The sequence below is a fragment of the Manis pentadactyla genome, chromosome 10, assembly GCF_030020395.1.
Source record: "Manis pentadactyla isolate mManPen7 chromosome 10, mManPen7.hap1, whole genome shotgun sequence".
Lineage (NCBI taxonomy): Eukaryota > Metazoa > Chordata > Mammalia > Pholidota > Manidae > Manis > Manis pentadactyla.
In genome coordinates this window covers 24,082,863-24,659,578 of record NC_080028.1, presented here as the reverse complement: position 1 = coordinate 24,659,578, position 576,716 = coordinate 24,082,863, and the positions used below count along the sequence as shown (strand labels likewise).

General features: G+C 38.3%; 7 protein-coding genes and 2 long non-coding RNA genes across 32 annotated transcripts in view; 3 read left to right on the top strand and 6 right to left on the bottom strand.

Moving 5' to 3' along the window:
• Positions 1-1,822, top strand: part of LOC118915372 (spermatid-specific linker histone H1-like protein) — a 3,887-nt gene extending 2,065 nt beyond the window's left edge. Inside the window, exon 1 of the mRNA XM_057486509.1 lies at positions 1-1,822. This exon is cut by the window's left edge and continues 2,065 nt beyond it. The gene's annotated coding sequence lies outside the window, so the exon portion shown is untranslated.
• TMCC3 (transmembrane and coiled-coil domain family 3) overlaps positions 1-23,213 on the bottom strand; it is a 271,029-nt gene extending 247,816 nt beyond the window's left edge. For 3 of the 6 annotated variants that reach the window (XM_036891128.2, XM_057486505.1, XM_036891135.2), the window contains exon 1: positions 22,822-23,213. In XM_036891128.2, the coding sequence (XP_036747023.2) occupies positions 22,822-22,830 (9 nt within the window). In that variant the 5' untranslated portion in view covers positions 22,831-23,213. Of the gene's footprint in view, positions 1-2,904; positions 3,094-17,785; positions 17,807-22,025; positions 22,370-22,821 lie in introns of those variants that run through there. The other 3 variants (XM_036891125.2, XM_036891140.2, XM_057486506.1) reach the window with 3 other exon arrangements.
• A 105,216-nt stretch (positions 23,214-128,429) lies between these two features.
• On the bottom strand, positions 128,430-148,323 carry NDUFA12 (NADH:ubiquinone oxidoreductase subunit A12). Of its 2 annotated transcripts, none has more exons than XM_036891439.2 (4): positions 148,116-148,311; positions 147,157-147,239; positions 145,255-145,342; positions 128,430-128,701 (listed from the first exon to the last, which is right to left on the bottom strand). In XM_036891439.2, exons 1-4 carry the CDS (start codon positions 148,199-148,201, stop codon positions 128,521-128,523), a joined length of 438 nt encoding a protein of 145 aa, XP_036747334.2. In that variant the 5' UTR covers positions 148,202-148,311; the 3' UTR covers positions 128,430-128,520. The 2 variants fall into 2 exon arrangements, with proteins under 2 accessions (XP_036747334.2, XP_057342485.1); XM_057486502.1 differs by lacking the exon at positions 128,430-128,701 and adding an exon at positions 133,893-134,136 and having other exon boundaries at positions 148,116-148,323.
• Positions 148,324-175,157: 26,834 nt separating this feature from the next.
• Positions 175,158-231,149, bottom strand: NR2C1 (nuclear receptor subfamily 2 group C member 1). Of its 6 annotated transcripts, none has more exons than XM_036891258.2 (14): positions 230,445-231,149; positions 220,908-220,979; positions 216,735-216,965; positions 213,736-213,817; positions 212,335-212,514; positions 211,143-211,290; positions 210,955-211,045; positions 207,783-207,967; positions 206,427-206,592; positions 200,719-200,840; positions 191,332-191,471; positions 189,865-190,002; positions 179,057-179,162; positions 175,158-177,140 (listed from the first exon to the last, which is right to left on the bottom strand). In XM_036891258.2, the coding sequence occupies exons 2-14, from the start codon at positions 220,959-220,961 to the stop codon at positions 176,966-176,968; spliced, it is 1,818 nt and encodes a 605-aa protein (XP_036747153.1). In that variant the 5' UTR covers positions 220,962-220,979; positions 230,445-231,149; the 3' UTR covers positions 175,158-176,965. The 6 variants fall into 6 exon arrangements, 4 of the variants coding, with proteins under 4 accessions (XP_036747153.1, XP_036747152.1, XP_057342484.1 ...); XM_036891257.2 differs by having other exon boundaries at positions 230,459-231,147; XM_057486501.1 differs by lacking the exon at positions 230,445-231,149 and adding an exon at positions 228,050-229,063 and having other exon boundaries at positions 189,865-189,987.
• A 689-nt stretch (positions 231,150-231,838) lies between these two features.
• On the bottom strand, positions 231,839-351,019 carry FGD6 (FYVE, RhoGEF and PH domain containing 6). Of its 5 annotated transcripts, none has more exons than XM_036890986.2 (21): positions 350,788-351,017; positions 341,580-343,977; positions 316,274-316,430; positions 292,151-292,218; positions 292,034-292,064; positions 281,881-282,032; positions 279,744-279,900; positions 277,612-277,699; positions 263,132-263,182; positions 260,498-260,556; positions 260,344-260,415; positions 259,561-259,629; positions 258,964-259,047; positions 258,122-258,201; positions 244,977-245,079; positions 244,356-244,502; positions 243,452-243,554; positions 241,661-241,785; positions 238,892-239,020; positions 237,917-238,065; positions 231,839-236,204 (listed from the first exon to the last, which is right to left on the bottom strand). In XM_036890986.2, the coding sequence occupies exons 1-21, from the start codon at positions 350,840-350,842 to the stop codon at positions 236,168-236,170; spliced, it is 4,314 nt and encodes a 1,437-aa protein (XP_036746881.1). In that variant the 5' UTR covers positions 350,843-351,017; the 3' UTR covers positions 231,839-236,167. The 5 variants fall into 5 exon arrangements, with proteins under 5 accessions (XP_036746881.1, XP_036746884.1, XP_036746885.1 ...); XM_036890989.2 differs by having other exon boundaries at positions 350,716-351,016; XM_036890990.2 differs by having other exon boundaries at positions 316,280-316,430; positions 350,716-351,016.
• Positions 351,020-351,189: 170 nt separating this feature from the next.
• On the top strand, positions 351,190-415,316 carry VEZT (vezatin, adherens junctions transmembrane protein). 8 transcript variants are annotated; one of them, XM_036890994.2, is made up of 12 exons: positions 351,190-351,331; positions 369,628-369,762; positions 374,448-374,534; positions 379,629-379,804; positions 381,383-381,658; positions 384,421-384,558; positions 387,450-387,597; positions 390,152-390,483; positions 392,980-393,173; positions 403,519-403,619; positions 405,758-405,965; positions 409,217-415,316. In XM_036890994.2, exons 1-12 carry the CDS (start codon positions 351,296-351,298, stop codon positions 409,729-409,731), a joined length of 2,346 nt encoding a protein of 781 aa, XP_036746889.2. In that variant the 5' UTR covers positions 351,190-351,295; the 3' UTR covers positions 409,732-415,316. The 8 variants fall into 8 exon arrangements, with proteins under 8 accessions (XP_036746889.2, XP_036746890.2, XP_036746887.2 ...); XM_036890995.2 differs by having other exon boundaries at positions 384,409-384,558; positions 409,244-415,316; XM_036890992.2 differs by having other exon boundaries at positions 384,409-384,558.
• On the bottom strand, positions 353,667-356,352 carry LOC130678960 (uncharacterized). The gene is made up of 3 exons (XR_008991945.1): positions 355,648-356,352; positions 354,444-355,299; positions 353,667-354,317 (listed from the first exon to the last, which is right to left on the bottom strand). It is a non-coding gene; the product is annotated as an uncharacterized LOC130678960 (long non-coding RNA).
• A 113,716-nt stretch (positions 415,317-529,032) lies between the features above and the next one.
• Positions 529,033-542,656, bottom strand: LOC118915593 (uncharacterized). Its single transcript, XR_005026136.2, has 3 exons — positions 542,004-542,656; positions 541,160-541,307; positions 529,033-529,902 (listed from the first exon to the last, which is right to left on the bottom strand). It is a non-coding gene; the product is annotated as an uncharacterized LOC118915593 (long non-coding RNA).
• METAP2 (methionyl aminopeptidase 2) lies at positions 542,648-576,228 on the top strand. 2 transcript variants are annotated; one of them, XM_036891583.2, is made up of 11 exons: positions 542,648-542,892; positions 544,617-544,721; positions 550,466-550,531; positions 560,332-560,434; positions 568,950-569,111; positions 569,802-569,983; positions 570,806-570,900; positions 571,173-571,269; positions 574,105-574,208; positions 574,753-574,868; positions 575,542-576,228. In XM_036891583.2, the coding sequence occupies exons 1-11, from the start codon at positions 542,742-542,744 to the stop codon at positions 575,792-575,794; spliced, it is 1,434 nt and encodes a 477-aa protein (XP_036747478.1). In that variant the 5' UTR covers positions 542,648-542,741; the 3' UTR covers positions 575,795-576,228. The 2 variants fall into 2 exon arrangements, with proteins under 2 accessions (XP_036747478.1, XP_036747477.1); XM_036891582.2 differs by having other exon boundaries at positions 542,654-542,892; positions 544,614-544,721.
• The last annotated feature ends 488 nt before the right edge of the window (positions 576,229-576,716 follow it).

Below are 576,716 nucleotides of genomic sequence, written 5' to 3'. Positions count from 1 at the left end.
GGAGGAGAATCTTTGAAATGCTAGTATTCTATAGTACTGACATTTCCAGATGTAGTCCTTGCCTAAGGATTTGTTTTTCCTTTGTAGTACATACATCACCAACTATACAATACTTCCTGATACTGGGACTTGGACTAGCTCTGGCTTTTTGTCATTTTGTTTTGTTTTGTTCTGCCATACCAGAAACACTTCTTCATGTTTTCAGACAGTATTATATAGGAGGGGAAAAGAAAACCTTGGTTTCTCCATATCTGAACACCTGTCCATTTCCCACCAACCACATATGTATATATGTATATGCTTTCACAATAATGCTGTAGAAAAAGCAATCTAAAAACATTATTGACATACAAAAGTAAATGCTTATAGCTCTTACTGTTAGGTGTGGTGGTCAGTTAGATGGCTCTGCTGATCTTGGCTGGGATTAATTATCCTGGTGCAATTATCATCCTGGGGTCAGCTGGTTGTTTGCTGACTTAGGAAATTGTTGGCTGGGAAAACTAGAGTCATGTGCCTCTGCTCAGAAAATGTTCACGAGGCATGATGTAAGTGCAAAGAGAAAACTGAAACTTGCAGGCCTAGGCTTGGAGCTGGCATACCATTCATCACTATCAGAGCTGCTATTGACCAAAATCAAAGTCACAAGGCCAGGCCAACTCAAGGGGTGAGGAAACAGGCTCTGCCTCTTTAGTGAAAATAACTGAAACAGGCATGGATATAGGGAGAGGGGAGAGAACTGGCCATCCTTGTGATCTACCACACTGTATCCCCTCTGTCTTCAGCTCATTCTGTCTAAACATCAGTGACCCTGTATCCTTTCCCCTCACATCTCCCTACCGCAGTGTGGGGGCACAAGTCAGCTCCAGAAGAGACGGTGGTCTTTTCTGCCCTAACACTTGAGCTGTCCCGGCGACCCACAGCAGCAGCGGGGCCTTTTGGTCAGGGTAAGGAGCAGGATCTGCTAAGTGAGCCATTTGACGATGTCCCAGTTGGGAAGGCAGGGAAGGGAGAGAAGAGAGACTCTGTGGCAGACCTCAGAGACATGGCTGCAGATGACTCAGTGGAGAGAGACTACTGGGGAACCATGGTGCACATCTCTGCCTTTTAGTGAGTGAGGAATATAGAAGAATGAGGATTGGGACTACACAGAATAACACCTATTAGAGGTGCAGCCTTCTCCACGTCAGTAGCATATATAAAGTTGGGGTAAGTCTGACTTAAAGACTTTGCCATCACTGGCTGCCTGACTTTGGGAGGCTCTATAGCTCTGAGGACACTGATAAAACCAAGGGGATGCACAGGTCTCAGGGAACCTCCCATCACCAACACTCCATGGCTATGAATTTCATTTTGTTACCAAGCTAAACTCTTTTCACATACATTCATTTTTCAGGTCAGCCTGCAGCACAACTGCTGATAATTTTAAAAATCAGAAGGAACACTACCAACAGCATACCCTGAAACCCAAGCTCTCCGAGATGGGTATTCTACCACCTTAGATGATCAAAAGCTGACCAAAGAGTATTATTCTGTCAAAGTACCTTGGTATGAAGGGAGCCAAATGTGTATGTTTTTCAGGTTCACTTGGGATTGAAGAAAGATTCAGATCTATTTCAAGCAATAACATCTCTGAATCTGCTCACATCAAGAATTACTACTTTTCCCCCATTTCAGTTCCATTTTTAAAATTTGACTTTTTTTTTGAACAGGTGATACATGCACACATGTAATTAAACACAGGTTTCAAAATAATATAAAGTAAAAAATAACTTTCCCTGTCATCTCTATTCCTAAGATACCCAATTACCCTCCACGGTGGCAACCATCATTAACAGTATTCTATGCATGTGAAAATGCAAGCACTTGTGTCTGTGTGTACACACACACACACTGTTCTTTTTAAATGAAGAAATGGTATTACACTAAAGACACTGTTTAGCACCTTATTCCATATAGAGCCACCTCATTCTTTTAAAAAGCTATGTCTCATTCTGCTGTGTGGATATTCTACCATTTAACAACTTCCTATCAATGAATATTTAAGTTGTTTCCAGTATTTTGGAATTTTAAAAGCTACTCTGAGTAACTTGGTACATAGGCCATTTCGCACAGATTCAAGTCTATCTGTAGGAGAGATTCCTGTGGGGGAATTGCTCAGCCTATGGATAATCGTGCATTTGTAACTTGGACCAAGAGGGCCAAATCACCCCCCCTAGAGATACTAGATCAGAGTTTGGCAAATTATGATCCATAGGCCAAATCCAGCCTGTAAGCTAAAGAGGTTTTCTACATTTTTAAAGGGTTGTTTTAAAAAAAGAAGAAGAAAGGGGAGGAGGGGAAGAATAAATGACAGAGACTTCACGTGACCTGTAAAACTTAAAATATTTACTATCTGGTCCTTTACAGAATGTCTACTGACTCCTCCACTAGGCTGATTTACTCTCCTACTAGCAATGTAGGACAGTGTTTCTCCACTATTTCAGTTCTAACTTTAGTCAAATTAAGACTTGCAGTAATGCTTCAGGTTTTATTTCTGTTGAAGAAAAAGCTGAAGCATCTGTAATACTCATGTACTGGCACTACAATTTTTCCAGGAAAAAACTCAAGCTTGTTTCAGGATACAAATAGAAGCTGACCCTTGAGTTCCTCACCTCACCATCATATGTGGCAAGAAAAGGTTAGAATCCCCAACTGTCAGAAGCTAAAGGAATTTCAAAGGTTATCTGGTCTAAACATTATGGATTTTGTGTACCATTAAAATTTCAAAAACAAACTTAGAGGATTTAAAACAATGTTGCTGACTTTTTAGTCTGGACAAGTCATAAAAAAAATAAAGACAATCCAACACCATCTACTTCTATCATCATAAAAGAAAGGAATTTAACATAAAAAAGTAAGACATACCCAATCTCAGAATAAAGAAGAATCCATTAAATTGAGTACACTTAGCTTTATGGAGAGCCAACCATAGTCATTCTCTGCCTCTTTTCTTCAGACTGAGGAAAGCTCCTTGTCAAATCCATGTTTGGGAACCAACCTCATTATTTTCTGAACAATCTAAAGCCCCTACATCCAGGGACTGCTCCAGACTCAGTTCTGGTAACAATGAAGTCATTGCAGCTGAAGGGCTAGAAGCCAGGACTCTGCCTCCTGGTCTCATCTTTCCCTTAAACCACAATTCCTCCAGAATCATAAATCAAATGAACAGCACAACTGTTCCAACCCACACCCCAGCCCACTCTCTGCCTTTCCCTCCTCAGTGCTCTTGGGTCTTAGTCTTAGGTCTAATCTGCTCATCTCTCATCCAAAATGCATTTTTAGACTCCTTCCTGATTGGGGAGGGGTGAAGGCAACAACAACACAGAAAACCCCCTTTCTTCTAAGGATCCTAACTTCATGCAGCCCCAAACAATGGCCATCCATCCAGTCTAAATGTGTCTCCTGCCATCAATCCTCCACCTCACTCTTTCTGCTGCCAGAGCCTGGTCTTTCTGATGGGCTCACAGTGGAGAGGGAGAAGGGGCTCTGGGGATACATCCTTGAGTTTTCATAGGCACTTAGAATTAATTAGCTGTGATGGCTAATTTTATGTATCAACTTAAGGGGGTCAGGGGTGCCCAGACAGCTGTTAAGGCAAAATTTCTGGGTATGTCTGTGAGGGTGTTTCTGAAAGAGATTAGCATTTGAATTGATCAACTCAGTAGAGCTGATGGCCCTCCCCAGTGTGAGCTGAGTGGGTATCAGTTGAGGGCCTGAATAGAACAAAAAAGCAGACAAAGTTCACCCTCGTGGCTGGAGCCGAGACAGCCATCCTCTCCTGCTCTAGGACATCACTCTGGCACTGCTGACCTCTGGATTTCAGAATCAGATCAGGACCTATGTATGCCGCTGGCTAATTCCCAGGCCTTCAGACTCGACTGAATCACACCTCTGACTCCTTGGTTCTCCGGCTTGCAGACAGCAGATTGTGGAACTTCTCCTCTTGGAGCCAATTCCTGTAATAAGTCTCCTCTTATATATATTATATACATCCTGTTAGTCTGCTTCTCTGGAGCATCTTGACTAATACATCAGTATCCCCTGAATTTCAGAGCCAAGGAAACTTCAATGGCCTTGGACATGAGTGAAACACTACATTTATTTCAGATCCAAACTCTCACCCTTCTCTGCCCACACTGGTCCCCTTTCATTAATATCCAGCCTTCTGCGGTGTGCCAGGCACTGTACACCTGCCCCTGTGGCTGCCACATAGGAGGCAGCTCATTTTGCACCACTTGCCATGCGATTGCAACTCATTCTGGCACAGTGACGTCAGCCTCTGCCACTACCCAGACCCCGGTCTAAGGCTGCTGGGCACTGTTGTTCCCAGCCAGCCCTGCAGCCAAAGCTAAACGATGCTCAGGGCTGCAAGTCTCGCTGCAGACCTTCCAGCATCACATGAGAGTGTATCTGAGAGCAGTCAGCAGTGATAATGCCTTCACTAGATACAGTACTGGCTCAATCCATGCTCTTTTCAATTAAAACTTTAGTTTTCACACAGCAGGGCTTCAACAGAAGTCCTTTGCCTAAGAGTAGGTTATTGAGAATGTGTAATACCTTTTTAAATGAACTAAATAGGCCAGTTTTCTTTTCTTTTTTTTCCCAAGTCTTCCTCTGTCTCTTACATTCCAATACACAGCTGAATATAATTATTTTCCCTCCAAACACCATGTTACTCCCCCTGTTATTAATAACTACCTCAGTTTCTTTCCCTTATAAAGCTTTCTAATAGGGCTAGTAATCCAAGAGAGAAACTAAGCACAAGATGGAATTTTTTAATCCTTGTGATAGGCCATGGTCAAAACACCCAAATTCTCACCAGAAAACAAACAAATGAGACGCATTTCCCAAGGAAGGTCGATAGAGGGAAAGGGAATGTGATGGCTCTCTGCCAATCCTTCCTACTTGCCTCAAAATGACTCCTCCAGGTTTTGGCAACAGGCTCTCAGTAACATATCTCTATAAATCAGCTCAGTATGCAGATATGATTTAGTAATTTACCCCCCAAACCACAGGATGTTGGTGGATTTAGATTTGGTGTTTGGAGGTAAATGAGGAGGCCAGCCTTAGAGACTGGCTGCCTCCTTGTTGGGGAGCAAAGAGACTATCTTAGCAACTATTCCAAGGTGCTAACTTCTGGGCTTACAGGCTTATAGCTGACATTTCCAAGGCATCTGTCTTTAAAAAGATGAGGAGGTGATGACATGGTTCAAACAAGCCCTCAGAGTCATGAACAGAAGAGGTAGAAGATGCCATAGAGACTATAAGAAAAGTGTGAGTTAAATGGACACATCAATAGACTGGTGAATAAAATAGGGCATATATGTATACACAAATGCAGCAAATTCCCATCTGTCCAGGTTTGCTGCACAGTTAGTGCCTTTTCTCAAAATTCCATTCATTTGTCCATTCACTCATTCAACAAATTAGTAACTGAGTGCTTACTGGGTATGAGCTATGAGTATGTAGCACTGGGGATGTGATGGTGAACTAGATATCTCCTTGTGTACCGTATAGTCTAGCGTCTACAGCTTAGTTAAAAAACAAAAATACAAAACTGGACAGCTACATGTAAGAGAATGAAACTGGATCATTGTCTAACCCCATACACAAAAGTAAATTCGAAATGGATCAAAGATCTGAATGTAAGCTATGAAACCATAAATCTCTTAGAAAAAAACATAGGCAAAAATCTCTTGGACATAAACATGGCAACTTCTTCATGAACATATCTCCCCGGGCAAGGGAAACAAAAGCAAAAATGAACAAGTGGGACTATATCAAATTGAAAAACTTCTGTACAGCAAAGGACACCATCAATAGAACAAAAAGGCATCCTACAGTATGGGAGAATATATTCATAAATGACAGATCCGATAAAGCGTTGACATCCAAAATATATAAAGAGCTCACGCACCTCAACAAACAAAAAGCGAATAATCCAAATAAAAAATGGGCAGAGCTGAACAGACAGTTCCCCAAAGAAGAAATTCAGATGGCCAACAGACACATGAAAAGATGCTCCACATCACTAGTCATCAGAGAAATGCAAATTAAAACCACAATGAGATATCACTTCACACCAGTTAGGATGGCCAACATCCAAAAGACAAACAGCAACAAATGTTGGAGAGGTTGTGGATAAAGGGGAACCGTCCTACACTGCTGGTGGAAATGTAAACTAGTTCAACCATTGTGGAAAGCAATATGGAGGTTCCTCAAAAAACTAAAAATAGAAATACCATTTGACCCAGGAACTCCACTCCTAGGAATTTACCCTAAGAATGCAGCAGCTCAGTTTGAAAAAGACCTATGCACCCCTATGTTTATTGCAGCACTATTTACAATAGCCAAGAAATGGAAGCAACCTAAGTGTCCATCAGTAGATGAATGGATAAAGAAGATGTGGTACATATACACAATTATTCAGCCATAAGAAAACATATCCTACCATTTGCAACAACATGAATGGAGCTAGAGGGTATTATGCTCAGTGAAATAAGCCAGGTGGAGAAAGACAAGTATCAAATGATTTCACTCATCTGTGAAGTATAAGAACAAAGAAAAAAACTGAAGGAACAAAACAGCAGCAGACTCACAGAACCCAAGAATGGACTAACAGTTACCAAAGGGAAAGGGACTGGGGAGGATGGGTGGGAAGGGAGGGACAAGGGGGAAAAAGGTGCATTATGATTAGCACACATAACATAGTGGGACAGCACGGGGAGGGCTGTACAACACAGAGAAGACAAGTAGTGCTTCTATAGCATCTTACTAGGCTGATGGACAGTGACTGTAATGGGGTATGTGGAGGGGACTTGATGATGGGGGGAGTCTAGTAAACATAATGTTGCTCATGTAATTGTAGATTAATGATACCAAAAAAAATCACTAAAAAAAAAATACAAAAAAAAACACAACTACTGCCCACTTTTTAAAAACACCAAATAGCTAAGGGCAGGGGGATTAACACATCGATATTGTAGACAATTGAGATTTACCATACAGACCACAAATGGATTCTCAATTGACAAATAAGGAGACTTACCCAAAGGAGTCTCCTTATTTACAAATGAGCATACCAAAATAACATTTCTGTTCATTCAGAAAATGTTTATTGAGGACCAGCTGTGCACTCGTCCCTGTATTAAAAGCTGGGTTACAAAAATGACAGATAAAATTCCTACCTTTAACAAGCTCATAACCTAAGTGAGAAGATGAAAAAATGAATAAAGAGCTTTGAAATGGGTGACAACATCTTTAATGCAGCATGGAAACAATTATGGAAGAACGGGGGTGAGGCGAGAAACAGGGTTGGAAGGAGGGCAGCACGGAAGCCTTTGAGCTGAGTCCTGAGGAATGAGTACAGCCGTGCCAGGCAGGCAAGGCGCTGGGGAGTTCATCTCAGATGGAGGGAACAGCCAGTACATTCCCAGCTGAAAATAGTGCCTTCGGGGTGAGCAGGGAATGCATCTGGGCAGCAGCCACAGAGAAGCCTGGTAAGGGAAACACAAGTGGTGTTTTGAAGGGCTCTGTGTGTCTCGATAACGTAGCTGGATTTTTTCTCACAGGCAATGGAAAGCCTCTGCTACATTTTCAGCATGATTGGATTAAATGATTGGATTTGCCTGTTGAAACAATTTGGGCTGAAGTAATATGTGCTTCACACATTGCTGAAGATAGAAAGACTGGAGGAAGGGAGAATGGTCCCAGTAAGCAATGACGATGGTGCAGTGGCAGGAGGACAACGATAATCATTTCTTCTTTCTAGTTTGATTCCAAATCAGAGAATTTAATTGAAAATGAAAGGGACATATGAAAAAATATCGTACATTACAACCCACTCCACTCTCTTCATTAAAACCACCACCACCACCACCTAGAATCACTTACAAAAGGAATTCAACTGCTTGCTGCGCCTTCTAACCTAGTAATTTCATTAAGGGATTCCCAAGAAAACTGCGTAGATGAGAGAAAAATAACTTTTGTTCAAAGATGTTTTTAACTATACAACTCAAATAGCCAACAAGAAAATAATCCAAGTGTCTAAAAATAGGGGATGGTTTCAGCCAAATTTCATCTATCAACATGACTAAATACTACACAAATACTAAAATAATTATAGTCATACATGGGAATGTGTATGGGGGGAAAAGGCAGACTCCAAAATAACATATATATAACAACTACAAAGATAAGTGTCTACTATGTGTCAGGCTTCATGCTAGGTCCTGGGAATATAAAAATAAGGCAAACAATGTCTCAGTCCGCCAAGATCTCATATTCCACTGGGAAAGCTAGATTCACATAGTTACAACAATGCAAGGAGTTCTAGACAAAGTGGGGCATCATGAGAGCCCTGAGAAGAACTGAACCAACTTAAAGCCAACATACAAATATAATCCCAACATGGACATTAAAATCAGTAGAACTCAGTTACAATCTTGAGGACCCCAAACTTGGACCTGCTAATTTTGTTAGATTATCCTGCACATGAAAATGTAAAACTTGTGATGACAAACACTCAAATCCCCAAGAACATTTGCATGGAGCCCCTTAAGAGTCCTGGTTTGAGAAACAAAGATCTAAAAATAGGAGGGTGGCAGTAGAAGGGGAAGAAGACAAGATTCACCCAACAATATTTAGCTGCTTTTGGGACTGGGAGACAGAAAGAGAGATGACATCAAAGACAGAAGTCTCAGCACCTGGGAAGACAGCAATGGGGCCCCTGAAATAAGAAACCCAAGAAGAGGATCAGGCTTGAAAGCAGAAGATAAGTTCCACTTTTGACATACTGAGTTTGAGGAACATTTGGGAGACGAAAGGTAGAGGTATTCAGCACTTTGATAAAATTCCTCTCTGGCAATTTGGAGCCACAGGGAGGGGACTCAGCACCCAAAGTCATCTTCTGGAGACAGGTGAAGCTGAGCAATAGGTATGAACATAGCTAACATTACTGCAGGGAGAAGATATACCCCTTTAAGTCCCTTGAATATTTGTTAAGCATTTACTTACTTTCAAAGTAATATCTACAGCAAATTAATAAAATATAAATGGAATAAATAATAACAGATAAATTATGATAAATAATGGAATAAAAGATCAGGCTATGCACAGATCAAATACATCACTTAATATAATTCCCTGCTTTTATAATGAATATACTTTGGAAATATGATTTGATGAATATAATTAATATGAAAGTAACTTTTTCTGCTGTGATATATTCATAACCATCTTTCCACCATGCCTGTGAACCTCTGCGATAAGGATTTGTGGGGCGCCAGGGGGAGTTTGTCTTATGTAAATTTGTGACAAGGTATATGGAAAAAAGCAAATACTTAATATTTGTGGAAATAATTCTGCAAACAGGGCAATACTTTGTATGGCTCCCAAACATTAGGAAGTTGAAAAATACTAGAAGAGAGCATTTGTGAATATGCACATACTACTGAGTGCTACTGCTGAAAGCAATCTGCGCTGCCAATGTGGAGGTGGATGAATGCTTTCACTCACTTGGAATCCACAGTTACTCATATGTAAATTAGTGGCATTACAGACGATGTGAGAAATTCAGAATTAGTTTGTCTTTTTGGTACTACTGAGATTCTTTTTGTGTCTGTGATCTGTATGTGCCAACACTACAATTGTGTTATTTCCAGAAATAACTCAAAGAAACATTTTCAATGATGAGTTCTGAGTAGCAAAACTGGAAAGGATGTTGTCAGTCTGTTGCACGTTCATGGTGTCTGACTCTCATGCTCTCTCTTCCGCAAGCATGCTTCAGCCCACAGAACACTGTAAATCCCAGGGCTGCGGAGGGAGAGTCAGAGGACGACAAACACTCTTGGGTTTATACACTGGGTTGGACATCAAACACCAGTTCTCCCTCTATTTCCATTTGATGAAACAGACATTCCCAAGAAGACAGTGAAAATAATTCCCAGTCTTCTTGTCCCTCTATCTGCTGGTTTCCTTATTGTCTCTGAAGACAAACAGAATGAACTTTTAGGGGGAAAAGTCCAAGCTAGGAATAAGAGAGAAGTATTTTGTTTTCTTAAATCCATCAACTGTGGCTTATGAACAAAACAGAGCCTCCCAAACACATCATAATTACCTAGGGAACCTGTAAAATATGGACTTTTAGATCCAAGCCTTTCACACAAATTCTGATTCAGTAAGTCTGGGGTGAGACTGGGATTCTGTATTTTCCCAAAACCACCCTCACCCCACTCCAACAAATGACTCTAATACCCAGCCAGGGCTGTGAACCATGGACAACAGACTGCACTCAGACATAGTAAATAACCACAATGGCTTTCATATGGACAGCACTTCAGAGTTTGCAAAAGCCCCTCCACATAAACTATGTCTTCTCCATTTCACAGATGAGGAAAATGAGGCTCAGAGTGGCCCAAGGGCACAAGCCTGTATGCGTCAGACCCCACTGCAGATGCCACTGTAACAGTCTCCCCTCCACCATTACTCGAACACCAAATTTCTGAGCACTGGTGAACTCTAATCTCAGCTCACAGAGTGTCCACGCAACCAACAGACTACTAACTGTAGGGGGCCGGACAATTCTTGCACGTGTCCATAGAAGATCATCTGCATCCCAATGAACCACTTTTCACTCTACAAGCACAAACAAATCCATGCAAATGGAACTTGAATAAATTTGTAGAATACACAGCATGTAATGGTCTCAAGTAATTTCATTTCATAACTTGTAATGAGAATTTTCCTGAAGATAAAGAAAACAAGTGCATCCATTTCTGCAAAGAAAGCAATGTCCATTCCCTCACTACTAATTTCTGTAAATTCTGCTGAATGCCAGTTGCTTTATTTTTATTTCAACACATAATTCAGTTTCCAGTTAATGTGATTTTCCAGGACCCCGAAGGATAGGAACAAGATCCCCTGTAATTAGGAAACAGCATCACAAACACTAAATAAAGGTAGGTAGCAATGTGTGTGTGTGTATACAAAGAGGCAGAAAGTGAGGCAATCAGGGGTCTGAAATATCTTGCTTTAGATGGGTTTCTGACTTTCTGACCATGGAGCTCTGCATAACCCACTGAGTATGAGGATGGGCTGTGGCAGAAGAGGCTCGTTCACATATGGAAAACAAATTGCAGACATATCTGGAACACAGGGGAATCCCTAATGCTCTAGGCAAATCATGTTCCACAGGCCAAATCCAGCAACCTAATGTTTTTATGTTAAGAAGGGTTTTAACATTTTTAAATGATTGAAAGAAAATCAGAAGAGTAATATTTTATGACATGTGAAAATTATATGAAATTCAGATTTCAGAGTCTATAAATAAAGTTTTATTGGAACACAGCCACACGTACTCATTTTATGTATTGCCTATGGCTCCTTTCTCATTACAGTGGCAGAGTTCAGTACTTTTGGCAATAGTCCACATGACCCACAGAGTCTAAAGCAGTTCCTATTTGGCCCTTCAAAGAAAAAATTTGTCAATTCCTGCCTTAGGGAGGGTATTAGATTGCTTCCTGGAAACTGACTCTGATGTATCCTTATTTTGTTGAATATGAAATAAAATACTGAGTTTGGAATCATCTCAAATATATTTTCTTTGCTATTGACCTACAAAGCGTACCACAGTTTAGCTACCTCTGCCTGAGTGTCCCTATATTGAACGGAGACTACTCCTATGGTTTCCTTATCCAGAAGTGGGGCAGGGAAGGGCTTCTGCACATTGAATTCCATTATTAGAATGACAGATGCCCAGAGAGGTAGCCAGACATGCTAACCCAGCAGGCCCTCTTCATGGGCTGTGTTTGAGCCTTCCTATTATTGAGGAGAGGATAGCTTAACCCTGTTAACAAATATCTCAAGCACTGCTGCCACTTTCCTAGCATTAATATTCAAAACCCAGAAATAGAGTATGTAGAGCAAAATTCAAAGAATGGCAGGAGTGGCTGTCCTCCTTTCCACTGGAGGCAGGAGGGCAGCCATCAGAGTCCAGACAGTTCTGGCCCATTATCAGCAGCCTAATGTCTGTCAATCCCTGAAGGCAATACAAATTAGAAAGCATTTGCTGTTGTTGTTGGACTAGTTCACTAATTCACCTGTCAGAACATTTCAATCCCCTTAATTTAGACTGGAAAAAGGGGAGTCTCACTCCTTTGAACTGCCTATTAGACTGTTCCATGTCACAGCTTGCCTCGGGGGTAGGAATAAGAAAATATTCTCTGTTAGGGAATCAGTGTTTATAAATATCCTGGAAAGCCAAATAATAAGCATAATGGTTTAGAATAAAAGTAACCAGCATGTTTACTATTAGCATCACAAGTACAAGTTTAAGTTGTGGCTTTATCACAAACATTAATTATTGATTCAAGTCTTTTTTTTTTAAGTGTTTGACATTAGTGTTTGATGTGTGGCTGGTTGTATGTACTGGTTCAACTCAAAGTATTTTACTATGTTTCAAACAACACCTAACCCAGCCCTCTTTCCCACTGTTTGTATCTAAACCCTCTGTGAACAACATTTTCTGTTTTTTTATCACATACCTAGTCCTTAGATTTCCAGGTGATAAAGAAGGGCCCTTTATACTGAAGGGCTCCATGGTCTTATTTCCCTGTTGAAAACTTGAATACACTTTAACAAGCCATTACATTAGTCTGAATTCCAGTTCTGCCAGCTACTAGTTGGGTGCACACAGATATGACACTTTTCCCAAGCCCCAGTTTCTATCTGTCAAATGGGGTTAATACTACTATTTTAAATGAGGGTTCTGACTCAGTAAATTTATGAAAACTCATTGAGTTATATACCTAACATTGGCCAATTTTATAATATGTAAATCATTTCTCAATGAAATTGTTAAAAAGTTTATTTTTAAAAATTGCAGTTAAGGGAGGAAGTCATGTGACAAGAAGCCACTGACAAACAAAGAAAGATGGAAGTCACGCTCACTGAGAAGGTGAGATGGGGAACGCAGGAGTGGTCCGATCAAGCTAGAGAAGAGAGAAGCCTTCAAGAGTGTTTTCAAGGGCATGTTCTATTTAAAACCCTCTTTCTAAATTCCCCTGACACCACAATTCATCTCTTCTGCCCCTCAAAGTTATGCATGCTCTTTTCTATACTGTATTTTGGATACACTTTTATAAATGCAACTACCACTGCATGGTAACTATTTCTTTAAAAGTCTGCTCCCTATTGAACTGAGTTCCTGGAGCTCAGGAGCTGTACATTTTGGCAACCCTAGACTCTAACTTAGCTCAAGGGCTCAAAAATGTTAGATGAATGAAAGAACGAATAAATATTGTTTAGTGCAAAAGGGCAAAAATAAAATGGTGTTTTTGGAGACTCAGTGAAATATGTATGTATATGCAGAGTGCTTAGCACAAGGCCTTGCACGTAGGCAAGCATTAAGTAAATGGTGGTTCTTTTTATTATTATTAACAAAACATGCAAAGAACTACACTACAGAAAGAAGTATATTTCAAAGTAACACTAGCCCACAAAATAAAGATGTTCAAATGCATAAAAGACCTAATTTTAGATGACCCATGCCCATCCTATTTCCAAGGCTTAATTAAGGACCCAGATTTCAGCCAAACTTCAAAAGGCCTCACAGAGCTATCTACCTTTGTGCTCAGGATCCCCCAAGGTGACATTAGCAGCAATCCCACTTTGACTAAGCCTTGTACCTGCAGGCTGTACCACACAGCGTAGTGGTTGTTGGGCTTGCTGAGGATTCATCCCTCATGATTCTGGTCTGAATGAGAAGGGACAAAGGCAACAGAGAGCAAGGGAAAAGGGAGCAAGAGACAGTGTCCTCGACTGCATCTGCTTCCTCTTCCCACAGGTAAAACACCATCCAGCGTGTCAGGGAACTGCACGACCATTTGTTTAGTTAGTGCCAGATGAGATTTCTTCAGTCATCCAGTAGATATATACTGAGCCCCTCCTATGGGCCTGCCATTGTTCTAGATACATTAGTGAATAAAACATCTAAACATAATGAAGAACAACAAGGTGGGGTGACTCTACCTATCTGATAGCAAAGCTTCCTATAAATAAGCAGTAGCTGAGATCTGAACAGACCCATCCATATATGGAAACAATACATGACAAAGGTGGCCTTATGCACTGGTAGGTAAAGGATGGGCACTCAGTAAGTACTGGAATAACCTTTATGGGGAAAAAAACTGAATCACACTACCTTGCTCAATACATTAAGTTTAAATCCAAGTGGATTAATGGCTTAAATGTTAAAGCCAAAAGTTAAACTCTTATTAGAAAACACAGGTGACTCTCTTTAGTCTGCAGACATGGAAAGATTCCTTATGAAACAGGAAGCACAAACTACAAAGGAATTAAACAATAACCTCAAAAACATTAAAAGTCACCAAAATATTCCATTAAAAAAAATGACAAACTGGAAAAATATATTTGTGACTCAGCAAGAAAAAGACAATACAAAAGAAAAATGAGCAAATGACACTAGCTGATAATTCACAGAAGAACCCCAAATGGCCAACGAATATGTAAAAATACTTTCAACTGTACTTGTACTCAGGGAACCACAAATTAAAACCATAATAATATTTCACCAGTCAGATTTGCAAGAAAATTTAAAGTCTGAAAGTACCAAGTGTTTGGTAAAAATATAGGCCAGTCATAAGCTGCTGATAAATCTCTTTAAAGGAAGTATGGCAATTGCTAGTAGAAGTGACAGTGTGCTTATCCTCCGGCCCACTGCTCTGCCCCTAAGTGCCCGAGCCCTCGTGAACAAGTAGAGACACAAAATCATAACAGCACTGCTTTGAGACAACCTAAATATATGGCAAAAAGAGAAAGGATAACTTAATTATGCAGTATTCCAGAACATGATATACTGAGCTCTACAAATGCACAATCAGCTACTGGTATTGAACAGATGAATCTCACATCTGTAATGCTGATGAAAAAAGCAAATTACAGAACACATACGCTCATCCACTGGCATGTGTGTGTGTGTTATGTATATACAATACATATATACATATATAAAGTTTAAAGACATGCAAAATAATTGTGTATCTTACTTAAGGATATACGCATATGGAAAAAAGTACATAAGTAAATTAAATTCAGGGTAGAAGCTCTCTCTAGTTGGAGGGGAAAAGCTCCATCTCTATTGGGTTTTTGGTTGTTGTATTTAAGTCTTTTATTGAAGTATAATTTACACACAGGGATACAGTTCAACGAGTCTGATCAATAAATAGACCCATGTAAACCACATACCTATCAAGAAGCAGAAAATTTCCATTGCCCCAGAAAATTCCCTCATGCCCCTTCCTGGTCCTCCCTAACAACAACTACTGTTTTGAATCCTATCAGCATAATTTAGTTCCTCCTGTTCTAGAATTTCATCCAAAAAGAATATGTACTCTTTTGTATCTAGCTTGATATTCAACCATGTTTGTGCATATACAGTAGTCTGTTCTTTTTATGGCTGAGTAGTATGCCATTTTATAAATATACTACAGCTTACCTTAGTAATTTTTTTTTAAGTTGTGGTGGATACATCTTTCCAAGCCCCACTCCTCAGTTTTTTCCCCCAGAGTTTTACATCTTAGTTCATGGCACTACCATACACGGAGTTTCACCAAACCAGAAACCTGGGTGTCTGTCATTGGGAACTCCTTACCTCCCTTTCCTCCCTGTTCTATTGCTAAAATACCTCTTGCATAGAATACATCTCTCCACTCGCCGTGCCATCTCCCCAGTCCAGGTCATCTGGATCACTGCAAGAGCCACCTAACCAGCTCCCTACCTTTAGTCTTGCCTTTCCACCATGCTCCACCCTGTGGTCAAAGGAAGCTTCTGAAACAAACGCATGATTTCCAAGAATCTGCTTGTGACTTCTTGTTGACTTTTCATTGCCCTTAGGACATTTATTCAACATGACCTACACAGCCCTTCATGACCTGGCCTCTCGCTGCCTTTCAGTCTCAACTGCTGCCATCAGTCCCTTTCACTCTATACATTCAGTTACTCTGAATTCAACTCACTTCCTTAAATGTGCCATTCCTGCCCCCCGCCCCCGCCGTTGCACATTCTGTTCAATGCAGTCCTCCTCCTTTTTGCCTGGCTGCCCTCACTCACCCTTCACATTGCAGGTTAACAGTCTCCCGGGGAAGGTTTTTATATACCCCCCAGGAGAGGTAATGAACTCCCACCACAGTCACCTGGCAGCCTGTTCTGCCTTTGCCACAGTACATATCACAGTTCACAGAACTCTTGCTATCTTCTCAGACCAACTACAAACTCAAAGAGGAGATCAGGGCCACGCCGAGCTTACTCACTAGCGCATAGTAGGAGGCTCATTTTAAATACTGTTTGATAAGTGTTAACACATCACATTTAGTCTACATGCCAACCAAAGCTTACAAAACAGCCTCAGCTGTTTCCCTCAGCTTTAAGACACTCACAGTTCTAAATTCAGAGAGTTACATATTATCTGCAGTGTTTGTTTTATTTTCCTGCTGCTTTGGCAAACAGTCTGCTACCAGAGAAGCAGTTGATCAAAAGGAGCAAGAAGTGGCAAGACTCAAACCTAGCTAGCTTGACTTTCAAACCTTAAAAAAAGCTCTACGTATTCTTCAACAGAATCACACTTTAGTTACAAGGGAGGCACAAGGCCTGAAATCTTGTTAAGATTACAATGATTGAGGTGGAAAGGCTTCTGGCAAAAGAATTGGAAGTTTGTATTTTTGTGTGTTGGGATTTTCGGTCTAAGGCACAGCTGTGTATACCCAGGGCTGCCAAGGATGGAGGCTGCATATGAGTTCACCAGCAGTTTACCTAGAGCAAAAGCTCTCAATTTTAAGCCCCCAAACTCCCATTCTTTTTTTTTTTTGGCATAAATATTAAGAATAACAGACTCCAAGGCCAGAATGCTTGGTTTAAAATCCCTGCTACATCATTTATTAGCTGTGATATGCTGGGCAAATTACTTTGCCATTCGGTGTCTAGCTTCCTCACTTGCAAATGGGAATAAAAACAGCACTATTTCATAGGTGTGTTGTGAGGATTAAATAAGTTAATTACATGTATGGCATTTAAATTACACGTAAAGTCTCAGTAAACATTAGACATATGTAAGGGCATAGGAATAGGGTTGGAGGAGAAGGGGTGTGAAGCAGAGAAGACAGAAGCAAAAGTAATCCACTATGTAATAATAAGAATGAAGCACTTTGAACAGATTATCATTCAGATCTCAGAAAAACCCTTTAGCCCATGTTAACCAACCCAAGTCGCAAGGCCAGTAAGTAGCCAAGTTGGATTTGAATCCAGGCAGGCTGTGTCCAGAGACCAAGTTCTAAACTACTAAGAAATACTGTCTCCCATCTTCACATCTGTTCCTTGGGGAATATAATTCCTGGATTACAAAGGGGAAAAGGATGCAAAAAAGAGGTAAGGAATGGAAAGGAAGAAAGAATAAGCAAGATAAGGCCCAACTCATCTACTCTGTCAATTTAAGAGGTAAAGTAGTAAGTTTCTCTTTATCATCTCCTCTCAGATATAATAGAGCCCCACTGTCTTTAGTGGACACTTTGAATTCATTGGGCCAAACAAATCAAAATCATGTCAAAGCCTTCCACAGACTGACAGATCCTTCCCAACCTAATACAATCCAAACGTGAAACAGAAATAAGGCACATGAAATGCGAGGGTGGCAGGAGAGCAGTGGGCGGGAGCCTCTGGGACACAGAAATCATACCTCTAGCGAGAGTGGGAAGCCAAGCTGAGGGGCCCTACCGTCAGAGACACATTCTTGTTCGGCCTGTAACATCAGGAAAACGACTTAACACCTCTGAACATCACTTTTTTTCATCTGCAAAAGGGGAACAACACCTGCCTCCCCATGGATAACACCTGCCTCTCCGCGGATAAATCACTTTGGTACATGTTAAGAAGAAACAGGAAGATAGAAATTCTCACACCCGAATGTGTACAGTGAGGGCAATTTGGTAATATCTTCTTTTGTCAATTTAACAAATATAGGGGACTTAGAATGTGTCTGGAACTACCCTAGTCACTTCACAAATATTAACTTATTCAAATTTTGTGGCAGATTGTGTAAATGGCAGCCGTGATTCCCCTTGCTGGATCCTTGTCCCTGGAGAGTGTCCTCCCACGGAGACTCTGAGCTGGGCCATAAGGCTATTTTGGTCAGTAAGACAACACAAATTTGGCACAAGCGGAGATCTGAAAAACGCCTGTGCTCTAGGGTGTGCCCTCTCTTGCCATTCTTTGTTCTGAGACCACCATGGGAAGAAATCTGAGCTCATCAACTGGAGCATGAGAGGTCACATGCCATCCCAAATGAGGTCCCTGCAGAGAACTCACTTGTCAACTACCAGACATGTGAGGGAGGCCATTCCAGACCCTCCAGATACCAGCTGGCCCACCAGGTGACCAGGGAAGAAGAGAGAACCCAGCAGAGCTCAGCTGGGCATGCTCAGACAAGACAACCCACCAGCCAACCTACAGACTCAGGAGCTGAGTACAATAGCTACTGTTTTAAGCCACTAAATACTGGGCTTTATGCCAATAAATTTTATGCAACAAAAATTAAATGATACAATCCCTGTAGCAATCCTATTAGGTAGGTACTATAATTACCTCTATTTTACAAATCAGGCAACTGAGGCAAAGAAAGGTTAAGTGACTTGCACAGCTTGTAAATGGCAGAGTCAAGATTGAACCCCAGGCAACCTGGCTCTAAGTCTGTACTACACTTGGAGATAAATATATCTCCCTGTACTATCTATGCTGCTTCACCTAAGAAAAGTAAAGATAGTCATAACAATTGACTCAGAAAGTTATCATACAGATATACTTACACACATGTAGAATCATGTATGTGTAAGATTACTCACTGTAGCACTGCTGATAATAGCAAAACAATTCTAGTATGTCCATACAAAGGTATCCAATATACAGCCATAAGAAGAACCAGGTAGATCTACAAATATTCATCTTGTGTACAAGGGATAAAAGCAAAGCGCACATATATGCTACATTTACATGTACATTTGTGTGTAAAAAAACAGGGAAGGTATGAATATACAACTGCTTGTATATGAATACGTTATTTTTGAAAGGGCACAAGAAATGGGTATAACATCAATTACTTCTAGGGAAAGGGAACCAGACAGCTGGGCAACAGAATAGGAGTTTTTCTTATCTTTTAAATTTTATATTAGGTAAATGTATCACCTATTAATTTTTACTTTAAAGGTTGTTATGTACATGCAGGGAGACACTACAGGCCTATCACAGAGAAAGCAATCAATAGTAGCTACAATTATACTTATTTTTCACAACTGATTTCTGACTCTTTCTAACACAATTTTTTTTATGTAACCAATCCTCTGAAACTGCTGGTTCTGCAAAGGAAAGAGCTCATTCTGGATGTTAAAATAAAGAACAAAACGTTAACTAGCTGAGTGAAGAGGTGGAGGACGAATCCAGCGTGTGGCTTCTCTGGTAGTCATGATACATGAGGCTCAAAACCACTGGGCAGAGCGATAATGCAGCATTTCAGCCTCCCCTCAGAGAAACCCACATAATGTGCTCCTATTTTGTACATTCCCTATGCACCTTCCCGTTCATTCAGGAGCACCAAATCAAAGTAATTACTTTCTATTCTAATAGTGTGTCTGCCCTCCTTCTGCAATTACTGAACTACAACAATTGGAAGGTTGCCACATGCAGCTGCCAAACTGCTAAACTGTCTGCTTCTCCAGAACCAGAAACAGTCTGGGGCAGGAGCAGGCGGCGTGTAGGCAAGAGAGCATAATGGTGAGAGCCAGGGCTTTGGAGTCAGGCAAACCAGTACAAATCCCAGTTCCAACACTTAGCTGAGAGGCCTAGAGCAACATGCTCAACCCTTCTGAGCTTGTTATCACATCTGTAAAAAGGTGACAACAGTTACTATTTCACAGGACCCTTGTTAAGACATGTGCCACAGTACCAGGTACACAGTAAATGTTCACTAAATGTTAGCCATTTCCATTATCATTGGGGGCATTCCACCTGAGGCCTAACCACCTTCTTTTCTCCATCTCTCTTTCCGTGTGTCTGTGTCCCCCCATCCTCTCTCCCACACACCCCAACAATTAGAAACCTTAGGTGTTCATCACAGGATTCCCCCTCCCTTCCTCCCATACCAGCAAGTTCAGTGGACTCAATCTCCAAAATCCACCTATCCTTCCACCTTGCTCCATCACTTCTGCACACAAAGGTGGTCTCTTTTTACCACTACCACCTCCATCCCATGATCCATTCTATACACACTAGCAATGGTGATCTTCAAAAAAATAAACTGGAGCACAACATTCTTTTCTTTCTCCTTAAAATCTTCTAAATGGCATCCCTCTGCATTTATGCTAAAAATCAGTATTTCTTACCACGGCCAACAAAGGCCCTACAGAACCTACATCTCCAACCTTGCTTCATTCCACTCTCCCCATTCACACGCACTCCACTCTGCTTCAGCCCCGCTGTCTTCTGTTCCTCACACAGGCCAAGCCTGCTCCTGCTCAGAGCTTTTGCATGACCCTTTACAGAGCTGACTTCTTTCATCACGTAATTCACAGTTTAAATGTGAACCCCTTAGAAACATCTTCCATGACCACACAAACTATACTGGCTTCACTCCTGATCCACTCCCCACTTTATTATCCTGCTTTATTTCTTCATAGCACTATCACTACCTAAAATTACTGGTATGTGTACTTTATTGTCCAATTTCTCAACCAGAACATAGCTTCCAAAAGAACAAGGCTCTTGGCTATCATCGCCCTGCTGTTCTTGTAGAGCTAAGAACAGTGCCTACACACAGTAGGTGCTTAATACAGATGCCTTATGGAGGTGGCGGTGGGTGTTTAAAATGCAAATTGCTGAGCTCCAGTCTCAGACATTCTGATTTAATATATCTAAAGTGGAGCTCAGGAATCTGCATTCCTAGCAAGCATCCATCTCTTTCACCCTAAAGCAGGTCATGCAAATCACATTTTAAGATACTCTGGTTAATGCCACCCATCTCCAAGTCTTGATTCTCCCTCTAACACACATTCCTTAGGCGTACAGATCCTATCCCATCTTTGTTCCTTAATTATCTCCCTGGCACTGAAGATAAAAGGACATTGCCGGCCCCTGAATTTGGAGTTCACACAGGTTATCCTGCCAGTTTCCATTTCTGCTGCTCCACCAGTGCCACGCATAACAAACCAGCTGGGCAGCCTGGCTGGAATCCTGTTCTTCCCAGAAACACCTGAGCAGGTTTGGACTAACTCCAAAAGGTAAGCCAGGTGGATTTTCATGTCAGTTCACCAGCAGATTTACCAGACGAAACTGGAGCCAATTCATACTTGCTCTACATGCCTCCAAATACCACTCCTCACCTCAGCCCCCCCAAACACACGCACACTTAATTCTGGTACCAACTCCAAAATGACAGGCCAGAGTTCTCTTAGAAGAGACCTAGCAGCTGGGAGGAAGAAATTCTTGAAAGGCTCTGGTGACGAAAGTAAAAGGCACGCACATGCCTTAGTAACAAGGCCACCCCAAACCCCTGAGAAATTCACAGGCTCTGATGAGGAGTCGTCCTGTTCTGTTTTTCCCGTTTCTTCTCAGGTTTGTCTCTTCAGAGAACACCCTTCCCTTGGAGCCTACTGTCATGGGGTGGGCCTTAGCAGGTCTGGGAAAGTGTCGGGGCGACCTGTTCGAACGTCCTCACGTTTCCTCTACTCCCCCTTCTACTCTGTAAGTAGAAGATCCTGTGTTTGATTAAAGCAGTCTCCACCTCCAACATCAAAATCCAAACGGCGTCTTGGCACTGGTCACTTAGCGATCACCAACACTTTCGGGCACATTAGCTCCCCAGACAGATAAGACCAAGCTGCGCAGGGCCGGCGCGCGCGCTCTCGGGGCCTCCGAGGGGCAGCACCGACCTCCCAGGTGTTCCTCGAGGTGGAATAAACCCTGCAGTTCGGTCTGAAGACTGGCGTTCTTCCGCTAAGAGCTCCAGCCGGGGGAGGGGTGTGCGGGGACCCCTCAGACCTGCTGTGCAGGAAACCGCCGACCCCGAGAGCGACCCCTGCAGGCCACGCGCTCGAGCCTGTCGCGTCGCCGGGACGCTGCACAGGTTCCGGCCCGCCGGCAGCGCGCGGCTCGCGCGGGCCGCCGGAGCAGCTCGAACTCACGCTCCCTCGCACCTTGCAAACGCCGACAGCGAGGCGAAGCCTGCGGGCCATCTCCCTGAAACACACCCGCAGGGCCTCCGCCCGCCCTTCCCCGGACTCGGACCGATGCCCGCCTCCCTGGGTGGCGCCCCGGAGCCCAGTCGACGCCCGGGGCAAAGTTGAAGAGGCTCCCGAGAGCGGCGCCGAGCAGAGAGTAGCGGTGAAAGAAGCCGAGCGGGCATGAGGGGCGCGACGAAGGGGCTCCCCTAAAAACCGGAGGCGGGGGTGGCGAGGCACAGCCCCCTTGGGCCCCAGGGCGGCGCGGGCAGTGCGCCCCGACGTGTTGGCGCCGCGGCAGGGAGTGCGCGCGGATGCCCTCGGCAGGGGTGACGCCGCCGCTCCCGCGGCCCCGACCCCGCCTCGCCTCCCGCCCTCAGCCCCGCCCGCCCGGCTTGGCTCTCCCGCCGTTGGCGGTGGCCGGGAGCGGGTCCCGGGGACGCCCTCACGCCCCCCCAGCACACTGGCCACCTGCCCCCTCGCGCCGCCGGGGCGACGGCGCACTCACCCTCCGCATGGTGACGGGACCGTCCGGCCGGGCTCCGCAGCGCGGGCATCAGGGTGAGGCCGGCAGGCCGGGCGGCGGTGCACGGCGGGCCCGGAGCGCCGCGCTGCCCCCGCCCGCACACGCGTGCGCCGCGGCGGACCAGCCTGCGGGCGGCGGGCGGCCTCCGCGGGGGCGGGGCGCGCGGGCCCCGGGAGCCCGGGGCTGGGCCGGCGTGCGGAGCGCGGGGACCTCCAGGCTCCGGGGCTCCTCCTCTCCGGAGGCGCTCTCCCCACCTTCCCGGGCCGCCGCGCCCCTCTCCTGCTCCTCGAGTTCCCGCCGAGCCGGGGAGGAGGTGGCCCCCGGTGGCTGCCCCGTGCCTCACTATGTCCCCCCGGCTCCCGGCCGAGTTGGACGTTGGTGTGAACCATGCGGGGAGCGAGGTTTAAGCAGCAAGAGGGAACTGGTGGAGAACTGAGGTGGGAGTTCTCACTTCCTTAAAAGTACTGCTGTTCTCCCGTTGGACGGGAGGGTGGCCCGCTAATGTCCGACCCTGGTCCTTAGATTCTGCGATTGTCCTTTGGAAGTCCTGAGCACTCATAAACCGTTTTGGAGGAGGGGTGGGGTGAGAGTTAAGAGTGGCAATCAGCAGATGAACCCAGGAGGAAAGACAGCCTCTCGGAATGGAGGTCTAGATGTACGTAGACAAAGGAGCTCAGCAGGAAAAGGGTCTTCATCCCCATTGCAGCAGAAACCACAGGTCTTCCGGGCAAACCACTGCTTGCAAAGCTCCCTCTGCACAAACGGCCTCCTAGCCCCCACCCCAACTTCTCCAAACAGGGAAAGCCCATCCACAAAAGTTAATCGTTCTGGAAAAAGATGAGGCAGGCAAGATATATTCCTCCTGATCATGAAAACGCTACCCACCCCTGAGCCAGTGGAATGCAATTTCCCAATCCTCAAGAATAAAAATAGGATGGAATGATGTGTGAGGGTCTTCCTGGGAGAAACCTAGCTTTATTCTTTAGAGCAAAATAAATCAAATAGCACAGAATTTAAGACAACCTGAATTCAATGTAGAAAAAAATATCCTTTGTTTACCAAAGGATCCTTTGAAAAGCTTACAAGAACGCTGTGTTTTCAAACTAGGCTGTGTCAGGTAAGCAAGCAGACAGCAGTAGACATGTGAAGGCTTCTACTGGGTAAACACTTCTGATGAATGTCTCAGCTTTTACACCGCCTGGCTACCAGTTATTGTGGCAGATCACCACTTATCACCACTGTTGAAGAAATATCACTGATATTTTCTAACTCTGACAGAGTGTCAGCAGCACTATAGAGACCAAGTCTCTTTATGATCTAATGAATAAAAACATTTTGTCTGGATTTTTCTTTGCTGCCCAGCAGCACAGATAAGAGGAGAGGTGACTGGTATATTAGGAGAAAAAGTAAAGGAAGGAAATTAATGAAGCCTGCTAACCCACCTTTTTACTTCAACTTACTAGCCACACAGAGTGGGTGTTTTCCTCTCTCGACATGGCTCTCTTCAGATTGGACTTTGATGTTTTACCTTTGGGGAAATAATTTTAGTAAATGTACTTACTTATGCACCATAGATTTTAATTATATTATCACTTTCAAACCATTCAACCCTATGAAGTGAGGGCTATGATTTTATGGTTTTTCAGAGGAAGAAACTAAGGCCAAAGAGAGTAATTTGCCTGAGGTCATACAACTTGTTAGTGGCACAGTCAAGATTTGGACTTGACAGTCCATGAACTTAATCTCCTTCACTGCCCTTTTGTGCTCTAATTCATATCAAAGGTACAACAGTAGAAAGGTGTTACTCAAAGTAAAAACATGAGCTCTTGACATAGATCAAATTAGTTGTCCCCATCGCGGGGCCTTACCCTCCTCATCTGTAAAATGAACTTGGACTAAATAAATGTGTTAGGGACCTGCCCAGAAGTAAAGCTCTAGTATTAGAGTATTATCATATTAATATTTGTGTTCAGCATTGTGGGAAATCTTAACCTGGAGATACAATGTTAGTAACTTCATTGGTTTGTATGTTACCACAGCGCTTTGTTTTATATTGTTCCTGCTGCTTTCTACAGCATTACCTCTTTCTCCTCCTAATTAACATTCTTTCCTTTGTGAATGCAGTGTCTAATCCGATTAATGTTAATTTCTTCCTCAATGTGATAAGACTACTGTGTGAGGGGGGCAGTCTCAGTAATTGTTAGGATGATCTTCAAGCATTAGACTGAATAACCTTTAAACTCCCTCCAGAAACCAAGACAATGTATTCCACTGTCCCGATAAATGACACCACAGTCTATGCTAGGAGGACACAGTCACACTGTTCATCTATGGGAATCCCATGTTTCCAGTACTATCATTAACTAACTTGAAGAACCAATTCAAAAGTGGAACTAGACTAAATCAGGTTTTCCTCGTTTTTAGGAGGAGAGGGAGGAGGTCTTTATTTCTTTCATATGTTTAAAGGATCTTTAAAGTGTTGTAATAAGAAGCTTTGTTTTCTAGTTTGTATTATCACACCTGCATTAGCTTTCTAAACTCAGACAATTATTTCCTTGAAAACTACTTAATATTTGAGAACATAGAATATATTTTTTCCTTTTAATTTTTTTCTTAATTGGGTGGCAACATTTCCACCAATCACAAACAACAGTGATATTCAGCCCTCTAGATTATCAGGCTGGCTTGTCTGTGCCTTAAATACAGGAGGAAGTGTGCTAGGATGGGGAGGTCAACATAACTTCTTCCATTAGTTATTAACATAGATAGGTATTTGATATAAAACTGAGCAAAAACGAACCAGTTTACAATTTCACATAAAGAGTAAAAAAGAAATTAATAATTTGGTCTACTTTTTGTGGATAAGAAATGTTACCAATTTGCATAAAATCTTACCCAGTCTGTATCTTCCATTTGGAAACATATTAGTAATGGGATATTGTTTTTCTTTGCCATGTTCTTAAATTAGAACGGTTAAGAAAGCATCTGTTAAATACTGACTACATTGAATATATGTTATAGGTTGAATCGATTCATATTTCCCTGAAACAACTGAGAATAATTTCAAGAAACCATGATGTTCACAACTGCATGTATTGAGCACTTTACATGTCCTAGGTAATGTGACAAGCCATTTTACATGTATCAATGTGTTTTACCCTCACAAAATCCTACCAGATGTTCTTACTATCTCCATCTTACAGATTATGAAACAGATTTATTGAGATTAAACATTTTTCAAAGGTTACATGGGTAATAAGTGTTGCAGACCTAAGCCAAATCTGTCTGACTGTAGAGCCTATGAGATTAACCAATGACAGGTGGAAGCTAAAGCATCACAGACTTTTCTCTAACAAACTTCTTCAAAGCAGTGGAAATGTGAGCCAAGAATTTTATAGCCAGTAAAACTGACCTTCAAGTATTTATACTAGAACAGAATAGAGTTTGCTAAGAAAGGGTTCTTAAAGAACATGAGTCCTTAGCTTTAAAAAAATACAAGATTTGAATTGGAAGACTGGGGAAGATTCTTGATACGGGACAGGAGAAGGACCAACCACATGGAGGTAGTGACTGTGAAACGACTAGATCTGGAGAATCCTGACACACATGACTGGGGTGGTGAGCCTGGTGGCCAGTTAATGAGGTGCTAGGGATATTTGTCAGGGTACCATTACACACATTTCCTCCAAATTTTTTAATTCATTATCACAAGCACTTAAAAATACTCATCGATTTTGCTGTAGAAGGTCTATGTGGTTGCTATGCCATTTCTTTTCCCCTTGCCCTTGTCAAGGCCTATTTGATTTCTCTGAGCCACAATCTGGGGATTCTGTATTCCAGTAATTTTTTTTTTTTTTTTTTGGTGGCCTGAAGATGCAGCAGTGGAGTAGAGAAGAGCTTACCTGGAGCTGTATGTAACCTGTGTCAGAGGAATTTGATTCTGCTCTCTCCTCTGAGGTTTTATGCCAGGGTTCATTCCCTAATGTATATTTAAAAAGACAAAATTCACCCACATTTCCACCCCAATACTATTTCTGTATTTTCAGTCCCCTCCCTAGTCTTTATACAAATGCATATCTGTTTGCAATCTGTCTACATGGCTATCTCTCCTGCAAGACTCAGCTTCTTTAAAGAAGGGTCTGTTTTCATAATTTTTATATCTCTAGGGCCTATCATAAAATAGGTGCTCATTACACGTTTAATAAATGAACGAATGATGTTAAAACCATATTGTAGTCTACTGTTTTCCCTCAACAAATGGTTGTACTGGTTGCTTAACACCCACATCTCACTGATATATTATCATTTAACCTTTCCCTCGTGTTGCCATTTAACTTGTTTCAACTCTTCTGAAATTCCTTTTGAGTTAGTAAGTAGGGACATGATTTGATACAAAGAAAGATTTGGAGGGGAATCATGTGAACATGGTCCATCAAATAGTCCAGAGATACAGAGACCAGGGAGGAGGCTGACCCCAGTCACACAAAATGAAGTTGATAAGTTGACCAGGGCCAGGACTAGGATGGTGACTGTGGAAATGGAAAGAGAGAAACAGATGCTACATCTACTGCTAAAGTGGAAAAATGTAGCCATGGATTTTACCTTACATGGGGCTAAATGTAAGACAGTGGAGACACTGTCTTGTAATGAAGAGCATTGTTTTAGCACCATGGACAGCTCCTGAGTGGCCAGGTAGGGGCTCTGGTTGGCACTGCTGCTGTCAGTGATGGCTCCTTTTAATAAAAAAACAATAATGAACATTTATTGAGCATATGCTCAATGAAAGACTTACATGCATTAACTTATTTAATTTTTGTAAGCAAACAGGCATAGAAATGTCACATAGAGTTCTCCAAACTTGTACAAATAGCAAGTGGCAGAGCTAATTTGTGGACTCAGGTAGTCTGTCTCCAAAACTCATTATACCACACTGTAAAAGGCAAATACTATTAAGTATGATAAATACTATAACATAAAAGCACAAAAGAGGGGTATCTGAAGTACCTGTTGGAGGACAAGGAAGGGAGAAGTAGTCTGGGAAAGCTTCCCAGAGAAGAGAATACTGGAACTAAGTTTTGAAGGATGAATGGGATTTAACTAGAGCAAATGGCCAATAGGCTTCCTAAAGCTCTGTGTTGAGATGGATTCTGAGTCCAGATCCAGGCTCAGTAAAAAGCCTCCTATGATCAATTAGAAAATGAGGTAGAGAATGATAGGAGACCTGAGACCAGGGAGGTGGGTGGATCAAATAATGAAGGATCTTAGATGTAAGTTAAGAAGTTTAGTTATTTCTCCTAAAAGCTACAAGAAACCACTGAAGAGTTTTAAGCAAGATGCCACAGGATAAAATTAGCATTTTACAAAAACCATCCTAAGATTTTATAATAAAGATAGCAAAGTAAAACAGGATCACAGATTCTCCATTTCCTAATACCTAATGTAAAGAACAAAAACTGGCTCAGACAGAGGGCAATAACCTATCCTAGATTAAGGTGGGAAGGGGAACAATGAGCCTTCACCCATATTATATGACAGTTTTTAAAAGATCTGATTGTAACTGCCCCTATTAAACAAGAGAGAGAGAAAAGAAATTACATGGTGATCATGTAAATGTGGTACAGTTGAAAAAGGGAGGGATAGGAGAAAGATAATGGGTGAACTTTGGAGAAATTAGTCTGGAAGAAAACATAACCCCAAGATTATAAGAGACCCCCAGGTAGTGTCATGCTCTATAAAGACCTTAATATGAACCTGAGAAAATAAGATCTCAAAATTGAGGTGATAAATGACAGAAGAAGAGTGAAAAGGATATTTCAGAACTAAGGAAATGATTCAAGAACTGAAGCACCACCATTATATGCCTAATATAAATTAGAAATGCCACATGACAGGAAAGGCATGATTGAAAATTGAATTAATGGCATGCATAAAAGCCTTGAGATAATTATGGCAAATACAAAGGGAAAATGCAGAGGGAGTAAAGCAATTAGGGAGAATATAATAAGATAATAAGAGAACCAAGAGATAATCAAACATAAGAATAATTGGTGTCTCTAATTGGTGTAGAGAATCCAGTAAGTGCAACAAAAAACACATTCAGAAACACAATACAGGAAGGTTTTTCTTAAAGAAAGAACTAAATCTGCCGAGAAAAACTTCTACTGTATGCCAGGAAAAAAACTACTTTGAACAAACATCAAGACATAGCATGGTTAAGTTCCTAACTTTTAAGGGAATATAATTTTTTAGGCATTTGGGCAGAAAAGGCAAATCATTCATGGAGATGCAAGTAGGTAGAGGTGGAACCAAGCTGGATACAAACATGTCCAAACAACCTAAATGTCAGAAGACAATGAACTAGTGTCTACAGAGTTTGGAAAGAAAAAAATATGACCTTGGAACATTACACCTAGCCAGGAGTAGGTGTCTCAAGCATGAAAGAACTAAGGGAGTAAAAAAACCCATGAATCCTTCCCCCCAACACAAAAAAATTTCAACCAATCTGGATCAAGAAATGAATTTAAAAACAACTCAGGAACAGAAGACACCAAGTTAAGAGGTAGAAGTACAAGTAAGCTATTTAAATACAGAGCTAAGCCCAAACAATTGATGGAATTCTAGTGTGGAACATAATGTAAGTGTTATGAATCCTGACAAAGTAAAAGCAATACAAAGATTTTTTTTAAAGATCAGGAGGGAGAGGAGAAGGAGAAGGAGTGATTAAAATGCTAATTACCTCATCTTTCCCCTGCAGGGAATCAATTGCAGTCATCTAAAATTGAAAACGCAAGTCAAGAGAAATATCATAACTTCAACCTCTTAATGATTTCCTAATTTTTTTCTTAATCTAGGGAATGTCTTGTAAGACACTTCTCCAATGGTAAAAAAAAAAATGTTATCTGAAACTAAATTACTTCAGTTTAATGTTAATGTTTTCTTCTGTAAAACTTAAATTCAATACTTTAATTGAAATAACTTTGGTAAATAATCATAAAATTCTCTCTCTCTTATCCTCTACCTTTACATATAAAGAAACTTCTTGAATTATGTGGGTGGTGGGATTTTTTGTTTCCAGTTTTACTGCAATAAAATTGATATACAACATTGTGTAGTTTAAGGTGTACAACATATTATGTGTGTTTATGTATTACAAAATGATTATCACACTAAGTTTAGTTACCATTCATCACCTCACATAGTTACAACAGTAGTATTTCCTTCTTGGATGGTGAGATTATGAGTAATGTGCTGCTTTTCTTCTTTGTATTTTCTGTATTGCTGAAAATTTTAGCAAAGAACACATTTTTAAAAAATAATTCCTTTTTGTCATAAATCAATACGATTGCTTTGTATGATTTGACATGGAAAGATATATTGTTCATAATATATTGCTGAGTGAAAAGGCTTCAAAATGCACCTGCAGTATAATCTCATTTATGTAAAATCCATGTATCACACATGCTTTTAAAAAGTCTGGAAAGGCAAACAGCAAAATGTTAAAAGCATTTATGTCTGAAATTGGGATAGAGAATTAAGGGGATGGCTTATCATTTCTCAGTGTAATTTTTTTAATGTTTTTATTTGAAAATACAACAGCAAAACAAATGTGTGTGTTTTTTTAAGTTACTAAGGTGACAATCCTTGGAACCACACCAAAGTTAATGAGTACAACCTTGCCAAATAATCCAGAAATGCACCTCATCTCCTTTCATCCCCTCAAAAGTAAATATTATCCTAGGTTTTTAAGTACTAATTTCCTCACATTTCTTCATAGTTTTACCACTCGAGTATGCATGTATTTCTAGATACCCATTTTTAAAAATTTGATAGGTTGTTTAAGTTGCTTTTAATTGACAGGTTCCCCCTCCATTCTTTTCTTTTCCTGGATGTGTTGAAGAACTTGGGGCATTTGTCTTGTCAACAGTTTGGATTTTGCTTCTTGCAGTTTTGGTGGACTTCAACTCATGCCTCTGTCCTTTGTATTTCCTACAAAGTCGTGGCTGGATCCAGATTCTCTTCAGCAAGACCATGGGTGGTGCTGCAGTCTTTCAAGACGCCTATCGTGTCTGCTTGTCTCTCTTTTGGTGAGGTTAGCAGCTATTGATCAATACCTCCATCCATTTTAAGGATTACAAGATGAAGATTTCTAGCCCTACCTTTTTCATTCATTAATTTAAATGTTTTTACAAAGAGAAAATTTCCAGTTATTGGTTACCCAGTGTTAGAGTTTTCACAGAAGAGGCAAGATAAAGGCTTGCTTCCTATTCTTTGCCAGTTTTCAAGGTAATGAATGGTTCCGTATCCCTATTCCAGTGAACTGAAATCGCATTGATCCCTGTGAAGGTAATCAATTATTTTTTAAAATTTGTATGAACTCATGAATTTAAACATATTTGACGGCTTTCCATCAATTGCAGTTATCTTTCCTGAAAGCTCAAATTATTTTATCTTTAGCTAGTGAGAGCCTCTTCAGTTGACTTCTCAGGTTTTTTCTGCCATGTCCTTCGAAGTGTCCGATACTTCTCTTGCTATCAGGCGTGACAAAATATTTTAGGCTCATCTTGTGTATTTTCTGTCACAGATAATAATCAGCTATTTCTCTGTGAATCATTCCATTTCTCCAAGAAGACTTAATTTCATTTAGTGGCAAGTCATATTTTAAGACCACCTTATTGGTACTAGGGATGCCCCATCCTGCTGCCCTGGTCACATACAGTAGGCCCTTCAGGAGACAATGCTAAGACAAGATGATACACACACACACACACTACAGACTACACTACATAGAGACATACATCTATATCTATATGTCTATATAGACTATAGACTACATATAGAGATTATATATATACACACACATACACAGAGAGAGATGGAGAGTCTTGTATGATATAAATATATAGGTATCATACTAATACTTCCAATTTAAATTTGTGTTTATTTTTACTTAACCTTTTTTTTGCATTATACCCATATCATCTCTGCCAAAGTAGAATCTGGTTCTTAAGAACACAGGTGACGATAGAATCAGAATAGCCTATAATTACTGACTTACTTTATCTCACAACTATCTCAAATTGGCAATACTAATACTACTAAATATTATTACTGAAAATATTTAAGGATTTTTTTGCATTTTTCTCTCCTTATTTTAAACTATTTGTGCTATATCTACATCATTGGATCATATAGCTATTACATGCAATACTCTCTTCCTTTTAACCCATTTCATCTTAATCAAAAACAATGTATTCTTAATTCTCACCACTGGTCTCTCATGTCTGAAGCTTGTTCTCAAGTAGAAACCTTTGAAGGCGGTCATGGGAACAATATTCTCTGAGTTATTTATGTTGAGAACAGTCCATCTTCTGTTAATAGCTGTCAGGTGAAATACTTAAATACTTGAAAGTCACTTTTACTGTATACAAAATTCTTGGTTCACATTTTACTTCCTTGAGTAGCTTAAATTAGTTAAATATGCTATTCTATTTTCCTATGGGGTAAATCATTGTTTTCAAAAAGTCTGATACTAATATAATTTTCTTTCCCTTGCTGTTTTACTTAGATGCTCAAAGGAATTTTTTCTTTTCCTTTAAAGGACAATAATTTTAACAGAATATGTCTAAGTATTGGTGCTTTGGTATTATAATGTGCAGTATGTTCTTTTTACCTGTACATTCAAATCTTTTTTTTTTCACTTCAGGAAAGTTTTCTTGAATTATAATCTTAGTATATGTTCTGTTTCCTTTCCTTGGTTTTTGTCTTCAGGGATTCCTATTGTTGGATTGTATGTTGGACCTTCTTTTCTTATCTTCAAAATGTATCACCTGCTCTTGAAATTTTTTTCTTTCTTAATTTCATTTTTACTTAAAATCCATCTCTTCACATTGTTTTTTTTAAGGGCTTATCTATTGTATTTATTTATTTTTAGTTCTTAGTTTAGTCCTCATTTCATCTATTCCTAAATTCTATCACCTCATTAAAATTTTTTTTTCTAATCTGATCTATGTTATTCTTTGGTATCTTCTATCACTTTCTTAATATCCTTTAACTGGCTTTTAAATAGAAGGTTATAGTTTGGGTCTGTTCTGTGGGCATGTCTTTCTGGTGTGATTTCATTGTCTGAACAGATGTTCTGTTCTGCATAACTTTTTTCTTAGAATAACTTTGTGTAGGATTTGACTTTGATACTTCTCATTGCTTATTTTTATGTAAAATTTGTTTTCTTAAAATTTTAGAAAGAAGTGTGGTCCAGGGTAGCTTTTTACACAGAATTCCCTCTTCTAATGTCTTTATAAGGATCTAAAAATCATGGCAGCTTGCTCTCTGAGATTCTCTGAGATTTCGTAGCCTCTTTCCTTCCTCCACATACATCCAGGCTTTTTTCTCTTCTCTACTGTCTGCCTCCACAGTTTCTCCTCAAGGTAGAATCCTGCCCTGAAAAGGATCCTTGACTACTCCAGCTCCTTCCATTTTTCCTGCAAACGCATCCCACTTTCCTTCTACTGGAGTTGGCAAACCTCTTCCCAGTTACAGCTGCTGTTCTCAAAACTGGTCTGCCATGCTTTCCAATGAGGACCTGTTGATGATTTAGAATTCTTTTTAGATCCATCAGGTGCCCCACTGCTTCCCTCTGCTTTCTTCTGTACAATGTTGATACCATGCAGGTAGGTCTTCATGTGTTTGAGGGTTTGGGGCCTATCTCGTCATCCATGTGTTCATGAGCTTTTTGTTTAGCCATCTGGTTGCCCTATCTGTCTGTATTTGGAGATTCAGAGAAATTTCAAAAACTATGCTGCAGGTATCATCTTCCAAGCTCATTCTATTTTATTATATTTTTAGAACAAGCATGTTTATCTAGAGGGAAAAGCAACCGTACCTCCATTTAAGAAAAAAGAAAAAGGTAAATCTGGATGCATTGTATTGCATGGCTTTGGGGTAATTAAAGAGATATGATTGGCTCGTATGCACTAGTACAGCGATACCACTGCTCAAATATTTAAATACTCCCTTTCAGGTGGTAAGTGGCCACTGCTCTAACCCCTGGTACCCCTTCCATTAATGTCCCTTCTCTATATCCCCCTGAGTGAAACAGGAACTGAAGAGTTAATGTCTATCACTGGAGGGGCCCTTCAGAATCCTATTCTAGCCCTAGCCTGGTGGCTGACTGATCAGTGCCCACGCTGAGCTGTTGGTTAAATATTTTCACTATTGCTGGATAGGCTCCACAGGATTTGGACGCTGACAACATGTGGGAAGTGAGAGACAGATGACAAGAGTGAGTGCCTTCTGAATGGGCCTCAGCTGAACAGTCAACCAACATTTCTTAAGCAGTTCCTGTGTGCTAGGCATTATGCTAAGCTGGAAGGGAACAGAAACAAGACAAAAGTTCTTTCCATTTATGAGTCTGTAGTACAGGGCCCTGTCTCTGGGGCTACCTATCTACTGGGAGGATGCCAGTTTTGCCATATTGGGTTACAGAGCTCAGTCCCTGAGCAGAAATGAGAGGAGGAAGAGAAGTACAGACCTAATGATAAAACTTACGTAAGCCATCACCTTAATAAGCTCAAATCTCTCTACCTTTGGGAAAGTGACTGCTGTGAGAGGCCTGGCAGCTAATTAAAACACATGGTAAATAAGTCAGGCAAGGAACACTCTGTCCTTGTACAGATCAACCAGTCTCCTTAGACACGAAAGCCTGTTTCCTTATCTATAGAGTGAATAAATTATTTAGCAATTCATGTTGAAATGTCCTAATTGGACTGGAAATGCTTATTTGAATATGGGGGAGAAAGAGATCTGGGAAAAAAGCTGGCTGGAAACATAGTATTTGTCTAAATAATAACAACAGTTTTTCTTAAAGATTTTCACACTCAGGAATCCAGTGCAATTGAGGAGATGCTCTTATTTTTGTTTACCCAGGTACTGAAAGCACAAATCTTTTGCAGGAAAAGAAAAACCAAGTAGGACTAGCTACTCACTGTCAGTACCCAAAAAGCACCATAAGGAAAAATAAATTACTTTGACACCTCACTCCCCCAAAGTCAATAATCCCAGTGATCACATATATTAAGCAAATAATTATTAAGCATTAATGTGTATCAAATGTAAGTCCTACTATTACCTAATTCCACCTTACCCATCAAGGAAATTAATATGTAGAAATCACTGGTGTAAAGTTCAGCCTTACCTCTGTAGAAAAGTCATAGAAATTCAGTAGTTCCCACAGTAGAGGTAACACTTAAAAAGGAACCAGATATATATTGTGAGTAGGACATTATTATTTATACCTTCAGATAGGACTTCTGAGAGAATAACAGTCATAACAGCTTGATTAGTCTGTCGGAGTTTATGATGTATTTGGGAACCCCCTACCTAGGAGCCTGTTTCTGAAGCAGAAGAATCAAACTCTATAAATTATTGCCTGACAAAATGAGAATATTACATTGGCAGCCCCTACCATTAACTTCTAGCAGTACAGCAGCTTGCATCATGGAACAGGATTGTACCAAAGAATCTTGGCAGGGAGGCAGAGGGAAATAAAAGAGCATTTTCAAATGACATATTCTCCTGTTAATATGAGAATTTTATGTGGAAATGGCTAAATTTGGAGTCAGAGCGGGAGGGAGAGGGAGCCCGGGACTGCTGAACACCCAGCCCCAGCCATCCGGACCAGAGCACAGACACAGTGCGTGCGTGGGGCCCTGGATACTAGGGAAACAGGGCAGAAAGAACGGTGAGTGGGTACCGGAGGCCTGGCGCTGGAGGAAATAAGAAAAGCGAGCGCCCATTTTTTTGTTTGTTTCTTTTGTTGTTTTGTTGAGGTGAGTGCTTTTTGGAAGTCTTAAAGGGACAGGGACCCCAATACTAGGGAAACAGGGCAGCAAGACCAGCGAGCGGGTATCAGAGGCCGGTGCTGGAGAACAAAAGAAAACTAAGCGGCCAATTGTTTTTTTTTTTGTTGTTGTTGTTGTTTTGTTTTGGTAAGAGCTTTTTCGAAGTCTTAAAGGGATAGGGACCCCAATACTAGGGAAACAGAGCAGCAAGACCGGTAAGCAGATGCCTGAGGCTAGCGCTGGAGAATAAAGAAAAAAGAGCAGCCATTATTTATTTATTTATTAATTTCTATTTTTTAATTTCTTTTTTTTTTTGTGGTCATTGTTTTGTTTTGGTGGGTGCTTTTTGGAAGTCTTAAAGGGGCAGGGCGGGACACTAAATCCAGAGATAGGGAATCCGGGGATCTCTGGGCACGCTAATACCCTGGGCTGCAGGGAGCACGGAGGCCACTTATAGCCTCCGGGCCGCTCCCCCTCCAACGACTCCACCACTTTGGAGCAGCTGCCCGAGCCAGGCCACGCCCACAGCAACAGCGAAGATTAACTCCATAGCAGCCGGGGAGGAAGCAGAAACCCTGTCTGCATGCAGATGCCCAGCACAAGCCACTAGAGGTCGCTGTTCTCCCAGGAGAGGAGGGCCACAAACCAACAAGAAGGGAAGTTCTTCCAGCCGTCACTCATCCCAGCTCTGCAAACTATTCCTACCACCATGAAAAGGCAAAGCTACAGGCAGACAAAGATTACAGAGAAAACACCAGAGAAGGAGAAAGACCTAACCAGTCTTCCTGAAAAAGAATTCAAAATAAGAATCATAAACATGCTGACAGAGATGCAGAGAAATACGCAAGAGAAATGGGATGAAGTCCGGAGGGAGATCACAGATGTCAGAAAGGAGATTACAGAAAGGAAACAAACTCTGGAAGGGTTTATAAGCAGAATGGATAGGATGCAAGAGGCCATTGATGGAATTGAAACCAGAGAACAGGAACGCATAGAAGCTGACATAGAGAGAGACAAAAGGATCTGCAGGAATGAAACAATATTAAGAGAACTGTGTGACCAATCCAAAAGGAACAATATCCATATTATAGGGGTTCCAGAAGAAGAAGAGAGAGGAAAAGGGATGGAAAGTATCTTGGAAGAAATAATTGCTGAAAACTTCCCCAAACTGGGGGAGGAAATAATTGACCAGACCATGGAAATACACAGAACCCCCAACAGAAAGGATCCAAGGAGGACAACACCAAGACACATAATAATTAAAATGGCAAAGATCAAGAACAAGGAAAGAGTTTTAAAGGCAGCTAGAGAGAAAAAGGTCGCCTATAAAGGAAAACCCATCAGGTTAACATCAGACTTCTCGACAGAAACCCTACAGGCCAGAAGAGAATGGCATGATATATTTAATGCAATGAAACAGAAGGGCCTTGAACAAAGGATACTGTATCCAGCACGACTATCATTTAAATATGAAGGCGGGATTAAACAATTCCCAGACAAGCAAAAGCTGAGGGAATTTGCTTCCCACAAACCACCTCTACAGGACATCTTACAGGGACTGCTCTAGAAGGGAGCACTCCTAGAAAGAGCACAGCACAAAACACCCAACATATGAAGAATCGAGGAGGAGGAGCAAGAAGGGAGAGAAGAAAAGAATCTCCAGACAGTGTATATAACAGCTCAATAAGCGAGCTAAGTTAGGCAGTAAGATACTAAAGAGGCTAACCTCAAACCTTTGGTAACCACGAATTTAAAGCCTGCAATGGCAAAAAGTACATATCTTTCAATAGTCACCCTAAATGTTAATGGACTGAATGCACCAGTCAAAAGACACAGAGTAATAGAATGGATAAAAAAGCAAGACCCATCTATATGCTGCTTACAAGAAACTCACCTCAAACCCAAAGACATGTACAGACTAAAAGTCAAGGGATGGAAAAACATATTTCAAGCAAACAACAGCGAGAAGAAAGCAGGGGTTGCTGTACTAATATCAGACAAAATACACTTCAAAACAAAGAAAGTAACAAGAGATAAAGAAGGACACTACATAATGATAAAGGGCTCGGTCCAACAAGAGGATATAACCATTCTAAATATATATGCACCCAACACAGGAGCACCAGAATATGTGAAACAAATACTAACAGAACAAAAGGGGGAAATAGACTGCAATGCATTCATTCTAGGAGACTTCAACACACCACTCACCCCAAAGGATAGATCAACTGGGCAGAAAATAAGTAAGGACACGGAAGTACTGAACAACACAGTAGAGCAGATGGACCTAATAGACATCTATAGAACTCTACATCCAAAAGCAACAGGATACACATTCTTCTCAAGTGCACATGGAACATTCTCCAGAATAGACCACATACTAGCCCACAAAAAGAGCCTCAGCAAAATCCAAAATATTGAAATTCTACCAACCAACTTTTCAGACCACAAAGGAATAAAACTAGAAATAAATTCTACAAAGAAAACAAAAGGCTCACAAACACATGGAGGCTAAACAACATGCTCCTAAACAATCAATGGATCAACGAAGAAATTAAAATAGAGATCAAGGAATATATAGAAACAAATGACAACAATAACACAAAGCCCCAACTTCTGTAGGACACAGCGAAAGAGGTTTTAAGAGGAAAGTATATAGCAATCCAGGCACACTTGAAGAAGCAAGAACAATCCCAAATGAATAGTCTAACATCACAATTATCGAAATTGGAAAAAGAAGAACAAATGAGGCCTAAAGTCAGCCGAAGAATGGACATAATAAAGATCAGAGAAGAAATAAACAAAACTGAGAAGAATAAAAAATAGCAAAAATCAATGAAACCAAGAGCTGGTTCTTTGAGAAAATAAACAAAATAGATAAGCCTCTAGCCAAACTTATTAAGAGAAAAAGAGAATCAACACAAATCAACAGAATCACAAATGAGAACAGAAAAATCATGACAGACTCCACAGAAATACAAAGAATTATTAAAGACTACTATAAAAACCTATATGCCAACAAGCTAGAAAACCTAGAAGAAATGGACAACTTTCTAGAAAAATACAACCTTCCAAGACTGACCAAGGAAGAAATACAAAAGTTAAACAAACCAATTACGAGCAAAGAAATTGAAACGGTAATCAAAAAACTACCCAAGGACAAAACACCCGGGCCGGACGGATTTACCTCCGAATTTTAATAGACACACAGAGAAGACATAATACCCGTTCTCCTTAAAGTTTTCCAAAAAATAGAAGAGGACGGAATACTCACAAACTCATTCTATGAAGCCAACATCACCCTAATACCAAAACCAGGCAAAGACCCCGCCAAAAAAGAAAATTACAGACCAATATCCCTGATGAATGTAGATGCAAAAATACTTAATAAAATATTAGCAAACCAAATTCAAAACTGTATCAAAAGGATCATACACCATGACCAAGTGGGATTCATCCCAGGGATGCAAGGATGGTACAACATTCGAAAATCCATCCACATCATCCACCACATCAACAAAAAGAAAGACAAAAACCACATGATCATCTCCATAGATGCTGAAAAAGCATTTGACAAAATTCAACATCCATTTATGATAAAAACTCTCAGCAAAATGGGAATAGAGGGCAAGTACCTCAACATAATAAAGGTCATCTATGATAAACCCACAGCCAACATTATACTGAACAGCGATAAGCTGAGAGCTTTTCCTCTGAGATCGGGAACTAGACAGGGATGCCCACTCTCCCCGCTGCTATTTAACATAGTACTGGAGGTCCTAGCCACAGCAATAAGAAAAAACAAAGAAATACAAGGAATCCAGATTGGTAAAGAAGAAGTTAAACTGTCACTATTTGCAGATGACATGATACTGTACATAAAAAACCCTAAAGACTCCACCCCAAAACTACTAGAACTGATATCGGAATACAGCAAAGTTGCAGGATACAAAATTAACACACAGAAATCTGTAGCTTTCCTATACACTAACAATGAACCAATAGAAAGAGAAATCAGGAAAACAATTCCATTAACAATTGCATCAAAAAGAATAAAATACCTAGGAATAAATCTAACCAAGGAAGTGAAAGACCTATACTCTGAAAACTACAAGTCACTCTTAAGAGAAATTAAAGGGGACACTAACAGATGGAAACTCATCCCATGCTCGTGGCTAGAAAGAATTAATATCGTCAAAATGGCCATCCTGCCCAAAGCAATATACAGATTTGATGCAATCCCTATGAAACTACCAGCAACATTCTTCAATGAACTGGAACAAATAATTCAAAAATTCATATGGAAACACCAAAGACCCCGAACAGCCAAAGCAATCCTGAGAAAGAAGAATAAAGTAGGGGGGATCTCACTCCCCAACTTCAAGCTCTACTATAAAGCCATAGTAATTAAGAGAATTTGGTACTGGCACAAGAACAGAGCCACAGACCAGTGGAACAGAATAGAGACTCCAGACATTAACCCAAACATATATGGTCAATTAATATTTGATAAAGGAGCCATGGACATACAATGGGGAAATGACAGTCTCTTCAACAGATGGTGCTGGCAAAACTGGACAGCTACATGTAGGAGAATGAAACTGGACTAACCCCATATACAAAAGTAAATTCAAAATGGATCAAAGACCTGAATGTAAGCCATGAAACCATTAAACTTGTGGAAAAAAACATAGGCAAAAACATCCTAGACATAAACATGAGTGACCTCTTCTTGAACATATCTCCCCGGGCAAGGAAAACAACAGCAAAAATGAACAAGTGGGACTATATTAAGCTGAAAAGCTTCTGTACAGCAAAAGACACCATCAATAGAACAAAAAGTAACCCTAGAGTATCGGAGAATATATTTGTAAATGACACATCCGATAAAGGCTTGACGTCTAAAATATATAAAGAGCTCACACGCCTCAACAAAAAAAAAATCAAACAATCCAATTAAAAAATGGGCAGAGGAACTGAACAGACAGTTCTCTAAAAAAGAAATACAGATGGCCAACAGACACATGAAAAGATGCTCCACATCGCTAATTATCAGAGAAATGCAAATTAAAACTACAATGAGGTATCACCTCACACCAGTAAGGATGGCTGCCATCCAAAAGACAGAGGACAACAAATGTTGGCGAGGCTGTGTAGAAAGGGGAACCCTCCTACACTGCTGGTGGGAATGTAAACTAGTTCAACCATTGTGGAAAACAGTATGGAGGTTCATCAAAATGCTCAAAATAGACTTACCATTTGACCCAGGAATTCCACTCCTGGGAATTTACCCTAAGAATGCAGCAATCAAGTTTGAGAAAGACCAATGCACCCCTATGTTTATCGCAGCACTATTTACAATAGTCAAGAATTGGAAACAACCTAATGTCCATCGGTAGATGAATGGATAAAGAAGATGTGGTACATATACACAATGGAATACTACTCAGCCATAAGAAGAGGGCAAATCCTACCATTTGCAGCAACATGGATGGAGCTGGAGGGTATTATGCTCAGTGAAATAAGCCAAGCAGAGAAAGAGAAATACCAAATGATTTCACTCATCTGTGGAGTATAAGAACAAAGGAAAAACTGAAGGAACAAAACAGCAGCGGAATCACAGAATCCAAGAATGGACTAACAGGTACCAAAGGGAAAGGGACTGGGGAGGATGGGTGGCTAGGGAGGGATAAGGGGGGGAGGAAGAATGGGGGTATTAAGATCAGCATGCATGGGGGGGTGGGAGAAAGGGGAGGGCTGTACAACACAGAGAAGACAAGTAGTGATTCTACAACATTTAGCTATGCTGATGGACAGTGACTGTAAAGGGGTTTATAGCAGGGACCTGGTATAGGGGAGAGCCTAGTAAACATAATATTCTTCATGTAAGTGTAGATTAAAGGTAATTAAAAAAAAAAAGAAAGAAAGAAAAGGGGGACTACTCCATGATAGGATAAAACTAACTGTAAATCAATGATTAACGCATGCTTTAAATATCCTTAACTTTGATCACCTAAAGGGTGTCAGATGATTGGCTATGGAGGTACACTTTTCTGATAATATTCCTTTCTCTTAAAAAAAAAAAAAAAAAAAGCAGTTCCTGTGTGGTGACCTCCAATGAGCTCTACACAATGGTATAAAGGGCAGATCAAAGTGTGGGCAAAGGGTCTGTTTGTGTTTATACAGAGGATCAAAGCCTAATTTGGCTACCCAGAAAATGAACTAAGATACGATATGAAGAAGAACTTCCAACATCAGCACTCTCTGGAAGAGTCATACCAGAAGATGATCATCAAAAAACCTCAACAAAGATCCAGGCGATGCTGCAGTTGTAGCTGCTTTCATCCCACCAGTTCCTGGATTTGCCATTGGAATGAAGAAGGAGATATCTAAGCTGGCCTGTGCATACAGTAAAACAACAAATTTGACTGGATCTATACTGTTGGAACTCAACCAAGAATTAGGAGAAGTGCAAGTTGTAGCGCTCCAAAATCTTACAACTACAGAATATCTACTTTAAAAGAACATATGGGATGTGAACAGTTCCCAGGAATGGGATGTTTTAATTTGTCTGATTTCTCTCAGACTGTTCAAGTACAGTTGGACAATATCCTTCATATCATAGACAAATTTTCACAAATGCCTAGGGTGCCTAACTGGTTTTCTTGGCTTCACTGGAGATGGCTGGTAATTATAGATCTGCTTTGGTTATGTAACTGTATTCCTATTATGTTAATGTGTGTGTGCAATTTAATTAGTAGTTTAAAACCTATATATGCTTAAGTTACTCTACAAGAAGATATGTCAAAGAAATAATCAATCTTCCCATGTTTTCTTCCATCTGCTACCTCTATAGCTTTTCTTCTTCCTTCCTAATTACAACCCTCTAATAGAATTCGTGCCTCATATCGAATTTACCGAGTATCATAATTCCTCCAAGTGCTAAAGATACTCAAGACAAATGCTGGGCATAGAAGCCACAGGGCATAAATCTGCAAAGAAGTAAAAAGCTAACCTTTTCAAATAATATGGCTTCTCTCTCACTTACCAACTTCACATCTCCCTGTATGGCCCCGGAAGATGACTGGTTAGCCAGAGACGAGTAAGATTCCTCAAGGGAGGAACAACCTAAGACAGGCACAGTCGCAGGGGGGCCATCAGGTGAGAAATAAGGGGATCAACAGAGGTGAGGCTTAGAACCTCCCCCCCCTGTTCTGAGAGAAATCTTCTGCATCCGTGGATGTTTTATTTCCCTTGTCTAGCTTGGATTAACACATAGTCTACAGGCACTCACCTGATCATCTACATTTGCTCTCTTACAACACTAAACTAAGTTTTCTACCTTTATCTTACATCTACCTACCACTTCAGCACTTTATTAAAAATAATAATAATAATAATAATAATAATAAAGGAAGAAATGTGGGATCCACATATAAATCAAGTATAAAAATCAAACGAATATTCATATTTGACCTGATTGTTTATAGTTCATAATGCGTGATTAAAACCGAAAGTTTCTGTGATGACTGCCCTTGCACTGTTCACCATGTAAGAACTTGTTGTTATGCTTTAGAAGATTGGAGACTGTTGAGAATTAGGTTTGGGGTGGATTAATGATTGTGCATTGAGTCCCCTATACAGAATTTTATTGTTGTTAACAACCATTTGATCAATAAATATAAGATATGCCCTCTCAATAAAAATTTTAAAAAATTAAAAAGTAAATAAAAATGGGAACAATGGTTTTTTTCATTCAGCTGCTTTGAGGATTAAATGAGTACTTAGAATAGGCACCTCCCTCCCAAGTCCCACTCTATGGCTGCCTCTTGCTGACCTAAGTTCCCCAAGCCTCAGACCATGGCAGAATGAAAATGGGGAAGGAATCTTGGAGCCTCTGTGCTCTTATCCATTCTGGAATTCTTTCTCTGAAATTTTGCTCTGATGACAATATTTCCTCCCCATTGAAAAATATGATCCATCTCTGGATATTTGAAACATCTCCCTTACCTTGAGCTGAAATATTTTTGTTGGCTGTTGCTCTATCTGTTGGAATCAGAGGTATCAAGGTTGTTAATATTCCTTTAGATAATGAAGTGCAGCTGGTGAGATACAGTTAGTCTATGGGCTCTAGAGGCAGAGTGCATAGATTTAGTCTTGGCTTCCCCATTTAATACCTGTGTAATCTTGGGTAACTTAATCTTTCTATGCCACAGATTCCTCATTTGCAAAATGGGTGTCTGAATACTACCAATATCAGAGTTGTTTTGAGAATTGAATGAGATAATACACTTAAAGAACCTAGTACATAAGACTCAATAAATATCATCAATGTCATCATACATACATGATACATAAGAGTCAATACATGTCATCAACTGATGCTGCTGATACCCCTCTTGGGCATTTGCTCCTTCAGGCTAAACATCCCTATTTCCTTCATTTGTCCCTGATATGCTTCCCAGTACCCCTCAACCCTCTCCTCTGAGTGAGTTCCAGTGGCCAGTATTCCTCTTTAACTATATCCCTAGTATGGAGCCCAGGACTCTGGTGGATTCTGGCCCACAGAGACCTGGATGGGCCATACTCTCCCTTGTTTTGGTGTTTGTGCATCCACTGATTCATTCACATATGATTCTGAGCATCTGTACTTTTACAAATGGATCCTAAGAGAGAACTGGCTTTTTAGCAGATACCATACTCTTAACTTACACTGAACTCACAGTGGACTACAGGCAAACTTTTCTGAAATGTTTTTGCCTTTGAAGTCTCTGTTACAACTTCTCAAAAACTTCTACAAAAACTCTGCTGTTGTAGCATAAAAGTAGCCATAAACAATATGCAAAACTTCATTTAAAAAAACAGGCAACTGGTTAAATTTGAGTGATGAGTCGTAGTTTGCTGAACTAAAACATATAAGTAAGTCTTTTTTAACCTTATGATCCACCAATTCTGCTTCTGGGTATTTATCCAAAGAAAAGAAAATCACTCTCTTGAAAAGATATCTGCACCCCTGAACCTACTGCAGCATGTTTTGCAAGAGCCAAGACATGGAAACAACCTAAGTGTCCAGCAATGGATAAATGGGTAAAGAAAATGTGATATTGCATATCACCTAAGACTAATACAATGTTATATGTCAATAATATCTCAATAACAAACAATTTTCTAAATGGCTTTTTCTCTCCCATTTCACACCTGCTGCTCAGCTGGTACAACTGGTTGTTTCTGTCATTTTCTTCTGCTTTTTAACACAAGTACAAGGCCTTTCACTGACCTCCATTCAGCTCTTGTTGGACTTGGCCCATCCTGTACCCTGCCCAGATCTATCTGAGCCCTGATTTTTGCCCCTGAACAAAGTAACCCCATCTCTCTTACCTCTATGCCATCTGGCAGTAATAAATGTGACTTTTATATATTCATCCAAGAAATTGAGTAAAATTTTTACCTGGAAAGATCTGGACACAGAGCCTTGAAGCATGCACGCTATTATCCTTCCTTATTAACTGCTGAATTCTTCAGAAGTCAACCTGGTATCAGCTACCAGACAGCTATCCTTACAACTCCCCTGCCTTCCCAAGCCTTCCTGCCCAGGCTGAGGAAGATGCCTGTAGGAATCTGTGTTCTCCAGAGAAACAGAACTAATAGGATATCTGCCTATCTCTCTGTCTGTCTACTACCTATCTGCTATTTATCTATGTGTGTCTCTCTCTCTCTCTCTAGGTATTACCTAACAGGATTTACTCTAAGGAATTGGCTTACGTGGAGGCTGAGAAGCTGACTTGCAATCAGCAGCTTTGAGATCCAGGAGAGCTGATGGTGTAGTTCCAGTCTGAGTCCAAAGGCCTGGGAAGCAGGAGGCCCAGTGATGTAAGCTGAAGTCTTACATCCAGGAGGAGGCCGATGTCCCTGCTCGAAGACAGTCAGGCAGAGAAAAAGAGGAATTCTTTCTCAGTCAGCCTTTTCTTCTACTCAGGCCTTCAACAGATTGGATGAGGCCCACTCATGCTGCAGAGGACTTTACTCAGTCTACTGATTCAAACAATAATCATATCATGTGAGATATATATACATATTTGGAGCACCTACTCCACAACAGGCACTGTGTTCAGCACTGGGGAGATAGTGGTGAACAAAAGCAAGACATAATTTTTACACCCACAGAGCTACTTTAGTGAGGAGATACATGTCAACGAAATAATCCAGCAAATAATCATATCCAGGAACATCCTCACAGACAAACACAGAATAAAGTTTAACCAAATATCTGGGCCCCTATGGCCCAGTCAAGCTGATACTTAAAATTAACCATCATTGGACAGTGACTGTGAAGGGGTATGTAGGGGGGACTTGGTGAAGGGGGGAGCCTAGTAAACATAATGTTCTTCATGTAATTGTAGATTAATGATATCAAAATAAAAAAAAATTCACCATCATGATGTCCTTTGAATTTGGCCCATGCTACCCCCACTCACCTCTACCACAGCACTGTCACTGCTCTGTAGTCTTGTCTCCCCAGCGAGGCTGCATGCTCAGAGTCGAGGCATGGCACCGTCAGTGTTCAGTGAATGCAGCAGAATGAATGATAGATGAATATATGTGTGGCTTTGTGTATGTGTCAACCTTAGCTTCTTCCCCTTATCAAAATTTATTTCTCTTTTATTATCTTCATTTGAATTCCAGTTAAATTACTAGAATTTGATAAACTAATTGGAAATAAGGTACAGGTGAAAGATAGTAGCTCAATGTAACATTCCTTTCAGGATTGCCTGGAAGGTAATATTTTTAAGAATGTCCTTATCACAATTCCACTCCTAGGAATTTACCCAAAGAATACAACTTCTCAGATTCAAAAAGACATATGCACCCCTATGTTTATTGCAGCACTATGTACAATAGCCAAGATATGGAAGCAACCTAAGTGTCTATCAGTAGATGAATGGATAAAGAAGAGGTGGTACATATACACAATGGAATACTATTCAGCCATAAAAAAGAAACAAATCCTACCATTTGCAACAACATGGATGGAGCTGGAGGATACTATGCTCAGTGAAATAAGCCAGGTAAAGAAAGACAAGTACCAAATGATTTCCCTCATTTGTGGAGTATAACAACAAAGCAAAACTGAAGGAACAAAACAGCAGCAGACTCACAGACTCCAAGAAGGGATTAGCAGTTACCAAACGGGAGGGGTGTGGGAGGGCAGATTGGGAGAGAGGGAGAAGGGGATTGAGTGTTATTATTATTGGTGCACATGGTGTGTGTGGGGTCACGGGGAAGACAGTGTAGCTCAGAGAAGACAAATAGGGACTCTGTGGCATCTTACTACACTGATGGACAGTGACTGCATTGGGTTATGTGGGGGGACTCGATAATAAGGGTGAATGTAGTAACCAGATTGTTTTTCTTGTGAAACCTTCCTTCATAAGAGTGTATATCAATGATACCTTAATAATAAAAAAAAGAATGTCCTTATCACAAAGACCTGAGTAATATGGCAATTTTTGGCACCATGGAAGACAGATGTTGAAAAAGGATGCAAATACTTTGTCATCCTCCCTAAATCATACCATGTTGTCTTTTCCTTATTATGCCTTTGTATAAGAAAGGCCTGAACACAGGTCTCTGAAGAATATACATAAATATTTATCTATTAAAAATAGATATAAATTCCATCTATGACCCAAAGAGTTCTTTCAGGCTTGTCCCCAGAGAGTGTCTCACAAAGCAACTCATATCCTCCTTTGAAACCAGTATCATTATATTCAATTACCACAAAAACATGTCCCGAAACCTAGTCTTATCCTGGGAATAAACAACGATAAAGATAGAGATGATGTTATGATATTGTCATTAATGAAAAACTATTGAAAATCATAGAGTATCTCATTCACAATGATTATGGGGTAGAGCAACCCTTTGCCCTGAAGTATTTAACCTAACTCTTCTTTGGCTAGAAATCTGATAGGGAGTTTTCTTTGCCACTAAAAGTTGAAAACTGAGGGGTAAGACCTAGGATTTATTCCCCTGACATAATCCTAGGAGTTTAAGGAGCTCACACAGCTCCTTAAAATATATTCACCATTAAATCAGAGTGAGGTTTGCAAACCGGTGGCCCCAGGGCCAAATCCAGATAGCAGACATGTACAATATTGTCTTCTTTCCTTCCTACCTACCATCCCTCTCTCCCTCCTTCCTTCCTTCCCTACTCCCTTCCTCCCTTTCCTTTCCTTTCTATTATAAAATTTGACTTTCTTTTCACAGAAAAAGAAATTTGGGACTTTGAACAACTTACAAAAGGGAGGGATACCTGTAATAGTTACTATTTTAAAACCTTTCCTATGGACAGGCACTGTGCTATATGCACTTTCCATATATACTACAACTTTGTGATGCTAAGATTAACCAGCCCAGAGCCACAGAGCTGGTACATAGTGGAGGCAGGCCTGGTCCCCAGGCAGGCCTCTCCAGTGCAGGCTGTCACTATGCTCCATAAAAATGGGAGCTACTCTGAAGGAGTCATACCTGTTACTCTATGTTCTTAACAATTTAAGGAAATACTTACAGAGGCTTTCACCCAGCAGCAAATAGAAGGGGAGCAGAATATGCCATTTTGGCATATTGGTTTGTCAACTTTAAAAGTAACATATTTATTTTATCAGCAAAATGGGTTTATTGGGGGAATAGCAGAGGGATTGCAATTTGGGACAAGCAAGCTACAGCAAAAACCATAAGCAAGTCCAATAAGCAAAGGAGAGGAACATTACTATATAGAGAAAAAGGAGGAAGTTGGGAGGGGTTGTTTTGAATGCAAGTCCACTGGAGAATAGGGAGGGTACAGGTTGGTGACAGTTTCTCATTGGCTGAGTTGCTGAGCAAAAAAGGAACTCTTCCTTCCTCCTGTGGGGTAGTAGTAGTTTTTGGCTTGGAAGGTGAGGCTCCTCCTGCTGAGGGTCTCTTCTTCCTGCTGGGTCTGTAATTGACATGGAGTGATAGCCCCTCCCCCTTCTTGCCTCCCAATTCCATTTTTAATGAGGTTCCCTTTATTAATCTTCACATTATTTTGAATTAAAGTTATTTGAGAAACAGCTGGTGTAAGAAGGACTCTCTGACTCCTTTGTCCCCATGAAAGCAAGAGATAAATCTCCTGTGTGGAAGCTACCCATCCTGTACCAGGAAGGCAGAAGGCATCCTTATCACTAAAAATAGGGAATGCAGGGCTGAGAAGGCTATAAAACAAACTTTGTAATTTCTTCACTAATTAGCTACCCCAAGCCCAAATGCCCTCGTCTTGTCAATTCTTCACAAATTTACTGTTTCTCTGTCTAAAAGGTATAAGCTGCCTGCTTTGGTCACTTCCTCAGGTCTCGTACTCTGTGGGGCTCCCACGTGTATGAAATTTAATTCGGTTTTCTCCTATTCATCTGTCTAGGTCACTTTAATAGAAGGGAAGAAGAGACAATTTTTCTACCCCTACAAAACTATGACTAGATCTGAAATCCAAAACAGAAAAGAGAGTAAACAGACAAGCCCCTGAAAACTTTAAAAACCGCACTAGATTTTAGGAGGAAACCCTAAAAAACATGGGAATGAGAGCTTTTCTGAGGCTGATTTTAAACTGACTGATCATGTGTGATGTGTATGTATGCTATATTTTATTTTATTAAAAATGTTTTTACTGCACCATCCCTCAAGTGTAAATCTTTCTCTGAGCACAGGGCGGACGTGTGCCAGGACTGCTTACCAGCAGCTGTGTCTTCAGAACCTGGACCACTCAGGGGAGAGAGCAGCGTGACACTGACACACAACACCCTCAGTGGCAACAGGGACCCTGCCACCCGCCCCTGTTGTATCCCCAACAGGGATCAAATGTTGCCGAGATAGGCACAGCCCTACAGACCCCTGTCCTTGTTATGTCTTCAAGGAAGGGCCACCGCTCCTGAATGCATGTGTTTCTCCAGTGAGAAATACTCACCTGAGAAAAACATGCTGAAACACTGAGGCACACTGCCTACCTTCCTGGAGCTTAGAATCTAGAGGCACTAAAAGTTCTTTCCTTTCAATCCCACTTGAAATCCTAGAATTTCAAGGATTTCTGACCGCCATTTTCAAACGTGAACTGTTTTAAGAACATGGAGATTTTTGTGGAACAGACATAAATCTGGCATCACTCAGATTTTCCTTGTCAGTTTAGGGGCTAGTGGGCATCTGTTACTTTGTCTGCTCTGCTTCCCTGACTTCCTTGGGGAGCTTCTTCATCCCCAGGCCATACAGTTCATGTGGAATTGTGCATCGGGATTTATTGCCACGGGCTTGTTTATCATCTTACAGTATCACCATGACAATGATAACTATAATTGGTACAGTGGTGGACACGCTACACAAACGGGGCTTATCAGAGCCCTTCTCTACATTTTTGTTCAGTACATACCATGTGTATTTAATGCATTGAGAGAACTTGCTTTTTCTGCTAGTCTCGCTGAGCTCAGATCATAAATGCCTGGCTGACAGGGAAGACAAGTAGTGACTCTGTAGCATCTTACTGCGCTGATGGACAGTGACTGTAATGGGGTATGTGGCCAGGACTTGATAATGGGGGGAATCTAGTAACCACAATGTTGTTCATGTAAGTGTATATTAATGATACCAAAACAATAAATAAATAAATAAATAAATGCCTGGCTGAGTGTAGAAGCCTGACTATAATGGGAGAGAATGAGGCTGGCACACAGAGGAGAGCAGAGCAGAGAGAGAGAGTAAATGTTATTTCAGTGCCTGATTCCAGCCATGTCTCATCCCTACTCCTAGCTCCCCAGTTAAATGAGCCAGTATATTTCTTCCCTTTTAGCTTAACTAAAGTTTGATTGCTGTTACCTGCAACCAAGAATCTTGACTTATGCAAGAGGTTTTCAAGTCCCTCTGTGTCCTCTGGTGACCATCTTGGCTGGAACACAGGCTGGAGGTGCTTTCATTCTCCAACATGGACATTGTTGATGCTGTTCTCAATGGGAAGGGGAGGGTTTGTTATCACCAAACTTCCATGGCCCAGACTTAGGCTTTCCCTGCTCTCTCCTCCAGGCTTTCCTGGTAAGAACTTCCATTTTCTTACCTTGAACATGGGAAGAGCTGCTGTGAAATAACTTCATAAAGTACCCAGCACGCCGTCTGGTAGCCCCCCGGTGCTCGGGCAGGTTAGCTCCCTCTGTGGGAAATTCTCTTTATGGTGCCCAGGGCCCTTCCCAGGGCTGTCAGGTAGCAATTCTTCCTTTTTTCTTATGGAAAGCAGAAGCAATGCACAGACTGAGATCAATATCCACTGCTTTTTTAATAAGATCTTAGTCCCTTCCCAGATAAAGGCCTCCTATCTGCAACAAGGGAGGACAGAGGTATACAAACCGTCTCCTTAACAATCACACTTAGCTTAGAAATTCTTGTCTGCTTCTCTTGTTTCAGTTCAAGAATCCAAGGAAACCATTCCTTCAGTGTCCGGGAAGGAGAGTTGAGAATAAATGCCACCATGGGAACTCAATTTCTGCTCTGAGGAAACTCTTAAAGAGGGTGAGGAAGCCTTCCCTTCCTGGCAGGTCACTTGGATGGGCCTGCAACTGCTCTGCCGTCTGCCACCACCACCCACTGGGTGATACCACTCCTGTGGTGAGGCGGGTTTGGAAAACGGATGGAACCTGCATCCAGGCAGAAGGCAGGAGCGGTGGGGCTAGCGCCTGGACGGACCGTCTGCCAAGACAGTGGATAAACCCAGGAGGTGTACAACCCTGCTGACTGGCCTTTTCCCTCCTGGGATTCTGCAGTTTCCATTATTTGGATCAAGAAGAATTACAGCACAAACTGCCCCACCACCGAGAAGCTCCCATTAGCAGCTAGGCTCTTCTAAACAGCCAAGAGAGCAGAGTGATGCTCACACCAGCCTGGCGAACTATCAGACCATCTCACGGGTGGGCCAGCCTCACCAGGGCCTCCCCGACCTTCCTTGACACAGACAGAGACCTGAGCCATGCTGTCTCTCACGCAAGGCCTCCTGTCAGGTGGGACAACAGCATCTCCCCGACTCGGCCTAGTGTGGAGACTTTCCCTTCCGCTCCCTCCATCCCCACCGGCATGGGAAACCAGCACCACCTGGACCAGACCTTGTGCAGGCACTTTACCTCACTGAGTCCCCATGCTATGATGTGGGTGCCTCTCCCCATGAGACAGAGGGAGAAACTGAGCCTTGGAGATATTAAATACCAGTTGATAAGAACCTGCAAGTCTGTATGACTACAGCACCCATACTCCTCACTGCTAAAAAGTTTCCACATATGTAAGACTCCTTTTCCTCAGGCCTGGGATGAGGGCAACAGCCCAGCATACCCCAATTAAGTTTATGGGCTTCATCTCTCGAATAACCTTCATCTCTTTTGCTCTTAAACAGAAAGCCATCCTATCTGCACCATTCAAAATATTTACTCTCCCTAGAGAGGAGAGGGCTGTCCCCTAGACCTCCTCAGTTAACCTCCAAGCCGGGGGAAATGGAAGCCGCCCTCATTCCCACCTGCTATTCACTGGACAGGTCAGGCTTCGTTTGGTGATGTCCTGCCATCCTCAGAATGGCCTGCAGCCCTTATTCTGATTCCTCCACTGGCCTGGCCAGAGCCCGGAGCAAAAGGTGCAGCTCCAGGGGTTGAGACGTCCTCCGGCTTCCCTCCTCAAAGACCTGTTAGTAACCTGCCCTACCCCAGTCTGCTTGCTAGTCCGTACAAAGGAAACTCACCTGCACATTTCATCACGATGCTTCTTGAGAAACCGCTGGGCTACAAGGTTTTGAAGAGTTTTCAAATACCCATGATGTGAGCTTCGTTCCGCAGCTGGAGTATCGACCTGCAAGGACCGAGTCAGGGCGATGTCTGCTGTCCCACATCTCCTGCATTTCTTTCAGACATTGGCAGCAAGAGGCATAAATGCTGGGGTGTTTGCTTCTTTCCTGGCTTAAGGCCATTGCTCACCCCAAACCCACTCTCAGTAATCAGTAACTGGAGACAGCTGTCTATGAGGGATTTTTTTAGTGGTGTTTTAATGCCATTTAATTTCCCTAGAATGTCATTTAGACAGTCAAGGAAATTTCCTCCCAGCGTCCTCGGAGGTTGTTTGAACTGAAATAACTACCACCATGTTCGGCTGCGTACTAAATGAAAAATAACATTATATGTCAAATTAATGTTATAGGGAAGAAAATGTGCAAACCCACACTGGCAGGTGTGCCGGCATGATCTCCAGATTTAGTCACAGAGTGACAACTAAAAGGCCAGAGCCGCCCGTGGCCATCAGTTAGGGAGCTGAAACCAGGAGAGGGGGAGGGAGAACAGGTGGGTAGGTCTCTGTCCATCAACAGTGACAGACCAGAGGGGCAAGAGAAAGCAGGAGCAGTGACATTCTTAAATGGATTCATTTTGCGAGAGGACCACTGGGTGAAATGCTATGGGTCACGGCTTATTAGAAACCACAGCTGAAGCTGCCAGAAGAAAATAAGATATTGTGGAGGAATAATGAGATAAGGCAATGTGACAAATGCAGGTCACAAAACCGAATTACTGTATTATCCCGTTTTTGAAAACTCTATGAGAGAGAGAGAGAGCATGTATGAGTGAGTGCCAGGGGTCTTAAGAATGATTTCATGATAGAATGTTCTGGAATGTTGTTTTAAAAATATACAGATCTCTTACCCCTACCCCTAGAGGTTCTGATTTATTAGATCTGGTTTGGGGCACAGGTGTCTTCCTTGGTAGTTCTGATGCAGTGTCAGCATTGAGAAGCACTAGTATCTATATTTACATTTATATATAGAAAAGACCAGAGATAACTTCATGGGTTATTTCTGATTGATTTAATTTTTTTCTGTGTTTTTTCCTAAATATGTACATATTGTTTTATGAACATGCATTGCATCTACCATTAATAAAAATTGTAACTGAAGTTGTTTGGAAAAATTGTCCCAGGAAACAACAATAATAATATGCCTGACATAATTCAGTGCCTCCTGGGAGCATGACCCAGTTTTATTAATGTTGTCATGTAGTCCTTATAACTCTCTAACAAAAAGCATTAGTATTTCAGCCATTTTACATATGAGGAAAGTAGAGGTCCAGAAGGTTCTAGCTCAGACTACTAGAGAGTGACAGACATGGCGACTGTCACTCGAGAGCCTGAGGTTTACCCCCACATGCTGCTTTGTTCTGGGTGGAAGAAGGCCTACCCAGGCACGGAGGGCTTCCCTCCAACCACACGGCCCCAGGCCCTCACCCGTGCCTGCTTTGAGCTTCCCAGGGGTCAGCGCCATGGGAGCCTCCACCCTGCGTTCCTGTCAGTGCTGTTCCTCCAGAGACTTGCCAGAGTTTGCTGCTCACCTGAAAGGAAGACTTCTGTCACCACACAAGCAGGAGGGAGGGAAAAAGGAAGACGGAATTGAAGACCACACAGTACTGGCCGGCTGTTAAGGCATATCCTAACAACCCTTTCTAAAAATTCTTAATTGTTTTTTTTACTGAAGTGGAGAAGGAAGCTCTATGAAGTGCCCCAGGCCATTATACGTGAGGATAAGAATGTGAAATTCTCCTGGGATTTCCCCTGGGGAAAGGACAGAGCACTCATCAGATTATGTCCCCATTTCCCAGGTGGTCTTTAAAGGGACTCTCTGAAAAAGGAAAGAATGAGCTGATGCCCCAGTCAGAACCAAAGGTCTTTGTGAATCCAAAGCTGGTTTGTGGATTTTAAAGAATTTTTAAAATTCATCATGTATTTAAATTCATTTGCTCTCATGGTAAGGGTGCCAGATAAAATACAGCATACCCAGTCAGAACTAATTTCAAATAAACACATTTTTTGGCAAAAGATGTTCCAAATATTGCATGGAACATATTTATACTAAAAAATCATCCATGGTTTATCTGAAATTCATATTTAACTGGGAGTCCTGTATTTTTGTTTACCAAACATGGCAGCCCTATTTCAAGAGAAACATGATTTTACTTTCTCCTTGGAGACCGTTTCCCATTCTATGTCACTAGCTCAGTGATTTGGAGAAGTATAAACCAGAAAATGAATCCCAGCCCACCCTTTAGTGCCAAACACCCACGGGGCCAACTCGTTTGGTAGTCAATGAGTGTTACATATTCCCAATGCACATGTGCACACACAGCCTACATATGGCACTCACATACATTCACACACCCACACACACTCAGGCACACATTTTCCTTTGTACAGATGCACTTGCTTATGTGCAGCATGCAGAGGGACAGACTGCTGTTTCTCTAAGCATTCTAAAATGCAAACCCTTCACTCCTGTTCAGATTTTCATGGCTTTCCAACAACATAATTTCCTTTTTGGTCAGTTCTTGGCTGTTCGAGAAGAAAGTCCTACCTCCAGCTTGTTTTGTATGCCCAGCTACACTGATCCGACTTCCCACAGGGAAGGTTGGCAATAAGACCTGCCTCTTGTATTTCAGAAAATTTGAATTTGCTTTTCTTGCTATGGCATTAAACTGCCTCCTTTAGCTTAAAGGGGATGACAGTTGTCTTAGGGTCAGGTAATAAATGCAAGTTAATAACAAGCAAAAATACAAAACTGCAAATTGAAAACAAGAGCCATATAATAAAAACACTTGAAAATGAAAGAGAGTACATTTTTAAAGTATTCCCAAGAAGCAGTATGGATAGAGGTTAAATGAATAAATTTTAGAGCCAGGCTACTTGAGAGTCTAGCTGACCAAGTTAACCTAACCTAATCCATAAAGTTCAAATAATAACAGTGCCTGACTCATGGGCTCATTGTAATAATTAAGTAAATATATAAAAGGTGTATGAAATAGCACCTGGCACATAGTATTTACTATTATAGTAGTAAATTATTATACTATTAAATACTTTATATATGACACTATTATATACTCCTATATAATATATTATTATAGGAAAATATTTTAATTACCTCTTTTTTGCCAGGTACAACAGTAGCCTGGTTATGCATATAATCCTATTTGACTGTCAAAACAAACCTGTAAAATATGTGGACATGAGGAAACTGATGCTCAGCTAGGTTGAGAGACTTGCCCAAGGTAACACAGCTAGCAAGTAGCAAAACCAGGGCTTACGTCCCCATCTCAGTGTAAAGCCCCTGGTGGAAAGTTCACAGGTGGCTGGGTGCTAGCTCTTGAGGGAAGGACGGAATTCCCACTACAGTCATTGCTTCTGTGGAGCAGGGGCGGGAGGCTATGAGTGGACCAGGGCATTTGGTAGGGAAGACAGTACCCCTTGTTTACTTACAGACCTCACCAAACATTTGCCAACCAGATTAGGACCTTACCTTCTGTGACCTCTCCAACTCAAACCCCAGGAGGTAGAAAGCCCTGGTCCTGGGCTCTGCCTAACTCTCCTTCATTAAGGCAGTATAAGGCAGGGCTGACCCACCAGCACTGGGTGAGTCCTAGCAGCAGCCCCAGGACTTATCGTCCACTTTCTTCTCTATTTAAGCACTTGCCCTAGATCATTTCATTCAGTCCATTAGGCTGATGACTCCCACATTTATGGCCCTAGCCCAGACCTTCCCCCTGAACTGACTCACAACTGCCTATCCAGCATCTCCACTTGGATATCTAATAAAGATCTCAGACTTAACTCCAAAATGGGATTTCCTCCCACCCTGCCCCCAAAAAACAGCTTCACTGCCAGTGCCCTCATCTCAATATACGACAGCTCCGTCCTTCCTGCTGTGCAGACCTGAGGACACGGAGTCACTCTTCACTCCTCTCTTTCTCATGCCTCTGACAGCCGATCCATCAGCTCGTCCCTCATCCATTCTCATTGGTTCCACCCTCCAAACACATCCAGAAGCAAACCACCTCGATCACCTCCAGTCCTACCAGCCCAGTCCACCCCATCTTGTCTACCTGGACAGTGCAGCAGGCTCCTAGCTGGCCTCCCTGCTTCCACCCCTGCCTCCTGCCATGATGTGTCCCTCACACAGCACTCGGAGGGCTCTTGTTAAAACATGACCCAAACCATGTCTCTCCTCTACTCAAATGCTTCCCAACCCTCCCTCCTCAGGAGAATCATAGTCCTGACAATAGCCTAAAAGGAGCCCTCCCCCTAAAATCTTGGATCACACCCCCTACCACTGTCGTCAGCTCCACCTGCTCCAGACACTAGGCCTGCATCCTGGCCCTTGTATATGCTGAGCTGGCTCCCTCATTAAGGCCTTTGCACTTGCTCTTCTCTCTGCTGGACACAATCCACCATGATGCCCTCATGGCTCACTGCCTACTGACTTCAGAAGACAGCAACTTGCCCTACCCTGGACACTTCCTGTCCCTTAACCTGCCTGATTTTTTTCACAGTATTTATCACTTATCACTAACCTGATGTGATCTACTCATTTATTTGTATGTTGTCTCCATCCCCTAGAAGGGAGAATCCATATGGATGGAGATTTTGCCCATTTTGTTGACTGCTATTTCCATACCCTCAGTGCCTAGAAGAATATGTACACACAGCACATGCTCAGTAAATACTTGGTGAGTGAGTGAATGGAAAAAGCCTCTGGACGCTTCTGTGCCAGCTGAACACGACTGCTGACTGCCTCCGTTTCCCTAAGGAAACTTCAGAAACTTAAACATCTTAAACTGAAACTTCTTTAATCTTCAGGCTTTAAGAAGATTCCCCATTCTTCTCCTTTCCACCTTAGGAATCAAAACTGCTTGGTTTGGTTTGGCAGAAGAGGCTCATAAGCAACTGCCCTGTGCAAGTCTCCTCAGGCCCCCACAGGCTCCTGATGGAACCGCGTCTGGGGACACTATTAAAGGCTCCAAACCAACCAGCAAAGTGAGGCGAACGTCAGTGCTCAAGTAGAGAAGAAAACAAAGCAATCCATCCTGCCGCCTACTTCCATGGAAACCCTAGGCGAGCTCAGAAAGGCCAGTGCTGGCAATCCTTTCGGCTTTATCATCGCCTGTTGTAGTTGCAGGGACTGTGTTTGCAGGCACACGCTGAAAGGAGGAGGCCTTTTGAATTGAAGGCAGCAAGAAGGAAGCTTTCCAAAGCCCAAATTAATTATCTTCAGCAGCATTTAAGCAGCCATTATAACGTGAGGAGTTTGCCAGTCAGATCCTTTGGCACATCCATTAGGGGCTCTCAAACCATGCCAAGTACTCAGCCTCTCAGCTGCAGAAATCCCTTCACCGCTAAAATAAGCGAGGCTGTTGGAGAAACGCTCTGCAGATTCAGCTGGGAGGTCTCACCCATTCCTCCGGCTTCCCCAGCAGCAACTAACAACCTAAGTGTTGCCTACACAAGCCTAGGATGAACCCTGAATATTCCAAGGGTCCAACGTTGGAACATGCAGAATGTTTATGGCATCTTGTCCTAAAAGAATCCAGGTATATCCCATCAGAGCTGGGCGGATTAATCATTTCTCCAGAATTGTATTAGCAAAACTATCAGTATGGCCAGACTGCCTATTAATGAGCCTGAGGTTCAAGGATGCACATTCTATTTACATAAAGAGGATGGTGCCCAGCGGAGGTGCTTGAACTCTGTTTTTTTCTGGCATTCAAATCAGTCATGACCCCCTTAGTACTCCTGAACATCCAACCAGCACATATTTCTAGTTCATCCTTGAAGTGTATGTATGTACACCATATTTAAATTTGTCATCCATTTTGACAGGCACCATTATTTTATGTAAAGCTAAGAAAGAAAATGATGCTGTCAATTGAATTAGAACATGCCTTTGATTATGTGTCCTGATCAGAGATGCTCAGTTGTAAAAAGTTGTCCATCTTAGAATTACACGTGTGTGCTTGTGTGTGGGGTAGTGGGGAGAAAGAGAAAGATGAAGTTGGAAAAAAAACCCTCATGTGAGTGGTTTGGAGCAGTTTTAATTTTTAATATTTTTACCATGTCTAATATTAGGGAAAATGACTATTACACTGTTTTTAAAAATATACCTAGGGAATGGTAATAGAATTTTTTTAATTAACAACTGTATGAACTTATTTCTGTTTAGGCTCTAGAGAACATGCACTGAACTCCAATTCTTTGATTGCTTTCTGCTCTCTCTTTGCAAAGGGCTGAGCCAGGTTCTGCACTGCTGCCTCAGCAGAACACATATGAATAAGTAATGTGGTGAAATGGCCATCATGCTAAGATCTGATTTGTTCATGGGCTTACTCACTCTTTCCTAACCTCCTTTGAACCCCTCTTGTCAGTGGTAATTTTCTGGGCCCTCACTTTCTGATTTCTCATTTGCAGAAAGAGAAGCTAGAACTAGATTGATTTCTAAATACCCTTTCTGCTGACATTCAACTTTATACTGATTCCATTTTGACCTTAAAACTGCAGGAATCAGCTGGCAAACATTAAATGAACATCTGATAAACATGAGAGCCAGCCAACTTTGTTGGAGCACTTAACTCTGTGCAAGGTGTCATGGTAACTGCTTTCTATGCGGGACTTCATTTATTTCTTGAAGCAGCTCTGTGAGGCAGATGTTACGATACCCATTTTACAGATTCACATGTTGCAAATAAAGGGTCCTTTTTTCTGTTACAGATGTATTGAGATATAGTTCACATTCCATATAACTCACCCACTAAAGTGTAAAATTCAATGGTTTTTAGCATATTCACAGAGTTGGGCAACCAGCACCACAATCAATTTTAGAACCTTTCCCTTGCCTCAGAAAGAAAACCTCTGCCTTTTAGCAGTCATTCTCATTCCCTACACTCCCAGCCCCTGGCAACCACTTTATGTCTATTTTATGTCTCTATAAAGTTGCCCATTCAGGACATTTCCTATCAGTGGAATCATACAAAATGTAGTTTTTCCAAGCAAGGTCTAGAACCCAGTGTGTCAGACTGCAGTATTACATATGACACCACCTCGGTGCTAGGTGTTTTAGAGAACAAAGAAAACTAATCCCTGCTCAAGTCTGAGGGAGAAAAAAGGTTCAAGACAATAGTAGACAATATACAATTCTCATCAGAATCAGGAAGAGGAGACAGAAGTGTGGCAAGATGAATCCCTGTGCTGCCCAGTCTTGCGCAGGCTTTACCTGCTCTCCTCTGCCTGCATGAGCATGCTTAGAAGTGTCCACAAGGGCATTTGCATTCCAGGCAGCCACCTGACCACTATTCTTGCACACTGCGTTTGTGGCTCACTCAGCAATTGTAGATGAGAGTAAAGAGATAAAGCGGATAACTTTCCTCACCCTCTCTGGCCGGAGAGGGGGACAGCTTGTGGTCTTGTTTATACACGGAGTCTTGAGCTAACAGAGCATTCCTTAATCATCTATACGTCATAGCTGGGGCCTCTCCCTTCCTATATCCTGCTGGAGGTTTTGTTTTTCTTTAAACTGCTGAAAATGTTCTCACCATAAGGGCCAGCGACGTTGCCCTGGCATGTGGAAAGACCTAAGGCTTGGTGGCACCGGCAGACATGACTATGTTGGACACTCCCCATTTGTCCTACCAAATCTGCCATCCCCCCCTTGCTCTGGGCCCCCGGAAGGCTGATCTCTATGGCCGCATTCCCCTCCAGGCTCACGAGCCTCCCCATTAGACCCAGGGAGCTGCCTGCAGAAGATGGGATGACAGGCAGACAGCAGGGTGGGGGTCTTGAATCTTGGGCCCCACCCTCGCCCTTTGGTTCTAGGGGTGGTAGCAGCTTCCTTCTGTTGCTGGTTTCTGGATGATTCACCATCCTTTTATGCTTCCCTTAATCTTTCCCAAACCTTTACAAATAATCTCTCCCTTAACAGTATGCCATCTCTTTCTGCCATGACCCTGATAGCTGCAGTAGCCTTCTAAGACTCATGCCAAAAGGGCAGAGGCAAAGGTTTGCTATCTGCCTACCCCAATATCCACTTCCCTTCTGCATTCATAAAGGAATGCTTCATTTTTAGCAGGGTACATGTCTACCCTTAATAAAGATTTATTTTTCCAGCCTCCCTTGCAATGAGCTATGACCATGTGACTTAGTTCTGGTCACTGAGATGTAAGCAGAAGTGAAATGTGGCACCTTCTAGGGAAGCTTAAAAGACAGCTAGATCGTGTCATTTGGCCTTTTCTTCTGTGTTCCTTCCTCTGTACTATTGCTTGAACATGATTATGATGGCTGGAGCAACAGCAGCTGCCTTAGACCAGCAGAATGAAGACTGCACCTTAGGGATGGCAGGGTGGAAAGCCTCAAGGAGCTTGGGTCCCTGCTGTTATAGAGCCTCCATACCAGCCTGGACTGCCTCTTTCTAATCCTCTTTCACAAGCCACTCTTGCTTGAACCACTATTATTTTTGGCTGTCTGTAATGTGTAGCTGAATGCAATCCTAACTAAAACTGGTGAATTTGACTGGAAGGGAAGAGTGGTTTGGCAGAAAGAACCCCAGACCTGGGAGCAGAACGTGCTGGTTCAAGTTGTGGCTTTTCTACTATGAGCTCTGGAACCCTGAGCAAATCACCTGGCCTTCCTGACACTCAATCCCCTATTTGCTATGTTGGAAAATAGTGTCTACTTCACATAATCACTGAGAAGATGAAATAAGATAACACTTGTTTCAGTGTCCAGCACACAGCAAGCCACATTCTGAAATGCATAGCTCTGAGTTTGAGTGGGATTGAAATCCTGCCTCCACCAGCTGTGTGCCTTTGGGAAAGTCCTCTGACCTTTCTGAGCTTCAGTTCTTTCACCTTTCAAAGTGCATGATAATAATACCTCCCTCATAGGAATCTGAGGATAAAATTAGAGGATGCATGTATTGTTCTTATTTTATTACCTGGCATCTAATAAGCACTCGTTGAACAATTACTGTGTTACTGTTATTTGTTAATCACTTTTACATCATCTCATGATGACGGTTTTCATTTTAAGTCTTAGGACCTCCTACTCCCATGACCAAGACAGTGTTCATATACCACTGTAACCTTCAGAGTTCCCAGCTCTGTGTTTAACCAGAAGTGCTTGGTTCAACAGGTAACAAATCATCTTGCATGATTCAACCAAAGAAGGAGCAGGATTGAGATTTCTGTTCTTAGACGCAGCTAGATTTACCAAAGAAGACTGTACAGGGGGGATGGGGGAAGAGGATGAGAAGCTGGTGAGAGTTCAGAATTAGCAGGGCATTATGGAAGTCATGGTTTTCTGCTGCAAAGTCTCAACCCGACTGTGGTCTTGTTCCCTCAGATCTGTTCTCTGAATACCACCAGCATGACCTCACTACAAAAATTTGTTTGCTCTACTCTACACTCTTGGGTGGCTCTGCCATTCATTTTCTTTGAGATCAAGTTCTACCTTGTTAAAATCAGCCTTGAGCTGACGTTGGCCCACATCTCCAAAATCTACATCAAGCTCCTTCCCTACTCCCCACATTCATCATCATTATTCTTCGAAATGGACAGTTTGCTGTGTTTCCCCAGTGACGCTCCTAGAGAGCCAGGCTTTTCTCCTTGCAGAGGAGGGGTCAGGGAAAGCCAGCCACTGAAGAGGAGAGGAAACATGAGAGCTATTCAGTCCCCTGTTTTATTCTAGAGGCCCAGCTGCAGTCCTGCCATCTCATTTCACCAGACACTCCAAGAGCTTTATAATAAAGTCCTTTGATTCACTTCTGCTGGCTCAAGTTGATGTCATTTAAAACCAAAAGAGTTACAACAAATCCACTGATGAATTGAAAGAAAAGGCATCTATTTACATGAGATGATTTGCATGAGAGGAAGGAGAGAGCCCCTGTACAGGAAGAGGGAGAGAACTGGGGAGGGCGCCTGGCCAGCCCCCGGATTCATGTCTGAGCAAATGCAACAAGAGAAGCTGCAAACAGATGATGATGCCTCTATTTTACAAAGGCTTTCTCCTGATGAAGCACAGTTTCTGTGTCTAAGTAACAAAGCACCACACAGGGCAGGCCTTCTTCCTCGTCTGTGAGGGATGCAGCCCAACTTCAGCATAATTAGGGTTCCAGGGAATATGGGACTGCTCTGGCATCTCAAGGGCTGTCTGTCTGGGGACCACTGAAAGCTGGTATTCTTGGCACAATCCTCAGTATTATCCCCATGGACACCAGTGGCATGGGAGGTGGAAATGCACCATGGCACCATGCATCCTCAAATGGCTCAGTGGGCAACAGATACCACTGGGAGAAGGTGGTCAGAGTACAGGAAGAAGATATCATGAGGGACCCATGTAACTGTAGTGGACAGACTTATTTGCAATATAGCTACTGAAAACTCTCCAAAATAACTGAATGAGACTTGAATGGGGGAACTCAAGGCTCTGAAACTTGAAGACACAAGATAAATTGAGCAAAATGTGGGTTATCAAAATTAATGAGCTCCTATTTCAGCCCACAGGCCAGGAATATCTGAGAAAATTCAGGTTCATAGCATTAGATTTACTTTTAAAAATTAAGAAGTGAAGAAATAAAATAACCTAGGAAAACTAAAATGAAATCACCTATGGACTTTCCTTCAAAGCCTTCTCTACAACTCACAAGATAATTGTCATCTACTAAAAGAAATAGTTTATAATTTAGCATGCTGAGATTTTTCTAGTAATTCAGCAAAATAGAATGGGACAACAGAAAGCTTATATCCCAGGGTTAAAAGTACGAAAGTCACTTTTATAAAATCAGAGTCTCTGGGTAGTTAGTCACAGAGATCTTGCCAGTTTTCCTAGAGCCCATTTGGGAAAGAAGTAGACAGACATTTTTATAAGCTTGCTTTTAGTTCTGCATTTCACATGGAGTGCTTGACCTAATTGTGAAATGACACACTTTCCACAGCCTGGTGGGGATTAACCCAGCTGAACATATAGCAAATGCCCATGGGATGGACATCAACCTAGCCTTAAAGAGAAACTTTCTAAAGAAAACTTTGAACTAAATTCAACTTGATACTTATCCATCTTTTGTGATCTTCAAGCTCTTTTCCATTCTTATATGATGAGATACTGAATTTTAAATTGAAGCTGATTAGTTATAAAAATCTTCTTTTAAAACATCTTTGAAGACATTAAGTTACCTTATGATACCCAGGAGACATGAAATGTAGAATCATTAGTTCACTTGATAATGAAGACTTAGGGAATGTATATGTTTTTCAAACATAAACTTTCAAGTAAACTAAACCCAGAAGTCAAACTTCCCATATAAAACGAATCATCCAAAGCAATTAACAAAACCTTATGAGACGGGTAAGGTTGTTATTCCTACTTCATAGATGAAGAAACACAAACTTGGAGAGCTTAAGTGACTTTCTAAGATCCCACAGCTAGTAAATGGCAGGTCAGGGATTTTAAGGCACCCTGACTAGAGAACCCAGGACAACTCTATGGCTTCCCAGGATCTACCACCTCCTTTCTTTAACTAGCATGTGTATCTTTGGGCTGTTTTGATATGACTCTGATCCCATCTATAGGTGCTCTTATCTTTCAAGCACCTAACCTCTTCTCAAGGGGGAAAGTCTACCTGGCTTAGACTACGTCCATATTTAAGTTGTGGGGATATGGGATGAGAAGCCTCTCAAGGGTACCCACTACATCTCAATTAGTTCTTTACAATCAAGTATTGAATAAGAACCATAGTCAATAACCTTAGGGGGAGTAGAAGCAGATTACCAGTGTTGATTACCTGCTATGTTTCAAGTACTGTACTAAGCATTTTAAATAGATTACCTCATTTATCTTTAAAACAACACAAGGACTAAATAAGATTAAAGGGCTATCAAAGAGTTAATCAAAACAATTGCTGGTGTTAACAATAATGACTATGTAGGACATCAGAAGACACCAATGTCTAAGAGGAGTAAAGATAAGAAAGATGGTCCAAAGAAAGTATTAGAAAGTAGAGTTAAATTTTTCTTAATTTATATTTGGCATAGGTATTGTATTCAATGATACAAACTTTAAAAGCTACCAAAGGGAGGGTTTTCTTATGTTTTATACTGTTTGTTTTATATGTAAACATTGTTTATTGATTGGGATCATAAACTTTTTTTCATAAAAGTTTTATAATAGATATTTGTCATTTGTGCTCCAAATCTTTTCTTTGTAGTTCTTCTTTACTATGAATTCCCTTTTCCATAGATAGAAACAAGACAACACATTTCCCAAGACCATTTGCTGCTAAGATATAGACATTTGACTATCTTTCAACAAATCCCAAACCTAAGCAAACTTAGGATATTGGCAAAAAGTTACAGATACACTCTTCTCATAGTAAGTATGGATGTGGGGGCTTATAGTTTTTTACAGAAACTGTAATGGGGGTTCTGATGGTCAATCCTAGCTATATAGAGGTTAACATCATCTTGAAGTCACAGCAGGATTTCTGCTAGAGCAACCTTATACTGTGTTTGGACATTGGGTGCAGTTGAACATTTTTCCTGGCTACTTTGCTTCTGACTGTGTGACATTCAGGTTCTGTTCCTTGACCTTCCAGAAATTCTAATTAATATTACATAATACACTTCTACTGCAAGTAGCTAGAGTGGATTCTGTCTCTGACAGAGACCCCAAGGTATTGGGAATCTGGGGCTGACTAGGTGACCTGGTTGGATGTGAAAGCAATACAGATGAGATACAAGTAAAACACTGGCACCCAGTGGCAAAAAAAAGTCACTCAAACTACTGTTCTAGAAGTAGAATGACACTACCTGGTCTCAGTTTAGAAGGCCACATTAAAACGACAGTGCAGGATGCCCAAACTAGAGTGAGTCCAGCCCCATTCCCAACCTCCTCTCTGCCACAAGGGATTTACAATGGGAAAGAAGGCCAACCTGTTCATGTCTCCTGGGGCTCTCATTAATTAAGGATGTAAAAGGGTCAGAGAGGGGATTTGGAGGCCATGGTTTGAGGAGATTTCTTAAAGAGGCTTTTGTTCTGCTTTAGATCCTTTGGATGAGGGGTACAGATGCTATTTCCCAACCTCACGCCTAGTATGAGGGCTTCATAGACTTCTGGGAAAGCTCTGAAATGTGTCCCTGCAGGTGGAAGGCACAGAAGACTAGGGCCCGACTCATGACCAAGAGAGTTCAGTCAGGCTGTGGACTGAAGTCCAGCTCTACCAACAAGAATGTTAAGAAGGGCTGGCTAAGTCCTTTGGAGATAGAGAAACCAGGAGGGCTGCTATACTGGAATCCTCGGGCACTCCCAGAGTTTTGGGGGCAAAGGATGAGGAGGTGTTCCATGATAACAAGTGGGTGACAGTAGAGAAAACCTTGGGTCCTGTCCAATAGGTCCTGTTAGAAGGACCTCAGCTGAGAGGGGCTGGGTATACCCAGCTGGATATGTAGGGGCTGAGGAGTTGGAAGAGACCACCCAGAACAGAGAGACATCCACTTGAGTCAAGGCAACTGCAGGAGAGGGGGCCTGTAGGGAATCTCCAAAACTCTGCAAGAGCCCTGAAGGAAAGCATCATGTTGAGCCATGCTACAGGTCCCCCAGGGTCACCAGCTTTAATCATCTGCAAGACCCAAAGAATAAGAAGCTACCAGATCAAGTAATAACTCACCCCTTTCCCTCTTATCTCTACCCTACCTTTAACCCTGGGGGAGAAAGAAAATGACAGTTAGCAGTTGGAAGTGAAGGTAAGCAGGGAGAGAAAGAGGAGCCACAGAAGCTTTGAAAAGTTTCATCCAGGCATACAGGAAGATCATCTTCTCCAGCCTCTGATGAAGTTTAAAGAGTTGGTGGAAGATAAATATAAAGTTGCATTTTGACAATTAGACAACACAAAGAAATAAAGGGCATCCAGATTGGTAAGGAAGAAGTTAACCTGTCACGGTTCGCAGATGACATGATATTGTACATAAAAAACCCTAAAGAATCTACTCCAAAACTATTAGATCTAATATCTGAATTCAGCAAAGTTGCAAGATACAAAATTAATACACAGAAATCTGTTGCTTTCCTATACACCAACGATGAACTAGCATAAAGAGAAATCAGGAAAACAATTCCACTCACAGCTGCATCAAAAAGAATAAAATACCTAGGAATAAACCTAACTAAGGAAGTGAAAGACCTATACTTTGAAAACTACAAGACACTCATGAGAGAAATTAAAGAAGATGCCAATAAATGGAAACACATCCCATGCTCATGGATAGGAAGAATTAATATTGTTAAAATGGCCATCCTGCCTAAAGTAATCTACAGATTCAATGCAATTCCTATCAAAATACCACAGCAGTCTTCAATGAACTAAGGAAAATCATTCTAAAATTCATATGGAAACACAAAAGACCGAAATAGCCAAAGTAATCCTGAGAAGGAAGAATAAAGTTGGAGGGATTAAGCTCCCCAACTTCAAGCTCTATTACAAAGCCACAGTAATCAAGACAATTTGGTACTGGCACAAGAACAGAACCATAGACCAATGGAACAGACTAGAGAGCCCTGATATAAACCCAACCATATATGGTCAATTAATATATGATAAAGGAGCCATGGATATACAATGGGGAAATGACGGCCTCTTCAACAGCTGGTGTTGGCAAAACTGGAAAGCTACATGCAAGAGAATGAAACTGGATTATAGTTTAAGTCCATACGCAAAAGTAAACTCAAAATGGATCAAAGACCTGAATGTAAGTCATGAAACCATAAAACTCTTAGAAGACAACATAGGCAAAAATCTCCTGAATATAAGCATGAGCAACTTCTTCCTGAACACATCTCCTCAAGCAAGGTAAACAAAAGCAAAAATGAACACATGGGACTATATCAAACTAAAAAGCTTCTGTACAGCAAAGGACACCATCAACAGGAACAAAAAGGCATCCTACAGTATGGGAGAATATATTTGTAAACAACATATCTGAGAAGGGGTTAACATCCAAAACATGTAAGAACTCACATGCCTCAACACCCAAAAAGCAAATAACCCAATTAAAAAATGGACAGAGGATATGAAGAGACAATTCTCCAGAGAAGAAATCCAGAAGGCCAACAGACACATGAAAAGATGCTCCTCATCGCTAATCATCAGGGAAATGCAAATTAAAACCACAATGAGATATCACCTCACACCAGTAAGGATGGCCAGCATCGAAAAGACTAAGAAAAACAAATGCTGGCGAAGATGCAGAGAAAGGGGAACCCTTCTACACTGCTGGTGGGAATGTAAGTTAGTTCAACCACTGTGGAAAGTAATATGGAGGTTCCTCAAAAAACTCAAAATAGAAATACCATTTGAACTGGGAATCCCACTCATTGGAATTTACCCAAAGAGTACAACTTCTCAGATTCAAAAAGTCATATGCACACCTATGTTTATCGCAGCACTATTTACAATAGCCAAGAAATGGAAGCACCCTAAGTGTCCATCAGTAGATGAATGGATAAAGAAAATGTGGTACATATGCACAATGGAGTACTCTTCAGCCATAAGAAAGAAACAAATCCTACTAATTGCAACAACATGGATGGAGCTGGAGGATATTATGCTCAGTGAAATAAGCCAGGCAGAGAAAGACAAGTGCCAAATGATTTCCCTCATTTGTGGAGTATAACAAGGAAGTAAAACTGAAGGAACGAAATAACAGCAGACTCAGAGACTCCAAGAAGGAACTACTGGTTACCAAAGGGGAGGGGTGTGGGAGGACGGGTGGGGAGGGAGGGAGGGAGAAGGGGATGGAGGGTATTATGTTTAGTACACATGGTGTGGGGGATCACAGGGAGAACAATGTAGCACAGAGAAGGCACATAGTGGATCTGTGGCATCTTGCTGCAGTGATGGATAGTGGCTGCATTGGGGTATGAGTGGGGACTTGATAATATGGGTAAATGTAGTAACCACATTGTTTTTTAATGTAAAACCTTCATAAGAGTGGATATCAATAATACCTTAATAAAAAAACAAAAAATATATAAAAAGTTGCATTTTGATTATATTATGAGTTGTGTTCATCATTCATAATAGTCCATGGTGCCCTGTGGCAAAACATTAAAATTATTACCTATAGCCACATAGAATGAAATGTCTCTGGAAGACTGAGGCAGGAGGAATATATAAAGGATATGAGGCGAGTTGTTTCATCTAACTGCATGATAAAATTTAAAGAAAAAAATCACAGGCATAGGGATTTAAGTTCTTGCTTAAAGCATGGTCAGTGAATGAGGAAGTTTCTGTGACTTCCCTAAAATATTTCTGTATCTCATGTAGGCAGAAAGCTAATGAAGCCAAAAATCAGAAGCAGAGATGGAACCTGAAGATTGATGAATTACAAAATGGATTGAATTTACAGTCTCACCAGGTCTTTCAGGGCATTTAGTGGGAAAAAATGGTTCTTCCCCTGAGTTCTGGGAAGGAGATATTTTTGAGGTGTCATATAACCCCAAGAAACTAAAACCCAACAACTCAGAGCATCCAGGGCTAACAAAAGCAGCCCTTCTTCCTATTCTGAAGAGGCTGGCCCTGTCTTGTTGGAAGACACTGTAAGGAGGTGACTTTCTGGTCACCTTGCACAGGGATGTTGCTATGGCCCACCCTTACCTCTGCTCCCTGGCTCCAGATGTACAGTTAGGGTCAGATTGTAGCATGCCCTGAAATCAAAATCAAACCTGGGAAGAGATGGTCTACACAACAAAAGCATCACAAGATTATGGGGACAAATTCTGAGGGTGCTGGGAAAAGAAAAACAATTTTTGAAAGGATCAAATTCCTCTTATTGGTGCCCTCATAAAAAAATTCTGGACTCAATGTGCTAGATTAAACAACTGGAAAAGGTTTAAACTTCTTGCCTCATTGTCTGAAACTGAGTCTCAACTGTGGCCCATGCAATGAAGTTCAGATGCCATACAGTTCTTGATAAGAAGGGAATGCAAAGACTTAAGGAGAAAGGAACATTAGAGTGGACTTAGAGTAGCTGATCCATTCACCCAGCTTCAGAAGGGAACAAATCACATTGCGAGAGGAGTATTAGCATTCTTGAAAAAATCCTTGCCCTCTGTAGGCCAGGGATGATAGCGTCAGATGCTTGCATGGAAGCAGGTTTCCTGAAGGGTGTATGTCAGCTTTAACCTTCAGAGGCAACTGGGCCTGATTCCTGAAATAAGTGGAAGGCTTAGGAGCGATTATCACAAGGGGTATTTGAGGTGCCTAATAGATCCTAGGACCTTTAGGGCTAAAATACATGGGCACTACAATGTTATTTAATTTGTAGAGCAGCAACAAAATCTAACTCTGGGGAACAGAGGACTGACTTTAGTCACGATGATGGAGCGTCCAGTCCACCCAGTTCCTAGACTTGCGTCACTTCCAGACCCAGAGCCCCTTGAAGGATACTTTGCAATGGCAGCACAAGTGTACACTGACATCCTCCTTTCTTTTCATAAAGGCACTGGAAGCCATGTACTAGGGCCACTAGGCCCTGGGAAAAAGGACTTAAATAGGCCTTCCAGGATTATTATTATCTGCTAGCTAATGCTAATTCCTGGATGCTCTAAATTTCGGTTCTCTGGTAGGAGAAAGGAAGTTTCTGGAAAATGGGTGAGAGTGGGGCTCACTCACAATAGGACCATTCATAGTGATCTTAATGGATCCTTGAACCCATTCTATAGTTGTTTCCTCAGTTCTTGAGTGCTTAGCTGTAGCCAAAGTCCTGGCAGGATAGTCACACCAGTTCCCTCACCTGTGATGTGAATGATACATGGAAGGAAAGGTTAAGTGGAAGCTTCTGGAACTATCCCTCCATACAAAATGCTTTATATATATTAACTCATCTCATCTTCCCAATAATCCTAATATAGGATCTACTATCATCCCCATTTACAGATGAGGAAACTGAGGCACAGAGAGGTTAAGCAATCTGTCCAAGTTGACATAGCTAGTTAAGACTGGATTCAAACCCAGGCAGACCCTAGAGTCTATGCACCAAGTAAAGATCCATGGTCAGCTGACGTGCTTGCAGTGGGCAAAAGAAACATGACATGGGTGATGGAAGAAGAATGCTATGAATACCAATGGTGCCTCCATGAATATTGCAGAAACAAGGGTTGTGGTGGCTACTCACAGTGAGAAAGGTTACAGTGAACTGGTTAAGTGCACAGAATTTGATGTCAGACTACATGGGCTCAAACTTCAGATTTCCTGCTGAGGACTTTGGCCAAGTTTCTTCTCTTTGGTTCAGTTACTCCATCTGTAAAATGATAGTTCTTACTTAGTAGGGTTATTGTGGAGATGAAATGAGTTAACATCTATGTAAAGTACCTGGGTGGCAATGTTTGCTATTATTATCTTCCTCGCTTTATCAAGTATACTTTTTTGCAATTAAGTAATTTTATATTTTATTTCCTTTTGTTTTTCTTCTATTTTATATAGACTATTAATGATGATTAACCTTAAAACTTACTCCAGAGGTTACAGAATAACAAGATGGGTTTCTTATTAAGTTTGAAGGAGAGACCATTAATCAGAAATCCTGAACTTCAAGCAGATTCTGACACTGCAAAGATTTTGTTTCCTTTTAGAGAAAGGGGAAGCAGGTTCTAACTTTACAAGGTCCAGTGGTATTATTTTGGACTACAAGTAGTTGAATGGCTTCAAGGTAAACTTCTATGGATGCTTTGCTGAAAAAAAAATTCATGACTATGTGGAATGTTCAGTAATACTCAGCTACAGTTATGTAATTAGTTATGATATTGGTTGCTGACTGGAATGCTGATGGTAATATTAAAGAGCAGAATTCATATAATAGTTATTTAATGAAATTCTGATGTGTTTTTTTCTACCACCACCTAGCAATTCTCCAATTCTCAGCAGACACTGACTGCCCCCACTTCAGATGCCAATTAAAGTCTAGGTTGTCACCTGTGCTTCTGATGAGCTAGCTATGAATTCGGGTTCCCATGACCCCATCCCCAAGTTCAACTAATTTGCTAGAGCAGTTCACAGAACTCAGAGAAACATTTGTTTACATTTACCTGTTCGATATAAAGGACACAGATGAAAAGCCAGATGAAGAGGTACATAGGGTGAGATCTGGAAGGGTTCTGAGCTCTGGAGCTTCTGTCCCCATGGAACTGGGGTGCACCTCCCTCCCAGCATGTAAATGTGTTCACCAACCCAGAAGCTCATCAAATCTTACTGTTCAACAGTTTTTATAGCACTTAATCTGTAGAACCCCTCCTTCCCCTTCCCAGAGGTTGGTGGGTAAGGCTGAAAGTTCCAACCTTTTGATCACTTGGCCTTTCTGGAGGCCATCCCCATCCTGCGGCTATCTAGGGGTCGCAACCAAAGTCACTTCATTGGCATAAACTCAGGTATGCTCAGAGGGGCTCCTCATGAATAACAAAAAGGCACTCCTATCATTCATGAACTTCCAAGGGTTTTAGGAGCTTTGTGCCAGAAACCAGGGATAAATACCAAAAATTCATTTCTTGATATAAATCACAATATCACAGTCATCTATTTCAGTGGGTTATATGCTCCATGAAAATCTATTTTCTCTTTTTGTTCACTGAGGTATCCCCAGAGCTGGTGCAGGGTTCTGTACGTGGGACTCCCTCGGTAAATACTGGAAAACATGATCCACTGATTTTGAATGTGATACCACTATTAAGTATCCATTGCTGGTATAACAAATTACTACAAATATAACTGCTTAAGACAACATACATTTATTACCCCATAGTTTCTGTGGATCAGGAGTCCAGGCATGACTTTATTGGGTCCTCTTCTCCAGCATCTCTTCTGAAAATTGCAATGATAGTCATGGCCAGGGCTGCAGTCTCATCTCAAGGTTTGACAGAGGAAGAATCCACTTATAAGCCCACATGACTGTTGGCAGAATTCAGCTCCTTGTGGGTTGTTGGACTGAGGGCCCCAGTTTCTTACTAGTTTTCAGGTGGAGATTACCCTCTGTTCCTGGCATATGGGCCTCTCCACAGCGCAGCTCACAGCATGGCAACTTGCTTCTCAAAACCAGCAAGGAAGAGGGTCTGTTATTACATGGACAGTACAATCTCAAGTAACATACCAATGTACATGTAATCGCATACTTCCCACATCGGTTAGAGTCAAGCCACAGGGCCCATCCACATACAGGGGAGAAAATCACATAAGAGCATGAATAGTAGGAGGCAGGGATTACTGGGGGCCATCTTAGAGTCTGTCTGCCTCAGTAATTTACCAGTAAATATCCTCATCAAATGGCCACTCTCTTAAGGCAGGATAGTTACTGTCTGTGAAATGCCAGAGGGTCCTCATTAGCTCAGCCTTCAGCTTCTAAATCCCTGCTCTTGTCAAGTTGCATATGGAAGCAAAGGTCACCTTAAGATGAAAATATTCACTAAATCAAAACATTAAACAACGATTTCTCCTCTTAATGCTAGTCCATATCCTCATACATCTCATTTTGCCAGAGTAGCCTCTTGCTAACTGTGTGAGTGTGCGATGCAAATACAATCAAACCTATTGCACAGGTGCTTCAAAAGACAAGTATTTGACTATCAGAGGCTCAGGAGAGGCTATTGAAAAACTGATGAAGCCTTCAAATAATTTTGTAAAAATTCTTTGTTTAGGTCAAATTGGGAAATTTGAGTATGAAAGATTATATCCTGCTATTATACCATTTTTGAAGTATTATGAAAAAAAGGTCAGCAAAAATATTTTGTTTTGCATTCTAAGAAGATTGCTTAAATGCAAAATAACCTAAATAACCTAACCTTAAATATAAGAAAAATAGCACTGTCCCATAATATTCTTTTATTTTTACTATTTACTATAAATTTGAGTCTGTTGTGAGTTGTGCCTGGTTTCAAATCCTAACTGTGTCGGTGACTAGCTGTGTGATCCTGGGCAAGTTGTTTAACTTTTCTTTTTTGGGGGGATTTTTATTTTCAATGAAGTATGCTTAATATATACAATAGTATATTGGTTTCAAGTATACAATACAGTGATTCAACAGTTACCCACATTATTAAAGCCTCACCTCCAATAGTGCAGTTACTTTCTGCCGTTGTTTAACTTTTCTGTGTCTCAGCTTGCACACGTGTAACATGGAAATAATGGTAATAACAGTACCTGTATCACTTACAATCTATGCCTGGGAGGCCAGTGCTGAGGCTGGTGGTTTTGTCAGAGTGACTTGCAGTTGGGGTAGGATGACCAGATGTCCCATTTCGCCTGCAAAATGCTGGGCCTCCCTTGGCAGCATAACCCGGAGTAGACAGGGGTGGCTGCAAGTCTACGATAATATCCTCATCTAACTGATTCTGGAAAAAGTCCATTGAACATGAATCCATCTATAGCAAAGACCAAGTGATATACAGCATTTCACAGGATATAAGAGCATACCAGTAACTTCCTGAAGGCCTGTAGATGGGAGGTGTGGACTCAAAGCAGGTGTAATGAACTCTGAAGCCCCATTTGATGCTTTTTCCATACACTTCGCTTTGCTCGGCCCTGTGGGCTGGAGAGGCCTGACATGGGGAAATGCAACAGCACTGGAAGATCAACAGCCAACCCACGAAGATCACTAGACTTGCTTCCCCGGCTCCCTCCTCAACTACCCCTTCCATTCCTCAGCTCTGCCCTGCTGCACTCCTGCCTCTCACAGTCCTCCAGGGTGCTGCCTAAGAAGGTTTCTGCACAGCACCCTTGAGATCTTAGGAAGAGAGAAACAATCTAAATCAAAAAGGCAAATAAACCAATGTTGAACCATCTTCCAGCCATTCTGCTTGAACAGAGAGAGGAACACTAAACAAAGCCCAGAGGTGTTAGGGTTCATTTTCAAAACACATGCATCCAGTGTTTACTCTTAATAAACCAGTGGAGGAGGACAGAATCTAGAGGGACTGAGGGAAGGGTCATTGTTTAACAGATCAGTGACACAAACCTAAGAGACCGAGTCCACATACATGCTGACACAGGAGCCTGAGGGGTCGCTTGGAGCTGGCAAAGCCTGACAGCATCTTTGGAGTGGGGGGTTCTGAGGATGAAAACTGGCCCTCCCATTTTAAGCAAGTCACTGTGTCTCGGCTTCTTCTGATGGGAAGTGGAGAATGAGAATAACCAAAATCCTTAGAGGCCAAGCTTGAATGGAAAAGAAAGTGAAACGCTGGTGTCCAAGTGGTATTGCCTTGGCAAATAATCATTATGGGGGAGGGAGGGATCAGTCTATAGCTGGAGTTGGCTACGATCTGAAGACTAAAATCAGTTCATGCCTGAAATGAATTTTCATTCAGCTTTGACTAAAACCAAGAGACTATAGGTAACATGCTAGATAGTATTTACTGGTAAAGTCTGGGACAGGCTAATCTCATGGACAACAGTACATGGAAAATTCAAAATCCTGGAGTTATATTACTCTTATCAGCAAGATGGTGAAAGGGCATTAGAGAATGTTTAACCCCAATCAGAAAAACAAGGAACAATAAACATCATCCTGGTGGGTCAAATATCTTAAATTGCAAAAAAAATTTTATTTTCTCCTATAATCCTGATCACTAGAGTTGCAATATTGAGGGTAAAAAACTCTCCAGTATAGTTAGCAATTTATTACACATTTGTTTAAACTCTCAAAAATATAAACTTTAACCTTGAGTCCACGTCTACAAAGTTTGTAAAACATGCTTGTTACGTGAATTAGATTATAAATTACACGTATTAGAATGCTAGTTATAGGATATCAGACCTTCTCGCCGTCTTGGATCACACTGCCTAGAAGCAGATCGGAGACAGGGTTTGGGTTTCCGTGACTTACTGAAGGACACTCAGGAGAAGGACCAGGCAGGACAGGGACCTAAGCAAAGGTGGGGGGGGGGCGTTCCCAGCCGGAGATGAGCTTCAGCATGCCCCCCAGAGAGCTCTGCAGCATCAGTTGCATCTCACAGTTGATCCCACATAGAGGAAAGGGGGCCAGCCTTTTGTATCCCTGTGCTGGTCATTGGCTGCTAGTTTTGACTGGGTGTGGGTTTAATTTCCTGGGTGCTTCCTTTGGGTCAAGAGCAATTCTCTGTAGAAGGGGGCAGCCATCCCAAGATTTAGCAGCCAAAATGCACAGCGCCTGGGGGATGCGTGCACCAGCCAGGAAAAGGCCAGTGGCCATGTACCACCAGTACGCTCCCTGTAGCTTCCAAATAAACACACGTGCCTTGATTAACCCACTGTCTACAACTCACTAACTTTGCTTAAGGAATCTCACCACTATCAATACAGTACAGATTTCTTGGTGGTCAGTCACTGGCATTAGCTTCCTCCATTTAAGCCTGTTTGAAATAAATAATTTGTCTGCCAAATTCAAATCTAAATACAATGGGAATTTTCATTTTCTATAGCTACAGACAAAAACAAAGATGGATAAGAATCAATAATCTAAAAAAATCAAACACTGAAAAACTGGAAGAAAATCAGATGAAATGTTATCATCATTCCTCAAAGGAGGATGACTGTTTAAGCCTGGAAGTAAGGAGAAAAAAATCATAAAGGAGAAGATCAGCAGGTTTCACTACATAAAAATGAAAAAATTCTTTATTTATCAGGGGAAAAGAAACTCAATTCTGCATAGACAAAATGAAAAAGGCAACAACAGTTAGGAAAGAATGTTTCTGCAAATTTGAAAAAAAGAACTCCTTGACAAGTCAAGGTTGCTGGTTTGGAAGGTGTGGATAAAATTGTAATATTTCCAGAATATCTCACCTGGCTCTAGTACATCTGCATATCAATAGGCGTTCAGAGGTGGAAAGAAGTATGGCTTTAGTGCATTTGCATCATTCCTCAGGAGTGGAGAGAAGTTCATCTCCATATCAGTGGGTAATTACCTGGGCAAGGATGGCTTGTCTGTACCTGAGAGGTGAGGGGAGGGCCGGTTTTGCTGCTGCTGGAGCAGGAAGGCGAGAGACAGCCTGGGACTGCAGTTTGTAAGCAATAAACGGATTTTAAACTTTATTTCTCCCTTTGACTGATTTCGATTTTTAGAGGTATTTTGCCCCAGGATTTCCTCTCCCTGGACTTACAGAAGGATAGCATTTTCACAGCCTGCTCCTTGGCCAGATTCCAGAGTAAAATCCTCACCCAGCAAAACGGATTGAAAAGGGATCCCTTTTCAGCGCCACCTGTGACTAGCTGTACCCTTGGACAAGTTACTTCAGGGCTCTACCCCTCAGTTTCTTTATCTGTAATATGGGGATAATAGTACCTACCTCTTTTTTGTTACCATTCTTGGGGCTACAAGAGCCAGGTGTTCTACTGGAATTAATTGTCCATCCTTGAAAGAGAGGAAATATTAAGAGTCAGTGGAAAGGGAGCTACTGTGGGTAACAGAGCACAAGTATTAGGGAAGAATAATTGGAAATGGAGTTGACAGAGTCAGGCAGTGTATACAGCTAGGTTCTGCTGTGCTCTGGCATCGAGGTATCCTTGGCATAGCTGAAGCTCTCCACCTTAGGCCAGGGAGTCACCAGAGGACCCTTGGTACCCATGGAGAATTCCTCCTTACCTACTATACTAGAGATAAAATTGGTGTCTTCTCAGGTTCCCTTGTTACTAGGTGTGGGCATGCAAACACATTCCCACCTATAGAACATGAATGGAAGTGACATGTGCCATTTCTGGGTAGGCACACATCACGTTCTTCCACACGCTCATTTTCTTTTCAATGGCTGGAAACTGGATGTTGGCAACTCAACCTGGATCGTACAGGTGACAATGGGTCTTAGGATAGGGCAGAGATGCTAGAGGGACAGAATTTGCTCTGTGAAGCAGAGCCACCAAGTGGGAACATTCACACTGGATAGTTCTGTAAGCAAGACATAAACCTCCTTATTCATGCCACTAAATTACTGTCTGTCACAACAATTTAGTCCACGCTAATACAGTAGTGTTGAGTTAAGTTGTTGATAAACAACACCCGATGCCTCTCTCCCCAGAACAGTGACCCTGCCAACAAGCAGCAGGAGGCAACACACACACACACGAGGAGGCTACACATACAATTTCAAGGCTTTAGCCCCAAATACTTCCCCTCTTGGCACACAGTAGGGGTTGGCAAACTTTTTCTGAAAAAGGACAGATAGTAGATATTGTAGATATCTACGGCTTTGTGGGCCATACAATCTCTGTTAGAACTATTCAACTTTTGCCACTCTGTAGCAGAAAGGCCTCCATAGGCAGTAACTAAGCAAAGAGCCATGGCTGTGTCACTAAGTCTTTATTTACAAGAACAGGGTGCAGGCTGTTCGGGCTCACATAGTTTGCTGAGCCCTGGCCTATAACCATCCCTAGGATTCCCACTGAAGCAACTGCCAACCCCAGGTGTACCCAGCCTGTGGCTTTGGAATGAGCGATGTGCTTCCTCAGATTTATATCCATCCCTTTGAGAAAATGCTCATTGTTAGGTGATGCTAATCTCTTATATCATCCTCTGTTTTTAGCCTCCAAGTGAGTGATGAATCAGGTTATAATCTGATGGTGTCCTTAAGGACATATTAAAGGCACATTAAATTACAGTTGCCTCAGGCATCTCATACATTTCTGAAGTATAGAGCCAGAAAGCTATATTGTCTCTGTATTATCCATGACCAGTTTCAATCCATACCCACTAAAACTTAATTTTGTTTATCCAGTGTTTCTATTGAAGTATTGTTGACACACACTCTTATATTTGTTTCAAGTATACAACACAGTGGATCACCACTTAATGCCCTCTCAGTCCATCCATACTGTCACAAATGGCAGGATTTCTTTCTTTTTTATGGCTGAATAATATTCCATTGTGTATGTGTATCACCTCTTCTCCTATCCTTTTACCTGTTGATGAACACTTTGGTTGCTTCCATATCTTGGCTATATAAATAATGTGGTAATAAATATAGTGGTGCATATATTTTTTCAAATCAAGGCTTTTGTTTACTTCAGATAAATTCCTACAAGTAGAACTACTGGGTTGAGTGGTATTTTCTGAGGACCCTCCATACTGCTTTCCATAATGACAAGACCAATTTACATTCCCACCAACAGTGTAGGAGGGTTCCCATTGCGCCACATCCTCACCAACATTTGTTATTTCTTGTCTTTTGGATAGTGGCCACTATAACTGGTGTGAGGTGATATTTCATTGTTGTTTTGACTTGCATTTCCCTGATGATTAGTGATGTGGAGCATCTTTTCACGTGCCTGTTGGCCATCTGCATGTCTTCTTTGGAGAAATGTCTGTTTAGGTCCTCCACCCTTTTTTTTTTTTTTTTTTTTTGTAGATAATTCTTTTTTATTGAAGGGTAGTTGACACACAGTATTACATTACATTAGTTTCAGGTGTACAACATAGTGATTCAACATTTATATACATGACAATTCTAGGTACCAGCTATCACCATACCAAGCTGTTACAATATCTTGACTATATTCATTACATCCCGGTTACTTATTATTTTACCATTGGAAGTGTGTACTTTTTGTTGTTGTTGTTTGTTTGTTTGTTTGTGAGGGCATCTCTCATATTTATTGATCAAATGGTTGTTAACAACAATAAAATTCTGTATAGGGGAGTCAATGCTCAATGCACAATCATTAATCCACCCCAAGCCTGATTTTTGTCAGTCTCCAATCTTCTGAGGCATAACAAACAAGTTCTTACATGGAGAACAAATTCTTACATAGTGAATAAGTTACATAGTGAACAGTACAAGGGCAGTCATCACAGAAACCTTCAGGTTTGCTCATGCATTATGAACTATAAACAGTCAGTTCAAATATGAATACTCATTTGATTTTTATACTTGATTTATATGTGGATACCACATTTCTCTCTTTATTATTATTATTTTTAATAAAATGCTGAACTGGTAGGTAGATACAAGATAAAGGTAGAAAACATAGTTTAGTGTTGTAAGAGAGCAAATGTAGATGATCAGGTGTGTGCCTGTAGACTATGTGTTAATCCAAGCTGGACAAGGGCAATAAAACATCCACGTATGCAGAAGATTTCTCTCAGAACGGGGGGGGGGTGAGGTTCTAAGCCTCACCTCTGTTGATCCCCAATTTCTCACCTGATGGCCCCCCTGCGACTGTGGCTGTCTTAGGTTGTTCCTCCCTTGAGGAATCTTACCCGTCTCTGGCTAACCAGTCATCTTCCGGGGCCATACAGGGAAATGTGAAGTCGGTAAGTGAGAGAGAAGCCTTATTGTTTGAAAAGGTTAGCTTTTTACTTCTTTGCATATTTATGCCCTGTGGCTTCTATGCCCAGCATTTGTCTTGAGGTATCTTTACCACTTGGAAGAATTATGATACTCGGTAAATTTGATATGAGGCACGAATTATATTTAAGGGTTGTAATTAGGAAGGAAGAAGAAAAGCTATAGAAGTAGCAGGCGGAAGAAAACCTGGGAAGATTGATTATTTCTTTGACATATCTTCTTGTAGAGTAACTTCAGCATGTATAGGTTTTAAGCTACTACTTAAATTGCGCACACACATTAACATAATAGGAGTATAGTTACCTAACCACAGCATACCTGTAATTACCAGCCATCTCCAGTGAAACCAAGAAAACCAGTTAGGCACCTTAGGCATTTGTGAAAACTTATCTATGATATGGCCTCCACCCATTTTTTAATCAGCTTATTTGTGTTTTTTTGGTGTTGAGTCATATGAGCTCTTTATATATTTTGGATGTGAACCCCTTAGCAGATAAATCATTTATGATATATTCTTCCATACTGTAGACCACCTTTTTATTCTGTTAATGGTGTCCTTTGCCATGCAGAAGCTTTTTAGTTTGATGTCATCCCACTTACTCACTTTTGATTTTGTTTCCTTTGCCTGTGGAGATGTGTCCAGAAAAAAAGTGCTCATGCTTATGTTCAAGAGATTTTTGCCTATCTTTTCTTCTAAGAGGTGTATGGGTCCATGTCTTACATTTAGGTCTTTAATTCATTTTGAGTTTACTTTTGTGTATGGAGTTAGTGCAATATAATGAGTTATCAGAAATACATATTTGGTCATCCATATGACCGAATATTTTTTCCAGGTATACTTGGTCTTCATCCCAGTTCCTGAAAACACTGCAGAGTCTTGAAGGTGAAATGGGTGTTTTGTCATGTTAATGAGAGACCTTTGGACCCCCCACCAAAGGGGCAGATCAGCAGGTAGCCAATAATTTAGTCAATCATGACTATGCAATGAAGCCCTCACAACAACCCCTGAGAAGAGCTTTTTGCTCTCTCGCTCTCTCTCTCTCCCCTTCTTTTCTGCTTGGCTTGGTTGGACCCTGCTTCTCAGTCGGAGAGCTTCTATGCTTGGGGAACCAGACTGTCTCCACGTGCCACCGAGACAGGCCCCAGGCTCCACGATGATAGAAGCTCCTCTATTAGGGAACTTGCCCTGTGTTTCTCTTCATCTGGCTGTTAATTTTTATCCTTTATGTTATCCTTTATTAAACTGGTAAACATAATTATTTTCCTGTTTCTGTTCTGTGAGCCACTCTAGTAAATTAATTGAGCATAAGGGGAAGGTCGTGGGAACCTACAATCTGTAGCTTAGAAGCACTGGGAACTGCCTGGGGCTTGCGACCAGTATCTGGAGTGGGGGGTGGAGGGCAGTCTTGCAGGACAGAGCCCTTAACCTGGGGAATCCGGTGCCGTCTCCGGACAGATAGCATCAGAATTGAGTTGAGTTCTCCAACACCCTGCTGGTGTTTGAGAATTGCTTGGTATAAGTACGTGTGGGAAGACCCCTTCCCATATACTTATACACACTGGAATTGGGTCTGGGCACCCAAATGAGTTATACTACTATTACTGCCATGTATGATATTGTTATTGTTATACATATATTTAGGGAAAAAATACACCACTGCATTTGGTGTCAGACGAGTGGGAATCACAGACAGTAATCCAGTTTCATTCTCTTACACGTAGCTGTCCAGTTTTCCCAACACCAGTTATTTAAGAGACTGTCTTTTTCCCACTGATAACCCAGTATTTTTTAAAAGGGCCCAGTATTCATTATAAGGTTGAATATGACTCTAAGATTAACTAAGCTTCTTCCAATTTTAATCAAGCTTCATATACCCAGGCAGCTCATTCCAAAAGCTGAAGATAGAAGTGATTTCTCTTGAATATTCTCATTATGCTGTGAGCTCAGACACTGCTGGTAGAAACAATTACTGTTAATCATGCAGATAAATATGGCTCATGCGATATATATATATATATATCAGCTTGTGACACCCTGAAATAATTACAATAGTGACATCAAAGATCTCTGGTCATAGACCACCATGCAAATAAAATAATAATGAAAAAGCTTGAAATGTAAGAATTATCAAAATATGATACACATGCAGTGAGCAAATGCTGGCGGAAAAGTTACTCTAATAGACTCACTGGACAGAGAGTAGCCACAAACCTTTAATTTGCAAAAAATGCAGAATCTGTGAAGCACAGTAAAGTGAGGTATACTTGTATGCCAATTAGGTCTCAGTAAAAATAAAGCAGAGTGTATTTTTAATCATTCCGACATATGCATATATACATATGAACACTTGTTATATATGCATCCTGCTAGAAGATGCGTAAGAGTGGTTGTCTTAATGGGGCTTAAGGGCCAAAGGTAAGATTCACATATATGGAGCATCTACTCCACGACAGGCACTGGGGAGATGATGGTGAACAAAAGCAAGACCTGATTCTTACCCTCATGGAGCTACTTTAGTGAGGAGATAGATGTCAACCAAATAATCCAGCAAATAAATGACTGAGTGCTGAAATTACGTTATTAGTTCTGATTCTGTCTGTCTCCATCCATTTCTTAGCTCCACTGTCTTCTATTCCGCATCCTCTTCCAGGGTCCTCTCTCTCTGTGACTAAGATGGCTACTTGCAACTTCTGCCTACTGTGGTGCTGCAGAATGATGACCCCAGGGGAACGTTAGCCCCTGGAGCTCAGCCAAGTCCCAGGGAAGATGCTTACTGGTGGGCTTCGAAGTGTATGTTGTTCCCTGCACCGGCAGGGAAACCTGAGACAGGGGTGTCCTGCCCAGCCAGCCCGGTCTGTGCACCCTCCTAAGGTAGGGTAGGGAGGCACAGTGTTGGCCTCCCTGGCACCATGGCTTAGCAGGGTTCCTACTGCAGGACCGAGGGTAGTTTCCTGAATGAAAAGATGATGGGCTAGTGAATATTTGTCCACCAAAGAGTCACAGGGTTGATGTTCAAAGTCAGTGAAAGAAGAAAAGAAGCAGGATTGTAAGTTATACTTCTCCTGTGCCCGTCAGGCTCCTCTAGGGGCCCGGCACTGAGGCCCGGAGCATGTAGGGAGAGAGCTTTCAGAACCAGACAGACACAGGCTCAAATCCTGCCTTCATTGCTTCTGAGTGGCTGTGTGGCCTTGGGCAAGTCATCTAACCTTCTCTAAGACCGTTTCTTGACTGGTAGAATCGGTATAATAATTCCACCCCCATAGGATTATTGGGGAGATGAAATAATATAAAATAAACAAAGAAGTACAGTGCTGGGAGAATTGGAAGTGCTTTGGATGGTGGGTATTTAGAAATCTCCCTGAAGTATTGTGTTGAGTAACAAACATTGTAGACAGGCTCCTCACTTGTGGGGTGGAGGGAGGGAATGGTGTTTGGAGACAACAAGAAGAAAAAATACATAAACAAATAAACAAGCATACATCCATATTCTGAAAAGTGCCCCGTTGGAAATAAACAGTAAAAACCAACAAAAACAAATCTGGTGAGAGAAATAAGGGTGGCGGCCTCCTTTAGATAGGATAGACCAGGAAGGCCTCCTTGAGAAGGTGACATGTGAACTGACTCTTGAAGGATAACAAAGAGATTTTCATACAAAGAGTTTGTGGAGAGGGTTTTAGACAGAGAGAAGAGCAAGCACAAAGGTACTGAGGCAGGAAAGGGATAGTTATGTAGGAACAGAAGGAAGGCCAGTGGTTGGAATGGTGAGATTAAGGAGGCAGGTTGGAAACAGATTATGGAACACCTTCCAGGCCATAGTAAGAAGTTCAAATTGCATACCAAATGGATATATTTGGTTAAAATTTTAGTAAGATGATTAGAGTTGTTGGGTATAGAATAGAATGGATAAAAGCATGTGTAGGGAGACCCATTAGGAGACCACTGCAACTGTCTAGGCAATAGACAATGGGGACCTAGCCTAAGGTGGTGGCAGTGCAGATGGGGAGAAATGGAGAGATTAAAGATGTATTTTACTTGTAGGACCAGGAAGACCCAGACATGGATTTGTATATGGGAGAGGAGGTTAAGGAAGGAACTAAAGATAGATCTTGACTCTGAGGTTTGAGCAACTACTTGGGCAAAATACGTAGGGCCATTTACTGAGCTGGAGAAGCCCTGGGAAGAAACACATTTAGGATATTGAATTTGGGGGTGCCTACTAGGACCCTGGTGGCAGTACTAGACAGTTGGATGGACCAGTCTGGGTCTCAAGGGAGAGGCCAGGGCTGGGGTACAAACTGGAAGTTGTGGAACTGCATGAGGTCATCCAAGAAAGAGAAGAGATAAGAGAAGGGGCAAAGTTCCAGCCTTGAGGATCTCCTGCATGAGCCTTGAGACTCACCGAGGAAGAGCCACAAAGGATGGGAAGCTGTGACCCGGAAGAGAACCCAGAAGGGTCAGGGTGATAAGGAGCAAGAGAGAAAAATATTTCTCAAAGAAGGAAGTGGTCAACCCTGGTGAGCCCTGTTGAAAGATTAGTAAAATGAGGATGAGGAAATTAGCTCTAAATTTAGAAGAAGAAAAAAAAAATCACCTTTTAGAGAAGTGCTCTCAGACTGACCTTTCTAAAACAAATCTGATAATGTTTCTCCTTTGATTACAAAATTCAGTGGCTCACCACCATCTCCTCAGCCAGGCATCTGCTCTCATTACCCCCAACCCCTTTGGCCATGCCTCCTTTGAACAGCAACCAGGCTGCTCCTCCCTCTCGTAGCAACCCCTGCGCTCTGCGTTTGTGCACTTAGTCTCTCAGACCTGCACCGCCCATCCTTTGCTCCTGATAGGGGCCGCACCCCTAAGCCCGCCCTATTCCACCCCAGACAGTGTTGTTCGAGCCTTCATCCAGGATCTCACAAATCCCCTGCTTGGATGGCTAATAGAACCCTCCTCGGGTTGCATTAGAACTGCTTTCCTCTTTGTTTCACCCATTAGACTATGAACGCCTTTATAGATGGGACTGAGTTTTGTGCGTTTTGTGCCCAGCACAATACCTAATCTATAGTAGATACCTACTACATATATTTTGGATAAATTCCCTAAGACACTGTTATGGGTTGAACTGTATCTCCTCTGCCCGTTCCTCCCCCAACCCCTCAAACCTGCCGCACCCCCCCCACCCCGCACCATGCTAATATGTCGAAATCCTAATTCCTAATACCTTGGAACAGGACCTATTTGGAAATATTATGCTAACAGAGGTAATCAAGTTAAAATGAGGGCATAGGGTGGGCCCTGATCCAATATAACTGATATTCTTATAAAAAGGGAAAATTTGGATAAAGAAACCAGTACACAGCAGGAAGCCCATGTGAAACACAGGGAGAATGCCATGTGAAGATGGAGGCCTTGAGTGATGCATCTGCAAACCAAGGAATGCCTGAGTGGCCAGAAGCTAAGAGAAAGATGAGGAGTGGTCCCTTCCCTTGCACCTTCAGAGGGAGCACGCCTGCTGACCCCTTGATTGTGTACTTCTGGTCTCCAGAACTGAGATAATCAATTTCTGTCATTTTAGGGCACCCAGTTTTTGGTACTCTGTTACAGCAGTCCTGGGAAACCAATACATCCCCTGACACAGAGGAAGCCCAGAATGCATTTTCTTTGCTTTGTCACTTTGGCACTGCATAAATTTAACTCGACATTTTATGCTGAAAAATGAAAAAATAAAGGATTAAAAAAACAAACAGCACTCTCCTCAATTTTACCTAACAGGGAATTAAGAAGAATCCCCCAAGACCTCACTTTAGTCAGGTTTAAATTAATCTACATTTTATATTTTTAGTGATATTAAATTAACTGAATATATTTTTATAATAATATATTTTGAAGGGTACAAATTGATTATATTAACTTGAGTGCTCTAATTTATTTAGTAAAAGAAAGTTACACATTTTCTTCTGCTCATTTTATAAACTTGGATAAGCTTCATTATAAAATAGAAGTCTGTTAATTAAAACATTCTCTATGAAAATTATAAAGTTCTGTACTCAAATAGTGGGATGGTGTGATGGGCAATTTGATGTGTTAGTTTGACTGGGCTAAGATGCCCACAGAGTTGATAAAACATTGTTTCTGGATGTGTCTGTCAGTGAGGGTGTTTCTAGAAGAGACTAGCATCTGAATCAGCACACTGAGTAAAGCAGAGGTCCCTCACCCCATGGGTACCATCCAATCCACGGAGGGCCTGACAAGAACAATAGGGCAGAGCAAGAATGTATTTGCTCTTTGCTTGAGCTGAGCCATCATTTTCTCCTGAAATGCACCACTAGCTCTTCTGATTCTCCAGCTTGCAGGCAGCAGACGGGGGACTTCTCGGCCTCTGTAACTGTACGAGCCAATTCCAGTGATCAATCTCCCCTTATATACATATATCCTATTGTTCCTGTGTCTCTGGAAAACCCTGACTAACACAGATGGGGAGGTGAAAGTTTCCAGAATCCATGGGGAGGTGACAAAGGGTTTATCATTGATAGGAACAGAAAAGGAAAAAGAAAAGAAGTTGATACTTTGGGGAAGAATTAGTCAATATAACCAAGAAAACAGAAGCCACTTTGAGCATTTAGATAGAGGGAATTTAATATAGGGAATAGTTACATATAAAGGAAGGGTTAAGCACCAAACGGGCCAGTGAAGCAAGGAGCCACTATTGCTGTAGGCTAGAGCAGCTTTCTTTCTCAATGTGGGCACTACTGACATTTTGGGCCAGATAATCCTTTGTTGGGGGGTTGCCCTGTGCATCATGAGATGTTTAGCCTTTACCTCTGGCTTTTACCACTAGATGCCAGTGGCACTCCCCTACCCAAGCTGTAACAACCAAAACTGTTCCCAGACACTGCTAAATGTCCCATGGGGTGGGGAGGGGCAGACGGAGACACCCCCAGTTGAGAACCACAAGCTAGAGGGGCAAAAGGAGGAGACAGTGTTACAGGAACCTAGGGTCACCTAGGAACAGCTTGAACCATGAAGCAGAGAGGTCTGTCTAGTGGGGGTTAGAGACAAGGAGAAGAGGCCTCAGGCAGAGGGGAACGGAGGACTCTCCTGCAGACTGGCTGGTGTCCTGGCATATACAGCAGAGCAAGGTGAAGGCAAGCAATGGTCCTGAGGACACAGGCCCAGGATCAGCTCAGGGAGTCCCTGAAAACTTCCGTTCTGAATGAGGATAAAAATGTTAATCCACAGATGGCCAACAGGCACATGAAAAGATGCTCCACATCGCTAGTCATCAGAGAAATGCAAATTAAAACCACAATGAGATATCACCAGTAAGGATGGCCACCATCCAAAAGACAAACAACAACAAATGCTGGCGAGGTTGTGGAGAAAGGGGAACCCTCCTACACTGCTGTTGGGAATGTAAACTAGTTCAAACCATTGTGGAAAGCAGTATGGAGGTTCCTCAAAAAGCTCAATAGAAATACCATTTGACCCAGGAATTCCACTCCTAGGAATTTACCCTAAGAACGCAGCACTCCAGTTTGAAAAAGACAGATGCACCCCTATGTTTATTGCAGCACTATTTACAATAGCCAAGACATGGAAGCAACCTAAGTGTCCATCAGTAGATGAATGGATAAAGAAGATGTGGTACATATACACAATGGAATATTATTTAGCTATAAGAAGAAAACAAATCCTACCATTTGCAACAACATGGATGGAGCTAGAGGGTATTATGCTCAGTGAAATAAGCCAGAGGGAGAAAGACAAGTACCAAATGATTTCACTCATCTGTGGAGTATAAGAACAAAGAAAAAACTGAAGGAACAAAACAGCAGCAGAAGCACAGAACCCAAGAATGGACTAACAGTTACCAAAGGGAAAGGGACTGGGGAGCATGGGTGGGAACGGAGGGATGGGGGGGAAGAAAGGGGGCATTATGATTAGCATGTATAATGTTGGGGGGGGGCACAGGGAGGGCTGTGCAACACAGAGAAGACAAGTAGTGATTCTACAGCGTCTCACTACGCTGATGGACAGTGACTGTAATGGGGTTTGTGGGGAGGACTTGGTGATGGGGGGAGTCTAGTAAACATAATGTTCCTCGTGTAATTGTAGATTAATGATACCAAAATTATATATATATAAGGTGACATGAACAGAAATTAAAACATTTTAAAAAAATGTTAATCCAAAGCCCAACACTGAGACTGGTGCTCATTCATACGGTGGGTCAGCAGGTGATCACTGCACATTAACAGAGCCGCCAAAAAACCCAACGTCATCCCACCTGCACAAGTGCCTTCCAAGTTCCTGGAGGGTCCTAGGAATATGCTGAACATATCTCACATTTTAGTAAAATGTGTACCACACTTCCCCTCATGATGGGTGGAATTAGAGTGGGTGTGGCATTCTGGAGGCTGGTTAAAGGGAAGCTGAAGTGGGTAACAGCGCTGCCTTTGAGCCTGCACAGCAGGGACTCCTGCCTGCCCTAGGCCCGCACTCTATTAGAGGGCCTCACTCTTCTTCTCCTCCTGCTGCACCCCTCCCCTCAAGATGAGAAATCTGCAGGGTCAAGAGGATGCGCCCACCCAGAATTTACGCCCTACTCTTCTTGCCAATACTTTGAGTACAGGACCCCAGAAGCTCCTGCCTCAATGGCCCTGAGCCTGCTTCCAGGATCTACACTGGCCTCCCCTGGGACCAGCCTTCCGAGGGTAGACTGTGCTTTGGGAATGCACCCTGCCTAGGCCCAAGAGGTGCTAAGGGATGGCTCATTGCTGGAAGTGACAGTTAAATCTTGGAAGTGTGGACATCCAAGTGTCCACATACGTTTGTGAGAGGCCCCTCATGGTGTGGAATGGAGCTAGGAACAGAAAAGGGTAGGTGGGGAGTTACAAATAAGCAATAAAATCAATAGAAATTACCCTGACATGGAGAAAGACATTGTAAGTCTAGAAAATTTTTTCAAGTTATATCCTAAGCAAGAATTCATTAAGAGGAAGACTAAGTCTGAATGGAAGTAAAGAATAGGCTTTTATATTGTTTGATAACCTATTTCTTCTTAACCTAACATGAAATACTGACCTCATAATCCACCACTACGGTGGGGTTACCAGTGACAAACTGGTTAGTGAGGATCATCAATTCAAAAATATTTAAGATTAGTTCCTGGCAAGAAAACCTGAAATGTGCATGAAATTTTACAGCTCATATGCAAAAGAAACTTGAGGTAGGGTTTTCCAAATTTGATAAAAATTTAAAATTTTTCATGACTTACCAATAACCAGTCTGAGGCTGAAAAACCTTACAGAATTATGTCACACACACAAAAAATAGCAATGAATATATTAAAGAGATGTGTCAAGCAGTCAAATAATAAAGAAATAATTTTTCTAGATTTTTGTGGAGTTTGTCAGCCCTTCAAATTTTGTAATTTGCTGCTACTTCTTTTCCCATTTTAAGTATATATTCAACTTTATACTTAATTTTATATTCATAATTTTGCATTCTCTTTCCTAAGGAAGGAACCCACCTCCCTTACAGACAAAACCTGGGTCTTCTCCTGGAATCCTAATTCATTGAGATTTGAGTGTGGAGAAGTGAGACAGCCTTGTGTCTGGGGAAATTTATAGAAAATTTTCTGAATGGGCAGCTCATCCTTACCCCCAAGGTGTCAAGAGGTATTATGCCAAGTAGAGTCAACAACTTCCTGAATGCTGATTTCAGGTGGGTGAATTATGCCCTCGTTTCTCCCTGTTTCTGATCTGTAGTCCGGAGCAGCTGATAATAGGAGAGAGAACTGAGTGAGGGGCAGGCGACAGACAGCTCAGCTGTGATTCCCCAGCCTCTCACACAGGAGAGAGCAAAGAAGGACATTGACTTAGAAAAGAACAAGAACCACCGAGAGTCCAGCAGAACATGCCATCAATCCTGACAAGGAGCTGGGATGGGCGTGGGGGCCCCCAGCACGGGCCCTGAAGCAGACACAGCAGGGAAGTGGGGTACGCGGCCCTGGGGAGACCACAGGCTGCAGAGCCCTGACTACTCTTCACACTGGACAGGGCACAGGGACTAATTCTTAGCATGTAATTTATTATTCCTTTTGGAATGAAGGCATTTCACCCTGAAATGTATTAGGCTCTAATCTGAGTGCTCACATTTCCTCCAAAATAGCTGCTGGGGTTTGCAGCTGTAACGTCCACACAAGGCGGTGCAGTTCGTGGACTCGTAAACCATGGGCTGCTACGGGCAATGCCGTCTGTTTTCCAGCCAAGTTTCTTTGATGCCTCAAAGACTTTATGCTTAAATAAAGTAGGCTGAATACAGGCTTTTATCTCTTCCCCCTTTTGAGGTCCAAATAACATATAAATAAAATAGATATAAACCCACAGGGACAAAGAGAATGAGAGAAGATGATGGCAGAGTAGAGATTCAACATTTTGGAAGCTGTGTTACAGGGAAGGGGGACGTAGTGGGACAGAGGAACAGCACTGAGGGTTGGAAACACCCTCTGCCCCCTAATCTCTTGAGGCTAGAACAGACAGCTTTCACAAAGTAATTCTGAATTTATGCATTATGGGATTATTTTCTTTTACACCGTGGATCACTTAAGTTGTATGAAGGGGTTTCATTTACTAAATAGGGGGAGTTAATCAGAAGTAAGTCAGATGTCACCCTAGATTCACCCCCTGGCCACCAAGTTCTCTTTCTGGAGGAACTGGGCCTGCAAATTCCTGACCCAGGGATGGTTTGGGTGAGACATCAGACTGCAAGCAGAGGTGAGGTGGAGTTAGCTCCCCAGCACACTCAGCCGGAAGGCAGGGAAGAGGGGTTTTCTCAGAGGAAAACTGGGGTAATTGTAGTAACAGCTCATATATAAACTTTGTGCCAGGCAGTGTTCAAAACACTTTACATATATTAATGCATTTAGTTCTCACAACAACTGTATGCTGCCGGTAAAATTAGCATTTCATTTGACATATAAGGAACCTGAGACAAAAGGTTTAAATACATTCCCCGAGGTCATATAGTGGGTAAGTGGCAGCAGTGGAGATGAGCCCAGACAGTTTGACTCAGGCAGTGTGGCTGCACTGAGAGGGGACATGGATCTTGGGCAGCCATACCACAAAAGGTCTACCACACGGAGAACCATGACTTACATTCCAAAATGTTCATTAAATCACGTGGACTGTATATAGTTTTATCGTATTTACAACAGCTACAGTGTGGGACAAGCACATGACATAATGCCAAGCTGTGAGCAGGTCCTTTTTTTGCAGCAGCAGTTATAGATGTAGGTCGATGGTCATCTGCATATTATGGCTCCTTAAAAGTAGTCGCATCTTAATCTCTGGAACCTGTTACCTTACATGGTAAAACAGACTGTGGGCAGGTGTGATTAAACTAAGGATCTTGGGATGGGGATTCTCCAGTTCTCAAAGGAGACCCTGTGCACTTCTGTAGCTCAAACCAGGAGTTAAGAGGCTCACTGACTAGACATCACTCTGTCTATATCATGTATTGCCCACACCACGGTTTCAATCACTGTTAAGAACCTGTTGACAAAGGTGAGTGGGACTTTGGACAGATCTGTGTCTGAGCTGTGATATTAACTGGAAGTCAGCATTGATTACGCACTGCACTGGATACCCATGTAAGAAATGGTTTATAATCACAGAACAGAAAGTTTTCTTGTTAAACACAAAAATACTAAGACATTCGTAGGGCTCAAATAACAACACAAACAGTTCTGTTCAGGCATCAGAGTTTCTAAAGTGTCTTATACTTTTCTGTGATTTTGAGGAAAGTATCATGAATAAAGCTTGACTCAGTTACATTATAAAAAGGAGGAAATTTTTATTAGTCACAGATGGGGGTTGGTGTGTGATCAACAGCCCACCTGTTCTCTTGGTGTAAATCATGTCTATTCATATTTAAACTATTTTTATGTTGTAAATCTATAATCCTAGTAGGACCTTTGTAGCTGGGGTAAGGAGAGCGGAGCCCCACTGGGGCATCTGCATGAGCCACCACAGGCTGGAGCAGATGAAAGAAGCGAACACTCTAAGCCAGGAAGGGAAGTAAGTCGTTTGCCTTAGGGTATGTCAGTCATTTCAGGTCTGCAAGAGGACTGAGAACTCAACGTGCTCCTTAGACAAGGAGCAAAAGCTTATTGGGTGCACCCACCACAGTCATGGCCCCGGCAAGGCGCAGGTAGCTGGGAGCCCCAGGCACACACCTGGGAGGCCATGTGACTGCGAGAGGAGCTAGCCTCAGACCTTGACTGAGAACAGTGGTGTCAAAACCATGAGGTATGCAGTCCTCATCCCATGCCCGTGGCAGATGTTATTACATGGTCATCACATACTCTCTGCAAAAGCCAGAGGCAGCCTCAGGATCTTTCTCAGCACGGATCCCAGACACCTAACACTTATGAATAAGAGTTGGCCCACAAGACAAAACTTATATATTATCCCTGGTTTAGAACAAGAGATAAAGAAACCAAACTGAAGTTAGAACAGAATCTGCATTAATATCTATCTTGAGAAAGCACTAGAAGCACACTATCCAGGCTGAAATCTATACAAAGAACGCTAGCAAATATTTCCTCATGTCTCTTTGGACTCAATGGGGTCGTGTGCCCATCTGGAATTGATCACTGTGGGAGCTTTAAGTTCATCAGAGCCCACCAGTGGGGATAAGGTATTCCCACCTGAACAACATGACTGAGAGGAAGCTCCCCTAAGGGAACTGGGGTGCTCATGCTGTGAAGGAGGAGACTTAATGCTGAGGAATAAACACTAGGGTAGGATTTCCAAGGGCCAGAGCCAGACAGCTCTCCTAGAAGGGCAGATGAAGGATCTATAAAGTAGGGGCAAAATGGCCTGATGCCCAATGAAATCATGTTTGGGGACAGGTAGGAAGTGCTTTCCTCTTCTAAGGAGACCTAGGAATCCATCCTTACCACAAACATAAGGAAGCAAGTTTAGATTGCAACTCAGAATGTCCCCAGACCTAACAAAGGCACCAGCCTCAATTTCCCTGGGCTAAGCAGTTTCGGACAACTTTCTAGCATTGTAGGAGGGAGACACCTTCGAACCAGCCAGGGACCAGCCAGGGACTAGGTCCTACAGCCCAAAGACAGTACAGCAAGTGATTTCTGCAGCCCTTGTAAACACCCTGTGTTTGCGATTTTGTTTCCCTGAATGTTTCTCCACAGGGCTTAGCAACAAACTCCTGACGTCAGAAGGTCCTAAGAGCTGGCCTGCTAGGAAAGGAAAGAAGGAAGCTGGGGGATCGTGTCCCACTTCTTTGTCACTCCTGGAAACAGAAAATCTCCCGGGAATGGAAAGGAGGGTGGGAGCTTTGAAAAGAAAGGGACACTGGATGCTTGGGACCCATGGGAAAGGGGGAAGGTGCAGAAAGGCAGGGATGAGGGGCAGTTGCATGGTCTTCAGGGTCAGGAAACCCATGGGCTGCAAAGGGAGGAGAGTTTGTAGATAAGGAGGCTTTCAAAGCACAGAAAGCTGGAGGTCCGCTGCAGTCTTCACAGATGGCACCAGTCAGGTTAGGCATCTCTCAGCAGCAAGCCGCAGAAAACCATCCCCAAATTGGCTCACACAGAAAAAGATTGACTCACATACTTGAAAGGGACAAGTGTAGAATGGACTTGGACAAGACTTGGTCCAGCAACTCTAAGAATTCAGTTTCTTCCCATCTCTACTCTCTTCATCTCAAGGCTAGCTCTCCTCATCGCTCCCAGAGGTCTCCCAGTAGCTACGGGGTAGGGGTGTGTGCTTCCTCATCAATACCAAACAGAAGAGAAAGGATTCTGTCCCCCAGAATCCCTATCAAAGGACCTCCGATTGGACTAGCTGAAGTCCTGTGACTATCTTTGAACTAATCAGTGTGTGTAAGGGGAGGAAAATCTAATCAGAGGGGGCTGTGGAGTCCCTCTCATAAATTCTGCGCAGCTGAGAATGGTAGGAGGGGTAGTTTCCTAAAGTAAGTAAGATATTGTTATTATGAAGGAAGAGGAATAGAAGCTGGACAGCTGCCAACAGGCCTCTTAATATTAGGTGTACAGGGAAAGATTAAAAATACATCCTATCAAAGATAAAGGAAAATAGCAAAAGTTTCTCTCCTGTAAGTGGCTGGTGATGACTGGAGGAGAAGGCTCCTGCAGTGTGATTGCGGTCAGGGACACAGGAAACAATTCACGTGCATGATCTCTGAAGATGGATCTTGATACATACACTACACCCAGTGTTCTTGGAAACACTCACAGAGCACACCTCAGCGAGTGAGTTAATGTTCTGTTAAGTTCTTGCTTTACTTATTTACAAGGATAGTTGTTTCTTGAAACCCAGCACTCCATTAACATTCTGCATGTCACTGCAGGCTTGCTTCAAGTAAGCCACAGAAACATGGTCACTGTTCATTCACTGAGGAATTTCCCAAATGGGGGATATAATTAATGTTAGAGTAATCCAGATAGAAACTCTAAAAGTTATATAACATGGAAGAGAGAGAATAATGAAGATAGTCATTCTTTTGTGCTTGGAGGAGAACAGTAAAGATAGATTTGGTAGCATGATGATTACTGAATAGATTTTTTTCCTTCCTGGGCTACTTGTCCTTGATCCGTGCAAGGGGTCCGTGAGGCTGAGAGAGCCAGTATCTTTATCTGAAATAGAATCCTCCAGCCAGTATGTCAGAATACAGCAGTAGATTTCAAAGTCTTGCCTGGTAATGAGTGATTGTTTAAATAAATTATGATCTGTCCCTACAACAGAATTCCATGAATTCATTTATAATGACACTATAGATGAAAATGTATTACCTTTGCATGAGGTTCACAATATACTGTTGAGTCAAAAAAGCAGGTTAGAAAATAAAATGGAGGTTATAAACACACTTTTATAAAATATTAAAATATTTACATTTCTGCACAGAAAGAATGAGAAGATATGCCTTAATGTGTTTCTAGTGGTTTTCTCGGCAAGGTGGGTCATGAATATTCTTTTTCAATCTTTTTTTCTTGTTTATATTTTCTAATTTTTCTAGTGTTCTTTTGTTGCTATTGTACTAAGAAAAATGCAGCAGATATTTTTTAATTAAAAAATTATACTCACCACTATATCTGTCAACCTTTAGTTGTACTTATATTTTATTCTTTAAGATTTTTGGCATTCTCCTTGTAAGCAGACACAAATCCTCTGTTCACTGAAGTAGGGGAAAAAATGCACAGATGCATGTATAAATGAGTGAATGAATCAATAGCACCAATTAGAGCAGTGAAGGAATCTCTGCGGACTGCCAGGCTGACCCTCTGTTCTGTACTTTGATTTAGTTTCCACCTAAATGAGATCCAGTTCCAGGAGAACAGTCCTGGTCCCAGCCACACAAGGCATTTCAGTGCTTCTGGGGCGGAGGTGTTTTCTCGCTCCCAAGAGTGGCATCTCAAGCCTGGATTCTCAAATTCTAGTTAAAGGGTCAGTCACTTACTTCCTCAACCCCACGTGGAAGTTTTCTGCTCATGGTCTCCAGATCCCCCCAGGGCCCCAGGTGGGACCACCTTTGGCCTTGGAGGAAATGCCTCCACTGCTAGGCCTCGGGTCCCTGGCCCTTCACGCTCACACCGGGGCTTCAGGTGCTGCCCACTGCTGTCAGCACGTTCCCCAATACCACCGCCCCTACACAGTCGTCACCACGGGCCGCCACGCTCCAGACATGTTAGAGGATGGTGCCCTCTTCCTCAGTCCTGAGCGAAGAGACAAACTCCCTCTCAGCAGCCTCTCCAGGATCTAGAAACACAAAGGTCCCATCACAGGCCTTTTCCAAGATTGGGAAGAATGGAGACACATCAACAGTCTTTCTCAGTCCTACAAAATCTCTCCCTCTTTCTGCTCTCCAGCCTGCTAGCTTTGGAGGCACAAAGTGACAAAAATGGAGGTGAAAGAACCTCAAAAGCCTGCCAGTAACACATACGAGTTATCCAACAGTTGCCAAGCTCCAACACACAGTTGCCAAGGGTAATACAGGCCCAGGGTCCATAGGTTTGTTTTTCAACAGAAAGCAGAAATCTGGATTATTATGGTAATCTCCCAGTTTTAAATACTGACAACTAGTTCTATTGCTTTAACCCCAGTATAGGTCTGTCCTGGTTAGGAATTCTGTTCAGCTGCTTGCAACAGAGACGAGAAATAATGTGGCTTAAGATGGAGATTAGTTAGTTCTCTGTCAATGGAAAGAAGTTCAAAGGTGGGCAGTCCAGGAGGTCATCATGTTTGAATCGTCTGGCTTGGGTTTCTTTCTAGTGGTTGCTAGAAGAGACTGGAACTTGAATTCAAGAACATCTTGCTGCATGTCCCTAGGCTGAGCCATTTGTCTTTCTGTGCCTGTCTCCTCACCTGTAATATGGAAAATAACAACATGTGCCTCACAGGGTGGTTGTGAGAACTACTGAGATAAAACATGAAAAGCACTTGGCACAGAGCCTGGAGCACAGGGAGCCCCAGAAGTGCTGGTGGCAGCCCACTCTTTGGCAGCCTGGGCCCATTTGCATGGTAATGACAAAGCAAGATCTTAAGCTATGTAGAAAGTTGGGCTTAGGATAGATGAGAGCAAAATTGCTTGCTATTAAAAAATGAGAAGAAGCTTTTTTTTTTTACCTTCTCAGGGAAGGAAATAACAGGGAAGAGAAGGGAAGAGAGGAGAAGCAAGCAACATAGCAGAGTGGAGAAGGACATTTATGAATATCTGATATTAATTTTGAGATTGACAACCTTTTTAGAATATAAGACCATCTTTCACCCCAAACCTTCCATTTTAAAGTCTGCTTGTCACTAAGATACGTATTGTAAATAACTTTTGATGGAAATTATGGGAAGGGGCTGAGTTCTATACATATGTTAATGTAGAATAGAAATGGACAACAGGTAGCATTGAATGGACTGATTCTACAGAAATGGGAATCTGGAGCCAGAGCCCAAATCCTTGGGTAGATTATTGGACTTTCTTTAAATATGAAAGGAGAGTCTGAGTCCACTCTACCTAGATCTAAAGGAGCAGGAAGACCCTAACTGACATTTGAGTTGCATGGCGTTATAACCAACCCTCCCCAGACCCTAATAACACTCCTAATCGAATAGGGATCTTCTGACATTGCTCTGCTTTTGCAAGAAAAGTCAGGAAGAGCTTGAATTGGCTGTAATTCTAAAGAATGAATGGGTGCTGACAGCGTATCCTAGCAACAGCTAAAAAGAAATTAATGTCAAGTGATGGCAGCACTGTGAGTTAGAAGCAAATGATCCATTGAAACAGTCAGAAGTAACACAGCCTACGTACCAACTGTCAGACCAAAACTGGCAGTTGTAAGATGACCTTCCATTAGGCTTTGCTGTTATGCTGCACAGATGAAGCAAGAGCAAAAGGCTTTGTTAAGCTAAAGGAGGCTCGTAAAAATGACCCAAAATCACAATGCTCAATCGAAGTGCAGATTTGGAGCAACAGCCTTCTCCAGAGAAAACCATTCTGTCTGTAGAAAACTGAAGGTTGTAGAAGACTGTCAAATAAATCATTTTAATTTAATTAAAAATGACATTTACTCTTATTCTTATTTGACATAGTATTAAATGAGACCCTAACAATCATATCCCATTAAAATTAAAAATTACTCTCTTACCTTCTTCACAAATTTGGGAAGCACTGAATGTTATGCAAGCACCAACCGAAGAACACTAATACCCCACTGCATTTGTCAGGGCCACTGAAAGAAATTCAACTTGAACTTCACTTGAGCAAAAAGGGAATTTGGGGGAAGGAACAGTCATAGATTCAAAGGAAGACATACAGGAATCAAGTAGTTCCGAGGACCTCAAGAACTAGAAACCAGGGACTTAACACACCTGGGACTCATAAAAAATTTCTCTTTTAATTGAAGCATAATTGACATACAATATACTATGAGTTTCAGGTGTTCATCAGTGATTTAATGTTTTTATACAACACAAGATGATCCTCAGATTAATTTAGTTACCATCTGTCACCATACAAAGTTATTATAAAATTGACTATATTCCCTATGCCATATATTATATCCACGACTTATTTATTTCATAACTGGAAACTTGTACCTCTTATCCCCTTCAAAAATTTTGCCTGCCCCCCAACTCCTCCCTGCTCTGGTAACCACCAGTTTGTTTCCAGTATTTATGAGTCTGTTTCTGTTTTGTTTGTTTTGTTTTTTAGATTTCACATATAACTGATATCATATGGTTTTTGTCTTTCTTGGCCTAACTTATTTCACTTAGCATAATACCTTCTAGGTCCATTCATGTTATTGAGAATGGCAAGATTTAGTTCTTTTTTATGGCTAATACTCCATTGTGTGTGTGTGTGTGTGTGTGTGTGTGTGTGTGTGTGTCTGCTTCTCTGTGGGTGTTACCTTTATTTTCTTATGCTTTTTTCCTGAGGCTAAAAACATGGCCACCAACAAACTGGAGCTTTTTATAATTTTGTGGCTCTGGGAAGAAAGTACATTCCCTACCAGTTTCTCTTAGAAAAAAATCCCAGGGGAGGGTTTGTTTAGCCTGGTGCCTATTCCAGGGCCACTAACTGGGCCCCCGAGGACTGCTCTAGGATTGGCTGGCCCTGGGTCACATGCTCTCCCCTGGTGTAAGGGCAGGAGGTGGGGGTACGCTGGTTAATAGGACTGGTAGGGAGGAGAAGTTCCTCAAAGGAAAGGGATGCTATTTTCAGAAAGAGAAAATACTAGCACTGAGCAGACAAAGAACAAATGTCTACCACATTTACTGAGTCAGTGATGAGAGTAGGATATTTTCATAACTTGCTACTATGCTTAGCTTGTCTAAGTTGTCTTGGCAAAGGAAAAACCTTATAGAATCACAGCTGTCTGGAGTGTACTATGAATTTGATTTGATTTTCCTAAATCATTTGTAATTAGCCACCATAGGAGGCGGGACATTAGCTACATATCTCTATAAATATCAAATCCAAATTTCCCATTAAAACAAAGGAAGGTACCATTAAGATAAAAGCTAATATCATAGTTATATTTTTAACTTTGTTTCCAAATATAACAGTTAAATATATTAAGGATTTTTAACCAGTTAAATAATAATTCAAAATTGACTTTTTATTAAAACTTAAAGGAACACTGCATAAAACAACTTAAATATACTTCTAGGTCCTTCTTGTATAGTGATTTTTATCAACAGTATAAGGTTCAGTTGAGCTAGTTAATATTTATATGATTCTACTGAAAATAAATAAAACAAACTAAATCATGCTTTCAAGTACTGTAAATCAGTAAACTAAATTATTACTATTTAAAAAGTTTTGGTAGGTTTTTGCATCTTTTGCCTATCAGTCTACAAAGATAGTTAAGGTATGATAATACTAATTACTCATAGCCACCATATGTCAAATGCTTTACCTGACAACTCCTTGAGAAGGGTTTAATTATCCCTGAGTTACAGATGAGGATACTGAGTTCCTAGAAATTGTTAGTTGTTCAAAGCTACATGGTTAATAAGCTCTAGGATAGGCTTAGGTCCACTTTAGAAGAAATTATCTTTCCAATCTGCCACAATGCCTCTCTGACTCAGCAAAGCTGGAGAGAAGAACAAAACTGTGCAGGATGTTTGTTAATAAAATAGGAGGCTACTACTGAGTGTTCTGAAATAATTACTAAATTATAAATTGTATAAATACACCATATAATTGGGCAAAGAAATTAATTTCTTAGATTCCAAAATGTTCTCCAAGAACAGCACAGACACTTTCACAGTGTGCAAAATGAAACAGCTGTTGATTCTAGGGCTCTAAAAGAAATCCCAACATCAAACTCAATGAACAAACAGACACCAAAAAGAAATGAAGGCAAGGCAGCCATTACTGGGACAAAAGTCAGGCAGCACCTATGAGGGAAAATGTGAGAATATTTTAGTTCTTCTTCACCCATGGAAAATTAGTTAACTATTTTATTTCAGGGTGTGAGGACAGTAAGGGAACTGGGCAAGACAGCAATATGACACGTATTAATGGCCATCTCAATTCTCAAACTGAAAAATTCAGGTCATTCTGTAGGGCAAGCTGCCTCCACATGCAAAAACCTTTTTTGAGATTTCTTTTTTTTTTTTTTTGAGATTTCTCTGGTAAAGCCTACCTAAGTAAAAGAGGTCATCTGAGGTTACAGAGAGGTACATAATTCAAAATATGGAGGGGTTGGTCAAAAGGTTTTTACACTATTGGACAAAGAAAGCCCCAGTAGAACAGTATTTATTCCAGTGGACAAGGCCACTTTTTTCCACTGGGGAATATTAATCATGACAACATGAGAGCCATTTGGGCACCACCAAGGTTTGATTAGGGTTCTCCGTGACAAATATCATTAATGTTAACCCAGAGTTATTCCTCCAGTCTTTGCTAACAGAACCTTAATTTTGTTTACCCTACAGGTCTTTCAACAAGGCTGAGTCCTTGACAAGCCCCTGGGGTTGATTGTTGATTAATAAACCAAATACAATCATCTCCTGATCGTTGTCAAGTGACTGGTTTAGACATGTGAATGAGATGCAATTCTACACAAGACTGCTGAAAATCGGGAAGATTTTAGTGCTCCCCAGAAAGGATGCAAGACAAGGACATCCCCTTTTCTCAGCTCTGGATGTTGTCATCTGTATGTGGTGCCCAGAATTACAGTTTAGGACTATGAAAGGAGTCACACTGAGAGAATCAATCAACATGCTGAGGATGGCAGAGTGGAGAGTTGGGAAAAGCCAGAGCCCTTGAATCTTATTGTGACACTGAACGTAGAAATTACCGTATTAATAAAATCTAAATGCAGATTCTTTAGTAAGTGTGTTGTTAAAAGTCTTATTACTGAAGGTATTTAGATTGGTTTTCTAAAGAAATCTAGCCAAAGTTTCCTAACTGAGGTTCTCCTCAAGCCAGAGGTATGGAAATTCAGTTTCAGGACATTCTGGTCAGATCAGCATTCCAGCTCCCCTACTGGCTGACTGTCCAACTTTTGTGTTGCCTTATAATGCTCAGGAACTTGGGTTCTCTATCCCTCTTTCTCCTCTTGTGTTCTTTTCCACTCACCTTCCAGATTTTTTCTCCATACCTTATCTACCCTAAGCCACACTGTACTTACCTTTAGGTAATGGAATTTGTAGATAGAGACTCAACTTGATCTATGTTAAGCCCAATTGCCAAAAGATAGAATAATCATATGATGCTTGCCCAGGAGACAGAACTGTTTTTAAGAGGATCTATAAAAGGGTTAATGTCACTTTCTTTTATGCTGAGGACACAGAATTACTATCAATAACCCATTAGAATTGAGTTTCTGAATCTTTTATAAAAAATTGAGATAAAAGTTGTATCACAGGGGAGGGGCAGAAGATGGCGGCGTGAGTAGAGCAGCGGAAATCTCCTCCCAAAACAACATCTATCTATGAAAATATAACAAAGACAACCCTTCCCAGAATAAAGACCAGAGGACACAGGACAATATCCAGACCACATCCGCACCTGAGAGAACCCAGCGCCTCGCGGAGGGGGTAAGATACAAGCCCCGGCCCCGCGGGAGCCGAGCGCCCCTCCCCCCAGCTCCCGGCGGGAGACGAGCAGGCAGAGTGGGAGGGAGACGGAGCCCAGGACTGCCGAGCACCCAGCCCCCGCCATCCCGGCCAGAGTGCAGGGCGCTCGATATTAGGAAAACAGGGCAGCAAGAACAGTGAGCAGGCACTGGAGGCTGGGCGACAGAGGGCATAAGAAAAGCGCGCGACCATTTTTTTTTTTGCTTTTTTGCTGTTTTGTTTTGGCGAGCGCTTTTTGGGAGTTTTAAAGGGATAGGGACCCCAATACTAGGGAAACAGGGCAGAAAGACCGGTGAGCAGAGGCCTGAGGCTGGCACCGGAGAATAAAGAAAAACGAACGACCACCTTTTTTTTTTTTTTTTTTTTTTTTAATTAAAACTTTTTTTTTTTTTAATTAAAAAAAATTTTTTTTTTCTTTTTTTTTGGTGGGCGTTGTTTTGTTTTGGCGGGTGCTTTTTGGAAGTCTTAAAGGGGCAGGGCGGGTCACTTAATCCAGAGGTAGGGAATCCGGGATCTCTGGGCACCCTAACCCCTGGGCTGCAGGGAGCAGGGAGGCCCCTTACGGAGATAAATAGCCTCCCAGCAGCTCCTGCTCCAACGCGACTCCACCATTTTGGAGTAGCTGCCCGAGCCAGGCCACGCCCACAGCAACAGCGGAGATTAACTCCATAGCAGCCGGGCAGGAAGCAGGAACCCTGTCTGCGCGCAGCTGCGCAGCACAAGCCACTAGAGGCCGCTGTTCTCCCAGGAGAGGAGGGCCACAAACCAACAAGAAAGGAAGTCCTTCCAGCCGTCACTGGTCCCAGTTCTGCAGACTATTCCTATCACCATGAAAAGGCAAAGCTACAGGCAGACAAAGATCACAGAGACAACACCAGAGAAGGAGACAGACCTAACCAGTCTCCCTGAAAAAGAATTCAAAATAAGAATCATAAACATGCTGACAGAGATGCAGAGAAATACACAAGAGAAATGGGATGAAGTCCGGAAGGAGATCACAGATGCCAGAAAGGAGATCGCAGAAATGAAACAAACTCTGGAAGGGTTTATAAGCAGAATGGATAGAATGCAAGAGGCCATTGATGGAATTGAAATCAGAGAACAGGAACGCATAGAAGCTGACATAGAGAGAGACAAGAGGATCTCCAGGAATGAAACAATATTAAGAGAACTGTGTGACCAATCCAAAAGGAACAATATCCGTATTATAGGGGTCCCAGAAGAAGAAGAGAGAGGAAAAGAGATGGAAAGTATCTTAGAAGAAATAATTGCTGAAAACTTCCCCACACTGGGGGAGGAAGTAATCAAACAGACCACGGAAATACACAGAACCCCCAACAGAAAGGATCCAAGAAGGGCAACACCAAGACACATAATAATTAAAATGGCAAAGATCAAGGACAAGGAAAGAGTGTTAAAGGCAGCTAGAGAGAAAAAGGTCACCTATAAAGGGAAACCCATCAGGCTAACGTCAGATTTCTCAACAGAAACCCTACAGGCCAGAAGAGAATGGCATGATATATTTAATACAATGAAACAGAAGGGCCTTGAACCAAGGATACTGTATCCAGCACGACTATCATTCAAATATGATGGTGGGATTAAACAATTCCCAGACAAACAAAAGCTGAGGGAATTTACTTTCCACAAACCACCTCTACAGAACATCTTACAGGGACTGCTCTAGATGGGAGCACTCCTAGAAAGAGCACAGCACAAAACACCCAACATATGAAGAATCGAGGAGGAGGAACAAGAAGGGAGAGAAGAAAAGAATCTCCTGATAGTGTATATAACAGCTCAATAAGCGAGCTAAGTTAGGCAGTAAGATACTAAAGAGGCTAACCTTGAACCTTTGGTAACCACGAATTTAAAGCCTGCAATGGCAATAAGTACATATCTTTCAATAGTCACCCTAAATGTTAATGGGTTGAATGCACCAATCAAAAGACACAGAGTAACAGAATGGATAAAAAAGCAAGACCCATCTATATGCTGCTTACAAGAAACTCACCTCAAACCCAAAGACATGTACAGACTAAAAGTCAAGGAATGGAAAAACATATTTCAAGCAAACAACAGTGAAAAGAAAGCAGGGGTTGCAGTACTAATATCAGACAAAATAGACTTCAAAACAAAGAAAGTAACAAGAGATAAAGAAGGACACTACATAATGATAAAGGGCTCAGTCAAACAAGAGGATATAACCATTCTAAATATATATGCACCCAACACAGGAGCACCAGCATATGTGAAACAAATACTAACAGAACTAAAGGGGGATATAGACTGCAATGCATTCATTCTAGGAGACTTCAACACACCACTCACCCCAAAGGATAGATCCACTGGGTAGAAAATAAGTAAGGACATGGAAGTACTGAACAACACAGTAGAGCAGATGGACCTAATAGACATCTATAGAACTCTACATCCAAAAGCAGCGGGATATACATTCTTCTCAAGTGCACATGGAACATTCTCCAGAATAGACCACATACTAGGCCACAAAAAGAGCCTCAGAAAATTCCAAAAGATTGAAATCCTACCAACCAACTTTTCAGACCACAAAGGCATAAAACTAGAAATAAACTGTACAAAGAAAGCAAAGAGGCTCACAAACACATGGAGACTTAACAACATGCTCCTAAATAATCAATGGATCAATGACCAAATCAAAATGGAGATCCAGCAATATATGGAAACAAATGACAACAACAACACTAAGCCCCAACTTCTGTGGGACACAGCAAAAGCAGTCTTAAGAGGAAAGTATATAGCAATCCAAGCATATTTAAAAAAGGAAGAGCAATCCCAAATGAACGGTCTAATGTCACAATTATCGAAATTGGAAAAAGAAGAACAGATGAGGCCTAAGGTCAGCAGAAGGAGGGACATAATAAAGATCAGAGAAGAAATAAATAAAATTGAGAAGAATAAAACAATAGCAAAAATCAATGAAACCAAGAGCTGGTTCTTCGAGAAAATAAACAAAATAGATAAGCCTCTAGCCAGACTTATTAAGAAGAAAAGAGAGTCAACACAAATCAACAGTATCAGAAACGAGAAAGGAAAAATCACGACGGACCCCACGGAAATGCAAAGAATTATTGGAGAATACTATGAAAACCTATATGCTAACAAGCTGGGAAACCTAGGAGAAATGGACAACTTCCTAGAAAAATATAACCTTCCAAGATTGACCCAGGAAGAAACAGAAAATCTAAACAGACCAATTACCAGCAACGAAATTGAAGCAGTAATGAAAAAACTACCAAAGAACAAAACCCCCGGGCCAGATGGATTTACCTCGGAATTTTATCAGACATACAGGGAAGACATAATACCCATTCTCCTTAAAGTCTTCCAAAAAATAGAGGAGGAGGGGATACTCCCAAACTCATTCTATGAAGCTAACATCACCCTAATACCAAAACCAGGCAAAGACCCCACCAAAAAAGAAAACTACAGACCAATATCCCTGATGAACGTAGATGCAAAAATACTCAACAAAATATTAGCAAACCGAATTCAAAAATACATCAAAAGGATCATACACCATGACCAAGTGGGATTCATCCCAGGGATGCAAGGATGGTACAACATTCGAAAGTCCATCAACATCATCCACCACATCAACAAAAAGAAAGACAAAAACCACATGATCATCTCCATAGATGCTGAAAAAGCATTTGACAAAGTTCAACATCCATTCATGTTAAAAACTCTCAGCAAAATGGGAATAGAGGGCAAGTACCTCAACATAATAAAGGCCATCTATGATAAACCCACAGCCAACATTATATTGAACAGCGAGAAGCTGAAAGCATTTCCTCTGAGATCGGGAACTAGACAGGGATGCCCACTCTCTCCACTGTTATTTAACATAGTACTGGAGGTCCTAGCCACGGCAATCAGACAAAATAAAGAAATACAAGGAATCCAGATTGGTAAAGAAGAAGTTAAACTGTCACTATTTGCAGATGACATGATACTGTACATAAAAAACCCTAAAGACTCCACCCCAAAACTACTAGAACTGATATCGGAATACAGCAAAGTTGCAGGATACAAAATCAACACACAGAAATCTGTGGCTTTCCTATATACTAACAATGAACCAACAGAAAGAGAAATCAGGAAAACAACTCCATTCACAATTGCATCAAAAAAAATAAAATACCTAGGAATAAACCTAACCAAAGAAGTGAAAGACTTATACTCTGAAAACTACAAGTCACTCTTAAGAGAAATTAAAGGGGACACTAACAGATGGAAACTCATCCCATGCTTGTGGCTAGGAAGAATTAATATCGTCAAAATGGCCATCCTGCCCAAAGCAATATACAGATTTGATGCAATCCCTATGAAACTACCAGCAACATTCTTCAATGAACTGGAACAAATAATTCAAAAATTCATATGGAAACACAAAAGACCCCGAATAGCCAAAGCAATCCTGAGAAAGAAGAATAAAGTAGGGGGGATCTCACTCCCCAACTTCAAGCTCTACTATAAAGCCATAGTAATCAAGACAATTTGGTACTGGCACAAGAGCAGAGCCACAGACCAATGGAACAGACTAGAGAATCCAGACATTAACCCAGATATATATGGTCAATTAATATTTGATAAAGGAGCCATGGACATACAGTGGCGAAATGAAAGTCTCTTCAACAGCTGGTGCTGGCAAAACTGGACAGCTACATGTAGGAGAATGAAACTGGACCATTGTCTAACCCCATATACAAAAGTAAACTCAAAATGGATCAAAGACCTGAATGTAAGCCATGAAACCATTAAACTCTTGGAAGAAAACATAGGCGAAAACCTCTTAGACATAAACATGAGTGACCTCTTCTTGAACATATCTCCCCGGGCAAGGAAAACAACAGCAAAAATGAGTAAGTGGGACTATATTAAGCTGAAAAGCTTCTGTACAGCAAAAGACACCATCAATAGAACAAGAAGGATCCCTACAGTATGGGAGAATATATTTGAAAATGACACATCCGATAAAGGCTTGACGTCCAGAATATATAAGGAGCTCACACGCCTCAACAAACAAAAAACAAATAACCCAATTAAAAAATGGGCAGAGGAACTGAACAGACAGTTCTCCAAAAAAGAAATACAGATGGCCAACAGACACATGAAAAGATGCTCCACATCGCTAATTATCAGAGAAATGCAAATTAAAACTACAATGAGATATCACCTCACACCAGTAAGGATGGCTGCCATCCAAAAGACAAACAACAACAAATGTTGGCGAGGCTGTGGAGAAACGGGAACCCTCCTACACTGCTGGTGGGAATGTAAGTTAGTTCAACCATTGTGGAAAGCAGTATGGAGGTATATCAAAATGCTCAAAACAGACTTACCATTTGACCCAGGAATTGCACTCCTAGGAATTTACCCTAAGAACGCAGCAATCAAGTTTGAGAAAGACAGATGTACCCCTATGTTTATTGCAGCACTATTTACAATAGCCAAGAATTGGAAGCAACCTAAATGTCCATCAATAGATGAATGGATAAAGAAGATGTGGTACATATACACAATGGAATACTACTCAGCCATAAGAAAAGGGCAAATCCAATCATTTGCAGCAACATGGATGGAGCTGGAGGGTATTATGCTCAGTGAAACAAGCCAAGCGGAGAAAGAGAAATACCAAATGATTTCACTTATCTGTGGAATATAAGAACAAAGGAAAAACTGAAGGAACAAAACAGCAGCAGAATCACAGAACTCAAGAATGGACTAACAGGTACCAAAGGGAAAGGGACTGGGGAGGATGGGTGGGTAGGGAGGGATAAGGGGGGGAGAAGTAGGGGGGTACTAAGATTAACATGCATGGGGGGGTAGGAGAAAAGGGAGGGCTGTACAACACAGAAGGCAAGTAGTGATTCTACAACATTTTGCTATGCTGATGGACAGTGACTGTAAAGGGGTTTATAGGGGAGACCTGGTATAGGGGAGAGCCTAGTAAACATAATATTCGTCATGTAAGTGTAGATTAGTGATACCAAAAACAAAGCAAAAAAAAAAAAAAAAAGGGCAGTTCCTGTGTGGTAACCTCCAACGAGTTCTACACAAGGGTATAAAGGGCATATAAAAGTGTAGGCAAAGGGTCTGTTTGTGTTTATACAGAGGATCAAAGCCTAATTGGGCTACCCCGAAAATGAACTAAGGTACGATATGAAAAAGAACTTCCAACATCTGCACTCTCTGGAAGACTCATGCCAGAAGATGATCATCAAAAAACCCCAACAAAGATCCACGCACTGCTACAGCAGTAGATGCACTCATCCCACCAGTTCCTGGACTTGCCATGGGAATGAAGAAGGAGATATCTAAGCTGGCCTGTGCATACAGTAAAACAACAAATTTGACTGGATCTATACTGTTGGAACTCAACCAAGAATTTGGAGAAGTGCAAATTGTAGCGCTCCAAACTCTTACAACTACAGACTATTTACTGTTAAAAGAACATATGGCATGTGAACAGTCCCCAGGAATGGGTTGTTTTAATTTGTCTGATTTCTCTCAGACTGTCCAAGTTCAGTTGGACAATATCCACCATATCATAGATAAGTTTTCACAAATGCCTAAGGTGCCTAACTGGTTTTCTTGGTTTCACTGGAGATGGCTGGTAATTACAGATATGCTTTGGTTATGTAACTATACTCCTATTATGTTAATGTGTGTGCGCAATGTAAGTAGTAGCTTAAAACCTATATATGCTGAAGTTACTCTACAAGAAGATATGTCAAAGAAATAATCAATCTTCCCATGTTTTCTTCCGCCTGCTACTTCTATAGCTTTTCTTCTTCCTTCCTAATTACAACCCTTAAATAGAATTCGTGCCTCATATCAAATTTACAGAGTATCATAACTCCTCCAAGTGGTAAAGATATCTCAAGACAAATGCTGTGCATAGAAGCCACAGGGCACAAATATGCAAAGAAGTAAAAAGCTAACCTTTTCAAACAATAAGGCTTCTCTCTCACTTACCAACTCTACATTTCCCTGTATGGCCCCGGAAGATGACTGGTTAGCCAGAGACGGGTAAGATTCCTCAAGGGAGGAACAACCTAAGACAGGCACAGTCGCAGGGGGGCCATCAGGTGAGAAATTGGGGATCAACAGAGGTGAGGCTTAGAACCTCACCCCCCTTGTTCTGAGAGAAATCTTCTGCATACGTGGATGTTTTATTGCCCTGGTCTAGCTTGGATTAACACATAGTCTACAGGCACACACCTGATCATCTACATTTGCTCTCTTACAACACTAAACTATGTTTTCTACCTTTATCTTGTATCTACCTACCACTTCAGCATTTTATTAAAAATAATAATAATAAAGAGAGAAATGTGGTATCCACATATAAATCAAGTATAAAAACCAAATGAGTATTCATATTTGAACTGACTGTTTAGAGTTCATAATGCATGAGCAAAACCGAAAGTTTCTGTGATGACTGCCCTTGTACTGTTCACCATGTAACTTATTCATTATGTAAGAATTTGTTCTACATGTAAGAACTTGTTTGTTATGCCTCAGAAGATTGGAGACTGACAAAAATTAGGCTTGGGGTGGATTAATGATTGTGCATTGAGCATTGACTCCCCTATACAGAATTTTATTGTCGTTAACAACCATTTGATCAATAAATATGAGAGATGCCCTCACAAAAAAAAGTACACACTTCCAATTGTAAAATAAATAAGTAACTGGGATGTAATGTATAGCATAAGGAATATAGTCAAGATATTGTAACAGCTTGGTAGGGTGATAGCTGGAACCTAGAATTATGTATATAAATGTTCTACCACTGTGTTGTACACTTGAAACTAATGTAATGTAATACTGTGCATCAACTACCCTTCAATAAAAAATAATTATTAAAAAAAAAAAAAAAGTTGTATCACATAGTCTTAACCATTTTAAACCATTTCAAAGTGTATAACTCAGTAGTTTTTAGTATATTCACAATACTGTACTACCATCATCAGTATCTGATTCTAGAACATTTCCATCATCCCAAGAAGAAACTACCTGTTAGCAGTTGATCCCAGTTCTCAATCTTTTTTTAACTCACATGTCCTAACAGCCATTAATTTTACTGGGGTTTGTATTTAGAAAATGATGTGGTAGACTGTTTTATTCATTTTACCAATGCAAAATTATGTTTTAAAATTGTACATGCTTTTTTAAACTACAGATACCAACCAGATTCTTAGGACCAACCACATCCCCCTAAGAGAGGACATCCTCTCTTAGCCTTGATTGAATATTGTCCTATTAGATTAGGTCATACTTGTGAGATGTACATATATTGTGTGGATGGCTTTTATATGGTGAATTGCCTCTTCCATAAGTAATTTTTTTTCTACCTTGTTCAAGTTAAGAGTTACTAGTTCTAGTGATTTGTGTTGCCTTATATGAAACTCCGAACATTGTACTTATTAATCCTGCCTACAAAGAGATAGCTGTTCATAAATAAGAAAATATAGTAACAACATGTAAATTTCAAATTAGTATGCAGATTTTATGGCACATAATTTTTCATCCTCTTTCTACTGCTTTGAAAAGAGTATCATAAATCACCTAAAATTGTGGGGTTGATGCTTAGCATTATTTAGTGATATCAATACAATTATCCACTTTTTAGTGGCCCAAAGTTTCAAGTCTTGGCTACCTGCAGCCAATCTGCAAAATTGCACTACTTTCTAACTGGAATAATCCATAAGAGCCCTCATATACAGGTATTTTAAAGACCTTGTAGCCCCAGGGGAAAGGGTGTTCTGGACACGGCACAAATCTCCTATGAAACTGGTGAAACCGAAATAAGTCAGGGGAAAAAGTAGGTTGGGAGAAAGGCTTTTTATTATTCATACCTTGCTCGAATTTGCTAGCTAGGCCCAGCCACATCTGTCTCATCCCACCACTGCTCACATTCTGCAGCCACCAGGCACTCTCTACTTCCTGCCCGCCCCTTCCAGGAGGAACTCCATTGGCAGGTCCTCGGTGACTGGCAGACACCAGACCAATTACGTACCAGGAACAGAGGGGAGGAAAGAATGGCTGTTACCTCTCTACCTCTTCCCCGGAGGCTTCAACTGGTAAACACCTATTGATATGTAAATGAACTAAGGCCAGGTGGGAGATTCTGGAAATTCTGCAATTTACTCCATACATAGACCTGAATATATCTTCCAATGCACATGTATAGACTTCATGGAAGGTATTCATCCACCTTAACACAAACTTCAAGTTTTGAAAAGAAAGTCATTTATTAGTTCACAGTAATAAAGCCTAACAAACACCACTGGCCAAAATAGGCCCATATTTATGAATCAGAAAATTCATAGTCAGGGTTATATCTAATAAAAAAGATTGTGCATATCAATATAACAAACATCACTACTATAGAAGAGAAGTAATAAAGTCACAAGGATGTTGTACCAGTAAGGACATTCAGTTGCAAAAAGAAGTCTAAGTCAATCTAGATTCAGAAGAAGAACAAGTTGGGAAAATTGAACACTTCTCATAACTGAAAAGCCTAAGGAAATTGTAGCTTCAGGCATAACTGGAGCCAGGTGTTAAACACTGTAAGCAGGTATCTGTCTTGTTCCTTCTCTTGGATCCACTTTTCCTTTGCATTGACTTCACTTTCCAGCTGCCTCCCTTGGTGTAGTGCTCCCCCAGCCACACCTGGCTCACATCCTCAAGCTTCAAATCTCATGGGATGAGGAACTCTATTTCCCAGTATTTTCAACTAAACTCCTTGAGTTTTAAAGTACTTGAGTTTCATTGGCCTGTCTTGGGTCATTATTCATTCCTGAAACAATTTCTGAGGCTAGTGGGGTATAACACTCTGAAAATTAGAGAAAAGATACAAATCCACAGATCCATATGTACTGAAAGTAGGGGAAGGATAGTCACAAGAGAAATCAGAAGATAGAAAAAGGGATCCTGGGCAAACATAAACAACAGATGTCCAGACACAGGCTCTCCAGGAACTGGATTCTCTCCCAGACACATCCTGATAGGTAACCCAGAATGAATATGTTGCACAACTGCAGAGGACACTATTCACACTGTGTTCACTTAAGTGAATTATGCAACACAGTGACCCTTGTGCATCCCCTTTGCTCTGGGAAAGGACGCCTGGATCAAAACAGACATCAGCCTAGGAAACAACCCTTCTAAGGCCAGTTCTGTTCCATTGGGTTTGTTGAACCACCTACCACTACATGTCCATTTCTGTAATATCATTACTTCCCTAAGTCTTAGATATAACCTTTCTGGAGCCAGAGCTGACAAATGCAGCTTGATTACTGTGTACTTGTAATGCAACCACACTTCATACTCATAGACACTTGGCACCAGTGTGTTCGAATTAACTTATATTTGAAGGGAATATTATAAATAGACTTCTCATACATAGGACCATGATTTAAAGCAGGGAAACAGGCCTAGAGGTCTTTGTAAGCTGCTCACACAGTGATTACAAACCCTTGAAATAATCACCAGTCTTTCTGAAAACATAGCACACCATCATGACAATTAGTGTGCTCAATGAAACTTTTTGGTTTCCTATTTATAACTATGCGCATGCTTTAATCTTATTTCCTACAAGATCTTTTACTTCCAGAAATTTTAGAATTTGCTATTCAGGTCTGTTGCTGTTCAAACTGCTATCTCATTTCTAGCAAAACTATAAAATCTGATTAATACTGTTGCTTCATTTTGTCTACATGTATAGTGCCTTAGTAGGTGGAGAGTAGGCATTCAGTAAATGCTGAGCATTCAGTTATTTACTGGAATAATTTTGCTCATGTCTTTCCTCAAAAAGGAATAAGTACTGTGAAGAAAATAAAGCAAGCAAATTTATGTAAATACAATTTTAAAAATAATACGAAGTTTTGAGAGAGCTACCTTTTAGATTAGGTGGACACATTGTTGAGGGGTGATATTGGTAAAGTGAGACATAAATGATACAAAAGAGGGAGCAGCACAAAGATGTCACTATTCCAGGAAGAGGGAACAGCAAGTGCAAAGGCCCCAAGACAAGAATGAACCTGGCTGTTTGAAGAAAAGAAAGAAGGCTGGTGTGACTGCATTCAGTGGATGGTAGAGGGAGAAAGGAGAAAGATGATGTCGCAGAGACGGGGGCAAGTCATGAACACAAGCAGAGACTCACACAGACACCAGGTCTTGCCTCTTCTCCGTGAAGTGAGTTTCTTGGCCAGGGGCCACTATCTTGTGTAGGAAAAATCAAAAGGCATTCTGAACCCATGAGTGTTGGTCCTGGCCAAAGCATGTCATGCAAGGAAAGCAAACCCACACTCCGAATAACTGCCTATTTGCACAGAGACAAGTCATAGCTCCGTCCAGAATGGAGGAAGTCCAAGGAAATGAACCTGCCAGTACGCTGGTCTCAGATGGGTCCCAAAGCTGACACTGAGACAACGATTTGTCTCTGGAGGTGATCCCTGTAAGCACTTGGCTGCTCTGTCCTAAATCTTCTTGGTCCAATCATCCAGGTTCATTTGCAAAGCCCTCCACAAAATCTTCACACCAATGTCAATGCTGCCCTTCTCAAGTCTCTAACCAGCCAGCCAGTGATTGGTTATGGAGCTTGACTCCAGTCATGTTTCCTCCAAGTCAAACTATGTGATAAAATTACATGACTGCTTGAAATCTTGCCTTCTGAAATTTGTTCTCTGCTGTTCAAGACTACTTTGAATAGAGGCTGTGGTTTACAATAGTTCACTTCCAGCTGGTAGTGCATATTGTTCAACAACAGCTATAAGCCAGGCTTAGCTTCTTTCATTCTCATTTAATTGGCCAACTCTCCATGAGCGCAATGGAACAGACTGGTAGTGCCAAGGTATGGGAATAGGATGGGTAAAGGGTGGGGAGAAATCTGCTCAAACTAAAAGTGCCCTCATGTGGGTCCAGGAAGGCAGCACAGAAACAGTCTGAGCCCACCTCCTCCCACATACACACCGAATTTACACCTACATACAGCAATTCATCCCAAAGAACAGAGGTCTGAATGAACATCTACACAGTGAGAGATAAAAAGACCACATTAAAAAATGGCAGGTGGGACAGAGACACAGTAATGGAGGGAGCCCTACCCTAGTGCAGCCCTGCGGTAGTGGGATCACACTGAGGGACTGGAGCATAGATTCATCTGCCCCAGGGCAAAGAAAAAAAAAGCTGTCAGTTGGAGGGTTTAAACCCAACCACCAAATAGCAGGGGAACTGCTACTCTCTTGGGGACCAGAGGAGCTGGTGAGCCCCACTGTTTACATTCCTCTAGACACTACTAGTGTGGAGGGGAGCAGGGTGAGCAACATCATTAATACTGCCTCTGCAGAGTTGCTACGTTCTCCCCACACATTGATAGTGGGGACAAGAACAGGGTCAGAGTGAACACGTCAGCTCCAATGTGACTCTGCCTACACCCAAACACACATCAGAGATCCAGCAGTCCCACCAAAGTGGTACTAGTGATGATGCTCACACAGATCACTGTGCCCATGCTCCTTCTGTCCTGGCCACCCCCATTGCATGCCCCAGCCAGGTGCCAACCCAGACCTCCAGATGGCACCATCCATCCTGAGACACATTAGTGTGGCCCCAATGATGCCTGAGAGACCCCCAGACAGTGCCCCTCCACACCCAGTCACCCTGCCAGAGAGGGCCCAGAGCGTTGCCTACCTGGGATTTGGTACTAGGGCATGCCTATCTCATGCTCAGAGCCTCCAGCCAGCTGAAACCACCAGGTACATACAATCTACCCAGGGGACCTTCCTATGCAAAGACAACCTTTCAAGAACGGGAGAGGTAACCCTTCAGACTAATTCATAGATCAAGCACAGAGTCCCAAACAAAAGGAAGAAACAGAGGAATATACTCCAAATGACAGAACAAGACAAAACTTCAGGAAAAAACCTAAATGAAATAGAGGTAACCAATCTACCTAATAAAAGAGTTCAAAGCAATGGTTATAAACATGATCAATGGACTTGAAAAAAGAATGGATAAGCTCAGGGAGGACTTTGAGAAACAGAAAATCTGAAAAAGAACCAATAAGAGATAAAGAATAAAAGAAATAAAAAATATAACAGAGGAAATCAACAGCAGATTAGACGATACAGAACAGAGCCATGACCTGGACAACTGAGTAATGGAAAACACTCAAGATGAACAGCAAGAAAGAAAACAAAGAAAAGACTTGAGGATAGGTTAACAGAGCTCTGGCACAGCATCAAATGTCCTAATATTCACATTGTAGGAATCTCAGAAGAAAAGAGAAAGGGATAGAAAACTCATTTAAAGAAATAACAGCTGAAAGCTTCCCTAACCTAGGGAAGGAAACAGACATCCAGGTCTAGGAATCAGAGATCCCCAAATAAGATGAACCAAAGGAGATCCACACCAAGTCATATAATAATTAAAATGTTAAAGATCAAAGACAAAGAGAGAATATTAAAAGTAGTGAGAGAAAAGCATCACGTTACCGAAAGTGGAAATTGCACAAGGCTCTCAGCTGATTTTTCAGCAGAAACTCTACAGGCCAGGAAGGAGGGACATTGATATACTCAGGAGAGTGGTGGAAGGAAAAAACCTCCAACCAAAAATGCTCTCTACCCAGTAAGGTTATCACTTAGAATTGAAGGAGAGATAAAGAACTTCATAGAAAAACATAAAAATAATTCACCACTACTAAACCAACCTTTCAAGAAATGTTAGAAAGGGACTTCTTGAAGAAGACAAGACTCTAACTACAAGACAAAAACTTAAGAAAGGGAAAAATTTTCACTGTTAAAGCAAACAGAGGAGAGGTAGTAGACCAATTACTTAAAAGCTAGTATAAAAGTCACAAAGTCGAGGCGGAGCTAAGACGGCGGCGTGAGTAGAGCAGCGGAAATCTCCTCCCAAAACAACATATATCTATGAAAATATAACAAAGACAACCCTTCCTAGAATAAAGACCAGAGGACACAGGACAATATCCAGACCACATCCGCACCTGAGAGAACACAGCGCCTCGCGAAGGGGGTAAGATACAAGCCCCGGCCCCGCGGGAGCCGAGCGCCCCTCCCCCCAGCTCCCGGCGGGAGAAGAGCAGGCAGAGCGGGAGGGAGACGGAGCCCAGGGCTGCCGAACACCCAGCCCCAGCCATCCGGACCAGAGCGCAGACACATGCATGCGCGGGGCCCTGGATTCTAGGGAAACAGGGCAGCAAAAACAGTGAGCAGGTACCGGAGGCCTGGTGCTGGAGAATAAAAGAAAAGCGGGCGGCCGTTTTTTTTCGTTTTTTTGTTTTTTGTTGTTGTTTTGTTGAGGTGAGGGCTTCTTGGAAGTCTTAAAGGGACAGGGACCCCAATACTAGGGAAACAGGGCAGCAAGACCAGCGAGCGTGTATTGGAGGCCGGCGCCGGAGAAGAAAAGAAAAGCAAGCGGCCATTTTGTTGTTGTTGTTGTTGTTGTTGTTTTGGCGAGCGCTTTTTGGAAGTTGTAAAGGGAAAGGGACCCCAATACTAGGGAAACAGGGCAGCAAGACCGGTTAGTGGGTGGCTGAGGCTGGTGCCGGAGTATAAAGAAAAACGAGTGGTCATTTTTTATTTTTTTATTTATTTTATTTTTATTTTATTTATTTATTTTGTGTGTGGTTGTTGTTTTGTTTTGGCAGGTGCTTTTTGGAAGTCTTAAAGGGGCAGGGTGGGACACTTAATCCAGAGGTAGGGAATCCGGGGATCTCTGGGCACCCTAATACCCTGGGCTGCAGGGAGCAGGGAGGACCCTCACGGAGATAAATAGCCTCCCGGCCACTCCCCCTCCAACGCCACTCCACAACTTTGGAGCTGCTGCCCGAGCCAGGCCACGCCCACAGCAACAGCGGAGATTAACTCCATAGCAGCCGGGGAGGAAGCAGAAGCCCTGTCCGTGCACAGCTGCCCAGCACAGGCCACTAGAGGCCGCTGTTCTCCCAGGAGAGGAGGGCCAAAAACCAACAAGAAAGGAAGTCCTTCCAGCCGTCATTTGTCCCAGTTCCACAAACTATTCCTATCACCATGAAAAGGCAAAGCTACAGGCAGACAAAGATCACAGAGAAAACACCAGAGAAGGAGACAGACCTAACCAGTCTTCCTGAAAAAGAATCCAAAATAAGAATCATTAAACATGCTGACAGAGATGCAGAGAAATACGCAAGAGAAATGGGATGAAGTCTGGAGGGAGATCACAGATGTCAGAAAGGAGATCACAGAAATGAAACAAACTCTGGAAGGGTTTATAAGCAGAATGGATAGGATGCAAGAGGCCATTGATGGAACTGAAACCAGAGAACAGGAATGCATAGAAGCTGACATAGAGAGAGACAAAAGGATCTCCAGGAATGAAACAATATTAAGAGAACTGTGTGACCAATCCAAAAGGAATAATATCCGTATTATATGGGTTCCAGAAGAAGAAGAGAGAGGAAAAGAGATGGAAAGTATCTTAGAAGAAATAATTGCTGAAAACTTCCCCAAACTGGGGGAGGAAATAATCAAACAGACCACGGAAATACACAGAACCCCAACAGAAAGGATCCAAGGAGGACAACACCAAGACACATAATAATTAAAATGGCAAAGATCAAGGACAAGGAAATAGCTCTAAAGGCAGCTAGAGAGAAAAAGGTCACCTATAAAGGAAAACCCATCAGGCTAACATCAGACTTCTCGACAGAAACCCTACAGGCCAGAAGAGAATGGCATGATACATTTAATGCAATGAAACAGAAGGGCCTTGAACCAAGGATACTGTATCCAGCACGACTATCATTTAAATATGATGGCAGGATTAAACAATTCCCAGACAAGCCAAAGCTGAGGGAATTTGCTTCCCATAAACCAACTCTACAGGATATCTTACAGGGACTGCTCTAGATGGGAGCACTCCTAGAAAGAGCACAGAACAAAACACCCAACATATGAAGAATGGAGGAGGAGGAATAAGAAGGGAGAGAAGAAAAGAATCTCCAGACAGTGTATATTATAACAGCTCAATAAGCGAGCTAAGTTAGGCAGTAAGGTACTAAAGAGGCTAACCTTGAACCTTTGGTAACCACGAATTTAAAGCCTGCAATGGCAATAAGTACATATCTTTCAATAGTCACCCTAAATGTAAATGGACTGAATGCACCAATCAAAAGACACAGAGTAATAGAATGGATAAAAAAGCAAGACCCATCTATATGCTGCTTACAAGAAACTCACCTCAAACCCAAAGACATGTACAGACTAAAAGTCAAGGGATGGAAAAACATATTTCAGGCAAACAACAGCGAGAAGAAAGCAGGGGTTGCAGTACTAATATCAGACAAAATAGACTTCAAAACAAAGAAAGTAACAAGAGATAAAGAAGGTCACTATATAATGATAAAGGGCTCAGTCCAACAAGAGGATATAACCATTCTAAATATATATGCACCCAACACAGGAGCACCAGAATATGTGAAACAAATACTAAAAGAACTAAAGGGGGAAATAGACTGCAATGCATTCATTTTAGGAGACTTCAACACACCACTCACCCCAAAGGATAGATCCACTGGGCAGAAAATAAGTAAGGACACGGAAGCACTGAACAACACAGTAGAGCAGATGGACCTAATAGACATCTATAGAACTCTACATCCAAAAGCAACAGGATATACATTCTTCTCAAGTGCACATGGAACATTCTCCAGAATAGACCACATACTAGCCAACAAAAAGAGCCTCAGAAAAATCTAAAATATTGAAATTCTACCAACCAATTTTTCAGACCACAAACGTATAAAACTAGAAATAAATTCTACAAAGAAAACAAAAAGGCTCACAAACACATGGAGGCTTAACAACATGCTTCTAAATAATCAGTGGATCAATGAAAAAATTAAAATAGAGATCATATAGATAAAATAGAGGAATATATAGAAACAAATGACATCAATAACACAAAGCTCCAACTTCTGTGGGACGCAGCGAAAGCAGTCTTAAGAGGAAAGTATATAGCGATCCAGGCACACTTGAAGAAGCAAGAACAATCCCAAATGAATAGTCTAACATCACAATTATTGAAATTGGAAAAAGAAGAACAAATGAGGCCTTAAGTCAGCAGAAGGAGGGACATAATAAAGATCAGAGAAGAAATAAACAAAATTGAGAAGAATAAAACAATAGAAAAAATCAATGAACCCAAGAGCTGGTTCTTTGAGAAAATAAACAAAATAGATAAGCCTCTAGTCAAACTTATTAAGAGAAAAAGAGAATCAACACAAATCAACAGAATCAGAAATGAGAAAGGAAAAATCACGACAGACTCCACAGAAATACAAAGAATTATTAAAGACTACTATGAAAACCTATATGCCAACAAGCTGGAAAACCTAGAAGAAATGGACAACTCCTAGAAAAATACAACCTTCCAAGACTGACCAAGGAAGAAACACAAAAGTTAAACAAAACAATTACGAGCAAAGAAATTGAAACGGTAATCAAAAAACTACCCAAGAACAAAACACCCGGGCCGGACGGATTTACCTCCGAATTTTATCAGACACACAGAGAAGACATAATATCCATTCTACTTAAAGTTTTCCAAAAAATAGAAGAGGAGGGAATACTCCCAAACTCATTCTATGAAGCCAACATCACCCTAATACCAAAACCAGGCAAAGAACCCGCCAAATATCCCTGATGAATGTAGATGCAAAAATACTTAATAAAATATTAGCAAACCGAATTCAAAAGTATATCAAAAGGATCATACACCATGACCAAGTGGGATTCATCCCAGGGATGCAAGGATGGTACAACATTCGAAAATCCATCAATATCATCCACCACATCAACAAAAAGAAAGACAAAAACCACATGATCATCTCCATAGATGCTGAAAAAGCATTTGACAAAGTTCAACATCCATTCATGATAAAAACTCTCAGCAAAATGGGAATAGAGGGCAAGTACCTCAACATAATAAAGGCCATATATCATAAACCCACAGCCAACATTATACTGAACAGCGATAAGCTGAGAGCTTTTCCTCTGAGATCGGGAAGTAGACAGGGATGCCCACTCTCCCCACTGTTATTTAACATAGTACTGGAGGTCCTAGCCACGGCAATCAGACAAAATAAAGAAATACAAGGAATCCAGATTGGTAAAGAAGAAGTTAAACTGTCACTATTTGCAGATGACATGATACTGTACATAAAAAACCCTAAAGACTCCACCCCAAAACTACTAGAACTGATATCAGAATACAGCAAAGTTGCAGGATACAAAATCAACACACAGAAATCTGTAGCTTTCCTATACACTAACAATGAACCAATAGAAAGAGAAATCAGGAAAACAATTCCATTCACAATTGCATCAAAAAGAATAAAATACCTAAGAATAAATCTAACCAAAGAAGTGAAAGACTTATGCTCTGAAAACTACAAGTCACTCTTAAGAGAAATTAAAGGGGACACTAACAGATGGAAACTCATCCCATGCTCGTGGCTAGGAACAATTAATATCGTCAAAATGGCCATCCTGCCCAAAGCAATATACAGATTTGATGCAATCCCTATGAAACTACCAGCAACATTCTTCAATGAACTGGAACAAATAGTTCAAAAATTCATATGGAAACACCAAAGACCCCGAATAGCCAAAGCAATCCTGAGAAAGAAGAATAAAGTAGGGGGGATCTCACTCCCCAACTTCAAGCTCTACTATAAAGCCATAGTAATCAAGACAATTTGGTACTGGCACAAGAGCAGAGCCACAGACCAATGGAACAGACTAGAGAATCCAGACATTAACCCAGACATATATGGTCAATTAATATTTGATAAAGGAGCCATGGACATACAATGGCGAAATGACAGTCTCTTCAACAGGTGGTGCTGGCAAAACTGGACAGCTACATGTAGGAGAATGAAACTGGACCATTGTCTAACCCCATATACAAAAGTAAACTCAAAATAGATCAAAGACCTGAATGTAAGTCATGAAACCATTAAACTCTTGGAAGAAAACATAGGCAAAAACCTCTTAGACATAAACATGAGTGACCTCTTCTTGAACATATCTCCCCGGGCAAGAAAAACAACAGCAAAAATGAGTAAGTGGGACTATATTAAGCTGAAAAGCTTCTGTACAGCAAAAGACACCATCAATAGAACAAAAAAGATCCCTACAGTATGGGAGAATATATTTGAAAATGACACATCCGATAAAGGCTTGACGTCCAGAATATATAAGGAGCTCACACGCCTCAACAAACAAAAAACAAATAACCCAATTAAAAAATGGGCAGAGGAACTGAACAGACAGTTCTCCAAAAAAGAAATACAGATGGCCAAGAGACACATGAAAAGATGCTCCACATCGCTAATTATCAGAGAAATGCAAATTAAAACTACAATGAGGTATCACCTCACACCAGTAAGGATGGCTGCCATCCAAAAGACAGAGAACAACAAATGTTGGCGAGGCTGTGGAGAAAGGGGAACCCTCCTACACTGCTGGTGGGAATGTAAGTTAGTTCAACCATTGTGGAAAGCAGTATGGAGGTACATCAAAATGCTCAAAACAGACTTACCATTTGACCCAGGAATTCCATTCCTGGGAATTTACCCTAAGAACGCCGCAATCAAGTTTGAGAAAGACAGATGCACCCCTATGTTTATCACAGCACTATTTACAATAGTCAAGAATTGGAAACAACCTAAGTGTCCATCAGTAGATGAATGGATAAAGAAGAGGTGGTACATATACACAATGGAATACTACTCAGCCATAAGAAAAGGGCAAATCCTACCATTTGCAGCAACATGGATGGGGCTGGAGGGTATTATGCTCAGTGAAATAAGCCAAGCAGAGAAAGAGAAATACCAAATGATTTCACTCATCTGTGGAGTGTAAGGACAAAGGAAAAACTAAAGGAACAAAACAGCAGTGGAATCACAGAACCCAAGAATGGACTAACAGGTACCAAAGGGAAAGGGACTGGGGAGGATGGGTGGGTAGGGAGGGATAAGGGGGGGTAGGAAGAACGGGGGTATTAAGATCAGCATGCATGGGGTGGGTGGGAGAAAGGGGAGGGCTGTACAACACAGAGAAGACAAGTAGTGATTCTACAACATTTAGCTATGCTGATGGACAGTGACTGTAAAGGGGTTTATAGCGGGGACCTGGTATAGGGGAGAGCCTAGTAAACATAATATTCTTCATGTAAGTGTAGATTAAAGGTAAGAAAAAAAAAAGAAAGAAAAGGGGGATTACTCCATGATAGGATAAAACTAACTGTAAATCAACGATTAATGCATGCTTTAAATATTCTTAATTTTGATGACTTAAAGGGTGTCAGATGATCGGCTATGGAGGTACACTTCTCTGATAATATTCCTTTCTCTTAAAAAAAAAAAAAGCAGTTCCTGTGTGGTGACCTCCAATGAGTTCTACACAATGGTATAGAGGGCAGATCAAAGTGTGGGCAAAGGGTCTGTTTGTGTTTATACAAAGGACCAAAGCCTAATTTGGCTACCCCGAAAATGAACTAAGATACGATATGAAGAAGAACTTCCAACATCAGCACTCTCGGGAAGACTCATGACAGAAGATGATCATCAAAAAACCTCAACAAAGATCCAGGCGTTGCTGCAGTTGTAGCTGCTTTCATCCCACCAGTTCCTTGATTTGCCATTGGAATGAAGAAGGAGATATCTAAGCTGGCCTGTGCATACAGTAAAACAACAAATTTGACTGGATCTATACTGTTGGAACTCAACCAAGAATTAGGAGAAGTGCAAGTTGTAGCGCTCCAAAATCTTACAACTACAGAATATCTACTTTAAAAGAACATATGGGATGTGAACAGTTCCCAGGAATGGGATGTTTTAATTTGTCTGATTTCTCTCAGACTGTTCAAGTACAGTTGGACAATATCCTTCATATCACAGACAAATTTTCACAAATGCCTAGGGTGCCTAACTGGTTTTCTTGGCTTCACTGGAGATGGCTGGTAATTATAGATCTGCTTTGGTTATGTAACTGTATTCCTATTATGTTAATGTGTGTGTGCAATTTAATTAGTAGTTTGAAACCTATACATGCTGAAGTTACTCTACAAGAAGATATGTCAAATAAATAATCAATCTTCCCATGTTTTCTTCCGCCTGCTACTTCTATAGCTTTTCTTCTGCCTTCCTAATTACAACCCTTAAATAGAATTCGTGCCTCATATCGAATTTTCCGAGTATCATATTTCCTCCAAGTGGTAAAGATACCTCAAGACAAATGCTGGGCATAGAAGCCACAGAGCATAAATCTGCAAAGAAGTAAAAAGCTTAACCTTTTCAAACAATAAGGCTTCTCTCTCACTTACCAACTTTACATTTCCCTGTATGGCCCCGGAAGATGACTGGTTAGCCAGAGACAGGTAACATTCCTCAAGGGAGGAACAACCTAAGACAGGCACAGTCACAGGGGGGCCATCAGGTGAGAAATTGGGGATCAACAAAGGTGAGGCTTAGAACCTCAACCCCCCTGTTCTGAGGGAAATCTTCTGCATCCGTGGATGTTTTATTTCCCTTGTCTAGCTTGGATGAACACATAGTCTACACACCTGATCATCTACATTTGCTCTCTTACAACACTAAACTAAGTTTTCTACCTTTATCTTACATCTACCTACCACTTCAGCATTTTATTAAAAATAATAGTAATAATAATAATAATAATAAAGGGAGAAATATGGGATCCACATATAAATCAAGTATAAAAATCAAACTAATATTCATATTTGACCTGATTGTTTATAGTTCATAATGTGTGATCAAAACTGAAAGTTTCTGTGATGACTGCCCTTGTGCTGTTCACTATGTAACTTATTCATTATGTAAGAATTTGTTCTCCATGTAAGAACTTGTTCATTATGCTTCAGAAGATTGGAGACTGACGAGAATTAGGCTTGGGGTGGATTAATGATTGTGCATTGAGCATTGACTCCCCTATACAGAATTTTATTGTTGTTAACAACCATTTGATCAATAAATACGAGAGATGCCCTCTCAAAAAAAAAAAAAAAGTCACAAAGTCTAAAGCAATAAAATCAATTACACCTAAAAATTAGTTAAGGGAATCACAAAATAAAAAGAAGATACCATATAAATAATGTAAAACATGATAACATATACATAAAATGTGGAGGGGAAGAAATAAATGTAGCATTAGAATGACTTCAAACTTAAATGACTATCAGCTTAATACAGAATGCTATATTCAAAGGATGTCATATAAGAACACCATGGTAATGACAAACAAAAAGCTTATAAGAGAGAAAAAGGAAAAAGAAGGGAATCCAACCACAACACTACAGAAAGTCATAAAGCCCAATAGGAAGAAAGGATCAGAAAAGAAAAAAAGAACTGGGAAACATTTAACAAAATGGCAATAAGTACATGCGTATCAATAATTACTTTCAATGTATATGGACTAAATGTTCCAATCAAAAAGCACAGGTAAATGATAGGGTAAAAAAAATAATACCCATCTATTTGCAACTTAAAGTGTCTCATTCATTAAGGGTAAAACTGAAGGGATAGAAAAAAAAATTATGTGCACATAGGAACAAACAAAAGCTGGAGTAGCAATACTTACATCCAACAAAATAGACTTCAAAACAAAGAAAGTAAGAAGAGATGAAGAAGGACATTACCTAGTAAAGGAATCGGTCCAAGAAGAGGATATAATTGCAAATATCTATACACCCAACATGGGCATTCCTAAACATATAAAGCAAATACTAACAGACCTAAAGGGAGAAACTGACAGTAACACAGTAACAGTAAGGGACTTTATCATTCCACTCATATCAATGGATATATCATCCAAACAGAAAATAATTAAGGAAATATTGGCATTGAACAACACATTAGACCAGATGGTCTTAATAGGTATACACAGAACATTCCACCCAAAAGTGGCAGAATCCCCATTCTTCTCAAGTGCACATGGACTATTTTCCAGAACAGATCATATATTAGGACACAAAACAAGTCTCATTAAATTTAAGAATGAAATTGCATCAAGCACCTTTTCAAACTACAATGGTATGAAACTAGAAATCAATTATAAGAAAAAAACTGAAAAAAATATAAACACATGGAGGCTAAATAACATACTTCTGAACAATCAATGGATCAAGGGACAGATCAAAGAGGAAATCAAACAATACATGGAAACAAATGAAAACAGAAACAATGGTTCAAAAACGTGGGATGCAACAAAAGTGGTTCTACGAGGGAAGTTTATAGCAATACAGGCCTACCTCAAGAAACACGGACAATCTCAAAACAATCTAGCCTTGCAACTAAAGGAACTTTTAGAAAAAGAAGAACAAACAAGGCCCAAAATTAGTAGGAGGAAGGACATAAATATCAGCACAGAAATAAATGAAACAGATGAAAACAATAGAAAAAAATCAATGAAAAAAACAGCTGGTTATTCAAGAAGATAAACAAACTTAGTGAGGCTTACCAAGAAAAAAGAGAGGCCACAAAATCAGAAGTGAAAAAAAGAGAAGTTTCAACTGACACCACAGAAATTCAAAGAATTTTAAGAAAATTCTACAAAAAATTATATACCAATAATTTGGACAACCTAGAAGAAATAGATAAATTTGTAGAAACACACAATCTTCCAAGACTCACCCAGGAGGAAACAGAAAATCTGAACAGAACTACTAGTAATGAAATAGAATTGGTAATCAAAAAACTCCCAATAAACAAAATTCCAGGACCAGATAGTCTCATGGGTAAACCCTACAAAATATTCAACCTATATAAGTATTATAAAAAGTAGCAGAGGAGGGAATAGTTCCAAACTCATTCTATAAGGCTAGCATTACTCTGAAACAAAACCAAAGACACTACAAAAAAAGAAAATTACAGACAGTATCTCTGGTGAACATAGATGCAAAAGTTCTCAACAAAATACTAGCAAACTGAATTAAAAAATACATCAAAAGGATCATTCGTCACTACCAAGTGGGATTTATTCCAGGAATGCAAGGATGGTACACTATCTGCAAATCATCCAATGTGATAGACCTCATTACAGGAAGGATAAAAACCCTATCACAATAGATACTGAAAAAGCATTTGACAAAACTCAACATCCATTCATGCTAAAAACTCTCAACAAAGTGGGCATAGAGGGAACATACCTCAACATAATAAAGGCCATATATGGCAAGCCCACAGCTAGCATCATACTCAGTGATGAAAAGCTGACAGCTTTTCCTCTAAGATTAGGAACAAGACAAGGATGCCCACTCTTACCACTTTTACTCAACACAGTACTGGAAGTTCTAGTTATAGCAATAAAGGAAAAGAAAAGGCAATTTATTCAAATTGGTAAGGAAGAAGTAAAACTGTCGCTATTTGCAAATGACATGATACTATATATAGAAAACCCTAGAGACTCCACCAAAAAACTATTAGAATAACTGAATTCAGCAAAGTTGCAGGATACAAAATTAATACACAGAAATCTGTCACATTCCTATATACTAATGATGAACTAGCAGAAAGAGAAATCAGGAAAATAGTTCCATTTACAACTGTATCAAAAAGAATGAAATACCAAAGAATAAACCTAATCAAGGAGGTGAAAGACCTGTACTCTGAAAACTGTAATTTATTGATGAAAGAAACTGAAAAAGAGACAAATAAATGGAAAGCCATCCCAAGCTAATGGATAAAAAGAATTAATATTGCCAATATGACTATCCTGCCCAAAACAATTTACAGATTCAATGCAATCCCGATCAAAATACCAAGGCATTTTTCAATGAACTAGAGCAAATACTCCTAAAACTAATGTGAAACAACAAAAGACCCAAAATAAACAAAGCAATCCTGAGAAAGAACAACAAAGCTGGGGGTATCATCCTTCCTGGTTTCAAGCTATTCTTCAAAGCTAAAGTGATTAAAATAAACAGTATGGTACTGGCACAATACCTACATGGATCAATGGAGCAGACTAGAGAGCCCAGAAATAAACCCATACATATATGACAAAGGGGGCAAAAATATACAACAGGGAAAAGACATAGTCTCCTCAATAAATGGTGTTGGGAAAACTGGACAGCTACATGCAAGAGAATGAAACTGGATCACTAACACCTTATAAGAAAGTAAACTTGAAATGGATTAAAGACCTAAATGTTAATACATGAAACAAAAACTCTTAGAAACAAACACTGGCAGGAATCTCTTGAACATCAGCATGAGTAATTTTTTTCTGGGTATGTCTCCCTGGGAAAGGGAAACATAAGCATGAATAAGCAAGTGGGACTATATCAAATGAAAAAGCTTCTGTACAGCAAAAAAAAACCATAAGCAAAATGAAAGGCAATTTACTGTATGGGAAAAGAATTTGCAAATGATGTATCCAATGAGGCGCTAATATCCAAAATACATAAAGAACCCATAAAACTCAACACCAAAAGAACAACCCAATTAAAAAATGGAGAGGATCTGAACAGACATTTTTCTGGAGTAGACAGACAGATGGCCAACGGGCATATGAAAAGATGCTCCACATCACTAATCATCAAGGCAAGGCAAATCAGAAGCACAATGAGATATTACCTCACACCAGTTAGAATGGCTACTGTCCAAAAGATAAGAAACAACAAGTGCTGGCGAGGATGTGGAGAATGGGAATCCTCCTACACTGTTGGTGGGAATGCAAATTGGTCCAGCCACTATGGAAAACAGTGTGGTGGTTCCTCAGAAAACTAAAAATAGGAATACCATAGGACCCAGCAATTCTACCTCTGGGAATTTACCCAAAGAAAACAAAATCACCAATTCAAAAAGATCTATGCACATCTATGTTTATTGCAGCATTATTTACGATAGCCAAGATATGGAAGCAACCCAAGTGTCCATTAAGAAATGAATGGATGAAGATGTGGTACATATATATACAATGGAATATTACTCAGTCATAAAAAAGAAGGAAAACTTTCCATTTGCTACAGTGTGGATAGACCCAGAGAGCACCATGCTAAGTGAAGTCCAAGACAAATACCATTATAATTTTGCTTACATGTGGAATCTAAAGAAAAAAACAAACAAAAAGGAAATAGACCCATAAATATTGACAACAGACTTTGGTTACCACAGGAGAAGGAAGTAGGGAGGGGTAGGGGGTGAAATTGGTGAAGGAGATAAAGAGGTACAAACTTCTAATTATAAATCAGTCATAGGAATGGAAGTATAATACAGAGAATATAACCACTAATATTGTAATATCTTGGTATGGTAGCAGGGCTAACTACACTTACCATGGTGAGCATTTAGTTTATATATATATATATATGTATATATATATATATATATATATATATATATATATATAAAATTACCAAATCACTATGTTGTATATCTGAATCCAATATAATATTGTACATCAATATATTCTAATTTTAAAAAAATATTAATGACCAAGAATGTTAAAAAAATACTTCTGTACAGGGAAAGATCCTTTATGCAAAGTAAAAAAGAAGTGTCAAACTAGGAAAAACAGTATTATCTGTATAAACATAAAAATTTTCAAATATAAACTCCTCTTATAAATAAATAAGATTGATTTTGTTGAGTAGGAAAGAAAGAGAGAGAAAATCTGTTCGGCTCAGTTCAGCTTTGAGACCTTTCCTACCAATAAGCTATGGAGTGAGGTAAGGGAGCGCAGACACAACCACTGTAGCAAGGGGGGACTATACACCAGGCAGCCACCCCAACAGAAGGCTCCTACAGTTACCCACGTCTGTGAGCTTCTATTTTGCAGCTGACAAATGACAAAGGTACAGGCACAAAGGCACCAAAGACATTGCTTAATCAAACAATTTTAATCAATAGTAAGCAGCAAAAGTGCAGTTACATGAAAAGCTCCATATTTCATGTTTAAATTATTTTTCATTGTCTTTACTTATAAGATGTTGAAGGTGGGACCCACTGCTGAATCTTCTTTCTAGTGGTAGAATAAGGTACGTATTGTTCTGGAGTGCCACTCAGATTGAATTTATGGTTTGTCCACATGAATTTACGAGCAGTAGGTGGTTTTACTGTTGGAGGATCATCGGTCATACAGTGAAGCCAACGATGCCTACAGGAGAAAAATAAGACAGTTACCAAGAGGCAGTACAGCAGTGGAAGGAGGGTTAAGAGGAGCTATTCTACATATATAAAGAACTCATATGTCTCAACACCAAAAAAACAAATAACCCAGTTAAAAAATGGGTGGAGGACCTGAATAGAAATCTCTACAAAGAAATACAGATGGCCAACAGGCACATGAAAAGGTGCTCCACATTGCTAATCAGGGAAATGTAAGTCAAAAACCACAATTATACATCACCTCACATCAGTTAGAGTGGCCACCATCCAAAAGACAAGAAATAACAAGTGTTGGCAAGGATGTGGAGAAAAGGGAACCCTCCTACACTATTGATGGGAATGTCAATTGGTGCAGCCACTGTGGAAAGCAACATGGAGGTTCCTCAGAAACCAAAAATATAACTACCATACAACCCAGTAATTCCACTTATATACATTTACCCAAATAAAAACTCCTGACTAGAAAAGATATATGCACCCTTATGATTATTGCCATATTATTTATAATAGCGAAGATACTGAAGCAACCAAAGTGTCCATTAACAGATGAATGGCTAAAGATGTCATACATAAACACAAAGTACTATTATTCAGCCATAAAAAACCCCTGCCATTTCCAATAACATGGATGGACTTAAAGGGCATTATGTTAAGTGAAATAAGCCAGGTAGAGAAAGACAAATACCATATAATTTCACTTATTTGTGGAATGTGAAAAATGAACAGAAGAGCAACAGACTCATAGACACTGAGAAGTGACTGGTGGTTGCTGTGGGGAAGGGGCTGGAGTGAGTAGGTGGGGAGGGTAAGGGGGATAAAGGGGCACAAAATTTCTTAATCATAATATAAGCTGGTCATGGGGATAGTAGTACAGCATGGAGAATGTAGCCAATGATTCTGCAACATCTTCCTATGCTGACACATAGTAACTATACTAGTGGGGGTGAGGACTTAATAATATGGGTAACTGTTGAACCACTGTGTTGTGTACTTGAAACCAATATAAGATTGTATATCAATGATATTTCAATTTAAAAAAGTTTCAGTTTTACATGATGAAAGAGTTCTGGAGAGCTGTTTATCAACAATGTGAATATACTTAACACTCTGAACCGTACACTTAAAAAGCATTAAGATGATGCTTTATGTATTTTTATCACAATTAAAAATGTAAAAGAATTTTTTAAAGACAAAAAAAGAGGAGCTATTTTGTTTCTTGAGCCCAAATCTCAGCTCCATCACTTACTAGCTGCACTTTTCTATGCTTTAGTTTTTTCATCTGAACATCCTTAATTTCTCAGGATGGTATAAGGATTACATGAGATAATAATACACATAAGGCACCTAGAAAAATTCTTCTGCATAGTAGGTATTTAACAAATGTTAACTATTCCAATTACTGTCACTGTATTTCATCAAATCTAGAACATCATCAGTTTTAAGATATACCATTATTTTATGTATCCCTAAGACAGAAAATGCTTCTAATTAAATCATGCCACTATTGATTATAATATGTATCCCAATTGTAGATGTAAAAATGTGTTTTAGAGTTAATGAAATACAGAGTGCTATTAGATGCTGGAGGCCGGCTCTGGAGCCTTGGCATGCTCATTGGCTCCGGCTCATGGATTTCCAGTTTAAACCCAGTGAGGCTCCTGCTGAAAAGAGTGTCTCTGCATGTACCTTAAATTCAAGCTTAAGTCTTAAAACTAAACAACATATGATTTGTTATAGTAAAAATATTAACTCACAGTCCAAAGTTCACAAGAACTTCAGTTTTAAGTGTTTAACAATTTAATTTCAAAGGAAGCTGGGTGCCTGGAATAGAAGGGAAAGAGAGCAGTAACACACTGCTAATGACAGAGAAATGAGGACTCAAAGTCCCAGCAGCCAAGAGCAAGCTGGGTTAGTAAGGGACAAGGGACGAGAGATTCACAGCAGATCCCGCAGAGCCAGAGGCTCACAAGACGCGCCCCTGTGGAAAAAAGGAATAAGAGACACACAGACAACTGCAGCCTCAAGAAAAAAAAAAGAATTGCCCAGCTACAGAGGAAAGGACAAGTAGAAGAGATTTCAGTAAAATAGCTAAGACTAAAACTAATGAGAAAAATTTATGTTGCTATGTAAGTTTAAAGATATTTGCTAGCAGGAATTGATAGCTGTATAGCTAGATAACTGGCTAAAATCAGTAAGCATAGAGATAAATTATTATTACTGCGGCTATATTTGTGTCTAGAGGTCTGTCATGACCAGCTAACACGATGAAGGATGAAGAAGTCTATACATACTGGGCTGGTGTCTCTCCTGCATCCCCAAAGGAACTTGGGGATCAGCAGAAGGGACCCAGGACCAATAACCCCCAACTACTAACACGAGCTCTCCCACTGGGAGACGCTGGTGGGGAGATGGATTTGCTGCCCAAACTGAGACTGTTACTTATCAAGGGGCTTTATGTAAGCTTAAGGTACAGCAGAAGTATTTAACTTTTACTTACTGAGGCAGCTTAAGTAACTAATTTTTGAATAATAACAAGAAAAATTTGATTCAGATAACTGCTGTCCAGACCCCTGAAGGTTAAAATATTTAAGGAACCAGAGTCCAAAGCATATATATTCCTGTTCAGTTACTTAAATAAGGAATTGACAATTTCATGGAGTCACAAAAAATTCTCAAGAAAGTGAAAAGTTTTTGTTTACGACAATACATAAAATCTGAAAATGTGTATTTCTTAAGGCTACAGACAAGAGTCAGGGAATGAGTAAATGATAATTTATTCTCATTATGGCACTACAGAGAAATATAGGAAATAAGACAATGCTAGGTTAATATAACCCTTCTGTTATCATGATTATTAAATAAAGGCCAAAGAAATCATACCCTTTAGAATTCCACATCAGAAGAATTTTTGTGAAACAGATTTTTCTCCCAGGTCATTTTTATTCCAAGTCATTAAAGATGCCAATGTACTAACAGCATTGTCTAGAAACTATGTGGCAGCTGGCATTAGACCCACTTCAAATTTATGTCACTGTTACTATCTTAAAGGACAAAATATAAAATTACTTAAACTTGATGACAAAGTCAATGAGACTACAAATAAAGAAACTGACAGAAAGGGAAAAAGCTTCAAATATGAAAGAGATAAATACTTATTTTGAAAATATACTCCATTTTGGGAAAAACTCAGTACTCAAATATATTGAAATGTGTCATACAAACTGAAAACAAGGATATTAAATCACAATTACAACACAACTCAATGGAAATAAATCCTGCAAGTGGTTGATTCTATTTTCAGTTGTATAAGAGGAAAAAGTGTCAAAGAACAAGGAAGACTTTCTCCTTCTTTGAAAAATATAATACATTACTTAAATGGTCCCTCAGTTTGAGGTTGTCAGCTGCTCAAAGTCCAAAATGGAGAGATCTATTGGTTAAGAAAGAATAAAAGCCAAACAGGAAATTTAAGGTATTAAAACATATGCCATACAAAATAGAGCTTTAAAAATCACTGCAAATGAAAACAGACTTTAAGATTGGTATTTACCAATACCTAAAAACCAAACAATCCTATTTGAAAGTGGTCAGAGGATCTGAACAGACATTTTCCCAATGAAGACAGATGGCTAACAGACACATGAAAAGATGCTCCACATCACTAATCATCAGGGAAATGCAAATCAAAAACACAAGGGTACATCACCTCATACTAATCAGAATGGCTAGTATCAAAAAGACAAGAAATATCAAGTGTTATTAGCAATGATGCAGAGAAAAGGGAACTCCTTGTACAACGTTGGTGGGAATGTAAATTGGGACAGCCACTAGGGAATATAGTATGGAGGTTCCTTGAAAAATTCAAAATAAGATATATCATATGACCCAGTAATTCTACTTCTAGTTTTTTACCTGAAGAAAATGAAAACACTAATTTGAAAGTATACATACATCTATGTTTATTGCAGCATTATTTACAATAGCTAAGATATGGAAGCAACCTAGGTGTCCATAGATAGATGAACTGATAAAGAGCATGTAGTACACACATGCACACATGCTGGAATATTACTCAGCCATAAAAAAAGAAGGAAATCTTATCATTCACGATAACCTAGATGAACCTAGAGAGTATTACACAAAGTGAAATAAGTCAGAGAAAGACAAATACTATATATCAATTGTATGTGGAATCTAAATAACAAAACAAACAAACAAAAGAGAAACAGACTAACAAATACAGAGAACAAACTGGTGGTTGCCAGGAAGGAGGAGGTGGGGGGATAGGTGAAATGAATGAAACGGATTAAGAAGTACAAACTTCAAGTTAAAAGATAAATAAGTCACAGGGGATGCAAAGTATAGCAGAGGGAATATAATCAATAATATTATAATAACTTTGTATGGTGACAGATGGTAACTATACAGTTGACCCTTGAACATGGGTTTGAACTGCAAAGGTCCATTTATAAATGAATGAATTTTTTAAAAATACATACATACTGGAAAGGTTTTTGAAGAAGTGACAATTTTTAAAAATGTGGAGATGAACCATGTAGCCTAGAAATATTGAAAAAACTAAGATAAAGTTAGATATGTCATGAATACATAAAATATATACAGATAACAGTCTATTTCATCATTCACTACCACACAATCAATAGTATGCTATTACGTGGTAAGGTTTTGGGGAGTCAGAAGCTGTATGTGGATTTTTTGACTGCATGGGGGTCAGCAAATCTAAAGCCATGTTGTTCAACAGTCAGCTATATCATACCATGATGAGTTTTGTAATGTGTATAAATGTCAAATAACTATGTTGTATACCTGAAACTAATATAATATTGTATGTCATGTATACTTCAATTAAAAATAAATTTTAAAAATAATAAAAACCTTTGCTAATTTGGTAGCAAAAAGCAAAAATAAGAGAAAAATAAAGGGAGGTATGGGTTGAAGATGGAGGGCCACATGATGGGAGGAGCCTGGGCTACTGGGTCTGTCACTTGGGAGCAGTCACCCCCTTTTAGGAACACCTGAACTGAACAGGAACATGCCAGCTCCACAGAAAATCCATGAATTGTAGCCCCTGCCGGATCTAATTGATTTCTTCTGAGTTGTTAGGATTGGAATCTTGGTCTCTTAGTTAATGCCTCTGGGGACACCCTTCAGTCCTGTGCCTCTGAGGAGGGAAATCTCTAGAAACTCTGAGGGCAGCACCCAGCTTCCCTACAGCAGAAGGAAATTAAATTAAAAAAATGAGCCTTACCTGGGGATGGGGCCCCACCACTCTGCCTTGACTTCCTCTTGGGCACAGAAAGGGACATAGCCTGACGCTGTTTTGACCTCCAGGCTTTCTGTGGGGCAAGGTGGAGCCAGACTGTGCAGCCCCAGGCTGCTATCAACTCCTTCCATTTCCTCCAGGGCCTATACAATTGAGATCACTATTTCAGAGCAAAGTTAGGGAGAACTCTTTTCCAGAACCTGGCTGGCCTGCTCCTCCCCAGCCCAACTGATCTGCCCTGGTTGTCAGGCACCTCTTTACCTTAGAGAAAGAAACTCTGAAGGGTTCTGAGGAGTCAGTTGTGGTCCACAAGACACTGGCACTTGGAGGCAGAGCTGTGGAGCCCTACTCAGACACGGAGGGCCTGTTGCCTGACACTGGATCCACTTTCCAACTGATCCTGCAGAACCTGTGGGATGCTCTTCTGGTGATTTCTGAAAGCTTGGATATCTCCCAGGTCTCCTTGCTTTTCTCTGGGAGATCCTGGTATGTACTATGGTGATGGTTTTGATAGTAAAGAGACAACATGTTTTAAGAAGAGTGAAGACACTAGGCAAAGGGTGTTCTGCCGTCAATGAAATCTGTGGAATATGTAGTGAGAATATTGGACCAATGACACCCTCAGGTTGCCTGGGGTAGAGACCAGTCCTCTCATGCTACAAACCTTGTGCCTGTCAGCAATGAATACAAACCTAAGCAGGTTGTCATTTCATGACATTGTTGACTTTATGGAAAAGGTACAGAAGAGCCAGTCTCTTATATTTTCCCAAGTGACTGATGAAAAAAAAAAAAAACCTCCACCTTAAAAGCAACAGAGAAGGATGGAGAAGAAAATAATGGATCATATGAAAGAAAACACTCATCTTCCAGAAAGTTCTTAACCACTCAACCAAGAAATTGAGAGATGGAAGCAGACAGTCCAGGAAAAGGAAGAGGAGAAAGAAAGGCTGGAGCAGTAGAACACAGAAATGGAGTAGGTCCTAAAAGATAAAGTCAGCCAATTAATACCATGGGCTGAAAACCTGCGGACGAACCCCTTGCCTGATGTCCTTTGAGGTCACTTAGATCACCTGGACTAGGAAGTCAAGCAGAAGAGGGAAAATGGTGAACACCCCATCCATTGGTCAGAAATTGACCTGAAGGATGTCACTGGTGAGGAAAATCAAGAAATAGCCAGACAACTGTGGGAAGAAAGAAAACGAATGAAGAGTTTATAGGACAAACAAATCTCTAAACTGAGGAAGCATTTTTGCAGTGTGAAAATTCACAGCTTTAGAGTGGAATTCAGCAGCTAAAGCTGAAGCTTCAAACTGTGCCTGAATCACACGATGAACATACCATACAACTTCAGAGGAAATTGTTTGGGGAGGAAATGCACTGCTAGAAATTAAGAAGAAACTTCCCAACAGGGGTAGAAACATAAACTCCACATAACAGATTCACAACCTTTGCAAGAAGATGGCCAAACACATCAACAAAGAATTGGAGAGAGACAATTCTTACTATCAAAAAGGCTCAAGAAAGCAGGACGGTAGCTGTGTTCACAGAAAAACCTCAAGGAGCTAAGAAAAGGAAATGATCCCAACAGGCAAATGCTGGCCAGCGCTGAGCCCAACTCCCAGCCTTTCCCAGGTGGCCCCTTTGCTCCTGCGGCTCCACCCACAGTCCACAGAGGCCCAGACGTGTCAGGGGATTCCCCAGATCCTCAGGGCCCCAGGAAGGAGGAGGCTCACGCCATGACCACCCAGCGATGTGGAGTCACCCGCAGGTCTGACTCAGCTCAGAGCAGCTGGGTCCTGAACACCCACAACATGGCGTAACATCTGCATGTGTTTCAAAGGAATTTTGATTTATCTCTTCTTGGTTTAGCTACTATTTAATTGATGCTACAATTGCTCTTATTCAAGTAGATAGAGCATTATCATTTTAAGATAGTATTTTTCAAATATTCACGTAATATAAAAAAAAGATTGGTATTAATAACAAAGAAGAAAGTTTAATATTCCCTTTCAGAAAATTCCCAGAAGTAAAACATTACTAAATAACAGCAATGCAGGCAGCTCTGAATTTTTCTTCTCTTTGGATAATATACCTTATTCACTTTGGAAATCAAGGCTGGCTTCGCACCATAATACTCATGTTTCAGCTGTTTTCATTTAACATCACTGAGCACAGAAATGCCAAAGACTTTTTCAATTTTTCAAAAAATAAATATGAAAAAAAGATAACTCAGTTATTTTTTGAGGTAAAAACACTCACCATACTAAAATTATTGTTACTCCATCTAAATTTAGTTGCTGAAACATTCTCACACATATCATTCAGCCACTTATTAAGATTGTGTTATCAACGATACTTCAATTTAAAAAAAGAAAAAATATTTTAATGATAATTGTGCTGATTGTTTTAATAAAGTGGAAAATTGCACATAATATTGAGAAAAAGAAAACAAAACTGCATGATCATAAACACAACACATGAAAAATTACTTGAGAGGACTAAAGGAAATATGCCAGACGTTGACAGTGTTTGTCTCTTAGGAAGTTATGTAGCTTATCCCCACTCCCTTGCTATATTCTGTAAACTTTTCTGATCTCCACATTTTTTTTCAAGAACAGATTCCATTTAGATTCAGTGAAGCTCACACTGCCAAATCGACAAGGACACTTCTCTGTTCCTATCTTAATCTCTCAGCAACAATCAACTAGCCTTCCCATCTTTGTTGAAATGGCTAGTCTCTTTTGCCTTCCCCTCCCTCCCTTCTGGCTACTTCGCATTCTTAGGACCTCTGTCCTAAGCTCCAGATTCATATATCCAGCTGTTGACTTGACATACCTATTCTCTTGGATTTCTGACAGTATCTCAAACTTAGTACTTCCAGTCCTCCCCTGCCCACTCCTATCCTACCCTTCTTCTGACGAAAGGCATCACCATCTATCCAACCACTCAAACCCAAAACCTATGAATTACCCATTATTCCTCTCAAACACCTCCAAGCAATCCCCTACCACTTGGTGCCATACTTTTCTACAAAGTCTTCTAGAACATCTTATACTAACTAAAAAAAGCTGACCACAATAATGTTAAGTATTCTAAATAACTACACCTTACAAGTACAAAAACATTTGTTAATTTCACCATGGCCCTGGGAAAGGACAAAATTAATTTGTTAAAAAAAGAAACCATTCAACATTCACTATTATTTTAAAATGAATGTATTTATGTATTACTAGAGCGATTTAGCCATTAATATTAAGAAAAAAATTAATATACAAGGAGAGACTAGTGTACTCCACTAAGGGAGAAGTACTTAGACATGAACAGAAGGTGCCACCAAGTGGGGAAAAAAGTAAATACACAGGAGAGAAAAATCTAGGCAAGCTATATTTGATTTTTTTATTTTACTTGGTTCAAAGGACTTCAGGGTTCCAATACTTCAAACCACAAAAAAGCATCTTTGTTTTTTCTTAACACAAGTGAAAACAGTAGTTTCAACTATTATATATAAAATAGCCCAAACTTTCTATCCTCAACATTTTACCTTGTCAAATTTCATATAGATACTAATTACTTGGTTTATCTGTCACTAATTCTATGCAAAAGCAACTACCATAAATATGAAAACAAAGACTTGGGTGCACTAGTATACAGACAGCGGCAATTAGCTAAACTTAAAACAAAGGTAAAATTAAGGGTAATTCAAAGTGGTATAAAATAGTAGTTGTAGCCTTCTGACATACTTGGAGTATTCTTTTTAATTAAATTAAACTAACGTTAATTCCTTTAGAAATTAAAATTTCACTGCTGATCCCCTAAGAGAATAAAACTAGATAAGAAATGAAGGTACTATAACCAAGAAAAGTAACAGACACTAAGCTATTGTACAGTATTATCCTTACCAGCTGGTATCATTACATGACTATAAACTCCAAAACTCACCAGTGCCTGACATATAGTGGGGCGCTCAACAAGTTTTTAACGAATGAACTACTTTTAAGCTGAGAACTGTGCTAGGTTCTAGGTAGTCTTTTATTTTCAAGGTACATGTAGCTCCACGGCCAGCATGTACACCTTTTGTTTACCTACTGACTGACATAGCAGCCTTACTGGCTGCTGACACAAAGAAATGAAGGCCTCAAGCTGGGACAGATATAATGAACTATTTTCCCATAAGATTTTGAATGTTCCCACACAATTAGGGAACATTAAGCGAACCACAGAAGCTCACTAAAGATATTCCCTGAATCTGTCAAGAACACTGATGGCTTCTGAAGGAAAATCCTTCTCTAGGTGCAATTATGCAGCTACTCAACAGACTCATAGGCTACCATGGGCCACACCCGGAACCAGAACAGAGGACAGGAACCACAGCTGCCAGCTGGGCAACATCAGGTGTTCCTCTCACCGGAGTCTTTGCAGTAGTTCCTGCAGGTGGCTGCTCAACCAGCCATCCAGGAGCTATTTTCTTTGATTTCTTACGTAGTTAACAGAGCACAAGTTCAAGAGAGATGAGAGGTACAGCCAGCAGGTGCAGGAGCTGCCTGGACTTAAAAGCTCCATGCTCCACAAAAGCTACCATCTACCATCTGTAGTAACAAATCTGTACGCATAACTTCAGGAATCCCATTGTCACAAGGGGCATGACACTTCTAAGAGCAGCGACCTCAGGGAAGCCCACACATTGCTAACTCATCAAGCATTTATAATTCCTTTCAATCCACATGCAGTTTACCCACCAAGGATCACTTTTATCTAGCAATATACCACAGTCCTCCCTTATCCACAGGGCCTATGTTCTGAGACCCTGTGGAAGCCTGAAACTGTGGATAGTACTGAATCCTGTAAATACTATGTTTTTTTCCTATACATATACACCTATGATTAAGTTTAGTTTATAAATTAGGAACAGTAAGAGATTAAAAATAATAACAAAACAGAACAATTGTAACAATGTGCTGTAAGAAAAGTTTAGTAGCTGTGGTTTCTCTCAAAATATCTATACTGTCCTCCCCCCTCCTTCCTGGAATGATGGGAGATGACAAAATATCTGCATGATCAAATGAAGTGAGGTGAATGACATAGGCATTGTGACATAGTATCAGGTTACTACTGACCTCCTGACAATATCAGGAGGAGGACTATCTGCTTCCAGACTGTGGGTAAATGGAACCATGCAAAGCCAAACAGTGAATAAGGAGTTATTACAGTAGTTGATACAAGATTAGAATCTGGTTTCCACAGTCACAGAGCTAGGCAGAGTTTAACTGAAGTTCAGGTTCTCCTAACCCTTTTACCCACAATGTATGAACTTAAATTGCATATTACACTAAGTAAAATCACACTGAAGTCCTACCTCAAGCACCAACCTCTATCCTGACCTAAAAACTAGTGTTTTCAACTGTCTACCTACCATCTACACTTGGCTGTCACAAAACAGAATTCTTGATTACTTCTTCCAAGTCTGCTCCCCCAGTTCTATCCTGTCTTCCTCTTCTCTGCAAATGTACCACTAGTAGTTCAAGCCAAAAATTCTGAAGTCATCCTTGACTTCTTTTTTCTGTCAAAATCTGGTTGACTCCATCCAACTTCAAACTATATCCCTGTGGTAGGCAGCTTCTAACAGCATTCATATCCTGGTATTCACACCCTTGTGTAATTTTGTAAGATCATAAAAAATATATATATTGCTCTCTGCACCAGGTTCCTAGTAGAGCTCCTAAAGCCCTTGTAATTTCCCAATGTTAAGAGCACTAGGAATATCTATTGTTCAAGCATTTGTCTCTGACCCTGTCCCTGACCCAGGGCTCCTAAAACCCTTTTAAATTCCTAAGTAATAAGAGTACTAGCGGGATCTCTTGTTCTAATGCTGGGGAGTTGGAGGGGACGGGCTGTCCTCGATGATTATCCTCAGGTAATAGGCTGGTTACCTGAAAGACATATAGTTTTTCTTTGAATACAAGTAATATTATCTCCAACACACAGTCCTTTTGCACCTGTGGTTCTTGTTTCCAGGAGATCTTTCCACCCACCCCTGGCTTGCTCCCTCCCCTTTTCAAATGTCACTTCCTCAAAGAACCCTTCCCTAGCTCCTAAATAAAACAGCCACCTGACCCTTCCTTTGCTCTTTATCCCTTTATGAATGACAGCTTCATATTATCTTTCTTGCATTTACTGTTGCCTAATATGTACAACACATTTGTTTTTCTGCCTCCCTCCATGAGAGCAAGGACTTTGCTTTCTTCACTGCTGTATCACCAATGCCTACAACGGTTCTTGGTACCTGGTAGTATGCAATAGTTATTTGAATGAATAAAGATGATAAATTATATCTGTTATTCACTCTTCTGTATGTAAAATAATACCTGGCTCTCTAATCAACCTAGCTTCAAATTTATTCATGGATCAATCAAAGGTAAGATCCACAGATTTAGAATTCCAAAATGTATTACACTAAGCAAAGTGGGGGTGGAGTCTGAGAAACAAACACCTGAGCTTGTCCAACACCACTTCTCCCTAGAAGACTCATTACAGGGCTTAAAGCTTCCCTTATAAAGGTACTTAAAGGTACTCAGCCCTTAGAGGGCTCCTCGCCACAAAGAAATGCAGCTTTGGGTCCTCAATTGCCCTTAGGCACCTGCTAGAGTGATCTTATTTTCTACAGCTTTCAACTTCTTTTCCATGTGATCTCAAATCATACAAAAGGACGTGCCCAGCAGAATAGCACTTTTATCTTTACAGATTTTTTACTACTTTATCATTTTAAATGTGTTTCATCTCACATAATCTAAATCAGCTCCCCCAACCCCTCCAAAATATAGACCCCGGGCACTGTTTCATGAGCGATTTAAAGGAGGTGGACCTCAATCTGAATAAGACAGCCCACAGGCATTCCACATCCTTCCAAGACCAACCCAACCCAAAAGACGATCAACCAAACAAAACTAGGAGGGCACCTCATCTAAAGCCAACAACAGTCTAGTTAGAGATCTTGGTCTAAAATAGTGCCCCTGACATACAGCATGCCCCTTCAGAGAAGGCAGACAGCAGTAAACCAAAAGTCACAGCTCTTCAGACCTTAACAGAACCATAGATTATTTCCCACTAAAAAGAGCACACAATCCAGCCTCAGATGCAGCATCAGTGGTGCTCTGTCATGTTAACAGCCAGTAAGTTTTATTATAAAGACATAATCCAATACAGAATCAGAGATATTGTGGGTTTGGTTCCAGACCAGCGCAAATAAAATGTTTCAATGAAGTAAGTCAAATCATTTCTTTGGTTTTCCAGTGCATATAAAAGTTATGTTTACACTAAACTGTAATCTGTTAAATATGCAATAGCATTTTGTCTTAAAAAAAAACAAAACAAAACAATGTACATGTCTTAAAAAATCCTTTGTTGCTAAAAAATGCTAACGATTACCCGAGCTTTCAGTGAGTCATAATCTTTTTATTGATGGAAGGTCTTGATCCATGTTGATGGCTGCTGATGATCTGGGTGTTGGTTGAAGGCTGGGGTGGGGGTGGCAATTTCTTAAAATAATGCAACAATGAAGTTTGCCATATCGTTGACTCTTGCTTTCAAGAATGATTTCTCTGTAGGATGTGATGCTATTTGATAGCACTTTACTCACTACAGTAGTTCTTTCAATAATGGAGTCAGTCCTCTTAAACCTGCCACTGCTTTATCACTAGGTTTGTATAATATTCTGAACCCTTTGTTGTCATTTCAACAATCTTCACAGCACCTTCTACAGAAGTAGATTCCGTCTCAAGAAACCACTTTCTTGGCTCATCCATAAGAAGCAATTCCTCATCCAGTTAAGTTTGATCATGAGGTTGCAGCAATTCCATCACACCTTTGGGCTCCACTTCTTACGCTAGCTTTGCTCTTTCCACCACATCTGCAGTGACTTCCTCCATTCAAGTCTGAACCCCTCAAAGTCATCCGTGAGGGCTGGTATCAACTTCTTCCAAACTCCTGTTAATGTTGATATCTTAACCTCTTCCCATGAATCATGAATGTTCTTAATGGCCTCTAGAATGGTGAATCCTTTAAAGAAAGTTTTCATTCACTTTGCCCATGGTCATCAGAGGAATCACTATCCATGGCAGCTGTAGCCTTACGAATTGCATTTTTTACATTTTAAAGACTTGAAGGTCAAAATTATTATTTCATCCATAGACATACCTTAACTACATACCTTGCAGAATAGATGTTGTTAGCAGGCATGAAAACATTAATCTTGTACCTCTCCATCAGAGCTCTTGGGTAACCAGATGCACTGTCAGTAAGCAGTCATACTTTGAGAGGAATCTCTTTTACTAATGAATAGTCTCAATAGTTTGCTTAAAATATCCAGTAAACCATGTTGTAAACAGATGTGCTGTCATCCAGGCTTTGTTTTTCCATTTATGAAGCACAAAGTAGAGTTTGTATAATTCTTGAGGGCCCTAAAATTTTAGGAACAGTCAATAATCATTGGCTTTAACTGAAAGTCACCAGCTGCATTAGCCCCTAACAAGAGAGTCAGCCTGTCTTTTGAAACCTTTAAGCCAGGCGTTGACTTCTCCTCTCTAGCTGGCATCCAACCTCTGCTGGCTTCCAAAGTCCTAGATGGCATTTTCTTCCAATAGAAGACTGTTTTGCCTACATGGAAAATCTGTTGTTTAGTGTAGCCATCTTCATTAATTACCTTAGTAGAGCTTCTGGATAACTTATAATAGCTTCTGTTATCAGCATTTGCTGTTTCACCTACATTTTTCTATTATGAAGACAGCTTCTTTCCTTAAACTTCATGAACCAACCTCTGCTGGCTTCCAGTTTTTCTCTGTAGCTTCCACACCTCTCTTAGCCTTTACATTTTACAGAATTGAAGAGAGTTAGGTTCTTGTTCAGGATTAGGCTTTGGCCTAAGGGAATGTTTTGGCTGGTTTGATCTAACCAAGTTACCAAAACTTTCTCTGTATCAGCAATAAGGCTGTTTTGCTTTTTTATCATTCGTGTGTTCACTGGAGGAGCACTTTTAATTTCCTTCAAGAACTCTTCCCTTGCATTCACAACTTGACTAAATGTTTGGCATAAGAGTCCTAGATTTCAGCCTATCTCGGCTTTTGACATGGCCTTCCTCACTAAAACACACTCATTTCTAGCTTTTGATTTAAAGTTAAATGTTTCACTTGAACATTTAGAGGCCTGGTAGGATTGTTAATTGGCCCAATTTCACCATTGTATCTCAGAAAATGGAAAGGCCCAAGGAGATGGAAAAGAAACAGGAGAAGGGCCAGTAAGTGGGGGAGTCAAACTCTTAATTTATCAATTAAGTTTGCCTTCTCATGATACTCCAAAACAATTACAATAATAAAATCAAAGATCACTAATCACAAATCTTCATAAAAAATGTATTTTATTATGAAAAAGTTCAAAATATTGTGAGAATTACTAAAATGTGACACAGAGACACCGAGCACAAATGCTGTTGGAAAAATGGTGCAGAGACATGCTTGACTGCCACAAACCTTCAATTTGTAAAAAGTGCAGTATCTGCAAAGCACAATAAGGGAAGTGCAGTAAACATGGTATGTGGGCACCACGGTTGTCAAACAACATCACTGACGTGGTCAGTGCTCCTCACTAGTCCAACAAGTAGAACAGAGGTTGAAAATTGGTTGTAGGTGAAATCTTACAAACATGTTTTGGGTAGTTCACATGGTATTTTTTACAAACGATTCTGTCCAGTTAAGTAACCCATTTAATTTAAATAAAATAATTTAAAATTCTTCCTCTATCACATTAGCCACATTTCAAAGTGCTCTGGGTCACATATGGCTAGTAGTTATCCTATAGGATAGCACAGATACAAAATATTTCCATCATCACAGAAAATTCTATTGCATAATGCTGTATTTAAATTCTTAAATGTTTTAAATTAACATTTAAAATATTTGAAATCTCACAATGAAATACAGATTTTCACCTTTTCCGTGAAAAATTATACCTAAGAACCCTTAGCTGAGTTCTCACCTGATAGAACTGGGGAGAGATGAACAGGGCTGCTGCTCTCTCTGTTAGGGTATGTGCTTTTCAGTTCATTACAGTCCCTATACTCTCTACTGTCTCATGTGTGCCCTTCACTCACCTACTACATGCCTGATTTCTAATTAAGTCTTCAGAATGGAAATGAACACTCTGAGATTTTCCAAGTTTCTACTCAATAAAGCCCAAAACTATTTTTGATGATCAGGTTCAATGAAAATAAAATGTTCACAGGCAACCTGGTACACTTATTTCTAGTTTTAATGGAACTTTCTAAACTAAATTGAAAAGATCTCCAGAGTTTAACTGTGTATCAACAAAATGGAATTATTCAGCAATCTATGAAATAGATGTGAGTTCTCTGCTTTTAAATATTTTACATGAATTTGGTTATTCGACTAAAACATTTAGAATTTCATTTCAAAATGAGCTTATTATAAAATCACAGTTTTTAGAGACCAAAGGAATTTGAGGCTTTCATTTAACAGATGAGGAAAACTTAGCCACAGGGAAGTTAAAGGAACTTGCTTTAACGTTAAACTGCCAGCTAAGATCAGAGCCAGAGTTCTTTACGCCTTTCCCTTCACCTACATTCAGGTGATACTATGGCATACTGCTTTTCCCCAAAGACAGCCACACCATTACATATCCCAACATACAATGTGATGCTGACATGCCTGCATCAAGAGATAGGGTCTACATTCTCCCCTTTTAAATTTGGGCAGAGTTTTCTAATTGCCTCTACAAACGGACTGCAGAATTGATACTAGATGATTTCCAAGATTAAGTCAAATCTTCTGCCTGGTTCTCTCCTTTCTCTCTCTCTCAGAGCACTTGCTTGCGGAAGCCCAGGCTACATGAGGGTGTTCCAAACCCAGTGGCTCAGCAGTGCCCCCAGCTGACAGCGAGCATCAACTGCCAGACACCGAATGAACAAATCTCCAGATGATTCCAGGATCCAGCCCTTGAGTCTTTCACCTGAGGCCTGACATCCTGGAGCAGATACATGGTATCTCAGCTGTGTATTTCCGAACTCCTGACCCACAAAAACCATGACAGATAAATACTAGTTGTTTTAAGACATTTGTTACCAGCTGTTTTAACCAGGGCAGATGCTTTTCAGAACACCAGTGACTGCCTTATAAATAAACAGATATTCCGTAAGTATTTGTGTAATGAAACAAATACTGACAAGCCAAATAAAATAAAATGTCGATTCAGCTTACCATTCAGGGGGCACCATGCTTCCATCCACATTCCAGTAGGTGTTTTTGCCATTCATTTCAGTAGTATATATAACCCATCGCTGACGGCCTGGGTGGAAGATCAACATTTATAAAGATGTGAGGAAATAAAGACAACCTTAAAAAAAGAAAAAAAAAGCATAACTGCGTAATATCAAAGAAGAAAATCTTTTGCCAACTAGTCAAAGCCCAGGCCCTATAAAGACAGCCCTACTGAAAAAATCAACAGTAACAGAGTCTTCTGTGTGTTACAAAAAAAGAAGAAAACCTTTTTATTAAGAAAAGACTTTTATGTGCACTTACGTAAGAGTGATGTTAGAGGAATAGCACCCTGGGTGTATTATACTTCCCAGGAAGTATATGGCAAGCTTTTCTTAGCCTGTAGGCTGCCACAAAACTCCTACACAAGGACTAAGACTCTGGGGGTGGGACTCAGGCCTTTCCCACACTGAAAAACCCTTGCTTCTTCCCCAGCACCCCTGACATGGGAGTAAAAGAGAAAGTAGAGGAATGTGTTCCCAGGTATTTAGGGTATTCAGGAAAGAAAGTGCTTCTCCTGAGACTGAAGCAGGAGAAATGTATTGACAGTGATCACACTTGAATTGTATGTTTCCATACATATCCTTTAAAATGATCACCAAAGATATTTTTGGAAATTGGTGATTATACATAATAAGCAAACATTATAAATGAGGACCAGGTCTCAAATCATCAAAATAGTATGGCTGCAGTCTTTATTTAACAAATTACCATAGTTGGGTCCTAATCACAGTTTACAAGACTGTTTCTACTGGGTCCTTAAGTCGTGCAAAGATCTGGATTCTAATCAAGACTTTGTCACTTAGTTTCAGGTGGATATTAGGCAAGTTTTATGAGCCTCAGTTTCTTTATCTGTTAAAAGTGGGTGATTATACCTACATCTAAAAGCTACTATGAAAACTAAGTATCACATATATACACCTAGTTCAACATCAAGCATGTAAGTGAATAATAAATATTAATTCTTTCTACCCCTTCCTCACTGCCCTTACTTTCCAAACAGGGAATACTGAATTCATCCCTATGATGGATTTAAACTAATAAGTAAAAGATACTCTGCATTTACTTTAGTTTTTTCCTAGGTAAATATATAGTCAACAAATATTGACTAATGCTACTTAAACATGACTTTAACTATTGAAATACATACAGATTTCAGTCAAGATTTGCTTTTTCTATTAGAGATATCCATCTTGAGAATAAGTAAATAAAAATAAACTCTAATCCAGTGAAGCAGGGGAATGTGAAAGCAAATGGAAGAAGACTCAATAAAGGTTTCATAGACTCAGGCCATGACAATAGAGCTGGGCCTTAACAATCTCACAATATATACAAACACACATATTATTACCTATATATAATATATATTATACATCACAATCTATAAAATAATACATATTATTTATAATGTGCATACTCAGTCTCAGCAATTCTACTTCCAGGAATTCATTCTTAGAATATGTAAACGAATGTGGATGTAGTTTCAAGTAACTTCACTGCAGCATTATTTCTAGCAAAAAGTTGAAGGCAATCTAAAAATCTCAATAGTGAAGTGTTCGAAAAAATAATGATTCTTTCATACAGTGGAATACTGTGTTGCTATTAAAAAGAAAGTTGTGAAAAAAAAATTTTTAATAAAAAACACAAATATCCAAACAAAAAATGCTGTAGATAAATTCAATATTGAAAAATGGTCAATGAATTTTACACAAAAATATTTTAGTTTACAAACATGCATAACATAATCCCATGAAATGAAAAATCCCTGTACGTTTACTGTTCATTAAAGAAGCTTCTTGTATATTATGAAAAACAGGATCAAATACCAAAAAATACTATACTCACCAAAAAACTGCTTGTTGTCTTCATAGTATTTGTTTCCATATTTGTCTTCTCCCACTAATGTACCAACCCTCACATCATTTGCCCTGTGAATATCCAAAGAAAACAGGAATTTTTAGAGTGTCTCTTTGTTTAAAACACACACATAAATTAAGTGAAAATATCAGCTTTGAGAAACAAAGGCTTCTTCATCAATTAGAAAAATGAAGTGTTGCTGGGGATCATCACTAGCTGTATATACTTCTAGCCTTCATCTCCAGGCTCCTGCCACCACTGTTGAAGAATCATGTTTCAGGTAAGAGCTCTAGAATCCTGCTCATGTTGCCCCCAGTACCATGTTAGACAGCACAAGAAAAGATAAATTCATCTAAATGACATGCTTAACTCACATAAAAAATATAAATGCAATATGTTTAAATTACAAGAATACTTTTACCTACTTTCCCTAGGCCATGAGGCACTGGAGTAAGCAAAAACCTTAAGGAAATCAGGAAACCAAAGTATTTCATCTTAAAATGATACGAATGTCTCCTGGCTTTCCTCCGACCCTTGGGTCTCCAATTCAGTTTACGCGAACGATGCTCTCTGTCCGATTCAATGTCAGGACTAATAGGGACCATTATAATCACCTTGTTCAACGCCTTACCGTGCAGAACAGGAAAGTGTTTTTCCACTTTCCCAAGGTCACAGTGAGCGTTGAGTAGCGCCCATTGGTCTCCAGGAAGCTGAGCTGGGTGCAGCCCAGATGCCCTCACCTCCACGTAAAGCTCTCTCTCTAAAGTCTGTTCAGAGAGGCCCCTGAACAGACTTCAGCCCGGGGGAAGCAAGACAGAGACTGAGTCAGTCGTCCTTGACAAGAGTTGCGAATTCTCCAAGGTGACCCATGCCTGGATCTCTTTCCAAGAACTCAGCCAGCGCAAGGCCAGCCCCAGAGGCCCAAGGGCATGGCTCTGGCTGCCTACCTGAAAAAAACTCGTAGATAGCCGCGGAGGCCGCCGTGCCCGCTGACCTGCTGGAGCCCGCGCTTCAGGACCTGCAGTAACTCCATCTTGCCCTGCAGGCCCACCCTCCCGGTGAGCCGCGGAAAACGCGCCGGGGAGAATCGAAGCCGTCAGCCTCAAGGAGCCGATCACGGAAGGTTCCCACCCTCCCGCGTGCGTAATACAGCGGTGACTCTGCGCTTGCGCGGAGGTGGAGCTCAGCTGCCTTGCTCGTTCACTTGAAGAGAAGGGCGTTGTTGGTCTCCCAGCAAAGCAAAGGGGCGACGAACTTTGCTTTTTCAGTGATTGTAGTTAGAAGGCGGAGAATATGGTGGCAAATTCACGTAGACTAGGCTTCCCCAGGTGGAGGTTTCTCCCATAGGGACCTCAGTTTCTCATCTAAAATGGCTCAGACCACTTCAAAAGTCTCTTCTAACGCCAAGATTCCTTAGAAACAAGATACCATTAAGGAATTCACTATTGAGTACCTGCTATATGAGCACATATACAAGGATGGTGTAGGTATGGGAACGAAGAAGAGAAATAGAAAAGTCTAAGTTTATGTGTAAGATGCTCTCAAGGATTTGGCGATTTAGTTGCAAGATTAAAATTACAAATTTTAACATTTAAAATGTATTACCAGAAAAGCAATCCGTGCACAATTAATCTTAAGTAATAAAGAATATTAAATGAAAATTATTTCTACTTTTCTAGTAACTATTTTATGACTTTACATAATATGCTTTAAAACCTATATTCCTTATCAGTTTGGAACATTCTCCTTGATTCTCAGCTATTTGAGATGAGAAATTTAGTATATGGTCCACCTCTTCTCATGTTTTGCTCTTACAGGCTGTAGTCTACCATAAGATTTATAAGATTTGCATTGTAACTGCTAGCTTTCACAATTGTCTGTGAAAGTCAATACTGAAATGCAGTTATTATTTCTTGAAACAACTGGTATGATTAGACCCAGAGAAGGAATTTAATTTATGCAACTAAATCTTTAACCCCAAAAGAGAAACTTCTGAATATTGGGACCAAATTTTCTTTTCTTAGATTCTATCAATTGATCAAAATCATGCCACATTTGAATTTATGATTGTGAATTTCAAGCACTTTAGTTTTCCTGTATATTAAAAACATTCCACTTGAATTATTTCTATGATCTAAGAACTTTTTAAAATATTACCAATTATTTTACTTCAAAAATAATCCCTTAATACCAACAATTATCCACTAAAGTGTTCAAATTTCCCTGATTGTTTCATATTTTTACAGTATGTACAAATAAGGTCCATATTGTAACTAGTTGATTTTAAATTTCTTTTAATCTACAGGTCTTCCCCCACTCTCTACCCCTTGCTTTTTTTGTCCTTCCAATTTATTTGATGAAGAAACTGGCAGTTTCTCCTGTAGTTTTCCACTGTCTGGATTTTGTTGCGATTTGGTCAGATGACCAAATATATATTTCTCAGATGTTTTGGTCTTTATCCACCCTTCCTAAAAATGCTCTAGAGCCAGAAATGGTGGAACAGGTGTCTTGTATTAATGAAGGTATCTTGTTACTAACATTATTGGACTCTGCCCAAGGGCAGGGTGGGTTGCCAGGAGCACCAACCATGTCCTTAGTGGGTGGGAACTTTCCTACCCCGGTGACCTGACCTCTGGGGAGTGGAAAGGGGCTGGAGGTTGAATCAGCCAATGGCCAATGCCTTAGTCAACCTTGGCTATGTAATGAAGCATTTGTAAAACCCCAAGAGAACAGCACTTTGGCCCTTTTACCCCTTTTTGGAGACTTCCACACTTGAAGAAGAAGGCTGCTGCCATGTGTCACATGGCAGGGCCCAAGGTTCCATGAAAGACAAGATTATCCTTTGCTCAGACATCTCCCTACACATCTTTTCACCGGGCTGCTGATTTGAATCCTTATCCTTTAATAAACTGGTAAAGATTAAGTGTTTGCCTGAGTTCTATAAGCCACTCCAGCAAATTAATCAAACCTATAGAAGACGATGGAGCCTCCAATCTGTAGCCAGTTGATCAGAAGCACAGGTAACAGCCTGGGGCTTGTGACTGATTGATGGCTGAGGTAGGGGTGGAGGGCAGTCTTGGATCTGATGCTATCTCCAGATAGTGTAAGAATTAAAATTCTTGCCTACTAGCATGCAGTTCAGTAGTGTTAACTACACGTACATTGTTGTGCACGGGATCTCCAGAACCTTTTGATTTCACAAAACTGAAACTCTGTACCCATGGAACAACTCCATTTCCCTTTACCCCCCAACTCCTGCTACAACCATTCTACTTTCCAAGTTTGACTACTTTAGATAACTGCTCTAAGTGGAATCATGCAGTACTTACCTTTTTGTGACTTAGCTTATTTTACTTCAGGTTCATCTATGTAGCACTGACAGTATTTTCTTCTTTATAAAGGCTGAATAATATTCCATTGTATGTCTTCATCACATTTTCTTTATATATTCATCTTTCAATGGACTTTATAGGTTGTTTCCTTCCCTTGGCTATTGGGAATAATGCTGCAATGAACATGGGAGTGTAATTCTTCCAGATCCTGTTTCCAGGTTTTTTTGGATATACCTCAGATTTATTGAATATTTCCTGCCCTAGACCTGCCATCTCTCAAGGGAGACCATCTCTATGGTTTCTTGCTTGTTCAAATCTCAGCTCTATCAATTACTAGCTACACTGGGCAAGTTCCTTAGCTTCTATAAGCCTGTTTACTCATTTGGAAAACGGGATATTACCTACCTCATGGCACCATTGCAAAGGTTAACTAAGAGAAGGCACATAAGATACCTAACCCAGTAGCTAGTGTATCTATCATTAAGTACTCAGTAAGTGTTAGTTTGCTACATTACTTCTTAATAACAGAAGAGGCATATACCTTCTTGAATAAATTTTTCACAGAGTATTTTGATATCTTGTTCTAATTTTAACCAATTCTCCTTACAAAGATGATGAACACCTATTATCCTGTGCTTCTGGATGAACGAGTTTTACTGTATCTTTGACCCTGCATATTTTTTTCTCAGACTTCTGTGACTTGCTTCTTTTTGTCCTGTTTTAGTACATACTTGAGGCATTTCCTTCAAAAATGTATGTAGGAAAGAAGTTTTCTCTTGATCATTTACATGGACACAGAATTCCACATTCAAAATGATATTCTCATTGAACTTCGGAAGCATTGCTCCATTGCCTTCTAGTATCTAATAGTGTTTGAAAGGAAAGGAGCGACACACAGCAGCAATTCACCAGAGAATTCCGCTTTATTGGGGAAAGGTGCTGGATTATATAGGAAGGGGCATGGGGTGGTTGTGGTGTTACTTCTACGGGGCTGGTGGCTATTGGCTAGGTGCTGGGAGTGGGAGGGGGGAGAGAGGTGATTGGTCTTTAGGTGGCACCGTCGGGAACTGAGGACCCGGAAAAGAAGCTGGAAGTTCGCCATCTTACTGGTGGGGGCCCTTCATTCCCCCCTTTCTCCTCTATGGGGTTGTGGACGTTGCTTTCTTTCTGACTGCTTCCTGCTGAACAGGGGCAGAGAAGGGAGTGAGGGCTTGAGGATTGGGGGGAAAGGGTTGATAGGACTCCCCACAGTAAGGACGAGTAGATGTGGACTTCTTCAGGTTGGAAATCAATGAAGGTTCCCTGTAACCATAGGTCGAGGACTTGTTGATTCTAATGGTGCCAAGAGGATACGGGTGCCAGAAGCCAGGCGTCTGCGACCATTGTTTCCAGGAACAGTTTCCAGCGGAGAGAGGGGTCCATCTCAGCGTGTGGTGAGGAGGTTACATGAGGGTGAGGGATCTTCTGTGGCTAAAAGCTGGTAGTTCCTGAGTAAAAGCTGGTTGAAAGTTTGAGTAGAGATTTTTCTGACTTGGGATTTGATGAACTTTATTATACAGGGTAAGAAGAGACAGGCGAGAAGAATGATTATTATGGGGCCTGCAATGGGCCACAGCCAGGTGAGGAAGGGGTTTGTTAGTATTGAAGAGTATGGGTTGGAGTTGGAAGCAGAGTGGAGGCTGGAGTCAAGGTCGGTGAGTTTGGTAATGTCAGTTTCTACAATGCCGGATTCGTTGATGTAATAGCAGCACTCCTCTCGAAGGAAGACGCAGGTGCTGCCCTTCTTGGCTGTAAGCAGATCTAAGGCCCACCGGTTTTGAAGGGTGACTTTAGCTAGCGAAGTGACCTGTCTTTGGAGAGAGGCTAGGGAATCGGCAGTGGATATCAGGGCTCTTTCAAGTTTGTCGTTGAGATTTCTAATTGCTTATAGAGAGTGACGCAAGGCTCTTCTCGAAAACCCTGCCTCAATGGCTGAGGTGGTCAAAGAGATACCGGCCGTGATGGGAAGGAAAGCAGCCCTTTTTGTGTGCGAGGGCAAGGGAGGTTGGAGCTCAAGAAATTCTACCATGCTGTAAAGTGTAAGCTGTGGGATTAGGGTGACAAGAATGCAGGGTATATTGGAGTTGGGAGGCAGTGAGTTGAAAAGACTGCCATTGCACCAAAAGAAATGCCAATAGGCTTGTCTTTGGTCATAGAGGAAGCAGAGGTAGGGAGAATAAAGGTAGCCGCTAGTGAACACTTCGGTGGAGGGAGGAAAGTGGAGGTATAAAGGCTCGGAGCAGCCTTTTAGAGGGCAGTCTGATGTGGCAATGAGGGCAGTAACTTTTGTTTGATGCTGTGTGTAAGTCTGTCTTACTTTGAATCGCCATACAAAGGAGGCTGGGGTGGCGGGGAAGACAATAGGAATGAGGAGAAAAAGCAAGAGAGAGCGGTAAAGGAGGAAAAAGTCATGATTCAGGTATGGATGGCAAAGGGGGTGAACGGGATTTTGGAGGAAAGAGGACAGTAAGGTCAGGAGTCTGGAGGGAGGGAAAGTCTGTAAACTTTTGTAGGTTAAGAGATCCTTTAGGTGATGTGGGGACAGAATGGGAAGGGGTGCCCCGAATGTCAGTTTATGAGCTTCCTTCTGCAAGAGCTGTCCAGCGGCTAATGCCCGTAGGCAGGGGGCCCATCCCCGATCTGTGGGGTCTAATTGCTTGGAAAGATAAGCTACTGGGACAAAGGATGGGCCATAATATTGGCCTAGGACTCCTAGAGCTTGACTGGACTTCTCATGAATGTATAATGAGAAGGGCTTGGACAAATCAGGAAGATGGAGAGCTGGGGCTGCCACAAGGGCTTGACAGAGCTTAATGAAGGAGTGTCGGGGTGAGGAGGATAATGGTTCTTCAGGGGGGCCCTTGCTGAGGTCGTATAGGGGTCTTGCCAACAGGGAGAAGTTAGGGATCCACGCTCTAAAATACCCAGCCAGGCCTGGAAAGGAAAGGATTTCTGTCTTGGTTTTGGGAACGGACAGGTCAGAGAGGAGCCGTTTTCTGTCTAAGGTAATAGACTTTCTTTGTTGAGATAGAAGAAATCCGAGGTAAGTGACAGAAGGGGAAGAGATTTGAGCTTTGACGGGGGATACCCGGTAACCTCTGGAAGCTAGAAGGTTAAGTAGGGAGGCAGTGTCAAGTTGAGACTGTTCCCACGAGGGACTGCAGAGTAGAAGATCGTCCACGTATTGTAATAAGGTGGACTCGGAAGCTTTGTGGCAAAACTGTCTAAGTGAGTTGTTCAGAATATCTTGTGTATGGGTCCGTCCAGGTGAAGGTGAAAAAATCTTGGGAGGAGGGGTCCAGAGGGATAGAAAAAAATGCGTCTTTGAGATCTAGGACTGAGAAGTGGGAGGCCGAGGCAGGGATCTGTGATAAAAGGGTGTATGGATTTGGGACTAAGGGATGGATAGGGACGATGGCCATGTTGATGAGGCGAAGGTCTTGGATGAGGCGGAAAGATCTGTTGGTTTTTTTAACAGCTAATATGGGGGTATTAAACGGGGAGTGAGTGGGTCTGAGGTAATTTTTGTTTAAGAGATCTTGGATGATGGGTTGGAGGCCTATGAGGGCTGAAGTGGTTAGGGGGTATTGGGCCTGACAGATATACTGAGAGGGGTCACATAGTTTAATAGAGGCAGGAGGACATAGAGCCACGGAGGGGCTTGTAATGTCCTAAACTTTGGGATTTACAGGGTGTATGAGGACGAAACTGGAGCTTTCATTGGGTAGAGGGGGGTCCTCGGCTATGAGGGCCATCAGAAAGGGAGTACTGGGGGCTGTGGGAGAGGATATAGTTATGGAAACATGGAGGAGAGAAAGGATGTCCCATCCTAGTAAGGGGATGGGACACTGGGGCATGACCAGGAAGGAGTGGGAGAAAGGTATGGGATTGTCCTGGATTGTGCATAAAAGGGGGGGGGGCTTAACGGGAAAATCTGCTTACTTCCTACCCCGACTATAGGAGTAATGGCAGGCGTGGTAGGGCCCCGGTATTCCTGCAAGACTGAAGTGGCTCCTGTATCTAGGAGGAAGGAGATGGGGCGACCGTCTATTACTGAAGTAACCCTGGGCTCCTGTTTGGTGATGGAAATGGTCAGGCGAGAAGCTCCCAGGCCCCGTCAATGTTCTTCCGCCAGCCCCACTACGGCGGGCTTAGGATGGGGGTTGTTCGTCCAGCCTCCCCTTCAGGTGGCTGGGCAATCAGACCTCCAGTGGCCCTTTTTGTGGCATCTGGGGCATGGGGTGGTAGGAGATCTGGGGTAGGGGCATGCCCTTGACCAATGTCCTTCTTGTCTGCACTTGAAACAAGCTCCTGTGGGGGGCTTGTTTGTAGAGGAGCGCCCAGGTTGTGGTTTTATCAGCTGGGCTAACATTTGGAAATTGGCCTGATCAGCCTTTTGTTTACGGCGTTCTTTCTCCTCCTCCCGGTTATGGAAGACTTTAAAGGCCACTGTTAGGATCTCAGTCTGTGGGGTAGCGGGGCCCTGTTCTAACTTTTTGAGTTTAGCTTTAATGTCGGGGTAGCTTTGAGCTAGGAAGTATGTCATAAGGACATGTCTCTCGTCAGGCGTTTCTGGGTCTAGGCTGGTGCACTGTAATAGGGCTTGAGTGAGTCTAAGAACTCGGAGGGAGCTTTTGAAAATTGATTATTTACGAGCTGTTTTTTTTTCAGACTTGCTATTAATCAGCAAGCGAAGATATCTCGAGAGCGGAGACTCACAGTGGTGTTATAATCTCAGTGTGGGTCTTGTTCGGGGACAGCGGTGGGGCCAGAGGGATAGGTGGGGTCAGTCCTGTGGGTTTAGGTGGCGTGCGTTTGGGCAAAGTCTCAAACTCGTCTGTGCTCTTCAGGAAGGAGGGTATTGGCCAGGAGCATGAAAATGTCATGATGTGTGAGGCTGTATGACTGGAGGGTCTATTGAAACTCTCTGATATATGTCGTGGGATCAGTGGAAAAGGAACTTAGGCGTTTCTCAAGTTGGGCTAAATCTCTTAAGGAGAAAGGGACGTGAACACACAGGATGCCTTCAGATCCTGCTACTTCTCGGAGGGGGGGCGATAATTTTGGGAGGCCCTCGGGACTGAGTCTGAGGAGGACTGAAGGGTTCTGGCTCAGTCTGTGGGGGAGAAACAGGTGATGGGGGCAAAGACAGAGGAGGCTCCTGGGACTTAGTTAGAGGGGAGCTGAAAGGCTCAGGCTTGATCTGCAGGGGGGTGAGGTGGGGGAGGAGATGGTGGTGGAGGAAGGGGAGGGGCTGTTGTAGGAGAGGAGGGGGAAGGGAGCAAATGGGAGGCTTCTGTGGGAGAGAGGGCTTGCAGGCTTGGAGAACTTGGGGGGAGGCGGGGGAGGAGGCAGAAAGCTTCAGTATAGGGAATCTCCTTCCATTTTTTCAGGCTCTGGCAGTAGTTAAAGAGATCGCGAGTGATGTTAGGATCAAGAGCTCCCCCTGTGGGCCATTGGTTGTTATTGTCTAGGGGGCATGTCGGCCAATCTTGGGAGCAGCATTTGCGGAGAAGTTTTGGTTTTATATCAGGCGTCAGGGAGAGGGTGGCTAGATAATTGAGCAGGCATTCAAGAGGTGAACTTTCAGGGAGGGATGAGGAGGCTCCCATGGCTAAAGGACAGAGAAGGAGACAAACAGGGGAAGATGAACGGAGACCCTCGGACTGGGAGCAGACGGCAAGGAGACAGAGGGCGTCCCCGATGATCCTTGGGGGTCTGCGGAAACTCGTATACGAGTCGGTTTCTTAGGAAGTGTGGGTCGTCACCCAGACTCTCTAGGAAGGCAGAGTGCCGGGGTCCGAGGTACCTAGTACTAGGAGTTTTCGGCAGACGGAATGGATTTCGGCAGGTAAAACAGAAGAAAAGAGTGGAAAAGGGAGCGTTCTCATCCACAAAGGAGTCATCTCATTTATGGCTGTTGGAGGGGGGCCTGAGGGTCTGCTGCAGCCGTGAAGGTTGGAGGCAGGGAGAGCTCCCTCCTCGTCCCTGAGCGTCAGGGCCTTGCCGGACGATCACAGTCAATGGCGCTGCGATAGCTCGGGGAAGAGCGGCCCACTCTGGGGGAAAACTTACCTAAAGGCCAAAGATGAGTGGTGAGTGTGAGGAGCCAGCGCTGGAAAAAGAGGACGAGGGCAAGCTGCTGCTGGTGTCAGGGGGGGAAGACGGGGCCCAGTTGGGGTGTCCCATCTCCTGGGTTTCGGCACCAATGAAAGGAAAGGAGCGACACACAGCAGCAATTCACCAGAGAATTCCGCTTTATTGGGGAAAGGTGCTGGATTATATAGGAAGGGGCATGGGGTGGTTGTGGTGTTACTTCTACGGGGCTGGTGGCTATTGGCTAGGTGCTGGGAGTGGGAGTGGGGAGAGAGGTGATTGGTCTTTAGGTGGCGCTGTCGGGAACTGAGGACCCTGAAGAGAAGCCGGAAGTTCACCATCTTACTGGTGGGGGCCCTTCAGTGTTGATGAAAATCTTGCTGCCAATCTAGTATTTATTTCTTTTCAAGGAAATTGTTTTTCAGATTTTCCATCTTTCAAAGTTCTGAACTTTCACAGACTTATCTTGGACTCTTCCTGTTTGGACCTTGTTGGAGCTCAACACTATCTTTACATATGCCCTTCTTCATTGTAGAAATTGTCCTTTGTGGCTTTCATTCTAAGCCACTTCTTCATCTTCATGTACCAGTTCATTTATTTGTTCCTTAACTGGGTACACTCCATTCAGTCATGATACAGATTTTTTTGTTTCAAAACCAGTATCTTTGATTTCAAGGACTCTTTCTTGATCTGATTGCTTTTTCTTCTTTTATTGTAATCTAGTTTATTTTTTCATCACCAAAATTTTTTCTTGGTATCATTAATCTACAATTACATGAAGAACATTATGTTAACTAGGCTCCCCCCTTCACCAAGTCGCCCCCACAAACTCTCTTAGTCACTGTCCATCAGCGTAGTAAGATGCTGCAGTCACTACTTGTCTTCTCTGTTGCACATCCCTCCTCGTGCCCCAACCCACATTATACATGCTAATTGTAATGTCCCCTTTCTTCTTCCCCCCCACTTATCCCTCCCTTCCCACCCATCCTCCTCAGTCCCTTTCCCTTTGGTAACTGTTAGTCCATTCTTGGGTTCTGTGATTCTGCTGCTGTTTTGTTCCTTCAGTTTTTTCTTTGTTCTTACACTCCACATATGAGTGAGTCATTTGGTACTTGTCTTTCTCTGCCTGGCTTATTTCACTGAGCATAATACCCTCTAGCTCCATCCATGTTGTTGCAAATGGTAGGATTTGTTTTCTTCTTATGGTAGAATAATATTCCATTGTGTATATGTACCACATCTTCTTTATCCATTCATCTACTGATGGACACTTAGGTTGCTTCCATTTCTTGGCTGTTGTAAATAGTGCTGTGATAAACATCAGGGTGCATCTGTCTTTTTCAAACTGGGCTGCTGTATTCTTAGGGTAAATTCCTAGAAGCGGAATTCCTGGGTCAAATGGTATTTCTACTTTTAGTTTTTTGAGGAACCTCCATACTGCTTTCCACAATGGTTGAACTAACTTACATCCCCACCAGTGGTGTAGGATGGTTCCCCTTTCTCCACAACCTCGCCAACATTTGTTGTTGTTTGTCTTTTGGATGGTAGCCATCCTTACTGGTGTGAGGTGGTATCTCATTGTGGTTTTAATTTGCATTTCTCTGATGACTAGTGATGTGGAGCATCTTTTCATGTGTCTGTTGACCATCTGAATTTCTTCTTTGGAGAACTATCCGTTCAGTTCCTCTGCCCATTTTTTAATTGGATTATTTGCTTTTTGTTTGTTGAAGTGTGTGAGCTCCTTATATATTTTGGATGTCAACCCTTTATCAGATCTGTCATTTATGAATATATTCTCCCATACTGTAGGATAGCTTTTTGTTCTATTGATGGTGTCCTTTGCTGTACAGCTTTTCAGCTTGATATAGTCCCACTTGTTCATTTTTGCTCTTGTTTCCCTTGCCTGGGGAGATATGTTCATGAAGAAGTCACTCATGTTTATGTTCCAAGAGATTTTTGTCTATGTATTTTCCTAAGAGTTTCATGGTTTCATGAATTACATTCAGGTCTTTGATCCATTTCGAATTTACTTTTGTGTATGGGGTTAGACAATGATCCAGTTTCATTCTCTTACACGTAGCAGTCCAGTTTTGCCAACACCAACTGTTGAAGAGGCTGTCATTTCCCCATTGTATGTCCATGGCTCCTTTATCATTTATTAATTGACCGTATATGTTTGGGTTAATGTCTAGAGTCTCTATTCTGTTCCACTGGTCTGTGGGTCTATTCTTTGTGCCAGTACCAAATTGTCTTGATTATTGTGGCTTTGTAGTAGAGCTTGAAGTTGGGGAGCGAGATCCCCCCCACCTTATTCTTCCTTCTCAGGACTGCTCTGGGTATTTGGGGTCTTTAGTGGTTCCATATGAATTTTTGAACTATTTGTTCCAGTTCATTGAAGAATGCTATTGGTAATTTGATAGGGATTGCATTGAATCTGTAAATTGCTTGCAGGATGGCCATTTTGACGATATTAATTCTTCCTAGCCAAGAGCATGGGATGAGTTTTCATTTGTTAGTGCCCTCTTTAATTTCTCTTAAGAGTGTCTTGTAGTTTTCAAAGTATAGGTCTTTCACTTTCTTGGTTAGGTTTATTCCTAAGTATTTTATTCTTTTTGATGCAATTGTGAGTGGAAATGTTTTCCTGATTTCACTTTCTATTAGTTCATTGTTAGTGTACAGGAAAGCCATAGATTTCTGTGTATTAATTTTGTATCCTGCAACTTTGCTGAATTCAGATATTAGTTCTAGTAGTTTTGGAGTGGAGTCTTTAGGGTTTTTTATGTACAATATCATGTCATCTGCAAATAGTGACAGTTTGACTTCTTCACCAATCTGGATTCCTTGTATTTCTTTGTTTTGTCTAATTGCCATGGCTAGGACCTCCAGTACTATGTTGAGTAACTGTGAGGAGAGAAGGCATCCCTGTCTTGTTCCCCATCTTAGAGGAAAAGCTTTCAGTTTCTCGCTGTTCAGTATGATGTTGTCTGTGGGTTTATCATAAATGGGCTTTATTATGTTGAGGTACTTGCCCTCTATACCCAATTTTGTTGAGAGTTTTTATCATGAATGGATGTTAAATTTTGTCGAATGCTTTTTTAGCATCTATGGAGATGATCATGTGGTTTTTGTCCTTTTTTTTTTGATGTGGTGGATGATGTTGATGGATTTTCGAATGTTGCGCCATCCTTGCATCCCTGGAATGAGTCCCACTTGGTCATGGTGTATGATCCTCTCTATGTAATGTTGAATTCAGTTTGCTAATATTTTGTTGAGTATTTTTGCATGTATGTTTATCAGGGATATTGGACTGTAGTTTCCTTTTTTAGTGGGTTCTTTGCCTGGTTTTGGTATTAGGGTGATGCTGGCTTCATAGAATAAGTTTGGGAGTATTCCCTCCTCTTCTATTTTTTGGAAAACTTTAAGGAGAATGGGTATTATGTCTTCTCTATGTCTGATAAAATTCCGAGGTAAATCCATCTGGCCCGGGGTGGGGGGGTTTGCTGTTGGGTAGTTTTCTGATTACCAATTCAATTTGTTGCTGTTAATAGGTCTGTTTAGATTTTCTGTTTGTACCTTGGTCATTCTTGGAAGGTTGTATTTTTCTAGGAAGTTGTCCATTTCTTCTAGGTTTTCTAGCTGGTTAGCATATAGGTTTTCATAGTATTCTCTAATAATTCTTTGTATTTCTGTGGGGTCCGTCGTGATTTTTCCTTTCTCATTTCTGATTCTGTTGATGTGTGTTGACTCTCTTTTTCTCTTAATAAGTCTGGTCAGAGGCTTATTTATTTTGTTTATTTTCTCAAAGAACCAGCTCTTGGTTTCATTGATTTTTTCTATTGTTTTATTCTTCTGAATTTTATTTATTTCTTCTCTCATCTTTATTATGTCCCTCCTTCTGCTGACCTTAGGCCGCATTTGTTCTTCTTTTTCCAATTTCGATAATTATGACATTAGACTATTCATTTGGGATTGTTCCTCCTTCTTTAAATATACCTGGATTGCTATATACTTTCCTCTTAAGACTGCTTTTGCTGTGTCCCACAGAAGTTGAGGCTTTGTGTTGTTATTGTCATTTGTTTCCATATATTGCTTGATCTCTATTTTAATTTGGTCGTTGATCCATTGATTTTTTAGGAGCATGTTGTTAAGCCTCCATGTGTTTGTGGGCCTTTTTTGCTTTCTTTGTACAATTTATTTCCAGTTTTACATCTTTGTGATCTGAGAAGTTGGTTGGTAGAATTTCAGTCTTTTTGAATTTACTGAGGCTCTTCTTGTGGCCTAGTATATGGTCTATTCTGGAGAATGTTCCATGTGCACTTGAGAAGAATGTGTACCCTGCTGCTTTTGGGTGTGGAATTCTATAGATGTCTATTAGGTCCATCTGTTCTAGTGTGTTGTTCAATGCCTCTGTGTCCTTACTTATTTTCTGTCTGGTGGATCTGTCCTTTGGAGTGAGTGGTGTGTTGAAGTCTCCTAAAATGAATGCATTGCATTCTATTTCCTCCTTTAATTCTGTTAGTATTTATTCCACATATGTTGGTGATCCTGTATTGGGTGCATATATATTTATAATGGTTATATCCTCTTGTTGGACTGACCCCTTTATCATTATGTAGTGTCCTACTTTATCTTGTTACTTTCTTAGTTTTGAAGTCTATTTTGTCTGATACTAGTACTACAACACCTGCTTTTTTCTCCCTGTTGTTTGCATAAAATATCTTTTTCCATCCCTTGACTTTTAATCTGTGCATATCTTTGGGTTTGAAGTGAGTCTCTTGTAAGCAGCATATGGATGGGTCTTGCTTTTTTATCCATTTTATTACTCTGTGTCTTTTGATTGGCACATTCAGTCCATTTACATTTAGGGTGATTACTGAAAGATATGTACTTATTGCCATCGCAGGCTTTAGATTCGTGGTTACCAAAGGTTCAAGGTTAGCTTCTTTACTATCTTACCATCTAACTTATCTCACTTATTGAGCTATTATAAACACAGTCTGATGATTCTTTATTTCTCTCCCTTCCTATTCCTCCTCCTCCATCTCTCTCTATATATGTTAGATGCTTTATTTTGTGCTCTTTTGTGTTTCCTTTGACAGCTTTTGTGGGTAGTTGATTTTTCACCTTTAGTTATTGTTTAGTTGGTCTGCTTTCTTTGCTGTGATTTCATTTTCTCTGTTGACATCTATTTAGCCTTAGGAGTGCTTCCATCTCAAGCAGTCCCTCTAAAATACCCTTTTGCTTGTCTGGGAATTGTTTAATCCCTCCTTCATATTTAAATGATAATTGTGCTGGATACAGTATTCTTGTTTCAAGGCCCTTCTGTTTCATTGCATTAAATACATCATGACATTCTCTTCTGGCCTGTAAACTTTCTGTTGAGAAGTCTGATGATAGCCTGATGGGTTTTCCTTTGTAGGTGACCTTTTTTCTCTCTCTGGCTGCCTTTAATACTCTGTCCTTGTCCTTGATCTTTGCCATTTTAATTATTATGTGTCTTGGTGTTGTCCTCCTTGGGTCCCTCCCATTGGGAGTTCTGTGTGCTTCTGAGTCTGAGTGACTATTTCCTCCCCCAGTTTGGGGAAGTTTTCAGCAATTATTTCTTCAAAGACACTTGCTATCCTTTCTCTGTCTCTTCTTCTTCTAGTACCCCTATAATCTGGATATTGTTCCATTTGGATTGGTCACATAGTTCTCTTAATATTCTTTCATTCCTGGAGATCCTTTTATCTCTCTTGGCATCAGCTTCTCTGTGTTCCTGTTCTGTGATTTCTATTCCATTAATGGCCTCTTGCATCTCGTCCATTCTGCTTTTAAGTCCTTCCAGACATTGTTTTGTTTCTGTATTCTCCCTCCCAACTTTATTCATTAGCTCTTGCATTTTTCTCTGCAGCTCCATCTGCAGAGAATTATGACCCTTATTTTGAATTCTTTTTCAGGAAGACTGGTTAAATCTATCTCCCCACATTCCCTCTCAGGGGATGTCTGGGTTATTCTGCTCTGTATCAGATTTTTCTGCCTTTTCATGGTGATAGAGGTAGTCATGGACAGTTGGTGCGTGTGTCAGCTGGGAGAACAAAGTCCCTTCCTGCTTGCTCGCTGCCTTCCTCTCCTGCGAGAACAGCGATCCCTAGTGGCTTGTGCTGGGCAGCTGTGCACCGATGGGGCCCCTGAGTCTGGCCCGGGCGGCTGCAAAGTAGGCTCCCCATGGCTGCTTGGGTGTGGCTGGTCTCAGGCTGCTACTCCACTATGGCGGGGCTGTGCCGGAGGGGGAACGGGCGGGAGACTGTTTATTGCCATGAGGGGCCTCAGCTGCGCTGCCACCCAGGGGGTTAGGCCGCCTGGTGTTCCCTGGGCTTCCCAGCTTCTGGGTTGAGTGTTCTGGGATGTTTCCATCCAGGTGAGGCTCCCATCCCTTTAAGACTTTGAAAAGGCACTCACTTTTCTTTGGTCCCAGGTGCACCAACTGTGGGGAGCCGCTTGCAGGTTTTACTGTTCCGTTTCCCTAATATCCAGCACACCACACACTGTGTCTTCACTCCCCATGCAGATGACTAGGGCCGGGTATTTAGCAATACTGGGCTCCCTCTCCCTCCCTGCTCCAACTCTTCTCCTCCTGCTGAGGAGGTGGTGTCAGGGGCGCGCTCGCGTCCCGCCGGGCCGCAGCTTGTATCTTACCCCCTTTGTGAGGTGTTGGCTTCTCACAGTTGTAGATGTAGCCTGGCTGTTGTAGTGTATCTTCTGGTCTCTCTTTTAGGGACAGTTGTATATTTTGTATTTTCAAAAATATATATGGTTTTGGGAGATTTCCACTGCCCTACTCATGCTGCCATCTTGGCTCCTCCCCCGCTTGCTTTTTCATAGCATCCTGTTCTGATTTTTATCATTAACTTGACATTAGTATTATTAGCACAGAGCCAATGAAACCTAAAGAGATATGCAGAATCCATTCATATCGTCCTGTTCCTATGAACAGAAAGTGAGAAGGAATGTGTATGCATTCGGACTTCAGCCTCACCTGAAGTCCCAGGAAATATCCACTACCACCAGGTGTGTAGTGATTCCAAATATTCCAGCTTTTGCCCTTTCAGCTGATGCAGCTGTGACTGCATGGAGCAGACAAGTTGTCCCTGTCAAGCTCTGTCCTGTTGGAGACTCATGAGAATAACTGTTTTTTTTTTTTTTGTAATTTCATGCATTTTATTTATTTATTTATTTATTTATTTTTATTTTTCTAGATAATTATTTTTTATTGAAGGGTAGTTGATGCACAGTATTACATTACAATAGTTTCAAGTGTATAACACAGTGATAAAACATTCATATACATAATTCTAGGTTCGAGCTATCACCCTACCAAGCTGTTACAATATCTTGACTATATTCCTTATGCTATACATTACATCCCGGTTACTTATTTATTTTACCATTGGAAGGCTGCACTTTTTTTTTTTTTTTTTTTTGTGAGGGCATCTCTCATATTTATTGATCAAATGGTTGTTAACGACAATAAAATTCTGTATAGGGGAGTCAATGCTCAATGCACAATCATTAATCCACCCCAAGCCTAATTTTCGTCAGTCTCCAATCTTCTGAGGCATAACAAACAAGTTCTTACATGGAGAACAAATTCTTACATAATGAATAAGTTACATAGTGAACAGTAAAAGGGCAGTCATCACAGAAACTTTCGGTTTTGCTCATGCATTATGAACTACAAACAGTCAGTTCAAATATGAATACTCATTTGGTTTTTATACTTGATTTATATGTGGATACCACATTTCTCTCTTTATTATTTTTAATAAAATGCTGAAGTGGTAGGTAGATACAAGATAAAGGTAGAAAACATAGTTTAGTGTTGTAAGAGAGCAAATGTAGATGATCAGGTGTGTGCCTGTAGACTATGTGTTAATCCAAGCTAGACAAGGGCAATAAAACACCCACATATGCAGAAGATTTCTCTCAGAACAGGGGGGGTGAGGTTCTAAGCCTCACCTCTGTTGATCCCCAATTTCTCACCTGATGACCCCTCTGCGACTGTGCCTGTCTTAGGTTGTTCCTCCCTTGAGGAATCTTACCTGTCTCTGGCTAACCAGTCATCTTCCGGGGCCATACAGGGAAATGTAAAGTTGGTAAGTGAGAGAGAAGCCTTATTGTTTGAAATGGTTAGCTTTTTATTTCTTTGCATATTTATGCCCTGTAGCTTCTATGCCCAGCATTTGTCTTGAGGTATCTTTACCACTTGGAAGAATTATGATACTCGGTAAATTTGATATGAGGCACGAATTCTATTTAAGGGTTGTAATTAGGAAGGAAGAAGAAAAGCTATAGAAGTAGCAGGCGGAAGAAAACATGGGAAGATTTGATTATTTCTTTGACATATATTCTTGTAGAGTAACTTCAGCATGTATAGGTTTTAAGCTACTACTTAAATTGTGCACACACATTAACATAATAGGAGTATAGTTACATAACCAAAGCATATCTGTAATTACCAGCCATCTCCAGTGAAACCAAGAAAACCAGTTAGGCACCTTAGGCATTTGTGAAAACTTATCTATGATATGGTGGATATTGTCCAACTGAACTTGAACAGTCTGAGAGAAATCAGACAAATTAAAACAACCCATTCCTGGGGAATGTTCACATCCCTTATGTTCTTTTAACAGTAAATAGTCTGTAGTTGTAAGATTTTGGAGAGCTACAATTTGCACTTCTCCAAATTCTTGGTTGAGTTCCAACAGTATAGATCCAGTCAAATTTGTTGTTTCACTGTATGCACAGGCCAGCTTATATATCTCCTTCATTCCCATGGCAAGTCCAGGAGCTGGTGGGATGAGTGCATCTACAGCTGTAGCAGTGCGTGGATCTTTGTTGGGGTTTTTTGATGATCATCTTCTGGCATGAGTCTTCCAGAGAGTGCTGATGTTGGAAGTTCTCTTTCATATCGTATCTTAGTTCATTTTCAGGGTAGCCCAATTAGGCTTTGATTTCTGTATAAACGCAAACAGACCCTTTGCCTACACTTGTATATGCCCTTTATACCCTTGTGTAGAACTCATTGGAGGTTACCACACAGGAACAGTCCTTTTTTTGTTGTTTGTTTTGTTTTGTTTTTGGTATCACTAATCTACACTTACATGACGAGTATTATGTTTACTAGGCTCTCCCCTATACCAGGTCTCCCATATAAACCCCTTTACAGTCACTGTCCATCAGCATAGCAAAATGTTGTAGAATCACTACTTGCCTTCTCTGTGTTGTACAGCCCTCCCTTTTCTCCTACCCCCATGCATGTTAATCTTAATACTCCCTTACTTCTCCCCCCCCCTTATCCCTCCCTACCTACCCATCCTCCCCAGTCCCTTTCCCTTTGGTACCTGTTAGTCCATTCTTGAGTTCTGTGATTCTGCTGCTGTTTTGTTCCTTCAGTTTTTCCTTTGTTCTTATATTCCACAGATAAGTGAAATCATTTGGTATTACTCTTTCTCCGCTTGGCTTGTTTCACTGAGCATAATACCCTCCAGGCCTGTTAGTCCATTCTTGAGTTCTGTGATTCTGTTGCTGTTTTGCTCCTTCAGTTTTTTCTTTGTTCTTATATTCCACAGATGAGTGAAATCATTTGGTATTTCTCCTTCTCTACTTGGCTTGTTTCACTGAGCATAATACCCTCCAGCTCCATCCATGTTGCTGCAAATGGTTGGATTTGCCCTTTTCTTATGGCTGAGTAGTATTCCATTGTGTATATGTACCACCTCTTCTTTATCCATTCATCTATCGATGGACACTTAGGTTGCTTCCAATTCTTGACTATTGTAAATAGTGCTGCGATAAACATAGGGGTGCACTGATCTTTCTCATACTTGATTGCTGCATTCTTAGGGTAAATTACTAGGAGTGCAATTCCTGGGGCAAATGGTAGGTCTGTTTTGAGCATTTTGATGTACCTCCATACTGCTTTCCACAATGGTTGAACTAACTTACATTCCCACCAGCAGTGTAGGAGGGTTCCCCTTTCTCCACAGCCTCGCCAACATTTGTTGTTCTCTGTCTTTTGGATGGCAGCCATCCTTACTGGTGTGAGGTGATACCTCATTGTAGTTTTAATTTGCATTTCTCTGATAATTAGAGATGTGGAGCATCTTTTCATGTGTCTCTTGGCCATCTGTATTTCTTTTTTGGAGAACTGTCTGTTCAGTTCCTCTGCCCATTTTTTAATTGGGTTATTTGTTTTTTGTTTGTTGAGGCATGTGAGCTCTTTATATATTCTGGATGTCAAGCCTTTATCGGATGTGTCATTTTCAAATATATTCTCCCATACTGTAGGGATCTTTTTTGTTCTATTGATGGTGCCTTTTGCTGTACAGAAGCTTTTCAGCTTAATATAGTCCCACTTACTCATTTTTGCTGTTGTTTTTCTTGCCCGGGGAGATATGTTCAAGAAGAGGTCACTCATGTTTATGTCTAAGAGGTTTTTGCCTATGTTTTCTTCCAAGAGTTTAATGGTTTCATGACTTACATTCAGGTCTTTGATCCATTTTGAGTTTACTTTTGTATATGGGGTTAGACAATGGTCCAGTTTCATTCTCCTACATGTAGCTGTCCAGTTTTGCCAGCACAACCTGTTGAAGAGACTGTCATTTCGCCATTGTATGTCCATGGCTCCTTTATCAAATATTAATTGACCATATATGTCTGGGTTAATGTCTGGATTCTGTAGTCTGTTCCATTGGTCTGTGGCTCTGCTCTTGTGCCAGTACCAAATTGTCTTGATTACTATGGCTTTATAGTAGAGCTTGAAGTTGGGGAGTGAGATGCCCCCTACTTTATTCTTCTTTCTCAGGATTGCTTTGGCTATTCGGGGTCTTTGGTGTTTCCATATGAATTTTTGAATTATTTGTTCCAGTTCATTGAAGAATGTTGCTGGTAGTTTCATAGGGATTGCATCAAATCTGTATATTGCTTTGGGCAGGATGGCCATTTTGACGATATTAATTCTTCCTAGCCACGAGCATGGGATGAGTTTCCATCTGTTAGTGTCCCCTTTAATTTCCCTCAAGAGTGACTTGTAGTTTTCAGAGTATAAGTCTTTTTCACTTCTTTGGTTAGGTTTATTCCTAGGTATTTTATTTTTCTTGATGCAATTGTGAATGGAGTTGTTTACCTGATTTCTCTTTCTGTTGGTTCATTGTTAGTATATAGGAAAGCCACAGATTTCTGTGTGTTGATTTTGTATCCTGCAACTTTGCTGTATTCCGATATCAGTTCTAGTAGTTCTGGGGTGGAGTCTTTAGGGTTTTTTATGTACAGTATCATGTCATCTGCAAATAGTGACAGTTTAACTTCTTCTTTACCAATCTGGATTCCTTGTATGTTTTTGTTTTGTCTGATTGCCGTGGCTAGGACCTCCAGTACTATGTTAAATAACAGTGGGGAGAGTGGGCATCCCTGTCTAGTTCCCGATCTCAGAGGAAATGCTTTCAGCTTCTTGCTGTTCAATATAATGTTGGCTGTGGATTTATCATAGATGGCCTTTATTATGTTGAGGTACTTGCCCTCTATTCCCATTTTGCTGAGAGTTTTTATCATGAATGGATGTTGAACTTTGTCAAATGCTTTTTCAGCATCTATGGAGATGATCATGTGGTTTTTGTCTTTCTTTTTGTTGATGTGGTGGATGATGTTGATGGACTTTCGAATGTTGTACCATCCTTGCATCCCTGGGATGAATCCCACTTGGTCACGGTGTATGATCCTTTTGATGTATTTTTGAATTCGGTTTGCTAAAATTTTGTTGAGTATTTTTGCATCTACGTTCATCAGGGATATTGGTCTGTAGTTTTCTTTCTTGGTGGTGTCTTTGCCTGGTTTTGGTATTAGGGTGATGTTAGCTTCATAGAATGAGTTTGGGAGTATCCCCTCCTCCTCTATTTTTTGGAAAAGTTTAAGGAGAATGGGTATTATGTCTTCCCTGTATGTCTGATAAAATTCCGAGGTAAATCCATCTGGCCCAGGGGTTTTGTTCTTTGGTAGTTTTTTGATTACCGCTTCAATTTCGTTGCTGGTAATTGGTCTGTTTAGATTTTCTGTTTCTTCCTGGGTCAGTCTTGGAAGGTTGTATTTTCCTAGGAAGTTGTCCATTTCTCCCAGGTTTCCCAGCTTGTTAGCACATAGGTTTTCATAGTATTCTCTAAAATTTCTTTGTATTTCTGTGGGGTCCGTCGTAATTTTTCCTTTCTCGTTTCTGATACTCATGATTTGTATTGACTCTCTTTTCTTCTTAATAAGTCTGGCTAGAGGCTTATCTATTTTGTTTATTTTCTCGAAGTACCAGCTCTTGGTTTCATTGATTTTTGCTATTGTTTTATTCTTCTCAATTTTATTTATTTCTTCTCTGATCTTTATTATGTCCCTCCTTCTGCTGACCTTAGGCCTCATCTGTTCTTCTTTTTCCAATTTCAATAATTGTGACATTAGACCATTCATTTGGGATTGCTCTTCCTTTTTTAAATATGCTTGGATTGCTGTATACTTTCCTCTTAAGACTGCTTTTGCTGTGTCCCACAGAAGTTGGGGCTTAGTGTTGTTGTTGTCCTTTGTTTCCATATATTGCTGGATGTCCATTTTGATTTGGTCATTGATCCATTGATTATTTAGGAGTGTGTTGTTAAGCCTCCATGTGTTTGTGAGCCTCTTTGCTTTCTTTGTACAGTTTATTTCTAGTTTTATGCCTTTGTGGTCTGAAAAGTTGGTTGGTAAAATTTCAATCTTTTGGAATTTTCTGAGGCTCTTTTTGTGGCCTAGTATGTGGTCTATTCTGGAGAATGTTCCATGTGCACTTGAGAAGAATGTATATCCTGTTGCTTTTGGATGTAGAGTTCTATAGATGTCTATTAGGTCCATCTGCTCTACTGTGTTGTTCAGTGCTTCCGTGTCCTTACTTATTTTCTGCCCAGTGGATCTATCCTTTGGGGTGAGTGGTGTGTTGAAGTCTCCTAGAATGAATGCATTGCAGTCTATATCCCCCTTTAGTTCTGTTAGTATTTGTTTCACATATGCTGGTGCTCCTGTGTTGGGTGCATATATATTTAGAATGGTTATATCCTCTTGTTTGACTGAGCCCTTTATCATTATGTAGTGTCCTTCTCTATCTCTTGTTACTTTCTTTGTTTTGAAGTCTATTTTGTCTGATATTAGTACTGCAACCCCTGCTTTCTTCTCACTGTTGTTTGCTTGAAATATGTTTTTCCATCCCTTGACTTTTAGTCTGTACATGTCTTTGGGTTTGAGGTGAGTTTCTTGTAAGCAGCATATAGATGGGTCTTGCTTTTTAATCCATTCTGTTACTCTGTGTCTTTTGATTGGTGCATTCAACCCATTAACATTTAGGGTGACTATTGAAAGATATGTACTTATTGCCATTGCAGGCTTTAAATTCGTGGTTACCAAAGGTTCAAGGTTAGCCTCTTTAGTATCTTACTGCCTAACTTAGCTCGCTTATTGAGCTGTTATATACACTGTCTGGAGATTCTTTTCTTCTCTCCCTTCTTGTTCCTACTCCTCGATTCTTCATACGTTGGGTGTTTTGTGCTGTGCTCTTTCTAGGAGTGCTCCCATCTAGAGCAGTCCCTGTAAGATGTTCTGTAGAGGTGGTTTGTGAGAAGCAAATTCCCTCAGCCTTTGTCTGGGAATTGTTTAATCCCACTGTCATATTTGAATGATAGTCGTGCTGGATACAGTATCCTTGGTTCAAGGACCTTCTGTTTCATTGTATTAAATATATCATGCCATTCTCTTCTGGCCTGTAGGGTTTCTGTTGAGAAATCTGATGTTAGCCTGATGGGTTTCCCTTTATAGGTGACCTTTTTCTCTCTAGCTGCCTTTAACACTCTTTCCTTGTCCTTGATCTTTGCCATTTTAATTATTATGTGTCTTGGTGTTGTCCTTCTTGGATTCTTTCTGTTGGGGTTCTGTGTATTTCCGTGGTCTGTTCGATTATTTCCTAACCCAGTTTGGGGAAGTTTTCAGCAATTATTTCTTCTAAGATACTTTCCATCTCTTTTCCTCTCTCTTCTTCTTCTGGGACCCCTATAATACGGATATTGTTCCTTTTGGATTGGTCACACAGTTCTCTTAATATTGTTTCATTCCTGGAGATCCTTTTGTCTCTCTCTATGTCAGCTTCTATGTGTTCCTGTTCTTTGATTTCAGTTCCATCAATGGCCTCTTGCATTCTATCCATTCTGCTTATAAACCCTTCCAGAGTTTGTTTCATTTCTGTGATCTCCTTTCTGGCATCTGTGATCTCCCTCCGGACTTCATCCCATTTCTTTTGCGTATTTCTCTGCATCTCTTGTCAGCATGTTTATGATTCTTATTTTGAATTCTTTGTCAGGAAGACTGGTTAGGTCTGTCTCCTTCTCTGGTGTTGTCTCTGTGATCTTTGTCGGCCTGTAGCTTTGCCTTTTCATGGTGATAGGAATAGTTTGCAGAGCTGGGACGAGTGACGGCTGGAAGGACTTCCTTTCTTGTTGGTTTGTGGCCCTCCTCTCCTGGGAGAACAGTGACCTCTAGTGGCTTGTGCTGCGCAGCTGCGCGCAGACAGGGTTTCTGCTTCCTGCCCGGCTGCTATGGAGTTAATCTCCGCTGTTGCTGTGGGCGTGGCCTGGCTCGGGCAGCTACTCCAAAGTGGTGGAGTCGCGTTGGAGCAGGAGCCTCTGGGAGGCTATTTATCTCCGTAAGGGGCCTCCCTGCTCCCTGGAGCCCAGGGGTTAGGGTGCCCAGAGATCCCCGGATTCCCTACCTCTGGATTAAGTGTCCCGCCCTGCCCCTTTAAGACTTCCAAAAAGCACCAGCCAAAACAAAACGACCACCAAAAAAAAAAAAAAAAAAAAAGAAAAAGAAAAAAAAATGTTTTTAATTAAACAAAAAATTTTTTTTGTTTAAAAAAAAAAAAGGTGGTCGCTCGTTTGTCTTTATTCTCTGTTGCCAGCCTCGGGCCTCTGCTCACCGGTCTTGCTGCCCTGTTTCCCTAGTATTGGGGTCCCTATCCCTTTAAGACTTCCAAAAAGCGCTCGCCAAAACAAAACAGCAAAAAAGCAAAAAAAAAAAAAAGAAAATGGTCGCGCGCTTTTCTTATGTCCTCTGGCGCCCGGCCTCCAGTGCCCGCTCACTTTTCTTGCTGCTCTGTTTCCCTAGCATCTAGGTCCCCCTGGGCACGTACTGTGTCTGCGCTCTGGCCCGGATGGCTGGGGCTGGGTGTTCGGCAGTCCTGGGCTCCGTCTCCCTCCCGCTCTGCCTATTCTTTTCCCGCCGGGAGCTGGGGTGATGGGCGCTCGGGTCCTGCGGGGCCGGGGCTTGTATCTTACCCCCTTCGCGAGGTGCTGGGTTCTCTCAGGTGCGGATGTGGTCTGGATATTGTCCTGTGTCCTCTGGTCTTTATTCTAGGAAGGGTTGTCTTTGTTATATTTTCATAGATATATGTTGTTTTGGGAGGAGATTTCCGCTGCTCTACTCACGCCGCCATCTTCCGCCCCCTCCCTCGAGAATAACTGTTTTAAACCACTACTTTTGGTGGTGGTTTGTAACAAAGCAAGAGAACTGGAGCACAGTTAATTTGAAGTCCTTTGTGTGCTTCTCCCTGTATACATCCTTCTCCTGCACCTCAAGAAGTAACTGGCATTCTAATTTTAGTACTAATAATTCTCTTCCTTTTTAAAAATTAGTTTAACCGCATATATAAGTACCTCTCAACAAGGTATATTGTATTTGCCTGTTTTCAATAAACAGGTTGAATCATACTCTTGCATACTTTCGGGCTTGCTCTTTTCATATATCATTTTTGGGATTCATCCATATTGATAACTACTCCTTTTTGGTATTATATAATATTCCACCAGGTGATTATACTGCAATTTACTTACCTGTATCTGTTCTCCTGCCAATGAGTATTTGAAATTTTTTTTTTTTTGCTTTGACAAGAATATTTTTGTATGTCTCCTGGCACACAAGTTTCTCTAGGGTAAATAAGCAGATACATGGACATTACATTTCACTATGTAATGTAAAATTACTTTGCAGAGATGGTTCTATCACCTGACACTCCCACTATCAACTCACATCCCATTGCTACACATACTTCACACTTGGTATTGCCAGACTTTCACGTTTCACCATTTTTGTGCATGTGCGTCTGTTTCCTTAACAGACTTTATAAACAAATTCCTGTTTCCCTTTGTGGGAAGATGCCGCAATACAAGAGCATTCTGGAGGACCTGCAGTGTAAATCCAGTAGTCTCTCAGCTTTATCCTTGCAAGCCAAGTCACCTTTCTCAGGTTTAAGATGATCACTAACCTTTGTTTTCCAGCTTTCAAAAATGTGTGGCTTTCATTTCTCTCCCATTATCTTTGTCTTTATGAGATAATATCTGAAAAACTCCTTTTGTTGTGTTTTAATGCAGTTTTAGGAGTTAGAATTAAATGTGCTGAAGTCTTCATCTTGCATCGTGGATTGATTTTTAAAATTTCAGTCAATTTGTTTCTAAATGTTTTAGCTTGTTTTAAAATTCGGTTATTTTCTTGTTTCTTGATTCCAATTTTTCTTAAAACATCATATGTAGTTATCTGGATGTCACAATTTCAGTATCTTAACATTGTCGTTTGGCTTCTGTATGTATTGCTTATTTCTGACTTGTTCAAGTGGATTGTGAGTTTGATAATTCTGAGCTCATATTTGGGTGAGCTTAATCTATGACAATCTTGAGGTCCTAAATTAGGGGTGAGCATATTACACCCTAAGGACCAAGTCCATTGCTTGACTTCATAAATGTTACTGAACCACAGCCTTATTCATTCCTTTATGTATTGTCAGTAGCTGCTTTTGCACAATACAGCGTTGTGTAGTTGAATAGCAGAGTAGTTGCTACAGACATCGTATGGCCTGCTGTCAAAATATTTACTTTCTGGCTCTTTACAGAAAGTGTGCCAACATCTGATCTAAACTATGAATATTTTCTCCACATATTTGTATTTGCTTCTGCCAGGACCAGGGTGGAACCCAGGACCTGCAACAACCTTAGCTTTGACAACATATGCCAGATTTCTTGTGAGCCCAGCAACAGATTGAAGGCCTTCAGAGTATCTATTCCACTGTACAGAAGCAGCAATACTGTATCTTCTCTATGACTATACTGTTCTGATTTCAAGAAAGTATGGATTTTTTTTTTCATTTGAAAGGTGAATCCTTTCAATCTAGAAACATAGGTCCTTTTGTAGTTTATTAGTTAATAATGTTGTAAGTCTTCTCTGTTTTCTCTTAAATTCTTTACTATTAAAATTTTGGACCTGATTTGATTCTCTAGTTTTACCTTTTCTTATTTTATATCTTTACCTTTTGATTATATTTTCAGGGTGAGTTCCTCAACAACTTCATATGTCAACATTTATAATGAATTGCTTTGACTATCAATTCCTATTCCAAATTTTCCTTTTCAAAGCATCCTGTTCTCAGTTAATGCCTACATCTACTTTCAAAACGTTAATTATACTTGGGGGTGGATATTTTTCTGATCCCTGCATTATGTTTTCCCCCACCCTCCACTGCTTGATCTCTTATGTATTGATTTTCCTCAAATATCCAGTGATCCTGGCACAAAGTTCATATTTAGTAGTAGGTACCAAAGAGCTGAATGAAAACCATACATTATATATATATATATGGCTTAGAAATTAATGAGCTTTCACTGAAGAAGGATAAAGTGGCAAGCAGACTTTTTATAAAGGTACAACCAAGTGAATGTCTGGACATCTTTTCTCTGGGGCCAATTAGTTTCTCTGAAGAACAAATTCCAGGCAGAGAAGTCTTTATCTGATAACACAGTTAGAGAGCTTACATTCAGAATGCGAATTTTTACTTAATTGATGTTTCCAACCCTGTATCTAATTCAAGCTTTCTGTTATTCCTGATACAAGTGCTATGATCTTCCAAGAGAAGATCTTCCAGTTTCTTAAGAGAATTAATCTCTGGCCTCCTACTTAAAAAGGTGGAAGGATGGAAATTGGTCACTTGAGTTCAGTAAGAGTAGAGAAAGACAGTTCAATGATTTTGCATAGATTTTCAACCAATCCTTTCTTTATGTCCCAAGCACCATCTCTGATTATGAGCACCTGGTTCCTCCAGGTCCTGAGCATCTTCCATGGAAACTGCAGGGTGTCCTGGCCTCTTTCTCACTGCACTGCCTCGTGCAGGCACTCAGATGAGAGCTTCCTTGGTTCTGGAAATCAGTCAAATCAGTCTTTCCCTACCTGCACTGTGTTTTCCAAAAATTTATTGATCTCTCTTATTCTTTGATTTCTTCTCTCCTGTTTTATTTGTCATTGTGTGGTTACACTTTACTGTCATTTTACTGAGATTTCAGGAAAGAAAATTAACAGTCAATATTTAATTAACAGTCTGGAATTCTTCTAACTGAAGTGTAAATAATCTTAAAATACTGGATATAGAAATATTTTCCATACATATCCCTTCTTGGAAGTACTTTAATAAAGCTTACTACAGATTTCTTAACATTGGAACAAATGAATGACCAAACATTGAACAAAGAAAGAGGACTCTGAAATCAAATATGCTGGCAAGAAACAGAGATTTGTGATGCAGGTCATTTTTTAATATAGTTTTTAAAAACACTTTCAAATATAACTATGACTACAAATTTAATCAGAAAATAATAACTGAAAGAAACATATGCTAAATGACCATTAGTACATTATTTTAAAGAATTATTTTCCTGAATCCTTGGCTTCCTTCATTGATTTTATAAAGGTATAAACCTACTGCTTTTTCCATTTGGGTATTTTGTGCTAAATGTAGCTTTTCCCGATAATTATAAACAAACCTGAAAAAAACTCATGTTTTAAATAGGGAAAAAGGTATTCCTTAGTAAGTTGGTAGAGACTGTAAGTTGATACTTCTAAGCTTTTCATTTACTATAAAGTAGCAATTAGTAAAATCCACACCCTCCCCCCAAATTCAGTTTTCTTATATTGCAAAAATCTTTATAAAAAATGTACTGTGTGCAATAAAATCTCCATATATGTTTTTTTTACTCAACAGATAGACATATTAAAATACTTCATCATGAAATCAGAGCAAGGGAATATTTAACAGTATCATGTTTGCTAAGGAAAATATTACTGTGGAAGACATCCAAGGAGTCTAAAATGCTTTTATTGTGGCAATAACAAGGCTATTGATACTTGTACTATTCTTAAAAGATCTCTTCCACCTTTATAGTGAAAACCAATCAGTGCATATTCTTTTATATTATTAAAAAATGTAAAATTTTTTTAAATCATCAATTTGCTTTAAAATAATTGTTTAACTCACCTTGAAAACATAGACTAGCTATGATAAATCCATTATTTAACAAACTGGGTATTTCTAATGACTTAAAATAAACTGGCTGAAACCCATGGAAGGGTCAGGAAGCAATAATGTAGGTCAGAAAAAGAGGTAAAAAGGGCAGGTAATTTTGTGGAATGGAAAAGCAACAATTATAACACCTATTTTGAAACACTGAAACGTTTTGGGCTCAGTCAGTCTCTACAACTTTTAAATCACAGCAATAAACCAAAAATTTTAAAACATGAACCCTATTTTAGTCTCAAAAACAATTATCTGCTACATACATAAATAAAAAGTGCTTGTAACTAATAATATACAACACTGAAAATGTCTTAAGATCACAAATGGCCTATGTCTCACTGCCAGCAATGAGAGTGATATATACTAAGGGTGCCATGATATTTACAAAAGACAAAAAATATATACAGTCAATTATTTCCTGTAGTTCTAATGTTATCATCATACCATTGAACATAAAATAATCTTCTTTTGATACAGTAATTAAAACAGATTATATTATGGAAGAGAAAACTCCAAGGAAGTCCTCCTTAGGGGTTTCTGATGATTAAGCATACTAGCTTATAATGAAAAACATGAATAGAACACAATTCTGAGGGAAAAAAAGCCTAATTTATTTGTTTTATAAAATAAAATATAATGAGATCTTGGTCTAGATACTAAGATGAGGCAGAAAAAATTGTTAGTATTCCCTATTCACTTAAATAAGCCAGGAAGGGAAATTACCAATTCCTGTTACCTGCCCAGTCACTTCAAAAATTCTTCTTAAGTAAATCAAAATAAAAACAATTTGGTTTTTGGTTACCCTTTTCCAGTCAAATTTTCCAGATGTTCTGGAAGCAATGAGTTCAATTTGGTGTCTTCTGTTCTGGGAATGAACAATTAGTTTATACTGAGATCTCAGCTTTCAAATGCTGTGACTAATTATTTGTGAGTTATAATCTGCAGGTTCCATTTTTAAAATATGTGGGATAACACTGTCAATTCGTACATTGCCAATGAGACCTTTGAAAAACAATTCTTCAGTGATGGTAGCATTCATCAGTCTCAAAGCTGGCAATCTAAGTAGTAGTCTGGACAACCTAAAAAGTGAAAAAGGGAGGGGAAACAAGGTTATAAATCAAAAAAAGATTAAGTGGAAACATGAGTAATTTCTGCACGTATGTTATTTGTGGACTAATAAAGGTCAAATTTTCAAAGCTAAAATAAAAACTTTAGTATTCTCAAGTCTAACAGTTTATGACAATCTCCTGGATGTAAATGTAATCTGATAGATTTCACAGGAATACCATGCTCTTAACTGCTACCCTATGCTGCCTCCACTTGTAGACCACAGAACTAAGTTATTAAACTGTGTATCAAATTATACATTTAAAAATGGCACCTCGGATCTCATTTGAGGTTGTAAGAATAGTAAATTTTATGTTAGCAGGAGACACAAAGCTTGATGATAGCGGTTTTCTTGGTTTTGTTTTGCAAAAAATTACTGTAAATGGTAGAAATGGCAATAATTATTGGGAAGACCCCAGAATATGGAATCAAGACCACTGGGTTCAAATCCTGTTTCACTGCCTCCTAGCTATAGTGTGCCTGTGTAAGCCACTTTCTCCAGAGTTGTGGTAAAGGTTAACAAAATGATCCTTGCCAGTTTCTATGCGAGTGAGGCTCAAGGCAGGACCACATCTGGGTGAAAAGTACCCTGTAAGTCAAAACTGCTAACCAAAGATAGTTTATTATGTAACTAATAATGTAAAAAACTGAGAAAAAGTTCCCAAAACTGAGAAAGAGATCAAAGCACCTGGAACTTAATGGAACAAAGATCAGCAAACAGCAGTATGTCAAAAAGAAAGAAAAATTTTAATATGTGTCTATTTTGTATAAAGAGGTACAAATCAACTAAAAGAACTGAAGAGCAATCATAGCAAAACCACCAACAAAAGAAGGTTGTGCTATGCCTTCCTCTAGACTAAGACCTACAACTCTAACACTCAAAACCAAATGAAACCAGGACCAAGTGATCTTCCTGTAGCCATGTACTTTACTGCTCAAATTACTCAGTTCCTCTTTGTTCCCATCAGCTGAGCAACATCTAAAGACAGCAGGAAGCAGGTAGGAAAACTAATTAGATGTAACAACCTAAGGCTGATTTTATCAACAGAACTGACTTATATAACTCTATTATTCAATATATGTAAAAAATTATTTTATGCAAAATGCTCTTTTACAAGTTTGATGAAATATGTTAAATTAGTAATATTAATAAATACATTTATATAGTGTTAATACATTTATATATTACTATGTAATAGGCACTATTCTTAGCTCTTTATATATATTAACTTATTTAATCTTTTTACTAATTGTAAAATGTGAGTATTATTATCCCCATTTTATGGGTAAAGAAACTGAAACAGAGAAAATGAATAAATTGCCAAAGGTCATACAGCTGGTAAGTGGTAGTAAGGTCATGAGTCAGACCCAGGTACTTTAGCTCTTATAGCCACGTGGTTTTCTACATTCTCTCTCTTCAAGAACTGACTTCATCTAGCAAAACTTTTTTTCCCAAAGGACATTGGCAAGAAATGTATTGGTAGAAATATCATAAGCCAAATTTCAAAATTATTTAAAAAATAGTCTAAAGATTTTTAACTCACTCACATTTTTCTCTGTTTACTAATAAAATCTATTTTTTAATTTAAAGACAGCAGTTTGGGCACTATAGCCAGACTACTTGGGTAAGTCAGTCTCTGCCATTTATTGTGTGACTTTGACCTTAACCTCTCTGTGCTGAAATCTCCTCTTAACTGTAAAAACTGGATGAAATATTACATATAAATCAACTTGCAACAATGTACTACTGCTTATAACAGCATTAGCTATTTCAAAGGGTCAAGGTTGACTAGAACACTGAAGTACTCATGGAGGAAAATAATGAAATAATAAATTCACAAAAAGTTTTAAGATGAATTTAATTAAATAATATTCAACTTCTAGATACCGGTAGGTGTCATCCGGATATGTTTTAGTTATATAATCTTGGAATTCCACATATGCCTTTTCTTGAAATTTCTCAATCTGCTCCAGGTTTTCTAAGCCCGGATGATCTGAAACATTAAAGAATATATTGTTACCCTAGTTCTGAATGCTTTTAAGTCACCCAGAGTGGAGATGGAAGAGGGTGGGGAAGATTAGTTCAGTCAAAAAAGAATCTCTAACATATGTACTGCTCTTTTATTCCAAATACTTTTCACAAGATTTCCCATTGAAAGGTAACAAAGTACTTATGAAATTATAAAACTAGGAACATGATCCCTATCAGAAAAAATGTAACATGGAAACATGCAGTATTTCACCTATATACAAAATTCACAAAACTGAAAATACTAAAGGAACATTATAAAAATTATGCCTAAGTTAATATTGAAAAATATATACTTTCCTGACTGAAGAGAATTAAAAAATAAATAGAAAATGGGATTAATAAATAAAATTATATTTTGAAGATCAACAAAATTATATTATAAATAAAATTATTTTACATTTATAATTTGAAGATCAAATCTATCTTCTTTCTATTTTAAGGAAAATAGAGGTGGTAAATTGTGATAAAAATGGAGATACATGTTATTAACCTATATGAAACACATTAGAGGAAATAGAATTAAAAAAACTTTAATTTTCTTTCTGGTATCACTAAGGTTAAAAAGCAGGTTTCCTGGGACATCGGAAGATGGCGGCGTGAGTAGAGCAGTGGAAATCTCCCGAAACCCCATATATTTATGAAAATATAACAAAGACAACCCTTCCTAGAATAAAGACCAGAGGACACAGGACAATATCCAGACCACATCCGCACCTGAGAGAACCCAGCGCCTCGCGAAGGGGGTAAGATACAAGCCCCGGCCCCGCGGGAGCCGAGCGCCCCTCCCCCCAGCTCCCGGCGGGAGAAGAGCAGGCAGAGCGGGAGGGAGACGGAGCCCAGGACTGCCGAACACCCAGCCCCAGCCATCCGGGCCAGAGTGCAGACACAGTACGTGCGCAGGGGGCCCTGGATACTAGGGAAACAGGGCAGCAAGAACAGTGAGGGGGCACCGGAGGTCTGGTGCCGGAGGACACCAGAAAACCGAGCGACCATTTTTTTTTTTTTTTTGCTGTTTTGTTTTGGCGGGCTCTTTTTGGAAGTCTTAAAGGGATAGGGCCCCCAATACTAGGGAAACAGGGCAGCAAGACCGGTGAGCAGATGCCTGAGGCTGGCGCCGGAGAATAAAGAAAAACGAGCGACCACCTATTTTTTTTTTAATTAAAAAAATTTTTTTTTCTTTTGTGGTCGTTGCTTTGTTTTGGCGGGTGCTTTTTGGAAGTCTTAAAGGGACAGGGTGGGACACTTAATCCACAGGTAGGGATCCAGGGATCTCTGGGCACCCTAACCCTGGGCTGCAGGGAGCAGGGAGGCTCCTTACGGAGATAAATAGCCTCCCAGCCGCTCCCCCTTCAAAGTGACTCCACCACTTCGGAGCAGCTGCCCGAGCCAGGCCACGCCCACAGCAACAGCGGAGATAAACTCCATAGCAGCCGGGCAGGAAGCAGGAACCCTGTCTGCACGCAGCTGCACAGCACAAGCCACTAGAGGCCGCTGTTCTCCCAGGAGAGGAGGGCCACAAACCAACAAGAAGGGAAGTTCTTCCAGCCGTCACTCGTCCCACCTCTGCAAACTATTCCTATCACCATGAAAAGGCAAAGCTACAGGCCGACAAAGATCACAGAGACAACACCAGAGAAGGAGACAGACCTAACCAGTCTTCCTGAAAAAGAATTCAAAATAAGAATCATAAACATGCTGACAGAGATGCAGAGAAATACGCAAGAGAAATGGGATGAAGTCCGGAGGGAGATCACAGATGCCAGAAAGGAGATCGCAGAAAGGAAACAAACTCTGGAAGGGTTTATAAGCAGAATGGATAGGATGCAAGAGGCCATTGATGGAACTGAAACCAGAGAACAGGAACACATAGAAGCTGACATAGAAAGATGATAAAAGGATCTCCAGGAATGAAACAATATTGAGAACTGTGTGACCAATCCAAAAGGAATAATATCCATATTATAGGGGTTCCAGAAGAAGAAGAGAGAGGAAAAGAGATGGAAAGTATCTTAGAAGAAATAATTGCTGAAAACTTCCCCAAACTGGGGGAGGAAATAATCGAACAGACCACGGAAATACACAGAACTCCCAACAGAAAGGATCCAAGGAGGACAACACCAAGACACATAATAACTAAAATGGCAAAGATCAAGGACAAGGAAAGAGTGTTAAAGGCAGCTAGAGAGAAAAAGGTCACCTATAAAGGAAAACCCATCAGGCTAACATCAGATTTCTCAACAGAAACCCTACAGGCCAGAAGAGAATGGCATGATATATTTACTACAATGAAACAGAAGGGCCTTGAACCAACGATACTGTATCCAACACGACTATCATTCAAATATGATGGTGGGATTAAACAATTCCCAGACAAACAAAAGCTGAGGGAATTTGCTTCTCACAAACCACCTCTACAGAACATCTTACAGGGACTGCTCTAGATGGGAGCACTCCTAGAAAGAGCACAGCACAAAACACCCAACATATGAAGAATCGAGGAGGAGGAACAAGAAGGGAGAGAATAAAAGAATCTCCAGACAGTGTATATAACAGCTCAATAAGTGAGCTAAGTTAGGCAGTAAGATACTAAAGAGGCTAACTTTGAACCTTTGGTAACCACGAATTTAAAGCCTGCAATGGCAGTAAGTACATATCTCTCAATAGTCACCCTAAATGTTAATGGGCTGAATGCACCAATCAAAAGACACAGAGAAATAGAATGGATAAATAAGCAAGACCCATCTATATGCTGCTTACAAGAAACTCACCTCAAACCCAAAGACATGTACAGACTAAAAGTCAAGGGATGGAAAAACATATTTCAAGCAAACAACAGTGAGAAGAAAGCAGGGGTTGCAGTACTAATATCAGACAAAATAGACTTCAAAACAAAGAAAGTAACAAGAGATAGAGAAGGACACTACATAATGATAAAGGGCTCAGTCAAACAAGAGGATATAACCATTCTAAATATATATGCACCCAACACAGGAGCACCAGCATATGTGAAACAAATACTAACAGAACTAAAGGGGGATATAGACTGCAATGCATTCATTCTAGGAGACTTCAACACACCACTCACCCCAAAGGATAGATCCACGGGGCAGAAAATAAGTAAGGACATGGAAGCACTGAACAACACAGTAGAGCAGATGGACCTAATAGACATCTATAGAACTCTACATCCAAAAGCAACAGGATATACATTCTTCTCAAGTGCACATGGAACATTCTCCAGAATAGACCACATACTAGGCCACAAAAAGAGCCTCAGAAAATTCCAAAAGATTGAAATTCTACCAACCAACTTTTCAGACCACAAAGGCATAAAACTAGAAATAAACTGTACAAAGAAAGCAAAGAGGCTCACAAACACATGGAGGCTTAACAACACACTCCTAAATAATCAATGGATCAATGACCAAATCAAAATGGACATCCAGCAATATATGGAAACAAATGACAACAACAACACTAAGCCCCAACTTCTGTGGGACACAGCAAAAGCAGTCTTAAGAGGAAAGTATACAGCAATCCAAGCATATTTAAAAAAGGAAGAACAATCCCAAATGAATGGTCTAATGTCACAATTATCGAAATTGGAAAAAGAAGAACAGATGAGGCCTAAGGTCAGCAGAAGGAGGGACATAATAAAGATGAGAGAAGAAATAAATAAAATTGAGAAGAATAAAACAACAGCAAAAATCAATGAAACCAAGAGCTGGTTCTTCGAGAAAATAAACAAAATAGATAAGCCACTAGCCAGACTTATTAAGAAGAAAAGAGAGTCAACACAAATCAACAGTATCAGAAATGAGAAAGGAAAAATCACGACGGACCCCACAGAAATACAAAGAATTATTAGAGAATACTATGAAAACCTATATGCTAACAAGCTGGGAAACGTAGGAGAAATGGACAACTTCCTAGAAAAATACAACCTTCCAAACTGACCCAGAAAGAAACAGAAAATCTAAACAGAACAATTACCAGCAACGAAATTGAAGCGGTAATCAAAAAACTACCAAAGAACAAAACCCCCGGGCCAGATGGATTTACCTCGGAATTTTATCAGACATACAGGGAAGACATAATACCCTTTCTCCTTAAAGTTTTCCAAAAAATAGAGGAGGAGGGGATACTCCCAAACTCATTCTATGAAGCTAACATTACCCTAATACCAAAACCAGGCAAAGACCACACCAAAAAAGAAAACTACAGACCAATATCCCTGATGAATGTAGATGCACATATACTCAACAAAATTTTAGCAAACCGAATTCAAAAATACATCAAAAGGATCATACACCATGACCAAGTGGGATTCATCCCAGGGATGCAAGGATGGTACAACATTCGAAAGTCCATCAACATCATCCACCACATCAACAAAAAGAAAGACAAAAACCACATGATCATCTCCATAGATGCTGAAAAAGCATTTGACAAAGTTCAACATCCATTCATGATAAAAACTCTCAGCAAAATGGGAATAGAGGGCAAGTACCTCAACATAATAAAGGCCATATATGATAAACCCACAGCCAACATTATATTGAACAGCGAGAAGCTGAAAGCATTTCCTCTGAGATCGGGAACTAGAACAGGGATGCCCACTCTCTCCACTGTTATTTAACATAGTACTGGAGGTCCTAGCCATGGCAATCAGACAAAACAAAAAAATACAAGGAATCCAGATTGGTAAAGAAGAAGTTAAACTGTCACTATTTGCAGATGACATGATACTGTACATAAAAAACCCTAAAGACTCCACCCCAAAACTACTAGAACTGATATCGGAATACAGCAAAGTTGCAGGATACAAAATCAACACACAGAAATCTGTGGCTTTCCTATACACTAACAATGAACCAACAGAAAGAGAAATCAGGAAAACAATTCCATTCACAATTACATCAAAAAAAATAAAATACCTAGGAATAAACCTAACCAAAGAAGTGAAAGACTTATACTGAAAACTACAAGTCACTCTTAAGAGAAATTAAAGGGGACACTAACAGATGGAAACTCATCCCATGCTCGTGGCTAGGAAGAATTAATATCGTCAAAATGGCCATCCTGCCCAAAGCAATATACAGATTTGATGCAATCCCTATGAAACTTCCAGCAATATTCTTCAATGAATGGAACAAATAATTCAAAAATTCATATGGAAACACCAAAGACCCCGAATAACCAAAGCAATCCTGAGAAAGAAGAATAAAGTAGGGGGGATCTCACTCCCCAACTTCAATCTGTACTATAAAGCCATAGTAATCAAGACAATTTGGTACTGGCACAAGAGCAGAGCCACAGACCAATGGAACAGACTACAGAATCCAGACATTAACCCAGACATATATGGTCAATTAATATTTGATAAAGGAGCCATGGACATACAATGGCGAAATGACAGTCTCTTCAACAGATGGTGCTGGCAAAACTGGACAGCTACATGTAGGAGAATGAAACTGGACCATTGTCTAACCCCATATACAAAAGTAAACTCAAAATGGATCAAAGACCTGAATGTAAGTCATGAAACCATTAAACTCTTGGAAGAAAAAATAGGCAGAAACCTCTTAGACATAAACATGAGTGACCTCTTCTTGAACATATCTCCCCAGGCAAGGAAAACAACAGCAAAAGTGAGTAAGTGGGACTATATTAAGCTGAAAAGCTTCTGTACAGCAAAAGACACCATCAATAGAACAAAAAGGAACCCTACAGTATCGGAGAATATATTTGAAAATGACACATGCGATAAAGGCTTGACGTCCAGAAAATATAAAGAGCTCACACACCTCAACAAACAAAAAACAAATAACCCAATTAAAAAATGGGCAGAGGAACTGAACAGACAGTTCTCCAAAAAAGAAATACAGATGGCCAACAGACACATGAAAAGATGTTCCACATTGCTAATTATCAGAGAAATGCAAATTAAAACTACAATGAGGTATCACCTCACACCAGTAAGGATCGCTGCCATCCAAAAGACAAACAACAACAAATGTTGGCGAGGCTGTGGAGAAAGGGGAACCCTCCTACACTGCTGGTGGGAATGTAAATTAGTTCAACCATTGTGGAAAGCAGTATGGAGGTACATACATCAAAATGCTCAAAACAGACTTACCATTTGACCCAGGAATTGCACTCCTAGAAATTTAACCTAAGAATGCAGCAATCAAGTATGAGAAAGATCAGTGCACCCCTATGTTTATCACAGCACTATTTACAATAGCCAAGAATTGGAAGCAACCTAAATGTCCATCGATAGATGAATGGATAAAGAAGATGTGGTACATATACACAATGGAATACTACTCAGCCATAAGAAAAGGGCAAATCCAACCATTTGCAGCAACATGGATGGAGCTGGAGGGTATTATGCTCAGTGAAACAAGCCAAGCGGAGAAAGAGAAATACCAAATGATTTCACTTATCTGTGGAATATAAGAACAAAGGAAAAACTGAAGGAATAAAACAGCAGCAGAATCACAGAACTCAAGAATGGACTAACAGGTACCAAAGGGAAAGGGACTGGGGAGGATGGGTGGGTAGGGAGGGATAAGGGGGGGGAGAAGTAGGGGGGTATTAAGATTAACATGCATGGGGGGGTGGGAGAAAAGGGAGGGCTGTACAACACAGAGAAGGCAAGTAGTGATTCTACAACATTTTGCTATGCTGATGGACAGTGACTGTAAAGGGGTTTATAGGGGGGACCTGGTATAGGGGAGAGCCTAGTAAACATAATATTCGTCATGTAAATGTAGATTAATGATACCAAAAAAAAAAAAAAAGGCAGTTCCTGTGTGGTAACCTCCAATGAGTTCTACACAAGGGTATAAAGGGCATATAAAAGTGTAGGCAAAGGGTCTGTTTGTGTTTATACAGAGGATTGAAGCCTAATTGGGCTACCCCGAAAATGAACTAAGATACGATATGAAAAAGAGCTTCCAACATCAGCACTCTCTGGAAGACTCATGCCAGAAGAATATCATCAAAAAACCCCAACAAAGATCCACGCACTGCTACAGCTGTAGATGCACTCATCCCACCAGTTCCTGGACTTGCCATGGGAATGAAGAAGGAGATATCTAAGCTGGCCTGTGCATACAGTAAAACAACAAATTTGACTGGATCTATACTGTTGGAACTCAATCAAGAATTATGAGAAGTGCAAATTGTAGCGCTCCAAAATCTTACAACTACAGACTATTTACTGTTAAAAGAACATAAGGGATGTGAACATTGCCCAGGAATGGGTTGTTTTAATTTGTCTAATTCTGATTTCTCTCAGACTGTTCAAGTTCAGTTGGACAATATCCACCATATCATAGATAAGTTTTCACAAATGCCTAAGGTACCTAACTGGTTTTCTTGGTTTCACTGGAGATGGCTGGTAATTACAGGTATGCTTTGGTTATGTAACTATACTCCTATTATGTTAATGTGTGTGCGCAATTTAAGTAGTAGCTTAAAACCTATACATGCTGAAGTTACTCTACAAGAAGATATGTCAAAGAAATAATCAATCTTCCCATGTTTTCTGCCGCCTGCTACTTCTATAGCTTTTCTTCTTCCTTCCTAATTACAACCCTTAAATAGAATTCGTGCCTCATATCAAATTTACCGAGTATCATAATTCTTCCAAGTGGTAAAGATACCTCAAGACAAATGCTGGGCATAGATGCTACAGGGCATAAATATGCAAAGAAATAAAAAGCTAACCATTTCAAACAATAAGGCTTCTCTTTCACTTACCAACTTCACATTTCCCTGTATGGCCCTGGAAGATGACTGGTTAGCCAGAGACAGGTAAGATTCCTCAAGGGAGGAACAACCTAAGACAGGCACAGTCGCAGGGGGGTCATCAGGTGAGAAATTGGGGATCAACAGAGGTGAGGCTTAGAACCTCAACCCCCCTGTTCTGAGAGAAATCTTCTGCATATGTGGATGTTTTATTGCCCTGGTCTAGCTTGGATTAACACATAGTCTAGAGGCACACACCTGATCATCTACATTTGCTCTCTTACAACACTAAACTATGTTTTCTACCTTTATCTTGTATCTACCTACCACTTCAGCATTTTATTAAAAATAATAATAATAAAGAGAGAAATGTGGTATTCACATATAAATCAAGGATAAAAATCAAATGAGTATTCATATTTGAACTGACTGTTTATAGTTCATAATGCATGAGCAAAACCGAAAGTTTCTGTGATGACTGCCCTTGTACTGTTCACCATGTAACTTATTCACTATGTAAGAATTTGTTCTCCATGTAAGAACTTGTTTGTTATGCCTCAGAAGATTGGAGACTGACGAAAATTAGGCTTGGGGTGGATTAATGATTGTGCATTGAGCATTGACTCCCCTATACAGAATTTTATTGTTGTTAACAACTATTTGATCAATAAATATGAGAGATTCCCTCACAAACAAAAAAAAAAGTAAACACTTCCAATTGTAAAATAAATAAGTAACCGGGATGTAATGTATAGCATAAGGAATATAGTCAAAATATTGTAACAACTTGGTATGGTGATAGCTGGTACCTAGAATTATCATGTATATAAATGTTGAATCACTATGTTGTACACCTGAAACTAATGTAATGTAATACTGTGTGTCAACTACTCTTCAATAAAAAATAATTATCTACAAAAAAAACAAAAAAAACAAATAAAAATAGGCAGGTTTCCTCATATAATTTTATCATAATGTGCAGGAATAAAAATACATACCAAAATAAAAAATACAGAGCTTAAGAGAACAGCTGACGCCATCAACAGAACAAAAAAGCACCCCACAGTATGGGAGTATATATCTGTAAATAATTTATCCAGTAAGGGGTTAACATCCAAAATATATAAAGAACTCATATGACTCAACACTAAAAAACAATATCCCATTAATAAATGGGCAGAGGACGTGAACAGATATTTTTCCAAAAACGACCTACAGATTGCCAACAGACACATGAAAAGATGGTCCACACTGCTATTATGAGAGAAATGCAAATCAAAACCACAATGAGATATCACCTCACACCAGTCAGAATGGCCACTATCCAAAAGACAAGAAATTAATGTTGGCAAAGATGTGGAGAAAAGGGAACCCTCCTAAACTGTTGCGAAACTCAATTGCTGCAACCACTGTGGAAAGCAGTATGGAGGGTCCTCAAAAAACTAAAAATAAAAATTCCATACAACCCAGTAATTCCACTTCTAGGAATTTACCTGAAGAAAACAAAATATCACTCAAAAGATAAATGCACCCATAGCCAATATATGAAAGCAACCTAAGTGTCCATCAATAGATGTATGATTAAAGAAAATGTGGTACTTATAGTCAATGGAATATTACTTAACCATAAAAATGAAAGAAATGATGCCATTTGCGACAACATAGATGCACCTGGGAGTACTATGTTAAGTGAAGTGGAGAAAGACAAATACCATATGATTTCACCTATTTGTGGAATCTAAAAACAAAACAAAACAAAATGAGCAAAATAGCAGTAAACTCATAGAGACTAAGAAGTGATTGGTAATTACCAAGGGGGAGGGGTTAAAGAGGGTGGGTGGGGAAGGTGAGGAGGATAAAGAAGCACAAAAATCTCTATCATAATATACGTTGGTCAAGGGGCTGGTAGTACAGAATGGAGAATATAGCCAATGATTCTGTAACATCTTCCTATGTTGACAGATAGTAACTGGAGGTGAGGATTTAATGTGTCTAACGTTAAACCGCTGTGTTGTACACCTGAAACCAATATAAGATTGTATATCAACTATACTTCAGTTAAAAAAAAAGAACACTTTTTCTCATTCAGAAATTGATCACTGAGTTTATTGTCTATTTACTATATGTGGGAACAAAAAACTGGCAGGAAAATTAGAGTAACATTTTTATATTTGCTGGTAACTCTATGAAGATGTTTGGCAATTTAACCCATTAAAAAACCAATACTCATCTGTCATTCTGCCTTTTAATGATGCCTAGAAAATATACCTAAGAATTCAAACATTGCTGTGACAACAGAACTCACAGAACTAATCATGTCACTAATTTCTTCAACTTTCCTTTCCATACCAATAATGTAACAGATTCACAAACATCTGAAGTCTAACATCCATAAAATTCAATTAAGTGTACAATTCAATGGTTTTTAGACTATTCAGAGTTGTGCAACCATCAACACAATCTAACTTTAGAATATTTTTGTCAACCTAAAAGGAACTCTGTACCTAATTAGCAGTCACTCTCCATTCTCCCCTCTCTTTGGTCCCTGATAGTCACTAACCTACTTTATGTCTCCACAGATTTGTCTATTCTAGCTTTTTTCATATAAGTGGAATCATGTAGTATGTGGTCTTTTGTAACTGGCTTCTTTCACTTAGTATACTCGCTCAGTATACTGTTTTCAAGGTACATCCATGTTGTAGCACGTATCAGAATTTCACTCCTTTTCTGGTTAATACCCCATTGTATGTATCAACTGCATTTTGTTTATTAATTCACTGATGGACACTTGGGTTGTTTCCACTTTAAGTGCAATTTTACATTCCCCCCACAATGTATGGTGTTTCCAATTTCTCCACACCCTCTAATAGTGTATTTTAATGAGAAGTAAATGTTTATATATATACCTGGACTGAAGAGTACTATTGCCTTTAGGTAAGCATATTCATATCCATCAATGCAGAGTTTAACCATGCTGTTACAAAACTCCTGTAGTTTGAAAATGTGCTCCATCAATAACTTTCTTCTTTCTGTTGACATTTTATCTTTAATTAAAAAGAAACAAACAAAGGCTTCTAGTTTTCAGCTAACATGCATGACTATTTTTATCCAATGTAGTTCCTTCTCACTAATTTCTAGCTTTGAATATAATTTATCTAGAAATTTTTTAAATTCAGTACCTCTGCAGGAAAAGATGAAACTAATTAATGATCTTCATACAAGGTTCATTTAAGAAAAAACAAAACAAGCTGTTAGTATAAAAAAATCCAAATAGAACTTTCAAGATATACCTCTGAGAAGTAAACTGCAAAGACAACCACCTGAAAAGCTGGCCAACCAAAGAATAAAAGACTCAAATTTTATAACAGGATTTTATTTAAACTTACACTGGTTGGAAAAAAAGAGCAAAATCATTTAGTTTTAGAAGTTACCAACATTACTGAAATAAAAACAATTATTTAGCAAAAAACACTGCCAAGACCAAAAAAAGTTGAGTAAAGTTAAGTTTTATAGTACCTTTTTGAATTTTATGAGTTTTTGTTTAAAACACATCTGATTAGTTATCCATAGGCTGTATTTCAAATTTATGAGAAATCAATCAAGACCAGGAGTCCATGAATAAGATGAAAATGTAGTGCTGCCTTCTAGTTGATAAGATTTTAAGGTGATTTCTTTGCCCTTCAACAGGTGGAGGAGGTAATTTAAAAATGCAAAACAGGAAATGGAATATGCTAAGGAAATAAAATATAATTCCCAATTTATAAATCATTCCTTAACTCAAAAGGCAGTTCTTCCCATTTGAGGATGGGGTATTCTCTTGGTTAGTCACAACCCATTCTGAAGTTAGACATTTAAAAATCACTGACTGCCTCTTTCCTCAAAATAAGAATTGTAATCATCTTGGCATCAAGAAAAGTATAGGGAGGATTATTCTGTTACTCTTAGGTACTGTTTAAGTGAAAGAACACATTTTGATAAATTGACAAAAAAAAAATAGCTGACTTTGGGATTCAAAAGGCTACAATAAAGAAAGGCAATTTAAAAATTGGTGGCAAGAACACATTTCTGAATATTTGGTCACCTCTGTATAAGCTAACCCTGGACTCTTTGTTACCTATGCCCAAGTGCAAAAATTTACAAAGCCATCAGAAATAGTCTGCCAGACTTATATATGTACTTGTTTCAATTTTATTGTATTCTTATTGAAAAATATTTTTGGGTGATGAATGAATTTATGAAAATACGACAAAGTAAAAAGGGTATTGGTAGCTATAATATAATCATCAGATATCTAACTTTAATCATAACACTTTATAAGACTGACATGCCCCTCTTATATCCTGCAAAAGGAAATGAATAAAGGTGCTTTTTACCTTGTTGAAGGCTACTATGAAGACAATTGACAAATGTTGCTAATATAGTTGCCACATTCATTACCTGCCAGCACTGGGCAAGACCAAGAGTAAAAAGTTCATTCCAATAAGCTTTCACCAATGATATGCTGTTTTCTTGCCTATTAAAACAAAACAAACACATATCAGATGTTAATATATATTTTTTAAACTTTACAACTGATTCACATATTTAAAAATAAATTATTGCTGAAATAAAAATTATCCTAGAACGACGAACTGGGCATGGGCTTGATCAATTCTGTTTTGCACAGATGACTGCAAATGATGAGGAAGGCTTATAAATTTAAATAATAGTTCAATAATCAATCAGCCAGTTTATATGAACATTTGCAAGTGTACTGCAAACTAAAAATTTGGGCTTTAATCCCACATTTCATATAAACAAATAATGTTTTAAAAATTAGAAGCAAAAGCATATTAAACTTTCCCAAGTTTTCTTTTGCTTTAAATGCAGATAAATCCTTTTTAAAAAGGGCAATTAGAAGTATTTGATGGTAGGTAAGCAACCATTTTCTAGAGAAATGGCTTATTCTATAAGTATGTTTCAAATGGGATATTAGTATCCCTATGAGATACAAGATTTTGCTAGGAGTAAGTAAGATAAGAAGGCCAGAAGGCCTTCCCTGAACTTAAGAAATCTCAGGAACATGAGAGAGTAGGAAAAGTATTAGAATAGAAACCCAGACATCAGCGTTTTTAAACCTATATCATGCACTTATTATCCATTTGAAATTAGGCAAATAAGCTTCCCCAGGACTCAGCTGTTTAGCTATATAAAATGCAGAGAAACCATGTGTCTTGTATCTTTCTCAGCATTACTATGAAATGCAAATACCCAAGAATTATGTATATGGTTATACATACACTGTTAGTTACCGGTAATAAAAATTCTACATTACTATAGTGTAGGATAATGCACTGGAAAGTGAGGGAGAGGTTCAGGTAAGGTGCCTAGGACACCTTTCTCAGGAGTGACATTTGAGTAGAGAAAGATTGGGAAGAACTTAAAAAAAAAAAATCTAGTGTATTCCTGATTTCTAATAGCAACTGAAATCTATTTGTAAGTGAAGTTTAAATAAAAAGAAAATCAGTATTTAAAATTCTTCTTATAAAGAGTGATTACAACTTCAAACTCAAAAAAAAAAAAAAAAAGATAACTCGATATCATTATCCTTTGCCAGAAAAAAATGGGTGAAATTCAGAATTGAGGAGGGTGTAAGGAAATAAGCTTTCATTCTTATACATTACTAATGAGTGTAAACTGGCAGAGTATCTTTTTAGAGGCCAATTTGATAATACATATGAAAAGTGTACATCCTCTTAGAGCAATTCTACTTATAAGAACCTACTTCATAGAAGTACAGCACAGGTAAGCAAAAAAATATATATAATATATATATTGCTGTAGCACTGGATATATTAACAAGGAAAACTAGCAAGAACCCAAATGTCTACTAATAAGGCATAAATGAATATAATAAAGCCATAAAATGAAGAAGAGTAAATTTACATGTATATAGACATTAAGAACAAGTACATCACAGAAGTGTAAAAAGAAAGGCAAAGAGAAGCTAAAAAAAGATGGTGGTGTGAGAAGGCAGAAACCTCCTCCCCAAAATCACATAAAAGAAAAAAATAGAGCAAGTACAACTAACCCTGGAAAAGCAATGACTGCAGAACAGACTGCCTACATCTGGGGAAAAGAAGACCTCACAGAAAAGGGTAAACCAGCAAAATCGTGATCCAGCAGGATCCAAGCCCTTGACCTCCCAGAAGCCCACAGGTGGGAGGAAGAAAAACAGAGCAGGGAGGGGAGGAAGTAGAAGCCCAGGATGGCTGAACACCCAGCCTTGGAGATCTGCTCTGGGAGCACAACCCACATTGTATGTGCTCTGGAGATTAGTGGGGTTGGAAAGCGAAGATGGGTGGAATACTGGGAGAGACCTGAGATTCCAGCTGCCTGTGGAGAACAGGTATGCACAACCAGCCCCCCTAAGACAAAAGAAAGGCTGGCAGTTTAAGACTTCCCAGCAACAAGAGGGGTGCTAAAGCGGCAAACATTACACAGAGCTCACTGCTCAGGAGAAGGAATGAGTGGACAAAAATCATTCTGGCACACAGTCCAGCAGGTTAGGAACCCTCAGGAGCTTCAGACGCTCCATCCCTCTGGCTGGCAAGGCAGCCCACTGGGGTATGCAGCCTGCCGCTCCGTCCTCCAGGCAGAGGCAGACACTGGTGCTGCACACCTGCTTCCCTGGCAATGGTGCCAGGCCAGCCAGTGGTGGCTCTGCATATGGCAGCTACAGGGACGAAGCACAGAGGCTCCTCCCGGCACACTTGGCCAACTGGACCTGGCAGTGGAGGCAGGCATTACAGCTGGGAAGGCAAAATGAGCTCTTTCCTCTGGGCTGGCACTCGTTCCGCTCTCATGCGACCCCTGCCATTGCTGCAGGTGCTCGGCAGCTCCAGAGAGTACAGCTTCTGGGCACTAGAGAGTACCGCCTATACAAAGTTATTATTTCATAGGAAACACTAAAAAAAAAGAAATGGCAAAAGAATTTGGTCCAAACAAAACCTCAGGAAGAAAACACCAGAAGAGGGCTCAATGAAACTGAAATCACCAATCTTCTTGATAAAGATTTCAAAATAAAAGGCAGAAACATGCTCACAGAGCTACAGAAAAATATTCAAGATCTCAGGGAGGACTTCCACAAAGACAAAATTTGAAAAATACAGTACCTGAAATGAAACATACAATGGAGGGATTTAAAAGTAGATTAGATAAGGTGGAGGAGATGGTAAATGGAATACAAATTAGAGAACAGGAAAACAAAAAAGCTGAGGTACAGAGAGAAAAAAGGATTGCTAAGAATGAAAAACTATTAAGAGAACTGTGTGACCAATCCAAACAGAACAATATTCACATTATAGGGGTACCAGAGAAGAAGAAGAGAGAAAAAGAGATAGAAAGTCTCTTTGAGGAAATAACTGCTGAAAATTTCCCAAATCTGGGGAAGGAGATAGTCTCTCAGGTCATGGAAGTGCACAGATCTCGCAACACAAGGAGCCCTAGGAAGACAACACCAAGACATATAATAATTAAAATGGCAAAGGTCAAGAACAATATGAGAGTACTGAAAGCAGCCAGAGAGAGAAAAAAGATCACTTATAAAGGAAAGCCCATAAGGCTATCAGCAGACCTCTCAGCAGAAACCTTACAGGCCAGAAGGGAGGGGCATTAAATATATTTAATGCAATGAAACAGAAGGGCGTCCATTCAAGAATACTCTACCTGACAAGATTATCATTTAAATTTGAATAAGGGATAAAACAATTCCCAGATAAGCAAAAGTTGAGGGAATTCATCACCCACAATCCATCTCTACAGTGTATCTTAAAGGGACTGCTATAGATGGAAGTGCTCCTAAGGCTAAATAGTTTTTGCCAGAAAAAATAAAACAACAGTAAAGGAAGTAGACCAATTAATTATTCAGCAAATAAAGAACTAAATCAACTACTCACAAAGTTAGCCAAGGGATGCACAAGAGTACAGAATATGACATCTAATATATAAAGGGTGGAGGAGGAAGAAGAAAGAAGAGAGAGAAAAAAGAACCTTTAGATTGTATTTGAAATAGCGTAACAAGTGAGTTAAGATACTGTAACATAGTAAGAAAGCTGCCTTGAACCTTTGGTAACCAAAAATCTAAAACCCAAGTACATACCAATTGATAATCACCCTAAATATAAATGGACTGAATGCACCAATCAAAAGATGGAATTACAGAATGCATAAAAAAACAAGACCCATCTATATGCTGCCTACAAGAGACTAACTTCAAACCCAAAGACATACACAGACTCAAAGTGAAGGAATGGAAAAGGTATTTCATGCAAATAATAGGGAGAAAAAGGCCAGAGTAGCAGTAGTTATATCAGACAAAATAGATTTTAAAAAAAGAAAGCAACAAGAGAAAAAGAACATTACATAATGATAAATGGGTCAGTCCAACAAGAGGATATAGCCATTATAAATACCTATGCACCCAATATAGGAACACCTAAATATGTAAAACAAGTATCAACAGAATTAAAGGGGAAATAGAATTCAACGCATAATTTTAGGAGACTTCAACACACCATTACTCCAAAAGACAGATCAACCAGACAGAAAATAAATAAGGAGATAGAGGCACTGAACAATGCATGAGAACAGACAGATCTAAAGACTTCTACAGAACTTCATCATACAAAAGTAGCAGGATACATATTCTTCTCAAGTGCACATGGAAAGTTTTCCAGAACAGATCATACACTAGACCACAAAAAGAGCCTCAGTAAATTCAGAAGGACTGAAATTGTACCAACGAGCTTCTCAGACCACAAAGGTATCAAACTAGAAACAAATTATGCAAAGGAAACAAAAAAGCCCACAAACACATGGAGGCTTAACAACATGCTCCTAAATAATCAATGGATTAATGATCAAATAAAAACAGAAATCAAGCAATATATGGAGACAAATGAAATCAACACCCCAAAATCTGTGTGATGCAGTGAAGGCCGTTCTAAGAGGGGAGTATATTGCAATACAGGCCTACCTCAAGAAAAAAGAAAATCCCAAATGAACAGTCTAAACTCACAATTAATGAAACTAGAAAAAGAACAAATGAGGCCCACAGACAGTAGAAGAAGGGACATAATAAAGATTAGAGCATAAGTAAATAAAATTGAGAGAAATATAACAGAAAAAAATCAATGAAACCAGGAGCTGGTTCTTTGAGAAAACAAACAAAATAGATAATCTCCTTGTCAGACTTATCAAGAAAAAATGAGTCTACACACATAAACAGAATCAGAAATGAGAAAGGAAAAATCACTACGGACACCACAGAAATACAAAGAATTATTAGAGAATACGATGAAAAACTGTATGTCTAAAAATTAGACAAACTAGAAGAAATGGACAACTTTCTACATAAATACAACCTTCCAAGACTGACCCAGGAAGAAACAGAAAATCTGAACAGACCAATTACCAGCAATGAAACTGAACTGGCAATCAAAAAAACTACCTAACAACAAAACACCTGTACCAGATAACTTCACAGCTGAATTTTATCAAACATCTAAGGAAGAACTAATAATACCCATACTCCTTAAAGCTTTCCAAAAAGTAGAAGAGGAGGGAATACTTCCAAACTCATTCTATGAAGCCAACATCACTCTAATACCAAAACCAGACGGGGACACCACAAAAAAGAAAGAAAGAGGAAGGAAGGAAGGAAGGGAGGAAGGAAGGGAGGGAGGGAGGGAAGGAGGAAGGAAGGAAGAAAGAAAGAAAGAAAGAAAATTATAGACCAATATCCCTGATGAACATAGATGCAAAAATTCTCAACAAAGTATTAGCAAACTGAATTCAAAAAGATCATCCATCATGACCAAGTGGGATTTATTTCAGGGATACAAGGATGGTGTAATATTAAAAAATCCATCAACATCATACACCATATCAACAAAAAGAAGTACAAAAATCACATGATATCTCCATAGATGCTGAAAAATCATTCAACAAAATTCAACAAAGTGGGTATCGAGGGCAAGTGCCTCAACATAATAAAGGCCACCATCTTACTATACCATCTTACTATGATAGACATTGACTGGAATGGGTGGGGGTGGGGTGGGATAGGGAGGTGGGTGAGGACTTATATGGATGAATGTGTTGAAACTGAAAGGTTATTCATGTGAAACCTTCATAAGACTGTGTATTAATGATTCCTTATTTAAAAAAAGAAAGGCAAAGATGTTTGTATGTGCATGCTTTGACTGTTAAAATATGGCACAGAAAAGATCTGGTAGGACAACGTCTGTTATCAGTGGGGTTAGTTATCTCTGGACAGTAAAGTTTTACTTTATATTTCTATACTTAAATATTACTCCAAGTTTTACAAGCATGAGGAAAAGGCTGAAAGTAAACATGATGGAAAAGTTTCAAGTAATTCAGTTTTCACCTTAACCTCTGATTCTCAAGTTTTACAGAGGAAATATCTAGCCGAGGTAATTTACTATTAAGAACGGCACAGGAAAAAGAATAGAGAGAACTGACAAAGAAATCAGAGCTCTTGCTGGTCTGTGCTACATCTTGTGGTACTTTTGTCACTGCTGTGGGAGACTGACAAAAGGTTAATGAGTACCAGTACAGAGGATGAGGAGCACAAAAACTGCCGGAAGTATCCAGAAAGGGAAGAAGATGATAAGCAGCAACTGACGAATAAACTACCAGATCACTTGTTTCTGAAAGAAAAGTGAAGAGCTAAGTGCAGAGATCAGTTATAGAAAGATATCTATTTATATTTTTATCCAAAACAAAAAACAAAAGATCCTTGTAGTATAGCTGGCTATGCTGTTCAAATACAGTTTTTAAAAGTTCATTAGGAAAAGGAAAACAGCAAGTCCCCTTTGAAAAGAAAGTTCCTAAGAGAATGAAGACAACAAACACTATCTACTTTGCAGCAGCACAGGGCTAGTAAGTTTACTCACAGAAGCAGTGCAGGAGCCTGCAAAGGAAGCACTTGTGTTCAGAATTTGCAGACATGGAAATGGAGCCTAGTTAGGTAACAAATTGAGCAGATGGATAAATCTAGAATTTGAACCCAGGTGTTCAAAGCACATGCTCTTTTATAAATCATTATAAATTTTAGCAGGTAAAATGCTAAAGTCGAATGTCTCAGTAGAGACACCCCCAAAAGCTATAGTAACAGTGTAAATGGCGATAGTAAGGACATGTTTGCTACCAGTTTTTTTCCTGTTACGCAAAACAACTATTGTAGTCACATTATACTATTTTCAAAACATCTTTCCTTTAAAAAGTCAAAGGAGCTGTGTAGAGGAGGTAATTAAAGTTTCAGGCAGGGACACTGAAAGCAATGCAAGCGTTAACAAATAAAAACTTAAGTGCTTAAAAGTAAGTCAACTTCTTTTACAAATAGGTATAGGTATTTTTCTCTAACTACTGCACTGTATTAATGTTCATTAAAATATGTATTGTATGTAGCACTCATAATTCAAGGTCAGATAATTGTGCATACTATTTATTTTGGTAAAGGAATATGACTTTTAAAGTCACCTATCCCTGGGGATAAAGTAACCATTTGGCTTCTATAGAAATAAACCCAAGGCACCATACTTTACCTGCAGCATCTGTTTGAAATGAAGGCATAGCCCTTAGAGAAAAACAGTCAGTGATACGGCAACAGAGCTGGTTTCAAACCACAGTTTATAGCTATTACATTGCTTCAGTGGGACTTTAAAAGACTGAACTTTCAGGCTTAGCATTAATGGAAGGTTTCTTAAATTATTCAACAAAGAAAATTTCCTGTAGCAAACAGCAGTGTCTTGGAAGTTCTGGTTCTAAGACTCTAGGTAGAAAGGACTGCTGCCTTTATTCCAGATAAATCATGTCCAGTGGCCCTAACTGAATCTACTGCCATGTAGTCACTTATATAAATTATACAGGTAGATATGAAAAACAACTGAATTCCTGTAGATATTGAAACTACCCATCTTAAACAGAAAAGCAACATCCTTGTAAAACACAGAAGTCTTATAAAATACAAATAATATTAACCACCCACTGTTTTAAGATTCTTTAAGCTATTCTTCCCCTCCATTAAAGTAAGCAAAACAAACTCGACTTTTAGAAAATGATTCATGTTGCTTGTCTGTTTTTCTCTGTTAAATTAAGGCTCTGCTTCCAAGTTTTGTATGTAGAGATAAAAATGCAACCAATGACAGTTTCTAGGAGACTCAGCTTTTATTGCTACATGACAATATTTCCAATAATTAAAACTCAGTCTTCATCCACCTGATTAATTCAAAATTATCTAGATAGGGATAATATATAACAGCTTATGTAGCAATTAATGGCCTCAAATGCTACACCAATAGTAAATTCTTACTATGTCCTTGACTGTTACATTAAAACCAATTTTCAATACAGATCACAGGGAAATGTGTCTGCACTATAAAATTATATTGTAACTGGAAACCTCAAACTTTACTTTTGGGTTCTTCAATATTTGGATTACTTCCATAGGATAATCACACTTAAAAGAAGTATCTTATTAAGGAGTTTACATCACTTCCTAAAAATCCTTCCTTTTGTTGTTTTAGCTGTAATAATTTGACAGCTTAGTATAAAAAATATCACCAGGTTATTTTTCAAGGCATAAGTATGCCAATTACAAGTTTAGGGAACTATACTTAATGCTTTAAAATAAATGCATAGCATGTAAATTCACATTGTATTTTTTCAACAGACTGGAAAAATTTTGAAAATTAAATGTTATATTGAGAGAAAGGGCTAACAATCATTTTAAAGGTTAACCATTCTAAGTCAGGCTTTTAGTCTGTGTAATTGTATTAGTTAAATGCATGATTTAATACATGGTATATCCAACACTGATTAATAACCCAAATTATAGTTGGGTTCTATGTATATACCTTTTAAATAAAGTCTTACAATGTTTCCTAGTTATACTAAAAATATTCTGTAGGAAAAAAGGACAATTATTATTCCTTTCTGGCAAATGGGAATACAGACATACAGAATATAAAAGCGAACTGTTTATGAAATCATACTGGTGAATAGGATTCTGAACTAGAAAAATGCTTTCCTAATTATGGACTCAACTATTTCCTTAATCTCTTTGCCTCTTTATACCAATTACTTTAAGCAATATAAAGAAATTGGGCAAACTTCAGGTAAAGCTTAGGTTTCTTATAGCAGATCATTTTCCATTATCATCTGAATATAGATGTGCTCTTCAGTGGTAGGACCAAACTTCTAAATTAAAATAGTGGTACTATGGGAAAACTATCCCCATTCCATTTTGGTAATCACACGATTAGAAAACAATTATTTCTGTTTTTCAACATATTCACTGTATATAAGCTTCATCTCTTTATAACATGTGTTAGATGAACACTGAAAAAGTGGTGGTGGGAGGGAAACAATTTTTGCACATCCATAGCCTCCTTATCTTTAAGTCAAAGACAGCCTATTACAAATGCTGACCCTGATTTATTAGCTCCACTTGCATATATTCATGAGAACTGTTAGCTTAGTCAAATTATGAAACATGAATACTCTCCCACATAAAAACTGTATACAGAAAATACTAGGTGCCATGATTAGTCATATAAATTATACAACTTATTTAAAGTTATAATGTTATGCCATTTTTTTCCTTTAATGCAAATTCTTTCAAAATAGAAGTTCTTGCTTACTGGACACTTGTGCTACAAAATTATATTTATATTCAAGGACTTCAAAACACTTACCCTAGAGCCTGGAAGGAAGGGATTGAAAGTGCCCAGTGCATTGATAAGAATAGCAGTCTGGAGGCAGACTCCCCGATGTAGTGCCCGTTCAGGTACTCAGGCATTGGAGAAGGCATGGTGAGCTAGTGTGAACAGGGATTGAGGTAAATTATCTTATGATGGACAGTTCTAAAATTACCCTTCCTTTCAAAAAGTTGAATGTATACATATCAAATATGAGTCACATTTATTCACCAAAAGGCAAATGCTGAAATAAACCAAGTTACTCAGTTTTATAACTAAAAATAGGATTTAGAATAAATGAGTAGATCAGTTGCTCATAAAGCAATACTTAGACAAGCAGAATCCCATTTAATAAATACCAGCCATGATATTATCTGGTTGTGTTTTTAAATGTTATTTTCTGTCTTGGTCAACAATGTGCCTTCTCCTTTCCTCCTTTTATTAACAACATTATACCACAAATTCAGTTTAAGGAGTAATCCTTTACATTAAATATCCCTTTCATTAGACTATGGGGATAACAAACTCAAATGCTTATAGGGAAAGGTGAGTTGTGGGTGAAGCAGGCCTGCTGGTGCCATATGGGAAGTGCATATTCCCATGTAAAGTGCACAACTGTGACTGGAATTCAACACAATAAAAACACAGGAATTTGGAATCAGTACTGCCTGCTCTTTCAATTTTTCAAAGAGCAGATTCTGTGAGTCTCCCCATTTAATCTACAAATAAAACAAAATATGTCTGTGGCTATAATAATTCACAGGTTGTCAGCTTGTACTGCTGATCACCAATAGGCATTTTATTACTTATGTATTTTTTCTTAGATATTTTAAATGTGTGACCACTGTTGAAAATATATATCCTACATTAAAACATTTCTAAAAGCATTTTTCAAAATCTTGTTAAAGAGAACATTCATTGTTATAAATGAAATATAATTTTACCTATAAGAAACATTAATGCACGTTTCCCTCACTAAGGTAAAGAATAATCCACACTACACAGTACCTGTAGGTATTAAAATTATTGGGATAAACTGAGATCTAACTGAGATGTAACAGTATAGAGAAAATATCTCATAGGTATCTAAGTGGAAAAAATGCAAAATAATATATAGATGACTCCGTTTGTTAAAGGGGAAGAGAGAGAGAGAAAGAGAATGTTTATGCATATATAAAAATAAAGGACATAGTCCTTTCAGAAAGAGCCACAGTTAGCAGTGGTAGGCTACCTCTGGGGTGGGCTATTACGTGTTTTTCCTGGGGAATGGATATATATAACTTTCACCAGATTCTCTAAGGTGTCTATGATGCCAAACAGATCAAAAGATTTCCATCAAAATGATATAAAAGTTCTCTAGAAATGTTAGATAAAAATGTAAAAAAATTAACTGCCTTTTTCCAGTATTAGCCACAAATGGTTTACCTATTTATAAATGGTGGGCAGTAATATAACAATAGGGGCAATTAACAGTTGAAATTCCACATATGAGAAGATAATTTTTTTAAATGTTGGGAAATGCTTACTGGAGCAGTAAATTAAAATACTGTTATTTAAGACAGTACACAGAATTGTGGTAAGCAGATATTGAACATCTTTAATGTAATTACTAGGATGCAACTGTTTCTATACAATAAGTATAAAACAAATTGGGGACTACCATACCTTTTTCAGAATTGCCTATGGTGAACAGAGAAAAAAAGCCCGAAAAATTTGGGGAATTACCAGATTACTAGTTTTTGGGGGGAGGAATAAGATGCAAAGCAACAAAGAATACTCTTTGCTAAATAGTTTAAAATTGCTTTTAAACAAATAAAATACGATGTGTAAAAATTGGATATAAGGGATAAAAGTTATAGAATGTTGAGAACAGCAATCGTTTGCAATATATAGGAACTCACTATTTAAAAGACTGTTATTTTGTAATGAGAGGAAATGTCTAGTAATTTATCTGTTTTACATATTTAATTTTCTTTAAGATACACCTCCAGCATTATGAATTAGAAAGCAAATGCTGGCTGAAGAAACAAAAATTTATTTAGCAAGTCTTTCAGATTACAAAGACAAAGATTTTTTCCTTTGTATAGAGGTTAAAGTTTCTACTACAAAGGTTTTAAAGCTTCTGCAAAATGTCTGTGGACTTTTTATAAATTGAATTATACACATTTTTCAAATTATACACACATAGTATAGTGAAATAATTTTTTAGAAGAGTGTTGGCATGAACTAAACTTCGCTATTTTAGAAGTTATTACTTGTCTATGATTACCTTTTTAGCTGTTTCTATATGTAATACTGATAATAGGCTGAATGATAAAGCTTTTAAAAAATCATTTGACTTGAGGCAGGACATCTGGATTCTACTCCCAACTTGTCATTAATTAGTGGTGACACTCTGGGTTACATATTATAATTCAGCAACCATTTACTGAAACTTCACTGTGAGCCACTAAGCTAAGTGCTGCAGTCTTAATAAAAGAATCAAGTGAAAACTGAATGAGATATAGAAAGGGCTAAGAAAGGGATTGGGACATCTGAGAAATGACGGACAACTGGATCAGAATGTGGAAGGTCCTAAAAGGTCATGGACTTTACCTCAAATGGGCAGTGGCAAAGTTATTGAAGGCTTTTAGGTAGCAGAGTAACTAACTGGATTGATTTTTAATAAGTATCACTCTGTTACCAGTGCATATAACAAAATGGAGAGGAGAGACTGGAAGCAAAGATATTACTGTTAACGGTTGAAGTAAGAAATTTTAAAGGCCTAAAATACAGTGAGGAAAGTGAAGAGGTAGGGAGAAATTCAAACAATAGAATGGTTTGGATACAGTTAGGAAATGGAGGGGAGTGAGGCATGGGGACGATGACAATGACTGCCAAACGTCCAACATGGTGACTAGAAGAACTGTGATGCTAATGCTGAGGTAATACCTCAGCAGTTTTGGAAGACAACAGTTTTGGAAATCACCTACTTCTGTCTCATTTATTTCTAAATGGGAACATTACTCCCCTTGATTATTTGTACAAGGAAATTGTTTAAGACTCAAGTGGATGAAGTTTATGAAATCACAACAAAAACTCTTAAGTTTAATAAAAATGTTAAATAGTCTATTGTCTGATTTCTCAGTATCAAAATCAAAGTGCATTAGACCATTTCTTCTTACTGTCTAGAAAGCTTTGAACATGACGTTGAAAACCTCCAAATTTCTTTTCTCTCTCAAATGACACAAAAACCCAAACCTTCCTGACAGACTGTGGTAAAGCTCAAATGAAAGAATGTACACAAAATCATGCAGCGAACTACACCGTACATAAATATATAAGAAAGGAACAAAATGTTTTTTAGCTCAGCAATTAAGAGAGAATTGAGTTTTTGTTTATAGATGTCAGGTCTTCAAATTCATGACCATAAAACCTGAATGGGAGAATTAACCACGAAGGTACTGGGCTGGGAAGTCACTGAAAAGTAAAACTCTTGATTTCACAGTCTGTAAACAAGAATGAAAGAAGAAGCTATCTTTTTCAGGAGAGCAAGAAACTTTATAGTGCTGATTCTGAAGATACCCAGAGCTTGGCAGGTCAAAGATGGGATGGAAAAAAGCTAATTCCAGAAAGACAAAAAACAAAGTGCTAATTTGCCTAATTAAACTGTTCAAAACAAGTATTTGCAGAATCAAAAATTGTGAAGACCAACATCAACAATAAAAAAGGGTGGACTACTTCCAATTCTTTCTTGCAATGGGTCCTCTTTCTATATGTCTTAAACCTTTCCTTTTCATTTAAATGCAAAGGCAGAAAATAAAACTAAGACAACAAAAGAATGTCTTTATTTTGAATAAGAAATAAAGAGCAACGGGAAAAATCAGATTTGCTTTGCTCCACTCTTGTCCATAGCTCCTACTACATTATTTTTAAGGGTGGCGCAGATTATTCTCATTAGCATTTCTTATAGTCCTCACAAAAATTTTTCTTGTACAGTGCAAACAAAACATTTCTAATTTTTTCCACGTTACCTTTGGTAAAATTTTATATGAAGATTTGCTTTAGTTGATATGTTTTATTGACTTTATCAAATTATAGCAATCATTAAGTCACTGTAAGTTTTCTCTGTGCCTATTTCTACCGTCAAATTTTGCATATGCAAATGTTTTCAGTGTAGTTTTAGCTAGTGTTAGATGTTTTGTATGTTCATAATTTTACCAGTAACACACATACCTTTTGTTAACTGTGCATATTTTCATAAGAAGCCAATGAAAACTTACAATCTATAGTAAGGTTATAAGGAACTACTCTCAGGTATTCTAGGACTGCTATGTATTGCTAACTGAAATCTGCTCTGTACTTTTGAGACAGGAACTGTGGGTGTAGTCAGAGTTGGGTGAGGGCCTCTGGAAAATGCAAGGCAGGATATTTACAGTCAGAGCAATGTAACAATGTGCAAAGAAGTCCCTACTGAAACTGTGTTAAGCATTATGCAAAGTCAAGGTCACACTAAATTCTCTAGGGTAAAGATACCAGACTAGAAATATAAACATATTCAGCGAGATCAGTTAAAGCTCAAAAGGCCAGGAGCCACTTGGCCTGGAATGTTTGAGTCTTCCACAAATAAAGAAGGGTATCTCAGCATAACCCGTGACTTCACTGTAAACAGCCCTAGCAAACAGACAACAACCCAGCCCACCTTGGGGGCAGGGCAGGTGGTACAAGTCTACACCCCTAGCTCTTTACCCACATTCCTGAAAATCCTCAACCTACTATAAATCCCCTAAACAATGTACCATCACGGGCTCTCTTGTACCCTCCTGGTGTCAGCCAGGAGCTCTGTCCTCTCACTTTATTTCTAAATAAAGGCCTCTACCCTGGCTCTCCTACCCTGGGTGTTTGCTAAGTTCATTCTTTGACTCCGCAAACAAGAACCCCAGCATCACTTTCAACCACTTTGCATACAATTTGCTAACAGTACTCATAGTTGGCAGACCAAAGACACAGAGTGGTTACTATTGGAGGGGTCAAAGCATCAGGGTCTTAATGTAGGGCCTAAGTGGTCAGTATAGCCATAGCTGTGGTCTGAACATTATCTGAATGACAAATCAAATGCTAGGAAGTTTTCTAATATTCCACATGTATTGTTTCTATCGTAAATTAATGTATTTAGGGGAGCAAAAAATAAATTACAAATGCACTTTTTCCAAAATGGTTAAAGTGAAAAAAGTTAAAAACCGGAGGTTAAAATATATTAAATAATTTTTACCTTCTTAAAATAATGTTGAAGGCTAGCTAAATGGGACAATGCATAATAAATGGAGTTCTTTGTAGTTATTATAATACGAGCCAAGTGTTTGGGTCTTAGATACTAAGTTACGCCAAAGTAGTAGTAGCTAAGCTTTGAACAAAACCAGTGCATTCAACATATCATGAATGTTAATACTTTGTGTTAAGAAAACAAAACAAAAAAACTATGTCAAAACGTTCCAATTTTTATAGACTTAAACTCATTAATTGATATTATAACTATGATTTATAAATAGGATGCTTTACTGAGCCATTATTTTATATAGCCAGATGTATGTTTTAGCTGCTGTTTTGAATTCTATCAGGGATACTTATGACTTTAAAAGCACAACAAATACACTGTGATTTGATAGGAAGATTAAATCAAAATGGTAACACAACATAAAAATTTTAAGTAATATATATGGAAATACCCTGAAAGCTACGTGTGAATCGCTGAGAAGTGGCCCTTCTTTTTCGATGTAATTTATGCTTGGGTCTCCAGCAATTAGGTGTACGCTTCCTTCCATGCCCTCTACTGAGCTCTGACAGGCTGTGCTCTCTCCAGGATTCAATGCTTTTGCAAGAGTGTCAAATGCCCTATAAGGAGACATCAGAAGCTGTGAGCTTGGCCAATCTCCACAATAAAATGAAAACTCTACATAAAATCCTGGAATTAAGATTTAGGCTTAAAAAATTTTCTTAGGAAATAGAACTTAGGTGTATCACTGAGCACTCTATTTCAGTGATATCTATCACTCTCCAAAAGCAATAAATTAAACTTCTTATGTATAGCATGAAAAATCGTATTATTGTATTAATGTATTTTAATAGGGAACTATGGTCTTTAAAAAAAACTATTTAGGGGAAGAAAAATCCTTATACTTTGGGGTATGAAAATATGTTTTTACAAGTTATATATTCAATACTACAAGATATCAGCCTGTTTATTTTACATACAGAAGTTATTAAGAAAGAACAAAGGATAAGAACTTATGTTGACTTCACTGTATTCTACACAGCACAAAGTTAGGTTTTAATTTTATTTAAAAATTCAGAGAGTATTTTTAAACTTGTGGTAACATAGCTAGATCTAAACTGAAAGAATTTGAGATTAAGATGGTAAATAATTAACTGTTAGCAAATAATCATTTAAAACGGCTCTCCATATTTTTCAGTGAGATGACTTCTAGACTGCAATCTCATGTTCAATAAAGTACTTACTGAGACTCTTAAATGCAGTTTCTTCAACACTTAAGATGATAAACAGAGTAGAAAAATAAATCTGGTTTCTACATCATAAGTATTAATACTGAGAGAATGAAAAAGAACTCTGGTAAGAGTTTTCTAAGTGTAACTTTAAATTATAGTTAATTCAACTAAGTCTTTTAAATCTATTTTCATCATTAGAAACTGATGGGGAAAATGATCATGACTGCCTAATAAGACAAAAGTTTAACTCTAAATACACAGGAGATAAAACCTGACAACTACATTATCTGAACTGCCAGACCCAAATTATCATCTTTAATAGGAAAAAAAAATCCTGAGTTTTACAACATTTCTAATCTTAGAATATTCATTAATTGCTCATTATTTAGAACGTAAACTGCTGGTCAACAGTTTACACTGACTGCAGTTTTTTCAGTTAAAACTTAATAGGCCTTAAATTTTCTAAGTCTAACATAAATACTTGTCTGAAACTTTTGTAGTGTTCAACATAAAAACATTTTAAGAAATACTAAAGGATACATAAACAAAAGGACACTTAAAATCAAAACAGATCTCACCTTGAAACATCACCTTTGGTCTGCATTTCTTGGTGAAATTCACACAAAGAGGCATCACCATTGCTTAAGCTTTCAATCATAGGCATTTCATTACTATTTTGAGAATGACCTCTAGTTTTTCCAAAATTTGCTAGTGATGTAACCACACTGGCCAAGGTACTTAAATCTCCCTGACAGGATTCAACCTTAAAAAAAAAAGTATTAAAATTTGTATTAATATCAGTATTAAATTACTAAAATCAAATTGGGATCAGTCAACTTTAAAATCTGAAATATCTAATTCTAGATTACAAAATGCTAAAAGAAAAGTACTCTAATTAAGATAATGAAACCTTTATTAAAGTAAAATCAAAGAGCTCTCAGCTTTTCAAAACTTCTTGAGGAAAATAAAAGTTTAAAAACATCAGGTACATTTCCTAGGAAATGTTTATACAAAAGTTACAATAAACCAAAAAGTGTACTTGATAGCTACATCTATCCACATTACAGCTGCTTCCTCTGTAAAAAGATATTAAATTAGAGTATCTTTCAAGTTCCTTCTAACATTACAATTCTGATATTGTTATAACATCCCTCATTATACAAAGTTGTATAGAATGTAATATAATTATTACTGAAAAGAGGGAAAAAAGGTAAATGTATTATTGAACACACTTCCTAAGATGCCAAAATTTACTAGTTACTGTGTTTAAATACCAGGCACTGTGTAGTTGAAAAATCTCTACATATTTTTGGGCTTTTGTTGCATTTTGAAAATGCTGCACATCTTCCCATTTGTTTTTAGCTTTTATTTTTGTTAATGCTGTCTATGTATTATGATGCACTGATTAGCTGTAATTATTTTTATAGAAAGAACTCTCTCCCCTTAATTCTTTGATTACCCAGAAATATAATTTGTAACAAGGCAGGTATGTGCTTGGCTTTTCTTCCCTTTATTTTGCAATTTTCAGAGCAATGAATCAATGTTCTAGCAATCTCTAATGGTAACAGGTTTTTAGTATCAGTTTAAAGGCATAGATTTTTATATATTTGATGTGTTTAATTCATTAGTCATTCTTTTTTAAATGCTCAAATTATTTCATCCTAATCTTACCAGAGTCCCTTTAGTTTGCTTTCTCTGGCCTATTGACAGGATCCTTTAATAATATAGTTCATTCTTCCTTTATTTTGTTTTTAGTGTTCTTAATCCTAAGAGAATACATGTTTTCTTGATGTTTCGTTTGTTCTACCAATTCTTTAGCTTAAGTAAAATTGATTTTGGTGCTTATGTAGAATGAAACAATTTCTGTGCTCCCCAAATTAATGAATGATCTCAGAATCCTTTACCGAGTAACCAACCAGTTAATGAGTTCTTACATGATTACTACTTACATATTTCAACCTCACAACAACCCTGTGAAACAAGAATCATCATCCCTTTATCACAAACAGGAAGAACTACTTATCCATCATGATCCAGCAGTAAATAGTGGAGGCAGGATTGGAAAGTCAGGTCTGATGGGAAGGTTCATGCCCCTAACCACTACTCCAGGCTTCTTTTATATATATGAGTAAAAGGAGTTAACATTTTTAGGTGTTTCAATTTTCAACTAAAACTTAACACTTATATTTTTCCACTTCATAACATACCTAGCTAACAGGGTTTTTAAGTTTTTGCCACTGAAGATGCTTTTAGGCAATGTAGAAAGACCTCATCGTGTGACTTGACAATTTTAGGACCATTTGTCAGAAACTTAACATACAAGGTTATTATTACAATTTCATACAAAGGCACACAGAAAAGCAGAGTGTTTGGGCAATTAATAATTTCTCAACAAAACTTAGTTCTATTCCTTTCCTGAAGGAGTTAATATGTCAATGAAATTATAACTGCCATTAGAACTTTGAATTATATAGACAGACTAAATGAAATCTTGTAATTCCAAAATAAGTAATAAAAGGTCAAAACTCCTCACTTAATGACAACATGCTAAAGCCAACCTGTAGGGTAGACACTCTTATTATCTCTATTTTACAGATGAGAAAGGAAACTGAGGCACTAGAGGTCAAATGACTTGCCTAAGGTTATGCACATAAGTAAGTGGCAGATGAAATGTGATTCCAGATCTCAAGTATTAAAGAGTACCCTGAAGTGTCAAGCAACGAGTACATACCTAATGTGGCAATAGGATGAATAATCTTATAGGTTATATGAAGCCCAACTACATTACAGGCTGAAGGAAATACTAGTCATAGGCTCCCTAAAATTTGTTTTCAGACATGAGTCTTCAGGAGAAATGTTTGCTTTTTTGTTCTCATAAGTGGTTTCAGAACACTACAGAAACTCTGCATGCTCAATCCAAATAAACAAATCTTTTTTCCTTTAGCCCGCTGCTCAATAAAGAACTGCTCCAAATCTCTAAGAGAACCCAGGTGACTTGGATACCTGAGAGATCCTGGAATCCTATTCCTATTCTTGACTGAAGTCAATGTTTTGGGTAAGTGAGCTAGGAATTTCTATTCACCTGAAATATAAGTGTTTTGGCACTATTAAAATCTGTTGGGGAACATAAAAGGAATGTTAAGAATTTTGCAATTACTCAAATTCCTATTTGAGGGATTATTTCAAGATGAAAGAAACATGGAAGACTTTTAAATGTTTGTCACTTTCATGCTGAAGCTGTAACTGTACTAGTGCATCAGTAGAAATGAGTATTTCTGTGGCCTGGCCTATGTCACAAATCTAAACCTAAGTCAGTCTGCACTTAAGAGGAAATAATTGTCAAGGAACCTACTATACACCAATCATAATCCTCCAAAACTCAGTACCCTACAAAACAAGACTGACGAGACTATACAAGGAAATCGCTGACCTCCTAGCCAATCGTGCCGTTTCCACAATGTGGCTTCTCTATAAAAGTTGCTTTTGCCCAAAGTCCCTCAGGAAGAGTGTCCCACTGCTTGTAAGGCACTGCACTCCCCCAAATCCATGGATTGTTTCCCCTTGAATAAAGGACATCAAACTCGTTACTAGGTTGTTTTAGTTTTGTTATTTGACACTACCAAACAGTTAATAATTTATGTTAAAAAAAAAAGCAACTTGTAATCGACCAGATTGATACAGGAGATAAAAAAGGAAAAAATATTAAGAGCTTAAAAAAATTTGAGTTTTAAATTAAATGCAGTAACACACCTTATCTGGTGTCATCAGCACAGCTGACTCAGTTTTTATTCCAGACTGATGAATATTCACAAACATTCCAGAATCTAATAGTCCTGTTGACCTATGAACAAATAAGTACACATTTTAGCCTTAGTTTCATTGGGAAGAAAAATAAATGACCAGCTACTTAATATATGTTTTATTTGTTTTTATTATACCTTGCAATTTCACTATCTGTTACAAAAGTTGGAGTTGCAGTTAATGGACTTCGAAGGTCTTTGCGGATGTAGATTTTTTCAGTTGAAGCGGCACAATTAGAAGATTTTTCTCGTGACACTTCAATGGGTTTTCTTTCACATTGAACAGCTACAAAAATGCATTAAACTATTATATCACAAGGCAGAATTTATAGGCAATTGTAAATGTAAACTCCAGGTCAGCAATGCTGCAAATGGAAGACATGGCTGCCGTAACTGATTCAGAAGATAACCATTAGTCTTTAGAAATTATCTGCAAGTTCAACAAAGTTGCTTCAGAACAGTAAAATAGGCCAATTTGCATCTCATTGTTTTCTCTCTCCCTGTCTCAGCTGTGGTAGAAATGCAGAGGAACTCTTATTTTTTAGTCACTGTCAAGAAGGAAAAACTGAAGTTAGGGGTTCCTTACCTATCTGTGTGACAGTTTAAAAAATTGAATTAACATTTAACCAATTGGAAATAATACTAATAGAAAGCCATAAAAAGAACAAAGTCAGAGCTTTTTTAAGTTAAGGGCAGGGAGGTTTTGAGAAGTAATTCAAATTTACAAAATGCAGGTAATATACTTTACTTACAGAAATTTTATTTGATGATAATTAGTATAGGAGATAGGATAGTATAGTTGTTCAATGTGCATTTTCTGAGGAAAAACAAAACAACTGCTAAGATTCAAATCCAAGTTCTACCTACCACTTTTGTTGTGTGACCTTGGGCCAAGTTACCAAATCTCTGCTTACTCAAATGCAAAATGGACAAAAGCAGTTACCTTCTATATAGAGTTTTGCTATGAAAATACATAAACTAATTCATATGCTATACAGTTTGGCATAGTGACAGTTCCAATAATTATTAGCTATTGTCATTATCTTATAATTCATCTTAGTAGTTTAATCAAAAACTAAACTGGTATCTAGTTAGTTGTGGTGTTTTTTTTTTAAAACCAGGTTCAAACTACAAATACATGCATGGCATATAGGCACTTAATAAATATTTGCTGAATGAATAAAAAATACATATGTATTTCTAAACTTATAGTTGGAAAACTGTAAATTAAAAAGCATATATTTGATATATTTTAATGTATTAATTTTAATGTATTTCTAGAGTTTGCCTAAATTCCTAAAAGTATTTTCCCTTTAAAGCTAATACATACAGTCTTGTTTCATTCCAAACGCAATACATCTCTGTAACCTGCAGTATTGACAGCGGTTTCGATGATGTTTATTGATAATACAGTCCTTTGATCCTCGACATGAATAAACTAAATTTTTTCGGATGCTTCTTTTAAAAAATCCTTTGCAGCCTTCACAAGTTACTGCTCCATAATGACGCCCTAGAGACAAAATGTTTAGGAAAACAAAAGTCATATATTTCAGAATAGAAAGGAAGTAAGCCCACTTCTTCCTTTATAAAACAATACATGAGATAAAACAGATTTCTGAGTTTACAACATGAAAAAGATTTTTAGGAGTTAGTGAACAGAGAATCAAACAACCATATTCTCTGAGAAAATACACTGAACAATATGACTTTTAAAATTTTGTACAGTAACCTTAAGCAACAGCATGGAAAATTTGGGGGAGAGAAGAAATAAAATAACCCATAATCCCATGATTTAACATAAAAACTGTTTTCACTTCTGAGATCATTTACAAATTATAGTTGTTACATACTGCATAAAGATATTTTATGCTGAAAACTGCTCCAAAAAAAGGAAATGTCAGTATTTAGGCTATAATAACCCCTCCTCATTGTGGGTGCTATTTTTAAAATTTCTGGGGAAATCTGTTACATTTTAACCTACCAATTCACAAACCATTTCTTAGGCACAACATCTGTCAACAACTTAAACATACTCTGGGAAAAGCACTATTGGAGGTTTTTGTAATGTAGCTATCGGAGACTAAAAGATGAAAGAAAACAAATTGGGGCCTTAAACTGTATTTCACTAGCATTTTGTGAATATGTATGAGTGATCATGGGTGTGTTTTTCTGGCATGAAGTAACAATGGCCAGAATTAAAATGGTACTAGTAATAGTACCCTGAGTACTAGTAATAGGCTTGGAAAAATGCCTGCTCAGTGATGCAAAGCATTAAATAAAGGTTACCCAGAGCTTTTTCCATCTCAATAATTCAAGTTACTCAGTATCTCTGGAATGAGAACAGGGCTCAAGAGATAGGTTAACAGCTTAATATTATGTATTATTAAGGATCACAACTCATTTTTAAGCAAGTCCTTTGAAAAAAATGGTTTCACATTCAAAAAAATTTCCACATGTTCAGTTTACTTTAAAAACATGTAACTGTCTTTCATAGTTCTTTGAAATATGCATTTTCTGTCATTGCAAGACCACAGTAAACTGCAGTGAAGTAAACTGTTAGGTGAGTAAAAAGTTTTGGGGAAAAATCAGTTTAATTTCATAGGCTACGTTTATAAATCATAAAAATGACATGCTCCTTTATTTTTCTTTTTACTTGCAATAGAAGAAACATGGTAGTATGATAGTTATTTAAACAACACAACAAATACAAAAGATTACTTTTTAATGTTACCTGATGCTTTGTCTCCACATACTACGCAAAGATCAAAAAACTTATTTGGTCCTTGGTCTGCTGAAGAATTATCTGTTAAGAGCTAAAGAAACCCGCCCCATGCCAAAAAAAAAGAAACAAAAAGAAAAAGAAACACAGTAATTTGTTGTTATTCAATAATGCTCTCATGTAAAAAAAGAAATTTGATCACTTTTTCTTTCAGCTTTCTTTTTTATAAGTTACTGTGAAACTTTGAACTCTATCATTATGCATACATTAAACTCTTCTTTATGTCTAGGTAAAACTTTCAATGTTATAAAAGTAAAGACAAGAATAAAACCTTTCTAAGTTGTTCCACAACAGTTTCATTAAAACAAAATAGATTGCTAAACACACAAATACATGGGTATTTTTTAAAGCATCTCACCCATTAGGTACTTTTTATTCATATGGAACATGTCAAATTATTGTGACAGTTACCAGCCGCATCATGACATTTGTCTTTGAATAGCTCAGAACCACCTTTCCACATGGAATGACATGACTAAAATAAGCTCAAACAGCCTAAAAAGATAACTGAATTTTTTAAATAGAAAAGGAGTAAAGAAAAAAAATTATTGATGTATTTACTTACAGTTATGGAAAAGTAAGACTGATATGCAATGGCATGAACTTTTCATTAGAAAGTTGTCTCAGATTTGGGTTAGGTTGAAAGCATGGACTCTGAAATCTGATAAATGGTAGCAAGTAACTGAACTAGATGGGACAGGCCTTAGGCAAACTACTAAGCCTCTTTAAATTATACGAAGAGCTCATCACTAGGTGCAGCTAATCCAATGCTGGCAAAGAAATACTAGTTTCTTCTTTTAGGTTTATCCTTCAACTTTTTTGCCATTTTTTTAAATCTTCTGAAACATGAACAAAGTAATTCAATCCCAAAACTAGATAATGGCATTTAGTAAACATCTTCCCCCTGCTTTAAAACAATCCACAAAGTAATCTTTTACTTTAACTCTTTTTCTTCTCTTAGAGATATGAATGCCTTCAGGAGTAATTCTGATTTTAAAAACTTTATAAACAATCCTTAAAATAGGTTTCCCTTACTGTGGTATGGTGGCATCATTTCTTCTTATATCACCACAAAAATCAGTCTTCAATAAAACTTAAAAATTCTGATATTAGGTTAAAGCATCTATGACAAGTATCACTATTCCTTAATAGCATAACTATTGCAAATGGTACTAATCTTTTATCTGCTATTATTCCTAAGGGTAGAAGAGAAATTGAGAGGTTAAGGGACTTGCCCACATTTCATCTTAGGTCAACATACCAGAAATCAAATCTTCCTATCCAGGGAAATTCCATCCTACATCTATTTACTTTATTGAACTTAGTTATATTGCATAAAGTAGCCAAGATACCAATATCAACTTTATTTTAAAATTAAGCATAACTTTACAGTAGAGAAATCTGACACACACACTACTTCAGTAGGTGGTTATGGTCAACATTACCAGTTATAAAACATACTGATAATAAGTACCCTTGATATAGGATATGATGAAAATGGCACTGAACCTCTGTGATCCTCCTCCCCAAACCTACAACCCCAAGTTGAACCATGAGGAAAACATTAGCCAAAGTCCCATAATGCGACAACCTACAATATACCTGATGAGTACACCTCAAAACTGTCAAGGTCAACAAATACAAGGGAAGTCTGAGAAACTGTCACAGCTTAAGAGGAGTCTACGAAGACAGGACAACTAAATATGGCATCTTGGAACCAAGAAAGGATATTGGATTAGGTAACAATTGGGGAAATCCAAAAATACCTATGGATTTTATTAATAATGTATCAATATTAACTGTAACAAATATATCAGACTAATGTAAAATCTTAATAGGAAGAACCGTTATGTGAGAAGCTGGGAAATTATATGGGAACTGTACTAATGGCTCAACTATTTCTGTAAATGTAAAATGGATCTAAAATAATCAAGTCTTTTAAAAAATAGATATGTGTTGCATTTTTAGTGATTTGTCTTGATCAAATAAATTTCTTATAAATCTTACCCATTTATTACTTTAAGCAGTTTCTTAATACAAATAATGTAACTGGAGAAATAATATAATCTACTAGGATATATAGGCAAAATTTTATAACTTTATGAATTAGGAGTTTTTCAATCCTGAAAAGAATTTTCCTTCATCAGTTTTTCATCACAAAATATAGAATACAATTTAAGCAGGCACTCCCTCCAGAAGTCTCTGAAGGTAAGCTAAAGAATTTGTTGGATTTGTATTCAATCATAGCAAGCTGCAGTAAAAATACCTAACCATAAGCAGGCGTTATATAAATGGCTTAACTGGCTCTTTGAAAAATAATATATAACTAGTGAAATTAAAATGATGGAAAGCTAATCTACACTACTGAGTTCCAGTGTTAAAGCAGATCATGGGGTAAACTGCTTGCTTCACTGATGACAATGTAACTGACAACAGAAGAGGCAAAGTGAAAGCTGGGATCTGTAACACTGACTTCTTGACTTGGCAGCTTCTTGTTCAAGACACAGGCAGCTTGGTCCTGGAACTGCAGCTAGAGAAAACATTCCTGATTTGGCAGTTTCCTAACTGTGCAGAAGCAGCAGGTAACTTAGAAGTCAGGTCTGCAGTGTGCTCCACTAGTTATTCTTGGAAACCTGACCTAGACCTGTTTCTTCAGCCTTCTCAATAGTTCTTTAAGCTATTTCCTTTATTAAATCCCTTCCTGGTCAAACTAGTCAGAGTGGATCTTACTGTATGCAACTAAGAACTCTCCAAACTATATGTGCATTAGGAAAGGCATAGTGACACATAGGAGAGGGCAGTCTTCATAGGTAACGTGCACTGCAAAGAATTTTATACAAGATTTTTCCTACAGAATACAGGACAAAAGTCTTAATGTCAGAACTTTTATTTATGATACGCATTTTAACTTTTTCAAGTGCAAGATGAAAAACCACTTTACAGTTACTTACCTGGAGGTGTTGTGCAGACAGATCAGGAGTTGTAAAAAATAACTGGTTAACACCTGCTGCATCTGGAGTTGTGAGGAAAACTTTCCCTGGAGTGGAATCTTGCCTGGCCAGAATGACTTTGCTTGGAGTAGAGCCATCATGATTTGTCAGGATGAACTGCTTGCCTTGTGTATTATGATCAAGTGCTGCCACGATTTGGATTTTCTGGCCAGTTTGCTGCTCTGTAACAATCTAACACCATCATGTTAAATTAGTAATCATCAATTAAACTCAAATCTTTTTTTTCTCTAAGGACACAATTTTCTCGTATCTTTAGACAAAACTAGAAAAGCATACCATCATATATATACTCCATACAAACCTTTCAAACCAGCGATTCTACTTCTCTGAAAGCCTAATCTACAGAAATAACAACTGTGCAATAAAACTACAACAGTAAGAACATGTGGACCTCACTAGTTTGATTCCTTCTTTCCCTTTCCCTCCCACCTTCCATTTAGACAAATACACATTGGGTATATTCTACTTGCCAAACACTGAGCCCTAGAATACCATAAACAAAACAAACTTTTTTTTTTCTCATAAACCTTTTATTTTAGTGAGGAAAGGCAGATTAAAAACAAGTCTGACAGCTACATGCAAGAGACTGAAACTGGATTATTGTCTAACCCCATACACAAAAGTAAACTCGAAATGGATCAAAGACCTGAATGTAAGTCATGAAACCATAAAACTCTTAGAAGAAAACAGGCAAAAATCTCTTGAATATAAAAATGAGCAACTTTCTCCTGAATGCATCTCCTTGGGCAAGGGAAACAAAGGCAAAAATGAAAACATGGGACTACATCATGCTAAAAAGCTTCTGTACAGCAAAGGACACCATCAGCAGAACAAAAAGGCATCCTACAGTATGGGAGAATATATTTGTAAATTACATGCCCAACAAGGGGTTAACATCCAAAATATATAAAGAACTCACATGTCTCAACACCCAAAAAGCAAATAACCCTATTAAAAAATGGGTGAGGATATGAACAGACACTTCTCCAAAAAAAAAAAAACTCAGATGGCTAACAGGCACATAAAAAGATGCTCCACATCACTAATTATCAGGGAAATGCAAATTAAAACCACAATGAGACCTGACATCAGTTAGGATGGCCAACACAGAAAAGACTAAGAACAACAAATGCTGGTGAGGATACAGAGAAAGGGGAACCCTCTTACACTGCTGGTGGGAATGTAAACGAGTTCAACCATTATGAAAAGCAGTATGGAGGTTCCTCAAAAAACTAAAAATACAAATAGCCTTGGGGAATTCCATTCTTAGGAATTTACCCTAAGAATGCAGGATCCCAGTTTCAAAAAGACGTATGTACCCCTATGTTTATCACAGCACTATTTACAATAGCCAAGAAATGGAAGCAACCTAAGTGTCCATCAGTAGATGAATGGATAAAGAAGATGTGGTACATATACACAATGGAATATTATTCAGCCATAAGAAGAAAACAAATCCTACCATTTGCAACAACATGGATGGAGCTAGAGGGTATTATGCTCAGTGAAATAAGCCAGGCGGGGAAAGACAAGTACCAAATGATTTCACTCACCTGTGAAGCATAAGAACAAAGCAAAAACTGAAGGAATAAAACAGCAGCAGACTCACAGAACCCAAGAATGGACTAACAATTACTAAAGGGAAAGGGACTGGGGAGGGTGGGTTGGAAGGCAGGGAGAAGGGGAATAAGGGGCATTATGATTAGCACACGTAACATGGGGGTGGCACAGGGAAGGCAGTATAGAAAAAGAGAAGACAAGTAGTGACTCTATAGCATCTTACTACACTGATGGACAGTGACTGTAAGGGGGTAGGTGGTGGGGACTTGATAATGGGGGGAATCTAGTAACAACAATGCTCCTCATGTGATTTTATATTAATGATACCAAAATAAAAAATATAAAAAAAACAAAAAAACACAAGTAAGTCTGTAACATCTTCTTATGTTGTCAGAGAGTAACTGCACTTGTGGGGGTGAGGATTTAATAATATGGGTAACTGTTGAACCACTGTGTTGTATACCTGAAACCAATATAAGATTGTATATCAACTACACTTCAATAAAAAGAAATAAGCAAATAATATTGTCAGATGGTAATAAGTGCTACAGAGAAGAATAAAGCATGGTAAGGTAAGAGTCACTAAAGGAATGACAGCAGTGAGGAGAAGACATTTTTGCACAGACCTAAGTGAAGTAAGAGACCAAGGCTTAGGGCTAGCTAGGAGAAATGCATGTCAGGTAGAGGAAACAGAACATAAACAGCTGTGGAGCAGGAAGAATGTGTTCCATACATTTGAGACAAATAGAGCAAGAATGCTGTGTGAATGAAACATAGTGGAAGAGAGGGATTATGGTAGAAGATAGGATTTGAGCAATAGCAGGAGCCAGATCATGTAGGGCTTCATAGGCCATATGAAGTCTATGCATTTCCTCCTGTGTAAAATGGAGATCCACTGGAGGGGTTTTATGAAGCAGAGAAGTTGCAGGATCTTTATCAAAAAAGATCATTCTACACTTAGTATGAAGACTAGTATGTCAGTGTTCAAGAACAGAATTAAGGGAGCCCAGAAAAGATGTTATCATTCGAATATCTGGGTATTATATGTGGAAAAAGATACTAGCTGGGAACAGGATAGTAGCCATGCTAGGGGTGAAAAACGATTGGATTTGGGATATTCTATGAAAGGAAAGGTGACAAGATGTGTTGATGGAATGGGTATGGAATATGAGGTGATCTGAGTCAAGGATGACTATGAAATTTTGACCTGAGCAACTGGAAGAACAGAATTGCCATATACTTAGATCAAGTAGTCTAGGGAAGAACAAGTTCATGAAAAAAGAAAGAGAACCCAGCACTGAGGGTTTTTGATCTTAATGAGCAAATATCTGAGTAAACTCATTAAGCCAATATAATTCCTTGATTCAGTTTTAAAATGGCAACTTTGGTTTGTTTTCAACTGTTTTCCATGTCCCTGAAATTATTTTCAAGATTCTTTTCTACACAGAATTTACAACGAAGTTCTGAACCACCAACCTGTTTTTGTCTAGAGCAGACTGTACTCATGATAGCTGTTGCCACTTGAGTTTTCTTTATTGACCATTATTACTACCATGTCCAACTTTTCTGGGTGCAGTTTTTAACTGTTGACAGTTTTCTCCATCTTCCCTAACAATGTTTGCAATTTTCAATGATACCTATAAGGTGTGACTTTTAATCATTTCATCTATAACAAATTTACCACATAAAGTTTAAACTGTTTTAAGTTTTATTTTGGATTATTTCTATCAGTAATATTCATTGTGAATTGAATAAAAGTCTAATGGCTACAAACTTATTTCTTAGAGAAGAGCACTAGATGCATGTAGGGTGCAACTATTCTTTGATACTCCACTAAAACTTGACAAGTGGTTTTACAAAAGTTACAATAAAAGTAAAATCAGAAATTATATTAAAATCCATTCTTCTATCCTGCAATTTGAATGGACCCTTTATTTATAATTTAATAACACCAGGCTCGGGTATTTGAAAAACACTGGTTCACTGAGTTATGTATACCTTTTAAATGTTGACATGTTTCATCATATAATAATATTATTACATGTCACGTAACCTCTGGAAAAATTCTATTTGTGAGAGAATGATAGTGGAAAGGCAAATATTATTTCAGTATTATAATGAGAACAATTTTAACCTTGCTGACTCTCTGAAAGAGTCCCTAGAAGGTACTTTGAAAACCTCTGGATTATGGTACCTCTTACTAAGGAATAGGGCATAATTGTTTAAAAAAACGAGTATCTGTCTATTGACATGGATCTCTTCTCATTGGTCCCTTAAGACTGGTCTCAGAGTTTGCACACTCCAAAAACACTTCCTGACCAGGTCCCCATAGCCCACCCACAACTCTCCATCAGCTGTTTCTTCTGTGCTCCCACTGCACCCTATACAATTATCTATCACTGCATTTGCCATATTATATTGTGAGTATCTGATTATTCAACTGCCTCTAACTAGATTAAAGCTACCTTAAAGTTGGGTGTGCCTTTTATCTCTGTACCTTGAGAACCACCATAAGTTTGGCCAATCAGTGAATGAACTATAAACTAGACATACCTCTCCCATCTGCTGTTCAATAATTTGGTGTGCAATTTCTTCTATAGTTGCCATGTTAATTGCCAAAATGTCCTGCCAAAAATAAAAAAATTTTTTTTCACAATTATGTCCACAAAAACATATTTATTGAAGAATTTACAAATGAAATTATATGATCATTAGGATTTGCTTCAAAATAATCCAGTTGGGGAAGGTGGGGGTGAGAGGGAATAAAGAAGACTGGTCATGAACTGACAATTACTGAAGATTTATAGAAGGGTTCATAAAACTATTCTCACTGCTTTTAGATATTTTGAAAATGTCTAACAAAACTAATCAATGCCAGTTTCACTTTTCAAAGATACTGAAGCCTAAAAAAGAACTCGGATACAGATGAGGAGCAATTTATTAAAATAAGGGCAGCCCCTCTGTAAACAAACATCACTGTAGCCATTTAACGCTCCTTTATCAATATATTGCAAAAACTGACAAAATAAGTACATTCATTCAAAAGGTCAAATGATTTCTCTAGAATTCTGTGACTGTTCTTCATTAGGGGTAATTTCTTATATCTTAAGGGTAATTTGAATGTAAAACTGTCTCCAAATTGACTTGAGAGCCTGTAAGATTAAAGGACTGACTTTGACTTTTGCTTTTTCTCTGTATCAGGTACTTTAAAATACAAAAATTATTCCTGATTTTATCATATGTGTCATAAGTTCAGCAGTATTCTGTAATTATAATTAATATTATCAAATTATCTGAACTGTTTTTATTTTTATTACTTTTAGAAGTTGAAATAAGCAATATTCAATATTTAGCTTGATGATTCAACTCTCTCTCACTAGACTGAAAAGCGGTGGCACCAACCTCCTGGGAACCAGCCAGGACACTGCTGTCCCCCAGGCCTGTGGGTTCAGGACCATGGTGGCACTGGCAATCCTGCCAACCTGACCAATCTTTGGGGTCATTCTTCCCATTTCTTGAAGGATAAGACATGTTCAAAACTGCATAGCTCTGTTGTCCCACTAGTAGAATCCTATAAGTCCCAGAGCTTTCCTTCATTTCATCCCCTCTGTATCCCCTTTACTTCAACCTGGCAGAATTTCGACTGGTATAAAATTCTCAAAACTCTTGCTGCCTCACATCTAAGCCATCCTCTACAGATCTCTCTTGGATAACCCCATCTCTGTTCTGGCTTCAGTCAGGATGGGTGGCTGGATCCACAAACAACAGGTCTGTAATTTCTTTAGCAAACTATTGTGCAGTCACATTGCATAGTCTCTCTAGAAAACACTTTCGCTTTTTTTCAAATATGGATACGCTGAGTATTTTCCAAATTTTCAAGTTCTGGTTCCATTTTTCTTAATTCCTTCTTAAATTTATTTCTCTCCTCTCACATTTTACTACAAGCAGCAAGGAGAAACCAGGCTTCATGTTCAATACTTAGCTTAGAAATCTCAGACAAATATCCAAGTTCATCACTTACAAGTTCTATTTTCCACAAAGGACCAGAACACAACACAAATTCTTTGCTACTTTATCACAAAGTTTGCCTTTCTTCAAGTTACCAATACATAACACGTTCCTCATTTCCATCTGAAACCTCATCAGAAGTACCTTTAAGGTCTGTATTTCAATAAACATTGTGTTCATGATGACATGTTTACCTTTGACAACAGCTTTTTCTATGGCTCTCCTCTTTTCCTTCGGACCCTCATCAGAATTGCCTTTGACATGCATGTTTCTACCAACAATCTTTTCAAGGCAATCTAGATTCCTTTTTCTAGCATGCACCTCAAATATCTTACAGCCTCTATCCAGTTCCAAATTTTTAGGTATTTGTGTTACAGCAGTGCTGCATCTCCCAGTACCAAAATCTGTATTGGTTTGCTAAGGCAGACATAATGTAGCACAGGCTGGGTGGTTTAAGCAACAAAACTTAATTTTCTCACAATTCTGGAGGCTAGAAATCTGAGACAAGCTGTTGGCATGGTTGGCTCCTGCTGAGACCTCTCTCCTTGGCTTGCAGGTGACTGTCTTCTCTCTCTTCAGTCTTTCTCCTGTTTGTGCTTGTATTGTAATCTCATCTTCTTATAGGAACAACAGTCATATTAGATTAAGGCCCACCCTAATGACCTCATTTTAACACAATTATCTCTTTAAAGGCCTCATCCCCAAATAGAGTCACAATTTGAAATGCTGGGGCTCAGGACTTAAATATATGAATTTTGCGGAGAGATAATTCAGCTCATAACAATTAGGCATAAATCTAGTAAGAAATGTGCAAGATCTATGTAAAGAAAGCTTTAAAATACTACCGAGAGACAGGGAAAACTACCTGGAAGAACACATAAGAAAATGGTTAAAGTGACTAACTTCAGGGAAAAGAACTGGAAGTTTTGGAACAGGGATATAGGGGACAGAGACTTATTTCTCACTGAGTTAAGTTGCTTGTTCCTTTAAAATTTTAACTACAAGTATTAAAACAAAAATTAATTAAAAGGTTAAAAAAAAAGCTTATAGAAAAGGAATATTTCTCAGAAATCCTAAAATCAACACCAGTGTTACCAACACACTCTACTCCATGAAGCTACTTCATAATGAAAACTTAGGTGGATTAACTACTTCTATACCTTATCATTGATTACTTAAAAGTACACGAATATTAGACCTGAATTCAAATCCCCATGCTATCACAGCAGCATTCCATTTCCCAGTACCAAACCACAGTAATCTGGGGAACAGGTCTGACCAGAAAGGCAGATTAAGAACATTTCCTCTTTGGACCCCTCTTCAGGCTAACAATTAGACTAAATCAACTATTATTTAGCCAGAGACCAAAGATGGTGAGGGCATCCTGTGGGAGGCACATGTATGTATAGGTCATGACTGTCTCCTTTGTCACTAGCAAGGCTACAGGTAACACAAGCTGAAAGAGCTGAATGTTAACATTCTTGGAATAGCATTCTTGAGTATTGAATTCAGGGATATTCAGGGGTTTTTTTTTTTGTTTACGAAGAAAAGAGCAGGAAACTGCAACAGATTGTCAACCTTTTTTGGAGTTATAGACTCCTTAGAGAATCTGACTAAAGCTACACACCCTCCTCAGAAAAATATATACATACATATGTTAATATATATTGTTTTGTGATCCAACACATCAATTTTCTCTTTCTATTAAACCCTCTGCACTACGGCAGTAGTCCAGAGACGTTATGTCCTTTGTTTTATAGATTCATATAATCCAAACTGGTTAGAAAATACTCAGGGCAAGTTTTTAGAATATTTGCTTCAGTGATCATATACCTCAATTTGTGTTGAGCAAAACAGAAGTGAGGAACTGGAAAAAAGGTTTGACTAGAAGGGCAGATTAAGAACAGCCTTCCCCCTTTGGACCCCTGTTCAACCAAACATACCTTCCCCTGTGACCTCAAACTAATTATCATATCCTACTTGTAAAGCCTATTAAGTGTCTGTCAAGCCAGTTCATTAATTTATTTTAAGACTCAAGTCTAGAAAGTCAAACACAACGATATAAAGTAAAATCTATAATCCAATTTTCATTATTACCTATTTCTCTCATTAAACTACCCAGGAATATAATACGTTTATATATAAACACATCCATGAAACAATTCAAATATAGAATCTTGTTCATTTAAAAAATTTTCACCATTTACCAAAAAAAGGCAGACTATCTAAATTAACTACAACTCCTATTCAAATTTATTAATTTTTCCTAAAATTCAGAATTTCCAGAGGACAGTTATTATTAATTTTGACAGACAAAATTACTAGCACAGGGGAAATGGTAAGAATGAAATAGCATTGGGCATGAAAGCAGGTAATTTATGAGAGTGCGTTAGTCACTCTGGTTATGATAAAAGCTCAAAGACTGCTAGTTTAAGCAAAAAAAGAGAGAAAAAGAGGAGGGGAGAGGGACAGAATACACATTGCTAGGACTATAGTACAGCTGACCTTGAAAAAAACTTGAGCTAGGGTCACTGATGCTGTCACGACTGTTCTTATTCTATGTAGCCTCTTATTTTCAATTTTGTAGTAAAACACCAAGAAAGGAAAGTAGTCTTTTCTAATTCATTTTAAAACCTTGGTAATGGATTCCGAGCAGCCCAGCAACTTATGTTACCTGCTTATTCTTGCATTAAGTACTGACAAGAGAAAGGAAGGTCAGTGTGACTGTATGACTGGCAGCTTCCGTCTTCGGAATGCCTATTTACCAAAGATGCGACCAGCACAAACACAGCTACTAATACAGTCATTATGAGCCAGTTCAATTTGCCTACTGCTGATATGTAGAAATCTTCAACCCTCCAATTTTCTGTTGTCAGTTGGAGAAATCCCCAAAGAAGGGAAAAAAACCACTTATTCTTATAAAATAATATATAAGGAGATGTACTTTCAGCTATTTCTAGATCAAGATTCTTCTCCAAATTCTTGCCTTGTGATTTCTTTAGTAAATGGCTAGTTTTACAACTATGTTGTTTCAAATAACCTCCAAAGTTTCTAGGGAATTTACAATATAAAATTAATTTTGGTTGAATTTTTTTCAAACACACCATTTTTTTCTTAAGTTGGTAAAAAGGTAAACTGGTAAATAAGGAGTGAAAGCAAGGCAGCTTTGCAATCCTTGAGGTAAAAGCTTGAGGTCTGGAGTCTTAAGGATTGAAGACTGTTGTACTTTCTCATCAAACCAAAAGATAACAGGGAATCCCAGTTACCCTGATGTACTGATACACAGAATCTTCTTGATGGGGAGAGACTACTGACAGAGTTTGAAAAGAATCAAATTAGTTTGGGCTACCAGTTCAGATTTTATTCCCAGCTTTAGAAGAAAGCTAAAAAATGAGGAGTCTCATTAAGGGTAATTCAGTGTTAGGGAAAAGAGATACACATTAAATTCAAAAGAAATTATTCTAAAGAAGACAATAAAGTATTTAAAAATAGGCAAATGAGCACGAAACTACGTATCTTGTATTTATATGTATACTAGCTATGGCATAATAATAAAACAGATCTCCAGGACACAATATTGCAAGTCTCTAAACAAGGCTGCTTATTTCCCCCACACCTCTGAGATTCATGTAAACCAATTACACCAGTTTCCAATGGCTTTATTATGATGATTCATTAACTTCTGTTCCAAGATTCATTGAAGATTTTGACAGTGTTGTCCCTTTCCTGCCATCAACACGGGTGACTGTGTCCATGAGGACAATCCAAACTATAATCAGTCTAATAACATTCACTTAATTGCTACTTTAATATTTTGCTGCCAGTATAAAAACAGCAAAACAGAAGGAACAAAATAGAGGTAGACTCACAGACACCAAGAAAGAACTAGTGGTTACCAAAAGGGAGGGGTAGGGGAGGGAGAAGGGTGTTAAGGGGCACAATATTCACAATCACAATATAGGGTGGTCACGGGATAAGTAGTACAGCATGGAGAATACAGTTAATGACTCTATTAACATCTTACTACACTGATGGACAGTGACCACACTGGAGCGGGTAAGGACTGGATAATATGGGTGAACGTTGAACACTGTGTTGTGTATTTGAAACCATTCTAAGATTAGATATCAATGACTTTAATAAAAAATAAAATAATAATTGCTGCCAGTGCTCTAAAACATATTTTTAATATTATTCCACTTCTTAATATTCTCCAAAGATTTAAGGTGTCATTTGTTAAACCTTACGAATTCTGGCCATACACACTAGCTGTAATTCCTTGAATTTACCTTGCTGCTTCATGTTACCACATCTTTGCTAATGCTTTCTCTGTGTACCATGTATGCCAGGGGAATCACTAGATCAAAATACGCTTGTTTCCTGAGACTAAATTTAACTCTCAAAACTGAGGTAAACCAGACATTCTTTACATATTACTGACAGAAATCTAAATTATTATAACCTTCTTAGAAAAGTTATCTGCCAGCGTGTATTAAGAGCCTTACATATGTTCATATTCATTAACCTAATAATTTATTTACTATTCTTCCACTCAACAGATACTTATTGAGTGCTTCCTACCGACCAGGTGTTTATCTAGGTGTTAGGAATAAAGCACAGAGTATTAAAACGAACTTTCCCTTGTGAAGTTTGTATTTTGGAGGGGTGAAACAGACAATAAACAAGTAAAATACATATCAACAAATGTTGGAGAAAAATAGAGCAGGGCCGGGGGTGCATTTGCAATTTTTAATAAAGAGGACAGAGATGGCCTTACTGAGAAGGTGATGCTTTAGCAAAGCTATAGGACAAGGATTTATGCAAAAATTCTCATTAAAATCATGTAGAAGGAAAATGTTAATGATGATGAGAAAATGCTGGCAAACTAATTGAAAGGTAAAGAAAAAATTTTTTACTTAACATTGACTTCAACTATGCAAAACATGCAAGGACTGAAATAAACATTCTCAAATGTTAACAGTGACTTTTCTAGGTGGAGATTTACTGCTTTTCTTTTTCTTTATGCTTTTTGAATGGTTATCTACTACTGTAATCAGAAAAGTAAGCACTCCCTTCTCTGTAGCCCTCTGTACCTTGTGCCCATTTACCTTCTAAAGCACCCTGCCCTCACCTTGTTTAGATGACCAACTCTGAAAATAGACTTCTAAGGAAAAGAACTATAGTTTTTCAACCAACCTCTGAAAGTTTATATAGGTAGTCGAGTGCCCTCAATCTCAAGTTAATATATTAGAGTTCCAATGCCATATTTACTGTTAAACACATGACTACATGTCACTCAACCTGAGGCTCAGTTTCCTCATATATGAAATGGATTCAATACAGTGTTACTTTAAAAAGCTGTTGTAAAAATACAGTGTTAGTGAAAATATATGTACCAAGGGCCAACAGCGTCTTACAGGTAATTAGTATTCCCTGAAAGTTAGAGGAATAAACACAATGCTTAACAAATGAACAAGAGGAGTGCAGAAGAACCACAATGGGACAAGCTTAGGGAAGAGACGTCTGAGTTAGCCATTGAAGGATTAGGGGTTTCTACCAGCCTAAGGGACAAAGCAAAAAGCAGAGGATGCTGCCTTCACTAATCTAAAGCTAATAACAGAGAGGAGACTCGGTCCTACATTTGTTTTTATTTTTCTCACATTTACCTCCATCTCATTTCTACATACCGTCCCCACGTAAGTGGATTTGATGCGGAAGATGGCATAGTGGTGCCATCTTTCTTTCATTCGGGTTCAAAATTTTAAGTCTGCTCCTTTGACTGACTACATCAGATACAGTTCATTTTCTTTTCCCAGCATCAGCTTTCCCCTTACTCTTCCCCACCACTCCCATTCGCAGGCTGCTGTCATCCAAAGCAGTATTTTGCAAACTTCATGTTGTGAGCCATTTATGGGTGAATAAATTAATTTAGTTGCCAGATTAAAAAAAAAAAAAACAGGAAAACAGGAATAGTCTTATCAGGTAAAGTGAGGGTAAGAATAGTCTCAGGATGATTTTATTTCAATTTTGTATACACAAAATGTGCTGAATCATGATGAAAAATGTATTTGTGTGGCATAAAGAAACTTGAAAATACGATATAAAACAATGATTTTTCCCCCTAGTTGGGTGGAGCAAACATCATGAGAATGTGATGCAAGTTAAAGTTTCCCTCAGCAGGAAACAGAAGTGCACATTCATTCTCACTACAAATGATAGTAAATGCTGAATTTCACATTCATAAAACCTCCTCTGGCCAGTCTATGGCCTTCAAGTTAAATTACCTTCTGGTAAATTTCAGCTACTTCCAGAATTGAGTTTCCTGAAAGTATACTTAACAGATGAAACTGCGTACATGAAAAGCCCCGAGAAGGTAAGAACCATCTTTGTGTATACTTAAAGTCCCAAGAAGTCAAAAACCATCTTTGGGTCTGCACCTCTGACAAGCAGCTATATCTCAGGAAGCTTACGGAACTGAAACCCTCTTTCAGTTTCAGAACCATAGCATCTCTTTAAAGGCTAAAGAATAAAGTTACAGCTATTCTCCTGGTATATTTTTCAGTATTTATTAAGACCCTGTAACATGCCTGGCACTATGAACAAAGGAGAGTTCCTTTACAGCCGGACTTCCTTATGGTCTCATTTTATCTCCTACCATTCCCAGAAGGGGACTCTCTTCAGGTCAAACTAGGATGTTCTTTATTCCCCAATATATCATTCCAAGCTCCTCCTCCCTCATTTAACTTCCACCAGACCTTTCTCAGTTTAAGTTTTTTTCTAGATGAGTCCATCATTTATTAGGAACACTGAAGCTGTTAAGCTGTTAAAATAACAGATCTGTTATCTTCTAATATTGTATGCAAATTTTTACTTAAAGGTACATTTGTCTGGAGAGAAGATCCAAAGCTTTCATAAAGATTTTAAGAGGTTGCAGAGGGTCCTATGACTCAAAAAAGGTAGAGAACTGTATTTATACTACTAACTCTATTATATGCTGTTTGTTTTTTCTAATCCCCAAGGATAGAAATTAAACTCTGTGTAGCAGAAACACGAACAGTAGGTATTTTGGGAGTGTTTGCTTTGTGCCTCCTTCAAAACCTTTCCCAAAAGACATGGAAATATCCCTACAAGAATGATGTAGTTACATTTCATACAATTCACTTTTTAATAAAAGTAAACAATCATCTCTTACATCTACCAATTGGACATATAACCAAAATTTTAAAATAATCATCGTGTACCAACCAACCAACAAACCAGACTTTATTCAAAAATCTCAAAAATCGAAGGCCTATTTACATGAGAGAAACAAAAACCCAACAGCCTTAATTTCAAGTCTTTCACTTTTCTTTTCCAGTATTATTTTTTAAACAGGCTGCTCTACTTAATGAAGGCTTTTACAACTTGTTGACAATTTGTAACTCAGTAAAACGCGATCTGCAGGAGTCTGGAAGCAGTTTCTCAACAAAAAGGCTACTGGAAACCTGGACATGCCCAAACCACCTTTTCCCCCCTCCCAAAGGTAACAGGTCCAAAGGCAGCGGCCACTCTCACTATATGTCATAAAAGTTGAGGGCGTTACTCCGTCCGTCCTGTGCAAGCGCGAGAATTAGAAAAAGGCCACGCGTGAAGGATTCAAGCCTCGGCTCCCGGCTCTCCCCCGTCCCGCGGGCGACCGAGCCCCCCATGCGCCCCCCGCCAGGCCGCGCCGCGCGGCTCCGGGTGGCGGGGGAAGCGGAGGCGTCCCTGAGACGGAAGCTTTTCCTGCAGGTGAAAGGTCAGAGGCGCCGCGGGAAAGGCTGCAGCGCAAACCGAGCCGCTCGCCTACTTTCGTCCCGCGCCCCTCCCCAGGCTCTGGGCCCTGCATCCCGGCCTCGGCCTCTCTCGGGGCCCCGCCGCTCCCGTCACCGTCCGCGCTCCCGGCCCAGCCCCAGCAGCTCTCCGCGGCACTGCTCGACGGGCCCGTCCGTGGGCCGAAGCCCGCAGGCGTCGGGCGGATCGGTGGCACGTCCGTTGGTGGCTGGGATAGAGGAACACCCCCGCCCCCTCCCCGGGGTGCAACGGCGGTGCTACTTTCCCCACCTGGCACTTCTTACCGGCGCTTCTCGGCCAAGCTACGTCCTGCAGCGGGCATAGACCGGACGGTCCCGCTGCGACGGCTGCTTGGGGGTTCCGAGAAGACACAGGTTGGAGAAAGCTGAAGGGTAAAGAGAAGTGGGGGAGGGAAATTTCTAGATTTGTGTATTTGGGGGGGTCAGAGTTCGTGACCCCACCCTCGGCTCCACTGTGCGCGCTTCCGTCCGCGCCTGCGCATTAGTGGAGAAGTGGCTTGTAGGTCGTGACGTACCCTGGCTGGAGGGACTCTAAAAGTCAACTGCCCCCTATCGACTTGGAGGGAAACTGCTCCGTCAGAGCTGCGTAACGCTACCGGAACTTTTGAAAGCCGAGGGCATTTGGCATCCAGTTTGCCAAAGGCGGTCGTTAAAGGAAGTTGTGAAACGATGTTCCAGATTTAAGTAATAATAAATAACCTAATCAACTATAGGCAGTCCGGTTTCTAACTTGTGGAAAAACTGGGCCTATGTCTTAGACTCTAAGGTTTATTAGAGGACTAAAAAATCTGGTTAGATCCCAGCAAAATTCCCTTTTAAATAAAAAGAGAAGCGGGGGCAAAATCCTGTATACTAAGACACAGATTTCTTACAAACTCTTGTAAATAAACAGGTATAATGGCTAAATGGAACAAGATTGTAATCCCATAGAATGTAAGCTTCCAGAAGGCTGTTTTTTATCTGTTTTGTTAATTAAGCTGTGTATGCCGCCCAAGCATATAGGACAACGCCTGGTGGTCAATAAAGATTTGTGAAATAAAGAGGCATTGACTAACATCACATTCTGACAGTGGCCACCTGTTATGGCAAGAGCTGTCCTGTGTGCAAAGCACTGAGGGATCCTCGAAATTTCTTCAGTATTGATCAGCACTAGAAAAGCAAATTCAGGTCAGAAAGACATAAGTGCGCATGGAAGGAGAACATCTCTCATTTTCCTCTGGAATTAGACAGCTGGACTCAGAAAAAGGGCATGCAGTGGAAATATGCCTCATTCTATGACAGTCCCCCTCTTCCTTTTAGCATCATGTTTTGTGTTTGGTGGTTTTAAGGCAGCCCCACCTCCCCCAAATCCTTCATGTGGTCCAAAGATGAAAGCTAAGAAAGTATAGCATAGGTCTAATGGAAAAAGTCTGAGAGCGTTCTCTACCTCACTGCATAATATGCATGCTTGTGATTACCCCTTACCCAATTAATTCACTTAAGTTGACTTACTAAAATTTGGAAGTGAAGCTATTTTAGGACCATCATCTATGGGTGAAGAAGAGCTTCCCCCAAATAAGCTTCAGGAGAACAGGTCAGTGTGGTTCTTTAAATGTGTGACACTTAAAAAAAAATTATGGTTTGAGACATTATCACACCAAAAAGTAGATATAGTACATTTATTTTGCATAAATATAATACATATTAACATTATTTACAATGCTAATTTTTAATAAAGGATCTATATCTCTATATGGACAATAAGATACAACTATTATCACTTTAGGTAAAAAGTGTTTTTATGAATTTCTAAGTCATTTAAGAAAACAACAGTTCTTCAAAATAGGTTAACACGCTATGACCAACTCATATAAAAAGAAAAATGCACCCCCTATCCTTCCCCCACCTTCCCAAAAAAGAATTTGATATTGAGGCTTTTTGAAAATTTCCTACTACTTTTATCTTACAAAAAATTCTACTGTAAATTTTTTATCTCTTCTCTTAAATGGGAATAAGTCACAGATAAAGATTTTCCTTTAGAAGATAACATTAAAAATGGCATAGACTCCTGAGTGGTATTTGTGTATTGGAGGCACTTAAAAAAAAGGGATCCATCTGAAATAGTTTAATTCACGAATACTGAGTGTGTCCACTTCATGCAAAGGCACTCTGCCAGATGCTAAGAGGGAGTCTCAAATGAACAAGATAAGTTGCTGTTCTCAAGAATAGAATGTGGTAAGCACTGTAAGAAAGTTTTGTTTATAAAGCTAAGGGCTATGGGGGCTATGGGGGCTGCAGGGGAAAGGGAGAGTAGATCTAGTCTGGAGGAGAGAAGAGTGGAATTTGGGAGAAAGGCTTGGATCAACCATCACAAAGAAGTCTTGGGTAGGCAGAAACAGAGATGAAGGAGAGGGTGAGTAAAAAGAAATACTGTGTGAATGGAGAAAGGTTGGACTGGGGTTAGCTGAAGTGTGTGAAACCTGAGGGAAAGTGTTCCATGCCACACCACTCGGAAGCTAATGAAGGTTGTAAAAGGGCAGGGATGAAACTAGATTAGAGCTTGGCTTCTGAAGCACTTAAAATGGGACCACCCAAAGAAGGCACTGGAATTACAAGATTCCAGTCACTGGGAAGAGGTAACAAGGACTTAAGCCAGGGACAATGGGGAAAGAGAAGGGCCTTGGAGAGGGAAGGGAAACGAGCAATTGCAGAGGGTCTTCTTGAGACCTGGAGGCAGATTCTGGAACCTAGAATGGTGTTTTTCCACTATAGAAGAAAACAGATTCAAATGAAAAGACAGTTCTTTTAATTAAGTAAGGTTTAAAATGCTAAAGAAAGGCTTGTGTATAGCTATCCAACAGATAATTGCAAATATGTTCTCCCAGGACAGTGGAAAGAGGAGGTCTGAGTTATAGTGAGGGAATTTGGGGGACTGTGTTAGAGTTGTAGATGATAAGAATCCTGATGACCCCACCTATTCATTTCAATACATACTTTTCTCTTAGAAAGATATGGGGCATTTTTTGAGAAACTGATGTATTAGATAGAGTATCTGCCTTCAAGGAGTTTATAGTATAGTAAGATAAACAGGACTTACCCTCTGGAAATCCCAGTGACAGCATTTGACTACAATGGGTCTCAAACTTCAAAAACTGAGTACAATGGAAGCATCCTCCCAGACATATCAACATATGCTGTGATAACATTTACAAACTAAATTACTAAATAGCAGGCTTTCCCTATTTCTGGACATATTCTGCCAACCCAATAAGTACACTTGGCTAACAAAACTATACTTTAAAATTGTCTTCTTCAATTAATTCTTTCACTGCTTTATATTAAACAAAAGTTGCTCTGATGATCTCCCTTTAAGAAATGCTACTGCATAGTCAAAGAAGCAAGCTTTTGGTTGCATAAGACAGAATTAAGTATCTTTGGCAAAGGACAATAGGAAGATATCAGGTACAATGGGAAAAGAGGTTAAAGAGAAGTTCAGAAACACGGAATGATGCCAAAGAAACCTTTCTCATTTTGCTAGGATTCCAGTGGGTCCTTTACATTTAGAGCTACCAAAGGTAGAGGAGGAACACTGGTTGGGGCCACATACTACGAACACCAGCCTTCCCCTAAGTTTAACCTGGCATATCTTTCTTGTCTAGGCTATTTCAGCAGTATTTCTATCTTAGCTTTGCAACTGCTCTTTCTCCTCCTCGTGGATAAAAGGAGATACTTGAAAAGGGTTTGAAGCACATGCTATCAGTTTCATCAATACAGTATTTTAGGATTTAGTACTATTTATACTTTGTCCTCATATATAGAATGCACCCAACACCATTTTTTTCTCTAAAAGTTAGCTATCAAGAGATGTTTTTATAAATGAGCTTTACAACAAAATGTATATAATTAGGCTTCTCAGTTGACACTGAATTCCCAGGCTAAATAAATAAAGGATCAGCTTTAATAAGTTATGAAGATTGATAAGGGGGAAATACTGTTCCACATTTAAAACATCTCTATGGGGATGGGTGGTAGGGGTAATTTGTTAGCTTCCTCAAAAGGCTATATTTTATAGTTTTATAAAGTTTTCAAAGCCCTCCACAGGGCTAAGTCAAAAGCTAGTACAATTGTACATGAGTTTCACATGTAATTAGGAGAATTACTAAAAGTTTGTGCAGTGTTTTTTTCTATTTAGGTTTATAACTGGTTATTGATTCAGCCAACTACTGGAAGATAGGATAGTCTGGCTGATAGTTTTTAAATTCTGCAGTTTAAGCTAAGTCATGTAATCAGATGGTTGACAGCACAAAAGGTGGGGAGGAATTCCAAATAATTTTGTCATTTTGCAAAATGAAACCGAAGGAAACACTTCATAAGGTATGACCTTGGTCTTCAAAAAGGATACAACAAAACCTGCATGGATTTTAACATGGTAGCCTTATTTGTGCCATCTTGATTAAAATTAGTGAGTTGCAAAGAAGTATTTGTTTACCTGCTATAACAGGAAGACTAGAGAGATAACTTGTGAGGATGGTGCATAAGGTTATAGCAGGGTTTAAATGATTCAGTAGCAGGAAATAGCCAGAAAAACTACAGCAGCCAAGCTTAGATTTAGTGGGTAATTTGGTGCTGCAACAGATTACATTAAAAAGACTTCAGAAAGGCACTCAGTAATTCTCTGGGCAATTGTATCACACTGAATTAGGAAATAGTTTACAAAAAAGCAGAAGGGAAAATTCTAGTGCCCTTTAATGAATAACCTTGTCTTTTAAGACAATTTATATTTAAGCTCAGTCAATAAATGTATATCATGAACATAAAGGACTTTAGTAATCATAGTATTAATTTCATTTTTCTTTTGCTAATCAACAAATTTTATGTACAAAGTGCACCAGAAGTATGAATGTAAATCTTTCCTAATGAAGTGTGCTGACAATTGCTAAAGGTAAAGGATTTGTTTTAATTACCAAGGAGGACATAACACAAAGTGGTATTTAAAAACTAATATTATACAATTTCAGTTAATACTGGCTTAGAACTTGTGCCTTTTTGATATGTAATTACGGTTGATTTTTAAAAGCACAATATTATAGGAAATATTATGGGAAATATAAAAAATTTTTAAGATATAAATACCACCATTGACTTGAGCTCAGAACACAATATCAAAGGACATTATGTAATATAATGTTTGTCATATTTTGCTTTTAAAAAAAATCATAATAGTTTCTGTTGAACTGGTAGCTTTTAAAAAAAGATAGATTTAATGTAAAGGCCTTTACATTATTGTGTTCCTCTGCAATTGAAAACATCCTCTTTCCCTACTCATAGGTTCAGTTAAATAAAGAATTCAGATTCTATCCCTTTGCTGTAACTCCTTGATGATATAACATTATCTCATGCCAAAAGAGCTACATAACAGTAGAAATGCTTTAGATAACTTAATGGAATTTCATTTCACAGTTACTGAGGTAGAAGTTGGCTATGTGTTTTTCCATTAAAAGACACAAAAATTCATCTAAGTTTATTGATTCAAAGACATGAATTTTTTTTGTTATAAGTTTTATAATCATAATTTCTATACCAAACACTGACCGGAAATTTGCTCCTTGATGTGTGTTTTTATTTACAGAAACTAGTGAAAATGTTACAATGAAACACTGTAAAACACATTGAGAAAACAGTGTGGACTGGGTCCAAACTTATTAAGATTGGTTTTCTGGTTTCTACAGAAAAGGTACTTTAGAATTCAGTGAGTCTCAGATATAATTCTGACCATTAAGTAAACATCAACATTTTAATAAATAACATATATGAATAAACAAACATTTAAAAAATTACTTCATGCCTAACAAAATTATTTTTTATACTTGATGAATATTTTGGTTGGATTTCTTTTGGCAGTGTTCATTTATATAAAATTTTTTGTACTGCATTTACTCCATTCTGATGAAATTCCACCCTTTTGGAATCACAGAAGAGATGAAACCAATACTGCTACAATATTGTGCCTTCCTGAAATGCTTCTATCCACCTATTAGTAAGAGAAATTTGTTAGATTTGTAAAATGTAATCATCTAATATATGTTAAGACAATATAGGTAATAGCTGTGCCTGTAGATACAATTACCCAACAGCATATTTAAGATCTTTTTTATAGCAAACTACAAGTCTGGATATACGAACTACCCATTATTTGGTACTTTGGCCCCAAATATTGCCTGAAAAGTACATGTTTTATTTCCAGGAGGTGTAAGGAAGGGAGCATTTCATGTAAAAACACTACGGAAGGCCTGATGATCCCATTTAATTCATTTTGGAAGTGGATATATCTGCAAAGGCCTTTATTTCAACCCCCTTTCTGCTTTTAGGAACATTTGCTCTGTCCTTGTCTCCTTCTCCCTTAACTCTACCAACCAGAAATTCTTTAGGCATCCACAGTCCAGACATGTTCAAATATTTTCAATGAAAGGGAATCAAGCATCTAGTTTACTCCCAGTTGTTCAAAATTTTGCATGCAATATAAGTGTCTCAGGGTTTCATAAAAATCTTTCCAGAATTCTTTTAAAGTTTTACCTGACAATATATACAGATGCAATTAATTCAAAAGACACTTGGAGATAGTCTCTCTGTACCTCCCTAGTAGTGTAACTGTTTCTGAACTTAATATGAACATTTTAAATCACTCAATTAATTAGTAAAAGCCTATAAGATTTAGCTCAAATTTCAAGCCTAAAATCTTCAAAAATTTAAATTTTAAATGCAAATGGCCTAAGTTACACCATAATAAAATAGCTCTTAATATTCTTCAATACCCTAAAGGACTTACTTGGGGTAATAGTTATACACAGCTGGATGTCCTAACATAGACTGAAAAAAAAGTCTATAGAGTATTTGTAACATTGTACCTGGTTAATATTCAGGAGCATATATAATTCTGGTACATAATTCTAACTGCCTTAAGAAGGGACAAGCCTTGTTTACTTAAGCATTCTTTATCTGCATGCACTTTTTAAGCTTATTGAGAAAGTATGAGCACCTCCTCATGAAAACAATAATATATTTTTTTGTGAGTCCAAAATAAAAATCAAATGAAAGAGGGGTGAACTGCAGGTTTTGTTCAGAAAGGACCTTGATTTCACAGAGATATGCTTCTCTCTGTTAAGCAACCTCATGACATTTAAATAAACACTCCTATTGGAATTTTGAAGAGATTGTTTCAGCCTTTACCATCTTAAATGATATCCATTTCTTTCTGCTCAGTCATTGGGAACAGCACGGCACCCTCTTAATGAGTTTGACCTTTTCTCCAAAGAAGTAAGTTTGCAAGCAGCTGCTTGAACTCCTGCTGTTCCATGGCACAAGTGATTCACTGGATCGCCAAGGTCCTGGAATGTTTGAAGGGAAGATTCTTTCCCTTGTTGAAGGAGAGGTCAAATACCTCCTTCCATTCCTTTCAGCAGAGCACCAATCAGGCTGCTTCCTTAGAAGTCACGTGTAGACAAAATATTTTGGACAGAGCTACTTGTTTTCTTTTCCTCTCTGCCCCCTGAAAATATTCCAGATACTCTAACCTATCTTTTAAACAATTCCAAAGAGTTTGAATAATATGTTAATCTTTTTTATTTGGATCTTTAAATTCTTAGTTATCCCCATGCATGAATGTAGGTAATTTTAAAGTCAGTCATTTAAAGTAACAACTTGAAATCTCATGTATAAAATAAAAAAGATGTCTAAGTTACTTACTTCTGAGCTGAGTGAGCATCATCTGCTTTGAATACATAAAATAACATGCTTTTGTGTAATAACTGAAATACTCTAGCCTCTGAATTCTCATCTTTGACTTGAGTGACAGTGAATCCTAGTAAAGGTTGACTCTCCAAAGCTGCCACGTCCTAATTTAAAGACACAAAGGAATATGAGTTTTTTAAATGATACAAAATTAAGATTTGTGAGCTCTTAATCTACATAGCTCTAATTTAATTTTATATACACATACATAAAACAATGATAATTCTGGCAACCTATTCATTTTTCATTTATTCAACAATATTTTTTGAACTGCCCCTCCCTACATACCCCAAGAACCAGACACTGTGCTAGACAGTTTCCAATAAAAACAGATATTTTGGTAGCCAAATATCCACTAAATTTCACATTATATTTCCCTAAAGCCATAGAAGGTAATTATGTAACTTTCATTTTATGGATATAGAAAACATAGCTCAGAAAGATAGGTGGTTTACTCTGTCTCACTAAGGAAAAGTTTGGCTCCTAGAGCAGTGGTTTTCATAAGACGCTGGAACACAGGGTGATCAAGAGGAGGAAAGGGTAGTTTTAGAGTAAACAGCCAGCAAAGTCTATCTTATCTACACTGATGCCTGATCAGTACAATCTGGGGACAGTCAAGGGGGAGTCACCCAAAGGAGCTGGGCAGAAAGGATAGGAAGCTCTGCCTTTAGTGAACTAGTAGTCACATGACACCAAAAAACTTGTATTTTAAAACCATAGAAAATTCCTAACATTTTTGAGTAAGAGCTCTCTAGGTACAAAGCAAGGACACTTTTTACATTAAAAATAACAGGACCGCCACCTCCCTCTCCAAAAGCAAAGCAAGAAACATGTCCAAAACAAAGAGATTAAACAAATATTGTAATTATTTCCAGCTGGCATGATAAAATAAGACCCCAAAATTACTCATCCTTAGATTTCAGATCTTACCTCACTTGCGGCATATGTATATAGCACTTTATTTTTTATGACAAACCACAAGTGTTTCCAAGGTTTTTTATTGCCCTTTGATCTGTACAAGTAGCCACTCATAGAAGAATCTTCTGTGTTTGCTGATACCTATAGAAGCAAACCCCATACATAGTTTAATGATTTTCAGACAAAACACAAAATTTAAAATAACAAAATTGTTTTTGATCCTTGGTGCTGAAAACAATGACCATAATAATAACATAATATTTCAGAAATTTAATATTTAATATTAAATTGGAAATATTTGTTGATTAGGTGCAAGTAAATTTTTATGAAGTAATAACATTCTTGTGTAAGGCTGCCAGCTAGTTTTTAAAAAAACTAGAATGTTTATATTCAAATGGGATTTCACTTAAAATGTATTTACATTTGGATACTACAATGCATTTATATTGTTATTATCATTGCTCAAAATATTTTGTACATTCCTCTTTTGTAATATTTTGGAATTAGTTTATTAGCCATATAAGATGAATCATAATACTGAATAGTCATACATACATAGTCCTCTATTATCTTGATAATAAAATTGGTGTTAACCAGCTTAATCGCCTGATTATAAAATATTGCTTCCAAAGATTTGGTTATTGAGAATATAAATTAAACCCAACTCAAGAGATACAGCCTGCTATTACTGAAGGTACTATGGCTCTGACTGTAATTCTAAAACAGAGGAGTTTTTAAAAATGTTGATCATTACTGGAATAAGAACAGAACTTCCCAATTCCTCAAAAAGTTAAACACTGAATTAACCATATAACCAAGCATTTCCACTCCTAGATATATTCCCAAGACAAATGGAAATACGTCTACAGGGAAATTTGTACACAAACATGTACAGCGGCATTATAATAGCCAAAAGGTAGAAATAAACCAAATGCTCATCAACCCATGAGTGGATAAATGGCGGAATATATATTTAATGGAGTATTATCCAGACATAAAAAGAAATACAGTAGTGGTACTTACTATAAGCTCAAAAACACTGTGCTAAGTGAAAGAAGCCAGACACAAAAGGTCTCATACTGTATAACTGACCCCTTTGAATGGTACAGCCAGAATAGGCAAGTACAGAGACAGAACACAGATTAGTGGTTATCAGGGAGTGGTGGGGATGGGGAAGGAGGTACAGGGTGTTTTTATGGTGTGATGGAAAAGTTTTGACGCTAGAGCAATATAGCAGTTGTACTAAATTATGAATACACTAAATACCACTGAAATGTATACTTCAAAATGCTTTATTATAATATTACATGAATTCCACCTCCCTCAAAAAAACAAAAACAAAATACACTTTCCCGAGGGGAGTATTTTGACTTCCATAGCACTAAACTGGATAAACTGATTTCCCAAACTGACGATAAAGGAGCAAGCAGTGGTCCCAAGCTTTAGTATATCTGAGTCACTGAAGATGCTTGTTAAAGTTTCTGATTCTACAGACCTTGCGCGGGGCCTAAGAATTTGTGTTTCTATTATGTTCCCAGGAGGTGCTGTTGCTTCCCTGGACATTTTGAAAACCAGTAAAGGAAGAAATGGCTCCTGTCAGAAAGTAGAGGTTTGAAAGTGGAAGGCCTGTTTGTATGGCTTCTTGGCGAGATACACAAAATGGGATTGGACTCCAGGTTAAATCTAGTCTACACTACAGTTTTGTAACCAGTGCTGGGGAGTCTAGACTGAAAAGGGGAACAAAGGTAAGAATTTTATTTGTAAACTATGAATTCAGCATGGAGAGGTAAAAAATTACAGGGAGCTGAGTAAGATTTCAGTTAAGAACCTTAAAGTTTTGAAAGGAGATCAGATTCAGGATCTGAGTGATGGAAGAGATAGTTGAGAGGTGCTCAGTAAATTGGCTTTACTAGTTTCAAATGACACATGGCAATTAGAACTTTTGAGTTCTATCCTTACTATTTCATGCGATTGGCTATAAATCACTTCCTAGTATTTCAACTGCCACAAAGGGATACACTCAACTTTACAAAAGAAACATGATCTTGGTCAATTTTTTAGACTTGTTTGCTTCCACTTTCCAGGATAGAACACCTCCACAGTAACTAAGCAAGAGAACAAAATGTAAAACTCTGTTCTGTTGGCAAAAAAAATTAGCACAGACGGAACTAGTTCATGAACTCATGAAAATAAGGCTGGCCAGAGCTGCAATGCTGTATGGTCCCTGACATTGGCTGACTGCACACTTGAATTTGAGGAACTGGGATAGGATATCAGTGTCTGTCGATTACTCACTCCACTGGCAGGTCTAACTGTCTAGGCTATTACCACTTTTAAATTAAAACTTAAGTGTAAAGGAAAGACAACCTACTATCAGTGGTATCTGCTGTATATAAAACCAACCACTGCCTACAAACAGCAAACCGTGCATGCAGATCAGTAAATGCTAACATAATGCCCAGACTATTATAGACTTCTTCTGGTAAGGAGGTCTCCTCAAAGTAATTTAAAAAATTTACATGTGTCTGAATTATCTTTACTTTCCAACATTATTACAAAATGTCCCCTAAACCTTTCAACAGCCATTTTCTAAATGACTCAGGTCATATGGGAGACCAAGCAAGAGACTGAGGCACCAGCCACAATTTACCACCAGTATTAAAATGTATGAATTAATAGTAGTGGGAAATGACACCTTACTTTATGAAAGAAAAACAATGTATTCTATGCCTATGAATAATTCAGCCTCTATCAGGCTATAAGTTTAATGGAAACACTTACTTCTTTGAGAGCTGCTGGGATTTTTTTCTGTTTCCTCCCTGATGGAATACTATGTAAGACCGATGATAAGGCACTTGAAGATTTGTGATTTCCAGGAGATCCAATCTTAGGAGAATGCTGGTGATCTAAAACAAATCAGGTGCACTAATGTAGCCAATGGTAAGTCTTCTGCAAGTCAATTTAATTCAAATCAGTAAACATTGTTCCATAAAATATCCATGGAAGGATACTTAAGAAACTGAAGACACTGAGGTGCCTGGGCAAGGAAGATGAATGGCGGGAGGCTGAATAGGAGGACGACTTTCCACCGTCTATGATTTTATGCTTTTTCAACTGCACACAATGTGAAAGCATTGCTCTTTTGCACCTTCAGAATTGTGAAACATGTTAAAGTATTACCAACTTTAAAAAATACATTGAAAACACTTTCCTCCTGATTAAAAAAAAAAATCTAACAACATGCCAGAATAATATTACAATGAACAAAGCAGATGCTGCAATTCCTTTTGACTGCAGAGGTTCAGGGAAAGCTAGGAAGAGAAAAACGTTTGAGTTGGCCATTAAGTAAGTAGGAGTTTGCGAAGCAAACACGTATAGGAACACTCCATGAAGAGAAGTCAGCATAAGCAAAAGCAGAGAAGTATGAAATTAGATCACCTATCTGGAGAATAATGAAGCTGGGGAAAAAAAAGGCCAGTTCTAAGGAACCTGGACTGTTGTTTAGGCAGTGGGAAATCAAAGGCCTTTAGCTCAGGGAGTGACTAAATTTAGAAATGAGCAAACTGAATTTAGAAAAATAAATCTGCCAGTAGGAAGGAGAATTTGCAGCAAGAAAACCCGTTAGGAAATTATTACAGTAGTTCTGCTGAAAGATTATGAAAGCCTTATTAGGGCTGAGATGAAGAAATCAAGAGAAAGACAGGTTCTCACAGATAAATTTGACAAGTTTTGCTGACTAAATGGGTGTGGCTGATGAGGGAGGAGAAGTCAAAACTGAATGTATGCCCAGAGAACAAAGGGAGGAACGTAAACTGGTAAAGGATTAAATGATGTGTCTTCTTGCAAAATGTATACAGAAAATAGCTGTTTCTCTATAAATATGGACTCTGAAATAGCATGTTATCTAGTTTTATTCATATAGATATTCTCATTTGCTGATAAAAAGTTATTCTTCATGAAAATGAAGGATAATCTTTTAAAAACTTAGATCCTATAGGTTTCAGAAATTTAACTAAAGATCTCTTCCCAAACTATAGTCCTGTGCAGGTCTTGCTAGCGCATTCATCTTAACTATAGGAATGAAGATGGGCAAATAATGTGTGGCAGATATGATTTATCATTTTGTTTTTGGTGGAAAGTTGCACATTTACATGTAGAAATAAATCTCACTGAATCAGTCCAAGTAATTAGAATTAGGTTAACATAGTGCCATCTAGCACATGTCCATAGAGAATTACCTTGTAGAAGACAAAAATGACTAGTAATGAGCACACAATTGTGAAACTAAACTTCAAAATTGCCTCAGTGTTACAGTTCCCTTGTAACTGCATCCTGTAAGTACATTTCTACAATTAGTATTCTTAGCAAAACCATTTTCAGAGTAAAAATAAATTTCAGCTCACCCTCTCAACTAACTTATACCACAAAATGAGTTAAACAAAATACTTAATATTTTGAGATGGGTATTACCAATCATATTACTAATGTGTCTTAGATGATTCTCTCAGAAGGCTGTTTGAAAGCATTTGGGAAATATAGAAATTTTCAGTTAAACCTTCACTTATATATTACCTAATTTCTGCAGTTCTTGGAAACAATGTTCACATACTCTTGCTGGTTGATTTTTCAGGTAATCTAAGCCATACTTATTTGATGAACAAGCTTGGCATACAATCTGAAAACACATTGGAATTATTTCATTTAGAATAACCTTTGTACCAAACCATCAGGTATGTTATGATTTATAGTGCTGTCTACTTTTCAAAATCTTTTATTCCTGAATCTCAACAACTCTCTGGAGTTTAGGCATGTAGTGAATTCACACACAATACCACACATGAAGGGACCACAGATTATTACTGAGTGCTTACCATGTAAAATAGTATACTAAAAGAGTTAGTATGTGCAGAATATTTAGAACAGGGCCTGCTGTGCACAACGTCCTATGTTGGCTGTATTTATTATCACTATCAACATGACAACCATGACCACCTTTGCTGCGGCTCTGCCAGGTGTCTGCCCTGTGCTAAATATTCTCCAACCAAAACTTTGTTTAACCTTGACAGTAACTCTGATGTCATTACTACTATGCTCATTTTACTAATGAGGTCTTGGAGACTTAGAAACACCACTGGTGATAACTTCAACACTTCCCCCTATGAACTACTTAGAATCTAGATAAATGCGATTTAAATATCTGTAAACATGAAAATCTATTTAATTGAAAAAAAAAATTTTTTAATGAAAATTGCCTAGTATTGACATTCCATGGTAACCTTGGGATAGGTGGGGCTAAGTTCTGTAACAAGACTGCCCCAGTGACTAAATACTTAGAGAAAATACGATCCATGATTAGTATCATTGCTCTCCCCGACCCTCCACCCCATACAATGGTTTGCAAAGGCAAACATACTTCCTCACTACATACAGCCTGGCTATTAAAAATCACAACAGAAATGAGTTTATCCTCTCCAACCTTTCCACAGGCCCGGCAGTGATGCCGTCTCCAGGTCAGAGTAAATTCACTTGTGCAGATCATACACATTGTGGCTCTGGTATCAGGAATCCAGATGGGAGCCTTTGATCCAAGAGGACTAACTTCCTCTTTATCCTCGGAGTCAGCCTGTGGAAGAATGACTTCTGATTATCCCCAGGCACACTGACTGCTTACAGAACCAGGCCTTTTTATTTGGCAATGGCAGCTCACAGTGCTGATGGTAAGGATGTGGGATGAAAAACGGACTACTATATTTTCATGTTCTCAGGATATAAATTAGCTGCATTCTAACAATTCTCTAATGCAAAATTAACTTTAAAAAATGCCTGATAGTGCATTGACAGCCGATTAGTTTCTTTTCAAAACTGTACTCAATTTTCTAAATCTACAGTGAAGTTTCAGAACTAGAAAAAAATACCAGTGGGCTATACGCCATCCTAATTGCAGTGGGACATTAACTGGATAAACATCTAGCTCTGAAAATACATATATACCTCCAATCTTACTGTGCAACACATGTTGTTTTCCTAAACCCCTGGGAAACGTTAGGTAAAACTGTTTGAAATGCACTGGGAAAAAAAAGTAAGGAAAAAACAATACCTCATCGAGACTCCTACTTGGGAAGAATGTGATTCTTTTCTTGGCATACTCTTCTATTGACCTGGAAATTGCTTCTAGCCATTCATCCCTTTCTGTGGCAGAACTGTTGGGGGCAAAAGAAGGTTCCATCAACCAGATGTCAGCTTTTCTTCTTTGCCTTTTTCTCTCTTCTTTTCCTTCTGCCATGGCAACAGATTCCACCACCCTCCAACACCGCTAGTCACAGGCAGCAACTCTGAGGTTTATGTGCACGAACAATCAGAGCAGGCATTAGAGGACACGTGGCATGGTAGCGAACATAATACTTTTTTTTTCTTCCCACAAGTACTGCTGTATACTGGATGGCTTTTGAAGGCGCCTAAATTTGGAAGTATTTTTGCTTGGCTTAAGGGCTATTTGTACAATTAAACAATTATGATGATTTATATAACCAAGGAGGCTCCTGAGACATAATCATAGAGTTTAAAAATATTCCAAGGAATCAAGGTTCAAATCCAAATTTATGGCATAGAGTACTAAGTATTTTTAGGTTATTAATTATTTCTTAAAATTTCTAGAAAGGGTGTGGGAGTAAAGGAAACATTTTTGGTATCATAAATATATGTTCAAGGAGTGGTGAATAAGGAAAACAGCCGGCAGTTGTTGTAAGGGCTCCTCTACCTATTCAGTCGATGACACTTTCTATCCCTACCCTTGTTTATCAGGAGCTATGTGATTCAAATCTAGATGGAAATGGGCCAAATAAGGGGAAAGTCTGTTCACTGAAACAGATTCTTATTCTGCTTTTCTGCAACCACTCCCCTCCCCCCCCAAAAAATTTGGTAACTCCTCAGAGTGACAGGCACATTTTAGGGTATGTATGTATGTTTGTATGTATGTATGTATGTATGTATGTATGTATGTATGTATGTGTGTGTGTGTGTGGTGTGTGTGTGTGTGGTAAGAGATGGAGACAAAATTTAATATCTATCATAATATAATCCATTATAATAATGGGAATGTGATTATGCTAGAAAATGTGTATTTTTTTAGAAAGGTGTGCTGAAATGTGTAAAAGTGAAACAACTGATATCTACAGTTTGTTTTAAAGTACTTTAGAAAACAGTTCTTTTCTAAAATTCATGGCAGAATCTTGATAACTTTTGAGTCTAGATGACTAAATATGTAGTTTCATTGTATTATTCACTCTAATTTCAAGTATTCACTCTAATTTGAACTTTATGTTTTTAAAATGAAAAATATTCCATCATAAATAATGGTACAGAGAGGTATATTTGGTTGTATTTTGATGAACCCAGAGCAGGTCATGGAGATAGTAAAAAACCACTCACCTCTCTGACAATAATCATTCTGGGCAACGTACCTCTGTACTAAATGGCTTAACTGCCATTTAGAATATACACTCATACGGATGTTAAAAGGTGGAAATCCAGTTTACAAATAAAAATTTTAAACCAGTATATTTTTCAAATTTTATTATATATCAAAACCAAAATAAAATAGAAAAAGACCCTATATCTCTTCCCCAAACATAATATGCCTCAGTTGCCTCTATTACTCTACCATTATTGCCCCAATTAGCTGCCATTTATTTAACAGTTACTACATATCAGCTAACTGTGCTAAATGCTTTGCAAATGTCACAACTCCTCCTCAGAGCTACCTACCCCTCAGGGAAGCTACATGGAATCTTAGGCTCCCTCTCTCAAATTCAAACGTCACCACCCACCATCACCATTTAGAGAGAAGCAATTTGAGGATTCAAAATGTTAGACAATTTGCTTTAGATCATAGGCTGTACTATGTGATGAGTTAGTATCTGACCCAAGTGTGGCTAAGGATTGAACCCTTCACCACCATGTCATCTCTGGCCTCAGTTCATGTTCTCTGTGAGAACATATGCTGAGGCTTCCAAGTAAACATTCATAAAATATTACCACCCCTCCCTCCCTCCCTCTCTCCCCCATTTTTCACTGGAAGAGGTAACAGAGAGCAGAGCAGCAGATGGCTAATTTGAGAATTGTCATCTGATTTTTCTGGAGCCCTAGGAGCGTGTGGAATGTGATTTGACTGTGCAAATCCTGTCACATATGGTGTTCTTTGATTTAATCATTCCCGGCTCTCTTTTGTGTGGGCTTCTGCCAGAACAATGTTTACCAGCTCTTGATAACACATTTCTCACAGACCACACACATTTGCCCACATCACTGAGGGCAGACATTCTAGCTCTCCTTTTGTAACATAGTTAGCTGAAGAATTAGTGTCTTCCTCAGTTCAAAAAACAGCTAAACCAACAGAATGTGTACATACCGGAAAGCAAATGTGTACCAAGTAAGCACCATTTTCCCATTGTTTGGGATGAATTTTCTTGATAACACATTTCTCACAGACCACACACATTTGCCCACAGCACTGAGGGCAGACATTCTAGCTCTCCTTTTGTAACATAGTTAGCTGAAGAATTAGTGTCTTCCTCAGTTCAAAAAACAGCTAAACCAACAGAATGTGTACATACCGGAAAGCAAATGTGTACCAAGTAAGCACCATTTTCCCATTGTTTGGGATGAATTTTCAAAGGGATTTCTGGTAGGTTAGACCTTGTCACACTCTTTACTACTTGGGTTGTAAATATTACCGAGGTCCAAAGGCCACATCACTTCCATTCCATTCATTTGAGCAGCATTTACTGGGAGCCTACTAAAGGCCTGGTACTGAGCCATAAACTGGGCACACAACATACCTACTCGTAAGGGGTCACATCTGAGACATAAAAACAATCAATTACGATATGATATACTAAACATAAGGTAAATAAGTAACAGAGAAGCAGTAACTGACCTTAGTTAGGTGGCAGGGAGGCTCTGCAGAAGTGATGACTAAGTTAGGATTGGAAGAATTACAGAAGTCTGATGGAACTCTGGTCTCTCTGGGTGCCCTCATTCAGTCCCCTAACTTCATTACCATTTCTAAGCTGAGGACTTCCAAATATATGCCTCTAGCCCAGACTTGCTTCTGACATCCAGAGCCTTACATAAATTGCCTCCATGACGGCTCCATTTCTATGACTTACAGGCACTCCATGTTCCATATGCACATCTAAAATGAACTTCCTGATTTCTCCCCCAAAGCTGCTCCTCTCCCAGGATTCCCTAGCATGGTGAACGGCACCACTACCCAATATATCCCACAAGCTGGAGGCTCTTAATGCCTCTATGTCCAATTAGTCATTTCCTTCAGATCCCCTCCCAAACCATTCTCCACACAGCAATCAGATATATTTTAAGACTGCCAATCTGAACATATCATCCCCTTGTAGAAACCGTTCAATAGAGCGGCAGAAGAAGATGGCAGCATGAGAAGTGAGGAAGAACCCTCTTCCAAAAACCACATATAACATGGAAATGACAGCAAATTCAACTAATTGTGGAAGAGCGACCTGAAGACTGCTATAGATGGCCTAAATAAGGGGAAAAACCTCACAGAAAAGGGTAAAGAAACAAAGCTGTGATCTGGAGGGACCAAGCCCTTCCTCCACCCCAGCTCACAGGTGGGAGGAAGAGAAATGGAGTGGGGAGGGAGTAGAGGCCCATGACTGCTTAACACCCACCCCTGGAGATATGCTTCGGGAGCATGAACCCACATTACATGGTGCTCTGGAGATTACAGGGGTTGGAAACCAGACAGGCAGAATACTCCAAGAGACTGAGATTCCTGTGGCTTATGGAGAACAGGTACCCACAGCAGGCCGCTCTGGGAAAAAAGAAAGGCAGGCACTGTGAAAGACTTCCCAACAGCGAAGGGCTGCTAAAGGGGCAGGGATTACACAGAGCTTGCTGCTCAGGAGAAAGGACAGGTGGACACAATTGGCCTGGCACACTCAGCCAAGCAGGTTGGTAACTTTCAGGAGTTTCAGGAGCTCTATCCCCCTAGCTGGTAAGACAGCACCGAGGCCTCCCACTGCAAATCGAGCCCGCCGCTCCTTCCTCCCTGCAGGCACCAGTCCACACACCTGCTGACCCTGTCATCATGCCAGGCCAGCCAGAGGGGGGCCCTGACTATGGCAGCTACAGGAGTGTAGTACAGTCTCCTCCCTGCACACTTGGCCCACTGGAGCCAGGCATTGCTGCTGGGAAGCAGGAAAGAGGTTTTTCCTCCCAGCAGGTAGCAGTGCCGCTTGCCTGTGACCCCACCATTGCTCCAAGGGCTGAGCAGCTCTAGAGAGTAGACCTTTGGGGTACTAGAGGGTGCCACCTACACAAAGTTATTATTCCATAGTAGTCATCAGAAATATAAAACAGCAACAATATCATGTACAAACCGAAATCCTCAAACACGAGAAAGAGGGCTAGGTGAAAATGAAATCACCAATCTTCTTGATAAACATTTCAAATTAAAAATCATAAACATGCTCATGTACTCACAGAAACATATTCAAGATCTCAGAGAGAACATCAAGAAAAAGATAGAAAATTTGAAAAATACAGTATCTGAAATGAAACATACAATGGAGGGATTTAAAAGCAGATTAGAGGAGGTATAGCAGATGGTAAGTGAAACAGAAATTAGAGAACAGGAATACAAAGAAGCCAAGGCACAGAGAGAAAAAAGGATCTCTAGGAATGAAAGAATAATAAGAGAACTGTGTGACCAATCCAAACGGGACAATATTCACATTACAGGGGTACCAGAAGAAGAGAGACAGAAAGTCTCTTTGAGGAAACAATTGCTGAAAACTTCCCCAATCTGGGAAAGGAAATAGTCTCTCAGGCCATGGAAGTGCACATATCTCCCAACACAAGGGAACCAATGAAGACAACACCAAGATATATAATAATTAAAATGGCAAAGATCAAGGACAAGGACAAACTATTAAAAGCAGAGAAATAAGATCACATACAAAGGGAAACCCATCAGGCTGTCATCAGACTTCTCAGCAGCAATCTTACAGGCCAGAAGGGAGTGGCATGATATATTCAATGCAATGAAACAGAAAGGCCTCAAACAAAGAATACTCTACCTGCCAAGATTATCATTTAAATTTGAAGAAGGGAGTAAACAATTTACAGATAAGCAGAAGTTGAGGGAATTTACCACCTACAAATTGTCTCTACAGTGTATTTTAAAGGGACTGCTCTAGATGGAAGTACTCCTAAGGCTGAATAGCTGTCACCACAGAAAAGAAAATAACAGTAAAGGAAGTACACCAATTAATTACTAAGCAAATGCAAAATTAAATCAACTATCCTAAAAGTCAGTCAAGGGATACACAACGAGTACAGAATATGACACCTAATATATAAAGTGTGGAGGAGGAAGAAAAAGACGGAAGAAAAACAAGAAAGAACCTTTAGATTATGTTTGAAATAGCATAATAAGTGAGTTAAGTTAAACTGTTAGATAGTAAAGAAGCTGCCCTTGAACCTTTGGTAACCATGAATCTAAAGCCTGCAATGGCAATAAGCACATATCTATCAATAATCACCCTAAATGTAGATGGACTGAATGCACCAATCAAAAGACACAGAATTACAGAATGGATAAACAAGACCCATCTATATGCTGCCTACAAGAGACTCACTTCAAACTCAAAGACATACAAAGAGTAAAAGTGAAGGAATGGTAAAAGATATTTCATGCAAATAATGGAGAAAAAAGCAGGAGTTGCAGTACTTGTATGAGACTAAATAGACTTCAAAACAAAGAAAGTAACAAGAGACAAAGAAGGACATTGCATAATGATAAAGGGCTCAGTCCAACAAGAGGAAATAACCATTATAAATATCTATGCACCCAACACAGGAGCACCTACATATATGAAACAAATACTAACAGAATTAAAGGGGGAAATAGAATGTAATGCATTCATTTGAGGAGACTTCAACACAACACTCACTCCAAAGGACAGATAAACCACAGAAAATAAGATGACAGAGGCACAGAACAACTCATTAGAACAGATGGACCTAACAGACATCTACAGAACACTCCATCCAAAAGCAACAGGATACACATTCTTCTCAAATGTACATGGAACATTTTTAATAATAGATCATATACTAGGCCACAAAAAGAGCCTCAGTAAATTCAAAAAGATTGAAATTCTACCAACCAGCTTCTCAGACCACAAGTATGAAACCAGAAATAAATTATGCTAAGAAAACAAAAAAGCCCACAAACACATGGAAGCTTAACAACATACTCCTAAATAATCAATGGATCAATAACCAAATAAAAACAGAGATCAAGCATATATAGAGACAAATGAAAAGAAATCAACAGAACAAAATCTGTGGGATGCAGCAAAGGCTGTTCTAAGAGCGAGTATATTGCAATACAGCTTACCTCAAGAACGAACAATCCCAACCAAATGAAAAGTCTAAACTCACAATTAATGAAACTAGAAAAAGAAGAACAAATGAGGTGCACAGTCAGCAGGAGGAGGGACATAATAAAGATTAGAGCAGAAGTAAATAAAATCGAGAGGAATAAAACAATAGAAAGAATCAATGACACCAGGAGCTGGTTCTTTGAGAAAATAAATATAACAGATAACCTCAAAGCCACAGTTATCAAGGAAAAAAGAGAATGTACACACCTAAACAGAATCAGAGATGAGAAAGGAAAAAGCACTACAGACACCACAGAAATACAAAGAATTTTGAGAGAATACTGTGAAAAATTACATGCCAACAAATTGGACAACCTAGAAGAAATGGACAACTTTCTAGAAAAATACAACCTTCCCAGACTGACTCAGGAACAAACAGAAAATTTGAACAGCCCAATTAACCAGCAATGAAATGAACTGGTAATCAAAAAACTACCCAAGAACAAAACCCCTTTCAGATGGCTTCACCTCTTTGATAATTTATCAAACATTTCAAGAAGACATTATACACATCCTCCTTAAAGTTTTCCAAAAAGTAGAAGAGGAGGGAATACTCCCAAAGTCATTCTACGAAGCCAGCATCACTCTAATACCAAAACCAGGCAAAGACACCACAAAAAAAAGAAAATTACAGACCAATACCCCCGATGAACATAGATGCAAAAATCCCCAACAAAATATTAGCAAATTAAATTCAGAAAATCATAAAAAATATTATCCATTATGATCTAGTGGGATTTATTCCAGGGATGCAAGGATGGTACAATATTAAAAAAATCTTTCAACATCATATACCACATCAAAAAAAGAAAAACCACATGATCACCTCAACAGATGCTGAAAAAGCATTTGACAAAATTCAACATCCACTCATGATAAAAACTCTCAAAATGGGTAGAGAGGGCAAGTACCTCAACATAATAAAGGCCATATATGACAAAGCGACAGCCAACATCAAACTTAACAGTGAAAAGCTGAAAGCTTTCCCTCTCAGATTGGGAATAAGACAAGGATGCCCACTCTCCTCACTTTTATTCAACATAGTACTAGAGGTAATAGCCACGGCAATCAGACAACACAAAGAAATAAAAGGCATCCAGATTGGTAAGGAAGAAGTTAAACTGTCCCTGTTTGCAGATGACATGTTATTGTACATAAAAAACTCTAAAGAATCCACTCCAGTACTACTAGAACTAGTAACTGAATTCAGCAAAGTTGCAGGATACAAAATTAATACACAGAAATCTGTTGCATTCCTATACACTAACGATGAACTCACAGAAAGAGAAATCAGGAAAACAATTCCATTTAGAATTGCATCTGAAGGAATAAAACACCTAGAAATAAACCTAATGAAGGAAGTGAAAGACCTATATTCTGAAAACTACAAGACACTCATGAGAGAAATTAAAGAAGATACCAATAAATGGAAACACATCCCATGCTCATGGATAGGAAGAATTAATATTGTCAAAATGGCCATCTGCCTAAAGCAATCTACAGATTCAATGCAATCCCTACGAAAATAACAACAGCATTCTTCAACTAACTAGAGCAAATAGTTCTAAAATACATATGGAACCACAAAAATCCCCAAACAGCCAAAGCAATCCTGAGAAGGAAGAATAAAGCTGGGGGGATTATGCTCCCTGACTTCAAGCTCTACTACAAAGCCACAGTAATCAAGACAATTTGGTACTGGCACAAGAACAGACCCATAGACCAATGGAACAGAATAGAGAGCCCTGATATAAACCCAAGCATATATGGTCAATTAACATATGATAAAGGAGCCATGGACATATAATGGGGAAATGACAGCCTCTTCAACAGCTGGTGTTGGCAAAACTGGACAGCTTCATGTAAGAGAATAAACTGGATTACTGTCTAACTCCATACACAAAAGTAAATTTGAAATGGATCAAAGACCTGAATGTAAGTCATGAAACCATAAAACTCTTAGAAGAAAACATAGGCAAAAATCTCTTGAATATAATCATGAGCAACTTTTTCCTGAATGCATCTCCTCCGGCAAGGGAAACAAAGGCAAAAATGAACACATGGGACTACATCATGCTAAGAAGCTTCTGTACAGCAAAAGACACCATCAGTAGAACAAAAAGGCATCCTACAGTATGGGAGGATATATTGAAAACGACATATCTGACAAGGGGTTAACATTCAAAATATATAAAGAACTCACACACTCAACCCCCAAAAAGCAAATAACCTGATTAAAAAGTGGGCAGAGGATCTGAACAGACACTTCTCCAAGGAAGAAATTCAGATGGCCAACAGGCACATGAGAAGATGCTCCACATCGCTAATCATCAGGGAAATGCAAATTAAAACCACAATGAGATATCACCTAACACCAGTTAGGAGGATGAAGATCAAAAAGATTAGGAACACCAAATGCTGGCAAGGATGCGGAGAAAGGGGAACCCTCTTACACTGTTGGTGGGAATGTGAATTGGTTCAACCACTATGGAAAGCAATATGGAGATTCCTCAAAAAACTAAAAATAGAAATACCATTTGACCTGAGAATTCCACTCCTAGGAATTTACCCAAAGAAAGCAAGATCCCAGATTCAAAAAGACGTATGCGTTCCTATGTTTATCGCAGCACTATTTACAATAGCCAAGAAATGGAAGCAACCTAAGTGTCCATCAGTAGATGAATGGATAAAGAAGAGGTGGTACATATACACAATGGAATATCATTCAGCCATAAGAAGAAAACAAATCCTACCATTTGCAACAATATGGATGGAACTAGAGGGTATTATGCTCAGTGAAATAAGCCAGGTGGAGAAAGACAAGTACCAAATGATTTCACTCATATGCGGAATATAAGAACAAAGGAAAAACTGAAGGAACAAAACAGCAGCAGATTCACACACTCCAAGACGACAGTAGCAGTCACCAAAGGGAAAAGGGGTGGAAATGGTGGGTGGGGAGGGAGGGGAAGAGGATTAAAGGGTATTATGATCAGCACACATAATGTAGGGGGGAGCACAGGAAAGGCAGTGTAGCACAGAGAAGACAAGTAGTGACTCTAGCATCTTACTGTGCTGATGGACAGTGACTGCAATGGGGTGTGTCGGGGGGTCTTGATAATATGGGTGAATATAGTAATGACAGTGTTGCCCATGTGAAACCTTCTTAAGACTGTATATCAATGATACCTGAATTTTTTAAAATGCAGAAAATACCAAACCAAACAAAAACCTTTCAGTGGTTCCCTATGGCTCTTAGGCTGAAGAGCAAAATCCAGAAGCATCATTTTTGTCCCTGTCCTTCTAGGCTTATTTTGGGTCATTCTCTCTCACTCTCTATGTTCATACCACAATGGCCTTTCAGTTCTTGGAATATGCTGTGCACTCTCCACCATAACCTTTGTGCACGTTGCTCCTAATGACCAGGGCTTCCTCCTTTCCTCTTTACCTAGCTATCCAACTCCTATTTATCCTTAACTCAACCGACACAGCAGATCTTTTGGGAAGCTATCCCTGACTGTCTTTTCTCCCCCAAATCTAATTCAAGGTCTCTTGTTTCACAGCCTCATGGCATCTGCTAGTTTTCCTGCATATGACCTAATCACAATAATAATTTATTGTGTTAATATTAGCTAAGTGTATGTTGTCCCTAATGAACTATAAACTCAGGAAAGGAAAGGCCCCTTTAATTCTCAGCTGTACTGCAATGCCTAGCACAACGTGTGGCCCAGGGTAGAGTCACTGTATTACTTAATGAAGGGATGAACTCCAGGTGGGGAAAGCCACCTGCACAAGGCAGAAGGATGTGAAGGAGGCTGGCACACATGGAGAGTCATAAGCAGATCCATACTGATGGAACATTTCATGCTTTCATAGGGGTGGGGACAGGGAGACTGACTGGAGATCAGGCTGGTGTGGCAAATAGGAACTAGATTACTGGAGGCCTTCTTACCCTTTTTTTTTTTTTAACTTTTTTTTTTGAATCATTAATCTACAGTTACATGAAAAACATCATGTTTACTAGGCTCCCCCCTTCACCAAGTCCCCCCCACAAACCCCATTACAGTCACTGTCCATCAGCGTAGCAAGATGCTGTAGAATCACTACTTGTCTTCTCTGTGTTGCACAGCCCTCCCCGTGCCGCCCACACACTATACATGCTAATTGTAAGGCCCTCTTTCTTTTTTCCCACCCTTATCCCTTCCTTCCCACCCATTCTCCCCAGTCTCTTTCCCTTTGGTAACTGTTAGTCCATTCTTGGGTTCTGTGATTCTGCTGCTGTTTTGTTCCTTCAGTTTTTCCTTTGTTCTTATACTCCACAGATGAGTGAAATCATTTGGTATTTCTCTTTCTCTGCTTGGCTTATTTCACTGAGAATAATACCCTCTAGCTCCATCCATGTTGTTGCGAATGGTCGGATTTGTTTTCTTCTTATGGCTGAATAATATTTCATTGTGCATATGTACCACATCTTCTTATCCATTCATCTACTGATGGACACTTAGGTTGCTTCCATTTCTTGGCTATTGTAAATAGTGCTGTGATAAACATAGGGGTGCATCTGTCTTTTTCAAACTGGACTGCTGTATTCTTAGGCTTCTTACCCTTCTTTTACACATTATACAGTACCTGCCCCACTGAGGCTGAAGGAATTCAGAAGAACAGCATGGCATGCTGATGGCACTCCCTTTCCCCCACGTCACCTCCTTTGGATATTTACTTTTCCTTTATTGAAAAATTTTCAGTCTTATCATTTCTCTTGCCTACCTGACATTCAAGCCATTAGTAATCCTATTGGCTCTACCTGATTCTGACTAATAATCTAAGACTAACTTAGTCTAAGACACCATCATCAGCACCCCTACCTGGTCCCCCAACTTCTACTCTAATCTCTGATTGCCTGTCTTCTAAAAAGCAGCTGGTGTGCTCTTTTAAAAAATATACATGAGATCACATCAGTCCTTACCTTAGCTTAAAACCCTCAGATGGTTTCCCATCACACTTAGAAACCCAGTGACCTCATTAAGGTCTGGTAGACCAATCTGGATATCCAGATTTACCTGATAGGCAGCCAAAGAAAGAAAGATTAGCCATTATTTCCTGAAGTGTTTAATTTTTAATAAACTGAATTTTGCTTTTATCAAAGCACATTTTTAGTTAGGACATTTAAGTGCAATTGAAAACTTGACTTTCTTATAGGCATTTCCTGTTTGCATCTTTGAAAATAACTTTCCTGATTTCAAGGACCAAGTTTATATATTTGCCAGAAGCCTGATGTACAGGGATTTGATGTTCTTTGCACTTCTGTTCAGACTTCAAAAAGAAAAAAGACAGACAGACAGACAAGAAAAGAAAGGGGAAAGGTTCATAGTTCCACGATCCACGATCGTCCATGATCAAGAGTTCACACTCACTCCGCAAATACTGATCTGGAAGATGCGTCAGTACCCGCCAGGAACTCTGCCTGCTCTGGCTGGTAGCTGGGAAGCATCTGACGAACCCTGTCCACGAGTCTTCTCTTGCCATCCTGAGAACTGGTGTCAGACAGCAGCGGCCCTTCCATTTCAGAGGAGTGACATAACCCAGGGGACTGCTCCTGTGGTCCTCTCATTTTAGGAGGTCAGACATTTGGTCTGAGTCCTTTGCATCCACCCAGGCAATATTATAACAGTTAAAAGGATGAATTTCAGTGTCAGAAAAATCTAGGGTCACATTTCAGCTCCATTGCTCACTAGTTATATAACGTTGGACATGTTATTGAACCTCTCTGAGCCTCCATTTCTCTCCCCTTTAAGATCAAAACAATACCTACTCCTCTAGTTATCATGGGAATTGCTGCCTGGGTTCAAATCCTAGCCTGGTTCCTTAATAGCTGCGTGGCTTTTCTCAGCAGAACATGGGTATAATCATAAAAACTTATCTTAAAAATTTGTTGTGAGGATTTAATTAATTCACAGGAAGTACTTTGAAGAGTGCTTGGCACAAAGTAAGGGCTGCTAAAATGTTTGCTACTATCTTTATGACATTTAGGTTTTAGAGCGGCCCAGACTCACTTTCCAGCAGCAGAGCACACGGCTACTGGTGACCCACCCTTCACTGGTCAAATCCTGCCAAACACCAACCTCTGTCACTTAGCCCATAAGTCAGAGTCTGTGTATGAATCATACAGCTTCAGCTTTCCCTAGCATTTGATTTACATTATGGCCACATATTCTGACTCACACATAAGTCACTGCAGGTGTCAGTTTGAGGCAGTGTTATCAGAAATAACAATAGATTTAAAAGCAAAAAGCTTCTATTTGTATCCTGACTTTGCCAGCTATGTATCTTTAAGAAAGCAACTCAGTTTTTCTGTAACTTAGTCTTCCTCATTTTTAATGAGATGACACTTAACTTACAGATTTATGACTTTTGATGTTAAGTGAAAACTTCCTAATAAACTACAAAGCACTAGATGTTTTTAAAAGCGTTATGTGTTACTGTAAAAAGATTTGAAATATTCACTTTAAAAAAATGATCAGTGAAGCCCCTTTTAGCATGATTATAGTCTATTCAGAAGAACATTTTTATCTCTGTGCACCTAGCACACTGCTGCATCAGCTCTCAGACATTTTACCTATGTGGGAAACTGAATGGCATCAAGGAAAAAAAAGGCAAAAATTAAGTTTAGTAGTTAACCTAAACGTAAAAAATGCTGGAGCTGTCTGACCCTGTAATACTGGCAAATATTCACCTACACATATTTTCAAAAATGTACCTGGCTGAGAGGATGAAGGAACGTTCTACACTTTCAATCTTTAGTTCATTCTGATATGCTTCTTGGGTGGGTTTTCTGACCTGGAAGAAGGCAAAACAATTTGAGCGAACTCATCCTATCGAAAATCTCATCTCTGAAACACAGCTCAAGTTGCCCGATGCCCCGGCTGCTGATACTCACCACCAACCTCCGTATCCACCTTTACCTACCACTACTCCCCCTCACCTACACTACGCTCCAGATAAATACCTACATACACACACAGGCCCGACTTTCCCACCTTCATGCCTTTGTTCACACTCTTCCCTCCACCTGGAACACCGTCCCCCATATCTCAGCCTGGCCAAATGTGACCTACTCTTTAAAGCTCTTGAGTCTTCCTCCAAAAGAACTTCCTCAATTTTCCCTTTCCATCTGCCACCAATGCACCATGCCCTACCAAAGCTGCTGTTCCTTATTTTCTGAACTCCCCAAAACTTGGTGTCTTTATAGTGACATTTGCTACTGTCTATTTTATAGGTGTATTTATGTGTAGCCTATCATCTTCCCAGCTGGTTGCTAAGCTCTTGGGGGGACTGGGGCAGGGGCGGAGGCGAAAAGGAATCCCGCTTCAATTAATCTTTGTATTTTGCATCAAGTCTATTACCATGTTTTGTTTATAGTAGTTCTAAAAGGATATCTTATGAATAAATCAATGTATGAGTGAACAAATGACTACACAAACAATAACACATGGAGAGAAAGTCAAGGGTGTGAAAACAATGATTTTCTTACATTTTTTTTCTCTACATATTCTTGCAGGGGTTGGGGAAGAGGGAATAGTCTCACACACACACACAGACCTTCATTCCAGCCAAAGAGAGCATGTTGTTCAGTTTATACATCCCAGACTGCACCGGGGTTGTATACAGCAGGGCATCATTAAACTGCAAGTACAAACAATTCAGAGGATGGACTAAAGAACAAATTTTAGCTACAAAGATATTGGTGAGACACAAAAATAAAGGAAAAATATTACCTCTTTGTTAACAGCTCTCTGAATAAAATACTTATGTCTGCTTATATGAACCAGGACTACTTAGAATGTTTTATTAGAATATTAAGAAGGCTAGAAAATGTACTTTCTTTCCAAGTTCTGTAATAGACTTAATGCTTTCTGAATTCTAAATCCCAGTGATTAGCGTTTGCCTATATAAACTGTATCAATTTTTCTAAATTAGAAATGAAATACTCAATTCAAAAAGGAAATAATTTTCTGATTATGCATCATAAAGGACTCTGTTTTCTATACTTGAAATGCAAATAAGCAATAGAGCCAAAGATTCCACTATCACTGCTATTTGAATGTGCCAAGTTTTATCTTGTCATGTACAAATATCTCCTTCCATTAAACAGTTATCTCTGCCTCGGGTTCATCACAAACACTCATGCCCACTTACCAGGAAAAATACTCGGGGCTGCATGACTTTCCGAGACAGCTTCATCAGAGTTCCTTCTTTAAGAAAAACCTGAATCACCCAAACAAACACCCCTTCAGTCTTACTATCATAACATAACTATAATATACAAATACAATTATCTTCCCAACTTGCTTTTCCCAGAAAAAAAATTTTTTTTTGGTGGGGGCTAGGTGGACAGAGTCTCCTTGTGACTTTTTACAGTCATGGTTTCTTTTTAAACCCTGTAAGTCATTTAGAATTGGACAAGCCTGCAGTTTCATAAATCTAATACTGGCCCCAGGAGTACCAAGTGGTCTGAATGTAATTGACTAAGTGTGTACTTGATCCTAAGGCAAAGCCAACATCCTGACAATTGCATTTTGTAATTTTCTTGAATTCATTCCCTAGGCCACTTTTGTGCTCTGTGAGGAGCATCAAAAGATCAATTGTCTCCTTCCCCTTATAATCCTCTTTTACATTAAAAATTCTAAACGAAGTTGTCTTTAAAGCTGTGTGAGGTCAGCTAGTATTACACAATAAAATGATCCTATTTAATCAGATACACTGGGGGGTCCCCTGCCATTCCCTAAGTGGATTGAACTTCCTGTCACAGTGACTTTGATCATGAATGCTTTGAATGGACAGAATGCAGTTAGTTGATGCAGACTGGGTCAATGAAGAGTAACAGTAACAACCTATTTCCATAACTGAAATGAAAAACAGCTACAAATGGTGCCTAAATGCACTGTATTACATTTGCAAAAGGCAGTCTAAAGCGCTTACCCGTCCAGGCTGCACTATTTCATGGTGTCCATTTAAGCTGTACTGAATTTGCATAAGTTTCTGAAAGTTGTCCTACAGAAAAAGAATGCAGAGCATATGAAGCCTGGGCTCCCAGGTTTGGCAGTGTGTTGGCCCCTGAAATCCAGATACTCACTCCTTGCTTCATGGTGTCGTTGGCGTGGTTAGCTACCTCTATGACAACAGCAAGGGCATCTGAAACATGGAGGAACCAGAGGCGAGTTTGGTCAGTCCCCAGGAATTGCAACACCAAGCAATTCCAGATGACAAGATGATTACTGTAGAGCAACCAACCCCTGCAGGAGCTCAGTTAAGCGTAAGTAGGGAGAAATACAGCTGATGAAGCAAACCAAGGAAAAACAATACTTATGAAAAAAATGAGTCAAAGAAAGGGACACTAGATCATGGGGATCAATAGTATGAATGTCAGGGTTGTTTTGTGCTGAGATTTGATTGCCCTATTTACTGGCCTTTAGTGGGAACCACAGAGGCTGAACGTCCTGGAATACCAATTAGAACCTGCCCAAAGAAGGTTATCATTGAGAAAAACTGGTGGAGTGTTGAAGAGGGAAGTATGCCCTCCCGAGGCTGGTGTGGCAGTGACATCCCTGCCTGATTTGTGTAGTTTGGTCACTTCAGGGACTCAGGATTTTAAAGCTTGAAGGGGACCTTGCAGATCAAGTGGTTGAATCCTTGCTTTCGAAAGCAATGGACACCTAGACAAGAGGAGTTTACCACCAGCACAGAGTGACTGCGGCAGGAGCAGGAAGCTTCCTGCCTTGGACCTTGCCAGTCCACTCCCTCAGGAAGCTGGTTGTGGGCCTCTCTTTTCCCTGCAATTTCACCTTCATCGTCAATGAAAAGACTGCTGTTTTTTTCTTTTTAAAAAGAAAATCATTTTTCTGGAAAGGGGTAGAGGTTTTTTGGTGCAGCTACTATAACCTATCAAGAGATTCTTTCTCCAGTACTAAGCCTGGAGGTTTCTATACTCTTTAAACATGTATGATTATCACCATTATTATAGGAAAGGAGTATTTTCTTATCGAGACCACAACTGTATGTCAGCATTTACTGCACCTGGAATTTACCATGGCAGCTATTCAAGAGGTGACCTTGGACACATTCCCAGCTTTCTGGCCTGCTTAAATCCCCAATGGACAGAGAGAAAAACTTCAGGGTTTCAAGAGGGATGAAATGGTAAAGCTGCTGCTCTTTGGTTACCCGGCCTCCAAGCCATGCTGTCCCCCACCCATTCTGTAATTGTATTTTCCCCATGTCATCCCTTTAAGAGGCCTTGGTGACTATTCTTTGAACTCGTTTGCATGTCTTCCAAAGGCATATTTGTCTCATTTCCTCTCACCTTAGGGCAATCTCATCCATAACTGCTCACCATTTGCTGCCAGGCCTCTGACCATACAGTGAACCTCACTGTTCACTGCTTATTCTAATCCATGTCTTTGCTGAAGTGTGTAATTTCCTTTAAACAAGCTCCTTAATCTCTGGCCCTGTATTTGTTTTATCTGTAAAATGGTGCTAATGATTCACTTTCCTTGAAGGCAGAAGCCCTGGAGCAGATGTTTTCTTGGGCCCATTGGCTAAGATCTGTCTACATTTTGAATATTCATAAGGTGGCCTCAGATCTGGAGTGTCCACTCTTCCTCTCCTGCACCCTCAACTCATCTCCAATTCCACTTCTCTCTAAGCAAAGCTCTGCCTCTTCAGTCATCACACTTTTCCCCCTCTTCCAAATGATTCTGTGCTGATCAGTGTATCCTTACTTTGAAGGCATCTGCTCTATTCTTTATCGGATGGGTATCACAGACATGTTTCTTCAGCTGGATTTTATGTTCACCAAAGACAGAAAGCATCCCATATTCCCCTCTCCAAACCTTTCCTTCCAAAATGCACCTTTAAAAGTGTAACACTTGCAAATACAAGATGTTAGAGAACAAGAATGAAAGAGAATCTCTACAAAATGGGTTAAAAACCTCTTTAGCTATGTAATCTGAAAATATAAGGGATGCAAAAGAAATGTTATCAGAAGTCATAAAATGAATGGGGTGAACATGGACTTAATGTGTTTCTGCAGATTAGAACAAGAGACATACCCATGACCTTTGAAAGAGGTAGTTGGGGGATAAATAGAACAACACACCAGTATCCTGAACAGAATTACACAGAATTAATCCTTGTGTTATGTGTGACACACACGCACATTGTGGATTAGCCTGTGAATATTAACAAGTCCCCTGTATTGTAATGGACTACTGGGGGTGAGGAGTGGAAGGGTGGTTAGGCTAATACCCATCATCAGACAGTCCAAGGATAATACGCTATTTTAGACCACATCCCTGATTTGTGTAGTTTGGTCACTTCAGGGACTCAGGATTTTAAAGCTTGAAGGGGACCTTGCAGATCAAGTGGTTGAATCCTTGCTTTCGAAAGCAATGGACACCTAGACAAGAGGAGTTTACCACCAGCACAGAGTGACTGCGGCAGGAGGAGGAAGCTTCCTGCCTTGGACCTTGCCGGTCCACTCCCTCAGGAAGCTGGTTGTGGGCCTCTCTTTTCCCTGCAATTTCACCTGCATCCAGCACCATGTCACCACCTTATCTACTTCTATAGTTCTACCTCAATCTGCCTAAAATAGAATTTTTTTAAAAGGCTTATCAATAAAATTGAGTTAAAAAAATTTTTTTTTGTTTTTACTTTCCAGGTCCAAATAAACTTAACAATTTCTGCAATATATGAGAACACAGAAGTTATTTACCTTGAGTATCTCTGTAATCTCCAGAGTCTTCTAGGAGATTTTTCAAATAATCTACAAAAGGAAAAAAATTATATTTAGTACAATAAAGCACTAAGGACAAAAATATTTGTCTTTCTTACTCAATACCTTAGTCTGTGTTGTTGGTTCATATATAGGCTGTTTAAACTTGTACTGACTTTCTAAAAATGTGAAAGACTAAAAGCCTAAGACTGACTTGAAATCAGGACACAGAATCATGAGCTGGAAAGAGCCTTAGTGATCACACTGGTCACTGGAGAGGTGAGCAATCAGGTTACCGTGCGCAGGGTCTTGCCCAAGCCACACAACCCCTTTGTGGCAGAGCAGGACCAGAATCCAGGTCTCCGAATGCCAAACTCAGCTTTTTTACTCAAACATACAAGACATACCTCAATCTCAGACCATATGCATGTCTAGTACAAAGTTTCAAGCATTAATAGATTGGCCACCTAAGGGATTTTTTAATCTACAAGTCTAACAATGCCCAGAACACCAGAGGAGTGCAGTATAGCTGACCCTTGAACAACATGGATTTGAACTGCATGGATCTACTTATACATGGGTTTTTTTCAATAAATATATTGGAAATTTTTTGGACATTTGTGACAATTTGAAAAAGTATTTTCTTTCCCATAGCTCTATTATAAGAATATAGCATATCATACATATACCATTCAAAATGTGTTAATCAAGTGTTTATGTTATCAGTAAGGCTTCCCGTCAACAGTAGGCTATTAGTGGTTAAGTTTTGGGGGAGTCAAAAATTACATGCAGATTTTCAACTATGTGGACGTGTCAGCATCCCTAACCTCCACATTGTTCAAATGTCAACTGTACAAGTCTCTAGACCAGTGGTTCTCAAATGGGGTAAATCTGCCCCCAGGGGACATTCGGAAATGTCTGGAGACATTTCTGGCTGTGACAGCTGGGGGGAAAGAAGGTGCTACTGGCCACCAAGTAGTGAGAGGCCAGGGATGTTGCTAGTGAATACACTATAAATGCACGGGATAGCTCTACAACACAGAATTATCTGAACCAAAATGTCAAGAGCACCACAGCTGAAAAACCTCAGTCTAGAATAAATGTCCTATAAATGAACAACATGGTGTACAGTGGTTCTTACAATACAAAAAAATAAATAAATTTAGCAATAGGTTATACTTAATAAATTTTTAACACCAAGGAAAGTCACAGGATTTCCTGGTAATACTTCCTTCTCTGCTGAGAAATGTTGGATAGCTTCCCATCACCTATTAGATTAAAATATATTCCATTCCCTCCACTTTAAAGTACCTCTTGCTACTGCCTAACACAGGCCCTTTGTTCTTATCAAAGTCTCATCCTGCACAATTCCTTGACACTTCCCATGTGTTCCCTGGCTCCACACTGTGTGTCTCCAATGTTCCCTTCTTCTGAAGCCTATCTCTGTCTCTGTATATAAAAATTCTATTCATATTCTTCAAGGCTCATCTCAAATTTCTCCTCTTCTACCAAACCTTCCATTTGAAAGAAATATTCTCTCCCTTTGAATAATACATTACATGGCAATTATTCACTTTTGTCTTTTTTTTTTCTGTTAGACTCAAAGTTCCTCATGGGCAGGACCCACATCTGATTCATTTTTCTATGTGTCACAGCACTTAACCATGGCCTTTCCATACAGGGACAAGAAATGATGCATACAGAATGACAAGAAAGTAAACGATCTTTTTAGAGAGGATTGTGTTTTACTTTAGGTAAAAGGCTGTTAAGGGTTGAAACCAATCCTAATGCCAGTGGGAGTTGAGAAAAATGGAAAGGGATATATTAAGAGACTAAATACATTTTTATCAGACCCAATCTCCACTTAGCAATATTAAGGAACACATATAATTTCATCTCATGGATTTATGAAGTCATGCTCAAAGGCAGAAAGGGAAACTTGGATGTTAGTGCCAGCTTTTAAAACTTAATAGATGACACCAACACCCCTCATCCCCAAATGCTGAACTGTACATCTTTGAAATGGACTCAAGAACCTGTGTTGAGTCTAGACACGCACATTAGAAATACCCAGTAGTGGCAATAAGCCATAGTGAGGTACTTTGTGTGGTGACATTAAGCTTCTATGCACCACAGCATAGGATCTACCTTATCAGAGACCATCACTAGCAATTTAGGTCTTAAAGTACTCTGAACATACAAGTTGGAGAGTATGCTTCAAATCAAAAAAGTGTTTCTCACTTATTTGTGGTTTCTCCACAAAAATTAACAAACACATTGATTATACATTCTAGTCTTATCCAGATATGAAAAATGAACTTAATCTTCCTCTGACCCCACTCAGAATGTGTTCTGTATATAAACCACGTTTAGTGAATCCAAATATTTAACTCTCCTATGAGAGTGACAGGACCAGGGAGAAAATCTTATTCTTCTTACTCAATGCCTAGGCTACCTCATTCATCAAGTGATATTCCTTAAACCTGTCGTTAGCTGGAGAGTGTCAAAAGGAAAGCAGATTTATTAAGTATCAGATTCATGGCAAGTTCCCATTTTGTCTTCTTGTTCTTTAATACAGAACTATATTTGTGCAAACTGAAACGTTTCTCTAAACCAAAACAGCTCACTGAAAGATGTCCGTATTAGGAAATCCTGACCTCAGAATCACTGTGCTGAGTCTGATTAGCCTCTGAATTGCATTTTCTTTCCTTGTACTTAACCTCAGCTGCTGCTCACCAGTTTGAACTTTCAGGAACAGATACACAAACTGGTTGTTGCCAAATTAAGCTACTAATCAAGGAGGTAATGGAGTAGGTTTACTTGCCTTGCCAATTTTTTTTAAAACACCTTAAAACTCAACTTTCCAAAACTGAAACTTAGAAATTTGACTTTCCAATGTATTCATCCATCTTTTCAGGGCATCTTCTTGTAGTACATCCTTTTGAGAATGTTCACCTTATCAAAGACGACAAGACCACGATCTCCCCAGGTAAGCATCACTCAGTGCCTTAACTGCAGAATAAGAATGTGACTGATCTCCTTGAGTCAGATGGGAGGAGCAATGAAACCACCAGTGGCCCCAGGGACTGTTATAGCCCAGGTGAAACCAGGAAAGGAGACCAGACAGACACGCCTGTGTTTGTCATAGGGAGCTGTTGGCTCTGTACCATGTAGGACCTAGATTCCTGCAGGAGCTTCACTTTTTAAAAAATGAGGAGGAGAACAGAGTAGTCATTTCAGTTTCCCATGTCAGACTTGTAGTATTCTATGACTTAACTGCTTCTGCCAAATCAAACAGCATTTTTCAGTATTTCTCTAATAAAAATGCCTCAAATGTTACCAAGGTTATTCATATGGAAGAAAAGGTTGGTGCATTATCGACACTGCAAACGTACTTTCTGGCCACCAGGTGGCATTGTTGATTAATAAAAGTTACTTAACCGCTACACAACCGTCATCCAACGTTAGCAGCCACAAAACACAGGGACAGCACGTATATGCGACCCTGTGCCACCAACTCTGCCACTGGAGTGAAACAATGAGGACCCAACAAATACAACATCTTGTTAGAGGTTAAGTTCTCTGTACATGGGCTCCTAGTAAGCCGTATCCTCTCCTGATTATTTAAACAATGAATAATCATTTTAAGCAGAAAACTATTCAGAAGTATAGTTAACCTTTCTTTAAAATGCGTCATCTGTGGGAATCTGGGACTTTAAAATTCAAAAGCACCCTGTCAGATTCCTGTACTGTGTGCTGAGAAAGGCTGACAGTAAAGCACGGAGGAAATGAGCATTCAGGATGGGCATTTAGTGAAGTGCTTTGAATTTTTGGACATGTCTTGCTTTATTTATATTATTCAGATTTCTTCTTCCCTAAATATGTAATGAGATTAACAACACAGACAGAATTGTGGGACCCAGAGAAAAATAAGTCTAGTTAATAAGGTTGTTTGCCAAAGTTTCCAATTTTAAAAGAAACAACCTAAAATTATCCTGACATATATATAATAAAGGGTCCACCCTTATCTGAAAAAAAAAAATTATCCTGACTTGTGAAACAAAGTACATGGTTTTTAAAATATCAAAATAAAGGATTGCGTATCAAGTTACAAGACATATTACTGCCATCTTCAAGGAAGCTTGGTGGTGAAATGTTCAAGAGACCTTGTTAGGAGCGAGAAGACAGATTCTTACTCTCTTTGCCCAGTTATGTCCAGCAGAGGCATGTGACTTTGGCCATGCTCTGTAGTATATCTGTCAATATCCTCATACATAAAATCAGTAGGCTGAACCAGATTGAAACACTGTGATGATTCTCATTCTAAAGTATTATGAAGCATTATTTTTTTAAATTCTAAAATGCATTATAGATGTGGGTAAAATTGTAGTATTTTCAAAATATCTCGCCTGGCTTTGGTGCATCTGCCTATCAATAGGTGTTCTTTAGGGGTGGAGAAAGGTTCATCTCCATATCAATGGGTAATTACCTGGGCAGGGGAGGGCTCATCTGAATCTGAGAGGTGAGACAGAGAGCTGATTTGCTTCTGCTGGAGCAGGAAAGAGACAGCCCCGACTGCAGTTTCTAAGCAATAAATGGATTTTAAACTTTATTTCTCCCTTTGACTGATTTCAGTTTTAGAGGTACTTTGCCCCGGGATTTCCTCTCCCAGGAGTTACAATAGAAAATTTGAACAATTAAATAATGGAGATAACTCAAACCATAAACATTTCTCTAAAATTACTATGACTTTCAAGTACTTCCTTCTGTTTTTACAAATGCTTGACTGAATAGCATGTAGGACTTTATAGCCCATTAAAGTATTCTAGCCCATATATTCTCTTCCATAGGAGTAGGTGAAAAGCAGGATCCGATTATAGGGGTACGTCATTTGGTACTTATGTTTTCTAATACTAGACTTCTGGTTCATTTTTAAATTGTCTTATTCTGTGTTATAAATAGGATGGCCATACATCCTAATTTGCCCATTAGGATTCTGCTATATACATGTTGTCCAGGTATAACTATAAATACACTCTTGAAAGGTAATATGTCTGAAAAATTGTGTGATCATTTTAATTATAAGTAACACTAATCAGCATCTTGACATATTTGTATTTTTCCATACTTCAGCTTATTTCTTGCAATCAGTGCAAATGAAAAGTTTCTTTTTAAGTACCTGTTATATTTCAAGAGAAACCTCTCCTGAAAGGATATACCAATTTAGAGTATCATATAAATATATGAGAATACCAGTTTTACTAAATGATTGCCAGTTTTGTGTATTGCAGTTTTTTACTGCTAATGTAGTAGGGGGAACTGATAACTTGTTTCAATTGATATTTATGACTTAGAGTATGTTAGACATGCCACTGTATAGTTATTATGTGTATTTTTTCTGAGTGTACTGTTTGTATTTTTAGTCCAGATATCTATGGGAATTTGAATATTCTTAATGAAATAGCTTTTTTTCCCATATTTGCCACAAATGCAGCAAATTTATCTTCTGATGTACTGTGTACCTTTTTATCATGACTATTTAAAAGTTTTATAATGTTTTCCATATCTAGTATAGTTGAAAGGGGTCAGTGTTTTCCTTTTTAACTTGTCTTTCTGGGCTTGGAAAATCATCTCTCCTACTTTCCCTACCTTTAGAGTTTCAGTAAATAACCAATTTTTTTCCCCCTAGTTTTCCTACATTTTCATGCTTTATATTTAGGTTTCTTTTTTAAATTAAGACTTAGTTTTTATAGACCAGTTTTAAGTTCCCAGCAAAACTGAGGGAAAGGTACAGAGATTTTCCTATATACCTCCTGCTCCCACACATTATCAACACCCCCATCAGAGTGGTACATTTATTACAGTAATGAAGCTACACCAACAGATCATTATCACCCAAAGTCCACAGCTTACATTATAATTCGACTCAGGGCTGTACACGGTGGGTCTAGACAAACAGATGATGCCATGTGTCCACCATTATAGTATCACAGAGGGTATTTTCACTGCTCTAAAAATCCTCTGTTCTCTGCCTATTTACATTTGGTTTTGATTTTATTTTTTATATATCCATTGATGTATGAACTTCAGTATTTCAAATTCTAACAGATTATTCAATAAACAATCTTTTTTACTGTCTTGTACGTCTTACTTTTGTCATACCTTAGATTCTTATAAACAACAGGATGTATTTCAAGTGCCTGCCTTATTCCAAAAATAAAATCTTTTTTTAATTGATAAGTCTATTTTTTGCAATGATATTGTATATCTTTAATTATTGATGTTTTAGAATCTATATTGCCTGATGTTTCCCTCCCAGAATATTAGGATGTACTCTATTTATTCCTATATACAAAATAATTTTGAAATGCATCAATAAAATTTGAGAATTCTAAGTTAGCCTTAATGAGAATAGGGAGCAGTGGCAATAATGTCAGAAGCTGTTAATGTAGTTTTACAGTGGCAAATACTATTTTATGCATAAATGCTAAACTTGGTCTTCATGAAGACATGGAGACTGAATTAATTATCCTTATATCCCCAGCAGCTAAAAGGTGGTCTGGTGTATATTCAGTAAATGTTTCCTGAATGTATGACAGACTAAATGGCACCCCACTTAGGGTTACCACTCGTGTGTTATGTTTTACTAAGCAGTTGCAATATTTTTAGGGACTGGCTAATTAAAAGGTACTCTGGCCCCTGCACTAATTCTTCTGCCTCTAAAATATGAGTCCAGTTGTAGTCCCTGAATTATGTGGCCCAGGGTTGCTTCTTGGAAGTTAGCAAAAGTGACTTTTCTGGGCTTTCTGGCTCACAGATTCATGGCTTGGAAAGCAAACAATCCCTTTCTGGGAATTAGAAAGGCTGCTTCTCTTGGACTGATGTAGCCCCTCACCAGTGCACACAAAACGGCAAGAAGAGAACAGGCAGGAGTTGGACCTTGGCCAGGAGCCCTGTGCAGGGCATAACCCGATGAAGGCAGCCCTGGTCTATCCAGGTGTTGGTAAGTCTGGTTCCGACGTGGCAAACCCAAAGGACTCACCACCCAAACCTGATTCCAGGCTCTCCCTATGGCAAAATTTTGGAGCACAATGGACAGAATCCTCCCCACCCTCAGTTCCTTTTTGTCAGGGCAGATTGACTAGACATATCCAGAATGTCCTTAAGGAGGTGAACCCTCAGGAGGTCTCCCAGCAAAAGTAAACATCCATTATTTTGGCTTGGTTGAGGCCATTTTTCTTTGTGGATGCCTTGTCCTGTCATGAAGGCTACCAGTTTATCAAGTCAGAGTCTCAAATGTACAGAAACAGCCTTGGCACACTGAAGCCCCACTTATAAAAGGTCTTATCCATATTTGGTCTCAATGACCCTGATTATCCACAAAGAGCAAATTTAAGGTTAGGGAGGTAAGCATATTTTACTACCCAAAGAACAGCCAAATGAAGAATAAAGCAAAAATATAAACATCAAAGTGAATACAAATTTGACTGAATTTCATTGTTCTCTCCAATGGGAACAGTTCCTGATGTGAGCCCATGATTCTGGCAAATACTAAGAGGGAAACTCTTCAGCTTGCTAGATCTTTGGCAATCCAGGTCCCAGCAATAAGAGGCTTTTGGCTACTTGCAGGGAATCTAAGTCAAATCAACATTGATAATTGGAAAAATAATGGTCTATGAGTAGAATTTAGGGGCTCTGAAAACTTGAATGGCCAAAAACAAACAAATAAACAGTATTTTCACCAACCTCTAAGTGAAATATACAATTTCCTTCCATTATGAATGTAGCAACAAACCAGAGTATTATTGATACCAGTGACTTCATCACCATATAAATCACATCACACTTGTTGCAGACATCTGAAAAAATCATTTACTCTCACCACTACTTCAAAATCATGGTAGTTATCACATTCAACACCAGATCTTCTTATTTAATACATAATTAAAGAAACACATGTATTATCATGTCCCACATCAAAATGATTTGTATAAATATATTTCAGCCCAATTGCTTTCCCTTTTATCTTATGTATTTCATTCTGTAACTTAAATTATTCTGAGATCCATAGGCTTTCACCACATTGTGAGAGGGATCCAGACAAAAAAAGTTAAGAACCCCTACTCTATAGAGAAAATGAGATTACACTTAAAAACTATAACTTACAGGCAGATGAAGTATGCTTACCTCTTACATCCTAAGGTCTTTCCATTGTATTAAAATATTTCATAGGTATAATTTATTAAATACCACCTCTCAAAATACCTTGTTCACAACTATGAATTGAAACAGAACAGCTGAGCTCATTACATTGGAAATTCTGAATATTATCTCCTCCCATTTCACAAGGATGGAACTGCGTTATGTCAGGGCCTTCGGTATCTTTAGAAACAAAATTCCTTGGCTGGTGTCCAGGACTGTTCCACCTTTCATCAAGTTCTGCCATAGGGAAACTGTTAGATGACTTTTGATGTAGACAATTAGCCCTGGGTTTTGAAACAAATACTTGCCAAGCAGAAGTTCTATTTTTCAGTAAGGGTTTTTGAAAAGTCATGTATTAATTTGACTCTGATCTTTTTTTGAATTTGCTTATTAGCCTGTTCATAGCTCAAATTTATAGCTTCAGAACACTATTACAGATGTTCCTAATTTCCCTTTTTCTACCAACATGGGAAATCCTGGATTTCTAAAACCTAGAGGGAGTTAATACCAGCCCAGATACAGGAAAAGTAATATAATATGTTGTTAAAGTCACTTACAATAGAACATAAATATTTTGAACAAGATCAAAGAAACCACCTGATCCAAATTTAATCAAAGTTCAAAAGACCTTTTTGTCCCTAAATATAGAAGCAGAAAAGATATTTCAGAAGAATTTTTAAATTGGATTTTTCATTTTATTTTCTCCACCACTATCCTCACTGTTCAACTTGTTTCAACACCAGTGTAGTAACTTTCTACAAATAAAAGGCTTCTTATTGAAAAAATTCATACCACATACAACACAGACAAAAAAAAAATCTAGAAGGATATAACAGTCATCTCAGGATGGTAGAAGATGAAGAGGGACTTTCTTTTTTTATAATATTAAATATCTTTTATAGGGACAAAAGACCCCTTCAAAGAAAAAAAGTGACATAAAAATAAATCCTCAAAATAAACTAGCTCCAACAAGTGATAAGATCAATATAATTTTTAGGAATTGAGAAGAGGAAGAGCTTGATGGGAGCCTGAGAGGTTGGTGGGGTCCCAGGGAGGAGGACTGCAAGCTCCCCCAGGGCAGGGACCGCCACTGTGTTGCTGCCAGAGTACATGAGGGTCCAGCTCAGGGCCAGTCCATATAAATATCTGTTGAATGAGCTAGTGTTTTATTAACAGAGGAAAGAATCTAGTCTTGCAGGACAGGTTTCAGGAGAGAATAAGAAACCTACTGCAGCTAGAGCAAAGGAAGTAAGGGCTGGGCAATTCTGGGTTGTGAACTGTGGTCTTTATACTGTGGATAAGTAAGTTTTGGGGTTTGTTTTTCTAAATTGAAACTTCACTATTTTAGAGCAGTTTTACATTCACAGTAAAATTGAGAGGAAGGTCTAGAGATTTCCCACATACCTTGTGTCCCCCACAACATCCCCAGCCTCTCCCATCATCACCACCCCTCATCAGAGTAGTATGTTTCTTACAGTGGGTGAAGCTACACTGACACATCATAATCACCCAAAGTCCCTAGTTCACATTAGGGTTCCCTCTTGGCGTTGGACATTCCTTGGGTTTGGACAAATGTATAATGACATGTATCCATCATTATGGTAGGATAAATGTTCAACTTTCCTAATAAGCAGAATTTAAGCATGTCTATGAAATTATGGGAAATGCTGGTCTCTGCTCTTGGTTCCTGGCACAGAGCTTCTAAAACCCTTGTAATTTTCTAAGTGATAAGAGCATTAGGAGCATCTTTTGTTCTTCTATTTGGTCTTTGACCCTAGTTCAGACAAAGAGCTTCTAAATCCCTTGGAATTTCCTAGGTGATAGCAGAGTTGACTTTTGTTTGGATGAGGTGACTTTTAGTGGGCTCCTGAACAGCTCCTGTTGGGGGGGCTGGTTAACAGAAAGACCAAGCCACAATTAGAAGGTTGGAACTTTCAGCCTCACCCTCCATCTTACAGGAAGGGAGAGGCGCTGGGAGTGGAGTTAACAATGGATCACATCTTAGTGATGAAGCTTCCACAGAATTCTAACGTACAGGGTCTGGTGAGCTTCTGGGCTGCTGACAGGTGGTGGTGGGAGACTGGTATGCCCACAGAGGGCATGGAAGTTCTGTGCCCTTTGCCACATAACTGGCCCTGTGTATGTCTTCCATCTCGGTGTGCATCTTTATCCATCATATTCTTTTATAATAAACTCATAAATATAAATAAGTATTTCCCTGAGTTCTACAAGCCATACTAGCAAATTATTGAACCCAGGGAGGAGGTCATGGGAACCCCAATTTAAAGTATGTTAGACAGAAAAACAGGTGACAACTTGGGACTTGTGAATGGATCTTAAATTTGGGGTAGATAGTGTCAGAATTGAATTAAATTATAGGATACCTAGCTGGTGCTGAACACACTTGCTTGGTGTGAGGGGGAAAAAATCCACATATCTGGTGTCAGAAGTGTCGCGAATATGGCAGTAATGTGAGAATAAAGAGCAGACACAAGAGGGGTGTGTTTTTCCATTATGGTGTCCTTGGATGAGAAATTAAATGATGACGTGTCAGGCTACATGGGGGAGTGATAAGAGGTAGCATGATAGCGCTGCAGTCTGGCATGAGTTTAGAGAAGCCCAGCCTGAAACATAACAAGGGAAATGGAAAGAGCAGGAAGCAGAGGCAGAGGAAAACTGGTCAGCACATCCTGCGAGTGAGGTGGATGAGGAAAGGGAAGCATTTCAGAGTCCTTTCCACAATTTTGTGCTTGGGTAACTGGTACAGTGTTTTACTCTTAAAAGTAATTGACTGATCCATTCACCCATCAAGCAGTCACTGGCACCACTACTTTGGGATTCCCAACCTTTTAAAAAGGGATTCGCAACCTTATAAGAAGGGCGTTCATTTCCTGAAGTCTTTTAGTTTACTGAGTCCCTGTTATGTGCCTGACACTGAGTTACGATAACACAATCTCTACCCTAAAGAAATGAGGAAGGAAATAAGCAGTGGTAAAAAAAATTACTGCTACTCCTACAGCACTGTTTTCTGTCACTGATTCCTCACTGGTGACTCAAGATTCCTATTTCTCCTAACTCTAAATAGGTTCTAGGCCGCACACATATTTAAAGATCTGGCTAGATCCAGTGGCCTTGAGGAGCCAATCTAAAGGTAAAATTAACAAGTTTTTCTGCTAAGTAAATAATTCACTTTATTTTACAATTTATTTTTTTATAATTCTAATATTAAGAATTGAGTTCAGCTTAAAAATATATTACCGAGAATTAGTTCAAAGTTTTTCACTCCAGTGAAGGAAGAGATAGCCTCAGTACAATACTTAATAGAAACCTAAACTATGCTGGGAAGAAAACACTGCAAGACAATAGGATGGCTGTTTGAACAGCAGGGGCAGGGCAGCTGTGTCTGGGAATTTCCATTCACCTTTCTCCAAGGATTCCAAAAGAAACTGTCCTATCTTATCTGTGTTTCATCTCTGCATTTCTCAAATCTTCCCCTCTCCCCCCGGAAGAAACCAAGCCTGGCACAAATCAACTGACACTAAGTCAGGCAGGAATCCTTCCCCCTTTCTGCCTGAAACTCATTAATAAATCAAAGTTATTTATGCCTCAAGCAGTCTCACTCCTGTCTGCTCCTATATATTCTGTGCACTTGGAATTATTCCACATTCTAAAATGAAAATAAAAGGTACTTACCTTGTAAGGTTACTTAAAAGATTAAGTCATTGAACTTTTTTGTCCAAAGATAAGGACCTAGTTAATTAACTTGTTTGAACAGATGCAAATTTAAAACCCAACTGCTAAAAATCTAAGTGAACAGAGAGGGGCACTTTGATAGTAATAGTAGAATATCTTGCAAAATAGGGAACAATAAGAACATCACAAAAATTAGTATTGGAAAGTCAGAATTCTGCATAAAAATATAAAACAAACGCTAGTATCAATGCCAATATATCTTTATAATTGTATGTCCATAGCCGCTACAACTCAGTTTGAGTAGCTTCAGGAAGGACATTTCCACTATCTCTGGAAGTATCTTCCACTTAGGAGATGTCTTCTCTGAATTCTCTATCTCAGCTTTGTCCTGTAGGCTAAAGATGATTTAAACCTGGCTTAAAACCAACCAAAATTACTTCCTGAATGACCTCCGAGGTATCCAAAACTACCCCAGATAAACTGGGGTGTACTAAATTATTGGTGAAAGACTCACTCCTTGACTTCCAGGAGTTTATAATCAAATTAAGGAAAAAATGTTCAAATTAGAAAGATACTACTAAATTTACAAGGTGTGGAATTAATATTTGCTGATCACATGGCACTAATACTAAGGGTCAAGGAGGACTGGAGTGATCAGAAAGAGATGCCGTCAAAGGGAAAGGAGGACTTCAGGTCAGATTTGGAGCAAGGGAATATTTTCAATCAATGGAAGAAAAGGCATAGGACAAAGAACATGTAGTCTATGTTACTGCTTTACTAAGTCTATGTTTACTCTTTAACTTCAGTCCTGACTTTGTGACCTTGAACAAGCCATTCATCACCTTGCCCTTCACTGAATTCATATTTACCAAGGGCCTACTAGATACAAGGTATTGTGTGTCACTTAAATGGAGAAGATTTTCTAATTTAAAGAAGGGGAAAACAGCTTTAAGTTAAACAAGAGACAACTCAAAACTAAAAATAACCCCAAGTTCACATTACATAGGTATTATAAAACAAAATCTGTTCTTAGAATTTTTTTAATCTCCTTTTACTACTTCACCATTTCTCAATTAAAATCAAACTTAGCATGAACTCTAAGCATAAGTGTATCCTTTTTACTTAGATCATAGTAAGGGGAAAAAATAATTTTACATTAAAATTTCAGAATCTTGCTCTGTTCTCACATTTGTAACCATAGCTGCCTTTTGCCACTAAAAACAGCACTTCATTCAACAGCAGTAGAGCTTAAGCAATTCAATAGCTCATTTATGACACAGCACAGAATTTATCTAGCAAAGACACAACACTGGCATCAGTACTTCCCTTTGTCCTGTGTGTTCTAAATCTCTGCCAAAAGCAGAGGAAAGAAAGTTCAGATGGACAGGATATCCTCAAATTATTTGGTTTGCCTTCTGTCATCCCAGAGAACAATCTCGTACCTGATTCACAGTTAGAAACTCAAATTAAATTAGTGGAAACCTAGGGTAGCCAGGGCCTGGGGCTGAAAGGCAGGCCCTCCCCATCAGCTGTTTGTCTTTCACCAGGCAAGCTGGGAAGGCCTGGAGCCTTTGCCTAAAGGGAAATTGGTAAATGAGAACCAAGTACCTCAAAATCTATTTATATAAAATTATAATAGATTGAATTTAGAGTTGTGGGTGGCACTTTGGTGTTCTTGTCCATTTTGACACAATTCTTGCTGCACATCATGTATGTATATTAAGTCATTGCACATCCAGTGTGTTTCAGCAAATACTTCAGAGGTCCTGATAGTGCGTGTTGGACGCTATGCTTCCTATGAGAGTATACTAGTCTTTTTGTGATGTCAAACCACTTACTCTCTTTAGGCCTGTTATTTCATCTATGTAAGTAATACTGTGACATATGCATGGCTATGGTGAAGATTTCAAGAACCAAGGAATATAGAGCCCTGAGCAGTGTGTACCTTTACTCAAACTGTAGCTTTTTTTTCTAACCATTAACCTTGGTTAAACCACATAGACACAGCTCTGTAATCTTGAAGCTCACAGTCCAGCCAAAGATACAGACAATGACTCTGAAAACAACACAATGAAAATGATAATTATAAGGATACTTCCTGCTGGTACTGGCAGCTAATACTCACTTAGAACTTACTGTGACTCAGCACTATTGTACACACAGAGCTCATGAATCAATCCTTATGACGACCCTCTGAGGTAAGTGACGGGGGCAATGAGAGCTGCTATACTAATACATGCGGGTGACACTCCAAGCCTCGTTCTTGAGTGGCTGGGTAAGGACATTCTTGGGATTAATAATATTAATCAAGTAACAGACAGGGATGTGGGGTTGGGATGGTAAAAGATGTGCTGAGCAAAAGGACTTACACATGGGTGCCCAGAGCAAAGAATGCACAAAGGATGACGAAAAACTGAAAAGAGGTTGAGTTCAGGCAATATATCTGTGAGGTTGTAAGCAATATGTAAATCCATGTATTAGGTAAAGGGGTTACTGGAGTGTTAGGAAAAGACAGGTGTGCTTAGGAGACGCAGGGCTTCATAAGGGCAACGTGAGTTGGTCGGTAAACTGCCGGAAGTGCCCACCTGTCAGCAGCAGCCTGTACTGGGGGATCCTCTGAACTGGCTTGAGCAGGTAGTGCTTGAGGGCCAGGTTAGCACAGCGGGGGCTCATCTGAAAGGAAAAGGTATCCACAGTAAACACGAGCATTTTTCTAAGAAGCTGGGACTGTGAGTCAAGTACCCAGGAAGCCAAATTTTAAATAACTAGCAACTCTGGAAGGGGATTCAGGGAGAAGTTCCCATTGTTTGAAGGCACAGCTGTTATGCCAAGAGTGAAACTGTGGTCGATTCCTACCTACCCCACCCTGTCCTGCAGGCAGATCTCAGAAATCACTGACTCCTCGGGAAAACTTGTTCACAGCCCTCTCCTGACGGTAGTGGCTGCACGATACATTCAAGGCCCATAGGAGTCCTCCCTACCCAGCAGCTGCCACTTCAAAGAGCATCTGCCAATATATTCACAGACACGAACAAACCCTGTGACCAAGAAGGAAATCCATGGCCCTCAAAATGAGGCAGCAGAAATAAAACTACTGGGAATTGGATTCAAGTAATAACCAGAGCCTAAGGCAATATACCAATGATAACAACAGATGGTACTGGGGAGAATTGTAGAAATTAAAGTAGCCTGAAAAGCAGCCTTGCTAAGCATCCCTTCTCTGATAAGCCCGAAGGACGTAAATTTTTTCTCAGATGAAAGGCTGTAAAAGACAGCCCCCAAATCACAGTGTATCTTGGAACATTTGATTCCAGAACCATTTTGACCTGACCAAGGGGACATTTGATTCTGCCTTTAAAGCTTTATTCATGAGTATGTACGACAGACTCTCCTGCCATTCCTGCGCCTCACCCACATTCTCCAACACAGAAATGGACTGTAAGGTGGCATCAAAATGGCCAATGAAAATGTGCCACATCCTAAGACGTCCTGAGCTTCTTAAACAGCTCAGGTGGGCGGGGAGGAGGTCTTCCAGATTGGCTCGGACTGCTTTACCTTTTTCTATACATGCACCTCCAGGGTCTGGTACACAGAATAATTACAAAATTATAATGATAATGTATTTAAGAAAGCATCTATCATGCAAGCATCATAACCAAGAAAGCTCATTTTCCTGTCTTATGTTTTCTTTTGCTGCCAAGGCAACAGAACAACTCAGTGGACACTGATGAAAACCTGGGTCATTTACCAGTTGCCACAGCTATATATATCACACTTCCTTCTTAGCAGTGTGAAGACATCAGAGGAGAGGAAAGGAAGAAAGAGAGACTACAAATGATTTTGAAGTTTAATTATTTCTCTACTGCACAAATTAAAAACCAGCAATATCTTGATACTTTTAAAACTTTTCTAGTTTTGTGTGACTGGAGTTCACTAATATTTTCAGTTTCAAAACAGAAATTAGTAATAAAATATATAGGAACCCAAATTTTCTCCAAAACTGGGGGAGACAAATAGAAGTTTACTTAAGAACTTATTTTTTAAAAATGCATCGTATCATATCTCCAGTCAAATCTGGCTTGTACCCTCATAGCTTTGAGTCAACATACAAAGCTTTGGCTATTAGCATGTTAGTAATTTTTCTTGACTTTGACACTAAAACTATTGATTTATCTAAATGGAAACAACTTTTACTTCCCATTCATCGTTGTAGTTTAGTTAAAAAGTAAAAGGAAAGGCAGACTGATATATAAGAAATGTCCCTACAGAAGTCAAACTCACAGAGGCAGAAAGTAGAATGGTGGTTGCCAGGGGCTAGGGGAGGGGAGAACGGGGAGTCACTGTTTAATGGGGACAGTTACAGTTTTGCCAAGACCAAAGCGTTTCGGACACTGGTTACACAATAATGTGAAGGTACTTAACACTAGTCAACTGTACACTTACAAATGATTAAGGTGGTTAACTTTTACTTTATGTGTATTTTCTCACAATCAAAAAACAAAACAAAACAGAGACCTATTAAAAAACTCCAAAGTGCAATAATAGATTTTAAAAATTAAAATTTCTAGTTTCTCACCTTTCAGTCTGTGCAATCTTCCCTTTGATTTTGAATGATTATATTTTAACATATTTGTTTTCAATCGCTGCACTTTAAAGCTTTAAAAGTGAACAAAAATATAAAAGAGATGGGTTCAACATGAGAAGGCAGCAAAAATACCTCAAATTCTCTCACAACAGCAGCAAAACTTGGGTTTTTCTTGGACTGTTCATCCAACAAAGCTATATTCTTATCAAATTCTTTAATGTACGTGGAATACATTTTTAGATACGGTCCCTTCTTTACAAAGATATCAGCAATTCTTTGTTGTTCAGTCCTAAGATAGAGAAGAGATACACAACATACAAAAGGAAAGTCACTAATGTATCAAAATATATCCAGTGAAGAGCAGAGTTCCATGTCCAAGCCATTAGCTTGTCTTTTTTTCTGTTCTTCGAAGACGTTATCTCAAAATACCGAAGCTTCTCCATTTCCACTGCCACATCTTGCCTGGACTCTGCCAGCTCAGTGACTATTCTCCCTGTTTCCACCATCTCATCCTTATGTGCAGCTCGAGTCTAAAAATGCGTATCATATCATGTGACTTCCAACTTAGCGGAAAAAGTCCTCACCTCCTTCCACTCTGGAAGCCCTGTAGTTCCCATGACTACCTACCTTTCTGACCCATTTCACACTTGTCTCCCTTTCTCATTATTCTCCAACCACACTGGCCGCCTTTATATTCTTTCTACATACAGAGTTCATTCCTACTTTTCAAATTTACTAATGGCTTCACATGTCTGGAAATATGGAACGCTGGCTGGCTCTTGTTTTTTGTTCGGATGTCAGTTTAAGAAGGGCCTTCCTTGGCCACCCATCTTCACTCACTAGAACATCATCTTTTTCACATCTCTGTAGGTCAGAAACTGCTTGTATCTAATGTTTCTTGTCTATTTTTTTTCTGGTTCTTCCCCCACTCAGGTGCTCCGTGAGAGCAAGAACCTTGTCTGTTTTGTGCCCTGTGATATTCCCAGAATGCTTAAGATGCTGACTAACACACAGCAGCTTTTCAAAACCTTGTTGAATAAGAAATCAAGTATTTCAGAAGGCATATTAAAACCAAAGAATATGCCTTAATTCAAGACCCCTGAGAAAAAAATATTTTAATAAGTAGGAAATACATTATTAAGGGATCGAAATAACTTTGTCAGTAAAAAATGCAGCGTTTTCCAAACTGTTGTTTTAGTTGTCCCTTTTATCAATTTAGTCTGTTTCTTAGGAATGCTTAATACTTTAACATAGACATCTATAGACCCAAACTTGAGAAAACTTTTAGTACAAGCAAAAATACACTTAGGCCTCTTTATAACATTTGCTTGCATAAATATGCACTTCTTTTTTATAAGAATGATGAAGTATGTACAGGAAAACTATTTGTAATCACATTTTATTTCTGTCATGGCTTTAAAAATACCCTTTCGTCATTCCTCAATCCTTAGCTCTGTGTTATTGTGTATTTAGGCTGCAGCTAGGTATAACCACTTGTAAAATCTAGCATATTTTCCCAACATGCAGAGGCACAGTATACCAAAATAGGCAGAGATTTTTGTTTTCTAGATTATCTAAAAAAAAAGCTTAGAGAGAAATTTTGATCATGAAAGTAGGTGATACTATTTTGTTATTTGAATCATTTTGGGTTCCCCATGGACTTCAACAATATAAACTCAATCCCTCTAGAACAAAGTTTCTACATATCTCCAAAGATGTCACCAAAGTTTCTGCTTATTTTCTATGGCCAATGGATGTACTTAACCTTTTGGTATTATTTTCCTGTTTTGAGAAGATCTACAGTATCTACAATGATGTCATACATATGTAAATGTTCTAAACCAAACAAATCGATTATCTCAGGGAATGACTCTTTTCCAAAATGCAAAAAGTTCATGACTTTAAAGGATAGTATCTGAAAGGATAATAAACATTTTTAAATGTTTCCAGTGTAAATGTATCAACTCCTTCAATCTCAAAAATCTTGATTATCAAAGATAATCGACACAAAGTTAAATTAGCTAAATATGGGTCCTTCTTGATTTTGAAGCAACATTAACAAAGAATTTAAAGAATTTATAATGTCAAGCCCAGTGTACCATAGTTGTGAATTTTGGCCCTCTAAAGTGATTGATCTCCACGTAACCATCAAGAAAATTCAGTATCTGGAAAAAACCCAGTGTAAGGAACACCTCTGTGCCACATGCAAGGCCCTTATGGTTTCATCTGAATATTGAAAACTCTGGGAAAGCTGGTCAGTCCATTTTACCAGTTCAGCATCCTGTCCTCCAGTTCCTTCAGGAGATCCCGGTTGAGCTCATATAGCTGAGGCAAGTAGTACAAGATCTGATTTAGGACCCGGTCTTCAATCACTGCTTTCCCAAGTTGTCTGGAAGCATGGGCTACAGCATCCCGGAAATCCTAGTAGAGGGGAGAGGAGGGAAAACAATGTATGTACACACCTATATATATATATATGACTGTACCAAAAATATACTTGATTAAAAGCCTTTATCCCTCCTCTTCCCTAAAAAATATAAATTCCAAACTGGATTTTCCATGTAGAATTTCAAATAGAAAGTACCCACCTTCCTCCTATCTCACTTACCTAGACAAAAATTTAAAAAATAAAAAACACAACAGCCCAAAGTGACTGCAGTAGATATTTGGTTTTAAAACAGACTGTGAGACATTCCTCTTCAATCTTTTGGTTTGCTCTCCAAAGTTAGTAATTGTACTAAGGGGGTATCTGGAGATTGTACTACAACTGTAAGTAGTCTTCAAAGTATTTCAGTAGTGTTATATGACTACAATCCACTTATTTTAAAAGTCCCAAGAAATGTTAACTGATTTTATTCTGGAAAGTCCCTTTTCCCATTTTCAGTAATTATTTCGCAACAACTGGAGCATTCTAGGTGAGGTATGTGGAGGCGGATGGCACATTCTTGATAACCCAAGGATACTGGATCCAAACCCTGGCTTCTGATTTACCATTTCCTTGGGCTAGCCTCATTTTGCTCATCTGTTACATGGGTTACGAGACGTTAGTTAGATACTACGCATGAACCTTTCTGCAATGTGTTGGGCACACAGAACCAACAAAATATTTTTGTTGGACCTTAAAACTTCTCCTCTCCCACTTTCTGACCACCCCATAAATTCACCAGGATTTACCCTTGTCACAAATATCTCCTCACATACTCTTCTTTGGTAAACTTTTCCCTAGAAAACTCTGCCATGTTTGAGGGCAAGTCCACACCAGCACACCTTCTCACACCAAAGGACTTGGAAAGGGTGGGGTCAGAGACTGGCGCTGGTCTGGTTTCCCTGTATCCTGAGGCCCACTCCTAATGAATAAGTAAATCAATAGTGGAATCTATTACACAGTCCTAAGAATTCAAAAACAAAGATTGTTTCTTCTCAGAAAGAGTAGGTTTAATTAAAATCTTAAATTAAAGACTGGGTAAATAGACTCTTCACTGGGCTTCACCTTTCTTTCTTTCCACTGCTTCCTCTTCAGGGATTCCCTGGGCCAATCAAATACACACACACAGACAATGATTTCTCCAGATCCCTTCAACACCTGCTTCCAACATACACACATTAACCATAAGCATTTCTTATGTTTATTCTGAAGGACAATAACCTCATATACAACCTCAAAGTACATGAAAGAATTCCTTTTCTAAAGCATGGCTACTTTAGACAGGTCAAATCCTCTCATGCCGAACACGGTCTAATAAACTCTTCACTAAAACTTTATTGGTTCAACAGTTACACTGGCCCAAAAGAAGCAACTACTCAGATCAGAAACTAAAGAACTATTTTTACAATTGATTACTGTAATATAAAGTAAGAATTCATAACTTGCATGAACTCCAATCCAGAAAACCACACTAAGCATCTCCAGAAACCGAATGGATATCGGCCAAGTTTGACCTCCCAACAGCTTGTTCCTGTCAGCACTCACATTTACTAAGAGAAGAAAATGGAGCAACTTAACACTTTTGACAGTCATTAGATTTTCTATCAGGCAGAGCTACAGAATAAATTTACGTATCACAGATTATTTCTTCAACTGTAAATGTATTCAAAGCACAACAGTTCAACATCTGTAGTTTTTTGTTTTAACCAGCTTAATGATCAATATACTTTAGATGCAAGAGTTCTTCATTCCACAGAGCGTAAGCACTGCCTTTTGTTCTGCTGTAATAAATGATGAATATATTTGCCCCTTGGCAGCAGGATAACTTTTATCCTCCAGTTTGGAAGGTATTGCCTCAGTCAGAACAGTGACAGTAGACATTAGCTGCTAAGTAGCTTAAAGGCTCTGTTCGACACAGCTTTTGCCAGACTCTGCATTCCATATGTGTACCACCAGTGCCAAAAAGGAAACTTGTTTATTTGAGACACATTCAACAGAGACTAGCCAAATCCACACTGGGCTGGCCACTGAGATGCTGCTTCTAACTGGAGGCCACTGACGCACACTAGACAAAAGTTCACTTTTTCCAGGACTATTGGATAATGGTTGTAGGTAGCTCTGGATGAACCAATGGCCCATAATGTCTTTTGAAAAATTATGTGCAGCACACCAAAATATAATTTAGAGAGTTCATATTCAGCTATTTATCACAAATTATTCCTAAGATCAGAAAGTTACATATTCTAAGCACTACTAGGAAATCAACTGGTTTTCATGGTACCTTCTGATAACAGAAAAGGCTACCCCTTACTCCAGGCCCTCACAACTCACACCAAGAGCTCTACTTGCAACTCATGGCCTTCAGATTCACACAGGGCAACCCTAGTAACAATCACATTGCCTCACCTTTTGGGCCACCATCCTGTGAAAGCCATGTGCTATGGCACCAGTGCCACATGTAACAATTCACACAGGAACCACACACACAAATTTTAACTTCTCAGCTCTTCATGAACGCCAACTATTTCTACAACTGGTGCCACAGGAAGGAGGAACATTTTTTTTTTTTAATAAAAAGGCTGATTACAACATATGTCTGGTTATTTTCCTAAATGCTAACAGCCAGGATAATTTGAGAAAGTGTGATGACATTTAAGAGCCAGAGGCAAAACTATTTTGGGGCAGAAGATCTAAACTCACCAACACCTCCTTGACTACATCAGTGAGGATGCAAGACCACGGGACTGGCATGTCAAAAATTAGATCCTGAGTATATTTTTCACACTGGAAAAGCTGGGTGATTAAAATAACAGGGGCGAGGGGAGCTAGAGTGTGAAAATGTCAGGTAAGAGACACTTTACTGACATCATACTTCAGTCTATTCTTCTAACATAAAACCCACCACAGATTCTGTATGATAAACAGAACCAGCTACAATATAGTTTCTGATCATAATAACCAAATGTTGTTCAACTTGGTACTTTCAGAAATAGAAATGGGCTTCTGAAGTACAACGTATATCATATTAGTCTATTTCTTTTTTCTAAACAGACAGACTTTATTGTGGGAGGGGTGGGGGTTCCAACCTGGGACCCCACTCTCTTAAACAAAAAAGTGCATAGAAAGAAGGGATTTAGAAACTTTTGTACAATAGCTCATCCTGGACCACAAGGGCAGGAAAGGGGGCAACTGCTGGGTGGGCCGGAGGGATGGAGGCAGGGCCTTGCCACCTGCATGCCCACCATCCACCCTGATATGAGGGTGTGGTGAGATGCTCTGGGAGGGGCTAGGGAGAACCCCACACCCCCAGGCTAGGGGCAAGATGGTAGAAAATGTATAAATAATAACCAGATCAATTTTAAAAGAACACGCAGGTTTCTTTGGGGTATTAATATACTAGTCCTATCAGCTCTGATCGTTTAGGCAAGACCTAAGCAAAAATCAATGCAAATAAAATTGAGTATGAACAACTAAAGCAATGAGGCACAGAACAGATGGTCTTATTCATTAGGTCAGGCTTTACATCTCCAGTGCCAAAGAGGAGTGACCTAATCACCAGCTGTCCTGACTGGGCTTCCTGACCATAGGGCATTACTAACTGCTATGATGACACAGTGTATCAGACAGACCAAGTGGACCTATGGATAGACAGGGAGCTCTGAAGGGCTCCCTGCCTCCCTTCATAAAGAGCATTATGAATCAGTTCATATTAAGCAAAAGCAAAGCAGCTGCTAAGGTCAAAGAGCTCTGATAAATATGCAGAAAGGAGTGTGAAACTATGAAGTAAAGGGGTGCGGGCGAATTCCCCACACCAACAATATGATTTTGTTTTAAAATGAAACTATATGATCGTTCCTCCCTCTCTATATGCTCAGACCTGATGACATCACACATAATCATCAATGCAAAACTATATAAAACATGACTAAAACCAATCCTTTACCTCGTCTTCTCTCCACTTAATAACAGGGACAAGTAATCATTATAATATATCCTAAGTGACCAATATCTTAAGCTTCATTCTCATCTTTATACGATTAAAAAGTAGAATTTCTCCAGTTTCATAAGCCAACGGAAAGAATTCTGAAGACAAGTTATATACCCAAAGATATCCTATACCCGATACAGCATAGTAGGGATTTCAAGTAACAATTTTTAATCAGTTTCTAAACAATCACTAAGTGGACAGGCTCAGACAAACCAGAGCTCAGAGTCTGGCTTTGCCGTTTATTAATGGGTTACTTTGGGCAGTTAGCTTACTTTCTTCATTTAACAAACAGAAATAACATCTATTTGACATGGTTGTTATGAGGATTAAAACGGAAAACTTACATCACATAGTATGTTTTAAGGCACACAGAGAGAGCTCAATACAAGGCCATTAATTTAATTAAAGGATATTTGGTTAATTTAAATGATCACTTCAACTTTTAGATCCACAAGCCCCTGGACACTTGGAAAGAGAGCTTCTGAATCAGAGGCATTTAAATAGTAGGAATTCCAAACCAAAGTGGGGAAAACAATCACCTCGGCAGCGAGACAAAGGAGCTCTTATCAGTGAACTTCACTCAGTGAAGGATAGTGCTCACATAAAGGAAGCTGCTCAAAAAGTGAAAGTTTGGTAGCCGTGTCTATAGATGCTAAAAGAGAATTCTTTGAAATTAAAGAATAAATGATAAATGGTTCATAAGACTCTAAACACCAGGTGTTGCTCAGCAGCACAGTATGAAGTGGTTTTAAGATGGGAAAAACTCGAGGTTGTACGAGGAAGCCTTCTCTTCTGTGTATATTTCATTAAAGAAAAACAAAAAACACATATTCTATTTACTAACTGTTAGGCTGGAGAAAGGAAAAACAAAGGCATGCAAACAGAACAGAGAGATGCCATAGGGGGAGAACAGACCAGACTCCAAAGTCCATGCCATATATGGAAAGGGGACACCCCTCCCTGAATTCCATCCTGATGTGCCAACTAAGACCCGGATGTCAGCCTCCTCCCTCTTGGAAAGAAAAAAGTTTCTAGTTGACTATTATGTCACCTTTAGCCAATCATACCTCTCAACACCCCCCCTAAGATAGTTTGCCCACTCCTCCCCCTCCTAATCCCTTATAAGCCCCCACCTCCCCAACCAGGTGTGACTTCTCTGGCCTCTGGCAAGAAGGCCACAGAACCTCACCCGGGGGTATTTAAATAAATTACCTGGCCCTTTGTTGCCTCTCTTTGACTGCTTATTCTGGCTAGAATTTATCTTACACTAACAGATATCTGATGTCCAAGTAACGTTGCCTCTAACTCTATGTATGGGTTTTATTGAGTCTTATTGAGTCTTATTATTACCACTTTACTACTCAACCAGCCCATCATTGTCCAAAAGATCTCAAAGTCTCTGATCACTCTCTTTCAAAGTATTTTTTTTTAAATCATGGTATTTGGACAATTATAAAGCAAATTTATGGAGATGTTTATTAAAACAGTCTCCCATCAAAGAGAAAATAAGAAAAGAAAAACAAACAAAAAAAGACTATAATTTGTACTTATTTATATTACATACTTAAGGTGTTTTACCTTTAAAATGTGCATTTATATACAATATACAATACAATAGCAATCTCTGGATCGGAAACTTTTGCCACAATAGGGGAAACAAGTGTAAATAGCTAGAGTTTTACCAAGTTTTATTCATCAGTGTTCTGTCATTCACTCAACAGATACTAATTTACACCAAGGAAAACAGATAAAAATCTCTCCTTCATGGAGCTTACTTTCTAGTGGAGGAAGAAACCTAGTAGGTATACTTCATGAACAAACTCCATTTTAACTGGTTTGATTAAAAGCTTACTTGATAACGTCATAGCTAAATAATATGGATTTTAATTTATATAAATAAGTTCTGAATAACAGCACTATCTTGAAGGCTTTCCACTTAGCCTCCAGGTAAGACTAATTAAATACTTAATTTTGCATTATCTCATTTAACCATTAGAGCAACTTATGTGATGCTGATGATTACTATTCCCATATTCCAAAAGAAAAAAACAATGCCTGACTAATTTGTCCAAGAGCACACAGTTTGTGGCAGAGGCAGAATTCTTAGCCATGAACCAGTCAGTCACATTCATTCATTCAGTACTTACTGAAGGCCCTCCAGTGAACAGGCACGACGGCAGAAGCTGGAGATATAGGATCCCTGCCCTCACCTACCTTACATTTTAGTGGAGTAGAACAAAAATAAACAAGCAAACGAACATACAAAATATGTTAAGTGCCAGGAAGAAAACATACAGGGGAAGTTAAAGAGAAAAGGACGGCCAAGGAAGGCCTCTCTGAGGAGGTCCCATTAAGCCCAGATTGGAAGGATAAAGGAAGAACTAATTGAACAAAATGAAGGAAAAGTGAACATTGCAGGAAACTGCATTAGCAAAAGTTCTGAGCAGGAATAACTACTTTAGGACTGAACTAAGAAATGAAGGACACCAGTATGGCCAGAACAGGGTTAATGAGTGAGAGAATACTTCTCTCTCTTGCCCAGTGTCTCGTCTCATTACCAGAGGCCAAATCACATAGCATCTTATAGGGAACCATAATTTACTGTCTAAACCGGCTCATTTTTGACAGTGAAAAGGAACTCTGTTAATAATATGATGTCAAGACCAGGACTGCCAAATGTAGACTAGACATACATTCTACTTTTACGGCATTGATAAGCACTTGGAACTTCATTCTTAATGCAATGGGAATCATTTAAAGGGTTTTAAGCAGGAGAATGGCCCAGTCTAGCTACTATGTATTTTAAGAAAACCATTCAAAATTTTATAAGGAGAAAAATATACAAGGAATGGATTGGAAGGGAGACAAGAATGAAAACAGGAAGGCCGGTTAGGAGTCTGGTAGGGTTGTCTGAGTAAGAGATGATACTCTGGACTAGGTTAGCGGCAGTAAAGAGGAAAGAGAATCGGTAGGTTTTCTTAGGGGTTGGCAGGAGAAATGATGAACAAATTCTAGCTTTCTGGCTTTGGCAATTATGTAGGTGGCACTATCATTTTGAAAAGGGAAAGACCAACTTAGAAGAATCTCCTTTCTCTTCGGGCTCAGTGGGATATTGAACTGGAGACATGTGCACACTGGACATTTAAAAAAATCAACTTCAAGGTCAAGGAGCTCATTATAGATACTATAGCTCATGATAGATACATAAAAAAACATTAACTGTAAAGTATCACCAGTGGCTCTGCAGCCTCAATTTATTCTCACAGACATTAGGCAGATGAATCAAAGCCCTCAACTAAATACCAGTTATTAGAATCCTAAGTATATTTTAAACTGCATGCCCTCCATCCTCCCAATGCAATTAATAGCTTAAACAATAAAGTCATTAGTTTGAATTTAAAATATTTTTCTATGCACTATTTCGCCTACTTTAGCAAATTCTAAACAAAGGAGCATCAGCAACATACAGTGATATATTTAAAATTTTTAAATATCAATACTGGACACTGTAGATATTAAACATTTCTGTAATCACAGAAGTCTATTGATGCTATTCTGGAGTCTCTAATACAGAAAACTATTAGTGTGAAATCATGTAAAACTGAAACAATAGCTTCTCCCAAGCCACTTGGACACCTGGTTGATTTCCAAAAAATTCACCACTGGATAACCTAAACCTTATTATTTAGATATTTTTAAACAGTTATATTCTACCATAAAATACAGAAGTTAATTCATTTAGATGAAATCAGATAGCAACAGTGCTAATGATTAAAAGTATCCATGTACTACCTTTGGGGGGTACTTTTAGTTGAAGAGTAAATATGAACTTTGATAGCATGGTGGGGGTATGATGAAACAAGAGACTCTTTTGGCTTCATCCACATTATACCGGTAATAAGCCCCTCCTAGTAGTAGCTCATACCTTGGTTAATGCCCTGTTCTTCAGATAAACCATTTAGTTAGGCATTGCTGAGTTACTATTTGCATAACTAGACAGGATGTTAACATGAGGTTGGCCAATGATTTACTCTCACTCTTACATTAAAGGCTTAGGAGGTTTTGAAAATGTACAACGCAAGGTGGGCTATGGATGATTCATTCAGTTCAACACCTGGGAAGAGGCCAAGGCCATCTATCGATGTGAGTTGATACAGGAAATACCTTCCTCCATTCTTACAGTGTTAATGATTTGTTCCAAAAATCTAAAGGTAAGAACAAGGCATAAAGTTTGAAATAATCAAGTAAGTACACTGGTAAAGCTTTTAATTGCTTTCCTACCGACTTGACTCCTTCATTAAAATGAAATTTCAGTGCATGGGAAAAAAAGGCACTTGGAAGGGACAGAATTGGAAAAAGTCTACTGTCTAGTAATAGAATGAATTCTTCCCATTCACTGATGTTGTACAAGGCAAGATGAGGAAGAGGGTAAGGAAAGGCAAATTGAGAACCTACTGTATAATGTGCACAATACTGGGCTCTTTTACATACTTTATTCCACTGATTCCTCACAACCTTAATGATGAATGGATATTTTATTCTCATTTTACAAAAGAGGAAAGCTAGACCCAAAAGGTTAAACTGTTTTCTAGAATTCACATAGCTGGTAAGAAAAGAATCTACTAAGCCAAAATAGAGACAGATGCTTAATATTTCCTTGGAGAGGTCCTATTTCTATTTAACTATGTCTATCAGAAAATATGTAAAATAGGCACAATTTGCTTGTCCTACAGATAATGTTCTGAGTTTTCCAAAACACAGGTTTAACTTTTTCTTTTCTCCCTGAAACTGTTTATATAATAGAGAGGTTCAGTTCATAGCAGCAAATGTACATGGAGTTTGTTCTGAGGTCATTTACTTATGCTCACTGTTATGTATGTGTGATGACAATATGGTTGAAACTCAACAAATTTGTTTGGGTTACCAAATTTTGTGTTATAATTTTTTTTAATGGATTACAAAGAACTTACCAAAATGTTAAAAGTTATGTGAGAAACAGCTGAAAGGGGAAGTAATTCCTCAAAACAAATTAGTAGTAAGAAGGGTTTTAGAAATGTTTCCAAAGCTGGAGATTTTTCACTCACAAATTAGGCCTCTAGGTTTCTGTTGTACCAAGTATAGAGCACAAAGGAATCATTTAGTGAATGTAAATCACCCTTAAGTGTAACCTACTTTCCATGTTATATGTATTTTTTAAAAGGAAAACTGAAAATCATGATATACTCTTAGAAACATAAATAGATGTGTATTTTGTGAACCTACCATTTCTCAGCAATTAAGTTTAAGACGATGTTAATAAAATTGCACTACCTAAGTAAATTCACACTTCAGTTTCTTTTTCATTGTTTTCTCCACCTCACCTCTTTCTTTTGTTAAGTCTTAATACCTTGCCAAAATACAACTGGGATAAAGTAGCGTTAAAAGCACTTTAACTGCCAATGAGTAATGAAACTTGTAAAAACTTGCAGGTACAAAGGAGTACGTGAGAAAAAAGAATACGCACTCAGACACATAATTGTTTCCCAACAGGTTCATTCAAGTTGACAATTATAAAAATTAGAAACAGAACTTTAAAAAGTTAGTCACAAAAATATATATTTTAAGTATCTTGTTTCTGGGAACTTATTCAGATAGAAAGAGAACAATTTTAAACACTGATCATGGCATTTTTTAAAACATTCCTAGTGCAAAATTCTACTGACAGCAGACATTTGCAAATGCCCAAGAAGAAATATTGTCACTTTAAAAGCTCTTTATTATGGAAATAGAAAGTTTGAAGACATTGGAGATACAGGTGTAAAGGCTGCATTTTTCAGAAATCATCTCGGTATACCACACATACATGAGACACATCTTAGATAACTTCTATATTCACATATATATCAAAGATACAGCCATGTATTAGAAAGCACATACATGTTAATTTAATTATTCTGAAAAATGTTTGACATACGGAAAGATGTAAAAGAGGATTATATTAGACCACAAAAAATATTAGCAGATACTTACAATATGCAAAAGTTTTAACACATCCACAAACCTGTAAAAAACAGCAATAAAAAGAAATGTTTAAAATGAGCCAATGGGGAAATAAATAATCTTCTGAATTATAAACTAGATACCTACACTTTTTCTGAGCTCATGATTTCCTTGGCAATATGATGGACTTTACTTTTAATTCCAGCATCTTCATCCTGTGAATAAAGTTGCATTAAGAAAGTCTGAACTCATAAGAGGATAATGAAGATCAGCTTTGAGTTAGTCAGATATAAATTCAAGCTCTGATACTTACAGGTTTCTGATTAGAACATATTTCACATTAAATATAACATCTCAAATGGCAAACGTAGAAACCAGATGCAGTTATTAAACCAGGACACAAGTAATTTAAGATGAGTGAATATTTAATAGGATTGCATAAGAGAACTTCACTCTAAGTAAAGCCATTCTAAATCACACAATTTAGAGCAGTCTGAAAAGGGCTTTTCTTCACAGTCCATACCAGATACAGGCCCACATCATTACAGCCACAGGCTTTCTCAGATTCCTTAAAATCTTGACATACTGAAGTCAAGGCAGTTTTATTCTATAGAGCTGAAATGAAACTCTTTTAATATGTACTTTTGTGTGAAAATTAAATGCTCTAGCAGGGACAAAAAAATGTACACTGTGGAAAGAAAAAAGGTGATTAGTCCCCTATACAGAATTTTATTGTTGTTAACAACCATTTGATCAATAAATATGAGAGATACCCTCTCAAAAAAAAAAAAAACCTGAAAGAGGCAAGGTTGTAGAAAAGGGCTGCCAGACAGGAGCTCTAGCCTTCAGTAGAATAACCCAGCTACTGATAAGGCATGGCCCAGCATGGAGGTAACAATTTTGGGGTAATAAATGCTCCAATAGCACTCCTTCTACCTGCTAATCTCTTGAAAGTATTTTGCGTGGGTCAATTCCACCCCATGCTCAAGGGCAGAGCAAATCATACAGATCAGATTTGTGGGCACACAGCAGGGAGGAAAAGGGTGTATCTCAAAGGTCAGTGGAGACTAGAAGACCCCAGCTGGTTATCACTACCTCTATGGTTCCTCCTTCCAACCATCCTTCTAAAGGCTACCAGAATTAAATTTCTACCTTATAAATAGCACCACATCACTCCTTTGCTCACAACCTTTCAATGGCTCCTGATTATCCTCAGGATAAAACCTGATTTCATGAGTGTGGCACTTGCATTTCCCATCCCCCCCAACCCCTTAACCCCTTTTTACTCATTCCTCGCATGGATATGTTAATCTGACCAAATACATAATCTCCCACGTATGCTATGCTATTTTCTAATTCAATATCTTTAAGATGCTTTTTCAGAGTCTGAAACAGCCTTCCCGACTCAACTCCATCCCCTGATCTGAAAAACTTCCATGATCCCTTTGGAAGGTAGGTACTCTTTTATGATTCCATGAAGAGGAAATACTGAATGCTGCATAAGATCACAGACTCTGAAGACCAACTGCTTGAATTTAACTCCCAGCTCTTCTGTGTTCAAGCTATGTGTCTTTGGACAAATTTTCTAGCTTCTTTGTGCCTCAGTTTCCCCATCTACCAAATGTGGATAATAACAATAGCACCTGCCTCATCAGGTTACTGTGAACATTAAAAGAGATAAAACTTAAAAAAAAAAAGGTGATTAGGAATGAGGCCTCAATATTTAGGAGAGATTACTGTTCTGGTTGTTTTCATTTAAATACTGATACAGTGGTCTTCAACTATAGGGTGTTACAGAAAATAAGAGGAGTTTCTCTCCATCTCAATTCTGGTGAAACGATCTGAACACTACAGTTCCACAGGGAAGGGCAAAAGAGAGTAAACAAGAAACTAGCAACTATAACATTTTACATATTACACCAATGGTGAATATTATGACTCTTGCCATAAAAGGAAAATGTGTTGATGCTTTTGTTGACAAAATGTCAGATATGATTTCAGGAAAAGGTCTCTTTGCATTCAAGCCAGCACTGGCAATGCCAGTATGGACCCAGATATTCTGTGCTGCCCAGGGTGCAGATGGACAAGACAAGGTCACAACATGATAACAAGTGACCATGATAGCCCAGCAGAGAGTCACTAATGAAATGACACAAGAAGAAGAATGGTAGGGACTTCTCATAGTTTTTTTTAAAAAATCATGGTAGTGAAGTAGTCTTCTAAATGGAAATCATGGATCATCCTAGCTTACCTGAGCATCACTGTGATGGGTCAAGAACTATCTGAGTTCATTTTTTTGGAAAAAAATTGTTTTTACCTGCCTCCAGAATTTCAGTGTCAGAAGCAAGGTATAAAAAGAGAGGAACAATAAATGAAGGTGTTCTGAAAATTAATTTTAATGATTTTTAAATGAGTTTTTAAAAGTATGTCTGTTTATGACCTGTACATACAGTAAAACCCTTTTATTTACTTACTTCAGCATTGGTGATGTTCAAGTGAGTAAATGGGGAGAGGATTCCTCAAGGTTTTATGGCAAATTTAGATTTTTTGGATTATAATCACTTCAATACTCATAAGATGTCAGAGAGATGTAGTAAATATAATGGAAAACTTGATATTCAGATTAATTTTTCACATTCATATTGAAATCCACTGGGTTACAAAAGGTAGTTGACCTCATGGAAATGAGATCAAACATAAGGAAAATATAAAGCGAGAATTAGAGAGCAGAATCCCAAAGAAGACCTACTTAAAACACATCTGCCAAGATTTAAAGTTGATTATTAGCAAAGTTGGGAAGAAAACCAGTTTCTAGTATCTAATCTAGAAATTCTTCTATTCACCCTGAATCTCCAGTTATCTGCTGGCGATCATGACACATGCTTACAAACACTGACTGCTTAACACACACCAACATGTATCTCCTCCCCAACCCTCAAGATTTAACAAATCCAAACATTCTGCAATATTCGGTTAAAGTTTTTTATGAAATAAATATATGTAACAGTAAAGACGCAAATACATACAGAATTAAAGTTTCCCTTCTCCTCCAGAAGTAAACACTGATCTTACAGTGTTTTCCTATTTTACTATACTTCTGTTTCCTTATTTTACTACAGAAGAATTTATAAACAATATCATGCAATCCTCACTCTTCCATCAGAATACAGTTATGCAAAAAATATTCAAAGTAGACTATGAAACCAATTACTTAAAAAAACAATCCTTAAAGAACAACTCATTATTAATTCAGAGTGCAGAATAGTCCAGTTTAAGAAGCCTGGGATTTTGCGTTGCTACTTGACATTAGCTCCCAAACTCCACCTTTAAAGGCACAATAAGATAGCTGAATCTGACTTCTATCTACATTATCTTTCCTTTTTTCTAAGACAAATTGTTAAATAATTGTGAATAACAGGTTGCATAAGTTTTGGTTAACTGAGCAAGATGGAGCATAAGATACTCAACTCGATTCAACCACATTTTTTTTTGGTATCATTAATATAAAATCACATGAGCAACACTGTGGTTACTAGATTCCCCCAATTATCAAGTCCCCACCACATATCCCATTACAGTTACTGTTCATCAGCGTAGTAAGATGCTATAGAGTCACTACTTGTCCTCTCTGTGCTATAGTACCTTAACCGTGTGCACCCCTACATTATGTGTGCTAATCATAATGTCCCTTATTCCCCTTCTCCCTGCCTTCCCACCCACCCTCCCCAGTCCCTTTCCCTTTGGTAACTGTTAGTCCATTCTTGGGTTCTGTGAGTCTGCTGCTGTTTTGTTCCTTCAGTTTTTCTTTGTTCTTATGCTTCACAGATGAGTGAAACTATTTGGTACTTGTCTTTCTCCACCTGGACTATTTCACTGAACATAATACCCTCTAGCTCCATCCATGTTGTTGCAAATGGTAGGATTTGTTTTCTTCTTATGGCTGAATAATATTCCATTGTGTATATGTACCACATCTTCTTTATCCATTCATCTGCTGATGGACAGACGCTTAGGTTGCTTCCAGTTTTTGGCTATTGTAAATAGTGCTGCAATAAACATAGGGGTACATATGTCTTTTTGAAACTGGGATCCTACATTCTTAGGGTAAATTCCTAGGAGTGGAATTCCTGGGTCAAATGGTATTTCTGTTTTTAGTTTTTTGAGAACCTCCATATTGCTTTCCACAATGGTTAAGCTAGTTTACATTCCCACCAGCAGTGTAGGAGGATTCCCCTTTCTCTGCATCCTCGCCAGCATTTGTTGTTCCTCGTATTTTCTATGTTGGCCACCCTAACTGGTGTGAGGTGATACCTCATTGTGGTTTTAATTTGCATTTCCCTGATAATTAGCGATGTGGAGCATTTTTTCATGTGCCTGTTGGCCATCTGAATTTCTTCTTTGGAGAACTGTCTGTTCAGATCCTCTGCTCATTTTTTAATAGGGTTATTTGCTTTTTGCGTGCTGAGGAGTATGAGTTCTTTATATATTTTGGATGTTAACCCCTTCTTGGACATGTCATTTACAAATATAGTCTCCCATACTGTAGGATGCCTTTTTGCTTTGCTGATGGTGTCCTTTGCTGTACAGAAGCTTTTTAGCATGATGTGGTCCCAAGTTTTCATTTTTTGCCTGTTTCCCTTGCCTGAGGATATGCGTTCAGGAAAAAGTTGCTCATGTTTATATTCAAGAGATTTTTGTCTATGTTTTCTTCTAAGAGTTTTATCTTTTCATGACTTACATTCAGGTCTTTGATTCATTTTGAGTTTACTTTTGTGTATGGGGTTAGACAATAATCTAGTTTCACTCTCTTCCATGTAGCTGTCCAGTTTTGCCAACACCAGCTGTTGAAGAGGCCGTCATTTCCCCATTGTATATCCATGGCTCCTTTATCATATATTAATTGACCATATATGCTTGGGTTTATATCTGAGTTCTCTAGTCTGTTCCATTGGTCTGTGGCTCTGTTCTTGTGCCAGTACCAAATTGTCTTGATTACTGTGGCTTTGTAGTAGAGTGTGAAGTCGGGGAGCGTAATCCCTCCCCCACTTCATTCTTTCTTCTCAAGATTGCTTTGGCTATTTGGGGTCTTTTGTGATTCCATATGTATTTTAGAACTATTTGCTCTAGTTTGTTGAAGAATGCTGTTAGTATTTTGCTAGGGATTGCAATGAATCTTCCATTCACCCACCTTTTAAACTGCGCATAGCTAACATTCCTCAGGAAGTAATCCTAAGTATAGCTTGATCTTGGAGATCATGTTTCAGTCAAGTGCTTAGACCATGACTGTTGGCACGCACACATACACATGGATAATTGTTATTCTGAAAAATACTTTAGCAAATCAATGCTTTTTTACTATAATGGGTTTTTCTGTATCATCTGTAGGTAGAAATTTTAGTATTTGTAAAATACAGTATGTCTTTTCAACATTAGAAAGCCAGAAGAAACGCATTATAAATTTAAAACAGAAAGCCAAACCATTGGAAGAACTGAAATAAGGGTGTTATAGGTGTAATTAGTAAATCATACTGGACTAGGATGAGTCCCTAATCTCTGACTGGTCTCCTGGTAAGAAGAAAAGAAGAGACACAGAGACACACATGTGAAGGGAGCATGCCATGTGCCAATGGAGGCAAAAACTAAAGTGCTGCACTCCAAGGACTGTGGGCAAACCCCTAGTAGGAGGTAAGGAAAGAGTCTCCCCTACCAGTTTCAGAGGGAACATGGCCTTGCCAACACCTTGATTTTGAACTTCTGGCCTCCAAATCTGTGAAACAATAAATTATTGTTGTTTTAAGCCACTCAGTTCATGGTGCTTTGCAACAGCAGGGTAACTAGTAAAACCTATCACAAACACAATCACAGAAATATATATGATGTTGTTTAATGTGTATAAATTCTCCTCACTTGTGAAGTACTTTTGCAACTAATGTCCAGTTTGGGTCTGGGACATATTATTGCCACATTGTATAAACTGAAAAAAATGAGGATCAAAGAATTTATACAAGAAACTCTCTTCCTATGCTTCTACAACAAAGACTTTTTCTTTCAGAAATTGTCGGGACCTTCTTTCCTTAGGTTGCCAGAAAGCCAAATGTGTCATCTGTACTTGGCCAGTATGTATGTATACAGGACTCCTATGGCTAAATAATTTTCACCAATGAAAATAAACCCACAGTAAAAGTAGCAGATCAATTAATTATCAACCAAGTACAAAATTAAAACAAAAGCAAAACCAGGTATACACAGAATCAATCAAGGGATACATAAAAAGTATAGATTATGACATCTAATACATAAAATGTGAAGGAGGAGGAAGAATAAAAAATAAGTATTTTTAGACTGTGTTTGAATTAGAGCAATCAGCCACTTAATATAGACTGTTAGCTAATCAGGAAGCTATCCTTGAATAATATGATAGCCACAAACCTAAAGCCTATAAAAAATTTAAAAAGAGGAATACAATCACAATACTAAAGAAAACCATCAAATAACAAGAGAAGAGATAAGAGAGGAAGAAAGGGACACAGAAGAACTACAAAACCAATCAGAAAACAATGAACAAAATGGCAATTAAGTATGTCTCTATCAATCCATACCTTAAATGTAAAAAGACTGGATGCACCAATCAAAAGATATAGGGTGGCAGAATGGATAAAGAAAGAAGATCCATCTATAGGCTGCCTACAAGAGACTCATTTCAGACTAAAAGGCATACACAGACTAAAGTGAAGGGATGGAAAAAGATATTTCATGCAAATAATAGGGAGAAAAAAGGAGTATCAGAACTTACATCAGACAAAATAGATTTCAAAACAAAGAAAATAAGAGTAGACAAAGAAGGACATTACATAATGATAAAAAGGTCAGTCCAACAAGAGGATATCACCATTATAAGTATCTACACACCCAACATACAAGCACCTAATATGTAAAACAAATACTAACAGAATTAAAGGGGGAAACAGACTGCAACTCATTCATTTTAGGAGACTTAACACACCACTCACATCAACAGACAGAGCAACAGACAGAAAATAAATAAGAAAACATGTACTGAACAATACATTCAGATGGACTTAATAGGTATCAGAACATTCCATCTAAAAGCAGCAGGACACACATTTTTCTCAAGTGTACGTGGAACATTCTAAGGAATAGAACACATACTACACTACAAAAACAGCCCCAAATAAATTTAAAAGACTAAAATTGTATCAAGTAACTTCTCAGACCACAGTGGTATAAAACTATAAATAAATTACACAAAGAAAACAAAAAAGCCTACAAATATGTGGAGGCTAAACAACATGCTTCTAAATAATCAATGGATCAAATTAAAATATAAATCAAGTAATATATAGAGACAAATAAAACAAAAATTCAACAATTCAAATTTTGTGGGACACTGCAAAAGCAGATCTAAGAGGAAAGTACATAGCAATACAAGCCTACCTCAACAAACAAGAACAATCTCAAATAAACAGTCAAAACTCACAACTAAAGAAACTAGAAAAAGAACAAATGAAACTCAAAGTTAGTAGAAGGGGGAACATAATAAAGATCAGAACAAAAATAAATAAAATGGAAAAGAATAATACAATAGAAAAAAAATCAAAGAAACCAAGAGCTGGCTCTTTGAGAAACTAAACAAAATAGTTAAACCCCTAGCCAAACTTATCAAGAAAAAAGAGAACACACATAAACAAATCTGAAAAGAAAAAGGAATAATCACAATGGATACCACAGAAATACAAGAATTATTAGAGAATACTATGAAAAATTACATGCCAATAAATTGGCAACCTAGAAAAAATGGACAATCTCCTAGAAAAATACAACTTTCCAAGACTGACCCAAGAAGAAACAGAAAATCTGAACAGACCAATTACCAGCAATGAAACTGAATTGGTAATCAAAAAACTCCACCAAACATTCTACCATCCTTCTTAAAGTATTCCAAAAAGTGTAAGAGGGAATAATTCTAAACTCACTCTATGAGGCCATCATCACTCTAATACCAAAACCAGACAAAGACACCACAAAAAAAGAAAATTACAAACCAATATCCCTGATGAACACAGATGCAAAAATCCTCTACAAAATATTAGCAAACTGAATTCTAAAATACATCAAAAGGATCACCCATCACAATCAGGTGGGATTTATTCGAGGGATGCAAGAATGGTATATTTGTAAATCGATCAATGTGATATACAACATGAACAAAAAAGGATAAAAACCACATGATTATCTCCATAGATGCTGAAAAACATTGGACAAAATTCAACATCCATTTATGATAAAAACTCTCAACAAAGTGGGTATAGAGGGAACATATCTCAAAATAATAAAGGTCATAGAGGACAAACTCACAAATAACATCATACTTCATGTCAAAAAGCTGAAAGCTTTTTCTCTAATATCAAGAATAAGAGAAGGATGTCTACTCTCATCACTATTATTCAACATAGAACTGGAGGTCCTAGTTATGGCAATCAGGCAACACAAAGAATTAAAAGGCTTCCAAATTGGTAAGGAAGAAGTTAAGTTGTTACTATTTGCAGATAACGAGATGTTATACATAGAAAAACCTAAAGATTCCACCAAAAAAAAATATTAGAACTAATAACTGTATTCAGCAAAGCTGCAGGATAAAAAAATAATACACAGAAATCTGTTGCATTCTTATATACTAACAATGAACTAGCAGAAAGAGAAATCAGGTAAACAATTCCATTTACAATTGCATAAAAAAGAATGAAATACATAGGAATAAACTTAACCAAGGAGGTGTAAGGCCGGTACTCTGAACACTGTAAGACACTCAAGAGAGAAATTAAAGACACAAATAAATTTAAATCTATACTCATGGACAGAAAGAATTGATACTGTCAAAATGCTTCCCTGCACAAAACAATTTACAGATTCAATGCAGTCCTTATCAAAATACCAACAGTATTTTTCAATGAACTAGGAAGACATAGTTCTAAAATTCATATGGAATTACGAAAGACCCCAAATAGCCAAAGCAATCCTGAGAAAGAAGAACAAAGCTGGGGGCATTATGCTCCCTGACTTCAAGCTCTATTACAAAGCTACAGTAATCAAAACACTATGGTACTGGCACAAGAACAGACCCACAGATCAATGAAACAGAACAAAGAGCCTAGATATAAACCCACAGATATATGGTCAATTCATATATGATAAAGGAGCCAAGATTATATAATGGGAAAAATACAGCCTCCTCAATAACTGGTGTTGGAAAACTGAACAGCTACATGAAAGAGAATGAAACTGGATTACTGCCTAAGCCCATACACAAAAGTAAACTGTAAATGGATTAAAGAGCTAAATGTAAAATACGAAATCATGAACTCTTAGAGGAAAACATAGGCAAAATCCCTTGAATATAAACATGACCAATTGTTTCCTGAACATATCTTGTCAGAGGCAAGGGGAATGAACAAGTGAGTGGGACTACATCAAACTAAAAAGCTTCTGTACAGCAAAGGACACCATCAGCAGAACAAAAAGCAACCTACAGTATGGGAAAATATATTTATAAACAATTTATCTCATAAGTGGTTAAAATCCAAAATGTATAAAAATCTCATACACCTAAATAAGCCAAATAAAAAATGGGAAGACTCAAACAGACATTTCTCCAAAGAAATACAGATGGCCAACAAGCAAATGAAAAGATGCTCCACAACACTAATCATCAGGGAAAGGCAAATCAAAATCACAGTGAGATATCACCTCACACCAGTTAGAATGGCCACTATCCAAAAGATGAGAAATAACAAGTGTTGGCGAGGATGTGGAGAAATGGGAACCCTCCTACACTGTTGGAGGGAATGTAAATTGGTACAACCACTGTGGAAAGAAGTATGGAGATGCCTCAAAAAAATAAAAATAGAAATAACTTTTGACTCAGTAATTCCACTTCTAGGAATTTAACCAAAGAAAACAAAATCCGTGATTAAAAAAGATACACGGGGGGGGGCGGAAGATGGCGGCGTGAGTAGAGCAGCGGAAATCTCCTCCCAAAACAACATACATCTATGAATATATAACAAAGACAACCCTTCCTAGAATAAAGACCAGAGGACACAGGACAATATCCAGACCACATCCGCACCTGAGAGAACCCAGCGCCTCGCGAAGGGGGTAAGATACAAGCCCCGGCAACGCGGGAGACGAGCGCCCCTCCCCCCAGCTCCCGGCGGGAGAAGAATAGGCAGAGGGGGAGGGTGACGGAGCCCAGGGCTGCCGAACACCCAGCCCCAGATATCCAGGCCAGAGTGCAGGGCCCTCGATACTAGGAAAACAGGGCAGCAAGAACAGTGAGCGGTCACTGGAGGCCGGGTGTCGAAGGACATAAGAAAAGCGCGTGACCATTTTTTTGTTTGTTTGTTTGCTTTCTTGCTTTTTTGCTGTTCTGTTTTAGCGAGCGCTTTTTGGAAGTCTTAAAGGGATAGGGAGCCCAATACTAGGGAAACAGGGCAGCAAGACCGGTGAGCAGAGGCCTGAGGCTGGCATCGGAGAATAAAGAAAAACAAGCGGCCACTTTTTTTTTTTAATTTTTTTTTTCTTTTTTCTTTTGTGGTCGTTGATTTGTTCCGGCGGGTGCTTTTTGAAAGTCTTAAAGGGGCAGGGCGGGTCACTTAATCCAGAGGTAGGGAATCCGGGGATCTCTGGGCACCCTAACCCCTGGGCTGCAGGGAGCAGGGAGGCCCCTTACAGAGATAAATAGCCTCCCAGCCTCTCCCCCTCCAACGCGACTCCACCACTTTGGAGCAGAGGCCCGAGCCAGGCCACGCCCACAGCAACAGCGGAGATTAACTCCATAGCAGCCGGGCAGGAAGCAGAAACCCTGTCTGCGCGCAGCTGCGCAGCACAAGCCACTAGAGGTCGCTGTTCTCCCAGGAGAGGAGGGCCACAAACCAACAAGAAAGGAAGTCCTTCCAGCCGTCACTCGTCCCAGCTCTGCAAACTATTCCTATCACCATGAAAAGGCAAAGCTACAGGCCGACAAAGATCACAGAGACAACACCAGAGAAGGAGACAGACCTAACCAGTCTTCCTGAAAAAGAATTCAAAATAAGAATCATAAACATGCTGACAGAGATACAGAGAAATACGCAAGAGAAATGGGTTGAAGTCCGGAGGGAGATCACAGATGCCAGAAAGGAGATCGCAGAAATGAAACAAACTCTGGAAGGGTTTATAAGCAGAATGGATAGAATGCAAGAGGCCATTGATGGAATTTAAATCAGAGAACAGGAATGCATAGAAGCTGACATAGAGAGAGACAAAAGGATCTCCAGGAATGAAACAATATTAAGAGAACGGTGTGACCAATCCAAAAGGAACAATATCCGTATTATAGGGGTCCCAGAAGAAGAAGAGAGAGGAAAAGAGATGGAAAGTATCTTAGAAGAAATAATTGCTGAAAACTTCCCCAAACTGGGGGAGGAAATAATCGAACAGACCACGGAAATACACAGAACCCCCAACAGAAAGGATCCAAGAAGGACAACACCAAGACACATAATAATTAAAATGGCAAAGATCAAGGACAAAGAAAGAGTTTTAAAGGCAGCTAGAGAGAAAAAGGTCACCTATAAAGGAAAACCCATCAGGCTAACATCAGATTTCTCAACAGAAACCCTACAGGCCAGAAGAGAATGGCATGATATATTTAATACAATGAAACAGAAAGGCCTTGAACCAAGGATACTGTATCCAGCAGGACTATCATTCAAATATGATGGTGGGATTAAACAATTCCCAGACAAGCAAAAGCTGAGGGAATTTGCTTTCCACAAACCACCTCTACAGAACATCTCACAGGGACTGCTCTAGATGGGAGCACTCCAAGAAAGTGCACAGCACAAAACACCCAACATATGAAGAATCGAGGAGGAGGAACAAGAAGGGAGAGAAGAAAAGAATCTCCAGACAGTGTATATAACAGCTCAATAAGCGAGCTAAGTTAGGCAGTAAGGTACTAAAGAGGCTAACCTTGAACCTTTGGTAACCACGAATTTAAAGCCTGCAATGGCAATAAGTACATATCTTTCAATAGTCACCCTAAATGTTAATGGGTTGAATGCACCAATCAAAAGACACAGAGTAACAGAATGGATAAAAAAGCAAGACCCATCTATATGCTGCTTACAAGAAACTCACCTCAAACCCAAAGACATGTACAGACTAAAAGTCAAGGGATGGAAAAACATATTTCAAGCAAACAACAGTGAGAAGAAAGCAGGGGTTGCAGTACTAATATCAGACAAAATAGACTTCAAAACAAAGAAAGTAACAAGAGATAGAGAAGGATACTACATAATGATAAAGGGCTCAGTCAAACAAGAGGATATAACCATTCTAAATATATATGCACCCAACATAGGAGCACCAGCATATGTGAAACAAATACTAACAGAACTAAAGGGGGATATAGACTGCAATGCATTCATTCTAGGAGACTTCAACACACCACTCACCCCAAAGGATAGATCCACTGGGCAGAAAATAAGTAAGGACACGGAAGCACTGAACAACACAGTAGAGAAGATGGACCTAATAGACATCTATAGAAGTCTACATCCAAAAGCAACAGGATATACATTCTTCTCAAGTGCACATGGAACATTCTCCAGAATAGACCACATACTAGGCCACAAAAAGAGCCTCAGAAAATTCCAAAAGATTGAAATCCTACCAACCAACTTTTCAGACCACAAAGGCATAAAACTAGAAATAAACTGTACAAAGAAAGCAAAGAGGCTCACAAACACATGGAGGCTTAACAACACACTCCTAAATAATCAATGGATCAATGACCAAATCAAAATGCAGATCCAGCAATATATGGAAACAAAGGACAACAACAACACTAAGCCCCAACTTCTGTGGGACACAGCAAAAGCAGTCTTAAGAGGAAAGTATATAGCAATCCAAGCATATTTAAAAAAGGAAGAGCAATCCCAAATGAATGGTCTAATGTCACAATTATCGAAATTGGAAAAAGAAGAACAGATGAGGCCTAAAGTCAGCAGAAGGAGGGACATAATAAAGATCAGAGAAGAAATAAATAAAATTGAGAAGAATAAAACAATAGCAAAAATCAATGGAACCAAGAGCTGGTTCTTCGAGAAAATAAACAAAATAGATAAGCCTCTAGCCAGACTTATTAAGAAGAAAAGAGAGTCAACACAAATCAACAGTATCAGAAACAAGAAAGGAAAAATTACGACGGACCGCACAGAAATACAAAGAATTATTAGAGACTACTATGAAAACCTATATGCTAATAAGCTGGGAAACCTAGGAGAAATGGACAACTTCCTAGAAAAATACAACCTTCCAAGATTGACCCAGGAAGAAACAGAAAATCTAAACAGACCAACTACCAGCAACGAAATTGAAGCGGTAATCAAAAAACTACCAAAGAACAAAACCCCCGGGCCAGATGGATTTACCTCAGAATTTTATCAGACATACAGGGAAGACATAATACCCATTCTCCTTAAAGTTTTCCAAAAAATAGAGGAGGAGGGGATACTCCCAAACTCATTCTATGAAGCTAACATCACCCTAATACCAAAACCAGGCAAAGACACCACCAAAAAAGAAAACTACAGACCAATATCCCTGATGAACGTAGATGCAAAAATACTCAACAAAATTTTAGCAAACCGAATTCAAAAATACATCAAAAGGATCATACACCATGACCAAGTGGGATTCATCCCAGGGATGCAAGGATGGTACAACATTCAAAAGTCCATCAACATCATCCACCACATCAACAAAAAGAAAGACAAAAACCACATGATCATCTCCATAGATGCTGAAAAAGCATTTGACAAAGTTCAACATCCATTCATGATAAAAACTCTCAGCAAAATGGGAATAGAGGGCAAGTACCTCAACATAATAAAGGCCATCTATGATAAACACACAGCCAACATTATATTGAACAGCGAGAAGCTGAAAGCATTTCCTCTGAGATCAGGAACTAGGCAGGGATGCCCACTCTCTCCACTGTTATTTAACATAGTACTGGAGGTCTTAGCCACGGCAATCAGACAAAGCAAAGAAATACAAGGAATCCAGATTGGTAAAGAAGAAGTTAAACTGTCACTATTTGCAGATGACATGATGCTGTACATAAAAAAAAATAAAGACTCCACCCCAAAACTACTAGAACTGATATCGGAATACAGCAAAGTTGCAGGATACAAAATCAACACACAGAAATCTGTGGCTTTCCTATACACTAACAAGAACCAACAGAAAGAGAAATCAGGAAAACAACTCCATTCACAATTGCATCAAAAATAATAAAATACCTAGGAATAAACTTAACCAAAGAAGTGAAAGACTTATACTCTGAGAACTACAAGTCACTCTTAAGAGAAATTAAAGGGGACACTAACAGATGGAAACTCATCCCATGCTCGTGGCTAGGAAGAATTAATATCGTCAAAATGGCCATCTTGCCCAAAGCAATATACAGATTTGATGCAATCCCTATGAAACTACCAGCAACATTCTTCAATGAACTGGAACAAATAATTCAAAAATCATATGGAAACACCAAAGACCCCGAATAGCCAAAGCAATCCTGAGAAAGAAGAATAAAGTAGGGGGCATCTCACTCCCCAACTTCAAGCTCTACTATAAAGCCATAGTAATCAAGAAAATTTGGTACTGGCACAAGAGCAGAGCCACAGACCAATGGAACAGACTAGAGAATCCAGACATTAACCCAGACATATATGGTCAATTAATATTTGATAAAGGAGCCATGGACATACAATGGCGAAATGACAGTCTCTTCAACAGGTGGTGCTGGCAAAACTGGACAGCTAAATGTAGGAGAATGAAACTGGACCATTGTCTAACCCCATATACAAAAGTAAACTCAAAATGGATCAAAGACCTGAATGTAAGCCATGAAACCATTAAACTCTTGGAAGAAAACATAGGCAAAAACCTCTTAGACATAAACATGAGTGACCTCTTCTTGAACATATCTCCCCGGGCAAGGAAAACAACAGCAAAAATGAGTTAAGTGGGACTATATTAAGCTGAAAAGCTTCTGTACAGCAAAAGACACCATCAATGGAACAAGAAGGATCCCTACAGTATGGGAGAATATATTTGAAAATGACACATCCGATAAAGGCTTGACGTCCAGAATATATAAGGAGCTCACACGCCTCAACAAACAAAAAACAAATAACCCAATTAAAAAATGGGCAGAGGAACTGAACAGACAGTTCTCCAAAAAAGAAATACAGATGGCCAACAGACACATGAAAAGATGCTCCACATCGCTAATTATCAGAGAAATGCAAATTAAAACTACAATGAGGTATCACCTCACACCAGTAAGGATGGCTGCCATCCAAAAGACAAACAACAACAAATGTTGGCGAGGCTGTGGAGAAAGGGGAACCCTCCTACACTGCTGCTGGGAATGTAAGTTAGTTCAACCATTGTGGAAAGCAGCATGTAGGTACATCAAAATGCTCAAAACGGACTTACCATTTTACTCAGGAACTGCACTCCTAGGAATTTACCCTAAGAATGCAGCAATCAAGTATGAGAAAGATCAGTGCACTCCTATGTTTATCGCAGCACTATTTACAATAGCCAAGAATTGGAAGCAACCTAAATGTCCATCGATAGATGAATGGATAAAGAAGATGTGGTACATATACACAATGGAATACTACTCAGCCATAAGAAAAGGGCAAATCCAATCATTTGCAGCAACATGGATGGAGCTGGAGGGTATTATGCTCAGTGAAACAAGCCAAGCGGAGAAAGAGAAATACCAAATGATTTCACTTATCTGTGGAATATAAGAACAAAGGAAAAACTGAAGGAACAAAACAGCAGCAGAATCACAGAACTCAAGAATGGACTAACAGGTACCAAAGGGAAAGGGACTGGGGAGGATGGGTGGGTAGGGAGGGATAAGGGGGGGGAGAAGTAGGGGGGTATTAAGATTAACATGCATGGGGGGTAGGAGAAAAGGGAGGGCTGTACAACACAGAGAAGGCAAGTAGTGATTCTACAACATTTTGCTATGCTGATGGACAGTGACTGTAAAGGGGTTTATAGGGGAGACCTGGTATAGGGGAGAGCCTAGTAAACATATTATTCGTCATGTAAGTGTAGAGTAGTGATACCAAAAACAAAACAAAACAAAACAAAAAGGGCAGTTCCTGTGTGGTAACCTCCAATGAGTTCTACAAAAGGGTATAAAGGGCATATAAAAGTGTAGGCAAAGGGTCTGTTTGCGTTTATACAGAAGATCAAAGCCTAATACAGAAGATCAAAGCCTAATTGGGCTACCCCAAAAATGAACTAAGATACGATATGAAAGAGAACTTCCAACATCAGCACTCTCTGGAAGACTCATGCCAGAAGATGATCATCAAAAAACCCCAACAAAGATCCACGCACTGCTACAGCTGTAGATGCACTCATCCCACCAGCTCCTGGACTTGCCATGGGAATGAAGAAGATATCTAAGCTGGCCTGTGCATACAGTAAAACAACAAATTTGACTGGATCTATACTGTTGGAACTCAACCAAGAATTAGGAGAAGTGCAAATTGTAGTGCTCCAAAATCTTACAACTACAGACTATTTACTGTTAAAAGAACATAAGGGATGTGAACATTCCCCAGGAATGGGTTGTTTTAATTTGTCTAATTCTGATTTCTCTCAGACTGTTCAGGTTCAGTTGGACAATATCCACCATATCATAGATAAGTTTTCACAAATGCCTAAGGTGCCTAACTGGTTTTCTTGGTTTCACTGGAGATGGCTGGTAATTACAGATATGCTTTGGTTATGTAACTATACTCCTATTATGTTAATGTGTGTGAGCTATTTAAGTAGTAGCTTAAAACCTATACATGCTGAAGTTACTCTACAAGAAGATATGTCAAAGAAATAATCAATCTTCCCATGTTTTCTGCCGCCTGCTACTTCTATAGCTTTTCTTCTTCCTTCCTAATTATAACCCTTAAATAGAATTCATGCCTCATATCAAATTTACCGAGTATCATAATTCTTCCAAGTGGTAAAGATACCTCAAGACAAATGCTGGGCATAGAAGCTACAGGGCATAAATATGCAAAGAAATAAAAAGCTAACCATTTCAAACAATAAGGCTTCTCTCTCACTTACCAACTTTACATTTCCCTGTATGGCCCCGGAAGATGACTGGTTAGCCAGAGACGGGTAAGATTCCTCAAGGGAGGAACAACCTAAGACAGGCACAGTCGCAGGGAGGTCATCAGGTGAGAAATTGGGGATCAACAGAGGTGAGGCTTAGAACCTCATCCCCCGTTCTGAGAGAAATCTTCTGCATACGTGGATGTTTTATTGCCCTGGTCTAGGTTGGATTAACACATAGTCTACAGGCACACACCTGATCATCTACATTTGCTCTCTTACAACACTAAACTATGTTTTCTACCTTTATCTTGTATCTACCTACCACTTCAGCATTTTATTAAAAATAATAATAATAAAGAGAGAAATGTGGTATCCACATATAAATCAAGTATAAAAACCAAATGAGTATTCATATTTGAACTGACTGTTTAGAGTTCATAATGCATGAGCAAAACCGAAAGTTTCTGTGATGACTGCCCTTGTACTGTTCACTATGTAACTTATTCATTATGTAAGAATTTGTTCTCCATGTAAGAACTTGTTTGTTATGCCTCAGAAGATTGGAGACTGACGAAAATTAGGCTTGGGGTGGATTAATGATTGTGCATTGAGCATTGACTCCCCTATACAGAATTTTATTGTCGTTAACAATCATTTGATCAATAAATATGAGAGATGCCCTCACAAAAAAAAAAAAAAGGACAGACTTCCAATGGTAAAATAAATAAGTAACCAGGATGTAATGTATAGCATAAGGAATGTAGTCAAGATAATGTAACAGCTTGGTAGGGTGATAGCTGGAACCTCGAATTATGTATATAAATGTTCTACCACTGTGTTGTACACTTGAAACTAATGTAATGTAATACTGTGCGTCAACTACCCTTCAATAAAAAAATAATTATTAAAACAAAACAAAACAAAAAGAATGAGCAAAATAACAATTAGAAGCAAACTAAGGTATCAGTAATGTAATGAAACTTCACTAATTTTCCCCAGTGAGGTGGACTGTCAAACTTACATAGTGAAAAGTCCGGTTGACAAAGCAGTTCTAAGGAAATGTAATATAAATTAACCTGAGGTAACTAAGGACAGGAAATTTCTATATGCTTAATGACTCTTTCTTTAACAGGTACACTTTCAATTTTTGAATGAAGCTCTGGATTTTACATAATATGAGATAAAAATAACCTCCCTTTTTAGGTCTCTGTTTCTTACTGCTGAGCACAATTCCTGCTGGTATGCCATGTTCCTGCTGGTGCACCTACACGAAAGGACACTATGAAAACAAACTGGTGAGAGACCCAAGGTTTCTCTGGATTGTTACTCCTGAGAAGGTCATGAAATGAATACAGAGCCTGGAGCAAGCGACTGTCATTTTTAAAGCATTAAAAATGAAGTCTTTTGCAAGTAGTAACTCTATAGCATCTTACTACGCTGATAGACAATGACTGCAATGTGGGGGGGCGGTGAGGACTTGATAATGTGGGTGAATGTTGAAACCACAGTGTTGTTCATGTGAAATCTTCATAAGATTGTATATCAATATGTAAGAATTTGTTTTCCATGTAAGAACTTGTTTGTTATGCCTCAGAAGATTGGAGACTGACGAAAATTAGGCTTGGGGTGGATTAATGATTGTGCATTGAGCATTGACTCCCCTATACAGAATTTTATTGTCGTTAACAACCATTTGATCAATAAATATGAGAGATGCCCTCACAAAAAAAAAAAAAAAAAAAAAAAAAGGACAGCCTTCCAATGGTAAAATAAATAAGTAACCGGGATGTAATGTATAGCATAAGGAATATAGTCAAGATATTGTAACAGCTTGGTAGGGTGATAGCTGGAACCTAGAATTATGTATATAAATGTTTTATCACTGTGTTGTACACTTGAAACTAATGTAATGTAATACTGTGCGTCAACTACCCTTCAATAAAAAATAATTATCTAAAAAAAAAAAAAAGATACACATTCCCCTATGTTTATCGCCACTTTATTTACAATAGCCAAGATGTGGAAGCAACCTAAGTGTCCATCAGTAGATGAGTGGATAAAGATGTGACACATAGACATAATGGAGTATTATTCAGCCATAAAAAAAAAATCCTGCTTTGGATAATAAATCCTACCATTTGCAACAGCATGCATGTATCTAGAGGGTATTATGCTCAGTGAAATGAGCCAGGCAGAGAAAGACAAATACCACTGCATTTCACTCATTTGTGGAATATAAAAATAGACATGACAGCCTCTGAAGGTGACGGGGATAAAGGGGCACAAAAATTCTCAATCATAATGTAAGTTGGTCATGGGATAGTAGTATAGCACGGAGAACATAAATATACTCAATGATTCATTCCATAATGTCTTTCTTTGTTAATAGGCAGTTACCTCACTAGAGGGGGTGAGGATTTAATAATACGAGTAACTGTTAAGCCACTGTGTTGTAATTTGAAACTAATATAAGATTGTATATCAATAATACTTGAATTAAAAAAAAAGATATAATTCACATTCCATAAATGCATTTTTACTCTTTTAAAGTGTACAGTTCAGTGGTTCTTAGTATATTCAAAGTTATGCAACCATCACTACAATATAACTTTAGAACATTTTTATCACCCCTAAAACAATCTCTGTCACTTGTTAGCAGTCCCTGTTAATCCTCCCTTATGCCTGCCCCTGGAAACCAATAATCCACTTTCTATCTCTATGGATGTACCTATTTTGGACAATTCTTATAAATGGAATTATACAATATGTAGTCTTTTGTGACTGACTTCTTTCACTTAACCTGCTTTTAAGGTTCATCCATGTTATAGCATGTTCGGTACATTTTTTTTTTATTACTGAGCAAAATTCCATTGTATAGAAACACTACATTTGTTTATCCACTCACCAGTTGATGGATACATTTATCAGTTGATGTGCATTTGAGTTATTTCTACTTTTTAGCTATTATGAATAATGCTGCTATGAACAGTCCTGTACAAGTTTTTGTATGGACATGCTTTTACTTCTCATGGTTATCTATCAAGGAGTGGAATTGCTGGGTCATATAGTAATTCTATATTTAACTATTTGAGGTACTGCCCGACCGTTTTCCAAAGCAATTATACCATTTTACATTCTCACTAGCAGTGTATAAGGGTTTCAATTTCTCTATGCCCTCACCAACACTTGTTATTGTCTTTTTTATTTTACAATAAAAATGTAGGTGTGAAGTGGTAGGTCATTGAGGTTTTGCTTTTCATTTCTCTGATGGTCAAAGATGTTCAGCATCTTTTTATGTCTATTTGTACTATCTTACTGTGCATTTGTATATCTTCTTTGGAGAAATGTCTATTTGGATTCTTAGTCTATTTTTTAGTTGGGTTATTTTTTTTTAATTATTATTGAGTTGTAAGAGTTCTTTATATATTCTGGATGCAAGTCCTTTATCAGAGATATTTGTTCCTATCATCTGTGGGTTCTGTTTTCATTTTCTTGATGTTACTGTGCACAGCACTCAAATTTTTAATTTTGAAGTAGTCAAATTTATCTTTTTTCCTCTTATCACTTATATTTTTGTTGTATCTAAGAAACCTCTACCTAACCCAAGGTCATGAAAAGTTATTCCTTTATTTTGTTCTAAGGGTTTTATAGTTTCAGCTCTTACATTTTGGTCTGTGATCCACTCTGAGTCGATTATTGGGTATGGTGAAATTGCAAGTTCTAACTACAACCATATATGGATATTCAGCAATTCTAGCACTATTTTTTAACACCTTCATTTCTTTAACTGTAGACTTTGACCTTTTGCATTACATAATTCTTTTCTGTTGTTACCTGAAATCCATTGTGAAATAAGACTGGTGCAAATAAACTAACTTTTAAAAATTATTTGACCAAGGTCATACAGCTGATAAATGACAGAGCTGGGACCTTAACCATGGGTCTCAGAATGCCAAATTTCATGGTTTTTTTTAGAACATGCTACCTGCCTTTCATGTAAACATTTCAGATTTATTTGGCAAACATAAGAAAAGGCAAACTTGAAACTATATTTAGTATATAAGGTGTGATTTGAGATGCCTAAGAGTCTGCTTGCTTCTTTTCATACAAGCCAATATAATAATTGCTAAAATCTACTGAGCACTCAGTTTGTGTCAGGAACTGTTTTAAACAGTGTATAACCATTTAATCATCACAACAATCCTGGAAAATAAGGGCATGTTTCTACCCTACTCCCTCTTCTTTTCACAGATGAGGACACTAAAGTACAAGTAAGTTAAATAAATTTCTCAAGATCACAGAGCTGGTAAGTGGTGATAACCCAGTCCACCTGGCTCCAGAGAGTGTGTTCTTCTTAACCATTATGAAAGCAAATTACTTAAAGGAAAAGTATTCACCAGGCTCTGCTTAGATAGATCAACAACTGCCCAGAAAGGGAGAGTTTCTCCCACTGCTATCTCACACTAAGAGACAGTGACTGACAATTCTAAAGAAAGAAAATTATTAATACACCAGCATCCGGTACAAAATTATTAAATGGCCATGATTAACTGAAGAAACAATCTCATATTAACAATAGAAAAACATTCAACAGAGATACTGAAATGTGGCACAATTAAAGACTAAAAGTCACTAATGTAAATCGTGGAAGGGAAAGGGATGTTAGGCACAAATACAAAGGAATGAACCCTGTAAGTCTCCAATGGCCACAAAATGAATGCGTCACCCAGGCAATGTTATGACAGGATGTGTTAGGAAGTTGCATAACACAAAAAGGTCAGAGATGAATCCTTCCTTTCTACCATGTATCAGTGAAATCCCTAGTAGAATGTGGATGTCAATTTTGGTCACCACACTTCAAGAAGTGTAAGAGAAATTGAAAAGGGTTTGAGCAAGAGAAACAAATAAACCAAAACAGAAAACCATATTTGTTAGGAAAGAACAAATTTGCGTTTATCAAAGACAGGAAAGGTTGATTTAATTACAGCCCTTAGAGAGGAAAGCATTTGAAGGCTCTTCCCCAAACTCTGCAGGCTTTAACGCCTTCCAGTCATTTACATCTCAGTCAGTGATCACTTTCTTAGGGCTTTTACCCTAAGTAGCTACCTCAATTTCTAGCACATCACTCTGTTTTATTCCCTTCATAGCATGTAATACTCTGAAATTCTCACGTTTATGCATTTATGGCCCCTCTTGCCCCATTAGGACCCTGAGCACTGCTTCTTGTCTTGTACATACTGACAGTACCTGGGACATAGCAGGTATTTTGTAAATATTTGTAGAATCTGTATCTGAGAAGAAGCAACAAGGTAAATGAACTTTCAAAGCAGAGCAAGGCGATACCAATGAAACACAAGAGGGATTACTTGACCATTTAAAGTAAAACCCACACATTGCTGAGAGATGCTGTGGGTCTTTAAGAACAGTCATGCATCTGTCTTAGCTGTCTTGCAAACTCACCAGCCTTTCAGCTAAATAATTTCCAGGGCTTACTCCCAACTCCATGGTTAATACTGTACAGCTTAGAAATGAAGTCTTGAAAGAAAGAAAGAAGTAATCATTGAGTTCTTACTACTATGTACTAAACAGTGTTCTAGGGATTTACTTTAGTAAAAAAAAATCATTTAGTCCTCAAAATTCTGTTAAGTACTGTTCTTTTCTTCATAAAACAGGGCTCTTCAGCCTAATGAGGTTAATAATTTGCCCAAGAGTAACCAGATCATAGGTGGTGGAGTTGGGATTTAAATCCAGACAACTGCACAACATATGCCATTCATTCAAAGCTGAAAATGAATTTAAATAAAGCAAAAATATATGAAACAGGAAACATAATGATTGATAAGTTACAGCATAGAAATCCGATGACATGGATTTTCTCCACGGATTGATATGCTCACTACATGGATCCTTTCCAACTCCATCTTCTTAAAATGAAACATTCCAACACATCCTGGGGATATTGCTGATACACTGTTTTTTTCCTATAGTTATTGTTTATTCAAAGAAATATGATTTAAAATGAAACAAATATTCACATCAAACTAGAGAAATAATACAAGCATTATCTCATTTTATTGTACTTCACTTTCCTGTGCTTCCCAGATACCGTGTTTTTTACAAATTAAAGGTTTGTGGCAACCCTGCATCAAGCAAGTCTACTGACGACATTTTCCAACAGTATCTGCTCACTTAATGTCTGTGTCACATTTTGGTAATTCTCGCAATATTTCCAACTTTGTCATTATTATTATATTTGATATGGTGATCTGTGATCAGTGATTGTGACTCACTGAAAACTCAGATGATGGTTAGCAATCTTTATCAATAAAGTACTTTTTAATTAAAGTAGGTATATATATTTTTAAACAATGTTATCTATCACACACTTAGTAGACAATGGTATAGTGTAAATATAACTTTTATGCAAACCAGGAAACCAAAAGTTCATTTGACTTGCTTTATTCAATATTCACTTAATTGCAGTGGTCTAGCACTGACCCCACAATATCTGAGGTCTGTCTGTACAGGGAAATCCCACATACCTATGACACATCTTAAGTAATTTTCAATACAACGGGCAATCTGGTTTCATGTATACAGAAAATGCACATGTACTGGGTTATTTCAAAGGAAATCCTAATGTGCTAACAGTAATCTTTATTCTACCCCTAAAAAGGTTTCATTGAGTCTGAAATATGTCTAATTCCATTCTTTCTTAAGTAGAATCACTAACAGTACAAGAAACAGTCCCACGAGGGGTTCTGTTATCAAAAGAAAATCAATAGACATTACAAAAGCTAATTTCTCAAAAATTACTAAATAATCTCTCAGTGATATGCACTTAAGAATGACGTACATATTCTGAAAATGCATAAAATGATAACACCTCAGGTGCTACATTATAGCAGGAATGAAAGACAAATTAGAGACATGTTTTATCAGTTTTAAGAAAACTAACTAGGGATTTAGTACCTATTATGCTGATAAACATTATTCCGAAGTGTCATGAGAGGCCAATAGACACAAAGGTAGAAACAATCAAATACCAACATATACCTGTTTGTCTCCCAGCAGGTCAGGCTCCCCTTTGCTAGAATCAGAGCTGACATCATCTTCATCAGAACTGTTGACGACGTCCTCCTCATCTGAAGGAAGATCACGGAGACCAAGATCCAGGTCACTGTGTTCTTCCTGGGATGCTGCAGAACTGTTTAACAGAAAGAGCCACATCAGTCACCTTTAATAACAAGGACTACTACACCCAAAATAAACACAGGCAAACGAAACCATTCCTTGACCACATATTCCTGAGATGAAAGCAAGGTGTCTCAAAGGGATGTAAATAGAGGGATATAAATAGATAACTAAATTCCCCTTCTTTTCCCCCATCCCAGCTGTCAAAAACCCAAATTCATTTTCGGTTTAAAAGAGTCATCTTGAAAAATGTGTATTTTCTTGATAGAAAGATGAATGAGAAGAAAGTTCCCCAGCTGACCCCATCCTATGCTTTCATATATCCTTGCTCTAGAGAAGATCAGGTCTCCGCTAGTACAAACCGAGAAGCCTCACAGGATGTGGGCCACCTAAAGGGCACTGGCCGCCCAGGAACATTAGAAGAGGTGCTGCTTCCCTGGGTCTCAGTTTTTTTTTTAAAGCAACTAACAAATCCACAAGGATTGGGAGGGTAATGATGATGATCACAACTCACAATGCAGCATGTGGTATTATGAACATGCACCCACCTCCCTGGTTATCACCAATTGCCTCATATATCTACATCATTAGATATGGGAAGGAAAGATGATAAAAAGTCTTGGGCTCTGCTCTAGTTCTGCTGAATTAGAAACTCCAGGGGTGTAGGGCCCCAGAGGATACATTCTGAAGTTTGAAACCCACTGTGCCCACCATATACAACTCCATCTTGTCAACCTGACATCAACATTTCTCACTTAATATTGAGACAGATCTCTTGAATCTAAAAGCCATTGTTGGCAATTCAATCTGGGACTGGGAGTGGGGGAATTCCATAGCAAAGTTCCCCAGGAAGGCAGCAGAAATAATTCTTTTTAGCTTTGGTAATAAAGCCTCAGAAACAAATTGCCTATAGCAACTGCTTTCCCATATGCAGCCTACAGGCACATCTGCAGAATAGAAAAGTCAGTGAAAGATGTATAGAAAATCATCAGGGAAAACATTCAGGCAGAGTAAAGAGATGCTGCATTTCACTCTGGCAGGCCCCTTCAGCAGGTCACGGGGCAGGTCACTCAACTGCCAAGGCTCCTTCAAGTTATGAAAATTTCTAACAGGAATCTTAGAAGCAAAATATGAATTTTCTGCCAGTTCCTGATTACACTCTGCAGGACAGAGACTTGTCTCACATGCCACTCCTGGAGCCCAAGTTATACAAACCAGTGGAAGGAGGCAGAACGCCAAAAGGAACACCTCTCTCTGCCAAACATGGGGTTTCCTATTATTCGGTGGCTGCAGTGCGCCTCAGGGCATCGTATCACAGACTCGATTAGGTGTGTATACACCTTATCATAGCTCCCCATGACTCAGAGGAGACTCACTCCCCAGGGAGGGCTGGGGGTGGACAGCGGAAGCTTTCTAGTCAGATCATTGGCAAGATTTACTGTCTCTGCGCAGGGATATGAGCCCAACCCAGCTGGGTAATTAGCTGATTTAGATGAGCAAGAGTAAATGATAGTTAACAGGATGTACAGACTGCAGGATCCCTCCATATAAAGAAAACTTACCTTCATTGGTTTTTATCCTAGTATTTATCTCATTACAACCCCCCAAAACCCTGTTACTCAAACATAATTTATGAGCAGCTTTAGCATCACCAAGGAGCTTTTAAGAAATGCAAACACTCAGGCCCAGCCCTGCCCTACTGAATCAGAATTTGGTGGTAACAAAGTTCCTGATAATTTGGTTTTTTGGATCAGCCTACCTGTGTGCTCTTTTGGACTCAGCAGCACAAAGGTTTTGAATAATCAGTAACAGGGCTATGGCACCTGTGAAGAAATGAGGTTTGTCTTGTCTAAAGAGAGAACTGAGACTGTTTCTTGGTCCAGTATGTGGAAAGCAATCACGAAGAAGTTAGTAACGAGCTGGTCGCCATATCCACTAGGGATATAAATGTTTACAAAAGTTAACATCTAAAAACAAGAGAAAGAGAGCTTTAAATATTAAAAGAACATGGATCAATACATGTAGCCACAAAACAGTGGGAGACTTTAAATCTGAAAATTGTTTTCCTACAGAAAACCTTCCCTGACGGCCCCCTCCCTATCCCAAATCAATTTACTTATCTTCTGAACCCTGTATGGATCTCACACGACTGCGCTTGGTGATATGTTTCCCTCATTAAAATGTAAACTCCAAGGACAAGGAAATTGTCTTCTTCAGTGGAATCTCCAGCATATTGCTTAACACATAATAGGCCCTCAATACATTTGTAGTGAACAAACAACAATTACATTAGAAAGCATGGGTGTTAAATTTCAGGAACTTGACAGTAGAATTTATTATGGTGGTGGTGATCACAGAGAAAAAGTGTGTATGTTTAAAGGAGAAGGGACATCCTGGGCATCACAATCAGTGGCACGGAAGTGAGAATGTTTGTATTCAGAAAACAAAAAGGACATGTTGGTTGCAGCAGGCATCTCCTCTAAGTCAGTCATGGAAAACCAGCTTGTAGAAGAGGGTAAGTGCCAGGCTGTTAAGAGGCATGAACAAGAGCTGAAGAGTTTATAGTCATCTCGGAGGCCTTCAACAAGAAGACTCTAATCTGCCACTAGACCTCAAGGATTTCCCTAATAGACCTCCAAGCTGGAAGGCACTATCTTACTTCTTTCTTGTGAGAACCAATAGGGAAATGAATGGCACTTCTTCTATCAATTAACTTTTACAGCCACACCCCTGCCCCATCCCACAACCTAAGCAAGGAAAAGGACATCCCTTTTTTTATTAGTATCAGTGAGATCCCTGATGATCTCAAAGGTTAAATCAAACTTAAAGCAGCTCCCCACACAACTAGATGGTAAACAGTAGAGAGACCTTTTATGGTATCTGAAACTTTGGAGGCAGGAAAATGAACAGAGCAAAGGTTTTAGGAAGGTTAACCTAGTAATCTAATGCCATGAACTAATCAAGGACAGAACTGGGAAGTGAGCACAGTGACAGAAATGGAAGGAGACTGAGGAGGTAATTTCAATAGCACAGGTGGCCTTAACAGGGGTGGTCACATCTGGAACTGAGAGGAAGGGTAAGATGTAAGAGGAAGACAAACCATCAGGGCAAGGGCAAAGAGGTGGGGGCAAAACTCAAGTCTTCCTTCAAGGCTTCAACCAGCAAAATGAAGGTGACATCCATTGAAGAGAAATATGGTAACAAGGCATCTGATTTTAAAGGAAAGTTCATGGGTTTAGCAGCAAAATCAGGAAAGAAGGCATCTAGTTTACACATTTACATGTTCATCTCTACATGATTAAGCTGAAAAAAAAATGCTGGTTAATCTGTTTTCCTGTGTAATTGTTAACAGCTTTCAAATCTATCTAGATAATTTTAGATTTCTGATCATGAAATACAGATTCTTTACTGATGCCTTTCACTGAATTTGGGGCTCTTTTAGTCTGTGTTTCCTTCCCACTGTCAGGAAGGTGATATCCTGACACTATCAGCTTTGCAGGTTAAGGACACAGGACATAAGTGTTTCCCCCACACTTTTGTGCCTAATTATTTCATAATTTGATAATCAAAACAAAAAGAAAGTAAGCTACAGTAACAACAACCAGAACAGTCTAGACTGGGCTCTACTTCCCCAGGCCATCCTTTCCAAGAGTTACTTGTGGATGGGGTCTTGCTTCTAGAAAAAAAGTTTTCTCAAATGTCGGAGTAAGACAGAGACAAGAAGAGCCATTAAGTAAATTCTCACTGATTAGGCTACTCTTCCTTCAATTCCAATGCCAAGGATCTATACATTTGGAGCAATAATGACTTAATACCATCACTTCTTCAAAAAATTACTTATTTTTCATTTATTACTTTCTAGATATAGACAGTATATCCTCCACTACCTTTCAGGTAAGATAGTATCACATCAATGATGATTTCTCTCTTAGAAGGAGTTTTTTTTTTAAGGGTTCTTACTTAATCCATTTCCTTTCAGGAACATAAAACCTGCTCAATGGTCAGCACTCACCAAAACCTCCTAGTGAGCCTATTTACTTAAAAATGCCAGCAAAGGGAGGGGAGAAGAACAGGGAGGGCAGAGAGAGGAAAGGACAGGCAGAGTTAACAGAACAATGCTTTCAAAGCACTGAATCCCATCCATTTTTATTGACAAATCCAGTTACCTTTTTCCCTCTTGCCTATGATTTTATTCTGAGTCCTTTAGACAAAGAATGTTCCATGTAATTTCTCCCAAACTTGAAGAAAGAAGTTCATTCCAATATCCCCACTGTTTTTCTCATTTTCAAGTCACAACATGTAAATCTGAACTGTGATCTTTCTCTTCCTCCTCTTTCTACTCCGGGACCAAACTGAACAGAATCTGCCAGTCCTCAGCATGTTGCTGTAATTCTTCTGTAAATGCTGTCTCATTATGACTTGTGATTATGTGTTTCCTTTGGCTGCTTTCATATTTATCACATTCTAAATGGAAAAAAACTACTATTAAGAACTTGAAGGATGAACATTACAAGGAAAAACTGGCAAAAAAATTTTTAATCAGTTATGTATCATTATATATGTGAACTATGTAAAACTGGTTCACAATTTTCACTAGAAAACTGTTTCTATTTAACGTCACTAAAAAATGTTTTTCTCTGTTAATTCAGTTCCCTTATGAAATTTCAGATTCTGGTGTCAGGTTGAAGACCATGAGTCAAATCAATTAAAAAAACAATTAAAAAACCATTCTATTCTTCTTTTCAGGCGCTCTTCTCAATTACACAGTACTTGCAGAATTTTCTCCACCCCACTACTAGATACAATTCTCCTGGGAAGTACCCCTACTAGGAGTAAGTTGTTTTGTCTACTTTTAGGAAACATGGCACCAGTTGTGTAATAACTACATGTGGCCATTTTCATCCTCTAATAAAGCAAGATTCATATATTCAGCTTATGCTTTTTGGTTCTCCAAACATCATATCTTGCACAATTATTCTAAATATGTGCAAAGCCAGGGTGACAGAACATAAAAGCCAAGAGATAACACAGAGTCTAAAGCAAACTTATGTAACCTAAACACAAATCAGATGCTTTAAGTGTGACCCCTCAGTGCTGAGAGATAAGCCAGATCATCTAACAGGTTCTCCATTACTAACTGCTTTGACTAAAAAGAAACATCAATCCTTCAATAATCTGTAAGGCTGTGATCAGCTGATGTTCTTATTACAGTATATTTTATCTATCTATATATATATATATAATAGCAGAAACACCCCCCCCTCAAAAAAGTATATACACTCATTTTTTATTGTACATTAATTTTTAATCTTCTTTTGAAAGACTGCCAGGTTAGGGCAAACTATTTTTAAACATTAATGATTTTACTATCTTGATCTTAGTAAAAAAAGAAATGTAATTTAACATATATATGTAGTAGTGTATTAACTTTTTTAAGTTAAATACCTTAATATTCACAGAACACAAATAAATAAAATCAATTAAATATGGGATAACACAGCAGGAGTTTGTTACCAAAAAGGAAAGAAAGTAAGAAAAGAAACAGCATAAAATATACACAATTAGTATTTTATTCTTTGCTTCATGAATTTTAGAGGTCTTAACAGCCAACCCTTTAAAACTAGCAAGTTGGGGTCCTATGGCTTCAGAAAGAGAAACCACAGAGAAATACCCAGCTTCCTGACATATAAACTAGAGGACTATTCAAAACCTGGCTTTGGTGACACTGTACGGAAGGAAAACCAGGCTTCAGTGATGGACTCTGAAAAACCAGACTGCTTCATTTTCCAGAGACAGCCTCCACCCTTAGAAATAAAATACCCTTACCATCCCCTTCCCCAAAAATACAACTTCTAAAATTCTTAAAACTGTAACCTAATAACTAAAAACAAAATCAGGGTCAGTACACTGAGGCTGCTATTTAAAATACAGTTATTGCAGGACAACTCCAAAAATGGTTTAAAAACAAAAGGAATTAAAAATTCCTTGAAGCAGAAAACCAGGCATATGTACCCCTTTTATGTAAGTAGTTTTTGAGTCAGTAAGGTTTAACAACAAAGAAGCAGTTTCCATCAATGGCCATTGATAGGAGACTGGTTAAATAAACTGGGGCACATCCACACAATGAATTACCAAACAGCTCTTCAAAAAATGAGGTAGATCTATGCATGATGATAGAGACTGTTCTCCAACAATACTGCCAAGTTAAAAGAAATCAAGCCACAGAGAAGTGTACTCCCATTTGTGTAAAAGGCAAAACAAAAGAACATATACCCATAAAAACATATATATGTACATAAAATGTATATACACATATATACATACGTACACATATGCTGGTAGATATCTCTAGAAAGTTTCAGAAGAAACTGGTAACAATGGTTGTCTCTGGAACTAAGGTCTGAAGTAAGAGAGACCACAACTTACCCTTTGGTGCTTTTAAAAACCATCTTTATGATATGTACTATTACTTTTTCAAGAAGACCACACCCACACCCACACACCCACACACCCACACACCCACACACCCACACACCCACACACCCACACACCCACACACACACACACACACACACTGCCCCCCGCCTCCCAGAAACTGAAAAGTTTTACAAAAGATGGTTCACAGCACCAATTCTTTAGAGAGAGTTTATTTCTTCCCAGTGTGATAAGAGAGGAAAGGGGAGGGGAGGGGAGGGGAGGAGGGAAGGAAGGAAAAACTCCTGCCTTTATTTTACCCCTTTAATTACTTAGGTTGGGAATCAATCATCCATCCACGCTGGGAACCGGGGGTCCAAACCCAAACCCTCCCCTTGGCTTTACCAGGTTCTAACACTATAGTCAGGAACCTAGTAGTGAATCCAGGTCAAAGAACTGAGACTGATTGGTGAGTAAGGAAAGATAAACAGCTCACCCTGGACTATTTTCTCTAACGGGGTGACCACGTTTTTTCCTGCCAGCTGTACATGGCACAATGTTTCCACTAATGTCTTTTCATCATAATCCTAACGACGACTGAAAAGGTGGTCATATTTTGGAAAATATGACCACTCCCTCTGCTCATGCTATGCTCTAGATTGTGACTTAGTATGCAATCACTATGGTGTAAGGCCTAATACTCAGTTCTGCCTTGAAATCTGGGGAAAACCAAGAGGGCCCCAAATGGACTACTACAAGTTGCCCTTCCTACTCTGCTCCCTCAGATAGGGCCTCCTAGACAAATAAACTTCTTTACCATAGGATCAGTTCTGACTGATCACTGAGCACAGGATTTTAGTTCCTTGCCAATATGCAAAATTATTCAAACTAGCCAATCACATCTTCCTATGGGAACCAGGGGCACCCCACCCTCTTGGTACTACAAAGCCTGCCTCTCACACCCCTGGCAGTTCACTGTACACACGTGCAATAGCACGGCCCTATGTGATATGCTATGTCCTTCTCCCCTAAACTGCAAGAACATGTGACTGATAAACAGCTTTCAATCTCATCTGTTCAATGACATGTGTTTGGCCATCCCCATAACTTGAGGGCAGGAAGCATGCCCTCAGCAACAGGGTGAATAGGAAATAATTAAATAAAACCATCAGCAAAGAGGATGCCATTTTCTGGGATCCTTAAGTACAAAACAGGTGCACTGGTGGTTTCTAATAGTATTCTCCTGAGAAATCATATTGAAGGTGTATGAAGTTAGCTTCATGTATATCTTATTTTGCATACACATCCAAACAGACTCTGCCATGATAACAAGCAATTTTCAAGTTAAAGGTATTAACATTATGTTACAGAAATATGACATATTCTATGTTACAGAATATTATGTTACATTACACACAGACCCTGCTGTAATAAAACAGTGGGGAATTACAAGGAAACCAATAGTTAACCCAAAGGACATCTGCTTGCAGTCCCAGATCTTACTTTACCCAACCATACTTAAATGTTCCCATTTTCTAATAGGAACCACAACTTGTAACTGGGATTTCCCACTGCCCACGGGGAAAAGAATACTAGGCTTCTTGGGTGCCCGTAAGTAGCCACAGAGGGGGAGGTTACATTGTCACTCACAAATCACAAATCACCAATAACCCCAAAGATCCATACGGTAACCATTTCTGAGAGTGTCCTGGGGACACAAGTCCATTTTTTCAAAACTGAGAGCCTGTCAAGGGGCATCAGGACAGAACATGGGTCTCTTCCTCCTCTGTTAACCCCACTCATCAGTGCATCTTTCCAGTAGTGACCCTGCCTACTAGCTCTGTGCTTATTTTTAGCTTCCTTGATTGGGAAACCAAGAAAAATCATAACATTTCTATCAAATTTGAGTAACATCTTTGAAAGCTCGGGTTGGGGAACATGGAAAGGAAGTGAAAAAAACATGCATTCAAGAAGTGAGAAAGACAGACTCACTTTTGACAGAGTAGCAAACATTTCACCGTAGTTCTGTGAGAGCAGAGAGAAGGCTGCGAGAAGGAAAAGACACTGGATTGAGACTGGGACAAACAAGCATTTGAATGCAGGCCCCACCCCTCACTCGGCTGTGGGTGACTCGCTAGCAATTTTGGCTCTTTACTTTTATACTTCCCTAAGGATACAACCGACTTAACACCACTGGCTATTAAGACTAAATGAGATAATGTGAACATGTCTGATACATGCAATGGGCAGGAAATAAAGGCAAATTTTTTAAAAGCAGGCATGAGAAGAGGGAGGATGTCATGGTCCATTTCTTTTTCACTCCCAGTAACCCCAGAATTTAGTATTACACCTAATCTATTTATTCTGTGAAGGAATTAATAAATAGAAAGACTATATCCTAATATCTTACACAAAAACAGAGCTGTATAAGTGGGAAAATCCAGCCTGCTGCCTCTTTTTGTAAGGCTCGTGAGCTAAGAATGGTTTTTATATTTTTAAGTGATGAAAAAATCAAGAATATTTTGTGACATGTAAAAATTACATAATACTCAAATTTCAGTGTTCAAAAATAAAGTCTTACTGGAACATAGCCAGACACATTCTTTTTTGCACTATGTGTGGCTTTTTTCACGCTATATCCACAGAGTTTAACACCTGCAGCAGAGACCATATGGCCTATAAAGTCCAAAATATTTACATATTTGACCCTTTATGGAAAAAGTTTGCTGTCCTTTGGTACAACAGATCACCCAGAAGCAGCAGATATCTTTTTTGGAGTAAAACTGCCTGTGTTTGAATCTCAGCTCTGCTACTTACTAGCCAGTAAAACTGAGTAAGCTCTTAACCTCCCTGTGCCTCATTCCCTCATGTACAGAATGCGGATAACAGCGCCTACCCGAGGGGACTCTGGGAGGATCAAATGAATTAAAACAAACATGTTAAGTATGCTGGCTACATAGAAAGCTTACTTGTGTGCACTCTCTTTCTTCTTACATAGAGTCATCTCTAATATTTAAAAAAATTACCTAGACACTTGAAAGTCTAGACTTGTATTAAAAAATGACTTCAGAGAGAAGCTTCTGCATTATCAGTCATGTGAAACAGCTCATCACCAGTGTAGATTTCTGAGTAAAGAACTCCTGCAGTGAAGTCACATGAGCCTTGGTTTTGCAGGAGGCCACTCTTGGGCTTGTTTTCCATGTTTAATATCACTGCTTCTCTTTGTTAGCTTACTACTTGTACGGTAACATCCTGAAGCTCAAAATAATCACTGTTTCATACATAGCACACTACTATTCCTTATTTCTAGGAGAATTTCAGTCACTGACATACATGACTAATTTAGAGGGCAGCTTATTAGATCTCAAGATACCTTTTAAAGCATCTTTCTAAAAACTGGCTTCATCCCTCTTTGGCAAGTCAGCATCACAATGACAACAACCTGAATGAAGGACACAGGCTGAAAAGGCCAATCAATGAATGACGTAAGAAGCACGTGTCCCTTAGGCAATGAAGCTGCTAATTCCTTTGGTAATGTGAACTTCATTTTACAACATGAAGTATTCTAAATACAGACTTTCATACTGGACTAAAGTGGAAAGAGTCTGGTAGACAATACTTCGAAACACTGGTCTCCTGTTCTGAGCCAATAGCTTAAGCCACAAAAAAAGAGGAATGGAGGGAAGTAAAGAGAAATTAAGATACCAGAAAACAGTAAGAAAAGAGGGAAAGCGAGAATGAGAGGGGAGAAAGACCAAGCGTCATCCATTTCTCCACCTGCGGCACGTGCCCGTGTCTCCCTGGCCGTGCACCCGCTCTTAGCACCTTGCTCTGTCAGGAACGGAGGTGACACACAGAGGTAAGGCTCCTCCTGCCCAGGGGGGAGCAGAGCCAGCAGCTCAAGTACCTGCAAGATAACACTGGCCTCCTAGGGACGGAGATTAACTACCCTAAACTTTCCATTTATTCTAAAACTTTCCATATTAAAAAACAAAATAAACAAACCCCCCCAAAAAACCTTATCTCTTGACTGGAATGGAGGGAGTATTTTACTTATCACTTTATACACATTTAACAACAACAGCAAAAGACTCTGCATGGCTTTTATAATTACAAAATTTTAAATTACAAATTTAAAATCCCCATTCACTAGGCTTACTAACAGCAATAATTTCGACTTTTCTTCATAAACAGCATTCTTCTTTCTTTAATACTTGAGAAGGAAAGGTCAAAGGCATGGGAAACGATGGGCTGGAGACAGCCATGCCCATCTGAACCTCCCCATAACTGTGGAATGAGACTGTGTTGACATGTGGATTATGGCAATGGTTTTCAGCATACATCCTGTAGACAGCCTACAAATGAGTGCCATTCTAACCTTCAGACAGTCTAGCCCCCATTAGGGAAAACAATCAATTTCCTATAAGGTAAACCCAGGAAAGAAAGAATGTTGTCACCCCAACAACTAGGTAAGTGTAGTAAAACAGAGGTATCTAAAAACTCCAATCTTTATTCACATTTACAGATTTTACTTATGGAATCCAACCACAGGACATTAGCAGAGAGGCCTGCAGAAATATTTACTAGGGCCAACCATTCAATGAGCAGGCTGAGAAGACATTAATTTGTAGAGTACAGAGCACATACAAAAACACTGCTTCTTAACAACAGGAAGGCTCAGTAAGAATTAAAGATGCTTAGAATTACTACCATCGCAAATCAATCTAATATCTAATAAGGCTACATTCCAGAAAAGAGCTACTATCTCATTTAAGCCTACTATATGAAAGCTCAACAGTTACTCAAGTAACCACTGGGTATAAAAACATACCTAAGTCCATTTTACCACCTAAAGAGCTCCTGAACCTATTAGAGCTAATGTATTTGCTATTTTTGCAGGATTTAAATTTTGCCCTCTGATAATATTTCATCTATTTTAATTAGAACAAAACTCATTTATTTAATAGTCTTAGAAAACGTTCACCCTTCCTATCTTTATATTACTCACTAAAGCCCGATTACCAGTTTTCGTTTTAAGAGTTCCTTTTATACTTCCCTAAATATGGTGCTCAGCACACAGTCAATATGCAGTTAAGTACCAGTTAAATAGAAACAGTATTTAATACATTATGAGGAAAGATATAATTTATTAAATAGCTTTCACAGGTTATCTGTGCAAACCCATAAGTATATTTTACCTGGCTTAACAGCTCAGACATGGGATTTTATCTGTTGTACAGTAAGAATACTAACAGATAAAGGTAAGAAGTTTTTATAGGGTCATTTTTCTAAAACATTTCCTAATTGTCTTAGGTATAACTCTTATATCTTTCCCATCTGGATACTCAACTAGTCCATACTGGGTTTCATAGCAAACTTTATTTGGAGACAACACAGCAGACAGTCAAACATGATATATTTCAGCAAACAGATGTTCAAATCTTGAAATTATTATCTGGGTAATTCACCCCACAGGGGATAACACATTTTCTGTAGTGAAATCATTCTGATCATTTCCCCATATATACTATAAAAGTTGCATCAGGCCCTTCACACCAGGCTCCTGACTTTGGGTATCTTAGTAAATTACTGCTAACTCCAAAGGTACCTACAGACTGCCCACATTTTTTTCATTTTCAGTTTAAGTACATGTAAGAGACAGGGAGAGTTATTTCACTTAAGAAGAGTTCTATAAAATTTTTAAAAAATTTTTTAGTAATGCAATTGTCTGTGTTATCTGAATATCACATGAAGCTATCTTAAGATTTGTAGTACTTAAGAAAGTGTTAAAAACTGCTTTTGACTGGCCTGGGAATTTAGACCCCCATCTCTTCTTTCTGTGGGTTTAGTAAGAGAATTAGTGAAAGAAGAGGAATGGAATGTTTCTTGCTTAATCACTCCACAATATGGAGGGATGCTCATTCTGTATCCAGTAAAGACAGACACATATGAGGTGTTTTAATTCAACCTCTCTGTTCCAAATAAGCTTTGCTTAGCAAATAGCAGTTAGTTCTCCAAATCAGTGTAACTGCTTTCCAAAATTAACAGATGTTTCCTGTGGTTCTGGAAGTCTGGTCAGTGGGACACTGGTTTACTCAAAATGCAGCTGGATTATGACCTCACACAAGTAAAAGCAACATATAACCTGACAACTATTTAGTCAGATGTGACTACCTATTTTGTGCCAGGTATTTCTGGGGCCAAGGACACAAAGATGCATATAATCTCTTATAATATTTATTCTTATATTTCATATATCTTATGTTCCTTTTTGGGGGGAGGGGATAGTAGGGAGCAGTTAACAAAGTGCTATGGCAGAATGATGAGGCAGTGCTATGCAATATTAAACCAAGGAAAGGGGTGCCTTGTACTGCTCAGTATATAATCAATAAAGTAAACGTTAGCCGTAATTTTTATTACACTATAAGCAGGATATGGCAGGCAATATGCAATGGAAGCGAATGATAACACAAGTGTCAACTAATTCACTTCGTTATTCAGTCCTTCAGTATTTACTATGTGCCTACTATATGTCAGGCACTGTTCTAGGCACAGGGGATAAAGCAATGGAACAAAAAATTAAGTGTCCCTCATTCACGCAGGTTGTATTCTAGTAGGGGGGACAGATGAGTGAGTTAAGTATGTAATATACTGACAAGAATAGGAAATATTAAGAAGGAAAACAACAGGGTAAGTAGATAAGGAGATAGTTGAGGTAGGGGTATTGTTACCTTTCTTATACTGGAAAGGGAGATTTATGTGAAAAGTAACATTTGAGTTAGGTCTAGAAGGATGAGAGGTCAGGGAGTGAACAAAACTACAAAAGGAAATGGCGTGTTCAGGAATGTTGGTCAATCTTATATTTATATAGGTGGGTTAAGATCATGAGATTAGAAAGGTCAACTGAGGTCAGACTTTAAAAATCTTACATGGCACACTACAGTTTTGAAGGATTGAAGTTTCTACGGAGTGAAGTACCAAATGATGGCTAATGACAAAATTCTTTACAAAAATACACAAGAATGCTCATTAGAAAATGGGCAAAAGAACAGATTTCACCTAAAAGGACATATAGATGGCAAATAGGCACATGAAAATATGTCTAATATCATTAGCCATCAAGACAATGCAAATTAAACCACAATAGGTTGTCACTACACACCCACCAGAATGTCTAAAATTAAAAAGTAACAAACACCAAGTGCTGGTGAGGATGTGGAGACACTGAATCACTCATACATTGATGGTGGAACAGTAAAATGGTAGTTACTATGAAAAACAGGCAGCTTCTTATAAAACTAAACATACAATTACTACAAAACCCACAATCGCACTTTTGGGCATTTATCCCAGAGAAATGAAAATATATGTTCATACAATAACCTGTATATGAATGTTCATTATAGCCTTATTTGTAAGATCCAAACAGTGGAAACATCCCTTTAACTGGATATCCTTTAACTGGAATACTATTCAGCAATAAAGGAAAGAACTATTGATACATGCAACAACTTGGATGAATCTCCTCAGAATGCCACCCCAGGAGGCCACATGATTCTCCTGGATGAGAAAAGCCAATCCCAAAGGGTTACACACTGTGTGATTTCATTATATGTAACATTTCTGAAATGACAAAACATTTCAAACGGATTATTGGTTGTGAAGGACTGGGGAGAAGGGTGAGTGAGAGGTGGGTGTGGTTATAAAAAGGCAACAAGCAGGATATTTGGGGCGATGGAATTGTTCAATATCTTGACTGTGATGGTGGATACACACACTTACACGTGTGACAAAATTATATAGACCTAAATGCATATACACACACTGAGTACAAGTAAAGTGGGGAAATCTAAATAAAATCAGTAGGTTGTATCAATACTATCCTGAATGCATTATTTTACTATAGTTGTACAAAATGTTACCATTAAGGAAAACGAGCTCAAGTATCCTAGCTTTTCTCTGTACTATTTCTTACAACTGCATGTAAATCTAAAGTTGTATCAATTATAATTTCAGTTTAAAAAATAAACCAGATTGTTCACTCCTTGTGAGTAGGAACCATCCCCTAATTTCTGACTTATAGTCATATCTCCACCCCTCCCCATCAATTCCAAGCATTGAGACCAGCCTGAGAGCAGGACATAGTAAAAGGTATTTGGCTCTTACCCATAATTATTTGGCTTCTGGCTTATCCAGGGGAAATTAAATTTATTAATTTCTGCAAAAGAAAATCTATATTCTATCGAAATTCTCTATATAAGTTCTATAAAAATTCAAAAACCCAACTCTCCCTGAAGTTGCCAATTAGCCGAGAGAATAAATCACTTAAAAATATCCCCTTCTAGCAGATAAAATGTCACTATGTTTACATGAGAACCAGAGGCCTTCGAAATCGACTGTTATTAGATAGGAGTCTTTGGGCACCAGAGTCATGGAAACTGGCAGATTGAGGCCACGGGATTTCAGCAGGCTCCTATCACCGTCAGAGAACGTCAGAGCACTGTCCCTCCACTGTCCCTCTTTCATCCTGTTTTAGCATAAAACATGGGGAAGATGAGGCAGGAAACAAGTGTTGTAGGAGAGTGAAACATATATGTATCTATACCTGTAGACTTAAAAATTAAAGTGTATACTTACATGCTCTTTGATAATCAAACATCCCGATAATTGAAGATAATTGTGCAGCTATTTCTGGGTAATTTTAATTTGAATTAAACTAAAGAAAAAACTACAAATTCATTAAGTCTGCATTATAGGATATTTTAAATGGAAATAATTTGAGTTTTTTCATATACTCATATCTCCTGTAACAGCCAAGTTAGAGGTCTTTATGGGTTTGCTTTAGAGAAGACTGGTATGATTAGCACTGTAACTATTTTATGCAAAAACACAGTGTTAAAATGCCCAGCAGGGTGTGCACAGAAGGAATTCAAATGTGTTTTCATTGGTATGATTTACCGTATTTATTTGCTTAAAATTAGACTAGCCTTCAAGTTCAGTTGAGCCTAGGCAGGATGAATACAGAGGCCAAATTAAAAAATCACAAAGCAACATCTCAATTTTTCTACCTTTGCAAGCCTCTTGGAGGACAGAGTCAATGATTGTGACCCATGCCAGCAGCTGCAGGAATGAAGCTAGCGGTGCTTTATCTAAGAATTTCTCTCACTCTATGACTCAGCTGAATGTGCTCCCTCACCCAGTTTTCAGGTCTTACCCTCCCATAACTCAAAAGGCTCCAGAAATCCTACCACCTTTAATCTTCAACTAAAAAATGTATCACTTGCCTCTTTGGGGAAAAAACCCCTACCATTCATTTAAACATTTTTTATTAAGATTATAAGGATATTATGTTCTTATGGAAGGTATTTCAGCCGAACAAATCCATTTACTTTGAGGATCTATAAATACTAATTAACTATTAAACTACAATGCCTTAGAGGCCAAAAAATACTTGACAGAGAATGAAATGAGGAACAGGAATAACAGATAGAAAAAAAAAAACTCTCATGTAAATTAGTGGGCAAATATAAGACAAGGTATTATTCTTTCTGCATCATTAATGCCCACATGCAACTAGTAAATGACAGGAACCATTTTAACCATTTTAACTTGCTCTGAATAGTGACCACCACTAACTTGACCAAATGCAAACCTTGAATGACTAATTCAGTTCCCAACCACTGAAACATCTATTTCCTAACCATAAAAGCTTTCCAACCAATGAGTTCTTCTTGCATGAAAATGTGGGACCTCTAAAAATGCTCTTTAATATCTATATATATATATATCACTGCACATATCCCTGTGTTTTCCCTCTAGACAGTGAAAAAACTGGGGCCTGTTAATATTTTGTCCATTGTGGTCCCCTCGATTCACATTCATATACCTCTACCAATATGAAACATGAAAAAAATAAATAATGGCAAAACCAGTGCCTCATAGCACAGAACAATATGAACATGTTCTGATTTAAAATCACTGTGTCTCAGGATCAAAAAACTTGGTTCCCTACTCAGTTTACCTACACAGTAGCTGTGTGCTCTTGGGCAAGTTACTTAGTCACTAGGTCTTGGTTTTCTTATCTGTAAAAGAAGATAATACCTATCTTACAAGATATCAAGCACTAAATTAACACATGTGAAAGTTCCTAGCATGTAGGGCCTATCAGAAATACTGAGTAAATAGCGGCTATTACTATAAAGCATAGAATCCATGCTATTTGATGTTAACAGCATTACTTATTATCCTTGACATTGTTTGGTTGATAAGCTTTTGGTGAAGTGGGGAAAAACTGGACTGATGGGGAGTCAGAAAGCTGAAGAGAAGAAAGGTTTTTTTACCTATATTAGTAGCATCAGACTATTTGTTGGAAAAAGTTTTCTGCTTAATTTGAATACTCACCCCCTCTGAAACCACCATTTGAAAAACAGGAGCATAAAATCATGTGCTCATATGCAGCTGTGTGCAGCCTGCTATCTGTTCTAAGAGGAGGAAAAAAGGTAATGTACGAGCAAACCTGGACCTTGCAGCAACTTGTTCACTTGGGCTTTCCAAATTTCATGGACTCTCTCTGCAAAGCTACCACAACAGCGTTAGAAGGGGGCGACGTGGTATTTTTAAAACACCCATTTGTAACCTTGGTTTTGCAATTTCCCATCTCCGAGGTGTGGGAACAGTCAAGTCTTGCTGGGCTTGATGATTTGTAATGACTTTAGTTCTAACACCTAATGATTTTATTGACTACACTTAGCCTAAGACCATTAAAAAAACATAGTTGAATTTATAGATTTTTCAAATTACCCTACCCCAAAGGAACCCACCTAAGTTTCCTCACCCAAACTTTTGCTACCAAATAAATCATACCTGGACTTGTGAATGAACTCCTTCTTTACCTCTCCCTTACCTGCTCCCAAGTCCTTCCCATTCTTAACTGGGAGATAGTAAGAAACTGCGCTTTATCCTCATATTTCTAACAGTGGAGCTACGGAAGGAAAAATTAGTGAAACAGCTGCTCATTTAAATTTAAATCTGTTTACTTGTGATTGTAGGTACATCTAAAGACTGACAGAAAAGCAGGAAAAAAGTTACCAGTTATTCCTTCTTTATATATACATTATATCTACTTTCCTGAACTTGACATTACAGTTGCCAAACAATTCAAATCAGAACTGGTTTTCAGATTAAAACAAAAACAAAAACAAGCTATTCTAAGGTTATTAAAAACCAAATCCACTCTTTAACTCCTAATGTTTGGAATGATACTAACATATGTAAAGTATATCAACTGCCTTAAATGTTACTAAGAAAAGTAGCTTCAAAAAAATACTACATAAGTAAAAAAGTTTTCAACAGAATCCACAGGAGCTAAAAGAACAAGCAATTACACCATTTCAAACATAAAAAGGCTAAATGTGTTTGTTTTCCTTTTTATTTTTTTATCCAAACATTCAGAGGAAACTGACTTTCTTTGTTCAGTGTTTATTATTTCACCTTTCCTGAAGCAGAAACCAAATACTTTGATAAATGGGAGAGTCTGGTAAACACACCCTTGAACATTAGGGCTCAAAGCCACTCATCTAGTTGCATTTTCATCTTTGTTCATTTTTCCTGAAGTCACCACCATCCTGATTCACATTCTTTATATACAAAAAGGGTATGAAAATACCAACAACAACCTTACTCCAATTAACACTTACATGAAACCAAAATGGATTTATTATACATGCAAACAAACGCTGAGAAATCTGAAAGAAAACTGCAGAAGAGAGCTATTCTCTCTGGAAGTACTATCAGTTCTTTAATCCACAGTTAGTCTATATGGCTAACCCAATTCTTAAACCTCCAATGACAGATTATCTGCCTCATGTCAAAACTACTTGCAAATACTTACTTTCCTCTAGGGATCTACAAACACAACTACCAGACCCATACCAAACCACCAAAGTAGTTTTTCCATACCACTCAGGAGACTAGGCAGTTCCATTTGTGAACTTAATTCTTAAACTCGGTATTTAATAAAAAGGTCAGTACTTCTTTGTAGCTTCCCACACCCAAATGTGCTACAACTCAAATGGCTCTTTGTACCTAATATGGTTTCAATAAAATATTACAATATATATAAATAGGCTCATACAGACATGTCTTCTTTTTTATAAAGGGCTTTCCCTAAGTATCAAATTAACCTATGTTTCAGGAAAAGATGATGCATTTATTAAAAGAAATATCTGCAAGAACACAGAAAGCTCATAAAGTTAAAGTACATATACAGGCATTACTTATGAATACGAAATGTGAACATACTCATCCCCTTACCTACTAACATGAGCCTCGGTTGGAATTCCCCTGAACCACCTGGAGGACGGATGTGCCAAGCTCATCTTCTCCACCTCTTCATCCAGTTCCCTTCCCCCTTCATATTTCCCTCCTCAACACATGACCTTTTCCTCCTTGAATGCACAATATTTAAGAATCACAAAAACTATTTACTTAATTTTACTGCTCTGTTTAGTATTGCCAGTCTCACTTTCTATTACCTGCATTTTTCATATGTTAGAAGCTAAATATATTCTTCCAGGCTGGCTGTGAAGCTAACTCCTACTTCATGGTTGTTTCTACCACCAAAATGTTATTACTACTGCAAAAATGCACTGACTTCCAAACATCCTACTAGTAAGTTTAATCTATTCACAAATTGATGGATTGTCTGATTATCTTTACCTATCAGCTCTTTACAGGAATTACAAATGGTTAGAAAGAGAATGAGGGCCCTCCTCATCACCCTCCCCACATCTGTTACACAGAAGGTTTCCCAAAAGGTTCACATTTGGAACATTTCTCCAGGAAATAAGTCAGCAGCTCATTTTGCAAAACAATTTCTGTTTCACTGATACAATTAATTGAAATTTTATGAAAACAGAATCTCACATCCTTGGCTAAATTGTAAAATATTAGACTTTAACTATTGAAAAACTTAATAAAAATCCAGCAATGGAAAAATCAATCAATTATACTCTAAAAATTATGCCACCTTTCCCCTCCAAAATGTGCAAATATCAGCTGTCTCAAAACAATATATTTTTACCAAGCAAGACAGGATATATGTGTATAAAATATCACTTATCTGTTTTGACAGGAAATGAGACCAAAGCTGGACAAAACACACTGTGATTTACCTAATTCCTAATACTTATTTAAAAGGAAAACATAAAAACTTTATTGCCAAGAATTAAAACCCAATGCTTCTGGCTGCAGTTTCAAATGTAGGGTAAGTATGTAAACAAACAGATTTGCCAAAACTGTGTGGCTATGATTTCAACACAAGAAACACAAGCTAAAGAGCCATACAAATTTTTGATATTTCCTGAGCTGATGCTGAAAATAACTCACAGGAAAGGGCTGCTATTGAGATGTATGAGTCCCAACCCCCACCTTACAACTGTGCATACTCTTATCAGTGTCATGGTAACCTGGAAATGCTCATTAGGGGTATTAATTTATACTTAATCATTACATTAAAATCTAACAATACCACCAGATGGTAAATGCAACCCAAGAGACACATCTTCTAGACCAGCATGATGATTTATAACAAATGCCGTACTGGGATATGAGATGACTGGCAATGCTACTTTCCAGCTCTTTAAAGCCCAGTTTGGGGTTCAAAATGGGAGAAAAGCAAAGAACAAAATACTTACTACTTTCTTTCATCAGAGATGAGGTACTACCAATTAATTAAAAAGAAATGTTTTTCAAGTTTATTTTATTTTGAATCCTGGTACTTGAGGAAAACCAAAAGATAAATCCAAACCTGTCAAATGATGGGGACTTCTGGGCAAAATTCAACAGACAGCAATCCACATTTGCTGATTCTACTTCCTCTCTTCTCAGGCCTGGTCTGCAATCTGCCTTCTTCCCTCAGAGCACCAAGGAAACTGCTCTTATCATGGTCAGAAAATGACCTCTGCAAGGGGCCAAAGGCAGGCCACCCCAAGATGTGCCACTGTGGCCTGCAGAGTCTGTCGGAGCTGAAAACAACCTGAGGCCCAAAAGACTCAGAAAGCCACTTTGACCTTCTCCTACCCCCAGCTGCATAAAAAGAATCTGTATGAAGGAACTGCTCTGAGAGCCATCAACCTAGATAACTAACTTATAATGTGAACTCATGTAGTCAACAGGGAGGAATGTGGCAAAGTCTTTTAAAATTCTTTCTATGTCCCATTGTTTCTGTGTGGCTCAGCAAGCATTTGTTTCCCAAACATTTACTCTTTCATATTCCTGTGAATTGCTTCCCTTTTCCTTTGAAGTCCCAACCCCTTCCCCCTTCTCCTTAGTTCAAGAGGACATATATACCTCATTGTTCCTGTCTTTGAAATCTCATGTCTATGGATTCTCTATTGGTATGTAATTAAATTTGATTTTTCCCTCCTGTTAGTCTGTCACATGTTAGTTTGATTCTTAAAGCAGCTAGAAGAACCTCAAGGAGTAGAGGAAAATTCTTCTTCCCCTACACTTCCTAAATGTCAAATGCAGTCCTGTCCTTTGTATAAACCTTGGGTCAAGTGTCACCACCTCTGTGAAGTCATCTTTAATACCCTACTTGGTGTGTAACTCAGACAAAGCTTGGATTAATAAAATCACGGTGTCCTCTAACTGTCTGCCGCCTCACTGGACAGAAGCTCCTCGGGACTAGGTTCCCCCTTTCACCTTTGAACCTGCAATGCTTGACATGTGGTCAACACTGTGGAATAAAGAAACTGAGGGCTTGCTAGGTTACCTAGGAAAACCCAGTTATCATACATCTTCTTTGAAGTGTTTATTATAAGAACAAACTAAAACAACAGAGGAAAAAACCTGGAAAGTTTCCAGGCAAAGTTTTTCTTGGTTATAGAATGAAGAAATCTGCCACAATTTCAAGAGGAAAATTTCAACATTTGGATACTATTATTTTACTAATTTGTCTTTACCTCTTTAATATTAAAGCCCAAGTTTTAGGAACTTCCCTATGAAAAATCACATTTCTTAAATAATAGTAGTAAATGAGCACTCAGCAACCTGCATGCCAGGAAGAAAGTTCTGTTTTTCTGCAAGTTTTTTAGGTTAATTATGTCTGAAACATTTCAGGGAAGAGAGCTCATAACTGTACCCCAAATGCATTGGAATACTCCAGAGTGGCTCACGATCTTACTCTGGACAAAACTGCTTTTGAGAAACCAGGGCATTGAGCAAATGATGACCCACCTGGGAAAACCTAAAGCTACTGTTTCTATGGCCATGGGAATCCCCTTCACCCTCCTTCACATTCCGATATGACTGTTATCCTTCCCCAGTGGAGCTGCCCAGTATTACTTCTTACCCCATCCAGCAACCCCCTCCCAGTTTCTTCTACTCACCCTTGCCTGGGGTCAGAAACTCAATTAGCAGAGTCACACAAACAGGAATTGGGAAGGAAAGAGGGGAAAAACACAGTAATAAGGAGGAAAAGAGAGAAAGAAAATCCTCGGCATCCTAAATCCCAACCACCTAGCCCTTTCCTTCTCCTTATTACACCCAATGACTTACAGTTTTTCTCACAGGAAGCCCAGCTCCCCATTTCCTCATTCTTTAGTCACATCACCCTTTCCACAAACCTCACTGCCTCAGACCCAGGGGATCCATTCCATTGACACTGCCCTGCCCAACTCCACCCTGGCCAAGGCTCCCGCCTCAGCAGAAAGTAGCTCTAAGAAAAGAGAGAGGCCAGTACAATAGTGGGTAATACAACTTGGGGGTTAAATGGGACCCTTCCTCACCATTGCCAAAACTGTTTCCCTGGGAAATACACTGTGAGTTCCAAATTATCATGAACTTATTAGAACACATTCCTATTTGGAACTGGGGACTACTTACAATTCTTGATAAATTATAAACATGTTACAAATGTGTAAATATTAAGCTTTGGACTCATGAAACAGCCATACTCTAAAGAAGTTGATCACAGAGGCTGCCCCCAAGCTTGGCATATGTCTGTTTACTAGTCCAGAATCTGGCTGGTTACACATGCAGACTCTGGAAAACCAGGTCCTTAAGCAAGATCCAGAATCTTTTCCCTGAGGGTTGAAAAACTATTAAGGATACTCTTGATATTCTCCAACAGGAAAATCTTAAACAGGGGTTCGTTTGTATTTTTTCTTATCATTTAAAGAGCCCTAGGATGTTGGATCTGGAATTAATTATTTCAAGGCACAGGTCTACATTTTAACAGCCAGACTACCAAACAGGATTTTTACTTGAATCAACTCGGCTCCCCTGAAATGTATACCCTATTTCTCATTTACCTTATTTCAGTGTGTTCAGGTAACCTCCTCAGGAAAGCTTGGATTTTGCTTTCTCTGCCTATTCAACATTGTTTACAAAAGGTACAACCTCCCAGGCAGGCAAACTTGTCAGTCTGACCCTGCGATTGAAGGCTTTTGATTCAACTGGCTCACTTTAGGAGTCTCAAGCCTAGCTCCACATTCCAGGCCGAAACAAAAACCTCTGTGGAAAGCGAATTCAAAGGCAGAGCTCACCCACTCTTCACCAGGCTGCTTAACAGTCTGTAACCTGTCTTGTGGCAAGAACCCTCCTTATGAATGCTCTCCAGCTGCACTGGCTGGCTGTGTGCATTAACTCCTTCCAACCTGGCTCCCCTGACCTGAAGAGCAGTGCCCTAATTGCATAAGGAGCATACCAGAAAAATGACAATCTCCAGAAGTTTACAGCTGGTGTTAATGATAATGACAAACCAAAAAAACTTATACCAAGGGCAAGCCTCTATTTTCAAGGAAAAAACTTTATCTTAGTTTAGGATAGTAGCATACCATAAAGAAGCCAAATTCATCTCTCTCTCTCTCTCTCTCTCTCTCTCTTTCACACACACACACACACACACACACACACACACACACACACACACTCATGCACACAAACAACTTAGGATAGTAGCATACCATAAAGAAGCCAAATTCATCTCTCTCTCTCTCTCTCTCTCTCTCTCTTTCACACACACACACACACACACACACACACACACACACACACACACACACACACACACTCATGCACACAAACAACTTAGGATAGTAGCATACCATAAAGAAGCCAAATTCATCTCTCTCTCTCTCTCTCTCTCTCTCTCTTTCACACACACACACACACACACACACACACACACACACACACACACACACACACACTCATGCACACAAACAACCCAAAAAGAACATTAAAAGGACAGTACCAACAAGACTGTTCCATGGAAATAACAGCAAGCATGAATATAGACAATTTGTTTTTAAAGTTCAATATTTAACTCCAATTCTCTGTCAAAATATTTATACCCAGGAAAAGGATTTTGCCTAGGTACTAAGGTTCAGAAAGCAGGCAGTTGTAGAAAGAATGCAGCTGGCTATGAGCTAAGCAAGGGAATTAAGTCTTTTATGGGTTAGAGGCAGAAGGGTAGAGCAGATTGCAAGTAAAGAAAAATGCTAGGAGAGCATTTGAAAGTTAAAAGAACTTAGAACAGTTTATCTTATTTGGTACACTGACTAAGAATTTGCTTGACATTTTAATTAATTCAATCCATCCAATAATCCTTTTGCTTGAGCCTCTTCTATGTGCCATATATGTTAATATCTCAACAAAAGTCCCATGTTAAGACACGGTGCTCAAAGACTTGAAGTTAGTAACCTAAGGATATGAAGACTTCGAAAAGGTTTTATGTGTTTTGTGTTAAACATAAAACACTTTAAATATAAGGCAAAGGCTCCCTCTGTGACTATGGAGAGAGAAGGAAGCAGCTGCAGTGCTCGCTTCCTTTGCCTCTTTTTCATTGATTTTTTCATATACCCAACCGACATCTACTGATCCCTACTGAGCCCCTTGCCTGGCCTCATGCAAGACAAAAAAGTATGTAACTATTGGAGCTTAAAACCAAACACAGAACTTCAGGCACACCAGTAACGAGTCATACCATAAGACAGATAAAGCGTGTAAGGACACCACAGCATAAATGAGAGGTCAGAATAGGAAGTACACACTTCCCAGTCGGTAACTGAAGAAGCTTCATGAAGCCAATGATTGTTGAACTGAACCATCGAGACTGGGCAAAGATGCTGCAGGTATACCAGGGGTAGGAAGGATATATACAAAAGTGAGAGAGAAAAGAGAAGAGCCTCATGTTTCCTACATTTTTCCAATATCCATCTGAAGTCAGTAATTAGCCTTCAGTTAATAAAAAAACTAATCTTCAAAAAGAAGTAAAATTTGCAAATTTAGAGGTTTTTACCTGACAAGGGCAACCACAGGTAAATGCATGGATTTCAATGAACTTCACAGATTTCTTACACCTGGCAAACAAACCTCACTGAACTGGCCAACTTCTTCCCCTAGGTTCCAGCTCTGACTTGACGTGGTGCCTTGGAGGCTCTGGGTACCTCTCTCTTCTTGGTCTTCCTTGTAGTAACTATACTACTACTTGTTCAAATTCCCTGAGTCCACTACTAAAATAAGTCAGCTACATCAAGCTTGCATAGCAAATACCCATTCCAACTATATGATAAAAGGAGACTGCACTTTTGGAATAATTTAATATATGCTTCACTAAGCCACTCTCTCAGCAAGCCATCTTTCTCCATGTGTGAGATTTTATCCTTCTCACAGGGGTGTTGAAGGCTAATTTCAGTGATCCATATGAAGTGCAGTGTCTGTCTGGCACCTAAGTATTTATTACCTGGAATGCTGACGTCTGGGTCGGAGTTGCAGCTGTCCATCTGGAGCTTCGTATGGTTCTTCTATCTCGTACACATTTGCATCAGTATCCTCCAAGCTGCTGGAATTCTGCCTTTCCAACTCTGGAGTTTTCCCTACAGCCATAATAAATGGCAAGTTCTCATACTCTGGTATTTCCTCATAATGGCGTATGTTTTCATACTCGGGTGCACAGCCACTTGTAACAGATTTGCAAGGTGTGTGAGATGATGACTCCCTGGAGAGCAGCTGGTCATCCAAAGACTCAGCTCTTGGTCCATTAGTTGCACTGGTCTGACCTCGAGATTTCTTCCTCTTCTTTTGGAATTCTAGATTACAGTTATCTGCAGAATATGCCTTGATGGGTTTACTTCTCTTCTCTTCTACCAACAAGCCATGCCAGTCACTTTCAATTCCTTTTTGCTCCCCACCTGAGAGGCTGCCTGAGGCTGTGTCTCCAAGTTGGCTACTCTTGGACCAAAATTTCTGGAAGTCACTCTTCATGAAACAGATGGACAGCTTCATGTTGAGCAACTTCCTTAAAGAGGTTTTCTTTTGAGAGTCTTTGCAAGGCTTAGTGCACCTGTCCATATCCACGGCAGATAATGATTTTGCTCTAGGCTTAGTCAGGGCAGTTGAAGGCTCACTACTTGACGATATAGTTACAGACTTTAAGGATTCTGGGTTTCCTAAAAAGGGTAAAATGGGATGAGGTAATTTCCACACTGGCTTTTCTGAAGGTTGTTTAGGCGTATCAAAGGAGGATGACATACCATGGTTTGAGGCACACAAATGATGATGTTTTCTTTCTAGAGCCTTCTCTGAATTTTTTTCTTCATTTGAGGGATAAGAACTTTTCTCCAGAAACTCCTCTGAGGCAGCCTTCTTAAGCACTCCTGCAGCAGGCAAGCTGTGTCTTTGAGGTTTTTTTGGGACAATCCTTGAGGAACTTTCATCTTTTACTGTAGATTCCTTTTGCATTAGAGGGGCAGACACTCCCAGGTTACAGGCAGTAGGCAAATGTTTGTTGCAACTTAATTTGAGCTGCTTAGGCAGGCTCATAGATAGAGTACTGCATCTTATAAAACTGGTTCCTTTGTCCACAGGAAGTGACATACTAGAACCATCTACTGTCTTGCTGTCAGAACTCAAAGTAAACTCTGACTCCATTTTTTCAGAGGAAGATGTTTCATGCCACATAGTTTTCTGTGAATTAACCAAGATATGTCTGTCATCATTGGAGTCCACGTTCAATTCACTTTTATTTCCTGGCTTCCCTTTGTCCACCTGTTCCTGGTAACACAGAACATTCTGATGAACACTGATTTTACTGTTTTTCAAACTATCTTCAAAAAGACAAGAAGAGTTTCTGTCTAAATTCTGTGGTTCTTCAGTATTTTCACTAGGAATATCTATATACTTTTGGCGTAACAGACGAGCAGCCCGTATTTTTCTGGGCTTGGGAGTTGGAAATCTGGGGGTATATGGTACTAAGTGAATTTCTAAGGGATCAAGATCTTTGACATCTGATTTCTTATTAACTCCATCTGAAGACAAAAAAGTACTCCTTTTACCATTTTCCAGAGTTTCTTGTTCAGATGAATGAAAGCAAGTACTGCTTTCACTTCCATCCTGACAAGTTTCAAAATTTTGAAATTCATCACTAGGAAGTTGTATGTGGCAATGGTACAGATCAGGAACTTTTTCAAAGCTGGACAGGGAAGGTGACAAATCTGCAAATTCAATTCTGAATTGTCTGTTAGAGTTACAGCCATCATTTATTTCTGTGTTGTCTATGGACAGGTGCTTCTGTGGGGCAATAAAAGGTAACGTTCGTTGTTTTAAAACATCTTTGAGCTTCTCTTCTAGAACGCTTGCCTTTGAAACTACTCCAATCTGGCTCTTGATCTTTTCACCATTAGGATCACATTTACTCCTTGTTTTTAAAGATGAAGACAATTCATCAATTTTACCATTTTCTAAATTTTCATGCATTTCCAGAGGCTCTAAGATGAGCTGCTTTACACACAAATTCTGTCTCTTCCCAAGCTTATGGATACAATCGGTACTGCAGGAACACACTGGCAAAATATAATCACTGCTCTGGCTTTTGCAATTAGAATCATCAGTGCTGTCAGGTAATTCCTGTTTATGATCTTCCAGGTTCACAATGAGGTTCCTTGATGGTGACTGTCCAATGTCTCGAACAGGTGAGCCCTTCAGGACTTTTGGTTTTGGGGCTATTGCTGGTTTGAGTTTTTTTGTTGGCTGTGGAACACTAGAAATCACAATATCGGGTTTAGGTGCAACAGGAGGTGGAGCTGGCTTATTATTTGCCATGACAAACTTTGGCTTGGGGGCCACTGGTGGCTTCTTAATCTCTAGAAAGGAAAAAATAATAACTTGGTGACAAAAAAAACAAAGCAGAAGATGATAAATGATTAAATTTGGTAACATTTTTACTTCTGACAATATGGTGAACTTGCTTTCACTGGGTAGATTATATTACATGATATAGAGTCAATATTACTTTTGAAAATTTCTTAAATTGCCCGCAATTCCAGTACACATGCCTCTGCATATATTGTACATTTCTTAGTAAGCACAATACAGTTTTTCTTCTAACTTTGGAATAGATTAGCATATCTTCAGTTGGCATGAAATGAAATAATTGGCTTCTGCTTGGGATCTGCATAGTAGAAGAAAGCCTTTAGTTCATTTGCTGAGTGCTAAGAGCTCAATCTGCCTAAGTTGTATGTCAATGTAACCCTTAAGTGTCTCATATCAATAAGCAGTAGTATTCTTCTACCTCAGTGATAGACAGTAGTTTTATAAATGTCTTTAATTAATCAATGATCTATCTCACTAGAACCCCAAAACAATCTTAGAAAGGATTACAGGCAACAGAAAATTTCCAAACTTAAAAACTGAAAAGTAATTCTTCTGTATTATTCAAGACTCATAATAAATTTGGTGTTTCCCTGTGCAGGTGGTGACAGCTGGGAATTTTCATTATAATCCTTCATGGGGCTTTATTTTTTTAAAAGTCTGTGTGTAGGTTATACCCTAGATCTATTCAACCTGAGTTGCTGGGTATAGAGCCTGGACATTTGTATTTCCTTTAAGTTCTACAAGTGATTATGTTGTATATCCTTCATTAATAACCACTGTTCTAGTCCATTTAAAAGAGGAGCATTTTGCCCAAAGCAACTTACAGATTCAATGCAATTCTTATCAAATACCAACAGCATTCTTCAATAAACTAGAACAAATAGCTATGAAATTAATCTGAAACCAAAAAAGACCCTGAATAGTCAAAGCAATCCTGAGAAGGAAGAACAAAGCTGGGGGAATTACACTCCCTAACAAATTTCAAGCTCTACTATAAAGCCACAGTAATCAAAACCACTTGGCACTGGCACAATAACAGACCCCACAGATCAATGGAATAGAATACGAGAGCCCAGATACAAACTCGCACATATGTGGTCAACTAATATATGATAAAGGAGCCATGAATATAGAATGGGGAAAAGATAGCCTCTTCAACAACTGGTATTTGCAAAACTGGACAGCTACGTGAAAGAGAATGAAACTGGATTATTGTCTAACTCCATACACAAAAGGAAACTCGAAATGGATCAAAGGCCTGAATGTAAGTCATGAAACCACAGAACTCTTAGAAGAAAATACAGGCAAAAATCTCTTGAATATAAGCATGAGCAATTTTTGCCTGGACACAGCTCCTTAAGCAAGGGAAACAAAATAAAAAAGAACAAGTGGGACTACATCAAACTAAAAAGCTTCTGTACAGCAAAGGACACCATTGCAGAACAAAAAGGCATCCTACAGTATGGGAGAATATATTCATAAAGTACATATCCAATAAGGGGTTAACATCCAAAATATATAAAGAACACATAAGCCTCAACACCCAAAAAACAAATAACCTGATAAAAAAAATGGGCAGGGGACGTGAACAGACAGTTCTCCAAAGAAGACATGCAAATGGCCAACAAGCACATGAAAAGATACTCCACATCACTAATCATCAGAGAAAGGCAAGTTAAAACCACAATGAAATATCACACCAGTTAGAATGGCCACTATCCAAAAGACAAGAACAACAAATAATGACAAGGATGCGGAGAAATGGGAACCCTCCTACACTGCTGGTGGGACTGCAAATTGATGCAACCACTGTCGAAAGTAGGATGGAGGTTGCTCAAAAAACTCAAAATAGAAATATCATTTGACCCATTAATTCCACTCCTAGGAATTTACCCAAAGAAAGCAAAATTTCTGATTCAAAAAGATATATGCACCCCTATGTTTATTGGCACACTGTTTGCAATAGCCAAGATATGGAACAACCTAAGTGCCCATCAATAGATGACTGGATAAAGAAGATGTGGTACACATACACAATGGAATAGTATTCAGCCATAAAAAGAAAAGAAATCCTGCCATTTGCAACAGCATGGATAGATTTAGAGGGTATTATGCTAAGTGAAATAAACGAGGTGGAGGAAGATAAAAACCATATGATTTCACTTATTTTTTGAAGCAAAACAGGAGGAACAAAACAGCATTAAACTCATAGACACTGAGAAGTGACTAGTGGTTACCAAGGGGGAAGGGAAGTGGGCAAGGGAGGGGGGAGGGGGGACTGTTGAACCACTGTGATGTATGTTTGATAATTTAAAAAATAATAATTAAAAAAAAAAGGTAACCATCATTCTTGTTGTAGCAATTCTTCCTTGGCATTATATAAAAAGTACTTTATCAGCTCCTACTACACTACTAGTAGGTTTATACAGACCTGCTCCTAGCCTACAGGAACCTAGTAAATGCCTCATACAAAAGACCTGTAAAATGAAGATATACAGAACCTATGTTCTTTTAAGTTTTTCCACCTATAATATCAGTTATCATACTAGTTAGTCATTATCATACTCCTTCAACAGGATCTAAGGCTTAATAAAAACTTAATTTGTTCTTGAATAAAAATAAACATAAACGTTTCAAAATATTTGCAGGACATTGTTTAAATACTTGAATACACAGTGGCTTTGATACTTCATTTAGTGATGATTTTCTTTTCAACAAAGGAAATTAGTCACAACTCTCGGGAAAATATTACAGGGAACTGAAAAAAAAAAGAGTAGGGCACCCTACTTCCTTTTACCCAACCAAAAATTTCCTAAACCCCTAATAATATACGTTCAAGTATGATCACATGAATAACAAATGACTTCTAACCCAATTCCTAGATATAATGTTGTGATGAAAAAGGAAATGAAGTATTTCCAAAATAATTTAATACAAATTCCCAAAGCGATACAATTTCAGTTAGCTATTCAATAAGGATGTTACTATTTTGTTCGATTTTTTTTTTTTAGGTAGAAGAAAATAGTAAAACTACTCAAAGCCTAATGACAAAGCTTGGTTAACAGTCTATTAAATTAAACTCTTGATCTTAAGACAAAGTATGAATGCCCTAGGCCTCTTCCCAACTTTCCATCTAATTCAAGGTAATGCAAACTGACAAAATGTGTTGATTTCATTTCTGAAGCCATTGTTAAAACATCCTACCTCTGGGGCTTTTTGAAATAGTTTTTAAAAATCAGTTCTGCAAGATTTGTAAAGAGTTTTGGATATTGGTTGAGCAATATGTAAAGTATTTATGAGACTGTCCTGTCTGTTTAAAAACGACAGAGATGGTAAATTTATGGTATGTGTATTTCATTATAACTAAAACAAGCAAACACAAAACCCACCCCATCCAATCAACCTTTTATTTTCTGAACCTTTCAGCCTTGTCAGAAGCTTTGGGGTCATTTCACCAAACAATCCTTGCTTTTTAAATTGTTTTTCAATTTTCAGTACCAAATTTGCTCTTTTCTTTAAGTGTGTTTTGTAGATGAGTCTGCTTCCAAGAGTCGTAACTCCCTGTTTTCTCTTAGCTTCCTAGCAATTCAATTAGCTGCATATGAGCTGTGGTGAATTCCCACAGAGCATAGCATTATGCACCTACCGCCTGCAATTCAGCTCATGTAGTTAAATAAGTAACTGTAAAATCTGACTTACCAGTCGTTAGTTAACTGTTTTATTAGAGGAAGCCAATGATATAACTTGGAGGGCTGGCTGACCTACTGTGTGCCTTTGTGCAGGTCTGGCTGCCTCAATGTTCTTACTTGTAAATGAGGGAGTTGAATGGCCTAAATGATTCTGCAGTTATAACTTCTGAGATACTTCTTGCTTCAGGAGAACCCTTATACTCTCAAGCCCGTTCTCCCCGGGGTGATTTTTCTTCAGTACACCTTTTTCTGTCTACAGAAGGCAAGCTCCAAGAGAGCAGGCACTTTGTCTCACTGCTGTACCCCCAGTGCTGAAAACAGGGCATGGGAATAGTCAGCCACAGCTGCCACATACACATACTTTTTCATGTCTGTGACAGGAAATTTCTTTAAAAAAAAAAAAATCAAAATCCAGACTAATACTTTTGAAAAGTTAGCAGAAATCAGATAGAATTTTTGAAGAGGTTATTATTAGTCAGAATAAATGTTTCCATGAAGTCACTGATACAGCCAAATCTGAAATCCTTCATCATTATCACTATCATCATTGTTATTTTTTTTTTAGTGGCTCTATTTTGAAAGAAACACAACTCAAAAAACAGCAAGCCATTATATTTTGGCCTGCTCCAATGTAAAACCCTTGAAATAAGTGCATTATGTTTGGAAACGAATCCAGTACCTTTGGATCTTAATACTGTATCAACAGACCCAAAGCTTTTTAGAGCAAAGCAGCAAATCTTTTATTTATACAGCTGTTTGGCTCCAGGGAAAAATAAGGTAAGAAAGTAGGGCACTAGTACCATTTTACTATTACAAAATTCTTGTCATCTGTTACACACAGATGGCTGGAGTTCAAGTGTGTACTTTTCTAGCTATTGGACCGGAGAAAGAGGCATTAATAAGGCTGTACATATTCAAAAAGATACAAAACACACACTTATAATTATCTCTCCTTTTTCATAACCTGATTAGCATAATTCTAAAATCTCTACTATGGGCCTACTCTTCCACAGTTGCAGAAAAACAAAGCAAGTTCTTCAGAATATATAGCTTAAGATGGTCTACATTTTCCTTATTTTCTTGAGTTAAACCAACCATCTCAGATACCAGAGATTAAATTCAATATAAACAAACATCCCCTCCCCCAGTTGCAAATAACTTTCCTAAAGTTTTAATGAATTTGATAATTGTTCCAAAAAACATCAATAAACAGCTTGTAAGAATGATGAACATGTAATTTTATATGAATGGGCTGGAAATAAAGCCCCCGATCTCTTCCATATTCCCCACTTAGACATGAGAACTATAATAAATCTCAACAGATGGGTGAACAAAAAAGTAGTTAAGGAATCTCAGCAAGCCATGCTAAAAATTAACTCAGCTAAACACAGGAAGCGTCCCTCTTTTAAACACCACAAAAATGTCTGTGGATTTCCTTAATTACAAAGTTGATAAAATGTAGAAATAGCTTGCATTATTCTAGAGTACCACATGAAAGAATCATAAACTTCCAGACTGAGCCCTAGATCAGGTTTACATATTTAAAAGTCAAATTAAATGTTTCTGTACCTTTTCACTATACACTGTTAGTACTAGAATTGACAACGGATATATATAAGGTTTAAATATTTCAAATGATCTGACACTCCAAAAGAACGGAGAGCTAAGATTAGCTGGAAATTTTTCAAAATTTAAATTAGATCGGTTCAGCGATAAAGAAACTTGAAGAAAGGTGAAGTGCAAAAATTTAGGATGACTAATATAATTCACCTCAACTAAGCAGAAAGCCTCCTTTTGGTAAGGTAAAGAAAATTTATAAATAGTGTAACTCCCACAGTGTATCACGACGTATCATCTATACATACATATAACATCAAAAACGAAAGATCCACATCTTCAAGAATCCTACCACAGGAATACTTCACTCCTTGCTTTCGAATTCTATTGGCTAACTTCTTGCCTTGTTAGGTGTAATCTGATTACACCGAGCAGTGCAACACTCCAATACAGCAAGGCTTTAGAAATAATATAAATCGAAACACTTGGCGTGCTGTTTGCGTTTCAAGCAGCAAGAATTTAAAACAAATGCCCAATAAAGCAACGACAATTTAATCTGGAAGTAACTTGGAGGAAAAGCTTTACATGGAAAAGTTTACTGTAAAATTTCTAATGAAAGTTTCTTTCTACGTGACAAACACATAAAAACACCCTGTAATACTTAATACATAATATTAAGTTCTGGTTTAAAAATTAACCTATGTTCTTATAAAGTGAATTTAACACCAATTTAGTAATTATTTTGGAAACTAAGAGCCGTTTCTTAAAAATGTTTAGAAATACACTGTCCAGAATTGCTCAAAATCCACACAAAGGTAAATACAGGCTTTGTCATTTGGATAAAGGGAAAGGGCTATGGGAGGCAGAAAATAAGGCTTTGTTTACACTAACCTGGTAGAAAGAGGGGGGAAATATCCGTAAAAATTGCGTAAAGATGAGCAAAAAATTGCCATCGGCTATTTTCCTCCTCTGCTTCTAAGGTAACAGAGAGGTAAATACCAGGACAGGAGAAACGACATCTGAACCTCCTTAACAAGGGTCAGGGTTTCCAGTCCATACTAGGTTCAAAGAGATTCAGCACAATCGTCGAGTTCAACAGTCCGGGAACACTGACCTTTCCTAGAAAAACTTATTTCTTAACATGAGAAATTATTTCACACGCAAACGCAAAGTCGCTTAAATTTTGGGAGCCGAGCAAACGCCCTTTTTACATTTCTTATTTCACCTGGCGCAAAGAGCCGCCAACAGTCTCCCAGTAAAGAAAGGTTCCAAGAAACACGCGATTTCCAAACAGCCCCCCTTGGCAGGAAGGGACGAGAAAATCCGGCAGCAAACGCCGTGTGTTCCGAACTTGCCAAAATCCTCGGAAAGGGTAGAGAGAACACCGCTAACCCACCCCAGAGGGGAAAGTTGCTTCCGAGCTCAAGACTAGCAGCACTCACTACAAACTTTCCAGCAGCCGGCGCGAGCCCCGCCACCTACCCGCGGCAGAAGTCATGATTCCCCGTGGAGCTCGCTTCCCGACTCGCCCCCCTCAGTCCGTGCTTCCCGTACCGTCCATTGTCTCAGGAGTTTGGGCAGAAGAGAAGGGCCCCCGCAGCGCCTGCATTCCGCTCCGCGGGCGAGAGGCACAACCCGCGCGCCGCACAAAGGATGCAGCGGGCTCCAGGGACCCAGTGGCGCTCCCGGGCGCGAGCGGCCGGAGGCGGGCGGACGGCCAGGCGCGGGCACGAGCAGTGCTCACCTCCGCCTCGCCAGCGCGGGTTCCTTCCAGCCCCAACAAAATCAGTGCTCCGGGAGCCCCCTGCTAGCCGCAGCCGAAGAAGGCGGACAAAAGCCCCAGCCCTCTCCAATCAGAGAGCTCGGCCTTCATCCTGCTCCCGCCCCCACGTCCATCCTCTCCTCCAATAAGTGGGCCTGAAAAGGGGGCGTGGGCTTCGAGGCACTCTGGGAATTGTAGTTTTCTGAACACACGGGACCGGCAGGAGCAAAACCCTGGGTGCCGCCTGTTCTCTCGCCTTCATTTCCCATCGTGCTGAGGCGGGTGGCATGGCGGAGAAGGATGACACCGGAGTTTGACGAAGAGGTGGTTTTTGAGGTAAGAAGAAAATGGCTGGGGGTGTGGGTTGCCTTTGCTTGAGAAGAACGAGGGGGAAGGCCAGGAGGCAATGCGAGGGGCCGATCCCGGGACACGGAATCGGGTGGCGCTCCCGCCCGCCTCTGTCATCGAATCTCGGCGGTTTCGGGCCTAGTGTGGGTCGCAGCCTGACAGGTGTAGCCCGGGGCGCCGTCGTTGCGGCCGGCTGCCGCCTGGAGCGCTCCTGGAATGCCCAGCCCGGGCAGTCTTGCCTGGCCAGGGGCCGAGAGCGCCGCCTGTACCCTCCCTGGGGTTGGACCCGCCGCCGGGGACTGCTCCGTTGCTGGGGCGGGGCCCAGTGGTGCATTTGGCATACTTAATCAATACCTCTTTCCTACCCCTCTTTCCTCCTCAATTTCTAGGATCATTATCCTTAAGTGCTTTAGGGCACGCATCACACCTGAGGCGTGGCTGTCAAAATGAAGGCAGCAGGTGCCAGGTTTCTAACACTGTTTGATATCTGTGTGTAGGACCTACTGTGGGTGGTGACGGCCAAGCATCACAGCATCTAGGTTCTTTTGTCCTTTGCTGTTGCGCGCTAGGTGTAGCCGGTTCTGACTCGAGGCTCCGGGTTGTGAGTGCTTTTGTGTGGGACTATTTTAAGACGTTCTCTGCCATCTTGAATGGGGGGCGGGCGGGAGGGTGCGTTTAGTGTTCTCGTTGCCGTTCATCTATCAAACATGTTAAAACTCACACCCTTGTATATGTATGGCATATATGTACGCTTTACATTCACTCATCCAACTAGATTTTAAGAAATTTTTTTTTAAATGGCCCATTCTCTTCAATGGAAGAGCTAAGCACTAAACAGTGCAGAATGATAAATGTTGAAAAATGTACAAACTGACACTGGAGGATGGATTTTTCAGGGGCTGGAGTGTAAGGGTTACTGTATAAAGTGTTTTGATGTGGCTAGAATGTAGAAGTAGTGGAAGATGAGGCTATTTTCCAAAATGAAGAACCTGGACTCGAGTTTCATAGGGAAGACAAGCACCTGAATTTTGGAAATGAGACAAGAAATAATGGAATAATGGCTTGGACAGATACTTCTGAAGTAAAATTGAGAGAACAGTTAACAGATTGAATGTGGGAGCTGAAGTAAAGACAAAAATCTAGGTTGCTTAGATTTCTAGAGTAAGGGAAACCAGGTGGGTGTTCTTTTTTTACCCTGTGATTTTCTTAGATTTCTGAATACAATAGTAATACATGCTCAAAGAACCATTTCATTGTAGAAAGCCCCAAAATTAAAATAATTACCTTGCTTCCCAAAGATGGCCAGTATTAACATTGTAATGTGTTTTCTTACAGCCTTTTTTCTATGCAGATATATGTTTAAGTGTGTGATATTTTCTAATACAAAAGATATCATACGACATAGAATTTTATATGTATTTTTCACTTAAATTTATCATGAGTCTTTTCCTATTCATTGCTCTTTGAAAGCATTATTAATAACATCCCATCATGTATATGTATCATAATATAACCAATTTCCCATCATTGGATATATTGTTTCAAAATACCATTGTAAGTAATACTGACACAATGCATCTTTAACTGAAACTGATTTTTCTGTAGAATAATTTCTAGAAGGGAATCTAAATGGTCAGAGACTATGAATTTTTTTAAGACTTATGCTGTAAGATTATACCAATTCATATTTCCATTAAGAATAAGATACTAGTTTCACCAAATTCTCACCAACAGCCTTATTAGTTTCCTTTAATCTTTGCTAATCTGATAGAAAAAAAAAACCATTCCATTGTTCTAATTTATTTGTTGTGCATTTATTGGGGCGATTTTTATTGTTTTGCTTGAGCATTTCTTTCTGTAATGTTTTGCCATTTTCTCATTGGAGGCTAACTTCTTAAAAGTTGACCTACATTAATTCCTCTTATATTACTTAGACTTATATTTTTCCAGTTTACTTTTTAATTGACTTGCTTTTTGGCATATAAGTTTTTATTGCAGCACAATGTTCATAAGAAGAGTGCACAAGTTATAATGTGCAGATTGATGAATTTTCACATGTTGAACACACCCGTGTAATGAGCACCCAGATCAAGAAACTGAAAACATCTCCAGCACACCAAAAGCTACCCTCTTGCTCCCTTTTAGTCACTTCTCCCCATCCTAAAGATAACCACCATTCAGACTTAACAGTAACTTAGATTAGTTTGGTCTATTTTTATAGTTTACACACTCTGCAATTCCATTTGTATATGCTCTTTTTTGTCTCATTTTTTCCCTCTGGTTTGTTTGTTAGATTAGAAGTAGGATTGCTGAGTCATAAGAATTGTATACATTCACCTTTTGTAGATATTGCTGAACATTATTCCAATGTGGTTGTACCAGTTTATACTCCTAGCAGTGCATGAGAGGTCCAGTGGCTCTGGCTCACCAACAATTGCCAATTTCACTCAGCATTCTGGTGGATGTGTACCCTTATCTTTTCTAAGCTTCAATTTGCATTTCCCTGAAAAAGAAATTGAGTCTTTTTATATGTTTATGGACCCTTGCACTTACATGAAGCCAACTCAAGTTTTTTCCATATTTTTCTATTGGTTTATCTCTTTTTGTTACCAATTTGAAAGACTGCACATATACAACATACAAGTCCTTGTTGGATATGTGTACCTCAAATATCTTACGCTATGTGTGGCACTCTTTTAATAGTGTCTTTCAGAGAATAGAAGCTCCTAACTTTGTTATAATCCAATTAAACATTTTTGTTTTATGATGAGTGCTTTTAAAGAAATATTTGTCTACTCTAAGGTCACAAAGATATTTTCTCTAAAAGCTTTTTTTTTTACCTTTTGCATTTAGATCTGCCATACATCTGGAACTGATTTTTTTTAATGGTATGAAATAAGTTCAACATACTTTTTTCCCACATGGTGTCAGTAAAATAAACCCAGCATTTACTGAACAGACTATCCTTTCCACACTGAACTACAATGTTGCCTTTGTCATAAATCAGGATACCTTGTAAGTGTGTCTCTGTTTCTGGATGCTCCCTTTTCCATTGGTCAATTTGACCTTTCTTGTGCCAGTACCACACTATTTTAATTACTATAACTTTATAATAGGTCTTAGTATCTGGTAGGATGAAACCCTCCAGCTTTATTTTCTTTCACCGTTGCCTTGACTATTCTTGGTCTTTTGTATTTCCAAATGAATGTTAGAATTGGTCTGTCAGTTTCAGTTACGAAAATAAAACCTACTGGGATTTTGATTGGGATTGCTTTGTATCTATAGATTAATCTGGGGAGACCTCATATCTTTACAATATTGAGTCTTCCAATCCATGACCATTGTTATTGCTTACCTTCTAAATGAGTCAAGCAACTTCCTATCTCTTTTTGTGCTCTAGGACTGATTTTACAAACTGGAAATATGGGAGAGGAAAAATAATTTTCCCTCTGTGCTTCTGAGTTAAACAAATAAATCTTTATGGTGACGTTAGAATTATCCCCTTAGGTAATGATAGAGTTCAGGCTTAAATAACATGGGCTGGGGGGATATGTAGACTTTTTGTATTATCTGTAGTTCAGCTAATCAGACCCTTCTCATCACTATCAAATGCTTGGCCTGGGGCAGCCAGTTAAAAGTCAATAGGATGGCCACTGATCTTAAGACTGCTGTTATAGTAGGCTTCCCTTCCCCTCTACCTGTTCTGGGGAGATCCTCCAGAGACCTCATCTAATGATCCCCTTGGCCGTGAGAGATCCACCAGATCTAGCCAGAGGTAGTCCCCACTTGTGCTCACCTTGCAGGGTATCCCTCCCTAGGAGGCAGCTCACAATCAGGTCCTCAGGAATGTCACCCAGAATGGCCTGAAATTTCTCCCTTTACTCTTTTCTTCACCAGCAGCTCCCAGTGGAAGCTAAGAGCCTTCTGACTCACCTTGATTCTATAACCCGTTGTACCTTTTGACGCGGTCTGGCCGCGCCGAGTAGAGCAGGTCCTGAAGTGCGGAAGGGGGGCGAAGAAAACAAAGACAGACAGAAAGAACTGGGAGGGCTGACGCTCCTGCGCGTCGCCAGCAAAGCTTCATTCGAGTCCAGAGTATTTATACAGCAAAGAAGCACACTATTCCAGGAAATAGCATTATCCAATAGACAATCAAGCACAGTATGACGTCAGTGGTAGCCGGGCAAAGGTAGGCAAAGCAGGGCTCCTTCAGTTGCTCATGGAAAGCGTAAACAGGATGTTCTTTGTTCTCCATTCCCACCACATCAGCAAGTGGGGGAAGGGCATAGCCTGCTCCCCACAACCTTTTGCACTCAGAATTCTTTCTATTGTCGAGTCTGCTCTATTTTCCATTTAGAGGGTAATGGAGATGTTTACTCTGCATGAGATCTGCAGTTCTGACTTAACCAGGACCTCGAACCCGCCTCTCCTTGCCCACGCAGGCATCTGTGGGAGCAAGAGAGCCCATGGCCAGAACCTCTTTCCCATCATGGCAATTTTTTTCTCATGGCTGCCTTAGCCCATTGGGTGACCCAATATGATCTTTCCCAACAAATCTGGCAGTCTCTCTGAGGCCAGACCTTGACTCAGGCCTCTTCCTCTTGGCCCCTGATGAGGATCTTGGATCTCCACCAGGCTCGCCTACTTAGAACCCCCTTTATGCCTTTGTTGACTCTGGAGGCTCAACTACGAGCCTCCTCCCTCCTCTCCTTCCTCGTTTACCCCAGCACCTAGAGCTGCTGCCAAAACCTTAACCAATGGAGACCTGGCAGGTATTGAGACCAAAGTTACCTTGAGGATTGCTCCCCTAGAACCCTATTCTCCCATTTCCTCTGTGTACAGTTGGAATGGCCCCACCCCTGCCCCTTCCAACAAGAGCAAACCATCACAGGTACCACCCACTTGGATCAGTGCTACCGCTTAGATGAATGAGGTCACTAGGGAATCCTGAAGCCAGGAGTGTTGCCCCTTGAGGATGCTCTTCCTCCAGAAGATTAGAAGGAGAAGGGTATGCCAGTTTCCCGTTACGACTGTCTGCCCCCTTTCCCCTCCCACATCCAAGTGGTGCTGCTTGGACTCTCCACCTTTGATCATGGGTCCTTGCCCTAGTCAAGTGCTGGGGCTACCCCCGTCCCACACCCCCTGCCAGATCTAGATACATGGAAACGAACCGCAGTGGAAAGGTACCATTTCACAGGCTGTCATGCCGCATCGGATGGAGATGTCTGTCCGAAACACAGTTTGGCACTAGACTGTGTGCTAGGCCTCTGGTAATGACCTCGAGACACCAGGCTCTCTTACTACTCCTCCTTCCCATTCATTCTAGATGGAGAACCAACATTCGATTCCCTGCAATAGCCCTTTAGGTTGTATCTTCTGACACTAGAAACAGTTCAAACCAGAACCTCAGCCTTCTACAGAGGGCCTGGGTCCAAACAAGCCAATAACCTCAGAAAAACCTCTACTGTATCTACTTTGCCCCCATATCCTGGGCCCCCTCCGCCAGACCAACCTGGGGACTTCAGCCCCCAAACACCCAAACACCCTTCTACTCCCAAATCTTCCCATATTCGAAGTCCTGACCTGAGGGCCAACCCACTATGGGACAGCAACCATTGCCTCTGCAGAGGGTCTGCCCCCTTGTGGACGCAGCAGGGGAATTCCGCCCCCAGCTTGTGTACAAGCCCTGTCTAATTGAACTGAACTTAAAATAGACCTGGAAAGCTACACTGACAATCCTGATGGTTGTATAGTTTCCAGCATCTAACAGTTGGCTGTGATCTGACTTGGAGAGATGTCTGGGTCATTCTGAGTCAGACTTTTACAGACACAGAACTACAGAGAGTGACCTGAGAGGCAAAGAAATTTGCAAATGGAGTACACCTAACAGATCCTTAATTATCCCATAAGAGACATGGATCCTGGATAGGACTGTTATTTGATTTGCATAAAGGCTGGGCTTAAGGCTGCTGGACAGAAGGTCATCAGCTATACAAAAGTCTCTGCTGTGACCCAAGAGCCCCCTGAGAACCCAGCTGCCTTTCTTGGAAGGCTTAAAGAGGTACTCATTAAACATACCAGTCTGGGCCTAGATTCATACAAGGGCAAGGTCATCCTGAAAGATAGATTTCTGACCCCGTCAGCACCAGACATTAGGAGGAAACTCTGAAAGGTAGTTCAGGACTCAGAAGCCACAATAGATGACATGCTTACTGCAGCAACCTCAGTTTGTTTACACCGAGAGCAGGTCAAGGAGGTTAGGGCTCGGGAAGGCCAGGAAGGAGGCTAGGCATGCCCAGATGATGGCTGCCCTGCAGGACTGAGGGCAGCCCATTGACACCCAGCCACATCCAAGGATGGCTCCATGAAGTACTATATCTGCTGCTAAACAGGACATTGTGACAAAGAATGTCCCTGAAGGGACAGGCCACCTGTCACTGCCTGCTCAAAATGAGGAAAGGCAGGGCACTGGGCTGTCTTGTGCCCCTCAGATTGAAGGGATCAGGGGTCTGAGGCAACCCCAGGCCTGCAACTGCCCAACCAGGACTGACACAGCCCCCTATAGTGGTCCCCACCGCAGGAGATCACTATCACTGGACTGGACCCAAGCATGCCAATGGATGTAGCAGGTAAGACAGTTAACTTTCCTTTTGGATACTGGGGCTACCTACTCTGTCTTACTTCCTTCTTCAGACCCCTCATCTCAAGAGCTTGCACTGTCTTGGGGCTTACCAGTAAGCCAACTTCTCTGCCATTTCCTCCTCCTTTGTGCTGTCTGTGGGAAGGCCATGCCTTTCCCCACAGCTTCCTGGTAATGCCTGAGTGTCCCAGACCATTGTCAGGCTGGGATAATCTACAAAAACTGAGAACTCGAGCCACCCTAGGAGAATGGCCCTCCCAGCAAATTCCCCTACAGATGCTTGTGCTGACTGATAAGGATAACCCAAGGCAGAGCCTAGAGACTTGGGAAAATGCTGTCAACCCTAATGTCTGGGACCATGGCATTCCTGGGACATTAAGCCTCCCCTGTGACAACTGAACCAAAGGATCCTACTAAGTTCCCACCAACCAGACAGAAGCATCAGAACTAGGAGAGCTTAGTCCGCCTCTGCTATCTTCTCTTCCCTTATTAAAACCAGTCCCTGATGCTGTTTAGTCTTAGTTGAATGTATAGCTGTGTAAGTCAGTTTTCTCCCTTTGTATATCTTCATCTTTGGATGGATATGTTTTGTTTTGGACTAGATACTATTATACTTCAGTACATTTGCACTATTGTTTAGAAAAAAATTAGGGTTACTGTTTTTTAATTTTTTGTTGTTTATAACATTTCATGTAAGGCTAATTGGGTTAAGAGTCATTTCAGTTTGAAAATACTAGAAGCCTGCAGTCAGGAAAATTTATGAATATGTGTCTTATCTGCTGCCAGTTTAAAAAAGTTTCAAGTAAACACAAATATTAAGTAATATCCTTTAAAGGCATCTTAAAAACCCCACTCTCCCTATTAGTACTTCTGCAGTTACTGAGTAATACTGAGGGGCCCTGAAGAAGTTATGTTCAGGTTTTTTCAAAGAGCAGCTTCTGATAGGAAAATGCTTAGTAATGATGAAGACACACCCTCCAGTTCAGTGGCCATTTTGTAGTGAGTTCTTCTGGAGAAACAAGTGGAAATCATCAAAGAGAAAGTGTATGGATCAAAAGAATATGGACAAGAGGCAGTAGATTTTCATCTAGATCAATTGGAGAAATTAAAACTATGCTGTCTGTGAGTAGTTTAATTACTTGGGCTAATTTTTACAGACCCTTTACTTAATCTTTTTGAAATCTGTGATTAATTCTGCTTTGTTGATATTGAAGAACAATTAAATTAATGCTTGGGCTTGGGGCTTTTGGTATAGTAATTTAGAAGTTATGTTGAAATGTGTAAACTCCCCAAAAATATTTCCTGTCATTTTATGATATCTTTAATTTTGCAGGTACTAGTCCTATTCAAGGTTTTAGGGTAGGGGATGTGGGAGAGGCAATAAGTAGTTACTTTTCAAATTATACTTTCTGATTGTGTACTGATTAAAGATGAGTGGAAAATCTGTAGAAATTCAGTATATTGGAAAAATAATAAAATGGGGACATTTATTTTCCTTTGTAGGGTTTTGTTAATTATGACACTTTCAGCTCTTTATATGCCAAACTTCCTCATTAAAAATAGAGAAAATAGCTACCTTGTTTAATTCAGTAATTACACTCTTCCTCATCGGTTTATTTTGTGGTGTTCTGTAGTTAGCCTGGAAAGAAATAAGGAAACATAGCAATTGATAATAGGAGTTCATCCATTTCAGACATATTTTCCAAAAAAAATTGCTCTTTCTATATGTGACAACCACATTTAGACCTATTGCTTTAAGCTAATATTCAAATATAAAATATTTTAGAATAGTTTTAATAGTTAATGAATAATTGTGCTCAGGCAAATATTCTCCATCAAATCCCTTTAATTGCAGATACCTTTCCCCTTAAAGATTTTGAGTAAAAGAACTTTTAAAAGTTCTATTGGCATGGTAGAAATTTTTTAAAAATACAAAATGTAGTATTTTTTTTCTGAAGAAATTAAAAATTGATATAATTTTTAAAAGAAAAGTTGCCTGTAAGTAATTTGATAAGTTCTGTTAACAAAGGAATGGAAATCAGGAATGTGCTTTTAGGTAAGCACAGATTTATATAGTTATGAAGTCTTCATTAACAAAGTTACTTTGACATTACACAATTTCAGTTTCTGTGCCAGTGCTCCTAACACCTTCTGGTAGTAACTCTTTTCCTGTTGCTTCTTGTGTTTACTATAGACAGGCAGAGATTAAATTAACACATCTGACAACAGTTAGCATTTTGCCAGACCTAATAGTATGGCTTTGGTACAGTACTGACAATTTTATATAGAGGAACTGTGTAATAGTTGAGCGATCATTGGTTTTGATACAGGAAAGTTCATAGGATCATTCTTTTCATTTGCTAAACTAACAATTCAACATGTTTTTATCAGGTCTTAGCCTGGCACCTTTTTGTAAAAAAGTCAAATAATACAGGGAATCAGCCTTCCCTTAATCCCCCTTTTCTTCCCAGAAGTGAAAAACTGTAACCAGTTTTCTTCCACATCATTTTTAGTGTAATTACATTCATATGTACATATATGCAAATACATGTGTGGTACACATAGAAGTATTGTGTAAGTTGACTTTCTAAATGTAAGCAGGGTTTTAAATGGTTGTATAGTCAGTATTCTCTTATGTACATTAAAGTATACTTTTGTAATTATATCCATAGAATAGATGCCTAGTAGAATTGCTAGGTCAATGGATATATACATTTATATTTTTATAGATACACCCCCACCCATGGTATATTAAGTATCTGTTTCCTCACACCCTTGCATCCCTGACCTCTACCCTCTAGGTGCCAGTAACACTCCTTGCCTTCTTGGTTTTAACAACCGAAAATGTCGTCAGCTGGGGAATGGAGGCAAAATCTACTTTGACTGAGAACTACTGCTATATGCAAACATTACTGGATTCTTTGTTTTTAACTGTCTTATTTAATGGTATTTTAAAAACATGGTTCCAAAAATCACATAATTGAGAATTGTTTATTCCACAAACTTTACATTAGTTTGTGGAAGGAAAGTAAATATGAATAATTGATATTGACAGGTAATTGGTCATTGATTTGTACTTCCACCAAAACTGATAACTTGAAATCTTGTTGCTAGAGGGTACCTTTGACATTTGCTGTCCTTGGTGGGAGTACAGGCAGCCCTCAGATATATTGAGGGTTCAGTTCCAGACTACTGCAGTAAAGCAATCATAGCAATAAAGTGAGTCAAAGGCATTTTTTGGTCTCCCAGTGCATATAAAAGTTACCTTTACATGTACTCTAGTCTGTTAAATGTGCAATAGTATTATGTCTAAAACACAATGTACATACCTTAATTAAAAAGTACTTCATTGCTAAAAATACTAACCATCATCTGAGCTTTCAGTGAGTCATAATCTTTTTGTTGATGGAGGGTCTTGCTTCCATGTTGGTGGCTGCTGACTAATAGCGTGGCAGGTTGCTGAAGGTTGGGATGAGGGTGGCAATTTCTTAAAATAAGATAACACTGAAGTTTGCTGTATCAATTGACTCTTCCTTTCAAGAACAATTTCTCTGTAGGATGTGATGCTATTTGATAGCATTTTATCCATATCAAAGCTTCTTTCAATATTGGAGTCAGTCCTCTCCAACCTACATCTCTACCTTATCACCTAAGTTTATGTAATACTCTAAATCCTCTGTGGCCATTTCAACATCTTCACCAGTAGTAGATTCGTCTCAAACCACTTTCTTTGTTCATCCCTAAGAAGCAACTACTCATCTGTTCAGGTTTCATCATGAGACTGCAGTAATTCAGTCACATCTACAGGCTCCAGCTCTAATTCTAGTTTTGCTGTTTCCAACACATCTGCAGTGACTTCCTCCACTCAAGTCTTGAACCCCACATCATCCATGAGGGTTGGATCAACTTCTTCCAAACTCCTGTTCATGTTGCTATTTTGACCTCTTCCCCTGAGTGATGAATATTCTTCATGACATCTAGAATGGTGAATCCTTTCCAAAAGGTTTTCAATATACTTTGCCCAAATTTATCAGAGGAATGAATCACTCTCTATGGTAGTTACAGCCTTATGAAATATATAGTTATTTCAATAATAAGATTGGAAAGTTGAAATGACTCCTTGATCCAGGGGCTGCAGAATGGATTTGTGTCAGCAGGCATAAAAACAACATTAATCTCATTGTACATCTCCATCAGAGCTTTTGGGTAAAGAGATAATGAGCAGTAATATTTTGAAAGGATTTTTTTTTTTTTTTGAGCAGTAGGTCTCCACAGTGGGCTTAACTTATTCAGTAAACCATGTTGTAAATAGATGTGCTTTGTTGTTTCATTTATAAAACACAGACAGAGTAGATTTAGCACAATTCTTAAGGGCCCTAGGATTTTTGGAAAGGTCAAATGCGCATTGACTTCTACTTAAAGTCACCAGCTACATTAACCTCTAACAAGAGAGGCAGCCTGTTTTTTGAAGCTTTGAAACCAGGCATTGACTTCTCCTCTCTAGCTATGGAAGTTATAGATGGCATTTTCTTCTAATAGAAGGCTGTTTTGCCTACATCAAAAATCTGATGTTTAGTGTAGCCACCTTCATTAATTATCTTAGCTAGAAATTCTGGATAACTTATGTAGCTTCTACATCAGCCTACTGCTTCACCTTGCATTTTCTGTTATGGAAATGGTTTCTTTCCTTAAACCTCACAAACCAAACTGTGCTAGCTTCCAACTTTTCTTCTGCAGCTTCCTCACCTCTCTCAGCCTTCATAGAATTGAAGAAAGTTTAGGGTCTTGTTCAGGATTAGACTTTGACTTAAAGCAATGTTATGGCTGGTTTGATTTTCTATCCACATTACTAAAATTTTATATAAGCATTAAGGCTGTTTCACTTTATCATTTGTGTGTTCACTGCAGTAGCACTTTTAATTTCCTTCAAGAACTTTTCCTTTGCATTCATTATTTGGTTGTTTGGTGCAAGAGGCCGAGTTTTTGGCCTGTCTTGGCTTTTAACATGGCCTTTCTCATTAAATTTAATAATTTGTAGCTTTTGATTTAAAGTGAGAGACTCTTCCTTTCACTTGAACTCTTCATGTCCATTGTAGGGTTATTATTAAGGCTTTATTTCAATATCATTGTGTCTCAGGGAATAAGAGACCCAAGGAGAGGGATAGAGATGGAGGAATGGCTGGTTGGTTGGTAGAGAAGTTAGAACACACATAACATTTATTAAGTTCACTGTCTTATATGGGCTTAGTTTGTGGCATTCCTAGATAATTACAATAGTAACATTAAAGATCACTGATCACAGATCATCATAGCAAATATAATAGTAATGAAGAAGTTTGAAGTATTAGGAGAATTACCAAAATGTGACATCAAGACATGAAGTGAACAAATGCTTTGGAAAAAAAGTGCCAATAGCCTTGCCTCAGACAGGGTTGCCTGCCACACATCTTCAATGTGTCAAATCTCAATATCTGTTTAGTGCAATAAAATGAGGTATGCCTGTGTTTAGTAGACTGGGCACCATTGCATGAAGTTTACAAATCCAAATGTTGGCCCAGTATTATCTGAATATTTTTAATGAATATATAAATACCATGTACACATTATACTAGTTGATGCTTGTGTGAATTAGCTCACAAATTCACTTAAAAATGTTAACTAAGTTAACATTTGCTTTTTGTCATGTTTTTATTTCAGCAGATACTAAAAGCACTTCTCCCATTATATGGAAAGTTTTTAAAGACTAGAGTGTTCTGTTCTAAAGTATAATAGGCTTATCTTTTTCTCAGAATAAAATAAAAATAAGTTGACTTTTCTCAATATTACATGTTTCTGCCATTATTATTTTCTTAAATATTTTATACAAGACTCCAGGAAAACCTAGCATCATCTTTTTTTAGACTTATATAATTTTGTATGTTTTCCTTGGAGTATTTTAAAGCAAATCCCAGACATTACCTAAATCCACCTGTAAAGCCTTCAGTATACATTTCTAGCACATAAGTACTCTTTCTTTTAATGCTAATCCAGTACAATTATCTAATAAAAATAGTAATTCTGTAATATCTTCTAATATCTAGTCTGTGTCTTGATTTCCTCGATTATCTCACAAATGTCTTATAATCGGTCAAGTCAGGATCCAAAGTCTATACATCATCTTTGGGTGATAGGTCTCTTTACAGTCTTTAGCAGTTTTCTCTACCTCTTCCACCTTTATTATATCCACACTTATTTGTTGAAGAAACTGGGTAATTTCATCTGTTTTTCCATATCCTGATTTTCATATTATGGATTTGGCTGATTGAATAGGATTAGATAGCATTTGATTTCGCACAAAATTCAATATTGTAACCTGTCACTTTTTTATCATGTTTCTCAGAGTACATCAGGGTTTTTGTTTTACCACCTGAACAAGCTTATGAATGCCATGGCATTCTTATTTTATACTTAAGGAAGCTGAGAGACCAAGAGAGGATTTTCCTGAAACATAGCAGCCTACCTGGAAAGTAGTAGTATGTTTCTTGGTACTATTGAGAGCTGGTGTACCATGGTCTTATCATAGAATGAAATATCACGGAGTGAACTCATAATCAAAATATCATAGAGTGAAACTTTCTACTGAGGGCCACACCTGCTTTGTTGTCTTTTCTCCCCTGTGCCTAGATATTGCTTGGCACTCAGAAGATGTTCAGTTAGTATTTTTTATTTAATAAGTTGGCTAATTCTGTCATGTTTGACCTGTTCTTCCCTCTCTGGGCTAGAACCTGAAAGATTACTTGTTCTATCTGTAAGGGTTTAAAGCAGTTCAGAAGAGAACCCAATAAGGAAAGCCTTTTACCCATCACTTCCATTTCTTTTTAAATGCAAGCCAGCAATAATGGTACTGGCACTTCTACAGAAAGCACCATAAATCATGCAGAAAATAAACAGTGCATTAAATGAGTGGTTCAAACTTTATATATCCATTAGTGTGGGATCTGTTATCTTTAATGGGTGTGTGTGGGAGGGTGTCATAAAATGCAGGTAGTTAGTACTTAAATCATTTTAAAGACTTGTTCTGCAAAAATGTTGGGGTTTCTTGCTTGTTTTTGTTTATTTGTCTTACAAAGATATGTTTCAGCCATCAGAATAATCTTAGCACAACCAAAAACTCTTGGCTATCTTTCATTTAGCAAAATTCTATGATGTGTGTTTTCTGTCAGCTAAAATTTACAGGAATAGTGAACCACAGTGATTTCCTGAGGAGAAGCTACCACATGCTGTGTCTCAGGTTTCTCATATTTCTTTTGGAAACAGTAACATTCTTCAATACTACTAAATAATAGTTAGATGTCAGTGCTAATAATTTCTCTTCAAGAAAACAACTGTAATTTTTGTGGTTCTGTTTTGCTTGAACCAAGGAAAAAGTTTAGAGAAAATTACCTGTTACCACCTACTCTGCCTTACCCTCCACAAAAAAGTCCCTCTTTAAAACTGCCATCTACCTATAGTAATACTCACTATATGAAACAAATTTATTTGTCTTAGTTTATAAGCCTGATAGCCCGAAACCTCCAAATAGAGTAGTTAGGGCTATTACAGTAGGGAGCCTCACCTTGCTGTTAAAAGAAAAAGAAAAATAAATTACTTTATATTGGGGGATCAGGTTTTCATTCTAAGATGTTATTTGCCTTTTTCACCCTCATTCTCTCATACTTGCACAGTGTACAAAAAGCTCACCAGTATGGTTTTATATTCCACATTAAAATTAACCTTTTCAAAAGTATCACTTGTTGAGTTTTGTTATGGCTACTCTTTAATAATACAATTATCAGAAAAGACTATTAAAATACTCCTCCCTTTCCAACTACATATCTCTGTAAGGCCTTATTTTCTTTATATAAATAATTAAAGAGATTGAATGCAGAAGCAAATATGAGAACCCAGCTATCTCCCAGTAAGTCAGACAATAAAGAGATTTGTAAAAATGTAAAGCAATTCATCTTCTTGATGCACTTTTTTCATTTTGAAAAACATTCTTTTTCATTAAAATTGTGCTATTTACTTTACTGTTGTAATAAGGTGTTATTGTAAATTAATAAATATTAAAAATTTTTTTCAACTTTAATTTTTAGTCTGATAAATATCATTAGACATGCACTAAAATTCTTTGGAACCCTCACAGAAGGGCCTGGAGGCCAAAAAATTTTGAGAACCACTGATCATGATACAGTTTTCTAAATCTGTCAAATAGCACATAGCTTTTTTGGAAGTTTTAGAGAAAAAGTGATAGTAATGTACCCCAATTAAAAAAAAATTAATGTAAAATAATTTAATCAAAAATCCCATTTTAATCTTAGAAATTGCTGACGCGCTACAAGGTCTACCTTGTTCAGTTCATCTTAGCTAGTGTTCAGTTCATTAAATTAACTAAAGGATGTTTGTTTTTCATTTGTGTGTTAAATTTGTTGGTTACGTTTTAAATTTTCTTTTGACTGAAAGGTGATTGAAACGTAGCAGTAGAAATAAGACAGTAAAATGTTGCAATTTAAAGTAATATCATAAACATAATGAATAGAGCTTTACTGTTCATACAGTCTGAGTTTATATGTGGTAAGAAAGTGATATGATTTGCATGAACAGCCAAAAAAGAGAAAAGTACAAATATGAAATACCATGATAACTGGAATTATATTTTTTCGGATCTTCAGTGCCTAGTCTCCAAAGGGTGTCTACTCTGAATTTTTGGTCAAACACTTAATTACATAAAGTTATGAAACAAAGCACAGTGATTGCCTTGGCAAGCCAGAAGTTTCCAAAACTGCAAAACAGTGCTTTCTAGAATGAAATGAATAATTCTGTGACTAAAGATGGGGAAGAAACCAAAAATACTAAGGCATCATTCATAGTTGCATCACACCTTTAACATGAAGTTTATGAAACCAGCAAAAAAGTTAGAAAAGGCAGAAAAAGCTACTGGTGGAATTACTGTATCAAATGACACTGTTGGACATTATCAGTAGTATACAAGGTAAACAATGAATGCTGCTGTTCCTGTGAAATACAAAATAGCGAGTGTTCCAGGTTATGGTGATCCAAACTGATCTTAGTTGATGTGCAGAACATATATGGAGAACAAAGTATTCATTGTTTCTCTTCTGCTTAATTATTTTTAAAAATCTATATTACAGATATTCCATTTTGTTATTTGTGAGCTGTGACATAAACTGGAAAAGGAAGGGACATGGGGGTCAGTGCTGACACAGCATCAGCTAAGTATGCATTAAGAAAGGGCATTACAGTTTGAATAAAAAGAAGTTTGACTCCGTCCGCACCCCTAAGCTTCTTCCCAGGGAACAGTTAGAAGTCAAGAGTATTTCTCATGGTCTAGATAGAGTCTTTAAGTAGACCACGGGTCAGCAAACTGAAGCTCTTGGGCCAGATTTGTACCCCACTCCCTGCCCATTTTTATATGGCTGGTGAGCCACGAGTGGTTTTTATGTTTTTATATGGTTGAGGAAAATATCAAAAGAATCATATTTTGTGACACATGAAAATTATAGGAAGTTCAGTGTTTCCTTAAAGTTTTATTGGGACATAACCACGCTCGTTGGTTTATGTATTGCATGGTTGCTTTCTCACTACAGCAGTAGAGTTGATTAGTTGAGACAGCGACCATATGGCTTGCAGAGTCTAAAATATTTACTGGCTGGCCTTTTACAGAAAAAGTTTGATGACCCTTGAATTAGTGTAACTCCACTTTGATCCATCGTATTTATTGTTCTTCCCCATGGGAGTTCACTTGAAGAAAGAGTTCTACTGCCTTAAAAACAAGTTTTGTTTTTTTTTTAAGTATGTAAATTTTTCAAAAGCACTAGCCCAAATGCACTAGCATTCTTGTTCTTTTGCCACTCTGGAGGCAGAGCAGGCTGGGGTTCACAGTTCACTAGGAAAATACAGATTGAGTAATTCAAGGCAATACTTGAAGATACATTGAGGGTGATAATAAAGATTGACCATTTGTGCCACCATATGTTTTAAGTCTGGTAGAGGGATAAGAAACATATTCCTCCTTATAGTTTTTTGCATATGTATTTTTCTTGAAAGAGAGATTAAACATAGCTTAAATGGGAGGCATTTCTTCCTGTCCTCTCAAATTGATACCCAGTAAATTGCTAACAGTTCAGCAAAATTCCCACTCTTCCTCATTTGTCTAAATTTAAGGATATATTCCCTAAAAATGTTCGTTTAATTTAATTGCATCTCCTCCATTATCACAGCATCTAGTACAATCCTATAATTATTAATTTACTTGATGTCTGTGCACTAAACTATAGGTCAGTTTCTTTGGTGTCTTCCTCTCTAGAAAAACAGGAGGGACTGTTTGTTTTTTAGATAATATGGTGTAATACCTCACAGTGTTGGCTTTGGAGTCAGACCAATCTTGCTTTCCCTAGCTGAGGGTATCTGTTTCCTCAGCTATAAAACGAGAATGACGACAGAAATGATAGATGATGGTAACAATAATGCCTTTTAGCGTTTGTTGTTGTTTTGGTGGGAATCATTACTAATGCAGAACGTAAGGTCTTCTTTAAGTATCAGAAATTTTGTTGAATGGGATCAAGGTTTATTTTTAAACACGTCACCAACATTACACATTAGAGAAGAATGAAAGTTAAAATTAAAGTTTGCTATTTATCCAGAAAGAGTTGTCCCATAGATGTTCATCTAACAGTGACTCTGATGGGATTGGGGTGATTTGATTGGGGGCGGGGGGATGCTGTTCCAAAACCTGTGTTTTTTCCACTAGTTGATATAAAGTTGAAATGGAAATTGAATGCTTACTATGTGCCAGGGACTGTTCTTTAGTCCTCATAACAACCCTGTGAACTAGGTGTTATTATTACTATTTTTAGATGAGACGGCTGAAGCACAGAAGGAACATGAATTAACCATAGGTTACCCAGCTAGTAAGACGCAACGCTGGGGTTTGAACCTTAAGTCCGGCTCCAGAGTTTTTGTTCTTAACCACTGTGTTCTAAAGCTCTTTTTAGGCATAATCTCTATTTGCCATACGCTTGTGCATGAGACACAGCTTATGCCCTTCCTTGGTGTTTTAAGTTTGTTTATAGTACCAGGCACATGGTAAATAATACATATTTATGCTTAAATGAATTAATGAATACAGTGGTATGATAAGATTATAATTAATACAGTATAATCATTGCTTAATTCTTCTTGGCTTTAAAGAAATAACTATTTTTACTATAGGTCCTCTTAGGAGCTATATATAGCCAGGATTGGCTATTTTGAGGCAATGTACTCTAATACTACAAAATCTGGGTAAAAAAATTGCTTAACAAATCTATTTATATTACTACATTTTTTTCTTTTTTTCTTTTTTTTTTTTGCTGGACTCACTCAAAAAAAAATCTGTATGTCTTATTTAGAAGCTTTCCTTTTTTGGGCCCCTCTGTTGAATTATTTGTTGATTTTTTAAATGTTAAATGGCATTTTGACAGATAATTCAGTTCTTTTTAGATGAAACCTTAAAGCATTTGGGCATACTGATCCTGACAGTAAAATCTGGTATTGAATTTGGCCTCTCAAATTTTGGAAATACTAGTGATCTTGAAATTTGCTTTATCTTATATGTCTCTTTCAGAATTCTCCACTTTACCAGTACTTACAGGATCTGGGACACACAGACTTTGAAATATGTTCTTCTCTGTCACCAAAACCAGAAAAATGTACAGTGACAGAGGGACAACAAAAGCCTCCTACAAAAGCCCTGCCAAAAGTAAGAGAGCATGCTCATTCTCTGAGTAGTCTTTTGTTCTTTACCTTACTGATAATTTAAACTGTGTTTACCCTTACCCCCCTGCAAATAACAAAAACAAAAAACACTTTGCACAAGCATACCCTCCTTCAGCAGCCTCTTATAAATACCTTCTTCAGCTACTACCTGAAATATTGAATTCATTTCCCTGAGAGGAAATGAAAATATCTATCAGAAGTATAATCTACTTTAAAATTAATCCTAATGGTCATATTTCATACAAACTCTGCTGGATAGGCCATGTTTCTGGTGCTTTTCTTGATTGTAAATCTTGGACCTTTTGCATATTTCAAGGGCTTTATAAAGCAATGTGTTTAAGAATACTTGGCCTGATGCTTTTGGCTTACTATATATTTTTAGCTAGATGCTGTCATAGTGGTTAAACGATATGGATTCTGTCTGGGATGTGTTTCAGAATCTTTACAAATGGGACCCTCTGAGAAGGACAACCTCCTAAAGCAATTACTTCACCAACCCATTGTTGTAGCTTTGTAACACAACCTCTGTCTGTCGTATTCTAGAACACTGTAATGCTACTAGGCTGTCCCAGAATAGGTTTAAATGTCCAATTCACTCAGTTGCATTTGTTGCATTATCATGGAAACTTGATGTTTATTGTTCATAGTGGTAGGAGACTCCAAGGAGTAGAGAATACTTAGGTCTTTGATAATGAACCATTTCATCCTTAGATTTAAGAGTACACTTCTTGGCCTTGAGACCAGTTTTTTTTAATTATGTATGCATCTGCCTTTATTAACACCTGGTTATCACAATTCGATTCTCAGGTTTTGCAGGAATATCTACCTCTTTCAGACTATATAGATGGAAATAACTGTGAAAAAAAAAATGTAGATATCTTTTAGTTTGTGCTACACACCCTGCTTTATTTTTACAGCCCATGTCTTATATGAGGATACAAATTGCTAAGAGGCAGTCTTGCTTTCATTTTGTAGAAATTTTTCACTAATGTGAATCTGATTTTTATCTACTTGATTCTATATAGATTAAGTAAATATATATGATAAATTTAGCTGCTTCTGGGTATTCTTCTGTTACCCATATGACCTTAATTGCATAATAGTCAAGTTCCCTCCCCTCCAAAAAAAAACACATTATAGGTACCTCCATGTCTGCCCCATGGTAAGTCTTTATTTTTTATTTCATCAGTAGTATAAAACTGCCTTGTCTAGATAAACAGGAGTCCTTGTTTTAGACTGTCTTCATGGGTAACTTGTATAATAAATGGACATGAATATGGTTGAGGATTAAAATTTATATATTTTAAAATGTAAATTTATATTTATTTAAATACTGTAATTATTTGGAGGGAACCAGAAAAATATACTAAAACCTTAATGAGAACCCAACAATTAAGACTCCTATGTTAACTATAATTTTTTTCTTTAAATATTTTTTGAAAGAGCATGAATTATAGAAAACAAATTGGTAAGGTATTTCATAAACAGTTTCAAGGACTTATGATGAGTGGGTATTTACGTCAATTTCTGAGGCTCTTTATATCTGCAGTGTTATTTACTTCTTTTTAATAAATATCTCATGGTTGATGTTACAGCATTGTGAGACTGAGATACTAGAAATAGCTCCATTAATTATTGTCTATAAAATGCATTTACTAGGTTCATTTGTTTTATTAGCCATATTTACTAAAATAAGAAAATATTCCAGTACATTTCAGTTTTCACAAAAGGAATTCTAATTTAATAGGAAAAAATATAACCAGATTACCTCATTTCTTGAGCATTCTAGTTTAATCAATGTTTTCTTAACAAGACTCAATTACTTTTGGGAGGAGACTTTTAAAGTATTCAATTAGTCATTTGCTCTGCAGTGATAGAGGAGGAAAGATCTTTTTTCCTGTTCTGAGAAAAAACCCTAAAATGTGAGATTACCAAGCTGGGCCCATTTGCAACAGCACAGTAAACACCAGGGAAATGTTTTGTTTTTACTAACATCCACAAGGTGAGAGTTAGGAAAGTTAGAGCACATATGGATCAGAACCTATTTTGCTAGTCCTCTGTATTTAAACCCTTTCTTCTTTGTTGCCTCTTTCAAATATGAATGTTTCTGGGAAGTTTTGAAAGCAAAAGCTAAAGATATACCTAATAGGTTTTTTTAGATGAAAACAGGGCTTTGGGATTACTTGGCAACAGAAGACAAGGAATGGGCTAAGAGACAGTCTTGGGGCAAGAGGTGAGTGAGTACTGACTCCTTTGTGTGTGTGTGTGTGTGTCTGTGTGTGTGTGTGTGTGTGTGCGCAAAAAACTTGGGTTTTGTAGGTATTTAATTCTTTTCATTTATGATATTTTACTTATATATAGAAATATTGCTATTAATTTTTAAGTAAATAAGATAACAGCTTAAAATTTCATTCCCTCAGAAATTGAGGAACAGTAATATGTATAGCCAGAGGATGGTTTTCAAAATTACCACATTTAGAAAGTTCGTGTAGTCTTCATATTACACATTTCAAATGTATGAGCTATATTTTTCTAAAATGGAGTTTTTCTAAATCTGGGGCACCTAAAGTTCAGAAAGATCTGTTGTACAATTTAGTTCCTTCTCAGGGAATATGTTTTTAGAGTTGGCCCTCAAATTTTGTTCAAGTAGTGAAATACCAATTATTTTCTTTGGAAAGAAAAATTTTTGTGTAATACAAGTTCAGGATGAAAGTCATTAGCATTAATCATCCTTTTTTAACTTTTATTTTTTAATGTGATTGTTTAGGACTTATTGAGTAGTTTGTAGTGGTATTCTCACCATGAATACTCATTTTCTGTGTATTTTTATGGTTTCTTTTTCTGTGTGTATTCTTAAGTATTCCTTCCATAAAGTTTGCATCAGGTCTCTTCTCTGTGTTCTCTGAGTGATCTCATCTACTCTCAAGCTCTCCTTAGCTACTTAGCTCATTTTCTGTCCTTACTGAGTTCCAAATGCTTGTTAGATATTTTCACCTGCCTGTATCCCCAGAAACTCAGATTCAACATAGTTTTGCTTTCTTCAGCACCCCAAAATAAACCAAAAAATATCCTTTCTATATTCCCAAATTACTATCCTTTCAGTTATTGCATGATTTCCCACACTGATTTGATCACTAAGTGACATATCAGGTCAACTTTTGTATCTCTAAAATCTAACCTTTCTTGAACAAAATAGCAGTAGACTCACAGACCCTGAGAAGGGACTAGTGGTTACCAAGTAGGAGGGGTTGGGGGAAGAGGAAAGGAGATAAAGGGACACAATAATTCACAATTACAATATAAGTTGGTCATGGGGACGGTAGTACAGCATGGAGAATACAGTTAATGATTCTGTAACATCTTACTACATTGAAAGTGACCTCATTAGAGGGGGTGAGGATTTAATAATATGGGGTGAGGATTTAATAATATGGGTAACTGTTGAACCACTGTGTTGTATATTTGAAACCAACGTAAGATTATGTATCAATGATAGTTTAATTTTAAAAAAAAGAAATTGAGCTCACACACACACACAAAATCTAACCTTTCTTCGTTACCATTTTTGCTTCCCCTAGTTGAGGGCTTTACCATTATTTAGCTGGACTATTAGATTTCCTCCTTATCATGCTTTTTAGCTACACTCATTCCTCGCCAATGTAGCGTTGGCATTGTTGCCAGTTACTTTTCTAAAATGCTAGTTTTTATTATTTCACTTCCTTATATAAAAACTTCTCATGCCTCCTCATAGCCAAAGGATAAAGTCTAAATTTTTTATGGCATATAAGACCAAAAATCTTTTAAACCTATCTCAGTGTACCTTTTTAATTTCATTACTATTCCCTTCTTCCCTTGGATCTTAGCTGACCCAAACTATTCTATCATCCCCATGGCATGTTTTCCATGGCTGTCCTTTATTCCTCCTGTTTCCTTTCCTGGAGTGTTTCTCTCTTTTTTTTGTTAAATTCCTAGTCAGCTGGTAGGGCTTAGCTCCAGTGTTAGCTCTCTCCCCACACTTTTCCAGACTTTACACTGGTTTGTAATTATTTGTACTGTCTCTTCTATATTAAGTTCTTGAAAATAGCAGTTATGTGTATTCACCTTTGTTCTCAAGACCTTTTTTCAGTATCTGGGATATAGTAATCACTCAATGAATATAAACTCCACTTATTAGAATGCTCAGGAAAATGAGCTATTACTATTAAGGAAAATTGGATTTTTGGTTGATTCAATAATGTAACTTTTATATTGAGACAGCTATTCTAAAATTGATTATAATGTCTTTCTGCCTTAGTCTTGTGGAATGAAATATTAACATTTTGTGAACTTTTAAATTATGTTCATTTTAATGTTAATTTTGAGAACTTGGTTCAAGATAATGGGCTGCATCAGGCGGACCTCTGATTGTTCTTTAAAAATCAGGTTTCCAAGTCTCATTCCAAACTTACTGAACCTGAAGTGTTCTTTTGGGACCCAGGAATGTGTTCCTAACTAAAATCTCCAGGTGATTCTGATGTACAAGTAAATTTGGGAACTGATAAGAAGGCTGAGACATACTGACAAAGGATATAACTTGGATGCTTTTTTTCCCTCCCTTTTCCTATAAAAATTCTGTTGTTTTTTTCCTTGTGGTTTAATAACCTGCACAATGCCATTCATCTCCTTCAGCAAAGCATCCTGTTAAAAGTGGCTGAAACCATTAAAAGCTGGATTTTTTCTCAGTGCAATAAGAAAGATGACTTACTTCACAAGTTGGTGAGTGTTCCCTTTACTTGTTGTCAATTTTCAGGACTCCAGTTTATTAATGGGACAATCAACAAATCAGAATTTATTTTGCTTATGATTTGGACAGTGACTGACTTTTATTAGAAATTCTGGGCAGTTTTCAGAAAAGAAAACTGCCCATTTTGAAAACTGCCCAGTTCATGAAGTGTTAAATAACATTTGTGTCACCTAAAAAAAAAGAAAAAGAAATTCTATAACCGGAGATCTTTTTATTTGGACTCAGTGTTGTTTCATAATTCTAAGAAATTATTAGCCACTTAGAATAGAATATTCTGGTAGTTATTGAAACCTTATTGGTTAGACTACTGGTTTTCTGCTGCCATCTTCCTCCATTGATAGCTATTGTTCTCAGTAGGGGGATCCTCCACCTTTTCTTCAGGAACTTGATTGTCTCTATTCTTATCCCACAGCCTGTGACTAAAAAGTTGGGGCAAAATCAAAAGTGGTTCCTCCCTGATTTATTTATCACTAATATACCATTCTCCGACAATTTCATTTGTAAAATTTAGTCTCCTGGAACTGATAAATCACAGAATTGATAAATCACAGATAACATTGGGAGTCTTTGGGATTCCTGTGAGGCTTGCCTTTTTTTCCCCTACTCTCTGCTGTAATATAATCTGTTGCTTGGCATGAAACCCCCAAGAGGGAGTATTTCAACTTTTTACATCCTAACAGTACAAAATCCAGGTAGTATAGCTAAAAACTTTAAGTTATGAAATTCTCATGGTTCTCAGAATGAGTAATCAAGTTACAAATAAGTAGTTTTCTGCTGACCTATGACCTTAAGATTATAATTATCATTCTTATAAGTTATTGTTTGTAAAAAGATGTTTATAAAGTGCTTTCACATTTTGATTTGGTAATCCAAGTACTGTAAGGTTTAGTGCATTTTAACAGTTGGAAAGTCTGAGGTTCAGACAGTTCAGTTTGGTTTAAGAATAGTAATTAAGAGAATTGTTCAAAATGTTCAGCCAGAAAGTGATAGAATAAGTCTCCTGGCTTCAAAGCCCAGGCTCTTTGCAGTATGTCATATGCCCTCTCTAGCTTGAATATTACTGTTTTAACTGACTAAAATTACTATTTTAGCAATCCACATAGGCAAGTTCTCTGTTCAGGGTTTCATCTTTGTAGATGTATTGAAAAAGTCAGTGAAGTATCTTGTCATCTACATAGAATATCATCTCAATCCAGGTGGAGGCATCCTCATTCTTCAGTGATACTAGGACTGTGATAAGGTATATGGATCCATATACATTTTTCTGTGATTTAACCATAGTCTGCATGGTCTGATCTTTTCATTCTTGGTTCTTTGTCACTGGCCACTCATTTCATGTCATGTTTAACTATAAAGAACCAGCTTCTGAATGCATCCCTATTGTGCCTATTTTTTGGAGAATTGTATTAAGTACATAAGTAAGAAATACTTTACTTGTAATGGAACAAGGAATTGCCCAGTTGGCTTCTGGCATGAGATACTTGACTTTTTCCCCTTGATTGTTTTGTTAGCTATACAGATATTGAACCAATCCCTCCTTCCTTTTATAAAAATATTAGCAATTGCTCCATGATATCTGAACATTTTACCATTGTTCACTTTTATCATTGTAGTACTTTTTTTCTTAAATATTAAAAATAAATTCCTTTATAGTCACTATGATGGTATAGCATTTTTAATCAGCTTTTCACCTATAAAGTGTTTTCACACATTATCTCATTTGACCCCCACCATCTTTACGAAATAGCCCTATATAGTAAAAGTGTATAAGATCACTGAAGTATGTTGACACAGCTAAGTTCCCTTCTTCATCCCTAGAAGCAAAAATCAAAATCTCTTTATTCCTTAGCTATGCTTCATATACCCATTTCATTCCATCGTTCTAAGTTACCTTTCATGCCATTTCTCTATTTAGTCTTAAAGAGATGCCCATCATCTAGCAAATGAAGCCCAATTCATCACTTGGGCTTGAAAGAGTCTGCATAATTTGGCCCTGATCTGCCTTTCCAGCCTTATATACCAATATTTTCATTCGCCAACCCAATCTTCCTTTGTTCCATATGTATTCTGTATGTCTATTTTTGTGCAATTAAACTGTGGTGGAATTCTTCCCATTTTTCTGTTATTAGAATCTTTTCAAGTAAGTCGTCCCAGTTCTTCCTCAAGCCTTTCACGAACTTCAGCCTGCTGGATCTCTTATTTTCTACAACACCCTAGTAATAATTATCTTTGCTATGTCCTATAAATTTCTATATTATGTGTGCTTTATTATGTTTTAATTATTTAATATGTATTAACAACACTAACACTTATCTAGAGTGTTTATCATGTGCCAATCCCTTAGTGGTTTTCAAATACTGACTTAATTTAATCCTCACAACTCAATGAAGTAATAAGTACTACATTTATTCTCATTTTTCAGATGAGGAAACTGGAACAGAGAGGTTATTAACTTGGTTAGGTTGTGAATCCAGGGTATAAACCTAATTGCTAACTAGGTCTTGGAACTCAGACTTGTTGAGAGTGAGTCAAAGTTCACATAGTATACCTCCCCACAGCACAGAGCATCCAACTATATAGACAATAACCTGCTAGTATTTAAGTCCATCAGAATTGGTACCTTTTAGACTTCTTCATTTGTTTGAGATGTGGACCTGAGTCCAAACAGGGCTGTTGTGACATGTTTCTTAATTTAGCAGATATCTATTTTCCCAGTAGTTTTATTGTTATATATATTACAACACAGTTTCCATATTTTCTACAGTTCTTATACTTATGATGAAAGAGTAATATATAATTTTATAATTATATAAATTATTCAAGTTCTTACTTTGTAGAGGCAACCTAATTACTAAGATAATGCTGCTTTAGTTATTTAGAGTGTCTTTGTCCCTTTCAAGTTTATCTGTATGCATAGATGATTATAGGTTGTTTATCTGTCACACTCTTGAATCAAATATTCCCAAAGCTATTAATGCTGCCTCAAAGCACAGTGGTTTTAGGGAAACATTATCCCAGTTTTGCAGACAGGTCTGATGTCAGGCTGGTCCTGAAGGAAGTGAGTACCTCATTAAGTCTGTGAAGATGGAGCACTCCCATTCTATATTAATAGCTTTCCCCTCTCTGTGAGCCTTAGCCTTCATTTAGTTAGGCTTCTGTAAACTTCTATATGGGAACATAGAGGTGTCATAAAAGGTATGATTTAAAGCTTTTGTAGCAAAAACTTGCTTTTTAATACTTACTTTAATATGGTCATGTTTGATTAGTGAAACCAAACCAAATTATAAAGCCAATATGTGAAGATGTATTTCAAAGATTACTTTAAAAGTTACCATATTCCACCTCCTGTCCTCCTTGCTTCAGGCCCTCCCTCCCTAACAGTAGTACAAAGTGAGTTAAGTGGTTCACATTTTATGAAGGTGGGGTGGGACATGAAATAACTAATTGTTCCCTAATGTTAGAATCAGGATTCTGAGAGAAGAAGCAGTTCAAATATGAAACATAAAAGTGCTGTATAGATACATGCAGAATGTATCAATAGACGGTAAGAAAGCCACAGCAAGCTAAAAGGAATGTCAACATGCCAAGATGTTCCTGTTTTGGATAACTGAAAATAAAACATATCCAAATAGGCCTAATATTAAAAATATTCTTCACCTCCTATAAAGGTGATATATAATCCGTGATCAGGAGGACATGTGCTAAAACATACATGGATCATTGTCTTCTTACTTATGTTCCCATTATGATCAGCTAGGCTGAACTCTGTGTTGTGAGAATAATTAACTGACTAGGAAGAGAAAAACCATCACCTTCAAACTCCGAACCTAACTAGTTTTACTTTAATTGGTAAAGGCCTTGTCAATTAGAAGTTCTCTTTATTTTTTTATCAGTCTATTCCTAAATTTGATACAAAGTAAAACTTCAAGTTTTATGGTAGAGCAAACTATATATAGGGAAGCAGAATCGAGTACCAAAGACTTAGGATTTGAAATCAGAATTCTGGAAATTTCTTTAATCTCTTTGGGCTTCGGTTTACTCCTGTATAGAATGGAGAGGAGGATGATAAATGTACATCATAGGGTTACTGTGAGAAATAATGAATCTGCTCTAACATTGCAACCTCACATCTGACCTCTACTATATACACACTGCACAAAACTCATATTGATGACTTGGCAGTTCACCAAACTGGAGAGGCTTTTATTCTATCCCACTCATTCTTCCAACTCTTTTAGCAGGGCAGTTCTTGTTCATTTGTCAAGGCTTAGTTCAGGCATCACCACTTGCCTTCTCAGACTTCATTGCAAGTTATAGTCCCTCTATGCCATTTTCATAATACCCTAGGTATATACCTCATTGCACTTCTTTGCACATCATGTTGTAACTGTTTACTGTTAGTCCTATTCATTAAACTATGAATTCTCTCAAAGTAGAGACTTATATGTCATGTTCATTTTTTTGTGTCCTTGGTGTCAAGCATGGTGCCTCTATGTATAGAATATTTCTTGATGGATGGAAAGAAAAGAGGGAGGAATAAATGAGCTGGTATATGTGAAAGCATTTTGTAAACTCGAAGTGCTATGCACACATTAATGTGGTTTTTGTATTGCTTTACTGATAGATTTTTTATATCTGAATGTCCATTTTGAGAAGGCCTTGATCCTGCTGATGTAATTCTTCAATATTGGCTATTCTGTTAAAATATCCAAGGGCAGCATCTTATATTACAGTATTCTATTTTCCATGTTGTATTAGAGCAATTTAATTAATTAGGCTTAACTAAAGAGGTTTACTAATCTATAATTACTTCACATCTCTCTATTAAAAATTTGTACTGCAGATCTGGTGGCTCGATAGTTTCCACCTCAATAATTATTGTTTCACATTTAACAGTGAAAGTAAAACCCCATCCATCATACTAAAGATGGATTGGACTGTTGTTTCTTCTTGGAGTCTATTCTAAAAATAAATACCTCTAAATTTTATTAGCACATTAGGAGCTTAGCATCTAATGCAAAACTACGTATGTATTAATACCTCACTTCTGGTCTTTTAATGGCAAGGATATTGGATTCCGACTTGACTCACTGCATACCATCCTGCAACAGGAAGTTCTATTACAAGAGGATGTGGAACTGATTGAGCTACTTGATCCCAGTATCCTGTCTGCAGGGCAACCTCAACAACAGGAAAATGGACACCTTCCAACACTTTGCTCCCTGGCAACCCCTAATATTTGGTACTATCCAGAAAACATCTATCACTTGCTTATAATATAGAGTATTAGCAGAGGAAATCTGTCGTCCATTGTAAGGCATTATAAGCATTTCATACATTTTAGTATTACAATTAATGTAATGATATGCTAGAGGTTTAAAAAAAAGTACCTTTCTAAAAAGTAAATACTATTTAAAGTGAACTTTGAAAGAAACTCCGATTTGATTGTTATATATTTTCAACACAGTATAGTAAGTTCTGTGTTTAACAACCTAGCAAGCCAAAACAATCTTACCCATATATCTATGCATATGTGTGTATGCAAGCCTACCCAGTTCTTTATTTTTCTTTATAATTGGTAGATTATATCATAATCACATTGTGGAGACACCAAGGATAGGATAGGACATGAAAGTATACAATCAATTACTGCTTTGCTGGCTAAGAAGAAATCATAAGGAATATGACGATTCAAACTACCCTAAAACTTTTTGACCACTTCAAGTATTTGGACCTAACAGGGTCTAACCTATTCTTTTAAAAAAGAACAGCAAAAAGGGATTTTATATATAGAACTGTGAATGTCCTCTTCCTATTAAAGTATGAGTTTATTAAATGAACTAAATCATTGCTCAAACTGCTTAGGTTATACACAGAATTGCATTCATTGGCCTCAGTGTACTAAATTTGTCTGTCCTTCCTATCATACTGACAAGCACTTAATTTTGTAACAACAAAGTAAGATGTTTTCCAAATATGTATCGTTCAGATATCCTCATGATGAAGTAAAGCATCTGATCCTTTAAAAACAAAAGAATTTAAAGAGCTGCTGGAAGGAAACAGGTTTTAAGAATTTTACAACTTTACTCTTAAGTTTCCTTTAGCAAATGTGATTAAGCAACTCTGAGGCCTGCAAATACTTTGAGGCTGTTATTAATACATAAAAGTGTGTGATGAGATTTTTCTTTATCTCACCAGTGTCATCTAAAAGTAAGAGATTGTAAAATAGGGCACACAAATTCTAAGAAGCATTCTTATAGTTTGACTATATTCAAGTATTGTTGATGTTATTTTTCAGGTATCCTCAGACATGTCTCCCCTCTATTCACCTCTTTTGTTATGTATACACATTTTCACCAAAGCCTTCATTACTTAAAAGACATATTTTAGTCTACAGATTTGTAATTGACATAAGTAAACATTTTTCATACATATTTTTAGTTCAGTTGAAGCAGTGTGAAAGTATAACACTTATCCATATCATGGTCTGAAGTAAGTATGTATACTCCAGATTTGTGGTGATGATTTCTTACAACTAGATGACTTTATTCAAAACAATTACTTATCAAGCATATACTATTTCTAATTGAAAAATGCATATGCTTATAGTATGTTTCTTTGCAAATAAAGTCTGATTTTAGGAAAAAGGGACTCATCTCTAAATTTAAAGTATTTTAATATTAAAGTTAGTATTTTTAATATTAAAAATTCATAAAAATTAAAGTATTTTTACTTTTAAATTTGTAAATTTGGATTTTTAAATAAGTAACTCATCTTTCTGTAGTGTGATGGATTTGTTTCCTTGGTTCCTCTGTTTTAGGGATGTCTCAATGCTATTCGCCTTCATTAGTTTGCTCATTATGCTTCCTACCTGGTGGATTGTATCTTCCTGGCTGATATGGGGAGTGATTCTATTTGTTTATCTGATCATAAGAGCTTTGAGATTATGGAGGACAGCCAAACTACAAGTAACCCTAAAAAAATACAATGTCCATTTGGAAGATACAGCAACAAATAGTCGAGCTTTTACTAATCTTGTGAGGAAAGCTTTACGACTCATTCAAGAAACTGAAGTCATTTCCAGAGGATTTACACTGTGAGTTCACTTTTCATTTTATTTTGTAAATAATTTCTTTTCTACTACATAGTTAAATCAGAATATTTATTGCCTATTTTTATTTGTTGCATTCACAGAAAAAGTCTTTGTGTTTACTGCTTATTAAAGTCTATTAACTGCTAGACTAAGGAGTAAATACATTATATGCTAGACTTAATATATTGTGTGACTCAGCTTATCTACTTTGAGAAACCAAAGTGCTTTGAGAGTCATAATAATTTCTGTGTGTTACCATGTGATTATGAGTTAATATAGAGTCTAACATTGAACCTAGCATAAAACGCTACCCCCAAAAATGTCTGTTCCCTTTACTCCCTGACAGATGCTTTCTTTCCTCAGTTAAATGATAGATGTATCTGGCATGAACTCATTTTGAAAAATCTTGCTATGTATTAATAATATTGTTTAGGTAAATGTTAACAGATATGGTGGCACTGATACTCTCAGAATATCCTGCAAATAATGATGTTTCACATTGCCATGAGAAATTAAATATTCACCTGTCTAGCTATAAGGGTATATATAGGCCATTTGTTCTGTTATTAAAGGGAAAGTTACATTTATTGAGTACCAATATATTCCATTCACTATGCTAAAAATTTTTGAATACAACTAAAGGCAAACAATTGTACATGGTAGAGCAAATGTTCAAGTCCATTCCGTCTGACACTAAAGCTTGTTTATAGTACAGTAGGCTGTCTGCTAAACACTAACAGATGATGGTTGTACTTGGTATATTTAGTAGTACATACAACTTATGTAGCCTTTGCAAGCTATAGGTGAGAGAAAGTAAGTATATGGTGAAGAATAATTATTGCTCTAAATTAGTTGTATCTGAAAAATCATGGAAAGAGGAAGGGGAGCTGAAGAACCATTGGCAGTCATCACATCCTTCACTCTACTCTGCTCTATAGTGTTTGAACAGTTAGACAATTTTGACATAAAAGCTGTATCTGGAAAATCATGAAACAAGGAAGTGGAAGAATCTCATTCTTCACTCTCTCCTGTACTAGATCAGTGTTTAAACAATCCTAAGACATAAAGATTTTGTAACTTCTTTTTGTACTCAATTAAAAATGTAACAGTCCTTAGTGTCTGTTACTTTTTGTCCTTCCACTTAGTAGGGAAAGTCTGCTTGTTGATGAGCACAGCAAATATTAACTTGTTTGAGTGTCATATTTTAAAAGTTAAATATCACACTAAGAATAAGTAGTAACCCCTTTTCTTTCTTGACTTGCACAACATTTTATTGAGAGGACTGACTAGCAGAGTGGCTATGTGTCCAACTAATGCTTAGGCATGTATAGAGGATTCTGTGCCTTTTGTTCATTATCCAACTTTTGTCCTTATGTATAAAACTGACACAAGATTAAAATGGACTGGTTAGGTGATTTACCTCTGGATTATGACTTCTGTCTCTTCAAATGCAGACAGGCAGAAGAAATGTTGGAAAAAATTGTGCTTCATTTGTCTCCAAATAACTGGATAATGGATGAAAAAAATTTAAGGAATAATAACTCTTGAATCATAACTTTTAAAGAAATATTTTAGTTTTTAAAGTTGATTTAGTAATTGGAGCATAAACAACAGTGCCATATATTGAAAACATAAGTGGGTTTTTTTGCCTTAATTTTTCATCTCTAGCAAATAATTTAACCTTTCTTTGCCTCATTCCCTTATTTTAAAATAAGCTTATCAGTCATTGTCCTATTTTTTAAATAGATTTTTAATGCCTGAGAATATGTTTTAATTTAACATTTTAAAGTTTTGAATTAGATGTCTTGTTTTACAAATTTGTGGTTATAGTGTAAGAAATTTATAAATTCCAACACTTTGTTTTGCTGTTGGAAGAGGTTACCCATTAGGTGAAAAAACGTACCCCATACCCATACAATATGTACTCATCATAGTTTCATTTGTAAAAGCATATACATTGCGAGGCAAACGTGCTGACCACTACACTAGGGAAACTGAAAGCATATACACTATATGTCATTGTTGCGGGCAGGTATCCCCATTTATCTTTTGCAAAGTGCTGTGAAATGTGCTTCCTCTTGAACAGTTTTGAGAGTAGCTATGCTACTACATAGTAACCCTTACTTTGCCTTTCTACTTGCATTCCCCTGTTGGCCACTGGTCCTGTTATCTTTCTGCGTCCCCTACTTCATTTTGAGTAGGTAAGTGCCAGTGGCAGCAGGTGGGTAAGTCTTTTTACCCTACTATTTGAATGTACAGAATGTATTTCTACACAATACTTGATTGTTCTGTACAGGTGACCAAAAATATAATTGAGCATATGTAAGTACATAGTAAGAATGTGGACATTTTATAATTAAGGCTTTCATACTTAACTTTAGATAAAGGTTTTGAAAGCTGCATGTAAAATAGTATCACTTGACTATATTTTAGCAGATAGAGTGCCTATATTAAAAAGTTGCAACTTCTTCGTAAATATTCCTACATTTCTGCTATATTTCAACTAAAATTCACTGTTCCCCCGTATCTGAAGAAGCCTTTATTCTTTGAGATTTTAACGTTTTGTTTGTCTTCTTTCTGGTGGCTATATGTGTATCGGAAATGGCTATTTATAAGACCTGAGTTGGGATCTTTATAATAATTTCCTAATAAAAATCATGAAAAAGGAATTTTTTCTAAGTTAAATAGAATAGTGGATTTAGGAAAAAAACTTTAGGACACCTGTACAGTTGTATCACATTTTACTTTTCAAGTTTGCTTGACAGGGTCAGTGCTGCTTGCCCATTTAATAAAGCTGGACAGCATCCCAGTCAGCATCTCATCGGTCTTCGGAAAGCTGTCTACAGAACTGTAAGAGCCAACTTCCAAGCAGCAAGGCTAGCTACCCTATATATGCTGAAAAAATATCCTTTTCTGTTGTATGTAAAATGTTTCTGGAGCCCTGAATATGGATATTATAGTTGCATCCTATAAAAGTTAACTCTAAACTGAGATTGCCTATTCTGAAGTTAATTTATATCATCACTTCTATTTTAAAACTGGGAATGCTATCTAGAGGGAATGACAGTAACAGACAGGAAAAAAGTTCTGCTTTCATGTGGCTCATTTTTAACAAGGAAAAACTTCAGGTCCCTCCCTTTACTGGTCTAAAGAATAAAAGCAGAAGAACCTGGCTTTGCTAGTTCTGACATTTAAAAAAATTACTGAACATAGCAAACTGCGTCATGACTTGGAAATAAACTGGCAACAGGAAATCCTTCCCCTTTCAAACAACAGAAGCTCTAGAGTCAAACTGGCTAAGTTTAAATTTTGGCTCTATCAGTTACTGCCTGGGCGACCTTAAGCAAGTTTCTTAACTCTCTGTATGTTGCCTTAGTCATTTTTAAAATTGCAATAATAACATAGTCTGCCTGTGTTTCTTTTGAGGTCAAATAAGTTAGTGCATATGAAGTGCTTAGACAGTGTTTGGCGTATAATAAGCACTAAAAGACTGCATGACAATAAGTCTGTCACTTAAATTTACTAAATCAGGAAATTAGTTTTGTTAGGAAATAAAGGTGTTTAAGATCTTTATTTTAGTTAAGATTAATATGAAAGTTACCTTATGAAATGGAATGCAAAAAGACTACTGTGTACCTTCAGTATGCTGGGTATTATAGCACTGATAAATACAGTGCTTACAGTTTACAGAGTGCTTTATCTTCTGTCATTATATCCTTGATACAAACCTTTTGGTAAGATTTTCTTATCTCCATATTATGAGAGAAATAAAATCTCCACTCTTACAGTTTGCTCAGTGCCGTACAACTAGTAAGAGATGAAGTTACGTCCTGACTATAAGGTTTAGAACTTAAAACAATTTATATATGTAAAACCTCTTCAGAAATTGAGAATAAGCATTTTAATATTAGTTAAAAACTTGCCCATTCAGTTCCCCCACTGCCTAAATACCTGCCTGCTGTGTAGTAGGAAGGCAGAGTAAAAACTTGTGCAACCTACTTTTAAGGACTTCTGAGTGTAGTCAATAAATAAAGCTGGCATTCATAATACAGTGTGTGTACCCAGGGTGCCTTCCAACACAGCAGGACAATGTACTTGGCCTGCAGGGAAAGACAGTGCTTTCAGCGAAGTGACAGCTGAGTTGACCCTCAAGGAATGGGTAAGGGTTGACCTTGAGGATGATTACTGCATTCCAAGTAGAAGGAAGCAAATATGTGGAAAGAAATAGAGATAAGAAAGTGTGCCATGTGAATTGAAAGTAGGTATTCATTCAGTAAATATTTATTGAGTATAAACTCAAGTGCCAAGCAATATGCTAGTCACTATATAGTTATAAGCATAATAGACATGGTCCCTGCCTCAGGAAACTTACAGTTTAATGAGGGATGCATAAGTAAGATGGGATAGCCTAACAGAGAAAACAAATTATAAGAGTTCCCAGTGACAGTCACTTTTTTAGATACTATAGACCTAGCAGTGAGCAAGACAGACAAGACTTTCTAGTGGATGAGGTAATGAATAAAAAGTAAATCAATGAGATGTTCAGATAAGGCCTCCCTAAGAGCTGACATTTGAACTGAGATTTAGGTGAGGAGAAAGACTGGGTTCCAGTTAGATGGACCAGTAAATATAAAGATTTTTATATGTGACAGCAACTTTGAAAATGTATGGGGAAATGGATCATTTCTTGTCAAAATACAAATGTCTAAAACTGACCTAGGAAAAATTAAAAACTTGAAGAGATTTGGCATACAATAAAAAAAAATTCCATCTAAAAATTAAAACACCTGCTTATATGTAAGTAATGCAAAATATGCAGCTCTAAAAAAGTGACAAAGTTCTTTAGGTACTACTGTGAAACGATCCCCAAATTTTATTGTTGAATGAACAGAGCAATATTTATACTACCCTTCCATTTGTGTGTGAAAGACATTGTATATATATGTGGGGATAAGTAAATATGTGTGCATGTGTACATTTACATAAATATCTCCATGTACATACACATTTCTATTTCTATTTACTTTTATGTGTGCATTGTCTGCATAAAATATCTTGAAAGATACACAAGGATATATTGAAGGAAACAAGTAACAGTGATTATCTGCCTTTGGCTAAAGGAACTAAGGGAATGGGGGAGGAAGCAATTTTTATCATATACCTTAATACCTTGTGAATTTTTGATCTTGTGAATATATTACATATTCAAAAACAGAATGCATTAAAAAATTTTTAAGTACAGGTCCAGATGGTTTTTAAGTAGGGAAAATAAATCACAAAGTAGTTATCAACAGATGCCTATGAGCAAGGGGAATGGGGAAACAGGACAGTAGTCCATGTCAAACAACTTTGAGAGGACAGGCTTAGTGCTCCTTTTATCAGGCGTGTATGTATTTCAGATAATTATGAGCTTATGATGTTCTGCTGTATGCATTACTGGGAGGAAAAGAGAAGTATTTACTGTAGCACAGTGAGGACCTGAGTCCTATACAATAAAGTAAGCAGTAACAGTTTCAAAAGGTACCTGTCAAAAGTAACTAAGCATTTAGCACTTGTGAAGAATTGAACTTTTAGTTCTTTGGATACAAAAATGTTATTCATATGTATCCTATAAAATATCTAAGGTATGTTAATACATTAAGATTTTAAGATTAGTTTCTTTTCTAAAAACTGATATTAATCTCCTCCAGTCAAAGTTCAGGATAAAGATTAGCAAAGGTAATTTTGGACAGTTATGCAGTATCCTTTATACTTTAATGAAAAGGCTTTGTTGATTGCCTTAACCTAATTTAACCTACCCCCTGAATTCTGAGAGTGACAACATAACCAACTACATCTGTGTGGTGCCTTTTAAGGAGTTGGGCCTTGGACTTAGTGAAGAGCAGATTTCAGAAGAGGAAGCACATAACCTTACAGACGGCTTCAGCCTGCCTGCTTTAAAGGTAATCCATTTGTGGAAGGGAAGGGCTGAAAAAAAGGTAGGTTCACTTGGATTGTGCTTTTGCTTTCTGAAGATGAATGGTGTACATTACCTTTTATGGTTTCCTGAATACCGTCACCATAATAGCCTTATTAGCCTTAATATAGTCATAAAAGCCATTGTAGACTTAAAGCTGCCTTTATAAGCTGAGAGCATTGTAAAGATTAGATAAGGAGATTTTTATATTTTGATTTCAAAATACTTAAAATTCTACTATACATATTTCTTACCTTAAATCAGAGTTTGGAGATAAGTGAGTTGTTTTTGCTAATAGGAAACCAATATAAGTGATTTTATGACTAGCCATTTGTTTTAGCAAACATAGGTGAATTTACAAGATCTACATCTTCCCTTAGAAAATCTCCAAAATTCTTATTTAGAACAAGAATTTTTTTCATAATTAAAAGCCACATAAAAGAATATATTTGATTATGTAAGAATTAAGCTTCTAAATGCTGCATATTTTAAATGAAAAAAATTGCAATGATTTATATAAAAGGACTTGGATTTTTTTCTGTGTAAAGAGCACTAAGGTATGTAAAACCTATAGAAGATAGGTCAGGTGCATGAACTAGCAGTTCACAAAAGAACTAGAAATGGCCAGTAAATACAGTAAAACTTTGAATCTTATTTGAAATAGTTCTTATTTAAATGGAAGAAACTCAAATAAAAATAGTAAGTAAATATTTTGCTAAGGGTATTAAAAGTTGATAATATGTATTATCTATGAAGACTGGAGAGTTGGTATAAGTTGGTTAACTTTAGAAGTGCATACCAATCTTCACAAAGGTGTGTGCATTTTACTCTAGCAGTTTTAAACGTACAGATTTATCTGAGGAAGACATCAAAGATAAACTCAAAGTATGTTCATGTTATTACTACAATAGCAAATATTGGAAACAAATTAAGTTTGTTATTATGACATTAGTAACGATTTATGGTATAGTCATTGAAGTTAGGAGTAGAAAAATAATAGCACGGAAAACATAAATGAAAGCAAGTTACAAAAACTGTGTGGTATGGTTCCAATAGTAATTTTAAAAAGTCAATTTAAATGTCTTTGTAAATTCCCTCTCAGTATTTAGCAAATTCCACTTAAGTGTTTGTTTGCATTTGGCACCATGAAAATAAATGCAAGTGCCATTGACAGGTGTTGTATTTATCAAGACCAGTTTTGCTTTGAGATTGTATAAGCTTCTATATCTTAAATTTGCAGATTCACACCAATGTTCTGGGTTTTTTTGTTTTGTTTTTCTTTTCTGTTACTAGAAATTTGCCTTGACTTATTCCTACCCTCATTCTAACCCACTTCAGTAAATGGCATCACACAATTTATTAAGCTAGAAACCTGGGCACCATCCTTCTTACTCCTTACATCCCATCTGTCAACAGATTCCTGTGTCTGTTCGACCTTCACAATGTTGAAATCCATCCACTTTTTCCAGTGTCCCTTCTCACCGTCGTAGTACTGGCCGCATTGTTTCTTCCCTTGGCTACTGCAATTTTTTTTTTGGTTTTCTAGGCTGCAAAGTTCTTATTGGTGCCTTTAGTTTCCTGATTGTCTGTTTCAGAAGGTAATTTGACACATAAAGAGCCTTAAAAATGGTATATGTTTTGAATCAGTAATTCCACTTCTGCAAAAGATGCTTGTTGTACCTGGTCCTTTTTGCTCACCCATATTATGTATCCTGAGGAGACATAAAATATCTGCACTGAAGAGTCCTTATCTCTCTTTTTGTATTTGAAATTTTCACTAGTTTTTAAAATTACAAAGTAGTACGTTTCCTGCTTTTTAAAAAAATCCATATGTGACAATGTTTTAAATCAAAATTTCCTATTTACCCATAAACTATGGCTATCTCCTCAGCCAGAGCAGCCTCCCTATCCAAAGAGCAAACAGAAAAATGTGTTTCAGAGTTTTGGTTTAATTGGATAACATGGCCATGATTAGATAATAAATAGTTTTGTTTTTTTTTTAACAGTAGCTATGCCGACTTGATTCTTTAAATAGCTGTGGCCCAAAACTCTGGAAATGTTCCTTGATAACACTTTTTCTCTCATAAACAATCCATCAAGAGATTCTGTCAGTTCTTTCACAGTAAATCCAGAGTCTAACTACTGCCTACCTGTAACCCACTTGTTTCTTTGGCCCAGTCATTCCTACTGTCTTCTTTTCTACTTTCTGTAAACTTTTAAAATAATTCTTCAAGGAACATTCACTTCTAATAGATGTTTCTCATTCCATCAGCCCTTACTTTCTAGGATAGAACTATTCTAAATGATAATTGGTGTTACCTGCTATATTAGGATCAGAAGTTCCCATGCACTATCACTACATAATTTGATACGACATTCTTGGCTAATCTTGGGAGTTAGTTTAAGCTCAGCTATATTCATTACTTAAGATAAAGTGAAAAATTTAAACCAGAAGTTAAGATAACAAATCTGTTGTTTGTTTTGAATTTTGTCCAGTATCTTTTTATTGATGTAGTCCTTTTTTCTGTTTTTTTCGTTAGGTTTTATTCCAACTCTGGGTGGCACAGAGTTCAGAGTTCTTCAGACGGTTAGCCCTCTTACTTTCTACAGCTAATTCACCTCCTGAACCGTTACTTACTCCAGCACTTTTGCCTCATCATATTTTATCTGATGTGACTCAAGGTCTACCTCATGCTCATTCTGCCTGCCTGGAAGAGCTTAAGCGCAGCTATGAGTTTTATCGGTACTTTGAAACTCAGCACCAGTCAGTACCCCAGTGTTTATCCAAAACTCAGCAGAAGTCAAGAGAACTGAATAACGTTCACACAGCAGTTCGCAGCTTGCAGCTTCATCTGAAAGCATTACTGAATGAGTAAGTTTATAAGCCATATTAGGAAATGTCCCCACGGTTAGCAACCTTCGTTCTTGTGCCATTGTGACTGTTGGCTGGTATCCTAGCTAGAAAGAAGCAGCAAAATGGAGACATACAGCATGAGGGATGGCTTAGAGTTATGAATGTAACAGAGAAACAATGATATGTTTGTAAGTACTGTAATTGGGAGGAGTAAATTACAATTTTTACTTTTTCTGATTTCAGCAGAAAACCTAGAAAGACAGCGCAAAACTGGATGTTGCTCATTCTATTTTTAAGAGCTGAAATGGAGACGTTTACTAAGAATGAGCTTGTTTTAGCTCTCTTTAAGTAGGACTCTTAAACTGGAACCTGTAGTCTAAGAGAAATGTCTGCCAGCACTGACAGTAAATTATGAGAGGTATTGTTATATATATAGAGTAATATAATACTATTTTTCTAAATAAGTTATAGCAGATTTTTATGTTTTTCTGTAGCACAGGATAAGCATTTTGGCCCCAGTTGAATATTAAAATGTGGGGTCCATAGTTTTTATTTGTTGATATTCTACTTTGCATGGTATTGTTGGTACTCTGCCTTGGTAAACATAAGGTCCAATCATTCCAGTGAAATTTTTCTGTAATTACACTCACATTATAGGACTGGATCAAATGAATGGTTGGATTCATGTAGTGTTGCTGGTAATCAGGAAGGTCGTAGGAATTTAATGAGTTGATAAGATTAAAGCTGATGTACTTGACCCTGGGCACCAGGCAAGAAGTGGAAGGGGAGGGTAACAATCCATTTTGTAAGGTTAAAAAATGGTTCAAAAGATTTGAAGTCTCAGTAAAATCAAAAGGCTTTTGTGAGTGAGGAAAGATGTGGTGTATAAAGATAGGAAATTAAGGTCAGAAAGACATTTTGATTAGATAAGTTTTTACCCATCAATTCAAGGTCTGTAAAAGGTACTTAAGGCTGATGTAAAAGTTAGGCATGGGGGAAAGTAAGACAGTATGAGGCAGGGATATTCCAGTGGTCTGATGCTGCTGTTCTAAGAAAGCAGGTGAACGCTAACCTGCCTCAGCCCTGTCTCACACAGGGAGTATGAGAGATAAGAGTGGGTGACCAAGGTTGGATCATCATCAGAGGAAAACAAGATTTCAGTGGAAAGGTTTTATTGGGCAAAGCCAGAGTCTAAAGAATTAATTTTGACAAGAGAATCAGAAATACACAGGACATAATAGAATGTGTCAAAATGAGGGAAGATGGCTCAGTGAAGGAAGAGTGCTACATTTGGACATGAAAATGAAAAAGAAAGGCTTTTACTTTGGGCAGGGGTTGTGCATTAGGCATGGGAAGTATGTTTCCTGTTTAAAAATGAAGTACTGTCTATATAATACCCTATGTCACCTTTCAAAATATTTTAAATAGAGAATATACTAGTCACAAACCATCATACCTGATTTGCTCTGTGGCACTGCTATGCACAACTTTAACAAGTGTTATCTAAAAAATTGTTTTGTGTTTCATTCCTCCCTCTGGATTGTCCCCTTTAATACTCCCACTCTCACTTGCCTACAGTAGGGCACTAACCCTGTAACCGTTCTCCCCACCTACAGAGTCTGCACTGCCAATTAATGTTTCTGAGAAATAAATTTTCTTTCTCACTTAACTGAAAATCTTACTGGTTTCAGAGTATAGCAGCATAGACTATAATAATAGCATTTATAAAGTATTTAAAACATTCTATAGAAAGGATTTGCCATAATCAGACTACAAGCTGCTTTTCACTTTCTCTTTCTCACTTTTTTAGTCCACACAAACTGTGTAAATGCCTTTTCCCATGTACCACTTAGGATGACCTTCATCTTTTGTACTTGCTCAAATTTTATCCATCCTTTAATGCTACCTCAAAAATACCTTTTCCTTAGCGGTTTCCTCTCTGAACCCATTCCTGGTAGTTACTTCCCCTTCCAAATTCTTATATATCACTATATTTATCTCTCTGTGGTACTATACTTTTGTGTCTGGACTCAGCACAGCTTTAGCTTAAAAGCTGTATGTCTGGGCAAGTTTCTTCAACTCTCTGGACTTAATTCTTTATCCATAAAATGGAAATAAAATGTTACAACTTTTTATGATATTGTATTACATATATATTTGTATGATTTCTCCGGTTCATTGTTTCTTATAGGTAGTAGGTGGATTTACATTATCCTTTCAGTTCATAAAATGCCTTGTGTATATGCAAAAATATGTGTTGAATAAACATGGTATTCTTTGTAAGCTTTGAAAACAATTGTGGTAAATACATGTAACATAAAATTTACCATTTAACTACCTTTAAGTGAATAGTTCAGTGGCATAATTTATATGTACATTCTTGTACAACCATTACCATCTTCCATCTCCAGAACTCTTTTAATCTTAAAACTTATTTCTTAAATAAGCCTTGTGAATTACAAATTTTCCATTTCATATCTTAGAAACCTATTTCTCTTTTTCTTTATTACGCAGGGTAATAATTCTTGAAGATGAACTTGAAAAGCTTGTTTATACTAAAGAAACACAAGAACTAGTGTCAGAATCCTATCAAATCCTAGAACAGAAATTAAAGTTGATTCAGCCCCATGTTCAAGCAAGCAACAATTGCTGGGAAGAGGCCATTTCTCAAGTGGACAAACTGCTACAAAGGAATCCAGATAGAAAAGGTAACATAAGAGATTTCCTTTGTATACATTTATCAGACATGCTTATCCCACTCTAGTAGGATTTTATCAGGTGTATTTCTTGTTTCCATGAGGAAACTGACTTGACAACATATCTTACTATTAAAAAAAAGTTGAATTTATGTACAAATTGATACTGACCCTGAATATAAAATCTTGGTTCTTAATTTTGTAAATAAAAAATGACTATGATCTGCAAGTTGCTTTAATTATACACCACTTTTTTTTTGTATCATTAATCTACAATTACATGAAGGACATATGTTTACTAGGCTCCCCCCTTCACCAAGTCCCCCCGACATACCCCTTCACAGTCACTGTCCATCTGCATAGTAAGATGCTCTAAAATCACTACTTGTCTTCTCTGTGTTGTAGAGCCTGCCCTGTACCCACCCCCCACATTATACATGCTAATTGTAATGCCCCCTTTCTTTTTCCCCTCCCTTATCCCCCCCTTCCCACCCATCCTCCTCAGTCCCTTTCTCTTTGGTCACTGTTAGTCCATTCTTGGGTTCTGTGATTCTGCTGCTGTTTTGTTCCTTCAGTTCTTCTTTGTTCTTATACTCCACATATGAGTGAAATCATTTGGTACTTGTCTTTCTCCACCTGGCTTATTTCACTGAGCATAATACCCTCTAGCTCCATTCATGTTGTTCCAAATGGTAGGATTTGTTTTCTTCTTATGGCTGCCTAATATTCCATTGTGTATATGTACCGCATCTTCTTTATCCATTCATCTACTGATGGACATTTATGTTGCTTCCATTTCTTGGCTATTTTAAATAGTACTGCAATAAACATAGGGGTGCATCTGTCGTTTTCAAACTGGGCTACTGCATCCTTAGGGTAAATTATTAGAAGTGGAATTCCTGGGTCAAATGGTATTTCTACTTTGAGCATTTTGAGGAAACTCCATACTGCTTTCCACAATGGTTGAACTAATTTACATTCCCACCAGCAGTGTAGGAGGGTGGTTCCCCTTTCTTCACAACCTCTACAACATTTGTTGTTGTTTGCCTTTTGGATGGTGGTGATACTTACTGGTGTGAGGTGATATCTCGTGGTTTTAATTTGCATTTCTCTGATGACAAGCGATGTGGAGCATCTTTTCATGTGTCTGTTGGCCATCTGAATTTCTTCTTTAGACAACTGTCTATTCAGCTCTTCTGCCCATTTTTTAATTGGATTATTTGCTTTTTGTTTGTTGAGGTGTATGAGCTCTTTATGTATTTTGGATGTCAAGCCTTTATCGGATCTGTCATTTATGAATATATTCTCCCATATGGTAGGATACCTTTTTGTTCTATTGATGGTGTCCTTTGCTCTCAACAAAATGGGCATAGAGGGCAAGTACCTCAACATAATAAAGGCCATATATGATAAAGCCACAACTAACATCATACTGAACAGCGAGAGGCTGAAAGCTTTTCCTCTGAGATCGGGAACAAGACAGGGATGCCCACTCTCCCCACTGTTATTCAACATAGTACTGGAGGTCCTAGCCACAGCAATCAGACAAAATAAAGAAATACAAGGAATCCAGATCGGTAAAGAAGAAGTTAAACTGTCACTATTTGCAGATGACATGATATTGTACATAAAAAACCCTAAAGACTCCACTCCAAAACTACAAGAACTGATATCAGAATTCAGCAAAGATGCAGGATTCAAAATTAACACACATAAATCTGTTGCTTTCCTATACACTAACAATGAACCAATAGAAAGAGAAATCAGGAAAACAATTCCATTCACAATAGCATCAAAAAGAATAAAATACCTAGGAATAAACCTAACCAAGGAAGTGTAAGACCTATACCCTGAAAACTGTAAGATACTCCTTTTTTTTAAAATGTTATTTTGGTATCATTAATCTACAATTACATACAAGATACTCTTAAGAGAAATTAAAGAGGACACTAACAAATGGAAACTCATCCCATGCTCCTGGCTAGGAAGAATTAATATAGTCAAAATGGCCATCCTGCCCAAAGCAATATACAGATTCGATGCAATCCCTATCAAATTACCAACAGCATTCTTCAATGAACTTTAAAAAATAGTTCAAAAATTCATGTGGAACCACCAAAGACCCCGAATAGCCAAAGCAATCCTGAGAAGGAAGAATAAAATGAGGGGGATCTCGCTCCCCAACTTCAAGCTCTACTACAAAGCCACAGTAATCAAGACAATTTGGTACTGGCACAAGAACAGAGCCACAGACCAGTGGAACAGAATAGAGACTCCAGACATTAACCCAAACATATATGGTCAATTAATATACGATAAAGGAGCCATGAACATACAATGGGGAAAGGACAGTCTCTTCAACAGATGGTGCTGGCAAAACTGGACAGCTACATGTAAGAGAATGAAACTGGATCACTGTCTAACCCCATACACAAAAGTAAACTCCAAATGGACCAAAGACCTGAATGTAAGTCATGAAACCATAAAACTCTTAGAAAAAAACATAGGCAAAAATCTCATGGACATAAACATGAGTGACTTCTTCATGAACATATCTCCCCGGGCAAGGGAAACAAAGGCAAAAATGAACAAGTGGGACTATATCAAGCTAAAAAGCTTCTGTACAGCAAAGGACACCATCAATAGAACAAAAAGGTATCCTACAGTATGGGAGAATATATTAATAAATGACAGATCTGATAAAGGATTGACATCCAAAATATATAAAGAGCTCACACGCCTCAACAAACAAAAAGCAAATAATCCAATTAAAAAATGGGCAGAGGAGCTGAACAGACAGTTCTCTAAAGAAGAAATCCAGATGGCCAACAGACACATGAAAAGATGCTACACATCGTTAATCATCAGAGAAATGCAAATTAAAACCACAATGAGATATCACCTCACACCAGTAAGGATCGCCATCATCAAGAAGACAAACAACAACAAATACTGGCGAGGTAGTGGAGAAAGGGGAACCCTCCTACACTGCTGGTGGGAATGTAAACTAGTTCAACCATTGTGGAAAGCAGTATGGAGGTTTTTCAGAATGCTGAAAACAGAAATACCATTTGACCCAGGAATTCCACTTCTAGGAATTTACCCTAATAATGCAGCACTCCAGTTTGAAAAAGACAGATGCACCCCTATGTTCATCGCTGCACTGTTCACAATAGCCAAAATATGGAAGCAACATAAATGTCCATCAGTAGATGAATGGATAAAGAAGATGTGGTACATATACACAATGGAATATTAGGCAGCGATAAGAAAAGAACAGATCCTACCATTCGCAACAACATGGATGGAGCTAGAGGGTATTATGCTCAGTGAAATAAGCCAGGTGGAGAAGGACAAGTACCAAATGATTTCACTCATATGTGGAGTATAAGAACAAAGGAAAACTGAAGGAACAAAACAGCAGCAGAAAGACAGAACCCAAGAATGGACTAATAGTTACCAAAGGGAATAGGACTGGGGACGATGGGTGGGAAGGGAGGGATAAGGGTGGGGAAAAAGAAAGAGGGCATTACGATTAGCATGTATAGTGTGGGGGGGGGGGGCACAGGGAGGGCTGCGCAACACCGAGAAGACAAGTAGTGATTTTACAGCATCTTACTACGCAGATGGACAGTGACTGTGAAGGGGTATGTGGGGGGGACTTGCTGAAAGGGGGAACCTAGTAAACATAATGTTCTTTCTGTCATTGTAGATTAATGATACCAAAGGAAAAAAAAATCTCTTAGACATAAACATGAGTGACTTCTTCATGAACATATCTTCCCAGGCAAGGGAAACAAAAGCAAAAATGAACAAGTGGGACTAAATCAAACTGAAAAGCTTATCATGAATGGATGTTGAATTTTGTCGAATGCTTTTTCAGCATCTATGGAGTTGATCATGTGGTTTTTTTCCTTCTTTTTGTTGATGTGGTGGATGATGTTGATGGATTTTCAAATGTTGTACTATCTTTGCATCCCTGGGATGAATCCCACTTGGTCATGGTGTATGATCCTTTTGATGTATTTTTGAATTCGGTTTGCTAATATTTTGTTGAGTATTTTTGTATCTACGTTCATCAGGGATATTGGTCTGTAATTTTCTTTTTTGGTGGGGTCTTTGCCTGGTTTTGGTATTAGGGTGATGTTGGCTTCATAGAATGAGTTTGGGAGCATTCCCTCTTCTTCTATTTTTTGGACAACTTTAAGGAGAATGGTTATTATGTCTTCTCTGTATGTCTGATAAAATTCCGAGGTAAATCCATCTGGCCCCGGGGGTTTTGTTCTTGGGTAGTTTTTTGACTACCGCTTCAGTTTCATTGCTGGTAATTGGTCTGTTTAGATGTTCTGTTTCTTTCTGGGTCAGTCTTGGAAAGTTGTATATTTCTAGGAGGTTGTCCATTTCTCCTAGGTTTTCCAGCTTGTTAGCATATAGGTTTTCATAGTATTCTCTAATAATTCTTTGTATTTCTGTGGGGTCTGTCATGATTTTTCCTTTCTCATTTCTGATTCTGTTGATGTGTGTTGATTCTCTTTTTCTCTTAATAAGTCTGGCTAGAGGCTTATCTATTTTGTTTATTTTCTCAAAGAACCATCTCTTGGTTTCATTGATTTTTTCTATTGTTTTATTCTTCTCAGTTTTATTTACTTCTTCTCTGATCTTTATTATGTCCCTCAATCTGCTGACCTTAGGCCTCATTTGTTCTTCTTTTTCCAATTTTGATAATTGTGACGTTAGACTATTCATTTGGGATTGTTCGTCCTTCTTTAAATATGCCTGGATTGCTGTATACCTTCCTCTTCAGACTGCTTTCGCTGCATCCCACAGAAGTTGGGACTTTGTTTTGTTGTTGTCATTTGTTTCCATCTATAGCTGGGTCTCCATTTTAATTTGTTCATTGATCCATTGATTACTTAGGCGCATGTTGTTAAGCCTCTGTGTGTTTGTGAGCCTTTTTTCTTTCTTTGTATAATTTATTTCTAGTTTTAAAATACCCTGTAGAAGTGGTTTGTGGGAGGCAAATTCCTCAACTTTTGCTTGTCTGGGAATTGTTTAATCCCTCCTTCATATTTAAATGATAATCGTGCTGGATACAGTATCCTTGTTTCAAGGCCCTTCTGTTTCATTGCATTAAAAATATCATGCCATTCTCTTCTGGCCTGTAACGTTTCTGTTGAGAAGTCTGATGATAGCCTCATGGGTTTTCCTTTGTAGGTGACCTTTTTTCTCTCTCTGGCTGCCTTTAATACGCTGTCCTTGTCCTTGATCTTTGCCATTTTAATTATTATGTGTATTGGTGTTGTCCTCTTTGGGTCCCTTCTGTTGGGAGTTCTGTGTGCTTCCATGGTCTGAGCAACTATTTCCTTCCCCAGTTTGAGGAAGTTTTCAGCAATTATTTCTTCAAAGACACTTTCTATCCCTTTTTCTCTCTCTTCTAATTCTGGTACCCCTATAATGCGGATATTGTTCCTTTTGGATTGGTCACACAGTTCTCTTAATATTGTTTCATTTCTGGAGATCTTTTTATCTCTCTCTGCATCAGCTTCTATGTGTTCCTGTTCTCTGGTTTCTATTCCATTAATGGCCTCTTGCATCCCGTCCATTCTGCTTTTAAGTTCTTCCAGCGATTGTTTTATTTCTGTAGTCTCCCTCTGTACTTGCTCTTTTAGCTCTTGCATATTTCTCTGCAGATCCATCAGCATGTTTATGATTTTTATTTTGAATTCTTTTTCAGGGAGACTGGTTTGGTCTGTCTCCGCAGGTCCTCTCTCAGGGGTTGTCTGGACTATTTTGGACTGGACTAAATTCTTCTGCCTTTTCATGGTGATATCAGTGGCTGTAGGCAGGTAGCGGGTGTGTCAGCTGGGCGAAGAAAGTCCTTTCCTGCTTGCTGGATGCCTTGCCCTTCTCTGCTGCCTGTGTCGGTTACCCACACTCCTGGAGCAGCTTCCAGGTTAATCCCCTAAGCTGCTGTTGGTGAGGTCTCCGTCAGAGCAGTGCAGAGCCCTGCAGGGAGTGGCAGGCATGCTGGGTTCACTTCCCCATGAAAGCAGCACCCCTGCCGGGCAGCTGTGTGCCAGCAGCAGTTTTTGGGTCTGGCCCGGGCGGCTGTGCATTGTGCTGGGATTTCAGGTGGCTGCTGGGGGCACGGCTGCTCCTGGGGTGCTGCTCCACCGCCACCACCGGCTCCCACGGGCCGCTCCTGGTCCACTCTGGCCCTGCCACAGGTGCACGCAGGCCTCTCCCATGCCCCTCTGGTGCCACCGCCGCCATGCGTGGGCCACTCCCAGGCCGCTCGGTCACCGCGGGCTTGCGCAGGCCTCTCCCGGGCTCCTCTGTTGCCACCTCAGTGAGCTCACATGGGCCGCCTCCGGTGCGAGCTGCCACTCTCTCACTACTGGGCCGTTGTGTCAGTTTCCGCGCCAGTTGGGGGAATGACTGGCAGGCTGCTTATTGCTGTGAGGGACTTTAGAGCTGCGCTGCCGCCCAGGGGGTTAGGGTGCCTAAAGTTTCCCAGGATTCCCAGCTGCTGGCTAAGTATGCTGGGATGACTTCATCTGTTGTGGGGTCCCTGTCTCTTTAAGACTTGCAAAAAGCACCCACTTTTCTTTTGTCTCGGGGGCGCCAGTTGTGAGGACCTGCCCGCAGGTTTTTTCCATTTCTCTAATATCCAGCACCCTGTGCACCATGTGTCTGTGCTCCGGGTGTGGATTTCTAGAGCTGGTTGTTTAGCAGTCTTGGGCTTTCTCTCCCTCCCCATTCCAACTCCTTTCTTCCTGATGGGTTCTCAGGTTGGGGGGGTGTTCGGGTCCCACTGCGCCGCAGCTTGTATCTTACCCCCTTCGTGTTTTGTTAAGTTCTCACAGATGTAGATGTAGCCTGGCTGTTGTACTATATCCACTGGTGTCTCTTTTAGGAATAGTTGTATGTATTGTATTTTCATAAATATATATGTTTTTGGGAGGAGATTTCCACTGAACTACTCAAGCCGCCATCTTGGCTCTGCCCTCTTATACACCACTTTTTTAAAAAACTTAAAAGAAAGAATAGATTTTAATGGTATTATTCCATTAGTAGACCTTGCAGGAGCTTTTTCCCAGTTAGGGTAATAATGAGTTTGCTAGTCAGGGGCCAGAAATTGAATTTTGCCTTTAAAATAAAATACTTAACATTCAGAAATAAGATACAGATGATATAATAGTTAGCATTGTATACTTGTTATTGTGGGTTTCTAAACTGTATTAAGTACCATTATTTAATGGTAGCTTCAGAGTGCCTTGTGTTGCTAGGTTAAAAGGCAGTTGTAAAATTTCATGCAAAACTGCTTTCATTGGACCCAGATTTTATACTTATTTTTTACTAATTTCATTGTAAATGTTTGGTGTATTAATTTTTAAAATTGTGCTACAAACTAACACATTTTTTAATCCTTGGACCTCTGATGAAGTTAATTAGATTTGTGTATAGAAATTGTATTGCTGCCAAAGATGGTCAATGCTTTATCATCCTTTAGTCATTGTTTTATTTACAGCTAGATCTATAATGTTTTGTTTAATGTCTTAAGGAAGCTGAGTGAGTCCTTAGTAAAATTACTAATTTTTTTCAGAGGAAATGTTAACATGCTAATTACTGATATATTACCAAAAGATTTCCTTTATATCTAAAATACAAATGGCAAGTATTTTTCTGAAGGATAAATTTGCCATGGATATTAAATGTTTAAATATTTATGCATATTAAATTTATTGATATAGCTTAAGTCTAGAGCTTTTGGTTATATTTTCTATAACTAGAAACACTCAGAGGACCATTGGGTGATAAAAAATGTATCCAATTCACCCCTCCCTTAGAAAACTCTGAAATGTTGAATCTTAGTCACTTAAACGTGATTGTTTAAACCATCTCCAGATCATTGGGTGGGTGATAAGACATTATGCCCTCGATATGTGTCTGTTGCGCATAATGATGATGATATGAATTAAGATATAAGGAACTCACAAACTTTTCTCACTAAAATGCTCACAATGTGGCCATGGCTACACAACTTTAATGTTTGTATTTTTAAGCTGATTTAGTTACCAATATCCTTTTTTTTTTTTAAGTTACTGCAAGATTACAAGAATACATGATGAGTACCCATCATCTGGATGCCCCACTAGTTGACATTCTGCCACATTTGTTGTATCTCTGTGTATCTGTCATAAACTCTTTTGGTGGTATTATTCTGAACCATTTGACAGTAAAATACAGGCATGAAGTCCCCATTACCCCTAAATACTTTTGTTTGCATTTTAAAAAGCATGGACATTGTCTTATATATCCACAGTATACCATCAAAATCAGGAAATTAACATTGATACAATATGGCTCTCTAACCCACAGCCCCCATTTTAATTTCACTGATTGATCCAATAATATTTTTATATATCCAGATCCAGATTACACATGGCATTTAATTTCCATGCTCTTTATTATCCTTTAGCCTTTCTTGTCTTTTGTGGTAAGGATTTTGTTTAAAAAAAGTCTTGAGGTTATATAAATATCCATTCCTCATCAACATCTTTCCCACTATTAAGCATACACATACCATATGACACATTAGTATCATTCCTAGATACTTAGCCAAGAGATGTAAAAACTTAACGTTCACACAAAAACCTATACACAAATGTTCGTAGTGGCTTTATTCATAACACTAAGAGCAGCTAAGTGTTTAGCTTGTGAATAGATAAATTGTTCTATCTGTACATACAATGGAATACTACTTGCAAAAAAAACTACTACATCATCAGTAAGATGGAGGACTCTCTAAGGCAGTATGCTCTTTGAAAGAAGCTAGACTCAAATCACTACATACTATATGATTCTATTTATATGGTGCTCTTAAAATGCTAAAATTTAATAGGAACAGAAAACATATCAATGGTTACTAGGAGTTGGATATGAAGGGAGGACTAGGTTATAGTCAGCACAATTAAATATTCTGAGGTGATGGAACTGTTCTGTATCTTGGTTGTAGTGGTTATGTGACTAATTTGTCTAAACTCCTAACTGTATACTAAAAAGAGTGAATTTAAAAGTGAATAAAATAGAATAAGTTTATCTTAAATTTTTTTCACTCACTGGTTTTAGCATTCATTGAAAGTTCTTGCTTGAATTAGATACTATTGTGATGGTTCCCAAATGGTATTTTCTAATTCGTTTTTCCTTTTACACTTACTAGTTGGCACTCTGTTGTAGGGTAAAGCATCTCCCTTTTCCAGCTATTTACTTATTTATATTAATATGGATGTGTGGATTCTTATTTTCAATGGACCATAATTTGTTACTCTTATATTATTATTTTATTGCTCAAATTTTCAAAAGTTTGACCAGAAAGAGCCCATTCCCGGTGATTTGTGTCACCACCATTCTTTGGGCACTTCTTTACTTTCTCAAACTTTCTTTGCCCTGAGCCCTAATATCAGCCATGTTTCCAAGAAGCCCTCATTCCTTTCAGTGGCAAATGATATTTAGAAACCAAGATCTGGGTGCTCGGTATGTTCATATCCACTGGGATGGTATTGTTTTTACCACTTGTCGGAGTACAGAGTTGCAAAATATATCTCTGTATACACTTACATACACATCTATCTCTGTTTCTCTGTCCATGTATATTATAAACCATGTGTTCACACCAATACCTCAATTCAATTGCAACACTACATAGTTTATTCTGTCCTTCCCCCCTTTCTGTGTTTGTACCTCTTTTCTAATTATGAGAAACTTGGCTCTCATTATCTTCAATATACTAATTTACTCAATCCCTTGTATGTAACCAGTCATCTGACACTATGAGCAGTCTCCTAAGCTACGTAGATGCTGACTCACATCTACTGAGATTTCTTCCCATCCCATCCTACCTCAGCTAGCTTTAACCACACCAGCCCAGGACAGATGAAATCACCTGGGTGAGCTTTTCAAGGAATTTACTTGTGAAGCTCTTTTCCAATTCTAACTTCTAAAAGTAGAAATAGTATATATGAAGTGCAATACGGAAGTTTGTTTTTCATGAGGAAGAATGACGGTCTTGAGACTATTCCTTTTCTGTGAACATAAGTTGATTTGCTTAGTGAGTACTTGTGTGCAGAATACTAAGATGAGGTGATAAAGGGGAGAAAACCAAAATTTTTCCTCCAAGTGTTCAGTTTAACTTAGTTTGTAAATCTACTGATGCTACTTTTGTTAGGTTTAATGTTCTTAATTTTTTTTTGCAAATAAAACACAACAAGCTGGGCTATGAAGTCAGCAAAATATTAGTACCAATATTTTTAAATTATATATTCACTTATTTCTGTGTGTCCTGTTTCTTCTTAAGGCAAGCCTAAAATAGCATGTGAAAACCCACGTTGTACTGTGGTACCTTTGATGCAGCCTGCTCTACACATTGCAGACAAAGACCCAATCCCTGAGGAGCAGGTAAGGGTGAAAATGTCTTTCCCCCCAACTTAAGAAGAATTTCATTTACACAGCTTATCTAGCTTTCTCTTTTCTAAGTGATATGGATGATTATTGGATAAGCTGTTGAATTTGTGTTTCTAATGAACTATAGAATTACAAGCATAGTTTTTGAATTTATATCAAGTTATTAGTTTTTAGTGCCTTGAATTTGAATCCATTGCATCTACCAGCAGATTTTTTCTTTTTTCTTTTATTAAGGTGTCATTGATATACAATTTTATGAAGGTTTCACATGAGCAACATTGTGGTTACTACATTCACCATATTATCAATTCCCCCCCACATACCCTGTTGCAGTCACTGTCCATCAGCGTAGTAAGATGCTATAGAGTCACTACTTATCTTCTCTGTGCTATACTGCCTTCCCCATGCCCCCCCTACATTATGTGTACAGCAGATTTTCTTGCTGTTTATATCTAATTGTCTATTTCTTAAACACTTAAGAGTGATTAAACACATTAAAAATCAATGCACTGGCAAGAAGAAAACAAATCCTACCATTTGCAACAACATGGATGGAGCTAGAAGGTATTATGTTCAGTGAAATAAGCCAGGTGGAGAAAGACAAGTACCAAATGATTTCACTCATTTGTGGAGTATAACAACAAAGCAAAACTGAAGGAACAAAACAGCAGCAGACTCAGACTACAAGAAGGGACTAGCAGTTACCAAAGGGAAAGGGGTGGGGAGGGTGGATGGAGAGCGGGTGGATGGAGAGGGAGGGAGAAGGGGATTAAAGGGCATTATGATTAACACACATAATGTAGGGGGATTATGGGGAAGGCAGTATAGCACAGAGAAGACAAGTAGTGACTATGGCTTCTTACTATGCTGATGGACAGTGACTGTAATGGGGTGTTGGGGGGGACTTAATAATATGAGTGAATGTTGTAACCACAATGTTGCTCATGTGAAACCTTCATAAGACTGTATACCAATGATGCCTTATTAAAAATAAATAAATAGACAAAGCAAAAAAATAGAAATCAATGCATTGGCAATGGGAAGCTGGAAATGTGAATGGTGATTACCAGTATGTATACATATGTAAAAATCCTGTATACTTAAGATTTGTTCATTTGACTACATGTATGTTTCACCTCACTTTAAAAAACTATTTCTGAATGATTGCATTAGATATTGGCAAAGACTTATTTTGCTCATGCAAAGGAAAACTTTCCCTTAGGTCATACTGTCTATTCAATATTCTTAATTGCAAAGGGAGACCAACCCTACTTAGTTTAACAAACAAGAAAATTGTTAAAAAAAAAAAAAAAAAACCTTTAGCCAGCTGACAGAATATTTCAGAGGGCCAGATAATCAGGTTTGAACTAGGGTGGGGTAAACAGCCAAAATCACTCACAGGAACTTTTCCAGTGGTAAAATCACTGCTAAGGCACCGAGCACAGACATTGCCACTTGTTCCATCAATGCTGAGTAACAAAAACTGCCTTCAGAACTCTACATCTGGAAACTTGGTCTGCCGCTATTCTTGCCTGAAGGGATTCCTCAAGATCCCTGCTTCTTTTATAATAAACTTCTGAATCAGATCTATTTAGAGGATCCCAAGTCATTTACCTAAACCATAATTGCAAGGGAGGTTGGGTAAGTAAGGATTCCATCCTTTGCCTTAGGGATCTGGAGAACCATAAGATGAGGTTCTTATCCCCAGTCCTAGGAATAGTGTTCAGACTTCGTGGGAACTCAGAAAGGACCCCAAATGTCTACCACAAGAAGACTAACATACCTGACCACCTCCCAAAACCACCAGCCCTTTTCATTTTGACTGGTTTTGACAGAGCTAATAATTGTAATCTTGACTAGATCTGTAGAATGGCATCAAAGTAGAAAAACAATGATTGCAATTGTTAAACTTTCTTATCTACAACCATTTTTAATATCAACCGTTAAGCTGTTTTTAAGATTTCAATTTATCTGTAAGTGTATGTTTGCTTTGTTTGCCCAGTTGTGCTTTAATGACCTTGCCCAAGAGTCCTCATCTCTTAATCTTGGAGATGGGTTAGGTGCAAATAAATTAATGCTTCTAGAAAATTGACTGCTTGAAATAGTGTTTTTTTCTTTCATTTCGTTTTCAGGAATTAGAAGCTTATGTAGATGATATAGATATGGACAATGATTTCAGAAAGGATGATTTTTATTACTTGTCTCAAGATGACAGAGAGAGACAGAAGCGTGAACATGAAGAATCCAAGAGGGTACTCCAGGAATTAAAGTCTGTGCTAGGATTTAAAGCTTCAGAGGCAGAAAGGCAGAAGTGGAAGCAGCTTCTGTTCAGTGATCACGGTGAGCACTGACTTCAGAGAAGAAAGTTATTTCAATGTAGGGGATTTTTTTTTCCTTGAACTATGAATCTTATCTTTTAGCTATAGAATTCTTATGGCTGTAATTTCAGACATCCATCAGTAAGCATAGTACTTTTTCTTCTAGACACAAAATCCATTTGATCAATAAAAAAGTAGGTATACAGTCAAATTGGGAATGTGAAGTCACACTTTTTTATCAGTTATTTGATCTTTTACTGAATTGATTTTGGAATAGATAATGAGTTGAATAAATTGGAGTGTTTTAAAATTTAGTGAATTTGATATTCTAAACTCATCTTTACCTTAAATTATAAATACTCTAATGAAGCATAAAGCTTAATAACTCTTTGTTCACTATTAAAACAAATGAATTAAGATCTAGGCCATTTAGCTACATCATTAAGATTACTTAATTGATTTGAGCACTTTAGTAGATGGGAAAAGAGAAGATTCTTCTGTGCACACTGTCTCTATAATTGGATTTAGACAAACTTGGGTGATTGATGATACTGAAGATATGCCTTAAACTCCTTTATGTCTCCCACCCTTCTTATCTTTAGTTGAACTTAATGGGAGGTGGGGGAGGAAATGAAGGGAAGCTTAATAGTTAATTGATAGTATCAAACTAGCTAATTCCTAGTTGAGGAATTAATGGACTTTTAAGAAGGTAGAGTGGCATTTCCTTTCCATTTCAGAGTATGTGGAGCCTCAAAACCAATTACCTTCTTTTTCCTTTCTCATTTTTACTAAATTATAGAGATTACTTCTGGAAAGTTCCTTGGAGTTTTCTTCTCTTCTCTTAGGAACCCTAGAGTTGTCCAGATGAACATTTCTTGATTTTATCCTTCCTCTTTCTAACCATTGTCCCCTTTATAGCCCAGGTCCTCATTGGCCTGTGCTTATATATTATAATAGCCTCCTAACTGACTTGAATTTTCAACACCTTTTTCTTCTAAGCTATTCTTAGAAGATGGCTTCTAAACTTCTAAGATAGCTTCATCCTTGCAAACTCTTTACAGATTTTTCTCAAACAGCACATTAATAATGGCTTTGTATCTTAAAACGAGTGGTTCCCCTTTCTTATTGTATTAAATCTAAAGTCCTTTTCCTGGTTTCAAGCCTCTCCATCATATGAGTTCATCATATCCAATTATGTTTCTCACTATTTCTAATACAGAAAACTTCCTCTGCTTATATTTATCTCATTAGACTGTGGTTCCACCACCTTGGCTGCTTTTACTCATCAAAAACATTCATGCTGATGCCTTTACGAAGAATTCTGTCTTATCCACAAAGCTGTCCTTTAACAACCTCTCCTCCCTGAATCCTCCTCTTACTGCTCTAGCCCTGTTACCTCTCTTACTACTACAGACCTTCACACCAGAGAGGCAGTGTAGGGAAATGAAAGGCAGTCTTAAATAGAAAAGTATATAATAGATTAAAAACTTCCCAGAAGCAGCAGTAAAGGTAGAGTTCATGCAAACTGCTTGTTCATATTTGGGCCTAAATAAAAAAGAGATTAAGAGTATTATGGCTTAGGTATTATTGTTTTCTGTGTGTTTGATTTTTTTTGTCTCTTAAATCACAATTACAGATTAAATTACAATCTCTTTAAATATGGGCTTTATAATCCCCCACATTTTTCATTCAGCAAATTATTCATCCAACAAGTAGTTACTAAGGCACTGTTTACTGCTATGTCCCCAGCACAAAGACCAAGAGACAAATCTCTGTATTCTTGGAGGCTTACATTCTAGCAGTGTTAACACATGTCAGTTGATCCTCTAGTAACATCAGTCTAATTAACAGTAAGTGGGAATATTAATCAACTTCTAATATATTTTGCATTCTTCAAAAACTAGCAGATTTATAGACTAAAAATACACATGAAGACTGGAAATAGCATTGTATATAAACTGTATCCTTTTTTATTCTTTAGTATTTTCTTCATATAGCTTTAAAATTATCCTTTTGACAGTATGGGCAAAGATATAACAATGAGAGAAATGTGTCTCTTTTTCAGGTATGTGCTTTTGATAGTTTACATTTGAAAGGGCAATAATGTTGATTTAGTTTGTGAAAATAAGTAAAAAGCTGCTGATACCATAAAATGCTTTTCCCACGAAAACTTTCAGTACATCTTCCAGAGTTGTTTTCATCTCTGCCTACAGGGGTAAAGTCCGAATGGAATTAGAGAGGGAAATTCTGCAATGGAACCTGCTGTGGCCATTTTTTTCTGTAGCCGCTTCTCTAGTGGAGTTGCTGCAGCTTAGGGATCTGTTTCTTGGAAATGGACACACTTTCAAATTATTTTTTAAATAAACGCCAGATCTTCAAGAAGCACTTTTTCTTCTACCGTCATGCTTCATAATATATTGTATTGTACTAACCCCTCATACTGGGAGGAGAGACTGCCTAGCAAGCAACCCACTGCCTACTAACATCAAGAGGGGCTAAATAAAACTTCATTTTCCTTGAAAGGACAACTTCTGCCGTATGGATATAATATTTATGTATTATGCTTTGTATACTAGTTGATCTTGAATACAGATTTTATTTTGTATATTTTCCTGTGGCATTACAAAATGTATATAGCAGTTATCACTTTGCTTTCATAAGGGTCTTGTTAGGTGGTTGGCAAGTAAGTTGAATTATATGTTGTACTTTTTTTCATGCCATTTTAACTTATAAATATATATGTATTGAAGATATTATTATCTGGATTAGTTTTGGCCTTTACCTGACACATCGGTGAAAACCATGCTGCTTATTCTTTGATACAGTGGTTCTCAAACTTAAGCGTGCATCAGAATCAAGTGGATGGACTTAGAGCTGGTCCCCACTCAGTTTCCAATTCAGTAGGCCTAGGGTGGGGCCTGAAAATTCAGATTTACACCAAATTCCTAGGTTATTCTGATTGATGCTATTAGTTCAGGGGCCACACTTTGAGAACCACTTCTTTTAACATTTTGAATAAGAGAATATATGACATGTATTAAAATATTCATCAAAACCCCATCTCATTTCATTTCCTAGGCATTTTGTCTCTTATAAAGTTCTCCGAATTTATAAATTTACATAGATTTTACTAGAAAGTTTTATTTAGCTTTTATTTATTTGTTTATTGTTCTTTATAAAAGTTGAAGTACTGGGAGTTTAAGTTAAAGTTTAAATCATTGCTGGGTTCTTAGTTATTCTTTTTCTTTCATTTTTTTTTCCTTTCTTTTAAAGCTGTGTTGAAATCCTTGTCTCCTGTAGACCCAGTGGAACCCATAAGTAATTCAGAACCATCAGTGGATTCAGATATGGGGAAAGTTGGTAAAAATGATACCGAAGAGGAAAATAGTAAACCCTCCACAACTGACAGTGAACTAAGTAGTAGAACTGAATATTTATGTGAAAACCCTCTAGATGGTAAAAATAAAGACAATCCTACAAGTGAAGTCTTCTGCCAAGGAGTTGACAAAAGAGTGTGTTACCAATGTGAGAGTGAAGATGAATCTCAGCAGACAGATACAGGTAGCCTGGCCACTGCCTATTCAACTCCCAGGGACTCTTTACAGCCCTCTATTAAGCAGAGGCTGTCACGGCTACAGCTGTCACCGGATTTTACCTTCACTGCTGGCATCGCTGCAGAAGTGGCCGCTAGATCTCTCTCTTTTACCACCATACAGGAACAGACTTTTGGTGATGAGGAAGAAGAACAAATAATACATGAAAATAAAAATGAGGTAGAAGAAAATTAAGAACCAAGATTTACATGAAGGATTTTAAAGTATCCCTCTTATGAAAGTGTTTTAGCTTCAAGACTAGATATTCCACTGGAAAGGGAAAATGAGTGTGAGTTTACTATATATAAAGCTAAGATGTGAATTTACAGCAAGAACCCTGGTTTGAACAACTGATCTGAAAATAGTAGTTACTTGTAAATGGCAAATCTTTAGGAAAATGAGAAAGGTAAGGACTCTTTTGAATAAATTGCTGTTTTATTTGCAGCACAACTGATCAATCTTGGAAATTCTTTAAGTACTTTTAATAAGAAATGAATTTACATTTCTTGCCACAATTTGCTACTGTAAAATGACTGGGATAATTCTGTTGCAAGAACATTAACATTTAGTACGACTCATTTTTACTGTGTTCTCGCAATTAATAACTGCAGCTATTATGTTACTAACAGCTTATTTGTACTTTATTTTTGTTTATACCAGTCTTAAAGGTACAGGTTCTGAATAAAAAAAAATTGAATTCATACAGTTAATGTGTACTGGGTTTTAGAACTAAGTAGTAGTTTCAAAAGTACTGAGGTTATGACATGTTTCTTATGTCTCCTTGTTCATATGTGTATTCAGTAAATAATTATAAGAGGTCCTAATAATTTTAAAAGAAAAACTGAACTATTTAAAAAATTACTCTTCTAATTTTTTGTGTGTAGTCATCTTCTGTTCTTGTTGCAACTACAAGAGATGATGTCTTAGTGGGATCCCTGTGGTCCAAGGCCCCATTCCCAACCTAGCAGAAAGTTCTTTTTTATCAGTTTGCCTACAGATTATTAGTTGCCATTAGCACAAGTCTCCAATGCTGCTGATTTCTAGCCTGAGGCTGTATCTTCTCCACTTTACTGAGATTCTGGAAACATCCCATGTGTTTCCTGGAAAGCATCCTTATCTCTTTAGTACTTCATTTTTACAAACTACCTCTTAAAAGAGGTTGCTTTCCAAATTGTTCAATCTCATCTGTTTTGTATTGTGATTGCATTTTCAAAGATATTTTCAGGATTATACTGTTTCTTGAAACGTTTAGCTCCTATGCACTGACATAGTTTATATAGACAATATTTGGAGAAAATGTAGGAAAACAACTTACGCTGAGTCTAGACTTTAGAGTTAAGAAGCATATTTGAATTCCTGTAATTTAGCACTTTGAATGAGTAAAGAGGATTAGTTTGGTTTTTTGGTTTTTGTTTTTAATAATCTGAGGGAATTAATTTTTTATCCTAAGGTAAAAACTTGGTTCTGCTTTATATGAATAGTAGAGATTCTTTGTACTGTAAGTGATTATGCCTATTGCCAACAATTCTAGGACTTATCCATAGTTTAGTTCTTAGAAGCATTATCTTAGGGTGGTCCTACTTTACTTATATTTAGCCAAAGTTCAAGAGAAAAATATTGTTTTGCATCTGATGATTATATTCTTAAATAATAAGATTTTCTTTTTAAATTACTTGGTTAGTTTGCCATCCCCGTTTTCCTTGGATTTAGAAGAAGCAATTATGGAAATATTTTGAAATCTTTCATTTAATCTATAACCTTACACAGGAACAATTAGGGTTTAATAATTTTTAATTCTTATTTTATTTTTAACAGTTGGGGGAAAATATCTTCATAATGTTTTATCCATTTATTCAATGTTCTCTAAAGTGGTACTTTTTAATTTTGAAAGTCTATTTTTAATCAGGAATTCCTAAGCTTACAGCCTGTTTTATTCACTACTTGTTACTTAGTTCCATGGAATTCCAACTTGTTGAAATCATGATATAAGGATCTTGAAACTTTTTTTTTTTGTAGATCATTATTTTTTATTGAAGGGTAGTTGACACACAGTATTACATTAGTTTCAGGTGTACAACACAGTGATTCAACATTTATATACATGATAATTCTAGCTACCAGCTATCACCATACAAAGTTGTTACAATATTTTGACTATATTCCTTATGCTATACATTACATCCCGGTTACTTATTTATTTTACAATTGGAAGTGTGTACTTTTTTTTTTTTTTTTTTTGAGAGGGCATCTCGCATATTTATTGATCAAATGGTTGTTAACAACAATAAAATTCTCTATAGGGGAGTCAATGCTCAATGCACAATCATTAATCCACCCCAAGCCTAATTTTCGTCAGTCTCCAATCTTCTGAAGCATAACGAACAAGTTCTTACATGGAGAACAAATTCTTACATAGTGAATAAGTTACATGGTGAACAGTACAAGGGCAGTCATCACAGAAACTTTCAGTTTTGCTCATGCATTATGAACTATAAACAATCAGTTCAAATATGAATATTCATTTGATTTTTATACTTGATTTATATGTGGATACCACATTTCTCTCTTTATTTTTATTATTTTTAATAAAATGCTGAAGTGGTAGGTAGATATAAGATAAAGGTAGAAAACATAGTTTAGTGTTGTAAGAGAGCAAACATGGATGATCAGGTGTGTGCCTGTAGACTATGTGTTAATCCAAGCTAGACAAGGGCAATAAAACATCCACGTATGCAGAAGATTTCTCTCAGAACAGGGGGGGTGAGGTTCTAAGCCTCACCTCTGTTGATCCCCAATTTCTCACCTGATGGCCCCCCTGCAACTGTGCCTGTCTTAGGTTGTTCCTCCCTTGAGGAATCTTACCCATCTCTGGCTAACCAGTCATCTTCTGGGGCCATACAGGGAAATGTAAAGTTGGTTAACTGAGAGAGAAGCCTTATTGTTTGAAAAGGTTAGCTTTTTACTTCTTTGTATATTTATGCCCTGTGGCTTCTATGCCCAGCATTTGTCTTGAGGTATCTTTATCACTTGGAAGAATTATGATACTCGGTAAATTCGATATGAGGCACGAATTCTATTTAAGGGTTGTAATTAGGAAGGAAGAAGAAAAGCTATAGAAGTAGCAGGCAGAAGAAAACTTGGGAAGATTGATTATTTCTTTGACATATGTTCTTAGGATCTTGAAACTTTTAAGCGAATGTTCTTTTTGTATGTGTTTTCCAAATTTTTTTCCCTTTTAAAATATTTCTTAGATAAAATATCTTCCCTGTGAAAATTCTTAATTTTTTGTTATAATACTCTAAAAGTCAGTGTTTCTCAGTTTTTTTATGGAGTACTTATATTAGAATAAATTGGAGATCTTGTTTTTGAGCTGCATATTTTGGGCCATATGCTAGTCATTCTTCTTCATTCATTTCATGGGGGAAACTTGTAATTGTGCTTTACAAATTTACAGTGGTATTTTGACAGGGTAGTTCTTGGTTGGAGTAAAATCCTGACAATTTTTAACATGAACATTTCCAGAGTTTATTTTACCAGGACAAGCCTAGTACTTAATGTAAGAATGATGAAAAAGTCTGTTTATTTAGGTCACACTTGAGGACAGGATTTTTACCTTTTGCCTACAGTTAGGAAAGTCATGGCAATAAATGATCTGGTGATGGTTATTGTACCTTAAATTCTTTTATTTTCTGCTTTCATTAAAACTCTACATATCTAGTACATCTAGAGCCAGACTTTTGCTGGTCTTTGATTTTCGATCTCTACTTTTCACAAGTTTTCTATATTATCTGACTTCTTAAGTTTAAGACCTTGTTAAAATTGTACTTAACACATCTGAATGTATTTCATTAGGAACTGATGATTTCAAAATGAGATTTGATTTCTGAAGTCACTGGAGATAAGTAAGGGGAAACACATTTAAGGGAAATTTCTAAGGAAATTAAGAATATGGTTGTAAGGCTTTAAAACAGAAGGATAAGCCTGAGTCTGAATTTCAGATCTATCATTTAAAACCTACGGGTACAGCTGACCTAATAACATCATGGGGGTGCGGGGGGGGGTTTCTTTTTCAGCAAAAACAAAATTCTCTAGATTGCTAAATGATGTTTGCAATTTCTGACTTCTCAGAAGTAGGTAAAAAGGATATCAACCTTTTGAGGCTGAAAAACAAGATCTAGTTATAAACATGTTAATAAAGTAGGTCAAAAAGTAAAAACTCAATTTTATTAAAAAAATAAATAGTAATATTGTTTCACATAATAAAAGTGAAAGCTTTTAACATTAAAGCAAAAAATAATCAAGTTCTGATACATTTTACAAAATTTTAATTGGAGTTTTAATTAGAAGGGACCCTAGAGGTCATTTCACTCTGGTGACTGACTTTTACTTATATACCATACATAATGTAAAATATGAAATATTTTAATAACGTATTGAATGCCACATGGGAAGAAAAGCTCCAAGTGATTTGGTTTAATCATTAGTGTATTGTTTCTATACCCAAACAAAACAAGAAAACAGGAACTAAATACCATAAAAATGTGAAATAGCTTTCATGTTCATAAAACATAAAAATGGCTCAGCTGACTTAACTGTTTGAAGTAGATATCATGCCATAAATGACAGTGAGACAAAGCATAAAATTGATTTAGTCTTGTAATTCTGTTGATAAGAACATATCTATGCAAATCACACTTAAATTAGATGAAGCTACAAATATTTTAGAAGAGGAAATATGGGAGTAAATGCCCTAAATACGCTAAGAATCATTTATCTGTCGTCATTGACAGTGACTTCCATATGTTATTTTTTCAGGTAACTGAGGCAAATCCAATTTAATCATTGAAATTTTTTAACAGTTTAAAAGGAAATTTTTAAAAATGTACTTTCTACTTCTCTGCTTTTTCTAGAGTATTGAGAATATAATATAACTTTGTCATCTTTAAGAACATCAGTTCCTTTCATGGGGTGATAAATAGAAATTCACCCTTAGGGTGAATTCACCTACTGAGATATGTAATGTCTATGCCCCTTTACTACATGACCCTGCATTGCTATGCTTTTTGACTTATGTCTGGTTTTCACAGTTTCTCTATCTTCCCTTATAATCAGCTGTCACTTTATGCTGCTGTCTTATGTGCCTGCCTCCTGCACTAGGCCCCTAATTTGCTGCTTCTAATCTGCTGTGGACTGAGAAACCAGATTGCCAAGCTTGCTAGAATTGTGTCTAAAATAAGAGTAAGTAGACTGAAAGAAAGCTAAGGGGCTTTTCTTGTCAGTGAAGTGCATGGGCTTTGTAGTACCTGTTTGGCTGTGCTATAGCATACTTATGTTTGCCTCTTAGTTCTTTACTAAGAACTTGCTAAAAATACTTTGTTGAATATGTGATTGCCATATGTTTGAAGTATTCAGTTCTTATATGTTGACATTGCTAGAAATCTCCATTGATTCAGTATAAAAGAAAATTTAACTATCATCTTTGTATAAAACATTGTGTGTATTTCAGGAAAATGTTAACTATTTTGTTCTAGTACAGTACATTGTAACTAGTACAGTACACAGACTTAAAACTTGGAGCACTATAAATGTGACTTGAATTCTGTTCGCCAAAATTTATATTTGGTAACTATTGGTTGAGACTAAACATGCATGACTAATTTAGTAAGAACTGGCTAACTGAATATTTAAGGAAATGAGTCATTCTAGACATTCCAGTTTTCTATAGAGCTGAAACCTCTTTAATCATTAAAATTTCTGAAGGAAATCTTTTTAAAACTTAATATGTATTACTGTCTTCTTAATATATGAATTACATTTTAATCTTTGTGATGTCAAAATGATCATTATTAACAATAGTTATTATACTCTGATAGACTAAATGGGCACTGAAAGCTCTGAGCCTCTTTACTAAATGATTCCCTTCTTCTGTCTTTTTAAATTTTCTTGTCTTTGTTTTCTAATAGTAGTTCTTATTCCCCCTATTTATCGTATGGCTTGCATGAGTGTGCCTGCAGCAATAGCCTTTCTCCACCTTCATAATGCTCCTTCTAGTCTCCTTTGGTTTTGGAAACCAAGTATCTAGCTAACCAGCTACAATAACTTTTAAGAGTGAATAGACTCAGTAAAGACTGAAAAATGGAATTATACTTAAATGCATTTTATGACATATACTATTCACTACCTATTTCATTGCTATCTTTAAAATAAGTGAAGTTACTAGATTAGATACCTACTCTCAAAATAGAAGAGTTGTTATTGTACAAAAGGAACCATTTTGTTTCCATACTTTACCTTCTCTGTTTCTGTCCTTTAATTTTTAAAAACTCAGTTTAAAACTAGTCCATTCAAATTAGTCTGTTCTCTATTACTTCCTATTTGAATTGGATATCACATGCTGCTCATACTTGCTTTGGCTGCATTGTTTTGGTTTTGTTTTTAGAGAAATGTATCTTCATTTCCAAAACATGAAGTGGGTTGAGCCTTGGAAAATAAGAAACTTTCATTATTGATACCACAGACAACTGAGAAGTAATAAGGTTTTTAGACCCTAGGCAGTTATACTGCAAATAATTTATTTTTTGTGTAGATTTTTTTTTTTGCTTTTTTTTAAAATTTTATTTTGGTATCATTAATCTATAATTACATGAAGGACATTATGTTTACTAGGCTCCCCCCTTCACCAAGTCCCCCCCCACATCCCCGTTCACAGTCACTGTCCATCAACATAGTAAGATGCTGTAAAATCACTACTTCTCTGTGTTGCACAGCCCTCCCCCTGCCTCCCCCATACTATACATGCTTATCGTAATGCTCCCTTTCTTTTTTTCCCACCCTTATCCCTCCCTTCCCACCCGTCCTCCCCAGACCCTTTCCCTATGGTAACTATTAGTTCATTCCTGGGTTCTGTGCTTCTGCTGCTGTTTTGTTCCTTCAGTTTTCTTTTGTTCTTATACTCCACATATGAGTGAAATCATTTGGTATTTGTCTTTCTCCACCTGCCTTATTTCACTGAGCATAATACCCTCTAGCTCCATCCATGTTGTTGCGAATGGTAGGATTTGTTTTTTTCTTATGGCTGAGTAATATTCCATTGTGTATATGTACCACATCTTCTTTATCCATTCATCTACTGGTGGACATTTAGGTTGCTTCCATATCTTGGCTATTGTAAATAGTGCAGCGATACACATAGGGGTGCATCTGTCTTTTTCAAACTGGAGTGCTGCATTCTTGGGGTAAATTCCTAGAAGTGGAATTCCTGGGTCAAATGGTATTTCTATTTTGAGCATTCTGAGGAACCTCCATACTGCTTTCCACAATGGTTGAACTAATTTACATTCCCACCAGCAGTGTAGGAGGGCTCCCCTTTCTCCACAACCTCGCCAACACTTGTTGTTGTTTGTCTTTTGGACGGTAGCCATTCTTACTGGTGTGAGATGATATCTCATTGTGGTTTTAATTTGCATTTCTCTGATGACAAACGAAGTGGAGCATCTTTTCATGTGTCTGTTGGCCATCTGAATTTCTTCTTTAGAGAACTGTCTATTCAGCTCCTCTGCCCATTTTTTAATTGGATTATTTGCTTTTTGTTTGTTGAGGTGGGTGAGCTCTTTATATATTTTGGATGTCAAGCCTTTATCGGATCTGTCATTTACGAATATATTCTCCCATACTGTAGGATACCTTATTGTTCTATTGATGGTGTCCTTTGCTGTACAGAAGCTTTTCAGTTTGATATAGTCCCATTTCTTCATTTTTGCTCTTGTTTCCCTTGCCCGGGGAGATAAGTTCAAGAAGAGGTCACTCATGTTTATGTCTAAGAGATTTTTGCCTGTGTTTTTTTTAAGAGTTTTATGGTTTCATGACCTATATTCAAGTCTTTGATCCATTTCGAATTTACTTTTGTGTATGGGGTTAGACAGTGATCCAGTTTCATTCTCTTACATGTAGCTGTCCAGTTTTGCCAGCACCATCTGTTGAAGAGACTGTCATTTCCCCATTGTATGTCCATGGCCCCTTTATTGAATATTAGTTGACCATATATGTTTGGGTTAATGTCTGGAGTCTATATTCTGTTCCATTGGTCTGTGGCTCTGTTCTTGTGCCAGTACCAAATTGTCTTGATTACTGTGGCTTTGTAGTAGAGCTTGAAGTTGAGGAGTGAGATCCCCCCCCACTTTATTCTTCCTTCTCAGGATTGCTTTAGCTATTCGGGGTCTTTGGTGTTTCCATGTGAATTTTTGAACTATTTGTTCCAGTTCATTGAAGAATACTGTTGGTAGTTTGATAGGGATTGCGTCGAATCTGTATATTGCTTTGGGCAGGATGGCCATTTTGACGATATTAATTCTTCCTAGCCACGAGCATGGGATGAGTTTCCATTTGTTAGTGACCTCTTTAATTTCTCTTAAGAGTGTCTTGTAGTTTTCAGGGTATAGGTCTTTCACTTCCTTGGTTAGGTTTATTCCTAGGTATTTTATTCTTTTTGATGCTATTGTGAATGGAATTGTCTTCCTGATTTCTCTTTCTATTAGTTTATTGTTAGTGTATAGGAAAGCCACAGATTTCTGTGTGTTAATTTTGTATCCTGCAACTTTGCTAAATTCTGATATTAGCTCTAGTAGTTTCGGAGTGGAGTCTTTAGGGTTTTTTATATACAATATCATGTCATCTGCAAATAGTGACAGTTTAATTTCTTCTTTACCAATCTGGATTCCTTGTATTTCTTTGTTTTGTCTAATTGCCGTGGCTAGGACCTCCAGTACTATGTTGAATAATAGTGGGGATAGTGGGCATCCCTGTCTTGTTCCCGATCACAGAGGAAAAGCTTTCAGCTTCTCGCTGTTCAGTATGATGTTGGCTGTGGGTTTATCATATATGGCCTTTATTATGTTGAGATACATGCTCTCTATACCCATTTTGTGGAGAGTTTTTATCATGAATGGATGTTGAATTTTATCAAATGCTTTTTCAGCATCTATGGAGATGATCATGTAGTTTTTGTCTTTCTTTTTGTTGATGTGGTGGATGATGTTGATGGATTTTCGAATGTTGTACCATCCTTGCATCCCTGGGATGAATCCCACTTGGTCATGGTGTATGATCCTTTTGATGTATTTCTGAATTCGGTTTGCTAATATTTTGTTGAGTATTTTTGCATCTACGTTCATCAGGGATATTGTTCTGTAGTTTTCTTTTTTGTTGGGATCTTTGCCTGGTTTTGGTATTAGGGTGATGTTGGCTTCATAGAATGAGTTTGAGAGCATTCCCTCCTCTTCTATTTTTTGAAAAACTTTAAGGAGAATGGGTATTATATCTTCTCTGTATGTCTGATAAAATTCCGAGGTAAATCCATCTGGCCCCGGGGGTTTTGTTCTTGGGTAGTTTTTTGATTACCGCTTCAATTTCATTGCTGGTAATTTGTCTGTTTAGATGCTCTGTTTCTTTCTGGGTCAGTCTTGGAAGGTTGTATTTTTCTAGGAAGTTGTCCATTTCTCCTAGGTTTCCCAGCTTGTTAGCATATAGGTTTTCATAGTACTCTCTAATAATTCTTTGTATTTCTGTGGGGTCCATTGTGATTTTTCCCTTAATTGTTTCTGATTCTGTTGATTTGTGTTCAGTCTCTTTTCCTCTTAATAAGTCTGGCTAGAGGCTTATCTATTTTGTTTATTTTCTCGAAGAACCAGCTCTTGGTTTCATTGATTTTTGCTATTGTTTTATTCTTCTCAATTTTATTTATTTCTTCTCTGATCTTTATTATGTCCCTCCTTCTGCTGACCTTAGGCCTCATTTGTTCTTCTTTTTCCAATTTCGATATTTGTGACATTAGACCATTCATTTAGGATTGTTCTTCCTTCTTTAAATATTCCTGGATTGCTATATACTTTCCTCTTAAGACTGCTTTTGCTGTATCCCACAGTAGTTGGGGCTTTGTGTTGTTGTTGTCATTTGTTTCCATATATTGCTGGATCTCCATTTTGATTTGGTCATTGATCCATTGATTATTTAGGAGCATGTTGTTAAGCCTCCATGTGTTTGTGAGCCTTTTTGCTTTCTTTGTACAATTTATTTCTAGTTTTTTGCCTTTGTGGTCTGAAACATTGGTTGGTAGGATTTCAATCTTTTGGAATTTACTGAGGCTCTTTTTGTGGCCTAGTATGTGGTCTATTCTGGAGAATGTTCCATGTGCACTTGAGAAGAATGTGTATCCTGTTGCTTTTGGATGTAGAGTTCTGTAGATGTCTATTAGGTCCATCTGTTCTAGTGTGTTGTTCAGTGCCTCTGTGTCCTTACTTATTTTCTGTCTGGTGGATCTGTCCTTTGGAGTGAGTGGTGTGTTGAAGTCTCCCAGTATGAATGCATTGCATTCTATTTCCTCCTTTAATTGTGTTAGTATTTGTTTCACATATGTTGGTGCTCCTATATTGGGTGCATATATATTTAGAATGGTTATATCCTCTTGTTGGACTGAGCCCTTTATCATTGTAATGTCCGTCTTTATCTTTTGTTACTTTCTTTATTTTGAAATCTATTTTGTCTGATACTAGTATTGCAACACCTGCTTTTTTCTCTCTGTTGTTTGCATGAAATATCTTTTTCCATCCCTTGACTTTAAGTCTCTGCATGTCTTTGGGTTTGAGGTGAGTCTCTTGTAAGCATCATATGGATGGGTCTTGCTTTTTTATCCATTCTATTACTCTGTGTCTTTTGATTGGTGCATTCACTCCATTTACATTTAGGGTGATTATTGAAAGGTATGTACTTATTGCCATTGCAGGCTTTAAGTTTGTGGTTACCAAAGGTTCAAGGTTAGCTTCTTTACTATCTTACTGTCTAACTTAACTCGCTTATTGAGTTATTATAAACATGGTCTGATGATTCTTTATTTCTCTCCCTTCTTATTCCTTCTCCTCCCTTCTTCATATGTTGGGTGTTTTGTTCTGTGCTCTTTTTAGGAGTGCTCCCATCTAGAGCAGTCCCTGTAAGATGCCCTGTAGAGGTGGTTTGTGGGAGGCAAATTCCCTCAACTTTTGATTGTCTGGGAATTGTTTAATCCCTCCTTCATATTTAAATGATAATCGTGCTGGATACAGTATTCTTGGTTTGAGGCCCTTCTGTTTCATTGCATTAAGTATATCATGCCATTCTCTTCTGGCCTGTATGGTTTCTGTTGAGAAATCTGATGATAGCCTGATGGGTTTTCCTTTGTAGGTGACCTTTTTTTTCTCTCTGGCTGCCTTTAATACTTTGTCGTTGTCTTTGATCTTTGCCATTTTAATTATTATGTGTCTTGGTGTTGCCCTCCTTGGATCCCTTGTCATGGGAGTTCTGTGTACCTCTGTGGTCTGAGAGGCCATTTCCTCCCCTAGTTTGGGGAAGTTTTCAGCAATTATTTCTTCAAAGACACTTTCTATCCCTCTTTCTCTGTCTTCTTCTTCTGGTACCCCTATAATGCAGATATTGTTCCGTTTCGATTGGTCACACATTTCTCTTAAAATTCTTTCATTCCTGGAGATTCTTTTATCTCTCTCTGCATCAGCTTCTCTGCGTTCCTGTTCTCTGTTTTCTAGTCCATTAATGGTCTCTTGCATCTCGTCCATTCTGTTTTGAAGTCCTTCCAGAGCTTGTTTTATTTCTGTATTCTCCCTCCTTAGTTCTTGCATATTTCTCTGCAAGTTCATCAGCATGGTTATGACTTTTGTTTTGAATTCTTTTTCAGGAAGACTGGTTAAATCTATCTCCCCAGTTTCCTTCTCAGGGGAAGATGTAGAGGATGTCGAAGCTGTCTGGGTTAGTCTTGTCTGGATCAAATTTTGCCTTTTCATGTTGATAGGTGCAGTGGTGAGCTATTGACGCGTCTTGTCAGCTGGGAGAGCCTAGACTTTTTCCACTTGTTCCTGGCCTTTCTTTACTGGGACAACTGCGACCCCTAGTGGCTTGTGTTGGGCAATTGCGTGTAGACTGGGTCTCTGTATCTTGCCGGGCTTGTATGGAGGAAGCTCCCTTGCTGTGGGCGTGGCCAGCCTCAGGCTGCTGCTCTGCTATGGCGGGGCCCCAGAGGGGAAATGGATGGGGGGCTGTTTGCCTGTTTACCTCTGTGAGGGGTCTCAGAGCTGTTGCCCAGGGGGTTAGTGCCACTATCCCGGAGTTTCCTGGAATTTCCAGCTACTAGACTGTGACCCGGGATGCTTCTGTCCAACTGTGGGGTCCCTGTCCCTTTAAGACTTTCAAAAAGCACTCGCTTTTCTTTGTTACAGGGGCACTGGCTTCGGGACCTGCTCAAAGGTTTTACTGTCCTGTTTCCCTAGTGTCCAGCACCCCACGCGTGCACTGTATCTGTGCTCTGTTGAGGATGGCTGGGGCTGGGTGTTTAGCAGTCCTGAACTCCTGCTCCCTCCCTGCTCCGACTCCTCTCCTCCCGCCAGGAGCTGGGGGGAGGGGCCTCGGGTCCTGCTGGGCTGCGGCTTGTATCTTACCCCTTTCACCAGGCGCTGGGTTCTCGCAGGTGTGGATGTGGTCTGGCTGTTGTCCTGTGTCTTCTGGTCTCTCTTTTACGATTAGTTGTATTTTTGTATTTTCAAAAATATATATGTCTGGCTGTTGTCCTGTGTCTTCTGTTCTCTCTTTTACGATTAGTTGTATTTGTTCTATTTTCAAAAATATATATGTTTTTGGGAGGAGATTCCCACTGTCCTACTCACACCGCCATCTTGGCTCCGCCCCGTCTATTTTTTGTGTAGATTTTTAAGGTAATAACTTTATTTTCATTCAATGAAATGTATGTTAAAAGCCTGCCAAAAGTTATCAGTGTCAGATCTAATGATACTGACAGATGTTTGAATGACTAAATTCCCATTGTCATTCTACATTTTGCATGTTTAAATTATCATTTCATATGTTAAATAATCAAGCATGATGGTTTTTCTCTCAAATTAAAAATAAACATGAAATTTGCATGTTGTAATGTTTGCAAGTAAAATTCAAATCTGTCTAGAAAAGGATATCATGACATTGAACAACTTAGTTTTACCAACAGGCTGACTGTGTTTCAGTAATCATGTATTGACTTATTTTTCCATCTTATACAGGGTAATTAGAAAACCCATCACTTGTTTTATGGCCATGCCTCATAGTCAGCTTTCAGTTATTCATATGCTTCTGGAAGAGAATTATGATAAAATATTCACTTTAAAATAACCAGTCCAAACTAGTTTCTTGAGTTGAGACTGCCATTACAAAATAGATAGTCATGATGCCAAAACCGCTTTGGGAGGTAACAAGGAGAAAAATTCTCTTTTGGTATAGCTGTGAGAGGCAAGTGATTCTATTCACTGTAATTGCTATATGCCAGAAAAAGAGGATGAATTTGATTCCAGGAGTCACATATACAAAAGTTTAACATCAATAAGGAGTTGATGTTATGGATATCCTAAAACATGTGATAAACTAAAATGCATACATTATTTTTTAATGCTATTCATTTTAATATATTTTAACCTGTCATCAATTAAATTAGTTTTATCCCTACTTACTGAATTTCATTTGGCACATATCAAACATGTTATTCCAATAGGACAGTATTTATGTATTTTTCTGACCACTATTTTTTAAAGTGGGTATATTTATGAGATTTGTTACAGAAGCATTTCCTCATATTTATGTCTTAAGAGTTTCTCAAAATAAAGGACAATTTTACTATTTGGAACTTTACATTTTACACTTTTACAGCATTTCTTAAATGCTGGCAACCTACAAATAAGTTTATTTTATCATGAACATTTTTTCTAAAAGAAAAACATGTCTTTTATAATATCCTAAGAAATTACATATCTAAATTTCCCTTCCAAGTAAATTCCTAAATTAACCCCATTTCTAAGTCACAGTATTTTCTGCACTTTTATTTCACCAAGCTGTACCTTTTGTTCATTCTATGACTTAACTAATGCTTACTTAGGCACAGTGTTAGTATCTGGCAATGTACAAAAAACTCCAGAAATGTTACTCCCATCCCTTAAAGATTGGTGTATGGTCCTGGTACAACCCTGAAGGTCCGTGTGAGTGAAAAGCCCAGAAGTCTGCCTGAGCTGAAAGCACTCCCAAGGAGTTTGGTTTTGTTTGGGTTTGTTCTAGGTATGGTCCCAGGGATCCCAGATCAAACCAGGCCCCTGGGCCTATCCTAGAACCAACCTAAACTCATGCATCATTCCTGGAATATCAAGAGTGTGAAGACTGAAGATAACCCAAGACTGACTAGACAGCCTATGTTCACCAAAACTCACTTTTTTGTATGTATGCCTACAATTTTAGCAAGCATTGGTTGGTTAATCCTTCTGAAGTTAGATGGATGACAGTAGATAACAAGATAAAGTCTTACCAGTCTTTGACATTACAGTAATTTATGATAATAGAAATGTAACATGGTTATTATTAATTGCTTACTTACTATTAGATCTCCATTTTTAAGTTAAACAATTTAGCCACCAAAAAATTATCCCCCATATTAATGGCTTCTGTTTTTGTTTTTCTCAAATATTTTTCATTTCTACTCAAACAATACTTTGTCAGTCTGATTTAACTAATTGTTTATAGTTTCTAAACAGCATTTGATCTTTGTCTTATGGCTCCAATGCCAAGTGATTTTAAACTGTTGTTTCTGAAAACCAATGCTTTTTTTCCTTTAATCTGTTACTGAATCCACCACATTGCTTTGAGCTCGCTTTTGAGTTTCAGATCTGGGAAGAACCTTAGTGTCATTTGTAGACACACTGTCCCTTGTTAGACTCATTATAGGCTGTTTCAAGGATCTGCTACAGTTGGTTAAACAAACTAGGGAGATAGAGTGAAAGTGGGTCAATACTTCACATATTACAAAAGTATTTTGCAGAAAAAGGTTTTTAGTAAGTTTCCTTTTTTGTTCCCTGCTGCTCTGGATTTTTAAAAATATTCTGGCCTAGTTGATTCAGCATATGGTCTCCCAACCTAACTGTGACATTTCTATAGACACATACATGTTTTTATTTAATTTGGAGGACAGAATTTCTGAAAAGGCATGAAAAGACCCAAATCCAAAGGTCATGATATACAATGAAAATGTTTTCTTTAGGTAATAACTGGCATTGCAGTGGGTTTAGACTGTATTTGAAATAATTGCAGACTAATCAGGAACTCCACATGTGAAAGGAGCCCCAAACTGCTGTTTCTCCAAGCAGACCAGAAAAGCTGGATCAATGAGTTATCCTTTAAAATAGGATGGTGAGCTTATTGAGGCTTATTCTGAAGAATTCAACCATGGGATTAGTTCTGTACTACATTTATCACATAGATGCTTCATCCCATGGATTCTTTTTGCCTTTTAAATCTTACTGTGTTTACCGTTCTCTCTAAATGTTTTCTTTTTTACACAGTGTTTTCCTATTTTCATAAATTAAAACACTATGCATGTTACTATGTGTATATGTCTTTTGGTAAAGCAACCCACTTTGGATGTAATCCTCTTTGGATTTCAATTCCTTTTAAGGCCAAATGATTTAAGTGCTTTTATTGTCTTGTAAATTCACTCTTAATTTATGCCCTCATTTTCCTCTACTGAACTATATAGAATTAAATAGGTGAGCCTTACATTTAGTTTCTTCCAAAATTTATGACTATTTTTATTCACCCAAAAATGGAAATGTAACATCAACAGTTTGTATCAATGAACTAATCTGTGAATATACGTAACTATTTCTTGACATAGCCTGAAATGTGGGAACCCATCTTATGTTTATGTGCAGTGAGTGTTCTCAGTATTTAGGAGGCCTTTGCATTTTCTTTTAACATTACTAACTATGAACACTGAAAACAGTAATTTGTGAACGGTCATACAGAGTTCAGGCTTGTTTACACATAAGTTTCTAAAGTAAGCCTTCAGATACTTTTGGAGTGTTAAGTTGTATTTTTTTTAAATACCATTTTAAAACATTCTTTCAGAAATATTTTAATTTTTACCTTTTGACCACTTATGTTTTATGTAGTAGAACTGTACATTTCCCACCCTACCTGAAGACTTGAGATTATAACCATTTTTTTAACAATGCTTTCTTTGATCACTTTATGTATTTTATCATATTGAATATTTTAAAGGATTTTTACAAGAACCCAATAGTAGGTTTATATGCCGGTTACTGTTGTTCTTCCTAACCTGAAGAAGTCTCTAATAAAGTCTGTACTTCTTATATTGTTTTTGTGTGTACTTTTTTTATTCTGGTGTTTGCAACATGAATTAGCCAAAAGGTAAAAATTCTTTCTCCATTTGTCTTTGTTTTTTTTTTTTCTATTTAGTATTTTTTAGAATTTGTTAATATGCCCACAGAAGACAGTAGTTGTTTAGGAAAGACTTTTGCTGGGTTTTACTAATTAAAAGTATGAGGTACGATAGAATGTGTGCAGTTGCTCTATCAGATTTTGAAGTCACTGGGTAGGAAATATCCCATATGATAATCACTCCATGTTTAAACAATTTGCTTTTGAAGGTCTTTAGCAGATGTGCTATAGCCATTGAAAATACAGTTGGCAAATAGTAATTTTCCCTGAATGTACATCTGTAAAAATTAAAAGAACATTTTCAGAATCTGATCATAGGAAAACTAGTGCTATTTAATTGAAGGAAGATCTTATATGTGTCCCTATGAGAAAATGTTTATACACAAAATAATATTTGGCATCATTCATGTTCCCAGAGCCTGAATTATTGTTTGAAGATAAAGACACAATAGTTTTCTCTCTCAAACTCATACACATGAAGTGTCAGAGCAGTATCCTCCCAAAGTATAAGACATCATCTATTCATCATTATGATAAGTTGCTTATGCACATGAAGTGTCAGAGCAGTATCCTCCCAAAGTATAAGACATCATCTATTCATCATTATGATAAGTTGCTTATGGTTACATTGCATTTTACAGCTAACCTCTAGGGAAGAATACAGAGCCCTTAAATTTGAAAGTCGGTAGATTTGAATTAAGGACAAAACTACTTCTCTAAAATTTAGGCAAATCTTGTAACCATACTGACCAACAGTTTCCTTTGTAAGAAAAAAAACTAACATTAATTACAATTTATATGTTGGATTAGACCTCTTAAATCTTCCTTCAGTGCTAAAATTCTTAGATTATTTCTTAATAAAGAAATATATGTAAAGCCAAGTTTATTATTCTCCTTCAGGGTGCAAGAGAACTTGTATTTAGGCCCAGGTGAGCATATTGAGAAATATTAAACTTTGAGAGATTAGAAGGGATCAGAGGGGGTGGCAGGCGCGGGAGATGGTAGTTTAGAAAAAGAGAGTAGCTGATTCCAGCACAGAACTTCATCTTCTAAGAAATAAGTATACTTAAAGCAATCCAGTACAAATCCTTTAAGGGGGAGTATAACAATTCAAAAGGAACAATGATTACCTATAGTTACATGTTACTCCTTTCTCCTTAGATAACATAATCTGTTCATCATGAGGGAGGTCCTGTTAAAAGGTTTTCTCTGGGAGTAGAATTTTCTGGTTTATCTTCATTTCAGCAACAAAACAATCTCTTGTTTCATACGTATGATAATCTGTAGCCAGTGCTGGCTAAAATGAAGTTCTGATGTGGTTCCTTGACCTGAAATGCTTTTTATGCTTTGACTTTATTCTTTAGCACCCATGTCTGTTAGCCATGAAGTCACTTATCTTGCCTGAACTTAGAAGGTGAAACTGTGATAATGATAGCTAATGACAAGGTTTCTAAATAAAACACGATATTGAAAGATCTGAAGAATTTAACAGTGGTAATCTCTTAAACAGTGACATACGAATGATTTTTCTTTTAGCCAGTTTTTTTCACCATGATAAATGCGAAATACTTATGTAATAGAAAAAAGGTATAATTTTAAGAAATTGATAATCGAGAATGTGCAGGATTTCATTGTTACTTTGAGCTTATTCTCACACATAAGAAGAAAATTTTTCATTCTGTATATATTCAAGCCATTACCTCCTAATAGTAAATCTAGAGCCTAGAAAAGGGGGCAAGGCTGCAATGTTCAGTTCTTGCAGAAATAACTTGGTCAAAATACAGAGAAATGTTAGATTGGACATATAAAAACAGTTTTTTCCAGAGGCCAAGGTATGACTAAACCCCGTACCAAAATTGAAAACTTTTTTTACTGAAAATACTGACTTTGAGTTTCAGTTGAAATTCAAAACCTGGAATAACCTAATCCAGAGGTTCTCAACATTTTATCAACTAAGAACCTCTGGTATGTTCCCCATGGGGCCCATTTATCAAGTGGGAAATCTAGGTGATTCTCAGGTTTTTGGCCTTCACAACTGGAGGAACAAGGTTTTCATTTACTGAGATGAAGTAGCCAGTGAGATCTGGGTAGAAATTGAGGTGGTTTGGGATAAAATACTTACTAATCATTAAGTGGAAATTTCAATATATGAATAAATTTGAGAGGAAGATCCAGACTGGGAGATGTCAGCATTTTGGGTGGTGGTGTTTAAAGTCATGAATACATCAGAGGAAGTGATCTATGGGGAATCTACAGTTTGGAGGTCAGAAGATAAAAAGAAGACTGAAAGAAAGTGGATAGTGACAAAAAGTGGTGTCCTGGAAGCCAAGTGAACAAAGTATTTTATAAAGGAGGCACTGACTAACAAGCCAAGTTGCTGCTAAAAGATCAAGAAAGATGAGGCCATTTGTATATCCTCTTCGGGGAAAGGTCTTAGTCCTCTGCCAATTTTTTATTAGACTGCTTATTTTGTCATTGTTGACTTATGGTTCTTTATATATTCTGAACATTAACCCTTTATTGGATATGTGGTTTGCAAATATTTTATTCCCTTCTGTGAGTTATCTTTTCACTCTCTTGATAGCAGCCTTTGACACAAATGTTTTTAATTTTGATGAAATCCAGTTTATATATTTTTTTGTTTTGTGACTAAATTTCCTTATCTTTTCAGGAGAGTACTTCACAGGATTATTATCTGAATTAATGGGATTATTATGAGGATTAAAGAAATTAATAACTATGAGTACATTTAAAGGGACTGGGATAATGCCTGCCACATAAGAAACATTCAATAAATATTAACTATTATCCAGGCTAAGTTCGTAGTATAAAAACCAGTGGTCAGTGGGATAGAATTAGGACATGTCACATGGAAGCCAGAAGAGTAGAAGGTTTCAAGAAGAGCATGATTCAATAGTGCAAACTGATATAGAGATACTAAGATAAAACAAATTTAGACATGGCACCTGTGAGGTCAGACAGTGATGTGACAGAGACAGATGCCAAATTACACTGGATGCAGAAAACTTGTTTGGTCCTTTTCGATCTCCCAGGCTGTGTCTCTCTCCTGTTCTAGCCCTTATAATGCTTCAAAAAGCAAGACCTCACCCCTGGGGATTTGCTGAAGTATAGCAGAGAGAACACTTGATTTGGAGTCAACAACTGGGTGAAAGTCTTTGGTTTTCTACCATTTGGTATCTGTGTTCATCTCCCAGAGTTGCAGTTCCCTCACTTTTACAGGATGATTATCCCTATTTTACAAGGGTAGTATCAGGTTTAAGTGAAGACTGAGCAGAATATTAAGTCCTTTAGTAGTATTGACATAATAAATGGTTCTATTCTGACTCCTCATTTTGTTATAATTCTAATTCAATAGTTCTTCCTGCATACCAAGTTTTGTGACATGGGGTATTCCCACATTATGGATAGTTGGCTTCCAGGTTTGCAATGATACGATGAGATTAGTACATGTCAAGTGCTTATGACAACTTGGGCTGCTGTTGTATTCTAACAAAGTTTTTGCCTGATTTTTAATGGTGCCTCTGTCTTCAGGTCTGCTTCCTGCGCCACTGCATTTCTTGTAATTTATGATGTTCACTAACTTACCAAACCTCACCGGTTACCATAAGAAGCCAAGTGCTTACAAAAATTCTCAATCATAATATAAGTTGGCCGTGGGGATAGTAGTACAGCATGGAGAACATAGTCAATGATTCTGTAACATCTTTCTGTTTTTTTAAATTTTTTTATTAAAGTATCATTGATATACAATCTCATAAACAACAGTTTTACATAAACAACACTGTGATTTCAACATTTACCCATATTAATTAGCAAGTCCTCTGCCCCTCTTAAAATCTTTCTGTGTTGACAGATAGCAACTGCACTAGTGGGGAATGAGGATTTAATAATATGGGTAACTGCTGAACCACTGTTGTATATCTGAAACCAATATAAAACTGTGTAACAACAATACTTCAATTAAAAAAAGAGGCAAAGTGCTTAAATATTATCATTGACTTTATCAATGGAGCTTTTCATTTACTTTGGCTGTAGATATGAGACTCTGTTGAACCGAGTTGTGGTGCACTGCAGAAGTTTGTTTGAGGGTTTCTTCTGCTGTCCAGTAAACAGAACATGGGGCTCCCACTGACGTCCTACAGCTACCAAAGAAAGATGTTTTCAGTGGACTAACTGTCCAATCCCAATTTCTTTCACCTTTATAAACCACATATCAGGGCAAGATGTTAAGTCATATTTATTTAGTCTGGTTTGTACCCTGTTGTGTGGCTCTTGTTTTTTTCTTTTTTTAAAGTGTACATTTCTTTTTGGTTTATTACGTATCCCAAGATACCTCAGGAATGAATACATTTTCAAAATATAATTAAGGATAAATTCAATAAACAATACTTTATGAATAACCACTCAAAAAAATCCAAATGAGCTATGACTTTACAATATCTTGTTTGTTAATGTTGGATAGTAACAAATGGAAACAATTTTAAATTCAATACATATTTATTGGATGGTCTTTGTACTAGACATGATCATCACCCTGAGAAATAAGCATTCCCATTTTATTGATGAGAAAGGTGGTCCTCAAATAAGTTGAATATCTAGCCCAAGAGCCCAAGTCTCTTAGCCAGAAAAGTAATAGATTGGGTTCTCCAAAAAGACTCTTTGACTTCAAATTAGGTATTTGTTCTATATATTTTGTTAGCTCTCTTATTTGCCTCCATAGGTTACCACATACAAGGACACACACACACACACACACACACACACACACACACACACACACAGGTATCCTAATTACCACTTCAAGCAGCATAATCCCCTTAGTCTGCATGTAGTTTAATTACCAGATTCCTAAAAGTCAATTAAATGGGTAATTAATTCTGTGCATTGTTCATTCACATATTAAATCTGTTAATCTCATTTCTTTACATATTCCCACCCCACACACCACTGTCCTCAATATTTAGATTCCTTATTATTCATAAGGTTGCTGAGAGAATCTTTTTGCAAAAGTACATTATAAACTGAAAACATAGTCCTATTGTCTAGTTGTGGGATCCAGTCTGTCCCACTTTATCTGGTTGACTGTAGAGAGAGGTTAAATGTTTAAACCATATGAGTGAGACCACTGTTCAAGGAATTTAATTGAGTGGAATTGGAAGACTTTTCCAAGCAAGTCAAGCGAACAGTTCCTGATTTGCTCTCTCAAACTAAATAACCTTCTGGTGAACAAATATTAAAACCTAATGACTAAATGAAAGCAAAGAGATTTTTAACTACCCTCTAAAGCACTTACCACCTAACCATAATGATATATCTGAAGATGCTTCCAGACAGCGACTCCCAGTTAAATATAGACTAGAAAAGGGATATGTGTTAGTAGCTACAGACCTCAAAACACTCTCCCAAGAATCCTAAAAAGTCTCATTTACAGAAAAAAGGGAAGCAATTTCCCATCCTTCCTGCCCATGCACTATATACTAATGCTGCCAAACAGACACTTCATATTCCCCATTTGGGACTGTGAGTCAGGATACCTGGGTTCAAATCTCAGCCCCACCACTTAGCTGTGTAATTTCTTTTAAGCCTCAGTTTCCTTATGTGTAAATGGGAAAAGCAACACTACCTCACAGGACTGTTGCGGGGAGTTGAGTCAGGTACGTGAGAAGGTGTGATTTTTCACAGATCAATCTTGTTGGAATGTTCCTGCCTTGTGGAAAGGCTTGAGGCCTTCCCAAAGACTTGGTTGATAAATGAAAGGGACAAACAATGTAAGAATGGGTTTGGCATTCCTGAATTTCATTCAGTCAAAATGTATTTATTGAAAGTCTACTCTTTTTTTCTAGATGCTTTGCTAGGCACTGGGATGCAGGAATGAACAAAACAGACAAAGCCCCTGCCCTCCCTGTGGGGATCAGATGATAAACCAACAGATGGGGAAGATGCAAGTAGTGAAAAGTCCCATGAACCAAAAAAAGCAGGGTAAGGAATGGAGAGAGAAATGGGCTCTTTTAGACAGAACAGAAAGGGAAGGCCCCCAAGGGTATTTCCTTTGTCTAGAGACTCGACTGTGTGAGAGAATAAACTATGCAACTATTTAGAGAACAAGCAGCAAAGAGGGCACCAGAGGTAAAGGCTCCAAAGGGGAACAACAAGGAGGCCAGCCAGAGCAGCTATAGGCAAGCAGAAAAGAGAGAGCCAGGGGCCAGATTACAAATCTTGAGCTCAGTAGAAAAGATTTGGGATTTTTATTTTAAGTGTGATGAGTACCCATTAGAGGATTCTGAGCAGCAGAGTGCTGTAATCTGACTTAGGTTTTATAAAGATTACTCTGGTTACTATGGAGGACAGACAACAGAGGGGACAAGGGCAGACACCTTGAGAAAAATCAGGGGCCCTTATGAATGAGGGTGATGCCTGTAGTTGGTGAGATGGGTCAAATAGTTAAATTCTGGATATATTAGCAAGGTAGAGGCTGCAGGATTGGCAGATGGAATATAAGTAGGGTTATGAAAAAAGAGAAGTGAAGATTTATTTCAATATTTTTGGTCTGAGTAAACTGGGTGAGGACCACTTCTGAAATGAGGAAGACATGGGGAGGAGCAGGTCTTGGAGAAAAATAAAGAGTTCTGTTTGAGAAAGTTAAGATGCCCATTTATTAAATGTTCAAGGGAGATATTGAATAGAGTTGGAATTAAGAGTAAGCTGGAGTTCAGGAGAAACATTGCACATAGGGACACTAATGTGGGGATCATCAGCATACTGAGGGTTTTTAAAGTCACAGGATGGGGTGAGAGTATCCAGAGCAAGTGAAAATGGGAGAAAAAAACAAGCTGAAATGGGTTACTCTAATCTCTCCCTAAAGGCCAAGTGGCAGGGCCCGCTCTTAACCATGGCTGCATAGAAAAATCACTCCAGGGTATATTAAAAAAGTAGACATTCAGATTCCACCGAGGTTTACTGAATGAGAATTTTCAAAGGGTGAGGCTTCCACAGATCCACAGGTGGACAGCCAGGTTTGAAGACTATTGACCCAGGAAAAGATAAGGTAAAGAGGGAAGGAAAGGCTATGGCTTATGTAGTGCTAAAAAAAAACAGACCAGGGACTCAACATAGCTAAGGAACCCATTCAACTGTTACACACACACACACACACAAACACACACACCATATCTTCACCACCACTACCTCTACTACCATTAGCACTAGTCAAAGTCTTAAAGGCTGAGCTCCACACCCATGTAATAACTCCCACTCCTCAAAATAATGATAAATAATATATTTTGGTTTACCAAATTTTTTTATAGTTTCTCATTTAAACATAGATTTCTCATTTGAACATGCATTTTCACATCAACTCTGTGAGCAAAAGAAAAAAATTCTACTTACTTAAATTAAATCCAGGCCCTGTTGGTATGCTACCTTGCTTAATCCTCACAACAATCCCAACAGAACAGGGAGGTGATTTTTTCCCCAATTTTACAGATAAGAAAACTGAGGCAAGTCACAAAAAGAAGTGGTAAATCTGTGGTTGAAACTCAATTCCTGACCCCAAAGCTTATGTTCTCACTTGATCAAATATAAAAATTTGAACACAACTCTGTCTCATTTCTTAAAAATGGCTACAACCTGGGTTAGTTTTTAAAAGCACAGAACCATTATAGTCCTCCTAGAAAAGATAAGGAACAGCTGTGCGTTGGTAATTCTTGGTTTTGAAATAAATATTTTGCCATCTCTTAACCAGATTTTCATAATTCCTTGGAAGGTACTGGTTTTATTCCCAGGCTCTTTTATAAGAAAAGTTTTTCTTAGGGTTGCAGGTAGACTATTCCTAAGCTCTTGTTCAAATATGCCTCTAAAATCAGAACCTGGAAATGGGACAATCAGGTGACTGGTTGCCCCCACAACCAATTTGGCTGGTAGGATTTGGTAAGGGAAATTATAAATTAATCCACAATAAGACAGATGTTTCATTTCCTTTTAATCTGTGATTAGACATCCTCCTGTAATACCATGACTTTTGCCTAAAGTTCAGCATTACAAAATATATGTATTTTACCAGTAAGTTTGATCACTAGTTCTTAAAACACATGCCCTCCTGACATACCATATAGTCCAAGAAGAATTTCTGAATGAAGCTTTATAGGATAAACCTCCTAGTCAAGAAGAACCTGTATTCTAATTCCTTAGAATTAAACCAGACATGCCCAAAACAGCAGCACATAGGAAGCACTCAGTAAATATTTGGGGGAAGGAAGGAATGAAGGAGGTTTAGTGAAACGAGACTCTTTGGGTAGAGAGAGGGCAGGCAGCCAAGCAGCCCTGGCTCCACTCCCTAGTCGTTGGAGGACTGTGGGTTTGGTCATCACCTGGACATTCACTGGGGCATTCACTTCCCCTTCAGCAGTCTGGCCCAAGCTCAGCCCCTCTTCAGATCCGGTCTCCTTCCTCACCCAGATTGCCTCAAAAGCTACCTAGAAGTTCTCCCTGCCCACAGCTTTGTTTCTCTCCAATTCATTGTCTATATTGTGCTAATAGTAATGCTTCTAAACCGCAGGTATAAAATTATGTCACTCCCTGTTTAATATACTTCAGTGTTCCTCATTGTTCTCAGGATCAAGTTCATGTGTCTCCTCCTCTCTCTGCCTGCTCTACATGACCTACTCCCCTTCCTCTTCTTCCCTTCATAACTCACAAGGACTTTCACAGTGTGGCCTAGTCTCATCTTTTGCAACTATCTCATACGTTCTCCACCTGAAATTTTATGAGCCAGATGAATTTCATCTTTGGACATGTTGACTTTGAAGTACCTGAGCCACCTGTAAGTGGAGAAGACCAGGAGGCACTTGGGTATATGGGCCCAAAGCTCAGATGAGAAGTCTGGACCAGTGATGGAGGTTTAATGATGATTTTAAGGGCCCTCTCCCAGACCCAATCCCTCTTTGCCTTTTCAGTACTTCCACAACTCTGGGCCACTGAAGAGACAACACAAAAGCACCCCAGGCAGTGATGGGAACAAACACCAAAGATGGGTATCATTGGCATTCAGAGAGAGTTGCTGAATATGTGGCCAAGAGTGAGTGTGTGGAGAGTGAAGAGGACTCATAGCAGAACACTGAGGAATGCCAGCATCTCGGGAGGGGGCCTCCACCAGGAGTGCTGTCTTAGGTATCTTGACTCCTTCATGATCCATATCAAAAGACCTAGTTTTCATATTTGTGGTTCATCTTGGCCTTTCTGGTTTTCAGTGAGGATACAAAATTCTAAGCCGTATGTTCTTTAATTCAACACTAGCTACCCATCATAACTGAAGCAAGCCCCAGAAGTTTAACAGCAACCCCACATATTTCAGAAGACAACCACTCAGCAAGCCAATACACCTTAGATAGATTTAAGAAAAGAGACTATGCATACCTTAGTCACTCCAACCAGGCAGCAGCACAGATCCCCAAGTGATACCAACTATGTCCCTGCCTAAGTCTTGCCCTGACATGATCACAGCCTGACTGACCGCCTCTTGCCCTGGTTTGTTCCCATCGCTGCCTGGGGCGTTTTTGTGCTGTCTCTTACAATGGCCCAGGGCTGTGGAAGTACTGAAAAGGCAAAGAGGGATTTGGTCGGGAGAGGGCCATTAAAATCATCTCCACTTCTTGCTTGTAGTGCACTCCTATCAAGTGGAAACCTAGAAGATATGTTATTTGGATAACTAGATTTGTAGAATTTGAGGAGTTATGCCAAAAAAGGATTCTGCAGCTAAATGATAGGGAATCTGAACAAAATGAAACAGATCTCTTTCAAGAAATAAAAAAAAAGAAAAAAAATTAAAGAGCAAGGAATATAGATCTGTATCTGGTGATACAAAAAGATTACTTGTAATGGTTCCTAGGGCTATTAACTTGTATCTTTGAGATCGTAAGTATTTGTAATTAAGAACTGTATTTGTTAAAACAATGTTTATTTACTTAAAGTTATAAACTGTATTTATATAAGAGATTTTTACCCACCAAACTTAAGATAATTAGCTTCACCAACTTTATTCTGTAGCTTCTCTAGACTCTACTTGGTGCCTGAATTCTTCTATTTGTTAAGTCAGAAAGCACCTAGATCTTTTGACTGGACTTCTTACAGTCTTGTATTTTAATGTCTGGTGACTCAACCATTCATTTCGGGAAAGCATAGCAAATGTCAGTCTTCTCTATCTCCTGTCTGAGAGATTCTTCTTTCCTACAAGTGTTTGACCATCAGGTAGGACACCAATTAGAAATTCTGAGGCTTTGTCCTCAGAACATGCATTTTCTGATAACTGCTACACAGTTGGAAGGATATCTAGAGATCATCTAATCCAGTCCCCCTCAGTTTGAAGATAAGGGAATTGAGGACCAGAAAGGTTAATTATCTGTGGTCACCCAACAAGTTAAGAGGCAGGACCAGAACTAGAATCGAGGTTTGCTGCTTTTCCTGCACTGCCTCTCCTTTTTCTTTCTTTATTGCGGTAGAATATACATAACAAAATTTACCACTTAAGCTGTTTTTCAATGTACAATTTAGTGGCATTAGATACTTGCACACTGTAGCGCAGCCATTACCGCCATCTATCTCCAGAACTTCTCAAGATCCCAAATTGAAACGCCTACGCTTTAAACAATAGCTCCAATTTCTCCCCTCTCCCCAGCCTGTGGTAACCACTGTTCTATTTTTGGTCTCCATGTATTTGTCTATTCTAGGTACCTCATGTAAGCAGAGTCATACCGGATTTGTCCTTTTGTGTCTCACTTATTTCACTTAGCATAATGTCTTCAAGGTTCATTCATGTTACAGCATGTATCATTCCTTTTTTTTATAGTAAGCCTTATCATTCCTTTTTTAAGACTGAACAATATGGCACTGTATGTATACTTATTTATCCTTTCATCTGTCAATGGACATTTGGCTATTGTGAAGATTGCTATTATGGAAAAAAATCTGTTCAAGTCCCTCCTTTCAACTGTTTTCGGTGTATACCTAGACTGGAATTTCTAGATCACATGATAATTCTATACTTAATTTTTTGAGAAAATACCAAACTGTCTCCCACAGCAGCTGCAGCACTTTACATTCCCTCTCCTATTTTGTGCTGTGCAATAGAAAAGAGTATTGGATCGGAACTTGCCAGCCCAGCCTCAGGACTGATTAGCTGTGTAATGATACTGGGTAAGCCCCTTCACCACTCAAACTCAGCTTCCCTGGTCAGAGATAAAGGACCTTTGTCTTGCCAGTTTCACACAATTATTACAAGATTTCAACACAACCAGATACAGAGAATGCTTTAAAAAGAAAATATTATTTAATATAAGTTATTATTAATCATTTGTACTAAATTTGAGTCAAATCCAATGTCAAAATGAGAAAGCCATGAGCTACTTGGAAGGAAAGGACTTATTAAAGAAATTTAATATCCAACAAAGACTTTGATCTAGAAATCTCTTTCTTTATCTAAAACCAAGGCAGTTTAACTTAAACAAAGAACATTGTTCCTCAGTGCAAGTAAGAAGTTACAGCCAGCTTGGGAGAAGCTGAGAAAAGAGCAAATCAGCATGTGAGATAGTAGCGGTGGGTCAGTCAGCTGTTTCAGGTTGAAATTCTGCAAATCAATGTTTTATTAGAAGCATTTAGAATTGTGGTATCATTCCTCGGATAATGTGGCTTGTTCCCTTTGATTGATGATAAGAATTGCTGAAATATGTCCAACAAATGTATTTGCCTGAAGTTAAATCATAGGCTATTTTACTTATATAAATTAAACAGCGGTCTCTCAAATAGGAAATAAAAGCTGTATGCTGGCTTTTGGAAAAATGTAGGGATGCCCTTTTGATTTTGGATCCTAAACATTAACTTTACTCTTTTATCAATAATCAACTATGCATACTGATTTTTGTAGCTACTGCAAAGGATACAAGAAAAAAAAAAGAGCAGACTCTTGCCCCTCAAGTGATCAAAATCAGAACTGAATATCTCAGAGATGAATACAGCGTTGCTAACAAACTTTATAACTAATGACAGAATAATAGAATTAGTTTTACACATACTAATGCTACAGTACATAAAGGGCATACCCATTAGCATTTTTTTATTTTAAACGCACTTAAATTTCTGCAAATTCTTTCTATTGCCTATCCCAAATATTATCCCATTTTTAAGAACACGAAAAACCTGCGATATTTTTATGATGTGATGCTGAGCTTCTTGATGATTAAACAGAAAAAGTTATGGGGCCTAGACTGTACCTGGTCATAGTGGCCAGAAAAGGGACTCTCCTCCTTGGTTCCAAAGTCCTGTGGTAGGGACAGAGACACAAGAGCAGCACATCCTGAATGTGGCACTCAGGAGCAGGAAGATGGCCAGGTTGCAAGGTGGTACTAGCATAGGGAGAGAGGGTAAACCCTGGGAAGAAAAATAATTGCCAAGAGAATAGAAAGAAGGCAACCCCTCAGGGTGGGAATTCCTTCTGAGGTACCCCCTAAAAATTATATTCTAGCCTCTGAAAAGGAGAGTTCACTGATTTGCAAGGCTATAAATTTCAGCATTAGACAGTTCTAATATTTTTAATGTTCTTCTTTAAACTAACTTAATAACCAGTAATAAAAATATATTGAATGATAAATCATATACCACCTGTTAGGCTGGAGGAAGGAAAAACAAGGACATGCAAACAGAACAGAGAGATGCCATAGGGGGAGAACAGACCAGACCCCAAGGTCCGTCCGTGCCTTATATGGAAAGGAGACAGCTCTTCCTGAATTCCACCCTTCTGATGTGCCAACTAAGACCCGGATGTCAGCCTCCTCCCTCTTGGAAGGAAAAAAGTTTCTAGTTGTCTATCATGTCACCTTTAGCCAATCATACCTCTCCACACTCCCTAAGATAGCTTGCCCACTCCTCCCCCTCCTAATCCCTTATAAGCCCCCACCTCCCTGACTGGGTGTGACTTCCTTGGCCTGTGTTTCAGACCGCGGAACATCACCCAGGAGTGGCATTCAAATAAACTACTTGGCCCTTTGTTGCCTCTCTTCGCCTGCTTATTTCAGCTAAAATTTATCTTATACCACCATGTAATGAAATATTACTCAGCTAACATAAATAATACTGCTATAAAGGAATATGGAAATGATACTTAATGATATAGATAAATACTTATATATATTATTATCTGTACCTCAAGACCCTAAATCACTGTGTGTGTGTGTTTGTGTATACAGACATTGGAAGGATACACACCGACCCATTAACAGTGTTTATTACTGGGCAGTAGGATTGTGAGTGATTTCTATTTCCTTCTTTATGCTTTTCCACACTTCCAAAAATTACATTACACCAGTAGAACTCTCCCCCTAATATCTGTGGTGCTGGCTTCTCACAGAGCACCCATATAAGCCTGCAAAGACATTCATGTTTGGAAAACTAAGATGATAGAAGAAATTGGAAGATGAATGGATCTTGTGCACACTGCTGAGACGGGGACCATGGATGTAGTCAGGGTAGGGTGAGGGCCTCCGGAGGGGGCAGGGCGGGATATCTGCAGTCAGAGCAATGTAACTACATGCAAGGAAACCCCCCCCTGCTAAAACTCTGTTTAACATTGAGCTCTAAAATCATTCTTCAGTGAAATCAGTTAATGTTCTCCAGATAAAGAAGAGTAGCACACATTTTATTATGCTAAACTTTTGTAACCATGTGGAAGATTCACTTTAGCATACTAAAAGGCCCAGGCCTATGTGCTGTCTTTCCTCCTTCGGATCTGACAGGTGATTCTGCAAACTGAGCAACTAACTTAACATGCAGACCCAGCTGTAAACAGCATAGTAAAGGGCAGGAAGAATTCCATCTTGAAGATAAGATTGTATTTTAACACCCAAGAAGCTCAAGAGGCAAGATTCTTTAGCAAGTAGACAATACCTCAGCCCACCTTGGGGGCTGGGCAGGCAGCGTTTTGATATGCTCCCAGACCAAGGCGCTGGTGTCCCAGAGAGAAATCAAGGCAGGAAATTCCTTATGTTAAGTTAATTTTTAATATTCAGAGGCCACTTAACAAGTCCACACCCCCAAACTCTTGTTCACGTTCTCGAAAAATCCTCAACTGCCTATAAAACCCTTAGACAACACACCACCATGGACTCTCTTGTCCCGTCCTGGCGTGAGCTGGGAGCTCTATCCTTTCACTGTATCTCTAAATAAAAGCCTGTACCTTGCTCTCCTGCCTTGACTGTTTGTGAAGCTCATTCTTCAGCTCCGCAAACAAGAACCCCGGCATCACTGCTACAGAGATAAGCAGATAAGGGTGTTCCTGGGGCCTTGTAGGCACACACTCTTGTACCCCACTCTTTTTAGTTTTGCTTTCCTTGTGACCCACCGTGAAGAAGGCAGGCACAGCAGGCACACCAGAGGCAGAGGAAGAGGTGGGTTTGCTTCCCTGGCTTTGGTGCTTCCCAGAGGAATCTCAACTTCCGGGTGCCCAGAGCCTCCTTTCCGAAATCATTTACCTTTCTACTGACAAAATGGTTGACCTCTGCTGAGTAAAGACTACCAAAACTCTGATAAAATGTCCTTAAAACACTGAAGAGAGAATATCAAAATACTTGTGCTTATACAATTTGCCCCAAACAGGCCCATGCTGTCTAGGTGTGGTAGATGACGCCCTGAAAGGCCCTGAGGTATCCAAAAGATAGAGACGTCACTTTCAGCTCAAGAGTTTCACATTCTGCCTTCTCTGGCCCTTTGTTCTGTGTTGCTCAATGTCTGTGTGAAACCCAGGGAGAACCAGATCTGCATGTGGTCAGACAACTTGTTTGCATTTCTAACCCTCACTTGAGGTTCTCAGAACTCAAGTGGAACTCCCTAAGAAAATACTACTACCGCACTTTTAGTGTGTTTTAATATATTTTTTAAAAACCCAAAACTTATGTTAAGTTTAATAAAATATAAATGTGCTAACATTAGCACAAATAGATTGGACCAAATAATATCAAATAAAGCAGAGGAGAAAAAAACTTTTTAGATACTAAAAACGTTTTATGGTATAATTTCTTAAATTGATAATTGTTTCACTCTTACAACCTGATTAAAAATAATTTGGAACCGAGTCCCTGTGAGTAAAATTGTGACATTTCCAGAATATCTCACCTGGCTTTAGTATATCTGCATATCAATAGGCGTTCAGAGGTAGAAAGAAGTATGGCTTTAGTGCATTTGCATCTTTCCTCAGGGGTGGAGAAGTTCACCTCCATATCAATGGGTAATTACCTGGGCAACAGAGGGCTTATCTGTACCTGAGAGGTGAGGGATGGTCCGGTGTTGTGGCTGCTTGAGCAGGAAAGAGATAGGTCAGACTGCAGTTTTGTAAGCAATAAACGGGTTTTAAACTTTATTTCTCCCTTTAACTAATATTAACTTTTAGAAGTATTTTGGTCCAGGATTTCCCTTCCCCAGACTTACAGTCCCACGTTGACATTAGCATTTCGTTGCTCACTATAAAATGAAGAGTTCCAAGATTTGAATCATTATTCTCTCCTTTTTGGGTAGGGAGAGTGGAGGAGAACAAAAAATTGCCCGAACTAACCCACTTACAGCATCTTGGAGCCAACCCTCATTTTCTGTCTTGCCCTTTTAAAATTGGGATGTGGCCAGTTCCATTGTTCCCTCTCCTCTACCGCATTAATCCTAACATACCTCCATTATTTCCACTGATCACATTGAATCTTAACTATGGTATTTGTTCTTTCCTATCTATGTCTCCTCTTGAAGACAGGGATCATGTCACAACAGACAGAATAATGTAAAACCATGATGTGGCAATTTGGAAATAACATTCCACGAAGACAATCTTGTTTCTCTTAAGAGCCCTGAGTAATGAATATTCCATACATGAGCACATTTGTATAAGAATAAGAATGAACACCTTGGTTAAAGAAACTATCCATTCCATGAATCTAAGTAAACAGCTGAATTTTCACGATAGCCTTTACAAGCTTTTTGTCTTCATTAAATTATCAGGAAAACGCAGGTTAATTTATTATGGATAATCACATCCATTCTCTGTCCCACTTTATCCCAAGAAACCGAGCCCAACATAACATCAGAAGAATTCTTCACTCACATTTTCCCTTGAAAGATAAAGAGAATCATTCTGCTTCGCTCTGGGAAGAAAGGCAGAGCCATTCCCCAAAGCCCACAGAAAGCCATCTGGCTGTGTGTGATCTTACTCAGAGTTTTCTGGCCCAGGGACAAAGCACATTTATATCAGACGAATCAACACTGTCACCCAGTGGACAGACTGCTGAGGCTGTAGCCTTGCTCTTGGCTTCAAAGCCAGATATGCAGAGCTAGAATTAGAATTGGAACCTGTTTGCTTTAGGTGATCAAGAAGAAGTGTTAATGTTCTCTTACAGGGAACCGGGAGGATCTCAGCTGACAGCCTCTAATTTGGATGTCATGGATGAATACAACTTAAGGAGGACATAAACTTACATTGTGCTGATTTTGTTTTTAAACCACCAGTAAATTCATAGGAAGCACAGACTATAAACGAACTAAGTAAGTCTGCCAAGACTCACAGGATCAGATAGGTTTGCTACAGCAAGGTGATACCTGATCACCTGCCAGGTACTGTGGGAAGACTTCCCTACCACAGAATAAGACTCATTGTTCAGTGTTCACAATGGCAGTGGATTTATAGCTTGAAAACTAAAAATAGATTTTTGGGGGTCATATGTGGATTCAAATCTGAGGAAGTTACTCACTTTATTGAAATCAGTGGATGAGCTATTCACTTTCTCTGTTTTGTATGTATCTCAAAAGACATGTACAGATTCAGCCTCTGCCCCATCTCATTTGTCCTGAGCCTCCTTCTCTTGTCTAAACTGTCATTTGACACTTGAAACAAACAGGCTTATTTCTCATATGAAGGTGAGAGGCTCTTTGCCTTAAGCCTTTCTTGTTAAATATACCTTTAAACTAGTTTCTTCTCTCCAGTTGGAATTCATCTGGTATCACTTCACACATCTTAAGAATGTCCGAAGATAGTGAGGGCTGAGACTTTACCTTGCAGGAGATCTTGTAGAGTATTAATGATTAAAAGCAAATCTCTGATTATTGTGAGAAAGTCTGCATTGAATCCTGACCCCACTGCTTGCTAGCTCCTTGGACAAGTTACTTAATCTCTCTAAATTTCAGGTTCCACTTCTATTATCAGGGATATTATTAGCACCTACTCCCTGGGTTCTTAGATAAGAAAATACATACGAATAATAGCACAGTGCCTGGGCACATAGTAAAAACTCAATAAACAGTTTTAGCATTATCCTAATTATTACAAGGACCAGCAGTCAGAGTTATTATTCCTAAAACGAAACTCTTGTAAAATACCTCTAAACTAGCAGATGAAATCGTGATTTTTTTTTTTTTTAACTACCAGGATTTTGAAAGATCATCTAGTCCATTGCTTCTCATTAAAATCATCCAGGGAAGCTTTTAAAATTCATAGCCAAAATAAGAATGCTTAGTGTATGAATCCTTTTAAATGAAATTCTATAAAAGGCAACCTTAGTCTATAGTGACAGAAAGCAGGTCAGTGATCGTTTGGATATGAGGTTGGAAGGACTGACAGCTAAAGGGCTGAAGGAAACTTTTATGGGTTGGTGGTGGCAATGTTTTCTATCTTGATTGTGGAGGTGGTTTCACAAGTATATACATTTGTCAAAAGTCATCAAAACTGTACATTTAAAGTGAGTGCATTGTATTGTATATGAAACATATAATAATAAAGTTGGTATAAAGAGGATACTGTTGCTGAGTCTCACCCACAAAAATTCTAATTTGATTGTTCTAGGGTGTGGCCCAGAAATAATTTTTTTATGCACCTAAGTCATCAGCCAGGGTTGAGAGCCACTGTTCTAATGTAGTCCTCTTAGATGAGATTAACCCAAACATATACGGCTGGTTATAGTAGAAGGTACAGGACTGAAAAGCAGATCTTGAGGTTCCTTGTCCTCCCTGCTTTTCCCTTTCCCAGGAACTTCTTTCCTCTTCTTACCTCTATCAAAATCCCACCCAGCTTATGTATTACTTCTTAGGAAGCCTCCTCAGACTGCAGCTCTCCCCACTGCACTGGGAGCTCCTTGGCAGGAGGGACTGTGGCTTGTTTTTTTTTTTTTTTGTATCCTCAGTACCCAATAGCATGCTTGGCACAGAGTAGACTTTCAATATATATTTATTAAACTGAAAAATTGGTGGAAGAGAATTAACATTTTTTAAGTGCCCTCAATGTGCCAAGAATTGAAACAAGCACTTTATGGACATTAATATAATGTCCATAATTATATTTATTTATTATATAATTATTTTTATTTATTATATATTTATATATTATATATTTATATATTTATTATATATATATATAAATATATAAATATATATATTTATTATATATATATAAATATATAAATATATATATTTATATATTATATATATATATAATAAATATAATTATATATTATATTTATTAATTATATAAAAAAAAATAAAAAATAAAAATGTATTATTGAATGTTAAAAATTTTATAAGTTGGTTATAATTTTCCCCTTTTGTAAAGGAGGAAACAGGTTCAGAAAGGCTTAGTAATTTGCCCAAGGTCACACAGCAAGTAGAACCAAGGTTTGATTTCAGGTCAGTTTGTTTTCAAAGTACATGCTTTCTCTACCATATTGGCTGTCTCACAGAAGTTATTCTATTCAGTCGTAAATTATGGATACTATATCCTATCTCCTCAGTTAGGTTATAAGCATCTGAAATGCAATAACTAAAATTTAGCAATTATAATACCATATCAACCCATGAGGTGGATGATTTAGCCACCTCAATTTTAACAGATTATCCCATTTTTAACTTCACTGGAGTAATAGGAAGGATAATCCAACAGTTATAAAAAGATATGCAGTTATAACCTATTGTTTTAAGCAGACCTGTAGTCAAGGGGGTACCACAGAAGGTTGTGATTCGAGCTCATCTATTTCTTCATTCTCTCTAGCCTCCAGTGCATTTCTATGATTAATCTCTAGGTCACGCAGCATCATACACAACAGTTGGTTAAAAAAGTCATACATCTCAAAGTATATACCAAAAAAATTCGTGGACTGACATTGTGCCTTTGAACCAGAAGTGGACAATTGTTTCCAGTAAATTTAGATGCAGCAGTTATGTTGTCTTTGAACAATCACAAGGAATCCAAACGACTCAAAAAAAGAAACAGTTTGAAAGACATGGTATCCCAGGTAACAAATCTTTTGCTCCATTCAGCAGTATTTGTATCTTTGAACCAAAAATTCTAGACAATATCTCCACCACTCTATTAGAAATGCCTTCATAAGCTCACCAAAGTCCTCTGTACTGCCAAGGCCACTGAACATTTTCATGTGTTTCTTATATTTCTTGACATCTTTATGGCATCTGAAATTAATGAACAGTCCCTCCTTCTCAAATTTTCTCTCCTGGGTTTGTGTGGCCCCACTGTCTTCTGTTTTCTTCCTATTTCTCTGTCTTGCATCCTAGCCTTTGTTGTGCAAAACTTTTTCTCTACTTGACCTCTAAAAATCTAAAATCTCCAGTCTTGCCTCCTGACATTCACCCTCTTCACATACTCCTTGAGTAACCCGTATTTTTTTTTCTTTTTAAAAAAAATTTATTAGAATATCATTGATATACAACCTTATGATGGTTTCATACAAACAACACAGGGGTTTTAACATTCACCCATATTATCAAGTCCTCATCCCCTCTATTACGGTCACTATCAGCATAATAAGATGTTATAGAGTCATTAATTGTATTTTCCATGCTGTACTGCCTTCCCTGTGACCTACTTATATTGTGACTGTGCATTATAGTGCCCCTTAATCCACTTCTCCATCCCCACTCACCCTGACCAACACCTCCCCACTGGTAACCACTAATCACTTCTCAGTGTCTGTGAGTCTACTGCTATTCTGATTCTTCAGTTTTTCTTTTGTTTTTATACTCTACAAATGAGTGAAATCATTTGGTATTTATCTTTCTTTGCCTGGCTAATTTCACTAAATATAATACTCTGTAGCTCCAACCATGTTGCTGTAAATGGCAGGATTTCTTTTCTTTTTATGCTCAATGATCTTACATTTTGTCTATGTACCACATCTTCATTATCCAGTCATCTATTGATGGACACTTAGGTTGATTCCATATCTTGGCTATTGTAAATAGTGCAGCAATAAACACAGTGCTGCATATGTCTTTTCGAATGAGGGATCTTGTTTTCTTCAGGTCAATTCCTAGGACTGAAATTCATGGGTCAAATGGAATTTTTAGTATTTTGAGGAATCTCCATACTGCTTTTCACAATGGTTGTATCAATTTACATTCCACCAACAGTGTAGGCTATTTACAATAGCCAAGATCTCTGCATCCTCACCAGTATTTGTTGTTACTTGTCTTTTGAATGTTGGCCATCCTAACTGATGTGAGGTGGTATTAATTTGCATTTCCCTGGTGATTAACGATATGGAGCATCTTTTAGTGGGCTGGTTGACCATCCAAAGTTCTTCTTTGGAGAAGTGGCAGTTCAGAACCTCTGCCCATTTTTTAATCAGGTTATTTGTTTTTTGGATGTTGAAGCATGTGAATTCTTTATGTATTTTGGATGCTAACCCCTTATTGAATAAATTATTTGTGAATATATTCTACCATACTATACGGTGCCTTTTTGTTCTTCTGATAGTGTCCTTTGCTGTACAGAAGCTTTTCAGTTTGATGTAGTCCCATTTGTTCAATTTTGATTTTGTATCGCTTGCCTGAGGAGATGTGTTCAGGAAAATCTTGCACATGTTTATATTCAAGAGAATATAATTTTTTTTTTAGTAACCCATAATTTTAACTACTATTTATGTCCACCAAATGTCTTCCAAAGCTAGTGCTTTTCCCTGAGCACCAGACCTATATGTTGCCTTGCCTACTTTTTGATGGCTCCATTTTGATGTCACTCAGGTACCCTGAACTCAACGTGCCTAATCTGAATTTCTTATCTTTTTATTCAAACATTCTTATGGTGGATTAAAGATGTCTATAAATTCTCTGCCACTCCACCATCAAGAAATGGGGGTCTATTTCTACTTTCCTGGAATCTGGCCCTATGACAGACTTTGGCCAATAGCGTGCTGTGTAACTTTTGAAGCCGAGCCTCAAGAGATCTCAAGCTCCCATCTTCACCTCTTCAGACATTTCTTCTCAAAACACAGACACCATATTGTGAGGAAACCTGAAGAGCAATATGGAAAAGCCCTCATGAGGAGAACAGAGACCCCAGCCAGCAGCCATAACTGAGCTCCCAAACAGCAGCAGCATGATGGGTCAGCCATGTGAATGAGGTTATTCTTGAATACTCCAGCTGTAGTCAACCTTCATAGCCAGTGCTTTGCGAAGTACAGTCAAGCTATCCCTGCTAGTCCTGAGCAGGGTCACAAGCAGATATGTAGTTGTTCCTGTAACATAGCAAGTTTTGGGGTGGCTATGTAGTGATAGATGACAGACATTTCTTATCTTCCTTCTGAATTCCATATATCAAAAATGGTTCTGCCATTCTTCTAATTGTCCAAATGAGAAGCTGGGAGATAGCTTCTACTCTTAAAACAGAGACAGTTTAAACTCTTCCCTCACTCAACGTATTAAATCTTACAGAGTTTCGCTTCTATCACTTATACTCAGAATCTTTTTCTATTCCTGCCACCATGGCCTGGTCATTTCTCACATGGTTAAATGCAATAATAGGTCCCTCTGTCACTCTGACCTTTCTTAGCTCATTCTGGAGAAAAACAATCCTTCTAAAATATAAAATTTATGTCACTTCTCTGCCTAAAATCCTTTAATGAGTCCTCTCTTTTCAAGGAGAGTTCACAGTCCTTACCAAACCTCACAATCAGGTTTCCATGAACTTCTCTAACTGATAGCCCCTCAATGTGCACCCCCCAATACTGATTTCCCAGATTCATCCTACAATTTCCTAATCTCTTGCTTTCCAACATGTAGTTTTCCAATACGCCTTCCAAAATGCAGTTTGCAGGAAATGTTCACACAGTTAATTCTTACTGGTCCTATAAGACACTTCTTGCCTGAGTGCTTTGTTCATACATGATGTCATGATTATCTGTCCCCTGGATTCTTTTCCTTCAAGACAAGATCAGTGTGCAATTCATTTTTCAAGTTCCTATTGCATTCCTCAACATGTTGCAGGAGCTTAGTAAATGTTATCTGAATTAATGAATATATAGAAATGTGCTATCAAAAATGCTTTACCCTCAGGAGCCATGGACATACAATGGGGAAATGACAGCCTCTTCAACAACTGGTATTGGCGAAACTGGATAGCTACATGCAAGAGAATGAAACTGGATTACTGTCTAACCCCATACACAGAAGTAAACTTGAAATGGATCAAAGACCTGAATGTAAGTAATGAAACCATAAAACTCTTAGAAGAAAACATAGGCAAAAATCTCCTGAATATAAACATGAACAACTTTTTCCTGAATGCATCTGCTTTGGCAAGGGAAACAGGCAAAAATGAAAATATGGGACTACATCAAGCTAAAAAGCTTCTGCAAAGGACACCATCAGCAGAACAAAAAGGTATCCTATAGTATGGGAGAATATATTTGTAAATGACATATCTGACAAGAGGTTAATATCCAAAACATATAAACAGCTCACACGCCTCAACAACCAAAATGCAAATAACTGGATTAAAAAGTGGGTAGAGGATATGAACAGACAATTCTCCAAAGAAGAAATTCAGATGGCTAACAGACACATGAAAAGATGCTCCACATTGCTAATTATCAGGGAAATGCAAATTAAAACCACAATGAGATATCACCTTACACCAGTAAGGATGGAAAACATCCACAAGACAAGGAACAACAAATGCTGACGAGGATGTGGAGCAAGGGGAACCCTCCTACACTACTGGTGGGAATGTAAACTAGTTCAACTATTGTGGAAAGCAATATGGAGCTGCCTCAAAAAACTACAAATAGAAATACCGTTTGATCCAGGAATTCCACTCCTAGGAATTTACCCAAAGACAACTTCTCAGATCCAAAAAGACATATGCACCCCTTTGTTTATTGCAGCACTATTTACAGTAGCCAAGATAAGGAAGCAACCTAAGTGTCCATCAGTAGATGAATGGATAAAGAAGAGGTGGTACATATTCACAATGGAATACTATTCAGCCATAAGAAAGAAACAAATCCTACCATTTGCAGCAACATGGATGGAGCTGGAGGGTGTTATGCTCAGTGAAATAAGCCAGGCAGAGAAAGACAAGTACCAAATGATTTCCCTCATGTGTGGAGTATAACAACGAAGCAAAACTGAAGGAACAAAACAGCACAGGCTCACAGACTCCAAGAAGGGACTACCAAAGGGTTACCAATGGGGAGAGCTGGGGGAGGGCAAGTGGGGAGGGAGGGAGAAGGGGATTGAGAAGTATTACGATTAGTTCACATGGTTGTGGGGGGGTCAGGTGGAAGAGAGTGTAGCAGAGAGAAGACAAGTAGTGACTCCGTGGCATCTTACTACACTGATGGACAGTGACTGCAATGGGGTATGGGGGGGACTCAACTTGATAGTATGGGTGAATGTAGTAACCACAATTTTTTTCACGTGAAACCTTCAAAAGAGTGTATATCAATAATACCTTAATAAAAAAATTACAAAATAAAAAAGAAAGAAAAAAAATGCTTTACCCTCAAGTAGATATTATTAGTATTGGGGGCTTACTTCATCATTGATAAAAGGGTTTAGTCAGGCACAGCTCCTTTTAACAGCTACACTGGCCTCCACAATTCCTACTGAGCATACATATGAAGCCCCTTCTAATTCTGCCTCCACATGCCCAAGTGCACATTCTTGAAGTGCTAGATATGAACTATTCCTTCCAATCCATTCTTCTCATTTGACTCTACTTTCCCCCCAGAGCTGCCGATTTTCCTATTCCATGCTGCTACATGGCATAGCATGGTTCTAAAGAGCAGGGGACTTGAAGTAAGACTCCCTGGTATGAACCTCAGCCCCACCACTTCCTAACTGAGGACCTTAGACAGGTGAAATAACTATCCTGTGTTAACAGCCTGTGCTCAGTGCACTCATGTGCTGAATTAGGACTCTTTTGAGAATTAAATGATATACTAGGTAGTTAGTGGTTGCAATGCATATAACTCTCAATAAATATTTGCTCTCTTGATTTTATTCTGACTTTGCCATTTTTGATCACTTCAGCAAATATTTACTGAGTGGCTATTAGATGCCAGGCTTGGATGGGGGGGTGGGTACTGTCTGCATTGTGAATATCAGAACCCTTGGAATTTGATGCACATTGTTCCAGTGGGGAGTTGAACTCTTCCTGACTGTGGTCCTGCTCTCTCATCCACCTACCTTGTCTGTCTCTTCAGAGGAGACCTAGCTCAGTTCACAAGCATAGTCCCAGAGTATCTCCCATGAGACCAAGAAAGAATTAGCTGTGACCATACATCCCCGTATCTGGTCCACAGGCTGAGGAATCATTCACTCATTCATTGGGTCATTTATTCACTTAACAAGAATGTTTTAGATGTTAACCATGCACTAGGCCCAGTGATAGGCACTGGGGCTGTAATAGTGAACAAAACTTGGGCCTTACATCAAGAAGCTTCCAGCCTGTGGGCAGAGGAATCCCGCCTCATGGCAGGCTAGCAGGTATGTTCCCTGTGTTCCCAGAACCCACCCCACACCTTTCTGAGGAGCTTTCTCGGTATCCCTGATGCTTCCACCAGAATATCCAGTGGATTCTGATTGCTGTCCAGCTTCCACATACAGCTCAACAACTCTAGCATTATGCAGACTCATGGTTTCCTGGTTAGGGGAATGAAAGAGAATGAAGAAATAGCCAAGATCCTGACTAGGCAACCATTTTGGAGGAGACTGGAGTCCCCGGGTGAGTTTTCCATTTTATAACCTTCTGCACTCTTATTTGGATTCCCTTGAGGGCTTCTGGTGTGGAATCATTCCCTCCCTCTGTATGATCTAAAAAAGAATCTACTTTTTGGAAGTCTGGGGTACCCAGCCAATTATGCCCAGATTCTCTTTCTTCACCATTAAGAGTTATAAAATAACATCATCTCCTGCCAAGGTTGCTATCAACTCTGTTCAACAAAATAATATTTCCTTAGCTGAGATTCACATTTTAAATTGTTTGTTTATTCTCTGCCTTTTAAGCAAAAGACATGAGTAATTTCTAGGAAATAAGAATAGTATAAGATAAAATTATTTTTAGAAATTATGATGAGAAAATTTCAATATAAACAGAGACTCTGGATCTGAAAGAAGAAATGGATTTCAGAAAAGTGGTCCCTATGCTCTTATCCTATTGCAAAAATTCAGTCTAAAACTTTGTTCTGTACTTTCAGACAAAGTGAAAAAAGAAACACAGTTGGGCACCAAAAATCTCATTACCAGGGAAGAGGAAACATACCAGATCCTCATGGGAAGTACAACTTTGCTAGCTTCTCATTCAGAAAGGCAATTTTCACATTGTGTTTCATATAGGGGATACCAGACCTCAAGCAAATAACGTAACATCCCTCAAAAGCAGCTCAGGGCATATTTCAGGCAGCATCCTTACAGGCATCTCACTGAAAGCAGTTTGCAAGGGGTAATGTGGCTTTTACATGCTTCAACCATATAAAGAACAAGACCTGAGCTCTGCAAGGGCTCTTTAATGTATCCTCTGGGGCTACCACTGGGGTTGGGATAGGGAGCTGAACAGGCAGGGTGGGAAGAGTCCCACTGGGAGTGGGCTGTCAGTGTCACACTTGGACTTGGTCCGAAGGGAAGTCCTTAGGAGGTTTTAAGCAGGAGAAAGATGCAGTCATATTCATATATTTTAAAAAAACATCCTGCAATGTGTAAGAAGTATCAGAGAAGCAAAGACCAGAAGTAGGAAATTAATCAAAGAGCCCATTGAAGGGAATCAGATGGGAGGTGAGGAAGGCCTGGAATAAGCAGAAGCAGTGGGATTCAAAACAAGGGACAAATAAGAAAAAAAGTCACAGTGATACAACTGATAAGACTTAGAGGCTTATTAAATGTGTTGAGGGCAAAGGCTATCATGTAGAAGAGGTTTCACGCGTACGTACTAAGATCAGCTGGTAGTGGCTGCTTGGAGTGCAGAAAGAAAAATAGAGTTTAGAGTCCAGTGTAGGCTCTCGAAAAGAATGATGGATTAGCAACGTCTGTCGTGGATACAGAATGGGAAGATGTTGGCATCACTGGTATTTGCCATTTCTATTCTCTGGCAGAGGAAGCATTAAAATGCACTGTGCATTCCAAAACACACACTGTGTGATTCCATGTATCTTCACATGAAGATAAAGAACAGGCAAAACTAAATTGTGGTGACAGAAGTCAGAATAGTGGTTACGTGAGAGTGGGAGGTAGGTGGGTAACTCACTGAGAAGGGGTAAGAGGGAGCTTTCTCAGGCCTGGAAATATTCTGTATCTTGCTCTGAGTGGTGACTGTACAGACATATACACATGTGAAAATTCATTAAGCTATATACCCTTAAGATTTGTGACATTCATTATATGAGAATCATACCTCAGTAAAAAGAGTGGGGGGAAAAATTCCTTCCATGATCCTTTGTGTGGCTGAGGAAATGTATTAAGATGTAACACGAGTAGATGTTATTCCACAATGTGTCTATGTAGTCATGACACTCACCTGAATGCAAGGGGTGCTTCTAGATCTATCCACTACCCTATATGCTTTGGCCACTTCTTTGATAGTCTTGTCCTTTTCTGTAGCTGAGAACACATAGACTGTAATGATCTGATCCACCGAGGACAGCTGGTTCTTATAAGTTGATCATACTTCAGGGATGCTGTAAGTGCTGCAATGGCACGTGTCCCCTTCTTTCCCACACAATGTCCTCCTCAGAACCACAGGACAAACCAGTTGGGAAGCAAACCATGTATCCTCGTTCTCAGTGGGAAGAGGAAACCTAGAAATGTAATAGGTAGAAATCATGTTCAAAGAATTGAAAGGACTGAAAGGACATCATTTAAAGAACCAAAGCAGCTACTTTGCTAAAGCATTGAAATTTAATTCTGGACAGAATTTTAGGTGCCACCTTGCTAAAATACTTGTCAATACAATAAAAGAGCTAAAATGTGGGGCTCTCTTGTCTCCTCCTGGTGTGAGCCAGGAGCTCTTTCCTCTCACTTTATTTCTAAATAAAAGCCTGTACCTTGCTCTCCTAAAAAAAAGAGCTAAATGTAAGTCTTTTTTAGTTATACAGGTACATGTGGCTCTGAAATAAGCATAAAATGTATGTTCAGAGGACCTACTAATCCAAATGATTGCAAATAATTGACCAGCAGTAAGACGAGAGTGTTATTTGCAGCTTAACAAACAGAAGAAGAATGTGTCAAGATACTTCATTCCCTCTTATAGAAGGGAAAGCTAAGGCTTGAGAAATTCAATAATATGACCAAAAACACATTAGTAGTGAATGACAGAGCTAGGATTTGAACCCATGTGTTTTTTCCTACTATATTAGTGCTGTTTCACTGACTCTTAAAAATGAAAATACATATAGCATACTTCTGAATGAAAATCAGAAAGTTAAATTCAGATCTATCATCTCCATTCTCAATGTGACTGTGAATTTCACTATTTCTTTGTGCCTCAGTGTTACCATCTGTAACACAGGGTATGTTCATGTTTCCACTAAGCTTCTAGGGATGTTAGGAGGCTGATAAAGCCAAATTTCATGAATTTTAATTATGTTTAAATAATTTTTATGTGATGCTGAAATTTCTTTAAGAAAATATTTTAATTAACTTACTTAAAACTGACATTTCTGGGTAGCTACAAAAGTATCTTTCATTATCATTAAAATATTCAATGTTGGCTTCATTTTCTTTACCCTGAACCTGAGGAACTTAGTAAATATGATAAAAGTCTAGTTATGTTTGTTGAAGTCATGCTTTTTGAAATGTCTTAATGCCTCCCCTTGGTAGAAAAATACTTCTGCAAAATGATGATTATGTATTTCCTTGTCATAAGAAAACCCACACATATATGCAAATACTACATTATTTCTGTACTTGCCTTAATGCCCCAAAAGACCTATTTTCAATTTTTTTTTTCCTTTCTCAGCATAATGCTTATTAGTGAATTTAGATATAGTCCAACTTAGTAGACATGGATCTTCTTTTATGGAAAGAGAGGCAAATAATATCTATAGAATATTGTTGCTCTGAAACCTTTAGAATCTGATTAGTTCTATATTCATTATAGTAAAAGTTTATGTATATGTTTATCCATGTGTGCATGTAGTGGAATAGTTCAGATATTAAAATAGTCCAGTACATACCACCCAGCTTTATTAAATCTTAATATTTTACTACATTTGCTGTATATATATATTGTTCATTATTATAATTTTGGAAAAAACTGAAAGCACCAAGGACTCCTGCCTGATTTCACTCATACACCTGATTTTGGTGTATGCCATTTTCATGTTATGTTATATTAACATGCAATAATCCATAACCTATCAGGGTTAGGGTTTTTAGTTATAAACAACACAAACAAACTCTGGCTGATTTAAGCAAACAAACAAAAACAAAGGAATTTATTAAAGAGCTCAAAATCTTTGGAAAGGGTAAGAATCAGGCTTGCAGATTCCACTGCTGGGAAAAATATCCCAAATCATGCTTGTGCGACTTGCCCAACATGGCTGCTGGGCAGACTCTATATCTTGCTCTCCTGCCCATGCTGACCCAGGACATTGCTGGGAGAACCGTGGCCACTGCAGCCTCTGGAAGCCACATGGAGCTGCTGCCCTTCCCTGATTAGTGGTGGAGCCTGGGTCATGGGCCTGGGTCCTATCTTCGGAGGAAACTGGGAAAGACCCTGGCATTTTTGTCATCTGTAGTGGAAGCACACTCTGCTACAGAAAGAAAGGGGGGCCCCAAACACAGAGAGTAGGTTCAGATGCTAGATGATCAAAACAAATGGAAGCTGCCCACAACAAACAAACAATGCATCCATCCTCTTATTAATGGACATTTAGGTAGCTCCCAATTTTTCACTATTGCTAACTGCTGCAATGAAATTTTTGTACATAAGACTTCCATTTTAAGGTAGTTAAATTTGTCAACCCCGTACCTTATGTTTGTGTTTTTTTGTGTGTGTTTCGTTGAATTTATTTTCTACCTCAGTGTGATAAAAATATCCTCCTTATGTTTTCTTCTAAACATTTTGTCATCTGGCTTTTCATATTTAACTCTTTAATCTACCTAGAGTTTATGAAGAAAAACAGACATCTTAAAGATAAGTAGATAACAGACAGATGATAGATAACCAGTTGTCCTACACCATGGATTGAATAATCCATTCTTTCTTTACTGGTTTATAATGCTATCAATGTTGTATATAAAGTTTCCATATGTGTCTGGGTCTGGATGGGCCTCTCTTTTCTGTTTGATTGGTCTGAAAAGCCTGATGCCACCACAATATCTCAATTACTATCACTTCAGAAAAGGTCTTGAAATCTGCTGGTGCAAACCTCCCACTTCTTCAAATATTAATACTATTTCCAGAGTTAGCTATTTTACACCCTAAAGAGCACAGTGATCAAAAAAACTTTTAGCATGTATGGTTTGGTATACAATATGAGCCATAAAGAGTAACCAGAGAGCTAACAAAACCACCTTTGCCAATGAATGGATAGTAGCAGAGAGTTCTGAGAGCAGGAGATGGGGAGTTATCAGCAAAGAAATCAGGAGTGTTTGGAATTGAGGTTCTAATCTCCATCCTGTAAAGAACCGGCTGCTATGAGTCCCAGCCACAGTGACATCATTCCCACTTTTGCCTTCCCAGGAGCCTACAGCAGGTAAACACATAGCATAACAACATCAGGGACTCTGGAGAGGCATTCTGAACATCCTGAGTAATTCCAATATGTCAACTAGTGTGCCTCCCAGCCAGGACTAAACCAAACTGTTCTCTGGCCTGGAGACTTGGTCTGCAATTTTCCTCATAGTCATGGAGAAGGACACCCACCCCACCATTACTGGGTCTGGCTCTGAATGTGAGGCATTGCACTTCTGAGTAGTGGGAACTGAAAACCCACTAGGCAGGGTAGGGTAACCCCCACATACACAAACTGAACACACTCTCAACACACACACACACACACACACACACACACACACACCATAGAAAAAGAAAAACCTTCCACTCAAGATGAGCCGAGAATATAAAATTATAAAATTCCCAAACATATCAATAGTCAAAAGATGGATTCAATCCAGACAAAATTAATATGAAAGAACAAATCTAAAAAGTGCTTAAAAGTTAAAAAAAGGAATGTTTAGAATCCTCAAAGTGAATAATGATGCAACAAATACTTTGAAAGAAAAAGAATTGAAAGACAATTAAGATAGAGTGAAGAATGAAATCTTGCCATTTGCGACAAAATGGATGGACCTAGAGTGAATGACCTATGCTAAGTGAAATAAGTCAGAGAAAGGCAAATACCATGATTTCACTTGTATGTGGAATCTAAAAAACAAACAAAACCCGGGAAACAGACTTACAAATACAGAGAACTCGTGGTTGCCAGAGGGGAAGAGTGTCAGGGGATGGGTGAAACAGGTGAAGGGGATCAAGAGGCACAAAAAAATAAGAAAATAAAACACAAGGATGAAAGGTACAGCATGGGGAATATATTCAATAATATTGTAACAACTTGGTGTGGTGACAGGTGGTAACCACACCTACCGTGGTTGAACATTTTGTAATGTATATAAATGTCAAATCACTATGTTTTACATCTGAAACTAATATGTCAGCTATACTTCAAAAAAATAAAAATGAACAGTGGATTCAACACACTCAGGTTTACTTCAGCTCTGCTAAAACCTTACTAAAGTAACTATAAAAGAACAATAAGGGTAAAAATCTATCCTATTATATCATGTGTTTTATTAATCAGGATGCTTTCTTTTGGCCGCAAGAAACAGAAAAGGCAACTCAAACTGACTTCATAAGGACACTTACTATACAACCGGAAGTCAAGAGGTAGGACTTCAGGGAGGCATTACCCAGCAGATGGAGATGTTCAAATAGTTCTGGGCTTCACATCTACTCAAAACCACCAGGGAAGAATGGGGGATGTTATCCCCAGCGTTCCAAACAAAAAGCCTGGGTTACTTATGTCTGATGTCACATGCTTCCCCTTTCTCCACCAAATGGCTGTGGCCAGATAAATGAAAAATTCTGATTTCCTTAAACCACCCTGGGCCCTGGAGCTTAGAATGGGGTTGACTGCTTCTGAGGCACCTGGGCTGTGGAAGGGACAGGCAGATACTAAATAAAGTTGGAGTCCTATTAGGAAAGGTGAAGATGGAAATGATTCCTGGTATTCAGCTAAAAGATGTTCACCAATATCCACTGCAAATGTCATGATTACAATGTGCACTTTCTGTAAGGAAATGAAATTTAGAAGTCAGGGAAAGGACCTACCAAAAGAACTGTCATTCTTACAGGCCACTGCAGTAGGTAAATCTCTATGATACTCTTCTTGCGTGCTGCCTCACCTCACACTATAGCTGATTTTGTTGTTTTTGTCAAACAGCATTTACTTAGACAGTATTCAGAGTAAATTCTGGAGCTGAATTACCATTTTAGTTTATAGACTGCTATCGCCTTAACACTATCTGCACAAAATACTGCACTATGTTTCACAGATACTATTCCATTCACATTTTATGAGTAGCATTTGGGCTTTTAAAATTCTGTTCTTATTCTTTAGAGTATGTTGTGTATTTCCCTGATAGAATGGATGGTTCTGTAGGTGAAGGGATTATTTAAATATGCTCCTGTAGTTCGATCACATCAGTGGTGACTGTGAACCATTACACAGAATGTGGCAAATTTCTTGTGCCTAAGAGGAGAAATTGGAACTAGAATGTGACTATGTGGGGACTTTATAGGTTCGTTAACTGATCTATGGCTTAACCTTAATGCATTTGTTTATCCATTCATTTCAAGACATGACTATACTATCAGTGTTTTCTTGTGCATTCATTTTATTTAGGTAGATGACTTTTGGGTCTATTTAATCCTCTTCTCAGCTTTAGTCAATATACTTGCATTTTGAGGGTTGCATTGGCAATTTAACTTCAAATGTGTATCATGATAAAAGGTGCTGATTTACTGGGAAGGTATGTAAAGACAAAGTTACCATAGGGAGAGTCCACAGATGATGTGCTAGAAAGAAATCAGTTCAGTCCTCTAAGAATTGGGTCTGTGGGCTACTTAAAATAGAAAAAAAAAGTTTGGGAAGTTACCAAATATCTCAATATATTGACAGCTATAGAGAACCAGTCTGAACTTCTTAAGTGTACAATAAAACAGCATATATCTCTCACTAACAGGCTGGCTTGCATTAACTGCCTTGCATTGGGGAGTTAATAGGGTGATAGACACAGTGCTAAAAACTTGACATACTTCATCCCATTTTATTCTTTCACAATCTTGTGAAGTAGGTATTATTATCCGCATTCTACAGATCGAGAAAAAAGCTTAGAGAAGTATGTGCTTGCTGAAGGTCTCATGGCTAGCATACTCTGTCGGTGTGTTATCAGAATGTTACTGTTTTCCCTCCACAGGTGTTAGCCTGTCCTCCATGCACAGAATATGGCTGGAAATGGAACAATAGCGTGGAAACCACAGGGAGGAACAATGCACATAAAATGGGTTTTCTTAAGCGTTATGTTTTTTCCTTCCAAAATTTAGAGTCCAACTGTGGATTTAAAAGTTTCAGTAAGAGTTTTACAGAAATAAACGAAGCCTTACTGAATTGATACTAATCTCAAATGTCATTGCAACTTGTATAAGTGAGCCATAAAAATAATTCTACATTTCAGTGTGAAATGACTGGTTTTTGACTTTATTAGAGCAAATTTCAAAGTCTGGATACACATCTTAGAGGTGCCTCACACAGAATGTACTTGTTTTATCATTGCAGATTTTAATGATTTTTTTTCTGTACAAACCTTTACTCTAGTTGGTCTCATTTTTTAAAAATTTTTTATTAAGATATTATTGATATACACTCTTATGAAGGCTTCACATGAAAAAACAATGTGGTTACTACATTTACTCATATACCCATATTATCAAGTCCCCACCCATAACCCAATGCAGTCACTGTCCATCAGGGCAGCAAGACACCACAGATTCACTATTTGCCTTCTCTGTGCTACAATGTTTTCCCCATGAATCCCACACCATGTATACTAAACATAATATCTCTCAATTCTCTTTTCCCTCCCTCCCCACCTGCCCTCCCACAACCCTCCCCTTTGGTAACCACTAGTCCCTTCTTGGAGTCCCTGAGTCTGCTGCTATTTTTGTTCCTTCAGTTTTGATTCGTTGTTATACTTCACAAATGAGGGAAATCATTTAGCACTTGTCTTTCTCTGCCTGGCTTATTTCACTGAGCTTAATATCCTCCAGCTCTATCCATGTTGTTGCAAATGGTAGGGTTTGTTTCTTTCTTATGGCTGAATAATATTCCATTGTGTATATGTACCACATCTTCTTTATCCATTCATCTACTGATGGACACTTACGTTGCTTCCATATCTTGGCTATTGTAAATAGTGCTGCAATAAACATAGGGGTGCATATGTCTTTTTGACTCTGAGAAGTTGTATTCTTTGGGTAAATTCCAATGAGTGGGATTCCTGGGTCAAATGGCATTCCTATTTTTAGTTTTTTGAGGAACCTTCATATTGCTTTCCACCAGATTACCAATATTTTTGTTTTACCCAGGTATACATTCTTTGGAAATGTTATGTGTCATACAAGGTTGTGTTTCTATTTCATTTTTCGCTATGCTTTTTTTGTTGAGTTGGTTTCATATCATTTTATCTTCAGAACATTTCTCCAACTCCCTTCTTGTCTTAATGATTATCTTGATTTCCAAACATACTGGGTAGCGTGGGAAGTCAGTGAAGGGTAAAGAACTGGAAAGCAGATTGACTTTCGTGTCAGGGATCAAAGAGAGCAGATTGCAAGAAATGTTTGATAGGAAAAATAATTTCCAAAAGTGTCAGACATTTGTCTATGAATTATTTGTGTAGCTTCAAAAGTAGAAAACTCAATGGTATACTTGTTACAATTGCTGGTAACTGGTATGCTGGAGTTAGCCAATCAACTATTCATGTGAAAACTTGTATTATTGGGAAGAAATTAAACAACAACAAAAAAATCTCCTTTGAAATATCATGCCTTAACATTTTCCTTTACAAATATTGTGCAGAGAAAACATGAGACATCTAAAAAACAAAAGAATCTATCTTTCAAGAAGATTGAAAAAGGCATAAGTTGTCACAGGTGAGAAGATGATTCATTATTCCTGTTTGTACAACCTTAAACATTTATTTTTGAGGGGAGGGGATGTTTGGGAAAAATTCCTGATTGTCAGAGTTATTTACAGAAGTTACAACAAGAGACTCTGATGATTCTTCCATGCTATCTGTGATTGTAAGCGATACACATATCAATCCCTATTAAGAAAATTGTACAAGAAGGTTTTTCATGCCCTGTGGAGAAGGTGTCCTCATTCTAACTTTTTGGGAAGTAGTAGGTTTCATGACAGAAATGAATGTAAACTATGGTGTATGAAGCCTTCACACTGTAGCCCTTCAATAATAACAATGTTTTTTCTGATTTGATGTCTCTGCTAATATTACCCATAATGTTTTCATCTTCATGAAGACTTTACACATTTCAAAATAATTTTTTCTTATTTCATAAGTAATACATTCAAAACCAAAAAATTAGGCATACAATCTTTCTAGTCTTTTAAAATACATATATAAGAATATATTTTTCTTTGACCAAAAGTGTAATCAAACTGTACATGCTGTTTTATCATCTACTTTTTCCCTCACACCAACATTCTATGAAAATCAAAGGGCTTTTGTGAGACTATTTTCCTTAGAAGTAGTGATCATGCATACAAAACAGAAGCAAATTTTTTATATTGGAAAGCAATGACTGTAAGCATACTTCAATTTATAAATATAAAGAATAATTTCTAAATGTTTCATATTAAATTAGATAATTTTTAAAAAGTATCTATGTCTTACTTTTTTCTTTATTAAGGTATCATTGATATACAATCTTATGAAGATTTCACATGAGCAACACTGTGGTTTCAACATTCACCCATACTACTATCAAGTCCCCTCCACACACACCCCTTTGCAGTGAGTCTCCATCAGCATAGGAAGATGCTACAGAGTCATTACTTGTCTTCTCCAAGCTGTACTGCCTTCCCTGTGACCTACCTATATTGGTGATTGCTAATTATAATTCCCCTTAATCCCCTTTTCCCTCCCCACCCACCTTCCCGAACGCTTCCCCTTTGGTAACCACTAGTCCCTTCTCCACGTCTGTGAGTCTGCTGCTATTTTGTTCCTTCAGTTTTGCTTTGCTTTTATACTCCACAAATGAGTGAAGTCATTTGGTATTTGTCTTTCTCTGCCTGGCTTATTTCACTGAGCATAATACCCTGTAGATCCATCCATGTTGTTGTATATGGTAGAATTCCTTTTCTTTTTATGGCTGAATAATATTCCATTGGGTACATGTACCACTTCTTTATCCATTCATCTGTTGATGGACACTTAGGTTGCTTCCATATCTTGGCTGCAGTAAATACTGCAGTGATAAACACAGGGGTGCATGTGTCTTTTCGAATCAGGGATCTTGTGTTTTTTGGGTAAATTCCTAGGAGTGGAATTACTGGGTCAAATGGTACTTGTACTTGCAGTTTTCTGTGGAACCTCGATATTGCTTTCCACACAGTTGAACCAATTCACATTCCCACCAACAGTGTAGGAGGATTCCCCTTTCTCTGCATCCTTGCCAGCATTTGTTGTTTCTTGTCTCTTGGATGTTGGCCATCCTAACTGGTGTGAGGTAATATCTCATTGTGGTTTTAATTTGAATTTCCCTGGTGAGTAGCTATGTGGAGCATCTTTTCATGTGCCTGTTGGCCATCCATATCTCTTCTTTGGAGAAGTATCTGTTCAGATCCTCCACCCATTTTTTAATCAGATTATTTGTTTTTTGGGTGTTGAGGTATGAGTTCTTTATATATTTTGTATGTTAACCCCTTATTGGATAAATCACTTATGAATATATTTTCCCATACTGTGGGATGCCTTTTTGTTCTGCTGATAATGTCCTTTGCTGTAGAAGCTTTTTATTTTGATGTAGTCCCACTTGTTCATTTTTTATTTTGTTTCTCTTGCCCGATCTCCTCTCACATCTTTACCTGACCCTTAAGTGTTGGTTTACTTGGCCTTTTCTTTTCTCATTCTGCCTACTCTTACTTAGTTATTGATTCTCTACCTCAACTCATAAGCCAGAAAACTGTCCTATCAGTTCTGCTTCCTAATTAACTTGTAGCTCTCATCTATTTTCCATTTTCACTATTTTATTCTAGTCCATAAATCTTGGTTAGATGAGTACAGTAATCTTATAATTGATCTCCCATACTATACACCCAAGTATTTCCCCAGAAATGATCAACATAGTACAATTCTCAACCCAAGTGAGTACACCTTCCTTGGGGACTTTCAGAAAAGTTCAGGTGTGGGCCTTTTGATTGATGGCACAATAGACATTTAGTTTGTGGGGGCCAGGGATATATTCTGCAATCTGCTAGATGATCCTGAACAACTAAGAATTATTTTGCCAGATGTTCCTGTGAGAAACGGATTCCTAGATTCAGGATTTCTTGGACCACCAAATCACATTTGTCAAACCTCACCAATGTATACACTTAAAATGGATGCATTTTACTGTAAATAAATCATAGTTCAATAAAATTGATTTTAAAAAAGTGAATTACTTGAAACCAATATAAGATTGTATATCAATGACACATAAGTTTAAAAAATACATAAGAAAAAAGTTAATTACACCCCCAACACACACATTAGGATGGCTACTATTAAAAAAACAAACTAGAAAATAACAAGTGTTGGTGAGGATATAAAGAAATTGAAACCCTTGTGCACTGTGGGTGGGAATGTCAGATTGTGCAGCCACTATGGAAAACAGTATGCCATTTCCTCAAAAACTCAGAAATAGAATTACCATATGATCCAGCAATTTCACTCCTGGGAATATACCAGAAAAATTGAAAGCAGGGTCTCAAAGAGATATTCATACAGCCATGTGCATAGCAGCATTATTCACATCTAAAATGTGGAAGCAATTCAAGTGTCCATCAATAGATGAACAGATAAACAAAATGTGGTATATACATATAATGGATACTATTCAGCTTTAAAAAGGAAGGATTCCTGATACATTATACAACATGGGTGGACTTTGAGAATATCATGTTAAGTAAAGTTAGCCAGTTATAAAAGAACAAATACTGTATGATTCTACTTATATGAAGTTCCTATCAGAGTCAAATTTATAGACAGGAGGTAGAATGATGCATGCCAGAGATGAAGGTGAGGTATGGGGAGTTGTTTAATGGGTACAGATGTTAAATTTTGCTAAATAAAAAAGTTCTGGAAATGGATGGTGGTGATGGATGGCACAACAATGTGAATGCACTTATGCCACTGAACTGTACACTGAACTGTACACTTAAAAATGGCTAAGATATTTTTTAAAGTTAAATACAAATGAACAAAAGTCAGTCTATACTCCTTCCAGTAATTATATAAATGGGCCTATCTGTGCAATAGCTTGACTCCTTGGTTCTCTGTAACAAATCTAGCCTATGACAGAAGAGAAAAATAACCCTAGAATAACATGAAAACTAAAATACACCTTTTCCTGCAATATCAAAATATTGACTACTTCTCACTTACCTCTTTGTCCTGTGTTGTGGATTCCATTTGCTCGTACTTCACATTGTAGGCCTTGAATTACTCCCGGGTTTCTTTGGAGATGGGACTGACATCAGGGAATGGCTGAAAGAGATTGTCAGCTCTTTTCAAATGACATAGTTCATAAAAATCCAGGGAGGCAAGATAGCTTGACATAAAGGCACTATTTATAGCCAAAACTGTAAAACTTCAGCATATGTGAAATAACCATGGCATTTTTATGATGTAACCAAGAGTAACATAGTTTTGATGCCTGTTCCTAAATATAAAGATCTCTTATATGTGTTCATTTCTGTTCTGTAATATGTGTACCATTCACATAAATGCACTAAAAAATTTTAAAGCTTCAAAAATTTGATCAAAATCAATCAAGCTAGCTCACCATTTCACTACATGAAACTAGAGAGACTGCTTTAGTGTCTCATCTCTCAATAATTGGAGGCTTTAGTCTAAAATTCCTCAACAGATTTAGTGAAAGTATAAAATGACTATTAAAAGAAGTTATTCTGAGCCATAGTTTTAACAATGCTTATCTCCAGGTATCTTTAGAATGTTACTTATGCTTTAAAAAAGTAATTTTAAATTGACTTAATTTCACTTCAGTTAAAAACAAATGAACCCCATTCTGTTTTTAAGAAATCATAGATTAAATAAATGCAAACAACAGCCAATTAGGACACAGGAAATTAATTCTCCAAAGTTTAGGAATCATGGCCTTGGAAGAAACTAGAAACTGGAAATTTTTCTTCCAACTCTACAATTATTGTTTAACCTCTCCTCATTCCAAACTTCCAGTCATTTTACAGGCAAGGTCCATAAACAGAGATGGTAAGATTTTTAACTAGCCAAGATTCTAGCATCCTTCTTACACAATTACCAGGAAAAATGTTAAGAATTTGAAATCAGTCAACATTGTTCCTGCTCTGGTCCACACTGAGGTGGTGACGTGATTATTACAGAAACTGCGGGACCTACCACCTCAGGTAAGCATGGAGGAAAAGACTTGCATTTTACAGGTGCCAGAGATAGTTTTACACTTTGGGGATGACATTTGTAGATCAGGGTGATGGCAAAGCACCCAAAAATCTTCATGGACATGAACTTATTCACCTGGGGGCAACAGAAAGGATTGTCATTTTCCACATAGAAATTTTATGCTCATAATTCAGGTAGAAATCAGACATTTGCATCATGTACGGAAGGAAATTTGGGACTGACATTCACAGACAGCTTTAGTTTAATTCCATTAAGTTGGGAGTGGGTGTTAGGTTTTGTGCCACAGATTCTTGTGTTGCTAGGACTTAATTGAGGGAAGGAAGAGGAGTGGGAAGAAGTTATTTGCAATTAATGTAGCCATGTCTTAAAAGAAAGTCAGACTCATTTTCGATTGGGAAAATTCTGGGTCAATTTACAGGTATTTTGAATCCTAATTCTAGCCTTGAGACACAGTCTCTCCTGTAAAATATGGTTGATAACATCTGATTCCCTTGATGTTGAGAAAAGTCATTAATAGCTGCCATGTGCTTGTAAGTTTTACAAGTCTTAGTATTACTCTGAAACTTATTAAAGCTGGAAAGATTTTATAAATGACAAGGATAGAAAAGTAATGATAAACAACTTTTTAAAGCTCAATTAATATCTGTAGATTTGTAAAACATTTAAAGGCTTCCTGTGGACAAAGGGTCCTAATTAAGTCAGCTGCTCTAAGCACACAAGGACTTTTGTTTGATTATAAATTACACTCCCTTGCTTCCTGAAGGCTGCCAGCTGAGGTAATCTGAACCGAATAATCTACCCAATTAGCAACCCTAATTGTTTTAGACAAAGGAAGAGGTATCTATGACTCCTGAGTGTCAGGAAACTTGCACATACAGGCCTTGCTGGTATAGTTTCTTTACCACTTTACTTTCACAACCCTCCCGAGTTAAGTACGTACTTCTTTTAAAATGGCTGCCCAAATGGTACATGTAGGACACATGGCTACCATCGATGATTTTGTAAATCGTATAGAACAGAGACAAAGAAGTACTCCCCACGTAACAGCTTGTCCAGAAGAAATATAATGTGAGCCATAAATATGAGCCACGTAAGTAATCTTAAATTTTCTGGTAGTCATATTACAAAGAGTAAAATGCAGGTGAAATTAGTTTCAGTAATATGTTATAACTAAATATATCCAAACATTAACATCTCAACATGTAACCAATATAAAAATTACTAAGAAGATATTTTAATTCTCCTTTTTATACTTATAGCCTATTTCAAGGATTCCATAACCATGGGTGGCTAGTGACAGCTATACTGGACAGCACAGCTTTTTATAAATGGTGCCCCTAAAGTTGGTTGTGCAGTGCACCAGATGCACAGCTATATGCAGGGGCTGTGGACATGGAATGTAGCTCCCCACCACACACAGTAACTATGACTCAAGAAAGTATAGCATAGCATTAAAGACACAGCTTGGAAGTTTTGATTTAGTCTTCTCTGAGTTTGAATTAATTGCCAACTTTTAAATACCAGAATATTTCATCAAAAAGTTTGAATTTATGGCTTTTAAAAGAAAAGCATAAAATAGAGCAAACCCAGGCCTATATTCTTGTGTGTCAGCAGTCTTCTGGCCCTGAGTAAAGGCTGCCTGCCCCCTGCAGGGGAGATGCACTTTCCAGTTCACCACAGTTCCCACCTGGCAGGCTCTCTCTCACATTGTCTGAATTTCTGATCCTTTATCAGGCAAAATTACACACTAAGCTATTAACAGAGGTAATTTCTGTGGAGTGAAATTGAAGAGAAGAAGACTTTCACTTTGAACATTGTTATTTTCCTATTTTAAAAATATTTTTATATTAGGCACAAAGTGCTTTTCTAATAATAATTGTTAAAATTACTGTTTAAAGTAACTGCTGCTTAGCAAAGATAAATCCATCAAGAAAGGAACAAGGAAAGTGCCAAATGAAGTGAACAACTGAAATAAAGATTATTAGATCAGTTGGCTAGTGTAGATAGGCAAAGTGAATAATTCAGTCTCAATCCTCTTTCCCCCTAATAGTATATTTAGAAACTCAAATTGTTATGGCATAAGAAATTATCATAAGAATGATAAATGTCAAAAGAATACCCAAATTTCAACTGGATCATTATGCTTTCCCTTTGAAGGCCACATCCATTCCCTTATGACGTTTCCTCTTTTGCTGATCACCATTCCTCCATCCTGATTAAACGTCATTGATATTATTGGGCTTCAGAAGAGAGAGAAATGGGACTTATTTAGAACAAGAAAAATTCATGGACTCATTGATTTGGTTGAAGTGATGTAAGTCACCAGGTCACAGCCTGTGACTCCCTCCTATCACATTTCTGGATAATGGTCACCTTGCCTCTGCCTGAATATTTTCCTCAAAGGAAAGGTTGGTATATACCTGCTCAGCTGACCAAGATTCCCCTTCTCTGAGACATACCTCTTCCTGCTTCACTGCCCCCCCCACCCACTGCCATCTATGGAGTCACAGGAATGTGCCCTGCCAGCCATGATTATCATCTGATCTCATCTCACCTCACATCATGTCATGACTATCATGTGGCCCTGCTGCCTTGGCTGTGGTTCATTGAATCAGGGGTGGACATTTGACCAAAGAATGTGTTCTAAATGGATGCACCAATTATACAAAAGGAAGGTGGTGGGCATAGTACACTCAAGGGACTAAAGGAAAGTGAGAGTGGCAAGTTCCAAGTGGTGCAAATGAGATGAGAGTGATTGGCAGGTAGAAGCCAGAAGTGCAGGGCTTCCTATGCTGTAGCACAAATTTTATCTTAAAAGTGAAAAGTCCTAGAAGGGTTTAATAATAAATCAAAGAGGTAACATAATCAAATAGATTGGTAAAGAACCAAAGTAAATCCTGGAGTCCAGTTACAAGTGGTCCCGGAGAAAGGATGGCAGTTTGGACTAGGCCAGGGGTGAAAGAGATGGAGACACATGTGTGGATTCATGAACCATCTGGATTTGGATTGATGGGATTTGGGTGGTAAAGAACAGGTATCAGTTTTATCTTCCCTATATTTTATATGTTTATTCATGCAGTCTAGCATTACATTAGCTTTTCTGGATCAGCAGCATCACACTGTGCTCAAGTCTAAACCGTCTTTATGTCTTCTTTCTTCTCAGCACAGCACTTGGCACAGAGAAGGGGCTTAAAGTCCGAATTGCACTGACAAAATGTACTCAGGCAAATACGTATTGGGTAATTATTGGGTAATTACTGGATCAAGACACTGTTAGGCATCTAGGGATACCCAGAGCGAGGTGCTCTCTCTACATTCAGGACATTTTCCATCTTATGACAATAATTATTTTGATAGGTTAACATTTATTGGGAGACTACATATGTCGAGCCTTAAATACATGTTTTTAATAGGCATTGTTAATAGTTACAAACACTGTGGAACCAGAATGCTAATGCTGTTAAAGCTGACTCTTCCATTTCCTCTTTGCATGAACTTAGTATTTGTTAACCTTTCTGTGGCTCAGTTTCCTTGTCTTGAAAATGGTGGTAACAGCACCTCACAGAGCTACTGTGAAGACTAAATGAATTAATGTATTTGAAATACTTTGAACAGAGCCAGACACCTCGAAAGTTCTCAAAAAGTGATGGCTTTTATTATTAAGTCTTCACAATTCCGTCTGTAGGCACCATGAGTCCTATTTCCCAGGTAAGAAAACAGAGGCTGAGGGAGGTTAGTGAGTAGAATACCTGCAGCCTAATGTAAAGTCCAATAGAGGGGGTTCACCATCTAATGGAAGAATGAGAACTTAGTTCACAGCATAAAACGAGTGCTTTTGGCTTATTTGAGAAGCCCTCAGTTAATCATATGGGCTGGAAGAGAAAGTGACCAAACCAGTGAAAAATGCAGAAATAGGAGTCCCAAGTTCCAATTCTAGAGCACATTCCTTCCCTGAACAGCCTACTCCTTCACTCACCCTGTGCAATCTGGCCTTTAGCTGTTCTCATTCTTGAGAGAAGCCTTAGGAAAGAACCTAACCATCCATCCATGCATTTGCTGTAGTAGGACCTGTAGCTAAAGCAGCTATTTCTCTGCAGGCAGGGTGTTTCTCTACACCCTGGGTCCTGGCAACAAGGGTCCCAGTCCACACCCCTCTTTTATTCATCTCCCTGCTGGTGTGGGCTGCTGAGCCTTCTTATCAAGACTCTCCTTTGGTGGGATGACAGATGTGCAGAAGAAGGATTGGTTTGCCTAAAAGATCATTAACAGTTAAATAATGAAGTCCCTTTGGTGGTAGCCTTTTTTTTTTTTACCTTCTCTCCCTAACAGACTTCAGTTTTGCTTAAAGCAGACAGTACCCTTTGCCAAGTAATAGACTGTGGTGCCCAGGAATAAATTACACAGGGGCAGAACTTAGCCATGAGGCTTAGCATTCTGGGCTTCTGTGAAGTTCCCAAAATATCATCAGCAGATGGTGTTGTATTCATCTGCTTAGGTACTGCTATCAAACAAGACAAGAAGACGATGAGGAAGGCAACCAGTCCAGAGGGGCAAGTGGATTGCCCATTTTGTCGGTTTCAGGGATATAATTCTCAGCTTGGACATTTAATTTATGTAACGAATAACCAAGGGGACAACTTCCCAGTATAAATTTAACACTTGGGGCAATATTAAAGTCTAACTGGGGCACTAAACATTCTAGTTTCTACCCAGAGAATGAAAATTTGGGCTGTATTTTTATTTCAGTTAACTTTGTTGACTTGTAATTCCGTAAGTCTGTTTGTAAGTTAGTCCTGAAGGAGCTCTCAGAAATCATGGCCCAACTTTGCTCAGCCATTTTTATTATTTTTTGTTTATAGCTTTTATTTTTAAAATTACTTAAGTGACAAAGGGAATTAAAGAAAGATTTCATAAAATTGCTGTGAACAAAGAATACCAGGTTCAGGTCTAATTTTCTTGTAGGCAAAGAGGAAATAATGACATCTACTTTAATCATGCAAAACAGGACCGCAAATTATATATTAATATTTTGAGCTCTGGCTCCCTTTTTTTATATAACAGCTTTACTGAGATATAATTCACATGTCATACTATTCATTATTTAAAATGTATAATTCAGTGATTTCTAGTATATTTACAGAATTGTACAACTACCACTGCAGTCAATTTTAGAATATTTTCATTACTCTAAAAAGAAACATGCCCATTAGCAGAGACTCCTCATTCTTCCCTCCTCTTGGCCCCCTAGCAACCACTAATCTACTTTCTGTCCATATAGATTTGTCTTTTCTGGATTTTTCATATAAATGCAAACATAATATGCGGTCTTTTATAACTGGTTTCTTTCACTTAGGATAATGTATTCAAGGTTAATCCATGTTATAACATGCCTCAGTACTTCATTTGTTTTATGTCTGAATAACTTTCCATTTTATGGCTATGCCACATTTTATTTATTGGTTATCATTATCTGTCAGTTGAGCTCTCCTTTTCAGCATATCTTTTTGATGATATGTTAGTGGTGTGTCACTGGAATTATCATAGGCTCTCATAAATAGGGACTATTTTTAGCTCATATTTCTGGCCAAGAAATACTTTTTTCACTAGGAATTTAAAATACCTGTCAAAAAAAGAGAGAAAAGTAAGCAAATGTTTGTGTATGGATGTGTATGTAGATTTAAACTCCATTGTATTTTGAGGAATATACAAAATATTCTTTGCTGTGGATGCACTGGCCAAAAGGGTAAGAGGTTGAGAGGAAGGGAAACATTTACTTTCTGTTTAATACAATTGTAATTTTGCCTGGCAAAATTTTATTTTAGCATGTGCATGAATTTTTATTTTAAAAACATATAAAAATCAATATACCTTCACTCTACACCATAGTAGGCTTTCTTATTGAGAAGCTGTAAATAATAAATTCTCTGGCAAGAGCTGCAACCCTTCAGCAACCCTTAGCCAGAGTCAGCATTTGTAGTAAGTTGGAGGAAAGTGAAGGCTCACACAGGATTCAACATTAATAAATGGAACTTAAGCAAAGACTTAGAACCAGTTACAAGAACATTGATGCAAGGAATGGGTATCTCAGGAGGGTCTGGTACTCCAGGGTTCAGTGCAGTAGGGTCCAGCCTGCACTGAACTCAGCCCTCAGTCCTGCCAGTTAGATGTTTTCATCTTCTCAGTTAAGTGAAACTGAACAGTGACCTCAGGTGCCTGTGAACATCCTTGGTAGTTCACTTTATATAAGTATATTGTAGAGGATTATATGGAGTTTGTTACCATTGACTACAGGCTTAGACCTTCTCAACCAATTACTTGTTATCTCCACACTGTCCTGTGTCATTAGATACTGACACACTAATTAGGTGGGCCCCATTAGTCTATTAGAGTCAAGATGCAGGTGTCAATGCTAGGAAAAACTAGCTTCCATAAGGGAATTACATCTTAAAAGGGCTTATTTTTTTCTGAGTGAGTTACACATTATATCTCCTACTAGGGTTATTTATAAGAGACAAAGTTAGACAAGATATTTCTGGAATGAGGAGGGGATCAGAATCCAGAGTTGTTACAATACATTCTCTAAAACACCCAGGTTTGGTAAAAAATTACAAGGCATGCAAGGAACAAGAAAATATTACCCATGAACAATAAAGCAGGAACTAGAAGTTGCCTTTACAGGGCCCAGATGTTGGGCTTAATAGACAAACAACTTTAAAGTAGCTATTATAAATATGTTAAAATAAAAATTAAAGGCAATAATTTTTAATTAAAGGAACAATGATGAAAACGACTCATCAAATAGGGGAATATCAACAAAAAAACAGAAATTAAAAAAAATTAAATGGATATTCTGGGATTGAAAAGTACAATAATGAAAATGAAAATTCACTACAGGGGCTCAACAGTCTATTTGATTGGCAAAAGAAAGAATCAGTAAACTTGAAGATAGCTCAATAGAGATTAAGTAGTCTTTAGAACAGAAAAGAAAAAAATGAAAAGACAAAAGAGTTTCAGATTCCTATGGGACACCATTAAGAATACCAACATACATGTAAAGGGAATACCTAAAGAAGTAGAGAGAAATGGGCAGAAAAAAAATTTATAAAGAAATAATGGCTTAAAACTTCCCAAGTTTGATGAAAAACAATCTACATATCCAAGAAGCTTAACAAATTCCAAGTAGGATAAACTCAAACTTCATGCCTGAAATTTGTGAATAGTTGTAGTTGTCACACTTATGATCTGAGATAAAAAGAAGTGACCAATCTAGGTTTGAACAATACAGGATGTAGAAAGAATCAGAGAATGACACAGAATTCCAAGTGAGAATATAAGAATATGTGAACCAAAAACAGAAGAAAGAAGAAAACCAAGCCTTACAAGTTCTCATTAACATCCCTGAAAGGAGGGATTGGTATTTAACAGAATAATATTGGTATAATCCTTCATCTTACACATATATTTATGCTTCTCAAAATTCTATTATATAATGATTGATCAAAATAGAATTGGAGTGGAGGGAGGCAGAGAGAGAAATAATTTATATTCACGTGTTACCCTTATGATCAACTGCAAAAAATGGCTGTGATATTTTGCAGCTTCTCCCAAGAAAAGTAAAAGTCTGTTTCTCTACTTCCTGAATCTAGGTTTGGCCATGTGACTTGCTTTGATCAGTGGATCATTAGCAAACATGATGATAGAGGAGGCCTGGAAAGTGCTTATGCAGTGGGATTTTTCTTCACTCTTGCTGCTTTTGGAAGACAGCTACCATGTGAAGAAGCATGAGCTAGCCTACTAGATACTGGAGACATGTGGTCCAGTTGCCCTGTTGCTTCAGCCAACTTCCACATACATCTAACCCCAAAGCCCACGCTCATAAGCATGTTATTATTATGATTATCACAACTATAGCCATTACTACTCACGTAGGGTGTACACAGCTCCAGACCTCTCTCTCAATGTGGTAAGGGTTGGCCAAGGAAAGACAAAGCATGGAATTAGAGTCTGAAAACTGACTTTAATGTTTTTCTCTGGAAAATGTATCCATCTTTTCTGAGCCCCAGTTTGCATCAACTGGGAAGCACCCCTAATTAGAGGATACCTGGGAAAACTAAATAACACAAAAAAGTGCTTTCTGAACTTACAGTGATCTATATTAGCAATTAGTAAGGGTGAGATGTTTTTACTGAGCTCACAAGAAACAGTTTCCAAAGAATTTAACAATCTCTGGAAAATCAAGTGAAAATTCATTTTTCTTCATGAAAGTAATTACTTTCCCTCTTTGTCTACAGTTTCACAGAATAAGATGCTCAATTAAAATACCATAAAATCACATAATGTCTCCTAATCTTTCTTTCGAAACTGTTGAACTACTAGGTTGGGAGAGAAAAAGACTTTTGGAAAGTATATACTTTCTCAACCTTTGAAATGCCTCCAGATTTTGTCATCTTCTTTTCATCTCAACATCAAAGTTGGGAAAGGCTCTTCCACACAAAGGGCAGGTGTTCACATGACGCTCACCAAGGCACTTGCCTCCCATTAATCTGTCTCTCTATTTGTACCTTACAAATAAAGCAAATTAGTCTTTCATTTCTTTCAGCTTTTTGCTGACCTGTACTCTACTTGCTGGCAAACTGCTGACACATTCGATAGGAGATATGGCTCATAAAAACAGCCAGGGAAGGGCAACAGTGAGGAGGGGCTTCACTGGAAGCAGGGTCAGCACATATGAAATGGTGAACTTGACAGAAATACCCAAAAGTATATTATGAAGTGGTTAGAAACGGTGTGTGTAGGGCTTCTTGCTCTCTGGATAACCTCTCAAATCTATTTGTCATGGAATCAAGAGAAGTCAAAATATAGAGGATGGGAAAATACGTAATTGGGGCTCATTAAAAAAATTCAAATTCAGCAAATCAGGAGGTGAATTTACCCACATGGTACCTTAGTCCACTGAGAGGCTGCCTTATGAATAAGCTATAATGTCAATCTTCCAAGGCCATAAAATGTTTTTCTAAGCCCACATTTTATGCTTTTTTATTTGCTGCATTTATATATTTAAGGTGCCTTTGGTCCAGGTTTTCCACCTAGGGTGCTTTAAGTATGAGTTACCAAGTAAATTGAAATTAAATACACAGAAGAGGAAAAGGCATAAGTATAGGGGTGAGTAATATCCCAAAGAAGAGTAAATACAGAGAAATAGTAATTATAGTGAGTTGTCATGGTGTCCCCCCAAGTTCATGTCTACCCTGAACCTCAGAATGCAGCCTGGAAACAGAGCGTTAAGGATCTTGAGATGAAAACATCTTAGATTTAGGATGGGTCTTCAATCCAATGACTAGTGTCCTTATAAGAACAGAGGGTCACAGGGAGACACACAGAGAAGGTGGCAATGTGGATATGGAGGCAGAGATTGGAGTAATTGCTAGCAACCACCAGAAACTAGAAAAGCAGCATAAAACAGATTCTCCCTCAGAGCCTCTAGAAGGAATTGATCCTGCTGACACCTTGATTTCTGACTTCAAGCCTCCTGAACTGGGAGAAGATAAATTTCTGTTGTTTTAAGCCACAAAGTTTATAGTAATTTGTAATGGCAGTCCTAGGAAACTAACAAAAAATTAACATCTGCTGTAGGTGGTCTTGAAGAGACCTGCAGCCTCTGCTACCTTCACTTGATTGGTTGTGAACATATTGACATTCTCACCTGACTCCTTCAGCCTGCTTTTGACCTTATCCTGATCCTAACTGGCACCTAATGCCATTCCTTACCCTCCTTTTCCTGAAATTCTGAGGCATGAGATAGGGTCTGGAGTCACATGAGGCAGTGGGAAATGGTGGAAATCAGAAGGAGCTTTGGATCAGGCATGGGTTAGGTTCAGGGATGGCACTGGGATAAGGAGTAAAAGTCAAGGTCATCATGAACAATTCCCAAGGATGAAGAGAAACCACCAGTATTATAAAGAACTACTAGGGTTGGAAAAGGAAGGAACTCAGTAGAGGCCCCAAGATGGATCTGAGGGCTCTGAAAGCCTAGGCAGGTGGTGAACCTTGCTGATCCCAGGCCAGACAGAACTCAAGAGCAGGAGAACAGATGATTGTGTGGGCATGATTTCTAAACAGATGGGGGTGGGAATCTCAGTCTCCCCGTGTTCAGTGTAGGACAAGAAGTAGACAAATGTTTCCCTGTGCTGAGAAGGATGTGGCAGCCACTGAGAGAGAGTCTGGCCTTGAGAGGCCTTGTAGCCGGGGCCAGGGAGATGCAACCATGGTCTTCGAAGACCAATCACCGAAGACCAAGTGAAATGAAGATGCCTGAGAACCAAATACATTTTCCAACCACTAATGCATTCTCACTTCATCAGCCCCTTGGAACTGAGAGGAACTCTTGGAAAAAGGATACCAGAGCTGTAAGTTTCTGCCACCCACTAGTAGAATCTATCTAGAAATTAAATTGAGTGATAAAAAAAATTTGTATTTCCTGCTCATCTGAATGTGAGGACTGAGATTTGTATCCTTAACAACCATACCTTGTAGTTTAATCATTCCTCAACCAGTGGATTTTTGGATTGCCCCTCCCCCTCCCCCAGCTACTCAAGAAGCTAGGAAGACACTGTCAGAGTAGTGCTCTCCCCTCCCTTGGTTAGAATAAACTCAGCTTTGTCTTACTGGCAGGTTGATATTTTGGTGATATTTTCCAAGAGCCAGCATCCCAGAGACCATGGTTAGTTTGGATTTGTCAAGCATGCTCACACCTGAGGGAATTTGCTCTGGCTTTTCTCCCTGCCTAGAACACATCCTCTCATAAAAGCATGGTTTTCCCCTCACTACCATAAGTTTCTGCTTAAACGGCCCCTTACCAAGGGGTCTTCTGTGGCCATCCAACATAAAATAGCAATTCCCCATCCTGCCAGTCCCTAGTCCCCCTTAGACAAGTTGTTTTTTTCTCTAACTGATATGGTATATATTTATTTGCTTACTATATTTCCTGCCACTAAAATAAATACTAGAATAGGACTTTGTTCTCTGCTATATCCCTTGGGCTTAAACAATGCATATACCAGGAGGTTGTCTGTAAATATCTATTGGGTCAATAAATATATTTTCTTAAGATACCTTTTTGTTTCAACTTTTTGCATTTATTTCCCTTTTCAAATTTTGCCTTTTAGATTCCCTGTAACACATGATCCAACAAACAAGAACCATATCTTACATTACTCTCTTTGTTCTGCATGTCTGGTATGTAATAGATGCTCAATATATATTTACTAAAGGAAGGAAAGAAGAAATAAGTGAGTGAATAAGACGTATCTCAGCAGTTGTGTTGCTGACAGCAGTGTGAGGCAATAAAGTAACCCCACCTCCTCTTCTCTGATCCCTCCCTTTATCCCCTACGCCCAGGATGCCTCATCCAAATTGTTAGCTAAGTACTTGGATATGTAAACGTTAGCTGACTGGGGTATATAGCTAAAACGAGCTGCTATTCCATAAGAAGATAGAAAAATTTGGAGGATGGGGAATGAATGGGGAAAAGGAGCTCTTAAAATAGAAAGAAAGAGAAAAAAGGAGGCTCCTAAAAGGAAAATGTGTAGTTTTGGGCACCATGCAGGATGATGAAGCACTTTTAGGAACATGTATATATATTTTACTCTTCATTTAAGTTGTCTGTATTAGTGTCCTATAAATTCCCTGTGACCAAAACCACCAAGAAATTCAGCTAAACTCAAAAACCCTGGTAACCTTGGTTAAGTGGTTTTTTTTTTTTTGAGGAACATTGTTTACTGGGCTCTCCCCTACCCCAAGTCCCCCCTATAAACCCCATTACCGTCACTGTCCATCAGCATAGTAAGATGTTGTAGAATCACTACTTGTCTTCTCTGTGTTGCAATGCCCTCCCCTTTCCCCCACCCCCCACATTATACATGCTAATCATAATACCCCCTTTCTTCTTCCCTGCGCTTATCCCTCCCTACCCTCCCATTCTTCCCAGTCTCTTTCCCTTTGGTAACTGTTAGTCCATTCTTGGGTTCTGTGATTCTGTTGCTGTTTTGTTCCTTCAGTTTTTCTTTTGCTCTTATACTCCACAGATGAGTGAAATCCTTTAGTATTTGTCTTTCTCCGCTTGGCTTATTTCACTGAGCATAATACCCTCTAGCTCCATCCATGTTGTTGCAAATGGTAGGATTTGTTTTCTTCCTATGGCTGAATAATATTTCATTGTGTATATGTACCACATCTTCTTTATCCATTCATCTACTGACGGACACTTAGGTTGCTTCCATTTCTTGGCTATTGTAAATAGTGCTGCGATAAACATAGGGGTGCATCTGTCTTTTTCAAACTGGAGTGCTGCATCCTTAGGGTAAATTCCTAGAAGTGGAATTCCTGGGTCAAATGGTAAGTCTATTTTGAGCATTTTGAGGAACCTCCATATTGCTTTCCACAATGGTTGAACTAATTTGCATTCCCACCAGCAGTGTACGAGGGTTCCCCTTTCTCCACAACCTCGCCAACATTTGTTGTTGTTTGTCTTTTGGATGGTAGCCATCCTTACTGGTGTGAGGTGATATCTCATTGTGGTTTTAATTTGCATTTCTCTGATAACTAGCGATGTGGAGCATCTTTTCATGTGTCTGTTGGCCATCTGAATTTCTTCTTTGGAAAACTGTTCAGCTCCTCTGCCCATTTTTTAATGGGATTATTTGCTTTTTGTTTGTTGAGGTGCATGAGCTCTTTATATATTTTGGATGTCAAGCCTCTATCGGACCTGTCATTTACGAATATATTCTCCCATACTGTAGGGTACCTTTTTGTTCTATTGATGGTGTCCTTTGCTGTACAGAAGATTTTCAGCTTGACATAGTCCCACTTGTTCATTTTTGCTTTTGTTTTCCTTGCCCGGGGAGATATATTCATGAAGAAGTCACTCATGTTTATGTCCATGAGATTTTTGCCTATGTTTTTTTCTAAGAGTTTTATGGTTTCATGACTTACATTCAGGTCTTTGATTCATTTTGAATTTACTTTTGTGTATGGGGTTAGACAGTGATCCAATTTCATTCTCGTACATGTAGCTGTCCAGTTTTGTCAGCACCTTCTGTTGAAGAGACTGTCATTTCCCCATTGTATGTCCATGGCTCCTTTATCGAATATTAATTGACCATATATGTTTGGGTTAATGTCTGGAGTCTCTAATCTGTTCCACTGTCTGTGGCTCTGTTCTTGTGCCAGTACCAAATTGTGTTGATCACTATGGCTTTGTAGTAGAGCTTGAATTTGGGAGTGAGATCCCCGCCACTTTATTCTTCTTTCTCAGGATTGCTTTGGCTATTTGGGGTCTTTGGTGTTTCCATATGAATTTTTGAACTATTTGTTCCAGTTCGTTGAAGAATGTTGTTGGTAATTTGATAGGGATTGCATTAAATCTGTATATTGCTTTGGGCAGGATGGCCATTTTGACAGTATTAATTCTTCCTAGCCAAGAGCATGGGATGAGTTTCCATTTGTTAGTGTCCTCTTTAATTTCTCTTAAGAGTGTCTTATAGTTTTCAGGGTATAGGTCTTTCACTTCTTTGGTTAGGTTTATTCCTAGGTATCTTATTCTTTTTGATGCAATTGTGAATGGAATTGTTTTCCTGATTTCTCTTTTTATTGGCTCATTGTTAGTGTATAGGAAAGCCACAGATTTCTGTGTGTTAATTTTGTATCCTGCAACTTTACTGTATTCCAATATCAGTTCTAGTAGGTTTGGAGTGGAGTCTTTAGGGTTTTTTATGTACAATATCATGTCATCTGCAAATAGTGACAATTTAACTTCTTCTTTACCAATCTGGAATCCTTGCATTTCTTTGTATTGTTTAATTGCTGTGGCTAGGACCTCTAGTACTATGTTAAATAACAGTGGGGAGAGTGGGCATCCCTGTCTTGTTCCCGATCTCAGAGGAAAAGCTTTCAGCTTCTCGCTGTTCAGTATGATGTTGGCTGTGGGGTTTATTGTATATGGCCTTTATTATGTTGAGGTACTTGCCCTCTATACACATTTTTTTGAGAGTTTTTATCATGAATGGATGTTGAATTTTGTCGAATGCTTTTTTAGCATCTATGAAGATGATTATGTTGTTTTTTGTCTTTCTTTTTGTTTATGTGGTGGATGATGTTGATGGATTTTCGAATGTTGTGCCATCCTTGCATCCCTGGGATGAATCCCACTTGGTCATGGTGTATGCTCCTTTTGATATATTTTTGAATTTGGTTTGCTAATATTTTTTTGAGTATTTTTGCATCTACATTCATCAGGGATATTGTTCTGTAATTTTCTTTTTTGGTGGGGTCTTTGCCTGGTTTTGGTATTAGGGTGATGTTGGCTTCATAGAATGAGTTTGGGAGTATTCCCTCCTCTTCTATTTTTTGGAAAACTTTAAGGAGAATGGGTATTATATCTTCTCTGTATGTCTGATAAAATTCCGAGGTAAATCCATCTGGCCCAGGTTTTTTTTTCTTGGGTAGTTTTTTGATTACCGCTTCAATTTCTTTGCTGGTAATTGGTTTGTTTAGATTTTGTGTTTCTTCCTTGGTCAGTTTTGGAAGGTTGTATTTTTCTAGGAAGTTGTCCATTTCTTCTAGGTTTTCCAGCTTCTTAGCATATAGGTTTTCATAGTAGTCTCTAATAATTCTTTGTATTTCTGTTGGGTCCGTCGTGATGTTTCCTTTCTCATTTCTGATTCTGTTGATGTGTGTTGATACTCTTTTTCTCTTAATAAGTCTGGCTAGAGGCTTATCTATTTTGTTTATTTTCTCAAAGAACCAGCTCCTGGTTTCATTGATTTTTGCTATTGTTTTATTCCTCTCAATTTTGTTTATTTCTTCTCTGATCTTTATTATGTCCCTCCTTCTGCTGACTTTAGGCCTCATTTGTTCTTCTTTTTCCAATTTTGATAATTGTGACATTAGACTATCCATTTGGGTTTGTTCTTCCTTCTTTAAATATGCCTGCGTTGCTATATACTTTCCTCTTAAGACTGCTTTCGCTGCATCCCACAGAAGTTGGCGCTTTGTGTTGTTGTCATTTATTTCCATATATTGCTGGATCTCCATTTTAATTTGGTCATTGATCCATTGACTATTTAGAAGTGTGTTGCTAAGCCTCCATGTGTTTGTGAACCTTTTTGCTTTCTTGGTACAATTTATTTCTAGTTTTATACCTTTGTGGTCTGAAAAGTTGGTTGGTAGGATTTCAATCTTTTGGAATTTACTGAGGCTCTTTTTGTGGCCTAGTATGTGGTCTATTCTGGAGAATGTTCCATGTGCACTTGAGAAGAATGTGTATCCTGTTGCTTTTGGGTATAGAGTTCTATAGAAGTCTATTAGGTCCATCTGTTCTAGTGTGTTGTTCAGTGCCTCTGTGTCCTTACTTATTTTCTGTCTGGTGGATCTGTCCTTTGGAGTGAATGGTGTGTTGAAGTCTCCTAAAATGAATGCATTGCTGTCTGTTTCCTCCTTTAGTTCTGTTAGTATTTGTTTCACATATGCTGGTGCTCCTGTGTTGAGTGCATATATATTTATAATGGTTATATCCTCTTGTTGGACTGAGCCCTTTATCATTATGTAATGTCATTCTTTATCTCTTGTTACTTTCTTTGTTTTGAAGTCTATTTTGTCTGATACTAGTATTGCAACACCTGCTTTTTTCTCCCTATTGTTTGCATGAAATATCTTTTTCCATCCCTTGACTTTTAGTCTGTGCATGTCTTTGGGTTTGAGGTGAGTCTCTTGTAAGCAGCATATAGATGGGTCTTGTTGTTTTATCCATTCAGTGACTCTATGTCTTTTGATTGGTGCATTCAGTCCATTTACATTTAGGGTGATTATCGATAGGTAAGTACTTATTGCCATTTCAGGCTTTAGATTCATTGATACCAAAGGTTCAAGATTACTTTCCTTACTATCTAAGAGTCTAACTTAACTCACTTAGTATGCTGTTACAAACACAATCTAAAGGTTCTTTTCTATTTCTCCTCCTTTTTCTTCCTCCTTCATTCTTTATATATTAGGTATCAAATTCTGTACTTTTTGTCTATCCCTTGATTGAGTTTGGGGATAGTCAATTTAATTTTGTATTTGCCTCACAATCAGCTGCTCCACCCTCCCTACCATGATTTTACTACCTCTGGTGACAGCTATCCAACCCTAGGAACACTTCCATCTATAGCAGTCCCTCCAAAATAGACTGCAGAGAAGGGTTTGTGGGAGGTAAACTCTCTCAGCTTTTGCTTATCTGGAAATTGTTTAATCCCTCCTTCAAATTTAAATGATAATCTTGCTGGATAAAGTAATCTTGGTTCCAGGCCCTTCTGCTTCATGGCATTTAATATATCATGCCACTCCCTTCTGGCCTGTAAGGTTTCTGCTGAGAAGTCTGTTGTTAGTCTGATGGGCTTTCCTTTGTATGTGATCTTATTTCTGCCTCTGGCTGCTTTAACAGTCTGTCCTTATCCTTGATCTTTCCCATTTTAATTACTATGTGTTTTGCTGTTGTCTTCCTTGGGTCCCTTGTGTAGGGGGATCTGTGGATCTCCATGGCCTGACAGACTATGTCCTTCCCCAGATTGGGGAAGTTTTCGGCACCTACCTCCTCAAAGACACTTTCTATCCCTTTCTCTCTCTCTTCTTCTTCTGGTATCCCTATAATGCGAATATTGTTCTGCTTGGATTGGTCACACAGTTCTCTCAATATTCTTTCATTTTTAGAGATTCTTTTTTCTCTCTGTGCCTCAGCTTCTTTGTATTCCTCTTCTCTAGTTTCTATTTCATTTATTGTCTCCTCCACTGTATCCAACCTGCTTTTAATACCCTCCATCATGTTCTTTAACGATTGGATCTCTGACCTGAATTCATTCCTGAGTTCTTGGATTTCTTTCCGTACCTCGATTAGGATGTTGATGATTTTTATTTTGAACTCCCTTTCAGGAAGAGTCACGAGGTCCATATCATTTAAATCTTTCTCGGGAGTTGTATTAACAGTTTTACTCTGGACAAGGTTCCTTTGGCGTTTCATGTTTGTATATGGCGCCCTCTAGTGTCCAGAAGCTCTATTCTGGAGTTGCTTGGCCCCTGAAGCAATGTCGGGGGTCGCAGGGGAGCGGTACTGGTACCTGGGGGGAGGAAAGAGCTGTTCCCTGCTTCCTGGCTCCTGTGCCTGTCTCCACTGCCTGAGCCAGTGGGCCGGGCACACAGGTATAAGTTTTTGTCCCAGAGCAGCCAGATATGGATCCCTGCTTTCCACAAGCAGCTGGAATCCCAGTCTCCCCAGGAACTCTGCCTGTATTAACTTTCCAACCCGGTAGTCCTGTGAGTCTCATGAAAGCACCATGAAATGTAGGTTTGTGCTCCTAGCGCAGATTCCCAGAACTAGGTACTCAGCAGTCCCAAGCCTTCCACTCCCTCCCTGCTCCGTTTCTCTTCCTCCCGCCAGTAAGGTGGGTTGGGGGAGGGGCTCAGGTCCCGCAGAGCCACAGCTCTGGTATGTTACGCTGTTCGCTGAGGTCTGCTCTTTTCTCCAGGTGTGTGCAGTCTGACGCACGTCCTCTTTCCTGCTGCTCTCTCAGGATTAGTTGCACCAATTAAATTTTCTAATTGTACCCAGTTTTAGGAGGAAGCCCCTGTCTCTCCTCTCACGCCGCCATCTTTAATCCCATTCGGTTAAGCGGTTTTTATGTCTGAAAACCAAAGAAAGGAACAAATTCCCCAAATGGCTCAAATCAAGAGAGAAAAAAAATAAACCCACAGATTAATGTAAATTGGTGCATCCATTGTAAGAAGCAGCATGGAGGTTCCTCAAAAAAATGTCATTTGACCCAATAATTCCACTTCTAGGAATTTACCTGAAGAAAACAAAATCCCTGATATGCAAAGGTCAATGAATCCCTACATTTATTGCTGCATTCTTTAGAATAGCCAAGAAATGGAAGCAACCTAAGTGTCCATCAATAGATGAATGGGTAAAGAAGAAGTGGTGCATATATGCAATGTAATATTATTTGGCCATAAAAAAGAAAGAAATCCTTCCATTTGCAACAACATGAATGGATCTAGAGGGTATTATGCTCAGTGAAATAAGCCAGGTGGAGAAAGACAAATACCATATGAATTCACTTATTTGTAGAATATAAAAACAAAACAAAACAGAATGAACAAAATAGCAGTAGACTCAGAGTCACTGAGAAGTGACTGGTGATTACCATGTTGCAAGTGTTGGGGTGAGTGGATGGGGACAGTGAGGGGGATAAAGGGGCACAAAAACTCTCAATCATAATATAAATTGGTCACAGGGATAGTAATATAGCACAGAGAATACAGTCAATGATTCTGTGACATTTTCCTGTGTTGACAGATAGTAACTGCGCTAGTGGGGATGAAGATTTAATATGGGTAACTGTTGAACCACTGTGTTGGATACTTGAAACCAATATACGATTGTGTATCAATGATACTTCAATAAAAAAACAAATAAAATAAGTAAACCCACAGACATAAGACCAGAATGGAGAACAAGATTCAGAAGAGGCAGACGAACAAGATTCATCTACAAAGAAGATGTCAAAGCCAGAGGATACCATGAGATCATACCCCTAAGAATTTTTTGCAGAAATCTTGAGCAGAATGTGACACTTTCTATAGGGCACAGAATCATGGTACTGCCAGTGTTACCTAGTTCTTAAGGGGGCAGAGAGGCCTAGCTGACACCTGACTCACCTAAATAACAGTCTCCCTGTTTCAGTTCCCAGCTTGTCTATTCTTATAACTTTGCCTCCATATGCGTCCCTTTGCTCTTGACATATTGAGAAGACATAGGTGTCTTCACATTTAACCAACATCACATGGAAGGCATGATTGGGTTCTTTGAGACCTACAGTCTTCTGACCTCTTCTAATTTGCAACTCTGTAAATGAAACAGCCATGAATATATGTTTCATTTTCCTTACCTGCTTTTCCAGTTAATTAACCATTTGAAAGATTGCTTTCCCATCCTTTCCCTTATTGGGATTTAACTCTTCCTCCAGCCCTTAGTTCACCCACAAATTCTAGTTTGTCTGGAATCTCACGTACCTTTTAGGAAAAGAAATGCTACCACAACCAAAAGGTGTAAAGGTTGCAAGAATAACTTGATTTGGCAAGTCACTAAATATGCTGGTGTACATGCCACCCCAAGGGAGGGCAGAATAGCTTTGGCAAACAGTTAGCCGGTGAGAAGGATAGATAAAATCCAGGTTAAGGAACTCACAAGGAGCAATAATGCTAATAATACTTATTACATAGAATGATGTTAACTCTCATTCTATTTAATACTTTATACCAGCTATTTACAGATAAGGCAACAGAAGTCCAGAGAGGGTAGCTTGCTTTTCCATAGTCACTATGTATGATCATGGTAGTGCCAGGCCAGCACACAGTTTCCTGACCCAGTTGCTTGTTCTTCCCACATGCTAACATTATCTGCACCCTCATTTTAGCCCTAAATTCTTTGAAACTAATTTTAGGAATAATAACAGGGAGATTGTTCCTTAATAATAACAGGAAGTTTGGTCAGACTTGTTCTGTTAATGGCAGAGTCATTAGAAACCAAAGTTGCCCCATTGCTATCCAGAATGACCCAAAAAGGTCAATCCAGCACAAAGCAGGAGGATTGGGTCTCATCACCAACATCTAAGGACAGACAGGGGCAAAGGAGGGATGAGGAATACAGAAAGGTGAACAATTTCACAAAACCTAGCTGAACCAACTCTGCAAGAACATGATAAATCCTTGAGGTCTTTTTCACTTCGGATTTGTAAGAATATATTACAAAATCCCTCTTTTCTCTAAAAATCCTCTAGATGTTAAATCCTGAAGTGGTTCTCTCTGCTTATCAGGAAAATGAAGGAGAACTCATTTTCTCAGAACCACATAAGCACTCAGGTGCTTAACAAAAATACTGGCTACAACAAGACATTCCCATAAATAAAAGAAGGTTTGTAAGCTAAAGAAATTGCCCCAACCTCTTTCTTGGGTTGACTTGTTCTACCCCCAGCAAGAGGGAATGTGGACCCTTGAGAGAAAGGGATTAAATAAACATGGGGCATCAGACCTTCTTTTCCAATGCTTCTGGGATTTTCTGCTGAAACTGAAACGTCCCACCTGTCAGTCCTTTCTATCACACCAGGCCCCCTCCATCCTCCTTACCCCTTGGAATTTCACAAGGATATTAAGTCAGAGAGGAACCATCCACCCGGGCATAATGGAACTTCTTCATCTCGGGGTCAGCCTGTTTGACTGTGGGCATCTTAGGCTTCCTCTTCAGCAGCTTCAGCCACATAGACCCGGAACCTTGGCTGTTATTCACCTTCTCCTTGCCTTTAGGATCGTTACAGTGGTGCAGGATAAGTTGTTTGTTGAATCCCTCTTTTCTTAGCCTAGCTTCTTCCATTTTTCTGTTTAAAAGAAAAGAATTCAAGACATGGTTAATTTCTTGGTCTTATTGAGGGCTGCAGGACGGTCAATGTCTGTTCAGGCCTCTCTGACCTTATCTTTACCACTGATCTAATAGACTTCCTTTAGATCAAGAGAGTTGGATTTTGAAATCCTTAGCCAAACATTTATTGAGTGCCTACCATTTTCAAACAATTGTTGAGCACCTAGTGTGTGTGAAGCACTATGCCAGAGACTGTAGTAAATGCAGGACTAGTAAGTAGCCCAGTCCCTACAGGAGCTGCATGACACAGAACAGGCTCTGGATGAGAACAGAGGTGAACCCTGGCACTGCCACTTGGACTGTAGAAAGTAGACAAAGTATTAAACTCCTCTGAGCCTTGGTTTCTTCATCTATAAAATGGGGATAACAATACCTCTCAGGAAGTTAGGGAATCTCTGGTTAATTAATACACACAGACCTCTGAGCATAGATCCCAGTATTTAGAATGCATTCTAAGAATACTAGTTATTTACAATTTAATGGGGAATATACATATTCATGTTCATTAATAAGAGGGTAGTAAAGGGAAAAGGTAGGTGAATATGAAACTACCTGGCTTCTAGGTTTCAGAAAGAAATCCTGAAATTAAGGTAGACTCTTAGAACTTTCATTTAACCATTCACAAATACAGCTAACCTTGAACAGGAGGAATTAGGGGACCACAACCCCCATGCATATATACCATCCACACACAACTCCTGACTCCCCAAAAACTTAACTACTAGTGGCTACCATTGACTAGAAACCTTACTGATAACACAGTCTATTAACATTATTTTGAATATTACATACTGTATTTTATAATAAAATAAGCTAGAGAAAAGAAAATGTTTTTTTCAAATCATCACAAATCTTCAAAAATTTTTTCCACATATTTATTGAAAAAAAATCCACATATAAGTGGATCTGCACAGTTCAAACCCATTTTGTTCAAGGGCCAACTGTATTCCCTAGGTGTCTTCAACAGGCAAAATTCATACATTCTTTTAAGAAAGGTGCTATCTATCCCCATTGTTAAGAGACATCCCAAGTTTTGTAGCTACATGGTAAAGCCAGGATGCAATTCAATGCTTATAAACTCCAAACTCTCTACTCACTCCACTTCACAACCCTGCCTCTCACATTCCTAGTGTCATGCACTGAAGGAGCTCTGAACAAAAAACAAAAAATGCAGATCCATCAGGGCTCTGTATCTGAGGGTGAGCCAATGAGGCAACCTTTCCTAGTTCTTGCCCAGCTTCCCATGCCCAACTCATACACACATGCATATATGTACCCACACATGAACACACACGCAGTCATGTACCCAAGCATGCCAAGAAGGAGCTGTTGGCAACATGCCATAGGAAGAAACTTTCAGGGTCAGGCTGACAAAGCAGACATCACATACTAGACAGACATTCTTAGCTTTCTTGGAGACCAACACTACTTGTTTAACATCCACATGGATTGGCTGGCTTGCCTCTACTTCATGGCTCGTTACCAAAGGTAGGCTGCTTTGTTATTAAGAGAATGTGGGAATGGAAATGGGCAGACCCACAACCACACTTGAGAATAATCAGAAGTGTAAGAGGACTCTCATTAGAGGAAGGAGTTCCCTTCTCAGAGAACAGTTAGCAATTTGGGATTCCCAACACGGGCACAGAGTGGGACCTAAAATGAACAAAAAAGAAAACTTCAACAGGGTGAAAGAATATCTAAGGCTGCCCTCTCAGTAAGTCCTTTCAGATTCTGAAAAGAATCCTTAATGCTTTTCATTTCGAGGTGCATTTGAAAATTCCTAAAGTATGGCTGGCATATCTCAAGGAGGAACTTGGAATGTTTGAAGGAATTGGTCTGTGTGTGTGTGTGCATTTATTGGTTGAGTTTGGGACTTGGGATGTGGGAATAGCTATGCTGAAAGGAAAAATATTTAAGGATTCAAAATAAGTAATTGGAAATAATATAGCTGACGATTGAAAGGAGGGAGAGGAGGGAGAGGTATAATGATGGTAGTGTGAGAACTGTAACAGAAATCTCCTCCTAAAACCACATATAATACAAAAATATAGCAAATACAAAAAAAAATAATCCTGAAAGAGAAACCAGAAAGAAGACTGTGACAGACTGCCTACATCTGGGGGAAAAGAGACCTCACAGAAAAGGGTAAAGTAGCAAAGCCTTGATCAGGTGGGACCCAAACCCTCCCCCTTCCCCAGCTCACTGGAGGGAGGAAGAGAAATGGAGTGGGGAAGGCATGGAGGCCTAGGACTGCTGAACACCCAGCCCTGGAGATCTGCTCTGGGAGCATGAACCTACATTACATGGTGCTCTGGAGATTAGTGGGGTTGGAAAGCAAAGACAGGTGGAATACTCAGAGAAAGAAATTCCAGCTTCTTGTGGAGAACAGGTACCCATAACCAGCTACTCTGGGACAAAAGAAAGATGGGCACTTTGAAAGACTTGCCAAACAGTGATAGGGCTGTTAAAGGGGTAAAGATTACATAGAGCTTACTGCTCAGGTAAAAGGACAGGTGGACAAAATCATCCTGGTGCACTTAGCCCAGGTTGAGAACAGTCAGGAGCTTCAGGTGCTCCATCCTCCTGGCTGGTGATGACCACTGAGGTGGTCCACCATGACATGCAGCCTGCCACTCCTTCCTCTTGGCCAGCATCAGTTAGCAAACCTGCTGCCCCTGCCATTGCACCAGGGCAGCCAGAAGACGGCACTGCCTATGGCAGTAACAGGGGCATAATGCAGAGGCTCCTCCCTGCACGCTCGTCCCACTGGCCCTGGCAGTGGAGGCAGACACTACACCTGGGGAGCAGAAAAGAGCTCTTTCCTCCCAGCAGGTGCTGGTTCCACTCACCTGCAACCCATGCCATTGCTCCAGGTGCTGAGCAACTCCACAGAGTAGTTTTCTGGGCACTAGAGGGCGCTGCCTATGCAGTTATTCCATATTATGCATTACAAATATGAAACAGCAAAACAAACACCAGAAAGAGGGCCAAGTAAAACTGTAATCACCAATATTCCTGATAAAGATTTCAAAATAAAAATCATAAACATGCTCACAGAACTACAGAAAAATATTCAAGGCCGCAGAGAGGACTTCAAGAAAGAGATAGAAACTTTGAAAAATACAGTATCTGAAATAAAACATACAATGGAGGGATTTAAAAGCAGATTAGACGAGGTAGAGGAGATGGTAAATGAAAAAGAAATTAGACAACAGGAATACAGAGAAGAGGCACAGAGAGAAAAAAGGATCTCTAAGAACGAAAAATACTGAGAGAACTCTGTGACCAATCCAAATGGAACAATATTCATATTATAGGGGGAAGAAGAGAGAGAAAAAGGGATAGAATGTCTTTGAGGGAATAACTACTGGAAACTTCCCCAACCTGGGGAAGGAAATAGTCCCTCAGGCCATGGAAGTACAAAGATATCCCAACACAAGAGACCCAACGAACCCAACACCAAGACATATAATAATTAAAATGGCAAACATCAAGGATAGGAACAAAGTATTAAAAGCAGCCAGAGAGAGAAAAAAGATCACATACAAAAGAAAACCCATTAGGCTATCATCAGACCTCTCAGCAGAAATCTTATAGGCCAGAAGGGAGTGGTATGATATATTTAATGCAATGAAGCAGAAGGGCCTCAATCCAAGAATATCCTACCCGGAAATATTATCATTTGGATTTGAAGGAGGGATTAAACAATCTCCAGATAAGCAAAAGTTGAGGGAATTTACCTCCCACAAACCATCTCTACAGTGTATTTTGTATATATACACTGCTATATACACAGAGGGACTGCTATAGATGGAAGTGCTCCTAAGGCTAAATAGCTGCCACCAGAGGAAATAGAACCACAGTAAGGAAAATAGAACAATTAATTACTAAGCAAATGCAAAATTAAATCAAGTACCCACAAAGTCAGTCAAGGGATAGACAAAGAGTACAGAATATGACATCTAATACATAAAGAGTGGAGGAGGGAGAAAAAGAAGGGAGGAAAAAAAAGAACTTTTAGATTGTGTTTGAAATAGTGTATTGAGTTAAGTTAGACTGTTAGATAGTAAAGAAGCTACTCTTGAACCTTTGGTAACCTTGAATCTAAAGCCTGTGATGGCAATAAGTACATATCTACTGATAATCACCCTAAATGTAAATGTTCTGAAGCACCAATCAAAAGACATAGACTCACTGAATGAATAAAAAAACAAGACCTGTCTATATGCTGCCTACAAGAGACTCACTTTAAACCCAAAGACATACACAGATCAAAAGTGAAAGGATACAGAAATCACTATGGACACCGGAGATATACAAAGAATTATTAGAGAATACTATGAAAAATTATATGCTAACAAATTAGATAACCTAAAAGAAATAGACAACTTTCTAGAAATACACAACTTTCCAAGACTGACCTGGGAAGAAACAGAAAAATCTGAACATACAAATTACCAGCAATGAAATTGAATCAGTAATCAAAAAACTACCTAAGAATGAAATCCATGGACCACATGGCTTCACTGCTGAATTTTATCAAACATTTAGTGAAGACCTATACCCATCCTTCTTAAAGTTTTCCAAAAATTAGGAGAGGTGGGAATACTTCCAAACTCATTCTATGAGGCTAGCATCACTTTAATACCAAAGCCAGAGAAAGACATCACAAAAAGAGAAAATTACAGACCAACATCCCTGATAAACATAGATGCAAAAATACTCAACAAAATATTAGCAAACTGAATTCAAAAATACATCAAAAAGATCACCTATCATGATCAAGTAGGATTTATTCCAGGGATGCAACGATGGTACAATATTAAAAAATCCATCAACATCATACATGACATCAACAAAAAGGACAAAAAAATTACATGCTCATCTCCATAGATGCTGAAAAAGCATTTGACAAAATTCAACATCCATTCATGAAAAAAGCTCCCAATAAAGGGTATGTATGTACCTCAACATAATAAAGGACATATATGAAAAACCCACAGCCAACATCATACTTATCGGTGAGAAGCTGAAAGCTTTTCCTCTAAGATTGGGAACAAGGCAAGTATGCCTACTCTCTCCACTTTTATTCAACATAGTTCTAGAGGTCCTACCCCTGGCAATCAGACAACACAAAGAAATAAAAGGCATCCAGATTGGCAAGGAAGAAGTTAAACTGTCACTGTTTGCAGATGACATGATATTGCACATAAAAAATCCTAAAGAATCCACCCCAAAACTGCTAGAACTAACAGCTGAATCCAGCAAAGTTTCAGGATACAAAATTAATACACAGAAATCTGTTGCATTCCTACATACTAATGATAAACTAGCAGAAAGAGAAAACAGGAAAACAATTCCATTCACAACTCCATCAAAAAGAATAAAATACCTAGGATTGAACCTGACCAAAGAGTTGAAAGACCTATACCCTGAAAACTACAAGACACTCATGAGAGAAATTAAAGAAGATATCAATCAATGGAAATACATCCTGTGCTCATGGATGGGAAGAAATGGTATTGTCAAAATGGCCATCCTGCCTAAGGCAATCTACAGATTCAGTGCAATCCCTATCAAAATACCAACAGCATTTTCTTCAGCGAACTAGAACAAATCGTTCTAAAATTCATATGGAACCATAAAAGACTCCAAATAGCCAAAGCAATCCTGAGAAGGAAGAATAAAGCTGGGGGGATTACGCTCCCTGACTTCAAGCTCTACTACAAAGCCACAGTAATCAAGACAATTTGGTACTAGCAGAAGAACAGATCCATAGATCCATGGAACAGAATAGAGAGCCCAGATATAAATCCAAGCATATATGGTCAATTAATATACAATAAAGGAGCCATGGATATACAATGGGGAGATGACATCCTCTTCAACAAATGGTGTTGGCAAAACTGGACAGCTATATGTAAGAGAATGAAACCGGTTCATTGTCTAACTTCATACACAAAAGTAAACTCGAAACGGATCAAAGACCTGAATGTAAGTCATGAAGCCATAAACTCTTAGAAGAAAACGCAGGCAAAAATCTCTTGAATATAAACATGAGCAACTTTTTCATGAATGCAACTCCTCAGACAAGGGATACAAAAGCAAAAATAAAAAATGGGACTACATCAAACTAAAAAGCTTCTGTACAGCAAAGGACACCATCAGTAGAACAAAAAGTCATCCTACAGTATGGGAGAATACATTCATAAACAACATATCTGACAAGGGGTTAACATCCAAAATATATAAAGAATTCACACACCTCAACACCCAAAAAGCAAATAACCCTATTAAAAAATGGGCAGAGGATCTGAACAGACACTTCTCCAAAGAAGAAATTCAGATGGCCAACAGGCACATTATAAGATGCTCCATATCACTAATTATCAGGGAAATGCAAATTAAAACCACTGTGAGAGATCACCTCACACCAGTTAGGATGGCCAACATCCAAAAGACAAGCAACAACAAATGCTGACAAGGATGCAGAGAAAGGGGAACCCTCCTACACTGCTGGTGGGAATGTAAACTAGTTCAACTATTGTGGAAAGCAGTATGGAGTTCCTCAAAAAACTATAAATAGAAATACCATTTGACCCAGGAATTCCACTCCTAGGAATTTCCCAAAGAAAGCAAGATACCAGGTTGAAAAACACATATGCACCCGTGTGTTTATTGCAGCACTATTTACAATAGCCAAGAAATGGAAGCAATGTAAGTGTCCATCAGAAGATGAATGGATAGAGAAGTTGTGGTACATATACACAATGGAATATTATTCAGCCATAAGAAAACAAATCCTACCATTTGCAACAACTTGGATGGAGCAGGAGAGTGTTATGCTCAGTGAAATAAGCCAGGCAGAGAAAGACAAGTACCAAATGATTTCTGTCATTTGTGGAGTATAACAACAAAGCAAAACTGAAGGAACAGAACAGCAGTAGACTCACAGACTCCAAGAAGGGACTAGCGGTTACCAAAAGGAAAGGGGTTGGGAAGGGTGGGTGGGGAGGGAGGGTGAAGGGGAATGAGAGGCATTATGATTGGCACACATTGTGTTTGTGTGGGGGTCACGGGGAAAACAGTGTATAGCACAGAGAAGACAAGTAGTGACTTTGGGGCATCTTACTATACTGATGGACAGTAACTGCACTGGGGTGTTGGGGGGTCTTGATAATATGGGTGAATGTAGTGACCACAGTGTTGCTTATGTGAAACCTCTGTAAGATTGTATACCAATGATATCTTAATAAGAAAAAACACGAGGGAGAAGAATGATAGCCACTACATTGTAGGCTGCACTTCGGAGTGGGAGTCCCTAGCAATCAGCAAGGTCAACAGCCCCTCTCAGAGAATCAAGAGGGGACACTTCTCAGTAAGTCTTGTGGGAAACAAACTAGAGCTAGGAGGGTGGGAGAGAGCCTAACCTGCCACTTGGCAGCTGGAAAATAGAAATGACTTGAGTAAAGTAACTGCTTTCTCTCTCTTGCCCTTTGTCTCTTCTCTTCCTTCTCCCCTTCTCCTGCTGCTCCAACCTTTCTCATACTCTCATGAAAATGTTTCCCACCATCAAAAATGAGGTGAGTGGGCAGACTTTTTTTTAAATGTGACAAAAGCAAAGCACTTATACATTACACTCTTCTCTACACCAGAACGCATTGATGCCACTCCATTTACAACCATCAAAGGCTGGCAGGATATCAGGTTAACAACACACACTCATAAAACAACTGGGAACTTCAGTCTAATTACCATTCTCCTCACCTCAGTCCTTTCATTCACTGCCTACCTAGATGTGATTTAATTTTTTGTGACTTTCCACACAGGGACCTTTTGGATAATTCTTAAGAGAAAATTAAATATACCTCTAAAGTGTCAATACCTATAATCATTGGGAGAAAAAAAGGCATGCTCTCCCTCCTTACCAGCAAGTCCAAATATTAAGACACAGAAGCTGTAGTGCATAAAACTCCAGTGTAAAGTTTCCCTCATTGTACAAGTGCCCCATTACTCATATTCAGAGTAGGCAGCTGTAATGTGAGAAAGTTCACCACTACTATTTCAAAAGCAGTGCTTCCTTTTCTAATCCCTTTAACAGGTCCCTAGACAAACAGTCATTATATAAAGACTAATCAGCCTCTCATGCCCACGGAGACTGACTCTTCGCTGCCTTTTCTCAAGGTGTTGGCAGTGGTCTTGACCTCTTCTTGCCTGAGCATGAGAAGTTGACCTCTGGGTACTCCAGTAGGTGATAACCACAAAGTCAATTAGTTCAACAAAGAACCCTAATGATTGCATAAAATGTTTTCTTGGAAGTTTCGGGTAGCTGATCATTCCCAGGAAAAGTTATTTTTGGTACTTTTAGGAACAGTCCTTCTCTAAGTTAGAAGTTACCCAATTATCCAAGCTCTCAGAAAAGGGAACAATAATTGCCAAATAAGTTACTGTTTATCAAGCATTTACTATATTCTACAGATTGTACTAATTTACTTAGCTGCATTATTTCATTTAATGCTTTCAGCAACCCTATGAGATAGATTCTAGTAGGATTCCCATTTTATGTGAGGAAAGTAAAGCTAAGAGAGGCTAAGTGCCCCATATCTCATGGTTGGCAAATGAGAGTGTGAGAGTCATGTGGACTCCAAAGCTTGGGCTCAAAAACATTACTTGTACCCCAAGTCACACAGCTAAGAACGACAGGGCTAGGAATAGAAGCAAACCTTGGATATGAGTCTAGTGCTTTGCACCACCCTGGTCCAACAGTGAGTATGAGTAAAATTAGAGGACTAAAGCTTCACCAGCTACAGTCCAGAGATTTGATGTAGGTGAGACAAAAGGTCTATGTAGACCAGGTTACACAGACCAGAGCATGTGCTCTGCTATAAGGAGTGCCTTGGGAATCTGGTCTGGGATGGCAACGTTTACTGTTTGTCAGACCAGACTTCCTATGATAAACCACAGACTCTAACACAGAGTGGACCTGCCAGTGGAGTTAGAGAAGATTTTTTCTTACTGCCCTTAACTTCCCTGGGTCTGACTTGATAGTAAACTTCTATGATGTTCTGTGTTGTGCAAATGCAGTAGAAATTTGGTAAAAAGACTGATAGTTCTGATTTGTCTAACTAGCATTTCATCTAACAAGCTTTTATTTAACTCCATACCATCTCTCACCCTGGTAACCAGGGGATGCAATGGTTTGGCTGCTTTACTTGCAGAAATGTTTTGTAATACACATATTGTAAAATGACATGTTCTCTTTTTAAAGCTTGGATTCCATATATGACAAATCCCCTGGGAATGAATTCTATCAGCTTGAGCAATTCTCAATATTACAAAACCACTCCCTTGACTCAGTTTATTGCCATGGGTCTTGTATAACAACATCTTACTCATCCCTGTCACAGTTTGCCAGCTAAATTTGCCTCCATCTATTCTGCCAAGTCATCTCTTCCTGGTTCCAAACCCATTTGTTTCAAGAAACCACCTCTGATGGTCTTGGGTTATTATTAAAATGCTTTTTACTTGCTTAGTGTCTTAGTGTCTACATAGCATGTTTGTGTTACAACAACCTCTTGTGGTAAGCAGAAGACATGTTATTACTCCTAAATGATTAAAGAAACAAAGGAGTCCAAATGATTAAAGAAACAAGGGAGTCCAAGTGACTTACACAACATCCCACACCAATTGACTAACGAACTTGGGTATTCTGACTCCAAGTTTGGTTTTTGTTCTTTCTTTCAATTTATTTTATTTTAATTTTTTAGAGCAGTTTTAGGTGAACAGCAAAGTTGAATGGAAATTAGAGTTCTCACATACCCCCTCAAGTTTGGTTTTCTTTTCATCAAAATATGCTGTCTGCTCCATATCACTTTGAAGCCTTTCTAAACTTGAAAAACTAATTCTAAATTCACTCAGAAGAATAAATTGGTGAAACTGGTTGACTCTTTGATGTGGAAAGAGTAACCAGAGATTTGCTGTACCAGATACTAAGACAGTAAAACTAACATTTGTTGATGCCTACTTGAGCTAGGAATCTTCACAACAACCCTAAAAGGTAGCCACTATAATACCCATTTTACAGATAAGGGAAGTGAGGCAAAGGGGAATTAAGTGACTTTGCCAAGGTCACACAAATCGATGGAGCTGGGATTTCCAACCCAGTCAATTGGCTTCAAGTCCTCTTTCTTAACACTGTATTTTCCTTTCTGATATTATATAAACTGAATAATTAAAATAGCTGGAAACTCGATAGGCACAACAATGAAATGGACAGCTCAAAGCAGACTCTAATATACAGAAGACATAAAGATATAATTAAGATATGAAAATATAATTAAGTTAAGAACCCAAATCGGTGGATAACAGAAAGTACATTTAATAAATGTCTCCAAAGAGGTAAGAAAGAACAAAAACCAAACTTGGAGTCAGAATACCCAAGTTCGTTAGTCAATTGGTGTGGGATGTTGTGTAAGTCACTTGGACTCCCTTGTCTCTTTAATCATTTGGACTCCTTTGTTTCTTTAATCATTTAGGAGTAATAACATGTCTTCTGCTTACCACAAGAGGTTGTTGTAACACAAACATGCTGTGGTTAAATTAACAGACTTTGGTATGAGACAAACCTACGCTTATGCGGCAGTTAACCCATTTACTAGTTTTGTGACCTTGGCATAAAAACAGTGACGTATTCATGGAGTGCCTTACCAAAAGGCACTCAGTTCATTGAACACTCAATGAACATGAGCTATTATTATTAGCACTCAATAAATACTATCCATCATTATTATTGGCATGCCAGGAATAAAAAGAAATTAAAAGTAGGGTAGTTCTAAAACAGTAGTGGACTCAGACACTAAGAAGTGACTAGTGGTTACCAAGGGGGAGGGGTTGGAGTGGGTGGTGGTAGAGGGGGTGGGGGTTAAAGGGGCACAGTAATTCGCAATCACAATATAAGTTGATCACAGGGACAGTAGCACAGCATGGAGAACAAAAAAAAACTAGGGTAGCTCTATCTAATCTCAGACTGAGAAAATAATTTTCCAGTTATAAAAACAATGGTAAAAAAATCTTCAAACATTGATAATTATGTAACAATAAAAGTTAAATACTCTGCATAGGTGTTTTAAAACAATAGTTGTAATATATATAATGTTTATTTAAATAGTAATTTACTAATCTAAATTTATATTAATATTCAAATATTAAAATTCCTGGTGATTTAACAAACTGAGTAATTTCCAGTGAAATTAAATTTAAAAGTTACTCTTTATTGATTAAATCACCAGCAATTTTCAGCACCAGATTTAATATCTTGACCCACCGAGGCATGGGCTCTGGGGCTTGCTCTGCTTCTCTCCGTCCTCAAAGGGGTTTAGAGGAAGAGACAAGCGGACCAAGCCAGATGGCTGCAGGTCCTCTTCCCAGTCATTGGCAAGCTGTTCAATTCTTGTCCAGAGGAGGAAACGGCCAGTATTTCAGAAAAATCTAATGAAGAATTTGACAATGCATTATAAAATCTCTCCTAACAATACAGATTTCTCAACAGTATCTGCTTATTTGCTTCTGATCTAAACATTTTTCATTTTGAAATTTACTCTTGTATTTAATTTTTTAATAATATGCTAAATACTAAGCATGTGTTACAGTTAAAATACATTCCCCCAAACAGTAAGTGGTTATTTTCACACCAGAGGCCAGGTGGGGAGCTAAAACAAAAACAAAACATGGTAAAAAATGGGTGGACTTTGGAGTCAGATAGAACTGGGTTTCACCTCTGGCTCTGCCTTTTGCTAGCTGTATCACTGAACAAATTGCCACACTTCATGGCATTTTAGTTTTTTTTTTTGGTATCACTAATCTACAATTACAGAAAGAACATTATATTTACTAGGTTCGCCCCTTCACCAAGTCCCCCCGACAAACCCCATTACAGTCACTGTCCATCTGCATAGTAAGACGCTGTAAAATCACTACTTGTCTTCTCTGTGTTGCACAGCCCTTCCCGTGCCCCACATGCACTATACATGATCATCGTAATGCCCCCTTTCTTTTTCCCCACCCTTATCCCTCCCTTCCCACCCATCCTCCCCAGTCCCTTCCCTTTGGTAACTGTTAGTCCATTCTTGGGTTCTGTGCTTCTGCTGCTGTTTTGTTCCTTCAGTTTTCCTTTGTTCTTATACTCCACATATGAGTGAAATCATTTGGTACTTGTCTTTCTCTGCCTGGCTTATTTCACTAAGCATTATACCCTCTAGCTCCATCCATATTGTTGCAAATGGTAGGATCTGTTTTCTTCTTATGACTGAGTAATATTCCATTGTGTTTATGTACCACATCTTCTTTATCCATTCATCTACTGATGGACATTTAGGTTGCTTCCATATCTTGACTATTGTAAATAGTGCAGCGATAAACATAGGGGTGCATCTGTCTTTTTCAAATTGGAGTGCTGCATTCTTATGGTAAATTCCTAGAAGTGGACTTCCTGGGTCAAATGGTATTTCTATTTTGAGCATTCTGAGGAACCTCCATACTGCTTTCCACAATGGTTGAACTAATTTACATTCCCACCAGCAGTGTAGGAGGGTTCCCCTTTGTCCACACCCTCGCCAACATTTGTTGTTGTTTGTCTTTTCGATGATGGCGATCCTTACTGGTGTGAGGTGACATCTCATTGTGGTTTTAATTTGCATTTCCCTGATGATTAGCGATGTGGAGCATCTTTTCATGTGTCTGTTGGCCATCTGGATTTCTTCTTTAGAGAACTGTCTGTTCAGCTCCTCTGCCCATTTTTTAATTGGATTATTTGCTTTTTGTTTGTTGAGGTGTGTGAGCTCTTTATATATTTTGGATGTCAACCCTTTATCGTATCTGTCATTTATGAATATATTCTCCCATACTGTAGGATAGCTTTTTGTTCTATTGATGGTGTCCTTTGCTGTACAGAAGCTTCTTAGCTTGATATAGTCCCACTTGTTCATTTTTGCCTTTGTTTCCCTTGCCCAGGGAGACATGTTCATGAAGAAGTCACTCATGTTTATGTCCATGAGATTTTTGCCTATGTTTTTTTCTAAGAGTTTTATGGTTTCATGACTTACATTCAGGTCTTTGGTCCATTTGGAGTTTACTTTTGTGTATGGGGTTAGACAGTGATCCAGTTTCATTCTCTTACATGTAGCTGTCCAGTTTTGCCAGCACCATCTGTTGAAGAGACTGTCCTTTCCCCATTGTATGTCCATGCCTCCTTTATCGTATATTAATTGGCCATATATGTTTGGGTTAATGTCTGGAGCCTCTATTCTGTTCCACTGGTCTGTGGCTTTGTTCTTGTGCCAGTACCAAATTGTCTTGATTACTGTGGCTTTGTAGTAGAGCTTGAAGTTGGGGAGTGAGATACCCCCCCCGTTTATTCTTCCTTCTCAGGATTGCTTTGGCTATTTGGGGTTTTTGGCGGTTCCATATGAATTTTTGAACTATTTGTTCCAGTTCATTGAAGAATGCTGTTGGTAATTTGATAGGGATTGCATCGAATCTGTATATTGCTTTGGGCAGGATGGCCATTTTGACGATATTAATTCTTCCCAGCCAGGAGCATGGGATAAGTTTCCATTTGTTAGTGATCTCTTTAATTTCTCTTAAGAGTGTCTTGTAGTTTTCAGGGTATAGGTCTTTCACTTCCTTGGTTAGGTTTATTTCTAGGTATTTTATTCTTTTTGATGCTATTGTGAATGGAATTGTTTTCCTGATTTCTCTTTCTATTAGTTCATTGTTAGTGTATAGGAAAGCCACAGATTTCTGTGTGTTAATTTTGTATCCTACAACTTTGCTGAATTAGTAGTTTCACAGTGGAGTCTTTAGGGCTTTTTATGTACGAAATCATGTAATCTGCAAATAATGACAGTTTGACTTCTTCTTTACCAATCTGGATTTCTTGTATTTCTTTGTTTTGCCTCATTGCCATGGCTAGGACCTCCGGTACTATGTTGAGTAACAGTGGGGAAAGTGGGCATCCCTGTCTTGCTCCCGATCTCAGAGGAAAAGCTTTCAGCCTCTCACTGTTCAATATGATGTTAGCTGTGGGTTTATCATATATGGCCTTTATTATGTTGAGGTACTTGCCCTCTATGCCCATTTTGTTGAGAGTTTTTATCATGAATGAATGTTGAATTTTGTCAAATGTTTTTTCAGCATCTATGGAGATGATCATGTGGCTTTTGTCCTTCTTTTTGTTGATGTGGTGGATGACGTTGATGGATTTTTGAATGTTGTACCATCATTGCATCCCTGCAATGAATCCCACTTGGTGATGGTGTATGATCCTCTTGATGTATTTTTGAATTTGGTTTGCTAATATTTTGTTGAGTATTTTTGCATCTACGTTCATTGGGGATATTGATCTGTACTTTTCTTTTTTGGTGGGGTCTTTGCCTGGTTTTGGTATTAGGGTGATGTTGGCTTCATAGAATGAGTTTGGGAGTATTCCCTCCTCTTCTATTTTTTGGAAAACTTTAAGGAGAATGGGTATTATGTCTTCTCTGTATGTCTGATAAAATTCTGAGGTAAATCCATCTGGCCCGGGGGTTTTGCTCTTGGGTAGTTTTTTGATTACTGCTTCAATTTTGTTGCTGGTAATTGGTCTTTTTAGATTTTGTTTCTTTCTGGGTCAGTCTTGGAAGGTTGTATTTTTCTAGGAAGTTGTCCATTTCTCTTAGGTTTTCCAGCTTGTTAGCATATAGGTCTTCATAGTATTCTCTAATAATTCTTTGTATTTCTGTGGGGTCCGTTGTGATTTTTCCTTTCTCTTTTCTGATTCTGTTGATGTGTGTTGACTCTCTTTTTCTCTAATAAGTCTGGCTAGAGGCTTATCTATTTTGTTTATTTTCTCAAAGAACCAGCTCCTGGTTTCATTGATTTTTTTCTATTGTTTTATTCTTCTCAATTTTATTTATTTCTTCTCTGATCTTTATTAAGTCCCTCTGTCTGCTGACCGTAGGCCTCATTTGTTCTTCTTTTTCCAATTTCGATAATTGTGACATTAGACTATTCATTTGAGATTGTTCTTCCTTCTTTAAATATGCCTGGATTGCTATATACTTTCCTCTTAAGACTGCTTTCTCTGCATCCCACAGAAGTTGGGGCTTTGTGTTGTTGTTGTTATTTATTTCCATATATTGCTGGATCTCCATTTTAATTTGCTCGTTGATCTATTGATTATTTAGGAGCATGTTGTTAAGCCTCCATGTGTTTGTGAGCCTTTTTGCTTTCTTTGCACAATTTATTTCTAGTTTTATGCCTTTGTGGACTGAAAAGTTGGTTGGTAGGATTTCAATCTTTTGGAATTTTCTGAGGCTCTTTTTGTGGCCTAGTATGTGGGCTATTCTGGAGAATGTTCCATGTGCACTTGAGAAGAATGTATATCCTGTTGCTTTTGGGTGTACAGTTCTATAGATGTCTATTAGGTCCATCTGTTCTAGTGTGTTGTTCAGTGCCTCTGTGTCCTTACTTATTTTCTCTCTGGTGAATCTGTTCTTTGGTGTGAGTGGTGTGTTAAAGTCTCCCAAAATGAACGCATTGCATTCTATTTCCTCCTTTAATTCTGTTAGTATTTGTTTCACATATATTGGTGCTCCTGTATTGGGTGCATATATGTTTATAATGGTTATATCCTCTTGTTGGACTGGGCCCTTTATCATTATGTAATGTCCTTCTTTATCTCTTGTTACTTTCTTTATTTTGAAGTCTATTTTGTCTGATACTAGTATTGTAACACCTGCTTTTTTCTCTCTGTTGTTTGCATGAAATATCTTTCTCCATCCCTTGACTTTTAATCTGTGCATGTCTTTGGGTTTGAGGTGAGTCTCTTGTAAGCAGCATATGGATGGGTCTTGCTTTTTTATTCATTCTTTTACTCTGTGTGTTTTGATTGGGGTATTCAGTCCATTTACATTTAGGGTGATTACTGAAAAATATGTACTTATTGCCATTTCAGGCTTTAGATTCGTGGTTACCAAAGGTTCAAGGTTAGCTTGTTTACTACCTTACTGTCTGACTTAACTCGCTTCTTGAGCTGTTATAAACACAGTCTGATGATTATTTCTTTCCCTTCTTTTTCCTCTTCCTCCATTCTTCATATGTTGGTTGTTTTGTTCTGTGCTCTTTTTAGGAGTGCTCCCATCTAGAACAGTCCTTCTAAGATACCCTGTAGAGATGGTTTGTGGGAGGGAAATTCCCTCAACTTTTGCTTGTCTGGGAATTGTTTAATCCCTCCTTTATATTTAAATGATAATCGTGCTGGATACAGTATTCTTGGTTCAAGGCCCTTCTGTTTCATTGCATTAAGTATATCATGCCATTTTCTTCTGGCCTGTAAGGTTTCTGTTGAGAAGTCTGATGATAGCCTGATGGGTTTTCCTTTGTAGGTGACCTTTTTTCTCTCTCTGAGTGCCTTTAATACTCTGTCCTTGTCCTTGATCTTTGCCATTTTAATTATTATGTGTCTTGGTGTTGTCCTCTTTGGGTCCCGTCTCTCGGGAGTTCTGTGTGCCTCTGTAATCTGAGCAACTATTTCCTCCCCCAGTTTGGGGAAGTTCTCAGCAATTATTTCTTCAAAGACACTTTCTATCCCTTTTTCTCTCTCTGCTTCCTCTGGTACCCCTATAATGCGGATATTGTTCCTTTTGGATTGGTCACATAGTTCTCTTAATATTGTTTCATTCCTGGAGATCCTTTTATCTCTCTCTGTGTCAGCTTCTATGCGTTCCTGTTCTCTGGTTTCTATTCCATCAATAGCCTCTTGCATCTTATCCATTCTGCTTATAAATCCTTCCAGAGTTTGTTTCACTTCTATAATCTCCCTCTGGATGTCTGTAATCTCCCTCCGGAGTTCATCCCTTAGCTCTTGCATATTTCTCTGCAGCTCTGTCAGCATGTTTATGATTTTTATTTTGAATTCTTTTTCAGGGAGACTGGTTAGGTCTGCCTCTGCAGATCCTTTCTCAGGTGCTGTTTGAACTATCTTGGAATGGACTAAAGTTTTTTGCCTTTTCATGGTGATAGCGGGGACTGTAGGCAGGTTGTGGGTGTCTCAGCTGGGAGAAGAAAGTCCTTTCCTGCTTGCTGGATGCCTTGCCCTTCTCCACTGCCTGTGACAGTTACCCGCACTCCTGGAACAGCCACTGGGTTAGTCCCCTAAGCTGCTGTGGGCAGGGTCTCTGTCAGGTCTGTGCGGAGCCCTGTGGGGAGTGGTAAGCACGCCACATGCGCTCCTCCATGCTAGCAGCTCCGCTGCCAGGCAGCTGTGTGGCAGCAGCGGCCTTTGGGTCTGGCCCGGGTGGCTGTGTGTTGGGCTGGGATTCCAGTCGGTTGCTGGGAGTACACCTGGTCCCTCTGGCTCCGCTGCAGGTGCGCGCTGAGCTCTCCCACGGGGGCCTCTACTGGGCTCCTCTGGCTTCCCTGACGCTGGTGCATGTGAGCCACGCCTGGGCTGTTCGGTTGCGCCGCTGCCAGCTCGCACAAGCCTCTCCTCGTACTGTCTGGTGCCGCTGGCACTCGGATCTGCTCCCGGTCCCTTCCAGCACTGCCATCCCCAGCATGCACTGCCACTCTCCTGCTACTGGGCTGGTGTGTCGGGGTCCTTGCCAGTTGGAGGAATGACTGGCAGGCTGCTTAGTGCCATGAGGGGCTTCAGAGCTGCACTGCCTCCTTGGGGTTTAGGGTGCCTAAGTTTCCCCGGGATTCCCAGCTGCTGGCTATGTGTGCCGGGACAACTTCCAGCTATGGGGTCCCTGTCTCTTTAAGACTTGCAGAAAGTACTCGCTTTTCTTTTGTCTCAGGGGCGCTGGTTGCAGGGACCTGCCCACAGGTTTTGCTTTTCCGTTTCTCTAATATCCAGCACCCCGTGCACCTTGTTTCTGCGTTCCAGGTGTGGATTTCTAGAGCTTGTTGTTTAGCAGTCCTGGGCTTTCAGTCCCTTCCCGTTCTGACTCCTTTCTTCCTGCCAGGTTTTGGGGTGGGGGAGCGTTCGGGTCCCGCCTGGCCATGGCTTGTATCTTACCCCCTTCTTGTGATGTTGAGTTCTCACAGATGTAGATGTATCCTGGCTGTTGTACTGCATCCACTGGTGTCTTTTTTAGGAATAGTTGTATTTATTGTATTTTCATAAATATATATGTTTTGGGGAGGAGATTTCCTCTGAACTACTCATGCCGCCATCTTCCCATGATCCTCGCATTTTAGTTTTCTCATCTGTAAAACAGCAATGATAACTGTACCTCCCTTGTGGGGTTGTTGTAAATAGTATAGATAACTCATATGAAGTGCCAGTTCCACTGTCTAGCACAGAACAGATATTTTGTCAATGTTAGCTATTGTTATTACCACCTCCTATTTGTTTTGATTTGTCCTCTGTTGATTCACTTGTGAGATGTTTAGTTTCCCATTGTGGGTGACAAGTTTCTTGAACACAGGATATTATGTTTCCCTAGAACAGAGCTTTGCCTACAGCTGGCCTTTCTTTCCATGACTTCTCCTTGTCTTCCCTCTTTCTTCCCCACATTTTCACCCATGATCCTGTACTGGTCACCTGACAAGGCTGATTGATATGTCATGTACAACAGAGTGACTTTTTCATGAGTTACCAGGAAAAGAAGGGTTTGAATGTGCACGTGTATATGCATTTTTTCATATTACAGGTACAACAGGCAAAGTGGCTTGTCCTGGGTCCTATAGGCTTTGCATCTCTACTTTCTTATGTATCATATCATATGCCTCATAAAAGTGTATGATTCTGAAGACTACAGATGGGTCCCTACATTTGAATTATGGCCACTTGTAGTCTCTTCACAGCAATACTGAGGACTCTCTTCCTTTCAGAATTTCCAATTTTGAGTGAGGATGTTGAAATATTGAACTTAAAAAAAAAAAAAACAGATATCAACACAACAGGGATATTCAAATTTTACATTGAGTCAGTACTCACTGGTAAACTCTGCCCTGCCATCAGTCTACCAAAGTCTATTTGAAAAAGGAACCAAAGTCATATTAAAGCATAAATAATTATCAGCTTGAGAATTACCTGTCCTCAAGGAGATTTGCACTGAAATGGGATCAAAGCTTTAACTACAAGGAATTAAACCCCTGTGATGACATCTGAAGGAATAGCGACCTTTCAAGAATCCCTACATACCCTCTGGACCAACAGATCATATTGTTCAGCACCTCTCAGTCTCGGGACAGAATCTCATCTATCAGGGAGAACATTTTATTGGTAGTCAATAGACTAACTCTCCTACTAACTAGTTTGAGTACTCAGCATTTCTGGGCTTCGGTTTCTCGTTGGTAAAATGGGAGAATTGAATGAGATGATCTCTAAGGTGTCTTAGCTATAACATTCTTCCCTTGTAAAATTCTGCTCTTTTAATGAACACATAGGAAGATCCACAGACAGCTAGAAATTTAAGGGAAGAGGAAAAACTGCTATTCTTTATTCCATCCCACCAAGTCTAATGCATTCAATAGACCAGTAAATTACATACAGAAGAAAATTTGGAAAATTAAAAAATGAAAGGGGTAGAGTGGGGAAGGGCATGGAATCTTACTATACAAATGTTACCATTGTGGTGTAGCTCCTTCCAGAATATTTTCCCTATGCATAGGTGTTTTAAAACGTGAGCTGTAATGAGAATGGGAATACTGTTTACCTCCAGGTGAATCTTTGAATCAGGGCATTGTGGTTCCTCTCCATTTCTTTTCCACCTCCATTCCCCACCCTATCACTAGACTAAGCAGAGGATTTTTCTTTTCCCAAACTATGGAACTATTTGACTTCCCTTCCTTTGAGGCATCATCCTATCCCCATCCAAAGCAGCTCATGTTGGGTTGATAATTATACTTCCTTGCTACCAAGGAGCCAATGAGCCTGGTTTGACCAATAATATTACTCCAGCTCCCAGGCAACCATCATTGGGCCATTAGGGTGAGCACTTGACTCAAATAGAGCAAATCATAGTCAATCCCAAATCCCAATGTCCTGGGATTATATGGACATTGGAGGAAAAGCAGTACTTTCTTCCTAGGCAGGGAACATGTGAATCAAAAACTGGTAGCAACCATCTTCTTCACTGTGTTAAGTGATGGTCTAACTGTATAACTCAGCCAAGAAGAGATGGACAAAGTCCCTGCAGTGTTGAGTTCCATATCCTGACTTGGACCTTGTTCCTCCAAGGTCCTTGTGAGCTGCCTTGGACCTTGTGAGCTACCCCCAGTACACAAGCAATTAATTCTCTTATTGCTTAAACTAGTGTGAGTTGGGTTCTTGTCACTTACCACCTAACGATTCCTGACAAACATAATCACTCTGAGGTTTATCCCCACTGATTGTGAGAACCATCCTAACCTTAAGCTAGAAGGATTGAACAAGCTCCATCCCAGTTTCTTTAGGGCTAGACAGTGTTGTAATTGTTTTTGGCTTCCCACCTTGGAATTTCAATCCTGCCCTTCAATGACTAAGGCCTTCCTCCTGGCTCACAGACTATCTAGTAGGCTGATCACCTGTTGGCTATTCAATTGCCTGCTGATGGATTTCCTGTCACTGGACTTTACCCAGGTATTTAGACTACTGGACATTTTCATGCTGAACCCTCTGGATACCTTATGATTGACTTCATTCGTATTTGGTATCTTGCCATATGTACTAGGCTTGTTTTTAGCCTATGCCCCTGTGTCTATTCCCCCAATAACTGTCCCACTCTAGTGAGAGTTCTGGTTCTAAATTTTGATCCCTCAATACATCAAATTCACAAGTATATGTAGGGAATGGGAAGGTGTGGAAGGGGCATTTGACCTCTAAGAAAATTCTCTAAAAGCATAACCTTTCAACAGTTTTTAAGGTCTGTGATGAAAAGATCATGAAAAGTAAATCTGAGACCCACAGCAGTCAGCAACAACTCTTACCCATTCTCTGAGCTACACAGCAGGTGGCTATATTATGTGTGTATTCCAAGGGATGACAAAGTTTTCTTTTCCTAAGAATCTGTATCTTATCCCTTTTATAGCCTCTTTCAGGGATAGACAAAATTTTTTCTAGATTTTTGTAGCCATAATCTTTCTGAGAGTTCTTCTTTATACCATTTAACCAGCTAAAGGACCAATTTTTGCCTTTTAACACAGAAACCTTGGTTCCTAGTTCAGGGTGGTATGCTTTTGCAGAATGGTGGTATGTTTTTATAGAAGGGTTCTGGGATACTCTTCCAGGGACATGCATGTCATTGTTACCTCAGCTGGATTCTCAGAACCATGAATAAAAAATTCCTGGGGTATGAGAGTGGAGAAACGAGGGAAGGCTGGGTTAGAGGAGGATGCTTTTAAAAAGTTTGATTTGGAATACATAAACTTATACGTCTGGTTCTTATTGAAATTAAACTAAGAGGATGGCTGGGAGAAAGGTTCTAAATTCAGAGATTGGAAGTGATTCTCACTCATGGTTCATGAGAGTCAACTTGATTAGATGGGTAAAGGGATCTTACCATTTTCTAAGCAGATCTAGGATGACAGTGAGAAGTGGATGACAACAGGTAAACTGCTATCCTGGGAGTTGTGGGAACAGTGGTCTGGGCTGACAAGAGCTAGGAAAAAAGGAAGGAGGAAGATGAGTTGGTAGATGGGAAAGAAAAAGAGAGAGCATTTTGCTAGATCATCACCAACAGAAAATCCAATCATCAATGTGTTAATTATTCCTACGAGGGCATTAGTAAAATTTTTTATGTACACCCACAATGACCCATGAAATATTTTCATTTGCTCTGGAAATGAATCAGCTTTTTAAATTGAAAATTCCTCTGCATAATTTCTTGATTTATTAAAAGACTGTACTTACGCTTTTGTTCTAAGAACTGTCTTACATGAGAACTACTGAAAGAAGATTCAGGTTTTAGTTTCATTTCTTCTTTTAGGAACTGAACAATAACAGTTAGCAGTGTCTTGCTGTATCTAGTTTACCTGTATCATTATTAAGTTTTGTGCTACAATGTAAATCTAAAACAAGAAATTTTATTAATCTATGAAGTGGAATGCGGCCATCCTGTAGAGGAAAAATTAGATGTTTTACAAGCTGTCTAAAAACAAAACAAAAAAATTCGGAGTATTTTGAAAAGAAAGACTCATGGGAACTTCTTAAACATTTTTTTAAATTAGGTGGTCATTAAGTCCAGGTTCCCACAAATAGGCTGCATCTATAAGAAATCACAATAATATTACAATGATAAAAAAAAGGTAAAGAAATAAGGCTACAATAAGATCTGCACAATAATCATGATTTATATTTATTGAGCACTTACTACATGCCAGGCACTATGTTAAGCACATCACATGAATTATATTATCACTTAATTCTCTCAACAAAGTTCTATTAATCAACCTCAGATGAAGAAATCAAGTAAGTTTAGGGTAAGACCTGAAAATCTGTTGTTCTAACAAGTTCCTAGTGATTTTGATGCACTGGCTTAGGGACCACACTTTAAGACCAACTGCTGCAGAGCATTTTAATCCCTTTATTAAGAGCAGTCACTTGTTCTTAAAAAGTAAAAATTATATTGCTGGAATTATGTTAACAGAAATTCATGAACCATCAGAAGCCAGTAATAATACCTATACATATACCAAAGAGGTAGTATGAGGATGACATGAGACTGGAGACAATAATAATAAAACAACAATAAACACATATGTAGTGTCTATGTTGAGATACTTTTGCAAGTGCTTTAGTGTTAACTTATTTAATATTCAGAACAACCCTGGAATGAGGCACAACATGTAGTACCATATTGCAGGTAACCAAACTGAAGCAAAAAGAGGTTATGAAATGTGTTCAAAGTTATACAACTGACAAGTGCAACAGCTAGGGTTTGGACCCAGGAACCCTAAGAGCAGAAGCTTAACCGCTACACAGGCTAACATCTCTATCTCAGAGGGGTCATTGAAGGGATAGCTATAACTACTATTTATTCTTATTGTCAATATCATCATCATGATATCAATATCAATATCATGATAGAGAATGGGAGTTAGGGATAAAGTAGCAGAAAGAACACTGTACTGGGAGTTGGAAGACCAGGGTTGGTCACATATCTATCAGAAACTGTATGATTTTGGGCAAGTTACGCAGCTCTTTGGAATCTGAGTTTTCTCCTTAGTGAAACAGAAATCCTATTAGCTATTCCACAGGGATATCAGGGCAACTAATTTAGACAATGGCTAGAAAGTGGCTATGATCTGTAAAATACTATAAGCTAATATGATTTTATTATTTAAAATATCAGATATTTAACTCTGCTTATATATGCTAAACAGTTAGAAGCTGAAGTGAGAAATCTCCAAGTCCTGAATATAAAGTTTCATTCTGGGGGTAAAAAAGGGGCCTACTCTTCACTGTGTAGTACTAGTCTTTGGTGGGGTTCCTTACCCATTTTTAATTGCATGCCAGTCACTCATATTTCCCTATCAAGTTTTCTGAAATTATTACCAGCCAAGATTTCAGACCCCTAAGCCTTTTTTTTTTTCTTTTAACATACTTGAGGTTGGTACTTGCAATTGTTTTCAGCATCTGAGAACAGCACTGATTTCTTAGAAATAAAATATTAAACTTCATTTTAGTTGTGAAAAATCTAGAGGCTAAGGATCAGGCAAAGATCAGGTGTCAGGATGGAGCAACAGTCCCTCAGAAGTGAGGAAAGAGGCAGCAGAATTAATTTCTCCATTGGGCACATGACACTTGTAGGAGCCTAGAAAAGTTTTAATTTTAGTTTCTTCTAAAGTAGAAGGAAAAACTGAATGTGACAATAATGTATATAATAGTGAGTCCAGCTAGATTATATTTCTCTTTATAACAATACAGTTGTAAGGAGTAATTTTTAATAACTTTTATGGAGAAGGGACTCATGAAGGGAAAAGTATCCAGAGCCCATGAAAGTCATAATGTGGCCCAGGGAGTAAAAGAGCACAGACACAGTGCTGGGCAGAAAGGGCACAGAAGCAGCATTCATTTGAGTGCCTCTAAAATGGGCCAGGTGGTACTATTTCACACATATATTATACTCTCATAGGTTCCTAATTCTAGGCTTACAGACTCAAATTCTTTACTCCTCACTCTGCAATTAAATGCCCTTCATGAACTTGTATATACCTACCTTTCCATTCAGTTCCTTTTATTTATACCCTTATAAGAAGGAAGGCTTCCTTTTCCACACTTGGCTTGGATTCCCCCATTTTTTAAATTGTGGTAAAATATAAGTAACATAAAAGTAACCATTTTAACCATTAAAATATTTTTTATTTTGTGGTTGAAAATGTGTAACTTAAAATGTGCCATTATAACCATTTTTGAGTGTACAGTTTTGTTCTGTAGCATTAAATTCATTCACTGTTGTGCAACCATTACCATCATCCATCTTCAGAAATTTTTCATCTTCCTTAGAAACTCTGTAGCCATTTAACAATAACTCCCCTCCCTCTGACCTTTGGCAACCATCATTCTACTTTCTCTCTCTATGAATTTGACTACTTTTGGTACCTCCTGTAAGTGGAGTCATACTAATTTTGTCTTTTTATTTCCAGCTTATTTCACTTAATACAATGTCTTCAGGGTTCATCTATGTTATATCATGTATCAGAATTCCATTTCTTTTTATGGCTGAATAATATCCTAGTGTATGTAAGTACCACATTTGTTTATCCATACATCTACTGATGGACATTTGGGTTGTTTATACCTTTGGTTATTGTGAAAAATGCTGCTATGAGCATTGGTATATAAATATCTATTTGAGTCCCAGCTTTCAATCACCTCCACTTGAAGATAACTTCATCCTAGGCCTCAAATTATTTTTAAAAATAATTTTTCAACTATGTCTGACACAAAATAAAAACTGATCATATTCATAGGGAGTCAAGAGAACATGAGTAAGAACAAGTAGAAACAAAAGTAGAACACAATAATAGATTCACATAAATATGCCCATCTGATTTTTGACAGAGATGCAAAAGCAATTAAATGGAGGAAAGAGGGTATTTCAAAAAATGATGCTGAAGCAATTGGACATCCATAGACAAAAAAATGAAGCTCAATGAAGGTCTCACATCTTATACAAAAGTCAACCCAAAAATGGGTCATGGAATTAAATATAAAGAATAGAACTATAAAACTTTCAGAAAGAAAAATGGGAGAAAACCTTTAAGACCTAGGACTAGGCAATGAGCTCTTAAACTTGATACTAAAAGTACTATTCATAAAAAAATTGATAAATTGGACTTCATCAAAACTTAAAACTTTACTCTGCGAAAGACTCTATTAAAAGGATGAAAAGACACCGGCAGAAAATATTTGCAGAGCACATAAACAACAAAAAACTAGTATCCAGAATATACAAAGAACTCCCAAAACTCAACAACAAAAAAGTAAATAACCCAATAAGAAAAAGAGCAAAGCCATGAAAGACATTTCACTGAAGAGGATATACAGAATGGCAAACATTCAACATCATTACCCATTATGGAAATGCAAACCAAAATCACAGTGAGATATTACATACCTGAAAATGGGTAAAATGAAAAATAATGATACCATCCAAATACTGGCAAGGATGTGAAGAAATGGGATCACTCATATATTGCTGGTGGAAATGTAAAATGGCACAGACCCTAAGGAAAACAGTCTGGCAATTTCATATCAAGTAAACATGCAATTATCACAAAGCCCAGCAGTTATACTTCTGAGCATTTATCAAAGAGAAATCAAAACCTACATTTACACAAAAACCTGTACATGAACATCTGAGTAACTTTCATAACAGCCAAAAACTGGGGGAAAAAATGAAACACCCAGATGTCCTTCAAGGAATAGATGGTTAAACAAACTGTTGTACATCCATACCATGGAATACTACTGAGCAATAAAAAGGAACAAACTATTGATACATACAATGTGGTTGAATCTCTAGAGAATTAAGCTAACTGAAAAAAGGTCATCACTGAAAGTTACACATTGTATGATTCTATTTACATAACATTATAGAAATGACAAAAATATAGAATGGAGAACAGATTGGTGGTTGCCAGGATTAAAGAGCAGGGGTGGGGGGGACAGGAAGGAAGTGGGTGTGGCTATAGAAGACATGAGTGATCCTTGTCATGACGGAAATGTTTTGAATTTTGACTGTATCAATGTTGATATCCTTGTTGTAATATTGTACGTAATTTTGCAAGATGTTGCCATATGAAGAAAATGGGTAAAGGGCACAGGGGACCTCATGTCTTACAACTGAATGTGGGTCATTAAAAAAAAGTTTAAAAAATTATGTATGTGGCTAGTATCTTATTTCTGTTGGACTGTGCCACTGTAAGACATTTTGTAGGGTTCCGTCAGGCAGAGACCTCATATCACATGAATATGAAGCATAATAGATGCTTTAGTTCACTGAAAGCACTATAAATATCTGTATCTTTCTCCCTATATTCACTAATAACTTACTAAAATGATTGCCACAAACCAAATATCACTAATATAATGTTTTGTCAATACCTCACTTATTACTGTTTTCATTCTTTTTTTTTTTTAAGCCTGGAGTGTTACTTGTAAATCTAACTAGTAATTTCTACTTACATGTTTTTTCCATAGATTTACTTGATACAACATGGTGGTGTTTTTTTGCTTTTACCAGATGATTTTCCTTATGACATTCTTTTGAAGAGCTGCTGATTTTGTCTCCTTTCAAGTCAACTATGGTTGTGGCATTCAAATCTCTTTGCAAGGCATTGTGTTTCTTTGATATTGAGTTTTTGCTTGCGTACTTATAAGCACCTTCAGTAAGATCATGCCAACTGTAATTCACAAGATTTACAACTCCCACAGGGAAAGTCACGTTATATTTAGCATATCTTTGCAATGTTTCCCCAAGTTCATATAGTATTTCAGCAGCAGTGAGTTTGTATTCTTCAAGCAGACTCTTTTGCAGATGTCTTTTGGAGAATGTAATGTTAGTAGAAAACTTGGAAACTCTAGTAGGAGTTTGTGAGATGTCAAATGAATGGAACTTATCCTTCTCCTCAGATTCAGCTACAGTAGATAGGCTTAGTTCCTCTCACTCTTTAGATGATATTCTCTTTGTATGACTGTAAAAAACATATGTGAACCATAAAGATATTTTATACTCTTTAATCTTGTAATCTGACTTCTAGAAATTCATCTTAGATTAGTTACCAATATCAGAGGACCAGAAATATTCTGTAAAAATCCACATTCCAAGGTTCTCTTTAAGAAATGGAAAGAACTGTCCACCTTGGGGTTGCACTCCTATATGATAGAAAAGGACTGCAGCTTTGTGAGTTGCAGCTGCTCACTAACATTTAAGTTGGTTCTTTCTCTTACTGTTAGGTTAAAGCTGTCACTAGGTCAATCATATTAAGATTTCTAAAGATATAAAGAGTTATGCTGTATCTATTACTAGTATTTCATACAGTACACTAATGTGGAATTTCTATAGAACAACTCCATGGCCACTGCTATCCTGAGAGGGAGTGTTTTAGCACTCTCTTGTGCCAAAGTTGTTCACCTTTGATATGATCCTCTGAGTTCTGAATGTTTTAACTCTATCAAAGTGATTACTATTAAGATGTGGCCTACCATGTGCCTAAACTACTAGGAGAAAGAATGTGCTGCTGATTAAGTAGCATTTAAGTATTTTGCTTCCTAAGAGAATTTTTCAGGACAATCAGAAATTAATGAAGACTTGGCAACCCCCAGGCCCTTCCCAGTCACCCAGGCATTTTGGTTGATTTGAGTGCATGTTATCAAGTGCTGATTATTCTTGTCTTTGACAACAGCCATCTTCGGGACTTTAAATGCACAGGGCTTAAATCTGGGATATGGAAACTAAACAGAGGTGAGGCTTCAGCTGACTCTCCTTTATAAGGCATTACTTGCAACCTCCTTTTACAAATTTCTTCAGTTCTTTCCTCTATAAACTTTTATGAACCAACATAGACTTGAACCTGCCCTGCCAAATATTACACCATTTACCTCCCCCCTTTACAGCAAAACTCTTTTTTAAATCGTGATAAAATACACATAACATAAAATTTACCATTTTAACCATTTTTAGTGTATAAGTATATAGCATTAAGTATATCCACACAGTTGTGTAATCATTACCACCATCCATCACTAGAACTTTTCCATCTTTCCCAACTAAAACTCTGTACCCATCAAACACTAAGCCCCATTTAGAGTATGCTACTACAAACATGCTACTTGGCATACTGATTATTTTGAGTTAAAGGCACTTGAAAAACAGTAGATGAAGAGGGGCATTCTGACCTTCCTTTTTCTTCCTGAAAGCAGGAGATTAAATCCCCACATGAAATATGCCCTCCCTGTACCAGGAGGAAGAAACATTCTTACACCCAGAGACAGGGAGTTGAGGGTGAGAGAAATCTGTACAACAGACTTTGTCAAACAGACCCTTATCTTCCTAGACAATTTCCATGGTTACTGCCCAAGGCTAACTCCTTTGTCTTGTCACACTTTCATAGCTTGTTACTCTTTGTCCAACCTAGAGTAGAAGTGTTCAGCTCTAACTGCCTCTTTGGGTCTTCATTCCTGTGAGGGCTCCTACATACCTGTAAAAACTCATAGATAAAATTTGTATGTTTTTCTCCTACTGACCTGTCTTAGGTCAATCCCAGCTGGAGACCCAAAGAAGGTAAAGGAGAAATTTTACCTCCCCTATGTCTCTTTTCCCCAGTCCCTGATAACCACCATTCTATTTTCTGTCTCTATGAATTTGACTACTCTATGAACTTGATATAAGAGGAACCATACTATACTTGCTCACCTGTGACTGTCTTATTTTCAATTAGCATAATGTCTTCAAAGTTTATCCATGTTGTAGCATGTGTCAAAATTTTCTTCCTTTTTAAGACTAAATAACATTCCATTGTACATGTGTACCATGTTTTGTTTATCTGCTCATCTGTCAATGAACATTTGGGTTGCTTCTGCTTTTTGGCAATTATGAACAATGCTGATTTGAACATGGGCATACAATATCTGTTCAAGTCGCTGCTTTCACTTCTTTTAGATATATTCCAGAAGTGGAATTGCTGGATCATATGGTAGTTTTACGTTTAATTTTTTGAGGCATTACCATGCCATTTCCACAGCTATGGCAGCATTTCACAGTCTTACCAACAAGGTAGAGGGGTTCTAATTTCTCCACATCCTAGCTAACACTCACCATCTTTTGTTTTTTGTTTTTGTTTAAAACAGTTATCCTAATGGGTGTGAAGTGGTAAATAGCAAAAGTCTTTGGAAGTGGTTTATATTTGTTCCAATTCCCTATTCAACCCATGCTATTTGTCCCTAACACTTCAGTGATAAACCTCTTTTAAGGTCACCAGAATCCCTGATAATGCTACACCCAGTAGTTACTGTCCAGTCAACTTATACAGCCTTATGCAGCATTTAACATAATTAAACATTCTTAAACCACTTTCTCAGTTTGTTTTTCTGAATACTACTTTCTCTTGGTTTTCCTCTCTCACTGGCTATTCCTTCTCCAACTCTTTGCTGGTTTCTCTCCATCTCTGAGTCAACCTGTCCCTCTCACACCCCTTTTCTTTTCTCTATCTATACTCCCTAGGGGAATCTTATCCAGTTGAATGGCTTTAAAAACTATTTAGACCCTGACAACTTACAAATGTATATATCCAGCTCTAACCTCTCACCTCACTTCTAGACTTGAACATCTAACTTCCTACCTAACATATCTAATTGGCTTCTCAAATTCAGCTTTTCCAATGTGTCCAAAACTTAACTCTTGGTTTTTCCCACCAAACCTGTTCTTTCCAAGACTCTGGAGTTATTTTTGCCTCCACTCTCTCAGATTTTATATCCATTCCATAACCAAACCCAGTCATCTCTACCTTAAACTATATCCAGAATCTAACCTCTTTGTTCCTCTTTCATAATTATCATACTGGCTGACCCACCACATCCCTCACCTGGATTACTACTATAGATAATGTGTCCTTCTGTTCTTGTCACCATTCCTTAGAATTTAATCACAATATAGAAGCCAGGTCATTTAATCGGGTCAAGTGACCCCTCTCTATTCAGATTCTCCAATGGCTTCCCATCTCACTCAGTATAAAAACCTGTGTAACAGTGGCCTCCAAAGTCTTTCATGATCTGATCCTCTCCTTTTCCTCCTATTCTTATGATTTTATCTCCTATTATTGTCTCCCAATTTATTCTGCTTCAGCCACACTGGCCCCTCGTGATGTCTTCAAACATACCAAGGATGCTTCCCACCTTTACATACCATGTACCCATACATCTTCCACTTCTCTGCCTAAATATTGCTGTAAGAATGAGGCCATTTTGAACACCCTATATAAAATAGCACAACTCCTATTTCTTTAAATGCATTTATTTCCTTCAAGGCACATATCACCATTTTATAATCTATATATTTACTTATTTATTTGGCTTTCATTTGTTTCCTTTTGCTCCAATGAGAGCTCCACAAAGCAGGGACTCTGTTTTGTTCACTGCTGTTTCTGTTTGCTCAGCAAATATTAGAAGAAAGAAAGAAGACAGATTTAGGTCCAGATAGTTGCATTCAGTGGGTTCAAGCTTTGCTCAGATGTGACAGAACATTTACATTCCTAGCACATATTTTACTCAACAGCTTCAAATGTATCCCCAAGCCTCTAAACAGTTGATATAATAAAATCTAGGAGGACTATTTAGCAAACATTGTGTGGGTACTGTGTTACATGAAACACACAGAGAGGAATATAGTCCTTCCCTTTTCAGGAGCTTAAAATCTGTAATATGGCCACCATCCGCAATCATTCATTCAACAAATATCTATCACATAAGAAATCAAAACTAATTCACTGCACTGTTGGAGGCAAGAACCAAAGTACTTTACATAAGCTGTCCTCTGAAATATTCTACTCCAATTCTACTCCAAAGCAGTCGATCAAAGGTTTCGGACAGCTGTCTCACTCATTACAATTTCAAAGTGGTTTCTTTCACTAACTCAATGTGGTGAAACATGTCAACACTCGATGTGGTGAAACATGTCAATAAAGTTTTTATGGAAGGGCACACAGCACTAAAAAGCCACTTGAGCATTTCTTCTAAACAACAGTTCTATTAGCATAGTTTGAAAAATAACACTGGTTTCCCAACTTAGTGTCTAATGTGAAATAAAAGGGGACATTTTTTAAGATCAAAATGTACTTGAATAAGATCAAAAGGTATTTGAATTAGCCTAAGACTTCTAAATATAGATCTTAAATCTTTGGTATTTTGGCATTGGTTATATTTTCACATTGGTATTTGAAGATTGAAGACCCATTTTTGAAAACTTTGAATGAGTTATTATTATATAAAAGTATTTAAAGTTTTCTATACCCCTTTATAGGTTTCAAAGCTGTTTTCTTAAACATCATTTCATATAACACTAATGCTAATCCTATATGCCAGCTATTGTGTTGTCTCCATTTTATGGTATTTTCTTTGTAACATTCAGTAATATACATTCATGACTATCAGATTTATCTATTGCTCAAATAAAATAATAAAGGCTGTACTTATTGCAATAATAATAATAACACCTAACATTTATTAATTGTCTCAGTTTTATCATATGTATCATGGTGTCAATAATTATACCTCCAGAGAATTGTTACGGTTAAGAAATTTTAGGTACATTAAAAAATATTTATATATCTGGTTTACTTTTCAGAGAAGCTCAAGTAATGGACTATCTAGTTTAAAACCACACTTAACAATCTTTAACAAGAGACGATCAACATGAAGGCCTTGCATCTGGCTCAGTCTTAAAGTAGCTCCACTCTCTAGGCACAGCATATGTGAAGAAATGCTCCATTCATTCTACAAATATTCATCGAGCACAGTTCTAGCTGCTGGAGATAATATGGTGAAAAGGACAGAGCTCTGCCTTCACGTAGCTTGCATTATAGTTGGAAAAATACAGGAAGGAAAAAAATGAAGGGAGAGAGAGAGGGACGGGTAAAAGGGAAAGAAAAGAAAATTACAGATAGCAGTAACGGCAATGATGAAAATAAAACAGGGCACTGTAATAGAGTGATAGGGTAGAGTGTATGTTTGGCTTCTTTAGATTGGGAGATCAGTGATGGCCTTTCTGAGGAGGCACCATTTGGTGAGACTTGACTTATGATAAGGAAGAGCCATCCTTAAAATAATGTGGCAGAGAACTAATATCAGAATTCAGCAAAGTTGCAGGATACAAAATTAACACACAGAAATCTGTGGCTTTCCTATACACTAACAATGAACTAACAGAAAGAGAAATCAGGAAAACAATTCCATTCACAATAGCATCAAAAAGAATAAAATACCTAGGAATAAATCTAACCAAGGAAGTGAAAGACCTATACCCTGAAAACAACAAGAAGACACTCTTAAGAGAAATTAAAGAGGACACTAACAAATGGAAACTCATCCCATGCTCCTGGCTGGGAAGAATTAATATCATCAAAATGACTATCCTGCCCAAAGCAATATACAGATTAGATGCAATCCCTATCAAACTACCAGCAACATTCTTCAATGAACTGGAACAAATAGTTCAAAAATTCATATGGAACCACCAAAGACCCTGAAGAGCTAAAGTAATCCTGAGAAGGAAAAATAAAGTGAGGGGGATCTTGCTCCCCAACTTCAAGCTCTACTACAAAGCCACAGTAATCAAGACAATTCGGTACTGGCACAAGAACAGAGCCACAGACCAGTGGAACAGAATAGAGACTCCAGACATTAACCCAAACATATATGGCCAATTAATATACGATAAAGGAGCCATGGACATACAATGGGGAAAGGACAGTCTCTTCAACAGATGGTGCTGGCAAAACTGGACAGCTACATGTAAGAGAATGAAACTGGATCACTGTCTAACCCCATACACAAAAGTAAACTCCAAATGGATCAAAGACCTGAATGTAAGTCATGAAACCATAAAACTCTTAGAAAAAAACAGGCAAAAATCTCATGGACATAAACATGAGTGACTTCTTCATGAACATATCTACCCGGGCAAGGGAAACAAAAGCAAAAATAAACAAGTGGGACTATATCAAACTAAAAAGCTTCTGTACAGCAAAGGACACCATCAATAGAACAAAAAGCTATCCTACAGTATGGGAGAATATATTCATAAATGACAGATACAATAAAGGGTTGACATCCAAAATACATAAAGAGCTCACACACCTCAACAAACAAAAAGCAAAAAATCCAATTAAAAAATGGGCAGAGGAGCTGAATAGACAGTTCTCTAAAGAAGAAATTCAGATGGCCAACAGACATATGAAAAGATGCTCCACATCACTTTTCATCAGAGAAATGCAAATTAAAACCACAATGAGATATCACCTCACACCAGTAAGGATCGCCATCAGCGAAAAGACAAACAACAAATGTTGGCAAGGTTGTGGAGAAAAGAGAACCCTCCTACACTGCTGGTGGGAATGTAAATTAGTTCAACCATTGTGGAAAGCAGTATGGAGGTTCCTCAGAATGCTCAAAATAGAAATACCATTTGACCCAGGAAGTCCACTTCTAGGAATTTACCCTAAGAATACAGCACTCCAGTTTGAAAAAGACAGATGCACCCCTGTGTTTATCGCTGCACTATTTACAATAGCCAAGATATGGAAGCAACCTAAATGTCCATCAGTAGATGAATGGATAAAGAAGATGTGGTACATATACACAATGGAATATTACTCAGCCATAAGAAGAAAACAAATCCTACCATTTGCAACAACATGGATGGAGCTAGAGGGTATTATGCTCAGTGAAATAAGCCAGGCAGAGAAAGACAAGTAACAAATGATTTCACTCATATGTGGAGTATAAGAACAAAGGAAAACTGAAGGAACAAAACAGCAGCAGAATCACAGAACCCAAGAATGGACTAACAGTTACCAAAGGGAGAGTGACTCGGGAGGATGGGTGGGAAGGGAGGGATACGGGTGGGGAAAAAGAAAGGGGGCATTACAATTAGCATGTATAGTGTGTTGGGGGGCATGGGGAGGGCTGTGCAACACAGAGAAGACAAGTAGTGATTTTACAGCATCTTACTACGCTGATGGACAGTGACTGTGAAGGGGTATGTGGGGGGGACTTGGTGAAGGGCAGAGCCTAGTAAACATAATGTTCTTCATGTAATTGTAGATTAATAAAAATAAAAATAATAATAATATTATGGCAGAATATCATTCAAAGCAGAGTGCACAGAAACTGCAAAGAACCTAAAGCAGGAATGGGCTTGGCTGTCACAGGAACAGATAGGTTGGGATGCAGTAGGTGATAGGGAGTAGTATGTGAGGAGGCTGGAGGGTAGGCAGGGGACGAAATCACAGAAAGGCTTGCAGTTTATGGTAAGAAGTATGGATTTTTTTTTCTTGGTGCAACAACAGTGATAGGATAGACAGTGGAAGAAATGGTGTGTTTCCAAGCAGAGTGGACAGAAGCAGTGCTTTAGACATACATGGTGAAAGTCTCAAATGAGAAAGCTAGGTAGCCAATATACTCCTGGAGCTCTATAATAAACATTATTAGTTATATGACAATCTGAACTCATTGGCTGATTGCCAATATAAGTCAATCACTGGATATAAAACAGTTAAGTTATATTGAATTGCTGTTCAAGCAGAAACAGTTGGAAATGAAGAGACAGTGAACTTCTGACAAGAGCAGCAACTTGCAGTAGTCTTGAGAAAACTTAGAGCAGGATCAAAAAACCTCAACCCACAGATTAGTGTTTCTCAACCCCAGCACTACTGACATTTTAGACAAAATAATTCTCTGTTGCAGGCATGGCCTGTGCACTGTAGAGTGTTTGGCTGCATCTCTGGTCCCCACCCATGAGATGACAATAGTACAACACTTCTATGTGTGACAAACCAAGATACCTCCAGACATTGCCAAATGTCCCTTGTGGGGCAAAACTGGTATAAATGACAACTTTTAAATTCACACAGCCTTGTTCTATATGTTCTAAGACAGGTTGGGATATTTTAATTTCCAAGTCAAGAAATTGTGGTAACTAGAGAGTAAAAACACTGTGGAATGCCAGTTCCATTATGGCATTCATCTTTGTGGGCTTGACACAATTCCATGGTTGGAAATCACAGATCTCTTACTAAGCACATTCTATGAGCCAAGCACTGTTTTGGGGACTGGGATAGAGAAATGGTCAAATATATTAAAAATTCTGCCCTTTACCTGATACTTTCATGAGGAGAGGGCAAACAAATAGGGATATAATTTATAGTGTTAGGAACCAATAAGTGCAACAAAAAAGTGAGGAAGGGAGATAGAGAATGCTAAGGTGGGGACAGGGTAGAAATCTGAAATAGGATAATCATGAAAAGTCTCACAAAGGTCATATTTAAGTAAACACTAAAAGGGAACAGGGAGTAAACAATGCAGAAGGCAGAGAGCACATCTAGTGCAAACTTCCTAACGCAAGAGTGGGGCTGGGTTTGTTGTGGAATAGCAAGAAAAAACAGGGTAACTGGTTGATATGACTAATTATACTTAAATTAACCACTGATCTGGCTAAAATAAAGTTATCTGATTGATTTCATGACGAGCTTTGAAAAGGCAATTCCTTGACATAGTTTCTTGAGGGATGGGGAGTAAGGAAGGATTGGTCCTAAGCACCTTATAACCTTTGAAATATAAAGTGGCCCCAGCAACTGAAGACTAATTTCAAATATTTTACCTATTCTTAGCTTCTGAGGTGTATCTCACATAGGAGAAATGGTCTTCGCATCCTCTCTTTTCCCATTTTTTTTCTTTTGCAGTTTCATCTAAATGAAAGAAACCTTTTTTATTAAAAAGTACAGAAAAATACTGGTCAAAAGTTAATTATTTTTTAAAACAATCCGATAAGACTAAGTTATTTTACTACCTGATCAAAGAAACAGATGGACCCAATGTCAAAAGGTTTAGCTTCAGTCAAGTCTTCCATTCTGTTATGAGACCTAAGAAGGAGAAATTAGAAATCTGAAGACAAGTTATCATGTCTGTGGATGATATTTCAAAGTACTTGATGGCTTTAAAGTTTAGATGTCTTATTTTCAATGAAGTATTAAAAACTTGGGATGGGAGTGGGAAACATGATTTCTTTATCCCCATTTTCCCTTCATAAGTTATTGAGTTGACATAGATGCAATCAGGATTGCATGCTACTGGCAAACAAAGAGGTACTGTGTTGATGCTGAGTTTGTCAACTTCAGCTTATCGACAGTTTGCACCAGGTAATTCTTTGTGGTAAGGAGCTGGCTTGTGTGTTGCAGGATACTCACAGCACCTCTGCTCTATACCTGCTTGATGCCAGGAGTATACCCTCTTACCCAGTTATGACAAAAAAAGGATCTCCTGACATTGCCAAGTCTCTTGGGGATCAAAACCACCCCAGGTGAGAATGACTGTGACAATGCAACTTCCAAAAAAGAAAAAAGATCATGGGGAAGGAACTGGTGCCTACAAAGATGAGTGATACTGCTGATGGCAGGGCCATAGAGCAGTGCCACTCAGAACGTGGTTCCTGGACCAGGAACATCAGCATCATGTTGGAAATGCAAACCCTCATTCAGACCTTATGTATCATAATGTATCAAAATCTCCAGAGGTGGCATCCAGGAATCTGTGGTTGAAAAAGCCTTCCAAGTGCTTCTAATGAATGTTCAAGTTTGGGAAGCACTGACCAAGGGGATGCCATTATTACTAAGCCAGTTGTGAAAAGCACATGACTGTGATTAGAGGGAAAGTCCAGGGCTGCTAAATCAAAGCTACAGTATACATGGTGGACTGAGAATCATTAGCTATAACTATTAATAAAGAAAATCTTCCAAGGCTTAGACTGGACTAGCCCTTCCTTAAAGAGAAGGAGGAGAATACCTTTAAAATGAGATTTGGGGACACTAAAAGCTTTTGTTTATCTCAATATTACTATCTTATTGTCCTATCACTGTAAAGATTCCACTTTGAGTGAATCCAGTATCTCAAAAGTCCCTGAAAAATGTAAATACAGGCATTTATGCTGTAACATGACATGTACATTCATGAAAAACCTCATATTCAGCAAAATTGCGCACTAAAAATAATAGGGCTTACAGGGAAATTTGGGTTAGGGCACGTCATTTAAATCTAGGCTATTCTGGAACCAGAGTACAAAAGAACAATAGTAAATGGCACCTTGAGAGAAACTTAAACAGCCCAGACAGGCACTTGTGGCCAGAAGCTGCTTCAGGGGATATTTTTAAAAACAACAGAGCACTACACTTTTCCAAAGAAGAAATTCAGATGGCCAACAGGCACATGAAAAGATGCTCCACATTGCTAATCATCAGAGAAATGCAAATTAAAACCACAATGAGATATCACCTCACACCAGTAAGGATGGCTGCCATCCAAAAGACAAACAACAATAAATGTTGGCGAGGATATGGAGAAAGGGGAACCCTCCTACACTGCTGGTGGGAATGTAAACTAGTTCAACCATTGTGGAAAGCAGTACAGAGGTTCCTCAAAAAACTAAAAATAGAAATACCATTTGACCCAGGAATTCCACTCCTAGGAATTTAACCTAAGAATGCAGCAGCCCAGTTTGAAAAAGACATATGCACCCCTATGTTTATTGCAGCACTATTTACAATAGCCAAGAAATGGAAGCAACCTAAGTGTCCATCAGTAGACGGGTGGATAAAGAAGATGTGGTACATATACACAATGGAATATTATTCAGCCATAAGAAGAAAACAAATCCTACCATTTGCAACAACATGGATGGAGCTAGAGTGTATTATGTTCAGTGAAATAAGCCAGGTGGAGAAAGACAAGTATCAAATGATTTCACTTATCTGTGGAGTATAAGAACAAAGAAAAAACTGAAGGAACAAAACAGCAGCAGCCTCACAGAACCCAAGAATGGACTAATAGTTACCAAAGGGAAAGGGACTGGGGAGGATGGGTGGGAAGGGAGAGACAAAGGGGAAAAAGGGTTATTACGATTAGCATACATAATGTAGTGGGACAGCACAGGGAGGGCTGTACAACACAGAGAAGACAAGTAGTGATTCTATAGCATCTTCCTACACTGATGGACAGTGACTGTAATGGGGTATGTGGTGGGGGCTTGATGATGGAGGGAGTCTAGTAACCATAATGTTGCTCATGTAACTGTAGATTAATGATACCAAAAAAAAATCGTAAGATAATGTAAGGGGAAAATTAATAAACAAACAAATAAATAAAACAAAAAAACAACAGAGCAGAAATGCAAACTTACTGGTACTGAAGTAATGTGGATGAAGTGTAGCTCCCTGCCAGTGGAGTTGACTTCAAGGTGGGCACAGAGGGAAGTGAAAACTGCGGGAATCTGAGAGTGGTAAGTCTGGGGATGTGCTTTCTGGAGAGGGATCCCCAGGTACTATTGGTATTATTTATTTATTTATTAATAATTGAAAGAGTTATTGCCTGTGTAGCAGCTGAGCTGATGGTTTTTTCCTGCCCTAATTAAAGGTTGTAATTCTATTACTTCTACTTGGCCGCTTTTCACTAGAAAGATCAAGTATGAAAAATTGATAATGACAACTTCCACAGTATACTCACATCATTCCTTTAATAATCAACAGCTAATTTGTATAATAGAAACACAAACAGTGGTAAAACAGACTACATGTTTCTTTCAGAGGAGAGAAGAAACAGCTTAAACAAGTGTATAGTGTTTCAAATGATATCATTATCAGCTTGAAACAGAGAGCAGGGAGGTAGTACAACTAGAAGGGAAGTAAAAGGATGACACTGAGAATATCAAAGAACTTTAAACAGTCTAGCCTAGAGTCACAACAAAAAGAAAGCTAGAGCTGTGAAAAATCAAGCATTAAGAATGTGAAATAAGCTAGGTGGAGAAAGACAAATACCATATAATTTCACTTATTTGTGGAATATAAAAACAAAATGAACAAAATAGCAGTAGACTTAGAAACACTGAGAAATGGCTGGTGGTTACTATGGGGGAGGGGTTGAGATGGGTGAGTGGGCAGAGAAGGGGCTAAAGGGTGCAAATTATTCTCAATCATAATATAAGTTGGTCACAGAGATAATAGCATAGCACGGAGAATATAGTCAATGATTCTGCAACATCTTTCTATGTGACAGATAGTAACTGCACTGGCTGAGGCAAGGATTTAATAATGTGGGTAACTGGTGAACCACTATGTTGTATACTTGACACTAATAAAAGATTCCATGCCAACTATAATGAAAAAAAAAATCAAGCATTAAGAATACCCTAGACAGTGGGGGGAACTTGGTGAAGGGGGGAACCTAGTAAACATAATATTCTTCATGTAATTGTAGATTAATGATACCAAAATAAAAAAAAAAGAATACCCTAGACACTTCAAAAAATAGAAAAGGAAAATCTTCCCAACTTAGTGTATCAGGTCAGCGTTATCCTGATACAAAAACCAAAAGCATCCCCAAAAGAAACCTACAGATAATTCCCATATGAATACAGACTCAAATATACTCAATAAAATACTAACAAGTCCAGCAGAGTATAAAAAGGAGTCAAATGAGTACACACTATGTCCAAATGGGATTTCTCAGAGCAAGGTTGTTTTAACATCCAAAAATCTATCATGTAACAATTGTATCAACAGAATAAAGGACAAGAAACTATATGATCACCTTTGTAGACACACAAAATATAATTGGCTAACATCATACTTAATAGCGAAAAGCTGAAAGCTTTTCCTCTAAGATCAGGAACAAGACAAGGATGCCCACTCTCCCCACTTTTATTCAACATAGTACTGGAGATCCTAGCTACGGCAATCAGACAACATAAATAAGTAAAGGGCATCCAAACTGGTAAGGCAGAAATTAAACTGTCACTCTTTGCAGACAACATGATATTATACATAGAAAACCCTAAAGACTCCACCAAAAAACTATTAGAAATAATAACTGAATTCAGCAAAGTTGCAGGATACAAAATTAATACACAGAAATCTGTCAAATTCTTATATACTAAAACTGAACTAGCAGAAAGAGACATCAGGAAAACAACTCCATTTACAATTACATCAAAAAAAATAAAATACCTAGGAATACACCTAACTGAGGAGGTGAAAGACCTATACCCAGAAAACTACAAGACACTCATGAGAGAAATTAAAGAAGACACCAATAAATGAAAATCTATCCCGTGCTTATGGATAGGAAGAATTAATATTGTCAAAATGACCATTCTGCCCAAAGCAATTTACAGATACAATGCAATTTCTATCAAAATATGAACACTATTCTTCAATGAACTAGAACAAATAGTTCTAAAATTCATAAGGAACCACAAAAAAACCTGAAAAGCCAAAGCAATCCTGAGAAAGAACAAAAAAGTGGGTGGGGGTGGGAGGAGGTTATGCTCCCTGACTTCAAGCTATACTACAAAGCTACAAAACAATTTGGTACTGGCACAAGAACAGACCCATAGATCAGTGGAAGAGAATAGAGAGCCAAGATATAAACCCATGCATATATGGTCAAATATACAATAAAGAAGCCATGAATATACAATGGGAAAAAGACAGCCTCTTCAACAACTAGTGTTGGGAAAGCTGGACAGCTATATGCAAGACAATGAAACTGGATTACTACCTAATTGCACACACAAGAGTAAAAATGGACCAAAGACCTGAATGTAAGTCAGGAAACCATAAAATTCTTCGAAGAAAACATAGGCAAAAATCTCTCAAATATAAGCATGAGCAATTTCTTCCTGGACACATCTCCTTGGACAAGGGAAACAAAATCAAGTGGGACGACATCAAACTGAAAAGCTTCTGTACAACAAAGGACACCATCAGTAGAACAAAAAGGCATCCCACAGTATGGGAGAATATATTCATAAATGATTCATCTTATAAAGGGTTAACATCCAAAATATATAAAGAACTCAAACACCTCAACACCAAAAAAACCCCACAAATAACCTGACTAAAAAATGGGCAGAGGGTCTGAACAGACATTTTTCTAAAGAAGAAATATAGATGGCCAACAGGCACATGAAAAGATGCTCCACACTGCTAATCATCAGGGAAATGCAAATTAAAACAAGAATGAGATATCACCTCATGCCAGTTAGGATGGCCACTGTCCAAAAGCTAAGAATTAACAAACGTTGGCAAGGATGCAGAGAAATGGCAACCCTCCTACACTGTTGGTGGGAATGAAAATTGGTACAACTGCTGTGGAAAGCAACATGGAGGTTCCTCAAGAAACTAAAAATAGAAATACCATTTGACCCAGGAATTCCACTCCTAGGAATTTACCTGAAGAAAACAAAATCCTTGATTCAAAAAGATATGCACCCCTATGTTTACTACTGCACTATTTGCTATAGCCAAGATATGGAAGCAACCCAAGTGTCCATCAATAGATGAATGGATAAAGAAGATGTGGTACATATGCACAATGGACTATTATTCATCCATAAAAAGAAAAGAAATCCTCCCTTTACAACAACATGGATGGATCTATTAGGTATTATGCTCAGTGAAATAAGGTAGGTGGAGAAAGCCAAACACCACATGATTTCACTTATTTGTGTACTATATAAACAAAGCAAAACAGAAGGAACAAAAATACAGTAGGCTCATAGACACTGAGGAGGGGCTAGTGGTAATGAAGGAGGAGGGATTGGGGCAGGTGTATGGGGACGGTGAAGGGAATACAGGGGCACGATAATTTGCAATCACAATATAAGTTGGTCATGGGGATGGTAGTATAGCAAGGAGAATATAGTCAATGATTCTGTAACATCTTACTACGTTGATAGATAGTAACTGCACTAAAGGGGGTGAGATTTAATAATATGGATAACTGTTGAACCACTGTGTTGTATATTTGATATCAACATAAGATTGTATATCAATACTTTAATTTTTAAAAATTGGCTAAATCCAACATCCTTTTATGATAAAAACATTAAACAAGCTAGGACTAGAAGGGAACTTTCTCACTGCATAAAGGACATCTGCAGAAGATCCACAACAAAAATCATATTTAATGGATAAAGACTAAAGGCTTTTCCCCTAAATCAGGAATAAGACAAAGGACAAGGTGTCCACTCTCACCACTTATATTCAATATTGTACTTGAAGTTCTTGTCATGACAATTAAGCAAAAAAGAAAGGAAGAAGGAGAATCTCATTTGGAAAGGAAAAAATAAAACTATTTGCACATGACATGATCTTGTATATAGAAAATCCTAACAAATCCATGAATAATTTATTAGGGATAATAAATTTATCAAGGTCACAAGATTAAAGATATATTTTAAAAAGTTGTATTTCTATGCCTTTGAAATAAATAACCTGAAAGTGAAATTAAGAAAATTCCACTAACTGTATCAAAAAGAATAAAATATTTAGAATAAACTAAGCTAAATAAGTTCAAAACTTGTACACTGAAAACTACAAACACTGTTGAAGTAAATGGAAAGATATTGTGTATTTATGCATTGGAAGACAAATTATTGTTAAGATGGCAACATTCTCTAAACTGACATATAGATTTAATGCAATTTCTGTCAAAATTCCGATGATCCTTTTTGCAGAAATTGAGAAGCTAAAATTTATAACATTCATATAGAAATTCAAGGACCCAGAATAGCCAATAAAATCTTGATAAAAGAACAAAAAGGATTCCCACTTACTAACTTAAAAATTTAACAAAGTTATAGTAATCAAATGTGGTAGTGGCATTAGGATATATATATAGATCAATGGATTAGAACTGAGTCTAGAAATAAACCCTCAGTTTATAGTCAATTACTTTTGACAAGAGTGCCAAGATAATTTAATGGAAGAAATAACAGTGTTTTTTACACATGGTAATAGTACAACTGGATATTCATGTGCAAAATATATATCACACCGTTCACCAAAAATTAACTACATGAATCAAAGAATGGGAAAAAATATCTGCAAGTCATACATGTAATAAGGTTCCAGTATCTAGAATACACAAGGAATTCTTAAACTCAACAATAAAATGAGAACTCAATTTAAAAATGAGCAAAGTATTTGGATAGACATTTTTCTAAAAAATATAAGCAATATAAGTAAATAGCCAATAATACATGAAAAGATGCTCACCATCATTGGTCATTAGTAAATGCCAACCAAAACCACAATGAGATCTCATTTTACATCTACTGAGATGGCTACAATAAAGAAAAAAACAGACAATGATAAATGTTGGCAACAATATGGAGGAATTAGAAACTTCATACACTGCTGGTAGGAATGTAAAACAGTGCAGTTGCTTTTGAAAACAGTTTGGTAGTTCATCAGAAAATTAAACCTAGAATTAACATATGACTCAGCAATTGCACTCCAAGATATATACTCAAGAGAAATGAAAAAACATATATCCATACCAATACTTGTATAGGAGTGTTTATAGTAGCATTATTCATAATACCCCAAAAGTAGAAACAACACAAATGTCTATCAATTGATGAGTGAAAAAGTTCTTTAATTATAATGGTGGTGATTATACACTTGGAATATACTAAAAACCAGAGATCTGTACTCTTAAAATGGTGGATTTTATGACATGTGAATTTTCATTTTTTTTTAAAAAGGAGTACCCAAGAGTCTCAGCCAGTGCCAGCTTCCACCCATACCAACTCAGAAATGTCAACTTCCATAGATGAAGTCCTTTGAGTGCCTTAAAAAGTACCTACCTTCAACAAGTAGTGATTCTATAGCATCTTACTACGCTGATGGACAATGACTGTAATGGGGTATGTTGGGCAGGGGGACTTGGTGTTGGAGGGAGTTTAGTAAACATAATGTTCCTCATGCAATTGTAGATTAATGATACAAAAAAAAAAAAAAAAAGTACCTACCTTCTAAAAAAAAAAAGTGCCTATCTCTGTCCTACCATCTACTGCCAGTTTTCAGACCCAAAGAATATTAAAGACCTATTGGTTCCAACCCCAAAATGACTTTATACCAGAGTTCCATTCTGAACTTTGAGACCAGTTGATTCCATTCATGTCTTATCTCAGTCATCCTCAGTCACTGGAAATGTAAGCTTTGAATTCCTTTATTAAGAGAGTCAACTGAGCAACAAGTCCTCCACATTCTGGAATTTATATCAGTTAGAATGACTTTGTAAGTAACTGAAATCTCTGTTTTAACAACATAGAGATGTGATATCTTACATATTTAGAGGTAGAGTGACTAGTCTAGGGTTTTCCAATTCAGTGGCTGAATAACATCATTAAAGGCCCAGTGTCATTCCATCTTTCTGTTCTGTATTCTTCAGATTCATCTCCAGGGATCATCACCCTCAGACTTGAAAACACCTAAAAGAAGAAAAGGGACTATACTTTATTTTTTAGATTTAGGAAACATTTTGCAAAAGTTCAGTGGTTTTTCCTCATGTCTCATTGACCAAAATTGCAACACAGGTCTATGCCTAAACAAATCACTGGGAAGAAGGACTGGAATTGTGTATTAGCTTAGCCCAATCAGGATGTACCCCTGAATTAAGGATAGGTTCACCTGGTTAGGCACATGGTTAGGCAGAGAAGGGTAGACACCTGAACCAAGGTTATGTTAACAAGGGAAAAACTAAAATGAATTCTGGGTAGGCTTCCCACAGTGTCCATTAACAGGCATCCAAAGTCTATTGTTGGTTTTTCATCCATTCACATTAAAAGCAAAACTTCCCAGTTGACAAAGCTCTGCTCACAAACACAGAGGTCACAGTTTTCCCACTGCATCATTTCAAAATATTAACAGCAAGCAATGCCCATCAAACATTTAAGGAAAACCTGCAATATGGAAGTGAATGATTGTGATAAGGACTTCAATTTTAGTCATGATACTTAGACCCAAGACCTCCCACTATACACAACTATCAAACTGGGCAAACTAAATAAAATAACTGTTTTTAGACATTGGTCAGTAGAAAACATAGAACGGTGATCCCTAATAGAACGGAAACAAATGAACAAGCTTCATGATCACCACAGCTTTCTGCCTGGAGGCACTTTTCAGACAGCATGGAGAAAGGCTAAGCCCAGCATGGTGATGTCACTGAGCTGAGGAGATCAGATCAGATATCAGGGAGAAGGAACTGCACAGTGAAATATTCCATGAGACTAGGCAAATAACAACTATTAGGGAGGGAGAACAACTACTGGGGAGCTATGTGCTGATCAAAGATTGCCCTGGGATGGGAGATGTGGATGTTCCAATTAGCCACAGTGGAGAACTCTCACTAACTGCTGAAGGAGTTTAGTAGACACCTGAGAAAGGCAGAGTTTTAGGAAGAAGGTTAATCTAGCACTACAGCAGCACTGTTCAAGAGAAACACAGTATGTTACAAATGTAATTTAAAATGTTCTAGTAACCTCTTGGAAAAAAAGTAGACATGAACAGATAATGTTAATAAAATATTTTCTTTAGCCCAATATATCCAAAATATTATCATTTTAACATATAACCAACAAAGAAGATTATTACTGAGATTTTTACAATCTTTTTCATGTTAAATCACTGAAATTCAGTATTTATTTTATGGCACACTTATGGCATACTTCAGTTTGGACTAGTTGCATGCTTAGCAGCTATACGTGGCTTGCAGATTCCACACTGGATAGTGGTGCTTTATTTAACAACTACTGTAGCTCTGTCTTAAAAGAAGCTTAAGAACAAACCTTGAAAGTATCATACTGAGATGCAAATAAATTAACTATTTTACCAATATTCAATACTCTATTAAGAAAGAGAATAAAGGCAAAGTGGTATCTGGGGTGTTCAGCATAAGATAAAAAATTACTAGATGTAAGAAGGAATTGGACAATGTGATTTTTAACCAGGGGAAAAAATTGTGAACTCAGAAATGAGAGAGATGGTGAAAATAGAACTTTATGGATAAGAACTTTAAGTCACTTATTGTAAATATGTTTAAATACCTGAAGGAAAACACAAGGGAATAAACAGAAAATCTTAACAGAGAAATAGAAACTACAAAAAAAGACCTAATTGGAAATTCTAGAACAGAAAGCATAGAATCTGAAAATGAAAAGTTAACTGGATGTTCTTGACAAGAGTAGACATTACAGAATAAAAGAGTGAACTTGAAACAAAGCAATGGAAACCATCCAAAATGAAGCAAGAATGTAAAAAAAAAACAACAAGATCAAAAGCCTCAATGACTTGAAGACAATATCAAGCTGTCTGCTTCAGGCTCTGCTGAGATGCAGCTTCCTGGTTCATGGACAGCTGCCTTCTCACTGCATCCTCTCATGGTAGAAGGGGCAAAGAATCTCTTTGGAGACTCTTTTATAAGAATCCTAATCCAATTCATTAGGGTTCAGCCCTCATGACCTAATCACCTCCCAAAAGCCCCCCTTCCAAATATCGTCACTTTGTGAATTAGGTTTCAACATATGAATTTTGGGAACACACAAACATTTGGCACCATATAAACAAAAATATCTGTGGGGTCCTCTGTAATTTTTCAAGTGTAAAAGGGTCCTAAGGAGACCAAAAGTTTGAGAAACTCTAACCCTTTTCCACATTCTATCACTGACAATATATTCCTTGTTCAATCCACCTCTGCCTTCAACACCAAAATTACCTCATTCTTTAATAAGTAGTGGAAACCATTATCAGGAGAGATGGGAAGACAGAGCCTATGAATGGTACTGTAATTTGTCTTCTAGTACTTAATATAGTGCTTATCTTTCTTTTGTGAACCTTTGATATTGATTCCTCAGCAGTGCTGGCCAATAAACACTTCAAACTTCCATCTGGGTAATGATACTCCTGACACCCTGGCCATGGGAATATTGCTTGCAGCCATATACATCTTTCCCAAAGTCCAGCCTAAATACACAGTTGCTAGATAGAGATTATGGGAAAGGAAAATAATATTATTAAGTATTTATTCTCCAGTTACAAAAGGAGATAATAAAATATTGTAAGACAGAAGGTAACTTAGATTACTGTTGAACAGAACTAAGATGGCAAAAAAAAGTATAGGAGAGAATGTGGCAAGAGAGCCACATTTCATTTCAAGAAAGGCACTCTCCAGGAGAATAAAAGAGGAGAGTGTTAGAAGAGTCACGGACGAAGTGGGTTTGAGGTAAAAGAGCCTTTCCTCCTTGAGCTGGTGTGCAGGAGAGTGTGCCCCAATCTCTGACAATGCTCTTGTTTTCAGTGTCCTCTTAACAAAACTGCTCTCCCTAAGGTTACCCACGGCCTCCTAGTGGCTAAATTCAATGGTCTAGTTTGAAACTTCATACTACTTAATCTTTCTTCAGCAGCTGATACAGCTGACCAAACTTGTTTTATACAACTTTTCTCTTCTCATTTCCGTGTGATTATTCCATGAGGCATTTTCTCCTTCTTGTCCTCCTTGTAGCTTTCTTACATAATTTCTTACCCATGTATGTTATAAATAAACAAAACCCAAAAACATTAGTGTCCTTCTGGGTTATGTTCTGTTTTTGGTCTTTTTCTTTTTCTCTTCTCCCTGAAATACTTCATTCACAACCTTCTGCCACACTCAAACCCTAATAACTCTCATGTCGATATCTTTGGATCCATATTTCTAACTGGCTATTAGATATCTTTGCCTGGATGCCACACAGGCATCGCAAACTTAAAACGCACAAAACTTATCTTCCCCCCACCTTTTCCAAAACCTTCTCCTCCTCCTTTATTCCCTATATCAGGGAGTGGTACCACTATCCACCCAGGAGTCCAGGCTAGAAGCTTAGTTGTCATCCTCCACTCCTACTTCTCCACATTTAATAGACCACAGTGTTCCCTAAATTCTCCCTTACAAATGTTTCTGCAATCCAATTTCTCTTCTATATCCCCCAACAGCCTTCGCATAAATTTTTATCAATACTATTATCAACAATAATGTCTTAGCAAGTCTCTCCTACTACTAGGCTCTGCCATTTCCAATTCTTTCTTTAGAATAGAAATCATCAGATGTAGGGACTTAAATGTTCAGAAAAGTTTAAAAAACTGTATTGTAAACAGTAACAATAAAGTAGACTTAAAAAAAAATTTTGTCAGTGCACAAGAAGCCAACATCACCTACTCTGTTATTCCATAATAGTTTTTTAAAAGACTGTTCACCTTCAAGAAATAGAAAGTACCAGCTTAAATAGAGAATAGTTCTTTAAATATATTTAGCTTCTTAAATGAAACAGTTTACTGGATGGGAGCCATTGCTCTAGAATCTAGACTGCCACCAGAGTGATCATGCACAAAACAAAAATGACCATGTTTCCCTAGCTTGAAAAACTCTGTGTGTATAATATAAACACTTAAATTTATCCATGTAATCTACATGCATGTCATTTTACTTATTTTTAATGGTTATATAGTATTCATTGTGCTGACATGCTATTGACATGTCTGTTGTGGTCTTCTATTTTAGTCATTTTTTAAAATATTAAACTTTAAACATCCCATGTCGCAAACCACCTCAAGGCCTTACATAAAAGCCCTTCTCATGGGGGGAAAAATTGGCGGAGTAGGAGGGCAAAGCAGAAACCTCCTCCCACACATACACCAAGGAAGCAACCATAGTAAATATAACTAAGCCTGAAAACAACTTGAAGACTGCAGAGCAGACCACCTACATCTGATGAAGAAGAGATGATGACACAGAGAAGGGTAAAGTGGCAGAGCTACAATTAATTGGGACTCCAGCCCTTCCCCACCCTCAGCCCACAAGTGGGAGGAAGAGGAAGAAAGCAGGTAGGAGATAAGCACTCATGAACTCTGCACACCTGGCCCTAGAGACTTGCTATGGGAACATGAGAGCACATTGCACTAGGCTTTGGTGATTAGCGGGGTTGGACACCAGGGAGAGTCAGAGCACTCTGTGAGGATGAGATTCCTGCCACCTATGGAGGGCAGGCACGCTCCTCTTGTCCACTGTAACCTGAAACAGAGGCAGCAATTTGAAATATTTACCAGCAGTGGAAAGGATACCAGAGGGCTGAGGGCTGGACGGACCTCTCTCCTGAGGAGAAATGTCAGGTGAACAACAGTTTCTCAGCCTTGCCTCAGCCCAAAAAGTAAGGCACTCATGGGAGCCCCAGATGCTCCAAACCCCTCACTGTGCTCAGCCCTGAGGGGATTCTCTGCACACCTCTGTGCCCTGCCCAATCGGTCCAGCAGTGTCAATTTTGCTGCCCATCAGACAGAGGGAGACTTTGCTGCACGGTAAGCTGAGGGAGGCTTTTCCAGCTTTCTTGTCTCTACCTCAGCCCAACTGGGGAAGTGCTCCAGAGAGGCAGCCTCAAACACTCCTTTCTCCTTGCTGTGTGCCCTGCCACCATGTGCCGTGCCCTAAGGTCACATGACCTTCCTGCCCACCATTAACCCAGCAGCACCACCATCACTTCAGGGCAGGCAAAGGATGGCCCTGCCCACAATAATCCCAAGAGCAACACTGCTGCTTGACTCACAAAGGGTGGGCTGAGGAGAACTGCCATCTGCCATTTGCAGTGGACTGAGATACACCACTGCCAGCAGAGAGACAGAATGGCAGCCCGCCCATTGCCCCACCAGTACAACTGAGACTCCAGCACAAAGGAGAAGCAGGCACTGAACAATAAAGAGTCCTGAGCTTCTGGGCACCATGGGATGCCTTCTTCATAAAGCCATTGCTCTAGACCAGGAAGCATAGCAGATCTTTCTATTACAAAGGAAGAAACACAGAAATCCTTACAAAATGAGGTGGCAGAGGAATATGTTCCAAATAAAACTACCTGATAAGACAGCAGAAGGAAGGCTAAATGAAACAGAGATCACCAATTTTCTTGATAATGATCTTAAAGTAACAGTCATAAATATGCTCACTGAAATGCAGAAAAGTATTGAAGATCTCAGGGAGAAGTTCAAAAAAGAGCCACTCAGAGGTGCATACAGTAACTGAAATGAAATAATACAATGGAGGGAATGAGTAATAGATTACTGCAAGTAGAGGAGACAATCAATGAGATGGAAATTAGAAAACAGGAAAACAATGAAGCTGAGGAACAGAGAGAAAACAGAATCTCTAGAAACAAGAGACTGCAGAGACAGCTGTGTGGCAACAAACAAAACAATATTTGCATAATAGGGGTACCAGAAGGAGAAGAGAGAGACAAAGGGATAGAAAGTACCTGAGAAAATAATTGCTGAAAACCTCCCCAATCTGGGGGAGGAAAAAGATACTCAGGTCATGGAAGCACAGAGAGCCCCTATCAAAAGGAACCCCAGGAAGACACCACCAAGACATGTAATAATTAAAATCACAAAGATTAAGGATAAGGAAGAGGGTATTGAAAGCAGCCAGAGAGGGAGAAAAGATTACTTATAAGGGAAACCCCATCAATCTATCAGCAGAAGGTTTACAGGCCAGAAGGGAGTGGCATGAAATATTTAATGTATTGAAACAGAAGGACCTTCAACCAAGAATCCTTTACCCAGCAAGATTATCATTCAAATTGGAAGGAGAGATTAAACATTTCCCAGATAAATAAAGGCTGAAGGAATTTATAACCACTAAACCAGCATTACAGGATATGTTAAAGGGACTTCTGTAAATGTAAATGTTCCTAAAGCTAAGTAGCTTTCACCAGTGAAAAAAAACCCACAGTATATGTAGTAGACCCATTACTTATCAATCAAGAACAAAATCAAAACAAAACAAAAGTAGTAAAGCCAACTATACACAAACTCAGTCAAGGAATACACAAAAATACAGATTATAACATCTAATAACTAAAAGAATGGAGGAGGAAGAATAATAAAAAAGAAGTACTTTTAGACTGTGTTTGAAATAGAGTGATCATCAACTTAATATAGACTGTTGTATAGTCAGAAAGCTATTGTTGAATCTTATGGTAACCACAAACCTAAAGCCTATAATAGATACACAAAAAATAAAAAAAGAGAAATCCAATCACAACACTAAAGAAAACCATCAAATAATAGGAGTATAAGAGCGGAAGAAAGGCACAGAGAAGAACTATAAAACCAACAAGAAAATAACAAAATGGCAATAAGTACATCCCTAACAATCATCATCTTAAGTGTAAATGGACTGAATGCACTACTCAAAAGACATAGGGTGCTAGAATGGATAAAAAAAACAAGAACCATCCATATGCTGCCTACATGAGACTCACTTCAGATCCAAAGACATACATAGACTGAAAGTGAAGGGATGGAAAAAGATATTTCATGCAAATAATAGGGAGGGAAAAAAGCAGGAGTATCAGACAAAATAGATTTTAAAACAAAGAAAGTAGCAAGAGACAATGAAGTTAATTGCATAATGATAAAGAGGTCAGTCCAACAAGAGGATATAACCATTATAAATATCTATGCACCCAACATTGGAGCATTTGTAATATGTTATATGTAAAACAAATATTAAAAGATTTAAAAGGGAAAATAAACTGAAAATCATTCATTAGGAGACTTTAACACATCACTTACATCAATAGACAGATTGCCCAGATAGAAAAAGATGAGAGAAATTAGACACAAATACATGGAAATCTATCCTGAGCTCATGGATAGGAAGTATTAATATTGTCAAAATGACCATCCTGCCTAAAGCAATTTAGATTCAGTGAAATCCCTATCAAAATATCAATAGCATTTTTCAATGAACTAGAGCAAATAATCCTACAGTTCATAAATGGAACCACAAAATAACCCAAATAGCCAAAGCAATTCTGAAAAAGAAGAACAAAGCTAGGGGTATTACACTCCCTGACTACAAGCTATACTACCAAACTGCAGTGATCAAACAGTATTGTATCAGCACAAGAACAGAACCATTGATCAATGGAACAGAAAAGATTGCTTAGATATAAACCCACATATTTACAGTCAATTAATATATAATAAAGGAGCCATGGATATACAATGAGGAAAAGAAAGCCTCTTGAACAATTCATGTTGAGAAAACTAGACCGCTACATGCAAGAGAATGAAATTGGATTACTGTCTAACTCCACACACAAAAGTAAACTTAAAATGGATGAAAGACCTAAATGTAAGACAAGAAACCATAAAACTCTTAGAAGAAGAAAACATAGGCAAAAATCTCTTGAACATAACCATGAACAATTTCTTCCTGAAGGAATCTCCTTGGGCAAGGGAAACAAAATAAAAAATGAACATATGGGACTACATCAAACTAAAAAGCTTCTGTACAGCAAAGGACAACATCAGCAAAACAAAAACCTACAGTATGGGAGAATATATTGGTAAATGATTTATCCGATAAGAGGTTAACATCCAAAATATATAAAGAATTAATATACCTCAACACCAAAAAAACAAGTAACTTGATTAAAAAACGGGCAGAGCTAGTTCAACAATCGTGGAAAGCAGTATGGAGGTTCCTCCAAAAACTCAAAATAGAAATACCATTTGACCCAGGAATTCCACTCTTAGGAATTTACCCTAAGAATGCAGCAGCTCAGTTTGAAAAGGACATATGCACTCCTATGTTTATCGTGGCACTATTTACAATAGCCAAGAAATGGAAGCAACCTAAGTGTCCATCAGTAGATGAATGGATAAAGAAGATGTGATACATATACACAATGGAATATTATTCAGCCATAAGAAGAAAACAAATCCTACCATTTGCAACAACATGGTTGGAGCTAGAGGGTATTATGTTCAGTGAAATAAGCCAGGCAGAGAAAGACAAGTATCAAATGATTTCACTTATCTGTGGAGTATAAGAACAAAGAAAAAACTGAAGGAACAAAACAGCAGCAGACTCACAGAACCCAAGAATGGACTAACAGTTACCAAAGGGAAAGGGACTGGGGAGGATGGGTGGGAAGGGAGGGATAAGGGGGAAAACGGGGCATTACGATTAGTACACATAATGTAGGGGGGTGGGGGCATGGGGAAGGCAGTATACACAGAGAAGACAAGTAATGATTCTATAGCATCTTACTACACTGATGGACAGTGACTGTAATGGGGTATGTGGGGGGGACTTGATAATACTGGGAGTCTAGTAACCATAATGTTGTTCAAGTAATTGTACATTAATGATATCAAAATTAAAAAATTAATAAATAAATAAAAATGGGCAAAGGACCTAAATAAACATTTTTCCAAAGAAGAAATACAGATGGCCAACAGGCACATGAAAAGATGCTCCACACTGCTAATCATCAGGAAAATGCAAATCAAAACCACAGTGAGATATCACCTCACAGCAGTCAGAACCGCCACTATCCAAAAGACAAGAAATAATAAGTGTTGGCAAGATGTGGAGAAAAGGGAACTCTCCTACAATGTTGGTGGAAATGTTAATTGGTGTATCCACTGTGGAAAGCAGTATGGAGGTTCCTCAAAAAACTAAAAATAGAAATACCATATGACCCAGTAATTCCACTTCTAGGAATTTACCTGAAGAAAACAAAATCTATGATTTGAAAAGATGTATGTACCCCTATGTTTATCACATTATTTACAACAGCCAAGATATGGAAGCAAAGTGTCCATCAGTAGAATAATGGAGACAGAAGATATGGTACATATACACAATGGAGTATTATTCAGCTATAAAAAAGAAAGAAATCCTGCCATTTGCAACAGTGTATATATAGACCTAGTGGGCATTATGCTAAGTGAAATAAGCCAGGTGGAGAAAGACAAATACCAAGTGACTTTACTTATTTGTGGAATATAAAAACAAAACAAAAAAAAACAGACACTGGGAAGGGATTGGTGGTTACTAGGGGGAGGGGTTGGGGTGGGTGGGTGGACAGGGTGAGGGTGATAAAGGGGCACAAAAATTCTAATCATAATATAAGTTGTTCGTGGGGATGGTAGCACAGCATGGAGAATACAGACAATGATTCTGTAACATTTTCCTATGTTGACAGATAGTAACTGCACTATTGGGGGTGAGGATTTAATAATATTGGTAACTGTTGAACCACTGTGCTGTATACTTGAAACCAATATAGGATTGTACATCAATGATACTTCAATAAAAATAAATTAATTAACTAAAGCCACACTTTCTAGGGTAACATAGAAGGCACTTTACAATCTGGTCCCAATTTACTTTCTTTTCAGCAAGAACTTGCCCTAAACATGCCACATTCTTTCTTGCTTTTATGCCATGGTTCTCAGCTGGCAGCAATTCTCTGCCCCCTTCTCCAAAAGGACATTTGGCAATCTGTGTTAGTCTATATTGTGTTATCCCCCAAAATCACATGTTGAAGACCTAACACTTGAAATGTGACTGTATTTGGATACAAACACACACACACACATTTAAGTAGTTATGTAACATTTTAAAACCATAAAGATGAGATAAAATTATCAGTATTTCTTTTAATGTCAAGTGATCAACCTTTCCCAATTTATCCATTTCTAATAAAGTCACTTAATACACAAGTGTGTCTTAGGATATCTAGGCCACCACATAATCCACACAAATGGAAAATTTTCAAGATCATGGCTTATTAACAGAAAATGTTAAGTAAAACTTATCACCATTGTATCAAGCATTGTGCTATAATAAGTGCTTTCTCTCCATCTTTAAATATAATTTCCGTATCCTATGATGTATATCATTCTCATTTTACAAATAAGCTATGTTCTCAACAGTAATGTTATCTTATACAAATAAAGAAATTGACTTGTCCAGAGCCATGCCACTATCAAGAACTTAAAAGAAAATAAGGCTGGGGATAATTATGTTGGCTATTTTGGAATCAAGATTTTGTCAGCAAAAACATACTACAGTAATACTGCAATTAAGTTTGTATGGTGACAGATGGTAATTACACTTATTGTGGTGAGCATAGTGTAATGTATATGTGTCAAATCACTGTATTGTACACCTGGAACTAATAAAAAATTGTATGTTAACTATTCTTCAATTAAAAAAAAACAAAAAATTTTAAAATATTTTTGGGACAAAATAATAAATATGACTTATTACAATGCATTGCTTTTATAATAGAAAAAAAAGCTCTCTAAGGGAAAAAAACATTTTTGGCTGTTCATCTAATTAACCATGTGAAATAAAATTACTTCTTGTAATTAGAAAAATATTCTAGCCTGTGCTGGTATTGAGTTACATTTTTTTTTATTACAGGTTCTCTAAGATTTTTACTTAGGTTTCCAACATTTCTCATTCTTTACCCCATTCAATTTCATCATGTAGAGAAAATCAAATGAAGAAAAGTGGTGGAAATAAGTAATGTGATGGGCTGTTATTGTTAGTTACTTAGTTACCTCAAACTGGAGTGTCCTGGAAAATTACCCATTAGCATAGTGCTAAGATATGTAGCGGTTTTAACTCTACCTTAGAGTTTTGTTTTTCTTGCTTCTTTAATTCTGTAGATCAGGTTATACCTCAAGCACCCATTTGTCAAAATTCATCTATCAACCCTATCCCCCAGGTTCTGTCCCCCAGGATACTGTGTCTCCTGGACTGGGTCTGAGGTAGTAGCCATGACCCAACTGTTCCCAGATTTCAAAGATGAATTGGGAAGATTTACAAAAAGCTTGAAGGCATTTTTGATGTAGCGATCTTACTTTTAAGGATGTTAAGACTTCAGGCAGTAGCTTTGCACCTCAACAAGGGTGAGCTTTGATTCCTCCGGAGGTTGACAAGCCACAGCCTTCCTCAATCTGATGATTTTTTAGACCCCTTTAAAAATCCTTCAGCTTTGTCATAGACTAGCTTGGAATAGAAAAAAATTAGTAAGTGACTTAAGGAAGTATTAGCACCTTATTTTATTCTTACTTATTTATGTGTCTGTCTCGTTGAATGCTAAACTTTTTTTAAGGTACAGATTTGTGTCTTACTCGTTTCTGCATCTTCCATCAAGAAAAATTATTTCTAGTCTACGATCAATAAATATTTATTTAACTAATTTAAAATTTCAATTGGGAAGGCAAAATACAGAATTATTAAATTTATGGTTCCTGATGACCTGGGTTTGGAGTCTCACTCTGCTATTTATTTGCTGTATGACCTGGTGCAAGTCACCAAAACTCTATTTCCTCAGCTAAAAGTGGACTAAAAGAGATAATGAAAGTAAAGTACTTGACACTTTTTAAGTGCTATTCATACAATGAGTATTTACTGAGCTCCTACTATGCTCTAGGTTAGAGGTAGGGGCTGGAGATGGAGTACAAAATACGCGGGCCCCCGTCTTCATGGAACTCAAGGTAGCTGGGAAGATAGACATAAAACAATCACACGAATTAATTAATTACATATTGCCATGAAAAAAAAAAAGAACTCAATGAGAAATTGTAAGAGCAGGGCCTGATTTGGATTATTGAGGAAGGTTTCTCTGAAGGAGTGCCGTTTAAGCTGAAACTCGAAGGATGAGCAGACAGATTATTTCCTCACCTCTCACTCGTTCCTCACCTCTTTGGTCTGGCTTCCCTCTCTCTACCTAAATAGCTCTCGCGAAGGTCACCAATGGCTTCTCATATATACATGTGACATTCTTCAGTCCTCTTACTTGACCCCTTAGCAGTTGGTCACTCCCTCCTTCTTGAGTCGCTGTGTTTCCTTGGCTTCTCTAATAATAAACGCCTCCTGATCTCTTCCTCTCCGACTGCTTCTTCAGTCCCCTCGCAGGTTCCTCTCAAGTGCCCGGGCTGCCTCGCCGGGAACTGCATAACAACGTAGTCCTTTTGAGTCATTTAAAAAAGTGTGTACAAGGGAACATGTTTTTTATCCCTTCTCCTCACTTCCGGTACGATTTATAAAAGCGCGAAAATAAAACTTTTTGGTTCCTACAGAGACGCCCCTCTGTGGGCTGCGGCTGTCCCCGGGTAGGCGCAAGCATTCAATTTGCGCCTACCCGGGCTGACTGACGCGGAGGATGCCCAAGGAGCGGACGAGCCATGTGCCTAGACCGGCGACAACCTCAGCCAGACCCGCTCCGGCCTCTCCTCAGGCTCCGCCACCGCAGCGCTCCGCCTGAGGCGACCCACATCCCCGTCGGCGCGCAGCCCGCGCAGTAAAGTCCTCCGCCGTCCCGGCATTCCCTGCGTCCCGACCATCGAGAGCAGCTTCCGGTGTCCCTGGTGGAGGTGGGTGAAGAAGGAGCGGGACTCTTGCCGCTCTATCTCACTCCTTCGAGCTCTCCCGGGCAACATGGCGGGCGTGGAGGAGGCAGCGTCCTCCGGGAGCCACCTGAATGGCGATCTGGATCCAGACGACAGGGAAGAGGGGGCTACCTCTACGGCCGAGGAGGCGGCCAAGAAAAAAAGAAGGAAGAAGAAGAAGAGTAAAGGGGCTGCCACAGGTGAAGAGAGTTTTATGTTGACCTAGTCCGGTCCCCTGCGGGGGTGCCGGTACGGTTCGGCTCAGGCTCGGCGCGGGTGACAGGGACTAGGGGCTCGGAACCTTGGGTTGGACTGGTTCTCAGTACTAAGCGTGTGTCAACGCGAGGCTACAGTCCCAGTCCCGGGAGGAAGCGCTGCTTCGCGTGTGGGTCTAGGGAGCTAGTGGGGGTGGGGTGAGGGAGAAAGGGGGCCTCCGCTTCTGATGAGGTACTTCTGGGCTCGCTGGGCCCGAGCCCTCTTGGTGCCAGGATTCAGCTCCGATACTGACCGTGTAGCGTACTTGAAGCCTTCCTTGCACAGAGCCCCAGCCTTGCCATCTTCGCGGTTTTGCCTCCTCCTAAAAAATCTGGTATTGACCCATACTGCCGCGTTTTTGCTGGAGCCACCTGGGACTGTTTTCGTCCAGAGGGGGGTGGAGTGGGCAAATCTTAGTACCTTGACTGTCCGTCCCTCCCTCAGCATCTCGGTGTACAGAGGGGGTTTTTGCCCTGCCCTTTTGGTGTGTTGTGTGTGTGTGCGCGCCCACGCGCTTATGTCACTTGAGTAGTAATTGCAGAATGTGTGGTGGTGTAAATTTTCACCTGCCTGATCCCACAGCACCGCCAAGCTTATGGGGCCTTGAGGCCTGAATTTTGATGCCGCTTGCATGGAACTTCTCTAAATTCACTGTTAAGGCAAGGAAAACAGCTGGAAGTTTATACTTGGATTATATTACGAATTAGGAACTTAGTTTTATTTTGAGAAGTCAGTGTTTTTGTTGCACATGGTCCTTCATTCAGGAAAAATCATTTATACCCGTTATTAATTAAAATCAGGCACAGAAAGAATGAGAGAAAAATGGAGAGGCCAGAAGTGATGAAGGTGGAGTTGAGAGAGGTTGGAGCTAATGTATACCTTTCTGAAATTTTGGTTAGATGGGAATTGAAGATGGAGAGTTGTAAGTGCTGGGACACTTCCAGAGCAAAATTTAATACCAGGACGCAGTCTGGTAGCTGTTCCTGGCTTTCAGATTAAATCCATACTCTTCAGTTTATCTTCTAAGTTGTTCAGCCCACTGACTTGTATCTCTCAATATGATTTCTCTAGTCACTTCATTATGTGCTACCTGGTAATACTATCTTTCTACACACACATTGCTCCTATAGATAGAGTGTAATCATTTCCAGAGAAGGGAGTCTGATCTTGTCTTTAACTGTTCAAGATTTTGCTTTTTAGTAAAGAAAGATGTTTTCCTGTTTATTTTTATTTTACTCAGCCCAACTTGACTTTTTTCTTCATGAAGCCCCCAATGTCCCACAGATCCTCTTCCTACTAAGGCATTCAGCATTTATTGCCTATTTTAAGTACCTGTTTGGTTAATGAAGTAGAATTGTAGTCTAATTGTTAAATACTTTAAAAAGTTAAACTACTGAAAAGTAGAGACCAACTCACACTTCGGTTTATCCTTTAGATACTGGCAGATTGTGTAATAGATATTTTGTTGAATGGACAACACTTCTTAAGATGTGAAAGTTTTTTTCTCTATCACATAAATTCTGTTATGTTCATAATAATGTTTCTGTTTTTGTTTTTTGAACATTTATCAGGAAAGAACTTGTATGTGTTCTCCAGGATCCTTAGAACATATTCTAGTGGAAAAGTATCTTTATTAGATTTGATTTATATCATTGTATTTGATCAGCAGGGCAACAGGAACCTGATAAAGAATCAGCAGCCTCAGTTGATGAGGTATCAAGACAATTTGAAAGACAAGCATTGGAAGAGAAAGAACGAGATGATGATGATGAAGGTAAATGGTTTCATCTTTGTGGGTAGAAAAGCAAGAAAATGTGATGTTCTTTTAACAAAACCTATTTATCCATATAGTCTATAATTTTCTACCATTTTAATTAATCAATGTTAAATCTTCAGTGTCAAAGATAAAAAGGGAAAAGTATTAGCAGCTCTAAAAAGTTGTGCTTATTCAGGGGCAGGTCAAGTAACAGATCTCAACTTTAAAAAATATACTTCATAAAAGACCAAGTAGTGGGTATGTATTAATAAGATAAAATTGAAGAACTGCTTAACATTTATTGAACAACTAATATGTACTTGGCACTATCCAAGTGTACTTTCACATGCATGCTCATTTTACCCTTGCAAAACCAAGCAACATAGATGCTCTTCTCAAGAAATTATAGTTGTATGATTTGCTCAATATATCATAGCTAGTATATGTAGAATAGAGTCAGCACCTGATTCCAAGTCTTTTCCTTTTACTCTCTGTATTCTCAAAGCTCTCTCTCAAAGGAGCATACTGGAGTGCTTCTAAACTCTATTATAAATTCTCTGACCCTAGTTCCTTGTGATATTTTGGTACTATAAGATTTCTTTAAAGACAGCAGCTCTTGGAATTCTAGGAATTATTGCTGTCAGAAGACAGTGGAGGGAATGATTAGGTAAGAGAACTATTATTCCACAGCCTCTTTTGGCAGAAGGGGAGAATAGGGCTTTCCCATTCCCAGTTATCTACTGCTGTGACCTGCTATCCTCCTTCAAGCACTGTTAGCCTGGACTTAGGCCTTCCAACCCTTAGCAACAAATAGCTGGTGTACTTTAATTATTTTGTTAGGATAATGCAGAGTAGTTGAAAGATATGTTCTCTACCTTCAAGGAGCTTACAGTCAAAGTTTGGTGAAAAAAATACCAACATTTAAGGGAATAGTTAACTTTTCCTCTTCTTTAATCAGACTTCTTGTCCATTCTACCTTGGTTTATGCTTCAAATTATGAACATACTGTGAGTTCTTAACAGGAAAGAGGTTTGTAAATTCAAGGTTGTATAATAGGTTGCTGTAAGTTCATTATGTGTGAAATATCACAGTGCTTATCTGGAAAGGTATTCCTTGATTCATTGACCTTAACGGGGTTGTATGAATCTTTTGACATTGAAGGGAAAAATTTGCTTGTCAGATGGAAATCTATGTATTAAGGATTTTAGGAATGTCAGTAGTTTGCCTCAGTGTTAATCATTTTCCTAATCATAATGATAATCAGGATCAGTCAGTACTACTGTGTTGTTAGTTTTTTGAGGGGTGGAAAACTAGTATTTCAGAATTTTTGTTCTAAAGGGAAATGATGGTGTGGAGAGAAAATATAGAGGTAAAAAGATGAACTGGTACTTGCAATAAAGGTCATTGAAATTTGGAGGTAGAATTGTGGGTTGAGTGTTGAAGGAAGACTGAAGGTGTGGGACTTGAATAAGACCAAACAGAGGAAACCATTTTGGGGGGACAATGCTGAGAAAGTATTCAAAGTGCAGTGAACAGAGCAAACTCCTATGATATGATTAATTGAGGGAGCCTTTGAATATTTTTAAAAGAGGAACGTTAATGAAAAAATAATTTAATCTTCACATATGCAGGATTTTAGAAAAGAGGAAACATACAGGAAAGGTGCAGAGATTTTGGAGGCCATTTAACAATAGCCCAGGCATATGGTAATGACTGAAAGTTGGTGGGCATAAGTGAGAATGGAAAGAAAGAGTCCAGTGAAACAGTGATGTGGTAACTAAGAGACTTTCAATCTGGGGAGAAGGAAGGAGAGGCATTCGTAGACCAGGGGTTTGAACTTAGGTGTCAGAATGTTGTTGATGTTGACCAAAACGCTGAAGTAGGAAGGGGAGAGCTGGTTGAGATTGGGGGAGTGGGTTTGCAGGCAAATAAGGAATTGAGTTTAATTTTAGATGTGTTTAATTTGAAACTCTGGGGTACTGGTGTGAAAAGTTAATCCTTTGAGCATTAGGCAGTATGCTAGAGGTAATTCAGTAAAACTTTAAGTCAGACTTATTAAGGTGTAATTTGGCTAGGGTAATAGTCACCATTTAAAAAAATAGAGCAGTTTTAGGTTCACAGCAAAATTGAGCAGAAGGTACAGAGCTCTCTTGCCACTGTGCATGCATAGCCTCTCCAACTATCAGTGTCCCCTGCTGAAGTGGTACATTTGTTACAATTGATGAATCTACCTTGACTCATCAAATTGTGAAAAGTCTAGTCTACATTTGGTGTTAGCCTTTCTCTGCAATGACCCTAAGTGTATATAGTTCAATGAGCTTTGACAAGTGTATGCAATTGTGTATGTAACCACTGCACATACAAGATATAGACCATTTCCATCTGCACAAATAAAGTTCTCCTGTGCTCCTTGGTAGTCAGTTCTCTTGCTACAGTCCGACTCCAGCCAACCACTGATATGTTTTCTGTTCCTATAGTTTTTTCCTCTAATATCATATAAATGGAATTATTGCAGTATGGTTTTTTTGTGTGTATGTCTGGCTTGTTTACTTAGCACAATACTTTTGAGTTATCTAGTTCTGTATATATCAGTAGTTCATTACTTTTCATTGATGAGTAGTATTCCAAATTTGCTTATCAGTTTACTAGTTGATAAATATTTGGGTTATTTCCAGTCTTTATCTATTATGAATAAAGTTACTGTGAAAATTTTATACAGGTCTTTGTGTAGTCATGTTTTCATTTCTCCTAGGTAAATACCTAGGAGTAGGGTTGCTGGTTATGTGGTAAGCATATGTTCAACCTCATAAGAAATTATCAAACCTTTTGCAAAGTGGATCTACCATTTTTCATTCCTGTTAGCAGTGGTTGATCATTTCAGGCCTTTTCTATCCTCATATGCACTTGGTATTGTTACTTTAAATTTAATTTAATTTAATTAAACATTGTCTTTTAATTTTAGCTTTTCTAATACGTTTGTAGTAGTATGTCATTGTGGTTTTAATTTTCATTTCCCTGATGATTTGTGATGTTGAACATCTTTTCATATTTTTTGCCTTTCATCTGTAGTGAAATATTTGTTCATATTTTTGTCCATTTTTCAATTGGGTTATTTTTTTTTTTTTGTCTTACATATTCTTGATACAAGTTCTTCATCAGATACATGTTTTACAAATTTTCTCCCTTGCTAGTATTGTTTTCAGTAGAAAAGATTTTAATTTTGCTGAGGTCCAGTTTATCTGTTTTTTTCCCTTATGGGTTATACTTTTTGTGTGCTATCCAAAAAGTTAAATAATTGCTGTCTTCAAGGTCGTGAAGATTTTCTCTCATTTTCAAGTTTTATTTATTTTTAGCTCATTATGTTTAGGTCTGTGGTCCATTTAGAATTAACTTATATATAGTGCAAAGTAAGGATTGAGGTTCCTTTTCTTTTTGCCTATAGATGTCCAGTTGTCATTCAACAAATACTGAGCACAGTGTTATTACAGAAATAAATGTGAATAGTCTCTGTATCTTAGGATGCTGTGAAAGACATGTAAACACATAAATTGCAGCATGCTATGATGGGTGGCACTCTAAGCATATGTATTTTAATATTCAGATCCTGACTTTACCACCATTCAGGCACAAGAGTTCAATAAATGGTAGCTATTATCCTGTACTGAATATAGACCTTGGTCATTGGATAAAGTAGGCTTAGAAAGATGATTATCAAAGGAGGAGCTTTGTGTTATCCCATTTTAAAAATGAAGAAACCATGGTGTAGAGAGGCTAAATAACTTGCTCAGGGTCACAAAGCTGGAAGGATTTTTAGCGTGTATTTAAAACTGATTATACATCTTGGAGCATTTGTTTTTTTGGTTGAATTTAGTGTATGTAGCAGTATGCTAGACATTGAAGTTCTTCCAGAGTGAAAACTATCCTGTCTACATTCTGTCCCTATTCTCTGCAACTTAAGAGCTCAGAAAACAGTTGAATGAATGAAGAAGGTTGTTTTAACATTACAGTGCAGAATATGTGAATTAGAGTATGTGACAGTTATGAGAAAATTGAAAATTGTATATTCCAAAAATTTCTAATGTTATTTTTGTTTGGCTTTTGAATCTAGAAACCAATAATGAGTAAGTTAGCAATATTTGTGTTTCCACCGGGTTCTGCCATAAGAAATGGCAATTTTGTAAGTCAGAAATTGTCAAATATTGGCAGTTTCCTATCACTCAGTCCAGCAAAATGCTTTATCATGTTACCTTCCCTCTTGGCTAAACTGCTGTTTCCTGTTTCTTATTTAGGTAGAAATAAATATAAACAAGGTAAAAAAAATAAGGTATTTATTTATTGAATAAACTGAATATTTACCATATGCTTGGCAATATGTTTAAGAGATGGTGTCTAATCCTTAAGGAGCTCATGGATGAGCAGGGGTCAGTGTAAACCCCTAATCATTTTGAAAAAAAAGAATGATTGCAATTTTGTGTGATAATTATAATAGAAGAATATAGTAGGTAGCATGGTGAAAGAATTGCTTTTGTGGCTCCTGCTTAGCAGTCCGGCAGTAAGAAGCAAGTGCTTTGACCAAAAAATGTAAGTAGTCATTTGACTTTGTTTTAAGGGATTAGTGTGGATTTACTGGGTTTAATGTGGATTTCACTATCTAAATTTATTGACGCTAGCCAAGAGTTACTGCCAGTGTGTGAAACATTTAAAAGCATACTGTTTAGTGGCCATACTATTAAACTGTCAACTTTTAATTGTCTGGGATAGCGTCCTCTTCATCCCTATTTCATAGCATTGTGATTTGTAGGTAGATAAACTTCAGAAATGATTGTTGAAATTTAAAGAGGAGCACTTTTTAGAAGTTTAGACACATAGGTCTATTTTTGGTACCTTTATGTAGAATGTTCTAAGTAATTATTCATTTAATCTTGGCCTTAATAGTATTTATCTTTTTTCAAAGTTCAAGGGTATGGGCATGGGCTTCACAGAAGATTGTTAAAAAAAACTGACCGGAAAAGCATGGCTATTTTGGGTACCCTTTGCCAAATATTTTTTGAAATAGTTCTTAACTACCATTTTTGGGTATCATGTTCTTTTGAGAATCTGAGAACTATGAACCTAGGAAAAGTATATGTGCCCTCTGCTTTTTGCATACAATTTGACCAAGAAGCGCAATTCTTTTTCTTTAACAACAACTATTCAGGAAAATATATTTTAAAATATGAGACCTCTAATAACCCTCACTGGACTAGGAATCAGGTGACATATTCTTGCTCCAATTCTGCCATTTATCAGTTGAGATTATCTTGGGCATGCCCCTGAAACATTCCTTATTACCTCATAGGGTTGCTTTGAGGATCGATCACATGAGGTTGTAAAATACAAGTGTTTAATTGCAAAGGATGTGTAAATTGCAACTAGTGTTATTTTAGATGAAGTCACAGCCACTAATTGTTGGTATTAAACTAACACTATTTTTCCTAGCTTTAAAAAAAGGATGTTATTTAATACATTTTTTAAATTAAAATATTTTATTTAGAAATTCTTTTATTAGAATAAGTTAAAGTTGACTAGTGCTTTTGATCATACAAGTCAAATTCTGATACCTAAAGCTAGCAATATACAAAGCTTTTCTAAGAGCATTGGATCAACTTTGTCATGTGCTATTTAGGATGCATTTTGTGTATGTGTGTTTGTCCACTTGTGCATGCTTATGCCTCTGCTTGGGAGGTTTAAATGAATATGTCCTTGAAATTGTTTTTTCTTAGATGGAGATGGTGATGGAGATGGAGCAACTGGAAAGAAGAAGAAAAAGAAGAAGAAGAAGAGAGGACGTTAGTGTTTTAGTTGATCTCACTTGGCAGATTAGAAGTGGTTATTAGCAGCAGGTTTGGAGAGTAGCTGTGAAGTTGCTTAAAATCCTGGTATAGCTCAGGAAAATAAATTTAGGCTTAACAGAGGTAGAGTTCAGTGAAAGTCATAACTATTTTGCAAGTACTTTGGTTTAACAGTTGTGGGTATTTTCTCAAGCTGTTATTCAGCCAAGGAATATAAGTTGGTTGCATTTTACTGCAAGTTAGAGATGAATTCCTAAAAACTTTATAATTTAAAACTTGAATAATTCAAATAGTGATTGTGTCAGGGATGATTAAAGTGAGCCACCAAGTGATAATAGAATAAACATAGTTTGCAGTTCACTTGCCACCCTTGAAATTAAGAGATTCTTGATGAATATTTAATGAGTCCCATTATTTAAAATGTGTACATATGGTGAAATTTTATTAATAGCATTTATACTGCAGTATTTCAAATTCACTTAAAATATCCTGTTTTTGTTTTGTTTTTAAAAACAGCATAACCAAATATCTTCAGGAACCTGAAACTATTAGGCACACTGTATGGTATTGGGGAATAAAGGTTGGGTTGAGAATCAGAGTAAGTTCTAATCTTGGATGCCCTCTGTGCTGTTTGGGACCATTGGATATCTGGTTATACTTTAAAACCTTTCAGGCTGAAATTTTATGAATCAGAATATAGGGGGCTTGCCTTCTAATATTCAAGTCCAAAATTAAGTATTGAGAAATACTTAGCTAATCATTCCCCTGATGTGTCTTCAAGAGGAGATGGGATAGCCTTCTTTCTATTCAGGCATCTATCCCTGTTAGATTCTTCTGTTCATAGTGTCAGTTTTGCCCCAAGCATAGTCTGTCTATTCAGTGAATACAGGCTACTAGCATTCCAGAAATCTTACAGGGATTATGATGTCATATGCCATTCCATTCAAAAATTGTTAAATGTGTGCCTATGAGGCATGGCCTCAAATAATATCTATTTCTCCAAATATGCTAAAATTGCTCCCTAACAAAGGTGGATAGGTAATTAAGAGGCTGCTTTATATTTATCCTTGGTAGAATTCTTCCACTGACAGATGTTCTAGTATAATGCCATCAGGCTTAAATGTGCCCCCTTTGAAGATGTTGAATTTACTTTCATTATATTTGTTCATGAGTATTCTTAAGAGACAACTCTTATCTGATGTTAGTATCAAAAATAATCGTACTTTGTGTTGGCCTTTTTTCAAGTTTTATTTCTGTGTTTTGATTTTTCCTCTTAATTTACTTTGAATGTCTCCTGTTTTTATATTCTAGATATCCTTGTAAGCTATTGTGAATCACTGCTCCACTAAGCCAAATAGTATAATCATGGGCAGTGCACTGCCCTCCTTTTCTTTATATATAATGTGAGATATATATATCATATAGTGTGTATGTGTGTGTATATATATCATATAAATGATAGTTACTTGTAACTACTACAGATTATAACTATTCGTAGTTTTGGATAATAACTTGGACATAGTACATTATAATTTTCAAAGAGTATTCAAAATTTCCTCTGGTTCTTCATTTTGTAAATCAGGAAACTGAGGCTTGACACCTTAAGCCATTTGTCCAGGTTACAGCTAATAAGTGGTAAAGACTAGGCTTCAACTCTGATATTTTGATAATAAATTCTTTATATTTTTCCTTAATGATCTTTGTGAATCCTTTATCTTGTCTTAATAATTTGTAATTATATAAAAGAACATCTTTATTTGATTTGTAGATGCAATAAAGCTGAGGGTGATGAGATGATACTTTGATCGGCAAAAATCAAGATTTCAAAAGATAAGGAAAACAGACAACAGGCTAATATTAAGCTGAAATTTAATAAGACACATGTAAAGTTAGTATAGAATGATAGAATCCTAGGGATCTTTGAGTGCTAGTCAATGGAAACCAAGGTGTCTTTTTTTTTTTTATTAAGGTATCATTGATATACACTCTTGTGAAGGTTTTGCATGAAGGTTACTACATTCACCCATATTATCAAGTCCCCCCCATACCCCATTGAAGTCACTGTCCATTAGTGTAATGAGATGCCACAGAATCACTATTTGTCTTCTCTGTGCTACACTGTCTTCCCTGTAACCCCCTCACACCATGTGTACCAATCATAATACCCCTCAATCCCCTTCTCCCTCCATCCCCACCCCTCCCCTTTGGTAACCTCTAGTCCCTTCTTAAAGTCTGTGAGTCTACTGCTGTTTCGTTCCTTCAGTTTTGCTTCATTGTTATACTCTACAAATGACAGAAATCATTTGGTACTTGTCTTTCTCCGCCTGGCTTATTTCACTGAGCATAACAACTCCATGTTGTTGCAAATTGTAGGATTTGTTTTCTCCTGGCTAAATAGTATTCCATAGTGTATACGTACCACATCTTCTTTATCTATTCATCTACTGATGGACACTTAGGTTGCTTCCGTATCTAGGCTATTGTAAATACTGCTGCGATAAACATAGGGGTGCATATATCTTTTTGAATCTGAGATCTTGCTTTCCTTGGGTAAATTCCTGGGAGTGGAATTCCTGGGTCAAATGGTATTTCTATTTTTAGTTTTTTGAGAGACCTATATGCTGCTTTCCATAATGGTTGAACTAGTTTACATTCCCACCAGCAGTGCAGTAGGGCTCCCCTTTCTCCATATCTTCACCAGCGTTTGTTATTCCTAGTCTTTTGGATGTTGGCCATCCTTACTGGTGTGAGGCGATATCTCCTTGTGGTTTTAATTTACATTTCCCTGATGATTAGTGATGTGGAGCATCTTTTCATGTGTCTGTTGGCCATCTGAATTTCTTCTTTGGAGAACTGTCTGTTCATATCCTCCGCCCATTTTTTAATAGGATTATTTGCTTTTTTGGGTGTTGAGGCATGTGAGTTGTTGATATATTTTGGATGTTGGATGTTAACCCCTTGTCAGATATGTCATTTATGAATATATTCTCCTATACTGTAGGATGCCTTTTTGTTCTACTGATGGTGTCCTTTGCTGTAGAAGCTTTTTAGTTTAATGTAGTCCCTTTTGTTAATTTTTGCTTTTGTTTTCCTTGCCCGAGAAGATGTGTTCAGGAAAAGTTGCTCATATTTATATTCAAGAGATTTTTACCTATGTTGTCTTAAGAGTTTTATGGTTTCATGACTTAACATTCAGGTCTTTGATCCACATTGAGTTTACTTTTGTATATGGGGTTAGATAATAATCCAGTTTCATTCTTTTACATGTAGCTGTCCAGTTTTGCCAAGACCAGTTGCTTAAGAGGCTGTCATTTCCCCATTGTATATCCATGGCTCCTATCGTGTATTAATTGACCATATATGCTTGGGTTTATATCTGGGCTCTCTATTCTGTTCCATTTATCTATGGGTCTGTCCGTGTGCTGGTACCAAATTGTCTTGATTACTGTGGCTTTGTAGTCGAACTTGAAGTTGGGGAGCATAATCCCCCCCAGCTTTATTCTTCCTTTTCAGGATTGCATTGGCTATTTGGGGTCTTCTGTGGTCCCGTATGAATTTTAGAACTATTTGCTCTAGTTTGTTGAAGAATGCTATTGGTATTTTGATAGGGTTGAATTGAATCTGTAGATTGCTTTGGGCAGGATAGCTATTTTGACAATATTAAGTCTTCCTATCCATGAGCTCAGGATGTATTTCCATTTACTGGTATCTTCTTTAATTTCTCTCATATGTGTCATGTAATTTTCAGGGTATAGGTCTTTCATTTCCTTTGTTAGGTTTATTCCTAAGTGTTTTATTCTTTTTGATGCAATTGTGAATGGAATTGTTTTCCTGATTTCTATTTCTGCAGTTCATCGTTAGTGTATAGGAATGCAACAGATTTCTCTGTATAGATTTTGTATCCTGCAACTTTGTTGAATTCAGTTATTAGTTCTAGTAGTTTTCAGGTGTATTCTTTAGGGTTTTTTATGTACAATATCATGTCATTTGCAAACAGTGACAGTTTAACTTCTTCTTTACCAATCTGGATGCCTTTTATTTCTTTGTGTTGTCTGATTGCCATGGTTAGAACCTCCAGAACTATGTTGAATGAAAGTGGGGCGAGTGGGCATCTTTGTCTAGTTCCAGATTTTCAAGGAAAAGCTTTCAGCTTCTCACTGTTAAGTATGATGTTGACTGTAGGTTTGTTGTATGTGGACTTTATTATGTTGAGGTACTTGCCCTCTATACCCATTTTGTTGAGAGTTTTTATCAGGAATGGATGTTGAATTTTGTCAAATGCTTTTTTAGCATCTATAGAGATGATCATGTGGTTTTTGTCTGTTTTGTTGAAGCGGTGGATGATGTTGATGGATTTTTGAATATTGTACCATCCGTGCATCTCTGGAATAAATCCTACTTGATCATGATGGATGGTCTTTTTATTTTTTAATTCAATTTGCTAATATTTTGTTGATTATTTTTGCATCTCTGTTCATCAAGGATATTGGTCTGTAATTTTTTTTTTCTTTGTGGTGTCTTTGGTTTTGATATTAGAGTAGTGCTGGCCTCAGAGAATGATTTTGTAAGTATTCCCTCCTCTTCTGCTTTTTGGAAAACTTAAACGAGGATGGGTATTAGATCTTCACTAAATGTTTGATAAAATTCAGAGGTGAAGCCATCTGGTACAGGAGTTTTATTCTTAGGTAGTTTTTTTTTATTATTATCAATTCAGTTTCATTGCTGGTAATTGGTCTTTTCAGATTTTCTGTTTCTTCCTGGGTCAGCCTTGGAAGATGGTATTTTTCTAGAAAGTTTTCCATTTCTTATAGATTATCCAGTTTGTTAGCATATAGTTTTTCATAGCATTCCTCAGTAATTCTTTGTATTTCTGTGGTGTCCATAGTGATTTTTCCTTTCTCATTTCTGCTTCTGTTTATGTGTGTAGACTCTTTTTTTCTTGAAAAGTCTGGCTATGGGTTTATCTATTGTATTTTCTCAAAGGAACAGCTCCTGTTTTCAATGATTCTTTCTGTTGTTTTATGCTTCTCAATTTTATTTACTTCTGCTCTAATCTTTATTACGTCCCTCCTTCTATGGACTTTGGGCCTCATTTTTTCTCCTTTTTTAGTTTCATTAATTGTGAGATTAGACTAGTCATATGGGATTGCTTTTCTTTCCTGCAGTAAGCCTGTATTGCAATATACTATCCTCTTAGCATAGACTTCGCTGCATCCCACATATTTTGTAGTGTTGAGTTCTTGTTGTCATTTGTCTCCATATATTGCTTGATCTCTGTGTTTATTTGGCTATTGATCCATTGATTATTTAGGAGCATGTTATTAAGCATCCATGTGTTTGTGGGCTTTTTCGTTTTCTTTCTGTAATTTATTTCTAGTTTCATACCTTTGTGGCCTGAGAAGCTGGTTAGTAGAATTTCAGTCTTTTTGAATTTACTGAGGCTCTTTTTGTGGACTAGTGTATGATGTATTCTTGAAAATGTTCGATGTGCACTTGAGAAGAATGTATATGTGTATCCTGTTGCTTTTGGATGGAGTGTTCTGTAGTTGTCCGTTAGGTCCATCTGTTCTAATATGTTGTTCAGTGCCTCTGTGTCCTTACTTATTTTCTGTGTGGTTGATATGTCCTTTGTATAAGTGGCATGTTGAAGTCTCCTAAAATGAATGCATTGCATTCTGTTTCCCTATAATTCTGTTAGTATTTGTTTCACATATGTAGGTGCTCCTGTGTTGGGTGCATAGATATTTATAATTGTTATATCCTCTTGTTGGACTGACCCCTTTATCATTATATAATGTCCTTCTTTGTCTCTTGTTACTTTTCTTTGTTTTGAAGTCTATTTTGTCTGATACAAGTACTGTAACTCCTGCTTTTTTCTCCCTATTGCATGAAATATCTTTTTCCATCCCTTCACTTTTAGTCTGTGTATGTCTTTGGGTTTGAAGTGAGTTTCTTATAGACAGCATATAGACGGGTCTTGTTTTTTTGTCCATTCAGTGACTCTGTGTCTTGTGATTGGTACATCAGACCATTTGCATTTAGGGTAATTATCGATAGGTTTGTATTTACTGCCATTGCAGACTCTAGATTCATGGTTACCAAAGGTTCAAAGGTAATTTCTTTACTGTCTAGCAGTCTAATTTAACTCACTTGGTATGCTATTACAAACACAATCTAAAGATTCCTTTTTTTTCTCTTCCTGTTTTCTTCTTCCTCCACTCTTTATATATTGGGTATCATATTCTGTACTCTTTGTCTATCCCTTGACTGACTTTGGAGATAGTTGATTTGATTTTATATTTGCTTACTAATTAATTTTTCTGCTTTCTTTACTGTGACTATATTTCCTCTGGTGACAGCTATTTAGCTGTAAGAATACTTCCATCTATGGTAGTCCCTCCAAAATACAGTATAGAGATGATTTGTGAGAGTTAAGTTCCCTGAGCTTTTGCTTATCTGGAAATCATTTAATCCCTCCTTCAAATTTAAATGAAAATGTTGCCAGGTAGAGTATTCTTGGTTCCAGATCCTTCTGCTTCACTATATTACATATATCATGCCACTCCCTTCTGGCCTTTAAGGTTTCTGCTGAGAAGTCTGATGATAGCCTGATGGGTTTTCCTTTGTATGTGTAACCTTTTTTCTTTCTCTGGCCGCTTTTAAATGTCTGCCCTTATCCTTGATCTTTGCCATTTTAATTATTATCTTTCTTGGTGTGGTCTTCCTTGGATCCCTTGTATTGGGAGATCCGTGCACCTCCATGGCCTGAGAGACTATCTCCTTCCCCAGATTGGGGAAGTTTTCAGCAATTACCTCCTTAAAGGCACTTCCTATCCCTTTTTCTCTCTCCTCTTCTTCTGGTACCCCTATAATGCGAATATTGTTCCTTTGGGATTGGTTAACATAGTTCTCTCAATATTCTTTCATTCCTAGAGATCCTTTTTTATCTCCATGCCTCAGCTTCTTTGTATTCCTGTTCTCTAATTTGTATTTCATTTACCGCCTCCTCTACTTCATCTGATATGCTTTTAAATCCCTCCATTGTATGTTTCATTTCAGATATGATTTCTTCAACATTTGTATCTCCTTCTTGAGTTCCTCCCTGAGTTCTTGAATATTTTTCTGTAACTCTGTGAGCATGTTTATGATTTTTATTTTGAAATCTCTTTCAGGAAGATTGATGAGTTCAGTTTTACTTGGTCCTCTTTTTGGTGTTTGTGGGATTTTGGTTTGAACCAGGTTCCTTTGACAATTCATATTTGTAGGTGGTGCCCTCTAATGCCCAGAAGCTCTACTCTCTGGAGCTGCTTAGCCCCTGGAGTGATGGCAGGGGTTGCAGGCGAGCCACACTAGTGCCTGTTGGGAGGAAAGAGCTCTTTCCTGCTTCCTGTCTGCATTGCGTGCGTCCACTGCTGGGGCCAGTGGGCCAAGCGTGCAGGGAGAAGCCTCTATGCTGTGCGTTGTAGCTGTTGTAGGCGGGGCCACCCTCTGGCTGGCCTGTCACTATAGTGGGGGTAGCCAGTTTGCAAGCTGGTGCTGGCCAGGAGGAAGGCGCAGCAGGCTGCATATTGCATTGTGGTCCTTCTGACTGTGTAACCAGCCAGGGGTATGGAGTGCTTGAAGCTCTGAAAGTTCCCAACCTGCTGGGCAGAATGCACCTGGACAGTTTTTTCCACCTGTCCTTTCTCTTTGGCAGCAAGCTCTGTATAATCCTTGCCCCTTTAGCAGCACTCTCCCTGTTCGGAAGTCTCTCAAACTGCCCACCTTTCTTTTGTCCCAGAGCAGCTGCTTGTGGATATGTGTTTTCCACAAGCAGTTGAAATCTAAGTCTCTCCAAGTATTCTGCCTTTCTTAGCTTTGTAAGCCCACTAATCTCCAGAGCACCATGTAATGTAGGTTTGTGCTTCCAGAGCAGATCTCCAGGGCTGGGTGTTCAGCAGTCCTAGTCCTCCACCCCTCTCCTGGTCCGCTTCTCTTCCCTCCTCCGGTGAGCTGGGGTGGGGGAAGGTTTTGGGTTATTTGGATCATGGCTTTGGTACTTTACCCTTTTCCTTGAGGTCTGCTGTGTTCCCCAGGTGTCGGCAGTCTTCTGCAGCCTTCTTCCCTGTTGCTTTTTCAGTTTTAGATGTTTTTGCTGTATTTTCATGTTATGTGTGGTTTTGGGAGGAGGTCTCTGTCTCACCTCTCACACTGCCATCTTTAAGCCTCTGAACCAAGGAGTCTTAACTTTTCAATAGCTGTAGGATTTTTAGAATCAGTGTATAATAAGCAGTATATAGTAAGTACCTTAGTTTGGCTATTAATATAAATCAATTTTAGTACCATCTTAAAAGGAACATTGACAAATTCAAGATTGATTAACATGGGTGAAAGTATTAAGAACCATATCCCTTTAAGTGGCTCTCATTATAAAGATGAAGGGATCAGAAATGTAAAATAAATTTTTTTAATTGCAAAGAATAAAGCTAGAGCTAATAGATGAAAGTAACAAGGAGACAGATTAGTATATGGAGAGCTTTCTAACAGTTAACAGGTCTCCCAAAATGAATGGAATTTAGCTTAAGATACAGTGATTACCCCCACTGTCAGGAGCTCAGTGCTGTCCATCAGGGATGTCAGACAGGAGATTCCTAGATTTGAGTGTGAAGCTAAATTAGATGACCTCTAATTTAGATCTTTCTTTCTTTTAAAGATATTTAAAAATTTTAAATTCTAGTGTTCCCCCTTAGGAACCTAAAACAGTATTGTTTCTCAAGTTTACTTGCCCTTAGAACACTATGTAAAGAGAGAAAAATAGTTGGTGCTCATGAGATGTTGAGTGTTCAGACTGAGGAGGGAACTGAAAAAATTCCATGGCTCAAGAAATGGCCATATTTTTATTCATATGCATCCTTTTTTTCCCCATTGCATAATAAAAAGAACAAAATATGTGGTATAATGTAACACAGAAGTCAATAAGACCAAGTTGTAATCTGAAGGAAACCACATACTTCAATTCAATAGTAAATGCTACAGATATACATTGAAGGTCATTTATTACTGCATAAATTAACTCACATGCAACTTCTTGGCATTCCTTGAATACAGCATTTGTTACTAAAAGGCAGCTCTTCACATAATAGAATTATGTAACTAGTTCTTATGTGTTTAAAAAATATTTTTTAGAAGAAAAGTCTCTAGGTACGTTTTTAAAGCATCTTAGAATGCTGGTGTTTTTTAGAATAGTGTTTGCAAAGTCTCCTTAAAACATGCTAAAAGTACTATAATTTTTCAAGTATCTGGAAATTTGTATATGACTGCCAAATGTCTTAAAGTGCTGGGTATGTATACTCTTTTATCTTTTATACCTAATATACCTTGGAAATCAGTTTTTTACCTATTTTATTAACATATGATAGCTTTATATTTTTACTTCATGGCTGTAGCATTTCTTATTTTCTTGTTGCTTCTTTGATTTTTATTTGTGAAAGCCAGCCTCTGTATGCCATTCCATTTCCAGTATAGTAAATGAAAACAAAAACATTAGAAGTATACTTTCTGTCAAGGCATACATATCCTGTTTAGATAATATATAATGGAGTTTTCAAGAGTTAAGTATTTGTATTCCCAGGCAGCAGTAAATCAGAGAGGAGGTGGCCAGCATGGTGAGATATCTGTTGTTTTTAACTGTAATGTGGTAGCAAGGAGGTTCCTTAAAATCAGGACATATAACAAACAGTAGAACTGAGAAAAACTAATAATAACTGCCTAATTCTATTTTTAGGTACAGAAGTTAATTCTTTATTTGTATCTTACAGCAAAAGTTCAAACAGACCCTCCCTCAGTTCCAATATGTGACCTGTATCCTAATGGTGTATTTCCCAAAGGACAAGAATGCGAGTACCCACCCACACAAGATGGGTAAGGATCATAGTAACTTCCAGTTTGACTTTCAAAAGGTGCAGCTTAGCAATAACAAGATTTGATTTTTCTCAGAACTTTGCTCCACTACCTTAATAAAAGCATATGAATTTGTTGCAGAGAAAATACAGTAGAAGTCTTCTTATCCAAAATGATTGGGACCATGTCAAAAAACTATGTTAAAGTGAGGATCACACAAAAAAATGTTGATTGATAAAAAAGTTAACTTAAAATTAAACTTAAAGATAAAAAAAAAAACAAAACTTAAGATTAAAGTGTTTTGATCATTGTTTTATAAAAATGGAATCATAGGCACACTTTCCTCCACCTTGCTTTTTTTCACTAAGGACTACCTTTTTGAAGTCCCTCCAAATCAATCAGAATAGCTTTGTTATTTTTTTGAATGACTTCATAATATATACTGTGAATATACCATACTTATTCCACCATATTCTAAATTTTCAGTGGACTTCACTTTTTTTCCCATAAAGCTGTATTCACAATGCATTGTCTATAAGTCTGTTCCATTTGGAGTTTCTGTGAAGAGCAAGAACTAAGTAATTTGGTGGCCGATGCCTACCTATATCTACATTTTTTTCTGAAATCATTTGCAATTCTTATCTGCACTTAATTTGACAGAAGGATTTTTGATGACTTGTCTTAATGAGACCTCTGAGTAGTCAGTTTAGTTTCATAGAAACAGTTCTTTTTATCTCATATGTATCTAAATCACATAACTATAGTAACAAGTACAGATGACTTACACAGGTTTGGGAATAAATTGACTGATTCTTGAAAGTGTTCTGGAAATAAACAGTTTGGCTGGTCAGCAGACACTCATAGTAGCATAATGTAGACTGATTAAAAGTATGGAAGCCAAGACCAAGTTGCTGCATTTAAATCCCAGCTCTAACACTTACTAGCTTTGTGACTTGGGCAAGTAATTTATCATGTCTGTGCTTTCATTTCCTTATCCATAAAATGGGCACTTCATAGGATTGTGGTGAGAAATAATAATATATGTAAATGGACAGTGACTGTAATGGGGTATGTGGGGGGGATTTGATAATAGGGGGAGTCTAGTAACCATAATGTTGTTGAAGTAATTGTACATTAACAATATCAAAAAAAAAATTAGCCCACAACCACCCCTCCCCCAAAATATGTAAAGCTCTTAGAAGAGTAACAGATACATGATAAGCATTAAATAAGTGTTAGCAGCTGTTGTTATTCAGAATAGGAACCTGTCAGGCACTAATATTCAGAACACAATGGGCATTGGTCAGTATGTTTTATAGAAGGAGTCAAGAGCCTTGGTTAATCCAGTGGTTGCAGTAGTTGGTTAAGAAAGCTTCTACTGTAGCGTTGTTTCATTGACCTGTAAAGATGACACTGTTTTCTTTAAACTCTGAAAAGAGCATGATGTTATATTTTCACCCTCTCCCTCATTCCCAGTACTCTCAGGGAATAAGTCTGTAAAGTTTTGGAAGTTTTTGGCATGGGCATCTTTTCTCTGGGTTTAAATTCATCAATCACAATCCCTATCTTAAAGCATCTATTTAAAAAATGTCACAGACATGTAATTTTACATTAATTTCATACACTTTCATAGTACATATGAGCTCACACTATTTTTTTTAAGTATAATCTTTTCAATTTTTGTTTGTTCCTTTTTCCTTCCCTTCCTTCCAGACCCATGTAACCACCTAGCAGGTAGCCTTCCATATTTTTCTGTGCTCATATACGTATACATTTATGTCTGTTTATGTAAGGGGAGTGTTTTGATCATTGTTTTATAAAAATGGAATCATAGGCACACTTTCCTCCACCTTGCTTTTTTTCACTAAGGACTACCTTTTTGAAGTCCCTCCAAATCAATCAGAATAGCTTTGTTATTTTTTTGAATGACTTCATAATATATACTGTGAATATACCATACTTATTCCACCATATTCTAATTGAAGAGCATTCACTTTGTCTGCAATGTTTTTTATCATTATAAACCATTCTGCAGTAAACATCTCCCTCTAAGTATATACATTCATATATATTATGTGACAGTTTTCCAGGAAAGATTGCTGAATCAAAGAATATATTAATAACTTTAGTTAAAGAGTCCCAGACTGCTAGTGATTTTGACTGTCTTTTAATTGTTGGCCTTGTTCTTCTGCCCTTCAGAAGTTTAAAAAATTTAAATGTGTCATATTTTATACTTCTGGGTTCCTAACAGTCTCTTAGATATTTTTCAAAATCTTAATTAAAAAAAAAAAAGTGTTTTATTACATTTAAGTGGTCAAATTTTTTATATAAGGTTGGGAGTGCTTATTTTATTTTCTGTCAAATGAATGGCCAGTTGTGCTAGAACTGTATAGGCAAGTTCATTGTGATAATTCATGTAATTTGCAATAGATTTATTTTTAAAAATGAAGGCAAGATACAAAACTGTATTTAATACTTTACCATATCTATAAGAATAATGATTGTCTGTCTTACTGAATGACCACCTTTGCCATATATTATATTCTCATATAGTGGAACTATGTTTGCATATTATAATGGAACCAGTTTCTGTATTATTTATTCCATCTGTCTGTTTGTCTAGTCCTATGCTAATACTATTTTGATTTCAGAAACTTTATATTTGGATAATAAGGCACGCAAACACAGTTCTTTTTTATATTTTTCTTAGCTATATTCAGTCATATAATCTTAACACACATACCACAGAGGTGCCCTTGGTAGGATTCTGATTCTGTTAGCATTATGTTTATGTATGCATTTCATCAGAAAATTGACAATTGTCTCACATTGTCTTAACCATTGTCATGGTATATATTCCCATGTACTCTGATTTTTTATTTTTTCAGGCAGGTCCTGTCCCTTTCTTGTTAAATTGATTTTTAAATGTTTTATCGTTTGTTATTGATGTGAATGAGTTATTTTTATTCCTATTTCTATTTCTATATGCTTATTGCTAAAGAAGAAGAAGCCACTGATTTTCTATACTTGTTAACAGATTGTTAATATGTTTAACAGTGTGAATATGATGGAACACTGCAAGAAAAATACTGAGATTTTGTAAATTTTAAAAACTATTCCCTTCTTACTATAATTTTCTATTGTAAATTTAATGTTCTGTAGATAGAATAATGACTATTTTTGAAACAATAGAGGAGGATAGGATATTAATTATGTTGTAATATCTGTTGGGGTAATACTTTTCTTAAATACTGAAAGTAATGTATGCTGTCCTGGAGAAATACAAAAGAAATTAGGATAATTGTGGTTATGTTTGCTCTTTAATAAATTTCAAATTTTCTGACATTCATATAACTAGTTTTGACTTATTTTCAAATAGATCAGAATCATTATTCTTATAGATATGGTAAAGTATTAAATACAGTTTTGTATCTTGCCTTCATTTTTTAAAATAAATCTGTTGCAAATTACATGAATTATCACAATGAACTTGCCTATACAACTACCACCCAAATTGAGTGCAGTATTTTAACTTTTTATTTTGAAATAATTTCATACTTAACAAATAATTTTATACTGTGAGTGTACAGAGGACTCCTGCATACCTTTCACTCAGATTATCTTTAACATTTTGCCACATTTGTTTTCTTTTTTTTCTCAATAATGGCAGTTATACGTATTGTGTATAATATACAAATAACATTCCATTTTTTTTCCTTAGAAGATAGAAAACAAATGTGGACACTAATATTGGTGACTCTGTATGCACTGTTTTTCCTGAACTAGTGGAGAATAGGTTTGCATTTTTGGATGGAATACGAGATAAAATGTGTGCATTTCAGGGTTGTCACATCTGGAGGCGCATAGGGTGTCAATTTTTATTACTTGGTTGAGGTGTTATCCAGTTTCTTTGGTGTATCATTACTACATTTTCCTCTTTTAATTAGTAATTTTCTCTTGTAATTCTCTTGTATTATGCAAAATTACTGTGAGAATATGTAAATATGTCCTCCTCACTTGTAGCACCCATTGATGATCTTTGTTAGAATCAGTTTTTTTACTGTGATGGTTTTTGCCCTTTTAAAAAATTACATTCTGTGTGCATTTCCTGTGTCATTAACATTTTTGAATCCAGTTTTTAATGGCTATAATGCTATTCTGTATGTAGAATAGTTTTATTAGCTATTTCCTTATTTTTGAGCATTTACACCATTTTCAATTTTTTACTGTTGGAAAAATTCTGTGATGAACATCTTAGTATTTTAATTGGATCTGATTTTTCTCTCATTCTAGGTCTCTAAAAATAGTATGAAGAATTACTTTGAAATTCTTGGTATCTAGGCAATTTTTGAGGGGCAATTGTTAATTTTATAAGCAATACATACTCATTATAGAACAGTTAAGAGTTACAGATAAGCAAAAAGAATCTTAATTCTGCCAGTATATTAAAACCACTGTTTACATGTTGGTATCTTTTCCTCTAAAGCCTCTCTATATAAATATATATTATACATGCCTGGGAATGTTTTCCAAGATGGAACTATACTGCAAATAGCTTTATGACTCCTTTTTAAGTTTGTTTTTTTGTTAATCCAAACGCCAATAGTATTTCTAATGGGTGAATAATTCTGCATATATGTGCGCATGCATGCTATAACTTATTTGTCCAATCTTCTCTTACTGAACATAGAATTTCTCTCTAGTTGTACTATTATAAACATTGCTGGTATAAATATCTTTATGTTGTCATCAACTTTTTATAATGAAAATTCCAAACAAACAGAAAGATTTAAGATAGCATAATGAACTCACTACCTAGATTAAACAGTTCTTAATATTTTGCCATATATACATTATTTCTGTAAATATATATGTGGTTTTTTTTCCCCTGGGCTATTATACATAAGTCTCATTTATTTTGAATTCTCTCTTCTAAAACCTTCAAGCATCTTCCAAGAATTAGACATTCTCCAAATTATTACATTTAAGAATATTAATAGTAATTTCCCAGTATCATGTAAATACCGAGTTCATATTTAGAATTTTTTCCCATTGTCCCTGGAACGTATTTTTAGATATTTTTTCCCCCTCAGCCAGGATCCAGTCAAGGTTGCATATGGTTAGCATCCCCACTATCTTCTCTTCCATTACACTGACTTTTTGAAGAGGTCACATAGTTTCAAAAAGTCCCGTATTCTGGGATTTCTCCAAATGTTTCTTTGTAGCGTCATTAAATTTTTTTCTCTATTACTATATTTTCTGTAAACTGGAATTGGTTTTTAAAGGCTTAAATTAGATTTAAATTCAACATTTTGACAGATATATCAGATGATGGTGTGTTCTTTGTATCATAGTCTTTTGCATCAGACATAATGTCAGATTCTATTAGTTTTACTGTGTTTGATCACTTGGTTAATGTGGTGACAGCCAGCTGTTTATTTTTTAAAGATACTTTTTTCTTTTTATAGTTCCCAAGTAATCTGTAGGGTACTTTGGTGCCAGTGGAATATCCTTTTTATCAACCTCCCACTTAAGTATTTTAATCTCTATTGATGATCCTTTATCAGTTACTTTTGGGGACTGTAAAATGGTGAATTTCTAATTCTATCATTCCTTCTAGTTTTTTAGCTGATAGTATTCTATAAGAAAAATTTTCCTTCATCACCTGGGGATCAACTATACTTTCTTAGAGGCAGAGTTAAAATGTGCTTTATTTTTCCCTTAAGTACCAATTTTCAGAGGATGGAATTGGTGTCATATCTGCCTCTAAGAATGTCATACATTCTTATTATTTCTGGGTTAAAGACATGCATTGTTACGTGGTTTTTGTAAATGTGAAATACAGTTCTTTAACAATACAAATATGACTAGCTTTTAAGTTAGCCATGCAATGAATTCAGAAATGTTCGAGACTATATGAAGTTAATAACCAGATTCCTTTGTATCTTTTCGTTTTATTTATATTTTTCTTCTCTTAATACATCCACTGCTAAAAATGATGAAATATTAAAGTCAGAAATATCAAAGAGGTGTGAAGAATTTACATATCTGTAAACACTGCCTATAAAGATTCTTCTTTGAGCAGTTTTGATAGTTTTGTTTTTACAGATATAATATATTTAAAAAGCATTTCTAACCTGCTGTTATCAGTTAGGTGAATTAATTGCCTTTTGGAATAATTTTTATGAGCTCACAATGTTTTTGTTTCATCTTATTCTATATTTTGTTATATAGACTGAACATCAAAAGATTAAATTTAGGAAAAGGGAGGGACTCCTTCATAATACTGTCTTTCATTTAGGGCTGGAATTATAGACCCAGCAGTAAGTTTCTCAGTTACTACTAATGACTTTCAATTTGAATTCAAGACTTAGCAAAAGACTTTCTTTAATTCAGTTTCTGATTGATAATTCTTTACCAACAATTGAGCAAATTCCATAATCTTTGAAATAATTCACTGCTTCTAAAATTCAGCCATGCAACTTTCAAAAGTATAAGATATTCATGTGAGATATTTTGATTTCAGTATTGTGAATCTTTAGTGTATCGTGTTCTGATTCTAAAATATAGCACATAGCATTTGAAGTTTAATTACACTTATGTTTTAACCTATAAGAAGTGGATCTGAAGAATCTGAGGGTTGAAGAAGAAGAAATGGGAATTGATGAAGACCAATTCCACTTTTACAGCTCTACATGCATAATACCCATCAGTTCTTTGTGGACTAGAGTTAAATGTTTGCTCATAGTTTTATTTTTCAGAAAATTTTTGGCTTTAGAGGCAGGGAGTACTACGACCTTTACCACCAGGTATGGCTTTAGGGTATGTGTCAGAATTAGGGCCATGTAAGAGAGGATGAATTTTTTGTCTAAACATCTATCTGAGAATATAGCTAGTACACTAATGCCTGAAAGTGATTTATTCTTACCATATTTGGGTTCTTGGTTCCCAGGAAAGATTTTTGGATTCATGGGAGAGAAAGGACTGGAGTTAGAACTTTCTCAGTTCTAGAGAGAGGTCAGGAGATTGTGGCCTGTCTCTCCCGGTTTGAAGTAAGCAAATAAGAGTATGTTGTGGTTGAATACATCTTAAGGTACATTTTGAGAATATACTTTTTAAAGGATCTTTTCCTGTTACCTTTTAGTCAGAGGTTTGAGTAGTTTGTTTGAGTACTTTGGTTAGAAGTTGTCTCTTGAGCCTTCACTATTCCTATAAAAGTAATTCATACACATTTAAATACTTAGGGATTTTAAAACTGCCCTTAAACTGATGGTACTCTAAAATTCCATTTAACTGATAATATCAATGGATAGATCAAAATACATTTCCAAACAGAAAACAAGCGAGAGAAGCCTCTCTGATGCTTAAGCACCCCTAAGTTCACAGAGGACAGCTCCTTTGGGTTTTTGTAGCAAATTAGAGGAGGTAGATGTTGCTGTACAGGTAGCTGCTTCAGTAGAAATTAATCCTAATAAACTTGACAGAAACACACAGGAAAACTCAGAAGCATTTTGTGGCATTAACTTAGGGGCCTGTAATTTAGAGCAATTGGGTAAGCATTCTAAGAAAGGCCATGTAGTGAATATTTCAGGCTCCAGGTGTTACTAAATTCTGCTGTTGTAGCATGAAAATAATGATAGACAGTATGTCTATGAATGGCATAGCTATATTGCAGTGAATTTTTATTTACAAAATGTGCCAGGCTGGTTTACCAGCAGACCATAGTTTCCAGCCACTAGCTTTGAGGCAAATAGGACTATTCCTTGAAGGTATCACTTTTATATTAAGTATAATTTATACCTCAGTGATCACTGAGTGGTGAACTAAGAATGTGTGAAAATTACAACAGCTTTTCAGATTTTCATTTGGAAACAGTTACTGTTTTTGAAATGTGCTGCTTAAATCATGTCAGTGGATCTCCCCATTTCCAGATACTGAATATAAAAATCTGTTACCTGGAAGTTTTAAAATACAAGCCATATCCTTCAAGGAAGATTATCTCTAATATATGTACAATTAGAAAAATTCTGCAATAGCACATAATACTTTATTTTGAGGAAGGTATATGCAGATTTCTAGGTCAGGTTTTTGGATTAGTACTTGCCCTTTTGGTGCAGTTAAATGCCTATCTTTAGTGTGCCCATTTGAAGTCAAACTATATATTACCTTGAGTATAAGGATGGATGACTTTTTTTCTCCTACCTGCTTGGTTTCTAGGACTCTTCTGACTTTTTTCGTTCTCTCCTTTCGTGCTATTTTGTGTGGCAGGGTATTAGTTCCTCTGACTGAATGAAATCTCACTTGAAGTTCTCCCTCCTCTGCCCCTCCAGGAGTCTTTCAAAAGATTTAACTTGATTTGGCTTGATTCCAAGTGTGTGGCTATTTGCATTTCAGAAACTTTGCTGACGTTTAATAAACTGAACATGTAACATTTTTATCTAAAATGTCTTATGTTACTTAGTATATTTTTATCTCTCAGCTTTTATGCTTACTCTGTTTCTTAAATGACTAACACCATGCTATGCATACTATAAAGGCGAACAGCCACTTGGAGAACTACAAGTGAAGAAAAGAAAGCTTTAGACCAAGCTAGTGAAGAGATTTGGAATGATTTTCGAGAAGCTGCAGAAGCACATCGACAAGTTAGAAAATATGTTATGAGCTGGATCAAGCCCGGGATGACAATGATAGAAATCTGGTAAAAGGAATATATTTTTTGTAAGAACATGACTAAAACAAGTTTGTTTTTTTTTCAAGCTAATTCTCCAGTTGTAGTGTTTGATTTTAATTAATACTTTGCTAAACTTTAAGTGAAGGTCCTAGAAATATCTTCTCAGTTCGGGTAATGTCAGGGTAATGAGAAAACTGCAAGAGGACATTAGCTCCTCAACCACTCTTCTGTACTCAGTGCCTCATAGGCACATGTACACATTACTAATTCTTATTTGCTGCTTGGAAATATATTTTGCCTTCTAACAGTTCATATTAAATTAAAAGTCTTGGACAAAGAACTTACTTATATTGCAATGGTTAAACCAGTAAAAAGAATTATTTCTCCAGTTTTCAAAATACACAGCATTGAGCAAGTAAAATGTAATCAGCATTTAAATTAGACTAAATCAAGAATCTTCTTCCTAGTAAACTAAATTATAGCACTATTGTGTCATTCTGTTTCTCCAGATTTCTATTGGAATTAAATTCTTTATCTTTTAGAGATGAGCTGCTATTTTCATAGCGTCATAGAACTTATTTACTCACATCCAAGAAGTGATACAGATCACTTCCAGAAAGTAAAAGTAATTAAAAAGTTGCAGACTTTCTGGATATGTTGAGGTGTAAGGTATCCAAGGATAAGAATGTAAAAGTAAAAAAAAATTTTTTTTTTAAGTGAGAAATTGGAAGACTGTTCACGAAAGCTAATAAAAGAGAATGGGTTAAACGCAGGCCTGGCCTTTCCTACTGGGTGTTCTCTCAATAACTGTGCTGCCCATTATACTCCCAATGCTGGTGACACAACAGTATTACAGTATGATGACATCTGTAAGATAGACTTCGGAACACATATAAGTGGTGAGTTCTTGTAATTAATTCCTATCCCCTAAAAAACTCTATTTTTGTCTGTCTTTGCTGGGGCTACATATACTGAACTCCCAGATTTTCTTCTTGATGCTTTACTTTTCAGCAGAGCTATGTTGAGGCAGATTTTGAGATTTACTTGAAAGCATCCTACTAAATGGAGTATGATGAAAACTTGGGTATTTGAGGTTTATTACCCTTTGTACCAAGACATGAAAAATACAGTCTTACATTTTGTCAGTTCACCGTTTCACATATCATTTATTCTCAAAACAATAAACATTTACTTAGAACCTTAAACTTTACCAACCTGTATATACTTTCTAGCTTTTCTTAATTCTCCCCCAAACTCTATTAGGTAAGTACCTTTTTATCCCACTTAACAGATGAGAGAGCAAAACTTAAGTATGTACCTGAGGTTTTACTAAATGGGAGAAGGTGGACTGATGGTTAGCATCCTGTGGACCTATACATTTTCTCTGACTACATTGCTGTTCCTTAGTTCCCTGAGCTTTTTTTCTCATTTTGATTTGTTTTTGTTTATATTTTTCCATAACTGCCTCTGTGAGTACTGAGTTGGTGCTGTCTTGAAGCAATATATACTAACCGTGGAATTACCTTCTCTGCAACCTTTAGATAAATCATACTTCTTTTACCCTTCAATTATGACTACTATCTGTATACTTGGAGTTCTGCCTTCATTTGTGACCATCATTTTGGCTTCGTGTTAACTGGCAAGGTTAATTAATAGAGTAGATGTTGTAAATAAATTGACTGGCTGATGAAGTAAACTTACAGAAGAATTTTCTCTTACAGGTAGGATTATTGACTGTGCTTTTACTGTCACTTTTAATCCAAAGTATGATACATTATTAAAAGCTGTAAAAGATGCCACTAACACTGGAATAAAGGTATGTGAACTGTAACCACCATTTCACCTTTCATTCAGTGTATTTTCAGTACTTTATAGCTGGTTTAAGGTCTTTGGGTTATCCAAGACTGGTTCACTGCCTTTAGGGCTCTACTTGGGTAATTTAAATTGTGTACCAAAGGCTTTTACAGAGGAAGTTATACTGTGCAAAGCAGTTTATCTGATTGTCCTTTATTTTAAAATACTAAGAAGTTAAGTTGCCGTAAAATTATTTGTTTGAATAAAATAAAGTATCCATTATTCTGTTTTTAGTGTGCTGGAATTGACGTCCGTCTGTGTGATGTTGGTGAGGCCATCCAAGAAGTTATGGAGTCCTATGAGGTTGAAATAGATGGGAAAACATATCAAGGTGTGCTCTTTTAAAAATCTTACTTTGAAATGCATGTGACCTCTACAGAATTAATTTTGAAAAACAGTGTTGAGTACTTTGTTTGAGTCAGCTGCTTCATCTTTATCTCTGGAATATAAAGAGGGAAAACAGGGTAACTGGCTTACTCATGGTGGGAGTACTGTGGTCACTAGCTGGAAACTGTTCCCAAGCTACTCAAAAAATAGAATATTGCTGATAAGACAATTTGGTATTTATCACAAGGTGTCTAAAATGCAGACCAGGTTTTCTGTGACTAGTCACATCAGGGCTCAGAGAAAAGCAGGAGGCCTCTTTGTTGATGACTCCCATTTTTTTATTTGAATTCAAAATTTAGAGGCTGGTTAATTCCTTTTGTGTCCTTTGTTTCATTTTTATTCCTTTTGTCTCCTAGTTTTTCCCAGCCACTGCCATAGGTACACAGTCCCAGAGTCCCCTGTGCTTTGTGGTGTTCTCCATCAGTCTAGCCTTCCTCTGACTCCCGGGATCTGTCTGACCACTCCTCTTTCCTAATATATGCTTGTTCTCTGTAGCCCTCATTCTGACAACTTTCTTACATAAAAATTTGTGCATTTCCTCTTGAGGGGAGACTCCTGCTTCCTTGCTTCTGGGTAAATTTCACATTATTCAGTGTACTTTGTATTCCGCTGTTGATACTTATAAACTATTGTGCAGAAGGGGTTCTTCCTCTGAGACCTGACAGTGCCTGTCCTTATAGCTGTCTTGCAGATCCCTAGCCTATGAACAAAGGTACCAAACAAAAAAGTCTGAAGGTTGCTCATAGTTTTGGATGGGAAGTGTTAAGAGATATGAAGAAAACATGCTTTGGGGTCAGGCAGGTCTATTTTTTAGCTTAGATAAATCCTGTAACCTCTAAGGACCCAAGTTTCTTTGACTGTGATAGGATTAATGATATCATTGTTTTGTTTTTTGAGAAATAAAATTTTATGACAATGCCTCACATTCATTAGTATTCAACAAATACTGGTTGTTTCCCACTCCCAATTTTGGGATTGATACTACAACAAATAATGTTCATGTTCCTCTCAGATCATCTTTCCCTTCTATTTTCTCCTAATTCTACAACTTGGTTGGCATATGTTCTGCCTTTCAAGGTGTATTAGGTGGCAGTTTGTCTTAATGTTTAGTCCCCACATAACAATTCCAACCTATAATATTGGAATCTTAATCTGCCTTCTTACCTCTTCCACTAAGCCAGTGCAACATTTTAGGTTCTGTTATTTCAGTACCCCTTTTTTGATACCAGTTACTTACTGTATTGATGAGGGTTCTTATTGAAGGTGAGAGAATTCATTTTTACTAGTTTCAGCAGACAGGGTGTAGGTAAATAATGACATTGGGAAGGTGAAGAAATGGACTATAGGTTGGACTTTCAGATGCAATTCCCAAAAACCACATAAGAGACTGGGCCATCAAGGGGGTGGTTTTATTTACCTTGGTTGGGGTGCTGTGGAATTGGAAAGTTATTGGTCTCAGAATTAGGCTGCTGCTCTCACAACCTGTATATTATAAAAATGGATACCCTGGTGTCCTGCAGCTTGATTATATGTTTGGTTAGTATGACTGAGAGATAGTTTTATTTAAATATGTTTTTAATTTGTCAGTGGGATCCATTTGCCAGGTCTAACAGAAATAGTAACACTTGTAGAATTTTAAAATAAATTCAGCTTATTGTTTGAATAAGAAGGATAATTTTTTAAAGAGCTAATCCAGTGTTTTATTTTTTTGTACCACTCCCTAAATTCATAATGTACATATCCTTACTTCGTCGTTACGGATTTGAAAAAAGCCTTGCTACCTAATTCTGCCCTAGAAGAAAGGTAGCCCATATTGAGGATTCTAGCACTATAGAGCTGGCTTTTCTTAGACCTTCTTTTTCTTAAATATAATAAACACTGAAAATACACAAAACAGAAAACTTCATCTAAACAATTTAAAAAGCTTTGTAACCTCATCCCTCAAGAAACAGAACATTGCCAGCATTCCAGAAGCCCCCAGTTCTGTATGCCCCTTCCTAACTACTAAAGAACAGTCTTCCTTTGGTAAGCCACTATCTTGAGTATTAAAGTATTTGTATTTGCTTTTCTTTAAGTCTTCACCATCTAATTATGCATTCCTAGATACTGGTATATTTAATTTTGAAATATATACAAAAATATAAAATGAATTACATGTATATAATTGAGCCACCTTTTGCTCATTTTATCTTTAGGTTTTATTTCCATTGTTCAGTGTATCCCTAGCTCTTCATTTTTATTGTTGAGTAGTGGTCCATTGTGTGTATATACCACTATTTGCTTATTCTGTCATCAATCTCAGGGCCTTGGGGCTGTTTAGATTACTTTTACAATGTTTGAAAAGTTGATGTAACAAAACTTAAGGTCTCACAGTCCTTTCATTTCTACACAGAATCTTCATTTCCATGTTACCTTTTGGTCCCTAACCATAAAAATACATACTTCTTGTGTTTGTGATCATTGTGTACATGGCATGACTATGTTTTTATTAGCAATGCCTCCGTACATGACTGACCCTCTCCCAGTATGTCATCATCACATAGTTCCTTTTTCCACCATTTCCCCTTTCTCCCTTTTAGTTTTTATTCAGTGACATTATAGTAAACATCTTTTCATAGTTCACTGCTTTTCCAGTTTGTATTTAACTACCTTTATGTGAGGTTATTTAGTAGAGCCATATCTTGTTTTTAAATAAGAGTTTTAACTCTGTGCTGGAAGGCCAAGAGATCTATTTGTAGTTTTGGAGACCTGAATAAATATTTTTTTCCTATTATGCCAGTGAAACCAATCCGTAATCTAAATGGACATTCAATTGGTCCATATAGAATTCATGCTGGGAAAACAGTGCCCATTGTGAAAGGAGGAGAGGCAACAAGAATGGAGGTATGTATGCCATTAACAGTGTTTGTGAAGCACTCCTTCCCCATTCCCCGCCCCACCCCCCCGCCACCACCAAACTAAACTAAGGCTAGTCACAGTTGAGTATGGAGTATGTTAAGCAAAATTAACTTGCTGTCCAAGTTGCCAAAAGGAATTGGGCTCAGTGTGCAAATTGTATCTGGTCCAAGTAGTGCTCCATCAGCTGTGGAAGTTGTGGAAATGTCAAAGGATTGTTTATTGAACACTTAGTGAATATTTATTGAGTATTTCGTAGATGTCAGGTTCTTAGTAGACACTGAGGATGTAGTAGTGAACAAATCAAAATTCCCTGTCCATGTAAAGCCTACATTCTAATAGGAGGACCCAGAAAAAAAAGTGCTGAGGTTTTTTCTGTACTTTATCACATAGGGGAAAGGTAATTACTGCCAGAGGATATTTCATGTTATTTCTTACATGAAGGAGGAAATACCTCAACCTGAAGTGGAGATGGTAATTTTGATTAGTTCGAAATATTTCTTCTTTTCCTTGACTCTTATGTATTTTTTAGGAAGGAGAAGTGTATGCCATTGAAACCTTTGGTAGCACAGGAAAAGGCGTTGTTCATGATGACATGGAATGCTCACATTACATGAAAAATTTTGATGTTGGTCATGTGCCAATAAGGTGAGAAACTTGTTCTTATATGATATTTTCATCCTAGATAACAGCATTTTTAAAACTGACAAGCATCCACGGTGATACTCATAAATGTACAGTTCTCTAGCCTAATAATATGTTCTGTGGATTTCTATAATACAGCAAAGATATTGGCCTGTTCAAAATTTTAACTGAGATAAAAATGATAAAGGCAAGTATTCTCTTCAGATCTAGTTTCCAATAATCATAGTAATTTCAGAGATTATAATTTTTCTGGCATTTCTAGGCTTTTGTCTTAAAATTTCCCTATAGGCAAAGTTTATCTTTTTATTTTTTTATTTTTTTAACTTTCTGAGATGGGTGAAGGGCACCTTTATGTGTGCAGGTCTTTCAGCTTGATTCACAAAAAAGAAATTCCCACTGTTAAACTATTGGTGAGTCTATACTAGGAATTTAACACACACATGCATAGACACATAAGCACACATGGTAAGGTAGCCATCAGCTGCCATCTGTAATTAGCTATGGGCTATTATATATTTCACATTTTGGCTTTTAAGTGTTTCAAAAGACAGCCAAGGAAGTTTTTTTGAGTTTTAATTACTACTAAGCCACAGCTATGGTTTGAAGTGTCCTTAATGTGGGAGGTGAGTTGGGAAGCTTTTTAGCCATCTGTTAATGTTTAATTTTCTTCTCTTAGGCTTCCAAGAACAAAGCACTTGTTAAATGTCATCAATGAAAACTTTGGCACCCTTGCCTTTTGCCGCAGATGGCTGGATCGCTTGGGAGAAAGTAAATACTTGATGGCTCTGAAGAATCTGTGTGACTTGGGCATTGTAGATCCATATCCACCATTGTGTGACATTAAAGGATCATACACAGCACAGTTTGAACATACCATACTGTTGCGTCCAACTTGTAAAGAAGTTGTCAGCAGAGGAGATGACTATTAAACTTAGTCCAAAGCCACCGCAACATCTGTTATTTTCTAAGCTTTGTTGGAATACGTTATACCAGAATTAATGTGCAACATGTTGTCTGTTTAACAGTGGACCTATGTAGTACTTTTATCCATGTTTAAAAAGGAAGGAATTTGATCAAATGCAAACCATCTAATGTAATTAACCAAGAAAAAGCTTTCAGGATTTTCAAATGTTAACTGTTTTTCCCCTGTCTAGGAAATGCTATAAAGCTCAAATTAGTTAGGAATGACTTTCCATTTGTTTTGGAACACCTAAGAGATGCTTTTCAGGTATTTATATTGCCATATTCTTAACTAAATGCTTTGAATGACTACATCCAGTTCTGCACCTATATCCTCTGGTACTGCTTTTTAACCTTCCTGGAATCCATTTTCTAAAAAATAAAGACATTTTCAGATCTGAGAGCTACATTGCAATGTCTGGTTATAATTCTACACAGGAAATAGCTAAACTTAATGTAGGGAAACGTAGAGCTTCTTGTCTATATTGTAGACCTCTACCCTTGTCACTTTTCTTCTGATGTTGTTTCTAAAACAGGATATATATGGGCATAATGTGGGAGGAGAATCTTCATAATGTATAGCTTTAGGAACATTTTACCTTTATTTTCTTTTTAGGACCATATTAGTCTTTGTCTTTCATTTTTTCCCTAACATTAGAAAGACCTAGTTGAAACATAAATTAGTAGGAACATTGTACCAATTAGAAACCTTGATTTAGTAAAATCTCAACATTTAGATTCTTTGTCCAGGGTAGTAGTATTTATCAGGAAATGTATTCTGCTTATTCAACAAACCAAAGGGCACTTAAAACCTCAAATACAGAAGAAAAACAGGATCTTGTTCTAGTTAGAAAAGTCGAATTATTAGGCTTTTTTCATTAGTGAACCAAA

Bases quoted from the DNA above. Each gene is read 5' to 3' on its own strand.
- NDUFA12 (XM_057486502.1), bottom strand. From the start codon at position 148,201: ATGGAGTTACTGCAGGTCCTGAAGCGCGGGCTCCAGCAGGTCAGCGGG. The intron at 147,240-148,115 runs GTAGGCAGCCAG...GGATATTCACAG, and splicing joins TATCTACGAGTTTTTTTCAG to GGCAAATGATGTGAGGGTTG. The intron at 134,137-145,254 runs GTAAGCTGAATC...TCAATTGTATAG, and splicing joins AGCATGGTGCCCCCTGAATG to GCCCTGGAGGAAATGGAAGG.
- NR2C1 (XM_057486500.1), bottom strand. From the start codon at position 228,109: ATGAAAGAAAGATGGCACCACTATGCCATCTTCCGCATCAAATCCACT. The intron at 211,046-211,142 runs GTATAATAAAAA...ATTTGTTCATAG, and splicing joins ACAGATAGTGAAATTGCAAG to GTCAACAGGACTATTAGATT. The intron at 200,841-206,426 runs GTATTTCCATAT...TGTTCACACTAG, and splicing joins ATTCACACGTAGCTTTCAGG to CTCACCATGCCTTCTCCAAT.
- FGD6 (XM_036890986.2), bottom strand. From the start codon at position 350,842: ATGCAGGCGCTGCGGGGGCCCTTCTCTTCTGCCCAAACTCCTGAGACA. The intron at 244,503-244,976 runs GTATTGTTTTTT...ATTCTTCCACAG, and splicing joins CAAGTAGGAGTCTCGATGAG to GCTGACTCCGAGGATAAAGA. The intron at 239,021-241,660 runs GTAAGTGTTTCC...TTGCTTCTATAG, and splicing joins TCCCAGCAGCTCTCAAAGAA to GTATCAGCAAACACAGAAGA.
- VEZT (XM_036890992.2), top strand. From the start codon at position 351,296: ATGACACCGGAGTTTGACGAAGAGGTGGTTTTTGAG. The intron at 381,659-384,408 runs GTGAGTTCACTT...TTACTTTTCAAG, and splicing joins ATTTCCAGAGGATTTACACT to TTTGCTTGACAGGGTCAGTG. The intron at 403,620-405,757 runs GTAAGGGTGAAA...TTTCGTTTTCAG, and splicing joins ACCCAATCCCTGAGGAGCAG to GAATTAGAAGCTTATGTAGA.
- METAP2 (XM_036891582.2), top strand. From the start codon at position 542,742: ATGGCGGGCGTGGAGGAGGCAGCGTCCTCCGGGAGCCACCTGAATGGC. The intron at 570,901-571,172 runs GTATGTGAACTG...TTCTGTTTTTAG, and splicing joins CCACTAACACTGGAATAAAG to TGTGCTGGAATTGACGTCCG. The intron at 571,270-574,104 runs GTGTGCTCTTTT...CTATTATGCCAG, and splicing joins AGATGGGAAAACATATCAAG to TGAAACCAATCCGTAATCTA.